Source organism: Chrysemys picta, chromosome 3 (genome assembly GCF_011386835.1).
Source record: "Chrysemys picta bellii isolate R12L10 chromosome 3, ASM1138683v2, whole genome shotgun sequence".
In the NCBI taxonomy this organism is placed as follows: domain Eukaryota; kingdom Metazoa; phylum Chordata; order Testudines; family Emydidae; genus Chrysemys; species Chrysemys picta.
This window is the reverse complement of record NC_088793.1, coordinates 99,306,496-99,842,121: the sequence shown is the minus strand read 5'-3', so window position 1 is coordinate 99,842,121 and position 535,626 is coordinate 99,306,496. Positions and strand designations below refer to the sequence as shown.

Here is a 535,626-nt window from a genome sequence, read left to right as displayed (position 1 = left end):
CTGACCAGTCTCTCCCCCCCCCACTAACCCTTCTGAACCCCAATGACCCCCCCCATGTGCCCCATGCCTTTAGTCTCCCCATATCCTGTGCCTCCTGACCTGGCCTCATGGGCAGGGCACTGTGAGAAATGCAGCCTTTTCTCTTCACTATCCACAGTTGGGGCTGCTCTCTGTTCTGGTGCCACAGCAGCCCTCTGGTGGGCGAAAGGCTTAACTGCAGCACCCCTCTAGCAGAATGTATTTTCTGCAGAGAAAAAATAATTCTGTGCGGGACATGAATTCTGTGCAATTTTTCAAACAGTGAACTGCAAGGAATACCTTCTGTCTAGCTTTTATACAGAGGTGGAGTGGACTCCATGCATCCTCTTCTCTGACACAGGGCCAGTGATTTTGTCATTAATTGTCATTTTAATATATGGGGGGAAAGGTTCTGTGTGAGCTGCAAGGAAATTTTAGTAAAAAAGAAGTGGAGATGCCCCTTCCAGTGAGAGACAGTTGGGAGGTCTGTCTTGCAAACAAAGAACATGTGATTTTGTTTCTTACATGTGTGTTTTGAGATTCTATCAATATTCTGGTAGTACATTCTTAGAGACAGAGAGCCTGATTCTTTTCTCACTTACATCAGCTTTACACTGATGTAAAGCCAGAATACATGAAAGAAGAATCAGGCCCAGAGGCTTTTCTTGTGGGATCAGGAGTTAGCAGCGAGAGCACTACAAATCATTGGAGTGTTAACCAATGTCAAGGCCAATATTCTTGTTTCTAAAGGTTAATATGGGTATTCCTGGTGTCTAATAATACAAATATTTTAATGTATTAATTATGAGGGTAATTGCTTCTTTGAATGTATCAAGGCTCAGTAATTAGCTTAATCACTGAGCTCTTGCATTTAAATGAAAGGAAGGAATGACTTCAATTGCAAGTAGAGGCATTAGGAATGTTATACTAATTTTTCTTCCAATTTCTATCATTCAACTCACTGCACTAGAAGCCATCTATTTGCTCTAATAAATAGGGCTGTGAGTGGAAAAACTGTAAGCTTACCTTTTATAAATTTTAAGCAATCAAAAACAAGATTGAGATATTTTGGTTTTCCCCTTTTGACAGGAACTGTTCCCTGGACTCAGATTTGTGCCCATGCTGGCTTTTGACTGGATTTGCCTATAGCTTTATAATACTCAGCTATCCCATTTTATTAAGAGAGCTACACTTATAGTATTTTGAGCCTAGCATTTCAGTTTCATAGAAAGTAAACATTGAGAGGATCCCAATTAGAGATGAAGCACTGTAGCCAAACTTGGGTCATAACATAACCATAACTTGGGGAAAAAACAAAGGCCAGTTAAAAAATAACTGTTTTTACTTTTGCTAGAGCTTTCCATGGGACTTACAGCCAGATACTTTTACATAACTGAGCATTCCACCTTAAAATACAATAGTATCAAGAATTATTTTACTTCTTTATATGACATAAGAATGCTGAAGTCCTCATTCATTCCTTACTAAGGCAAAATTCCCAAAAAACTTAGTGAAGTTCTCAGTAAGGAGTGAATAAGGACTTTAGGATTTGGCTCAGTGATAATAATTATAAAAGCACCTTAAATGTACACTCTACTGTACAGTATAGGGAGAGCTGTGACTAATAACTGGTTCACTGCCTCAAAAGTTTACAGTATAAGGCCCTGATTCAGCAAAGCACTTAACCATGTGCTTCTGTGATTTGTAAATTAGGGGCTTAGAGGAAGGTTTAAAGACAAATCACAAACCAGTCACTAATAATAAGTTATGAATTTGTAACCAAATTTCAGCTCTAAAAGAGGAATAAATATGTTCCAGCAGAAAATGGAATTAACAGCTTTAATATTTCTATTACAGAGTTTCAGTGCACAGAAAAAGAAGTCCAAAACCTTTCTGTTGTTCCTCAGAAATGGGACACCAACCGTTAAGTGTTGTAAAAACATTCAGATTAATTGAGATGTAAAGCAGCACAGAGCCAAGAGAATATTTTCAGAGCCATCTACTGGGGTTTGGTCATGTATTTCCTATTTATGTTAACAGGAATTGCACAGCTAGGTCTCAATGCATCATTTTGTATATCTGCAGCATTGTTGTTGCCATGTTGGTCCAGGAAATTAGAGAGTTAGGGTATGTCTACACTACGGGATTAATCCGAATTTATATCATTCGAATTTTGGAAACAGATTATATAAAGTCGAATGTATGCGGCCACACTAAGCACATTAATTCGGCAGTGTGCGTCCATGTACCAGGGCTAGCGTCGATTTCCAGAGCATTGCACTGTGGGTAGCTATGCCATAGCTATCCCATAGTTCCCACAGTCTCCCCCGCCCACTGGAATTCTGCGTTGAGATCCCAGTGCCTGATGGGGCAAAAAACGTTGTCACAGGTGGTTCTGGGTACAGCCTCACCCCTCCCTCCACGAAAGCAACGGCAGACAACCATTTTGCGCCTTTTTTCCTGGGTGAACACTGCAGACTCCATACCACGGCAAGCATGGAGCCTGCTCAGTTCAAGACAGCAGTCATGAACATTGTAAACACCTCGCGCATTCTCGTGCAGTTAATGCTGAGCCAGGACCAGAAAAATGAGGCGAGGAGGCGGCAGCGACGGCAGAGCAGCAATAAGCGTGATATGGACATGGACACAGAATTCTCTCAAACTGCGGGCCCCAGTGATTTGGAGATCATGTTGTTAATGGGGCAGGTTCTATCCATGGAACGCCGATTCTGGGCCCGGGAAACAAGCACAGACTGGTGGGACCGCATAGTGTTGCAGGTGTGGGACGATTCCCAGTGGCTGTGAAACTTTCGCATGCGTAAGGGCACTTTCATGGAACTTTGTAACTTGCTTTCCCCTGCCCTGAAACGCCAGAATACCAAGATGAGAGCAGCCCTCACAGTTGAGAAGCGAGTGGTGATAGCCCTGTGGAAGCTTACAACACCAGACAGCTACCGGTCAGTCGGGAATCAATTTGGAGTGGGCAAATCTACTGTGGGGGCTGCTGTGATGAAAGTAGCCAAAGCAATCACTGAGGTGCTGCTACGAAAGGTAGTGACTCTGGGAAATGTGCAGGTCATAGTGGATGACTTTGCTGCAATGGGATTCCCTAACTGTGGTGGGGCGATAGATGGAACCCATATCCCTATCTTGGCACCGGAGCACCAGGGTACCCAGTACATAAACCGCAAGGGGTACTTTTCAATGGTGCTGCAAGCACTTGTGGATCACAAGGGACGTTTCACCAACATCAACGTGGGCTGGCCGGGAAGGGTTCATGATGCTCGCATCTTCAGGAACACTACTCTGTTTAAACGGCTGCAGCAAGGGACTTACTTCCCGGACCAGAAAATAACCGTTGGGGATGTTGAAATGCCAATAGTTATTCTTGGGGACCCAGCCTACCCCTTAATGCCATGGCTCATGAAGCCATACACAGGCAGCCTGGACAGGAGTCAGGAGCTGTTCAACTACAGGCTGAGCAAGTGCAGAATGGTGGTAGAATGTGCATTTGGTCATTTAAAAGGTCGCTGGCGATCGTTACTGACTCGCTCAGACCTCAGCCAAACCAATATCCCCATTGTTGTTTCTGCTTGCTGTGTGCTCCACAATCTCTGTGAAAGTAAGGGGGAGACCTTTATGGTGGGGTGGGAGGCTGAGGCAAATCGCCTGGCTGCTGAGTACGCACAGCCAGACACCAGGGTGATTAGAAGAGCACACCAGGAAGCGCTGCGCATCAGAGAAGCTTTGAAAACCAGTTTCATGACTGGCCAGGCTACAGTGTGAAATTTCTGTTTGTTTCTCCTTCATGAAAACCCGCCCCCTTTATTGACTCATTCTCTGTAAGGAACCCACCCCTCCCCTTCCCCCAGCTTGCTTTCAAAGGAAATAAAGTCACTATCATTTAAAAATCATTTATTCTTTATTAATTGATTATAAAAAGAGGGCGAGAACCCGGGTGGGGTTTGGGAGGAGGATCGGCGGGAAGGAAAAGGCCACTAAAAAGAGGTTAAAAAAATGACAGCCTTTTGCTTGGGCTGTCCACTGGGGTGGAATGGGAGAGTGTACGGAGCCTCCCCCCCCCCCCCCCACGTTCTTACACATCTGGGTGAGGAGGCTATGGAACATGGTATGGGGGGTTATAGAGGGGCTGTAGCGGCACTCTGTTATCCTGCTGCCGTTCCTGAAGCTCCACCAGACGCCGGAGCATGTCTGTTTGCTCATGCAGCAGCCCCAGCGTTGCATTCTGCCTCCTCTGATCTTCCTGCCGCCACCTGTCATCTCGAGCATCTCTCCTCGCCTCACATTGGTCCCTCCTGTCCTCACTTTGGTCCCTCCTGTCCTCACATTCACTGGCTTCTTTCCTATACTTTGAAACCATGTCCTTCCACTCATTCAGATGAGCTCTTTCACTGCAGGTGGATTCCATGATTTCTGCGAACATCTCATCTCGCGTCTTCTTTTTCCGACGCCTTATCTGAGATAGCCTTCAGGATGGAGGAGGGAGGCTTGAAGAATTTGCAGCTGCTGGAGGGAGAGAAAAAAGGAGAGAATTTTTTAAAAAGATACATTTTGCAGAACAATGCTTATACTCTTTCATGGTGACCAACACTATTCACATTACATAGCACATGTGATTTCTGTGCAAGGTCACATTTTGCCTCTTAATATTGAGTGCCTGTGACTTTGCTGCTAGAGATCACAGATGCAAGTCCGGGTAACAGAATTCGGCTTGCATGCGGCCATGGTAAGCCATTGTCTTTCGGCTTCTGCACCCTCCTTTCCCACATACCAAGCAAAGCCCATTGAGTGCTGCGGTTTTCCTGTTAACCTTCAGCAGCAGAAAACAAACTAACCCCCCCCCATCCATTTCTCTGGATGATCGCTTTATCCCTCCCCCCACCGCGTGGCTGGTATCAGGGAAGATCCCTGCAGGAACCAAACTAACAGCCCCCACCCCACCATGAATTCTCTGGGATGATCGCTTTACCCCTCCCCCCACCGCATGGCTGGTATCAGGGAAGATCCCTGCTAGCCAAACGTGAAAAGCTCTGGGCCAATTCCCCCTCCCTCCCCCCCCTGTGCTTGGCTAACTGCAGGGAAGGATTTCTTTTCAGCCACAGGCAAACAGCCCAGTAGGAATGGCCACCTCTGTCCCCTTAATTAAATTCCCGTATTTCAACCAGGTTACCATGAGCGATATCACTCTCCTGAGGATTACACAGCAAGATAAAGAACGGATGTTGCTTGAATGCCAGCAAACACCGGGACCATACGCTGCCAGGCTTTGTCATGCAATGATACCAGATTACTTGCTGCAAGCATGGCGCGGTCAAGTGTCCTACCATGGAGGACGGAATAAGGCTGCACTGCCCAGAAACCTTGTGGCAAGGCTTTTGGAGTACCTCCAGGAGAGCTTCATGGAGATGTCCCTGGAGGATTTCCGCTCCGTCCCCAGACATGTTAACAGACTTTTCCAGTAGCTGTACTGGCCACAAATGCATCCCAAGTCCTCAGGGCAAAGTAATCATTAAAAAATGCTTGCTTTTAAAATAAGTTTTATATTTTAAAAGGTAAACTCACCTGAGGTCCCTTCCATGGGGTCGTGGTCTTGGATACTGGCTTGGGAGGATACTTCAGTCAGGCTGAGAAAAAGATCCTGGCTGTTGGGGAGAACAGAATGCTGTGTGCTCTCCGCAAGCTCGTCCTCCTCCTCCTCTTCCCCGTCCGCAGAATCCTCAGGTGTGGCTGATGAGATTACCCTCGCCTCGGAATCCACGGTCAGAGGTAGGGTAGTGGTGGCAACCCCCCCTAGAACTGCATGCAGCTTGGCGTAGAAGCGGCATGTCCGCGGCTCTGACCCGGAGTGACTGTTTGCCTCCTTTGTTTTTTGATAGGCTTGTCTGAGCTCCTTGACTTTCACGCGGCACTGATCTGCGTCCCTATTGTGGCCTCTCTCCATCATGCCCTTAGAGATTTTTTCAAAAGTTTTGGCATTTCGTCTTTTCGAACGAAGTTCTGCTAGCACTGAATCCTCTCCCCATATAGCGATCAGATCCAGTACCTCCCGTACGGTCCATGCTGGTGCTCTTTTTCGATTATCGGCCTGCATGGTTACCTGTGCTGATGAGCTATCTGTGGTCACCTGTGCTCTCCACGCTGGGCAAACAGGAAATAAAATTCAAATGTTCGCAGGGCTTTTCCTATCTACCTGGCCAGTGCATCTGAGTTCAGATTGCTGTCCAGAGCGGTCACAATGGTGCACTGTGGGATAGCTCCTGGAGGCCAATACCATCGATTTGCGGCCACAGTAACCCTAATTCAAAATGACAATATCGATTTTGCCGCTACTCCGCTCGTCGGGGTGGAGTACAGACATCGATTTTAAGAGCCCTTTATTTCGAAATAAATGGCTTCGCTGTGTGGACGGGCGCATGGTTAATTCGATTTAACGCTGCTGAATCCGAATTAAAGTCATAGTGTAGACCAGGCCTTCAGATGGGTGAGATAATATCTCTTATTGAACCAACTTCTGTTGGCAAGAGAGACAAGCTTTTGAGTTTACACAGAGCTCTTCTTCAGATCTGCAAAATGTACTCAGAGCGTCACAGTGAAATACACGGTGGAACACATTGTTTAGCATAAGGACCATTCAAGATGAAGTGGCCCATTAACACCACTTCAGTTACAGGGGAGAAAGGAAGGGAGGAGGGAAAAAAGCAGCTCGGCATGGTGGTGGTAGGGTTGTAAGTGGGTTATAGATTGTTGTAATAAACTATAAATCCAGTGTCTCTCTATTCAGTACACGATTTTTAGTGTCTAGCAAAGTTATGAATTTAAGCTCCCAGGCTCATCTTTTGAAGGTATTGTACACAATGACGATGGAGAGGTCAAATATAGAGTGATTATTTTGTGAAAAGCGTTCACTCACAGGTGATGGTGTTTTTTCTTTTATCATTTTCCTGTGTGAGTTCATTTGAGAGTGTAGTGCTTGTCTGGTTTCACCCACTTAGTTATTAGGACATTTAGTGTACTAGATGAGGAACACCACATGTTAAACAGTGTGTTGGGGTGTGGGGTGTTGATCATTGTAGCAGTAGAGATATGTCTACAGGTTTTGTATCTGTTGTTCTGGCCTGAAAGGGTGTGTTGTTGCTGGGAGTTGGTGTGTCCCGGTCTGTGGAGAACTTGCTTTTGGTGGTGGGCTTGGAGATTGTTTGAAGGCCAGGAGAGGGGGGGTTCAGAAAAGATTTATTTCAGGTTGTGGTCCCCATTTTGCCAGCTAAATAAGTTGTCACTCTACTATACATCCAGTAATTCATTTTTTGTCCATGATAATATTAATATGTGACAAGAGGTCCTCTTAATTGAATATAGACTGTTCTGAATCATCAGTTGGTAGTTTTTATGTATAGAAAACTAGATTTGATTCTCTTCAGAAGATTACACTTTTCATTAAAATAGAAGCTAAATTAATCTAACTTTTAAATCCTTTTGATATATAGTATTATTTATCATCAAACAAATAATTAAAAAAGAAACAGAAGATGCACACTTAATACAATAGCGTACATATGTCCTGAAATGATTCAAAAGTTTACACTATCTCTCAGATGGTTTTTCCACAGAAGTAGTGTAGTTTCACCCAACAATTTATTTTATGTAGTTGTTGGGGCAGAAGTGTTACATATTATGGCAACCTGACTATGTCTGGAAGGTAATGTTAATAATTAATGAAAAATCTTGCAAGTTGGATATAGTACAATTAAGTACACAAAGATGCCATAGATGGGGTAAAAAGAATCTACCCAATAAATTATAAATGTATAATACAAGAAAAGTTGTCTCCAAATAAGAATTAATTTGAAATCATGTTTTAATGTACCAGATGATTGACAAAAATGGTCTAATCCTGCAAAAGTCTACCTTCACTTCCCATGGACTATTTGCATAAGTATTAAAAAAGTATTTTGTTAATATCTTCTCGTTAGTCTTATCAGATAAAATCTTTTAAATTATGTTTTAGAAGTCTGAAAACATTTCAGTCATGTTTTTCAATTTTTGTGTTAAAAATAGGACTTGACATACTGCATAAACATCATTCTCATTTGTAGACCAGTTGGCTTTGACTGAATTATTCCTTCTTGTATTTGTTATGCACACATATTCTAAGGATTTTTTTTTTACATGGCAAAAAAGCTATTGTTAAATAGCTATTCCACACTAGCACTCTGTGGGGATATTTTTATAGTGCACTAAGAATGACTTCATGTGGTTTTATCTTAATCCACTTCCAAAGTGGATTAAGATAAAGTGCAAAAATACACTCCTAAAGCTTGTCTACACAGGGATTTTAAAGTGGGTCAAACTGAGTTAATCTGGTTTGAAAACAATTATGTACTCATGACACAATCCATTGCTATTTGCTGTTGTACCTTAGCGGGTTAAGGGGTGGGGTAGGGCTGGAATTATGCTCCTGATTTGGTTTTGCAGGTTTGTTTTTGCATTTGAGATGCTTCTGTTGTGTCAGAGTGGTTGAGGGAAGCGGGGGGGTGTTCTGTGGAGTGGCTACAGGGGTTGAGCCAGTTAGTAATCCTCTCTGAATCCCCTTTAGGCTGTCTTGACTCTCAGTGCCATTAACACTAACATTAACACTGCACACTAACTCCACATTTGCCACAAACTCTGGAGTCCTCTTGCCAAGTGGACTAGGTTTGCTGAGAATTGAATTAGCAAGGGCTAGTGTTCATGTGGAAACAGTGGCTGCTCTCCACTTTGTTCCATGTTTCCAACAGCTGTCCCACAGTGCTTTGCAAGGCAACTGTTGCTAACTTAGTTCACCTGTGTTACTTCCCCTGCTCTGCTAGTAAGTTCCCAGGATGTCCCCTCCACCACTTTAAAAACTGGCACAGGGCCAGAATTTGCCCATTTGCTCCTGAAGCTGTGTGTGTCAATATTCTTGCAATACAACTGCAATAGCGCACCAGAATTCCAAGCAGCTGTTGTGGGGCTTATGCTGAGACCCTGGATCTCAGAGCCATCTGGAAAGTGTCAATGCAGGAAGCATTGTATAAATGCTATAAATGAATAAAGCTCTTTTCGTGGACATTGCCAAGCAGATGTCAAGAGAGGCCAAAACCAGGATGCTGACCGGTGCCAGATAAAGAGCAAGTAGCTCAGGAGTATGTAAAATGAAACAAGGAACAAAAGGAGACAATCTGCCAGGGGACATGTGACTGGAGAGGAATGGATCCTACACAATTATGGAACAATCCATTCAAGATACCAGGTGAAGGCTGCTGCCCACACTCGCCCCCCCACTAAGGACAACTGGCAAGGCCCTCCAGACAGGGCCGGCTCTGGCTTTTTTGCCGCCCCAGGCAAAAAAGCTTCCGGCTGCCCCCCTCCCCCCCAGCGCGGCAGGGGAGGGCGGCCGGAGCCCCGGGGGGAGGGCAGCGAGCCCCGGCCGGGGCTCCGCTCTCCCCGGCGGCCAGAGCACCGGGGGGAGGGCGGCGAGCCCCGGCCGGGGCTCCGCTCTCCCCGGCGGCCAGTCCCGGTCGGGGCTCCGCTCTCCCCAGCTGCCAGAACGCCGGGGGGAGGGTGGCGAGTCCCAGTCGGGGCTCCTCTCTCCCCGGTGGCCAGAGCGCCGGGGGGAGGGCGGCGAGCCCGCCACAGCTCCGCTGTCCCCGGCGGCCAGAGCGCCGGGGGGAAGGCGGCTAGCCCGCCGCGGCTCCGCTGTCCCCGGTGGCAAGCCCCGGCCGGGGCTCCGCTCTCCCCGGCGGCCAGAGCACCGGGGGGAGGGCGGCAAGCCCGCTGCGGCTCCGCTGTCCCCGGCGGCCAGAGCGCCGGGGGGAGGGCGGCAAGCCCGCCGCGGCTCCGCTCTCCCCGGCGGCCAGAGAGCCAGGGGGAGGGCGGCGAGCCCCGGCTGTGGCCCCGCTCTCCCCGGCGGCCGGAGCACCGTGCCGCCCGCCTCCAGGTGCCACCCCAAGCACAAGTTTGGTGGGCTGGTGCCTGGAGCCGGCCCTGCCTCCGGAGGATGAGCAGAAGGATGTTGGAAAGGAACTGTCCCCTGAGAGCCAGGATCTTTTTCGGACTCAGGACCCTGATGCCGACCACTTGGAAAGCCAGCCAGTCATGCCCTTCTGCAATGTACACTGATTCTGCCCTACATCAGCCAAGCTCGAGTCCCAGCCAGAAACCAAGGCCAGAACCAAAGAGGCAGATCCCCTGGATGGAACTTTGGCATGTAAGTATCGATCCTTAAAATTAATTATTATTATTATTGTGCTATACTGCCTTTCTGACTTCTATTCTGAGTGCCCCTGGCTGCATCCATCTTAGACAGATGTGAGCTAGGAGTCCTTCTGAATATCTAGCCCCCTTATACATGTTGCCAAAATGGTGGGTGCTCCCCCCGGGTGCCCATCCTCTGTCTCATGCCAAAGTCATGACTATTGACAGTTTTCAGGACTGCAGCACAGAGACTCTTGCCCATCTGCCTATTTTCCTTTTCCCCATCCCTCATCTGGTGAAACCCCTGCCCACAATCCCATTTGCCAGCCTGAAATGGCAGCTAGCAGATTGGCACAGCCACAGTAGTCTCTACACACAGTGCTCTCCCCACCCCACCCAGAACATTCAAATAATGAAAAAAATAATTTGTGGAAAATGCAACAGTTTATTGAGACAGTGGTTACAGGAAAATAAGTTTGGTTAGTGTCCACAGTTTACATGACATAGGCATTTCATGCCTGGTAAAGGTACAAACAATACTGTTCCCTGCTGAGGTGTAAATGTCCTATAACAAGCATTCTAAACAGAAATCACTGCAGGACACTATCTTCTTCTCTCTGTACTTTCTCCATGTCTGCAGTGGAGACAAAGAAGAACTTAAGACCACGGAATTGCTTGATTTTGCATCACATATTATAGGGAATAGCCCATCCCCTGGCATAGCTCGCAAGCCCCTTCCACTCCTCTAGCACTTTTAGCAGGGACCATCCTGGTAAATAACTTTACAGCATATCTTGTAATCTGCCTTCTGCCTTTTTAAATAAGGCCATTCTCTGCCTCCTAGTCATTCACCTCAATGTAATGGCACTGGCAGTCAGGACAGCCTAACGGGGATTCAGAGGGGATTACTAACTGGCTCAACCCCTGAAGCCACTCCCCAGAACACTCCCCTCCCCCCCAACCACTCTGACACAACAGAAGCATCTCAAATGCAAAATCAAACCTGCAAAACCAAAACAGGAGCATAATTCCAGCCCCACCCCACCCCCTAGCCCATTAAGGTACAACAGCATACTCAGCAGACAGAAATTTCAATGCAGACCATTTACCATCTCTGAGGTAGAAATTTAGGGATGTACGGTCACATATGCATACTAAAAAAAAACTCTCTCACATGGGCTATCTGGAAGATGAACAATAAGCAACTAGGGTTTTTTTCCATACTCCCACAGTCACAGCACTTGCAACAGCCAGACTGTCCAGCACAAGGTCTTCATCTATTGCTGAGGCTGGCCAATCTGATGTGGTGAAAAAGGAAGACTCAGGATGAGATGTTTGGAGAGGCATGGCAGAGAACCAGAGGAAGACTACATTGGCTGATGGGTAGAAGCAGTACAAGATGATCCAGAGGTAGAAAAAAAATGCAGCTCTCCTGGGAGATCATGGCAGTGGCCAAGGACAGTGTGGCAATGGCCAAGGAAAGCATTGCCATGGCCAAGGAGAAAATGCAGAGGCAACTCTTGGACACTATCCTGAGCCAAAATGCTCTCCTACAAAACATTCTCCTGCTAGGCCAACAGGCCCTGCTGTCCCATAAGTTGGAACCCTGCCATGTCCTTCAGACCCTGGATAATACTGGCTGCTGGGACCAGCAGCAACTCCTCCGTGCCAGACCCACACAGCACTTGTCCCAGAGACCATTCTCCACTCAGGTCCATCATCTGCACACCAAGAACACTAGTTCCTGGAAGCCCAGCACTTGAGCCCGGCAACATACCTGAAAAAGTTGAGTTGTGGCACTCAACCCCAGAGCCCCCTCATACAAGGAAAGGCCTATATGCACCTATAACTTTAACCCCCACCCTTCAACCTTGTTATTTTTCTACTGTTTAGATTGTCTCATTTTCAGTTTGGGTTGCACCATCCTATTTAAAGGTTTGGGAGGGTTGTTAGTTAGTCAGTAGTTTGTTTTGGTAAATGTATTTTTAGATTAAAAAGTATCGTTATTTATCCACCAATGCAATTAAAACTTTAGTTTTACATTTGTTACTGTTGTTTCACAGTAAAAACGGTTTAAAACCCATTTTGGTCAATTTTGACTCATCACTACATGTAACACAAAATCCTTCAAATAAAGCTAAAACAATTTATACTATTTTACAAAAGTACATAGGCAACATCCCACTTCCACCACCATAAACCATACTACACTATTCACAGTCTATTCCCATCCCTCCCTTTACAGATTAGCAGTTGGCTGTACAGCTACATACAAGACTGAAAATATGAACAGTAGGCATCACTGACAAAATTCCCCTATTTATTAGTGTTCTTTGTGGGATGCCTTGCTGGCTGCTTGAACTGCCAAGAAAGTCTCTGCATCTTAGCCTCCCACCCATTGTTAAGGCTTTTTTCCTTGGTCCCACAAATAATTGTGCAGAACACAGCACACAACTATAATGGTGGGGACGTATTTTTCTGAAACTTCAAAACAATTCCATAAACAGCACCATCTGCTTTTCAGACAGCCAAATGCATGCTCAGCCACCATTCTGCACCTACTACAGCCTGGCCTACAATGGAAAAATTAGGTCAGCATAACTATGTCTCTCAGGGGTGTGAAAAATCCACACCCTTGAGTGATGTAGTTAAGCCAATCTAAGTCCCCCATGCAGACAGCACAAGATCGATGACAAATTCTTCAGTCAACCTACCTACCACTTCTTGGGAAGGTGGATTACCTACACCGATGGGAGACTCCCTCCTGTTGGCACAGGTAGTGGCTACACTGAAGCGCTCCAGTGCCACGGCTGCAGTAGCTCAGCTGTTCTGCTGTAGCATTGTGTGTGTAGACAAACACTTAGTCAACAGTTAAATTGTTCCTTCCTTTTGTCCAAATGGCCTGTGTATGACTTCATTAACCAGAGCATCAGCAGATAAGCTTCCACACCATTAATGTTCATAGTAGTCCCCAAGGGAAAACAATCCTTTCTCCATTAATTTAAATAGAACTGAGTTCCAAAAGAGCCTCACATCATGGTCTCTTCCACATCACCCAGTATTTATGTTTGTAAACCTGTCATGGTGGTCAATCAGCCTTTAGAAGACCATAGAGAAATACATCATTCTATTTATAAATTCTGTACCCTGGTGGGAGATGGGGGAGGGTGGCACAAATGATAAACACATGGGTTCCAATACAGTTTGGGAATCCCATGTGTGCAAAGCATTCAATAATCTCCTGAGCATGACCCAGCTTTATAACCTGGCTAGGCAGTATATATGCATGACAATGGCCCCAACAGTTAATCTCCCTGGGCTGACCTGGTTGGCTATAGACAAGTAACATTCTGGAGGAACCAGCTTACAGAAGGCAGTGGTGACCTGCTTCTCTAAAGGTATGGGGCACTGCATGTTGGTACACTGCTGCAGCTCCAGGGTCAGTTCTGCACACACTTCAAAAAAAGATAGCCCTCCCATCCTGAAATTCTATCTTCTCTGCTGGTCATCCCCTGGCCTGCAGAATGATCCTTTACCCCAATTTACTCTGGTTTACTGGGCCCAGAAACAGCGCTGCAGCAGCAGCGTACCAGACACATATCAAAAAGTTTTGTATTAAATCTCCTGTGTAGACATACCCTTAATGAAGGATAATAAGAAGAGTGTCTACACAGGAGTCTACTGTGAAATAGCTATTGGCCTTTAAATTTACACTCTACTTATTTTGCACTAACTTCCCTGTGAATTTCCTATGTAGACAAGTCCTACAACTTACTTAATATGGGACCCATTCTTACTATTAGGAGTGGGTCCATTGACATAAATGCTACTAATCATGGTAATATTCATTATGTCTGACAGTGTTTGCAGAGTTGAGTCCTTAGTGAATTTTTTCACTGACAGGAAAGTTTGCAGAAACAGTGAATTTTAAGTGAATATTGCAAAATATTAATGGAAAGTAATTCTGAAATCATAACAATAGTAACAATTCTGAAATCATAACAATAGTAATTGCACCATAAACCTCATTCTAAGCATTACACTCAACCTAGAAAACAGAAATATACCATGTGTCCTAAGTAGCCAAACTAGTGGGCTGAAATAGGTTTACATAAAACATATATGGAGTAATTTTTGAACAATGAACAAATTCATGGACCTCAAGATCTGTTCACAGACCATTCATGAACAGAAAAATTCAATGGTTAAATAAAATTAAATTGCAGGAAACAGCTTGCCCATCTTTACTGTCTTTAAGAGCATAAGAAGTCCTAATGAGATATTTCCTCTGAATAAAAAGTACCCTCTCTGTTTGGAGTGTCTCAGGAGGAAGAGGGATAATGGTAGCTAGTTTACCTTATTCCTTAATGTGGCTTTCACTCTTCATTTGCATAGGAGTCTTCTCAGTGTCTCTTTTAAAGTGCATAAGTATGTGCCTTTCAAATTTTAGATGTAGTCAATAGTGTCAGTGAAAGAGGAGATGGCACACGGAAATGCCATCCCTTCACCTTGTGTTTCCTGGAAGAAAAAACAAAACAAAACCATGTACTGTGTGATTTAACAACCTGGTCCCATAACAACAAGCTTCCCACGCATGTATGTTGTCATGAGCACTACCAATACTGTCTCTACAAAAGTTCATCAGGGACCTATAGATCAACCGATGAAAGGAGAATGAATGTGAAGCAGAATTCTCTCTGGAGAAAGGTACTGTTGCTATGCTAAGGGTGAAATTACCATTTTTTCTTTATGATTTTGAAATATGTCGTGGCAGTATTTCAGATGCAACAGACTGTAATTATCTACCATCATGTTAACTGTGACGATAATCAGATCAGATGTCATTCCGTTCCATGACATCTTAAATTCTGCACATTATTATTATTATTATGGAAAAACCATCTTCAAACATTAGAAAAAGCAAATTGATATTTGGTTTGAATAACTATGCCACTGTGGAGATGCACCATAATGGTAAACATGAATATTTTTTCATCCTTCTTCCCAGCCCCAGCTCCATAGAGAAAAGAACTTGGTCCTTGTAAAACATTAAGGTATCTTTTTTTTAAATGACCTAATTAAGTTACTCCAAGTGCAATCCATCAGCTTCCTGTCACCTGAATATTGCTGAATTGCCTAGAGAAAACAGAGAAATATCAACAATAATTCACTTGGTGAATTAAAAATCTCTCTATTTTATAGGCCTTCAGTAATACCTTAGTGCAGTGCCTCTCAACCTTTCCAGATAACTGTACCCCTTTTAGAAGTCTGATTTGTCTTGCATACCCCCCCCCCAAATTTCACCTCACTTAAAAACTACTTGCTTAAAAAATCAGACTTAATAATACAAAAGTGTCACAACACACTTTACAGTGTAACACATTACTGACAAATTGGTTACTTTCTCATTTTTACCATATAATTATAAAATAAATCAAGTGGAATATAAATATTGTACTTACGTTTCAGTGTATAGTATATAGAGCAGTATAAACAAGTCATTGTCTGTATGAAATTTTAGTTTGTACTGACTTTTCTAGTGCTCTTTAGGTAGCCTGTGGTAAAATTAGGCAAATATCTAGATGAGTTGATGTATCTCCTGGAACACATGTGCGTACCCCCAGGGTTACACGTACCCCTGGTTGAGAACCACTGCTCTAGTGGCAGGACAAGCTACACAAGTGTTGCCAAAATGTATCTAAAAAAAGTGACATCCTTCAAGGTACGTACAGTCTGCCCAAAATAGGGCTTTACAATGTGATTGGTGTTCTATCCCTGAGGACTATTTGCCATTACTGTCTATCCTTGATTCAAAGGCAGATTCTCAATTCCAGTGTTATAGGAGAAACGTTATATACTTATTGATGTTCCAGAAAATAAAAAAAATAAAAAAGCAGCAGCAGTTAAGACAGCTTTAGCTCAGAAAGCTGCCAAAATCGTCTTTATAGATACCCATTTTGTAGAAAGATTGTCAGGACAGTCTTTAATGATGCCAAATAATAGGTAGTGGAATGTACTTTAGAGCAAATAAAGGTATGCTTATAGTAGTTCATCCTCATTTTTCTAGGATCCCCCTGTGTAATGTCCTTATGCAAGTCCCCCAATTAAATGAATTCCACTGATAATAGCACAGACAAATATAGCTTATATGTGAATAGTTTGATAAAGTGAGTGAAATCCTAAACATTAGGTCCTCATGGAAATATATTGTGGAAATAGACTCAGCTTTATTAACAATGCAATACAATTTGTTATTCCATTACCTGCCTTTCAGAAACAGGCATGAAAATTAATGCATAATTTAGTAACAAAGCCTGCCAAATATGGCATTATAGCAGAATAATTGATTACATCAGGAAGTTAACATTTATAACAAGAATGATTAATTTATGTAATTTTAGTTATACCCAGACCCAATGTTATGACTCCCACCCAACACAAATCTGCAATTTATTTTGTCTGGTATTTCAGGGACTTAATCCTCTATAAAAATCCAGCCTCTCTAGATCTTTATCTCAGCAGTCTTCAGTCTGTCTGATGTACACAGCTGTTCTCGCCTTCTGTTTTTAATTCCAGTTAGGATTTTCAGAATGTACTGAAGGGTTAGTAACTTGATTTTTGTTGTGGATTTTTTTTACATTCAAGACGACCTTGGAAGCCAGAATGGGGGGTCAGATGGCAATGTTCTTACCTTGAGTAAGAACCAAAGCCCTCATTCTGTCTCTATTGAAATCAATGTCAATATTCTTTTTACATTCAAATTCTCTTTGTCTTACTCACATAGAACTTGTCTTTGCTAGCTGCTGAACACTCTCTATCCCAGTCCAGTAAAGCACATAAGCATTTGCTTAAATTTAAACATGTGAATTGTCCCATTGAAGTTAATAAAACTAATGTTCTCAACTTTACATAAACTCAGTTGCTTTGCTGGATTGCACTCAGATTCTCAGTACTTTGCTGGACTGAAGCCATGAAGACTAAACCCTGGTGTTGAGCACCTCCAACAAAGTATAGAGCACCCTCAACTATTTTGTAATGTCATGCGAGTTGAAGATCAGGGTCATTGGCTTCAAATCCTGATACAGTAGAACCTCAGAGTTACAAACACCTCAGGAATGAAACTCTGAAATGTTCCTAACTCTGAACAAAACGTTATGGTTGTTCTTTCAAACGTTTACAACTGAACATTGACTTAATACTGCTTTGAAACTTTACTATGGAGAAGAAAAATGCTGCTTTCCTCCCTCCACCCCTCCACCCCCCAGTAGTTTACATTTAACACAGTACTGTACTGTATTTGCCTTTTTTTCTTTCTTCTTTTGTGGAGGCGGGGTGGGTGTCTCTGCTGCTGCCTGATTGCATACTTCCGGTTCCAAATGAGGCATGTGGTTGACTGGTCACTTCCTAGTTAAGGTGTTTGTAACTCTGAGACCCTACTGTCGTTTTATGAATAGCTCCATCGGCTTCAAACCCTGTTCATCTTACAAGTAGTCTCATTAACTTTAAGAAGAATGTTCAAGTGAGTATGGTCTTTGCAGCAGGAATCTTATCTACATTCAGGATCATTAAGTTTTTAATATGCTGTTGATATTACATCAATAAAAGGATTTGGCTTTACAACAGCTATTGATCATGCCAAGCCTCAGCCTCCCTAGCAATAAGGGAGGCATTTCCCATAAAAGAAGAAAAATTAAAAGCTTACCAACAAAACAAAACAAACAAACAAAAAACCCCTCAACTCCATAACTCTTTGCGTAGTTCAGTTTTGTTGTACTACTTCTTAGACCATAAGCTCTTCAAGGCAAGGCCCATGTCTGCATCTGTATATGTGCAGTGCCTAGTACTGCGGGGTTGTCTTGATCTTTATTAGGGCCTCTCCAGCAGTAATAACATTAAATAAAAATAATAATTTTTAAACTAATTGTTCAGAATTCCTTTTAGCTAGTTTAACAGTGAAGCCTGTAGACATTCTGCTCTGTCCTCAGGTGTTCTGAGACAATGAAGCCATATTCTAAAGTCTAGAGACGGGAGGTTATCCCATGACTAACAGTAGTATACATCTTAAAAAGACAAAGTGACATCACACTGTCACCTGCACCTGGGTCTGAATAAAAGACCATTACAAATTTAATCACATAGATAAATGCAGGATAATTCATCCAATTATATTATCTATGGCAGGGGTAGGCAACCTATGGCACGTGTGCCAAAGGTGGCACGAGAAATTATTTTCAGTGGCACTCACACTGCCTGGGTCCTGGCCACTGGTCCGGGGGGCTCTGCATTTTAATTTAATTTTAAATGAAGCTTCTTAAACATTTTTAAAACCTTATTTACTTTACATACAACAACAGTTTAGTTATATATTATAGACTTATAGAAAGAGACCTTCTAAAAACGTTAAAGTGTATTACTGGCACGCGAAACCTTAAATTAGAGTGAATAAATGAAGACTCGGCACACACCACTTCTGAAAGGTTGCCGACCCCTGATCTATTGAGATACATTTTGTTGAGCTTATTGGCTATGTTGTTATTTTCTTTAGCATGGTATACAATATATCTGCAGGCAATAAGCATGTTAAAAAATGTATTTATCATTACTCTTTGACCATGTGATGGGGTGTCCACGCCCACAGTAGCCTGGAAAGGGTTAATGTGGCTCAGAAGGGGGTAAGTAACCTGATAGGCCGTACCTGAGGGAGAGTCAGCCTTGATAGGAAAGCTCTGATTGAAGATGGAGCCCAGCTAGGCAGTAGCAAGCAGAGCTGGTATAAGGCGAGCTGTGAGGGCAGAAGGAGACTGCAGTGTGAAATCCAGTAGTCACTTAGAATGGGCAAGGAGGAGACCCGGGGGAGAGTAGAAGCTCTGGATCCAGGACCTGAAGGAAGGGTTTACTCAGAAAGGTGGTGGAGAAGAAGCCCAGTAGAGGTGGAGTAGGCAAAGGTTCAGGGAGATGGCAGCAAGCTTTGGGATGGTGCAGACCTTGGCTGCTGATTTGAGGATCCCTGAGATGGAACCCAGAGTGGAGGATGGATGGGCCTGGCTTCTCCTACCAGCCCCTGGGGAAGTGGTATAGCTTTGAATTGGAGATTGCTGGGAACAATAGCCTGTCAACTAGTCCAGTGACTTTGATACCCTGTAAGGGGAAAACTATAGTGACCTGGCCAGAGGGCCAAGCCACCATGAGGAAGCACCTGAGTCACCAAGAGAGAGTAACAGGACTCCAGAGAGAGAGAGAGAAACCGACCATTGGGTGAGCAATTGAAAGAGGCAGCATCAGACTGGTCAAGAGCTAATCCCATGATGAGCCACAAGGATATGCCCTAGTGGTGAGTAGTGATACCCTGTTACAGACTATTTCATTTGCACTCTACCCACTAATCCATCTCCACTAGGAGAATTAGCATTCAAAAATCTCTAAGCAGGTCAGTCACCAATCTTTAAAATCTGTCAGAAAAATATTTCCTTCCTCCCCCCAGAACTTTCTCCTGTATATCAATGCCTCTTCTATCCTGATTTAAAAAAAAAGCATAGCTCTACCTCATGTCTCCCTGCAGTATCAAAGCACAATGAGTACTTACCAGAGCTCCTCTCTCCTGCATCAGGCATACCAGAGCCAGAGTGTTGGGACTGGCTAGACTCCTCCAGAGTTAAGAAGAGGTCCCAGCTCACAAATCCTTGTCACCTGCCCCCCATCCTCCTCCAACTCCACTTCCTCATCCACCATGGAAGCAAAATATTTCTGAACACCTACTCAATTTAATGAAGCTCTTCACTATCTGTCATTTTGTAACTTTCAATAAGAAGCCCTTAGAGATGATATTGATTTTTAGAATAAGACCTTGTTTACACTACAAAGTTTTGTCAACAAAACAGTGAATCCATACACACTGCAATGCAACTTTTGGCGGCACAAATGCCCTGTTTTGGCAACAAAATACAACCACCCTGACGAGAGACATAAGTCTTTTTCCTCTAAATTTTTGTCAACGAAGTGCCAGTGTATAGACTGTGCTTGATTTAATCGCTTTCATTGGCCTCAGGAGGTGTCCCATAATGACCGCTCGGGTCAGCAGTTTGAACTCCACTGCCCTGCAGCCAGGTAAACAACCATCTGTCCTTCCCCCTTAGAAGCCCCAGGAATTTTTGAAATTCAATTTCCTGTTGGCTCTGCATGGAGAGGTCTCATCGCATCTTCCCAGGTGACCATGGTGGCTTATCGCAGCAAATGCTCTCCTGCTTGGACCACTGCAGAGCTGCTGGAGCTGCTCAATATATGGGGAGAGGAGGCTGTGCAGTCCCAGCTGCGCTTGAGCTGTAGGAATTGGGACACCTACAGGGACGCTCATGTGCGGCGGGTATTGTAGGCACGGGTAAGATGGCCTCGCCCATGCTCCGCCCCCAGGCCAGTGGTTCCCAGCACTCTGCCTTGGTTGCCCCAGTCTGGCTGGTCTGCCTCCTGCAGGGAGTCCAGGAGGCTGGTGTTGGGGCTGCACTGCGCCGCCCGGAGCACTGGGGCCGGATGGGGGAGCACCCGGAGCACTGGGGAGCTGCCTGTGCTACCTGGAACACCAGGGCTGGTCATGCCGCTCAGAGCACCGGGGCCAGGAGCACTGCCACTGTGGTGCTCTGTGCTCCTGTGGGGGAGGGAGACAGAAGGGGAGGCAAATGGGGAGGGGCGGGGCCTTGGGCACAAGTGAGGGGCAGGAGTTAGCCTCCAATGGCCTGGTCACCAGCCACCCATGGGTATATTTCTCAAGGCTTGTGCGAAAAGGGGTGCAATCAGGACATGCTGCAGTGCAGAGCGAAGATAAAGGAGCTGAGGCAGGCATACCATAAAGCGAGGGAGGCAAACTGTCGCTTCGGTGCTGCACCTAAGATCTGCTGGTTCTACAAGGAGCTGGATGCTATCCTCGGTGGTGACCCCACATGCATCACCAAGAGCCCCATGGATACTTGGGCAGGCCTGGAGGTGGTGAAAAGAGGACCTTACCCAGAAGACGAAGTCATTGATGAAAAGATGGAGTTAGATGACAATGTGGAGCTCCCGATAGGGTCGCCTGGTGGGGCAAGCAGCCAGGAATTGTTCACTACTCCAGAGGTGTCTAGCCAGTCTCAGCAGTTGCTCTCTGGCTGTGTTTCTGTGAGCTGGAGATTTCCCTATGTAGCTAATCAGTACGGTGGAACAGGGTGTTGATGCATGCCGAGATCTCACAGGAATCCTCCAGAGAGATATCCAGGAAAGTTTCCTGGAGATATTTTGCAATCCTTTGCTGAAGGTTCCGTGGCAGAGTAGCTTTGTTCCTTCCCCCATTGTAGGACACTTTCCCATGCCATTCAGGAATCACTTGTGCAGGGACCAAAGTGGCAAACAGGTGAGCGAGGAGGATAGGAAGTAGGGCAGAAGCCACAAGCATGTAGTAGATGTACCCTCATTTCCTTGCTTACCCTTAGTAAGGAGATATCTGCTAGAATGACCCCTCACCTGTGGAAAAGTGTAGGACAATTTTAGAATTTTTTCCCTAGTCGGCCGCACCACAACCCTTGCAGAGGGAGTTCTTTTCCCCATGTTGAGGGGCACCCCCCCCCCGAACACTCACCATGCTTTGGGTGTTTGCAGAGATGTGTGCTTGCCAAGGGTCAGTGAGAAAGCAATTGTTACATTGCAAATGGTGTATTTTACTGAAATGTTTCAATGCTGTGCGTGAATTTAAGAATCATGCTTCTGTACATTTTTTCCTTGTGCTTCGGCAGATCTGGCCTTCAGGAACACCGTACACACACTGGCCAAGTGTCTCCGACAGATAAGAAAGTGCCCGAGATGGAGCAAAGAAGACATGTTCCGGGAAGTACTGCATTTCTCCAATGCAGAGAAAAGGGAACACAAGGAGTGGTGGAAAGCTAAAAGGCAGGACAGAAAAGAAAATCATGAGTTTGTTAAGGACGCTCCTGAGCGGATGATTAAAGTAACGGAGGAACAAATGCAGCTGCTGAAGTCCTTAATAATGCTTCATACTGAGCAGATGTGTGCCTGCCCTCCCCTGCAGCACATTCAGAACTTTTTTCCACGCCCTGACCCCCCTCCCCAAACTCCACCTGCACAATCCTTTCCGCTTTCTGGGAAGAAGTGGGCTGTAGTCCACGAAAGCTTATGCTCTAATAAATTTGTTAGTCTCTAAGGTGCCACAAGTACTCCTGTTCTTCTTTTTGGGACTTCTCAGTTTCCCCTTCACTTCACCCCCCCTCCACCCAACTTTCATAATGATAGCTGGACCTATGAACAGCTCTGAAAGTCTGCCCTTCCCTGGTACCTCCTTTCCCACTAAGCGTTTTTGTGTGGTTGTAGTTGTTGTTTCTTGTGCAATAAAATCAAAGTTTTTGAATGGTAACTCATCCTTATTTTTGTTTTCTACGAATTGAGATAGCAGGCACTACCAATACATACACAGGCCATTTATTCCTGTGCTTGCTGGAATGTAAGGCCCCAAATTTCACCATTCCTTCCTAGGAAAACTATGTGTAATGTAACATTGCAGCACGAGTCAGAGATATACAGTATTGGTTCTCATTTTCAAAGTGTTGCCTCAGAGCCTCCCTGGTTTGAATTTCCCCCTTCTGGGCTACTCTGATAGCCCTGGTATCTGGCTGCTCAAAATCAGTGCCAAGTGGCCTGCCTCAGCACTCCACTCCTGAGCAAACCTATCACCTTTAGCTTCACAAAGATTATGTAACGTACAACACACAGCTATAACCATGGGGATATTATCCTTATGGAGGTCTAACCTGCGATAAAGGCATTGCCAGAGCACCTTTAATCTGCCAAAGGCACGTTCAACTGTCATCTGGCACCTACTTAGCCTGTTGTTGAACTGCTCCTTACTGCTGTTCAGGTTACCCATGTAAGGTTTCATGAGCCACAGCTGTAAGAGATATGCCGGGTCCCCCAGGATCACTATGGGCATTTCAACATCCCCCACTGTAATCTGGTTTTGAAAGAAAGTCCCTGCTTGTAGCTTTCTATACAGGCCGGTGTTCCTGAAGATGTGTGCGTGATGCACCTTCCCAGACCACCCTGTGTTGATGTTAGTGAAACGCTCATGGTGATCCACAAGCGCTTGCAACACCACGGAGAAGTACCCCTTCCTATTGATGTACTCCATCGCAAGGTAGTCTAGTGCCAAAATTGGAATATATGTGCCATCTATCGCCCCTCCACAGTTAGGAAAATCCATTTCTGCAAACCGTCCACTATTTCACACATAATTCCCAGAGTCACGGTCCTTCATAGCAGGATGCGATTTATTGCCTGCACACTTGTATTAACGCAGCCCCAATGGTCGGCTTCCCAACTCCAAACTAATTTGCAGCCGACTGGTAGCAGTCAGAAGTCGCCAGCTTCCACAATGCGATTGCCACATGCTTCTCTACCAGTAGGGCAACTCTCATTCTGGTGTCCTTGCACCGCAGTGCTGGGGCGAGCTCTGCACACAGGGCTATCCTTACCCGTATGCAAAGTACGCAGCTGCGTAGGGCACCAGGAAATTTGGGGTGCCCTGCGCAGCTGGGTGCTGCTCCAGCCCCTGCTCTGCCTCTTCCCCATGGCCCCTGCTCTGCCCCAGCCCCACTCCCCTGACGACTGCAGCAGAGCTGGGCCCGTACTCACCGGTGACGGGAAGTGCAGCGGCCTGGCCCCAGCTATGCTGCTGGTGAGTGCTGGGGGGTGGTTCCCCCGTGTTCCCTAAGCCAGTTCCCCCCCCCCATGGAGGCCTGGACCCCTCTGTGGGGGGGCTGCGTAGGGCCCCAGAATAGCTAGGGACGGCCCTGTCCACACACAGTTCCAGGAAGGTGGTTTTCCGCATCCGAAAGTTCTGTTGCTACTGCTCATCAACCCACACCTGCATGATGATACAATACCACCATTCAGGGCTTGTTTCCCGAGCCCAAAAGCAACAGTCTACCATGCAGCTGTTCCGTGAATGCTAAAAGCAATCTAAAGTTGCTCCTATCTCACAGCATGTCAGGCAACTGGGAGTCTTCTTCAGTTAGGAACTTCATGATTAACTGCACGGCCATCCGCGATGTCTTCATGACAGTTAACAGAGCATACGAGAGCAGTGCGGGATCCATCCCTTCTCAGAAAGCTGCCGGGCTGCACAGCAAATAAGGGCTGTTGAAAAATGCTGTGAAAGAAAGCTGGAAGCCCATGGAGTGCTGGGACAGAAAGCAATGCCTCATGGGACATTGAGCCTGGTCCCAAGATGCTCCACGATCAGCTCCGCCTTCCCACAACACCTAGCGACAGAAGGTGTTGAGCTGGACCATGGGACAGGTACCAATTAATTGCTCACACTGTCGATGATAATGTCCCAACTATGGACGTGTTCTACCAACAGAGGGAGCGAGTGTAATAATGACATTATGATTTTTATTATGTCGATTTTTGAGTGTTAACATCACTTTTATCAACAAAGCTTGGTAGTGTAGACAAGGTCTAAGGAACCAAGAGCAGAGCAGCTGCTGAGCACAAGTTATACAAAGGAAATTACCCTAGAAGGAGCTGTGGATGCAGCTATCTTGTCTGAATCCACAAGACAAATGCTCTTCAGTTACAGAAAGCACCTCTGCAAACTTGCCATTTGAAGAGATTGTTTTAGATAATTGTGTTCAATTCATTTGTGAAGGATTTCAAATATTTGTCATGGAAAATTAAGTTAGGTACACTGGAGCTGATGTGTATCACCCAGTATCAAGTGGGCTAGTAAAATGTTTTATGTAGACACTTAAAAGTTGGAATCCTTCATCATTGTGTTTCAAATTTCTGTTATCACTTATTGCATAAGTCTACACTTGAAGCTACCACTCAGAATATTTGAGCAGAATACTTTCTCAAATGCCACTTATCAATTAGATATGATTTATTTAAATCAGATTTGGCAAAAGAAGTTTATGAACATGTAGCAGGGCAACAACTCACCCCTGCGGTGCCTCCTGCTGGTCATCCAGGGAATTAGCTCACCAGCCTCCAGAGGGCCCTCTGCAGGCCAGTGTCTTGCCTTGCTGCTGGCCCCAGTGTCCCTCCCGGACCCCGGTGCCCCTTCTCTTGGGGTTCTGCCCCCTGCAGTACCCTACAGTCTCACTGGGTCTCCCCTCCTGGGGGGAACCTTCAATCCCCTTATCACCATCTCGCCTCAGTCTTGGGCTACTGCCAGTCACCATCTATCCCCCGCTCACTGGGGCAGACTGCAGTATAATTGCCACTCATCGTTGGCAAGGAGGGTTTGGACCTGCTGCCTCTGCCTACCCTTAGGCTGCCCCTCTGCAACCCCAGTACCCTTCTTTGCCTTTAACAAGGCCTGCAGCCTGGGGGTTTTCCAGGCAGGAGCTCCCCAGCTCCTCTGGCCTTTCCCCAACCCTACTCCACTTTAGGTACGCTGCTCAGCTCCCAGCAGCCAGGCCCATCTCTCTCAACAGATGGAGAGAGACTCTTTTTTAGCCTCTGGCCCACAGCCCTAACTGAGCTGGCCACAGCTGTGGTCAGCTACTCACTCAGCTTCCCCAGCTGTTCTTAATCCCTTTTACCCAGCTGCAGCCCCCTCCAGGACTGCTTTTAATGCCTCCGAGCAGGAGCGGGGAGACTATCCCGCTACAGAACAACAGCCCAGAGTAAAGAATCCTACAGACTACTCCCTATCTCCCAAGATGTATATACACCAAAGATTCTTAGTATGTAATTACAGAGGAAGAAGTGGGGGAAATATTGCCACGAAGGCAATGCGGTACCAGTGCCATAACTCGTAAAAATTGAAAGGAATTATGAAGAAGCATAGTAACCTGCTGTTATCAGATAAAGGTTCAGAAAATACAATGACAATGGTGATCAAGAACTGATGTGACTTGCAGAAAGCTGGGCCTAAATTCTGTGACAAGACGTTCTAATTTCTGCAGCAGACTGAAAATACGGTGGCAACACCATTTAAATTTAAAAAGAACTTAACTGAATTAAGTATTAATTGATTAATACATTCAATGACATACCCCAGTGATATTTATTTTGATATTTAGTGTATTTTATGCCTTTTTTATATTCTCAGTTTTCTAGGTGCTGCAAATTTTATGTTGAAAACACATAAAAATCATCATAAAAGATTTCAGGGAAATTGAAGGTTTTAGCACCGAAAAGCAGTGGGAAATGATTGGGGGATAAGCACAATAGTTAAGGTTTTTCTGCTAAAATTAGCAGCAGTGAAATAGTTGACAATGTTGCCATCTTTGTTTGTTTATGTGTCAGAGTTAAATACCACACTGACATGAATGGGGGTAGCTCTCAGTTCTCAGAGCTATTGTTTCAGGTTTTCTGCAGTTTCAGAAAGAACACACTGCTTTTGTTTACATTCAACTAATGTTTTTAAGATTTTCTAAGCAACCATAAAGGCTAGAAACATACATGTTTTCTAAATTAAAGACTAGATTGTGGAACACAGTTTGGTCTCTCCACAGAATGAGTCTGACCCCCTGCCTTAGAATATTGTTAATTGCCACAACATGTTTGCCACTGAGCACATAGCGGACAGCCTGAAAGCTCCACTGTTGAATTTAGCCAGAATCCCAAGGCATTCCACAAATTGTCTCCATAACTAAAGTTTGACGAGCTGTGTTGGGATCTATTTATTTTAAATCTCTCTTCATACTGGAAAATGCCCTCATTAACAGGGTGGCCAAAACTCAGCATGATCGACTGGAGGAATTTGGAAGAATTCAATTTTTATCGGTAAATGTAGGCACGTGTCAATTTCACTGTAAACACAGACCGATGAAAAAATATTTCCATCAATAATAAAAATGCACAGCTAGGCAAAGTAAGGAAAATGTTGCTTGAGAAAGTCTTAGAGTTTGAGTTAAGAATATTTACTTTGTCAACCCATCACATGTCAAAATACAATCTGTTTTAACGATTATAAAGCTTTAACATTTTGAATCTGTCTGCTGTCATTAAATAATTATTGCCTAACCCCCGTCCACAATTTCTGGCAACTGTGAAAATTTATACTGATAAATAAAAAGTGGTTAAAAATAAAGAGACTATCCACTGAAATATTTAAAAAAAATAATCAAATTTTGTCAAACCTAATCAAGCTTACTTTGGATACAAGAATTGTTGCATTGTAGCTGTCTCATACATATACACATCAGCCAGTTGTGCCATCGGTCTGCACTCAAATTCCCATTGGCTTCAATGTGAATTCAGAATATGAAAGGATGGCAAAGCTATGCTCTGAATAGCATTTACTTACGTTAACTGTCAATGGAAAAGTTTTCCTGTAAATTGAAGGGATTACTGACATTCTCAGACACTTTTTCTGACTCTCAAGACTGGTGATGTTAACCTTGGTCTCCTAACTAAATTCCAGTGTGGGTAATTACATTCTCACTATCTAGATTTCCCCCTGCCGTTTCAATTTGTTACAGTATTCTTCTTCAGTTCCGGCCCCTTGCTTCTATATAGGGTAGCTAGGTGACTGCATTTCAGTTGTGGAGAAAGTTAAACCATCTGTATAATTTAGATTGGTAAGGCCCAGATGCTACTTTGGGATCTGCTAGCATGGATCCTACCACCCACGGAAAGTCCCATGGAGCTTTGCAGATCCCAGTATACCATTGGACCCTAAGGCTTTGTCTACACTAGAAAAAATGTTCCAGTTTAATTAAATAGATTTTAAATTTAACCTAAATCATTTTAACTTGCATTTAAAATTACCTTTCTAAGCTAAACTAATTTATCTTTTAAATTCTCCTTTGCCTGTGATGCCTGCAAAAAAATTAACAATAGTTGGGCTGCTGATGTGCTGAGATCACTGCCTATCATACTGATCAATATTATTATCTCATTGTACTCCTCTGTCTGTCTCCATCTGTTGTCTCTTGTCTTATACTTGCATTGCAGTGTCTTTAGGGCACAGATTGTCTTTTTTTATTTTGTTTGTACAGCACCTAACACAATGAGGTCCTGATACATGACTGGGGCACCTAGGTGATATGGTAATACTACTAAAAATAATACATGAGTGTTAAGATAATTTGTATGTGTCTGCCATAAAGATTTGAACTGATTTAACTAGATCAACCTCAAATTGAGTTTGTTAAACCAATACAATTTATCTAATATAGACAAGTTCTTAAGTCTACAAAGCACTTTGGGGTCATTTATTGTAAAAGGAACCATATAAATGTAAGATAATTGTCTTCTTTTCTTTGAGTCATTGACCTACCATAACATTCTCAGGGTATAACTAACTTAAGAAATACATAAGTCGACTTATCTTGCAGTTCAGAAGAGTGATTTCCCAGAATCCAGATTCTCCAGCAGTGTTTGTGTGGGGGTTTTTTTTGTTCATTTGGTTTGGGGTTTTTTGAGCCTGCATAACATCTCTATTGACCATGTGAGTCTGACTCTCCCCTGCCAAGCACCTTATGTAATCAGTTACACCTGAGCAACGGGGCTGTGAAGTGCTACTGTTCTGATTTGTGAGTGCTTTACACCTACTTCAGACCTAGCCATGATTTTGGAAAAAGTAAGAAAGAAGCTGCCCCTGCAAATCTTGTTTAGGTTTTACACTAAGCCCATTGCATACAGGGAGAGAATTTTAGGAGCATCGACAATACACACATAAATTTAGCCCCTGATATGAGGACTAGAATTGTATATTGACCATGTATATGAACTCTGCCAATCTGAAAATCTTTCATGCTGTGAGAGCCACCTGGCCCACACAGAAAGTTCTGAACTCGCTTAGGGCTTGTCTAGATGAACATTTAATTCACAGCAACCTGGGGTGTGAATCCTACCCCATACTAGCCAGCTGCATGCTGATGGGCACTAATAGTTTGTTAATGCATTTTGATCTACACCACTTTGAAAGAGACTAGATCAAAACACATTAATGAATTACAGTTAGTGTACAGTTAGCAAACTAGTGTGGGTAGAATATAGGAACATAAGAACGGCCCTACTGGGTCAGACCAAAGGTCCATCTAGGCCAATATCCTGTCTCCCGCGAAAGTGGCCAATGCCAGGTGCCCCAGAGGGAATGAACAGAACAGGTAATCATCAAGTGATCCACACCCCAGTTTGCCACATACTAAGCCAGGGGTCGGCAACCTTTCAGAAGTGGTGTGCCGAGTCTTAATTTATTCACTCTAATTTAAGGTTTCGCGTGCCAGTAATACATTTTAACGTTTTTAGAAGGTCTCTTTCTATAAGTCTATAATACATAACTAAACTATTGTTGTATGTAAAGTAAATAAGGTTTTTAAAATTTTTAAGAAGCTTCATTTAAAATTAAATTAAAATGCAGAGCCCCCCCAGACAGGCCAGGACCCAGGCAGTGTGAGTGCCACTGAAAATCAGCTGGTGTGCCACGTTTGGCACGGATGCCATAGGTCGCCTACCCCTGTACTAAGCATTCATGTAGATAAGCCTCTAAACAGCCTTGCTGATGCACAATGATTTGCATTGGTCCTGCTTTCTTCTGTTCAGGTTCTTATTCTGCATTCATCAACATAGTATCTGGTAACACTGCATATTACAATAGCATTAGTAATAATACAACTGCTATTCACCTATGACTTAATTGTACTGTAATTTCTATACAGCTCACAATTTCACAGTAACCTCATCATGAAAATTCTGTATTCCCCTAAATGCCTTTCAGATCTTTAATGTTAGAATGTTACGTTCAATCACATTGTGACAATATTGAAGTTAAGACTCAGTCATGCACCCTTTATTCATTTAAGTAGTGCCCTTGATTTCAGCAACACTGCTTGCATGGGTACGAGTTAGCACGATCATGACTCACTTGTGAAGTACACACAAAATATTAACATGCTTTTTAGTTACTTTTCATATTGTTGAATGTCTTATTGATTTCTTACTGCTCCCACTTTTTTCAAACCAACCTGAAATGCCTGCTAGTTTCTAGAGCTGAAGTTGGTTTCATTACATTTTGTCCTTAAAAAGGAGTCTTCATGTGGGACCTCTACAACATAGTTCTATCCAAATCAAAATCATATAATACTTTAACTAAGAGTGTATTTTACAAAAATCAAGCCACACTCCTAATATTTGAGTCCATTATTTTATTCTGCACTTGACTATGACTCATGGAAATAATTTAAACAATAGACTTGTCCTTGACCATCATTTGTGGGTTTGACTCTTCTCCACTGAAGACAAAACACTGGCTTGTACTTGATGGTAACATAGTCATTCCCAGGCCCTTGCCACCTATTATTAGGGTTGTTGTTGGTTTTTGTTTTTAAGTACAGTGATTTTATTTAAAGAGATCTTCAGGAAAGCATGCATTAAGATTTAGCTTCTACCTCAAGGAGAAAACAGAGGTTGGAATAATTGCTCATGCTATAATTTCTGGACATTCTACAATGGTAAATCAATAACACATGTTTTAGCTAATTAGAAGATAAAATGGCTGCCAAAAAAAAAAAAGGAACAAAGAAAGTACATAGCAGAAGAATCAATTTATCATTTCCAAACAGATACTTATTGAAAGAAGGAAACATTGTACTTATTTTAAAGAGTTGACATTTTCCAGTGCCACCGATTCCTAGCTTGAAAGCAGACATGAAGGTATTTAATCTTTCTTAATCAAAATTATTTACAGATCTTTAGCGTTAGAATGTGCCTTTTGGCACAATCCTCCTTAAGGCATGATGGCATGCATCTGGGCTGTCCTAAGAGCAACCCAGGGAAGGAATTGTGACTTATCTGTTATAGCCCCTTACCTGGTGCACATCACTCTCCCAACCCCATGCCAACTCAGTTCCACTGGCCATAGTGCTGGGGGATGGAGTCAAGGCTGTGTCAAGCCCCTCCCTACCCACTAGCACACAGGGATAGAGCAGTGCCACACAGTATGCTCTCCCCATCACAGTTGGGGAGGTGATCGGGGAGCCCTACTGGTGGAAGTAGGGGGTCTAGTAGTTGAGCATCCTCAGTAATGAAAGGAGAGTCGAAGAAGCAAGACATGATTAATTTCAATGAAGTTAATGGCAAAACTCCCATTGATTTCAGTGAGAACAGGATCAAAGTGTGTGATTTAAGGAATTGAGCCTGAATCCTTATAGACAATTTTTTCCTGAGTAAATACTGCAAGATTGGGCCCCATGTGTCTTAGCCATAGTGTTACTGTGTAACTATATTAGTTAAATGCATATCCTGCTATATCTCCTCCTCCAATCCCCAAACAGATTCTCTCAAGATTTAGGGTAGTGGTGAGTAGATTCAAATATGCATAATTTGGACTGGAGTTACCAGCCTCCTAGAGTTCCCCTGAATTTAAAGTTTCCTATTTTCCTTTTCCCCATGGAAGAAAAATAGATGGATCAATATACAAAATATATCCTATTTTATTATAAACAATAGCATTTACAACACATTATACATTGCTTCTGTGCCATAGATCTGCTGCCAAAAATGTAAAAGAATACATCATCCATGATTGAACAAGGTTGTAATTTAATCAGGGGATACTGCTGAAATCATAAACAGCAAGAGCACAGCTCAAGCTATTTGTGAATGGCAGCCAATCCCCCTGATTAAATACCAAGGCTGGAATTCAATTTGGGACTGCATTGATATATGTGACCTATAAAAATATGTTTCTTTCATAATGAAAGGAAAGTCAAAGCAGCAAGATAATGTCACTGGAAAACACCAAGGACTCAAATGTGCCTCAGTAAAGTTAATGGCAAAACTTCCATTGACTTTAATTGGAGGATTAGTCTCAAGGCTTGTAATTTAAAGGAACTGATCCCGCAGGCAAAATTCTACAGACAATGAAAACTTTGCCTGAGTAAATGCTGCAGGATTGGGTCCTAAATCACTTAGCAGCAATGTTACTGCAAACACACTTGCAAAGAGCTAAGAAGTACTGGCTGAGCATGATGCTGGAGATCATAGATCACTGGATAATTGTGTTTGAGTGTACCAGGAAATAGCTTGCTCACAGAACATTTTAATAAACCATAATTATCCCTTCAGAATCCACAACCATTGATCACAGGGTATGTATGGAGGAGTGGAGGCCAGGAGTTTAAGCAGACTGGATTATTTCAGTCCATTTATGTTTTAGTACCAAATTTTCCTGATTACTAGGGTTTAACCTAGGTTTTCACTGAAGAGAAGGAAGGCAACTTCCTAAAATAGGCATGTACAGTGCAAATATAAAATGTCAAGGGGGTCTTAGAACCTGCCACTCTGTTACTACCCCTTATTAGGTGCATAAGGACTAGTCTACCTTAGCTAGGAATTCATAGAGACTGATTTTCATTTAGGATATGTATACCTAGTGCATCATTTTAGACATATACTGTAGTCTGGGCTTTGCTAAAATAGTGTGGTTGATCTTAAGGTCCTAAAGTAGTTTTGTTTATGTTTAATGTTAATTTCCCAGGTGACCTGCTTGTCTGTTGCCTCTTTCTGACTCCTCATTCAAATTTCCTATCCAGTTTCTTTAAAGTATATGTCAAACATACATGGGATGTGAGGTGCATTTTTCAGTTGTGCTTAAAAGAAAGTCACTAACTATGCTGCCACCTAGCGAAGCTCAATGCATTATAGGACTTTTGTTTGAACAGAGTTTTAGCACCCTTTTCCCTTTGTAAGGACAGAGTTCCTTATTAGAACTATTTAACATTTGACTCTAATCAAATAACGGAGTCATCAAGATAGACGTTGAAACAAAAGAATTTGGTTTAAAGTAACTGCATAAAAATATCCTAGAATACTACTGCTTTGACCTCAAGCACTGCTATAAACTGTTCTTTTAGGGTGATCCTGCAGAGTACTGAAAATCCTAATGCCTAAGGTCATTGCATGTGTAAGTGGCTCATTTCCAGTGGTTCCATTCTTTCTAACTATTAAACGTTATGGCTGGATTACTTAGGACAGGTCTTTGCTAAAAAGTTAGGTTGACCCACATCACTCAGGGATATGAAAAATCCAACACCCCTGAGCAACTTGGTTAAGATGACCTACCCGTCCTGCCCAGTGTAGACAGTGCTAGGTGGATGGAAGACTTTTCAACCTAGGGTACGTCCAGACTACCCGCTGAATTGGCGGGTAGCGATCGATTTATCGGGGATCGATATATCGCATCTCGTTAAGACACAATATATCAATCCCCCAACGCACTCCCCGTCGACTCTGGAACTCCACCGGAGTGAGCAGCGGTAGTGGAGTTGACGGGGGAGCCGCGGCCGTTGATCCCGTGCCGTGAGGACAGGAGGTAAGTCGTAATAAGATATGTCGACTTCAGCTACGGTATTCCTGTAGCTGAAGATGCGTATCTTACATCGCTCCCCCCCAGTGTAGACCAGGCCCTAGATACCGCCTCTCAGGGGGTGGATTAGCTACAGTGATGGGAGAACCCCTCCCATCACACTAATGCATCGGGCTGCAATTGTTTATGTTGAACACTTGAAAAATCTGCCCCTGAATTCTTTGGAAAATAGCAAGCTGCTTTAGGCCTGGCCAGTTGATTGGGAGAACTGTAAGGAATTGGTGTTGATGATTCAGTAGGTTCAATTGCTGATTCACTCTTTTCTCTAAATCAGTATTGAATCAAATCCTGAGTATAGTTGGAAAGTGTCATCTCTGGATCAGTTGTAAAATGAAGGTCTTGACCAATTGTAGTCTTTAAAATACTTCATAGCACATTTTTGCAGGAGTAGAATTATTAACCCTGGTATTCTGGCATTCAGCCTACTTAAAAGTTCCCCCTAAAGTTTCAATTGAAAGTTAATTTTCACTTTCCGTCTATTAAAACATTTGTTGTATTTCTATTGAAAAAAGAATGCTGTGTTCCAAGCACGTTAGCTGAATGAGCAATTCCTATATAGATTGTAAAAATTCGTTGGGAACCTTCAGGATAAAGGAACTATGTAAATGTAGGTTGCTGAAGATATACCTACTTTCAATAGACAATTATCGGCTTTTATTTCTAGTAAGTCAGTAACACCATGTGATGTGTGCATCTCTTTGTGTTAGATTATATGTCACCCTGTGAGACAAAGAAATATTTTATAATAATCCCATACAGCATGACATTCATTTGCTATCAAGGCACAGAGCTTTCAAAAATACTTTTGTATTTCAAAACGGTATTAATTACCAGAGATAACAAAGCACAGTGCCTAAGCTATTCTACATTCACTGCTATCTCAATTGACTTTGGGTTACTTCAGAATGCCTGTAGAATAAAATGATATTTTTATTAATGTTACTGTCTTCAACCGATATTTTACTTCGGGTTCAATTCTACAAGATGCTGAATGTTGTAAACCCCCAACAATGTCGAGATATGCACACTCTTTCTCTGTCTTGAAATATCTTAACACCATAAAGAAATACTATCCATGATTCTGCCCTCACAATGGAATAAATGGAACCACACTGGAATAAAGCTGGTATCTCCTCACTATTGAGCCTCTAGAAAGTATTACCAAATTCCATGTTAAAAATAACAGTATTAAGTGTGACAGAGGGGGTCAAGGCATGGACCCTTGGGATCCAGGATAGGTAGCCAGAAGGATCAAAGGGGGCCCCACACTGCAGAAAGTCCATGTGTAAGCACACAACACACAGGTGGTTGTCGACTGCGATTCCCTGTTGCAGGTACAGGACCGATAGTATAGACTATGCATTGTCTGGATGGGAGGCCTGGAATGATGATGCTGAATCTTCTAGGGGGAGGGCCAACATTTTGGTGGCTTATAGTTCAGTATAGTCTTACACCAGCCATGCTGCAAGGGCACCATTCACTAGATCATCATAGAACAGATGGTGCTCTCATAGATCCACTTGTAGAGGGGCCTTCCATGAAGAAAGAGGTTACTGCCACCTCTGTGACACTGTTCTCCTCCTCAGCGAAATCTGGTAGAATCCTGATCTGTATTGAGGAGGGTCAGACACTAAGTAGGATTGGCAGGTGCACTGAGGACAGGGGCAGGGTATGCATATTATCCTCTCTACCTAAACCTGGGCTATATTACCTTTTTCAGGACCATCCTTAGGATTTATGAGGCCCTACCCAGTATTATTAAACGGGTGCCTATGGACCCCCAGGAGAAACCCCCCTTCCCCATTTCTGACACACATCAAGCTTTGTATGCAGCAGATGCTGCGACAGCCCAGGCTCGCAGCCCCTTGTGGGGAGGAACGAGGCAGCAAAGGATACTGAGCCACCCAGCCCGCCTCACAGCGGCAAAGAGTCACAGTTCCCCACTGTGACAGGGTCGGTAGCTCACCGCTGTGGCGCCTCCTCCTGGCCGCTTCGGGGAATTAGTTTTGCGCCAGTAGAGCGCCCTCTGTGGGCAGCGTTCCGCCTGTCGTCTCGCCTTTGTGGGGTGCACGGACTTGCGTTGCTCCCGACGTCGGCGTCCTCTTCCGGAGCACTGCCCTCCGACAGTGTCCCTTTGTCCAATCACACCCCCTTTCGGGGGGTGGTGGTTAAACAACAGCCCCACACCCTCGAGTCCGATCCTCACAGTCCAGGACCTGGTGTGGTGCTGACAGGCCGCTCCCTGCGACCCTGCGTGGGGCAGCACAGCACACAAAGGGGGAAAAAGGGGGGGACGGGACTCAGGCCCGCCCACTACTCTGAGTCCCGGTCCAGAGGCCCTCGGGTGACAGTCTCACTGTCCTTCTTCTCCTTCCTCCTCTGACTATCCCTCTGGACCACTTCCCCAACAGCCCTTCGCTACGCTAGGCCTCCTCCTCCCAGGCCTGCCGCCTAGCAGGCTATGGAGTAGGGCCTTCTCCCACTTTCTCAGGCTGGCCTGCACTGCGCTGTCCGTGGTGCTGGCCTCCCAGCTCTGGAGACAGACCTTCCCCTCTGAAGGCCTGGGACAGCCTCCCTGCTCCTGCTCTGGGCAGCCTTTTATATGGCTAAGCCAGGCCCTGATTGGCTGGCTCCAATCTGCCTTCTTATTGGCTCCCAGTAAGCCCTCTCCTGATTGGCCGCGCGTCTGCGCAGGCGCCTAGGCCTGCCGCAGCCCAGTCTCTCTAGGTGTGGGGTAATCGCCCCACCACACCCACAAAGAGCCCCATACCCTCTCCCTCATGCAGAATGCGCCGCACCAGTGCATTCGGCTCTATGAATATGGCCCCTGCCAAAGGAGACTGCAGTGTGCACTTGCGTGTGCAGGAGCAGACCCGCTCTTACGTGCTGTCCCGGTAGTGCTCCAAATTTTCGGGTGCCCTACGCAGCCACGTATGCCTAAGGACGACCCTTACCTTTTTCACATAGTCCTGCCAGAGTTCCCAGAAGAAGCCATAGCCAGAAGGATTACCCAGTAGTGTGGGTCCAATGAAACCATTCTAGTAGGGAGAAAAGAGGGAAGGATTCTGGGAGCCAAAGTCCATGCAGGGGCAGGGTAGTTGCATGCAGATAACCATAGCTTTCTGCAGATCCATCAGGTTTGGGCTCTGACCCCACACTTTCCCAGGGATAACATACTTTTCTAATCCTGGGGGAGGGGCTTCTCCTCAGATGTTTACCCTAAAAGTCCACCTGTGGGTTTTACTGTGGGATGGAACAATCTATATAATGTGTGGCTCCACTCCCTTTTCTAGGGCTGGATAAGGAACTGGCTTGCAGACCCACTTACTACATTGGAGACCACAACTGAGGCTGAAAAACAAATAATTAAATTTTCATAGATTAAGACCAAAAGAAACCATTAGGATCATTTGGTCTGACTTCCTGCCTAACATAGGCCATAGAATCTCACCCAGTAATCTCTGCATCCAGCCCAATAATTTGTGGTTGATCTTTTAAAAAGACATCCGTTCATGAGTCAAATACTCCAATCAATGGGGACTTTCCCACATGCCATGACAAATGCCAGGGAGTCAGGTGGGAGTCAGTTGAAGTGGAGGAAGGATCTTGTCAAACAAACCTATCACAAATTTTAAAGAGGTGTGGGACCCTTTCAAATATTTGTGTTTGAGAAAGGAAGTTGAGGGGCTTTTTTTTTTCTTCAGGGTATATTCTTTTGCACAGGTTCATTTCACACAGATTGCTTGTAGGCACTGACCTAATGAGGGCAAATTGAATTTAGGAATATTTGTATTACCTTTATTTTATATGAGCTATTCAAGTAAAAGATAGGGGGTAATTTAAAAATGTCACACTAATCTTAAGTACTGCTAGAGAAGCACAATAATATTGAAAATGTCAAAGGGAAAATAAACCACTGATAACCACCTAGTCTACAAGTGCTAAAAAGCAGGACTGTTCTTTACTGAAATGACCTTCCCTCCCCAAACTTTCACTGCTGCTTCTATCATTTCCAGTTGCAGAAGTGATTGTGCTCAGTCTCATTAAATGGAAACACCACTCTGCATGCTCAGCCCAGGAGAATAGAAATTCAGAGATTAAGGAGCACTTCTCACCATGAATGAACTGTGGAAGTGTATTTATAAAAAACAACAACTTTAATTTTAATGGGCTTTTCTCAACTATCGGGCTGAAAAGGGAGGTCATCGGTGACACATGAGAATGTGGTAGCATAGCTCTGTGTAAAAGAGTGGAAACCATTTTCCAAGCTGCATAAGTAGTGAGAGCTTCCAATGGCCAATATTTTACAATTGTTTTAGTGGCAGAGCTTTTTTGATTATTAAACCAGGCTGGAAACTGACCTCGCAAGGGTCTCATTCTGGAAGTATCAGAAATGATGTTGCTAAGCCCAGAGACAAACAGCATCAACTTCTGCTGAAAAACTGATTGCAATTCTACAATTAGCTATGCAATTTCTCCACAGACTTAGTTCTATATCTAGACATGGATCTCTGACTCCACACCTGCAGTTTCCACAGACTCCTGGGAAAGTCTGGGATAGAGCAGGAGGCAAAGTACTGTGCTCATGTGGTAGTGTTCTTAAGGCTTTTCCACTGCAATTGTGCCTTTTGTTCTGCTCCATGCCAGGTACTATAATGGGAGAGATAATAGGGCCCTAATTTATCCCAGGCCTAGGAGACCACTCCCACTGGACTTTTCTGCTTGTGCATTGGAGCTGTAGTTTTTAGTCAGTTTTGAAACACTGTCTATTACAGGAAGTTATCATTGAAGGCCTTAATCCTGGAAGGTGTTCACCCAGGCAGACTCCTTACATCCACATGGCATGTCAATGGGCATAAGGGGAGTGGTACTAATATGATATTTGATACAAGACCTCTTGTATCTCATGGGTTTCCCACCTATTGTAGATTAAAGAATCAAAGGAGTACCTCAAAGTTAACTTTAAAGTTTAAACACAGAGATTCCAGTAATTTTATACATCAAAATACTCTAATGATTTTAGAAAGATGCTATCATACTTCCCCAATGTTGCTCTTGTACAAACTGTCTCCAGCATAATTAAATGAAGGTGCTCAACACTTTAGTCCATAGGAAAAAAGCAATTATTTTAGGTATCAGTGCAGCCCAATAGTGTCAAATGTGAATAACTAAACTAACCCTTTATTGTACCAAGTCATAGCTAACATCTTTTTTGTTTTTTTGATAACAGGAACATCATGGGATGAAAAGGCTCAAGAGTCCATTGAATCTGACCAAAGGTAACCCATAGTATTTTCTGTCAAGGACAGGCTTGGAAGTAAAGGGGTATTATGAGACCTGGCTCATGGGCTTCATTGAAGGACTGGAACTTTCATAGATTTGGAAGTTTGGTAAAAATGTAGATCAGTGTCCAAACATTTTCTTCTGTTTGTGGGTGTTCAGCTCTTCTGAAAATCAGGCCACTTACTTAAATCCATATTTAGACACTGTAATGCCTGATTTTAAATTACCTACATTTTTAAAAAATAGCCTATGTTCTTAAGAATTTGAATAAACTACCTTAAATTAGACCATCTCAAATGATGGAACCAGCAAAACCTGGTATGACAGAAAGAATGAGAAATTTTCTGTAATATACCAAGTGCTGAAGTTAGAAACCTATCTGCTTTTAAAGTCTTTCAGAGATGGTTAAGCATGGTGATTAGATGTAAGGAAGTGTTCTGCAGACACTAGGAAAATAAGTCAGTTTATGCACCTAATTTTCCAGTATCATTATAGTGACTGGTTTTGATTAAACCATACAAGAAAATTCCTAGCAAGCAAGCTGAAACATTACTAAGAGGGTTTGAAACAACTTATCACTTGATAGTATTTTCTCTTAAAAGAAAGATATTTAGTGGATATTTAGTAGCCTATTTCCTCACATGCATATGTTTAAGGGAATAGCAGCAGCATTAACCAAACTACGGGTAGAAAAAGCATACTGCTTGTTATCTACACAGGACTAAATTTGAAAGTGAAAGTGGGATATTGCCCTGGCTATAATGGAGCTGTGACAATTTCCACCAGCTGAATATCAGCCCTGAATTGCTTAATATAGTCAGGTCAATATCCCTTAATATAGCTGGGATCAAAACAGAGCTCCCTCTCCCATGTACCCATTTGGAAATGGCAGTATGGTCATGACTGCCTGATATCTAATTGTCGGGGGTTGGACTAGATGACCTCCTGAGGTCCCTTCCAACCCTGATATTCTATGATTCTATGACTCCCACTGACAGATTGAGAACACATGTCGTATGCAATATTTCTTCTCTGTAAGAAAAGATTTTTGGGGTAAATCCTCAGCTGGTAGAAATTATAGTGCCATTAACTTCCATAAAGCTGAATTTAGCTTCACAATGCCCTGTGAGGTGAGGTCAGGTTTTTTAATTCCCCTTTTGCAGCTTTTGAGAAACTGAGGGACCAAGAGCTATAAGGCCGAAATTGCCTGGTCTTTGGGTGCCCAACTTGAGGCACCTAAGGCTATAGTCACAAGGAAAATGTAGGCACTTAACTGACACTTTTTAGGTGCCTAAGTCAAACATTTAGGCACCACTGATATTCGCAGAACCAGCATTCAGTTACCACCTAACCCTGTAGGTGCCTCAACTCTCTAGGCATCTAATTTTCCATTGTTAAAGTCCTCAAGGTGCTGACATTTTGGCGGCTGGACATTCACACAACTACTTAAATCCTGACACCATCTAGCAGCTCGGGCACTAAAACAGAGTGGAATTCCCAAATTAAGCATTGCCCTGCCTTTCTTGCCTTTGGGACCCAATCCAATAGATGTACTTTGAGCACACCTAAACCCACACTCTTTCTGAGCATTGCACTGCCCCTTTTGAATCTAGCCTCAGGTGCCTGATATTTTTCAGAGTACTTAGCATTTTTATAATACTTTATATGTTCAAAGCACAGCTCTCTGACTTCATTTGCAACTGTGAGTGCTCAACATTTCTGCAAAACTGGCCCAACTGTCTCATACTGGGCATCCAGAAGATGAGGAACACACAGTTAATGATTACCCATGGAAAAGTCTGGTTTAAGTGACTTGCCCAGCATCACAGAGCAAATTCTGTGGCAGAGGCAAGGATAGACTCCAATTCTCCAGGGCAGTGTTCAACTGTCTTAACCATGAGACCATCGTTTGTCTTCCTGCAAGCCATTCCTGTACACCTAAGATACTGTGGGTGGGGCTTGCCATTGCTACTGCTGCTGCTACTGAGTTACCACTGCTGTTGCTGCTGGGGGAGAAGAGGAAAGTGCCATGAAGCCCTCCCCCCATTCCATCCAATCACACACTACTCCTGCTGCTGGCCTGCCTACCTGCCTCCACTCACCCACTGTGGGATTGCTGCAGCAGAGACTCTTATTGCTAGGGTTGCTAAGTGTCCAATTTTCAGCCAGAAAGTCTGGTTGAAAAGGGGACCTCACCATGTCCAGTTAGGTCTACCACCCGGACACCAAAAGTCTGGTTACTGCAGGCGGGGCAGGCAGGGAGGCACCAGGTCATCACCCATGCTAGCCCCTACTCAGCTGGCCAGGGCCACCTCCTACCTGCATTGGGTGGCTGCAGCTCCCAGCCCCAGCTCTGAAGGCAAGTCCCTCCCAACCAGGCAGGTGGGAAGAGGGGAAAAGCAGTGAGCAATGGGGGGAGGGAGGAAGCCAAGCAAAAGGTGGTGGGGCCTTGGGGAAGAAGCAGGGCCTCGGGGGGCAGAGGAGGTTCCAGCACTCCTGCTGTAGTGTCAGGTTTTTAAATATTACAAAGTTGGCAACCCTACTTATCGCAAGCGCATGTGGATATATGTGCCCCCCTTGGACACCTCCCAACTCCTTCCTTCAGTCTGCATGGGGCTAGTGGGCCTCCCCTCCCTCTCAGCCTGCCTACCCACCAGCCCCCTGCTCCACCTGCAGTTTGCTGCCTCCGGTCTTGTGTGGTTCCCCTCCCCAGCTTGCTACTCACCCTGTCTTGCGCGCTCCTCCTTCCCTTCCAGTTTGCTGCCCCTGCACCATTTTGTGTAGTCTCCTCACATTCCCCTCTCCCTGTATTTTGCCATTATATCTCTATAGCCCCATCAGAGCTCAGTGGTTTGAGCATTGGCCTGCTAAACCCAGGGCTGTGAATTCAATCCTTGAGGGGGCCATTTAGGGATCTGGGGCAAAAATCTGTTTGGGGATTGGTCCTGCTTTGAGCAGGGGGTTGGACTAGATGACCTCCTGAGGTCCCTTCCAACCCTGATATTCTATGATCTGCATTTCTCCCCCATTATTTATTGTCTTCCTCCCCTGCCCTGCCCAGGGGTTCCTTTGCATTGTCTTCCCTGCCCAGCCCCTTCTCCTGACTTTGTTACCTCCTGGCTGCCCTGCCCTGCCCAGCACTGCTTGCCCCATGCACTTTTGCATTCCCTGTGCTTGTGATTCTCCTCCCTGCTACCCATCGCAAGCCGGAGGAAATGGTTCCCCCCAAACTACTGATTGTGACCCATCTTCCTTTATTTCACTAATCTCTCCAGTTTCTGCTTGTGCCCTCCTCCCCCACCCCCTCACACAACTCAGTGGTTAACATCTGTCCTCCCTCCTCCCCCTCCCCCCCGCCCCACAAACCTTTCAGTTTATCATTCCTATCCCCCCTGTGGTGGCTGTTCCCATCACTTGTCCTCCATGGTGGACCCTGACTCAGTCATGAGTGAGGTTTTTGCTCCAGTGGCCTCTGCCATTGGGGGGTTAGAGGGGAGAAGACTGAGGGGGATCCCCAGCCATTTTTGTTGCCCCACCTCAGCTCAGTATCAGGTTTACAATGGTGCCATGCCTGCACTCAGAGGGGGCCGCACTGGAAAATACAGTACAGGTGGTGCTGCATGGAGGGGCACACACTCCCCTGTCCAAAGGTCATGGGGCCGCTACCCAGCTGGAGAATGACCAGGAGTATGTGGGCTCAACCGAAGCTGTGGCGCACTCAGCCCCCACTGTGCCGTGGGATGAGCTGTGCCAGTTTTGGCAGACACACATGGCTCCGGGAAAAGTGCAGCTTGCTCTCCAGAGGTGGGGAGACTTCCATCTAGTCCTCCAGGCTGTGAGGGCCTTGATAGGGGAAGGCAAGGGGACCAGGAAACATGATGCCACAGCCTACCAGCGAGCCTGCAGCTTCCGCAATTCCCTGGTCGCCTTCAGGATCAATGACGGGTTGCTCCATGACATCATGGGGGCAGCCAGCATTCCTGGCCATGCTCCTCAAACCCCCCAATGCCACCCACTACCTTTGCATCGCTGAACATCAGGGGCTGTTGGATGCGTCTCTGCAGGTGCCAGGTACTCTCCTTCCTTCAGGCAGAGGGATAATCTCTCCAGTTTCTGCATTAGATTCACTCTGATCCAGCTGCCTAAGCCAGCCCGAGGAGGAATGCAGCGATAGAGCAGCTTGAGCAGGAGGTTTTTGAGCTGGAGAGATGCGTGGCTACTCACCCTTGGGATCCATCTGTCCACAGAGAGTGTCAAGAGAACAGGGATGAGCTCTGGGCCCTTGACGACCATTGAGCCAGGGCACCATCATTTGATCCCACATCCAGTTCTTTTGGGAGATGGATTGTGTCTCCCACTTCTCTACACTGGACAAAAAAAGGGGTCCAAAAAGCATATCACCTGCCTCCTGGCAGAGGATGGCACCCCTCGCTACACCAAGGGCACCAAAGACTGCTACTATGTTCTCTAATGGCACAAAAGGTGTTTTATGAAAAGCTGAGAATTTGGCTGCTTTATTTTGTCTCAAATTCTCCTTTCACTGCAGTTCACATCACGGTAAAAGTACTGATGGAGTGCTATATTAGCACTCTTCCCACTGCTAGCGCTAGAAGGGAACAACAGTGGATGATTTCCCTAAAATGCTTAATGTGGATAAGATCCTAGTTGCAATTTCATCAGATATGTATAATATTTTATTTAACAGCTACTCACACACAAAGCCAGTACAGAAACTTGTTCTCTAGGACTCTGTAGTCAGTCACGCAATCACTGCTTCACACACAACATGTGTTTTTATCTCTCTGCACATAAACCATTTTTTCCCCACACACATGGTACAGCCTGTATAGTACTGTCCACAAAATTTCATTCTCCCCCTGCATGGCAGATTCATTACAGAGCTTACAATCAAAACATGTTAATTCCTTGGAATGATCTGGTGTGAATTGCTTTGTGTCAGGAAATTCCAGGGGCTGGAATCTAGAATTTAACGAATAGTTTCATCTGAATAAAAATGACATTGCAAACTGCTTTGTAATATCTAACTTGTACTAGACTTCCTATTTTAACAAGTTTATAAATGTGTTAAAATCACCACTGTGTGGTTGTGTTTGAAACAGTTGTAAGCCATCACCCTGTGCTACCTCTTGATTGCCTTAATTTTACTTATTAATTGTGGTAAATAATAGCCAAAAGTGATGATTATTTTAAGCTGCTCAGGGCAGGGACTGATTTTAGGTGTTGAGTAGTGCTGAGTACATCCCTGGCATATGAGTAATAATAGTAATACAAGAATAGAGCAGCAATTCCCAATCTGTGGTGTGCAGACCACTGGTGGTCTGTCAAGAACCAAAAATTTCCTACTTCTTGTTTCCCACTGCTTCTAGCAGCACCCAGGTTCTTCATTGTCTAAAGAAACCTACCTGCTGATAGAACAGTTAGAAAAAGCAAGATAAGACAGCAAATCTGCTTGCATTTGTGGCCACTGATATGGAGAGGAGGACAAGAATCCAAAGCTCCCTTTAGGGACCAGAGACTGTTAAGTATGGGAGTATGGGCAATCTAGGAAACAAAAACCTATCTGAGCCCTACATATATTAGTCTTAGAGACATATTTAAAATTCATGTTTAAACATGATTTAAGCATGATTCCACTAACCTGGTAGATCACAGTTTGACTGGCGACTGTGGTTGAGGATACATCATTTAAAAGCCATTTTTCCAAACCTCCCCACCAGCCAGACAAATTAGTTTAAACAGGATCCATTTTTCAACCATATTTAAGCACAGCTGTGTGAGACTGTGTGGTGGGCAAAGCTCTGCAGTGTAGTCTCCATGATACAAAGTTTGTAAAGGACTATCTTCTGTCTATCTAATATCTATATATTTAACATACTCATCCCTGTAGTGTTTAGGTGTCCGTCCTTAGGGAGTACAAGCATCCTCTATGGCAGTTATGTGAGATCTTCTATCTATGCCAGTTGGAGTCAAGCCTGGTAAATATTCATTTGGGAAACCCAGATGCTGCAAGAAGTTATGCTAGTAGTTTGCTAAGGCCTTGTCCACACGACAGCTGCTTACTATGCCACTAACAGGTTGGTGGAGCAGATGGCTAAAATCTTATTCATGTCCACACAGCTAATAACAATTTAACTGTGTGCTGTCCCTGCTAGAGGCCTAGTCTGGGTTCTTATAAGTGGTTAAAGATACAGTTGTTTTGCTGTGTGGATGGGCATTCCTGACTGTTTCACTGTAACCAGTGAATCAAGCCCTCTCCACCATGTAACTCTTTGTGGGTGCATGTTCCACACTGCACTTTCCCATGTGTTGAGAATGCCACTCTGGGCCTGACCTCAGGGGACCCTATCCTTTGTGATTAAGCTATCTCAGAGCACACACACGGCTAATTCTCCCAGAAGCTGCTGGCAGATTTAAAATGCCTGTAACTTGTTTTGCTAGATGTAGCACTCTCACATCTGCCCCCATGATGTAAATGGCCATTATGACCTTTGAGGCTGTAGATTATGGGCTTTAGGTAAGAAATCTCATAGACCTAAGCAGAAGTGGGGACCGCTAAATTCCCATAATTGTTGGTGCTGTGAGCAACTCCTGGGACATTATGGCGTGAGCTTCTGGACTGTAGCTCAATGTACTCCTAAAAATATGGTTAGGCGGAATGCTGGGTACGGATGCAAAATCATGAAGACAGAGAAGCTGCTGTGAAGACACAGGTTTAACCACACAACTTGTAAGCAGTTCAGATGATCATGTCCCTGACCTTATCATGGATATAGTTATAATTAAAATCATGGAACTAGTTATAATTTGAATGGGACCTAAGGGCATTGTTTCTTTTGAAGTGAGCGCTGAACCAACCCACTCCCTGCCCCCATTATAGTGAGAAGATGCAGATTCTCAGATGATATTGGAAACTAAAGTTTTGGCTAATTGTGTGCATTACAGATAGGACAAAATATTTTGCTTCCCTAGCCAAAATCTAAATATTCTGTCTGCTTTAGTTTCACTTAGATCAGGTTTTCTTTACCTTTGGACCTCAACTCATGTACAGGAGTAGTATTGTGTGTGTGTACATGTTTCACTACGGAAGTGGCTGAGTTTAAGTGGAGGGAAGTGATTTCTGTATATAATCCAAATTCTTTGGATTATATCAGGTTTCACTCAGAGGCCAGCAGGCCTAGTGGGCAGGTCATGGCTCAACAGTCTTTCTACCCCAAAGTCCTGGGATGGGCTTGCCTGACAGTCAATGGGCCCACCAGTCAAATTTTGATTTATCATTACTCAGACAGACAAGTGGAAAGGTAGGGGCACCCAGACCCTCCCTCTCAACCCAGTCCCAGCCCAGGAAGGGAGTGTGGAGTGTCTCAGTTGCCTTTTTTGGTGCAGCTTTCCCTGAGCTGCTTCCTATCTCCCAGCTCTCTTTGGTTTGTGGTGTGGTCGCAGCCCCCAGCAGGGCATTCCCAATTAGTCTCAGGGTATGTCTACACAGCAACTAGACACCTGCGGCTGGCCCATGCTAGCCAACTTGGGATCGCGGGGCTACGGCTGCAGGGTTGTTTCATTGCTGTGTAGACTCCTGGGTTCATGCTGGAGACAAGGCTCTAGGATCCTGGGGGTGGGAGGGTTCCAGAGCTCAGGCTGCAGCCCAAGCCCAGAAGTCCACACAGCACCACATGACATTGTCATAAAAGGAGTTACTGTCCCCAGTGTTATTCTCTGGGACCCTGCGTACCCCTTTTGTTTTGGCTTATGAAACCATACCCTGGTCTCAGAGGCCCTGTGTGACATACCAGGGTACAGTCCAGACTAGTGTGGGGCTGTCACCCCTGCCCTACAACCTTTGGTGCCCTACAATGCCTTGCTGGAGTAGCTCCCACCTGGGCCACTCACAAACAACCTTCCAGCATGCAAGTCACACCCTGAGTGTCTGTGTGTAACTGCAGCCTGCCAGCCACACTTGGTTTACACTCTGGCTCTCACTAGCCTTGGTTATACCCCAGGGTGACCCCAACACACCACCAATCCCAGATCTTTCCCAGAAATGTATGTCCTGTGCTGCCCAGCCCTCTCCTGGACAGTACAAATATTTTGTCTTATTTCTTTAAGAGAATAATATGTCAGTGTATTATCTCAAATAGTTATTCAGACACTTCATTTTAAACACACTAGATTAGATAAAACAAGTTTTATTAACTACAAAGAGAAATTTTAAGAGTATAAGTAATGAGGTATAAAAGTCAGAAATGTTTACAAGAAAAATAAAGATAAGATGTTTACTAATGCCTAACTTAACAAACTATTTTAGATTAAAGCAATATTTCAGCCAGCAGTGTGGTGCAGCGGAAGCATGCTGGGCCCATAACCCAGAAGTTGATGGATCAAAAAAAACCATCCTCTGCTAGGTTTCTGAGGGCAGGGCTGTCCTTAGGAGAGTGTGGGGCCCGGGGGCAGAAGTGACATCACTTCCAGGACTGAGCGTGCCGGGGCAGATGGGGAGGCTGGGGGAGGCAGTTTCTCCCCAAACATCCAGGAGTGACCCTCCTCCCACATTCCACCCCCTCAGGGCCCCACTTCGGCAGCACTGCTGGGCTCCAGGGGGCTGGGGCCACGCCGCCAGCCTTCCCGGGGCTGGGGAGGCTGCAGCGGCACCGCGCACTCTCCCTCCCAGCGCTCCGGGACTGACCAAACTCTATCAGTCAGGACCCCTCCCCTAGATTCCCATGACCACTTCCTTTGTCTCTTCAGGTGCAGTGAATGCAATGGGCAGAGAGAGAAGGGGGGGGGCCTTGGTGTGTTTGTTCCTCCTTTTTATAGTTTCAGTCCCTCTCTTGAAAAACATTTCCAGCAGAGACCCAGGAGCCAAAGAGTCTATGTGGAAGGATCTTCCCTGCTGTTTTTTTCACTTGTTTGAACTTCCTTTGTCTTCCCTTCCTGCAAATTAAGCAGAGCACACATTCCTTTGTTTAGGCCAGACCTGTTTGCCAACTTCTGTTTGGGCAGGGCTGTGGGGTTTGGAACATGTGTTAAGAACACCATACAGGGGAATCTTATAACTTCACCTACAATGTTGCCACACATATTTTACCAGGACAATAATGAACAGCAAATGTGAGTTTTCAAATGAGAATTTACAAGGAATATTTTCTACAAAGATTATTACAATAGTGTATAGGGTGTGAATTCAGGGGTGTATTCTGTCACACCCTGGCAAAAGAACATTTACTTACACTCACAGCAGGCATAGGATGGTGGTCAAATGTGTGTTTGACCAATTGAAATCCCGCTGAGAATGTCTACAGACCCATTTAGATTCCAGTGTCATCAGTTCTGTCCGTGTCACTGTGGCTTGCTGTGCTCTTCAAAATCTTTGTGAGGCTAGCTGGAGCTGGATGCAACTGAAATTGGGGATGCGTTGTGCTCCCATATTATGGATTTGCATGGCTCAATGGAAGAGGGAGAATAGGACCTTTATGAATGTGCTGGGGGGGGGGGAGGAGCAGCATTGATTGCCGAGGTGGGGGAGTTGATTGCCATGCATTGTACTTTTGAATGACATGATTGCTTATAAATGGGTGGGGGAACAGTATTGATTGATGTATATAGTTGTATGGAGACATGGATTTTGCATAAATCTCCCCGTTGTCTCTGATCATGTGTTTACCTCTAATATCTGAAATACATGTAATATGACATATTGAGGTAATGGCAAAAAAAATTCTTTATAAAATAAAAACATTTAGTTTTACACATGTATTGGACAAGTACAATAAACAATTGCCTGGCAGGACAGCTGTCATAAACAAACCAAAATAACAGCAACACCAAAAGCTTTAAAAGTAGCCAAAATCAAAGTGCATAAACAAATGTGAACAGTTAAACTGTGCAGAGGACACCCTCACCCTAAAAAAAAAAAAATCTATTGTGTGTCCGTTGGTGTCCCCCCATTCTTCTTTCCCTTCCAACTCAGTGCAGGAGCATAGAAAAAAATCATTTTGGAATTTCCAGGGCAGAAACTTACTTTTTGAAACTGAGTTTCAATATATTGGTGGAAGACTGCTTCTGTCCTCAGAGCTCCGTGGACACAGTCAGATTACAGAAGCCACTGACAGAAGTGTTGAGAGAATGGTCAGTTAAAAATCACAACTTAAAAAAAATATATATTTTTTTAAATGGACGTTTGAGGGGAGGTCAGTAGTCGCATTGTGCTACATAGGTCTTCTCTATTATTTCAGGAATTGCTGAGCTTTTCTTTAGATTTTCTCTGTAAGCTGCAAAGCTTGTCTCTCCCACCAACAGAGGTGGTCCAGTAAAAGACATTAAAAGTAAAAAGCACCCACCTTGCCTCTCTAATATCCTGGCACCAACAAGGCTATACCATCACTGCATACACTCATTTCAAATTATTTATATTTAATTATTTGTGCTGTTCAAATACCAAAAAGTATCATTTGTTTTCTTTAAAATATAAAGTACAAAGTATTGGCACTTTTACTGGTGTATTGGCACATTAATATTTAGGGGGCTAAATTTTACATTTCCACAGTTCTCAAAAATGTCTTGTGTTCCTTCGTTTTCTTCACCTCTTCATGATTCATTACAACATGGATCCTTTTTAAAATCAGCATTAATGTAATTTCCCACAGCAACACCAAAAGGATAATACTTCACAGAAAAAGCCATTATATTTTGCCAAATTTGCCTGTATGTTTATTTTGACCTGTAAGCTGGCAGCGTTAACTCACTTGGTCCAACAGTCAAAGCCAGTGTATTCTACATAGATGTCTTTTTTTCAAAGCCTATTGTCTGGTTTGTAGCATTGGCTTTAGCAAAAGAAAGGATTTTAACAGACAAAAGGCACTATTTACCCAGTCACTTCTCTCTCCAGTGTAATTCTCAGCTTCCTCAGAAGCTGCTGCTATGACTTAGGGCTGGTGTACACAATCACTTTGAGCATCAATTTAACTGAACAATCTCAATTAGTTAAATCAGTGCAACTTCATGGTGGGGACACTTATTTTGGATTAAGAATGCCCTATTTTGATTTTGTTTAAATCCAGAATAAGGGTGCCCACACCATAGAAACCAATTTAGTTAAATGGCTGCTCATACTGTGTAAACATGGGTCATTGAAGGAACTGTTTTTAGTTTTACCATGTGAACTGATTGCAGGCTCTACCTTATCCTGCTGATTTAATATGCCATCAGAATTGATCATATGGTTCTTGACCTAAAAATCTGAGGTTGACTTGACCTAGTCTGTAATAGCAGATTGTGTGAACTATGTACAAAACTCTGTGTACAATGGCAGAACTACACTGAATTAGGTGGGAAGTATATGGCAATGTTAAGTAATTGCCAAATCATTCAGTAACCTTTAGTTATATTTAAATAATTATGCAAATGCACTACAAAATGATGCATATTGTTTACTTGAGTTATAGCAGTGGAATGCCACTCCTTCCATTGCTTATTGGAGCCTGATGCATTGGTGGTATAATGGTGAGCATAGCTGTCTTTCAAGCAATTGACCTGGGCTTGATTCCAGAACAATGGATCCATGATAGCTGTGTTAGTCTGTATCAGCAAAAACAACAAGGAGTCCTTGTGGCATCGTAGAGACTAACAAATTTATTTGAGCATAAGCTTTCATGGGCTAGAACCCACTTCACCAGATGCATGGAGTGGAAAATACAGGAGCAGGTATAAATACATGAAAAGATGTGATTTGCTTTACCAAGTGTGAGGTCAGTCTAATGAGACAATTCAATTGACACCAGGATACCGAGGGAGGAAAAATAACTTTTGAAATGGTAATGAGAGTGGCCCATTTCAGACAGTTGACAAGAAGGTGTAACAGTAGGGGGATATTAGTATTGGGTAAATTAGGTTTAGGTTTTGTAATGACCCAACCACTCCCAGGTTTTATTCAGGCCTATTCTGATGATGTCCAGTTTGCAAATTAATTCCAGTTCTGCAGTTTCACATTGGAGTCTGTTTTTGAAGTTTTTTTGTTGAAGAATTGCCACTTTCAGGTCTGTTATTGAGTGACCAGGGAGACTGAAGTGTTCTCCTACGGGTAAATGGACACAAATCTGACATCAGGAATCATAACATTCAAAAAACAGCAGGAGACCACTTGATGGGCAAAAAAGGTATCTTGATAGACAGAGCGAGACTGCAAGCTCCTTTGGGCAATGACCATGTCTTGCCCTGTATCTGTGCATAGCTCACTGAAGGCTGTACAGTGCCAGTGTTCCACACATTAATCATAATATGGGGCCAAAGAATTAAGTGAAGGCAAGGCAAACTATAGGACTCATGGTTGCTTATTTTAGCAGAAATTAGTTTGTGATAATGGCTCAAATAGTAATTGTGAAAAATGAAGACTTTTTGAGGCTGGAGCACAGAATCACCTGAAATTCAACCTACTCTCCCCCATAAATGCTGTAACTCAACTTTTGAAATGGACTTAAAACAGCAAAACCAATATGAAACATTTGTAAAAAAAAATTTCTTCTGAGATGTAACATTTTATGCTAAATCTGTTTGTGCTGAGTTTACATCTCAATTACAAACACCAGAAAATAGGAATTTAGTGAGACTGTCACTTGATGTACAGGGGTTGAACACAGTGATGTCAAGTGTCACTTAAAAATAATCATGTTCTTTCCTCAATCTAAATTCAAAACAGCTCCAAGAGTCCAAACTCAGAGTCAAGATTCATTTACATTCAAAAAATCCAGGATTAATTATCGAACGTCAGACCCACGAGATTATCTATTCGTTTGTGGTCTTTTAAGGCACAGCACACAGTTTGTCCCTTAAGCTGGAACCAGAAATGTTCCATCGGATTGTCTAGCTCAGAGGAGCAGCAGCAGAAAGCCACGGGCCACATCTTGCTGAGGGCTTGAGAGCCCCACTCAGATGTTGCCCCGGCCCAGAAATGCACCAGGGCGGAGCCAGCGGCAGCAGCCGGGGAGTGTGTGTTTGTGGCTTGTGGCCGCGGTTGTTTTCTCCTCCCTAAGAACGTGCTGCGGGTTGAACCCACAAACGAACCAGCTTTGCTTTGGAAAAAGCACCCTCGACATCTCCAAATGAGCCAGCGACCCACCCCCTTTCCCTGTCCCCTCCCACTCTCCCTAGCACCCGGGCGGGCGCTCCCGTCTCTCCCAGCTCCAAAGCCGGAGTCCTGCTTCCACCGCGGCTGAGAGCCAGCCCCCGCACCGGAAGGGGAAGCGCCGCCCTGGAGGAAAGGCAAAGGCAGCTTTGCATGAAGTTTGCTCGGGACAGAGTCTTCGGCTGAGCGGGACAGGTAATGGGGGGACGGTGCAAGTAGCGCCTGGGCAGAGCTGGCTGGTAGCAGGGCTGGCCCGCGGGCCGCAGCTCCCCTTGCACAGCCGTAGCTCCGGTCCCGCTGAGCCCAAAGGCAGGGCAGAGGGAGCGGGGAGAGGCGGTTGCGAACTGAAGCCTTCCCTGCCACCTTCTCCGGTGCGGTGCCCCGGGTTCACCTGCCCGTGGCTCTGCCTCTCTTCTGAGCTGTGCCGCGCCGGGAGCGGGAGCTGGGGCTGCCTGGCTGAACGTGGCCCGGGGGCACGGCGTGTGCGCGCTCTGTGTCCACACGTGTGGAGTGAGCCGCCCTGCCTTTACCCCCCACCTAAGCGGGTGTGCAGAATAGGGTGGCCAGCTGTCTTATGTAGGCCCTATTACTGCCCACTCCCTGTCTGCTCACCCTAGTTCGAAGATGACTCGAGGGGGCATTCTGCACTAGGGTGACCAGGTGGAACAGCCAGTCGAAAAGGGATCCTGAGGGCTCCAGTCAGCACTGCTGACCGGGCCGTTGACTATCCAGTTGGCAGCGCCACGCAGTGGGGCTGGCAGGCTCCCTGCTAGCCTCTGTGCTGCGCAGCTCCCAGGAAGCAGCCAGCATGTCCGCCCTCCGGCTTTTACACGTAGGGGCAGCCAGGGGGCTCTGCACGCTGCCCCTGCCCCAAGGGCCACCCCGCAGCTCTCATTGGCCGGGAACCGTGGCCAATGGGAGCTGTGGGGGTGGTGCCTGTGGATGGGGCAGAGCGCAGAGCTACTTGGCCGCACTTCTGTGTAGGAGCTGGAGGGGGGACATGCCCCTGTTCCTGGGAGCTGCTTGAGGTAAGTGCTACCCAGAGCCTGCACCCCTCATCCCCTCCTATGCCCCAACCCCAGCCCTGATCCCCTTCCCACCCCCTGAACCCCTCAATCCCAGCCCAGAGCACCTTCCTGCACCCCAAACCTCTCATCCCTGGCCCCACCCCCAGCTGAAGTCCTCACCCCCTCTTGCATCTCAACCCACTGCCTTAGCCTGGAGCCCCCTCCTGCACTTTGAACTCCTCATTTCTGACCCCACCCAGGAACCCACACCCCCAGCCAGAGCCCTCACCCCCTCTTGCACCCCAACCCCCTGAGCTAGCTCAGTGAAAATGAGCGAGTGAGTTAGGGTGGGGAGAGCGAGCAACAGAAGGAGTGGGGGGATAGAGGGAACGGGGTCTCAGAGAAGGGGCGGGGGATGGGCATGGCCTCGGAGGAGGAACAGGGCAGGGGGTGGTGCAAGGGTATTCGGTTATGAGCAGGTAGAAAGTTGGCAACCTTATAGTGCACCAAAAAAATAAAAATTCTGCACACAATATTTTAAAATTCTGCAATTTTAATTTGTCAAAATAACACTACATAATCACGCCAGTTTCAATTATTTTGGTAATTGATTTCAAAATACCTGTCAGCAAAAAGACACCCACAACTCATCCCCCCCCAGAGCCCACCTGCAGGCCACCTCCCCACTAATACATCCGAACACTCTTCTCCCCAGAGCCCAACCGTGGGCCCCCCAGCCCAGACACCTGTCCCCCATGAGTCCAGGGATCCAGAGGGAGAAGCAGCCTGATGCTGGGTCCCAGGCTTGCATGGACTTTCCTGCGCGCAGCCCTCTCCTTCCCTCAGGGCATGCTGGGATCTGCAGCTGCCAGGAACCCTCTAGCTTTCTCTCTCTCCAGAGCAGTGTCTTCTATTTGCAAGCTGGGCTCTACCAGGTCCAGTGGCGGCTAGCAGCACTGCAGCCCATTTCTGTGGGGGAAAGGAAATTCTGTGTGCACGTTAATTTCTGCAAAATTCTGCATTGCGCAGTGGTGCAGAATTCCCCCAGGAGTAGAAGATACATGCACTGTGTGGAAACTACTTTGAGAGCCTTGGCTGGTGGCGAAGTGCAAAGTGGCTGATGGCATGTTTTCCCACTGAATTGCTTTTAGGACTCATCTGGCGCATTTTGTGCATCTGGTTCTTTGGGAGAGACTTTTGCTTATCTCACCACCTAACCTTGACCACAAGTGTTGCTTCTGACCATACCTTCTCTTTGCAAAATGGTGTTATAGTTTAATATTTTTCTAAAAGCCTCCTTTTTTGCTTTGTGTAGACCAGTGGTCCCCAACGCAGTGCCCACGGGCGCCATTAGAGGATTGGGCCAAAAAAACCCTGATGAGGTTCAACAAGGACAAGTGCAGAGTCCTGCACTTAGGACGGAAGAATCCCATGCACTGCTACAGACTAGGGACTGAATGGCTAGGTAGCAGTTCTCCAGAAAAGGACCTAGGGGTCACAGTGGACAAGAAGCTGGATATGAGTCAACAGTGTGCTCTTGTTGCCAAGAAGGCTAACGGCATTTTGGGCTGTATAAGTAGGGGCATTGCCAGCAGATCGAGGAACGTGATCGTTCCCCTTTATTTGACATTGGTGAGGCCTCATCTGGAGTACTGTGTCCAGTTTTGGGCCCCACACTACAAGGAGGATGTGGAAAAATTGGAAAGAGTCCAGCGGAGGGCAACAAAAATGATTAGGGGTCTGGAGCACATGACTTATGAGGAGAGGCTGAGGGAACTGGGATTGTTTAGTCTCCAGAAGAGAAGAATGAGGGGGGATTTGATAGCAGCCTTCAACTACCTGAAGGAGGGTTCCAAAGAGGATGGAGCTCGGCTGTTCTTAGTGGTGGCAGATGACAGAACAAGGAGCAATGGTCTCAAGTTGCAGTGGGGGAGGGCTAGGTTGGATATTAGGAAACACTATTTCACTAGGAGGGTGGTGAAGCACTGGAATGCGTTACCTAGGGAGGTGGTGGAGTCTCCTTCCTTGGAGGTTTTTAAGGCCCGGCTTGACAAAGCCCTGGCTGGGATGATTTAGTTGGGAATTGGTCCTGCTTTGAGCAGAGGGTTGGACTAGATGACCTCCTGAGGTCCCTTCCAACCCTGATATTCTATGATTCTATGCAATTTATGTGCGCCCGCCTAGTGCCCAGCAGGGGAGAGAAGCCACGGCCCCGCGTCTGCTGGGGACAGAGAACTCTGGGGCTGCAGGCGCTGGTGTTCTCTGTCCCCGGCAGGCGCGGGGCCGCGGCTTCTCTCTGGCTTCTGAAGCCGGAGAGAAGCCACAGCCCCGTGCCTGCCAGGGACGGAGAACTCCAGGGTTGCAGAGAAGCCGTGGCCCCGTGCCTGTGGGGGACAGAGAACTCCGGGGCTGCAGGCTGTGGGCGCCGGTGTTCTCTGTCCCTGGCAGGCGTGGGGCCGGGGCTTCTCTCCGGCTTCTCCGGGGCTGCAGGCTCCGGGCGCCAGTGCTCTCTGTCCCCGGCAGGCGCAGGGCCGCGGCTTCTCTGAAGCCGGAGAGAAGCCACAGCCCCACGCCTGCCAGGGACAGAGAACTCCAGGGTTGCAGAGAAGCCGCGGTCCCGTGCCTGCTGGGCACAGAGAACTCCGGGGCTGCAGGCTCCGGTGTTCTCTGTCCTCGCGGTTTCTCTCTGCACTGCTCAGAACTGCTGCCAAAAAAAAAAAAAAAAAAAACCCTCCGCCTCTGCAGAATGGACCGAATGTTTGATACTTATTTTGTAAAAACTCCTTAATTTTTCTTATAGGTAGATAAAAAAGAGCAAATTCAAGTGGTAAGGTGAAAGAGTAATTGCCAAATAATTTAATTAATACCTTTTACATGTAAAATTACCTTTTTTATCTTATGGATTCATATATTATGTAATATTAAATATGATGATTTTTGTATTATTTAATGTACAAATACAAAATAAGCCTTGAAAAATTGTTGGCGCCCGCCACACTCTTCTGAAAACATGAATGTGCTACTGGCCACAAGAAGGTTGGGGACCACTGGTGTAGACCAACCCAAATAGAAGAAATAAAGTGCAACTGCTTTAAGAAAGGGAAAAGGATGTCTCTGGGGAACAGAAGTTAAAAAGGGGTAAATGGCCTTGCATAGATCTAAATGGTAGGCTGCTTGATTTGCTTTCTTTAAATGTCAAGAAATCTGGAACCCATATCTGATTCCTTAGTGTCTAGATTGCCACAGTGTAAATGAAAATTCTGGGCCAGGTACTGCCCTAGATTCAGCTACTCCCACTGACATAAATAAATAAAAGATCTGATTTTCCAGTTCTTTGCACCTGATAACGTCACTTACACCAATAAAAGTGAGTGCAAAAACACTACCAAATCAGAATGGTTACACATTACACCCACTTTGTAAATGATGACATAAGGTGCAAAGCAGAGAACCCAGGCCCAAGCTTTTGTGTAAAGTCAGTGACTAAGGGCTAGTCTACACTGGCAACGCTAAACGTGGCTTGTGTGATTGTGGCAGAGCGCTGGGAGAGAGCTCACAGAGCTCTAAAATAACCACCTCCACGAGGGGCGCAGCTACCAGTGCTGGTGCACTGTCTACACTGGTGCTTTACAGCGCTGAAACTTGCTGAGCTCAGGGTTGGTTTTTTTCACCCCTGAGCGAGAATGTTGCAGCACTGTAAATTGCCAGTGTAGACAGTCCCTAAGCTTATGTGTACACTTAAAACGCTAGAGCAGCGCAGCTGGACTGTTGTAGTTCACCACTGTAGTGCTTCAGTGTAGACACTCACTGTAGCCACAGGAGGAGTTCTCCCATTGGTGTAGTTAATTCATCTTGAGAGGCAGTAGCTAGGTCAACGGAAGAATTCTTCTGTCAACCTAGCAATATCTAGCCTGGGGGTTCGGTTGGCATAGTTACATCTTTCAGGGGTGTGTATTTTTCACACCTCTGAGAGACATAGCTATTCCGATGTATGTTTCAGTGTAGACCAGCCCTAAGTATAATGAGGTAGTTTTATTTAGAAATTCTTCAGAAAACAGACACATTGTAGTGCAGCTGAGAAAAGTAATTTATTTATTTTCAAATACATGACAATATACTCATTTGCAGAAAGAGATTTAGCCATGTTTATACACATTGCACTCTGTAGTGTAAAGCTTTGAAGGAAAGAATCAGGTTACAACATGGTCCAAATTATTTGTCATTGATTAAGTAAAAATGATGTACCAGGTTGACTATTATAGATTAACACATAATTAATGTCTACGTTTTCCCAAGTATGTAATAGTCAATTCTCGAACAGAATGCTTTAGAGATGCAAATAGAAGGTGATGGTGCTGACTGGTGAGATTGGTTGTGGTGCTATGATTGTTTTGTTTTATTGACAGGTTTCAGAGTAGCAGCCATGTTAGTCTGTATCCGCAAAAAGAAGAACAGGAGTACTTGTGGCACCTTAGAGACTAACAAAGAAGATCCGAAGAAGTGGGCTGTAGTCCACGAAAGCTTATGCTCTAATAAATTTGTTAGTCTCTAAGGTGCCACAAGTACTCCTGTTCTTCTTTTTGTTTTATTGGTGACTATAGTGGTTTCATTTCAGTTTCTCTTTGATTTCTTCCCTTTCACTCTTAACCCTTCTCTCTCCTACTCATTATATGGTTTCAAATGTTGGTGGAGATTCCAGAATTTTAGTAGGCTGGTCTTATTGCTTGGCACTCTCTGCACTGTCTGGACATCCTGGGTCCTATTGCACAAATGTTTGAATACTGTTGACTGTCTATTTCAAGGACACAGCCTTGGTTGATGGAGATCACGGTATACCCCATAAACACTGAGGAGAGCCTTTTTCAGTGACAGGCTCATGGCAGTGGAACTTGCTACCACCAGCTATCAGGTAGAGTCCAAATCCTGCTACCTTCTGGACATAGTGCAAGATTCATCACTTCATGCAAGTGCTTACTTAATTGATTGGTGGAATCCCACCATATAAGTAAGGGATCCTGAGGGAAGAGGAGAGCTATGTTCCTCCGGTAGTATAGACATCACAGTGCTGTTCGAGAACAGGGCCCCGGCCTTCCATGATGCCTGAGCTCGAATGGTAGAGAAATATGACCTACTGGCCAAAACCTTGAGAGCTAAGGGTTCCCAGACACACGCACTGATCGTCGGAGCCTTAGGTGCATGGGACCCCAGTAACGAGCGAGTGCTGAGAGAATGTGGAATTGGTCAATGCTACACTCGGCTGATGCGGCAACTCATGGTGTCAGATGCCATCAGGTGGTCGAGGGACATCTACATAGAACACATCACCGGACATCGGCAATACCAGGAAGGATGAGCTGGAGTGCCAATGAGAAGCGCAGTCAGGAAAGTAACAAATACTTTCCTTCTGGATTGCATTTTCTAAATGGACAACCAACCAAATTCTCAATTACTGAGGGACAATCTCCACTCATTGATATATTTTGCTTTCCACAACCAAATCTCCATACAACTTTTCATGAGTGATGTACCTGAGTATTCGGATTCTAATATCTAAACTGTATTGTTAATCTATTCATTTAAATTTGGGTTATTGCTGATTATGTACTCATGTATCATATGACTATTAAAAACTAACTTTGTATTTGTGGATAATCTAAGCACTATACCCAGATGTACAGACACTGTTTTCTCAACCTATGTATTATATAATTTTTTTAACATTAGCTTTAATCAAATTTTTAAATCTGTTTTTATCTCTCATAAAAATGCAAGCAAAGAGCACCTAGATATTATTGTTGATAGAAGTTTACTAGATAAAATGCATTTAGTAATATATTACTTTTCTTTGGGCTGTGGTAGAGAAACTTGCTATACTTAAGACTCTAAGAGTGATGCCATTGGGAGTCCTGTACTCCTGGCAGGGACACTCATGGCAGTAAGATCGAAGGTGAGGTACCAGACGAAGTGCAGCCCAACACACCCTAGTATAAGATCTCAGCGGCAGAACAGGTGGATGAAGCAGGATCACCTCTCAACAGCTGTGAAAGCAGACAAATGCTGCAATGAAGAAGAAACTCACGGTTGTCTTGGACCTCCTTGCCACCGGACACTGGTGCCTCTTCTGCCAAGATTTATGTGGCTGCTGGTGTGCAACAGGTCTTCCACATTAAACTAATCAAACACAGGCTTCTTTCAGAGGAAGAACTTTTTCCCCACCCCTACCCATAAGAGTCCTGTGGCGATGGGAGAGTGGTGATGGGGACAGGTGAAGTGATCACCAGGAGTCCCTAGTCAGACACACAAGCAAGCGATGACCGCAAGACGGTTGTCATGTGTCCCTGGACTGGGATGGGGGGGCATTTTTGGCAGCAGCGGGCATGACTGAGCAGGCCTTTTTAGGAACCCCTCTTCTCACCCCATATGGGGAAGGCACTAGAAAAGAAAAGGTGCCCCTACCTTATGGTAGGCTATCCCACCATACCTGACTGGATAACCGTGTCCAGAGGGCTCACTCACAATGTAGTTGGAAAAACAAAAATGTTTCTTGCAACTTGGAATGTCTGTACCCTACTAGATGAATCAAAAAGTGAAAGACCCAAACACAGAACAGCAATTGTTGCCCGAGATCTCTCGAGATATAATGTCGACATCGCTGCTCTCAGCAAAACAAGACGTGCGGATTAAGGCCACTTGAGGGAAGAGGGGGCGGTTACACTTTCTTCTGGAAAAAAAAAACAGAAAGCAACAGGCGAATACATGGTTTGGCTTTGCAGTCAAGAACCTTCTAGGCAACCACCTGACTGAGCTTCCCATTGGCATCAATGAATGCCTTATGACCCTGCGCATCCAATTGGTCAATAAGTCATTTGCCACTGTCATCAGTGCATATGCACGATCACTTGATGCTGAAGAACAGAAAGAATCCTTTTACACTGACCTTGATAAAATTTTGTCATCCATTCTAAAAACAGATCAGATAATCCTTTTAGGAGACTTTAACGCAAGAGTTGGCCGAGATTCTAATGTATGGAATAGCACCATTAGGAAGGAAGGAAGGAGTGGGCAAGACCAATTCCAATGGCATCCTTCTACTCAGCAAATGTGCAGAGCACTACCTTGTGATCACAAACACAATCTTCAGACAAAGCAACAAGTACAAACAACTTGGCAACACCCCCAATGAAAAAAGTGGCACCTCCTAGACTGTCATTGTAAGAACACAGGATCTAAGAGATGTTCAAATCACCCGTGTCATGAGAGGAGCCGATGATTGCTGGACTGACCACTGCCTGGTGAGGTCAGTCATGTCCATCAGGATTGCACCGAAACATAGAAAGCAATCCAAATCACACAGATGGCAATACAACATCCAAAGAGTTCAGTCCTGAGTGCACCAAGAGAACTTCCAAACACTCCTCAGTGAAATATTGACCAAATGCACACCTGGAAATGACAACCCAAGTGTCGAAGAAGACTGGGAAGCCCTAAAAGAGACCATCCATGAGGCTTGCAAGAAATTCATCGGCTTTGCTACCCGCTGCCATCAGGACTGGTTTGACAACAACAACATTGACATTACAGCCCTTTTGGACCAGAAGAGAAAATCTTTCTGCGAGTGGCAAAACCAACCACTATCCAGTCAGAAGCAGAACTCTTTCCATCAGCTCAAAGCTGAAGTTCAAAGGAGGATCCGAGAAATCAAAAACGAATGGTGGGAAGACAAAGCAAAAGAAATCCAAACATTTGCTGATAAACATGATCTGTGGAGCTTTTTTCGTGACACAAAGACCCTGTATGGACCAAAGACCCTGGCCTCACACCTCTGAGATCCGAAGATGGTAGTACTCTTCTTAAAGATAACGAATCCATCAAAGAGCGCTGGAAGGAACACTACCAAAAGCTTCTAAATTGAGAATCAACTGTGACTGACGACACCAGAGACTCCATCCCTCAGCACCCAATCTGGGAAACTCTTGTCAACCCGCCAACACCTGAGGAGGTCTACAAAGCAATTAAACAAATGAAGAACAATAAAGCACCAGGTCCTGATGGCATACCATCTGAAGTACTGAAAGTGGGGGGAGAAACACTGACTAACAAGCTTCACTTGCTGCTCCTCAAAATCTGGTACTCCGAAGAAATCTCTGCTGACTTACATAATGCTAACATCATCACCATTTTCAAAAAGGGAGACAGGGCCAACTGTGGCAACCATTGAGGCGTTGCCCTCTTCTCCATCGCTGGGAAGATTCGTGCTAGAAGCTTACTGAATCACCTGCTCCCTCTTGCAGAGGAAGTACTTCCAGAATCCCAGTTTGGCTTCAGACTATCACGAGGCACCACCAACATGATTATCGCAGCCAGGCAGATCCAGGAAAAATGTCAAAAACACCACCAGAAGCTGTATGTGGCCTTTATCGATCTGATCAAAGCCTTCGACTCTGTCAACTGTGAGGCTCTGTGGAAAATCATGTCAAAGTTTGGCTGCCCAAGCAAATTTATCACCATTGTAAGACTCCTCCATGACAGATGACTACCTCTATCCTGTGCAGTTGCTCTACCTCTGAGCCCTTTGTCATCCAAACTGGCGGAAAACAAGACTGTGTACTGGCACCCACCCTTTTCTCCATTTTCTTAGCAGCTATGAAAACACTAACCCAAAACAGGGCATTGGCATCCAATATCGGATTGACAGCAACCTCTTCAACCTTGCTTATCTCTATGCCAGAACTAAAGTAATATTGGCAACAATAACCGAACTCCAGTGCGCAGATGACTCTGCTGTAGTTACACACTCAAAGGAGGATCTACAAACAGCCCTTAATTGCTTCTCTGAAGTTTACAAAAGCTTAGTGCTAACTCTGAACATCAGCAAAACAAACGTTCTCCACCAGCCACTCTCCGGTCAATCATCAGACCCAGGAAGGAAGATCTACACTGACAAAGAAGAACTGGAAAATGTAGAATACTTTGCCTATTTTGGCAACCATCTTTCACAGAGAGCAGACATAGATGTCGAGATTCAGCACAGAATTTGCTGCACCAGCCTTGCTTTTGGCAAACTGTCTCGCCAGGTGTTCAACAATCACAACATCAGAACACATCTTAGACTTTTAGTTTATAAAGTGGTGGTAATGCCAACTCTCCTCTTTGGCTGGGGGAGTTGGGTGACCTATAGAAAACACCTGAAAAACCTGGAACGTCAGCACCAGCACTTTCTTTGGACGATCCTCAACATAAAGTGGGAGGATCATCACACTAATGTCAGTGTCCTCACAGAGGCCAACATCTTCAGTGTTGAGGCCCCGATTATCCAGCACCAGCTGAGTCGGAGCGGGCACTGTGTCCTCGTACCTGATATACGCTTACCAAAACAACTACTGTACACCCAACTCACCAAAGGAGAAAGGAAACAGGGAATCCAAAAGAAGCACTTTAAAGACACCCTCAAGGTAAACATCAAGAGATGTGGCATTGAAACCACACGCTGGGAGACAGCAGCTCAGGATAGGGATAACTGGCGAAGACTTGTCAGAGAGGAAACGTCCAGTTTTGAGGAAAATCGCCTTGTCCTGGTTGCAGAAAAATGCCAGAAAAGAAAGGAAAGATAACTGTTACACAGCAATTGTGGCCCAACCCTGTCTTCCAACACCACCTGCAATGTCTGCCAACAAGCCTGTGGCTCAGGGATCTGACTCCTCAGTCAGCAAAGGACCCATGAAAAATAAAACCTGTGAAAGAGATCATCCTCAACCTCGAGGGATTGCCGATGAAGACTGCCTCATGATGGGCATACTACGTCTATTTTAAACTATGCAATGATGCATGTGATATAAGAATCTATATAGAATAGAGTGGGAGTAAATTGAATCAGGTGGCTATACGCTCAGATGCTGCATTGTAGAACAGCTTTTTGTGCAGAGGGTCAATATGCTTGTTTTTACTGCAGTTTGAATACTAATTATTATATAATTTATATTGTATATTATGGTACCACCTGGAATCTCAAACTTAGGTCAGGTCTCCATTGTACAATGACATGGCACGAACACATAATAAGAAAAATAATCCCTGATCCTAAACATTTTAACATGCATGCTTAACTTTAGTAGCCTGAGATGACTATTCATGGTACTAAAGTTAAGCACATGTGTGTTTGCAGGATTGGGGCCTAAGTAGACAAGACAGATAGAGGGTGGGAGACCGTATTTATCCTGATTTCACAGATGAGGAAAACTGAAGCACAGAGAGGTTAACTGACTTGCCTCATGACTGGAATATTGGTATAGAAGGGTGTAGTTCATTCAGGAAGGACAGGCAGGGAAAAAAGGGAGGAGGTATTGCATTATACATCAAGAATGTATACACTTGTTCTGAGGTGCAGAAGGAAGTGAGGTGCAGACCAGTTGAAAGTCTCTGGATGATGATAAAAGGGAAAGAGGGGAAATGTCATGGTAGGGGTCTTCTATAGACCACCAAATCAGGACAAGGCAGTGGATGAGGCATTTCTAGAACAAATAACAGAAATATCCAAAACACAAGACTAGTGGTAATGGGAGACTTTAACTCCCCAGACAGCTGTTGGAGAAGTAATATGGCAAACCCAAAATGTCCAATAAGTTTTTGGAATGTAGTTGGGACAAAGTTTTGTTTCAGAAGGTGGAAAAAGTAGCCAGGGGAATGGCCATTTTAGACTTGCCTCTGACTAACAGGGCAATTTGAGTGAAGATTGGAAGCAATTTGGGTGAAAGTGATCATGAAATAATATATTCATGATTCTAAGAAAAGGAAGGAACGAGAGCAGGAGAATAAGGACGGTGGGCTTCAAAATTTTTTTTTTAACAAACTCAGAGAACTGGTAGATAAGGTCCAATGGGAAGAAAATCTAAGGGGAAAAGGAATTCAGGAAAGCTGTTAGTTTCTCAAAGAGACAATATTAAAGGCACAATAGCAAACAATCCTCACGTGAAGGAAAGATATGAAGAATAGTAAGAGACTAATATGGCTACATCAAGAGCTCTTTAATGACCTGAAAACCAAAAAGGAATCCTACAGAAAGTGGAAACATGGACAAATTGCTAAGGAGGAGTACAAAAGAATAGCAGAAGCATGTAGGAACAGAATCAGAAAGGCAAAGGCATAAAATGAGTTTTACCTAGAAAGGACCTACAAGGTAAAAAGAAGAAGTTATTTAATTGCATCAGGAGCAAGAGAAAGATGAAGGAAAATGTAGGGAAGGAGAGCTAATAGCAGATGATATCAAGAAGTCTGTTGTGGTTAATGCCTATTTTGTTTCAGTCTTCACTAAATAGGTTAATTGTGACCAGATAGTCAACACAGTTAATATTGGCAACAGGCAGGAAGAAACACATGCCAAAATAGGGAAAGAACAGGTTAAAGAATATTGAGATAAGTTAGATGTATTCAAGTAGGCAGATGAAATTCACACTAGGGTACTTAAGGAACTAGCTCAAGCAATCTCAGAACTGTTAGAGATAACCTTTTGAGAAGTCATGGAGGAAGGATGAGGTCCTAGCGGACTTGCAAAGGGCAAAAAAAGTCCCTGTCTTTAAAAAGGGAAACAAAGAGGACATAGAATTATAGACCAGTCAGCCTAACTTTGATTCCTGGGACAAATTATTGAAAATTCAGTTTGTAAACACCTAGAGGATAATAGGTTTAAAAGTAGTAATCAACATGGATTTGTCAAGAACAAATCAGGCCAAAACAATCTAACTTCCTTCTTTTACAATGTTACAGGCATAGTGGATTGGGGGTGAGGTGATGGGGAGGAGGAGTAGATATAACTTATCTTGATTTTAGTAAGGTTTTTTGACACAGTCCCACATGACATTCTCATAAGCAAACTAGGGAAATATGGTCTAGATGAAATTAGTATAAGGTGGGTGCAAAGCTGTTTGAAAGAATAGTTTTCAGTGGTTTGCTGTCAATTTGGGGGGACATATCTAGTTGGTCTTGGAGGGGTTAGTCCTGAATTTGGGACTATTTGATATTTTCATTGATGTCTTGGATAATGGAGTGGAGGGTATGCTTGTAAAGTTTGTGTATGACACCAGGCTAAGAGGGGGTTGCAAGCACTGTGGGGGACAGGATTAGAATTCAAAACAAGCTTGACAAATTGGAGAATTGGTCTGAAATCAACAAGATGAAATTCAGTAAAGACAAGTGCAAAGTACTACACCTAGGAAGGAAAAATCAAAGGCACAACTACAAAAGAGAGGCTATCTGGCTAGACCGTAGTACTGCTGAAAAGGATCTAGGGATTATTGTGAATCACAAATTGAATATGAGTAAAAAAGGCTAATATTCTGGGATGTATTAACAGGAGTGTTGTATGTTAGACATGGGAGATAATTGTCCCATTCTACTCAGCACTGGTAAAGCTGCAGCTGGAATTCTGTGTCCCGAAAGGATCGTGTGTTCAAGTTTTTCCTCTGCCCTTCAGAATCTTTTAAAGATAATGTAAGAGCAGCTATACACAGGCCAGCAGAAGGAGACCAAAACAGAAAGAGCTGTACAAGGAGAACAATACCAAGAGTATACAAAGCCAATAATATGAAGCAATTGTGAAAAAGGCTAATATTCTGGGGTATATTAATAGGAGTATACTATGTAAGACCCAGGAGGTAATTGTCCTGCTCTACTCAGCACTGGTGAGGCCTTTGGAATATTATGTCCAGTTTTGGGCACCACACTTTAAGAAATATGTGGTCAAATTGTTCCAGAGAGTCCAGAGGAGCACTACAAAAATGATAAAAGATTTAGAAAACCTGGCCTATGAGGAGAGGTTAAAAAAACGGGGTATGTTTAGTTTTGAGAAAAAGAAGACTGAGGGGGGGAATCTGATGAATCTTCAAATAAGTTAAGGGCCGTTATAAAGAGGACTGAGATCAACTGTTCATTGTGTCCACTGAAGGTAGGACAAGAAGAAATGCACTTAATCTGCAACAAGGGAGATTTAGGTTAGATATTAGGAAAAACTTTCCAACTATAAGGATACTTAAGGACTGGAATAATCTTCCAAGGGAGGTTGTGGAATTTTCATCACTGGAGGTTTTTGAGGACAGGTTGAACACCACCTATCAGGGATAGTATAGGTTTACTTGGTCCTGCCTCAGCACAGGGGGCTGGACTACATGACCTTCAGAGATCCCTTCCAGGCCTACATTTCTAAGGTTATATATGTCTTGTCTCTCTCACATGCTTTAGTCTCCCTTTTTCTCTATTTCTGATTCTATATATTTTGAGTTGTTTGGTTTGAGCAGTGCTTTGCTATGCATTATACAGTGTTTATGGTATACATAAGACACACTGAACTTTGTTTTTCCACTCCCTGGGGCAGTAAGGCCTGATCTACACTGCCACTTAAGTTGACGTAAGTTATGTCGACCTAACGCGGTGTCTCCACCGACGTAGCTTCTGCCTCTCCAGGAGGTGGAGTATTGAAGTTGACGGAAGAGCGCTCTGCCATCAACTTATTGCGTCTTCACCAGACCCACTAAATCAATGCCGCTGCCAATTTAGCATGCCAGTGTAGACAAGCCCTAAGAGACAGAACTGCAAAGAATAATCTAACGTTTTGATGTATGCCTGGTGCTCTCTGGTCACCAACTTGAAAAGCAGCTTTTAGGAATGGCCAAAAGCTGAAACACCACAGTACAATTACAATAGAGGTTCAAGTCCCTAAATAGCAGGGCACTCTTACTTTAAAGGTGGATGCAAGTGCCTCAGTTATTTTTAATCTTTTAGAGGTGGAAAAACCCCAGCCTTGGGCTGTAACTGCCCTGCTTTAAGCAATTTGTCCTGAATTGGCACTCTCAGTTGGGTCCCACCAGACCCAGCATCGTTACACTCTTATTCATTACCCATAGTGAATACACAACAAATGTATGTGAAACAGCCTAACGTGTTGTTGTTTGCCACAGTGCATAGATGGTGATGAGCACTTGGAATCTCCATCTAGGGCCTGGTTCAGCAAACCTTCACACATGTGACTTTGAAGTCAAAAGAGACTACTCTGAATGCACCTGTTAAGAAATAGGTGTGGTTCCCCACATCAAAGGCGACCAGAACATCTTTTTGTTAAGTGTTCATTAGATATCAGAGGTGCATGAGAACAAAGGCTTGTATTGTATGTATGTGCACAACTTTCTTGGTGTGTGAACAAACATTACAATAAGGAAGGCTTAGTTTTTTACAGAACCTATTCTGTAAGGGCTAGTCTACATATAATTTTTGTACTGATTTAACTTAATTGGTTTAGAAATTGCCATAGTTAAATCAGTGCACGAACATAGCTTTAGTAGTAAAAAAGGTGCTCATATTGATTTCAGGGCTTGAGTCGTGCCAGAACATTCTGGAGCACTGTTCCAGTACTTTTGATGCTATCACTTATGATAAGGTGGCTGGATGGTTTATACCCATCCCCCCGCTGCAGAGGGTCTGTGATACTGTCCTCACTGGCTCTGGGTAGAGCTGAGTTTAACAGTGTGTTGGAGGTACGTTCCTCTCACTCTCTCCGCCTTGGGATGGAGTGGAGGAAGACGGCGGATCTTCGGCCCGTTTCCGAGATGCACCAAAGAGTTGGCTGGAGACCAATGCTGCTGATGGATAGTAACATAGAATTTGGTGCCTTTGTGGGTAAGTATAACAAAGTAGATTGTGAATGTCCTGAAGTCATTAGTAGCTGCTCTTATCCTCTTGCTTCTGGCTCTGCTTGCCTGGCTTTCACCCAGCCTTGTGTTGAAAGTGGAGGATACGTTAATTGTGGTTTTATTCATGATGAAGATGACCCTAATGATTAAAACTGCAGCAGCAGAGTTGATACATATGATGAACAGTATCCAAAAGAAGATACCTCTGTCATCCAGCAACCAAGCATCAACAGTAAACTGTGAGCTAAGTGGTGGTTCACATGAAAAATTGAATGTTAAAGATGGGAGGAGCCTCTGAGGGTGTCGGAGTGCAGTGTAGCCCCTGACAGGTGGTGTCAAGGTGTACGGGGTAAGATGGGGGGCAGTGCAGAACCTGCTGCCATGGGGCTCCTGGGGCTCCCGAACCCAGAAAAAGCTGCCCTACTTTGCATTGCTATCACTTATGAGTGATAGTGTTGGACATGCGTTCCTGCACTACTTTTTTTAAGGACTCAAGCACTGGTCAATTTAGAAACACTGCTTAGCTATCTTAGTACAAAAACTGTGTAGGCAAGCCCTATATCATAAGCTTAACATTGCTTTTCTGGTTACTTGTTCAAAAATGTATGTGATGCAGAAGTACTGAAGATAGAAGACAGTGCAGTAAGCAGTTCTCTAGAATATTAGTTCCCAATTTTTTTGTCTTAGGCTATGTCTATACTAGCACCCCTGACCGACATAAGTTTCACTGACCGAAGCACTGGTGTGGACAGTGTTCTGTCAGCAGGAGATGCTCTCCCACTCATATAGCTACTGCAACTCGTGGGGGGTGGTTTAATTATGCCGATGGGAGAGCTCCCTCTTGTTGGCCTAGAGCGGCTACATGGGAGACCTTACAGCGGCACAGCTGCAGCAGTACAGCTGTGCCATTGTAAGGTCTATAGTGTAGACATAGCCTTACATACCCCTTTTTGTGCACATTTATTTTGGGTCTCAATAGCCTTAAGTTATTTTACTACAGAGTTGGAAATAATGTATTCATCCTTTTTAAACATCATGTTTTTAGACCATGAATCAAAAAGAGGCACAATGGAAGCAGCCATTATTGTTGTTTATGACTCTTGTGTTACTCAAATTATAAGCATTGAATGGCGTGATGTATTTTGGTAAGCCACTGAACTATGTCAATGGCTTGACTTTTTAACTTGTCTAATTTAAATTCAGAGTTCCTTCTAATCTTTATCTGGATTATTGGAGAACATTGTTAATGGGCAGTGAGAGGCTCTGGGTGTGTGTGTATGCATTAATTAAAGGGCAGCGGGAGGCTGTGGGCATGCATGTTTAGTACCAAACGTAACGTGAATTATGTGTGGCAATAGAATAAGTTATATGATGCTGTATGTCAAAATGTATAGAACATTCACTGTGGATAGACCACTTGATGCAGTTTTCTTTCCTAACCTGTACAATTCTTCTGTTCTGAATCAGTCACTCTTCATGAGATTATATTGTATTCGTATTATAAAGAGTGCTTCTGCTTGAAGCAGGGAATCAGAATTCCAATGATATTCTGCATTCACAAGTTTCTGTGAGCTTGTAATGGAATACTCTGTTAGCATGTGCCTGAAGAATGTCAGCAAGAAGTTGTTGTTGGGATTTTGTTTTTGTAGTGGTTACTCTTTGACCACAAAAGTTTCTGTCTATGCTTTTAAAAGGTTGGTGCACATAGTGAAGTGCTCCTCATAGTGTAAACATGCAACCATATTTAAGATGGCATTGTTTCTATCTGCCTTCCATCAGAAGGCCTTAGACTGGAACAAGGGAATATCCAGTTAAGGTATCCTTTTTTATCATGTTTTACCCTCACTCATCACATTTCCCACTTTCAGTGACAGATTCCACCTTTCTATAAATGTTCTGTATGCGTGTGTGTGCACGCGCGCACACACACACACACTTCTCACCATTGTATTATAATGCCATATCTTAACTCTGACCGCACTGACATCAACATACATTCCAGTTAGGCATCAATGTACCTGTAAACTGTATGATACTGTTTTCTTTTGTAAAATGGGGATAAATAACTTAGGGCTTGGCTACACTTGCGAGTTACAGGGCAATAAAAGAGCCCCGGGCGCACTAGCTCACTACCCGTCCACACTGGCAAGGCAAGTAGAGTGCTCTGACTCTGCGGCTACAGCGCTGAGAGGAATAACATTTGCTGCGCCTTGGCTACAACGCCCAGGCATCAGCGTGAACGAGGTGTTGCATTACTGCGCTCTGATTGGCCTCTAGAAACGTCCTGTAATCCCCTTAAGTTAAGTGGTTGCTCTTGTCATTGTTTTGAACTCCTGTAGGAATGCAGAAATGCTCTTTCAAAGTTCCGTTTCTGACAGCCGACATGCAAGCCGTTACTGTGGAATGCTGGATGTGTGTGTGTGTGAGAGAGAGAGAGAGAGAGGCGGGCAGGAGAGGGAGAGGTCTGCTGCTGTCTGAACTTACAAGACAGCATGCTGACATGCTCTCAGCCCCCCAAAAACCCACTCTCTCTCCCCCCACATATACACACCACACTCCTTGTCACACTCCACTCCACCCCACCCCTCCCATTTTAAAAGCATGTTGCAGTCACTTGCATGCTGGGATAGCTGCCCATAATGCACCACTCCCAATGCTGCTGCAAATGTGGCCACACCAGTGCGCTTGAAGCTGTCAGGGTGGACAGATTGCAGCGCTTTCCCTACTGCGCTCCATGAAGACTGGTTTAACTCAAAGTGCTCTACATCTGCAAGTGTAGCCATGCCCTTACTTTACTTTTGTAAACTGCTTTGAGATCAGTGGATAAAGTATGTAACAGCTGATTTTTATTATTGGATGAGTTGGAAGTGAGATATGAGATGCCAAAATATTATGTAGATTCTTTTTTAAAAAGGGATGCAGAAGCTGTGTGAATTTTTAACTTCTTAAAAATATTTACAATTTTTAGGGGAATGTTTCAAAGTCACCAACTTGTATTCAGACTGTGCTTTTGAAATTTGCTCTATGGCTGTCCCAAATAGAGCTATTATTAGTTTCATGAATCTGCCTTCTTTTCTTAAACCAAAATGATGCACCATCACTGAAAATCTTAAGTATTAGGTACATCTTAATATTAGGTATACCCTGCAGCCTAGGAGAGCAGAGAGCAGGATTACAGGGGACAATAAAGAACCTTCTCTATATCTTGGCTTGGAAGGATTTTTCTATCAGTAAATGTCTATTTCACCATACACACACAAACTGACGAAAAAATATTTCCATTGGTGACAGAAATTTACATATAGGCAAAGTAAGAAAAATGTTGCTTGAGAATCTGTTAGTCAAAATCTAGTGATTTAGACTTTTCAGTTAGGCTAAAAAGAGACTAGTGAATGAATAGTAAAAACAGATATGAAATGTTGATTTAAGGATATTTACTTTGTCTATTTTGACATATGTTGAGGAGCTGTGTTTTAATGATTTATAAAGGTTTAAAATTTTGAATCTCAATGTCTACCATCATTAAATAATTATCTGAACGACCCCATAATTTCATGGAACTATGAAAATTTAAAATATAAAAATTAAAAAAGTCTTAAAACCCATCAGTTTGTGGAACTGAAAATTTAAATAATAAAAACTGGAAAAAAATGCTTAATAAGGAACATCAATATTATCAGTCAAAATTGTGAAAAAGTAAAAATAGAATTCTGCCAAATATCTTAGGCTATGTCTACAATAGGAGTGCTTTTCTGCTATCACTAAATGCGTATACTATGCTGGCAAAGTGCTGTTAGTGTGGACACAGCTATACCAACAGAACTGCACTTTTGCTGGTATAACTTGTTCTAGCACAACTCCTCCCCCCCCCCCCCCCCCCGGAGCAAAATAAGCTATACTGGCAAAACTGCATTCTAAGGACTTTTGCCAGCACAGCTATGTTGAGTAACAAATCACAGCTCTTCACACCCCTGATATTCATAGGTATGCCAGCAAAAGTTTATAATGTAGACTTGGCCTTAGCTGTACCATTGTCTAGAATTTTCTTCAAACTCCTGGGAGTTGACACTCACAACGTACTTATTTTTTTCTATCCTGAACTCCCTTTTGTGACTGTGCTGCCTCCCCTGCCCCCCCCCCCCCCCCCCACCAACTGAGTCAAATTCTAGTCTTAGATTCGCACAACTTTTTAAACGTTTCATACTGGGGCACGCATTGTACCCATTTGGAAGTTTGTCTCTCCTCTTTTCAGAGGATTGTAAGCCATTGGGCCAGTCTAACCAAGAAATAACATTATCTGGCAAAATAGCTTCCTCAAAGTCCAGGTTGCAATAAAATATTCATTATATGTTCTGTGGTTTTTGTTTTTTTCCGCTCCACTTTCACAAATTTCCTCAAAACTAAATCAGCCTGAAATTTCACTGGTGTGTTCTTATGTCATAACAAGATGTATTCAGAAGAGTTGAATCATAAAAGGTGTTTTGGAGATAAAGTGCTCAAAAAATGAGGCTCTCACTTCTAGGGAAATTTTTTAAAATTTAACTTAGTTTACTTTGAGGAAATAAACTCCCGACCTTTTAATCTAAAGCAGGGATGGGGAACCTCCGGCCCGCAGGCCGGATCCTGCCTGCTGCTTCCCTTTGTCTGACCCGCGGCAGGTCTCCACACCGTGGGCTGAAAGCCCCAAGCCTTGGTGCCCCTCTGCCAGGCTGGAGCCGTGAACACCAGCTTGCTAGCATGTCTCTGCGGCCCCTATGTGGAGGGGTTGTCAGGGAAGCTCTGCGTGATGCCTCCGCCCTCTAGCGCTGCATCCGCAGCTCTCATTGGCCGGGAATCGTGGCCAATGGGAGCTGCGGGGGTAGCGCCCGTGGGGGCAGGCAGCGTGCACTGTGTAGAGCCACCTGGCCTCTCTGCCTAGGGGCCGGATGTGCCGGTTGCTTCTCGGAGCAGCGTGCAGCCAAGGCAGGCAGGGAGCCTGCCTTATCCTCGCTGCGCTGCCCACTGGGAGCTGCCTGAGGTAAGCGCCGCCCGGCTGGAGACAGCACCCCAAACCTTCTCCCGCACCCCAAGCTCCTGCCCCAGGTTGGAACCCCCTCCCACAGCCTAACTCCCTCCCCCCGCACCCTAACCCCCTGCCCCAGCCCAGAACCCCCTCTCGCACCCCGAAGCTCTAATTTCTGGCCCCACCACAGAGCCTAGGGGAAGCCCTGAGCCTTCGTACCCCCATCCCCACTGCGGGACTGTGTGTGGCCCCCGATTGATTTTTTTCTGTGGGTCAGTGTCCCCAATAGAAAAAAGGTTCCCTATCCATGCTCTAAACTGAGGACCGATTCTAAAAGCACTAACTATCATGAGTAGTCCTGAGGATGTCAGTGGGATTCTGCTGATGTCTACTTCGACTAATAGGTTCTCTCCCCAGTAGTAAATGTTTGAAGAACGGGTGCTAACGCTGTATTGCAGTAATCATAAACAGGCAGGAGCTCTTGAAAATTGAAGCTCTATGCTGAGTTCAATCTGTACTTTATGGTCTACATTGCTAAAAGTATTGCTTCTGCTGACTTTTTTTGTTCTGCTTCTGAAGCACTGATAGTATATAACTATATCTTCTACTACTGTTTGTACAGTAACTAGCGCAATAGGGCCCCATTCGTGGTTGGTCCTTATGCTCTACTGTAATAAACATGAGCAACAAAAATGATAAAATGTTTAGAAAACCTGACATATAAGGAAAGGTTAAAAAATGGGCATGTTTAGTCTTGAGAAAAAAGGATTGTGGGGGAGCCCGATAATAGTTTTCAAATATGCTGAGGACTGTGATCAGTTGTTCTCCATGGCCACTGTTGGTAGAACAAGAAGTAATGGGCTTAATCTGTAGCAAGGGAGATTTAGGTTAGATATTAGGAAAAAAATTCTTACTATAAGGGTAGTAACGCTCTGGAATTGGCTTCCAGTGGAGGTTGTGGAGTCCCCATCACTGGAGGTTTTTGAGAACAGGTTGGACAAAGAACTGTCAGGGATGGTCTAGGTTTACTTGGTCCTGCCTCAGCGCAGAGGGCTGGACTAGATGATCCCTTGAGGTCCCTTCCAGCCTACATTTCTACGGTGAATAATAATTATGCAGCAAAGAGCCTGAATATCAGTATCCATGTTCAATGTTTCTAGCTGGCTCCATAACTCTGCCAGAATAGTGGTGGGCTCTCTATTCTCCCCGCATTACCTTTACCGTATTAAAGCATCTGTAAACTAAGCTGTGGTTGTTAAATACTTTGAAGTGTATGTATGTAATGAACGTTTGTATAAGTCTAATTTTCAAACATGACTCCTGTAAACTGCTGTCATTTAAAATAATGTGCAGAACCTGCATTTCCATGCATAGACTGTCATTTGCATGCAAAATGGGTAACTACACATGCTACATGTTCAGGCCCTTTTTATAGCTGCAGTTAACTACAGTATTTGGCATTTTGGTATGACCTGATTAAAAATGCTCTTATAGTATGGGCCATTGGCAGTTTCCCATTTTTAAGTATTTTACTTTTTTATTATTGTTTGGCTCTTAAGGCAAGTATCTTCTGCATTCTGTTTTATCTTTCAAGTTTTTAGACGCTTTTTTTTCGTCCTACTCTTCACAAGGAAGCAAGAAGTGTGACAGGAAGGTGTGATTTTTAATTTACACCAGAGTTCTCAGCAAATAATGACTTTTCACACCCTGTTATTGCAGCTTAGCCTGGGGGAGGAGTTGTATGGCTACTGTTGTCATATCAAATTAAATCCACTCTTGTAATTCAGAAAGACATTCCTTTTTAATTTAACCCTTTTCAGTTTCTGAAGCATATTTATCTTAGATGGATGAACTTTAAATTATTCTAATTATTTAAAAACTAATGGGGTGTGTGGGGGAAAGAATTATTATTGAAGCATGTAACATGTAAATGCCTATTCTCAAGTTTGGTATGTTTTTTGCCCTCCTACAGTATGACAAATTGTGACTCTCATCCTGCAATGAACTTTACATGGGCAGACCCTGGTACCTGCATGGAGTTCATTGCAGAATCAGGGCCTTATGTATGTCTGCATTGTAAGAAAATGTTAGGTCTAGTATGTCTAATGTCACCTGGAAGGAAAATGATTAGCCCACCCAAAAAGTTCTCTTGAGTCAGCTAATGTTTTTGCCTCTCTGATTACTTAGAAACTAATTCTCTGCTCTTCAAAATTTGCCATGGCATTCAGCGAGTGCTTGACTTCCATGCAGCAGAGCCAAATTACATCAATTTAGTATTAAAAAAATTAAAAAAACACTCATGACAGTGGTGTCTCTCTAGAGTTTTAATTGTAAAAGAGTCATAAAGATGGGAAGGCAATTTCTCTGTATAAGCACATCATATCTTTCCAGTGCAGTTGTTCATTTTTTAAATTTAATTATTTATTTACTTACTTACTTAAAGTTACTGACCATCTTGGGCATTTTAAAACCAAATTAAAAGCAGATTAAATAAATCAATAAAAATAAAGTTAAGAATCTTATTTCAAGCTATTATGGAGGGAGGGATTGTAATGTTTAAGGCATTTCAGTTGATGGCCTTTAATCTGTATAGGCCTTTCTTTTAAAAATTAAAAAACAGTGCAAACTCCTAGTGATGTTTTGGGGTAAGAAGTGACTTACCATGGTTTGGTTTACCTTGGTTTCAAATAAGTAGATCAGAGCAGACATGCTCTTTAGAGAAGGACTATATGGCACATGGAATATAAAAATACTTGGGTACAGTAAGTAGGATGCCTAAGGACTCGATTCTGAATGGTGCTGAGTCCCCTCAGTCCCATCAAATAGGAGATGAAGGAACTGAGTCCCTCCTAGAATGGGCCCTTCTATTTGCTCTAATATCATTATGATCCATGTGACATGCATTTCGTACCAATAGTTTGAGCCTGAGACAGAATGTGTGAATGGTGAACAACAAAAGTAGTCTGCCCCTCCCCCGGATTTTCCAGAGGCTTTTATTGCCCCTAATTGTTTGTAATCAAGATTTAAGTGTTCACTTGACTAACTGCTTGGTAGTGGAGAGAGGGTTAATGTGCTCGATTTACTATAAACATATATGTGACAGACTCTTATCTGATGCGTTTTTTTTTTCTGTAAAATGTCAGCCATTTCCTGATGAGGGTGGTGGTGAATTTCACACCTTTCTCTTCTTTGTGTGGAAACCTGGGAGTTAATGGTACAGGATCAGGTAGCATTCTGTGTAATAAAGAATGAGGTTTTTTGTTAGAGGAACAGAGGGAAATCAGGGAGGAAAAGAAGGGGAGGGGAAGAAAGAAGGAATTGGAAAAATTGGCTGCTTGAAATAGATATTACTTTAGCAGGTAAATAGCAGCTTTATTTCTCAATACATGTTTTTACTCAGAGCATGTAACGCTGCCTCAGAAAGACTGAGCATTCTGTTGTCTTGGGAAGCTGACTCTGGAGTGGAGCATAAAAATAAAACATTACTTTATTTTCATTCCACAGTGGAATTTTACCATTGCAGCACCTGAAGATGGAAAGTTGGTCAGTTGATGAAGTCTGCAACTGGTTGGTGCAGAGAAATTTAGGAGAATTAGTTCCTAAGTTTCGTGGTAAGTCTTTTTTGTTAAATGTGTATTTCCTGTCTCTCTGCTTGAAAAAAAGTATAGTCTGTTTTTTAATTTCCACCGTCTAATTTCTTGTTTATGGATAGTATTCAATTTTGTTTGTTTGTATTTAATTGCCGTTGGGTAACTTCAGCTTTTAGCAGAATTTATTAGGGAGAGGACAGACCTGATAAATCAAAATGAGGTTGTAAATTTATTATGAATAGTCTGGAAGAACTGCTATGAGAGGGACTGAAAACCTATAAACATATACACCTTCTAGGAACAAAATTGGGTTTACTGGCATTTGTTTAGGGCCATTTTATATTTAATATCTGTGTTTATAGTGATGCAACTTTGATATGTAAAAGTTTGTTTTATGGTACTGTACAAAGGATTGAGAGAGATTGGCACTCAAACATGCTGTGCAATCTCTAAAATGTTTTCCCTCATTAACAAAATACCAGTATATTGTAAATAAGCGTGCCTTAACATATTAAAATATCCAGTTTGTCAATTGCTTTGTGTCTAAGGCACAGAATTTTGTTACTGGAAGACATCAAACCACTAATTTGTAAAATAAGTTAAAATTCTTGCCCAGCTTTTTGGAAGGGATAGTAGCGAAAACAAATGATCTTGTGTTACAGTTGCTGTTGAAGAACTAACCATGTTTGCCTTTGAGAACCACCTACCTTGTAACATCATGTTGTATTAGGTATTCAGAATCTTACTACACAGTAATACGTAAGGATATTTTTCTCTTCCATTTTCAGAGGAAGAAGTGAGCGGAGCAGCTCTTTTGGCTCTTAATGATCGGATGGTGCAGCAGCTGGTGAAGAAAATTGGGCACCAAGCAGTACTAATGGATCTGATTAATAAATACCAGCAACAGAATAATGGACTACAATCTTTTACTTACAGTTGTGAAATAACTCCTCCAAAGTCACCAGAAGCAAACAGTGGGTGAGTCTGTCTATGCGTGAAACAAAATATTATTCTGTTTAAGTATGGCTGTAATCTTCCCTCTGCGTTTTCATGCTGGCATTCATTAGCTCCATAGCTAATATGTTATATAGTTAAGTTATATAACTTCTGTACAATTTGAACCCCAGCTGAAATGTTTAATTTAATACTTTGTGGGTTTAGACATGATGTAAACATTGCTGCACAAGTTGTTATAGGTGGGGCTGATTGCCCTTACAATACTTTGTAATCAGTTGTTTATAACTTTGCCAGACTATAACCATTTTAGCTGAAACATTCCATGCTGGATGTCTGACTTAATTTCTAACCACCCTCCCCCCCCCGGCCCAGTCTTCCAAAACAATTCAGACGTTCCTGAGTATGAGGCTGTGGAGAAATGTTTTGCCACTTTAAAAAGTTCTGGGGACTTGTCCCTGTTAAAAATATTGTGGGACCTTTTCTTCTAAATGCTCTCGACTCATAGTTTGGAGAGGGGACTTGAAATTTGGCAGAGGGGCAGCCTTTGTGTCAGGGATGGGCCTTTTACCATTCTTGGAAAATCCACCCAAATTTGGCCAGGTTATAAGTCTTTGAAAAATCTCAGTTCACAAATGCTCAATAGAGACATTTTAGAAGATTGTGCCTGCTGAATTTCCCAAAGATTCTGACTGCACTGGGCATGTTCCAGTCCAGGGTTCAACTGGAATTTCCCTGCAATTGCAGCTCTGTGCTGCTGTGCACTGGGCCAGGTTCATCTGTGAGTACCTGAACAGAGAGCACAGTTGACAAGGCCTGTCTCTCCTGTGCTTTCAATGAGCCTTCTGCTGGGGAGCCTGGAGGAGGAAGCTGCCTAATTCGAATGCAGGGAGGACAAGAGCCAGATCTACGGAATGGGGTAGGGAAAATAGATTAGGACAAGGAGGTGCAGGAAGACTGGGACTTGGACCTGGGGGTGGCAGAGTCTTGGACTTGAGGCTGGTAGGGGGAGGAGAGGGAAAATGTGGTGGGGGCTCAGACTGGGAATTGGGGGGAGGGGACAGGGAGGTGCTAGGATTTCCTGGTTTTTAGAGATGGTTTAATTATGTTGGTGGGAGAACTTTCTCCCGATGGCACAGAGACCTTACAACAGTGGTACTGCTGTGCTGCTGTAAGGTCTCTAGTGTAGACAAAGCCTAAGTGAGGATGGGATTCAGTGGATGAGTCAGGGGTGGGGATGAGACAGGACCGGAACAGGGACAGGTTGGAGGAGATAGAGCAGAATAGGTCACTCTTTAGCATGCTTGGAAAAGTCTGTGCCCACTTGAGAACACTGCCCTCCAGAGCCTGGAATGGAACTCAAGAATTCCTGAGTGTCTCTGTTCCTCTGGTGTCAGCAAATATCTATGAACGCCCCCTTCCCCCGAGCATAGTGTCCAATCCCTGTCTATTGGTGGTCCAGATAGAGCATGGTACTTTTAATTTGGCCCCCTTGTGCGCATACATTATGATACTGTTTTTAATTGCATGATCACATTTATCCCCTTCGACCCCCACCCCACCTCATCCTTGCCTCATTCAGTGCACTGCATGGACCTGCTCTGAGGGTGATGCAGGGTTGTGTAGCGAAGGATGTTGTCTGTAGAACCCCTGCTTCGTTTGTTGCAGAAGTTGGAAGGTGTGTACTGAATGAGGCAGAGAAAGGATGGTCTTGTAGTTAAGGCAGTTGAATGCTGCCCTGGAAAATTCGATTCTATCCCTGCCTCTGCCTCAGAGCTCCAATGTGATATTAGTCAAGGATATTTAAACCAAACTTTTCACAGGTTGACCACCTAACTGTGTGTGCCTCATTTTCTGGGCATGTGACTTGAGCCCCTAGGGGTCTGATTTACAGAAGTGCTGAGCACTCAGACCTGCAACTGACATCAATGAGAGCTGTGCTTTGGATACATTACGTGCTACATAATACTAAGTATTCTGAAAATCAGGTCCTAGGCATCTCAGATTGGGCACCCAGAACTAGTGGATACTTTTGACTTAAAATTTTCTGTGCTTCAGGTCCCCAGAGGATAATAAAATGGGCATAATAATTCTCCCTCATTTCACAGATGTGTTTTGAAAATAAATTCATTAATGTTTGTGAAGCACTCATACTATAGTGATGAGCACCAAAGACTGTGAGAAAAAGAATACTGTCTTCATCGCAGGATATAAATAGTATTCATTAAATAAAGCCTGGAGCCGCACTTTGAGCAATGTGGGGAAAACAAAATATTGAATAGTTGTTCAATAAGTGACCACAATCCATTCTGTGCACTCAATGAAGCAGAATCCTGTGGAAAAAATAGTATGTGATGATATAATTAATGATTGTTTCATAAATGGATACATACAAGGTGGCTGAATAAAGGTTCCACAGGCAATCTTAGTTTTGGAATTTCCTACTTTATGAATGCTTGACTTTGCAACTTTAATAATGTTCTTTTAACATAGGTTTGTGTATGTGTAATAAATATGTATGCTGCACAAACTTTTTTCAGGAATTCTTTCTTTGACTTTGTTTCATTCTCTAGAAACCAGAATTTGTGCTATCTGTGATTTTGGAGCACTGTAATAATTTTTTTTTTACTTTTAACATTGTTAATGGTTTTCCTGCAAACCACCTTTTGACATAGAGAATCAGATTATTTGGGGGGGGAAACAGAAATGCACAGATCTAGTATATAATATATACACATGCACAAAACGGATTCATTTTTTTCACTGTTCGCTTGCTGACACTAGACCAGATTACAGAGCCCTTAATTGCATATTGGCTGCACAACCTGGCTTGCTTTTTGCAGCATCCTATGGCAAAGCATCTGTCACACTGTAAGCAATATGTCCTTCATCCTTTCTTCTGCCTCCATTCCTTCTTACATGAATGCCTTTCTTAATGTTCATGGGTGCTTTCTTGGCCTACCACTCTTTAAGTTCTCTTCCTTTCTGTTGTTTGCTGTCTTTTGGTTGTCAGGTGAGAGAGAATGATTTCTAAGAGCAGGCATTTTGTACAAAGTCAGCTTAGGTCCTGCTTATAAAATGAGAACTGCATTAGTTGGATAGAGTACTGTAGGCACCTAAATGAATAGTCACTATATAAAAATACTAAGGGTAGAGGTGATGAACTTGACCAGAAATACTGTATCTGAAACACGTCCTATGAAGTCTGGATCAGTATCTGGATCTGGGCTTAATGCCTTGGGCCTATCGCTAATTGTGAGGTCAGAGTGTACCTGCATGTGCACTAGCACCAGAGGAGCTGTTTGCATGGTGTCTTCATGGCCACATATGGAATTTCATACATCAGTTATCTGTAGACTAACTGCTCCCAAGTTCAGTTGGGAGCCTGAAGCCACATTAAGAAGATATCTGGTTGCTCTGACTTAAGTGAGTGGTTTGAAAAAATGACTAGGGAAAATGAAAAGGTCCACTGAAAAGGAAATCTGCACTCAAACATGCCTGTTCTTGAGGTCACTTGTCAGCAACAGGTCCCCATGCACCAGTTGTATTAGTTTGTCCACTACTGTAGATGGAACAGTGATTTTGCACACCACTGCAGACAGTGTTCTTCAGACTTAAAAGATGCTGCAGAGATGGTATGCAAAGAAGTCTTCAAGATCTATATTATAAATAGCTGGAACACTTCTATGTTGCAACTGGCGATGGGTCCAGACTTCCCTAATATTCAGGTTCAAGAAAATCACAAGAACATTTTCTCCAACAATGCTGGAAATGATATATTTACAAATGTTTCCGTTTCAGTGTCTCAGAGGTCTCAATGAGAGCTGCTTTTTTACTGTTCTTAGCAGAAGGTCCAGTCTGATGTAGGATAGAACAGAATCTGTTATTTTTTTGGCAGAGCGAAGCAAGGTGCTACCCACTCTCAACTTGATGTCATTTTTCTTTAGGTAATATGATAACTTTTAAACACTGCGTCTGATCAATTCCAAAATTATGGGGAATGTTCTAGGCTGCAATGGGGCAAACCCTACTGATTTCAATGAAAATTGACCTTTGGAAGCCCTTGTATCTGCTTACCAGAGCTATCTGCTTCAGTCAGGTCTGTAATTATCCAAAAATCAAAGAACTGGTTGATGGCAGCCATTAACACCTTCCCATGCTGAAGGACTTCTCCTCCCCAGGTAGAAAAAAAAAGAAATAATGTGGAGGGCACAGAGAGCACATGTCATGGGTGCAAAATGGGGGTAAGAGGAATGGGTGGAGAATGGGGGACACACGGAGTCCCTGGCACAGCAGGGAGGAGTTGCCGGGAGTCCCTGAAAATACAAGTAGTGCCTGATGTGTGCAATGAGCTCAGCCTACAGAAGCAGTGAAGAGGACAGCTCTCTAGGGCCTTGTCTACACTGCCACTTTACAGCACTGAAACTTTCTTGCTCAGAGGTGTGAAAAAACACACCCCTGAGTGATGCAAGTTTCAGTGCTATAAAGTGGCAGTATAGACCGTGCACCAGCGCTGGTAGCTACTCCCCTCGTGGGGGTGGTTTTTTTACAGTGCTGGGAGAGCTCTCTCCCAGCGTTGGTGCCGCGACTAGACATCCACCTTAAAGTACTGCCGTGGCAGTGCTTTAACGTTGGTAGTGAAGACATATCCCTAGTTTAATAGAGCCTGCCTTACAACACTCTGCAAGTCTCTTGTTTTATCATGTGTTGTAATGGTGAACTGTTTCCTGTAAGTTAGAAGACATCAGACACTAAATATAGCAGAAAAAATAATCAAGAAGCTGCTGTATCTATGAAACTTTAAAAATATTGTGATTTACTTCTCTGTAATTACATGTCTTGATTAGAACATCTCTTAGCAATATTTCTTTAGTTTCCCTTTTAAGTTGGCTGGATCTAATGATTAATTTAATTTAATTCATCAGCCACTTCAGACACATCAGCGTCACTTAAGGACTATTCAACATGTTAATGTTTTTCATTTGCTATTTTTGCAACAGGTATTTTGGAATCTTAGAGTATATCTCTTTGTACAAGCTTTGCAAAGTGTACAGCTCACCAATGAAATTCATTCTCTTCCAGCTCCATGGGCATCCAGGTGTTCAGTGCTTTTAGTCCTACGGAGCAGACAGGTTATATCTCTCCAACTGAAAAGTATGATGGTGGATTAATTGACCGAAGAGTGCTAAAGCAGAAGTGAGTTTATAGTGCATTTGCTAATTCTACTTATGTTCTGAAAACCGCATTACATTTCTGTTTTGCTGATGAGACTATGAAGTTATTCCACATTGCCAGGAAGTCCTATAGACTCCATCAGAAAAGTGAACTGGTCTGTCTCTAAATACTGAAGTACAAATTAGGGATGTAAATAGAATTTTAAAAAAGTAACCATTTAAATTATTAAAATGGTATCAGTTAAACATTTAACCATTAACAAATTCAAACATAGGCACGGGAACTAAGGGTGTGGAGGGTGCTACAGCACCCCCCCCCCCATTTTACACGGGTCTCAGCTGCTGGCCTTCCGCCCGCGGTCCCGGCTGTGGCTGCCAGCCCTCTGCCCAGGTTCCTGGCTGCTGGCCCCGCACCCAGACCTGGAGAGGGGTAAGGAGGCCGAGGCTGGGGCCACAGCTGGGGGCGGGCATGGGGATGGGAACGGAGCCCCAGGCACGGGGCCGGCAGCCAGGACCCCAGGTACAGAGTGACAGTGGAGCCCAGCGTAAAACGGGGGGTGCTGTAACACGCCCTGCTCTAGTTCCTACCCGATGACGTCAGTTCCATAGCAATGGTCTGGATTCTTAACAATGCAGAACCTAGTTCCACATGCATTATGAAATGGTATTGCTGCGACGTTTTTAATGTGCACGTTAGACATTTAACCATTAACTGAATACATTATCAGTAAGACTGATGCTTATCAATTACCCGGTTAACATTTTACATCCCTAGTACAAATCTATCTTCATATATATAGGTGTAATTGTCAGATAAACAAGCAGGAATTGGAACACACTTATCTAGGGGCAGACCTGAGTCCTGGTTCAAAAGTGAAGTGGTCTGGTTAGAATTTTTTTTTCTACGTTTCTCATTTGTCAGTCTCTTATGAAGAGCCAAAGGGAGGAGCTGATCGGCGGGGCCTGTTGGTGGACGGAAGGTGCTGTGGGGAGGGAGAGCAGCTGATCGGCGGGGCCCACTGATCGGTGCTGAGCATCCACTATTTTTTTTTCTGTGGGTGCTCTGGGGCTGGATGTCGGTTTTCAGTGTAGATCATCCCTGAGTGTGAACCTTGAGCCTTCAAGCAAAATACTCAACCCTTTTATCCACTTCAACCAGAGGAGCCATCCAGACTATCTAACCAGCTTTTCTAGTCCCTTAATGAAAATTCCTAGAACACAGGGTAAGTCTACACAACAAATGAAGGTGTGATTATAGTGTGGGTAGACATATCCATGCTAGCTTTAATCTAGCCGGCGCAGGTAACAATAGTAGTGCACACACAGCAATGCAGGCTTCAGCACAGGGTAGCAACTCAAGTATGTACTCAGAGTCCCGGATGGGTTTGTATTGGGGCAGCCAGCCTGTACTGAAGTCCATGCTGCCACATCACAACTTCTATAGTTACTTGCACTAGCCAAATTAAAGCTAGCATAGGTATGCCTACCCATGTTATAATCACACTTCCATTTGCTGTGTAGGTGTGCTCATACATCCTGTTCGACACCTTGGCAACTGGCATGCAGCCAGCATAACCTCCTCAGGCATATGTACATTAAACTTCACTTCTATTAACAAAAACCAACCAAACTACCTGGGAGGGAAGAGGCGGCATGAGAGCGGGGCCTCGAGGGGAAGGAGGAGTCAAGTACCCCTGGAAATCAGAAAGTTGGTGCCTCTGATTAGGGGTGTAAAAATCCACACCCCTGAGAGGCGTAGCTATACCAACCTAGCTCCAAGGGAGACAGCACTTGGTTGATGGAAGAATTCTTCTGCTGACCCAGTTATTGCCTCTCAGGGAGGTTGATTAATTACAGTAATGGGAGGACCTTTTCTGTACTGTACTGAGTGACTACACTGAAATGCTACAATGGCACTGCAGGTGTGTCACTTTAGTATTTTACATGTAGAAACAGCATTAGGGAGAGATTATAGCTGGTGTTGCTGTGGGTTTGACTGCTGAGGTGATGGTTATTTAATTCTTAAACATAGATTGGGGGTTTAAGAAAAACCTGTTTTGACTACTGATATTACAATTCAACATAATGTTAGTCTGATAGTTCTGCCAATGTTTATGGGGGCGGTTCTTAGTGGTTTTTCTTTTGCTCATCTTCTTCCAGGACTAGTTCATTTTTTCCTGGTTTTATCTATTTGGAGTGTTTAAATTCTGTACATCTTTCTCTTATATATGTTTTCCCCTTACTCATGGAAACGGCTTCATTTGAACTAGTGTAGTAGTAATATACTGAAAGAGAGAATAGAGTCTTTGGGGTTGCTACACAGGAATTTAGGCCAATATAGTTAAACTGCTATTGTTAAACTGGTCAAAATATAGCATTTTAAATTCACATTCTACCTTACCCTGATAAAACTTCTCTATATAGACAAGCCCTAACAACCACCTTCAAAATATGCTTCTCGATATCACAGAGAGATTGAGGGAGACTCTGTCTAGCTCTGATAGTTTAAACACAAAAATAACAGTTAACTTGGTGTAACAAAAACATAATTTATTTTACCCCTTCTCTTCCTCTATTGAAGAGTCATCAAACTGCATTATGCATCCAACTGATTAGCTCAGAGATCACTATGGTTAAATTATTGTTTAGAGATTGGGTAAGAGCAAAAAAGTGTGGAGTGTCCAGGGTCTTAAAGTTTTCTTGTGTAAAAATTTGTTAAAGCGGTAGCAATGCTGTTTTGTGAGAACACCCACTTAGGATACACAAAATGCTCCCATGAACACTTCTTTCATAACTGCTTTTCTGTCCGAGTACTAGCTCCTGCACAGCTCAAGGCAGTATGAGATGCTGTTGTTGCTGAGACAGCAGCTGTTATTGTTTCTTATAGTTACCTGAGACTGCTGTGCAAGAGCCCACATTTTTATTGGCCTATGTTCTACATGCAATTTCTGAAGGCATGCATGCCAAATGATATACAAATCGGATCCACTTCTCATGAAATTCCAACTGTTTTCCTTCAGGAATGGCATCCTGATAAAAGATTGATTCTCATATGAGAATAAATCTTTATATATAAATAGAAAGGTGTTCCATACTTTTTTGTGAGGGGTTGCATAATGGACTTCCTGTCCAAATGCCTTGGAGTGAAATATTCGGCGGTGGGACAGATTTGTGCTCGCTAACAGGATACCACATCACATTTCAAATCCTGCCTGACACACTAATTGAGTGGCTGTAAAAGTGTGAGGATTTTTTTAGATCAACAATTTTACCTCCTATGTGATACAGCTAATAGCTAGTCCTATTGAGGGTAGTTTTGAAGGTGTTTGTCTTCTACTGTCAAACATAGGTCTTGCTCTTTAATTCCCCATTATCTGTATGTAGATAGACTATCCTGAAAGAGACTAACGCTATCTGAAACTCATTTATATGCATGCTGGAAAAACAAGGGGAAAACTGTTAATCTGAAACATTGTTCCTGTAAATTTTCTGCTGGACTGTTTGTCAGATCTTTCTATGCATTAGGAGTTTATCTGAATAGACTTCGAATTCCTTACCATTGGTACCACTGGCCATCAGAACTATTTTCTAATACATGTGGTAATCTAATTATTTTTCCAATTAGGTAGATTTACAGCTTCACCTTTTGCATGAATGTTTACAGCATTTCCAACTCTTTTTTCCCTCTTAAAGCCTCAGCTCATTGGAGTCAGTGGTCTATATGAGAATTTCTACTGCTCCCCTCAACTCCCTCCTCACCCCCCACTTTATCTGAAAGCTTCTAGCTCTTGCAAATGTGACTTCTAGAGGGTCAAAAACTAGAAGACAAATACCATCCCACACCCAAGTTGTTGTCTTAAAAATCATGGGAATTTCAAACAAACAAACAGAAAAAATACCTCTATGATTTTTGGGGCGATTGACTCATGATTTTTGAATGCTTGATAACCAATCTGATGCTGTCAGCCTGGGGTTTCTTTATGTGGGCCCTTATTGTTCTAAGTCAGATAGCTTAAACCACCGAACTCCCTTTTTTCTAACAAAAATAAATTGAATCCTCCAAACAGCTTAGAGCAGTGGTCCCCAAACTTTTTACCTAGCGCCCCACACTTAACCCCTGTCTGCGCCTCTACCTCCCAGGGCCAGGAGCAGGGCAACGGCTCTGAGAGGAGGAACGCAGACAGGGTTAAGGAGGCCGAGGCTGGGGCCATAGCTGGGAGAGGGGGCGAGAGCAGAGCCGAGGGGCCAGGAGCGGAACTGGGTGGCACTCCCTCCCCACCCCTCATGGGGGCTGGCGCAGCTGCTTAGCAACGCCACCCCCAAACATTCCTCCGCGCCCCACACATTAAGTGTGTAATATGGTAATTCCACAAAGATTACTGTAAATAATGAGACTTACAGAAACCCAAAATATATTTGTAAAAGTACTTCTGTTCCAATACACTAGATTTCACTCTCTCTCATGGATGCACAGATATATGTGCTCTCTTTCTCTTCTATAAAATGGCCTGATTAGATGGCAATTCAGCCAGTCTTACTCATGAGGAAAAATTCTTCTCTCCCGAGCCTTCTGTTGCTGCTGCTGCACTCCAAGCACAGAAGGAGCATCTCCTGAGAATGTAAGAAACAAAATGCAATCCTGATTGCCTCCAAAGCGAAGTTGGCTGTGTCAAGGATCAGCCATGTTAGAAACTGGCTTTAAAGCATGGGCGTCATCTGATTAGTTTTACCTGTATTTTCACGGCCTGTTTTTTTTAGCTGGTGGTTGTAAAATGTGACTACAGTTCCACAAAACTTAACTGAAAGTTAATATTTGTATCTCTGCTATGGTTCCCTCTCCCAACTGTAAGTGAGAGGTTTTCTGAGGGCAGATCTACACTACAGCCTAAGTCGATATAACTTCCATCGCTCAAAGGTGTGAAACCTCCTCCCCAGTGATGCAAGTTTTGTGTTGTCCACACCAGTGCTATGTCAGTGGAAGATGCTCTCTCGCAAACATAGCTTCTGCTTCTTGCTGAGGTGGAGTAATTATGTCAACAGGAGAGTGCTCTCCTGTCAGCATAGCACGTCTTCACCAGGTGCGCTACAGCTGCCGACCGATGTAGTGCTCTAGCATAGACTTGCCCTGAGTCTCACACTGTGACTGACATCAGCTCTTCCTGTTTCTACATTCAAGAAGAGCTACAATGGGCCAGTGAAGTTAAGTAGCGAAAACATCAGGCAAAATATAGCAATAAATAAATAAGATGTAGATAAGGCTCATCCAACAGCAAGTGGGCCAGAATCTTTTTCTCCTACCCACCTGAAACACACACATGCCCCTCCCCCCCAACCATTACCACCAAGCTGGAGTCTCCATCCTAACCTTCCTGACTATTATTCCATCCTAATTAGTATTTTGAGAATGTGTTGAGTGCAGTGCTGAAGTTTTCTGATGTCCCACCCTTTGGGACAGGTGACTCATTTTAAAATAAATGTTACTAGAAATAATGTTGTTTGTATTGTGGCCATGCCCAGAGGGTCTATCACTATTGGGAAGGAGGAGAGGGGGCTTTGTTAGATGCTATACAAACATATAGACATGTCTTGCCCTGAGGAGTTTACAATCACTGTTCCTGCAATGAGCTCTGTCTGACCAAGCTCAACGAGCTCTAATTGGAGGCCCACAGTGGGGCTCTATGTAGCTTTCAGGGAGCTGTGTGTTTGGGGTTCATTCCCAAATCAGGGAAAATTGAGAAAAATTAAGAAATTTAAATTAAGAAAAGGGGTGTAACAAACCCATGGAGGGAATGAAGCAAGGAAGACCAGAAACAACATTGAGAGGAACCTGTGTTAATAGCCTAGTTATGTGCACAGCTAGTTGGCTTTCAGCCAGCAAAATCTTATTTAAATTATGTAAACAAACAAAATAGATATTGGAAACTGTTCTTCTTTACTCAGATGCCCAGAGGCTTTAAGGGTTATCATTACCAATGTGTATAATATTTTATCCTGTTTCTTGGCTTCTGCTGTACATTGCACAGATGTCTTGAGTGAACTGTCTGCATTGATGCCAAGGTTTTTTTTTAAATGATCAGTTTCAGCTAATTCAGGAACATGCCTTTGTGCGAAGTACACCATATATTTTGCTGTCGGAAGCTTTTTGGCTGTGTTAATTATGTGCTCAACCATACGATCCAGCCTAAAACCATCCTTGGATAACCAAGGTGACACCACAGGGGTGCAAACGCCATAGCTTTTCTTTCAGTGAGACAAAATGTTCCCCATGGCATTGGGACTATAATTCAAACACATACCTTTTTGTTCAGTTAGTGGAGACAGAACAGCTCGGTCCATAATGACCTTACTTTATGGTATTATGTTCCCAAGAGATGTACTGTGTGGGAACACCCTGAGAATACTATGAAGCCAAAGAGAATTACAGTTATAGCATTTGCTTCACATGACTTTCAAGCATAACAGAGAGAAGATGAAATAAAATGGGAATCTACAGAAACTGCATCATTACAAACTAGTTAATAGGGTTTATTATACCAATGGGATGCTTTCTTCTGAAGTAAGGTGAGACTTACAAATCCATTCTCAGATGTATTAACCTGGTCTGTGCCCCAAGATCTTGCAGATATGTGAGAGACTTTGGGGGGCACCATATTGCTCTTGGTGTTAAACTTCTATTTGTAATAGTCTTCTCCTTGTGTGAGGCCTGGACTAAACACACAAGTTGCACTGGTTTAACTAAAGTTTGATGTTACACGGCCCAGCTTTGGGCTGGTCTTCACTATGCGGAGATCAACGCTGCTGCAATCAATGCAGCAGGTGTCGATTCAGCGGGTCTAGTGGAGACCCGCTAAATCGACGGCAGAGCGCTCGCTCATCGACCCTGATAGTCCAGCTCCCCGAGAAGATTAAGGTAAGTCGATGGGAGAGCGTCTCTCATCAACGCAGTGCAGTGAAGACACTGGGGTAAGTCGACCTAAGTTATGTAGCTGGAGTAGCGTAACTTAAGTCTACTTACCCTGGCAGTGAAGACAAGCCCTTTGTGTGTGAACACTTCTGTAAGTAGATAAGCTGTTAGTTGCAGCTCTTTCCCAGCCAACTCTATTGTTTAATTTAGATCTACTTCACCTATTTAACATAATTGCCCAACTGTGAGTTTTTTGTGGTGACTTCATCTAAACATAATCAAGTACTTCTTCCTTATTGCTCCAGGAGCATGAGGATTTTTCAGAGACTGATGGGGCAAGGTATGCTTTTTTCACACCCCTTAGCGACATAGAATCATAGAATATCAGGGTTGGAAGGGACCTCAGGAGGTCATCTAATCCAACCCCCCTGCTCAAAGCAGGACCAGTCCCCAGACAGATTTTTACCCCAAATCCCTAAATGGCCCCTTCAAGGATTGAACTCACAACCCTGGGTTTAGCAGGCCAATGCTCAAACCACTGAGCTATCCCTAGCTGGGTTGACCATTTTAGGGTGAACCAGGCCTATGTTAGGGTCGGTCTACACTGAAAAGTTACATTGCCATACCCACGTCTCTCTCAGGGGTGTGAAAAGTTCACACCTCTGAGTGACGTAGCATTTTAAGTGTAGAGGTAGCCTTAGAAACTATTTTAGATGAAACTGTTTACACATGGCTTATAATTCCTGTTTACAGCCCAAGGTAGTGAAGGCCTTAAGCCTGGTATACACTACAAGGTAAGGTCAACATAAGCTGCCTTGCATTGACCTAGTAGTTCATGTGTCTATGCTTAAATTTGTCTGCCACCAGTGTAAATGCCCCATTACAGCAATGCAGTTACACCACCTCCCTGAGTGGTGTTGAGCCATGGTCAACATTCTGAGGTCAACACCGTGCAAGTGACACTGCGTTACCTATGTTAACCCTAACAGTCCTCCAGCAGCTGTTCCGCAATGCCCAACACTGTCTGCTTTGGTCACAATTGTGAACTGCATTGGCCAGGAGTCATTGAGACTGGAAGCCACCCAGCCTGCCTTCCCACCTACTCTAAAACCCTGCGATTTTTTGAAATGCCTTTTCCTGATTGTCCAGCTTGGCGAGCACACCTAGCAGCTCTCCCTTGTTGTGTGCAGCTTCCCAGCTGACCAGGAGGGTTCCACGCTCCATATGCCCCAGCCTGGAGCAGATAGGACGTACAGGATCTCCTGAGCCTGTGGGGAGAAGAGGTTGTACAGGCACAGTCACAGACCAGCTGTAGAAATGTGGACATCTATGAACAGATTTCATGGGGGATGCAGGAGAAGGGGTATGACAGGATCAGCAGCAGTGCCATATGAAAGTGAAGTAACTGCAGCAGACGTACCGCCCTGGAGGCCAACAGTCAGTCTGGTGCTGAGCCGCATGCCGCCGCTTTTATGGAGAGCTGCATGCCTTGACGGAGACTCCACCACTGCCCTGTATGCCACTGTGGATACCTCGGAGGAGCCTGAATCACAGACTCCTAGTGTGAACAGCGAAGAAGAGGAGGAGGATGGGGGACATGTAACTGGGGGTTCACAGTATGCCGCGAACCTGGACCTGTTGGAGGTTCCACTGCAGTTCAGTCAGTCTTGGTAGCCGAGCACACATGAGCCTGATGCAGGGGAAGGAATCTCAGGTAAGTGTATAAATGTATTACCCATTACAATAATGTACTGATATCACTCTTAACTTAGCAGGTCAACTTTGCATTAATTTACTCATACTAGAAGAGGCAGAGGTACAACAAAGAGAGGCAGAGCTGTTATCTGCTCTTCATTCCCCTGTAGAGTTAGGTGGGGTGGGAGATGGGGAGAGAGGGGCCCGGGACCATGTAGAACAGTTTGTTTATGTACCCAGGGATGTCCCTGGAATCCTTCTGAGAGATCTCGATGAATTTTTCATGGAGGTACTCTGGAATCCTCTCCTGAAGGTTTCTAGGGATGGCAGCCTTATTTCTTCCTCCATGGTAAGATGCTTTCTCATGCCCATCAGTGATAACATCAGCAGGCATCATGCAGTAAACATGATAGCAGCATACGGGCTGGGCAGATTCAGGATGCCAGCAGCATCTGTGCTCTCTGAGCCTTTGTTACCCTCAGGAATGAAATATCAGCTAAAATCATCACCACCATGTGTGGAAAATGGGGCCAGTATTCAGTGCCATTGCCCTGTAGTCATAGTTTCATGCTACCGAGCATTTCCCTCACCTCTGGTGGGCAATACTTACCATTGCGGGTGCTATGGGTGGGACCGTGCACAAGCACTCCAAGCAGAAGTGTCAATAAGCGTGTCTTGTTTAAAACTTTAGGTGAGCGAGGGAAGGGAGTTCTGAATCTTAGCTTTCGTTTTTCAATTCTCACTATATTGACAATGGTACCTCTGTGTTTTGTCTGTAGCTGCTGCCATTGTGGCCTTTGTTCCCCCACCACATCCCTGGAATGCCAGAGCCAGTTAAGGAGTAGAAAGAAGAGGACTTGGGATGACATCAATGAGATCTTGCAAGCCTGTGCTGCATCAGGCCATGGGCAGAGGGCGCGGAGAAGGAAAGAGCAAACAGGAGAAAGTTGCAGCAGGAAAAGGAGCAGGAGATGCACCAGGACATAATGGGGCTTCTCCAGCAGCAAACACAGATGCTGCAGATGCTTGTGGACCTACAGGTGCAGCAGTTGCAAGCTCGCCTTTGCAGTCCGCAGAGAACTTCATTTTAGCACCTTCCAACACACCCTTTACATTCCACGTGGCATCATCCCTACTCCTACCACTTCACACCGTGGGACGTTAAAGACAACCACAGCTTCACATACACTGACCTGTGAAAGCCACAGTTGCTGTATGTGTAGCCAAGATGGACATGAATGTTCTTTTTCATTAATTAAGTTTTTAATGTATTTGATTTTAAATTGCACAGATTATTTGTTTTTGCACTGGCTTTGTTACTCAATAAAATATTTTTTGGAAAATAATGTATCTATTAGTTCCCAGCATATACTGCAGAATGCCTAGTGGTAGTGAAAGAACCCGCTGCTTGTTATTGTACACTATGACATAATTCATAGGATCAGTGACAAAAACAGTAATAATTATAAATGTACAGCAAGCACCACAAAATTAATAGGTGCATTGACCGTGTTATATTCATAGATGTGCAACAATAAACAGACAGTTCCTAATGGTCCCCAAAACTGCAGGGCCGGATAAAGCATAGTACACCACCACACATTACTGTGGCTTGCTCTTAAAGTGCTCTTTCAAGGTCTCCCTGAGACATACAGCTCTTTATTGAGCTCTTCTAAAAACCCTTGTGTCTGGCAGTTCAAACTCAGCAGACAGCTGCTCCACCTCTGCCCTTCACCCCATCGGAAACTTCCCCCCTTTGCCTTCCAGTATTATGCATGACACAGCAGGCAGCTATAACCCTTGGGATGTTTGTCTCACAGAGATCCAGTCTTGTGAGTAAACAAACCAACATCCCTTCAATCTACCAAAAGCACATTCAACTGTCATTCTGCAACTGCTGAGCTGATGGGTGAATCTTCCCTTGGTGCTGTTGAGGTGGCCAGCTTCATGAGTCAGGGGAGCAAAGGATAGATTGGGTGCCCCAGCATCACCGTTGGCATTTCAACATCACCATTGGTAATCCGCCAGTTTGCAAAGAAAAGTGCCTGCTTTCAGCTTGCTGAACAGTCCTGTGTTCTTAGAGATGTGAGCATCATGCACTTCCCTGATCAACCAACACTTGCATAACCATAGAGAAGTATCCCTTTCTGTTGACGTACTCTGTGGCAACTATCCGCAACTGCTCTGTGAACTCCATCAACAGCCTTGAATTGGTTTTCTCTATGTTCCACAGCAATCTGCTCTCCATGAAATCATCATGTTCTCCACCGATGCGGTTCTTCTTGCAGCTCTGCAAATACAAGGGGATCATGCTTGCAACGTTCATGACAATAGTGCTGAGGCTTCATGCTTCTGTCCGTGATGCGGACAGTGAGGAAGGCCCTGTGGTTTCATGGGATTTTTGAAAAGGGTGCAAAAATTAGAAATGTAGATGACATTATGGGATGGAGAAAGTTGCATGCTGGGAAGAAGAACCCTTGCTCCTAGCCATCTCTGAACGACTTGTTTCTGCCTTACCACACATTGTCAAAACTTCCCAAAAGACAACGTGCTGGATGGTGGCAAGTTGAGACAAGCACTCCTGTTGAGTATGTGCAGTACCGGTGCAAGGAGCCAAATATGTATGTGCACAAACGAGATACTAATTGTGGTTTATGCTGACATAACTTGCAGCAGCCAAAGTTTGTAGACGTGGCCTTGGAAGTGAAAATTTCTGTATTATGTGCCAAACCTCAGTCTACTCTATTTCCCTCCCACCTTCCTTAACTGATTATAATCAACCAATTGCTAAATTTTTGTGAATTTAGCACAAAATGTCTTTGAATTAACCAAGGCAGTCTCCTTTTAAGTTACCTTCCATTATTCCTAATACTCCCTTTCCAGGTGGGGAAGAATTAACAGAGCTTTTGTAAAGGGAAATTATGCCTCACCAATCTATTAGAATTCTTTGGAGGGGATCAACAAACATGTGGACAAGGGTGATCCAATGGGTATAGTGTACTTGGACTCTCAGAAAGTCTTTGAGGTCCCTCACCAAACTCTTAAACAAAGTAAGTAGTCTTAGGATAAGAGGAAAGGTCCTCTTATGGATCAGTTACTGGTTAAAAGATAGGAAATAAAGGGTAGGAATAAATGGTCAGTTTTCAGAATGAAGAGCGGTAAATAGTGGTGTCCCACAGGGGTCTGTACAGGGTACCAGTACTGTTCAACATACTGTACTCCTAAATGATCTGGAAAAAAGGGCAGTCAGGTGGCAAAGTTTTTAGATGATACAAAATTATTCAAGATAGTTAAGTCCAAAGCAGATTGCGAAGAGTTACAAAGGGATCTCACAAAACTCAGTGACTTGGCAACAAAATGGCCGATGAAATTCAATGCTGATGAATGCAAAGTAATCCATATTGGAAAACATAATCCCAACTTCACATATAAAGTGATGGGTTGTAAATTAGCTGTTACCACTGGAGAAAGAGATCTATTGGAGTCATCGTGGATAGTTCTCTGAAAATATCTGCTCAGTGTGCAGCAGCAACCAAAAAAAACTAACAATGTTTGGAACCGTTAGGAAAAGGACAGATGATAAGACAGTAAATATATGTTTATTAATGCACTATATAAATGCATGGTACACCTACAGCTTGAATACTGTATACAGTTCTGGTTCTCCCATCTCAAAAAAAAAAAAGTTAGAATTGGAAAAGGTACAGAGAAGGGCAACAACAATGATTAGCGGGATGGAGCAGCTTCCATATGAGGAGAGATTAAAAAGATTGGGACTATTCAGCTTGGAAAAGAGATGACTAAGGGCATATGACAGAGGTCTATTAAATCATGAATGGTGTGGAGAAAGTGAATAGGGAAGTTTACATAAAACAAGAACCTAGGGGCCACCCAATGAAATAAATAGGCAGCAGATTTATAACAAACAAAAGGAAGTACTTCATACAGCCCACAATCAACCTATGGAACTCATTGCCAGAGGATGTTGTGAAGACCAAAATATAACTTGGATTAAAAAAGGAATTAGATACGTTCATGGAGGATAGGTCCATCAATGGCTATTAGCAAAGATGGTCAGGGGCACAATCATAAGGTCCAGGTGTCCCTGACCCTGAGCCCTTGATTGCCAGAAACTGGGACTGGATGATGGGATGGATCGCTTGATTGCCGTGGCAATTCAGTCCCTTTGAACATCTGTCATTGGCCACAGCCGAAGACAGGATCCTGGGCTAGATGGACCATTGGTCTGACCCAGTATGGCCGTTCTTATGTTTGTTTGGATTCTGAATCTGCAAAGACGTGCATATGAGGTGACCCACTGAACTCATGGAACTTCTGGCATATTTGAAATTAAACATGTGGAAGTCTTTTCAGGGTCTAGGCTCGTGTATCTTTACTGATTTTTTTTTTTTCTAAAACAGTGGCTTATTCACTCATTCTGATTGGAGCCAAATATTAATTGCTAAAATAACTAATATTATCATCCATATCTGTTGTTTTTTGCCAAAAGCTATTCTGTGCATGTTTAGTTGGTGAAAAGGTTTGGTTGCCTTCTCCTAGCTCCTGATCTAAGGCACTGTGTATAAAACATTTAACTATTTTAACATCTGAATTGGTTGATTTTATTACATGTTTTGCATGTAACTTTATTCTTAAGTAGAAACTAAGAGAAAACAAAAAATAATAGGCATCTCTGATCAAGCCTAAAACACTAGTGGTTTTTAATCAGTACGGCCATAACTTTCTTTCCTACAAAAACATTTGGCTTATTTTTTTTCCTTGTTTAGTTTCCCACAGGGATAAAAAGAACTATATGAGCATCTGATAAGCTTTGATATCTTTAACCCTTTCTTTTACAGAAAAAATATGAAACATGTTTTTGCACGATGTGAAACAGTACAGTGGACAAACTCATATGTTTTACCAGAGTTTCCTTATGATGTCCAGTGCATATTAGCAGAAAGGAAATGCCCTGACCACAGCATGAGAATAAGGATTATTGAATTTTTACAGGCAGACATGACAAAATACCTGGAAGGATCACTGTAAGTACAGTAGTTTTGGGATTCACTCTTTTTTGGGGGGTACAACTGATTGCACAATAAATTCCCAGATGATGATGAACCAGTCTCTGCAATCTGTAAACTTAAATGGTTAAAGTCATTGATTTAAAGCCCACTGAAGTCAGTGGAAAAAACACTCTTGGTTTTAATGATGGACTTTAGATCAAGCTCTAAAGGCTCTTCCCATGCATTACTTTTAGGATAATTTCTTCTTCCTTTAATATGTAATTCAATGTAAATATTTTGGAAACACTGTATCAATTTAACTTGATATCCTCTTAAAAAACCCCACCAGACTTCAAATTGACAAAAAGTGTCTAAAATGCCACCTATTACTATATTTTCTTTTTATCTTGTTTGAACAGGTACCCAAACAGTCAGCAGTATAATGTTGTCGTCAATGCATTGCTTCAGGCATATCCATTCCTTGATGAGGATGGAAATGGCTTTGTAAGTATCATAATTAGTGCAGTTCTCAGTTTATCTTAAATCTCTATCAAATGTGAAACTTTTTTAATCTAGTTGTTTAGAGGGAGACTAATTCAGAGAGAATTAATATCAGTTTGTTTGGTGTTTTTATTTTTCATAGTGCTGCAGCTTCTATTTTAAGTTATGTATCCCAAATAACATACTTAATTTTAAGCACCAGTAATTGCACAGGGTTAATTAAATTACATGCTGTTTATCAAAGCCGCTGTCAGATCATACATGCATAAGTACTAATGAAAAGTTACCTAGCTGTTGCTTGCATTGACTTTCTCTATAATATGCTTTTTTTTCTAAAAAAACAAACAAACTGTTAAACATGTGATTGTTTAAAAAATCATGGTGATGTTACAACTATGCCAGGCCAGTGGAAAATTGTATTTGTATGGGGGAGATATAAACATTACATTATGAATATTTTTGGTGTTTGCCTTATGCTACTGCAATACATTGTGATAATCATTAGTGAACTTGTTTACTATTACCTATATCAAGTAGTTATTATGTTCATGTATTTTTAAATATGGCAGGAGTAAGTACATTTGGATAAAATAGCTCAGTAGACCATCACTAGGGCTCTCATATGATTACAGCAGGAAGCTGAATGGAAAGAGGAGATGCTGTTAGGTTTGGATGTAATTTTTCATTTTCAGGGTCCAGAAAACAGATCTGCAATCTGCAAAGATAATGTTCAGGCCTGTTGACTTCACGTCATTGCTTTGCCATGTGATACAGCACCTGGTAAAAGACTGTGGGTGGTGGAGGGGGGTTTGCTCTGAGAGACACATACATGTCCTCCACAGAGTTATTGCAGAAAATGCAATCTAAGGAAAAACGTGATGAATATCCCAATTCTCCTTTCAGGCTGGGCATTGTGATAGGGAAGAACCACACTGAAGTAAGCAAACTCCCCATCCTGGGAAGGAAAGGCGAGATAGAGCATCAATGAGCTATATTCTACCCTTATTTTTGCTCAAAATTCCCATTGAGAACCCCCAATAGGAGTTCCATGTGTGGGTCATTGGTATAACATGACCCCATTTGTAAAGACTGACTAGAATCCATTTGTGAGTATTTCTAAGGTCCCATTTACAGAACTTCATTTTAGGGAAAATTTTAGGAAATATTGTGGAAAATTTTAGGAAAAATTGTATTTAAATGTGGCTCTGAAAGCAGCTTTCCCTAACAAATGTAGACCTGGCTAAACTGTGCTATAAATCATTTTATAAAACTGTTCTTTGTCAAATCGTTCATCCTTTTCTGCATTGGTTGGGGACATTGCATTAGCAGCCTGCTAGCAAAAACTGCAGACTGAGCAAGCAGCTGAGTGGGGCAGAGGCTTCTGTTTTGGTAATGTGTCTGTTTTATATATTTGACATTTCATTCAGTTACTGGGCAACATAGCTGGAAGAAACAACAAAAGCATGCAAGGAAAAGGTTAAACCTAAAGAGTCACAATCTTGCTAATCTCATATGTTAAAAGTTTGAGTGAGGTCTCTCCTCCCCCCCCCCCCCCCAATTGATATTTAAAAAGAAAAAAAAGGTTCTTTTTATTTGCCTTTTTTTTATGAGCCTATGGGTCACATTTTAATGCAACCATGAGGGCTAGAAGTTTACTATTCTTTAAATGAAAGCAGAGATTCTTAAGTATACCCATGACTCCGGCAGATGGGGCTTTAAAAAAACAAACCAGTTATTACGAGAATCATAATAATCATAAGTATTGACAACGCTGGATTCATAATACCTAAAAAGACGGTACCGTTGCCTGATTCCTTCTTGGTGGAATCGGGCTCAGAAGACTGGAAACATAATGCTTCTCATGTCACCTCTTCTAAAAATGTTTTGGACAAATGTAAGGAAATAAAGGAGTTGCTGGAATCACCAGTAGTGCTAACACTGATGATTCAAATATCTTATGAGACATCTGAAACAATCAGATAATTGGATTTTCAAATAAGTGAAACTTGTTTCTCCATCAGTTTTGAATATGGGGAATATACTCCTATTTGAGATCATCAGAAACTTGGTTAATTAGGGATTACCTACAATCTCTGAAAAGGTGTTGAAAGAGTCTGTGCTAAACATAACAAAGAAAACAGCCCGAAGGTGAAGTGGGAATTTCAGTAAATGTAACAATGTTTGTAAAATGATATGTCCTGGCTAAAAGACAGATTATGAAAATAAAGCTAAATATATCAACATTTGAAATTGGGGCTGCTAAAAGGCATACAAGTAGGGAGCTTGCAGCAAGTTTGTATTGACAGTTGGTCACGTTGTTACGGGGCTGGGTAAGGGAGGTGGATGGAAATGGTACACCAAACAGAACCTGAGCAGTAGACCTCAGGGAATAATAGCACAAGTGCTAAGGCTGACAGATAAAATGTTACCCAGAAGACTAAAAGCCATTGTAAACTAATCTGTCAAAGACTCTCTGACTTCATTTATCTAGATTTCTCAACTGAGTTACAGGAAAAAAGTCTATTCAGTCTTTACAGAAAACTGACTAAAAGTTACAGGAATTCGATTTTGTTCTCCTATAACCAGTGCTATGTGTATTTCCTGGCACAATGGACTCAGATTCTGTAGGAGGTATTTTTTTTCTGTTCTGCAAATGAAATGTCAAATTCCTCTGCAATGTTAATTAGGTTATATCCCCCCCGCCGCCCAATACATTGCTAGGTCGCAGCTATGGGCCCCAGCTCCTGGAGTCATGCAATTTATCAAATAATACATTTTCACTTAAAAAAAAATAAAATTCTACTCCACCTGGTTGTGGAGATAAATTTGAAAACATGACCCATATGTAATTGAAGCTTCAGATTCAGGCAGATGTTGCAATCGTTTTGAAAATAGTGAGCTGCCCCATTCATCTCAATGGGGTAACTCCAATACCTATTGCTCTGGGACCTCCCCACCAGTATCATCCTAGCGGAGAACTCTCTGTGTGGCAGTAAAAGGCCTGGCCTACCCATGCAGATGAAAACCCAGATGCTAGAGAAAATACTGTAGAGATCCCATGCCAGTCTCCCTGCTCTGGGAAGAGAAGGAGCTCCCTGTCCTCATTACTCCAAGTGTGTGTGGGGTGCTATTGCCCAGGGGTGATATCTTGAGAGTTTAGCCACAGGGAGGGTCCTCCGTAGTGGTCTGGAAATGGGATTTACATCTCATGGGTAATGTCAACATTTCAAAATTTGTTTCCATTCTGAATCGGAACAAGAAGTCAAAATATTGAAAATTCTCAAAAAATTCAGAAGAGTTTTGAATATGAAATGTTGGAACAAAAACTGTCAGTATTTTTGATGGAAATTACTTGACATTTCGGAAACGGAAAATTAAAAAAAACTTTGGGAAAAATCTTAAAATTTGAAGTAGATCGATTCCAGTGAAACAACATTTTCCCATCAGGAAAGTTTTCATGCAAAATTTTTTTTACCAGCTCTAGTTTTCAAATATTGATACTTGTTTCAGTGTAAAATATAAAAAAGTATAACTTAAATGCAATTAATATTTTCTTTTTTTATGGAGAAAAAGGTAATTTAGATGTTAGGAATCTCAAACGGACAGAGCAAGATCTTGTAAAGGTCAAGAGTGTCTCCAGTATTAGTAGAAGAAACATGAAAATAGAATCCTACACAAAAGCTTGCCATTTCTTTTTGTGGTAAAGAGGTAACCAGAAAGATGCCTGTCTACTACTGGTCATTTAAAAATTATTCATAATACCAGTCAACATTTGAGATATCTGTTTTAAACAAATAAGAAAATTGTCTTGCTCTCTATTTAGAGTGGGAGGTGGGTAAGAATTAAGATAAAAACCTCAATTTAAAGAAAAGAGTGGCTTAAAGCTACCAAATGCAAAGTTATATCCCTGTAATTCATTAGTGAAGAGCTTTGAGCTACTTTTGGAATGAAACAAAAGTTTTACCACATAGGACTGGCTTGGGGATGAGAGAGGAAATCAGTGCTTGAATCTTATTTAAGATCTCTGCTCCCTTCCTCCCTCCCCCACCCCCGCTCCCTCCAATAGTCCTCCCTCTTACTTGAAAGATATATGTGAAGTCACATGGAACACTTGGGAAAAAATCTAACTTTTTAGGCATGGGATATGATGGGAATTTCTGGTCTATAGTATAAACTGAATGGTATATAAAAAGTGTTGGAATAAACAGGATTTATATAAGAACAACAAATGTCTTTAAGGATATTGTATTTTAGGAAAAAACTAGTTCAGAATGCTTCAAACATATTAAAATTTTGAATACAAACATGATTAATTTGTGTGGATATGCCCTAATACTTTCTACTCTTTATTTAAAAAGAATCCTTAAAGTAACTTTGTATACAAGTTTTTATTCCTATCAAAGAAAAAAATACAAGTTAAGCACAGTGGAGAAGCAGCCAAAAACAAAACAAAAAATTGGTGATCTCTTACAGAAAAAGATTAATAGGAATTTAATTAAAGGCACTCTAGAGAGAGGCTGAGATCTGTCCCATTAAGAACTAACAACAAAAGATAAAATACTGAAAACACAAACATTAACATGGGCAAATTCTGGAGTTGTGATGCTAGTTTGTATTATTATTTAGAATAACTTTATTAAATTTTAAATATATACACACACAACTAAACTATTTATGTAAGTTAATATATTATGAGAAGCTATTTGCTACCAAACTTTAGCTATACTTGAAAATATAAATCAATTATTTGTATTACAAAATTTACAAAAAAAATTTGTTTATAAAATTCCAACTAATTAAATATAAAACCAACAAGATAAAAAATTCAAAGGAGGGAGATAGACAAGAAGGGAAGGAAGTGGGTAGAAAAGAGGAGGGCTGCATTTAATAGGATCATTCAGATACTTACAGGAAAGAATTTTTCTTGGGTATTTCTATTATATTCCATGATGGCCGAACTTACAATGTCTGTGTTCCAGTCTTCAGTTGTTGGTCATTTTTTGGATTTCCATTTTTCTAATACTAGTCTTTCAGCAGTAATTAGTGCTCCACTGAGCCAAATTTTTTCAGATTTATTCAGCTTCCAATTAACATTTAAAAATTACATGTTTCACTTGTAACACAGTTTTATTTGATAGGCAAAAATAAACTCTGCAATTAAGTTCTGCCCAAAACGTACAGGTATAGGAGCATTCCCAGAGCATATGGATTAAGTTAGCAGCTGCTGAATCATAGCACCAACATTTGTCTGACTTAACGGCACCCATTTTGAACAGTCGGAGAAGAGTCCAATGCAGCCTGCATACGATTTTCTGTGGGATTAATCTTTAAACGGGAGGTCCAAAGAACAGATTGGCAAACTGGCTAAAATTTGTTTCCATTGGTTAGCAGAGAATTTCTTCTTTAGGGAATCTATGTTTAATTCAGATTTGCTGGCCAAGTGTGCATATACTTGCATATACATAGGTTTTGGCAATCGATAATATTTGGGGAAATGAAAGCAGTTCCCCGGTGGATCGGGGTAGCATAGGCATCTGGGCCAAACAGATGGTAGATGGCATGTTTAAGGTGGACCTATGGCTGCTCCTTCTTAGTCTCTAGATTGAACCTTTCTTTTAATATTGTAAAAGGGAGGAAGGTATAATTTTCAATAAATTGACTGATGGTCAAAATCCCTTTCCTAATCGAATCTGTCCAAATGATGGGGTTGCCTGCTATACAGAGTTTTGAGTTACCCCAGATGGAGGCCTTGGTACGTAGAAAGGGGGTGTTTTTGACTGCCACCATGGTTGGTAGGTAGTGATCAGCATGCAGCACGTTGGAAATAGGTTAAAGGAGCCACCAATGCTGCTTCCAGCTGGATCCAATCCAGGGCTCTACAGCTCGCTGTCTTGCTTGGTTAATTATTGCCTGATGGTAAAGTTTGAAATTGGGAAATCTAAAACCTCTGTCTTGATAGGGAGCTGTAATCTTGTAAGGCGATTCTGGGTTTGTTACCAGCACTCCACAAGGAGGCTCTGAACATGTTGATTTTAGTAAAATTAAAAGGGAGGAATATGGCTAGGGAGGGAGGGAGTTCAATCAAAATGAATGCCCTTCCCAGGATCCTCTTTATTCTGTTTATTTTTCTCCAAATGGGGAAAGGCAGTGCCTGCCATCTGTTTAAATAGTGTGCTAACTGCATGATTAATGGGGGTAGGTTAACCGTGACTATGTTTTTAATTTCCTTAGAGAAGAGGATGCCAAGATATCTGAGGTTTGTCTGTTGCCATCTAAATGTCCCTGTAGGAGAGCCACTTCCAACTAAATCCAATAAGGTCTTCATTGCTTCTGACTTATCCCAACTTATCTTTGTAGCCGGAGAGTTTACCAAAGTTATCCATGGTTTGAAGGATATTGGGAATAGATTGATCTGGATTTTTAATAAAGAGGAGGAGGTCATCTGTATATGGAAAGATTTTTGATTCCCTGATTTGATCCCTTGAATACCTTGGTGTTCTGTGATTAGTACTGTAAGTGGTTCTAATACTAGACTAAACAGAGAGGGGGCGAGAGAGGGCATCTCTGTCTAGTTCCCCAAAACAGATTAAAGCAGGGGAAGGGGAATTGTCTGAGATATTGTGCTATTTGTCTTGCCCAGATTCATTTCCTCTGAATGCAACCGAGAGGTCAACCTGGCCTGCTGCTCTTTTGAGATTCGACGGATGTTAAGAGTTTTAACAAAATTATTCAGTTCTTCTCTTCTTCGAGGAATCATTATTGTAAAGAGCCTGGAAGAATTTCAAAAGTTGATCTCTTTTTGATTAGTAATAACCTGCCCTTGTTCTGATTTGAGTGATGCTACTCTGGATCTTTGACCTCTCATTTTTAAACCGTATGTGAGAATTTTCCTTGCTCTCTCCCTCTGACTTCCAGTGTGTTTGTTTGAGTCTAAAAAGAGAAAATTCGGCTTGTGCTGAAGTAAGTCTATTTACTTTCATACCAAACACCGATTAATTTTCTACGATTTTCTTGGGAGAGGGTAGCTTGCACGTTCTAAATCCATATCTTTAAGTTTAGTTAATTCCACAAGATTACTTTGGCTAACACTCTTCCTACTGCTGAGTAGGAAATGATCCTGCCCCTAATAAAAGCTTCTAGTGTATCCCATAGAGTGGATCAGGATATCTCTGGTGTGTCATTTTGTTTTGAGGAAAAAAACAATTTCTTCTGTGTGATAGCTCTGAAAATGTTTATAAAAAGAGAGGAGTGCAGTCTCCATTGTTTACAAGTCCGTTTGTCTCGGGAGGGAAAAATTGTAGTATCGCTGGTGCATGATCAGAGATCATGATAGTGCTTAATAATGAAATCAAGCCTGAGTCTACTAGAGTCTTAGAAATCAGGAAGAAATCTATTCATGACTATGTAGAATGTGGGGAGGAATAAATGTAAAATCCTTCATTGTAGGGTTGTTCAAGTGCCATTTAACTTTTAACTCCAGTTCTTCCATATAATCTTTTTAATGTTTCTAGTATGTGTTTGTGTATGCTGGGGACAGCCTGACTTGTCTAAGGCTGGGTCTACACTACCCGCCTGAATCGGCGGGTAGAAATCGACCTCTTGGGGATCGATTTATCGCGTCCCGTTGGGATGCGACAATCAATCCCCGAATCGACGCTCTTACTCCACCAGTGGAGGTGGGAGTAAGCGCCGTCGACGGGAAGCCGCAGAGGTCGATTTTGCCGCCGTCCTCACAGCGGGGTAAGTCGGCTGCGATACGTCGAATTCAGCTACGCTATTCACGAAGCTGAATTTGCGTATCTTAAATCGACTCCCCCCTGCAGTGTAGATGTAGCCTAAAAAAGGGTACAACACCACATTAAAATCTCCTGCTAGAGTGACTGATTCTAGTGGGATATTAATTTAGAAAAAACTTGGATTATCTTTATTGGCTCCATATACATTAATTAGAGTCAGAGATCTTAGCCTTCTCCAGCAAAAATCTACCTTCCTTATCTTTATTTACATCTAGAATTAGTAGGTTGAGTCTTTTGTGAAACAATATTGCTTTGCCTTTGGCTGTTAAACATCCCTTCCCCCATCTATACACTCCTAATTTTCTCTGCCTCCAAGTCACATCAGGCCGTCCCGTAGTCTGGTGTTCAGGGCACTCACTTTAGAGGTGACAGATCCTTATTCAAATTCTCTCTCCCCCTCAAATACAGGGGAGATTTGAGCTGGTGGTCATCCTAGGTGAGTGCCCTAACCACTGGGCTAGAAGTTCTGAGGAAAGCTCTCTCCTTCCTTGCTGGCTTCTTGCAAAAACATAAGCGTTGGACTCCAGGAGAGGGTTCCCAGCTGAGAATCCCAAGCAGAGAGAGGCATCTCCCTCCAGCCTGGATTTAGGCACTGAATTCCCTGAGCAGGGCTTAGGACACATTCCTCTCCTTGGCATCTCCCATTGGTTAGCTTAGGCGGCTCCCCACTCAGTGTGCTGGCTTTTGTGAATCTCGTTCTTAGGCGCCTGTCTCTCCCCCTTCATTGTATAGGAAGCGTGAGTGCCTAATTCAGGCTTTGTGAATCCCAGGGATGTTCTAGGCATCTAAAAGGCATGAAATGCTCAGTGTCACAATCATTAAGTCTCTTTGTAAATCTAGCCCATAGAATCTGTAAATATATATCCATTTAATATTTCCACAGGTTGTTAATGTTAACCTCTGCACCAAAATACTGTACATCTGATGTGGGGGTGGGAGGGCAGAATCAGAAAGCCAGTGATAATACTTTCCCTCATAGTAGGTGCAGCATTCAGAATATAATTAAAAATAATAATAATTCAGCACTTTTTGTACAGTACTGTTCTATCTGCGGTATCCTTTTAGAGGGCTTAAAGGCAGCCTTTTGAAAAGATCTGGATACGAGCAGTTAATGACCTCCATTTCAGTTTACTTTAGCCAGTTTCTACGAAACAACTTATACACTATATCAAACTTCAAAAAGCAAATAATTGTTTTATCAAATGTAATTTGGGGGTGGAGAGAAACTGAGAGTACGTGCAAATGCCTCCCTCAAAGTTCAGCATTACACAGCAGCACTAGCGCAGTGAAACCCTGAATCTCATTGTTGACATTTTTGATTATATAACTGTTGCATACAAAATTATTATTCTTTAGTAAATTGCTGCATTTAATCTGCCCATAATCCTCTCCCTTCTGTGTCAGATACACAGAGTAATCCTTGTTCTCTTCCGATGAACATGGCAAATCTTCTTGTTTTTGTGGTGTTAGTAATAATAAAGTGACCCAGTGGGCTACCGGTTAACTCCATGTAAGAATGGCAAGACAGATGCCTCCACTTGCCCTCCAGAACACATCTCACTGACTACCATCACTTGGGAAGCAGGATAAATATATGTAATGGCAATTTTTATCTCAACAGATGAAACAGTTTGTGTGAGCAGGGTTTTGCAGAAGCTTATGGGAATCCTATTACAGAAATAGATTTAGCTAAACTCTTAATGTATGTGAAGGGAGGAGGATGAAATATCTAAGTGTTTTGAACTTTGAACTTGAGAGATTTAAAGCTCTACATAGGTGGCTGCTGAAAAATCAGCTAAAAGATGTCTCCAAGACAAAGATGACATTAAAAGAAAAATCTGCAAAATAACCAATTAAAATGATATTTAAAACTGGCAGAGTAATATGTGTTAAATATATCATGTCCCAAAAATATTTATTTAACATCAGAGATTAAATATACTTTATAAGTACTAAATTAAGAATTATTTGGCTTTTTTTAAAAAGATGTTTTCACAACATTCTCTGGGCACATGAAAACAAGCAGGTTGACTATTTGCTAGTACTAAATATAAATACTTATGGCCAGGCTTCTAAGGATGCAGATAGAGGGTTTTTCAAAAGCATATAGGGGAGGGATAGCTCAGTGGTTTGAGCATTGGCCTCCTAAACCCAGGGTTGTGAGTTCAATCCTTGAGGGGGGCCACTTAGGTATCTGGGGCAAAAATCAGTACTTGGTCCTGCTAGTAAAGGCAGGGGGCTGGACTCGTCCCTTCCAGTTCTATGAGATAGGTATATCTCCATATTATAGATGTTGCAATTAATGAGAGTTAGGTGCCTGTGCAGTTTTGAAAATCCCACTAGATGCCTAAATACTTTTTTAAAAATTTGGCTCTTAACCCTCAAATTGAGCTGTTAGCATACGGGTGTAGAGCAAAAGCTCGAGTGAACAGAAGGACTATATTCTTAACCCTGAAGTTCAAGTCAGTCAATATCTCACCAATAGGGGAGATCAGTTCCAAAGTCAAAGGCCATTATATGTTGAAGTCTAGGTGAAGACTAAATGCCTGGTTGAATATCTTAAAGAAAAGGAAAGAATGCAACAACCCCCCGGCCCCTTTTTGACTAACAGAACCAAATGAATGTGATTATGTTAGCAAAAAACCCTGCTTCCTTTCATTTTGCTACTGTTCACGGGTCATTCTGTGGCAATTGCTCTATAGATAAAGTTGCAACTGAATTTCCATTATAAGCTGATTTTTGGCTCCCCCCCCCCTTTTCCTTCTGTCAAGCTGTCTGGAGTAGCTCATAACCAGGAGTGCCAATGTCATGGCAGACAGTTACAAACCAGGGCACAAACCCCAAACTGGTTGTGAGCTCTGTACTTAGATTTTACCAACCAGGTATCAAGTGTGAACTCCTCAGGCATTACAACAGCCTTAACATGGAGTCACAGACAGTCCCTTGGGTACTCTGGTCTATCTTGCCACCCAGGCAAGTCTGCCTTTGTGATAGATGGTCCCTTATATCACAAGTCACAACAATATCCAATGGTAACATACACAAGCCAGTAAGTGAACACTTCAATCTCCCTGGTCATTCTATTACAGATTTAAAAGTCACTATCATTGAACAAAAAAACTTCAGAAACAGACTTCAAAGAGAAACAGCAGAACTAAAATTCATTTGCAAATTCAACACCATTAATCTGGGCTTGAATAGGGACTGGGAGTGGCTGGCTCACTACAGAAGCAGCTTTTCCTCTCCTGGAATTGACACCTCCTCATCTATTACTGTGAGTGGACTACATCCACCCTGATTGAATTGGCACTGTCAACACTGGTTCTCCACTTGTGAAGTAACTCCCTGCTCTCCATGTGTCAGTATATAATGCCTGCATCTGTAACTTTCACTCTATGCATCCGAAGAAGTGAGGTTTTTACTCATGAAAGCTTATGCCCAAATAAATCTGTTAGTCTTTAAGGTGCCACCAGACTCCTTGTTGTTTTTGTAGATACAGACTAACACGGCTACCCCCTGATACTTGACAACAATATCCACATTACTTTCAGTTCCAAAGGACCTGTCACTCACCTCATCATTTGTACCTCAGATCTCACGCTGAAGACAACGCTTTTAGCCAATCCTATAATAAACTAACAAGATTTATTAACTAGGGACAAGAAATGAGTTATTTACAAGGTTAAAGCAGGTAAACATGCACATACAAATGAGTTAGTCTTAGGTTTCAAAAAGTAATAGAAGCTGCTGTATTGTGCAAGCTCTGTTTGCCCTTTAGGGTTAACTGAAGCTAAACATCTGGGGATCCCTTGCTTATGCTTAGAAATCTTGCCCTCTCCCTGAAGTCCAAGCAGCATAGGGGATAATCATTTCTTCTTGACAGGGATTTTTATTCCCTTCCCCCAGAGCTCAAGATGATGGGAGGAAGGTTTGTTCAGTCTTCTCTTCATGGGTGTGGGATGAACAATCAGCAAAGTCTTTCTTTTGTCCACTGTTGTTTCACAATGGCTGGTCTGATATCTATGGGCCTTCTTTCCTGGGGCAAAGATGTCCTCTCTTGTAAACTAGCATTTCACACTCAGTAATGCTTCTCTCCTGACGAGAGGGGAGGGGCTTACAGTTTTAGAGCAAACACGTAAATATTACCTTATAATGTGGGATACAGATATTACAAGTGAGATTAATGCATACAGCAACTCACAAACATTTCATAAAGTCCAAACACTAAACACATCTTTATAAATCTAATACCAATTTTACAAATTCCAACACTCATCTCTGTGTTAGTATTGTTAAAATAGATATTAGCAGAGATTGTTTAGTGAGCCAAACTGATCTCCAGCTATGCATTTGTCAGTGTTCAGTGACGCTTTGGGGCCTTGACATGAGCTGGCACCTGGTCTGCCAGTGTCACACATCTTCTCCCAAAATTAGCCAAAAAAGGTAATATTGGCCTGAAAATAGAAAAGTTAGGGTGAGGGACAAGGTAGATATTTTTCTACCAAATCTGAAGTGAATCAGACAAATGGTTCCTAAATTATAATCTAAAGATAAAGGTGTTCACCAGAGCTGGGAAAGTTCTTTAGTGGGTTTCTTGTTTGCCACTTTTCAGGTGAGAAATGAAACTTAGTTTACTGCATTCCCTTAGCTGAGATCCGATGCCCAGCCCCCAGTTGGTTACTTAGCCCTGGTCTACACTACAGAGTTAGGATGGAGGTAAGGCAGCTTACATTGACCTAACTCTGTAAGCATCTATGCTAAAATGTTGCTCCCGCCAACGTAACTCGCCTGCTATGCCAACTTATTAACTTCACCTCCATGAGAGGTGTAGCTCTTTGGTCGACGTAGTTAAGGTGATGCAGTGTCAATATAGACACTGTTGCTTACATTAACTGTTTCTGCCTTTCAGAAGCCATCCCATAATGCCACACACTGACTGTTAAATCAGTGCAAGCTCTCCTGGTGAGGACATGCACTGCCAACACAAGGAGCATAGTGTGGACATGTAAAAGTGATTTAATTATTGCAGAGGCTGTTTGTCGATGTAACTTAGGTTGACGTAGTTTTGTAGTGTAGACATACCCTTAAAGTCTACATTCACAAGCGACTATCTTTGTAAGCGTAAGCTTCATTGGTGGGATATTGTCAACTGGAAAAAAATAATTCTCCCATTGAAAAGCTCATGAAAGGTCCTGTGCACCTCCTAAAGCTCATGAAGTTCTCCGCTCCTGCAGCCCTGAGCACCTGAAAATTGTGAACAAGAGGATATGCGTGTATGTTTATGTGCCACTGTAGTTGCTACCACCACACCGGAGGTAGCCCATAGGAAAAGGGTGAATGAGCTCTGATTTCCTCTCCACCCCCCAACTTCAGCTCTCGTCTTAAAATCCTCCAGTGGTTCTCTGTGGATTATAGCAGTAGGACCACAGGAGGTTTGTTGGGTGGAAAAGGCAAGAAGTGCTAGTACTTGTCCGCTGACTTTTCTTGAGCACCCTTCTCCCTATCTGCACGTCTCTGTTCCTGGCAGCCCTTCCCTATTACCTGATCTCTGGTAGGGCATCATAGGGAAATGGGTCTCTGAAAGAGATGTTGTAATAATTGGGACCTATTCCAGTTGCGAGCTGACCTGTGGGAAAGGGGATAGAAATTGATAAAAATGGTTCTATTACCTGTAATAACAGAGGGCATGTGGAGGCAGAGGGCTATTGGGGAGAAATGGAGACATGGGGGAATGGACGCCTTGCTGAGGGGAAGAGAGAGGCTGCCAGCAGCTCAAGGTTGGGGAGGAGGGGGGGAGCATTTAGAAGCAGATCAGCATGCCTGAAGAAAGCAAGAAAGTATATAGTCTGTTAATGTTTAGGTACCAAATTACTTCGTTGGCTTTACACTGTGTGTGCCTGATGTGCTTGTGCGACCACACGGCTTTTCTCTGATGGGATCTACCATTAACGAAACACTTGTAAACTCATGTTACAGCAACCGTTTCTACCTCAACCTTACTTATGCTGTCTTAACCAGCTCGAGCATAATAAAGCAGCCCTCTGGAAGTTTGGCTATGAGAGTATTGTGCTGCATTGCCGAGAAAATTGGCTTACACTGGAAAATTTCCATGTAGCACAAGAACATTACGCAAAGTTCTCTTCTACAAGTATCAAGTACATCACTCCATTGAGGACCTAAAAATATTATTGATGACTCACTTCTCTGAGAAAACAGAACAATTTCCCACTGTAAACATGGGAGATGGAGAGAGAATATTCAGTCACTTCAGAAAACACGTTTCATCTGGTTGCCAGCAAAGACACATCTACTAAGGAAAATGTGAATCAGAATCTGATTCTCATTAAGTTGCATAAGGGTATGATATTCTACTGTTCAATTACAGTCCACTTCACTTAGATGCATTGTCCACTTATTCACAGAGACTGGGGCCAAGTGATTGCTCAGCGCATACCTGTTGTCTCATTAGGTTGCCCTAGTCTGTATACTGTCTCCAGACTAGATGCCTCCAGGAAAAGATGACTGTTATGAAAAAGATTACTGCACTGGCAAAAAAAACCTTCCAAATTCCTCAATTGGAGAAAGGCATGAGATAAAACATGGTACACAGAAACTCTTGTGATATTTGGAATAAATCAGGAAACTCTTGTGGTATTTGGTAAATGCCAGAAGTGAATGTAAAACTATCTTAGCTGAAATTAGCACTTAAGTTCATATGGTCATGATGGTCTTGGGACTAGACAGGTAGACAGAGGACATTATACACCTCTATCCCGATATAACGCGACCCGATATAACACGAATTCGGATATAACGCAGTAAAGCAGAGCTCCAGGGGGGCGGGGCTGCGCACTCCGGTGGATCAAAGCAAGTTCGATATAACGCAGTTTCACCTATAATGCGGTAAGATTTTTTGGCTCCCAAGGACAGAGTTATATCGGGATAGAGGTGTGTTTCAGAAATGTGATTTCATGTTTGGGCTTTATAGTTATGTTGTCGTTTAGAAACATGTTAAAGGGACAGCTTGGAGTGGAGGCCATTTAAAAAATGAAATAAAAGTAGATTCAACAAAAGTCCTGTCAAAACAGGCAGGTTTCCCTGTCTCCAATGGCTCTGGAAGATAGAGAAACATGCTGCATCTCGCTGCATCTACCTTCCCTTCTCTCTTTCTCTCTCTTTCCTGCCCCCCCCCCCCCCAACAGAGAAGCAGAAATCCAGGGCACTCTGCCTCCCCACTTCCTGGGAATGGGCAGCACCTCACTGGCTCCTAGATCGGGGTGGGGTGGGGGAGGGGAGTGTTTGGCAGAGCACCCAGGCTCTCTGCCTTTCTGGCTTCTGAAATGGACAGGGCCCTTCCCTGAGGGCAGCCAATAAAGCCAAAAGATTCCATCTCAGTTCTCCTGAAATGGAATTTTTCTTTATATCTGTTTCCATGAAAAATTTTGCATTTTTGCTATTTTGTTCCTCTTCAAGACTAAACTTTTTCTCAGAAACATGAACATTTTCATGGAAAAGGGGTCCCTTTTTTTCTGCCAGCTCTAGTGAACTGTACTATTGGGTACGATCTTGGCCCTCAAACGCCCTCTCCTGCCTATGGTTTAAAATTACTTTGGTATTTAAAAAAAAAGTCTTTCTCTCTCCTGTGCCTGTGTGAAAGACCCACAACCAGGAGAAAATGATTGATTATATTTGGGATGCTGTTAGGTGCTCAGAGGAAACAAACCAAAGAAAAAAAATTCTCCAGTCTTTCTGTGTTAGTAATCTTCGAGCAGGCATGCCGACAGCCATTCCGGGGGGCCAGAGCTGTCCCTTGGGAGTGGCAGGGCCTGGGGTGGAAGTGATGAATCTGGCAGTGGCTGGGGCCCCTGGGCCCTTTTAAATCACCTGGGCCCTGGCCAAATGCCCCCTTTGCCCCCTCGCCCCCCTTGGCAGGTCTGTTTTAGAGCTTGTCTATATGAACAGTTAGACCGCTGCAAGCTGGGGTGTGAATCTACTGCACTGTCCGTGTGCACCCTGCTGATGCACATTAACAGTTTGTTAGAGTACTTCAATCTAGTCCTCTTTGAAACAGGACTGGCTCAAAGTGCATTAATGCAATTTGCTGCAGTCTAGTTGTTCATGTAGACAAACACTGAGGTTTTCCTTGTAATTATAGTATGTGAGTTCAGATAGAAATGAGTGTTTCTGGTTGATGAAGTCTTGTTCAAGCACTTGCTTGATAACTGGTTTTGAACATGGTTGCAGTTAGCACCGTTGGGTACTCCACTGACGTACAGAGTTTGGAATTCCAGGATGTTTTGGAAATGCAGGCTTGGGAAACTCTAATCGGTTGGCAAGCAGTTTTTTAGGGCCTCATGTCTGGCTAGTGAAAAACTGATAATATTTTAAAGATCTTGGGCTAGGTTCACAAAAGGATGTAGGTGCCAGACTACCACTTTAGGTACCCAAGTTCTCTCTGTGCGCATGTGTAACCTACACGCCTTCTGGGTGTGGTGTTCTGTCCAGTCTAGTGGCACCGAGACCATTTAGAGATTCATGAGTCTGCTCTACAGCCTTAGCTAAAAGCCATGCACTAAGAGGCTCATGCACTAAGCTCTAGAGGTCCCAGGTTTGATCCCGCCTGCTGACAACAGAGGTCTGTCAGTGTTACACATGAGCACTGCTGTCTCACTCTAGGTGTGTAGATGCCTAAACCAGGGGAAGATAGGTATTCCTTTGCTTAGCTTGCCTGAAGGGCCCAATCTGGTACGTGTGCTCAGATGTTGCCTATGGGATCAGGTCACATATGTGAACCTGCAGAAAACAGCCAGGGGACACCTCACTCATAATTTATAGCCCAGTGGTTAGAGCACTCATTCATAATTTATAGCCCAGTGGTTAGAGCACCCAGTGGAAGATCCCCAGTCAAGTCCCCTCTGTGTCTGATGAGGAGAAAGGATTTGAATAGGTATCTCCTACCTGTCAGGGGAGTACCCTAATCACTGATCTATAGGATGTTTTGATGTGGAATCCCCTCAACTTCCTCCATTGAAGCTGTTCCACTGTGAATTAATAATGAAAGAGTCATTGGACAGAGAGAACGAGTGAGCATCAGAATTGACTCTGTAGCCTGGTGGTTAGAACACTCACCTGGGAGATGAGAGATACAGAATCCAGTCCCCTTGCTCCCATTAATTTTTTTAATTGTTTATGCAAGTGGATTAGCTTTAACAGGGGAGAGTGACCCACATCAGAATATCCCATAGCCCAGTGGCTAAGGCGCTCACCTGAGAAGTGACAGATCTGCCTAATGAGAAGGGAGTTGAACACAGAGGGGGGACATGAGCTGGGGAGTCTCCCACATCCCAGGTGAGTATCCTAGTCACTGAGCTAAAAGTTATGTGGAAGGTCTGCCCCTTCCCCTGGCTCCTTGTAAAAACAGCATTGGCAGCTAATGCCAAAAGACGGTTTGCAGCTGAGAATCCGAAGCAGAGGGAGGCATTGAACACCCTTAGAGGAGCAGGGCTTAGGACACATTCTTTGCTTCAGTATCTCCCATTGGATAGCCTAGACTGGGAGCCACCTACCATGCTGTTTTTGTGAATCCCATCCAGAGGCACCTATCTGTCTCTACTCATCATATAGGGATCTTAGTGCCAAACTCCGGCTTTGTGAATCCCGGTGATTTTGTAGGAACTGGGACACAGAGTGTTGCCACGCCAAAGTTTCTTTGTGAAACTGGCTCCTTGTGGCCTGGACTGGTTAATCATGGACCCATGTTAGCACAAAGGTTAAAAGTTCAGAAGCAAGTGCTGATCTGCGGGTTGTGTAGCTCTACATCATCATCTCCTCCTATTTCCAATGCCAAGTATAGGTAGGGCTTTGGTACCTAGACTGCCAACCAACTCAAGTCTAGGCCCATTTTATAGATGGGGAAATGAGGCATAGAGAGGCTAAATGACTTACCAAAGGTCACATAGAAAGTCTGAAGCAAAACAGGGACTTGAACCCAGGTCTCCCATGCTCTAAGTTAGTGACCTAACCACCAGGCAGTCCTTCTGTGTAATTCTACAGGCTTTATTTAGTTTGGTGTTGTTCCTACATCTCCAAAAATAAGAATAGTCTGATACTTTGTAACTGCGGGAAGCGGTGCTGGAAATAGGGGACTTATTTGTGTATCAGTTTTATACGTTTGAGTGACTCCTGGAGCATCTCTTCCTCTCAGCCAATTTAATATTTGCTCAATTTTGTAACCTTTTATTGCAGAAATGTGAATAATACGATAAACAGCAACTCTCACAGGAAGGATTTACAAACTGAGTCATTGATCCAGTTGTCAAAATTAGCATCATTGTCTTGGGTTTGCCACTTTTAAGGTGCTGCTCAGATAGCCCAGTATTGGGAGTGATATAAGAACTTATCTAGAATAGTTCTCTTTAAGAACAGCAAGTGGAAACAAAACTTCCATTGGGACTTCCAATGGCATTTCCTCCTTCCATGCTAAGTATTTGGGGTGATAGAGTGGGGAGTCTCATTGAGGCACAAACAACGCGTATAGTTAACTCATTAATTCTAAAGGACGTGCTTGTAAATTAAAAAAGAGCCTCAATAAGATATCACTGCTCCAAGCTATTATCATTATCAAATGAAAAATCAGGTGTTTTCTCCACATTTTGGTATGCTTCAAATATGAAGTTTTATGTTACCATCTCGTAGAAGCCAGTACACCACAGATATTTCCAGGGAAACTTGAGTTGGGGCAGTAAATTTGAGATTAAACACAAGTAAACAGCAAAGAGCTTCAATCAGTAACTTTCACCATCTTTTAACGTACAATCTATTTTTCTCTCTTATGCTGCTAGTTCAGATAAAGCTACAAAATACTAATTTGATGGACATTGGTGATATTAGGAGGCAGATATGACAGAGTGGCATTCAAACTGCAGCTTGTCTGTTTTCTGGCCCATACTGCAATTGCCTGCTTTTCTTTGGGACAGCCTCTGCGTATTGGGTTTAGGTACCTAAGTATATAAACTGTAGGTGCAGTTAAAGAAGCTTGCTAAAAATTTGTACCCGTCCTTGTCAGTTTTTCCTTTGTCTAGAAATAGTAGATAATGACCTGCTTTGAGAGAGTGGCGCAAACTCCTGATGGATTCTAATGATGGTGGGTTTTTGTATGCAGTTGCTATGGAAACGAGCCCTTAAAGATCGCTTCAAATATGTGCGGAGACCAATTGAAGATGATGAGCAGGTTATAAGGAACAAATGCAAGTTTGGTCACAGGCGAGGACAGACAAAGAAATCTTCTGCTGAAAACAGATGTGATGAAATCCAAATGGTGCAAATAAAAGTAAGCTTTCTGGTTCCTGTTAGAAGGGAAAGTTAGTCCATAAATAATGTGAATGGGAAATATTACCCTTCCTGCAAATGTCTTTGGGCTCCAAGGTGGCAGTAATACACTACATGCAGAAGTGGGATAGCATGGAGTAGCCCCACTCTACTTGGAGCTAGCCCAGCATGAGGGGCACTCTTTGGGCCAAGGGAGAAGCAGTTGGGGCTTCTGACCTGCAGCGGGGTGGTGGGGTTAGGGTCTTCTGCCAGAGACGACTGATGCCTGCTGAGAGTGGGGGGCACAATTTAAAGGTTCACCACTGCAACAGCATGAGGCACGCCTCCCCTTGCCCACAGTGGCCCCTCCCTGCAGCTCCCTGGTGTTAGCTCCACTTGGAGAGGCAGCAGCAAGCAGTTGGGAGCTGCAGGGAAGGGCCGCTCCTTTAGCTCCACGGGGAGAGATAGCAGCAAAGGCAACAGCTCTCCCTATAGCTCCCAGCTGTTTGCTGCTGCCTCTTCCCACAGCCACACCTTCCAGCTTGCCGGGTCCAGCAGCTGCCATGCAGGGAGGGAGCCTGAGGCACCATGTGACTGAATAGGGCCAGCAAACCCTGGAAAAAATAGGGGGGGGGGATGTGACTCCATGTGCCCACCCCACATGTTCCCTCCCCCAATGTGTCACCTCCAGCTTCTTCCCAGTGGGGAAAGGGGGGAGGGTGGGAAGAGTCTTGGGGCCTCAGCCCCGCAGGGCGTGCTGAAGCCCCAGCAGTTGCGTCCCACAAGGCTGAAGCCCCAAGACCCCCTTCCCCGCAGGGCTGAAGCCCTGAGCCCCAGCGGGCACGCCCTGGCTCTCAAACTTCTGAAGATTGTCATGTGCGGCTTGGACAGTCAGTAAGTTTGGCCACCCATGGTATATAAAAAAACTCCCACTCTGTTAGTGCATGTCACCCATTTTGCATGCATTTTGGACTGGATATAAGTGACTGCACAAAGTGTAGCACAACGGGGACTACAATTTTTCAGTCACCAGGTCCAGCCACAGTTGAGCCCTCTGTGTTAATAAGCGTACATGTACATTTGACAGATAATTGGTGCCCTTAGATCTTCACACGATAGTCCATCCATGGTATGTTATAAGTAGTCTGTGTACTAATACATAGGGTGCTTATGAATGTACATATGCAGGTGCTGCATCTTTCTGAACTGAATTCTCTATTTATAGATGAAGTCATTACTGTCAGGTAAGTGACATAAAGTGTGTTAATATTGATGTATCCACTGTCATTAATGCGTTAAGTGTTCTATTATGCTTTGCCAACTCTAATGCCACTTATATCAATGCTGCTATTGAAAAAAATACAGTTAAACTTTAAACCACCAAGTTATATCAGTGTTTTGAAAAAGACACACAATCAAATGTTTGGCCTCCAGCTTGATCTATATATTTCCCTCCTTGTATCTGTTTATGAAGTGTAGGTGTTTCATTGGAGGAGAAAGATGGGGATTTCTTTTAAACAACTTCTATGTAAATTGTAAACTGGGGTTTGTGGATTACTGAAATTTTTAATCCAAAAATACATCTTGGTTTTGGTATATCCTAAAATCTGTTCATTCCCTTTTTGGAGCTTTGCTTGCAGGTATAAACACATCCCTACTTCTGCATGTTCCAGTTGAAAGTTTTTGTACTTGCAAAAAACAAGAGGCTAATATAAAAAACTGTTGTTTTCTATGGTTAGTCTTGGGCACTATACCTAGCGGAGAAGGTGCAGGTTGCCCTTTCCCTGCGTTCATGCAAAAGGGAACCTTAATTTGTCTGCTTGTGCTTGGAAAGTGCAAATGTAGCTCTTCTAATAGTACTAGTGGGCCCAGAAGGGCTCTCTCTGGTTAGGGTCATAGCCTCAGACCTGCAATGCCAGCAGGGGAATATGGTGGAGTGCATACTACACCTTTCCTACAAGAGGAGAAAGAGCCACTGCTCCCTGTACTCCAATGGCTTTCACAGTCACACTGCTTTCTCCCTCTATTGCCCAAGTGCATGGTTGCTCGCTCTAACACAACGCTCAAAGCCATTATTTAGCCTCTGTTTTAGAGTTTATGAGGAAGGGAAAAGAACTCTAACATGAAGGAGAATTTGTTCAGTAGCCTTAATGTTATGAACGTTTGCTACTGGCAAATTTCTGCTGTTGTGTGATGCCCTCCTCCATTTGGAATGAGGGCAATCGGAGGTGTAGGTCTCCGTCAGGGCAGCCCTCATTTTAATTATCTCATTTCTTCTTTTTCTTACATGCCAGAGAAATTTTAAATGCAAAAACTAACATTAGTGCAGCCTTTAAGGTTGAGAAATCATGATAGCAAAATTAAGAAATCATAATTTATTTTAGCTTTTATTTGGTTTCTATATATTAATAAATGGATCTGGCTTAGCTCCCTGAGACTCTATGATTTAGACATTACAAATGCACACTTTAACAAGATGTTTATTAGCATCCTTTTTGGCAAGAGCTTTGTGTATATTTATTTATAAGAACACACAGAAAGGCACCCATCCAAGGCACTGGGCACCATGTCATAAATTAAAATAGCAGAATACACATCCTTGTCTCATGTCTTTACAGAAACTAATATTCTTCAAGTGCTTGCTCATGTCCATTCCATTCCTAGTGTGTACATGCCCACGTGCGCGGCCGTTGGAGATTTTTGCCTTAGTGGTATCTGTAGGGTTGGCTATGGTGCCCTCTTGAGTGCCGCACTCATGCACTTGTGTATTAGGCGCCGCTGGTCCTAGTCCCTCTCAGTTCCTTCTTACCGCCTGTGGTGGTTAGTCGAAGCATCTTTTCCTTGCCTAGCAAGGACTAGGTCTAGCCTTAGGGTTTTGTAAGTAGTTTGTTTATAGTAGTTAGTGTTAAGTAGTTGGTAAGTGTATTTAGAAGTTAGAGTCCCATTGGGGACTTTGCCCCATGCAAGGCATGCGCCTATCTCCGGGATTTAAGCCTTGCTCGGACTGCAACAGGCGTATGCCTGTAAGTGACCTCCACAGCAGCTGCCTGAAGTGCGTGGGGGAGTCACATGTAAAGGACAAGTGTTACATTTGCAATAATGTTCGACCCAGGACCCAGAAAGAGCATGGCAGCCGTCTGAGGGCCCTTGTCATGGAGGCTGCTCTCTGCCTGGCTTCCGAGCCTTCCCGGACGGACTCTACCCCTAGTACCTCAGCCTCGGTGCGTAGCACACCCCAGCACTGGGCTGTGCCCGGCACCGATCTCCATCGCCAGTGCCCAAAAAGAGTGCCAAGAAGCATGGCTCCCTGGCATCAGGCAAGAAAGGCCATGGGGTATTGTGCCTCCCCAATCGGCGCCTGTAGCCCCCCAAGGAATCCTCCACCGACTCCCGGGAGTGGTATGGGACCCAGACTTGTGGCAGGGCTGACGCCTTCCCAGGGTCTCCCAGCGCCTAGAAAGCAGAGGCCTCTACCAGTGCTGCTGGCACTGGGTGTGCCACAGGAAGGGGCAAAGGCTCCCTATGAGGGCAAGCCAGATATCAGGACCCCCCCAGAGGGCAGTTGAGCCCTGCTGATCCCCAGAGTCGAGGCAGCGCTCTCCAACTCCACACTGCAGATCTTCGGCTTTGCAGCCCAAGTCCTCTCTGGCTTGCCCAAAATTCCTGATGAGATGGTCTGTGAGATGATTCTGGACCCTGGGCAAGCGGTTGGCTGTCAGAGTGATACTCTCCTTGATGCAGAACTGCCACAACCAGATTGCCTCCTGGAGTGTGCTCCCCCTTGCCTGTTCATATACTACATTGTGGTGGTATTGTTGATAAGTATATGAACCACTGAAGGAAAGCACCATACACTGGAAGTGTCACTCCACTACAATGAACTGAAGGAATTTTCTGTGGCTTGGCAAAATCATCACATGAAAGCGTACTGCAGGTCCAGAGCAACAAAGCAGTCATTCTGAGACAACGCAGGGAGGATAGTTGATAGAGTGACCATTCAGCACCTCATGTATCTGATATATTTGTTGAAGCCATGAAGGTCGAGACTGGGTCTTGCCCCTCCCTTGGATTTTGGCACCAGAAAGTACTGGGAATAGAAGTTGTGACCCCCCCCCCCCCCGTGTTCTGGTGGAACCTCCTCCACTGCCCCCAAAGCCAGTAGAGAGTGAACCTGCTTGAAGAGCAATATCTCATGAGAGGGATCCTGGAGGGAGCGGGGAGATGGAGAGGAACTGGATGGCATAGCCCGATCTGATGGAGCTTAAGACCGAGCTTTCTGTGGTGATTGAGCCCCAAGCATTGTAAAAGCAGGCCAGCCTGTCCCCAAAGAGAGGGGATGGGGAGAAGGGAGCAATGACTGGAACACTGCTCTGGACCAAGGAGTCAAAATGGGTGCTTGGGGGGCACTGTGGGAAGGCATGTTAACTGGTCAAAACCTGGACCAGAATGTGTCCTCCTCTGGAACCTATGCTCCTTTCTTGGGTAGTTCTTCTGTCTTGTGGGAGGGAAAGTCTTCCCAAATGTGAGCTGCAGAGGCTGCTGCTGTTGACCACTCTAGGGTCACCTCTGCACTGCCAGCATATACACCCTCTAGGACCATAGGGTAGCTCTAGAGTCCTTGGAGGAGTGCAGAGTCTCGTCTGTCTTGTCTGACAAAAAGAATTCTGCCATCGAAGGGCAAATCCTCTATGGCCTGTTGTACATTGGGATCAATGCCTGAATTCTGCAGCCAGGATGCCCTTTTCATTGGTCCCCACCGAGGCCATCACTCTGGCCAAAGTATCCGCAACATCTAGTGCAGACTGCAAAGAAGTCTTACCCACCAAGCAGCCTTTGGTATTAAATGCCCCAAATGCCTCCCTTGAGGCTTCAGGCAGCTGGTCAGCAAACTTAGACATAGCTGTCCAGTTCACAAAATCATGCTTGGATAGGAAATGCCTGCTAGTTACCAGTGCGCATCTGCAAGGAAGAGGAGGTCAAAGCACTACATTTCCTTCCTTTTGTGGGTTTAAATCAAGAATGCTATTGAAATATAGGTTATTAGTCGATAATGAAGTGCTCTAACCTGCCATCACTGCATGCTTGTAATTCCAATTGTCATTTAATTGGGAGCAGCACATATGTCAACAGCAGAGCAGACCCTTGCGATTTCACTGCTATATTAGTTTTATGACAATGATCATTGTTAGCAGAGAATCATAGCAGGAATGCAATATGCTTGTGGATGAATAGTTACTTTCATAGCCAAGCTGGCTGAAAGTACAAAGGAAAAAAATAGCTGTCTGATTTATGCTTATTAGGTATTCATACACATCAAATGCATCCGTTTAGATCTGGGAGTGGACTTAAATCTGCCCTGCAGGGCTTTATCATTCCCCAGGGCTACGACCAGGCAGTTCAGGGTCAGATCTGAGTAAAAACCCTCAAATCCCTGCACTGGTACAAAGTAGCGTTTCTCCATGCACTTCGTGGTAGGCGGTACCGAAGCCGGCATGCTCCAAGGGGCTCAAGGAGCACATTGTTAATAGGGAGGGTGACTCTCCCAGGGACAGATGGCTGCAGGATATCCACAAACTTATGGGTATTCTCCTGCAGGAACTCTGCTTGAATACCCAGGGAAGCAGCCAGGCACTGCAAAAGGTCCTGGTATGCCTTGGAATCCTCTGGTAATGAAGAAGAGGAAGAGCCAGATACCACAGAATCATCTGGCGATGAAGACAAAGCAGTTAACTGTGCCTGGATTCTTCTCCACGTGGGTCAGGTGATGGACAACTGAAGGAGGAAGATCCCAATGTGGACACCAAGGAGTCCCGGGCTTCAGGGGACAAAGGTGGAACCAGTCCTGAAGGTGCAAGGAGCCAGTCTTACTCATCCATAGCTCAAAATGAAGAGAGAACAGGCGCTCACGGTGGAGATCGTACAGCTGGCACCAGGTATGCTTCTGTTGGTTCCAGTGCTGGAAGTGGTGTCAACCCTGAAGTCGGCAGCGGTACAGAGGTAACTTAACGGTGCCAAAGTGGAGGGTAGTGAGTGCCACCATGGTGACATTAGCGCCACAGACAGCAGGGGTGCCAAAGCTGTTCCTATTGATAAGGTGACTTGTGCTGAGCCCAGCCCCACCCCATTTCCACTGACTGTTGGTGCTGAAAGACTCACAAGTTCAGTGGCTCTACCAGCCAACGGGGCTATAAAGCCCTGGCAAAGTCTTGGACCCTGGGAGAGGTTGGGACAGAAAGGCAGAGGAGGTCTGTTCCTGCCTGATATGCCACCAGTGTGGAAACAGCGATTGCTGGCGTTTCCCTTGTCGGTACTAAACTCAATGGACAACCCTGGGCCAGAATCAGAGTCAATGGTATAGGGTCTCTGACCTCTCTGCGTGGTTCCGGGGAACGGTTGATGAGATCTGCTCCATCCCCTGGGTCAGCACTCACTCATGCTGATCTGCACTCCTTCTGGAGGAAGTAGTCAAGTCCCCACATGATCTGGAGCGGCTGTGATTAGTCTTATGTGACCCCTTCCTTGTCACACTCAATGGAGAGCGACTCCTCCATCTCTTCGGAGAGGCACCAACTCCAGGATGCAAAGCAGCAGCACTCTCAGAACTTGAGAGTGAACTCCGATCCATCATAGGTCTTGTGCTGAAAAAGGCCGCACAGCCTGTTCAAGCAGGTGCTGCTTTAGATGAAGATCCTGAGTCCATTTCATGAACTATTTGCAAATCTCTCCCGCACAGAACAGACAATATTTAAGCCCTGATGAGGGCATCAACAGGGAAATACTTAAACTAAAGCTAACAAACACTAAATGTAATTAACACTATACTAAGAGTACTAATTAGCTATAGACAACTAGAAAAGTCACTAAGAAATAGAGAGGTTGGGAGGTTAGAAATCTCACACAGCTCCAACTCCAGCCGCGAGTGGTAAGAAGGAACTGACAGGGAGTGGGCAGCACTGCCTAATATAGCCAGGGGTTGGGCTATGGCCACGAGGCATGAGTGCTGTCCCTTTACGGGTACTGGTAGGCAAAATTTGCCAGTGCGTGCACACAGTGGTTCCGATGTACCTACAACTAAGTGGAGTACATGGCTGCATCTACTTGAAGAAGAACTCAGTTTGTCCTTGTTCATGCTGGCCAGCCAAACCATGCTAAAGACTTGACTGCAGTAGACTATGTGTAAGCACCATTCTTCAAAAAAGTTTAAATGTCACTGCAGACAGGGACTGTAAACTGGTACAAGCAGATACATAGGGATCATTACTTCTCCCACTGAATGACATTCACCTCCGTGTTGAAATGGCTTTTCATTTATTGTAACAATTATCTTGTGACAAACGAAAAGGTAAAGGGAGAAAATGTCTAAGTGTAACTCTGGAAAAAAAAGAAGGGATCTTGAATAGTCAAGCATTTAGATGAGACTGAGTGGTGATTAATAGCTCGTAGACTGCTTTTCATTTGTAAGATTGTATTTCACAAATATATCTTTAAGAAAAAAAATGATCTGATGAAATATACAAGTTCTGTAATAAGGCAGTTATATATGGAACATTCTGTTACAAGCATGGAGTTAAACACCTTTTTTAATAAAAGCAAAAAAAGTTGACGTTAGATAATAAGCTCCTAATGGTAGAAATTATTCATATAGCCTTGAACCAATGCCAGGTTTTCCCATTCTATCAAAAATCTCAAATTTGGTATGAATAAAACTCTGCTTAAAAATACCTAATAAGCATAAATCAAACAGCCATTTTTTCCTTTGTACTTTCAGCCAGCTTGGCTATGAAAGTAACTATTCATCCACAAGCACATTGTAGTTAAATATACTGCACTCCTGCTATGATTCTCTGCTAACAACGATCATTTCATAAAACTAATATAGCAGTGAAATCGCAAGGATCTTCTCTGCTGTTGACATGTGTTGCTCCCAATTAAATAACAATTGGAATTACAAGCATGCAGTGATGGTAGGATAGATCACTTCATTATTGACTAATAATCTATATTTCAATAGCATTCTTGATTTAAACCCACAAAAGGAAGGAAATGTAGTGCTTTGACAAGTCAGTATTACTGGCAATGCATAGGGAGGAAGGATTCTCACAGCCCTGTCACAGTTAAGGGCCTGAATACCAGCCCAAAGCTTGTTATGAATTAGGTATTTTCTTGCTGTAGCATTTTCCACCCTCAAAGGGCTACAGATATTACCTAATAGTACCTCTCATCAAGATGCTCATACCTGAAAACATTTGCTAAAACTCCACAGCTATTAAGTGGGTAACAGGTAATATCTGGAGGCTGCCATTTTAATAATGCCAGCCAGAAATGCAGTTCCTTGTTGCCTATCAGGATAGGAAGACCAGGGATGCAGCCTGAGACATAGGGAAACAGGAGTGTTCTGCTTTTTCTAGGTAAGTTGAGGGCTTTGGGTTGGTGTGTGCAGCTATATAATACTTTTTGCCTAAGCTAGAGATAGAGTTTAAAATTCAGAATAGCCTAAAAAGAGCAACAGAACACTCCTGTGGCAATATCAGTCCGACACTGCAGCTGCTTCTTAATTATTTCACATTCCCATCTTTACGTAGACCATCTTTAAAGAAAAAATGCCGCAGGGCTGAGTCTTCCTTGCTTTACTCAGGTAAGCAATCTCACCAACTTCAGTGGGATGACTAGCATGAATAGAGTGAGCGTGATTTTGCCCTCTGTCACGTTTTCCAGTAGGTCAGGGGTTTCCGCAATTATTTTTGTGCCATTTCAGTGTTTCTGCTAATATGTGTTGTGCGAGTTTAGTTCAGCTAACAGAGTCAGTAACTAAAAAGACTCTCGTGAATGCATAGCCATCTGTGTAGCAGGATCCATGCAGTTAGGGGTTTGGCTGTGCTTGCTTTGATAGTTGTGAGTGAAGATTAAAATGGAGGGAAGATCACAACCTAGTCCTAGTACTTGTTTCCAAGCTTGTCTATGGCCACATCATGCCACACTGAGTCCATTCTGCGTCCTGTGGGATGGGATTGTTGGGAGTATTTGCCTCTCCAGGAATGAGCAATTGCAGCACAGTTCAGATGATTGAACAAACTCCTGAAATTTTGCAAACACACCCAAAAGACACATCAATGGCAACAGTGCCGTTTGGAGTTGAAGATGTTCATTCACATATCCTCACTTGTGTTGTTTTTTTTAACCACTGGCCTTTGTGCTGCAGCCATGCTGAAGAGTGAGGAGTGGGTTGAAAGTGCTTAACACACCCACATGTGTATATAATGGCTGACAAACGCCCCCTTCAGCTGGACTGCAATTTTGTGATTAGAAACAGATTACAGGGCAAAATGCTCCTAAGTATTTTAAATATGCATTACCATTCTGAACATGCTAAAATATAGTTCCAGCAGCAGTGTGCTTATTTGACACAACTGCAGATGTCGCTGTGCTTGCAAACTTCTGGTTACTGAGGATAACAAAGCTGGTTTTGTTGTCCACCTGCAGCAGCCAATTCAATAAACTGCAGCTGTATCACAAACTTTATTCAAGCTTTATTTTCAATTCCCTTACGCCTCCCTTCATTTCTCCTTCTCTGTTCATGTTCTTCCCCCTGTTTCCCAATGCCTACCCCTCTTGTGATGGGTAGATGGGCTTCAAAAGAGAACCTGCTGCCTTGGGCAGGAGCTGTTTGTTCTTTGCAACTACAGTGTTACAGAAAAGTTGAGCCCTTGGCAATTGCTATTGCATTCAGCCCTACTACCAGTTTGATGAGGAAGGTGGGATGGGACTGAAGAAAGGGGAAGGCGCGGCTTAAGGGAATTAAAACCCCACCATGTTGTATGTCAACATCTCAAAATTCAGTGAGCCACTAATAAAATAACATATGGTGTTTGAAACTCACATTACATCTCAGTTTCTATTGCCAAGCTGATGATGCAGAGTTTAAGGTTGTTTTAATGATAATTGTGCAGTTCTATACCTTTGGAGAGAGGTATTTATAAAGTGGAACTTGAGCTGTAAATTTCCAAGCTAATTATTTTTGTCTTGAGGGCTCCTTCCTTGAGTAAATTATAGATTCTTTCCACCTTAACATGATAGGTTTACAAAGATATTTTGCCTGGGATACAGAATATAACTCTCCATGTTGCACATACAGACAGATCTGTGAAGCACTCTGGTGTCTATTAGGATGACTAGTGCTATATGAATGAAAGTGATTGTTGGCAGATAATGCATATACACCTCTACCTCAATATAACGCTGTCCTCGGGAGCCAAAAAATCTTACCGCGTTATATCGAACTTGCTTTGATCCACCGGAGTGCGCACCCCCCGAGCACTGCTTTACCGCGTTATATCCGAATTCGTGTTATATCAGATCGCGTTATATATATATATATGGGTGTAAGCTTATATGAGTATTGGCCAGCTCCTAAAGCCTTGACTATACTAGTGTTTTGGGGGAAATTTTCCACCAGTGGGATTGATTGTATAGGCTGACCCGATTGTTTTCTCATTACATCATCTAGATGACATGGTGGTAGTGATGCCTGACCCCTTTCTAAACATCTTTTCATCACTGTGTTCCCATCATTAAGCTGCACCTGTGGGAGACCTACTGGAAAATACTAGTGTAAATGCAGTTTGAGTGGTAGTTTTGACCAATGGCTCTTTTATATTCATCCCAGGCTCATTTCAACAGACATTTCACTGGTTTCCTCCAGTGAAAGCTAAGTAGTTCCAGGCTGCTGCGTTTATTGCTTCTGATGGCAACTGCTCCTACTAATTATAGGTTTTATAACTCAGTAGGGATGGCCTGATAATTTTTAGGAAAACTGTTTATTCTGTAGTTGTAGACATAACTAACAACTTCTCCAGAACACCAACAAGTAAATTACTTAAATTGTGGTTGCCATCAGAATTGTGGCTCTCCTCTCATTTCTAGTTTAAAGTTATAAAGTAGATAAGGTGAGAAACCCATGAAAAACTTAAGTTTGGTGGTTCTTGAAAAATGTCTTTAGTAAAATGACACTACTTCATTCAACTAAAGAGCAGTTCTGCAAACATTTATTTGTGTGAGTAGTTCTACTGATATCAATGGGCCCTCTCAGGTGAATAAGAGTAATTGTTCTAAGAGTCTGAAGGATTCCCTCCCTCTCCCCACCATGTATATTCTTAGTTGTATCTACTTTTAATTACTAAGAGGCTGGGCCTGAGCAGTATTAGCTATGCACTACTAAGGGAGTGATCTAGCATCATCAGTCAAATTGTTTACTAATTTCCAATGAGCTACACACCCACTAAAAAGGCAGTGTGATTGTGGAAAGATCACTGGGGGAGTAATTTGAGCTCAAGAAACAAGAAGGAGAATCGAGTCTGATTTTCAGAATCCAGGTGGAGTTTGCAGGGGTAGGAGTTAGGAAGTGGTGAAGCACAAGAATGGGTTACCTAGGGAGGTGGTGGAATCTCCTTTCGAGGTTTTTAAGGTCAGGCTTGACAAAGCCCTGGCTGGGATGATTTAGTTGGGGATTGGTCCTGCTTTGAGCAGGGAGTTGGACTAGATGACCTCCTGAGGTCTCTTCCAACCCTGATATTCTATGATATGTCTCAATTTGTAAACTGAACACACTTAATCTGAAGATTGAAGCCCAATAAACCATGCCATTTTTACATGACAAATCATCTAGGTCCTCCAGCAGGCAAAAATACTTCTGGGCTGTGTAAATTCTATAGAGGACTCACCATCTGTCATTGTATTGCTGACAGGAAGAGATTGTTTATCTTGAAGGACATGACACTGAGATGGATGAACATATTATCTGGTTTAAGCAAGAATATATGAAAACAGAGAGGAACTGGGAAGAAGTTGATAAAAGGATGAACAAGACATTAGAAATGCGAAGAAAGATGATCTGTAACAGGGCACCTTTGAAAGAGATTCTCCGACTTTTTCCTTTCTTAAGATGTCCTTATGAGGTAATGCTATGAGTGTCTTCCAAAACAGTATTGCATGTTATGATCTAGATATGGGCAAGATGGCACCTGTGGAAGTGCTCTACTGCATGTTTTTAGTAAAGCATCCATTAATATTCAATTTCTCCAATAGCCCACTAGTAAATGTGTGTTCCTGCCCTGGCACTACTTCAAAATATTCTTAGTACTTTATGCATACCATACACTATAATATTGTGTGGCTATTTTATATACTTTTAACACAACATGAAATATTTCTCCTCCGGAAAAAAAATTGTAGGCTAGTCTATTAACTGTCTTCAATGTATGCACCCCAGAGTTAATTCATTTATTTTGAATACTGAAATAAAATTTTCCTCTTCCTTCAGCTTTTTAGGGAGTTCCAGCTCCTTACACACATGGATATTTATAAGAAAACAGTTGAGATTTTGGAGATTTATTCAGAAAACATATTGACTTTGTACTCGGTGAGAAATAATCCAATTAATGTGATGCTGCGAGAAAATCTGAAACAGCACACAGAGGAAGACATTCTGAAATGTCAGTATAAACTGTCTATGTATTAGTTGTCTGAGTTTTGTAGTACATAATTGTCCAGGCTACTGTTACTAGACTATCTTCTATTTATCTGTAGAAAAAAACCCATTTTAAAAATGTATCTGGGGCTGGTTGAAAATATATTGGGTATGGGGGAATTACCAAAGAGAATATAAATACATTAATGGGGAGGGGAATTAATTATTTAAATGAATGAGATTTTATTTCTGTGTCTAACAGGAAAAGAAAAATTTGAATAGGTAAAGAAAGAAATCCTATATAATAGCTACTGCTAACATGCAGGAAATGAAATATTTCACATATAGATATGTGCTGTTTATATCGTAGGGAACTGTCTAATAAACTTACTGTACCATTGGCAAACTCGTTTTGAAAAAAAAACATGGACAATTCTAGAGGCTCCCAATGGAGAAAACCACATGTGGAATACCTGTTGTCTAAAAAGGAAGGAAGTGATCTTTGAAATTACTGTTCTTAAGGTTAAAGTCTGTTCATAGTGAAATAATGGAAAGAAAAGTTACTTACTAATACCTAGTTCAGGTAGATTGCCTCTGCAGATCCACATGCTTGCACACATTAGTGAGGAGAGATTAATAATACTGGGACTTTTCAGCTTGGAAAAGAGATGGCTAAGAAGGGTTATGATAGAGATCTATACAATGACTGGTGTGGAGAAAGTAAATAAGGAAATGTTATTTACTCCTTCTCATAACAGAAGAACTAGGGGTCACCAAATGAAATTAATAGGCAGCAGGTTTAAAACAAACCAAAGGAAGTATTTCTTCAAACAACGTCAATTTGTGGAACAGTTTGCCAGAGGATGTTGTGAAGGGTTCAAAAAAAGAATTAGATAAATTCACGGAGGGTAGGTGCCTCAATAGCTATTAGCCAGGATGGGCAGGGATGGTGTCCCTAGCCTCTGTTTGCCAGAATCTGGAAATCGGCAACGGAAGATCGATCACTTGATGATTACTTGTTCTGTTCATTCCCTCTGGGGCACCTGGCATTGGCTATTGTCGGAAGACAGGATATTGGGCTAGATGAATCTTTGGTATGGCTGTTCGAAAAGCAGTAATCTTTGCAGCCATGTGAGAGCACTCTTGTACATCCACAACTGTTTGGATCTGTGGGTGCAAACAGGAACATGGACCTGATTGCACTTAGTTCCTTTCCACTTCTCCCAAAACCTCCATCTAGAAAACTAGAGTATGGGAAGGAGAATGGAAAGTGTGGATCTGCAGAGGCAAGCACTTCAACTAATTCCTGTAAGTACCCTTCATTTCTTCCAGAATTCCATCTGCAGCTCCCTTCTTAGAGATAAGACTCAAGTACTCCTCAAACTAGATTGCTCTCCTGAAGCAGGCACAAGCAAGGAGGGCAAATCCAGGGTAATGCTCTAGGATTGTGTAGTTTTCCTAAGTAGCAGCTTTGTAAATCTTGCTTTTCAAAACTAAGGAACCGTGCCAGTGAAGCTGGTTGTTTTTTGTTTTACCTACTACGATTAACACTCAGTCACCCTGCAACCCCATGTAGATGACGTGTTTGAAAGCACAGCTTAATTCATTAAAAAGAACCGGAGTACTTGTGGCACCTTAGAGACTAACAAATTTATTAGAGCATAAGCTTTCGTGGACTACAGCCCACTTCTTCGGATGCATAGAGAGTGGCATACATTAGAAAGCCTTTTGATGGAGCTATGCTCCTACATTAACCTTAAGGGAATACAAGGTGCATAGGATTTTCAAAAGGGATTCTCTTTAAAACAAAACAAAAAGAAAGTCAAAACTCTCATCATCATCTAAGTAAGTTGTGAGGCTCCTAGAAAACTGGGAGAGAAATCAAGTGATTTTTTTCCCCTGTGTAGACCAGACCTAACGCCCTAAAGGAGGAATTTTGGGTGGGGTGAAGAACCGCTTTCCCTTTTGTGCAAAAAATTGTAAATGGCGTATGCTAGTGCTAGGAATATGTCTGATGCCATACTTAAAAAAACCTAACTGTTTGTGATTTGAGAACAGAGAGGGAAAATGTTATTTACAATACTTAAAACAGGTGGTACAAAATATTTTTTTTTAATGCATTGTAAGGAGCACTCCTGACTTGGCAGTAAGATGGCCTAGATCATCTAAGAAGGCTCTTCCTTCATTGACTTCCAGGGGGAATTTGCACTTGTAATATTGTATAATCTTAATTTGATTAAAAAGTAGCAACCTGGAATTCTTACTAGAAGACATTTGAGATTTTTCCAAGTTCATGTGCTCTAGTGTAAATACTCTCTCTTTTTGAAAGTAATACTTTGCCTTTGTTAATGTGCGGCTCTAGTGTAAATACTCTCTCTTTTTGAAAGTAATACTTTGCCTTTGTTGGGGAATCTAGACCACAACAGAAGATGCAGTTTACTCTTTAAGGTGCTTTGGAATAGCAATCAAATAAGAAGGAAGCGACAAGTCATCAACTACCAATCTTATAATTCACTGTTAATACTTCATAAATCTCCATCTGTTCTTCAGGGATGCTAATAATCAAATATTTTCATTTTAATTTAGTAAAAAAATCTTTGCTTTTGACAGATATGAAAATGACTGCCACATGCTTACTTCTACCAGATGTCTTTGGAGATGATTCCAGTCTATTTGCTGCTGTGAATGAGGAGGTACATAGATGTGTCTGTAGAGGCTAGCTACACTTCCAAACAGACTAAAATCCTGCTCCATTTTCAGCCACATGTATTAAATGTATCGTCCTGGTTTTAGAAGTGCACGTGCCACACATTGTTTTTTCAAGCAGCTGTTGCTTAGATATTGCACATTATTAAAAAATAAATAAATAAACCCCCTAAGGAAATGTCACATCACATGGCAGCTAGGGGCTTTTAGAGGACTGTGATCTAGTAGTAAGAGTGGGGATAGACAGCAATCTTGGTCTCTCATCATGATTCTACCACTGACTCCTGATTGAAACAAGTCACTTAGGCCCAGATCCTTGAAGTGTTAGGAACCTAACTCCCATTGGTTTCAATGGAAGTTAGGTACCTAAAGTACCTTTTGTATCTGGCCCTTAGCCTCTGTGTCTGTTTCTTAATGGTGACATTAACCCATCTTTCAGCCAAAGGTCTCAAATAACCTGACTTATTAACCAAATTCACAGCATTATTTCCAAGCACATTTAATTCTCTTAACCTTTACTGCAGCTTTTACAGTTCAGCTCACCCAAGTGACATGAAACGATCATTTGCCTTAATTTTTTTTTTTCAGGTGAAGGTGTTGACACCAGTCTTGGAAGTAAAAAATCCCTTCAGTGTTAATACATGTGAATTTGCTTTGTATATAGAAAAAGAGAAACTGGCCCAGCTGGATGATTGTACTATGGCTCTAGCTGCTCTGTTGGCTGCATTTCATGTGTTCGGCATCCAGTGTCCAAAAAGGATCCACAACACATTTAACTTTCTAGAGTCACTGATTTTAGAGATGAAAAGTCCACAATCCCTCCCAAAGAAGATAAAGAGAAAACTGGAATTTGAATGTCTGAACATTTAATGATGTCCAAAACACTTGTCTCAGGGGAATGTCTTTTGGAGCAGTTGACTCTTTGTCTGAAGAAATCCTTTGTTGTAAAGATAAGTTAGTGTAATTCTTTCCAGTGGAATTGTATTCATATTTATAACTCAGCTATGTTTTTTTTATTGTACTGGCTGCTTTTTTAGTTTTGAAAACATGAGCATTTTCATTATTTTCAATGGAAATTCTAGAGCAACTTTAGCCTTATTGAAAAAATAAAATTTTATAAGTAGATGTACATGTGGGCAATTTATTTTTCTAAGCTTTTTATTGCTGTTGGAACAAGCTTTGACCAAGTCAAAGGTAAGAAGCATACTTTGATTTAATTCAGTAAACATTGTGTTGTCTGAGTTGTTATTTGAATTCATGTTTTGGTGGGAGTTACTCTACTACAGGGGGTGGCAACGTTCGGCACGCGGCTCGCCAGGGTAAACAGCCTGGCGGGCCGGGCCAGTTTTATTTACCTGCTGACGCGGCAGGTTCGGCCGATCGCGGCCCCCACTGGCCGCGGTTCTCCATCCCGGGCCAATGGGGGCGGTGGGAAGCCGCGGCCAGCACATTGCTCGCCCGCGCCGCTTCTCGCTGCCCCCATTGGCCCGGGACGGCGAACCGCGGCCAGTGGGGGCCGCAATCGGCCGAACCTGCCACGTCAGCAGGTAAATAAAACTGGCCCGGCCCGCCAGGGTGCTTACCCTGTGCTCTAATAGGAGTTAAATCTTTACCATTAAGATTTGATGGTAATTGAAAATGTGCTGTGATTAGCATTTTGCATCATAAAAATGATGTGTCCAATTTTTAATTTGCAAACACTAGAACTATGTACAACACAATTTGGTAAAGACTGAAGAAATTCACTCATTCATATCACATTGTTCACCTTTTTTACTAGTTACTTGAACTTACTAAATAAAAATCTGCCAGGATGAGATCTCAAGCCAGTGAGAACGAGTTATTTGTAGTTTTACAGGAATGTCCCATAGCGGTTGCAATCAGAGGAGAGACTATATTTGTTTTTCTTTCTCTCACCCCTGCAAATACTGCAGTGACTCATAGGGTGCCCATCTGCTGAGGCATTTACAAGTCGAGGCTGACGCTTCTCCTCCCCCTCCATAGCCCACTTACCTTCTAGAGCCCTTGCATCCCTGGGATTTCAGGGCCTCCAATCCCACAGACAGATGGAAATTGGCTACTCTTTGCAGAATTAAAAGGACTCTACCATATTAAAGCTATCATAGCCCTGAAAATGTCAGAAAGAAATTCTGAGTTTGTGGTCTTCATGATGCTAGCCTTCAACACCCATTTGTGCGGATTTAAAAATGTAACTTTTGTGCTTTCTCCCCTGCTGCCCCTCATGGTTGGCAGAAGCGCCCCCTAAAGACCTGCAAAATTATCTCCTCCTCCAAATCTCACCTTAAAACTATCCTGTGGCATGAAGCCTACAAACTATGACAACGGTGAGGCTTCTGGTGTGCTGAGAGCACTGTCTATCATGCCGACCAGTACTGTCCAGTGTTTCCTTGTACTCTCCATGTGTGTGTCTGTATCCAGTTACTGTCTCATCAGACTTAGTCCTTGCTCCCAAGAGTTTGCAATCTATCTTTTTGTTCTGTGTTTAGGGTCCTGGTCCATGACTTTGGTTCCTAGATGCTATGATAAGATCAATAAGGATGCTGGAAAAACAGATGACTCAGAAAAACCTTATTTTCGTTTAAGCATTTAGAAGAAAATGTACTTGGTTATAGGTTAAGATTTGCAAATTGCTTATCCCAGAATTGGGAATTACAGATCAAATATTGCAAAAATTACAATTAAACCATTCAGATGTTAACACAGTTTAAGAACTTACAACTCACTTCATTTGTTGCTAAAACAAAACAAACATCTTACAAACATATAACAGCAGTAGTTTTAAGAACAAACCAGACTCCTATCACTTCTTTGGCTGTACGTCTAGGATGGGTCAAGATAGAAAAAACTTCTCCCATCTTTTGCCGCTTACACAGTTAAAGCTGTAAATTTACACAAACCATGAAAATGTTATGCACTAGTGGTTAAACTTGCTCACTTGGAGAAAAACATTAGGCCTGATGGCATTCTTACCCAGGTATGTTGCCTCCTTTAAAAAGAAGCAACAAAATGATGTTCTTTTGGAACCACTTTTGCATTCATGAGCCATTTGCAACACCGAAAGGTGGTAAAAATCCACATGCATTTTAGTCGGACAGATCCTGTCCAATTCTTTTACCACCACCATTTGTGGGGACATCATGGCCATCTAACCTCCAAGAGTTGGACTGTGCCGTCTCACGTGCACAGAACAGCAATATTTTTTTATATTGACATCGAAATCCGGAAAAAAACACTGCAAAAGCAAGGGGAAAATTTTTCAAAAACAGAACAATTACAAAAAGTTTGGGTTCTGGTGCTTTGAGATTTAATTCACAGTTAATGCAGTAGCAGCCCTGAATCAAGCTGGCATTTTGTTAACAAGAAGGTTATCTAAGTTGTTAAGTAAAAGTTTGCTTTAGCAATTTAACCTTCAACACTTCATTTTACCACTTTTGCTTTTTTCTGAAACACCTTTTTATTGAACCTTTAAAATTACCCAACATCAAAATAAAAGATCCCTCCCACCCACCAAAAAAAGTTAAAAGATACAAAAATCTTTAAAAACAAGTACTTTTTTTTAAAAGCAAAAACATTAAAAGTTTAAGAGAAACATGCAAAGCCAACAAGCTCAAAACATTTAAGAATTTTAAAACAAACGTCTCCTATGCCAAGATGCCAGCTTCTGCATATTTATTAACTCTTTAGATCCTAATCACTGTCTAACATTAAACAGTGTTCAACAATATTGAGGGTTGGGTATACAGAGACCTCAGCCTGCTTAATATCATGGCACAAACACCATTAAAAATCCTTTTAACCTTTTATTAAAGATAAAGAAAACAGAGGAAAAAGCATTTGTAATGTATTGAATAAGGCTTTCATTTTAACAACATCCACACTGCCATACAGAGCAGTTCAGTTGTGAGTATTGAGAAGTACATGAGCATAAGCTTCTCCAATTCAAATTTTATTTTGTATTGTTGATACAATATGATTGCAGTTTAAGTGTACAAATTTTGAACAAAATGTAAAAGTATTATTTATGCAATGCCATGGAAGGAGATGTTTTACTTGGAATTATGGCAGGTACCAGTCACCTAACTGTTCTGCAAGTGGCACACGGAGCTCTTGAAAACCTTTAAGGAATTCCACCCCAAGAAAGAGAAATTAGGAAAAATGACAGGAAGATTTTCCCAGACTTGTGTGTGACAGAAATGTTCTTTTTGTTCTGCATTAAAAAGCTGAACATTCTCTCTCTTCCCCCTCCCCCCCACAAAAGACCAGGAATAAGAGATTGTACTGGGAAAACTTCTCCAACTAATCACCCTCTTCCTGTGAAGAGAATTCTAACCAGGAATGTTCCAGGTCAGCCCTCAGTTTTCAGGTAGGTAGGCCTTCTCTATCTTAAAGTGCATCTGTTCTATATTGTGATTTATATACTGAGTGCAACATCTTACCTACCAAATGCTTATAACAATCCTTCAAGAAGGGTCTCTTACCTAAATGCCTGCTGTAGGACACCTTAGTCCTGCTAACAAACTGGTGAAATCTGTGCCTTAACTAGTGAGTGCCACACTCCTTTTGAATATCCCTTTTCTTCCTCACTTTAATCACTCCTCTGCCTGCAAAGATTTTTCTTGAATCATGGTGACTTTCAAGGGGCTTACGAGTGTGAAACCTTTGGGGTCCCGTCTCAGCATTCCATTCTTTTCCATTATTGCAATAACTACTAGAGATTAGCATATAAAGATTTAGAAAATATTTCCCCTTTTTGTTTATATTCTTGCCTCTATATATATGTTCCTTCGTGTGCTGTATAACATAGTGGGCTCCCTTATGTAGCAAGACGGGAGCGCCATGGTGCAGCATGACCAAAGGTATTCTGTGGAAGTTAAGCTTTATTTTTCAGTTGCAGCCATCTCTTTATTGGTCTTTTGGTAAGTTACACTAAAGATGCTGGTGGAAAAAACTCAACATTTTTGTATCGTGCAAAAGTAAAAACATTCAGTTATAAAAAAAAGCTAATTTCAACCCCAAATGTTTTTTGTTACTAGCAAGTCGACAATTTTATAAACTGTAAAGTTATACACTGTAGCAAAGTGTTACTTATGTAGCATAAGCATTGCATTTTAAAACTATGGTACAAAATTAACATTAGCCATAACAGTCTCAACTGGCTACTTGTAGCCTAATTTTTGGCTAATCAGTTTTGTTTTGATAATAGGAAGTAAAGGCTACTGAAAAGGAAAATGGATATGTGAAATATACTTCAGGAATTCTTAGATCATATTAACATTTTCCTTATTTTAATATAGGATAAATAATTAGTGAAGGTTTTCTTGACGCCTGAATAAAATTAGAAATACTAACAGTTCATGAGAGAATTAGTGCCATAAGTATGGCAAATAAGACTAGCTGATGCAGTTTTTATACAGTACCTTGTTAAAAGCTCAAACATATTCCAGAAGAGTTCAGGTGTACTGGCTCTCAGAGTATAAATAGTCCACCAGTGCTGATTTATTTTTCTTCCTTTCTTAGAGTTCTTACTTGACAATTCTAGCAAGTCTTTGTGCTTTGAATAAAACATGAGTTCCAGTGGAGAAAACTGGCTTCTAAACAATTTCCATTCATCTCAAAGTTCATTGTGTGAGTTTTTCTCTGCGGCTTTGAACATCAGAATGGAATTGAAGATTTTTAGGGCCGGTCCCAGTTTAATGCTCATTATCTTGACTATGTCTGCTTGGGTCATTAGTAGAAATGCTTCTCCATCAATTTGCTTTAAAACAAAACGTGCGTGAAAAACAGAAAGACAGCTATTTAGTCTGAGGCTATGGTACTTTAAATATTTAAAGATAATTTAAACTGAAATCCCCAGTAAGCCAATTAAAATTTCAGACTGCCATAAGTGGAAGCTTGAATTCAAAATTCAGAGGATTTCTGGTTCAAAATCCCTATATGCAAATGTGTCATTGGTTTACATCCAAAGTTATAATGACCCTATTTCTTGTTTCTATTGGGAAAATATTGTGTCCTCTGAATCTGGATTTCAGCCTAGTCACATATCTGAATCCACCTTCCAACTATTCCTTGCCTCAAACCTCCACAGAAAGGTTCCCTGATTTAACTCCCACCCCAGACAAATAATCTAAGACCCCTTTCTGCAGCTGCTCTTTCCTTCCCCATAAAACAGACTGGTCTCTCAAGGTCGCTGCTCTGTGCAGTGCAGGGGCTGCCTGAGAGAGCCTGGCTGGGGCGTTTGGTGGCGGGCTACCCCCGGCCAGGATGCTGGGGATAGGGGCTGAGTTGACCAGAGTCCCCTCTTCCCCTACTCTGCCTCGGTACGTTTCCAGCTCACTCAGTCCATCCCCAGCAGCTGGGCCTGGGCATGGGGTGGCCTACCACCACTGCTGCCTCCCCAGCCAGGCTCTCTTAGGCAGCTGCTGCGCTGCACTGAGTCAGCAACCCAGAGCGGCCAGCTTCCGCCAAATGAGAAGCGACTCGGTCCTGCTCCTGGCCCGGGCCAGCTGCCAGGGAGAACAGCTGAATGTGCCTTGGGGTGTGTGTGCAGTGGGAGAAGGACAGACATACACACACTCCCCATAATGTGGGGTAGGGAGAACACAGCGTCCCTGGGCTGGGCACAGTGGGAGCTGGGCAGAGGACACACATGGGGCCATCACGTGTCCTCCCCTTTAGATTGTGCCCCCCAGTACGAGGAGGCACGTGTTGTCTACGTTTGTGGTGCAAACAATGGAGTGAATTTTAGGTCATGTAGCCATCAAGATACTGTGGCGCTATCTGACATACTTGTCATAGTTAGAGTGCCAGCTGCACCTCTGCAGGACTAGAGACCCTTTCTGGTCTCTCGGCAAGCACCCCCTAAGGTGTCAGAATTTCACAACTCTCACTTGTCTAGGCTGGGCATAAACTGTCTACTCAGCAGGTCCACCTGGGTTTGGCATCTGTGGTTCTTCCCGCCAGGAGTCTGTGACCAGTGGTGAATACAGTGAACAGTCAGATGACTTAAAGCATTTTTTAACAGTAGGAACAAAGGCCCAGATCTACAAAGGGACTCAGGCATTGTGATCCTCAGCGTTGCATGCCTAGAAGCCTGGAAAACTCAGAGGAACAACACTGAGATCCACAAAGCCTGAGTTAGGAGCCTTTGAATTCAATCCATAAAGCTAGCATGCTAGGCAAGGCAGCCAGTGAGAGATGCAGATACCAGGGGTGTGGCCTAAGCCCTTCCCCTCAGACAGACAGGTGCCTCCCTGCAGCCCAGACTTAGATGCCTATCTCCATGACCTGGGGGGAAGATAGGCAATCCTTTGTGTGTGGGGCCCAATGCAGTAGGTGTGTCCAGAGGCCTCCTAACTCCACACAAAACATCCTAGGGATTGGGGAGCTTAGGCAGGAGATAGCCTTGCCCTAGAGGGAAGCAGTAGTATGCATGCCCAGAGGCAGACACAATGGTGCCTAGGGAAATTTTACAGCAAAAACAGGTTCTGAGTGAGGTGCCTACAGGCTTCGGCAGCAGCTCAGCAGGAGTTTTGTGGATTGCAGTGGAACTTCAAAACGGGACTTAGTCATCTAAGTACTTTTGTAGATCCAGACCAAAGCATTTAGAGAAAAAGAATGTTGTTAAAACAACAAAGGGAACACAGGTGCCTAAGTCCAAATTTAGATCCTCAAAAACCCCTGCTCAGCTGCCATCTAATCCTTCAGGCGCCTAAACACCCTGGATGCCTAGGTTTCCACTGGTAAAGTCCCCAAGGTACCTAAACTTTTCGCCGTGGCCAGGCACACAACTGCCTCAGTCCTGGCACCATCGAGCAGCCTGAAATCATGTTTAAGCCCCAGTGGGATTCACAAAGTCGGCATTACCCCCCACCTCATCGGCAGGACCCGATTCAGTAAATGTGCCCACCTTAGAGCATATCTACCAGATCAGAACCTGCTCAAAGCACAGCCCATGTTGGTGCCCCCTCTTTTACCCAATGGACCAACCTCTCTCTCTCTTTCACATATCTCCTTGATGGTAGGCTAGCCAGGCCTAACTTCTTCAGACACCCCTAGTAGGTATGTCTGTTTCAGTCTGGTGTCCCTGAACAACTACCTACGCTTGAGAGTCCCTTTTAATCCAGCCAGAGCTCCTTTGTTCTTGCCAGTTCATAAGAGTTTGGTTCTGCTTTTCAAAATCAGTTTGCTAAGGAGGAGATGGTTGGAACCAAAAAGTACGATCTTATTAGTTTGGGCATTGCCTCTTAACAACCCTTAAATGTTTACCAAGAGGTGGCTTACCTTGAGCCATTGTTTTGTTTCCTGCTTCCTCCCCTGCCAATCAAACTAAACTAACTTTCATACAGTAAACATCCCAACAACCAGATCCCATATAATATACATGACTTATTACAGAGCTGTTCCATTTCTGTCACAACTCTGTCTAGGTGACTTAAATTGCAACCACAGTTATTTGCAGCCACAAAACTACAGGGATAAAAAGGCTGGTTAAGGCTTTGCTGAAAATCACGCTCCAAGTCTCATCTTTGATATATTTTACTGCCCATTCAATGACATGCAAAACCATGTAACCTTCCCAATATTTATTTCACACTGACCTCAAAGCTGTACTACTGTGCAGGTGAGCACACTTGGATACATTCATTTATATTTATTTTTTAAATTTGAAGTTAAATTTATTTTTCAACATAGTTTCTTGTTCTGTTTCTTAACAAAACTCTTATTGGAGACCACAGGCAATTTTTTCAAAATACGTAAGTCTCATTTCCATATGTCACGTAGGCACTTAAGTGACATTTGAAAATGGTTCTTAAGTACTTTTAAAAAGTTCACCTCCAAATCCTGAAGTCTGCACTCAGGCAAAATTCCCATGGACCACCATGGAAATCTGGCCTGAGGAAGGGTTGGAACAATCACCAAGAGTTGTGGTGGATTCTCTATCACTGGCAATTTTTAAATCAAGACTGGGTGTTTTTCTACTTTGGGGCAGTTCTGTGGCCTCTGCTATACAAGAGGTCAGACAAGATGATCACAATGGTCCTTTTTTGCCTGAGAATCTGTGACAGAACGTAGCAGAAGTTAAGTATATAAATACCCCGCAGGTAAAAGCTGTAACCTATCAATGCAGAATGCAAGCCCATTACAGATTGCAGGGAAATCCGGAAATGTAACACTTCAAACTTTTTATTTATCATGCTCACCTCGTCTTTGAACACCTTGCCATGTTCTTCACATCCTGGTAAACTCCGTATGAATTCAGAAACCTGCCACCAAATCATACCAACAAGTTTTTAAAAACCTTAGCTTTCTCCCAACACTCTTGCCCAAATGCAGATAAACAGCAAAGACAAACATTTTTCACCTGTCAGAGATAGATTTGTACATAAAGGAACTATCTTCAGTATTTCCTCTTTATTTACTTGTCATGAAGTGAAGTTAGGGCTCTGATAGCTCTACAGTGAGTAGATGCAATCAGTGGAAGCATCCCACTAATGTGCACTTTACACTGAAGGAGCTGGTACCAAGAGAAGCAGAATGCTGTGGCTGTGATACTGAATCCTCGAGGATTCCCTGAATCCCCTTCTAAAGTAAACCTACCTCATCTGTACTCCATTTGGAAACTTTACTGGCAGGGATTCCAGCCACACTTGGAAGGAGCTTGCTTTGCTGTTCCCAGCGCAAGGGTAGGCATGGGATTTGGAACTTGGAAGACAAGAAAACTGGCTGAGGAAGAGGCTTCTGGCTGCTGGGTTCTTCTATGTCTATAAAAGATACAAAGAAGCATTAAATCTCTCAATGAATAACAAGATCAGTCACGATAAAACATCCTCATCATTATTGACACATGTACTTCCACACAAAAAATGGTTCTGCTTTACCTGTACTGGTGTAAAGTACTGCAATTTCCCTAGGGTGGACACATTTATATAGCATAAAAATGCTCTGTACTGATATAACTACTCCTGTTCGGGAAGGGGGAACAAACCATACTGCTATACAACACCTTTATACCGATATAACTGCATCCACACTAGGGTTGCATCAGTATAACTATTTTGATTAAAAAAAAATCGTACCCCTAACCGAAATAATTATGCTGGTGCAAAATCTGCATGTATAGACCAGGCCTTAGTTACTCCAGTTTTATGGTGGTGTAATTTCGTTAAAATCAGATCTGCACTGGTAAATCAGGCCTATTATTTCCATGACACACCATATTTATGTCTAAGAAAATATTTTCAGCTATTCTCAGTGTTTTTCACAGAAAAATAAATATCTGCAATGGCCCTGCAGTTCTGCTTTTTAGTTATATACTTCATTTGGAAAATGTGTTTAATTCCTCCATTTGGAGGTTTGTTTTTCACGTCCATTTTCCTTTTTCCATTAAACATCCATAACTCAAACCAGGACAGTTCAGTACTTGGCTCCCTCAAAGGCAACCCAGCTTTGAGGCTAGCCAGTGCTGTGCAATCTGGAGAAGTATAGCGATTATTAATGTGTGTCTGAAGCGGGGGTGGGAGGAGAGAGTGGAGAGCAGGCCTCAAATGATGGTATTCTCAAACTGAACACAACACACAAGTGTTCATTTCAAGCAGGTCTGCATTCTACTTGGAAGCACAGAAGGAACAAACTTGTTAAAATCTCAGGCACCAAACACTTCCCAATTGCTGAGTGAAACTAATCTAGAATTATTTTTTGAATGAAGGTAGCACACAGTGAAATGTAGCTCCACCCCGCATCTCTAAACACTGTTTTGTAATCACTTGTGTCTCTACCACTCTGCATACTATTCCCCCTTACACTGTGCAATCTTTCATTGTCTCTCCAGCCTATTTTCACCTTTCCTGACTGATATTTCTATTATTCATTGTCTTTATACTATTCTCTATCAGCGCATGCTCCAAAACTAAGACTTGTTCCAAAATTCAAAAGCTGAGGTCCCAGTACCACCACCTGTTCTGAACCAGAGAGAGAGGGAGAGAGAGAGATCAACATTGATAGTTAAGGTTGCCTAAAACTTCCTATTAAAAGCCTGTTTTCAGTAGCTTATAACTGTCAAACTTTAACTGTTCCAGTTGAATTTTTTCCATGCTGAATGTCTGCAGTTTCAGAAAGTTTCAGCAAAAACAGTTCAGCTGTTTCTAAAACAGAGGATGGGGGGGGGGGGGGGGGGGGAGGTAGTTTTGCTAACGCTAATTCCCCCTCCCCCTGCAACTATTCTTCACAGCATTCTAGTGCCTCCACGCTTTGGAGCTGGAACCTGAGATTTGGTAGGGGGACAGTGCTAAAGTTAGGTGCCTTTTGCTGTCTCCATGAAAATACACCCCCATTTTACAGAGTTGTAAGACTCTGAAAATTGCCATTTGCCCAAGCTCAGTAAAGCCTGTAGATGCTTGCTGCCAAAATCTCCAAACATTTCCTCTATACTGAGCAGAAGAACTGACTAAAAATTTTCTATCAACTGTTCCTGACAGAAAATTGGGTTTTCAACACAATTAATTTTTTCGGGGGGAAATGCCTGTTTTCCATGCATTTTTTCTTTTGTGTGTTGAAAAAGTGAAAAGTGAAAACTAATTATTCATTTTAAAATGCTGACACTGTGCCTCATGAGAGCTGCAATTCAGGTGCTTCCTGTTCCTACTCTCTATGGGCTGGACTCCCCCGCTGGACTTCATTTCCCTGGATGTACTACAGCTATGTGACTACCACGATGCATTGTCTCTCCTAACCCAGAAGCTGGGATCTGCTTAATTCTGACACAGCCTAACATGTGAAAGGCTGACATTGCAACCTTAAGGTTTTTAATGTAGTTTTATGTGTTTGTATGTATGTGTGTACACATGTATTATAGCTCTTTACAAATCCTTAGAGAACTAGATCCTTTCCCTGCAAAGTTTATAGTTGAATACAGGCAGGGGAAAAATAATGCATGTAAAAAGTTCGTTTTGTTACAGGTTGAGTTTTACTGGGAGTGGCCAACAGGTTTGCTGCTGTTTTATTTCTCTTATATTCAAACTCTCTTATCGATGTTTGAATTTAAGCTGTACCTCACACACCACAGACACTGAAGATGGCCTGATTGCTAGAGCCTTTTTCTCCGAATCCCTTGGCATATAAACTAAACTAGCTTGGATTCCCCTTGCACTCAGACTCTGTGAGCCACACGTAGAGGTGACACTAAGTGTAAATTACATCCTAGTCAGTGTAAATCCAGGTAAGGTAGAATTTGTCTACGCAATGTTGGAACCAACCTAACTGAAGGTGTGAATTGCAACCAATGTAATTATTTTGGTTCCATTTACCATGAAGAGAAGCTCTAAAGCTAAGGGAGTCTAAAATGCTGTAACACGCACTTTGAGGGTGTAGACTCCAACATACATTCCCTCTCGTGTTCCTTAGGCAGACTCACCTCTGAATTATGCCCAGTGTCTCTAGCTGTCTGTAATCTAGTGGTCAATAAGACATCTATCTTGAGCCCTGTATCCACAGTATACACAGTCTTCTTTTATGCAGTATTTTTACTAGATTTTCATTTAAGTTGATAAGAAATATTATGACAAACTTGCCTTGTAAGAGAATTGTTCAAAGCTTACAAATTTGGGGAAAAGGAAGATTCAGTCACAAACTCTTGCCAGGTGATTTGGTAACCAGTCCCCCAACTGAGTGACTAAGAAGCATCAAAAGTAGGATGAGAGAGATGACAGCCTACACTTCTGTCCCCTCCATTCCCTGGATGCAAGCTGGATTCCAGTTCTTGTTTCTCAGCCCGCTGGTAGCTAGCTCCATGGAACAGTGCAGGGAGCATGTGCTGCAATCAAATTAACTGCCTCTAGTGGGGAAAGCTGGAGAAAAGAGGCTGCTATAGGCAGGTGTCATCATGGCAGAGTAGAGAAAGTAAACAACACACTGGGTGCCTGGCTGCAGCAAAATGGTGAATTCCACAGCAGCTTGGGAAAATGCCAAACGACACAGCCAGAGAATTGCAGAGTCCACTGGGCTCTGGTTGAGATGAATGGTGTAACACCTCTCAGAGCTATTGTTTCAGGATTTCTGCAGAAGCAGGCAGATGGCATTCGATCAGTTTACACTCTGGTTCTCTCTACAACCATGAGGGTTCGAAACATAATTTTTGTTAATAAAAAAAAAAATCAGATTCTGGAGCACAATTCCATGGGGCTCTAGTTTTGTTATTATAGGTTGAGATTTCAGCTTCTATGTCAGCACAAATTCAGATACCCCTGTTACTCCATCATGAAGTGTCGTTATAATACTCAGATACCTACTCCCTATCTGAGCATTTTTTTAGTAAATCATGCCACAACATTATACAAATAAAAGAAGAAGGTGAAGAAGAATAGATTAAGTAATTAAATATAGATGTTAAGTAATAGTGTCCTCACTTTACAAATCTAATTCTGCAGAATCCTCTATAGAAAATTCAGACCCTATCAAGCTCCTTTGGATCACTTTGTTGAAAATAACCAAGGACTCAGAAAAAGATCAGTACTATGGGTTCTGTCTTGTGCTCTGCCAATTAGTCTAGCAATAATTAATTACCAAACCACCTTTATATAAGATCTTGATTTGGGATTTAAGCATTAATTAGCTCAGTGCTGATAATGCAAATACATTATGCGCAAGATTCTCATTACTGCTCCAGCGCCTTCACACCACTCTAAAATCCCTAGCTCTGGCCGTGGGAGGATTCCTCCACACAGGCATTATGGCAGGACTCCAATTGCAAGCCCTGGGGCAGGAGGCATGCCACTGGATACAAAAGGGGCATGCATGTCAGAAGAAGGGTTTCAGCATCAGCACTGTAGAGATTCTGGGCAGTATTGCAGCCCAGAGGGGAACCCTGTGGGGCTGCTGTAATTTAGATACATCCATAGGGCTGTCTACATTAATGCATGGGCCCTGGACTAGTCCACAGTCAGTGGAGTGCAAAAGTGGCTTAATGCTAGGGTGACCAGATGTCCCGATTTTATAGGGACAGTCCCAATATTTGGAGCTTTTTCTTATATAGGCACCTATTACCCCCCACCCCCATCCTGATTTTTCACACTTGCTATCTGGTTATCCTACTTAATGCCAACTTGGCTCCTCCACCCCTAGGCTGCGAGTTCTTTACTGCTCCTTTAAGAGCGCAACACAGAATCTCACACTATGAAAATATTTCAGAAATCAATTTTTTTTTTTTAAAGAGTATCAGTTTTTTATGATGGAGCAGACATGGTCTTTATTTCTTTAAGCTGACTGAAAAGACACCCTTTCATTTTACAAGGCTGACCCTTGCTAATTCACACTAACTGCCTCTTTCCACATGATATTTGAGAGCGAGCAGTTTAGACAGCAAACAGTGACTAAAGTTGTGGTGCGGTGTGAAAGAGACTGTAGTTCTGCAGATGTGTGTCTTCCACAGGCACCAACTTTCCAAAGTGCCGGGGGGTGCTTGACTCCTGGCTCTGCCCAGGCCCCGCCCCCACTCCACCCCTTCCCCCAAAGCCCCACCTCTGTCCCGCCTCTTTCCGCCCCACCTCTTTCTGCTCAGTTCCGCCCCTTCCCCTGAGTGCGCGCTGCATCCTCGCTCTTCCCCACTCCGCATCAGAGCCTCCTGCCAGCCGTGAAACAGTTGATCCCGGTGGGCGGGAGGCACAAGGAGTGGGAGGCGCTGATCTGTGGAGCCCGCTGGCAGGCAGGAGGCGCTTGGGGGAACTGATATGGGGGCTGCCAGTGGGTACTTAGCACCAACCATTTTTTCCCCATGGGTGCTCCAGCCCCAAAGCTCCCACAGGGTTAGCACTTACCTTGTTTTGGCCTGTAATCTGTTTACAATTGCAACTGTGTAATCCAGAGTAAATCTATTGAAGTCAATGGCTTTACTCTATATTTATGTTAATTTAACATTTAGGCCCTCAACAGATAGGATGGGCCTGACTCTTCTCTGACTTCTACCAATGTAAATCAGCAGTAACTTTACTGAAGTAAATGGAATTGTACCAGTGTAAAGCTGGTGCAAGGTCAGACTTGATGGAAGGGATGTATAATAACTGAGGCGGTGTCCAAAGGAATATTGCCTTATTTCATGTACACTCTCTGAACAATGAGGACAGAAATAAAAAATGAACAGCTGCCTCATTCATGGTGCACTGTCCAACCTACCAATTGGATGAGGTATGAAATAATGTTAAGGAATCATGAAAGAAAGGACTATGACTGGAATTTTCAAAGGGGCATAACTGGATTTGGGGCCCAACTTCAATTGAAAGCAAATGGGAATTAGGTGCCCATTTCCTTTTCTTAGGTCCCTTTGCTGCTGTGTGGGCAACCTTAACTTTGGCAAACCCTGATTCTGAAGTGCTTCACTTTGCATCCTTAATATTCTTTCAGTATAGTTTTTTGGTGGAGTAGATATATTTTAAATTTATGCAACTCAGCATGGGCAATCAGCTATTTGCAAACTCAGCGGAAAAAAATAATCTTAAAATGAGACTTTGTATGCCAGTATTCAATTCAGAGCTCATTTTTACAGCTGTGATAAAGTGCTAGGCACAATCTTCTCTGACCACAAGATGACAAAAAACACAGGCGTCAAATATGCTGCTGGTATAAAAGGGCACAACTCACTTGAAGTCAATGGAATTGTGCCTCCTTATTTCAACAGTGAATTTGGCCTATAAACTGAATCACAAAGTAGTAGCACACTTTGGCTTTTATATTGCAGATCTTAGTGCCAGACATAAAACTACTGCTAAGTTACCTCTAGTTTCGTTTAAGGTTGACAGCTCATTTTCTGTCTCCTCTTCTTCACACTCTTCCTTCTTAGCAGAGTCCTTAGCTTGCTGCCCTCCTCTGAGGAAAACAAGGTGTTCAGTTTTTATTAACTTACATTAAACCTTTTAAATGTGACAAATGCCATTATTAACTTTATTACAGTCCATGTTACTTACACGAATAACACTATACTATAACCATAAAATGCACCAAAAGGTTTTAAAGAGTCTATACTCCCATTGATGCAGATGTGTAATAGTCCCTACTGGCCAAACTCTGAAATGGAGGCTCAAAAAGGATGTAAATAAAACTCTCATATGCAAGTTTGTTGTGTTCAAAGCTATAAATCTGATCTGAGATTCCACAATGCAAAACATTCAAATTAAGATAGGTACATAGGATTGGCAGGCAATTCAATTATTAAGTAGGTGTTGCATCACCTCGAACACAAAAGAAAGTTGCTCAATGACAAACAGATCCTTTGTCTTATCACAGGCCTTGTCTACATAATAAATGCTTTGGTGGTATACCTTCATTGGTTTAGCTATATTGGCAGAATCCCCTAGTGTAAATGCAGCTTATGCTAACAAAAGGAGTTTTTCTGTTGGCATAACAATTCAACCTCCTTGAATGGCGCTAAATATGCTGACAGAAGTACCCTTTTATTGGCATAGCTGTGTATAGATTGGGGGTTTTGCCAGCAGACCTATACTGCCTAGGGGGTGTGGTTTCCCCCTCTGCCCCCTGCCCCTGACTGACATAACTATGCTGACAAAACTTTGTAGTGTATACTTGGTCTCAGAAGCTATTTTTAAAATACATATAAATATTTTGGTCTTAAAGTAGACTTCAGGCAGATGGGCACAACTTCACTGACATCAGCAGTGTTGCACTTGATACACTGAAAAAAATGGTACAAGTGAACTTAGCAGACTAGAAAAATCTATGCCTTATGCTATATTAGAGTACAAAATAACTAGGGGCATTACAGCTAAGCGCAATGCAAATATGTACAGCAAGAATTCCATGCTTTGGCACAAATGTAAAGAGTTGCTGTAGATTTCAAGCTTTTATTTATGTATATAAAAATTAGGTTTCTAACTCTGTGTGCAGAGAATGCCTTATGAATATAAACTGCTGCAGTACACGGACTGTACACACAAAATGAAAGCTCTGAGAAACACATGACTTCCCCATTTATCTCAATGGTTGTTAACACTCGAACCTCATAGTGACAAAGTACATGCCGACTTTTAACTATTTATCAGAAAGCTATTCTAGTAGAAATATCCATATAGTGGGCTTTATCCAGTTAGGTTAAATGCATTACAATTAAAGAATCTCAGACTTATTTTGCAAACTGGCTCTATTTAATCCTCAAATTTGAGTGTTCATGTTTCTTAATTGTAAATATTTTCATAGCTGAGTACTTATTATGTTAGGTTTCCTTCGCAGCTGTGAAAGTGCTATAAATCTACCTTAAAATTATAATTGCCCAATTTCCTAAAATATGCTTTTGGGTCCAATCCTGCCAACACATTTATCTATCTTCAGTTTTAATCTCTTGATCATTCCATATGAACACTGCAGTTTTCCCACACATTAAAGTTCAGAAAATACTTTGTAAACCAAAATTTTCTAGTATAAGTAATTGTTTGTACACGGGATACCTAGGATCGTAACTGAAGGAAATGGAAGTCAGCTTTATGAGTACCAGTTGAAGATAGTATTGAGTCCGTATCTGAGGACTAAGTAAAGAACCCTTCTTATATAAATTTGTGGATAGAGTTCCTCAAAAAATACCTCAGTCAAGAAAAGGACTACCTGGAACATGAAGCCATGAAGAGATATAGAGAGAAAATTCTATACGGACAAGGATTGAGTCAAACATAATTAAATCCACAGGGGCTCAACTGCAAAATTGAACACATATCTGCATATGTACTTGAATGCACATTAACCAGAATTACTAGCTATTTGCAATTACTCGACACTTACAATTACTGGCCAGATGAATGCATAATACCACTTTGCATGCAAAAGTATTATTAAGTAAACGCACTGTTACAAGCATACACTTATGCAAACAATCATGTTTTAAAAACATTTTAAAAAATTGAGTGCTGAAACTAAAAATCCCACAGTTCTGATGCACATGGGCTATTCCCCTCCTGTCTGTAGTTTCCGGAGGTGGTTCAAAGCTGCAGCACAGCTTGTGCTAGCCATGCCCCACCCCATCCTGCCTGCCGCCAGACGATTCATTCCAAAGCTGTAAAACAAACTCTTACAAAATTATTAGTAACAATAACTTCAGTGCCAACTAACTATGAACAGTAGGCCACTGCCTATATGGTAACCATCCAAATAAAATGCTGACCCTTGGCTCTGAAGCCATCCAAGGTGGCTGGAATTGTGGGAGATGCTGCTAGCAGAAAGAATATTATAAATTTTCCATTTGGCAGCCTAGCATCTCCCACAATTCTGACATGTATGAGAAGTAGTGATCAATGAACAGGAGTAGGGAAGGATAGAAAAATGAACATAAGAAATAGGAAAGACCTACCCTTTTGTAATTGCTCATATGGCAAGACTATGTGTGGACCATCAACTGCAGTACCTTCCTGCTAAAGGAGACCTCTGCAGAGACAAAGTCCACTTCATAGTATCTGATAGAGGTGTTAATCGATGCCCACGTGGCTGCCCTGCAGACCTCTGTGGTGGAAGTGCATGCTTTTTCAGTCCATGAGGTTGCCATGGATCCTGGGCAGAATGAAGAAAGTCAGAGACTCAAAGGCTGGTTACAGGCTTTCAACACCAGTGGTAGGTCCCACTTCGGGAAGATCGGTCTGACTGCTGGTATGGCCAATCTGATTGCTTTGAGAAATCTGAGGGTTTCGCCAAGGAGCCTGAGGGTCCTGTGAGTAGTACACTACTTAGGGCTGATACCAGGTGTGCTATGGTGCGGTCGTGAAGGCCCTTATCCACACTTTCCTGAATTAAATCTGGAGTGGCTGGAATCTCATTGTCCCTTGGATATTCATTGCACTCTTGGCACCATGAACTGAGCTTGGTCCACACAGAGGAGTAGTTTTTAGTGTGGAAACTCTTGGGTAAGAGCAGAGTCTTGATCACTTTGGAAGACAGCTGCACTCAGCCTAATGCTTCCTTTTCAATAGCCAGGCTGTCAGCTGAAGATTATCTGGGGTCTGGATGGAGGAATGGGCTATGGAAAAAAAGATGTCAGGTCTCAATGGAAGATGAAACGGTGTTTCAGATTTCAATTCTATCAGATTGGAGAACCAGGATGCTCAGTATAGACTTAACACTATCACTCTTGCTGCTTCTCAATTTATCTTTTGGATCACCATTCCTAGGAGAGAGAAGGGCAAGAAATGTGTATAGTAGGTTTTGCTGCCATCTGTCAACACAGCATCTGACTCCATTGACTTGGGGTCTGCTTCTCAAGTGAAGAATTGTGGCTGTTATTCATTCTTGCATTTGGCAAACAGGCTGACTGAGGAGAGACCACATGTCTGCAAAATCAGAGTGAAGACTTCCTGGTTCACGTATCACTCTGAGTAGTTGACTTTGTACCTGCTTTTGGTTCTGCTCCCCTTTTACATGTATTGTCTTTAGTTAAGGGAGAGTCTTGTCTGCCCATTCCATGGTCTCCATCACTTCTTGTTCACCCTTGGTTGTGAACGACGGTCATGTTGTCTGGCTGACAAACCAAGACATGGTTGCCCTCTAGGTAACTCTAAAATCTCAACAGAGCTTGTTTGGCAACTGTGGTTCCTATCCACAGAGTTACAGATATCCTACATTGTTCTAGGTCCCAGAAGTGCCCCTCCTTCCCAAACTGGCATCTATTGAGAACCTGCAGGCCTCGAAGGCATATGGGAAGACCCTTCTGGATGGTCCCTGGGACTGTCCATCATCTTAGGTGATCCAGTCTCTAGATTTGCATGTATACAGAGGAATGGTCCCATACTCTCAGAAGAAAGGCCTGGAGACACTTGGCATGTGACTTCATCTATGGGGAGACCCATATGTGCGAGACCAGCAGATCCAGTGGCTAGAGACACTGAGCTATGAATGGCCTCATGCATTTGTCCAGCATGAATATCAGATCTTCTATAATCTGTCTACTGTCTTTCTCCGCTCCAACTCTGTTTATCGAGAGAACTAGGAAGCTTTTCCTGGTGTCATTGCCAAGCCATGTGCTTGGGGGGGCTATCCAGAGTCCTGTGAGCTCTGCTTTGCTGCACCTACTTAAGTCTCTGGGTGGGGAGGGTGGATCAAAAGGCAGAATCTTTGTCATGCTGAGATTTCCTTGGAAGCTTCTGCTCCAGATTCTCCCCACCCCGACAGGGTCACAGTCTCTTCTTGGATACTACTGGTGTTGGTAGCAACCAATGGATTGCTGTGCTGGCTTTGACCCCAAAGGTTGAGGCTTCTCTGCAGCATCAGCTACTAATTTCTCTACCATTTCCCTCAACAGTTCCTCGCCTGTAAGTCTGGAAGCACAAGATATCCATTAGGATGAGTGATTACTATTCATTGGCGTAACATATCATCCTTGTAGCCACCAAGTTAGAATCCATTGCTTATCACAAATCACATCAAGAGTTTGACCAAGATAGGACCAGAGATGTCTTACTTCAAGAAAGGATCATACTCCTAGAAGATGAGCCGCTTGTAGGCTTTCCTTACTAAATATTAAGAAAACCCTTTGGTCTGAACAGTTATAGCTGAGGCTGCAGAATGTGCCACTCTTGTGGTCTTTGGGATCTTTTGGAAGGAAGTCCCCTTCTGAAGCTGTGACTAGGTCTTTCACTGGTGCAGCTACTGCTCCTCCAACCGTAGGCTCCTCAATATTTTTTTTATTTACATATATAAACAAATATCTTAGTTTAACTTTTGGTTTAATCAGGTGTCCTCGTTGGATCTTATGATGCCCTCAAAGGAGGCAACAATGGGAAGACATATCATCATAATGCTTGACAAGAAAGATGCTTCACTAATATTTAATAAGTTCCTTGCATGCCAATGACTGACATCCTGTCTTAGAAAAGTTCGATAAGTTTTTTGCATGTGTGCTACTTCATCCCCTGGCTGTTTATGGGGGGGAGGCAGTACATTGTTGATTCTAGTCTGGGAACCACACCAGAGAAGAGAGTTACTGGAACACATCTCAGTTGTGAAAATAGATTGTCAGCTGTCCCTGGGAGCCTGAAAGGCTGCCTGCTTACTTCGCCAGGCTGGCTAGCACCCAAGTAAGTGCTGTAGGAGCAACCTAGTACCACCTGGAGCTTTACTCAAGAAATCAGGGTAATTCTGAACATGGGAAGGGAATTCTCACTTACCTCTCTGTAATCCCATGAAGGTGCAGCTTTGTGGGGAGTGGAATCCTCACGCGCCTCTGGTCTGCTGCAGGCTAGCTGAAGTGCTCCAGGCTCTAATATAGAGTCAGTCTGTGGAGCAGGGGAGGGGTAGACAGGGAGACCCTTTCCTGCCTTTCAGAGTCTGAGCTCCCTTCCCTGACAGAGCAAGGGTTTATGTCTCAGGATCAGAAGGCACAATTCCCACTCTGTTGCTGCCTCAAAGCTTAGTCCCTTTCCCTGGTGGAGTGAGGGTTCTTGGGCTGAAAGCCAGACAGGCACAATTTCTCTTAGTTTACAGCTTGAGGCAGGGTTGCACAGGAGTCTCTGCATGCCCAAACATACTGCAGAGTTGGGGGGCGAGAGAGGATAAGTGTGGTACAGAGCACTGTGAAAGAGACTCTGTGAAGGCGCTAAACCACAGCAATCAGTCCCTTGGGGGGGGGGGGGGGAGGCAAAGGAGAAGGGGGTTAACCCCTAATTTTCACCCCACTTGTTTATTAAGATTAATTTAACAACAGTACTCACTGCCTTGTGAAGGACACATTTGCTTTTGCCTTTTTGGGACCCAGAGTCTCCGGGTTTTGCAGGACTTACCTCAGAGTATCATGAAAACCCCCTGATTCATGGTGCAAAGAAGGGGAGCCATGTAGGAGCCCTGCTTCTCTCCCCAGGGATGCTAGGATCCACTTTAGGACTTGTGGGGGGACCCATAGCCCAGGAAGGGTCTTAGCTTTGCAATCTCTTGTTACCCCAGGACTTATCCCCTGGCTCTACTGGATAAAACCCTCCTACTTCTCAGAGCCTCTCCCTGTTCTGCTCTCTCTCTCCTGGTCAGGTTTTTCTGCAGTGGAGTTGTCATAGAAATTTCTGTCCGTTCCAGCTGAGGAATAAGGAGAGACGGACACAACTAGCCAAGCAAGGAGCCCCGGGAGGGGCGATCCATTTATTTCAATTGCAATTGGGTTCAAGCTCATAAGTCAGCAAGAACAAAGAAAACACTTACACCAAAGCATTATATGCAGTTGCTTATGATAATCTATCGCTCTATGATTGGCCAAAATTTGCCATCATTACCATACATAATTAGCAAGCTACATGCATCTGCCCCTCTTATGACCCCTTATTGTTCATCTATTTGCCCCCTCCTCCTTGCTTATTTTGCAAACTAAGTGGTTAGCTATCTACAGGACGCAGGCACAGAAAGGTCCATTGTCTCCAGGTTTGGAGTTTGGCTACATTTCCTCTTGAAGGAACTTCCTGACTACCTATAGCTGACTCTGCATTTTGTCCTTCTTCTTTCTCCCATGTGTACGTGACAAATTTGCCCCCTGGCAGTTAAGTAGAATAATTTTATATCAAAGTCGAGGCTACTTGGGGTGACAGCGGCCCCAACATGCCTGTCTGACTCAGAGCTGTATACCTTAGGATAGGCAGGATTGGCTAGCTGGGTACAGGCTGGGCATGTTTTACCTTCTGCCAGCCTTGAGAAAGCTGGCTCACATGCAGTGCACCCTTTTGGAGTTTGCCCAGTGCTTGTACAGCTGCTCTGCCATGCCTGAAAGGGGGGCAGAGGAGCTTGGTGGGGAAGCGTGGTGAGGACAGAAACTGCAACAGAGTCTCCAGGAGCTGTGACCATTGTGTGGCTCAGATCCTGGACCAGGAGGAGGAAAGGAGGCTTGAACATAAACACACTTTAACTGCCCCCAAAACACCTACAAATTACAAACAGAAAAAGACAGGAGCAGAGCAAACCACCACTTGACTACTGCCACCGAGGCAGAAGATTTGGTAGGAGGCAGGAAAGGGGAGCATGTCTACCACAGGCTATGTTGCAGCTTTGCACAGCCTCCAGAAACTGCAGACAGGAGGGAAATAAGTCCATTCCTATCAGAATCGTGGGAGATGCTGGGCTGCAGAATAGATCCTGCTCTGGATATGCTAGATTACAGAAAAGGTGTGGATAGATGGCCAAATGCAAATGATCATCAAAACTGTGATGAGCTGAATGGTTCACTCAGACACATGCTGTGGAATTGCCAGATAGTTCAAAGTGTCTGGCAACAGGTTATTACCCAGTTTAATTTGATTTCCTTGATACAATGAAGAGACAACGGATTTATCCAATGTAGTCACAACTTCATTAATTCACAAAAAATAACATCCTAGAAAAATGGAAGGCAAAAGAACAAGCCGAACTTGCTCTTCACTACAACAAGCCGACTGATCTATCTTGAGAGAGTCTCTGTGTAAAGTCACAGTTTTGTCCCTTTGAAGAAACATGGTCTGCTTTGCTAGAATTATATGATTAAAATCATGTCTGAGAACTATACCTACATATTAGCACAGGTCATTCAGGATTGAACATGGAGCTATTTTCTGTTCTGCCCCTCTTTTTTTTTTTGTCTTGTTCTTACTACTTAAATTCATTTGCTACGTAAATTCACTTGAGTCTGTTATTTATCTATAGCATGGGAATTATTTTCTCTAAAAACTGCATGATGCCAATAAAATATATATATTTCAATATCACCTTAATAAAAATGCACATGAAAAAAACAACTGATTGAAGGATGTTGGAGGAATGCATTATTGGAGGAATCTGAAAGGTTGTTCCAAGGGGAAAAAGTTGAAGATTTTAAAGGTGCAAATAACAATGTTCTAACGAACATTTAAAAAAAATATATGCATGTCTAGGAGGAAGGGAAAGAGAGAAAGTCTGAAAATTTCTAATGGAAACAGGCTGGAAAAATCTGAGCACTAGGTGATCTTAGGTGCAAGATCTGGAAAGAGGTTTGAAAAATCTTACGGGAAGAATTTTGGGAAAAAATAGACTGATCTATGTGAAATAACAGTCAATTTTATTTATTTAAAATAAATTAACTATAAAATAAACGTGTTAAACAATTTATTCATGTTTTAATAGGCTCTGACTGAATTTAATTCTACAAGCTCCAATTTTCTTTTTACCAAGATTCTCCTAAAATGTCCATAGAATCTGTGTGGAGAAGGACATTCTACAGACTTTTGGTTAATTTCTGACCACAGTTATATCAGGGGAGGAGAGGGATGTTTCAATTTTGCCTGAAGCATAAAGTTTAAACTACTATTGAAAGTGGAATATTGAATTAGATGGCCAAATTGGTCTGTTCAAGCATGGCAATTTTAATATCCCTATCTAGTCATTTAATAATATTGTGTAAATATTCTTTCTTCCTGTGAAAGAAAAATAGGGAGAGATTAAGGAATCCAACATAACATGGCATTCCTTCCTCCCCGTCCTATATTTTAAAAAAATATATGTAGGGCTGTCAAACAATTAAAAAATTAATAACAATCAAGAGATTAAAAAAAATCATGATTAATCAGCTTTAATCACATTGTTAAACAATAACAGAATACCATTTAAATATTTTTGGATATTTTCCACATTTTCAAATATATTGATTTCAATTACAACACAGAATACAAAGTGTACAGTGCTCACTTGATAGTATTTTTTATTACAAATATTTGCACTGTAAAAAAGATAAAAGAAATAGTATATTTCAATTCACCTCAGACAAGTACTGCAGTGCATCATCTCTTTATTGTGAAAGTGCAATTTATAAATGGAGATTTTTTTTGTTTTTGTTACATAAATGCATTAAAAAACAAAACAATGTAAAACTTCAGAGTCTACAAGTCCACTCAGTCCTACTTCTTGTTCAGCCAATCGCTAAGACAAACAAGTTTGTTTACATTTACGGGAGATAATTCTGCCCGCTTCTTATTTACAATGTCACTTGAAAGTGAGAATGGGCGTTCACATGGCACTATTGTAACTGGCGTTGCAAGGTATTTACATGCCAGATATGCTCAACATTTGTATGCTCTTTCATGCTTCAACCACCATTCCCGAGAACATGCTTCCATGCTGATGACTGACTCTGCTCGATAATGATCCAAAGCAGTGCAGACTGACGCATGTTCATTTTCATTATTTGAGTCAGATGCCATGATTTTCTTTTTTGGTGGTTCGGGTTCTGTAGTTTCTGAATCACAGTGCTGCTCTTTTAAGACTTCTGACAGCATGTTCCACACCTCATCCCTTTCAGATTTGGGAAGGCACTTCAGATTCTTGAACCTTGGGTTGAGTGCTGTAGTTATCTTTAGAAATATCATCTTGGTACCTTCTTTGCATTTTGTCAAAACTGCAATGAAAGTGTTCTTAAATTGAACATGTGCTGGGTCATCACCCGAGAGTGCCATAACATGAAATATATGGCAGAATGGGGTAAAACCACGAAGCAGGAGACATACAATTCTCCCCAAGGAGTTCAGTCACAAAAAAAAAAGTGTGTTAATGAAATTAACAAGCGTCATCAGCATGGAAGCATGTCCTCTAGAATGGTGGCTGAAACACGAAGGGACATACAAATGTTTAGCATGTCTGGCATGTTAATACCTTGCAACGCCGGCTACAAAAGTGCCATGCGAACACCCGTTCTCACTTTCAGGTGACATTGTAAATAAGAAGCTGGCAGAAGTATCTCCCGTAAATGTAAACAAACTTGTTTGTCTTAGCGATTGGCTGAACAAGAAGTAGGACTGTGTGGACTTATAGGCTCTAAAGTTTTACATTGTTTTGAGTGCAGTTACATAACAAAAACATCTCCATTTGTAAGTTGCACTTTCACGATAGAGATTGCACTACAGTACTTGTCTGAGGTGAACTGAAAAATACTGTTTCTTTTATCTTTTTTACAGTGCAAATATTTGTAATAAAAATAATACTATCAAGTGAGCACTGTACACTTTGTATTCTGTGTTGTAACTGAAATCAATATATTTACAAACATAGAAAAACATCCACAATATTTATAATAAATTTAAATTGGTATTCTATTATTGTTTAACAGTGTGATTAAAACTGCAATTAATCGTGATTAATTTTTTTAATCAAGTTAATTTTATTTGAGTTAATTGCTTGAGTTAACTGTGTTTGAGAGCCCTAATTATATGTTCCATGAACAGATTCTGTCCAATCAGCTGTAGCTAGATCGTAAACAGTGACTGTTAGTCATCCGACCAAACATGTAAAAGAGAGAATTAGGGTCTAGCATGCTAATTAATGCTTTAAATAAGTAGTTACTAGTGTAATTTTTATACCCTTATCTATTCCTACCAAGAGTTGTGATAACATTTAATAAATAATATAACAACAATAACAATATAATATAATATGTAACAGGATGCCAGAGAGCTTGGAAACCTCCTCAGCTTTGTGCTAAACTATTTTGAGCTTTACACATTCCTTTAACAGGTATCTTGATAAAAATCTATTGTATACTCAGAGTTAGGGCACAATGGCCCCCTTTTCTCTATTAAACTGAAAGATAATCCTGTGGCATTCAGTGGGGACTCAGCACATTTGAAAATCAGGCCACTAATTTAAGAACCTATGTATGAATTGAGAAGACTAAATCTAGACTCCTACTTCTGAAGATCTTGGCCTTGACTATTCTGTTTGAGGCAATTATCTTTTACCCCTGTACATGACTGTATCTTTCTAATAGGTTAAGAGTGAGCTTTTCTTTTTTTGCAATCGATTAGTGTTACTGTATCATGCTCATTAAGGGCTTGATCCAACTCCCACTGAACTCAAAGTCTCTCCATTGATTTCTATGAGACTTGCATCAGGCTATAATTGCTCATTATAAAATTAAAAAAACACCTTTATGTATTGTCAATATTGTAATTGCTGCCTACATTTTATAAGGAAAATCTTTAATGACCTGCAAGTATAACCAGATACTTAATTTATGTTTTATTATTCTACTAGCTAAAAATAGCTGGGATCAATTTTTTTCTTATCTCAATTTTTATACTCTGTATGTTTCAAGATGAATGAGTTATGATATACTTTTCCACTTATTAAAAAAGAGAATTTGAATGTGCTGTCCATACACACACACACACACACACACACATATATATTATATTCCATTTTCTGTTGGCATTTACTGTTGATCAAAACAAGAGGCCCTATGGTAATTTTTCTTTGCTTTGTCCTGTATTTCACCAACACAATTTCAGTTTAAACAGAAAGTGTTAAAGGTACTCTTTTAGGCAGCAGTGTTTATTGTGAAGAATCATATTTGGGATTATAAAAAAATCTTGACTATTGCTGATAAAAGCATTACTTCATTTTTTCTATTACTTTCTATGGAAAATCTACAGTATCTATTTTCAGGAAATGGATTAACTTTCTATTGACTCCAGTAATCTAAACTTTGCATGGAAGTTTAAAGATTAAATGCCTAGTGCCTGCAATAAAGTTGACTATTTCCATTACAAGTTCATTTCCTTTAAAAATATTCTCCCCATAAAGTAATTTTGTTTTCTGATTTCCCAGACTGGAAATGTGTCAGTTTCTTGAACCAATAGAGTTATCTGAGGTACCATAAATATGCAGTCTTGTAGCCATGTTGGTCCCAGGATATTAGCGAGACAAGGCGGGTGAGGTAATACTTTTATTAGACCAGCTTACACAGACCTTTTCTTCAGGTCTGGGAAACTAAGCCTTTGTCTACACTAGCCCTTTTGTCAGTAAAACTTTTGCCGTTCGGGTTATGAAAAAATACACCCCTGACCGACATAAGTTGCACCAACAAAAGTGCCAGTGTGGACAGCTATGTCCACAGACAGAAATGCTCTCCCACCAACATAGCTACCACTGCTTGTTTGGGGTGGTTTAATTATGCCGGCAGGAAAGTTCTCTCTCGCTGGCATAGAGCGGCTACAAGGGAGACCTTACAGCGGCGCAGCTGCAGCAGTACAGCTAACTCCGTGCCAGTCCAGTTTTCCTGGGGGAGGTGGAAGAGTCACCCCGAGACCTTGAGCGGTCTCGATTGGTCTTATACGATCTTTTCCTCGGCAGTTGACAGGGAACGGCTCCTCTGCTTCTTCAGAGAGGTGCCTGCTCTGGAATGTGAAGTGGATGCACACTTAGAACCCCATGATAGTCTCCAACCTAACGAGCGCCTCAGTACCGAAGCAGGGGACCACAGTTGAGAATTTCTCCACTACATGAAGAACAGTGTTTAAAACCCTATGAGGGCATCACCAAGAAAATCTAAATTATCATAACTAATGCTAATCTAACACTAAGGGTTCTACTAACTATTTACAACAAGAGAAAACTAAACTAGTTGAGAAGTTGTGAGGTTAAGACCACACAGAACTCTGATTCCAGCCATGGCTGATGCAAAGGAACTGAGGGAGGTTTGGGGCAGTGCCGCCTCTTATAGCCAGAGGAGAGGCTACAGCCACGTGGTGCTAGTGCTGCCCCTCTACAAGTACTGGTAGACAAATTTAAACTGGGTGCGCACACACCTAAGTGGAATGCATGGCTGTGTCTATTCGAAGTTTTCAATTACTGCTATGTTCTTTTTTTTATTTGTAAACATCTATATCAAAAAGTAGATTTGCAGATACTTTAATTAAGAAAGAAATCACTGAGTAGATCCAAGTTTCAGGGGATTGAATTGCTTCTTAATTAAGCAGTAAGCTTCAATAATCTAAACATTACTTTGAGATATCAACTCTATTTGATTAACATTCCTAGGCAGAGAACTGTATCTCAACTAATTTGCTATTATCACCACTTATAATGTGGGTGTTATGAATGTTTGAGATAACATGAAGATGCATAGAATTAAGCAAGGCTGTCTCATTCTAGTGTAGGATAATAGCCACCAAAATAAGGCTTCAAATTTGCAATGAGTTTAACGTGAGTAGATTGCTTTACTCACATGAAGCCCCACTGAAGTCACTGAAATATATACATTTTGATTTCACATATATTGACAATAACAACTTTTCTATAACACTAGTCAAAGTGGCTACTTTTAAAAACTAGCTTTAAATTTGTTTTAAAATTTAGATTGTTTTAAAAACTAGCTTAAATGCACCTTGCTCCTTTCAGCCCAAACAATTAATACAAAACCTCAGTTAGTTAAATAAGCACTTTTCATTCATGTGATTTATTTTTAAGGAGAACGCAAGGAAATTCCTTACCTCTAAAAAGTCAATAATTTCCCTGTTCAGGAATATATGTAGCCCCTCATTTTCCCTATGGTTTGCATTATTCACTGGCTGTATACATTATGACACACTATTATTCTAGTCTTTAATTTAGAGACAACTGCATGGCTTCCTCGTGCCTCCCCACGCCTTCCTGGGAATTTCACTAATAAATCATACTGTATTTATGTAACAAGCTGCATTTCACATGTAGTCTCCAAACAATCTGTATTTCAAAGATAGTTGAAAGACACATACCTAGAAGGTTTCTTGTCTTTGGCATCACATAATAGAAGCTCTTTGCAAGGAGATTTATTTTCTGTATCTTCCTGCTTTGTCGTCTCTGACACAGATTTCCCAGATGATCGATTATGAGCTGAAGATTTTGAGCCAGTGTGACCAGGGCTAGGACATTTTCTGTCACTATTAAAACAAATTGATAGTTTTGAAATCTGAGCTGTCAGTTTATTTTCTACGTGGTTGAAGATTCATTGCTGTAATTAAAGAAATACCGATACAGCAAGAAATCATATATTTAAAGAAAAATAAAATGTCCTTCCCTGCTACTAACAAAACTTTACAAACTGACAAAACTGGAGCTCCAGCTCCAGCTGCAACTTCAAAGCACTAGGTATACAGCTATTTTTAGAGCACTAGCACCAGCCCTCCTAGCTCAAGGCTGTCGACCTGGGCTTGGAGGCTCACTGCCACTTGCTCCAAAATGCGGTGTAAATTTATCCGTATTGTCACAGGTAAAACTCCAACTGACTTCAGTGGGAGTAGAGTTCGCCCAACACTGAGTGCTTTTGAAAAGCCTACCAGTATAATATGAATACAAAAGAATTTTAAAATTTCTTTTCACAGTTTTTGCTTTAAAAAAAAAAATGTATGCATTCTTGTGTCTTGGACAATCAAAATAGATTAGGACCTGATACTATTCCCATTGAAGTGAAGTTACGGTAGGCACCAATGGAACTAGTCAGTTTGTAGTCAATTTCACTTTCTAGTTCTAATACATTAGCACAATCCTACAATTTGGGGATAATTTAACCAGACAGTGAACTTTTAATAGTTGAACACCCTCTTTGTTTTTAACTTAAAGTGGGGCTTCTCCATGAAAACAGCATTTAAAATACTACATATTCAAAATTCAAAGGCATTATAAGTGAAAACGGAGTGAAATTCTGAAGTGCAAAAAGGTCACCATTAGCACATTTCACTCAAATATAGCCCTTAGAAATATTGCAAACCCCTCCCCACACCAGGTGTTTGCAATTGATTTTGGTGTAAAAGCCTGAAACTGTTGAAAATAAACATATAAGGAGCCCCTTGCCACCGCAACCATTTTCTCCCCAGTGCTTCTAATACAAAACAGTTACTAACCTGTCCAAAACTGTTGCTCTTTGAGAGGTCTTGCTCATGTCCATTCCACGTTAGGTGTGCGTGCGCAGTGTGCACCGGCGCCAGAGATTTCTGCCTCAGTGATATCAGTCAGACCAGCTCTAGCGACCTCTGGTGCCCCGCGCTCAAGCGCTGGTATAAGGAACCGGACGGCCCCACATCCTCTCAGTTCCTTTTTGGTAGCTAACTTTGACAAAGGGGCAGGAGGGTGGATCGTGGAATGGACATGAGCAACACATCTCGAAGAACAACAGTTATGGAAAGGTTAGTAACTCTCTTTTCTTCTTCGAGTGCTTCCTCATGTCCATTCCATGTTATGTGACTCCCCAGGGGTACCCGAGGAGGTGGGCTCAGAGTTCAGGACACTTGGGCTAGGGCTACACTACAGGAAAGGGGGAGGGCAGTTGACCTAAGATATGCAACTTCAGCTACGTGAATAGCGTAGCTGAAATGGCGTATTTTAGGTCGACTTACCTGGCTGTGAGGACGGCGGCGAGTCGACCGCTGCTGCGCCGCCGTCAACTCCACTTCCGCCTCTTGCCGCGGTGGATTTCCGGAGTCGACGAAAGAGCCATCGGGGATCGATTTTATCGCGTCTTCAATAGACGCGATAAGTTGATCCCCAATAGATCGATTGCTACCCGCCGATTCGGCGGGTAGTGAAGACGTGCCCTTGGATTGCAACACTACGCTCCCAAACTTGGCATTATCTCTTGCCTGCTGGGTGATAGTGTACTGGGAAGAGAAGGTATTTAACAATGACCAGGTCACTGCTCTGCAGATGTCTTGGACTGGGACCTTGGCCAGAAACGCCGCTAACGAAGCCTAAGCTCTTCTTGAATGAGCAGTCAAGATGGCAGGAGGTGGGACGCCTGCCTGCTCATAGCACATACAAATGCAGGAAGTGATCCAGGATGAAATTCTCTGAGCTAAAAGCAATAGGCCTTTCATCCTGTCTACTACTACCACAAAGAGGAGCATGGATTTATGGAATGGCTTGGTCCTCTCAATGTAGAAGGCCAGGGAGTGTCTAACATCCAGCGTGCCCGGAAAATATTCTGATTATTATGAAACTGCGAGACCATATTTGGGAGGAATGCTGGGTGGGGGTGCAGTTGAACCATGTCCTTATAGAACACTGTATATGCGGGTTCCAATGTAAGGGCCCTGATTTCTGAGACCCTCCTGGCCAATTGCTACCAGGAAGGCAACCTTCCAGGAGAGATACGACTGAGGGCACAACGCCAGCAGCTCAAAGGGAGGACCCGTGAGTCTTACCAGGACTAGGTTTAGGTGGGATAGGATTGCAAATTTGAGGGTAAAGTTGCTTAATTCTTTGAGGAAGCAGATGGACATTTTGTGTGAGAAGACAAACCTACCGTCCACTGGAGGGCGGAGATAGCCACCAGATGCACATTGAGAGATGAAAGAGCAAGGCCCTGTTGTTTCAGATGGAGCAAGTATTCCAGCACGAACTGGAAGGGTTACTGAATTGATGAGAATCCTCACTGGGAAGACCACACTGAGAAATGCTTCCACTTGGCTAGATAAGTCACTCTAGTAGACAGTTTCCTACTACCTAGCAAGACCTGACGGACTTGTTCTGAAGAGGCCTGCTCTGCCGGGATCGACTATGGAGCTTCAACGTGGTCAGGTAGAGGATCCTGAGGTTCAAATAGAATAAACGTGTGATCTTGCGAGATCAAGTCCAGGAGGGTTGGGAGAGGCAGCAGGGGTGCTACTGACAGATCCTGCAGCATGCCAAAGCAGTGTTGTCATGGCCATGCTGGGGCTATAAGGATGACCCTTGCTTTGTCTCGCTGACTTTCAGAAGGACCTTGTGCACCAGAAGAATGCGAGAAAACACACAGAACAGGAGTTCTGTCTGTGCAAGTAGGAAGGCATCCGAGAGAGCCAGGGCTGTGACTGTGCAGTGAGCAAAACTGATGGCATTTCCTGTTCTGTTTGGTTGCGAACAGGTCTACAGGGGAGATCCCCACCTCTGGAAGATGGATCCTGTCTCCTCTGAGTGAAGGGATTACTCATGGTGAGAAAAGAAAAAGACCTGCTGAGGTGATCTGCCAGAGCGTTCCAGGCTCCCAGAAGATGGGAAGCTTCGAGGTGGACGGAGTGTTTCATACAAAAGTCCCACAGGTGAATGGCCTCTTGATACAGGGTAGACGAACACACTCTTTCCTGTCTGTTGATGTAAAACATGGCTGCCATGTTGTCCGTAAGCACTCATACAATTTAGTCCGTAATCTGGGGTAGGAACACTTGGCAAATTAAGCAGACTGCTCTGAGCTCGCTGACGTTTAAGTGCAAGGAGAGCTCTTCCTGGGACCACAGGTCCTGAGGTGAGCCCCCCCAACCTAGTTTGGATGCATCTGAAATTAGGGATATGGAAGGTCGGGGGGTAACAAAGTTAACGCCTGCACATACTGAATGGGGATCTCTCCACCAGTCGAGAGAGATGAGGACAGGATGGGGACTGTAAGCACCTATTCCAGGTTTGGTGAGTACACATAAGCCAGCCAAACTTGAAGGGGTCTGAGGTGTAGTCTTGTGTGTTGTACCACGTAAATGCACACAGCCATGTGACCCAAAAGTTTGAGGCAAAAATGGACTGTCGTGACCAGGTTGGCCTTGGATATCAAAGCCGACATTGTTTGGAACCAAGACTCTGGGAGGAAGGCTCTGGGCCAGGTAGAATCGAGCACCATTCCAATAACCTCTATCCGCTGGAGGGAACGAGAGTCAACTTTTGCTCATTTATCAATAGGCCCAGGGCACGGAAGGTGGCTTGGACCAGGCTGATGCTGGCTTTCACCTGAGCCTCAGACCAGCCCTTGATCACCGCCAGTCATCAAGGTAATGATAGACTTGAATGGTGTGCCTTCTGAGGAAGACTGCCATCACCGGCATGTGTTTTTTGAAAACCCGAGGGGCTGCCGACAGGCCACAGGGCAAGATGGTGAACTGGCAATGAGTTGGTTTACAATAAATCTGAGGACTCTTCTGTGGCCCCGGAAGATGGGAGATATGGAAATAGGCATCTTTCGAGTCGAGGCATACCAGTCTCCTGGAACCAGGGAGGGAATAATGGAGACCAGGGAGACCATGTGGAATCTCAGTTTCCTGCGATAACTGTTGAGACAACGCATGTCTAGGATCGGTCGAAGCCTCCACCCCCCTTGGCTTTATAATAGCGAGTGTAAATCCCTTTCCCTCTCAAATTCTGAGGCAGGAATAGGACTAGAACCTCCTAGACTAGAAGTTGTTCATAAGAGGGATGGAAGGGAGGGGTGGAAGAAATCTGAAGGGTGTAACCTTCTTCCACCATACTCAATACTCAGTGGTCCGAGATGATGAGGGACCATGACAGGCTGAAGTGGGAGAGTTGATCTGAAAACAAAAAGGCGGCAAGATCCGGTAAGGGAACTGATGTAACACCCTCGGGTGCCCCTTCAAAAGTTGTTTGGGGCCTCCCAGGTATCTGTGAATCTGGTAGTGAGGATGAGGTGGAGGGGGGCAGCTGTCTGTGCTCGTAACCCCTGCTCCGTTTTGAAACGGGTCCTGGCGAGGCACCAGAGCCGAGAAGCGGGTTGGCTGTTGAGGTCTGAAATGATTCTTTGAAGGTGCTGGGGAGTAGAGGTCCAGGCAGCTGAGGATAGGCCTGGAATCTTTCCGACCGTGGAGTTTTGAGTCTGTCTGCTCAGAGAAGAGGGACGTTCCCTCGAAGCAGTGGTTCCCAAACTTTAACAACCAGTGAACCCCTTTCACTAAAATGTCAAGTCTCACGAACCCCCTCCTAAAAATGAATATTTCCAGGGATTTTCTACTTTACCTGAGTATAAATTATAAAAAGAAGTGATCTTGGAAATATAAAATGTGTTTTTATGACATGCTTATTACACACTATTATTATTTATTATTTATCATTACAGTATTTTTATTACATTATGAAAACAGCAACACTCTTCCAAGATCTCACTTTTGTAGCTTGTATCACTTTGAATAAGCCTGTTATAAGACAAGGCTCCTATGTTTCATCGAGGAATATCAGATGTGAAACAGCATAAAGTTATTTAAGAAGCCAACTCAAAGAGTTCCTCCTACACAAGCATTCAGGTCTTGAGCAGTCCAGGCAAACAACGCATGTTACAACAAAGCTCAAACTAGTTCTTCATAATAATTTTAAAAACAATACTAGCTGCTTATTTATTTTAAAAACAGCAAAAAATATCCACCTCCCTTTCCATTTCTTATAAGGAGTTTTGAAGTTTAAATCTCCTCAGTGTGATAGATATGCTTGCTTTGATCTGCTTAGTTCTTGGAAGTCCAGAGGCTCCGGGCTGCTTGCCCCGTGTTTCCCGGGGTCCCTATGGACAGCTCTGTCCGCCATTAGGGACTTTTTTCCCAAGAACCCCCTGTAACACTTCGTGAATCCCCAGGGATTCATGAATCCCAATTTGGGAACCACTGCCTCAAAGGAAAAATCTTGGATGGACTGCTCAAGTGGAAGCCCCAAGATTGGAGCCAGAGCACCTCCTCATGACCTCAGCCGAAGCCATTGTTCTGGCTGCCAGATCAGCAGGCCCTGGCTATGGTCTTCCATTCCTCCATCATAGCGGAGAACTTTTGCCTGAAGTCCTGTGGCAATGAGTCCTTAAACTTTGCCATCGAGTCCCAAATGTTATAATCATACTTCCCAAGCAAGCCCTGCTGGTTGGAGATGCAAACCTGTAATCCATGCATAGAATAAATCTTTCTACCGAACAGCTTTTTAAAGTCCTTTTGCTTGCGGGTCGTGCCTAGCTGCCCTTGTCTGGCTCTCTCATTGGCTACTGTGACCGCAAGGGACCCAGGAGGAGGGTGGGAATTCAGGTATTCATATCCCTTGGCAGGAATGTAGTACCTTTTCCCTGCTCTCTTTGAGGTGGGAGGCAGAGAGGATGGGGACTGCCATAGGGACCTGACTGGACCCATAACGATGTCATTGAGGGGTGGGACCACTTTTGATGGGGCCATGGCAGCCAAAATGTCAATGAGGCTATGTGAGAACTCGTTAAGAACCTCCACCTCTAGCCCCAGGTTAGAAGCCACAATGGGAGGAAGAGACCTCTACTGGTGGGGGGCCTTCCTCCTCCTCTTCTGCACTGATCACATATCACACAGGCCTAAATCCCAAGTGTCGGTACTGAGCTTGGTATCGGAGTCTGGGTGAGGTGCCAGATGGCGTGGGAGTCCTTCTCTTGGACACCACTGAGTATGAACAGCTGGAAGGGAGAAAACCCCACAGATTCCAAAATGGCCATTGGACCTGCCAGATGCTGCGGGCGGCACCCATGCTGAGATCCACTGGGATGTAAGCTAAGTACTAGTGACGGCCCCTTGGTTGTGTGCAGGACTCCACCTCCAAGTCAGAGGATGAGTCATCTTGAGGAGACCATGGGAAGGGGCAGTACCCCTTGCTTCTGCCAGCTGCTGCTGAGAAGCTAAGAAGTCTTTGCCAATGATGGTAGGGCCGGTTTCCCCCAGTCGGTACCAGAGGATCCAGTGCTCATTAGGAGCTCTGGGTAACCTGTTCCCTTCTGCTTGATGCTCTCGTCGGCACTGGTCAGCAGAACCTGGCGTGTCCTCAGTTCTTGGACACTGCAAAGGCCTCCGAGGTGGATGGCATCACAATCCCGCTGGCACCACAATATTCCCCCGCTGTCAGTGAACAGTCCTGCACCAGACTCAGTGGCACCTGTGAGCAGGGTTGAGTCGATGGTGCTGCTAGTGGAGCGGGAGTGGCCCATCAGGGGTCACACTCCACTGCACTCCCCTTGCTTGTCCTTTCTTGGTTCCAGGGAGCATCCCCTCTCAGACCATGTTTCTTGTGTTTCTTTTTCAGTATCAGAGCGGTTAAGCGGTGCCGAGAAGCGTGTTGCTAGAGGAGCACTTCACACCGAAACCGAGGTGCTCGTTGCCAAGTCCGACTAGCTTGGCTCCAACGCCAGCCTATCAGCTTTTATCAGGCTAGCCCTTAGTCTAGCCTTCCTGTCCTTTTTCGTACAAGGCTGAATTTTTAGCCGATTTGACAATGCTCTTGTACGTGAGCTTCCCTCAGACACTTCAGACAGCTGGAGTGTAGGTCGCTCACCAGCATGGGCTTGCTGCAGAAGGTGCAGGGTTTGAAGCCTGGAGACCGGGGCACGCCTGGCCCCAGGGGCACAGGATGCTCGTCTAAGCTACAAGAGGGGGGTCTAACTGTATTCACTAATACTATATAGACTACTACTAGAAATTAAAACTGAAGATAACGAAATCACTGACTGATTGTCTTGCCGAAGCAAGAGAAGTTGTTTCTGCGACTGTCGTGGGTAGTAAGAAGGAACTGAGAAGGTGCGGGGTTGGCCGGGTCCCTTATATTGGCGCATGAGCGCACAGCATCACAGGGCACTAGAGTGAGCATGACAGATACCACTGAGGGAAAAATCTCCAGCAACAGCGCATGCAGCGCGTGCACACCTAACATGGAATAGACATGAGCAAGCACTCGAAGAAGAATAAATCGCCCCAGGGCCATAACTCCATACTTGTTGCTGCTCTTGCAAAACTCACCCCCAATAATTTGATTCCCCACTTTCCTCCCCAATAAAACCAAATTTATTAGGGCTGACACAACGAGGAGTCTTGTGGCACCTTAAAGACTAGCAAATGTATTAGATCATAAGCTTTCGTGGGCTATGACCCACTTCATTCATCTGAAGAAGTGGGTCATAGCCCACGAAAGCTTATGCTGTAATACATTTGTTAGTCTTTAGGGTGCCACAAGACTCCTCGTTGTTTTTGCTGAAACAGACTAACAAGTCTACCCCTCTAAAATTTATTAGGGCTGTTTTTCAAGCATCAACACACACACCAGTGAAACTGCTCTAGCAAATGTAACAATAAAATGAATCATTTCCACAAGTGAAATAAATCATTAAACAATTGATTTTAAACAATAATTAACATCTTAATGGTCTGTACACTTAGCAGGAGTGAAAATGCACTCTTGCTAAATCATACATAATGAAATCAACATCAATTTTTGCCAGCTTAATCATCCGCAGGCTCAGCTCTGACAGGGCCATTTCTTCTCTGGAAATAGTAATGTAGAGAAAAGCACAGGCCTTTCGAGACAATACAGACTTCAAGTTCTGAAAATTATGTAATATAGCATTTAAATAAAATGATATTATTGTAAGTTGTTAATACTATTTAGATCTTAATTACTTGATTACAGGAGAGGCCGATCTTTCATTTACTTCTGTCTTTCTGTTCTTGGGTACAGATGGACTGGCTAGCGGCATCTCTCCACTTAAACGATCTGGTAAGATCTGTTCTTTGTTCAAGTTGACGTCAGAATACGGGCAGCTGGCACCACCAAAAATTGAAGAGGAGAGGAGAAATACTTCCATTAGCTCAGAAACTGAACAAACTTTCCTTAGTTTAAAGTGAACTGACTATAGATTCCAGCCTGAAAAAATGAACAACAAAGATGGAAAGAAATGCCTTGATGTATTCTCACTTTAAAATATTATCAAATACACTAGATTTTTGACATGCCAACCTGTTTGCATCTATCTTACTCTTTCTTTCTACAGCAATTTACTGCCACAGAACCAGTATTATGGCATAAATTCTAGAAACCAATAGAAAACCAAGCACTGATGGATGTTGGTTAAAACACCATATAAAAGTGAAAACCGGAACTGTGCTACTAACCAAACTCAAGTAGCAAATATTTCTTTTTACCTCACAAAGAAGCAAACCCGCTGTGTTGGAATCAACAGAATCATGCTACCATGGTTATTTGTCCTGCAATACACTTTACAGAAAGAGTTACCACTACACTATTCAACTGTGACTGGGAACAGTGATTGGCCCACATTCTAATTGGCTGTTAGCATTTTTAAAATTATGTTACATTAAAAATACGTTAAAAGAATGTTATTTATATTACAAAGCCAAGCACTTGAAAGTTAGGAAATGCCAGATTTACAGTTGTTCACAACTTGGCCCATCCTGTGCAGTGAATGAGGCAGGGGTCCTGTGGAAAAAGTAGTGTATGATCATGTAATTAAAGGCATTATCATAATACACACAAGGGGGATGAATTAAGATTGCCTGGGTAACCCTAAAACAGACATTTACTAACTTTAAAGTCCTTGACTTTGCAACCTAAATAGCATAGTTTTCATATTGGGAATTTCCTCGTTTATTTTTAAAATGAGCAATTGTAAAACTTTATTTCATTATGTGCAGCTATAACAATCTCCCCACCCTCTATCATCAGCAGAACCCTGAAACTTCAGCATCGCCCTACCTGGCAAACTACATTAGATGGCAGCAGGAGAAGGCTGTTATCTCACACAGGAAAATGGGCTGCTGATGCTATGTACCGGGTCCAGAGAATGGTCAAGGAGAGCCCAGTCAAGCTCTCTCTCTCTTTCCCACCCTGGGAGACAAAGGACTCCTGTTCCAAGAGGTGTCCCTAGATGTAAGGGAGCTGAGCCTTGTGTAAGATCTGGAGAACTTACAGAGCTCATCTCTCTCCCCTTCACGCTAGAAGTTAGAGCAGTTCGTGCCTATGTGCTGCCCCTGGGAATGGAGGGGATAGGAAACTGGAGCCATATTCTGTGTCTGAGGGGACTATGAGGGCAGCCCAATTTGGCTCTTTCTTGCCCACTGCCCGGGCTTAAGGAAGTTCCTCCTTGATCTGATGCCCTCAAGGAGGAGGCATGGGATGTGTGCCAGGTCCAAGGAGGAGGAGCTGCTGGGGGAAGCCCAGCTTTCTCTTCCACTCTCCTGCTATATCTGCTCTGGCAGCTCCCAGCTGTTCAGTGCAATGTCTGCTGCTACAGCTGCTTTGGCAGGAATGGGAGCTCAGCCTCAGGATGTTCACTGATTTTGGCAGGCTGCACCAATGTTTTCCCGAGGAATTCAAGTTAGAGAAGGAAATGGTAATTTTTAACCTTTTACAACATTATGTCCATAAGGCCATGTGACCCAAGAGCTGAAAGCAAGCACACCCTGTTGTCATTGGGTGGGACCTGAAGCTTTGGGAAAGGAAGACTATGGACTGACACCTTTCCATTGGGAGGTAAGATGTGGCAGTCCTGAAGTTGAGGACTGCTCCTATTAAGGTTATGTGCTATACTGATTGTAACTTAGATTTGTCCAAATTCAGTTTCAGGTCCAGACAGGAAATCAGCTTCCTGATGATTAAGATATTGTTTTGGATCTGGTTGCTTGATGCTCCATGAATTAGCTAATCATCAAGGTATGGAACTACTTGAACACCAGAACGATGGACATGGGTTGCTACTACTGCCTTGCACTTGGTGAAGACCCCTGGGGCAGATGTCAGTCTGAAGAAAGTATCGCCATGTGTAAGTATGATCTGCAGATCAAGGGCAGGGAAGGGATGAAAGAGGCAAGAATGATCATCCTGAACTTGATTTTTTTGATTAAATAATTTGCTTTCTTAAACCTAGAATGGGATGGAGCCTACCAGATTTCTTTGGGACCAGGAAGTACTGGGAATAGAAGCCTTTGCCTCTGTGTTGGTAAGAAACGTCTTCTGTTGCTCTCAGTTCTAGAAGAGACTATCGTTCTTGAAGTAACACAATCTCGGAGAAGGGTCCCTAAAAGGAAAGAGGAAGGTGGGTTGGGAAAGGAGAGGGAGGTAAACTAGCTAATGTATCCCTGACTCACTGTGCAGAATACCCATTTGCTTGACGTGATGCTTTCCCAAGCAAAGTGAAAAAGGGAGAGGCATGATCTGAAGAGAGAAGATATGTTGTCCTTGATTAAGAAGTCAAAATGATTGCTTGGATGCTACAGCTGTTGGGTGAGAAGGGCTTCCTGCCGATGAAGATGGTTGGTGATGTTGAGGAACCCTGGAGCTTCTTTTAGAGACATACTGTGACCACTGTTCAAAAGAGGGTCTGGAATAAGATGACAGTCTAAATCAGTGGTTTTCAAACATTTTTTCTGGGGACTGAGTTGAAGAAAACTGTTGATGCCCATGACCCAACAGAGCTGGGGATGAGAGGTTTGGGTTGTGGGCGAGGCTCAGGGCTGGGGCAAAGGGTTGGGGTGTGGGGGTGAGGGCTGGAGCCAGGAATGAGGGGTTCAGGATGTGGGAGGGGGGTCAGGGCTGGGGCAGGAGTTTGGGGTGCAGGAAGAGGGCTCAGGGCTGGGACAGGGGGTTGGGGCATGGGCTTACCGGTCAGCGGTGAGCCAGGATGCAGAGGCAGGTTTCCTGCCTGTCCTGGCCCCACGGACCCTGCTGCGCCCTGGAAGCAGCCAGCAGCAGGACCAGCTCCTAGGCGGAGATGCGCGCAAGCAGCTCCATGTGGCTCTCACCTGCAGGCAGTGGGCCTCCCCCCCCAGAGAGTACAGAACTAGTTCTCGGGGCGGGAGCAGCCCCGTGGACACCCTGCCCAGAAGCTGGACCTGCTGCTGGCCGCTTCCGGGGTGCAGCGCAGTGTTGAAACAGGGAGGCACTAGCCTGCCACAGTTGGGCAGCACCGCCGACAGGACTTTTAACGTCCCAGTCGGAGGCGATGACCAGCGCCGCTAGGGTCCCTGGGTGCTGAGCAAGGTGACCCAGTGCCTTACATGCCTTGACCCAGTACCGGGTAACGAACCGAACATTGAAAAACACTGGTCTAAATTGTTTCCTTTTTGTAACCCGAGTGTAAACTCTGAATGAATGATGCACTGCACAAGAGTCCTTTAGTGTATGCATAGTGTCATCTGTTTTGGCAGAAAACAGTTTAGACCCCTCCAAAGGTAAATCTTCTATTGTATTCTGCTGCTCCCTTGGAATGCCAGATGCCTGAAGTCAGGATGAATGCCGCATGGAGATTGCAGCAGCTACAAAACATGAGGCCATATCAGCAGCGTCTAATATGTTCCTTGGAAACCAAAGTGAAAAACTGTTCCCCGTATTCTTCTGGCAGCTTTGTCAGCAAAGTTAGAAATTGCACAAAAATTAATAAAATCATATTTTGACAAAAGATCCTGATAATTTGCAATGCTCATTTGAAGACTGGCGGCGGAATAAACATTTAATAAATTCTAGGACTGGAAGGGACCTCAAGAGGTCATCAAGTCCAGTCCCCTGCCCTCATGGCAGGACCAAATACTGTCTAGACTAGGGGTCAACAATGTTCGGCACGCGACTCGCCAGAGTAAGCACCCTAGCGGGCCGGGCCAGTTTATTTACCTGCTGACGCGGCAGGTTCGGCCGATCACGGCCCCCACTCGCCGTGGTTCGCCGTCCTGGGCAAATGGGGGCGGCGGGAAGCAGCGCGGGCCGAGGGATGTGCTGGCCATGGCTTCCCGCCGCCCCCATTGGCCCGCGACGGCGAACTGTGGCCAGTGGGGGCCACGATCGGCCGAACCTGCCATGTCAGCAGGTAAATAAAGTGGCCCGGCCCGCTAGGGTGCTTACCCTGGCGAGCCGCGTGCCGAATGTTGCTGACCCCAGGTCTAGACCACCCCTGATAGACATTTATCTAACCTACTCTTAAATATCTCCAGAGATGGAGATTCCACAACCTCCCTAGGCAATTTATTCCAGTGTTTAAACACCTTGACAGTTAGGAAATTTTTTCTAATGTCCAACCTAAACCTCCCTTGCTGCAATTTAAGCCCATTGCTTCTTGTTCTATCCTTAGAGGCTAAGGTGAACAAGTTTTCTCCCCCCTCTTTATGACACCCTTTTAGACACCTGAAAACTGCTATCATGTCCCCTCTCAGTCCTCTCTTTTCCAAACTAAACAAACCTAATTCTTTCAGCCTTCCTTCATAGGTCATGTTCTCAAAACCTTTAATCATTCTTGTTGCTCTTCTCTGGACCCTCTCCAATTTCTCCACATCTTTCTTGAAATGCAGTGCCCAGAACTGGACACAATACTCCAGTTGAGGCCTAACCAGAGCAGAGTAGAGCAGAAGAATGACTTCTCGTGTCTTGCTCACCACACACCTGTTAATACATCCCAGAATCATGTTTGCTATTTTTGCAACAGCATCACACTGTTGACTCATATTTAGCTTGTGGTCCACTATAACCCCTAGATCCCTTTCTGCCATACTCCTTCCTAGACAGTCTCTTCCCATTCTGTATGTGTGAAACTGATTTTTCCTTCCTAAGTGGAGCACTTTGCATTTGTCTTTGTTAAACTTCATCCTGTTTACCTCAGACCATTTCTCCAATTTGTCCAGATCATTTTGAATTATGACCCTGTCCTCCAAAACAGTTGCAATCCCTCCCAGTTTGGTATCATCTGCAAACTTAATAAGCGTACTTTCTATGCCAATATCTAAGTCGTTAATGAAGATATTGAACAGAGTCGGTCCCAAAACAGTCCCCTGCGGAACCCCACTGGTTATGCCTTTCCAGCAGGATTGAGAACCATTAATAACAACTCTCTGAGTATGGTTATCCAGCTAGTTATGCACCCACCTTATAGTAGCCCCATCTAAATTGTATTTGCCTAGTTTATCGATAAGAATATCATGCAAGACCGTATCAAATGCCTTACTAAAGTCTAGGTATACCACATCCACAGCTTCTCCCTTATCCACAAGACTCGTTATCCTATCAAAGAAAGCTATCAGATTGGCTTGACACGATTGTTCTTTACAAATCCATGCTGGCTGTTCCCTATCACCTTACCACCTTCCAGGTGTTTGCAGATGATTTCCTTAATTACTTGCTCCATTATCTTCCCTGGCACAGAAGTTAAACTAACTGGTCTGTAGTTTCCTGCCATTTTAAGCCAACCTCTTGAATTCCTTATACCTAGGAGAGACTTTTGAGTTGATTGATGGAGGAAAGCATATTTTAATTTGAATATTTTAATTCTGACTCCTTTACATTGTTGTGGCTTGGAGAACCTTGCCTTTGCCCCAACCGCTTTCCCAGCTTTAACTTAAATGTGTCTCTCCTGGTATTGCATTTGGGGGGGAGGGGGGGAGACAAAGGCACAGGCTCTGATTCAGCAAAATAATCATGTGTGTGCTTGATACCAAAGGGACTTAAGTACATGCTGAAATGCTTTGTTGAATCAGCATTATATAGTGATTAAGGCCAAAAGACTCTGAGTCAGGAGATGTAGGGTATACTCTCAGCTCAGCCACTGAGCTAGTGTGTGACCTTAGGCAAGTTGTTTAATCTTTCTGTGGCTTCCCATGCTCGCAATGGTCTTGTGTGGCTTGATTTATTAATGTACATGAAATGTTTTGAGGTCTTTGCTGGAAATTTCTATAAAAATATATTAAATATTATAGGTTGTGTATTATTAAAACAAACATTACAATGGAATCTGAAAACTGAAGGACACATTTAATTTGTACTTAGCTAAAATAATAACATATTCTACAAAGGTGTGTGGGGGGGGGGAGCAGGACAAAACATCAACATGTTACAAAACATCTTGCACAAAACTCCCACCAGAATCTTTAAACTGCACACTCAGACTTCTGTTTATCAACTGTGTTTACACTTTTACAATTCTTAAACCTGAATTTAAACAGCCTTAAACCTCATTCTTCTTGGAACTCGCTTATTTACACAGTAAGTCTGTGGTTTTTATTTTAATATTTTTTGGAAATTTAAAGATATAGTGTTAATCATCAACTGTTATAATATTAATGATGCTCTAAGGCACTTTGCTTTAGCATATTTTTTGGTGCAAGTCAGCTCCTAATTAAGGTACTATAGAAAGTTATAGGAACATTTCATAATGTAATCCTTGATATTTGGATTACTCAGAGGAATAAAAATAAAAAGAATTCCCAAGATTTTCATTTGTCAGTTTAATTTTAACAAAGCACAGCAAGCATGAACTTACCTATGAGATATGTAGGTTTAAATCAATCAGTGAATCCCTCCTGAGCCTCACTGCCTCCAGCTTTCCATTTAACAGGCCAGCTATGAAGCATTAATAATTAATCTTATTATACCTACATTAAATAAAATGTTTTCTTTATATGAGTCCCTATATGTCTTAAAGACAACCGAAATCATTGACTTGACAGGCCTGATAAGGTGGCTATTTGTAAATTAAGTTTGTTTTTCAGCATTTTCTCTTAAATGGGAACTCGGCAGCTCTAGGGATTTATAATGGCATTCTAAACCATTCAACTCTAGGTCACTGCTTTGAGTTCAATCCAGGTTAGTTAGAGACATTAAATTATCATCAGAGCTGGTTCAGTGAACGAACGTCCAATTTTATAAAAGCCCCCATCACAAATAGTACTAACTGACAAACTGAGCAGACAGCTAGAGGACTGAATTGGCATGGAGACTAAGCTATGCTAAGTGAGGGCTGTGCCACATTAAGATGGCAGTGTTAACATAAGAACATAAGAAAGGCCATATCGGGTCAGACCAAAGGTTCATCTAGCCCAGTATCCTGTCTACCGACAGTGGCCAATGCCAGGTGCCCCAGAGGGAGTGAACCTAACAGGCAATGATCAAGTGATCTCTCTCCTGCCATCCATCTCCATCCTCTGACAGACAGAGGCTAGGGACACCATTCCTTACCCGTCCTGGCTAATAGCCATTTTTGGACTTAACCACCATGAATTTATCTAGTTCTCTTTTAAACTCTGTTATAGTCCTAGCCTTCACAACCTTCTCAGGTAAGGAGTGCCACAAGTTGACTGTGCGCTGCGTGAAGAAGAACTTCCTTTTATTTGTTTTAAACCTGCTGCCTATTAATTTCATTTGATGACCCCTAGTTCTTGTATTATGGGAATAAGTAAATAACTTTCTTATCCACTTTCTCCACATTACTCATGATTTTATATACCTCTATCATATCCCCCCTTAGTCTCCTCTTTTTCAAGCTGAAGAGTCCTAGCCTCTTTAATCTCTCCTCATATGGGACCCGTTCCAAACCCTTAATCATTTTAGTTGCCCTTTTCTGAACCTTTTCTAGTGCCAGTATATCTTTTTTGAGATGAGGAGACCACATCTGTACGCAGTATTCGAGATGAGGGCGTACCATCGATTTATATAAGGGCAATAATATATTCTCAGTCTTATTCTCTATCCCCTTTTTAATGATTCCTAACATCCTGTTTGCTTTTTTGACGGCCTCTGCACACTGCGGGGACATTTTCAGAGAACTATCCACGATGACTCCAAGATCTTTTTCCTGAATTGTTGTAGCTAAATTAGCCCCCATCATATTGTATGTATAGTTGGGGTTATTTTTTCCAATGTGCATTACTTTACATTTATCCATATTAAATTTCATTTGCCGTTTTGTTGCCCAATCACTTAGTTTTGTGAGATCTTTTTGAAGTTCTTCACAGTCTGCTTTGGACTTAACTATCTTTAGCAGTTTAGTATCATCTGCAAACTTTGCCACCTCACTGTTTACCCCTTTCTCCAGATCATTTATGAATAAGTTGAATAGGATCGGTCCGAGGACTGACCCTTGGGGAACACCACTAGTTACCCCCTCCATTCTGAGAATTTACCATTTATTCCTACCCTTTGTTCCCTCTCTTTTAACCAGTTCTCAATCCATGAAAGGACCTTCCCTTTTATCCCATGGCAGCTTAATTTACATAAAAGCCTTTGGTGAGGGACCTTGTCAAAGGCTTTCTGGAAATCTAAGTACACTATGTCCACTGGATCCCCCTTGTCCACATGTTTGTTGACCTCTTCAAAGAATTCTAATAGATTAGTAAGACACGATTTCCCTTTACAGAAACCATGTTGACTATTGCTCAACAGTTTATGTTTTTCTATGTGTCGGACAATTTTATTCTTAACTATTGTTTCGACTAATTTGCCTGGTACAGACTTACCGGTCTGTAATTGCCGGGATCACCTCTAGAGCCCTTTTTAAATATTGGCGTTACATTAGCTAACTTCCAGTCATTGGGTACAGAAGCCGATTTAAAGGACAGGTTACAAACCTTAGTTAACAGTTCCAACAGTTGGAAGAAGCTTGCATTGCAGATGCCCATACTGCAACTGTTCTGGGGACACAGGACTACTGTTTCCAGAGCTGTCAATCCAGCACCTTTCACAGGCTAAGCACAAAATTTATTTTAAGAAAAAAAACTTTACTCTGGAAGACTCAAGAATAATTAAGAAAAAGTAAAAACATATACTGCTTATTATTTCTGTTTCTATGGCATTCGCGGTCTCTCCCGTTGATAGACACTATAATTCATGCAACTAAGTCACAGATTTGGAACGAATAATAAAATTGCATCCAGTTTTATTGCTTTGCTGCCTAGGTAGTTCAGCAAATATAATTGTGATCACTGTAATCACCCACTACTTGCCAAACATTAGGTCTTTACTAAGTACAAGGAACACAAGAGATAAGAACAGATACTACACTTGACCAGAGCTCGGAGAGGAAAGGAGGCCATTCCCAATATTATAATTGAAACTCTGGCTCAACATGAGCCAGTATTCTCTCTCAACATCCACATCTTGTTAAGGATTGCCTGAAACTATGATGAATGGAGAAATGTTCTTTTTCCACCCTGCTTAAGTGAAAAACTACGAATGTGCTATAACTGAGGACCTTTGGAGCAGACTAGCTTTAATGTTTATTCATCAAGAGTTGACCCAAGCCACTAGCAAACTACAAAATACAAATGATTGCTTTTCATGCCTGCCAGGATTTGAAGATTGTTGCTTGCTATAAGCACACATTTCACGATCATAAATATGCAGCTAATTTGCATAATGCTACCTATTTGCGTACTGGTCCCACAGCGTCTACCCTCATTTCAAAATCTTAGATTCACTACTGAGAACAAGTCCTTATTATCATTAACTTTTTCAAGAAGTGCACACTTTAACCCTGTCACAATTAATCACCCAATGCTTTTGTCTGGCTCCTAAGGAGCAAGCTATCAACATTATTTCAAAACTGCTTAGAATTGTAAATGATTCTTCTGCCTGCTTTCAGGCATTTACTCCGCACACATATTGCACCTTATCATGATAGATAAAGAAATACATACATAAATAAAAGCAGCATGGTTAAAATACAATTTGAGGTTGCTGAAATGAAAGACCCAAAGAACTGTACCTGGATGTGGATAATTTTACCATTTTTACAATACATTCGCTAATTCAGGAAAAAAGTAGTGATGCAATTTTAGAATCCTTAGGATGACCTGGATTCTCAAACCTGTAGGTTTCAGATAAACAAGAAATCTCATTTTTCCTCAGAGCTATTCAAACAGAAAATATATCCAGTTTGCAGGGCAAACCGATCAGTGAAATAATAATGTAATGTATTTGCTATGAAGAAGCAAATCTTTCAGTTTTATGATCAACAAAACCCCTTTAGTTAGTTTTCTTATCCCCGGAGCTATTGATCATTGTGCATACGATAGGATTTCTAAGACTACAGTAAAAATAAAATACAATAAATTGCAATGGACTTTCGTTCTCTCAATATTCAGAACGAATAATCAATCATTTTAAGTAGCACAGAAACTCTAGTTATAAAAGCAGAGCATGTATGTGCTAACTTTCATATACATCTCTTTCTCATTCTTACCCCTTGTAGGCAGGGTCTGATTGAGCTCTCCGCTGACATCTAGTGATGCCCTTGAGGGAAAAAACTTCAGGAGCAGACTGTGTTTGCACAAAAATGACTTCTCTGCCTAGGTGCGCAGCAAGATGGACCTGCTTTACCAAAATGATCAATTTTGGCTGGTTTGGGTTACAAATCACTCTAGTATTCGAATGCGGGAGTACTGAAATGTTGTTCTTCTTACTCTTTGAGTAAAGAGCAGCAGAACTGTGCTTAGCATGCACTGATTGAGGGGGTCATCCTAAAATGAACTTCACTTGCTAAGCAGGGGGTAGGGATGCCAAATGCCAGTGGAGATGAGAGTTGGTGGTGACAGGTGTTCCTACCTGGCAGTATGGACTCTGCAGAGAGAGTCCTAAACACCACTTGACCTGCTACCCTCCAGTGTTTAATGACAGAGCTGATAAGACTCAATTAAGAGTCTTTGCTTCTAGAGCTGTCCTGACTGCTGAGCAAGTCTAGGGGCTAAGCCTTAGACCCTGTTTGAGAACAATGAAAGCAACACAGAAGCTGCACTGACAGTAAGGTTCCCCACTACCTGCTGAAATCACTGAGAGCTGGGTTAAGTGGTGGAACCTCAGAATGTGACATTGCAGCAGCAGAGAGACAGCAGCAGCTGTGAGCCAGTTACAGAGGTGGTGGCAGTAAGGCATTGGTCAATGCCCACCCCCCCATTAACACACCGCTGAACTCTGGGTCTCTGCTAAAAAAGGACCACCAACTATGAGTGGGGTGCCACGGAGGGAAAGGGGAGTGGTGTGATAAGGGACATTCGTTTGTTGGACTTTCACACCGCAAGGTGAGCAATGGAGACAAAGGACACTGCCCAATGCACTATGGGGTGGATGTTTGCCTGCAGTCACATGCTTCTGAATTATGGTTGTGGTGTTTTCCCAAATTAATGCTGGGTCCCCTTTTCCCTTTGAATAAACGTTTTATTTTGTTGTACACAGACTCGATGCTTGTGAGAGGGGAAGTACTGCCTCTTAGAGGCACCCAGGGTGGTGTTTAGTTTTCACAGGTTACTGGGCGAGGGCTCAAGCCAGTTCTATTTTCTGTTGTTAAGAGAAACCCCTAGACATTGAACTGAAACCCCTAGACCTTGTTGCTGCCAACTCCACTTGCCAGAAGCGTTACGCCCTCCCAATATAAAAATGTTTAGTGCCAAATGTGTTTTAGAGGTGAGAAGATTAATGAATAGATACAATTTTTTCTAACAATTACTTACCCTCATTGTTCCTTCTAAAATTTCCACACTGGACAAGTTAAGGGCTTTATCTTGCTCTCACTGAAGTCAATGGCAAAACTCCCCTGAATTCAATGGTGCAGGATCAGGGTCTACAAGTTTCTGGGCTAATAAAAGTGGGTAGGGGCAGTGGCAAAGGAGACAAACAGGGGATGGCAAAGGCTGCTAGATCACAACTCTGACCAAAGTTGAAGCAAATGTGTTCCCATCAGAAGCAGGAGGCTCCTTGTGTATGCGTGAAGTCAGACTAAAATCAATAGTCCCTCTGGCTTTTTTTCCTCTGCTCTTCTATCACTGAGCTCAGTCACAAAAGCAAAGATAACCTGGACCCACAGACCCACTGTTGAATGTTCCTCCCCACACCATGGAAGTGGAAGCAGCTGCAAAGGGGGAAGAGCAAAAAACCATAAAAAACAGAACTCAAAAGCAAAGATGCACAGAAAAGAAAAAATAAAAAGCCAGCAGAATGACAGAAGAATAGGGACAGAAAAAGACAGAAGGGAAAGAAAAATGGAGAGAAGGTGGCAAATATGCCAGAACAGAGCAAAGAGGAGACAAAGGAGAACCCAACTGCCAATATATTGTAAGAAGGTGCCAAAATAAAAAGACCAACAAAAAAAAAAAGGCAAACTGATTCAAACAATTTACCAAACAGCACACCTTTAGCCGCATGCGAGTTGAAAACACACATTGGTACATTAGTGGTCCCACAGATTTTTTTTTTGACAAATACCAGGAAAAGCTACAGGTGGTTTGATTTACCTGAAGATTATAGGGATTTCCCTTGTGCCAACCCCTTTGGTTCTGCTTGATATTTATTTCTAAGTTTAACACTTCGCACTGATTTTATTTCACTTATTGGGGTCCTAAGGTCACCTTGTACTGTAACTGGATATATTTTAAAACAACAACAAAACTGGTGACTTCTGTGATATTTCTCCCTCTTTCCTTTCCATACCCCCAGAATCCTTCCCTCCATTTGCTGAGTCTTCTTCAGGAAGGCCCTGGAATCCATCATGTCTTGAATGTGCTTCAGAGAAGTACATTAAGCAGGCAGCTTTAGCAGCAGTCCCGTCAGTCAAAGGTGATGACAGAAATATGGATTAAGGATTTAAAAAGTGCTTTGACAAAAATTTTAAAAAACCCAAACAAAAGCTTTGATAAAACTACTGCCCTGTTCATTTCAACTGGCAGCTGCACAAAAGGGTTTTTTGCATCATTTTCTAATCCGAACAGCCACATGAGTAGCCCTTTTGGAACAAAAAGCAGAGCAGTCGCATCTCTCATTTGCAATGAAAAAAATGTTGGACATATTTTTCCTAGGCACACCTTGCTGCAATGAAATTACAGATTGTTAATGTTAATTTCTACATGCTCACCATAGCAACTAAAGTCAACGTGGATTTAATTTTTTTCCAGCTTGGCTCTGCTTTCTTGAGAACAGCAATTAAAAAAAAAGTATATGCAGCTCTCTTTCTAAATGATATAATCATACCAAGCAACAATTAAGCTACAACTTTTTATAGCACATACCTGTGATGGCCCATGTGTCTTGCTCGTTTTATGTGTCCAACTCCTTTGCAACCTGCAGTAGGGCATCCTCCATGTTCTAAAGCTTCCACTAATTCCAAGGGACCTATTTATCAGGACACACGAGAAATTAGAAAAGATGTAAATTTACACACAAGCAGGAAGTGGAGGATTACATTAACACATGGAGATGTAAACAGGTACACAGCAGACAACTTAAAGTACTTATTTAAATACATTTTGCAGAAGTATGATGGAGACTAATGCAATATGTTTTAAAGAGGAAATAAAAATGTCCTGTGTAAATGGATCTCTATAGAAAAGCTACATAATTAATAGTCCATAAAAAAGTACACACAATTTAGAGCATTTGTTTTAGTTGTAATATCTTTTAGATTAATCACATTGCAGCTGTAACAATGTTATTTAGAAAGAGCAGAGTCAAACTAAGACTTCCTGTTATGCTTAAAGACAGAGATCTGTTCATAATGGATACTGATCTTTGAGGTTCTTAGTTTGAATTTTCCAATAAATGAAGAGGTGGAAATCAAGGATGAAGATAACATCAGTAAGAGCAAGTCATAAATGCATTTTTGACAGGCTTACTCCTCTGAACTTTTGGCAATATCTGGTTTTCATCAATGGATAATACAGTGAGGATTGTGGAGGCTTTGAAGAATATGACTGTAGACATTAGGTTTGATACTCAATCAAACAGGCAGTACATTATCCATGATGTCAGCAAGTCAGACACTGAAATTCTCCAGTTTAGCAGATGGAGAAATCTCTTCTGAACATCTGCAAATATGAATTGTTTTTAGTATTTTTCTTTCTTGAAAACACACACACACACAGATATACACATGGAAGACAAGATTTACTTAAAGAAATCTTCCTAAATGACATACATATTTTCACTCACAGCAAAACAAGATTGTGTGAGAGATATATTTAATTTTCAGCCATATTCCAAAAAAAGTGTATTTTTTGAACTCATTTTCCTGTTACACCACTGTGACTCCACTGGAATCAGAGTAACACTGGCTTAAATGGTATAATGGAATGGAGAACTGAGATTCTTATCTTGTTTACATTAAAAAACAAAGTCCATAACCACAATGCAATATTTAAAAAAACAAAAACAAAAAATAAACAACAATGCAATCTGACAGACAGCATACACAGAGTTGGATTTTGTGAGTGAATTTGTGTAGCTGACTTTCTTTCACAACTACCTCAATTGTGCATGTGAATGGCTAACTAGATGAAAACCCTATCTTTCACACACAAATCAGATACAGACGCATTTTGATCATGCATTAGGCACCTGAACTTTGGAACAGCCAGGCCCAGAGTATCCATATGGCTTAACAGGTTAATATTGATCTCACCTCTGATTTAAATAACTTTCAAGGATGTTGTTAAGATCCACAGTGCAGCACATTATATAGCAGAAATACTGTTCCTATTATGGGTAAGAAGTTTAGTCAAAGTCTTCTGTTCTGCCCTGTCCCAGGTAACAGTCCAGGTGGGACCTGAGTGTTAACTCCAGTGCCAGGAGCAACAAAAAAAGTAAAATTGTTTCTTTGGGTGGAAGTTTGCTCCTGCTAACAAGTTCTTACGGAGGTCAGCTTAGCAGTCAGCATTAGAACAATGTTCATCCATGGACAGGATCCTAGATCAGTCTCTAGGAGCCGGAATTGCTGCAAAGTCAGTGCATTCTGTGTAATACCAGGGAAATTTCAGAAGACTGGAAGAGTGCTAATGTTGTGCCAATATTCAAAAAGGACAAGCTGGATAACCTGATTAACTATAATCCAGTTAGCCTGATAACAACCCCAGCCAAAACAACAACAGAAAGGTTGACGTGGGATTAAATTAATGAAGAATTAAAGGACAGGGATATAATTAATGCCCGACAACATGATTTCATGGAAAATAGGTCTTTATCAACCAAACTTGTAATCTCACCAAAAAATGCAATCAGTTTTGTCTGACAAAGGCAACTACGTGGATGTAATATGCTTAGATTTTTGTATGGCATCTGACTCGGTACTGAACAACATTCTCATTAAATATTAGCACCATACAACATCAATACTGCACATGGTAAATGGATTAAGAACTGGCTAACAGAGATCTGAGAAAGTAGTTGCAATGGGGATCATCGAATGTGGGTGTTTTTAGTAATGTTCCACAAGGATCAGTTCTAGGCCTGACGTTATTCAACATTACCGTCTGTAATTTGGAAGTAAATATAAAACCACTGCTGATCAAATTTGTAAAAGTCTTAAATGAATCAAACAATACCATAGAATCTCTATAGATAGAAATTCCATGCTTGAATAATAACAGCATAGCAGTAGGAATATACTACTGCTCACCTGACCCAAGACGGTGACTGGGAAATGCTCAGCATGATTAGAGAGGTTACAAAATACAGAAAACTCAATAATAATGAGGGATTTCAACTATTCACATATTGACTGAATGCATGTCACCTCAGAATAGGATGGAGAGATAAAATTTCTAGACACCATTAATGACTGCTTCTTGGAGCAGAAAGTCCTGGAACCCATGAGGGGAGAGGCAATTCTTGATTTAGTCCTAAGTGGCACACAGGACCTGGTTCAAGAGATGAATAGAGCTAAATTGTTTGATAATAGTAACTATAATGTAATTAACTTTAACATCTTTGTAGGGGGGGAAATACCACAGAAACACACCACAGTGGCATTTCACTTCAAAAGGGGGGGAACTACACAAAAATGAGGAGGCTAGTTAAACGGAAATTAAAAGGAACAGTCATGAGAGTGAAATGCCTACAAGCTGCATGGAAACCTTTTAAAATCACTGTAGTTGAGGTTCAAACTATATGTATACCCCCAAATTAAAAAAAAATACAGTAAGAGGACCAAAAAAAAAAAAAGCCACAATGGCTAAACAGAGTAAAAGAGGCAGACAGAGACAAAAAGACATCTTTTAAACACTGGCAGTCAAATCCTACTACGGAAAATAGAAAGAAACAAACTCTGGCAAGTCAGGTGTAAAAGTATAATTAGGCAGGCAAAAAAGAATCTGAAGAGCAACTAGGATAAGACACAAAAACTAACAGCAATTTTTTTTAAGTACATGTGAAAGTAGAATGAATTATATTGTAAAAATAGAATGGATTAAAGAAATGCTGTATGTACTTTTAAGCATAAATAAGGAATGTTGAAATACAGGTGTCAGGAAAAGAAACATTAAGACATAAATAATGAGTCCACTTAAGCTAATGGTGGAACATTAACCTGAGATCTGTAAAAGTTAATAAGGAAATGGAATATGTATGTCTAACCTCAGGTAAACTTGTCAGTTCTGCTTTCTTTGTCCTCTTGTTAAGTTCGCACCCTTTTTATCTGTATAAAATAAGGTAGTGTGGGTCTTGCATGGTGCTCACATTATCTGGGTGTATTAGCAGAGCGCTGTGCTAATAAACAGAGTGGTCTAACAAATTATGAGTCCTGAATCTAACTGACATACATCGGAAGCAGGAAGCCTGTTATACATTAGTGGGGCTATTGGATGATCCAGGTGCTTAAGGCGCACTGAAGGAAGACAAGGCCATCACGGAGAAACTAAATGAATTCTTTGCATTGGTCTTCACTGCAGAGGATGTGAAAGAGATTCCCACATCTGAGCCATATTTTTTTTTAGGCGACAATTCTGAGGAACTATCCCAGGTTGAGGTGTCAATAGAGGTGATTTTGGAAACAATGATAAATTAAACAGTAATAAGTCACCACCAGCAGATGGTATTCACCCAAGAATTCTGAAGGAACTCAAATATGAAATTGCTGAACCACTAACTGCAGTATGTAACCTAATGCTTAAATCATTCTCTGTACCACATGACTGGAGGATAGCTAATATAATGCAGATTTTAAAAAAGGCTCCAGAGGCAATCCTGGCAATTACAGGCCAATAAGTGTAACTTCAGTATCAGATAAATTAGTTGAAAATATAGTAACGAACAGAATTATTAGACACATAGATGAAAACAAAATGTTGGAGAAGAGTCAACATGGCTTTTGTAAAGGGAAATCATGTCTCACCATGCCTCTTTGAGGTGGGGGTCCACAAACGTGGACAAGGGTGATCCAGTGCATATAGCATATTGGACTTTCAGAAAGCCTTTGCCATGGTCCCTCACCAAAAGCTCTTAAGCAAAGAAAGCAGTCATGAGATAAGAGAGAAGATCCTCTCACAAATCAGTAACTGGTAAAAGATAGGAAAAACAATGGGCAAGAATAAATTATTAGTTTTTACAGTGGAGAGAGGTAAATGATGGGGTCCCCCAAGGATCTGTACTGGGACCAATGCCATTCAACATATTCATAAATGATCTGAAAAAGGGGTAAACAATGAGGTAGTGAAGTTTGCAGGCAATACTAAATTATCAAGATAGTTAAGTCCAAAGCAGACTGAGAAGAATTACAAAGGCATCTCTCACAAAACTGGGTGATTGGGCAAGAAAATGAAAGATGAAGTTCAGTGTTAATAAATGAAAAGTAATGAACGTTGGAAAACATAATCCCAACCATACACACACAACAATGGGGTCTAAATTAGCTGTTGCCACTTGGAGTCATCGTGGATAGTTCTCTGAAAACATCTGCTCAATGTGCAACGGGCAGTCAAAAAATCTAACAATGTTAGGAACCATTAAGAAATGGAGAGATAAGACGACAGAAAATATCATAATGCCACTACATAAATCCATGTTACGCCCAAACCTTGAATACTGTGTGCAGTTCTTGTCACCGCCGCTCAAAAAAAATATTAGAAATTGAAAAGGTACAGAGAAGGGCAACACAAATTATTAGGGATATGGAACAGCTTCAATATGAGGAGAGATTAATAAGATTGAGACTGTTCATTTTAGAAAACAGATGACTAAGAGGAAGATATGACAGAGGTCTATAAAATAATGAATGGTGTAGAGAAAATGAATTAGGAAGTGTTATTTACCCTTTCACATAATACCAGAATTAGGGGTCACCCAATGAAATTAATAGGCGGTAGGTTTAAAACAAACAAAGAAATACAACACACAATACACAGTCAACCTACAGAACTCACTACCAGGCGAAGTTGTGAAGGCCAAAAGTATCACTGGGTTCAAAAAAGAATTAGGTAAGTTCATGGAGGATAGGTCCACCACTGGCTATTAGCCAAGATGGTCAGGGTTACAACCCCCTGCTCTAGGTGTCCCTAAACCTGTGACTGCTAGAAGCTGGGACTGGACTAATTGATAAATTGCCATGTTCTGTTCAGTCCCTCTGAAGCATCTGGCACCAACCACTGTCCGAAGACAGGATACTGGGCTACATGGACCATTGGTCTGACTCAGGATGACCATTCTTATGTTCTTATGTAAGTAATTCAACATAAGCTCCCAGGGAGATACTATGTCAAGAAGAGCTCATGTGATCCTTGGATGTAGAAACAGGGGAGTAGTGATTAGGAGTAAGAAGGTGATTTTGGATCTGTATATGGCTTTGGTGAGACTGATACTGGAATACTGTGTACAGTTCTGATGCCCGCATTTTAAAAAGAATGTTGAAAAACTGGAGATCATGCAGAAAAGAGAGACAAAAATTATTCAAGGATTGCACAAAATGCCTTATTGTGAGAAATGTAAAGAGCTCAATCTGTTTTATTTATCAAAAAGAAGCCTGTAGAGTGGCTAAGTACCTTCACAGGGACAAAATCCCAGGAATAAAGGGCTCTTTAATTTAGCACAGAAAAACATATAAGAACCAATGGTTGGGAGCTGATGCCAGAGAAATTCAAAACTAGAAATTAGGCATTCATTTTCAACAGAGAGGGTGATTAATCACTGGAACAAACTACCAAGGAAAGTGGTATATTCTCCATCTTTTGGAGTACTCAAATCAAGATTAGATGCCTTTTCTGTAAGATATGCTTTAGTCAAACACAAATTACTCGTCTTAATAGGGGTAAATGGATGAGGTTTAATGTCCTACGAGATACAGTTCAGACTACATTATTTAAGAATCTCTTTGGGCCGCCACCTATTTATTCAGTTTAGTCATGAGCAATATTGATGAGTTCCAGATGGAGCCAAAACTAATCATGCAAATCTGGGGCAAGGACTGGGAGTAGAACAGGAAAATTGAAGGCCTGAGAAGATGCCTTGGGACAATAACAACAAGAAAAACAATATTTCTAATGCCCAAGGCCACACGTGAGTGGTTGATGAGTAGACAATGGCTGCTATATTTGCCTTTAAAGTCACTGCCTGCTGCCACTCTTTAGTTCATTATTTTGTAAAGCATGTTGAAATGCCCTGAGTATGAAAGGCAAATATAAAATCTAATTCTATTCTGTTCAATCCCAAATACTCATTAACATAATGAAGCAATCCAATAAAGAAAACAATAAGCCCAAAGACTGAAGAAAATAGCCCTTAAATTGTCACTTCAATTACTCTCACATCTTTCATTAAATAGATACTTGCAAGTCACTGCTCTAATAACCAAAGTGTTCATGCTCTACAATTGGCCATGGTGAGCTTGAAACTGGTGGTAAACTCAGTGTCAATAATTAGAGATTTAGCAATTTAAAAAAATAAAACAAAAACACCAAGTCTCTGATTTACTGCTGCAGTTGCACATATTTCAAATGACCAAATTGGCATTTCTTTATTTCTTGGGAAATGATTCTACTGCTAGCTAGAGCAGAGGTAAATTTCAGATAAATTTGGAACCAGATGAAATTTAGAAATTTGGGGTTTGGATATGAATTTATGATTTCAAAACAAACAAAAACCAATCATTGCTTGACTGTATACACTGTGGGACTAGCCACTATCAGAGATAGGGTACTATACCTGATGGACCATTCATGAACAGGAACCTATCCTTGCAACAAAGCCCGTTGCCAACTCTGTCCACATATCTATTCAGGGGACACCATCACAGGACCTAAGCACATCAGCCACACTATCAGAGGCTCGTTCACCTGCACATCTACCAATGTGATATATGCCATCATGTGTCAGCAATGCCCCTCTGCCATGTACATTGGCCAAACCGGACAGTCTCTATGCAAAAGAATAAACGGACACAAATTAGACATCAAGAATTATAACATTCAAAAACCAGTCGGAGAACACTTCAACCTCTCTGGTCACTCGCTTACAGACCTCAAAGTCGCAATACTCCAACAAAAATCTTCATAAACAGACTCCAACGAGAAACTGCAGAATTGGAATTAATTTGCAAACTTGACACCATTAAATTAGGCTTGAAGAAAGACTGGGAGTGGATGGGTCATTACACAAAGTAAAACCTATTTCCCCATGCTAATTTTCCCCCCTACTGTTACTCACACCTTCTTGTCAACTGTTGGAAATGGGCCATCCTGATTATTACTACAAAGGTTTTTTTTTCTCCTGCTGATAATAGCCCACCTTAACTGATTACCCTCGTTATAGTTAGTATGGCAACACCCATTTTTTCATGTCCTCTGTGTATATATATATATATATATATCTTCCTACTGTATTTTCCACTGCATGCATCTGATGAAGTGGGCTTTAGCCCATGAAATAAATTTGTTAGTCTCTAAGGTGCCACAAGTACTCCTGTTCTTTTTGCTGATACAGACTAACACGGCTACCCCTCTGAAACCTGTGCTGATCCAGTATGGCAATTCCTATACTCCATTATTTGTATGTCTATAAAAGAGAAAGGAATCCTGCACCTACACCGAGCCAGCTGAGGGTCAGAGCCAAAGGGCCAAATTCTCTGCAGGTGTAAATGGGCATGGTTCTATTCATTTCAATGGAATTTTGCCCATTTACACAAGCAAAGAGATTAGCCCACTTTGGCAATATCCAAAACTGGGGAAAGTTAAATGTAGATATGGGGGAAAAAGGTGAAAGGAAAAACGAAAATCAGTCCCTCAAATATCTTCTCTATTGATAAGACAAAAATGTATTTATACAGAAGAGGATGGAAAGGTCACCCTGTGCAGCAACCGTAGTTCTTGGAGATGTGTCCCTATGGGTGGCTCCACTTCAGGTGTGCATGAACCCCATGTGCTGACAGGAGACTTTCATTAGCAGCATCTGTTTGGCCTGGGCATGCACCCTACGCACCCTCGTGCCCTACACCAAGGCTACATAAGCTATAGGGCTGCATGAGTGAATCGCCCTCAGTTCCTTCTCTACCACATTGCTTCTACCAGCATCAGCACAGAAGTAAGGATGGCAATACTGCAACCCCCTTACAATAGCCTTGCAACCCTCCCCCATGATCCCCTTTTGGGTCAGGACCCCAATGGTTACATCACCGTGAAATTTAAGATTTTTTAAACCCTATAACCGTGAAATTTACCAAAATGGACCATGAATTTGGTAGGGCCTACCAATAACTTATTTTGCAATTCCTTGACCACCTTGAGTCCAACACACACTTGTTGAGGTCTTGGAGTTGCTTAAAGTCATCAGCCACAGATGATGGAGGGGGTATCACTGCTTCATCAGGCGATGATGAGAAGATAGTGGATTGAGGAGTAGCCTCCTCATCCTCCCTAGCCTCTTATTCCTCAAACAGGTCCTTCTGCTGGGGAATGGTCTGAGGTGACAGAAACTGAACTTCCCTCTCATCCCAGTGGGCTAGGCCCAGAGCCCTAGAAAACTGCTGACAGTAAGCAGCCCAGGGTCCCAGTATGATCATTGCGGGTGTTCAGACGGCAGAGGCAGTGGCATCCAGGGTTGATCCCACCACTTGTGATGACTTGCACTGCACCCTTCCCTGTGTCTATGACCCACGTAGAAAGGGTTTGTTTAAGGATGGGTGGGGGAACCCTGTGCAGAGACTGACGAGACTGAATGGACTGAGTGAAAGTCCCCTTTGTCATCCTCCTCAGAGCAGTGGAGGAGCCCCAACTGAAAATGGTGGTGAACTGGTTGGTGCCAATCATAAATGGGAGTCTGGGGACCAAACTAGTCTTGGTATGCGGGATCCTCGGTGCCCATGATCTGTGAGGACTGCAGTTCCTCTGCTAAAGCTAAGTCCTTCAAGAATCAAAATTCCTGAGGCACCGAATGGGGCACCAGTAACGACAGGATAGTCTCTCTGGAAGCCAACAGTACCAGTGGTTTAGAACCCTCCACTGGAGAGACTGGTGGAAGAGATGCATCTTATCTGGCAGAATGTTTCTCCTTGTCATCCCCAGTCAGTACTGAAGCTCGCTCAGAGCCATGTTTGCTCTTGCAGGAGCTTCTTGGTTTTCCAGCCCTAGCAGTACCAGAGGAACCTGCAGCTTCCATCGTACCAGGTCTAGAAGTTGACGATTCCATGACCGCTGACTTAGGAGACAGAGGTCTCTTGGAGCACACTCCTTATGGGGCGAGTCACAGCCCCTCCTCTTGGGGCCTCTGAAGGTCTCCGAGGCCTCTCCCTTCTTGGGGGAGTAATGAGCCACGGTCAAAAAGGATACTAGACCTTCCCAGAGACTGGTGTATGGGGGGGGGGGTCCCCCTGATCTGGTTCCAATGTGGGGTGAAGGGAGCGTTCCATCATCCGAAGCCTCAGTTTGATCTCCTGGTTCTTGCTGGCCTTAGATTTCTGGGATAAGCAGAAGTTACACTTCTGCAGAATGTGTGATTTTCCACAGCAGTGAATGCAGTTGGAGTGGTCATCAATCCAAGCCTCCCAGCAAGTGAGGCAATAGTTGAAGCCTGGGGAGCTGGACATACCCTCCTAAGGAGGCAAGTCTCCCTGATAGGAGAAGAAAGGAAAAGAGGCACTCCTCTCACTAAAACTAAAATCTAATTAACCAACAACTAAAAACTACTACTAAGATTAAAAAAGGATTGTAATGAGACGAGGCATGCTGGAAGCGAACAAGTATCTGAGAGCTTCATAAACATTAATGGATATATTTTCACAAAATCCCTGTAAAATGAGGGAATATTATCATTCCCACTTTACAGAGAGGGAGCTGAAGGGCAGAGAAATTAGATCAAACGTATCCACTAATTCTGGGTGCCCAATCTAAGACATCTAGGACCTGATTTTTCTGCTTACTTAGCATTCTATATTATTGATTTCAGTAGCAGCTGTGATTGCTCAGCACTTTTGCAAATCAGACCCCAGAGTCTCAAGTCAGTCATCCAGAAAATGAGGAACACACACATAAGAAGCTTGGATTAAGTGATTTGACTAGCATCACATAGAAACACTGTGGCAGAGACAGGGATAGAATCCAGTTCTCCAGGGCAGCATTGAACTGACTAAGCCATGAGACCGGCCTCTCTCTTCCTGGTAATCCTATGCCTCATTCATTAGACACCTTCCAACTTCCACAACAAGTGAAAAAAAGGTCCTATACAGCCTCCTTCACTACACAACCTTGATTCATCCTCAGAGCACATCCATTTTGTGCAGGAGCTCACAGACTATGTTTGCTCTATGTGCCTGGTGGAATCCCCTTCAAACTGGCAGCTTCAAGCCTCCTTTGCAGGCCTGGAGCACAACAGGGACTGAGCCTACTTTGAGCATCTGGCACCACATTTTAATCAAGTGCCTTTTCAAAAAGTCTGCACCGTGTTGGGCCTGGAAAACAAGTTAATATTCCAATATGTGGAAAGAGGACGCAGGGGTAAAATCCTGGCCCAACTAAAGTCAATGAGAGTTTTGCCACTGATTTCAGTAAGGTCAGGAATTCCCCACAGGTTGTTAGAATTCCTCTAGCATACGAGTGTAAGTCTTATGCATAATTGTTAAATTTCATTTACAAGATCAGTGAAGTCAAAAAACAATTAATTATGCCAAATCTCAAATTATGTGTTTTGTTATAAACGTCACATCTACTTATTTTATATTCTATATACAAACTGCTGCCTTCCTATGAACTGTGTCACAGAGGAAGCACTACACAAATTACACATGCCCCTTATCATAATTTTAAAATTATACCAGCTTATGATTTCTCTTACTAAGAGGAGGCTGAAGTGGGTGTCCAGTTTTTGCACACCAGCCTGCAGGATGGATATCAGGGCTATCCGCATCAGTCCAATAATCATAAATACTATCCCAGCCATCAAAGTGCACCTAAAAGGAAAACAAAAATCATCAGAAAAATTCTCTATAAAGTCATTTTACCTCAACAATCTTTCAAAATGTTAGGCTTTATAATGTCAGCTTTTTTTAGAGAAATAACATGAGAAAACTGTAGAAATTATACAGCAGTATAAACTAGGGCCTGGTCTACACTATGAGTTTTATTCAGATTTAGCAGCGTTAAATCGAATTAATCCTGCACCCATCCACACAACGAAGCCATTTATTTCGAAATAAAGGGCTCTTAAAATTGATTTCTGTACTCCACCCGGACGAGCGGAGTAGCGCCAAAATCGATATTGTCATTTCGAATTAGGGTTCGCGTGGCGGCAATTTGATGGTATTGGCCTCCGGGAGCTATCCCACAGTGCACCATTGTGACAGCTCTGGACAGCAATCTGAACTGGGATGCACTGGCCAGGTAGACAGGAAAAGCCCTGCGAACATTTGAATTTTATTTCCTGTTTGCCCAGCGTGGAAAGCACAGGTGATCACAGATAGCTCATCAGCACAGGTAACCATGCAGGCCAATAATCGAAAAAGAGCACCAGCATGGACCGTACGGGAGGTACTGGATCTGATCGCTATATGGGGAGAGGATTCAGTGCTAGCAGAACTTCGTTCGAAAAGACGAAATGCCAAAACTTTTGAAAAAATCTCCAAGGGCATGATGGAGAGAGGCCACAATAGGGACTCAGATCAGTGCCGCGTGAAAGTCAAGGAGCTCAGACAAGCCAATCAAAAAACAAAGGAGGCAAACGGTCGCTCCGGGTCAGAGCCGCGGACATGCCGCTTCTAAGCCGAGCTGCATGCAGTTCTAGGGGGGGTCGCCACCACTACCCCACCTCTGACCATGGATTCCGAGGCGAGGGTAATCTCATCAGCCACACCTGAGGATTCTGCGGACGGGGAAGAGGAGGAAGAGGAAGAGGACGAGCTTGCGGAGAGCACACAGCACTATGGTCTCCCCAACAACCAGGATCTTTTTCTCACCCTGACTGAAGTACCCTCCCAACCCAGTATCCAAGACCATGACCCCATGGAACGGACCTCAGGTGAGTTTACTTTTTAAAATATAAAAAACTTGTTTTAAAAGCAAACATTTTTTAATGATTACTTTGCCCTGAGGACTTGGGATGCATTCGCGGCCAGTACAGCTACTGGAAAAGTCTGTTAACGTGTCTGGGGATGGAGCAGAAATCCTCCAGGGACATCTCCATGAAGCTCTCCTGGAAGTACTCCAAAAGCCTTTCCACAAGGTTTCTGGGCAGTGCAGCCTTATTCCGTCCTCCATGGTAGGACACTTGACCACACCATGCTAGTAGCAAGTAATCTGGTATCATTGCATGACAAAGCCTGGCAGCGTATGGTCCTGGTGTTTGCTGGCATTCAAGCAACATCCGTTCTGTATCTCGCTGTGTAATCCTCAGGAGAGTGATATCGCTCATGGTAACCTGGTTGAAATACGGGAATTTAATTAAGGGAACAGAGGTGTCCGTTCCTACTGGGCTGTTTGCCTGTGGCTGAAAAGAAATCCTTCCCTGCAGTTAGCCAAGCGCGGGGGGGGGGGGGGGGCGGGAATTGGCCCAGAGCTTTTCGCGTTTGGCTAGCAGGGATCTTCCCTGATACCAGCCACGCGGTGAGGGGAGGGATAAAGCGATCATCCAGAGAATTGGATGGGGGGGGGGGTTAGTTTGTTTTCTGCTGCTGAAGGTTAACAGGAAAACCGCAGCACTCAACAGGCTTTGCTTGGTATGTGGGAAAGGAGGGTGCAGAAGCCGAAAGACAATGGCTTACCATGGCAGCATGCAAGCCGAATTCTGTTGCCCGGACCTGCGTCTGTGATCTCTAGCAGCAAAGCCACAGGCACTCAATATTAAGAGGCAAAATGCGACCTTGCACAGAAATCACATGTGCTATGTAATGTGAATAGTGTTGGTCACCGTGAAAGAGTATAAGCATTGTTCTGTAAAATGTATCTTTTTAAAAAATTCTCTCCTTTTTTCCCTCCCTCCAGCAGCTACAAATTTTTCAAGCCTCCCTCCTCCGTCCTGAAGGCTATCTCAGATAAGGTGTCGGAAAAAGAAGACGCGAGACGAGATGTTTGCGAAAATCATGGAATCCACCCGCAGTGAAAGAGCTCAACTGAATGAGTGGAAGGACACGGTTTCAAAGTATAGGAAAGATGCCAGTGAACGTGAGGACAGGAGGGACCAACGTGAGGACATAAGGGACCAACGTGAGGAGAGGAGAGACGCTCAAGATGAGAGGTGGTGGCAGGAAGATCAGAGGAGGCAGGATGCAATGCTGGGGCTGCTGCGTGCGCAAACAGATGTTCTCCGGCGTCTGGTGGAGCTTCAGGAACGGCAGCAGGATAACAGAGTGCCGCTACAGCCCCTGTATAACCTCCCCCTCACCATGTTCCATAGTCTCCTCACCCAGACGTGTAAGAACGCGGGGGGGTGGGGGGGGAGGGAGGCTCCGTAAACCCTCCCATTCCATCCCAGTGGACAGCCCAAGCAAAAGGCTGTCATTTTTTTAAACCCTTTTTTAGTGGCCTTTTCCTTCTCGCCGATCCTCCTCCCAAACCCCACCCGGGTTCTCGCCCTCTTTTTATAATCAATTAATAAATTATTTTTAAACGATAGTGACCTTATTTCCTTTGAAAGCAAGCTCTGATCGAAGGGGGAGGGTGGGTTCCTTACAGAGAATGAGTCAATAAAGGGGGCGGGTTTTCATGAAGGAGAAACAAACAGAAATTTCACACTGTAGCCTGGCCAGTCATGAAACTGGTTTTCAAAGCTTCTCTGATGCACAGCGCTTCCTGGTGTGCTCTTCTAATCGCCCTGGTGTCTGGATGCGCGTAATCAGCAGCCAGGCGATTTGCCTCAGCCTCCCACCCCGCCATACAGGTCTTCCCCTTACTTTGACAGAGACTGTGGAGCACACAGCAAGCAGCAATAACAATGGGGATATTGGTTTGGCTGAGGTCTGACGAGTCAGTAACGATCGCCAGCGACATTTTAAACGGCCAAATGCACATTGCTCAGCCTGTAGTTGAACAGCTCCTGACTCCTGTCCAGGCTGCCTATGTATGGCTTCATGAGCCCTGGCATCAAGGGGTAGGCTGGGTCCCCAATAATAACTATTGGCATTTCAACATCCCCAACGGTTATTTTCTGGTCCGGGAAGTAAGTCCCTTGCTGCAGCCGTTTAAACAGATTAGTGTTCCTGAAGACGCGAGCGTCATGAACCCTTCCCGGCCAGCCCAGGTTGATGTTGGTGAAACGTCCCTTGTGATCCACAAGTGCTTACAACACCACTGAAAAGTACCCCTTGCGGTTTATGTACTGGGTACCCTGGTGCTCCGGTGCCAAGATAGGGATATGGGTTCCATCTATCGCCCCGCCACAGTTATGGAATCCCATTGCAGCAAAGCCATCCACTATGACCTGCATATTTCCCAGAGTCACTACCTTTCGTAGCAGCAGCTCAGTAATTGCTTTGGCTACTTGCATCACAGCAGCCCCCACAGTAGATTTGCCCACTCCAAATTGATTCCCGACTGACTGGTAAGCTGTGTGGCGTTGCAAGCTTACACAGGGCTATCGCCACTCACTTCTCAACTGTGAGGGCTGCTCTCATCTTGGTATTCTGGCGCTTCAGGGCAGGGGAAAGCAAGTCACAAAGTTCCATGAAAGTGCCCTTACGCATGCGAAAGTTTCACAGCCACTGGGAATCGTCCTACACCTGCAACACTATGCGGTCCCACCAGTCTGTGCTTGTTTCCCGGGCCCAGAATCGGCATTCCACGGATAGAACCTGCCCCATTAACAACATGATTTCCAAAGCACCAGGGCCCGCGGTTTGAGAGAATTCTGTGTCCATGCCCATATCACTCTTGTCGCTGCGCTGCCGTCGCTGCCTCCTCCTCGCCTCGTTTTTCTGGTCCTGGTTCAGCATAAACTGCATGAGAATGCGCAAGGTGTTTACAATGTTCATGACTGCTGTCTTGAGCTGAGCGGGCTCCATGCTTGCTGTGGTATGGAGTCTGCAGTGTTCACCCAGGAAAAAAGGCGCAAAATCGTTGTCTGCCGTTGCTTTCATGGAGGGAGGGGTGAGGCTGTACCCAGAACCACCTGCGACAATGTTTTTTGCCCCATCAGGCACTGGGATCTCAACCCAGAATTCCAATGGGCGGGGGAGACTGCAGAAACTATGGGATATCTATGGGATAACTACCCACAGTGCAACGCTCCGGAAATCAACTCTAGCCCCGGTTTATAGACGCACACCGCCGAATTAATGTGCTTAGTGTGGCCGCATACATTCGACTTTATACAATCTGTTTCCAAAATTCGAATTCTATACATTCGGATTAATCCCGTAGCGTAGACATACCCTAGATTTTGGGCATTAGTCTGTTTCCACTGAAGGGAAAGGAAGTTTGTTGTCTACTTCAGTGGGAGTAGAATGGGTCTGTGTGTGTGTGTGTGTTACATTGTCAGGCTCAAAACATACGAGTACATTTAGATAGTTATAATGTTTATATATATACACTAACACTTTAAATTAAGGGCCAAATTCTGTCCTCTCTCTCAAAAAGGGCTCTAAACATTTAGAACAATCAAATTCCTATTTTAACCAGGAGTTAAAACAATACATAGACTTTGTAAAGGGCCTCTGCAGAAGGATGAATTTCACCACCCCCCAAAACAAAGGGATCTACAGCTCTTGTAAAATTTGACTATTCAGGGTAAGGAATTAAATCAGATGAGAGACCGAACTGTATGATTCTGTAGAAGACAATCACTGATTTTCTTCAGGTTGGGACCAAAGATCTGCAACCCTAACTAACTTACTTAAATTAGTGTACTAATGAAGACCTCGGATCTTTATTTCTTATGATCTTATTTATAAAATGTACACACAAGACTATTTCAATATACAATATAAAGTTAATTAAACTGCAAGGATCACAAATATTGACATTTTAATATATTAGACTGGAGAATTTTTTTGACAGGACCAAACGAATGTGTAGTTTATGCAGAAAATGTGTAGGTGTGCAGATATTACTTTTGATGACTTCACACCCTTTGTTAATTTGGATTCAAAATGAAATGTCAATTGCATTTGCTGCTTGAAATACCATGTATGCATAATACCTCTCTGCACACTGCAGAAAGAAATAGCCTTCATATTCATTTAGCTAGCATTCCAGAAAATGCTAGTTAATGGTTAAAAGACTCAATAAGTAAAATGATTTATAAATCAAAGCAAAAAATAACCCAGACATGCAAGTCTTCTGAAAAAACAGCAAATCCTTTAGCAAACGTCATTTGAAATTAATCCAAACAAAAGTCCAGAATTAATATAAGTTTCTACACCGCAGAAGCTCCTGACAGTGAGAAGGAAATCTTTATTTATGTATTCATTCATTCTTTTTAGATTTGCCCTGTCTCACTTTGGCTTTTGCATGGTGGAAATTATAGAGAAAGATTTTATTAATCTATCCCAAATATTTTATGAGCCCTAATACAAAAATCACAGCAATCTTTTGATATTGGGTATTATTAAGTCATCAATATTCTTTTATAAAACAACTTTTATCTCAACTATTCCCAATGCAATTTCCCAACACACTCATCCTTTATTCCTTAGCTTCTATTTCAGCACATCACTGACTACAAAAATAATAGAGATACCCCTTCCAAAGAAATTACTTGTGTATTAATCAGTGAGGAGGATGAGAGTCAGTTTAGCAGTGCATCGATGTGATTCATATCTTCCTGTGCAAACTAGCAAGGTCCTTAATATTGGAACTGCAGTATTTATTTTACAAAACAACAGTCAACATGCTCTAAGCAGGACCTCCAATTTAGAGAAAGAAAGAGAGAGACTGACTTACTTTTATCCTGTGGTCATCAATATCTACAACAGTTGCTACTCTGATAAGTACTGGATTCCTCTTGTCAACTACCTCAAGTTTCATATTTTTCTGAAATCCATGAGATGGTTTCTACAATGAGAGATGATGGGTATTTCAATGAAATGTAAAAAAACTGTTATAAAATATAAGGGCAATCATTCCCCTCCAAAATAAACCAAACCAAAACATAAAAACTGTTGTATTAAAATAACAGACTAGAAAAATAATTTACCTCTCTAGGATTTTAGTCTCATCACTTCAGCCTCCTATGTAAATAAAATCATCACTAATGCTGTAAGTTTCCCCTAAGCACTCTACAAATGTTTTAAGAGCCTTTCCACCTCTATGCAACAGCATATTGCACAATAATTCTACATATTGCATCTCCTTACACTCATACACTTTCATCCTAGATCAAATGGCACTTTAAATTATGATTACATTTACAAGTTTGCCACAGAGGTCACAGTGTGACCCAAGGGCCCCTGGGGGCCAACTAACGGATAGCACAGGGATGCATAAGAGTTACAGGAATCCCCTGGGTCTGGTATTTATATAATAGTTCATCAAAGAGTGTCACAAAGTCTCTACTGAAAGCCTGTGTCACAATGGTCAACATCATCTTTGAAAAATGGATGTGCAGGTAGCATGTAAGGAGACACGTTTATATATTAGAAATTATGTTCTTAAGGTCTTGAAGTTAAAGGCAGGTTCCATCAGACAGGTGGTGGGAGACATGTATCTCCCTGCGATTGCATAACTTACAATGCAAGTCTATCTGCATACGGAGTCAAATGCTAACAAAAGTATTTGTGGGGACAAGTTGATGCATACTATATCGTTGGGACTAGCACATCTGTGAATTCTGAGTGTGTCCAGTGGAACAGGGGCTGGACTGCAGGACTCTCCATGGCAGGCCTGCTGACAGCAGTTCTGAGCCCCAGGGTGGAACAGTCAGTGGGCACTCTTCAGGCACGACCAGTGCTTCTACATACTGCCTACATGCGCTTCTACATGCTGCCTTCACTGCCGCCGGTACCACCCTGCACATGCCTAGGAGCCCTACAGCCCGCCCGGGCAATTTAAAAGGGCCTGGGGGCCCCAAACTGCCTTTACGGTTGCGGCGGCAGCAGCTGGGGGGCCCCGGGCCCTTTTAAATCGCCCAGACCCCTGGGCAATTGCCCCTTTTGCCCCCCTGGTCAGCATGCATGCTCCTGGGGCATGCTTGGAGAATATTGATCACTAAACTGAAAACTGATGGCAGTGCCTGCATGGACTGAGAAGGGAGTACTTGTGTTGCCTGTGGCAAGGGGAGTTGGGGAGCTGACCCCTGGCAGGCACAGACAGGGCTTCTTCATGCAGGTAACAGCAAGGTGCCTCACAACCCTGGGTATCCCAAAGCATCATCACACATGGTAATTGTGAATCTGAATAGTCAGTGCTGAACCCACCTTGAAGTGGTACCTCGTGTCCCCTGGGGCTTGCCCTGGCTCCATAGGTGCTAGAGACAGTGGAGGCCAGAAGGCCATAGCCCTCCCCACTTTTTAAACAGGGAATTCAGGGCACCCTACTTTTTAAAACCTGGCTGGAGGGAGCATGCTATGGCCCAGGCCAGCTGGCCAGCATCTGGGTCCTGCTCTGCATTATGCCAGGTGCTGGCTGTGACCCATTGTGCCATAGTAAATGCCAGCAGCCAGGCCCTCACCTACCAGCTGCCAAAACCCCAGTGGTAGTCCCTCTCTGTAGCGGGGATCAACTGGGTCTGGGAAGCAGAAAGGACCCATTACCTGAAGGCCTTGGGCTTGCCAGCAGGAGAGTAAGGTAAGGAGGGGGGGGGAGGCAGAGTGTTAGACTGTTGGGGGTAGGTGAAAAGGCAGGGGCTCCAGGAGGGTCGGATTGCTGTGAGGGGGTTCTCTCGAGGGCTCTGGGGGGAGGGCCTTGGCTCCCCACTTTTGCAGTCCTTTTGGCACCCATGCCTGGGTCCACTCTGGGCATTGTAAGGTGGTGCATGTGGTCACAGTGCCACACAGGTTTGGCACATCCGCCCCTCTATAGATGGAAATGGAAAGGTGGATGCGTCGAATGTGAGTGGTGCTGTAACCATGAACATTAGGTCATAGCACCCAAACTGGAGAGCCAGGCCAGCCCCATGAGACAGGAGCCACTGCTGCAGGGTGAGTGCAGGATATACTCACTAACCAAACCTCTCCCCTGCTCCATGCTGGGCCTCATCTTTCCACAACCGCACTACAGAATCCACTCTTATTCTGCCCCCCCTCCAAAAAAGAAGGTGGCAGGGCAGGGATGGATGAGGAGGGGGGAGGTTAAAAGATGTGTTACTACCTGGAACTTCTCATGGTCACCAGCCCCACGGCCATGAGTTAGGACTCCCCTCCACACAACAAACGCATGCACCATATCACTTGGCTTGGCTATTCTGGATGAAAACTCAGGATTTGGCCATGCTTGATAAAGTTTTGTAGTGAAAAGTGTTGTAAGCCAGTAACCAAACCTCAGTGAATTACAGCAGATGGCTGGAATTCTGGACTAGCACCATATTTCTGCTTTAGTTGAATGAATTTCTTAGCAACGTGATAATATTAAAAAATGTTGGACTTGAACCTCAGAAGCTCACAAAAACAGACAGAAGGTCAGCCTAGGGAGCCAAGAATTTGATCTCTAATGTTGGCTCCAATAATGATGCCTTCTGCTTTCTTGAATAAGCCACTTTCCTTTTTGTGCCTGTAAAGTGGGGACAATAATACTCACTCACCTCTCTCTGAGGTGTGCTGGGAGCAGGGCTTTGGAGCGGAGCTCAAGCGCAGAGCAGCTCCGGAGCAGTGGAGCTGCAGGTTTTTGCCTGGAGCTGGAGCGGAGCAGGAGCACAGCTCCAAAGCCCTGGCTGGGAGGACTCATTAGCTAGCTAAGTATTATTAGTATAAATTAGTCAAAAGTCTCAGGATTTATAGTGATAAATTTTTTCTGATTTCTCACAGTAATTTCAAAACTCACATAAAAAAATAAAATATCTACGGTACATTAGCTAATTAATTAAACAAAAAAAATGGAAGCATGAAGACTATGTAAACATTCTCTCACCACTTTAAAAGCCCTTGCAGGTGCAGGTAAAGAACTGGTTTCTTCCAAATATTTTTCCCAAGAAAAATGTTTGGCATGTGGATAATCTAGTAGAAAAAATATAAAAGCAAGGTTTAATGATGTCATAAGTATTATGATGTAACATACATTATAGCACATTAATCTAGAGAATTCATAATAAGGCAAGTAAATATTTGTTATAATACTGTATTTATTCTTTAAATATATAACATAACTACAACAAGAAGCACTTATCTGAACATTCTAGATGTCTATGACATATACTCCCTATTAATCAAAGAAAGAAATAGAAACCCCACAACACACAATACTGAGTAACCAGCAGCACAAAAATAAACTACAACTGCTCTGGATTTGAGAAGATAAGTAACAAAAATTGGAAGTCTATCCACTTCTATGCATTCAAGACAGTGATTCACCCTTAATCCGGTATTTTACAGGTTTAAGGTTACTGTGCCAATACACCTCTACCGCAATATAATGCTGTACTCGGGAGTGAAAAAAATCTTACCGCGTTATAGGTGAAACCGCGTTATATCGAACTTGCTTTGATCTGCTGGAGTGCGCAGCCCCACCCCCCCAGAGCACTGCTTTACCGCGTTATATCCGAATTCGTGTTATATCGGGTTGCATTATATTGGGGTAGAGGTGTACTAATCAGAACCTGATAGTCATGTATCAGTTTAAAATACATGTGACCATCTACCAACTTGCATTTTTAAGTGAAGTTGTTTTAACCAAAACTATTATAATATTTTCTAAATTGAGGATATATCTGATACAGACATCATGGGGGGGAGGGGAGGAGGACTGTCATTCTAAGAAAATGGACTTGAGATTGTCCTGTTTAATATGCCCTATACCAAAAAAGTGTTTTCTTTTAAAGAACAAGGAGTGCTTGCCCCGACGTTGTATAAGCACTAAATATTTAAGTGTTGACTCATGATATGGAAGTGAATTTACACCAGTATCTTGTGTTTTATGAAGGCTGCTAAATAATAGGTTGTAATTAACTTATTGACAGATTAGACTTTTACAGTACACGTTGAGGTTGTTCTGTAAGTAGCTTTGTGCTCTAGAATTTGATGCCTCAAAATGTTTCATGACTTCCCCAGGCTGCTGAGCAGTAGGATATTTCTGAGCTTGGTAAGTAGGTCTAGCTGGCTAATTACAGTTTTCCATGTTGTCAGGTCACAGATGCCTATGATCTGTGCTTTCATTATCCTGCATGGCAGCAAAGCTTATTCCCTTAACTTCAAATCCTCTATCTTCAACACCAAATGAATGCAGAATTGGCCAATATACCTTTTATTTTACTATTCTCAGTCATACACAAATTTTTTGTTTTTAAACAAGTTACATAAAAGCTTTTGCAATGGTACCATATTAGTGACATTCGAAAAGGGTTTCTAAACAAGGAATTTCTATTTTCTCACTACAAATGTATGAAATAACAGTGCACGGGGGTGGGAGAATTGGGGAGCAAAAACTTGACTTTTCTGAGTAAAGATATGTAAGTCACAAACCATCTTCACAGGGAATAGCATGGTATTTGTAATGAGGTCCTACAGTGTCACATAGTTGGTGCAGCAGTTCATGTTCTGCAAAAATGACTTCCTTTCACTGAAACTCTCCTACAGGATGCATGAAAAACACGCTGGATACCTCTCACCACAGTTCCCTGATTTCATTTTATTTAAAGAAACACTGCTCTGATTCCTGCAACATTCCCACACATCGAAAATATAGACCTCCTCCAACTTGCTGATGGCCTCCTAAGTGTGGGCTGAACTTTCCTTCCTGTATATCACATGAAAGTAAATGTACTCTCCGAAATTGCCACACATGTCTCTCGGTGCACTTAAACACTAATGTTATATCTGTGGCTCCTTCCAGGTTGAGTTCTATTTTTATGAACAATATTCAGCAGGCTCCCTCAACTCTGGATTTCTGTTTCTGAACACACAATGATCCCCGAGTGCCTCTCCTAGATGCCAACCAAAATGACAGCTGTCTAAGATAAGCCACGAAATCAAATAGGCTTTCCTATTTTCTTTTTATTTTGGTTTCTTAAGTGAATCTCAGACCTTTTAGCTAGGAATTTAGTTTGGGGAACATATTGCTTTTTAAATAATTCAGCCAAGTCCTCATAGTTCATACCTCTCCGCTCCTAAAAGGAACAAGTTTTTGAAGTCTCTCTTTCCAAACAGAGATGAAGAATGGAAATTTTTATTGAGATTCTTCAACGGCATCAGCATAGAAATACTGCTGAGACCTTTGTACATAAAATTCGTACATAGCATTAAATCCTACATATTTTTCATCAGAGTGGATTCGTCAATTTTCCCACAAATTATCATTTTCCTCTTTTCTTCTCAGACAGACCTCTTGCCTCACTCCTGACATGGCAATCACCTTGTTGTTTCCCCAAATCCAATAAGTCTTTCATTAGATCAGACTTTAATTGGATCAGAATAAGAGCAAACAAACAACAAAAAATGAACCGAGCTAGCACTCAGAGGTTTCCTTGGTTACAAGCTACATTCAGCTAACTTCATTCTTGGGTTCTATATCCAAACAAGCTCTAACCAGTGGCAATTATTGCTAGAAGACAAGATTTGTTTTTAAACTCTGGCACACAGACTGTTCCAGACCTTAAAGGGGCAGTAACCACACACAGTCACCATAGTTGTCTAAGTTTTACTTTAACAGACAGAATAACTGACTCTAAATGGCATACGTTCTACAGGAAAGAAATCTCCAAGTTTTTTCCATTGATTCTCTCATGGTTATTTTTATACTGAGTATTCTACAATTACCTACATAAATTGGAAGACCAACAGGCACTAGAGACCTGTCTTAAAGGAATTTATTAACTTTGCTAAACAGCACTTCTTTTTACAAGATATAGCTCAAGCTACTTTCTACAGAATAGTCTTCATGATCTCCAGCATGGAGGGGAATCCAGTTAATCCAACACATAATATCCCAAACTAAATGCTTGCTCATTCTCACCTTGGTTTCCTCCCTTTCTGAGAGTCCTTACCACTTTTGTTCCCTTGATTACACAGCGCTATCCACCCATTTATCCACTAGGGCCTTGGCTACACTCAGGACTTCCAAGCGCTGCCGCGGCAGCACTGTGAAGCGCGAGTGTAGTCACGCCGCCAGCACTGCGAGAGCTCTCGCAGCACTATAAGTACTCCACCTCTCCGAGGGGAATAGCTTGCAGCGCTGTGAGCGAGCGTGCAGCGCTGCAGGCTCTGATTACACTGGCGCTTTACAGCGCTGTACTCGCTGCGCTCAGGGAGGGGCATTTTTACACCCCTGAGCGCAGCAAGTTGCAGCGCTGTACAGCGCCAGTGTAGCCAAGGCATAAGACCCAGATTTTTAAAGGTATTTTGGCATAGCTGTACTCATCTCAGTTGATATAAAAGAGCCTGAAATCTCATTTTCCAAAGGGATTTAGGTACTTGATATATTAATGTTAATGATGCATGCACAAATTTAGTATCTTTATGTTCTGTATTAATGAGACAGTTATCCATCAAGATATTTGGAGATGGTTGAAAAGGAAAACACAATAAAACAGATCACTTGGTTCCTTCTCTATTTCTTTTCTCTATGGAGTTCTCTTTTGCTTTGCTTTTATCTACATTTTTTCCCTTCTTATTTCTTTTTGTGTGATAAACTGAATTTACTTACAGGTTCTGGAGTCTTGGTGCTGAAAATTGTGAGAGACATTGCAATGACATGCAATATCTTTGGGAACTATATTGTATTAAATGTATACAATCCTTTATGTAGGATTATATTCTACTCCAAAGGGAAGGATTACCACAGCTCCTAAAGGAACTAAAAACAATGACAAGTGATTAAGGTTAATCACGGAGACTAAACTATTTAAAGAGTTACCTCCCCCTGGAGTAGTTTGCATACTGGTTCAAGCTGGATTTTCCAGAGACTAGTAGACAAAGAAAGGACTTTTGGTATAAAAGGATGACCCTGAATTTACACAAGGTCTTTCTGCTGATCCAGCAAACAGACAGACTTTCTGTGCAGGGGGCATGTGGAAGGGTTGGAAGGATTTTGACCTACTAGAGCCCCATACGACTGATGGGTGACCTATGGTAAACTTTTAGCATGCATATAGGAACTTCTATTGTTTTTATGTTTTCCTTGTATGCTTTTACCTTAAGAATAAATGTGCTTGCTTAGAAAGAACAGTGGTAATGTCACCAAGTCCTCGGTGGGGTTAGGCGGCCCAGTGGTTAGCACATATAGTGCTACCTCCCTGAGGGCAGATCTTGCAGTCAAGACCCTCTTTTAATCAGAGGTATGGTGAGGTGGGCAGTGAGGGGAGCCGAGGTCCATCCACTCCACCAGGCTTCGACCCAGGACCCTAGGAGGGTCAACAGTGTTTGGTCCTCAAAGGTGCCCTCTGAGTTATGTCCCCGGATCACTTCCTATTGTCTGCTGTTCTCTCTTTCCCCCCCTGCTACCCTCCAGCTTCCAGTTGAAATATAAGGTGACAAGCAAAAGAAAAGGCAATCAAACCTTAAAACCAACTGGGCTCAGCATACAGTCTTAGTCCCTTGTGGAGACTTCTCTGGCACCCTTGTCAGGAGCCTTTCGGGTAGCCTCTCTGTCCTCCTTCCCAGCCTCCCTCTTTCTGAGCTGGATTGCTCCCCTTTCCACCCTTCCTCCAGCTGGAGCGTGCTCTACAGGGCTGGTGCTATCTGGGCCCAGTACTGCCCTTTAACCCCTTCCAACCAAGTGTAGGATTTGTATACTCCATTACCAGTAACTTGTAACTTCTTGCAATACACTGTTTATAGCCCGTGGAGAGAAAGCAAAGCAGGTGCTGGCCTCTAGGCAGTGTAAGGTGGGGAGCTATACAGCCCTAAAAACTCCTGGTTGAAGGGAGTGGGACAAGGGTCTCTATTCAGTGACAGGCAATGGCTGCAAACTTGAGATCTGACTGGGAACTCCAGGAGTGGACCACAAAAGGGGTAGGAGGGAGATATGGGTGCAGTTACCTGAAACGGTGACAAAAATGGCAACAGCATATATGCCAGGTGTACAGAGTTGTTGCATTAGACAAATATCTGCATGTGAACCAAATGTGGATGTTAGATCCTTCCACATGGGTTGCCCTCCACTGGACAGTCAGTCTGTCTGTTTGCTGGATCAGAAGGAAGACCTTGTGTAAATTCAAGCTCATTCTTTTATACCGAAAGTCCTTTCTTTGTCTCGTAGTCTCTGGAAAACCCAGCTTGAAGCAGTATGCAAAGTGCTAGCGGGGCAGGGGTGGGGGTGGGGAAGGAGGTGTAACTCTCTAGATAGTTAAGTCTCAGGTGATCCACCTTAATCACTTGTCATTGTTTTTAGTTACTGTAGGAGCTGTGGTAATCCTTCCCCTTGGAGTAGAATACAATCATACATAAACCATTTTATACATTGAATACAATATAGTCCCCAAAGATATTACATGTCATTGCAATATCTCTCACAATTTTCAGCACCAAGACTTTGGAACCTGTGAATAAATTCAACCTATCACACAAAGAAACAAGGAGAAAAAAATCTAGAGAAAAAGCAAAGCAAAAGAGAACACCAGAGAGAAAAAGTAGTAAAGAAGTAGCCAGGCTATTTGTCTCATTCTATTTCACTTTTCAACCATCTCTAGGCTTTTTCCTGAGTATATCTTGTATGGATAACTGTCTCATTAATACAGCACAGAAAGATATCAAAGTTGTGCATGCATCATTAAATTTAATATATCGAGTGCCTGTAAAAAGACCACTTCAGCCCCCTCCAAATACCAATTCTTAATTATAAGTAGAGTCTTTCAATGGAGTTGTTATAATGTGTGTTATGAGCCTTGGCCAATGCTGCTGCTAGCTACATTTTCCTTAATTCTTTCAATTGTGTAGTGTTGAAGTGTAGTACAAACCTGGAGGGGTGATGAGAGTTCTTCTATGTTCTTTACACCATCCAATGGGATGAATGTGTGGGCTAGCTGCCTCACACCTGGAGGGGAAAAAATGATTGAAAAATGCATTCATCATTGTTGTCTGGGCATGCACACACATTTTTCCCCCTCTAAAAATGCAGAATTATTTAACAAATCCAAAATAAATTATGATGGATTCAACTCAAAATATACATTTTAACCGTAACAAAAACATACCAATATACTTCATTCAATCTTACCCCATATGAGTGAGTATAAGATCTTTGCAACACTTCTGAAAGGTCAATAACCCAATTATACTGGACCAATAAGGACAGCAAATTCCAAGGAAAACTCCTCCACTGAGGAGCTCCCCGCAACCAGTTCCCACACATTCAAATCTTGAGATTCTTAGCACAAACATGTCAGCTGATCTTAAGCATCCCAGTAATGCATTCAGAAAGAATAGGGGTCTTGTGAGGTCACTCTGAGGGGTTCAGAGTGTGGGAGAGGGTACGGGCTGTGGGTGTGGGCTCCGGGCTGGGGCCAGAAATAACAGGTTTGGGGTGCGGGAGGGGGCTCTGGGCTGGGGCAGGGAGTTGACGTGCAGGGAGAAAGTGAGTGCTCCAGCTGGGGCTGAGGGGCTTGGAGTGCATGAGGGGGATCGGGGCTGGGGTCGAAGGGTTTGGAGTGTGGGAGGGGGCTCAGGGCTGGGGGTTTGCAGGCTCTGGGAGGGAGTTTGGGTGCGGAATGGGGTTCCGACCTGGGGCACAGGAGGGGGCTTGGGGTGCCCGCTCCGGGCAGTGCTGACCTCAGGTGGCTCCCAGGAAGCAGTCGGCATGTCGCGCTGCTCCTAGGCAGAGGGGTGGCCAGGGGCTCTATATGCTGCTCCCACCCGCTGGAGCCACCCCCACAGCTCCCATTGGCCATGGTTCCTGACCAATGGGAGCTGCGGAGTCGGTGCTGGGGGTGGCGCGCGGAGTTCTCTAGGAGCTGGAGGGACAAGCCGACCGCTTCCTGGGAGCTGCGCGGAGCCAGGCACAGAGCCTGCCTACCCCACTGGCACTGCAGCCAACCAGACTTAGTGGCCTGGTCAGCTGTGCTGACCGGAGCCGTCGTGGTCCCTTTTCAACAGGGCATTCCGGTTGAAAACCAGATGCTTGGCAACCCTAGTCTGCCCATGTGGATCATATTGTAAGGTTGAGGTCTATATGATAATATCTATTTTCCTTCACTTGGTTAGGAAGTCTGGAAAGTGCCAGCATCCTACAGGTTAATCTCTCTCTCTCTCTCTCTCTCTCTCTCTCTCCATATATATATATATATGAATAGCAAGGCAAGTAAAAAAAAAATCAGTTTGTTATTCTAGAATATCCAACATTCTTATCTCCTATGGAACACAGAGGAGTTTCGCTGTTATTATCATAGGGAGGAGGATTTCTGCATGAGTTGAAGGTATATCAGATTACCAAACCCTGATGTCTAAACATGTCAGATCTCTTACCATATTGCCTAATTCCTCATTTCCTCCACACAGAAACCACTTATTGATTTCAATGGGGAATTGAGCACACAAAAGAACACAGGACTGAACCACTGACTATATTATGATAACGACATTGACTTTGAGCTTGTGCTACATAAATCAAAAGTAAAGAAATATTTTCATATTCAGAATTTAAAGAAAAGACCTTAAAGTACACTGATGTTTTAAAAATGATTTTACATGACAAATAGATGAAGTCCAGTGTAGGTGTATTTAATTGTGTGCGTTAAATAATAGAAATGCAAGCAGGGTGTCTCATTACTGTCATCACACAGCAAGTACTGTTCCAGACTTCTACTTATAGATTTCAGACCTAATGCTGAAATACCTCTCTAGGGTAATTATTTTTTGATCAATTTTTTTTTACAAAACAAAAATGAACAGCTGCACCAGTATTTCTCTATGCCAAGTTCAACTATATCAAGCCTTAGAGGAAAAAATACTCTCTAGAAACAAAGGCTTTATGACAACAGCAAAGGATGCAATCGATATCAAGTGTACCAACATTTTGTCCTTTACAAAAAAATGTACAAATATGCTTTATATATTTAAGTTTATTATTTATACAGCACTTTATTCCACTTCAAAACTGCCCTGGTTTTTGATTTTGAAAATATGGTACTTTTGTGTCAACACTTTTTAGGGTTGTTAAGTTCCCAAAGGTTCATATTCTATCTCCGTTAGTTGGTCTTTTACACCTGAGTCAGAAAAGCTCCTGGAGCAGATCAAAGAAAGGCAGAGATATGCCTCTTTCAAATGCATCTCTCTCTCTCTCTCACACACACACACACACACTCACACAGAAACCCCTTCTCTCTACAGAGACTTCAGAGAGGAGAGCAGTAAAGAACAGAAGGACTAACAGGTATTCTCTCTCCCAAATCCATCAAGGGGCTCGGGGGGAGGAGGGGAGTTGCACAGACTGAGCCATTACCTCATTGGACTCATTGCATTGATGCTGCCTGAAGAGCTTTGGAGTAAAATATTCAAAAGCACATAAGCTACTTAAGAGCTTTCACTTTCCACTTTCAAAAGACTCCTAAGCATCTAAGTCACTTCTGATACGGAGACATAGTCACTTTATTACTGTCAGCTGAGAGTAAAACAAGTGTGAGAAAAATGGTCAGTTTTTTAAAGTACCCTATTACCATTGCCTCTGAGCACCTTACTGTCATTTTAAAAAATGAGAAATAGAGACTAATAAAATGGCCAACTTTTATCTGAAGTAGGACATACAGCATTCTTTCATAAATAATCATCTCTCTTCTAGACAGACAGCTGTCGTCTAGTAGACTAAGCACATAACTTGAAGTCAAGAATGCTAGATTCTATTCTAAATTTTGTCACTCAGGCCAGTCATTTAGAGTTTAAGGCCAAAAGAAACCACCAGATTATCTACTCTGACCTCCTGTAAATCAAAGGCCAACCAATACCACCCAACACATTAAACTCTCCACCCAAAATACAGCCCACAAGAGAGTAGACTATTGAGTGCCACAGGCACAGAACAGGAGGGACCAAGGTACACCAGTGCCTCAGGCCCTCGCAGTGGCTAAAGAACGGTTACTTACCTTCTGTAACTGTTGCTCTTCGAGATGTGTTGTTCACGTCCATTACACATTAGGTGTGCGCGCGCTGCATGCACGGACATCGGAAACTTTTTCCCTTAGCGGCTCCCGTCGGGTCGGCAGGGCCCCCCCCTCCCGCCAGAGCGGCGCCCCGCTCTAGGGTATATATATCCCTGCCGACCTGACCCCTTCGGTTCCTTCTTGCCGGAGACTCCGACAGAGGGAAAGGAGGGTGGGAAGTGTAATGGACGTGAACAACACATCTCGAAGAACAACAGTTACAGAAGGTAAGTAACCGTTCTTTCCTCTTCGAGTGATTGTTCACGTCCATTACACATTAGGTGACTCCCAAGCTTACCATTGGAGGTGGGTAGGAGTCAAGGTACAACTGACTGTAGCACAGCCCGTCCAACCACTGCGTCCTCTCTGGTCTGATGGTGGATCGCGTAGTGGGCTGTGAACGTATGCACGGACGACCAGGTGGCCGCTTTACAGATTTCCTGGATAGGAACCTGTGCCAAGAAGGCCGTCGAGGATGCTTGGGCCCTAGTCGAGTGAGCCCGGATCTCTGGGGCCGGAACGTTGGCGAGCTCATAACACGTGCGTATACAATGCACAATCCATGCTGATAAGCGCTGTGTCGAGATAGACAGGCCTCTCATACGTTCCGCAACGGCAATAAACAGCTGAGGTGTTCTGCGGAATGACCTGGTCCTCTCCAGATAGAACGCCAATGCTCTCCGAACATCGAGGGTATGGAGGCTGCGGTGGCAAGGGTCCGTATGGGGTTTAGGGAAGAACACCGGTAGACAAATGTCCTGCCCTATGTGAAACTGCGAGACCACTTTTGGGAGGAATTTGGGGTGCGGTCTCAGTTGCACCTTATCCTTATGGAAAACTGTTTAAGGGGGTTCTGAAGTGAGGGCCCTCAATTCCGATACCCTCCTGGCCGATGTGATGGCCACGAGAAACGCCACCTTCCACGAGAGGTGCATGAGGGAGCAAGTGGCTAGGGGTTCAAAGGGAGGTCCCATGAGCTTAGTTAGGACTAGGTTCAGACTCCACGCAGGGACCGGTGGGCGCGAGTAGGGAAACACCCTCTCCAGCCCCTTGAGGAATCGGGCTACTGTGGGGTTGGAGAACACTGACACTCCCAACTCCCCCGGGTGGAACGCCGATATGGCAGCCAAATGCACTTTAATCGAGGCGGGGGCGAGCCCCTGATGCTTGAGGTGCAGTAAGTAGTCCAGGATCAATGGAACTGAGGCCTGCAGAGGCTGTATGTGCTGAAGCTCGCACCAGTGGGAGAACCTTTTCCCTTTGGCCAGGTAGGTCGCTCTTGTGGAGGGCTTCCTACTACCAAGGAGAATTTGCTGAACCTGGTGAGAGCACCTGTGTTCCGCATCGTTCAGCCAGAGAGATACCACGCCGTGAGATGTAGCGACGATAGGTTCGGGTGGAGTAGGTGACCCCTGTCCTGTGTGACTAGGTCGCGATGGAGCGGGAGGGTAATCGGGTCGGCTATGGACAATTCCAGCAGGGTCGTGAACCAATGCTGTCGTGGCCACGCCGGGGCGATGAGGATAATTGTCGCCTTGTCCCTGCGGGTCTTGAGGAGGACCTTGTGGATGAGCGGGAATGGAGGGAAGGCATACCTCAGGCTCCCTCCCCACGGAATCGTGAAGGCAACTGCCAACGATCCCGGCCTGAGGTTCTGAAATGAGCAAAACTGAGGGCATTGTCTGTTGTCCTTGGTGGCGAAAAGATCCACCCGGGGAAAGCCCCACCTCCGGAAGATTGAATGCAGGACGTCCTGCCTAAAAGTCCATTCGTGCATGTGGTAGGATCGGCTGAGGCGGTCTGCTAACCTGTTTTGGATCCCTGGGAGATACGTTGCAATAAGATGAACCGCATGGGCTATACAGAAGTCCCATAATTGGAGTGCCTCGCGACAGAGGGGAGGGGACCGGGACCCGCCCTGCTTGTTTATATAGAACATGGCGGTAGTGTTGTCCGTCAGAACTGCCACGCTGTGACCTTCTACGGTGGCGTGGAAAGTCTGACAGGCGAGGCGAACCGCCCTCAGCTCCTTCAGATTAATGTGAAGCAACCTGTCTTCCCTGGACCACAATCCTTGGGTCCACAGTTCCCCCAGGTGCGCCCCCCAACCCAGGTCCGATGCATCTGTTACTAACGTCAGAGTGGGTTGTGGGGCAGCGAAGGGGATCCCCTCGCAGACCTGCTGTTGATCGAGCCACCAGCGGAGCGAGCTCAACACCCGAGCCGGAATTGTCACCACCAGATCCAAGGGGTCTCTGTTGGGGCGGTACGTTTGGGTAAACCACAACTGCAAGGGTCTGAGCCTTAGGCGGGCATGTCTGACTACGTGTGTGCAGGCTGCCATGTGTCCCAGGAGCTGCATGCAGCACCTTGCCGTTGTCGTGGGAAATTTCTGGACGGAGCTTACGGCCCCTTGAATTGCCAAGAACCGCGACTCTGGGAGACTTGCCCACGCGGTCGCCGAGTCCAGGACTGCACCTATGAAGTCCAGTCTCTGTGTGGGAGTTAATGTGGATTTGGGCACGTTGACCAGTAGGCCGAGCCTGCCGAACATCTGTAAGGCCAGCGTCACGTGAGAGCGGACCTCAGCCTCCGACCTGCCCGCGAGGAGCTAGTCCTCTAAGTACGGGAACACGCGCATCCTTCTTTTCCGAAGGAAGGCTGCTACCATGGACATGCATTTCGTGAACACTCGCGGTGCCGATGCTAGGCCAAAGGGCAGGACCGTAAATTGAAAATGGCGCTGGTTGACGGTGAAGCGCAGGAACCGCCGGTGGGCCGGATTGATGGCGATGTGAAAATACGCATCTTTCATATCGAGGGCAGCGTATCCAGGGATGGGATAATAGTTCCAAGGGAGACCATACGGAAACGCGTTCTGACCAGAAACTTGTTTAGTCCGCGCAGGTCCAAAATGGGACGGAGGCCTCCTTTTGCCTTGGGAATCAGGAAGTACCTGGAGTAGAATCCTTTTCCCCTTAGGTCTGGTGGGACCTCTTCCACTGCTCCCACTGTGAGGAGGGTCTGCACCTGCTGCATGAGAAGTTGCTTGTGAGAGGGGTCCCTGAAGAGGGACGGGGAAGGGGGATGGAAGGGAGGGAGCGAGGAAAACTGTAGGGTATAGCCCTCCTTCACTGTGCGCAGGACCCAGCGGTCCGATGTTATGCGCGACCATGCCCGGTAGAAATGGGACAGGCGGTCCTTGAAACTTAGAGGTGGATCCGGCATGGGATGTGGTACGCTGTCCTCGAGCATAACTTCAAAAGCCTGGTTTATTCCCTGGCTGCGGCTTGCCCTGGCCGTGGCCTTAGCCTTGGTTAGGCGTATTGTTAAGTCTTCGCCTGTTATCCCTGCCACGACGGCGGTACGGTTCGTGCCGAGGGCGAGGGTGGTACTGCCTCTGTGGTGGTTGAGGCTTAAAGGGCTTGCGATGTGTCACCGGGGTAGGCATTCCTAACGACTTTAGGGTCGCTTGCGAGTCCTTGAGGCTATGTAGCCTGGCGTCCGTTTGGTCTGAGAACAAGCCTGACCCTTCAAACGGGAGGTCCTGCACGGTGGTCTGCACCTCTGGTGGAAGGCCTGAAGCCTGTAACCATGCCGAACGCCTCATCACTACCCCGACGCGATTGTCCTAGCCGCTGCATCAGCTGAGTCGAGGGAGGCCTGCAATGAAGTTTTGGCCACCGCCATCCCCTCGTCCACCAGGGCCGTGAACTCTGGATGTGCGTCCGGAGGTAGGGATTCTTTGAACTTGGAGACTGATGCCCAAGAATTAAAATTGTGCCTATTTAGAATCGCCTGCTGATTAGCGATCCTCAGTTGGAGGCCCCCAGACGAATAGACTTTCCTCCCGAATAAGTCCAAGCGTTTCGCCTCCTTGCCCTTGGGCGCAGGGGCTTGCTGGCCATGATGCTCTCGTTCGTTGACCGCAGAGACAACCAGCGAACAAGGAGACGGGTGCAAAAAGAGGAAGTCAAACCCTCTAGATGGGGCGAAGTATTTTCTCTCCACGCCTCTTGCAGTTGGTGCACTGGAGGCAGGCGTTTGCCATACCGTCTTATAGTTAGACTGGACTGTCCGTATAATCGGGAGAGCGACTCTGGAGGGGCCCTCCGGGCTCAGGATGTCGACCATGGGGTCCTCCTACTCTACAGTCTCCTCTGCTTGCAAGCCCAGATTGAGGGCTACCCGGCGAAGCAGGTCCTGGTGCGCCCGATGATCAATCGGGGGAGGGCCACACACTGTCGTGCCCGCCACTGCCTCTTCTGGTGAGGAGGAAGAGGTCGGGGCCTTTTGCCCATCCTCACCTTCCTGCAACCCGTCATCGACTGGTTGTTCCTCTGGGGCCTGTCCCATGGCGTGGGACTGGGACAGTACCGTGCTCGGTGCCGAGTCCACTCCCTCCTGCTCCTGCGGTCTAGGGATCGTTGCCTCCTTGAGAGAGGGCGGACGGTACCGCGGAGAGCGGGATCGGTACCCTGAAGGCCCAGATCTCGAGGCCCTAGATGGGGGCCCTTGCTGGTGGTAGGCCCAGGGTGTCCAGAATGGCCATTGGCTTAGTTGGCCCCATTGGGGATGACCAGAGGCTTCGTAGTCTCTACTAGCCTGTGCCCTATGGGCATACCCGCCGTACCGGCCCGAGTCAGTCTCCGACACCACGGACGGTGATCTGGAAGGCCGCGGCGGAGCCGTGGAATGGTGCCGGTCCAGGTTTGGGGAGTAGTGTCTCCGCGACCAGGACCTGGAGCAGTGTCTCGCCGACCTGGACCTGGATCGGTACCGGTGACCACGGGACCGGGAACGACTACGGGTGGTCCGTCTCGGGGAACGTGTAGCCGACGCCCCCCGGTGCCGACTCGCGTATGGCTGCTGAGTCGGTGCCGACCGCTTACTGGGGCCCGACGGCTGTGGCGCTTTCTGCGCAGAGGGCAACCGAGAGTCCACCGAGGCGGAACTTGACCGGGACCGGTGCCTCGAACTGTGCCGAGATGGCGACCGTGATGGGCGCACCATCGCCGGCTTGCCTCTGGGTGGCAGTCTCGGCGGAGCGTCCTTGGTTTGCGGAGGGCCCTCAACGGAAAATGCAATGAGGTCTTTTGCTGCCTCAAATGTGTCCGGAGTGGAGGGCTGTTCCAAGAGCTCCTCCAGCCCTTCTTCCTCACTCGACACGCCTATCCCGGGGCTCGACGGGCCTTTCAGCGCCGGAGCCGCTACCGGGGCCTGTGCCGGGGCCGTGCCGGCCTTAGGCGCACTCAAGGTCTTCGCTGGCGCTGCCCTCTTATGTGGGGAGCGTCCTCGGGCCTTGGGTTGGCCCTTCAATTTTGTCGGCAAAGACGACCGGTGCCGTAAATGCCCCCGTTGGGTCGGTGCCGTGGGCTTCGGGTGACCCGCAGGCGCCGGTTCCTGAACCGATGCCGGGGCACTCCGCACTGAGGCAGACGGTGCTGTCGAAGTGGAGGGCTGCAACGCCGTCTCCATGAGCAGCTGCTTGAGGCGAAAGTCTATTTCTTTCTTAGTTCTGGGCTTAAAGGCCTTACAGATCTTGCAGCGCTCTTTCTGGTGAGTTTCCCCCAGGCAGCGGAGACACGAGTCGTGGGGGTCGCTCAATGGCATAGGTTTACGGCACGTGACACAGGCCTTGAAGCCTTGGGCGTGCGGCATGCCCCGCCGCCCAGGGCCGGTGCCGGGGTTGATCAAACAACCACAGCAAGAACTTCAAGTACCTAATGAACTATTAACTACTAAGCTTAACACTAACAACTAAAGAACTGATAACTGTTGCAGATAACACTAATGACTATGCTAAGGGACACTCTCAGATGAGAGACAGAGTTGTTCCAACGCCGCCACGGACGGTAAGAAGGAACTGAAGGGGTCGGGTCTGCAGGGATATATATACCCTAGAGTGGGGCGCCGCTCTGGCGGGGCGGGGGGGGGGGGGAGCCTGCTGACCCGACGGGAGCCTCTAAGGGAAAAAGTTTCCGACGTCCGTGCACGCGGCGCGCGCACACCTAATGTGTAATGGACGTGAACAATCACTCGAAGAAGAAGCAAGATATACAGAGATTATCCTGGTAAGTGACCCGCAACCACAACTGCAGACGAAGGCAAAAAAAAAAAACCAAGTCGCAGCCAATCTGACCCGGGAAAAATTTTTTTCCCAACCCCTCAGCTTTGTAAAAGACTTAATCCAGAAGCACTATACAAAAGCAATGGGAAGGTTAGTAACTAGTAATATGAGCTTGAGTACATTGCCTCTGCAAATCCACTGTCTTGAACCGTAGTGTGGCAAGCATGGGATCTTTCATAAAGCAGTGCAGTTGTGGCACGTACACGCCCAAATAACAGATCCTAAAGTTCAGAACAAGATTATAAAGGTCATACAAATCATATCATGTAAAACCTGTCTCTGCTAGTGCCAGTCCCAGTGTTCATAACCACAAAGGCACCTGGATACCCCCCCTCACAGTAAATAATGTTGAGCCAAGAAGCCACTAACAAGAGCCAAAACCATCACTGAAAGCCAGTTGGATCTATAATAGAACAAGAAGAACAGAAAACAAACCACAATGTTGTTTCTTATTTTTATAAAATCTAACAATTTTAAAATGTGGCTAAACAGAACAAAAATGCAAAAAGTAAATAAATGGAGAGGTGGCTTCATTGCCAGCAGTTTATCATGCTAAAGAAAGAGCTGAAGGTGGTTGGGACTCTGAATCCCTTTATAGACTATTTTCAAACGTCTGGATCCATAAGGGAACATGCAGATATCCAAACTTTCCATATGGGGGCAAGCGAAGATATGCTCATGACAACAGGTCATGCACATTCTCAAGAACAGGGCACTACAGGCACAACTCTGGAGGAAGAAATATTATTTCTTCTATCATTCATATTAATTTTCCCTTTGATTTTTGTCCTGCATTTCACTATTGCATATCCACAGCTCAATAATTAAATTCAGATTGTAAGAGGCAGAAACTAAATCATTGTTAATTCTTTCCAGAAAAAAATATTAAATAAAAATGTGTCTTCATATGAGGTATGGATAGCACTGTTTTATTTTATAACTGACCCATTTTTTAAAAAAAATATGCTAAATGTGTTACATTATTTTTGCTGTTCTGAATTAACTGCCGATTTCCCCACTGAATAAAATTTTATTTTGATATTTAGGATTTGCGCCAGAAATAGTAGTATTAAATGTAGATACTATTGTATCTAGAGCAGATATTATTTTGCTAAACATTGGAATTTCTATAAACACCCATAACAGTGCATTATAATTAGCAAATAGAACTACACTGTAAGAATGGCTATCTGTACAACTTTTCTGACACTATCATACTGATATACAGTAGTCAAGTCAGCCACACACAAAAAAGAATCCATCTTATAGCCCCATCTAGTGCTTCAGTGCAAGCATTTCACCATAAATATTATATTAATACCAAACATGTTCAAAACTGGTAATGCTCCAGGTAATTAAAATAATTTACTGTACCTACATTATCCTTTGGTCTTTTTAATCCAATGTGCTCCCCTCAAAAAAAGGGACTCCTTTTCGAGCAATGATGGAGCAGACTTGATCATGTCAGAAGAGCTCAGAAGTAGATCATAAGTCAGGCAGAGCCATTTTTAAAGGGGTATGTCCCATTGGTTACCAAACAAAATAGTAACTGGTGGTGTAGACTGCGTGGATGTGAGCCTTTTGCGTAGGGCCATTCCAAGTGTTCATTCTGCTCCCAATAGCTCATTCAGGATAGGACACAGGAATTAGACAAACAATCTACATCTACATTCTGGCTTTCTTTGTTGCTAGAGATGCAATGAGGGGGCAGAGGAGGAGGGAGCAGAGTTGTAGTGACTGTGCAGACGTTCCATGAGTCAATTGGTCTGCACAAGGCAGACAAACAAAATGGCTCAGTGGGGCCTCGAGCCACACACTGGGCAATGACTGCTCTTTGTGGATAGTCTAAAAAGCTGTAACGTTATCTATCTCCAGTGCCTGTCTCCAGGTTCCAGCAGGAACTCTCAGCCATTTTTATTAGTCTTTATATAACAAATATATAACAATATATAACAAATCCTAACACTAAGACTGTTCAACCAGGAAACATCCTCAAGTTTTAGATTACACATTCAGTTTCACCATTGACTTCAATGAGAGCAGTTAGGCCAACATAACATTTGAAAATTCCATCCACAGGAAAGGAGATGATTAGTTAAGGATTACAGCCTTAAATCACACCTGTTTTCTAACTTTTTCCTTCTACTGACTACTCTGTAAGAGAACAAAACTCTCATGGATCACATCCCCTCCCAGCCTTTCATTGCTGTTCACCAGGAGCACACAGTAGATTAGGAACACCACTATTAAGCCATTCAGGATATTCAAAACTTTTCCCTTTTCCTCTTACCACCACCACCACCACCTCGATGAGTCACAGCAACTACACATCTACGCTGTCTGCCTTGCAGGCCCAAAGCCTGGTTAAAAAAAAACAAAAAACAAAACAAAACAAAAAAACAAAAAATGACCAGATACCATTACAATGTGGCTTTCATCTCCAAACTGAATGTTAGAAACAGACCCCAAAAAATGTCAGGAATATGCATTGATTGGTTGCCCTAAAGATAACATATGGACATCTTTCAGTGTTAATGCACTTGGTAGAACACTCTTACATCACATTTATGACTTTGGTTTCGTGTCACACCCAAGAGATGTTCCATGTCAGGGCTGAGGCACTGACTCAGTACGGATTCAAAAGGAGTACTGGATCACCAACACCTGTTGCTTGAGCAATGAGCCCTGGTTGCACCTTGGGAAACTGTTATTTAAATATCTGATTCATTAAAATACTCACTATCCTTGGATCGTTGTTACTCTCATATAAACTGTTAAAAATATTTAACCCTAATCATTATTGGGCTGCATTAGTTGTGAATATTGCATGCATTAATCAGAATTATGTTTCAAATACAGAAAAGCTATTTTGTTACTTCTTAAAATATGAAGAATACATCTGCAGAAGTAAAAATTACAGGTGCTTTATCCTGACATGATAAAGTTTACCCCTGGCACCTATTGTTCTCATAGAAATACCAAATGTTCTGTCATTTCTAGATAAGAAGGGGGAAAATGGATAGGTTTCCAGAATGCAGAGCAAATTTTACTTTCCTGAATATAAATATTACTCTGGCTATTTTGTTCACTTTTCTTCCTCCTAAAAGCTAATGCCAATGAATTATTTAATGGGATTTATAGGCCACTGAAAGTATTATCATAATGTGTTATAGTGCTGTTGTAGTGACACTAATTCTAGCTAAAACACTTTCATTTTAAGCTATTAATGTATGTTCAGAAAATATTCAGAAAAAAATACATATGGGCTGAAAGTTAAGCTTATAAAATACAATTTTAGAGCTGATATTTTTTCTTCTGCTGTTGAGTTTGGTAAAATTACATTCAGCTGTTTTTCATTTATCCAAGAGAGGAAAGAAATTTTTTAGACTTTACAAAAATAAATCTTATTTTCACTTGGATAACGTACAAAATGGCTGTATTTTTAAAGTTTGAAAAGACCTCATGAGGAATAATGAGAACTGTTTGGCAATAATCTACTGACATGTACTTAGGGTGGTGGGTACGTGGAAAGCCCATCACTTTGCAAAAGCCCTATAGTACTCTTCTCTTGTACATAAGAAGAGGGGCACATCTCTCCAGTGCACATTAAAGATGTGGAGCCAGGTACTTGAGATATTTCTAAGGCACCTACAATCCTGGTATCTAAAACTCCAGACAAAGAACAGTGAGTACACCCAACTTCCTTTTCTGGCAGTATGTGTCTTTTGCTGGTTTTTTTTGTTTTGTTTTAATCATTCATTTATGTGCTTTCCTTCCTTCTCCCCCAGTTCCATGCCAATTCTGAACACGCTAGTAAAAAAAAAAAAAGAGGGGTGGAAGGGGGGTGGGGGGGGCGCATGAGGGCTAGTTGGTCAAGGATTTTTTTTTCCCCCCGGTGGATTTTCCTGTGTATGTCTCCGTGAGACATTTACACACTTTACAAAAATTCAGTCTTACATAGCCTCCTTCACATACATTTTTTTAGCTGCATCCCCAGGACCTTTCCAGCCAGACAGGAAAACTGCATAATGATGTCACTAATGGGACAACGTTCCAAATAGGCTCTGGTAAAATCTTACATGCCCAATGAGCATGCTCAAAAGTGATTTCTTCAATCCTTTCTATATTTTTTATTTTAATTTTTCTCACTCTGTCCTATAAAAAGGTACTATAGCTCAATTATAACTATTTGAATGTGAAATCTGGAGATTTTTATTCCCTGTGTTTTACAGTAATTTGAGAGCACAACAAAAAAGAGTTAAAATTCTGAAAAACTTTGTTTTCGCTATTCAGTTGCTCAAAAGACTGGTAAGCTGTTTAACTGATGATTTTAATGCTGCTAAGATTTAATAGTATGTTGTTATTTAAATCTAAATAAATAAATGGCTTTCCCCCTCAAACTTTCAACTTTCTCCAGTCACCTTCTACTTCTCCAGTATCAAAAGACTTCCTAAAAATAATCACTAACCCTTCTATTATTTGAACCCTAATTCCATATGTCATATCACCTGTGGAAGTAACCCATGACTACTTAGTGCTTTGCCTACCTCTGTCTGGTTCAAATACACCTCTACCTCGATATAACGCTGTCCTCGGGAGCTAAAAAATCTTACCGCGTTATAAGTGAAACCGCATTATATCGAACTTGCTTTGATCCACCGGAGTGCTCAGCCCCGCTCCCCCCGGAGCACTGCTTTACCGCCTTATATCCGAATTCGTGTTATATCGGGTCACGTTATATCGAGATAGAGGTGTACTTGCTTGCCACTGTTTCAGTAAGTTAATTCTTCTCCAGTTCATTTTTGGCATCAGCAGCTACAATCACAATCTCCATGGGTACAAAGTAAGTATTTTAATCTATTCTCTATTCTTTTCTATATGGGTTCTGCACCCACCACCATCGTATCCTAATGCCTCAAACACAATCTTTTTTGCCATTTATTTGTAAGTAACCAACAATTCCTTATTTTTACTTCTTATTATTATATATTACTAATCAGTCCTTAACCACAACATTGCCAGTTTCTCAATGTAAAATGTTAACACAAAGTTGAGGACCGGAGCTACCGCTAGCAATATTAAAACACAGAATATTTCTGTAGGTTTCAGATAATTTTCAAACTTTTGGAAGTTTGTCTGGAAAAAACACTCATCACTCATATTTTACTTTACTTTGGCTTCAAATAAAAAGCAGTTATATATGTTTCATTAGCATCCTACTTCTTTATACAGCTTGCTGATCAAGATGTAGATATAGGAAAAGCAAATACGAATGTTGTAAACTAAAATGAACTGCATAACAACATTGCATGTCACACTGGTAATAAAATTACAGTTGGTACATCCAATGAATAATGCAGAATTTTCACACATGCTCATACTCCAGACCCCCAATATACCTCCGCACATTAAAGTTCTGCCCAGCAAAAATTTAACAAATCAGGGAAACAAGTTACTAGCTGCAGTTTGCAAGGTATGCAGGGCCTTAACCCCGTTTTGTTACTCTGCCAAAACCTTAGGGAAAAAACTGTTACTCACCCTTTTTGTAACTGTTGCTCTTCAAGATGTGTTGCTCATATCTATTCCAGTTAGGTATGTGCGCGCGCCGCGTGCACGGCTGTTGGAAACTTTCCCCTAGCAGCTAGCCGTTGGGCCGGCTGTGGAGCCCCCTGGAGTGGTGCTGTATATACGACCCTGCTGGCCCGACATCTTCAGTTCCTTCTTGCCGGCTACTCCAACAGAGGGGAAAATGGGGGTAATGGAATAGATATGAGCAACACATCTCAAAGAACAACAGTTACAAAAAGGGTGAGTAACTGTTTTTTCTTCTTCGAGTGCTTGCTCATATCAATTCCAGGTAGGTGACTTTCAAGCCTTACCTCAGAGGCGGGGTCGGAGTCAAGGTATTGCAGATCGAAGAACCACTCTGCCAAAGGCCACATTGTCCTGAGACGATGGCATAGTGCAATGTAAAGGAAGACTGAAGACCATGTCGCAGCCTTGCAGATCTCCTGAAAAGGTACATGGGCCAGGAAGGCTGTCGAGGCTTGTGCCCTTGTGGAGTGAGCCGTAATGGCAGGCGGATGAACCTTCGCCAAGTCATGATAAGCGCGAATACACACCGTAATCCAGGATGAGATCCGCTGGGAAGATACCGGCAAACCTTTCATCTGCTCTGCTAAAGTGACGAACAACTGGGTTGTTTTGTGGAACGGCTTTGTTTGGTCTATACAGAAGGCGAGTGCCCTTCTAACATCCAGTGAATGCAGCTGCTGTTCACGAGGGCTGGCGTGCGGTTTTGGGTACAAAACTGGCAGAAAGATGGCCTGGCTAACGCGAAAGCGGGACACGACCTTGGGAAGAAAGGCCAGGTGAAGTCTAAGCTGCACCTTGCCCTTATGAAAAATCGTGTATGGAGGCTGAGACATGAGGGCCCGCAGCTCAGACACAAGTCGTTCCGAGGTGATGGCCACCAAAAAAGCAACCTTCCAAGAAAGGTAAAGGAGCTAACAGGAAGCTAACGGTTCAAAGGGAGGACCCATGAGGCAAGAAAGGACAAAATTAAGGTCCTAGGCCGGAACAGGGGGCTTCATTGGGGGATGAATCTTTTCCAAACCTTTCAGAAAACGTCCTACAATGGGGTGCACCCGAAAATACCGGGATGAAAAGCCGATATAGCTGCGAGATGGACCTTGAAAGAAACAAATGCCAGGTGCTGGTCTTTCAAGTGCAGGACATAATCCAGAATACATGGGATTGAAGCCTGGAGTGGAAGCACTGCCTTTGGGCACACCAGAGAGAAAACCTCTTCTATTTCGCTTTGTAAGTGGCCCTGGTACACAGCTTGTGGCTCTCCAGAAGCACCTGCCTCACTGGGTCCGAACAGGCAAGTTCTGCCTGGCTCAACCACGGATCTTCCAGGCCATGAGGTGAAGCAACTGAAGGTCCAGGTGAAGGAGGCGGCCGTGATTCTGTGAGATGAGGTCAGGAACGAGAGGTAGATGTACCAGGGACTGGACCGACAGGTCCATGAGGGTGGGGTACCAGCACTGGCGAGGCCAAGCTGGAGCCACCAGTATGACGTCTGCCCTGTCCCTGCGGACCTTGAGAAGTACCTTGTGTATGAGTGGAAATGGTGGGAAGGCGTACAGTAGTTGACTGGACCATGGAATCAGAAATCAATCTGCGATCGAGCCCAGGCTGTGGCCCCGGAAGGAGCAGAAGGTTGGATACTTCCTGTTGGCCGGCATGGCGAACAGGTCAATTTGGGGAAATCCCCAACAGCGGAAGATTGAATGAATGATGTTCGGACGAATCGACCCATCGTGCGTAAGGAACCGTCAGCTCAGGCTGTCCACCAGCACGTTCTGAATGCCCGGTAGGTATGAAGCTTGGAGAAGGATGGAGTGGGCTAGACAAAATTCCCACAGTAGAAGGGCTTCCTGACAGAGAGGAGATGATCGGGCTCCGCCTTGCCTGTTTATATCAAACATGGCTGTGGTATTGTCCATGAGCATGGCGACACAGTGACCTTGCAAGCAAGGCAGAAACACTTGGCACACAAGATGGACCGCCCTGAGTTGTCAGGCTTCTTTGATGTTGATATGCAGAGCCAGCTCCTCTACTTGCCATAAGCCCTGAGTTGTCATGCTTCGAAGATGCGCTCCCCAACCCAGCGCAGATGCATTACCAGAGTCGAGGTGGGTTGGGGAGGGTGGAAAGGGACCCTGGCGCTCACCATGCAGGGGTCAAGTTACCATCGTAGGGAATCGAGGGTATGCCTTGGAACGGTCAGCACCATGTCCAGATTGTCGCGGCCCGGGCGATACATGGACACGAGCCACGCTTGCCGAGGCCTCAGTCGCAATCTGGCATGATGCACCACACTGGTGCAGGACGCCATGTGGCCCAGCAGCCTGAGGCACTGCCTCGCCATACTGGAGGGAAAACTGTAAAGGCTGCTGATTATCTGCAAGAGGGCCAGATGCCACGCCTCTGGGAGGAACACTCTCGCTTGATTGGCATTAAGGACTGCCCCGATTAACTCTATTCTCTGAGTTGGGGTGAGAACAGATTTGCGGATGCTGAGAATGAAGCCTAGGCGTTCGAATGTGTCTGACCATTTGCACCTGCGATTCTACCTTCTGACCAGAGCAGCCGCGGAGGAGCCAGTCATCCAGGTAAGGGTAGACATGCACATGATGGTGGCGAAGGAAGCTTCACATTTGGTGAAGACACGGGGAGCTGTGCATAGGCCGAATGGGAGAGCTGTGAATTGATAATGTACTTTGTTTACCACGAAGTGGAGAAACTGTCTATGAGACGGGGTGATAGATATGTGAAAATAGGCGTCCTTCATATCGAGGGCGGCGTACCAGTCTCCTGGATCCAGAGAGGGAATGATTGTGCTCAAGGAGACCATGTGGAACTTCAGGCTGACGATGAACTTGCTGAGTTCCCTTAGGTCCAGAATTGGCCTCCCTTTGCTTTGGGAACGAGGAAGTAACGGGAGTAGAAACCCTTGCCTCTGAACTCCTGAGGCACCTCCTCCACTGCTCTTAAAGCGAGGAGGGTTTGAACCTCCTGGATGAGAAGTTGCTCATGAGAGGGGTTCCTGAAGAGGGATGGGAAAGAGGGATGGGAGGGTGGGAAGGAGCAGAAGTGGATAGAATATCCCGCCTCTACTGTGCAGAGCACCCATCGGTCCGATGTAATAAGGGACCGTGCACGGTAGAAGCGGTATTCGTATCCTTTAGCAGGGACAAATTACTTCCGTTCGGCCCCTTTGGCCATAGGGGGAATGGAGGCAGGCATTTGCCAAATGGTTTTGGCGTTAGCCTGGATAGTCTTTAGCATGGGTAAGACCACCCTAGAGGAACCCTCTGGTGCCAGAATGTCCAACACAGGGTCCTCGTCCTCTACCACCTCCTCCACCTGGAGGTCCATATTTAGAGCCACCCGTTCATAGACTCATAGACTTTAAGGTCAGAAGGGACCATTATGATCATCTGGTCTGACCCCCTGCATGCTGCAGGCCATAAAACCGTCCCTACCCCTTCCCTGGACTCTGCTGTTGAAGTCCCCAATCCTGTTTTTAGTGACTTCAATCGGCAGAGACCCTCCTGCTAGAGATCCCTGCCCCATGCTGCGGAGGAAGGCGAAAAACCTCCAGAGGCTCAGCCAATCTGCCCTGGAGGAAAATTCCTTCCCGACCCCAAATGTGGCGATCAGTAAGACCCCGAGCATATAGGCAAGAGTCTCCAGCCCGACCCCGTTAGCCATTATACTATTTACCCACCATTGCTTGGCTTTCCTTGACTACTATGTTTTACCATTAAACCATTCCCTCCATAAACTTATCTAACTTTATCTTAAAACCAGACAGGTCCGTCGCCCCCACCGTTTCCCTCGGTAGGCCGTTCCAATATTTCACCCCTCTGACGGTCAGAAACCTTCGTCTAATTTCAAGTCTGAACTTCCCCACGGCCAGTTTGTATCCATTCGTTCTGGTATCCACGTTAGTACTAAGCTGGAATAACTCTTCTCCCTCCCTTGTATTAATCCCTCTAATATATTTAAAGATAGCAATCATATCCCCTCTCAGCCTTCGCTTTGTCAGACTAAACAACCCAAGCTCCTCTAGTCTCCTTTCGTACGACAGCTTTTCCATTCCTCTGATCATCCTAGTGGCCCTTCTCTGCACCCGTTCCAGTTTGAGTTCATCTTTTTTAAACATGGGAGACCAGAACTGCACACAGTACTCCAAATGAGGTCTCACCAGCGCCTTGTACAACGGAAGCAGGACCTCCTTATCCCTACTAGATATACCTCGCCTAATGCACCCCAAGACAGCATTGGCTTTTTTCACCGCCACGTCACATTGTCGACTCATAGTCATCCTGCGGTCTACAAGAACCCCTAGGTCCTTCTCCTCTTCCGTTACTTCTAACCAATGCGTCCCCATCTTGTAACTAAAATTGTTATTAGTCATCCCCAAATGCATCACCTTACACTTTTCACTATTAAATTTCATCTTATTTCTGATACTCCAATTCACAAGCTCATTCAAGTCTCCCTGCAGGATATCCCTGTCCTCCTCCGAATTTACAACGCCTCCCACCTTCGTATCATCCGCAAATTTTATCAGCCCACTCCTGCAATCGGTTCCGAGGTCAGTTATAAATAGATTAAATAAAATGGGTCCCAAAACCGAACCTTGAGGCACTCCACTAGTAACCTCCCTCCAACCTGACAGTTCACCCTTTAATACAACCCGCTGCATTCTCCCCAATAACCAATTCCTTATCCACTTCTGGATTTTCATATCGATCCCCATGTTTTTCAGTTTAACCAATAATTCCTCATGGGGTACAGTATCAAATGCTTTACTGAAATCCAGGTATATTAGGTCCACCGCATTTCCCTTATCTAATAAATCCGTTACTTTCTCAAAGAAGGAGATCAGATTCGTTTGGCACGATCTGCCCTTCGTAAAACCATGTTGTAATTTATCGCAATTGCCACTACCCTCCAGGTCCTCAACTAGTTTCTCTTTCAGAATTTTCTCTAACACCTTGCACACTACAGATGTTAGACTAACAGGCCTGTAGTTACCCGGATCACTTTTTTTCCCTTTCTTGAAAATAGGAACCACATTAGCTATTCTCCAGTCTAACGGGACCACCCCCGAGTTTACAGATTCATTAAATATTATCGCTAACGGGCCTGCTATTTCCCGCGCCAATTCCTTCAATATTCTCGGATGTAGATCGTCCGGTCCTCCCGACTTAGCCCCATTAAGGCGTTCAAGTTTTGTTTCTACCTCGGATACGGTAATCCCCCATCCCGAATGCCCCTCTATAGTGGTGCTAGTATCCCTAATACCTTCATTGGCCTCATTAAACACTGATGCAAAATATTCATTAAGATATTGCGCCATGCCTAGATTTTCTTTAATCTCCTTTCCGGCAATAGACTTCAGCGGTCCCACTTCTTCTTTCTTTGCTTTCTTCCTATTTACGTGGCTGTAAAACCTCTTACTATTGCTTTTAATTCCCCTCGCTAGGTCCAACTCTACACGGCCTTTGGCCTTTCTCACTCTATCTCTACATTCCCTGACTTCACTTAGGTACATTTCCTTACTGATCCCTCCCCTCTTCCACTCTTTATACGCTTTCTGTTTTTTCCTAATCGCCCCTTTGAGTCGGTCGCTCATCCAGCTCGGTCTAAATCTCTTGCTTAGTAATCTTTTTCCCTTTTTTGGAATACAGGCCTCTGACAGCTCATGCATCTTTAACTTAAAGTAATCCCAGGCTTCTTCTGCTTTTAAATCCATTAATACGTTTGCCCAATCCACTTCCCTTACCAGTCCCCTTAGTTTGTTAAAATTGGCCTTTTTAAAATTATAAACCCTAGTCTTTGATTTAATTCTGTTACTCCTTCCATGTATTTTAAACCGAATTAGCTCATGATCACTGGAGCCCAAATTGTCCCCTACTACCACTTCCTCAACAAGGTCCTCACTACTTGCCAGAATCAAATCTAAAATGGCCTCCCCCCTCGTTGGTTCAGTTACCACTTGATGGAGGAATTGATCAGCAAGCACTTCTAGGAACATCTGAGCCCTGTTATTGCTACTAGCGTTTGTTCCCCAATCTATATCCGGGAAGTTAAAGTCCCCCATAATTACACAGTTTCTGTTAGTAATTACTTCTCTAAACACATTAAATAGTTCCTTATCCATATCCTGGGTCGATCCCGGCGGTCTATAGCACACTCCAAGCACTATCCCCGGAGAGGCTCTAGTAGTCCTATTACCCAGTGTGAGTATTGCCCAGACAGACTCTGTGTTATCTAATCCATCCACTATTATTTCTTTACAGTTTATTTCACTATTGACATACAAGGCCACCCCCCCACCTTTACCTTTGTTCCGGTCTTTCCTAAACAGCGCATACCCCTCCATACCTGTGTTCCAGTCGTGACTGCCATTCCACCACGTTTCCGTTATTCCTACGATATCCGGTTTCAGTTCCTGGACCAAGAGCTCCAATTCCTCCATTTTATTACCTAGGCTTCTGGCATTGGTGTATAAACACCCTAATGTATGTCGTTTAGCCCGTCTCCCATTAGCAGCACTATATGTTGCGGGCCTCCTTGTGTCCGTCCCCCCTGTCCTTCCTATGTCCAATCTCATCTCCCCGGCTATGTCTCCTCTCGTTGGAGGAGTTCCTGCAGGGCCCTGTAGTCCATGGGTGGTGGACCAGATGTGGAGGTACCCACCTCGTCAGGCAAAGATGAGGAAGACACCACTGGCAGTACTGGTTCCATGGCGGCCTCTGGATCCTCCGGGACTGGCACCTCCCAAGCCCCGAGTGCAGCCTCCACCAGGGGTGGGGTTGGATCCGGGTTTTGCAAGGGATCCTGAGGCAGGCGGCTGATGGTTGCCTCAGGGAGGTGAGACCCCAAACGGGATGGTGGGGGAGCACCGGTGTCGCGAATGGGACAGGTGCCGCGCTAGGGAGCGGTGCCAAGATGGGGTGCCGTGCCGTGATGTAGACCGGTACTGCTGCATAGAGCAGTGCTGGTCCGTCGAGCGATGACTGGGGAGTGCAGTCCGTGGTCAATGCAAGCAGTGCTGCGAGGTCACAGATTGGGATCTGGACCTTAAGTGCGACCACGACTTATCAGTCGACGACCACCTCGAGCGAGAACAGCTCCGAGGGTGGGGACTGTGAGACTGGTGCCATGTATACGTATGGTGCCAGGACTCAGAGCGGCACTGGGACTCAGAGTGGCATCAAGACTCCGAGCGACACAGAGATCCTGGTCGAGGGACAGACGACATGAACATGGCCAGTTTGCCTCTTGAAGGTACTGGGCCTCGGGGTAGTGGAGGCCTCGAGGCTGGAGACTTGGGCGCCATCATTTTGATAAGCCCCCTAGCGGCCTCAAAAGTGTCCGGTGTGAAGGGTAGTGTGACCTCCTCCACCTGCAGCCGCGGGGAGTCCAGGAGAACGGGGCTTCCTGGGGAGACAGGGGCCCGTGGAGGTTGAGCCCGACTGTAGGGTCTGTCAGCCGTAGGCCCATGTTCCGCAGCATGCCCTGCCGAGGTTGCGGTTTCTGAACCAGGACATTGTGGAGGCTTGTCCTTGACCTGCTTCTTCCGGGCAGCTGGCAAGTGGGACTGGTGCCGAGGGGAATGCTTCTGGGCCCCAGGAGACCACCGACCCCTGGGAGGGCATGCCGAGTCCTTTTCCAGTGCCACGGATAGCACCGCTGGAGGAGTGCTCTGCGCCGAGGCACTTGGGGCCGGGTCCTGTTGTGGACGGAGGGCAGACTCCATGAGGAGTTGTTTTAAATCAATGTCTCTCTCTTTTCTGGCACGAGGCTTGAAGGCCTTGCAGATCTTGCATTCATCTGCCTGACGGGCTTCTCCCAGACACCGGAGAAAGGAGTCGTGTGGGTTGCCCGTGGGCATAGGCTTGGTGCAGGAGCTACAGGGTTTGAAACCCTGGTACGGCATGCCCCAGAGCCCCACGAAGCACTCGTTAAAGGGAAAACCCCCAACCACTAAGACTACAATTAACAACTAGTAGAGAACAATTAACTAACAATGAGTAACTATATACAAAGATAAGCAGAAGACCTAGGGATTAGTGGAGCACTTGCAAGCAAGAGACCACTGTTCCAATAACCGTCACTGGCGGTATGAAGGAACTGGAGGGGGGTTGAGCCAGCAGGGTTGTATATAGAGCGCCATACCTGCGCCACTCCACGGGGCTCCACAGCCGGACAGATGGGTAGCTGCTAGGGAAAAGTTTCCGACAGCCGTGCACGCGGTGCACACACACACACACCTAACGGGAATTGATATGAGCAAGCACTCAAAGAAGAACAAGCCTGAAGTTCTGACTACACAACAGAACTGTGATGCAGTAGGATCAAGAGACAATCATGCCCTTCAACAGATTTTATTAGTAGGGCATATGGGCCAGACCTAGAAACACCCTGATGAAATGTAGCTGCTGTTTCAGTCATGGCTACCAGGGTGCCTAATACTGATGGTATTGGTATGTCCACATGCGTATTTCCCAATAAAAAATCCAACATGAAGATGCATTGCAAAATTAAAAGAGAAATTACTTATACCAGATTTACTCTCACATGCAACTACAATACCCATTTCCCACAATCTTATGAAAGTTGTGTATGTGCAACCTGAACATCTACATTTGATAACCTGGCCCCTAACATCTACTACAAATGTTTAATGGTCTGGAAGACATATTTATAAAAATCTGCTAAAAGCTGATGTGCTGACTACATGCAGAGTACAAAAAGTATCAGGGAAAGATACCATCTTAACAAATTTCTGATATGACTTATTAAAATATAACAAATACAAAGATCATACCAATAGTCATAGCTCTCATCCCAGTTATCAAAATGAACCAGGAAACGATTGTCCACCATGTCTGTTACCGTAGCAACACAGATGAATGTCGGATTTTTTTTGTCTACAGCTTCAAGTTTCATTCCCACTCGAAATCCCGATGGAATAACCGTCTACTCAAACAGAAAGTTTAAATTAAAGGTAAATAACACACACTACATCCCAAAACCTCCCCAGAGTCCACAATCAATACATACATTGTCATTTAAAAATTTACCATCATTTAAAAATTTACCAATTAGCTAGCCAACAATGCAGCAACAGCCGAATTAGCTTACATGAAAGATGCTCAAACATAGATACAGACTCTGAGATCATGGTTTATGAACCAAAAATTTCTGAGCATGTTGCAAAATTTGTAGACTTTGGTTTAGACAGACACTACCTCTGACAGCTTTCTCCTAGTCCCATAAAATGATAAAAATAGTACGATGCCAGTTCATGGCAGGCAGGCAGGATAGACAAACAGGCAGGATAGACAAACGGGGTAAAATGTTGGATAAAAGGAAGATTAAAAACCAGCCAAGAGAAACTGTTGCTTATGCCTAATAACAATTAAAAGTTATTCCATGTTTTGGTCAATAGTCTTAGTCTGAGAAGGAGAGAAGCAGGTTTAAATCCAGTGGTGCCACAAAAGTATAAACAATCTTATAAAATTTAGGGAGGATTCATGGGAAAATATGCAAAGAACTAAGGCCAGGAGCAGAGAAGCCAGGCTGGATAGCAGTGGGGGACGGACAGGAGCTGAGGTGGGGTAGGAGCAGAAAGGGACAGGGAGAGACTGGAAGGGGACAAGGAGCAGAGAAAAGGGAACGGGGATGTAGTGGAAGGGCCTGGGGGAGGAAGGTTTGGAGGGGAACAGGAGTCAGTCAGTGATGGGAGGGGACAGGCAGGATCTGGGGGATAGCAGCAGCTTGTGGGATGGGTTAGGAGCAGATGGGGACAGAGAGAGGCTGGGGTGACAGGGACAGAAGGGTCTATAGCTACTAGACACACTCCCCTACAGAACCTAGAATTTAACCAATTATTCCTGAGTCTCAAAACTCCTTTTTTGTGTGTATCTTATCTCCCTCTAGTGGCAGATCCACACAGATGCTAACAGCCTTCCACTGCTACCAGCTACTCTGTTAGCTTAAGTGGAAAGGAAGGCTATTCCAGTGGTTAGAGGACTGGCTTAGGATGTGAAGACCCAGGTTCAATTACCTCCTCCACCACAGCCTTCTTGTGAGACCTTGGGCAGGTCACTTAACCACTCTGTGGCTCAGCTCCCCATCTGTGGATAATAATGCTTTCCCTACCTCACAGGGATGTTGTAAGGATTAATACATTGAGAGATTATAAAACAGTTTGAGGGCTACTGATAAAAAAGCGTTATATAAGAAATTATTATTTCACATGATGAAACTTTGGGGTTTTTTCCGTTTAAAAAATGTAGGAAATACATTTAAAAATGTAAAAAGAATGTGAATAAGGCAAAGTCAAATACTCAAAAGTTAGGAAATACCCAGATTTAAGGTGGACCGTTCATTCTGTGCACAGAATGAGGCACAGGACCTGTGGAAAAAAAAGTGTTTATTCATATAATTAAGGACTGTAGCATAATGCAGATGCAGATGGGGGCTTAATTAAGGTTAAACAGATAATCTTACTTCTAGTATTTCCTAACTTGAGTGCTTGACCTTGCAACCTTAAAGTTCTTTTAACACAATTTATAGATATATAAAATTCATGTGGATTTCAGAGGTGAATTTTAATACAGATTAATCATTTATCAAACCTTAAGGAAAAAAATATTTACAGGATTTCCAAAATCTCCTGTCACTGAAATGATACAAATGAACCGGCTAGCAGCTTTCTGCAGCAATGAAGAAGCGGCAAATGAAGAATACTTACCGTGATCTGGTTTTCAAACAAAGATTTAGGAGCAGCTTGAGCCTTACATGTTTTAAGATATGAGGGCCAGTTAAATTCCTCTTCTTCATATCCTAAAAGGTTTCCACAAAAAAGTGAAACAAGAAAATATGCATGAGACACAGGTTGATTATGGCAATCATAATCTTCTATAAAATTATTTTTTCAGCAATTCATTTTTCACCTAGTCCCAAATCATTCAATTCCAGAATTTCACAAATGGAAAAAATAAATTAAATGGTTTTAAATTCTTTAAACATTAAATAATAATATTATAAGTATCTTCTATAGTAAAACTATTAATATTTAGTGCCTGTTTCTCTGCTACATTACTCCAGTTTTATCCCAATGATTTCAATGATTTCTATTTTTATTTGGCACCTGGTAATTCAGAGAGGAATCGGTAATCCTTCCCTGCTACCAGTTAGCTAAGCTTATTTATCACAAAGACCAGCTTTCGTTTTAGTATCTGAACAAAATTTTATGATGACCTGAGTGTCTATTTTTCCTCCTGATCTGAAATTGATCAGCTTCTCATCTTTTTCCAGGACTGAAGTTTTGACTGTTCCCAATCTTCATACAGAAGGAAATTGGTCTTGTGGCTCAGGCTCTGGATTGGGACTCAGGAGATTTGGGTTCAATTCCTAGTTCTCCCACAGGTGATCTGAGGCAAACTTTCTCTGTGCCTCTATTCCCTATATGCAGAATAGGGATAATACTACCTCCTTTCTTCCACACTTTGTCTGTAGTGTTTATTTGTATTGTAAGCTCTTTAGGACTGGGACTGTCCCTTACTATGTGTATATAAAAAAAACCCACTTTGGTACAATGAGGCCTGAGTTTTGGTTGAGGCCAATAGCTATTACTGTAATACAAATAAATAACAATACTAAGAAAAATGTTTTAAGGAAACAAGCAATTATCAGAACATGAACATTCAACATTGTTTATCAGTAGGGACAACCACCATTTTTTTCAAGAATGCAGCTATTTTGTTTTGCTTCTGAGTTTCCACAAACATTTCTTAGTATAATTTCCCCTTTTTCACTCAGTTTCTTTTAGAAGAAAATTTAACAGAAAATAATGTAACTCATGGGAAAAGTCTAACTATTTATATTCCCGGTCACTAAAAAAAAAGGCAACAAAGATTACTAGTATGCATAGTTACATATATTCCTTTGTTTCCCTGTTGTATAGTCGTATAAAGCCATTTCAAGATACTGCATAAAAGTCAGGAGTAGTTAATTATTTTCTGTTAAGGTCCACATTTCTTGGTCAAAGTATAGTCAAGGTCCAGACTTCAAAGACAATAATTTAAAAAATAACAATGATGATAAGCAAATAAAAAGATTTTGGGGTCTGTTCAAAAGCATCTGGCGGTCCGGATTTGGCCCACGGTCCTCATATTGACGACCCCCGGCATAGATGTTACAGATATATAAATCAAGCTTAACCATACTGTCAATCATTTACCACACAATATATTCCCCTTCTGAGTGCTATTTAAAACATACCAGGAGAAAATAATTGTGTTTAACCTTTTGGGACCCTCTTATTTTGTGAAGCACTGTAAGAAAATTATTGAGCAGCCCCTTCTTCCTTTTAGACCTCCCCTCCCCTCACAGTTTGAATTGTAAATATTAGCTAAAATTAAATTAACTGCAAAAAACAAATATAACTTCTCTGGGTCCATGGGGGCCTCTTGTATTAAGCAGAGGAGATGTAGGTGCACTCCTATATGCAAACCAGCTGACCAAATTACCCCTCAGAGGGGCCACAAAAACACAAGACTTTATTTTTCCCACAGTGGGTACTCCATAGTGCTTAATAAATAATGCCACTGGCTTAATTACTTTCCAGACAACATACACACACAACTGACATCAGTACTCCAGAAAGTGCGCAACTCATTAACTAAAAACTAGACTCCAATATCTTATTATAATACTTGTAATAATCTAAAATGTTTCTTCTTTCTACAGGTTTGTTTTCAGCCCTCAGTGATTATTTGAACATTTTTGTTATGTGAATTTTCTTATTTTTAATCATCTCTTGCTGAAATTTCATTACCAAGTTTGTTTGAAATTACATCATTATTAGAGTTAATATTTACTAAATGTATTTTAAATCTGCAAATATATCACACACATTATTAGAGCTATTTACTAAATGTATTTTAAATCTGCAAATATATCACATACATTGTTTTAATATAGTCTTTAAAAAGGCATATATGAGACAATTTTAAAACACTGTTACCTTAGGTGCTTTCATTTAGGTTGGCTTAGTAACACTGGTTTATTTTGTTTTATAACACAAATATTACACCTTTGCATAATTTAATTTTCACAATAAAGTATCAGAACGGGGAAATTCTGTCTTCGCTGTGAATTTTCATGTTGGGCCCCTCCATGCCTGACCGTTTTCAAAATGGGTGTTTCCTGTTTCATTTGCAAAGTGATACCAGACACCTCTGTGTTCCTGGGGAACCAGGGTGCAGTATCCAGCCAGACTCATGAAAGACCCCCCCCCCCCAGCCTCTGCTTAAACCAAAACCCATCAGAAAAAGAAAACTTGCAGAGAGCAATGAAGGGCGTTGGGAGACACCTAGACCCCTCCTGACAAGGGTGACAAGATTAAGACATCTCCATTAGCATACAGAATGGAGAGCAAAGACAACTCCCCTAGCCTCATCTGCATGAAAGATGGGACAGGAAGACATCTCAATTTACATACAGAATGGAGAACAGAGAACCACACTGAATTCTGGGACCAGAAAAAGCAGGGAAGCACTGCATTCCGGGAATCTCTGCTCCAGATGCTAATGAACCTACGCCTGCACACACACCCAGCTTAGCAGTTATCAGACCAATTCTAGTAATGAATCCTTAATTGATATCCAAATACTGAAGCAGCCTAGTTGCCTTGTGAGCTCCCTGGAAGAAAACACTACCCATAGCCAAGAGTGATCAGCTCCTATTGTCTAGTCTAAAGAAAACCCGTGAGTCATCAGTTTACCTATAAACAAATCTAGTGTTCTCCCTTGAACCACTGTAATTTCTCTACAAAAATCCCTACTCACCTCTAGTCAGGGTTCTGATGCTTAGATCCACACTATGCATCAGTTCCACTGGAACTCCATCTCTTGACTGATCTTGCTGGGGGCTCTGCCTGTCTCCAGCATTCAGAACCCTCAGCTACCACCATCATCTGGGAACCCTGACCAGTTCAAGCCTCATGGAGTGGGTGAGGACCCCCCCCCTCCTTCTCTCTCCCTCTGTTTTCCTTTCTACCTGGAAATCCTGGACGCCCCATCATCTAAGGCATTGGCACCCTAACATCAGGCTTGTCTGGTTATGTGGACTCTCTCCTCAGACCCTACGCTACCAGCACTCTCAGCTATCTTCGAGACACCACTGACTTCCTGAGGAAACTACAATCCATCGGTGATCTTCCAGAAAACACCATCCTGCCCACTATGGACGTAGAAGCCCTCTACACCAATATTCCACACAAAGATGGACTACAAGCTATCAGGAACAGTATCCCCGATAATGTCACAGCTAACCTGGTGGCTGAACTTTGTGACTTTGTCCTCACCCACAACTATTTCACATTTGGGGACAATTTATACCTTCAAGTCAGCGGCACTGCTATGGGTACCCGCATGGCCCCACAGTATGCCAACATTTTTATGGCTGACTTAGAACAACGCTTCCTTAGCTCTCGTCCCCTAATGCCCCTACTCTACTTGCGCTACATTGAAGACATCATCATCATCTGGACCCATGGAAAAGAAGCCCTTGAGGAATTTCACCATGATTTCAATAATTTCCATCCCACCATCAACCTCAGCCTAGATCAATCCACACAAGCGGTCCATTTCCTGGACACTACTGTGCTAATAAGCGATGGTCACATAAATACCACCCTATACCGGAAACCTACTGACCACTACACTTACCTACATGCCTCCAGCTTCCATCTAGGACACACCACACGATCCATTGTCTACAGCCAAGCTCTAAGATATAACCGCATTTGCTCCAATCCCTCAGATAGAGACAAGCACCTACAAGATCTCTATCAAGCATTCTTAAAACTACAATACCCACCTGCTGAAGTGAAAAAACAGAATGACAGAGCCAGACGAGTACCCAGAAGTCACTTCCTACAAGACAGGCCCAACAAAGAAAATAACAGAACACCACTAGCTGTCACCTTCAGCCCCCAACTAAAACCTCTCCAGCGCATCATCAGAGATCTACAACCTATCCTGAAAGATGATCCTTTACTCTCACAGATCTTGGGAGACAGACCTGTCCTCGCTTACAGACAACCCCCCAACCTAAAGCAAATACTCACCAGCAACCACACATCACTTAACAAAACCACTGACCCAGGAACCTATCCTTGTAACAAAGCCCGATGCCAACTCTGTCCACATATCTATTCAAGTGACATCATCATAGGACCTAATCACATCAGCCATACCATCAGGGGCTCGTTCACCTGCACATCTACCAATGTGATATATGCCATCATGTGCCAGCAATGCCCCTCTGCCATGTACATTGGCCAAACCGGACAGTCCTACGCAAAAGAATTAATGGACACAAATCTGACATCAGGAATCATAATACTCAAAACCCAGTGGGAGAACACTTTAACCTGTCTGGTCATTCAATGTCAGACCTGCGGGTGGCTATCTTACAACAGAAAAACTTCAAAAACAGACTCCAACGAGAGACTGCTGAGCTGGAATTGATATGCAAACTAGACACAATCAACTCAGGATTGAATAAGGACTGGGAATGGCTGAGCCATTACAAACATTGAGTCTATCTCCCCTTGTAAGTATTCTCACACTTCTTTTCAAACTCTCTGTACTGGGCTATCTTGATTATCACTTGAAAAGTTTTTTTTCTCTTACTTAATTGGCCTCTCAGAGTTGGTAAGACAACTCGTGTGTGTGTGTGTGTGTGTGTGTGTGTGTGTTCAATATTTATTCCACTCTATATGCATCCAAAGAAGTGGGCTGTAGTCCACGAAAGCTTATGCTCTAATAAATTTGTTCGTCTCTAAGGTGCCACAAGTACTCCTGTTCTTTTTGCGGAGACTAACACAGCTGCTCCTCTGAAACCTTTCTACCTGAGGTATTAACCTTTAATCACGTATGTTATGTTGGTTTAGTCCTCCTTGTGTAGTAATTACTATTATTCAATAAATAACTTCTATGGTTAAGTTGGTTGCTTCTCTCTCTCTTGCTGAACTTTACTCGTTTGTGCTTTTAGCTTCCTCCATTCACTCTACAGCAACACTTCTTTTACCTAAGCTAAAGATCCCTGCAGCGCCCCAAATACTGCGGGGTTTGCTCATCGAGTAGGTTACTGCCAGTACAATTGTGTTGGGGGAGTGGGGATAGGGATGTGCTGAATTTGGGACGCATAAGGGTAACAGCTTGAAAGTGCTGCTTGACCCAGTCCATGGAGCCCAGGGGCATATAAGGAGAGACAGCTTGAAAGTGCTGCTTCCTCCAGCCCAGTGAGTCCAGAGACATATAAGGGGTCAGCTTGACAGTGCTGATTGACCCGGTCCGCTCAGACTTGCTCTGTTAATGTACGTGTGGGTGTGTGGGTGTTCATCCGGTTCCGGGGTGGGAGTAACCCAGCCCTAGGGACCCTAGGTCCTGCAAGATAGCTCCATTGAGAGGGGACTTGCAGAAGGGAGAAGTAGAGCTCCATATGTAAACACAATTGACACAAGTAGTACATTGACAGGATTACAGAACCCCCTTCCCCAGAGGAGTAACCCGAATAAATGAGCATACCCCAAAGTAATGGACAAATCTGGTAACAAAGGAGTGACGATGAATGCAGGTTAAGCTGAACAATTGGAACTCTGTTAAACCCTAGGCACTGCTCTGTCCATGTTCTAAGTTACTTCCAACTTAACTTCATGCATTCCCTATTTCCTTGGTGTCCCATCAATAACAATCCCTCCAAGGAACATGGGCCCCCTGACTCCAGTTCCACTGATCATGATGCATCTTCCCTATTTTACAAACATTTTAATATAAACACTGAAAACAAACAGATGCCCAGACCCCTCACCGCACATTCCTTTAGCCAAAGGTGTTGGCATAAGTGACTGGCTGCTCCTGCAAAAAAGCTACACCCAATCCCTGTTTCAATGCATCACACTGGAGTGTCAGTGGCTCTCCTGGCTGATAGTACTTAAGGACAGGGGCATATCATAGGAAGAATCTCTATGATAGTTCCTGCATGTATTAAAAAGAAGTGTTTTTTTTTAAATGATTTTTCCATGTTTGCCATCTGACGGGGAATAGCTATATTGCCAGGATGATCTGTGTCTCTCTCATCTAATAATTTCCAGACCATTGCAGAGGCTGGAACACTTTGGTCTAATTTCAGTTGTTGGGTTTAGTATACGGGTGCTGGCTGGTGTTGGTGGCCTGGGATACAGAGGAGGGCCGAGTAGAGTGCGTTTTGGGGTGGGGGGGTACGCTATTATTTATGTCTGCTGATGCATATTTGTACCTTTAATAAAGTAGAATGAACAGTTTATTCTCAGTCTATGGCAGTCTTTGCAGTGTGCCTTCCATCTCCATGGCAACAAAGACAGTACGCCACAGGAACCCAGCTCCCAGTCTTAAACTCTATGACTATGATCACCTGAGTCCCAGGAAGTCCAGGTGCAGCCAAGGTCTGCAAGGTTAGATGCTTTCATTAAGGTAGGTTTTCTAAAATTTGGATGGAATCCTACATGGAAGGGTTATAAGTGGCTGCAGGAGCTGAAGTCCAGCTGAAAGGCATAAAAAGCAAACAAAGAAAGGCTGGGCTAAGGTAAGTGTGGTGGGGCGTCTGCCCAACCCCCACGCTAGAGGAGGCTGCAGCAGGCCAGTGCGCCTGCGCAGACCAGCAGCCAATAAGAAAAGGTTTACTAGGGGCCAATCAGAGCCAAATTGGAGACAGCCAATCAGGGCTCAGCTTGGCCCTATATAAAGGCTGCCCAGGCAGGGAGCAGGCAGTCTGTCCCAGACCTTTGACAGGGGAAGGTCTGTCTCCAGAGCGGGGAGACTAGCACCGCAGACAGCGCAGTGCTGGCCAGGCTCGGGGGAGCAGAAGGGAGCTCTAGCCCGTAGCCTGCCAGGCTGCAAGCCCTGAAGGGAAGGGCCTACCGGGTGCAAGGGGCCGTAGGGGAAGCAGCCCAGGGAAGTGGACAGATGGGGGAGAGGAGGACAGCGAGGCTGCCGCCAGAGGGTCCCTGGGCTGGGACCCAGAGTAGAGGACGGGCCTGGGTCCCCCCTTGTGCCCATGCAGTACACCCGGCCATTGGCCGTGGGGAGCGGCCATCACAGACTATGCCAGATCCCTGACAGGAGGTATTAGACTTTGGGGGTGTGGTTGGACACGGTGGCTGGGGCGTAGAAAGACTGCTGATCACACACACACACACACACCAGAAGGGGGTGTGGAGGGACTAAGGGGGCACTGCTGGAGGGCAGTGATCCTGAAGAGGACGCCACGAGCTGGAGAGCAACCAAGGGCGAGACAACGGGTGGGACACCACCAGGAGAGGGCGCTCCACTGGACTGAGCTAATTCCCGGAGATAACCAGCAGGAGGCGCTGCGGTGGTGAGTCCCAACCCTGTCAGAGTAAGCAAAAGCATTGACTCAAACTGTGACAAGGCTGTGGACTTAACTGATCTCACACCAGTATAAATCAGAAGTACCTCCACTGAAGTCAACAGAATTATGCAGCAATAAAACTAGTGTAAATCAAGCCTCATGAGGATCTCTTTCACCTCAGGAAAAAAAAAAGGGAGCCCTTTTATCTGGGTCTATTCATATTCCAGAAAGGGGTTATTGTACTTTTTTTGTATTATGGGAGCTACTGTCACTGACACAGAGAGACCCTACAAGGCGACTGCAGTAACAACCTTCTCAACTCCTTTAGAAACATGCATTAGATCTACACCATCATATGAAATGGTGCAGGTTCAATTTCATGTCATGTTCCTTTTCTACCAGGGCCAGCAGAGGCCATCAGTGCTACTGAAGCAGCACACTCAGCTCCCTTGTGAATGGGGAATAATTACTCCCTCCACAGCTGCACTGGAAGCTAAGCTCAGCCTAGCAACTGCTGTGAAGTAGGGCAAACTTTTACAGGGAAGTAAGAGCATATCAGAATTAAGGATAAGATAGGGAATAAGTTAAGTCTTATTCAGGAGAAGATTTGGAAAGGAGTGAACTCATCTGGCCAGGAACAGAAGAGATCCAATGGACCATATGACAAGGAAGAGAAGCAATCCTAGGATAGAATGAAGCAAGCCAGCCCAAGGGAAGAGCCCAGAATGTATTTGCTAGCCCTGAAGAGAAGTGCAGTAGCACAATCCCTGTTATCCCAAACCTGGGATGTCTTGGGGACAGTAGAACCACACTGCACTGTATATTGATGAACCCCTTCTAATAGATGTAGTTATACAGAGGGGTGTTAATGATAGGATGCAGTTTTCCCCAGTTAAAAGCCACCACGAGGCCTTAAGAGCAGTGCAAAAATAATTAAAAAAATACAATAAAAACCATTTCATGGTACACCAATATAAAAACCGACAAAAAAAATACCTGAACAAATTTTCCCCACAAATGACTTTTATGACTTTTCAGGAAAAAAATGACTCAGATGATGAGATCTTGTATAGCAGCTCTCCTCCAGCAGCAGTATTTTATGACTAAGAAATGAATAAGCCTCCAAAACCAGGGATTTATAAGGGACAAGCTGACAAAACCTCACCACTGAGTACAAAACCTAGTGAATACTGCCAGAACAACAACAACAACAGTATTTGAACAACTGGATATGTAACTACCTATTCATTCAGCACATGAAATCCATGACTCCAAGAGGATAGGGGCAGGGAGGAATGGCTTTTGGGAAATATTATAAATAGATTGTGTAAAATTGGTCATTTATTGAAACTAACTGTTCAGGGCTACATTACAACCAAAGAGCATAGAAGTTGCATTGTTGGAAGGCAGTGTGGAGTGCAGCTGCACCAGGGAAGTGACTGAAGGCATTCTGCCTCGTGAGGATACATGACTAGCCTCCACCTCCCATTTTAAAATAATTATAGTTAAAATCAAAATAAATAAGCAAATGAATAAGGCACATTTTCAACCAGTACACATCACAGATAAAATACTGCATGTTGTTATTTTGCAGGGGATACCCTTATACTTTATTTCCCCACCAAGATCTGTCACCTCTCATAGTCTTTGTCTCAGACGCTCTCCTCGGGGCAGGGACACTATCTTTATTTAACTGTACAGCTCCATGTACACTGATGGTGATTTATAAATAACAAAATAATAATGGCTAGCCATGGGGCATATTTAAAAGACACATAGTTGGCCTTCAGCCCTCATTTTGGGCAACCCATTGTAAGTTATTAAAGGGCTTACAAGTTCAAGGCCTTTAAAGTGTACAAGGCAATAAAGATGCTAGTATTCCATTGTAGCCTGTGTGTTTTGCTTTTATTTTACGGCTAGTTTGGTCTCTTCGTCCTCCCATCATGTTCTCTTGACGGTACCCTTTGAATAACTATTCTGATCATTTTGCTTTTTAGTGTCTCTCATAGTTTTACACAAAAGCAGAGTCTTTCCTTCCCTTTGTCTCTTTGTTCTTTCATCTGGCTCCACGGGATCCATTAATGCTTTGCATTTACCTTTCTTCCACCTTTTCACAATGACAGCTATCAGCTCACAAAGCTAATTATCTACAGTCGTAAGATGGAAGCAAAAGAGAAATGAACAGGTAGACTGCCCTTATTGTATTGTGATTTGGAATACAAACCAGGTCATTTCAACAAAAAAGCAGGAGCAACTGTGTGAAAGATAAACAAATCTTTAAATTGAAAGTTAGACAATACCTTTTGGGGGGTGAAGTTTGTGACCTGTTTTCTCACACCATCCAGCTGGATGAATGTCTGAAGAATCAGCATTCACCCAGAAGTCGTAACAATCCAAGTATTCATCAAAATGGAGGCGTATCCTGTAGCCTAAAACCTAAAAACAACAGTTTGCAAAGTGTACAACTTAGTAAAAGTACACTTGAGCATAATAGTCTCTATACCTAAATATATTCAATGTGCATTCAACCAACTTTTTATTTTTGTTCATGCCAATAATATAAAAATACTGTAATGCAGTTTAATAAAGGGAAGAACAAAAAGCAAGACTGCAACAGATCTGAGCACCTCTCTGATGAAAACCCCTGTAGAAGTGCTAATAATAATAGTATTATTCATTCAGAGTATGAGTGACACTTAACATAGTACTAAAAGAAAATAGAAACCTGAGAGATATGTCTAGACAACCTCTTTTGAAGGACAGGTCATTATAACAAGGAGATAATGAGGGTCATTATGTAAGAAGAAGTGTAAATGTGAAAGGGGAGATCCCAAAGGACCCTATTCCGCAATAAAAAAAAGTCACCTTAGTGCCTAAGAGGGAAAGAGGAGATGCAGCTCCTCTTCACTGCTGAAGTCTCCTATGTGCTAAATGTCCATACCATCTCCCACACTTTTCTGGGTGCCAAATGCCACTACTATCCTATAACCAGCTGTCAAAGCATCCCGCTTCCCCAGGATATCATCTACAAGGCAGTCAATTTGTCAAAAGTCAAACCAAGCATATTGAGAATTTAGGGGTGGCTTAAAATAAATCAAATTTAGTATCAAAATAAGCAACAAAAAGGAATTAATGTACTCATTGCACTATTCTTTTTCATATTTAATTTACTCAAACTTGCCATAACTTAAATGTAACTCAAACTGAAAGAATTTTCAGTTTGCCACATTAGAATTTCACAGTACTCAGGGCACTTTGCCACAGAATTTAGGTCCAGCTTACTACAGAGGACTTAAGGCCTTGGTTATACTGATCTTTGACATCAGCACGTACAGCAGAAGACAAGTCAGAAATAGATATTTTCAGAAGGAGGATGTGATTAGCTGTGGAGGGGTTCAGAAATGGGGAAAATAAAAAAATAAAAAAAGAACTAAACTAAACTAGGACTACGGACATATAATCATAGTGGTACAAAATAATGACAGTACACGACAATGAATATCAGGCGTTCCTGTTTCCCCATTCCCCAACTTAAGGAATTAAAAAAAAGAGAGAGAGAGAATTCTGTCTCTCTTAAATCACACAATTAATATCCATAGAAGTATTCACAGTTAGATACTACCCAATGTAAGTAAAGGTGGCAGAATTAAACCTGTAGTGTAATATTAGTCTGTGGAACTTGAAGCTACGGTTCAATAAAATAGAAAAATGATGAGATAATGTTATGAATAAGCATAACATCTGTAGTTGGAATAAAAATTCAAGGGCTATCAATTTTCATGCATCTTTATGTTCTTTATATTTTCCCTTTTAAATATAGATTTCTCCAAAATTACAGAATTATACAGATACTTATGTATCACCATAACACTAAAATATTATGTATTCATATCCATGAACATGTGTAATTGTTCCTTGATATTTGGATATTGTTTTTAATATGATTTCTGGTACAATTTAATAAAATTTTATGCATTAGGAAAAAATATTCCACATGGTATAGCATTAGGCAATTAAATGCCTAACAATAGTTTACATCTTCCTCTGAAGAATCTGTCAGAGGAAGATGTAATTTTAGTGCTAAATGCAGCACTAAACAGAGCACAGTTCCAGTATAGTATTTACTGTATTCTTAATACACGTCTATTCTCAGCCTCACACTTCATTCAGGTACAGTCCTGGTGCTTACCTCAGCCACAGTGAGAATGCAGTACATTGACTGGTGTTCAGGATCCACTCCTTCCAGTTTCATTCCTACTTTGAATCCATTTTTGCCATATGGGAAGGACTGATACTGGAATGAACAAAAACAGTTTCAATATTTCAAAAGAAATACTTCAAAAGAAAGTTAAAACACTTGTGTAGTGCAAAACACTATTGTTATTACTTATCCTTATGCAGGCATCTGCTTAAAATGAAGTCTCAAGTATATTTGGTTAAATTTCAAGCTTTTAAAATCATATAATGGAAAACAGAACTTAGCAAGCCATGGAAAAAACTGTCTGATAGTGCCATCATTAAAGACTTTAAAATGCAGAAAAAATCTGTTAGGAGGAGCAACTGGGAAAGCACCTCAGAACTGTAGAAAACGCTGTATTTCATCAACTTTTTAAATAACTTTCTAACTAAAAATACAGTACTGTAAGGTTAATTACTTATTTTGTACAGTGACACCTTCTTGGCAACCACCATTCATGGGATGATCAGATAAAATATTCTGAAATGCCTTTTAGTTTCTACATCTCAGGCCACAAAGATGAGCCACAAAGCAAATACAGAACAGCCTTCATATATAAAGATGGCCTCTCACATGGTAATACTCCCTTTGCTGTGTACAGTAGAGAGAAAATATTGGGCTCTGACTAGCCTCTTTTTCCAAGAGGATTCTGGCAATCAATAGAGGACTGAGAACATGAGATAACATGAGGATGAAGCCTATGCTGCAGCCTTCAATAAAGGGAAGAGGGCAGAAAGGGCGTCTTAGGGAGTCAGGTACCGGCTGCCTATTATATCATGTTCTCTGTGCTCCAGACAAAGTTAGAAGTCAAAGTCATCAGTCCTTAATACTTTAAATTAAAGAAAAAAAGCAGAAAAATATTAATAAAATAAGGCAAGAGAGTGAAACTCTAACACCATCTTTTGTAAACTATTAAGATTTTAAGCTACTCAGGTAAGTAAAGTACTTCTTTTGCATTCAGTGCTGTATGACACACAGTCAGTGGTCAACAAAAAATTAAAAAAGTGGGGAAGGGTTTTAACATTTTTAAAATTAGGGTCATGCCCCGACAATATTCCTTCCTACAATGGGTTAGGACATAGGTATTTCTACTCGAGTTGGGATTTACACCTTGCAGCTCCAGTATAGCTCTGATCAAGCAAGTGTGCTACAAACAGAAGAGCAGCCGCCACGGCATGATGAGCTAGCTGCCCAAGTACATAGGTAGGATCATACTTGGGGCATCCAGCCCACCCCGCTACTCGCACATCCATAGCTCCACTTCTACCTTTAATGCGCTAGCTCTATCTAGTGTGGGTACATCTCCTTGAGTTGGAAAGGATATTTTATGTGCCAGCGTAGACATACACCATGATTGTAATTAATCACAAAGCAGTAAAGTGTACAATCAAAAACATTTTATTATTGCTTGATAGCTCATCTTTAACCACATTCTGTTTTTTATCTCAAGATGTACCATTAAAGCTTCATCAAAAATTGTCATAGAAACTAATAATCAATGCCCAAATCATTCCTCTAGTAAACACAGGCTTTTTCCATTAAAAGATATAACTTATGATCAGATCATACACTTTTCTTTTTAATTCTTCTTTCTGAATCTTAAGAAAATATTACATGCTGTATGTACTGACAAATAAAAGCTATGCTTTAATGACAGCGTTACAGCACGATACACCCATGTGCCCAAAATCTTAAAAGTGGGGAAATAAGAAGAGGAAATATTAGTGAATTCCTTTCCACCTTCATACTGCCTACAACACAGTATTCAATAACACTCTTCAGTGCTCCATAAGGATCTCCCTTCCATCTCTAACAGACACCCAAAAGCAATACATACAACATAAGTTTGATGAAGCTGGGGAAACACTAAACCTCACACGCTTTTATATTAGTTATATTAACATAACAGTACATCTGACTGTCATACATTTGGGAAGTTACTTTGCCTTAAATCACCAATGAGGTCACTGTTTAGGTTTTGTGTTAAAGTGCAAATTTCATGTAGATGGGGTACTTACTTCCAAGAGGTACCAAAAAGCAGTATAAGAGGCATGTTTTTTATTCATCAGATTTAAATTTGATATGTTTATCTTAGCGCACATATTTAGTCACTATGACTAAAGAATTACAAAATACTCAATAAGCAAACAATCCTGATGTATAACTGATATTCTAGGAATCAGCATATAAGGGGTAACAACATGCTCAAAGGACAGGCCCCAAAGTGTAAGTCCACACTGGAGCTGGGAGCCTCCCAGCCTGAGTAGACAGATACACACAAGCAGGGCTCGAGCTAGTTCACTAAAAATATCAATGAGGACGTTCCAGCTCAGGCAGAAATTAAGGCTCTGAAGCCCACCTGTCCCACCAGGCTTCAGAGTCCAACATCCAGCCCAATACCCCTACTAGTGTGAGTCTGTCTACCCAGGCTGGGAGGATTGCTCCTAGCTGCAGTGTAGACATACCCAGAATGGCTTAGATTTCTTGTAAAGGGGGAAGAAAGGTGAGAAACACCCTTCCCCAAATAATTCACCAAACACCAATTTTTCCATAGTTGTTATAAACTTTCCAAAATTTCAAATTGTATAGCCAATACTTCAAAAATTCTGGAGTTAGCCAAGAATTATAATCCATTTTTTGTGTTACTAAAACCCCAAGTCACAAGATATTCATCATTCTTTCCACTATCAAATTGAAACTCTAACAACTTGAACTACGGGTCAGCTCCTGTTGCACCACAGTAACAGCTAAAGTTTAAAATGTTGTGCATGATTGTAATTATATCATAGATCACCTAAGATACAATTGCATTGGGCTTACTATATTTACATTACCTTTGTCACAAACATTTAAAGATTTTTTTGGGCACAAGGACGCCAGCATAGAGAGTGAAAACAATATAGAGGTTCATGCAGTAGAGACACAGTTTTGACAATCCCGTGCGATGTGAGAAGGAATAAAAAAAGAGAAAAAAACTGAAGTGGGGTCATAATACAGGACAGTTAGAAGTATAAAATAAGAGAGTCAGTTATTTCATTTTACCAGAGCAACCGCTACTTGTTGAAGTTAGAGCTTAGAAAAAGTATCTACAGAAAAGTTGATTAAAGTACTGAACAGTAGGATATTCTGCCTTTCCCTAATCAAATACAAGGAAAAAGGAAAAAAAATATTGCAGGGATACAACTCTTTTCTCTCTCATAGACACACACTTTTCCTATCCCAAACAGCTTACAGTTTAAGTTTAGAAAAAATGCCAAAAGGTGGATGCAAAAAACAGATAGGGTAGTACAAGGTAACAGTCAGACAATTATGATTAGAATAAGCAGCAGCCGCAATCACAGTTTACCAGCTGCCTAGACATTGTCAAGTGTTTTGCAAGCACCACGACTAGAGGTGAGTTTTAAAGAGGGATCTGAAGGAGGACAATGTACTGGCTTTGTGGATTTTTATTGGGAACTTCCTTCCATGCAAAAATGGATGCCATGGGAGAAAGCAGTAAGTTGTTTGATGGAAAACTGGACAGATGGGTGACAAAGGTCAGCATAGTTGGCAAAGGAGAAGCAGAAGTTGATATTTCGGCACCCAGCAAGATGAAGCCATGTTGTGTTTGATGCAGTGAAAAAGGGGGAGCCACTGGGGGGTTGCAAAGTCAGAGCAACAAGCCAGGAAGATGATCTTTGTAACAGACTTGTGAATGGATGTAAGGAGAACAAGGCAGCATCTGGAAAGCCCAAAATGAAGAGACTGCAGAAGTCAAGACATGAGAAAAGGAGGGTCTGGATCAGAGCTTTAGCTCTGTCAGATTTGTGAGTTATTAATTCACTGAGAAAAGCTGGGCAAAAGGTGACCTATCATCCACACACTCTTCATGATTATTTATGGAAATCTGTTACTTTAATCATTGACAGACTTCCTTTAGAGCAAACCAAGAACTTACAAAAGTCTTTTTCTAGTCTGGTTATTCTACCTTACAAATGTCATGCTAATGGATGATTAACTTGGGTTTCAGAAGAAAACATACCTCTTTAAAAAGCTTAATAGGTGCTGCTATAGCCTTTTCTTCCTCCAAATATGAAGCCCAGCACCATGGTTTCTTTCCTTTAGAATATAAAGCTGTGAAGAAACATACAGTGTTAAAATAAATATTTTGGCAAAATGACTGAATTGCTGACTTCTCAAAAAAAGCAAAATCAAAAGAAAAAAATGCTGTGTGTTTCAAATTTCTATTTTGTAATATACATGTATTTAATTTCTCAGAACTTACTACAGAAAATCTATTCAAAAACTACTACTCTACTAACGGCCTTATTAATTACTAAGTACTATTTACAGACAAGACTAACTACTATTTACCGTGACAAGAATACAACAGTGAAGCAACACAGCAGTCGTTGCAAGCTCTGACTCACAGCCATGTGTGGTTAAGAAGGAACTGGGGAGCGGGCTGGAATGGGCCTGCCCTTTATATCCTCAGTTGGAGGCATGAGGATGCTCAGGGTGCAAGTGCTGCCGAGTAGGTACCAATGACCAAAAGTCTCTGGCTTGAGGGCACTGGGAGCTTGTGCACCAACAGTGGACAAGATATATGTGGGCAATCACTCGAAGGGGAAGCAAGAAATTAACAGCATAGCAAAACCCAGGAACTTTGAAGACAGATGCCTCACAAGCTTTGTCATATAATTGGCACCTCACTTCTGACCTTTGCCTTCTTCATCCCTGCAGCATATACAGCTTGTCATTTTAGATTGTAAGCTCACTGGGGCAGGGACAGTTTGCACAGTGCATAGCACAATGCTGCCCTAATCCTGACTGGGCACTACCACAACAGAAATAACTAGTATCATCAATTATCGTCTAATTATTTTAACATTTATATAATTTAGATCTGCATCGTCTACATCTGTTCTGGGCTCCTCCTGAAGAAAACAAGTAATACCCCCAATTATGTATAAGTGTTGGGAGTACAGAAACTATTTGGGACTAATATAAACTCGATTTTGTTCGTTTGCTCATTTCATGATTTAAGCCATATTTGAACTTAGATCTCTAGATGTGTTATCTAACAATAACATAGATTAAAATTCTTGCTTCTGAATCTAAAAATCAGAACCTTTATTCAAAATCCTTTTGCTGAAACCACACTTCCATTAAATAAACTATAGAAATGTGCACAGATCATTCTGCCAGTGAACAGTAGCATTTCCATCAGCAAACCAGAGTTCCTTTATCATACCAATCACACAGTCTCAGCTTTGGAACAAAATGTCTGCATAAACAACACTTAAACTTCATCAGTAAATTACAGTTGTGTCAACGATGGCTCTTCTGCACTCCAGGTGCTTTAGTTCGTTTGCATGGCTCAGCTCCCTGATGTGTAGCTGAGCTACTTTAGGCTCTCTCTTTGTTAGTGGCCAGGCAGCTGCTGCTAATGGAGGCTCATTCAGTATGAGCTCACAGTCTATCACAAGAACTACCTTGAAAGGCCTTTTGCAGGTTTCTGGTGGTGCATCACTGATATACAATAACTGCTGATTCTGCTGATTTTCCTACAAATATCTACCATATTAATGGACTGAAATGACTGCACTCATTTAAAAATATTTTATTGTGCTGCTTTGAGTGGAATACGACCCTTTGGACTGATTGTAGCAATTATTCCTAAACATTTCCATAAATGCATCTAAATTCGTGCACATACTTAGACTTGGAAGGATTAGATTTTTATCAGTAAATGTCAGTAGACATCAATTTATCTGTATATCTACACAACAAAAAAAGATATTTCAACTGAAAATCGAAATTTGTAGATAGGCAAAATAAGAAAAATGCTAACTGAGAACTTCTTAGTTTGATTTAAGGATATTTACTTTGCATATTTTGACATATGATGTTGACAATTTGTGTTTTGTAGCCCACGAAAGCTTATGCTCAAATAAATTTGTTAGTCTCTAAGGTGCCATAAGGACTCCTGTTCTTTTTGTGGATACAGACTAACAGGGCTGCTACTCTGAAACCTGTGTTTTAATGGTTATACGTTTATAACTTTTTAAATCTCACTGTCTACTGTCATTAAATAATTGTCCGACTGCATTGTTATCTGATCCCCCCCATAAATTTTCACAATTGTGAAAAATTAACTAAATAAAAATGAAAAAAAATGCTTAAAAATAATTATCCATCAAAATTATAAAAAATAAAAATCAAATTCTGCCAAGCCTACACATATTGTAGTTATGAAATTACTCCCAGAAGACGCAAAAGTAAACGGTTACTTCTGCTAAATGCACATCCTTGAATGGCTGTAAAAGTGAAAGGAGCAATCCTATTTATCCAGCAAATCAACAGGTCTGCTTCTCATTTACACTAAGGCCCCTTTACACCACTTAGGCGGCACGAAGGAGCCTTAAAATGCATTACATTGATGCCTATTACAAGCACCTTCACATTGCCAAAGTCATGTAAAGAGCTCTTAGGTTATGTCTACATGGCAACGTAAGCCCGCGCCTGAGCTCAGGCTCAAGCCTAGCTTCCCTTGCAGCTATGCTGCAATTGCACTAGCCAAGGGTTTGGACCCAGGGTCCCAGGACCCTGCAGGGTTGGAGGGTCTGAGCTCGAGTTAAGCCGAGACCCTATTGCTTTGCAGCGTAGACACAGCTCTGCTTGACTCGAGTCCCGGGAGTCAAACAGAAGTATCTCACAATTCCATGGGACAAGTTCCTTAATCCTCTCTATCCCACCAATCTGCAATCTACCCAGCTCAGGTCAGCGTTAACCCATTCTCTTCTGATCACTGATTTCCAAGGACACTATCAGAAAGGTCCCTGGGTTTGCAATGGAGAGCAAACTGATCAAGAATTTTTCAAAGCAAGCTGCTTCCTAATAATGTCCAGGGCAGGCAGTGAAGTTTTCCCCACAGTGCACCACAGTCCTAGGACTAGAGCGGCCTCTCTCACAGGGGAGGGGATGCTAGGAACTCTGTGACATGGTTACTTTGAATCGAGTCTGTGCACTGCAGTGTGGATGTCAGAGCCCTAGGTTTGAGCACAGGTTAGAAACATAGGGTTAAAATACAACACAGACGTTCAAGCCCAGGGTGCCCTAACATGGGTCAGCTGACTCAAGTCCCACTAAGCCTGGGCTTACATTGCAGTGTAGACATTACCTTAGTGTAGAAGAGAATCAGGCTCCAAGTGTTGGCTACTTTCCTCAAGATTACCTTTAATCCACTAAAAAATATCATAATTGTTATAAAGAATTTAAATGGTAGAATTAGAGACTATAAATCCAGTGCTATAAAAATCGTAGTTCTCCATAGACAGTACATGATCTCCCCTTGCTGCATACATAAACAAATGACGCTTCTGAACCTTCGCCCGCCCCCCCCCGCATATTTCAACTTACGTTGCTTTAAAATGGCCATATCACCTTTTCTTTTTCTTCTGGCTCTCTGAGAGACTCTCAGTATCCTCCCTTCATGCTTCTCCTCCTAGATTACAAAATTTAGGAATTTAATAATTTTATTAGTTTTGAAGCCAATTCAAGCTAAAAGAACATATCCATGGTTCTTACGTTTTTTAAAACTGTTATTGTTGTTGCTTTATAATATCAAACTTCAAGCTGTACATTTCTAATGATAAATAAAAAAATAAAATAAAGGAATAGTCCCAGCAAACACTAAGAGCTATGGACAATTCAAAGGACCTTCACACTCTGGAACTCAAACTCTCTAAAATCAGTTATCATTGTCTGAGCTGTGGAGATTCCAGATCACAGACTCTTCAGAGGCTGATTGAGCTGGAGCCAGCTGACATTCTCCACTGTTCTCACCTCTTCAAAAATAAATAAATAAATAGTTTTTCCTCTAACAATTTTAGCCTTGTCCATATGTCAAACTACTTCCCCCCCGCCCCAAAGTTCCTTATGAAATGTAAACTGACACAGCTCCTTTTTACTTATTATTTGTGCATCAATAGTTTTGCTAATGCCCCACGCAGTTCATGGATTCATTTGAGAGAATGCTGCAGTAGGAAGGCAATGAAGCCGCCTCCTAAGTTTTTCCCATAAGAATGTCATATGGACAATTGCATATTTCCCTCCCATAATCCAAGCAGTTTCTGCCTTTGACTATTCCATAACTCCAAGTCTCTCCCTCTGCTATTGCAAGGTATAAAGATTTTCTTGATAGTCGTTAGCAGAATGGTTGTAAGTAAGAAGAACTTTAACTCTAAAAGGGAAACAAAAATTTATCTCCAAATCATAACATATATTAACATAAATAAAACAGCATCAAATAGTAGGCCATATGACATACTATGCTTATGACGGCTGTTCTACTACTTTATATTACATTTTATATAATTTTCATTTTTACTACGACAATAAATGCTCCAAACGACGTTTCATAATACATAAGGTTAGACCAGTGACAGTTTCTGGCATGTACATCCAACGGAATTCAGAAAATACATGTAAAGAGGCAGCTAGCTGGAGGTTTATAATCAGCTACAGCACATGTGGCACCCTGGGCAAAGGCAAAAATCAACCCCCTCTCCCCTCCCACACACACACACACACCTTTTACATTCTGCTTCTTCTGTATCAAAAATAAATAATTGTGCTGGTATCAAGAAAAGATATACCACGCATAAAAGAAATGTTTCTCCTAAATGTCAGCAAATAATTATAAGTAACAACTGTCACTATAAACCAGAGCCGGATAAATTTCTATTACAGAGCAAGCAGGCCTAACCCTAGTAGAGACCCATGTGCTCTCCTGAAGGCCAGAAAGCTGTGGGAGTTATTTTACTCATGCCTGGAAACAACAGCGACAGAGCATAGTAAGAACTGCACCACAACAATGCAGCTCGAGTATCTAGAAACCAAAGGCAGTATTAAAGCATAGCTAAAATAGGTCAAAGACAATGAGACTACCAAGAAGATAGTGACATGATGCGAATTAAAAAAGTGACAAGGCAATCAAAGAGATGTGAAAAACTGCTATGGCTTTAAGCAAAAATACGTTCATTTTGAAGAGATCAAAATAGAGAGACTAGGTCAGGGAACTCTGTAAATTAACATACTGGTTATTTCTTTATCTACACTAAATACAATTTCGCAAACTGGCTTTCTGCAGAATTTTTTTTTTTTTTTTAATTATCTGGATCATTTCCTGAACACAATGAGCCAAATTCATTCCTGATACATTACACCATGGATGATTTTGGCCAAATTTCTAATCTTTTTCACCCAGGAGTTGCTACTAGACTTTAATATCTGCATAATTTTCTATGGAGGTGCAAGCTCATTGCTAGCCATAAGCCAGTACTCAAAGAAAGAACCAAAAGTGTTTGAGATTCACCTTCCCCTACTCATATAATGATGAAAATAAAAACTAGCCACAATTGGATCAAAGAAAATCCTGTTAAATGAAAAGACAGACATCAGAGAAATACTCTTCCATAGTTTTTGCATTTAATAAAAATCAAGAAAATCAAAGTTTCCCATAACTGTAATATGATTCTCTTGCAAACAAGCTATTAATTTCCATGCATCAGTTTATGTGCAATGCAAGTAATGATTGTTTTAGAAACTGTATATTCTAATTTCTTTATTTTTCTGTGCTTAATGTTCCAACAACACTGTCTTAAGCACCTTCCATTCATTTAATTTCCTTGTTTTGTTTCTTTCTAAAAAAAGGGGGAAAGAGGGACAACAGAAAAGTGATAGCTCAATTGCTAATTATGCATAGTTAAATATATAACGGAGGAATCTATTATTCAACTGAAATTTTGGCTATGTTGGAGCTATTCACCCCAGAGTGCACTGCACTCTAGAAAGAATATAAAAATTGAAACATCAGAAACAGGTGCGCAGCTGAGATGTTGCAAGATCCACTATGATGCTATAAAAGTGCACACTGGTTAACCAAATTAGGTTAAATGCTCCCCTATGTAAGGCAAAACTCCTGCTGAAGCTAACTGCGGGATTGGGTTTATGAAGCATACTAACAGTTTCATCCTTCTCTTTTTTGTCTTCTCCATCTTCTTTGCACTCTTCTTTCAGAGGTAATTTTGTTTTTCTTTTCCTAGTCCCTTTAGAATCATCTTCCTCACTGCATTCCACACCATCTTTATCCTCCTTTGGTTCTCTGTCATGAGAAAAAACATGGTGACATAAGAACCTACAACAATTCAACTCTTGCTTCCATGAACTTAAGTGGAAGAATTAGGAAAAAGGCAACTACCCTGAATGATAGGGAATGATAAGAAAAGCCAAATGTTTGTAGGTCCCTGGGTATCATTCAAAAGATATTCTTAGAGCTACTACTGAAAATGACAGCTGTCAAAAAAGTTAACACAGAAGACATACAACAGTAATTGCAAAAGAAAAGTTGTCAGCCTATACTGAACAGATTCTGCATGTTTAAAACAATTTGTCTTTCCCGCCTGGCATCAAAACTCATAAAGAAGCAATTCTTTTGAAATACTTAAGACTGCAGGGCAGTTTAAAGAAAAGAAAGAACTAGTAATTATTATGACTGACAAATCCAATTGGAATAAGCTGATATGTAACGGCATAAATTGTCAGTCAAGCAACCAAAAACAGACAGCTTTGAAGCAATTACTTAAAAATGAGGAAAAATGCTTTAGAACAAAGATGTCAAATTGCCCTAGTGAAATGTACAATTCACAATGAGCATGTAATCAGAAATCTTCTTTTGTGATGTGATGAGCTGCATTAGTGCACCGCTGAAATGGAAAGAACTGAAGAACTGTCACAGGTTGGAGTTTGTCATATGTAATGTAGCTTTTGCACTTAAATATAATTAACTAACCACACCAACCACCTAATCGCTGAGCATCCTAATTCAAGTGATTATGAAACATTCTGCGAGTCTGACACTGATACTCTAGTCATGCAGACTAGAGAGGAGTTCTTCACTGTTTGTGTTCAACAGTAAAAGACAATATTTTCTGTGCAACTAACGAAGTCTTCAACGCTTGCATTACACAAAATTCGAGCTCTCATATTCTATAGATATTTGGGACAAAAATATAAGTAGATATGAATAACTGAGAATTAAAGTCAGAAAATTCAGAGATTAGGTTGCCTCATTCTCACCCCACCTGACCCCACTACTGTTTTATCCCAATACTCTCTCTCTCTCGTTATGCTGCGTTTATGTCATATTCCTGGAGTGTATGCTTTATAATAGCACCTACTTGTTTTTGATGTGATGTGCACATTTCTGGCTGCAAAATTTCCCTTCAGGAACAAACTGTTCTGTGGTACCATCGTGATAACAGTTTTCACAGAAAATAAGCCCATCCACTTTTGTAGCTTCCTTCAACTTCAGGGGAATCCCAGTCTTTTCTGAAAAGGCTGCACAGTGAAAGGAAAAGAGTAATTTCTCCAAGCGACAGTACAAAAAGTAAGAAATTTCAAACCATACAACAGACCTTGTCAAGCAAAGGGAAGATTCTACTTATGTCACTATCATTAGCTGTAGAACCAATGGCTACCATTCATGATGGGTTACTGTTCCTCACTCCAAAGGGCTGGCTTTCAAAAGTAACACAGGATTTAGCATTCAACAAAAGATAAGTGCCCACTAACCTTATACTTCTGTTATCAATGGAATAGAGAGGTGTGGCAAAGCTGCCGCCCCAGCACATCCACTCCTCGCTGGCTGCAGCAACTTATGCCTCAGTTCCACCCCACTCGCCCCCCTTCTTTTGGCCTACTCTGGCCATAGGGGTGTCCCGGCCTTCCAGCCAGACCCAGTCCCTTTTGGGGCCACAGACACCTTTATCAAAGTCCAATAAAAATGTATACAAACCAAACCTTCATCCTGCTGGGCTCTGCAGGCAGTCACCTCAGCACAATAGTACCTCTGTTTTTGCTCCCTAGTTCGATCTATACCCCAATCCAGGGGCTGGGCACACTCCTCCCCTACTCAGGATAAAGCTTGTTAGGGCTCTGAGTCAGGCTTCCAGCTCATCTTTGGAGAAACCTATCTGGTCTTTTTCCCTTTCTCCCTCTCAGGCACTTCCCACCTCCTTTCCTCCATGTCTTCTCTCCGCAAATGGGCTCCCCCAGCAATCCCCCAGCTGCGCTTTATTTCTAATTAGGCCTGGCCCACCCACCAAGTGCACCCAGGCTAGATAATTGGCCTTTCACAATCTGGGTAGGGCAACCCCCCCTCACAAGAGACCATTAACATAACGACACATGCCAACATTTAGTCTATCTTTTTTAGTGTGAATTTAGTGCTGCTGAAAGATGTTGCATTAGCTGCACTGAAGACTAAGGTCCTTTATCCACGTATCAGGTACAGCCTAGGCAGCAGCTGTGCAGACTTTCCCATGCCGCCCTGCCAGCCTCATTCCTGACCTAGTGGGACTATTGCCAACTGTGAAACGAGAATTTGGTGAAGTTTTCTTTTAACAAATACACACTTATTTCTGTAACTAAAATCCTAGGCTATGAGGTATTCTTCTATTACAGCTTTTTTCTCCAAAAGATTGTACATAACTACTCCTGTAGTCTACGAGAGAAAAAAAATACCCATATTTTCCCTCTTATCACTCTGGATTAGGACAACTACATTTTCCAACATTAGATTCAGGTATTCAGCTGTCTATAAGCCTAGGCACCAAATGTCTAGGCTCGGAGTGGACATGGCAGCCTACACTTATGGGTAAGATGAAGCTTCAAAAAGAACTGAGGGGATCTTCTTAATAATATTGACGAGAGCATTGGAGACGGGAGATATTGCGAAGACCAAATTGTGAATCTTTTCCATTTGGCTAGATAGGTAGCCCTAGTGGACAGTTTCCTACTGCCAAGGAGGACTTCTCTGACTGGACCCGAACAAGCCAGCTCCATTGGGTTTAGCCATCGAGCTTTCATGTTGTGAGGTGAAGAGATTAGACGTTTGGGTGCTGGAGGTGGCTGTGATCCTGAGTAATCAAGTCTGGGAGCAGCGGTAAGGTGATCGGGTTTTCCACGGACATTTCCAGGAGAGACATGTACCAGTGCTGATGGGACCAGGCTGGAGCTATCAATATTACCGAGGCTTTGTCCCTTCGAACCTTGAGCAGTACCTTGTGAACGAGAGTACAGGAGGTGTTCCCTCCAGGAAAGGAGGAACATGTCCATGATGGAGCCCAGCCTGTGATTCAGGAAGGAGCAGAACTGTTGTGTCGCATGGCGAACAAGTCTATCTGGGGAAATCCCCACCGTTGGAAGATGGTATTCGCGACATACGGGTGGATGGACCATTTGTGGCTGTGAAAAGACCTGCTGAGGTAGTCTGCCAACTCTTTCTGAACTCTGGGGAGATAAGACGCCTCCAGGTGTATTGAGTGAGCTATGCTAAAGTTCCACAGTTTGAGGGCTTGCTGGCACAGGGGAGAGGAGCGTGCTCCCCCCTTCTGTTTATATAAAACATCGCTGTTGTATGGTCTGCATGACAGATACACATCTCCCCTCCAAGTGAACTTGGAATGTCTGGCATGCCAAACGGACTGCCTTCAGCTCTCTGACACTGATGGGTAGCCATGTTAGTCTGGATCTGTAAAAAGCAACAAAGAGTCCTGTGGAACCTTAAAGACTAACAGATGTATTGGAGCATACGCTTTCATGGGTGAATGCCCACTTCGTCAGACGCATGATATGAAGTAAGAGATCCAACTGGGACTAGAGGCCCTGAGGTCTCTCAGGTGCTCCCCAACCCCTCTCTGACACGTCCGTCACCAGCAAAAAGGATGGCTGGGGCCTGGAAAAGAGAACACCAACACACATCACTTGTGGATCGAGCCACCATAGGAGAGACTCGAGAACCAGCCAGGGGAGAGTGACAATCTTGTCTAGACAGTCCCGAATTGGTTGGTACACCGAGGCTAGCCACACCTGAAGAGGCCGAAGTCTCAGTCTGGCGTGTTGTACTACAAAGGTACAAGTGGCCATGTGGCCAAATTGCTTTAGGCAATTCCTTGCTGTGGTGGTAGGGAACTGCCCGAGACTCATAGACTCATAGACTTTAAGGTCAGAAGGGACCAGTATGATCATCTAGTCTGACCTCCCGCATGATGCAGGCCACAATAGCTGACCCACCCCCTTCCCTTGACTCAGCTGTTGAAGTCCCCAAATCCTGTGATTTAAGGACTTCAAGTCGCAGAGAATCCTCCAGCTAGCGACCCCCGCCCCATGCTGCGGAGGAAGGCGAAAAACCTCCAGGGCCTCTGCCAATCTACCCTGGAGGAAAATTTCTTCCCGACCCCAAATATGGCGATCAGTAGAACCCCTAGTATGTCATCGCACAGGGTCTGGAAACATGACTCTGGGAGGCACACCCTTCCCTATGTTGAGTCCAACACTGCCCCTATGAACTCTATCTGCTGAACGGGGATAGGGTTGACTTCTGTACATTCAATAAAAGGCCCAGGTCTTCTAAAGTTGCTCTTATGAGGCTCACATGCGCCTCCACTTGTGCTTTGGAGCGACCTTTGATCAGCCAGTCGTCGAGGTATGGGAACACCTGCACCTGGCACTTGCATAAGAACGCAGCTACGACTGTGATGCGCTTGGTAAACACTCAAGGTGCCACTGACAGGCCAAAAGGAAGGACTGTGAACTGATCGTGACTGTGATTCACCATGCACCTGAGGTACCTTCTATGGGACGGTGTTACTGAAATATGAAAATAAACGTCTTTCAAGTCGAGGGCAGCATACCAGTCCCCCGGATCCCAGGAAGGGATAATGGAGGCCAGAGAGACCATACGGAACTTCAACTTCTTTATGAACTTCTTGAGGTATAGCAGGTCCAGGATGGGCCTAAAGCCATCTTTGGCTTTCAGTATTAGGAAATACTGGGGGAAACAAAAAGAAAAAGAAAAAATCCCTGCCCTTCAGCTCCTGAGGTACCTCTTCCACCACCCCCACAGTTAGGAGCATGTGCATTTCCTGCATGAGAAGTCTTTTGTGAGAGGGGTCCCTGAAGAGGGACGGAGAAGGGGGGTTGCAGGGAGGGAGGATCCCCTTTCTACCATGCAGAGCACCCAGCGATCTGATGTAATTCGGGCCCATGCAGGGTAGAAATGGGATAGGATGGATGAATCCAGAGTTTGGACTGGTATGTTGCCCCTGGGCACACCTTCAAAAGTTCTGCTTTTTGCCTGAGGACTGTTTCACCTGCCCAGAGCCAACGAAGGGGGAGGCCTCCATCTATTATTTCTGCTATGCCTCCTAGAAAAGTCCTGCCTATTCTGCGGGTGATAGAATCGAGACAGGGATTGTGGCTTTAAGTGCCTCTGCGATGTAGCCGAAGTGTGCAGGCCAAGGGACTTGAGGGTGGCTCTTGAGTCCTTGAGACTATGAAGCCTCAAGTCTGTCTTCTCCGAGAAGAGGGTCGAGCCCTCAAATGGGAGGTCCTGGATGGTGTGTTGGACTTCATATGGGAGCCCTGAAGCCTGCAACCAGGAGTCCCTCCTCATGGCCATCCCCAATCAGCCACATTCAGGAGCAATGCCCTGGCCACCAGCTTGCCCTCCTCTACCAATGAGAAGAACTCTCCCCTAGAGTCTTCTGGCAGCAGCTCTATAAATTTTGCCATAGCCCTGCAGGAGTTAAAATTATATCTGCTTAGGACCACCTGGTGATTTGAGATTCGGAGCTGGAGACCCCCGGTGGAGTAAATTTTCCTCTCAAAGAGGTCCAGCTTCTTTGCCTCCCGTTTTTTTGGGGATGGCCCTGATGTGGCGGCAAATAAGCGGGAGCGCCAGGAACTACAGCTAGGGAGTCCAGCAGGGGGTGGGTGTAAAAATGTTCAAACCCCTTAAAGGGAATGAAACACTTCCGTTTGGTCTTCTTCACCGTCAGTGGTAAGTAGGCGGGGTCTTAGTGGTCTCTTGAATTGTCTTTATGAGTGGCAGGGCAATCCGAGAGGGACCAGAGGGGGCTAAGATATCCACCATAGGATCCGATGTCTTGGCGACCTCCTCAACCTGGATCCCCAGGTTCTGGGCCACTCTGCTCAGTAGCTGCTGGAGTACCCTATTATCATAGAAGTTCCCGCCACCGCCTCTTCTGGTGAGAACGAGGATGAGGCCCTAGCTAGGACTGGGTCTTGCTCTCCGCCCTCAGCACCGAGGGGGTCACATGGTACCGGGTCTTCCAGCACTATGACTGATGCAGCGTGGGGCGGCTGGTCCTGCACCGAGGGAGGTGTGGGAGACACGTGAGATACCGAGGCCACCAACGCAGACCTCCTGGAATAGGACCCTGGCTTTGGTGGAATACACAGGGGGTCCAGAAAGGTGACTGGGTCAGAGCCTGCCTTTGCCCAGGCCACAGTGCTTGGTGGAATTGCTGCATTTCCTTGTCTGACGACAAGTGTCTACACGATCCGGGTTGGCTTCGCTTAGATCTGCAGGACTCCACCTCTGACTCAGAGGACTCACTGAAGGAGGACCACGGGAGAGCAGTGCCCACTGGTGCTGGGGAGCAGTGCCAGGAACTTGAGGACCAATGCAGCTCCTCTACCTGTCCACTAGCAGAAAGAACCGGTGCTGAGGGAATGGCGATCGGCACGGTACCATGGCTGGCTTGCCCCGGGATGGCACCAAAGGTCTCACGGGTGCCGCTGCAGCGAAGCTCGGTGCCCCGTCTCATCTAGGTGAAGATGGTAGTGATGTGAAGGCAATGAGCTCTCTGGCCACCTCAAAAGTGTCTGGCATGGATGATAACTCCAGCGCTTGCTCACGACCTTCCCGGAGAGGGGAGTCTCGGGGGCCCGGATTCGACTGGTCCCTTTGTGAAACAGGAGTCAACGGAGCCTGACTAGGTGGTGCCGTGCTTACGTGACCCAACGCGGGTCTCACTGCGCCAGCTTCCTTCCGTGCCGGTCTGGGCGTGGACGAATGCCCTCTGTCAGGTCTCTTCTTTTTGTGGGGTACCGGAGACTGGGAACGGTGCTGCCCACTACCCTGCACGGAGAACTCTGTCGGTGCCAAGGGTCTCCGAGTCCTTCCTCAGTGTCGAAACCTTTTGCAATGAATGGGCACTACGCACCGATGCCAAGGTGCTCGGCGGCGTCTTGGCTGACCTTGGGTCCAAGTGGGAATGGCAGCCTCCATAAGGAGAATCTTCAGTCACTGATCCCTCCCCTTTTGGGTTCTGGGGCAAAATCCCCTGCAGATTTTGCAACATTCCTTTTGGGACTTTATCCCCCAGGCACTTTAGGCAAGAAGTCTGGGGGTCACTCCTGGCCATAGGTTTGCCACACGCTGCGCAGGGTTTAAACCCCGGGGACTAAGGCATGCCCCAGTACAGGGGGAGGGGGAGAGAAGAAGCGGGGGGGTACCCCCAAACAATATCTTATAGAAAACTATACACTAACTACTAACTATTATCTAACTATTTACAGGAAAAGTCTGAAGACTGGAAAGAAAGAGACGCTTGCCAAAGCAAGAGAGAACGAGCGTTCCAGCTAACCATCACACACGGTAAGAAGAAACTGAGGTGGCAGCAGATCAGCAGGGCCCTATATTTGGCACCATGGAGGCACGACTCCAGGGGGCTCCTGAACTGACCCGATGGGTACTGTTAGGGGAAAAACCTTCTGGTTGCCGTGCATGCACCACGCGCACACTTAATTGGAATTGACATACGCAATCACTTGAAAAAGAACTACCTTTTCACCCCCAGAAAGGGTCTCTCCAGGTCAAGGGGAAGACATATTAGTGGGGCAGCGTGGCGAAGTTTTCGGCACTATTGCTTGTGCTGTTTGGTGGATAGCTACTGACAGTTACATTCTGTTAATCTGGCATTTTCCACAAATGCTAAAAATAATTATGTATTTAATTAAAAAGGAAAAAGAATCCTGGTAAAATGTACCATCTGCAAAGGCAAAAAAATGATGGGTGCAAGAAACCATGGAAGTAGCTGTGATATTCTTTTCAGTGCTACCCTATTGATCCCATGTTCAATGTGTACAAAAATTATACTGAGCATCTGTGACTATGTGGTACATTTTTCTATGGATGAAAATGTATATTTTCCTTTTGCCAATATTTTAATTTCCACAGAAAATTCTGTCTAAACCCTTTGCCCATGCAGTTAAATGCCCATGTAAACCCCTGAAAGTTATTACTCTGAAAATTTTTCCAAGCAGTCACAATAGTTCACTGTGGTATAGCTAGCAGTAACAAAGATATTGCAGATATAACCTTCCATCGGTTAAGTTGTTTGAGCAACTAATAAACAATATCCTGTAACAACTGTTTTGCAATTTACACTATTTTGAGCTGAAGTTAACTATAGACAATAGGTAAAATCCTTCTTTTCTTTTTGAGAACTAGCCTCAGCAAGAACAACAAAGTGAAAAATGTTGATGAATTCAAATAGATTAAGCAATTAGGGCATCTTTTAGTTAAAAAATAACAGGATAGATCACATTAAAAAAAAAGTTAGGTCTAAACTTAGATAAAAGTGTCTATTATGAAGGATACAGCTGCAGTTCTCTAAAATTATTGCTTCCAGATGTTTAATAATAGAAGTGTGAAATTTTGTGCTTCTTTCTAATTTAAAAGACATTTTGACACCCATTCACACTCAAGTAATTAATAACACCCCCCTAAGTTTTTTCATGAGGTGTGTACAGAAGTTGTTAAGAGCAAAAGCAACTAAGCCATCTTAAAGTATTTGGCAACTTTTTATGGAACACTGTTACATTAAAAAACAACAACTATAACATACAAAAATTAAATAGCTTCTTTCTGACCTTCTTGAGCAGTTGGCACCATCCAGGTTGTGGTAGCAGTGGCCTTTTTAACACTTTCCATCTCTGTTTCATCTGTGATGACTTCCAGGGCACCAAACTCATTCACTCTGAACTGATAAAACAAAACAAAAAAATGGGCTGAAATTCTGAAAAAAATTGACTGACGCTCGCTTAAGGATTGCTCTTCTATCCTTTTAGTTTCTTATAATGGTGCCCTTCATTGTATTATCTGAGTGTTCAGTGATACTGCTAATCCCCTAGCAACAGGGTAAGTGTATTTATTTCTCTAAAACACAATGCACATGGTGTTATAGAAAAATGTTTAAATTAACTTTTATATATTTATATACTCTCACACACCATTTACAAATACATACAGAATGGTATGTATCCTAAACTAAACAAAAAAAATCAATAGCAAAAATCTCAAGGATAATTAACTTATTCTGCTTTTTTGGATCTCCCTTCACTGGCAGTAAACCAATGCTCTACCACCAAGCATTTTTGTCAAAGGTCTGAAAGTGATCAAGAAAATACAAGTATTTCACAGAATATTGTAATTTCAGCACCAACCAAAAGCTGAGTGTTTCTCCAATGCAAATTGCATGTAAGCAAACACCCCAGAGCAGTTTATGAACTGTCTAATTACCTACTAAATATAATATAACCATCAGCCAGGAACAAGGCTTAGCAATATCCCACATACTGTGCTTATACTAGATCACTGTGATTTATGTCCATCCTGCCTCCAGTAACAAAGCATCCTCCAAATGCCGTAACAACTGCAGTGCTAGCGGATAAGACTAATGTTCCGCTTTCCAGTTAATAAATAAGTCAGTAGGTCCAATGGGTTGCACAGGTGTAACTAAGAGTAGAATGATCTTCTATTTTAGCTGAAAGGATGCAAGTCACCTAGAGTTCAATCACACCTTATAGGTGCTGGTACTGAGGTTCCCCGGAGGGATCTCCAGGACGAACTATGCCTCAGAATCCCCTCACAAAGCATACTTCCACCTACCCACCCGTCCATCTTTGCCAACCTGGCCTGATCTACGCCTCACATTCTTTAGGGTATTTTTGTGCCTCAGGAGACTCCAGAACAGAGTATTCAGCTCCTTGTACTGAGGCACTGCGCAGAAGTACAAGTAGTAAGCTCCTAGTGCCCTGTCCTCCCTTGTGCACTTCTAGAGCAGCGAGCCACAAACATGATTGTTTACTTGGTATTAACATCACTAGGTTTCATCAACGCAGTCCTGCTAACCCCAAACACTCAAAAATCATGAGTCAAGTCCCAAAAAAATCATGAGATTTTAAGAAATAATAAATGCTGGGTTCTTTTTATTTGCCTTCTGATTTTTGAGCCTTTAGGGTTTGTGCTTTCAAGCTTTCCTCTGCAACCATGAGGGCTATAAACTAATTTTTTTTAAGATGACAAGAGATTCTCACATATTCACATGACTCCACAAGCTCAGACTTTAAGAAAAATATCATGCATCTCACAATAGAATTGTGAGAGCGATAGAATTGCGAGAGCGGGCAACGTTGCCAATGTTTATATTCAGACATGAAAAAAACAAAGATTAGTAGATCTGTCTTACCATTCACATACTAGCCTTTCTTCCCCAGAGAGGCAACAAATGCTGAAAGGCGATGAGCACAGCTAATAAAGTTATCTGAATACAACATCAAAGTATGTGTGACGAACTGGGACTGTTATTAATGTGGTCTCTGAATGCTGAGTGGGGAGTGTTGGCCTGGGAAGGCAGGGGAGTGTGACTAGGATGGTCTGCATTGGGGGATGGGAGACTGGCCGTGAGGGAGAATACCTGAGCATGTAACATGAGAACCCAGGAAGGGGTTAGAGGCCAGGTGACACCTTTGCCCGGGAAACTAAACAAAGGCTGTGGGAGGGAACGCGAGAGAAGGAGTTGCAGGAGCTGGCTGGGAGGCAGACGGGGCTCTGACCTCCCAAGGGGGCTGTGGTGCCCTGGGACCCCAAGATGCACCTAATTGGGGGGGTCCTGTTGCCTGTGCCTGCAAGACCTGTCTTGGACTGTATACCTGTCGTCTAAATAAACCTTCTGCTTTACTGGCTGGCTGAGAGTCATGGTGAATTGCAGGAAGCCAGGGGTGCAGGGCCTTGTGTCCCCCCACACTCCGTGACAGTATGATCAGACTGTTTTTTTCTGGACAGATATGATTCATCCAACTCTCTTCATTGTAAACATGACAGAGTGGGAATGCTGAAGATAATGATGACTATGAGTCTCTGAAGTTCTGAATGCTCTCAACTCCCACTCAACACTTCGCAGTATCACCCCACTAATTTTGCCTTAATAATAAAAGGCTGAGGGCTGAAGCCTGAGAGGTGCTTTCTTCCCCTGAAGTTCTAGCTTCTAGCCTTCCCATTCTGGTATATAAACAAATTCATTATTATATTATTGCTCTTGTGCCAAAGCCTTCAACAGGCTCCACATGAGAAACTCCATTGGGAAAGATTTTCAAAGGTGCAAATGACAACACTTAGACACTTAACTGGGCCTTTGAACATCTACCTTGCTGGCTTCAACAGGAGTTGGGGATTCACAGTACCATACAGATTTCGCCCAAATCATAAAAATACTTTGCTCTTGTTTATCGAACATCTTTCCTCATAAAGTTGCTAATAAACCTGAGGTGAAATCCTGGCTCCACTGAAGTCAATGGCTAAATGCCTATTGACTTCCGTGGAGCCAGGATGTCACTCAAACTGGTATTACGTACTTTACACACGTCTCTATGCCGCAATGACTTCATTTTTTCCTAAGACTCTGTGAAAACAATTTCTGAGTAGAATTCACAAGATGTACAATTACTTGGTGGTGGTATTAGCATATTCCTTGCTGGATAGAGCTGATTCTTTAAGTGGGGATGCAGCAAGTCAGCAAACATCGAGTTTCATACATCGTAAGGGTGGAAGGTCCACTGTAATCATCTAATCCAACCTCCTGTATAACACAGGCCATCGGACTTCCCTAAAGGAATTCCTGTTTAAACTAGAGCATGCCTTTGAAAAAAATATCCCACCTTGATTTTTTAAATGCCAGTGATGGAGAACCCACCGTAAACCTTGGTAAATTGTTCCAATAGTTAATAACCCTCACTGTTAAAAACGTATGCCTTATTTCCAGTTTGAATGTGTCTTGCTTCATCTTCCAGACCTTGGATCATGTTATTCCTGTCTGCTAGACTGAAAAGCCCATTATCTAAGTTTTGTTCCCTATGTAGGTACTTATAGATGATGATCAGGTCACCCCCAATCTTCCCTTGTTTAAGCTAAACAGATTGAGCTTGTGGTGTCTGTTGTCATGCCTCTTGTCCTTTAACGCATCCACTTGTAGCCATGCATTTGAAAATGGCTGCATTTCCTCAATTCCCCTTTTCTTATCAGTTCTGAAATGTGTCCTATAATACTTGGCTTCTCTTTACAGCTCCAGCCGGGTCATTTGAGTCTCTCCCCTTACAGAGTAGCAGAGGGCCTCATCTCCAAGGTCCTAAGTGCCCTGTGATGGGCTTCCAACTGCTGGACCTGGGCCTGACAGCCTTCTCTGCCTACTCCACCAGGGAAGAATAAAGGAAGTCAACGCAGAAACAGAAATAAAGTCCACTAATCATATGTTAGGGCAGCCAGCCTGACTTGAGAGCTTTGGCAGTCCCTGCCCTCTTCCCTGCAGGGGGTGACAGAAGGACTCAGGCTTGCCCTCTCCTCTGGGTCCCCACAGAGTAAGAGTTGCCAGTAGGAGGTCCAAGCTAATATCTACCATGGAAAGGATGACAAAAAGGAATTTGAGTGATGGGTGAAATCTGAACGCTTCTGTTATACATGTAAAATGCTAAAACAAACCTCCTTGAACTAGAAAGCATGCAGCAAAGCTTACAAGAAAAGGGTTTGAAATGTAACAATAAAGAACAGTCCCTATTGTGACCTTTTTGTATTTCAACTAATGGTTCAGATAAAACAAGGAAGCACAAGACTGTGCAAAAATCTGGGGGAAGCGCAAGGTAAGGAGAAAAGAAAAATTAACCAAACTTTTTAGACTTACATGTGTCCTGAGCAGCACATTTTTGAAGTTATGAGAATATCTTAATTAAAATGGAAGTTCGATACAAGTGGGCGTTCCTAAGCATGCACACAGACTGTACTAGCCCAAGAGTAGAATTCTCCAAAGCACTCAACATTGGTTTAACTCTTCTCCCACTGGAGCCAATGGTAAAACTCCCATTGGCTTCTCTAGGAGCACAGATAGGCCAATGCTGAGTGCTTTTGAAAAGCCAATCCAGGAAGCCTAAATGGGGTTTTTCATATTTAAAAGGAGACACCATCAAGGTTGTAGGCCTAAATTTAAACTTACTTTGTTTTACTCACATCTGTTTGCAAAGTCCAAGTAATTCTGTATACAGATTTTTCCCCTAGCCCCCATCACAAAAAGAGAGATTCAGTGCTCTTGAGAGAGAGAGAAATGTTCAGTCCAACAATTATGAGCATGCCTTCAATAACACATGCAGTGCAAAAATTAAGGTTTTGATTTAAAAAAAAAAATCACTTTCAAAGTTTCCATAGGGTTAAACAACCATGAACAAAATATGTCAGGTCACTAATTAGAAGCAAGCCAAAGCAGCAGCATCCAAAAGTTGCTAACATTTAAGAGCTTGTTAGTGACCTACATGAACCAAGCTGGCAGTATCAGACCAATGGACAGGTGCACGACATAAATAACACCACAGTTAACACTATTTGGCAGTTTCAACAAAAGAGAGCAGGACTAAATGGGGATGGAACCTGAATTACTGTCTCACCCCTAAAGGAGGTTTCTTCAGGTAAAGTGAAAGGGCTGCATAAGAAAGTTTTCAACATCACTGCACATACTATCCCTTTTCTGCAGATAAATCAGGACTTTGGCTTGCATGGCTGTCGAATCAAAAACTTTTAAGAACACTTTAATGCCCCAGCTCAGCAAAAGACTTAAGAACACATTTAAGTACTTTGCTAAATGAGGGTCTGTAGCACAGCACCGGACTCACCCCTGCGGCGCCTCCTGCTGGTCGTCCTCGGGAATTAGCTCTTACCCAAGAGCACCCTCTGCAGGCCAGTGATCCGCTTGCCGTTGGCCCCCCGTGTCCCTCCCAGGACCCCGGTGCCCTTATCTCAGGGTTCTGCCTCCTGCAGTACCCCACAGTCTTACTGGGTTGTCCCCCCCCCCCCAGGGAAACCCCCACCCCCTATCTCCACGTCGCCTCAGTCGTGGCTACTGCCAGTCTCAGTTTAGCCCCCGCACCCAGGGGCAGGGCCGGCTCCAGGCACCAGCTGACCAAGCACGTGCTTGGGGTGGCACCTTGGAAGGGGCAGCCAATCTTGGGGTGGCGGGGGGCGCTCGGGGTTTTTTGTTTGTTTGTTTTTGTTTCAGTGGCGCAGCACTGGGGAGACAGGGGCTGGCACAGTGCTCAGGGGGAGGGGGCTTCAGCGGCGCGGCGTGGGGGGGGTGGAGGTTGGCGCGGCGCTCGGGGTTGGGTGGCACGGCGCTCGGCGGGGGGGTTGAGGACAGCACGGCGCTCAGAGGGGGGGCAGGGGTTTGGACGGCGCAGCCTGGCCCGGCGCTCGGGGGGGGGGGGGGGGGGTTGGGCGGCCCGGCCTGGCCCGGCGCTTGGCGGGGGCGAGGGTTTGGGCGGCCCGGCGCCACGCTGGGGGCGGGGGTTGCGGTGGCGTGGTGCTGGGGGGGGGGGGGTGTTAGGGCAGGGTGGAGCTCTTTTTTTTTGCCTGGGGTGGCAAAAAAGTTAGAGCCAGCCCTGCCCAGGGGCAGACTGCAGTCTATCAGCCGCTCATCACAGGCAAGAAGGGGTTTGGATTGGCTGCCTTTACCCACCCTCCGGCTGCCCCTCTGCAAGCCCCATACCTAGGAGGCCTAGAACTAGGCCCTGCAGCCTGGGGAGTTGCTGGCCAAGGGCTTCCCAGCTCCTAAGGCCCTTCCCCAGCCCTGTCTCACTCTAGGTCCCCTGGGCGAGTTCCCCAGCAGCCAGGCCCCCCCTGGCTTCCCTGGCCTTCTTATAAGGCCCAATTGTTTAGTTTGGGGCGTGGCCCCAGCTGCAGCCATTTCCCCCAATCAGCTGGGGCTTTGCTCCCTTCCCCAGCCCTCTGCAGGGCTTTTCCAACCCCTTCCGGTCTGGAGCAGATGTTCACCCCACTACAGGGTCTAAATAAAGACTGTTGAAACACTAAAAGCTTTTGAGCTGTTTCTCTGTCTGACTGACAGGTCCTTCTACAGTCCACATAACTGTAGTATATGAGCATATTTATTTTTTCCAGAAAAGGTATGTAATCAAAAAATTCCATTTGGAGGAATTCCAAACTCACATTTGCAGGAATTACAGTAAAAGTGGCTACCACTTAACATGATCAATACATCATAAAATGGTGTAATCTATTAATGAACCAGTGTTAAATATGAAAACACTATTATCAAAGCCCACCAAATGGCAAGAAAATTAATTTTAAAAGGTATCTATTAAAAAAAATTCAGGTGAACCTATCTTGGATTGAGACCCTGATGTAAAACATGAATCAGAGGAAATCTACACTTCTAAGGACAGTCACCATTAACCCACTGACTAGTCTGCCTGAAGACTGTTAGATCTAGTACCAGTGAAGATCAAATCAGTAAAGGGGTTACTATTGTTCTCCACTGGCTGCAGAAGTTACTTAAGAGCAGATAGAGAAAAAGGGGGAAACCTATAGTTAAAATACATTAAATAGAAAAAATAAAAAGGTACAAATCAAGAAACAAATGTTCAACTTCAAAACGAAATCATAAAATAGAGCCAACAGTACCATCTACTGGGCAAGGTTAGGATAATAAGGTTACAATAATATATATAATTGGTACAATATCACTGAAAATACTATTGGGAGTAATGGACCAAATATCCTGGCCTTACATCAATGTAATCAAGGACTAATTGAACTGATGACAATGGAATGAAACTAGTCTAACACTGATCTTAGTGAGATCAGAATCCAAAGTATATATTGCTCCTCCTATACAAGAGATAACTAAATTTAAAGTAAATGAGAGCTGTGCTGGCAACATGTCAGAAGAGACCACACCTAGAATGCAAAGGACACAGTCCAAAGAACTTCTGGCCTGAGAGCACTAGGGCTCATGCTTAATTTGAATGAATGGGACTACTCAAGTGCTCAGGTTAAGCATAAGTTTAAGTGTTTATAGGAGCGGTGCCCCAATTTGAAGTATATTCCAGCAACTCTCCTCTTTTGTACGACAGGGCAACCCACAGACACCTTAGGTCCCACTATATTATAGAAACATGTTACACCCAAAATTATTTGAAAGAATGTTATTTAAGATGTAAAAGTTAGGAAATGCAAGAATTTGTCCATACATCCTTAATTCTGCCTGTCTGTATGGATGCATTATGAATAAGGCTGCGTGTCTGTGACTGACTTTCTGTGACCTCCGTGACTTCTGCTGTGGCAGGTGCTGCCCCCAAAGCTTCCATTAGCTACTGTTCCCAGCCAATGGGAGCTGTGGAGCCCAAGGAGCTGCAGGGACACGCCTGTCAGAGCCGGGTAAGGAGCCTGCCAGCCCCACCAACCCTCCCCCATGTTAGGATATAGATATTCAGGCCTGTCTGTAAAGGCCTATACTTTAAGAAGGTAGGTGTATTCTTATCACTTGGCTAGTTATAGAGGTATAAAAGAAAATCAAAATCACTGTCTGTCTATGTAAGGGCCTTCTCTTACTGTGACAGTCTGAGGCCTGGTTCTTAGGCTAAGGCCTTTGGCTAAGCAGCAGAGGCCAGCCATAAACTGGGAATTGTATGGTCACATCCTCACATTCCAAACTAGTCACATTGAAATAAGGTGCTATTGGGCTGTTAGAAATACAATCCTGTCCTGATATTCCTATCACCTCCAGAGAAAGGGAAGAGCCTAGAAGATATAAAAGGAAACTTAGTTTGATAGCATCTTGTCTGGCAAGAACTCACTTATCAATAGCTGGGATGTGAAATCCTCATTTCTGTATTGTTCTATCACTGTAGTCTCCACTTCCCTATTGTTTGTCTGTATAATCTGTCTGGTTCTGTGATTGTTTCTGTCTGCTGTATAATTAATTTTGTTGGGTGTAGACCAATTAAAGTAGTGGGATATAATTGGATAAATAACCATGTTACAGTATGTTAGGATTGGTTAGTTAAATTTCAGTAAAATGATTGGTAAAGGTATAGCTAAGCAGAACTCAAGTTTTACTATATAGTCTGCAGTCAGTCAGGAAGTAAGGGGGAAATGGGAACAGGGAATGGGGGTGGGGGAATTGGAATCATGTTTCGCTAAGGGGGGAATGGGAACAGGGACACAGGCAAGACTCTGGTGTCAGAGCTGAGAAGGGGGACACTGAGGAAAGAAACTGGAATCATGCTTGCTGGAAGTTCACCCCAATAAACATTGAATTGTTTGCACCTTTGGACTTCGGGTATTGTTGCTCTCTGTTCATGCAAGAAGGACCAGGGAAGTGAAAGGGTGAAGGAATAAGCCCCTTAACACCCCATTCCAGCACCAGCAGGGGTCCCAGGCCGCATGCTGCTGGCCTACCCACCCTAACCCCAGCACTGGTCCCGGGGGTCCTGGCTGTGCGACACTGCCCGTCTCCTCCCCAGCACCAGTGGCACCGAGGTCCAAGTTTTAGTTAGGGGTATATAGTAAAAGTCATGGATAGGTCACAGGCCGTGAATTTTTGTTTACTGTCCATGACTTTTACTAAAAAACCTGTGACTAAAACATAGCCTTAATTACTATACAGTCTTTAATTACAAAATCACATACTACTTTTGCCACAGGACCCCTCCCTCATTCAGTGCACAGGACTGACAGTGCTCAGGAAATGAGGCAGCAATTTGATATTTTTATACTCATCCTCCAGTTAGTGGTCCCTGCCTTATTTACTGCATACTATCCAAAGCCCGCAATGAAAATGTATTCTTTATTTAAATAATAAAAAAAGATGCCTATACAAAGGCTTCAGGTGCTCTAACAATTAGTATTACAACATAATCCCAGTAGAATTAAAATAATCCTTTGGGCAGGAACTCAACCATCCAGACACCTACAAAAAATATTTATTTCCACCCCTTCATTGTTTTGGGAAGCATATCATCATCCATCTCCAAAACTCCTACCAAACAGGTGTCTTTTCCGGTGTGCCCAGAAGATTGCCAAATCTGAGTTATTTTGGACAACTGGGCAGAAGGGGGGTAAATTCCAGAATCCCAGAGCCCTCACAGAGAGCTCTCTGCCAGTTGCCCTCTCTTTTTTTAAGAGGGGGATCCAATTCAAGTGCCCCTGCTGACATCCCAGAAACCAATAAGCAACCAGTGGCACAATCCAGAGCATATTGGATATGTAGTCCCAGTGAGATGCCCTCTCAATAAGCAAGCTGCAGCTTCATTCTCCAGATGCCTGTAAGGTGTGGCCCCATGTGCAGTAATCTAATCTTGAGGTAATGAAGACATGGATAACAGTGACAAGATCCACATCCTAAAGGAAAGGTTGCACCTGCCTAAACCGACAACAGCAGATATGGGTCTAGAATCATCCCTAAATTGCAAGCCCTGCTCACCAATTGCAGATGTACTCCTTCAATCAAAGGGACTGATACTATCTCCTCCATCTCAGTCCCCCAGCCCCGCATCATCATGCCTGAGTTGACCCTCAGCCAACTCACTCCCATCCATGCCTTCTCTCAACTACTCACATTTCTTCAGTCTTTTCAATCTTCTCCTTGGTATTTGAGGGGTCCACACACATTAATGAATTTATCTCCACTGTGAAATCAGACACCATTATTATACTCATTTTACAGATGGGGAAACTTGGGACAAAGATTTGCTTGAGGCCACACACTGAGCCAGTGGCACAGCCAGGACTAGAACTTCAGGCCTCCGGACTCTCAACCCCATGCTCTTTCTTCCAGAGCACAATACCACCTGCCAGAGGTGTTTTGCAGCCAGAACTCCCACTGACTTCAGTTACAATTGTCAGAGCTCAAGATTTTTGCCGACCAGGTCCTATATGTCTAATGTTCAGAACCCCAAAAATGAAGAACACATCAGTGGCAATCTGCCAAAGCTTTGGCTTAAGTGACTCACTCAGCATCACGTAGGAAGGCTGTGGTAGGGGCAGGGGTAGGACTATACTTTCCTGTGTGGCATTCATCTGCCTTAGCCACAAGACCATTCTTTTTCTTCCTGCAGTCTCCTGCCTTGTTCCTTACAAACCTTCCACCATCTAAAGCAAATGAGGCAGGGAAATAGCTCCACTCAGTAAACAACCCTGATTTATTCATTCGGTGCACTGAATGAGACTAAGGTCCCATGGAAAAACTACTATGTGATCATGTAATTAAAGACTGTACCATAATGAATATACATAAATGGGCTGAATTAAGATTTCACAGGCAATCAAAATTCTGGCATTTCCTAACTTCTGAGTGCTTGCTTTGCTACAAAATACAATTCTTTTAATGTAGGGGGGTTTATTTATACATACTTCCTATCTTTAAAGGAAAATTGTAAAAACAAATTCTATTATGTTCAGGTTTAAATCCTAAACCTCTGGCAATGGAGCACAGCTTGAGCTATAGGACTAACTACATTTGCTGGCAGGAGAAGATTGTTATCCTGGGTGGGAAGAGAATGGGCCACATGCTGGGGCTGAAGGATGGCTGAGGGGAGACCAGTCTGGCTTTCTCTCTCTCCCCACCCCCCGAGGAAGTACAGGAAGCTCCTTTTCCATGTACAGCCTGCATATTGTGGGGATGGACCATCAGGGCCTTATGCAAGGTCATGGGGTGGAGGTTTTCAGCTGGGAAGGAGCCTGTCCCAGCTCGCTCTTTCCCCCATTCCAAAGAGGCTATCTGCTGCCAAAATTCCAAGTGCAGTGTGTGCTGCTCCTGCAGTAGCGGCTGCATGAGCCCTGCCTTAGATTAGAACCTGTGTGTTCAGTTACTGTCAGGCATTCCCTTAACATTTTGCAGACAATGCATGGGACAAAAGAGAAATTGTGATTTTCTAAATTTTATATCTCTGCAAAACTTGTGTCCAACTTCATGGGACCAAAAAAAAAAAAGGGGGGGGGGGGGAAGGCACTTCTCGGCTTCTGTGGCCTGTAAGCCTATCTTCAATACCTGGCAAATTGGTTGAAAGTATAGTAAATAACAGAATTATCAGACACGTAGATACACAATATGTTAGGGAAGAGTGAACATGGCTTCTGGAAAGAGAAGTCATGCCTCCCAACCTATAAGAATTCTTGGAGGGTGTCAACAAGAATGTGGACAAGGTTGATCCAGTCAATATTGTGTACTTGGACTGTCCAAAAAACCTTTGACGATGTCCCTCACCAAAAGCTTGTAAGAAAACTAAGCAGTCATGGGACAAGAAGGAAGATCCTCTCATGGATCAGTAACTGGTTAAAAGACCGGAAACAAAGAATAGAAATAAATGGTTACTTTTCACAACAGAGAAAGGTAAATAGCAGGGTCCCCCAAGGATCTACGGTGGGATCTGTGCTATTCAACATATTCATAAATGATCTGAAAAAGGGGGTGAACAATGAGGTGGCAGAATTGGAAAAGGTAAAAAAAAAAGAGGCAACAAAAATTATATGGGGTACAGCTCAGTTTACGTATGAGGAGAGATTTAAAAATGGGGGTCACATGGTACCCAAAAGGAAAATAACTGCTAAGTCCTGAATCTCCTCATTCCCACCATATCAAATTCACCTCTAATAAAACTTTCCTAGCAAATTGGCAATAAGGTTCTGTCATAGAAATTTAAATTAACCCCCTGGATAAACTTTAAACTGTTGAATATAGATTCCAATGAAAAAATGAGAGGCAACAAAAGCCTGAATCACTTAAGCAGATGAAAGGGGAGACCCCCAAGGCCACAGCAGAACCTAGCCCAGGATACTGCAGCACTGGAAGAAATATTCACAAACCAACTGGACTCAATCTCAAACGATATTTGGGACCTCTCTATATGATGTGAAATCCCAAATGGCTTGCTTAGAAAATGAGCTACAAAAGACTGCCATTTAAGCTAATGAGATTAAAGAAGAAACTGTCTCTTCAAAATTAAGACCAAACTCAAAGAAAAACAGGATGACTAGAAATAAAAGACCTTGAAGAAACCTTCATCTGTTGGCATTGCTGAAGGTCTAAAAGAGAAGGATATTATCAGTTTTCTTCAGAACCTGCTCCCTGACATATTTAAACTGCCCCCATTAGATACTGAAAGGGCCTATTGAATGCCTGGTACTAAAAGGCAGGAGTCTGTTTCAATAAAAAACCTTTGAAAGAATAGTAGATAGCTGATTACAAAACATTTTGTAAAAATCTGCTGGAAAGCCATCCATCCAAGGGGCATTGCTGGAATTCATATTTTTAATAGCCTGTTCGATCTCATGCATTGAGAAAGTTTTGTCCATAAATAACACTTGTTCAGAAGATAGGGTACTAAATTTATTAGTCAGATTGGACATCTGATTTATAAAAGCTTGATAGAATTGCCTAAACTGTTTATATCTATTAGTTCAAGGATGGGACTCCCATCTTCTTGTAATGAGGAAGATATATTATTGTTGGCTAGTTCCATTTTAAGTCTTCTGGCAAGTAGTTTACCTGCTTTATCTTTGTTTAACCCTACTGGGTATTAATTCGACTTGGCCGAGTAAGCATTCATTATATTTATATTTGGTGTTGATTAGATTTGACCTACAAGGTTTTTGTTATTTGGATCAGTCTTGTGCACTCTCTCCAACTCATCTATTTTCTTGGCCAGAGAGTCTTGTAACTTGAGTCTCTCTCTCCCCTTTTGGAAGGCATACTTTATGGATTGATCCGTTATAGTAGCTTTCAGAACATCCCAAAAGATGGCATCTGAGGTATGGGAGTGATCATTTTCTTGTATGAAATTAGAAATGACTGAATCAACTGTGCAATGAAATTTTGCATTGTTTAGTAGCTTCACCTAGAACAGGGGTTCTCAACCTTTTTCTTTCTGACACCCCCCCCCCCACACACACACACAACATGCTATAAAAACTCCACAGTCTACCTGTGCCACAACAATTGGTTTTCTGCATATAAAAGCTAGGGCCAGCGTTATGGGGTAGCAAGCAGGGCATCAATGGGGTTCCATGCCAAAGGGCCTCCCGCGAAGCTACATTGCTCAGGCTTCAGCTTCAGCGCCAGGTGGTGGGGTTCAGGGCCCTGGGATTCAGACCCATGTGTGGGGGGGCGGGTTTCTGCCCTGGACCCTGCGAGTCTAATGCTGACCCTGCTTGGTAGAGTCCCTGAAACCTGCTCTCTGCCTCCCAGGGCCCCTCTTGAGACCCACTGACCTAGAAGACATTAATAAGGTGTAATCAGTGTCTATAGAAAGTAGAGTTGGAGCATGATCTGAAATTAATATAGTATCAATAGTTGCTTCTAGGCATGCTGGAATCAGTTCTAAAGACACAAGAAAAATTCTGGAGAAAGATGAATGTACTGTAGAGAAGTATTTATAGTCATTCTCCTTGCGGTGTCTCAGTCTCCATATATCTTTTAAAACGATTCATTCATTAATAATGAGGGTTGGCCTATTGTGCTTTGAGAGCTGAGTCTCATGTAATTGGATTTGTACAGATGTCTATCTAATGTAGCATTGCAGTCGTTTCCCTGTTTGTGTAGGTACGCAGCCACTACCCATGAGGACTTTGGAGAATACTCGGAGGGGCTGTAGAAAGTCCAAAGGGTAGTACTCTGTACTGGCAATGATCATTCCCCATGATGAATCTGAGGAACTGTCTGTGAGCCGGGTGTATGAAGTGAAAATATGCATCTTGGAGGTCAAGGGCTGAGAACCAGTCCCTCTGTTCCAGTGCTGGGATAATGGTTGATAGTGTAACCATCTTGTAGTGTTGTAGTTTGATTAACTTGTTGAAGTTTTATAGGTCTAGGATCGATCTCCACCTGCCAGATTTCTTTTGGGTCAGAAAATAATGGGAATAAAAACCCTTCCTTTGGTGTTGGGATGGGACTGATTCTCTGGCTCCCAGCTGCAGAAGGTGATTTATTTATTCTCGTAGAAGGTTTTCATGTGAACGGTCCCTGAAGAGGGACAGGGAGGAGGTTGGGCGGATGGGATTGATAGGAATGGGATGAAACATCTTTTGTTCATGATTTCTAGGACCCACTTGTCGAAGTGATAAGATACCAGGATGGACAGAAAGGGGCTGAGCAGTCATCAAACTGGGGGGTTGTTGAAGATGGTTGCAGTGACTGGAAGTGCAGTGACTGGAAGCGGGGGAGGCTTCTCAAGGCCCTGAACAAACCTTCAGAATTGTTGTTTGGATGTGGCGGTGTGAGAGGTGGCTACAATTGCTTTGAGGCTTCAATTGTCTGAGCTTCGTATGGAGCCTGTGTTGGCTTCATTGTGTGTCATATTGTCAATGAGAAGTTAAAGGTGGAGGTAGGGACCTTGTGACAGGTTGGTATTTCCACAGACATCTCTTTGGTGCTGGCATATATATACTGAGAGCAGAGAGTTGCTCGAGAGTCCTTTAGGGAATGTAGGGACTCATCCATGCATTTGGCAAATAGCTTGGAACCTCCAAAGGATAGGTCCTCAACTGTGGTTTGCACTTACTTATGGAAACCGGAGAAGTGCAGCCATCATGCTCGTCTCATCATTACAGCTGTCGCGATGGAATGGGCAGCAGTATCAGCAGAGTCCAAAGAGGCTTGTACAGCCGTATGGGCCAACAAGTGTCCTTCAGACATGCGTGCCCGGAGTTGCTACTTCTTATCGTGGGAGATGCTGACAGAACTCCTGTATCTTAGAATAGTTCATGTGATTGTATTTGGCCTTATTCGCCTCATAATTGGAGATACCAAACTGCAGCATGGCAGAGGAATAAGCCTTGTGACCAAAAAGGTCTAATCGCTTCCAGTCCCTGTCATAGGGAGTTGACCTTGGGTAGTATTGGTGCCCCTTCTCATGTGCTGCATTGATGACCAGGGCGTTTGCAGTGGGGTGGGGAAAAAATTCCATGTTCTTAGTGGGAACATAATATTTTTTGTCCGCCCACTTGCAGGTTGGTGGGATGGATGCTGGGATCTGCCAGAGCATCTGACCAGGTGCAAGAGGGTCTCATTGATAGGGAGGGCTGTCTTCACCGATGTAGAGGCATGCAGCTTGTGCTGTTGCTCTTTCACTTCCTCCAGAGGGATCTGGAGGGAGTCTATGATCCTGCGGAACAGCTCTTGGAAATGTCTGAAATCATCTGCTGACGTAAGGTGTGAAGGCATGATAGCCTCATCGGGGGAAGAGGACGAAAAGAGGAGTGTTGGTTTAATCTCCTCCAGTTCTTATTCCTGTTCCTCTACTGGTAGTGGATCAGCCTCTGGTGGTCAAGAGATGGATGAGGATGGTGAATGCAGGTGTATCCAGCTCTGTTCTATGGGAGGCTTTAGAAAATGTGCTCTGCACATAGCCCAGTATGGCCCGATGAGGGGATTGGATCCATGGGAATCCATACCAGGGCCCTGATTCGGTCCCAGTTTCCAAGCTGTGAGGACATGCAGAGGATGCTTTTCGAGTATGTCCCAAATATAAAGATGGGACGAAGTATTCCTCCTCTTCCTTACAGGGGAAGGATGGTGCAGTCTTCAGAGGGGAAAAGGTATTAGTGCTGTGACACCGGAGAAGAGATGTGAGGTGGAGAGCTTGTGTCTGAGTAGCGGCAACTCAAGCATGTCAGATACCATCAGATGTTTTGGGTAACTGAACTCCTGTGGAGGAGGGAGGAGCATCATCGCCTGGTGGTGTCGGAGGAGCGGGGGAGGGAATGCATTCTCTGGAACAGCCAGCAGATAGAACAGATTTACTTGGAGCCAAAGGCTAATCCAGTCCTGAGGGTCTCATCAGTGCCAGTGTTCACATCAGTGCCGAGGGCTTGCTTAGTGCCACGAATTTGCTCAGCGCTGCTACAGATGTCGTGCCAATAGAGATGTCAGCGCTGAAGCGCCTAAACTTGATTTGGTTGGGGCGGTCGGTACCATTTTTGAATGTCCCACACTGTGCTCCTCTGTGTCAAGAGTCAGTGCAGTTGCCTTTGGGAATACCCATTTAGGGTCCTTAGACCTCTCCTTAGCTCCGGTACCGGAGGTGCTCAGACAGTCACAGGAGCTATGTCTCACCCCTGAAGAAGTTGAGGGTATTGAATTCACAGTGTTCTGCCAGACTGTTCCTTTGAGGGCAAGGTGGTGGCCCGTTTCTTCCCAGCTGCATGGGAAACAGAGGATTTTCTCTTGGAAGGATGCAGCGAGTGAGGGTCAGTTGACGATCTAGCTGAGCATGAGTGCCCCATGGGCAAGGTATCTGGACCAGGGTCCCAGCTGGCCGCAGGGACCTCTCCTTAAAAGGGCTTTCAGGTTTGAAAGGGCAGGAAGCAGGAAAAAACGTATTCTAAGCTAAGAACTAACAGAGAGGGAAGTACGAGGAAAATTTTATTTTATTTTATTTTATTTTTAGGAGAAGAGGACATTTAAAGGAAAGGAGTAACTATTCAGGTAAACAGGTAAGGGTACTATCTTCGGGCTCAGAGGATAGAAGGGCTCTGCTCAGGATTCTGTCCCAGACCAAAGATGGTTATGAAGGAACCAAGGGCAGTTGGACTGCTCAGCCTATAGATGCCACTCATGGCACAAGATGGGGACGAGCAAATGTGCAGTCCAATGAGCACTGCTACCAAAGATCCCCGATCCTAGTCGCAGGGGGTGCTGCCGCACCTATAGTGGAGCACCTGTAGGGACGCTACACAAAGAAGAACTTATAGGTGACTTAATGCTTAGCAATACCCTCTCAATCTCGGTCAAAGAAAAATGGGAAAAAGAACTTAAGCTTAGTATCTCAATAGAAACCTGGGAGGATATCTGGCATACTGTGAAAGATACTTCAAGTTCTTCATCCTTGCAATTCTTCCAGGACAAAATATTTAACAGGTACTGCTGGACTTTAGAACATTTGCTTAAGGCTAGATTGGCAACACATAGCAAATGCTAGAGATGCAAATACCCACATATCAACGTTTTGCACATCCTCTATACCTATCAAAAATGCACGTGTTCTGGAACACCTTATTCTGTGCTCTCTCAAAAACTTAAATGTCACTATCTTTCCTTCTCCAAACTTGTGTGTTTTATGGGTGCCAGACAAACTGGTATTATCAGTTAACATTAAGAAATAGATTGCAGTACTATTCTAGCAGCCAAAAGAATTATTTTGAGAAAATAGAAATCTGCAATTCCTCCCTCATATACAGACTGGCTTAGTGAGCTCTTTGCTACTGCATTAATGGAAAAAATGACCACTTGGAAAAAATATGAGTAGGGCCCTACCGAATTCATGGTCCATTTTGGGCAATTTCACAGTCATAGGATTTTTAAAAATCGTAAATTTAATGACTTCTGAAATCTCACAGTGTTGTAATTGTAGGCATCCTGACCCAAAAAGGAGTTGTGGGGGGTCGCAAGGTTATCGTAGGGGGGTTTGTGGTACTGCTACCCTTACTTCTGCCGCTGGATGTGGTGCTGCTTTCAGAGTTGGGGAGCTGGAGAGGGACAGCTGCTGGCCAGAAGCCTAGTTTTGAAGGCAGAGCCACCACCAGCGCAGAAGTAAGGATGGCATGGTAAGGTATTGCAACCCATACTTCTGTGCTGCTGCCTGCAGAGCTGGGCCCTCAGACAGCAGCCACCACTCTCTGGCCGCCCAGCTCTGAAAGCAGCAACACAGAAGTAAGAGTGGGATGGGATGGTATTGCCATCCTTACTTCTGCTCTGCTGCTGGCGGGCGCTGCCTTCAGAGCTAGGTGCCAGGCCAACAGCCACCACTCTCCGGCCACCCAGCTCTGAAGGCAGCGCAGAAGTGAAGGTGGCAATATCGTACCCCCCGCAACTCCCTTTTGGGTCAGGACCCCCAATTTGAGAAACACTTGTCCGCCCCATGTAATCTGTATAGTAGAGGGTAAAAGCACACAAAAAAGACTAGATTTCATGGGGGAAAACCAGATTTCACGGGTTGACAGTGCATTGCGTGAAAAAATACTTTCTTGTGTGTGTTTTAAACGTGCTACCTAAGAGGGCATATGACAAAGATCTATAAAATCATGAATAGTATAGAGAAAGTGAATAGAAACACTTGCCCTGTTCTGTTAATTCCATCTGACATAGGCCACTGGATACCGGCTAGATGGACCATTGGTCTGACCCAGTATGTTCTTCTTGAATACTGAGGTACATGAGAAGAGTTTTAATGGACATAAGCCACACTTTGGCTGCCTACACCCTACACTCAGTTACCTCTTTTAAGACTTAGCTGGGAGTATCCCACATCACTCTAATTAACTGACCACACTCTAGTGTTTATGTCCTGTATAATTTTTGTTTGTTTTACTGGACTAACCCTTGTATATTTTCAGGATGATTTTTTTTGTTGTAAACACCACATTCATTTGTTCCTTTTTGTTCAGTTTAATTGCCATTTGTTAGCTAGTTACCTCAAGTAGTATCCCTGCAGTGTATCACAGTTCACTTTGGAAACACAATAGTTAAATAAAGAAACTTAAAGCACTCCATAAACCTTCAGTCACTCCAGCAGGAAGCAATTTTAAATTATTACAGCTTTTTCAATTGATGAAAGCACTTAAATCTTGAAGTGATGGTGTTTCTGTGTGCGTTTAGCAAACAGTGATTTTTTTTAAAAAAAAGGCATTTATACATGCTCTTCACTTCAGAAGTTATCAGCTCTTCAACCCTGCCTAGCGCAGAGCAATTGGAAAGCATTGAAGCGTTTCAGATCTGCACATGCTACTTAGTCTACTGAAGAGAAGAGTTATAAACTTCAGTGTTACACACTGTGTGTCTAAAATACCAGAGTTCTAATGCGTTTACTTCATTAAAACTATCCGTACTAAAATACAGTAGAAGGATCCTTGCTATACTACTCAAATCTTCCTTTTCAAATGTCAAACTACTTAACTACAATTTATAGTTTTCCCTCTTCTCTGAATAATACTAATTATCTACATTTCTTACATTTATACCTTTCATAATAATTTTTTTTGGGCATTCATTAGCACTTTGCATGTTCAAAGCATTGTATAGATTTTAACTAATGTTATATTTTGTGAGCTATATGTATGAAAATATATTTCTATAGTATGTTCTGGCCAAAGATCTCAAAGCATTTGACTAACAATAATTCAGCTTCATAACATCTCTATGATGTTATATTCTCACCATTTCATAAATGTAGAAAGTGAGGCATGGATAAAAAGTCTGCAGCAGAGCTGGGAATAAAAGCCATAGTACCCAACTCCCATCCCTATATTTGAGTCAGAAGACCATGCTTTAGTTACATCAGGACAAAATGGTATCGCTTTCTGTGTTTTCAAAAATCTCTATTTCACAGTGAACAACAAGAGAATGTCTGTAATGAGTGGTGGACAAATACTGAGAAGTTATTTACAAACATTTCAGGAATTCTAAATCACATTTCAATTTGACTACACTCAAGACTTTTTGATCATTTACATAAGCAATTTTCGTTCACTTGTATTCATGTAAATGCAACTGTTTGTGTAAAAATATGCTTGCTCCTGCAAGAACACATATTTGTGCTAGAAGTGCGCGCCTTAACATCTTGTAGTGGTGGGATTGGGTATGCATATAGTAGAGAAAGAGCAAGGACAGAAAGTGATTTATTTTAAAAACAGAAAAATGCATCATCTGATCAGAGAACTCAAATACCATATGACCTAGGTGACCAAAAACAAAGCTCAAAGAGATACTGAATATTCAAAACAATACTCACAGTTTGAGAGCATTACACAAAAAATATTTGAACAATTTTGAATAACCAACAAATCTGAAGGAGGCATGATATGCTCACAATTTCCAAACAGATAAAGGGGTTAATTCAAACAACAAATTGTTTGCTGAGAATAGTTCTACAGTTATTTATTACTATTTTTTGTGGTAACACCTAGCAGCCTTAATCTATGACTAATCTGTAAGGAATATGAGCTAGTTTTGTGTGTGTTTTTCAACAAGAAATTTTCACAGGATTTTGCCATTATATTGCAATGTAAATATCGAATATTTTATATGTTGTAGAATTAATCTGTTTTTCATTTATGAAGAATCATTTTTCTGGCTTATCACTTTGACCACTTAACCCCCTTCTCTGAATCCCTCCACTGGCTCCCTCTTTCCCACTGTACAAGCCCAGACTATTTGTCTCCACTTTTAAGGTTGTTCACTGACTATCCCCACTCTAGGAACCCTTATGTTCTAGTCAGCTGGTGATCCCTGCTTTTGCTCTGCCAACATTATCAGTTCATCTGTCAGCTTTTCCAATGTGTATTTTTATGCTTTCTGCCATGCAACCTATTATGCATGGGAGGAGCTCCCTCTTAAAAAACAAACACCGAGTCCCTACAATACCTTCTTCTCTTAAAAACCACCTATACTGTGATTCCTTTAAAACACATAAGAACAGTTACAACAAGGAGTCTGGTGGCACCTTAAAGACTAACAGATTTATTTGGGCATAAGCTTTCGTGAGTAAAAACCTCACTTCTTCGGATGCATAGAGTGAAAGTTACAGATGCAGGCATTATATACTGACACATGGAGAGCAGGGAGTTACTTCACAAGTGGAGAACCAGTGTTGACAGGGCCAATTCAATCAGGGTGGATGTAGTCCACTCCCAATAATAGATGAGGAGGTGTCAATTCCAGGAGAGGAAAAGCTGCTTCTGTAGTGAGCCAGCCACTCCCAGTCCCTATTCAAGCCCAGATTAATGCTGTTGAATTTGCAACTAAAATTCATTTGCAAATGAATATAATGCCTGCATCTGTAACTTTCACTCTATGCATCCGAAGAAGTGAGGTTTTTACTCACGAAAGCTTATGCCCAAATAAATCTGTTAGTCTTTAAGGTGCCACCAGACTCCTTGTTGTTTTTGTAGATACAGACTAACACGGCTACCCCCGATACATAAGAACAGTTAGGCAGTTGGTAGGCTATGATCACTCCTAAGTATAGTAAACATAACTGGCTTATTATTGTTAACTTGTGCTTCCCTGCCCGTTTGCCGTATCTACCTGTTGCCTTTCATCTTATAGTTAGATTGCAAGTTCTTTAGGGCAGGCACCATCTATTTATTGTATTCATAGACTCCAAGGTCAGAAAGGACCATTGTGATCATCTAGTTTGACTTCTTGTATGACACAGGCCATAGAACTTCCCAAAAATAATTACTGTTTGAAGAAGAGAAGGTTTTTGTTAAAAAACCCAATCTTGATTTTAAATTCAGAAAATGCAGAAATTAATTCATCCAAGATGAACAACACAGGATCAAGGAAATAATACATTTCAGAAGGTGAATAGCTTTTATTTTTTTCCTTTTACATTTTTTCCCCATAGGAAGTGCAACAGTGGATAAGTCCAATGGCCCGGGAGTAAGCTGGCTAGCAAAAGAGGCTTCAGTATAAGGAACAAGACTTTGCAACAAGCTGCTATGGAACACCTTATTTACCCGGAAAGTTTCTTCCTAACCAACACTACTTAGAGGCTAACTTATAAATGTTTATATTCCTTCCAAAACTTGTTTTTAAATCCTTACTCTAATTCTAGATATGCTTGTTATCCACATAAACATCCAATCTGTTTGTGAAGTCTTCTAAGCTCTTGACCTCCATGAGATCATGACAATGCATTCCTCCAAGCTAATTGTGCATTCTGTGAAAATGTATTTTCTTTCATCAGTTTTTACATTTTCTGCCTTTCATTTCAGTTTCATTTAACATTCCTTTGTTCTTATATTATGAGAACGGATTAATAGATTTGCCTAATCTACCTTCTCTACACCATTCAGTATTTTGTATACCTTTATTGTATTCCCTCTTACTTGTGTCTTCTCTAAAGCCCAGATTCAGGAAAGCATCCCTATCCACCAAGCATATAAGCACATGCTTAAATCCAATTAAAGTCTAGGGAATTTAAGCATATGTTTAAATTTAAGTTCATGCTTTCTTGAAGAGGGATATACTTAACCATATACTTAGTGCATACCTGACTTGGGGCCTCTGGTGCCAGACCCAATCTTTTCAATCACTCTTCACATGGAAGTTTTTCCATGCCTCTAATAATGTTGTTGCCCATCTTTGAGCCACCTCTGTTTCTGCCACAGTGGATAAAAATCAATGATTTATTTAAAAAAAAATTAAAGCAGATTCTTTTATTGAAATAAGATTTTTTAATTTAAATTCAATTAACCAATTAAATAACCTTATTTAAAATTAAATCAGAAATTGACAACCTATGTTAAGCCCTATACTTACTAACACTTATTTAAATAATCTAAATTAAATACAAAAATAATATTAAGCAGTACATATTGGTTGTCAAGTTTTAAAGAAAATCAAACTCCCAACCACATGGAAATCACTGGCTAAGCACCTGGAACTTGAATTTGTTGAAGTGCTGAACCAGTTTTTGACAGCAAGACCCTTCTCTGCTGGTGCAGAGAGAATATTTTCTTTATTTCAGTTAATTCAACTAGTTCAGTTCAATGACTAGTTCATTCAAACTTAATAAACTAGTTGGAAGATAAAAAAAAAAAAAAAAAACACAGGAAGGCTTGTTTTCCTCTTCCAATCTATGAATAAAAACTAGGTGAAATAGGGTAAATTCTACTAGTTCTAAAAACTTGAAGGACATGATAATCAGAAACGATCAGTTCAATTTACTAACTACAGGCAATACCGTCTTCGTTTAATAAATTAGTTATAAATGCAAAACATGTTTTGATAAACTTTTTGATAAAAAAAATTTCTTAGGTATCTAGCATATTTAAGGTAGTTCTACTTAATTTTTAAAAGCTGTTTTTTGTGCACTATTAAATTTGAATTTCCAATAAAAAATAAATTAAATAATCTATTAAACAGGAAATGTATCATTCACCATTTTCTAACATAAACATGTAAAAAATTAAGAATCTGAATAAATCTAAGGTAAGCTATATAACTGCTTAAAAACATGTATAGATGTAGTGCACCCTCCTAGTTAGCAGAAAGAAGCACCAAATTTAGTGTAAAGGCTATATTTAGTTGCCAATCAACATACTTTAATAGTTACCAACCAATGAAATCAACCTCTCGCTAGGAAAATAACTAAAAAGTACAAATGCAAGACTCAATCATAATCTATTATTTAAATCCAGGCTTCCTGCTTGCTGATTTAAATCATTATTAAGATTGGTGACCTAACTCACTGTCAAAACAATCCACCCTGGTTTCTGCTCTCTCTTGTCTTAAATAAGGTGACTAGAACTAATCACATTACTCCAGCTAAGGGTATACCACTGATTTATACAATGGCATTGCAATATGCTCTGTCCATCCTATTCCCTAAGCATTCCAAAATATTATTTTTAATGTAATGTAGTCAAAAATACATTTATAATATATTTATCCTATATTTGAAACCCATTTCCCACTTTCTAGGGCACTTCATTCCAACAACACAATCTTAAAACACCAGTGGACATACAGTTCTTTAACCCAGAGCAGCCGTGTTAGTCTGTATCCGCAAAAAGAACAGGAGTACTTGTGGCACCTTAGAGACTAACAAATTTATTTGAGCATAAGCTTTCGTGGGCTACAGCCCACTTCATCAGATGCATAGAATGGAACATATAGTAAGAAGCTATAAATACATACAGAGAACATGAAAAGGTGGAGCCGGAGGGAAAAAAAATTTTGTAGTGATCATCAAGTTATTGAATCTATTTTCCCATGTTAAGTATCCTCACACCTTCTTGTCAACTGTCTAAAATGGGCCATCTTGATTATCACTACAAAAGTTTTTTTTTCCTTCTCCTGCCGATAATAGCACAACTTAATTAATTAGCCTCTTACAGTTGGTATGGCTACTTCCACCTTTTCCATGTTCTCTGTATGTATATATATCTTCTTACTATATGTTCCATTCTATGCATCTGATGAAGTAGGCTGTAGCCCACGAAAGCTTAAGCTCAAATAAATTTGTTAGTCTCTAAGGTGACACAAGTATTCCTGTTCTTTTTATAAATGAATATCTGAGACCCTGTTTAAAAAATATACTATAAAAACACCTCACCAATGTCATTCTGAGTGGAATTACATAAAAATTCTATTTTCATTAATAACAACTTTGTGAGAAAGGGTCTCTGATATACTAGCCATATCTTTTGTTAAGCAGCTGAAGGCCTTCTGCAAGCAGGCTTGAAAGCCTAAAGAGAAAAACCGGAACTACTAGATATAAATGTATATTTTATTTTTTTAACTTTAGTATTTCCTAATATTTAAAATGTTACTTATCATTACACCCTAGTAAACATGCAGTCATGATCTATACTTTGGAAAAGATAAAACAAAAGTATTATTCAAATTTCTAAAATGTCCTAACAATCAGATGTATTCATTTGATACCCCTACTGGGGTGAATTTCCCCATTTATGTGCATCATTTTTAAAATTGACTAGATTTGAAGTTAGAGAGACAAGGTGGATGAGGTAATCTCTGAGCGTGAAAGAGACAATCTTTCGAGCTACGGAGAGCTTTTCTTCAGGTCTGTTAGTCCAACAAAAAACATTACCTCACCAACATCCTAGGACCAACACAGCTACAACAACACTGCAAACAACAACAGATTTAAAATCGACAGTATCATTTTAAAGTTGATTGTTCAGCCTCAGCTTTTGAGACTTACTGGCTTTTGGGTACTCAAACTCTGGTTTAAGAGTTGTACTCATGCTTATCCTGTGTATTTGTGTGTCTATGTGACAGCTGCCATTTTAACAGACACCAGGGATTAAACCAGGGATCTCTAGAGCTAAAAGCATGAGTTTCTACAGCTTCAGCTTAAATAACCTTTAGCTGAGGGTTGTAAACAGACTCATATCCTCTGTGGATCAGGTACAGAGAGGAATACAACACCCACTGACCAGTGAATGATACATACTCCCCCCTCTTCCCTATGCATTTATACAGTTTTTATTACAGTCTTTTAAAAACACATTATATTATCTTACCTTCAGGTCACTTCCTGGCAGTGTACCTATGCCATCCTTCCAGTCCATAACACTAAATACATCAAACTCTTGGCCACTTGCACTCGAGGCAGATTCATTCATGATGCATGCACTGGAAAAAATAAAAGAGAAAACATTTTCAGATAAAACCTAACTCCGAGTTGATGTTTCATTCATGGACATTTCTTCAAGCACACTTTACACAATGAATATCAAATTGTCCTTCCACTCACATCCAGAACACACATAACTTGCTTTATCAAGGTGCAGAAAATATGAGCTAATGCCACAAAAGTAAGGCGCCTATCTTTGGTAATCCTTAAAAAAAAAAAAAAAACCACCAGCAGTCCATCCACCATTCATTAATGGGGATAGGCTGGATAGGAGGGAAATCAGAAAATTCAAATTGCACACAGGCTTACATGAGAAAATTGCATTTTTTATACACGGAGGAAGCAAGAAACAAATACAAGCATATATGTCAAGTACTGATTAAGAAAGCTAGCTTTTCTTTATATCTGGTAATATGCTTAGGTGAGTTTCTTACCCAAGTTCAAATTAAACCTCACTTCTAGAGTTCACAATAGAGTTTGCTGGTTGACTCAGAATAAACAAAATCCTCCAACTAGTCTTTACCCAGGCATGAAGTTGAACATAATGTATACAATACTTTATGCAAACATCTTCTTAAATATATATTTATACACACGCGCACACACACACTTGGAGCATTGTTGTTTTATTAGATCTCCTTTTGCTTCACTGTAGCGAACCCAGAAGAAAAAGGATTTGTTTACCCTTATAAATGATGGATTTCAATGCCCTTTGCTGCTGTAGGAGTCTCTCTCAAATCAGTTACACAAGAAATAATAGTTATACAGCACTTGTCACTTTCCCCGGTTGTGATCCAATCCCCCTGGCAATCATGAAAGGGTCATCAGTTACATTGAATTGCAAAATCTCTAGCAGCCATTTGTCAAGCAAGGATATTAACTCTTCACCTTCCTCACATTCTTGTAAACCCAAGAATCTTCAAATTATGGAACTGCACTTGATTTTCTGTTTGTTCAAAGTGAAACCAAAGTGAAACCAGAGTCTTTTTTTAAAGACTACTATACTACTATAATCTGTACAAGTGAATTATTTGTAGCCAATAGTTTAGTTTCTCTTTTGGTTCATGAACTGTCCATTAGCAGCTTACAGTTTTTTCAACTTTAGTTGCTATTCATATTTATTTACAAAATACTTTCTGAGACTAAAACTTAGCTTGCAGATCGTTTGCAAGCAGTTTGTTCCAAGTATTCAATATTTGAAATTCAAAATGTTGGTTGGTTTCAATTGGACATGTAAGTCACACAGTATTGTCTCTGTTCCAGAAGTGTTTGATAATTACTCTTAGAATCAGGTTTCTGGTGGGAATGTTCCTGTTTAAAAGTTCAAAATCAATTTCTTACAAATATTCTCCAATCTTTTCTTAAAATATGCTGTTTACAGAAACACTGCTCTAAGTGAATTTACTCACTTGTTCAGTCACAGAAAGCAGAGTTTAAGAAAGGGGTGTAAACACAGCAGAAGGGAATTTAGGATTTTTGAAAGTTTATGAAAAAAAATTGAGAATACAAATGTTTTGAGTTATTCAAACAGCTCTAACTCAAGGAACAGTATGCAATTAGATTAGGTTACGCTGTCCAGCTTTCCCTTAGAAGTGGTCATTTCAATATTTAGTCTCTATTTTTGGGTCCACAATTGTGATAGCCTTTACATTTCGGTAGGTTTTCCTCCCATTTTTAGCAGTAGTTCTCCCAGGGCCTGATTCTGCCACCTTTACCCACTGTGAGTAATGCCTTATTTCATTAATAGTCCCACTAAAGAGGTACTACTCAACATGAGTAAGAGTGTAGGACCTCAATGAGGAACCACTGTTGTGCATGTGATAGCTGGGGTTCAGAGACTTGAGAGGCAGGCATCTGGGCCTAAAGAGAGTATTGTGACAAAACTTTACAATCTTGAATTGGCAGGAAGATGAACTGGATGGTTTTTATCTCTAATGTCTATGATTAAATATAATGAGATTATAAAATGTGTTCTAGGTGCACGTAATATTCTTTTTTCATAAAAAAGTATAAATAAATCTACACCAGCCCAGTGTAAAACTAAACAAATCCTAGACCTGCAAAAAAACAACAACTATATTCTAACATTTATAGTGAGAGGGATGTATCACCAAAGTTCAACAGATACGAACTCCATCTGACCAAGGAAGGAAGTGAATTCCAAAACTAAGACCCACCAAGAATCCCCTCTCCAACTTACAGACATATAACTCTGGGCATGCTGCAGCTGATCTAAAATACAATAGTAGGACCTAAAGATAGAGGCAGTCCTCTCACGGAAACACATGATCCAAACCATAAACCATAAAGAGCTAACAACTTGGATTGTATCTGGAAACAAACTGGAAGCCAATGCAGTTTTAAGATGACTGGTGTAATGTGCTCTGAGTAGCTTGGCTAAGCAAATGGGCAGCTGCATTCTGTATTAGCTGAAGTTTCCAAGTAATCTTAAAATATCCCCCCGTTTACAGCACACTGCAGTAATCCAATCTGTAGGTTTATTTGTTATAGTGTAAGTGTTCTAATGGCTTAAGGCTGCTGAGGCATGCTTCTCCCAGTTGCCCAATACCTTGCCAGAGAAGGTCCTGCCTCTTACTGGGGAGGGGCAGACAGAAATTACAGCTGTCTCCCCAGTCTCTGCTGGTGCTCCTCTCAGCACGGAGAATGCTCTGTAGCACTGTCATTTGAGAAGAATTAATTAGGAAGGAAAAATAACCCTTACAACCTAATCTTCCTAAACAAGATATATATTTTTAAGAGACAGAAGAAAAGGGAATATTGACCACAAAGGGGTATATGTATGTGTTTCTCAAGCAGGCCATATACATATTAATTTGATTGTAGCTAACCATCTCTCCACTGAAGGCCTCAAGAAGTGATTAACATGTTTTCTAGACTCTACTGTTCGGCAAGCATAAAAAACAGAGCAAAAAAAATAGGGTTCAGGATGCAAACAACACTCATTCGTGTTTTTCCTTTTTTAAAAAAATTAAACCAACATTACAGGCACAATTTTTATTTTCAATCACTGGCACTCTCTTCCAGACTTCAGGACAGTCCTCTCTCCATGGGCTGATAATACCATGGGACTGTTATATTGTGCTGACCAATAACAAGTTTAGTTGCTAGAGGCACCTGTATTCGACAAAATCTCTGCTTCCTGGGGTCTTGAATATAAAAATGAAGAAAAATCTGAGACTGCTAGCTCTAAACGACTTCCTCTACTGTAGGTGGTAAGGAGAAAGAAACAGGCCAATGAAAGAAATTAGAACAGCAGTGAAGAAATTAAAGGAAAGGATAAAAATCATATGCTGTATCTACATCTATATAACACAGAATAATGAAGACTACTGTGTATCTATCAACTCCTTATTTTCTTTTTATCCTTTAAAGCTTTGATTTGATGGTTCTTTGAATTGATAATACCCCATTTTGCAAATCATATATGGTGCTTTATGAAAATAGTAGTCATATAGAGAGATAAGTTGTGGCCAAATAATGGAAGTATTGTGCCAAACCTTAACAGCAAGAGACGGTTCTATGTCCTAATCGTTAGATTACACTAAGAGCTTAGAACATCTGAGTTCTAAAAGCCTGATATAAAGCCCATTGAAATCAATAGGAACCTTTCCATTGACTTCAATGGGCTTTAGATTAGGACCTATGGCAGCATCTGCCATATGCCTTGAAGAAATCACTTCTCTCCTTAATTTTCTCATCTGTAAAACAGTATTTTCAGATGTGTTGTGAGGATTAATTAATGTTTCTGCGGTTTGAAGAGGCAAAGCACAGCTTAAATATTTGAATATGAGCTTTCTGCTTTATACATATTTAACATTTTTATTAAAACAAACAAGTATCTGAAATAAGATTGCACACCTTCTTTAGAAAAGCATTTATCTTTACCAACTGGAATCAATAAGGAATGCATGCATCACAGAACAGACACAAAGAATAATAGAGTTAAAAAAATTAAGATAGTCTCATCTGTTGCAAGTTTCTCTACTTAAAGATTTCAAGCAAAGATATGGGAGGGATATGTCAATTAAATGTGCAAGCATTTAAAAAAAAAGTAATTGTAAGGTTAGGTACTGAATGCGTCAAAAATCAATGCTAATAGAAGCATTCATTATTTAAGTCAATGCTTGAAAAATTTACCTGTCACCTACCCAAGTTCTGATAATCTAAGGTCTTATCTGTAAATTTGAAGAGAACTTGTATGTATAATTTTTAGCAAGAGAGTGGGCCCAATTCATTACAGAAATGCTCAGCAATGAAGACAGTGGATCTCAAAACTAGAGATATTACTATCAACAGAACCTGCTTGTGTATCACTCTTTTCAGACACTTAGGTACCACTACGATGGGTTTAGTATACAGGACCTAGGTAAGTAGATTAGACAGACAGACATGCATATGTCTTTGCTGTAATGCATAAGAGTGAAAGTGTGTGGGTCAGATGGCGATACAATGCATTAGGGCTCCCAACCTATTAATCTATAACCTCTATCCAATGGGAGCTGAAAGGCTATCCATTTTCTCTTATGGTACCAGTGATGGACTCGTAAGTAGCAGCGGCTCAGCCCTTGAACTAAGTGAAAATTGTCAAGGGCTGCTGTTACTGCAGAGAGCAAAAGGAGGCAACCTAGTATCACAGGTAGGCTGAAAAATACCAGCACCACCATGCCCCACAAAGCCACATGCTGGGAAAGTTAGACATTGCCACCTGCAAAAAGCCTCTCCTCAGACAACCCAGGCTCCTCCTTTTCTAGTCACAGGTCTGTGTAAATTATCGTCCCATTGACAACAAATGCAGTGGGACTGCACTTGTTGGAGTACTAGGCAGTAGAATTACCCCTTCCTCACTGTAAAATTACTAGATTGGGCCCACCATCCCTTTAAGTGATCATTTAATTATCCTCTGTGGGAAGCAGGTTGGGTATATTTCACACTCTTACTCCCCCTACACACTAACGGTTTTCTTTCTTTCTTAATTTTTTCCCCTCACTACTTACAGGGGTGCCATGAACTAGAAAAAAAAGTCACACTCCTGAGTCTCTTTAAAGTACTGTCACAAACACCAAATACAACTAAAGAAAAGATATTAGAGAAAAATCTCTCTCTTTTTACAGTTTGTTTACTTTGTGCATTTGACAGCACTTTGTGTACAGTAAGTTTCACTTTTTTTCCATATCTAATCAGTCAGGTTCCTATAACTGTTCATGGAGGTCTTTAATTTAGCCACTGGGAGATAAGCTACTTTAAAAAAAAAAAAAGAATTTGTGACCCTAAAACCATCAACACTGGCAGAGGGACCCAAGCACAGGTAATAATTTGTAATAATTTGTAACTTACTCTTTTTTAAAACTGAGTAGCTTTTAGGGTATATCCCTTTAATATTATTTCTATCTCCTTTCTATCCACTTTCTTATTTTAGTTGTTGCATCTTTCCTCTTCACTGGATTCTCCAGCAACACTTCCATATGGTTGTACCTCCCTACCAGTATGATAGTTTAAAGTCTTTCTCCATAGATGTTCTCCAGCTGCATCTATACTAGAAAATCTGGCACCCATTTTTCAGCAACAATGCATCTGCACCCCATCTCTGCTAGTAAAGGTATAAGATGTTTGCATCTGAGCCCCATCTCTGCTTGTGTGTTTACACCATTGCTAACACTAAAATTGCTGCACCACTGCTAGAAAATGGGTAATATTTTCTAACAGAAACAGCCCTTGTTTAATGTCTTTTTAACTATCTATAGTTTAGAGCACCATAATAATACTTACTCAGTAAACAGTTATGCCACCAATCTAAAAAAGTCTATCACTGATATCTCCAATGTTGTTTAGAGACGACACAAAGGCAAAATTTTTCAAGTGAACCACTTGATCGGTTGTGTAATCTGTTATGGTGTATGCAGTCCTGAGTGGAGGTTTGATCTAATGGACAGTATTTCTAAGCAAAAGAACTCTGATGCCCCGTCCCTTAGTTTCTCTTAATGATTTGAGCCAGATGGCCAAGATTTACAATAAACTTCAGCCTACTTTTATTTGTTCCTTGGACTAAAAAGTACTGGTTCTTCACAACTCCTGATTGGATGTCTTGCTGGACAGGACTGTACTTCATAGAATCTTTCTGCTGTACTTCATCTCACTTACTTTGAAATATTCATTTTTAGGAGAAATAAGATCCCCCTAGTTAATTTCACTGCATAGTTGGCCATTCTTTTCTGCTTAGTGACCAGCTCCCATCTGCCACTTTGTCTTTAACACAGAATTCAAGTCTCTCCAGCTCTTAATATAGCCACTGCATTATTGCATTTACAGACTTTTCTTTCTCTCAGACTTCGTGTAGTTCACAGCACATTTGCTCTTATGATCAGCAGATCTGCTCTTGAAGTACTCAACAAGCTACTACTACATATGCACAATCACTCTCTGTCTTTTGTAATCACCATGTTGTGCAGCCATTGATTCCTCAGTCTCCGCCTCCACAACATACACACTCCTCCATCCTAATTATAAGCAGCATAAAAAAAGATGAAGGGTAAATAAAGTAACACAAAAAATAAAGTCACCCATTCAATCAGCAATCCCTCTGCTCTCTCCACACACAACAGGTGAAGCCCAATTAAACTCAACAAGTGTTTGGTCATTAAGAGGAAAACAAACATTCACAATGTAGTCAAACAATTCCTTTTTTTCTTACAAGCTCTTGGGACTTTTAAAAGCACCCTTCTAGATAAAGTGATTAAATGAAGCTGACTTAAAATGAAAGATATAACATTAACAGCAAATTAAATGTAAATGAACATTTCATAACAAATATGTTTATTACACTATGGAATAGTCTCCCAAAGAGAAGACAGATCTATAGCACTTCATTTGCTTGATTCATTTAAAAAAATTAGACTGTACATAGCAGTTGAACACATACTACAGAGAATGCCAATTAAACCACACTTCTCAGAATTTAAACAAAATGACCCAGCATCTTCAATCTCTAGTTTTTCTCCCATAGATGTTAATATTAAAGTCAGTTACCCAAGCTATTGGGAATCATATACTTTTCCTTTGTAAGGAATCACTCTCCTAAAGTGCACATTATGTTTAAAGTTGCTTAGAAATATTTTATTATATTAGAACATAGGTTTGTTGGGGGGGGGGGTTTGGGGTGGTGGTAAAATCAGCTTTTTTAAAACAATGTGAATAGAAAACTTGGTGTTTCGGTTTTTATTTCAACACTCACTGTTCTATTGCTAGCCCTAAAAATATGGTGCCAATTCATGAGTAAAAACAAAAGTGAAAATGACCAGCTGTGGTCAATCTGAGTAAAATTGCAAAATTAAACTGCCTAAAAGTTAACAACTAGTTTTAAAACTTTCAAATTTATTACACATGGTGTTATTAGTAATAAAGATAATTCAAGAAAACAACCGTGACCTACAATATCAAAAGCTAGGCATTTTTCTGTGCCTAGCCTGTGAATGATACCTTAAGGGGCCTAATTTTCAGGAACTGCTGAGAACCCAACCTCTGAAAACCAGACCCCTTTATGGTGATAAGTGGGGAAGGGGAGGATGGGGACCAAAAAACCCACTAGTCACTTTTCAAAATGTACATCTAGAGTTGTACAGGAACAGCAGAAGAAACATGCTCTTAATCAGATATTTTTGCCTGAGCATTCCTTTGAGATTAATCTTGACATCTAAAAGGAAATCAGAGGTAACTACAAACTGCAGGCCGACTTTGCATTTTCCTCCCTAGGGTGGATATCTCAGTTCCACCAGTAGAGGTCCCTCCTTGGCCACTTTTGCTGCATTCTTTTGCTGCACTTGAAACTTTCAAGTACTGAACTCAGATCCATATCTTCCCGAAAACTAGGGCAGAAATCAAAACGCCGAAAGTATTTGCATGCACCTTCCTGGCGTCCCCACGATTAACAATCCCACCAGAGCACAGGCTGCTGGAGGGTTTGCGCAACAACAGAGCGACGCGATCCTTAGTAGATAAACACGGGCAAAGCCTACCCCGCGCAATTAAAGCGCCAGGGAATCAGCACGGGGCGGGGGCAGGCAGAAGGGAGCGCTCCTCGCTCAGCTGTCTGCCCGGCAGCAATGCCCACACCGAGGGTGAGCGCAGGAGCAAGCGCGCAGTTGTGCGGGTAGGAACTGGGCGCAAAGCGCTCCTGAGGAAGTTGCATAACGAGAGAGGGACTCTGCTTGTGCACCGGGCCCCTGTGATTCCCCACCCCCACCCCCTTGCTGCAGACGGGGCCGGGATCCGGGAAGGGGAGGTTGACTTCCCTCACTCAACCCAAGTCAGAGGGAAACTTACCTTCTCCTCCCCCATCCCCACCCCCGGGGAGGAGGGCGAGTGCTCTCCGGCGGACTCGGGAGATTTGCTAGTGGACCCTCCTCGCTCGTGCTCAGCCAATCTCCAGAGTCCCCTGGAAGAGAAATTACCCTCCTTCCTAAAGGGAAGGTAAAGGCAGAGCTGCGGGAGGACTCTCCCTCCCCCAGGAGCCAGCTACTCTCCGCATCCCCAGCCTCCCGCCTTGGGGAGGCGCAGCCAGCCCCTCGCGAAAACTTTTCTCTCACGCTCTCGGGCGCGTCCGCTCCCACGATGGGGGGGGGAGAGAAACGGGGGGGGAGAGGAACTTGAGTCCGCCCCCTGCACGTCTGCTCCCCCACGGCCGCTTAGCAAAGCTTGTGTTCCCCGGCCCGCTCTGTGTCCCACGTTCATTCCCGTCGCTGGGGAGGGGGCGGCCGGGCGCTTTGTGCGAGCGCCTTCCACCCCCACCCCAACTTGCTGCCTCATCACCCATTAGAGCAAGTGGCTGGTAGATATCCTGTTATTGTGCACACAGGCTGCAGGAAGCGGGGGGGGGAGAGAATACTCCCCCCCCCCAAATCTATAGGGTAAGCAACAATCCACAACTTGTGGAACTGCTGCCCCCCCCCACTAGGCACACATTTCTACACGTGTGTCAGCACGCGCGCGCACACACAAGCCGTCCTCCAGAAGCCCCCCCAGCATAACTCTACAGTCCCTAGAGTGACAGGAGCCAAGCCCCCCATGAATCGCATACAGCCCCCTCGGAGAGCCAGGAGCCACCCCACTCCCCACGTTTACAGCAGAGAGAGAAGCTCCGCACACGCCACCGACAGGAACCAAACACGCTCCAGCCAGACTGCCCCCCGCCCCCACCCCTTTCTTAAAAAATTGCCAGGAGCTTTTTTTTTTTCTTTTTTTTTTGTACGTGTGTGTGTGTGCAAACTTTCCCCAAAATGGCGGAAATTGGGAGATGATATTTTAAATATCCCTCATACACACTCACACAAAGTGTAGAAGCAGAAGAAAATGCAAACTCTCTCTGCCGTGCGCTGAACAGGCCTTTGCACAAGGGACACGCTGCACGTTCAACCGGTATATCCCGGCAGCCGCCACCGCTCGCCGCTTCAAGACGCGAAAATCGGGGTGTGAAAAAGCCCCTGTCTTCTGCCCATTGCCCCCTGAAGCCCTTACGCCTCTCTTCCCTTTGGGGTGTCGGGAACCTGCCAATATGAACCTCGCACGCACACACTCATGCACTCCCCCCCCCCTCCAAATTCTAGCCGCTGCACCCACGTTACATTGTTCCTAGCGACACAACAGTGCCCCATAAGTGTCATTAAATGGAGCCAACTGACAAGCTCATTGGTGGGGCAGGTCTGCAAAATGTTTCTCTCCTTCCTCCTCCCTCCAACCCCCGCTCCCCCCCGTCCACATTTCCCAGCAGCTCCCTCCTCTCTCTAGTCCACCCTTCGTGTGTTTGGGAAGAAAAATAAATAAATACAAGGCACCTCTCTCGCTCTCTCTTTTGTTCCTCTTTCACACTCACACACTTATTATTTAGGGAGATACCCAGTGACCCACCCGCTCTCCAGCCACTTGAGAGTCACTTGCCCACTTTCCCCTGCATTAAGTTCCATCCTTGCTGCAGAGGTGGGGGTGGAGAAGCCCCCTACCCCCCATACACACACCCTTCTCCGCTTCCCCAGATATGTTTCGTAAGGAAGGGAGAGGAGGTGCGTCTCCCTTTATCTCTCGCGCGCTCTCTAACTTTCATCTTCACCTAAGGGGGGGAATTAAAAACCATCACCAGCCGTTTGCATTGCACCGCCCTAACGGGGTCACAGATTAGATCAGAACCAGCCGCTTCTTACCCCCCCAATCTCTCTTTCTCCGTCTCTCGAGTAGTCCTGACAAATATGGTCCAGGGCTGCGGGCACAAGTGAGCATGCGCCCGTGGAGTCAGGGCTGGGGAAAGGGGAAACTGCTGCTGCCGCTGCCGCCGGGGTGTCTCATTCTTCCTCCCCTCGCTCTAGCTGCCGCTGCGCCTGAGCCTCCGGGAAGCAGCAGCAGCAGCAGCAATAATCAGTGTTACCAAAAATACAGCCACAAACAACAGCTACAGCTTAGGTGCATCATCTCCACTGATTTAATGCCGACGTTGAAGGAATAATAAGGAGAAAAATGCAGCAGTCGTTTACTATTTTTAGGTTTGGGGTTCCTTTAAATATTACTTTTCTTTATAGGGGGAGGATCTAATAGTAATAAGTCCCATCAGGTACTGTTAAATCTGTGCAGTCAGTACCAGGAGTCTGGAAAAGGTTTTATATATAGGAATATGCCCCCATATGGGGGGGGGACACAAAAACAACTATAGAACTAGGTGAAACATATGATGAGTACATGACAATAATTAGGATCCTGATCTTGCAAGCTGCTCTACACAAGCAGACCTTTGCACTGGATAGTGAAGCTCCATATAGGTGTTGGGGGGTCTTCCCTTATCTAGCTCAGCGCAGTATCAACCTAATTTTGTGTTACACAAAAATATTGTTTGTGCAATGCTAAAATCTTCAATAATAAAGGGACACAGTTAGCTTGAAATCTAATTAGTTTATAAGTTTAAAAAGTAATTTCAGGTATCACAGTTCACTATCACAATATCCTATTTTTACCAATAACTCTCCCTTACTGCAGTACAAAAAGTCCAAAGAAAGCTGACAATTGAAGGCCCCTAATCTGCTAGTGCAGACCCCTGCACCCAAATGGAGTCCCAGTGTGGAAAAACCCACTGAATTCAATGCAGCAGCACATGGGCACAAGGCCTAATTAACTACACAGGGAAAATGAAATTGACTGTACACAGAGTGCTCTCAAATGTACAAAGTAAACAAACTGAAAAAAGAACAATAATTGTAGTTATAGTATCATAAGGGGTCTAACAATAAGTAGAATTTTTTCAGACAGAAGAATTACTTTTCCTTTTAAGTTTGAAAAATAAGTAATCAAAACTGAATTTTCAGCTTTCAATATTTTGTTATCTGTTATTCTTGTATATATAACATATATAACTTCAGACTTAGCATCTTGTGTTTCCTTTTGCTCATCCTGCCAATGATCCACACTCAAAATTTCCATTGTTCTGTATTTGGAAATGTAAATAAAGTCAATGGCAGCATCAGGCCCAGGTGATCACAACTCATAATGAACAGGAATAAATATTTCAAGTGGATGACAAATATCAGCACTAAATATTAATAACAACAAATTAACACATGACAACAAATGCTCATCCATGAAGGTCAAGGATAACTAGCTAAAAGGCCTACATAAAAAACAAAAAATAATAAATGGCCACCTTTATTATAAATAGTGTTTGTTATGTATGTATTGCAGTAGACACCTGGAGGCCCAATCAAGATTGACTCCATTGTGTTTGGCACTATACATTCATAACATTACACAGTCCCTGCCAGGAGAAGATCTTTCAATCTTGGGCCCCCATTCAGCAAGATATTTATTTAAGAATATATGTAACTTGGGGCTACTCAAGTGCTTTAAATTATGCACATGCTTAAGTACCTTGCTGAATAAGGGCCTTACTAAGGCTCCATACTGCAATGACTTATACATTTGTTTAACTCTACTAGCATGGGTGGATCCATTGATGGTAGTAAAGTCAAGCCCAGACACATTTGCAGAATTGGGGCCTTAGTGTTACACATCACAACTGTGTCATGGTTGACATTTCTTATAGCTGTTTAGGTCAGATACTCTGCATAGGCATCAATTCCATTCATTAAACATGTAATAAGAAACTAATTACAGAAAATGTATTAGCTTAATTAGATAATCGACATACTTTAAAACCATAGATTTAAACTATTACAGAGCAATGATCCAAAAGATACTAAAGAAAGAGAATATTTTTTACTTTAACACAGTGAAGAATGAAGAGATGAAATTTATTCAGAAAATGATTTTCACAAATACTGAGTACCAATAAACTAAGGCTAAGATTTTGTCATGGTAATTTTTAGTAAATGTCATGGACCTGTCATGATGTTTACTAAAAGCAACCCTGACAAAATGGGAAGTGGGCGGGTCCAGCACCCACCTGCTGCTGCTCACAGCAGATGGGAGCTGTGGGCCCCTCGCTGCCCGTGGAGGCTTGGAGTTCCAGGACTGGCAACTGGGAGTTGCCAGGCCCCCGCCCCAGCTTGGAACTCTGGGGGACCCCCCCCCCCACCATTACCCGGCGCTCCGGGGGCCACCTGTCACTGCACGGCTGGGAGCTCCGGAGGCCCCCACCGCCTGTGGTGGCTCAGAATTCCAGGGGCCGCCTGTGGTAGCTCAGACCTGTGGGGGGCCATGATGTGGCTCAGAGCTCCAGTGTCTTGGCGCTCCAGGCAGGTGCCTGGGAGCTGCAGGGCCCCCCACTGCCTGCGGGGACTGAGAGCTGGGGGGGGGCCACAGCTGAGAGCTCCAGAGCTGGCAACTTAGAGCTGTGGGGCCCCCGCAGCTGAGAGCTCTGGCATCCCTGCTGGCTGACAGCTCCAACCCTGCAACCCCAGGGCTGAAGCAGAAAATGTCACAGAGGTTTCTGGAAGTCACGGATTCCATGACCTCTATAACATAATCATAGCCTTATCCGTAACTCCAGCTGAAGTCATTGTGCCCAGTGTTACTAAGATGTATGTAGGCAAATAGGTACCAAATAATGACATTTTTTCTTTAATAGTATTAAATTAACTGGGTCCTACAGAAAATATCACATTTTAAAAGTGATAGAATTCTATACTATTTAAATCAGTGTGTAGGTCATTCCACCTGAACTGATAATTTCTGTCTATCACTTTGGTTTTCCCTTGTACGTCATATCACAGTGGTGCATTTCTTACTAAGTTGTGTAAGGAATATGCCCGATAAGGTACTCAACACATTTTATTTATATTTGAAATATTTTTTCTCTTTTTGCTTTGAAGATTGCAAACAGAAAACTTCAGTAACGTTTCTAAGACTTTCTGTTTTATTTTAATCTAACTCACTAGCATAAAATATAGATTTCCCTAGTTTTAAAAAGTATGGTGATTCATGCTTAAACATTTCTCAAAATATTAATATTGGTAAGTTTGAAAGCTATGCATATGATTATTTTTGAATATAATGAAACAAACAACTACACTCAGGTCCAAATTCTGCTTTCATATACATGTCTAGCTCCTATTTAATTCAATGGAAGCCAGGAGAGTGCACCCACAGACAGAATTTGGTCATAAAGGTCAAACAAGCCCAAAAAGGATGCAAATTTGAAGTTAGAACTGAAACCAAGTATTTAAACTTGGGCCTGAATGTTGCATCACAGAAAATACCTTGCCTCAGCAGTTTTTAGTAGATGGCTGTTTGATCAGAGAAAAAGAATCTGAGATTAACAAAGTTTTTTTCTTTCTTCTCTTTTTTTTTTTATCTTTTCTTCCATCTTTCCCCCATTCCTATTCTGGCAATCCAACAAATTTACGGTAACAAAATAATGGGTTAGTTATATACAGTGAGTAAAAATATATTAATTATTTAAATGTGTTCTTTTAATATTACCATTTAATATAACACAAGTACTCCACTTGTACTCAGAATAAGAGAATGCTGAACACTTATTTCCTGAATACCTGCATGGTGGTTAGAGTGATTTTTGGGAGTATTGTTACTGACAGTGTTTGGAATAGCTAAATTTGGATTCCCTGCAAATATTTTTGATTCTAGTTGAATAGGTGTTTGTGTTGATGCTGTTGCCAAATACTGATCATTTTTCTAAAGAGTACGTGCATGAACTCACAAAGCTTACAAATCCCAAAGCTTAGTTTAAATACCAAGATGATAAAAGAAGTCTGTATTACCGATTCAGGCTAGATACTAGAATTATGTCATTATATAATGAGATGGGAGCTGTGCAAATATCTAAAGATAAATTGAAGAAAAAAAAATATGACCTAAATTTTCAAAAATGACTTAAGGATTTTGGATGCCTCCATTTTTAGGCACCCAACTTGAAATGTGTTAAAGAGGACCTGATTTTCAGAAAGTGCTGAGCACCAGCTCTCTGAATATCAGGCCCCTTTATGGTCACTCAGGTATAGCTGCCAAGTTCTGTGCAGTTCCATATGTGATTTTCTCAGCAGTGATTGTAGCTGATCTCCCCATATGGTACCCTCCCCCCACTCTCACTAGCTCAGGGGAAAAGGAACCTAGTAGGAAGGATTATGGACTCTCACTGGCAAAAACTGTCATACATAGAGATGCACAGAACTCCCAGTACACCTAAGGGATCTGTCCTTCACTCCACCAAGGCAGGCCTGTAGCCAGACAAAGAAAAGTGGGGAGGGTTTGGGAAGGCAACAAATTATGCCTGGTGGGGTATGGAGAATTCCAGAATACCCCTTCACCTTCAAGAAGTTATTGCCTCTGCCCTGCTTCACAAAAATTCAAATTCTGCCCTCTTCCTCAAAAAAAGCAATTAATGTTCCCACTAGGGTGACCAGATGTCCCGATTTTATAGGGACAGTTCAGATTTTTGGGTCTTTTTCTTATTTAGGCTCCTATTACCCCCCCCCCCCCATCCTGATTTTTCACTTTTGCTGTCTGGTCACCCTAGTTCCCTCTAGCTTTCTGTGGAACCCTGCTGCTGCTATGTTTGTTTCTACTAGGCACTAGGGGCCCCTTGACCTGGGGCAGATGAGGACCATAGGCTCATACTCAGTGCAGATAGAGGGGGAAGGATATCTCAGTGGTTTGAGCAGTGGCCTGCTAAACCCAGGATTGTGAGCCCAATCTGGGGCAAAAATCAGTACTTAGTCCTGCCTAGTGAAGGCAGGTGGCTAGACTCCATGACCTTTTGGGGTCCCTTCCAGTTCTATGAGATAGGTATATCTCCATATATTATTATTTATTATAACTCCCCACCCTCATCCCCATTTTTCACACTTACTATCTGGTCATCCTACATATGAGACATCTGTTATGCAGCAGAGCATGACATTGACAGATTTGCTCAAACTTTGCGCTCAAAACTGAGTCACCTGAAAATCACTAGTCACTTTTGAAAATTTAGGACTGTATTTTTAAATACATGAAAGGAAAGGCATTTTGATGAGGCAGCACAGGGACAAACAACATTCTCAAGGGCACAGCTGCATTAATAAGGGTTCTGTCCTGCAGTCCTTGTTCAGCAAAAATTCTCATTGACATTTGTGACAAATGTGGGGGTGCTCTTTAATAATTAATAATAGTGAATCTGGACCATATACGGCAATGGATATTTTACCTTAGGGGTCTGACAGAATAGCAGAGCCTATCTACTGAGGGAAAGAGGGAGAAGGCCCTCCATAATAGTCATCTAACCCCTTAAACTTAAAGGTCATTAAGAAATAACAGCGCAGGTAACCTTAATCATAGAATCATAGAATATCAGAGTTGGAAGGGACCTCAAGAGGTCATCTAGTCCAACCCCCTGCTCAAAGCAGGACCAATTCCCAGCTAAATCATCCCAGCCAGGGCTTTGTCAAGCCGGGCCTTAAAAACCTCCAAGGAAGGAGACTCCATCACCTCCCTAGGTAACGCATTCCAGTGTTTCACCACCCTCCTAGTGAAATAGTTTTTCCTGATATCCAACCTGGACCTCCCCCACTGCAACTTGAGACCATTGCTCCTTGTTCTGTCGTCTGCCACCACTGAGAACAGCCGAGCTCCATCCTCTTTGGAACCCCCCTTCAGGTAGTTGAAGGCTGCTATCAAATCCCCCCTCATTCTTCTCTTCTGGAGACTAAACAATCCCAGTTCCCTCAGCCTCTCCTCATAAGTCATGTGCTCCAGACCCCTAATCATTTTTGTTGCCCTCCGCTGGACTCTTTCCAATTTTTCCACATCCTTCTTGTAGTGTGGGGCCCAAAACTGGACACAGTATTCCAGATGAGGCCTCACCAATGTCGAATAAAGGGGAACGATCACGTCCCTCGATCTGCTGGCAATGCCCCTACTTATACAGCCCAAAATGCCGTTAGCCTTCTTGGCAACAAGAGCACAGAAACCAACTTGAACAGGGGGTTAGATGGAGAGAACCAGTTTGAGAAACCCACAGACAAAGGAAGATCTGGGCCTGCTAGGAGAATGTGAATTGGTTCTGCTCCTATATTTTAAGAGGAAAACTATCTAACTTAGCTTGTAGCGAAGTGTAAGATTAGATGACACTAAGTATGCACAGAGGCTGTTTGTTATTTTTATATCCTTTTTTCCCTTGAATGCTTTGTTCCAATCATTAAATAAAAATATTTTGTTTTAAGAAGGCTGTTGGTAATTATATCACAGGTCACAAGTTTCCAAAGGGAGGAAATGCAAGTGCCCGAAACACAGTTGGCCTATAGAGTGATAAGTGGCTGGTATACATGAGGTAGTGTCCCCAGATCCCAGACTAAGAGTGGAAGAATCATGAGATCCCACCACAAGATGAGTAAGGGCAAGAGGCTGAATACCTGAGGAAGTACCAAAAGAGACCAACAAAATAAAGATTTGCTTGACATTAAAAGGACTTTTGCCTCCATAAGGACTGCAGAATTGGAATCATGACAAAAAAGGTATCCACTGGGACTATGAAATGTGTTTTTAATGAAAAATAAAGACAAAATATCCTCTGCTAGTTATTAAACCCAACACCCAATATAGAACAACAGGAAGCACTTCCCCTTCTTGTTAACATTCTTCCAATGATGTCATGTCACATGCATACACAGAAATAACATTCCATTAGCTTCTGACAGGCAGTAAACAAAGAACCCTAGTGGGATATTCTTCCTCTGCCTCCTATATACTGGCTATTCAGAATGGGTGAAAATTACATACAATTGTCACCAAGTCTGAGTCATCAGGTTGTGTGCAGGAAACTCTAAGAATTCTTTGGGCCAGAATAGTGACTGCTCCTCTGTATTTCCTGCAGTGGAATGGAGTAGACACACCAGGGATGAAATACTGGCTCTACTGAAGTCAATGAGAGTTTTGTTATTGACTTCAGTGGGGCCAGGATTTTTTCACAGTCTTTGTTTAATCCTGATCTGATGGTGTCAAATTTGCAAATGAACTGGAGCTCAGCAGTTTCTGCTATGTACATTGGCCAAACTGGACAGTCACTACGCAAGAGGATAAATGGACACAAGTCAGATATCAGGAATGGCAATATACAAAAACCTGTAGGAGAACACTTCAACCTCCCTGGCCACACTATAGCAGATGTAAAGGTAGCCATCTTACAGCAAAAAAAACTTCAGGACCAGACTCCAAAGAGAAACTGCTGAGCTCCAGTTCATTTGCAAATTTGACACCATCAGATCAGGATTAAACAAAGTCTGTGAATGGCTATCCAACTACAGAAGTAGTTTCTCCTCCCTTGGTGTTCACACCTCAACTGCTAGCAGAGCACCTCACCCTCCCTGATTGAACTAACCTCGTTATCTCCATACTGATTTATACCTACCTCTGGAAATTTCCATTACTTGCATCTGATGAAGTGGGCATTCACCCACGAAAGCTTATGCTCCAATACTTCTGTTAGTCTTAAAGGTGCCACAGGACCCTCTGTTGCTTGCAACCATTATGGTACTGCACCATTCAGCTGGATATATCTAACCTATTTTACCTGGTCTCCACATTTTTTATATTCAATAGGTATTTGTACTGACAATGCATACATTTATTGTAGCTGGAGGTTTTGGCAAATGGTCAGGGAACAATTAGGATTCTAAGCACCCAGGAAGGTATGAAAGAGGGTTTAGATCTTTGGCATCCAAGAAGCTGTTAAGGCGTTTGGCACCAAGCATGGGATACATCTCTCCTTTCTTTTCCCTTATGGGCAGAAGTGGAAGTGACTTGTAGTTTTGGTGAGAACTTGAATATACTGGGAACATTGTGCACATGTTGCTTAATGTTACGCACATGAGCACTCTCATTAAGTCAATATGACCACTCGTGAGTAAAGTTAAGCACAAGCACGTGCTTGTGGGATTGGGGACTTAAGTTTCCAACCTAGCAATCTTCACCACAAACCAGACTCCATAACAATGATGTTCTCTACCCCCCACAAGATTTCTGCCTTGACTGGCATAAGAATGAGGAAGCTCCAAGCATCCATTCAGGGAATAAGGGATATGAGCCAAATGTGTCTGAATGAGGAAGAAAAATTTAACATTATAGTGGGTTTAAATATATAAAAATGCTGGAATATTTTTTTCCAAGTCACAGGAAAAGGTTTGTTCCCCTCTACAGACTATAAGTCAAGTTTCAGCTCAGAATAGATGATATTTTAGCTGAGCTATATAAGCTCCCATAAAAAGAGGCCAGCCCACATCTATAGTGCCAGGATCACACTATAATAAAATGGCATTTCCCTAAATCAGAAGGTATCTATATAACTGTTTTTCTATTTTAAAAAACCCATATAATATGAAATCTATAATGTGGATCTTTGAAATTTGGCAGTTTACTTGTGTAAATGCCAGTAAACGGCCTTCACATCAACTTTTTGCTCTTCTGGTACAATGCCACACTACAAAACAGACTGATCTCCAAGTTTGAATATCATTACCTGCATTTGCATTGGAAGAGCCCATGAAAGGGAATGTGGTTTGACCAAAAGTGGAAACCTAAAATAACAAAAGTACAATCTGAGTTAGGTCTGATCACAAGCTATTTCTCAAATCAGATCGAATATTGCACAGTTTTATGTACATTATTATACATCAGGGCATATCTCTAGAAGACACTTTTCTGCACATACCAGGAAATCTGCAGCTGGGGAAGTTACACCTAGGCAGACTGGCTGAGAATAAATGCAGCCATGTTACATGCTCAGTTAAAATTTAAACCAGAGCTAGTAGGTGCACTTCTTGCTTTCTCCAGAGGAACTCTTGCATCTACCCCTGTGCACTTTTCAAAGTCTGCAGGTGTCCTAGCTAAGTCCCAGTTGCCATTGTACATTACAACCAATTAAAGTTCCAGTTCACTGAAAAGCTGAAGGCTAGATACTGCAAAGTGGCAAAGTGGGAGTTGAGGGCATCCTGTGCTTCTTGGTAGTCAGCAACAATTGTACCATGCAGGATCAGCCCCCAAATTAGCTTCACACACATATGCAATCTGTAGAAATTTAAATATTATTACATATGCTCAGAAGCCAACTTACAAGTGCTCATAACTCAGTCAAATCAGAACTAATTTCTCCCAGACTATTTCCATGCCAATTTCTGCTTTTAAAACCTCAGCCATATTGGCTGTAGTGGTGTGGGTTAAAAAAAATGGCAAGAATTATTTTTTAATGGAAAAAAAGTATTTTTCTGCTCATTCTCGCCAAAGATAAATAGGTAAATTCTGAGTGACTGAAAAATATGGTATTAGAATGGAAGTTGTTACATAACCTTAACTATTGCACATGCTGCCTTGTTTCCTCTCCTGCTATAATAGTTTATAATATAGCAGCACATGCTTATTGAAACAGACACATATGCTCAGATCTTGGTTGACTAAAGAATCGATTGTAGATCTAACAGAACAAGTACTGCATATTAAGGGCAGTGCAAATTTCCCATACACTGTCCAAACAATGTTCCTTAATTGTGAGTGAGAAGGATCACCCCAGAGGGGTAAGAGAGTAGCTGCATTTCAATGTCCATTCAATCCTTGGCATCTCAGCTGAACATCTGCCAACAAGAGTGCCAACTGGGGTAGTGATGTTTTCTGTAGTATGGATACCTGTTCTACCAAAGAACTTGGAGTTGGGTGAGTGTCTAAATTAAAACAGACAGGACTTCAGCTTTATAATGTATGTGTGTGAATATAACACATAATAGAGTCATAGAGTCATAGACTTTAAGGTCAGAAGGGACCATTATGATCGTCTAGTCTGACCTCCTGCACAACGCAGACCACAGAATCTCACCCACCCACTCCCGCAACAAACCCCTAACGTATGTCTGAGCCATTGAAGTCCTCAAATCATTGTTTAAAGACTTCAAGGTACAGAGAATCCTCCAGCAAGTGACCCGTGCCCCACGCTGCAGAGGAAGGCAAAAAAACCCCAGGGCCACTGCCAATCTGCCCTGGAGGAAAATTCCTTCCCGACCCTAAATATGGTGATCAGCTAAACCCTGAGCATGTGGACAAGACTCACCAGCCAGACACCCAGGAAAGAATTCTCTGTAGTAACTCAGATCCCACCCCATCTAACATCCCATCATAGGCTATTGGGCATATTTACCGCTAATAGTCAAGGATCAATTAATTGCCAAAATTAGGCTATCCCATCTTACCATCCCCTCCATAAACTTATCAAGCTTAGTCTTGAAGCCAGGTATGTCTTTTCCCCCCACTGCTTCCCTTGGAAGGCTGTTCCAGAACTTTACTCCTCTGATGGTTAGAAACCTTCATCTAATTTCAAATCTAAACTTCCTGATGGTCAGTTTATATCCATTTGTTCTTGTGTCCACATTAGTACTGAGCTTAAATAATTCCTCTCCCTCCCTGGTAATTCTCCCTCTGATATATTTATAGAGAGCAATCATATCTCCCCTCAGCCTTCTTTTGGTTAGGCTAAACAAGCCAAGCTCTTTTTTCCTTTCTTAGGCCTTGGCTACACTTACCAGCTAGTTCGACGGCTGGAAATCGAAGTTCTGGGTTCGACTTATCGCGTCTAGTCTGGACGCGATAAGTCGAACCCGGAAGTGCTTGCCGTCGACTGCGGTACTCCAGCTCGGCGAGAGGAGTACCGCGGAGTCGACGGGGGAGCCTGCCTGCCGAGTGTGGACCAAGGTAAGTTCGAACTAAGGTACTTCGACTTCAGCTACGTTATTCACGTAGCTGAAGTTGCGTACCTTAGTTCGAATTAGGGGGGTAGTGTAGACCAAGCCTTAAAAATAGGAACTATGTTAGCAATTCTCCAGCCATATGGTACAACCCCTAAGTTTAGCGATTCATTAATGGGCTTGTAATTTCATGTGCCAGTTCCTTTAATATTCTTGGATGAAGATTATCTGGGCCCCTCGATTTAGTCCCATTAAGCTGTTCAAGATTGGCTTCTACCTCGGATGTGATAATATCTACCTCCATATCCTCATTCCCATTTGTCATCCTGCCATTATCTCTAAACTCCTCATTAGCCTCATTAAAGACTGAGGCAAAGTATTTGATTAGATATTGGGCCATGCCTAGATTATCCTTAACCTCCACTCCATCCTCAGTGTTTAGTGGTCCCACTTCTTCTTTTTTTTGTTTTCTTCTTATGTATATGGCTATAGAACCTTTTACTATTGGTTTTAATTCCCTTTGCAAGGTCCAACTCTACATGGCTTTTGGCTTTTTTCACTTTATCCCTACATGTTCTAACCTCAGTAAGGTAGCTTTCCTTGCTGATCCCTCCCATCTTCCACTCCTTGTAGGATTTCTGCTTTTTTTTAATCACCTCTCTGAGATGCTTCCTCATCCAGGTTGGTCTACAACTCCTGCCTATGAATATTTTCCCCTTTCTTGGGATGCAGGCTTCTGATAGTTTCTGCAATTTTGACTTGAAGTAATTCCAGGCCTCCTCTGTCTTTAGATCCACAAGTTCTTCAGTCCAATCCACTTCCCTAACTAATTTCCTTAATTTTTTAAAGTTATCCCTTTTGAAATCAAAAACCCTAGTCACAGATCTATTTTTGTTTATCCTTCCATTTAGTTTAAACTGAATTAGCTCATGATTGCTCAAACTATTTCTTCTATGAGGTCTTTACTACTCACCAAAACCAAATCTAAAATGGCATCCCCTCTTGTTGGTTCAGCAACTACTTGGTGAAAGAATCCATCAGCTATCGCATCCAGGAAAATCTGAGCCCTATTTTTATTACTAGCACTTGTCGTCCAGTCTATATCTGGGAAGTTAAAGTCTCCCATGATCACGCAATTCCCATTAGTATTTACTTCATTAAAAATATTAAAGAGGTCTCTATCCATATCCAAATCAGATCCCGGTGGTCTATAGAACACCCCAAGTACTATCCCAGGGAAGGCTCTAGTAGCTTTCTTCCCCAATGTGATTTTTGCCCCGACTGTAGCCCATAGGATTATTTTGCTAGCTATTATATCCTATTAATCCAGCCAGGAGTATCAATTAATATGTTTCTTTTTCTCAAATTAATCCATTTTATTCTTATATTTTATCAGTATTAATTCCTTGGAATTTAGGATGTGTTGAGGCATGTGTTTCCTAATAATACATTTTGCTCAAATGCTGAAATGCAAGAAGCCTACCGGCCTGTAAGATCCGGTAAGATCTGCTATATAGCAAAAAGTAGAATTAGTTATAAATATGTCAGCATAAAAGCTGGCAACCTTTGGCACAGATAAGAATGGTCCCTGAACTTTGGGGAACAAAGGGAGGAACTATTCACATCACATCACAGGTTTATCCGGCTTCTACAACCGGTTGGTAACTGCAGGGTACACCACAACTCGAGGTCATCAAGAGAGCCTAGGTTGGCAGTTTTGGAGTCAGATAATCCTTATTAATATATTTAGAAAGTAAGTGTCATAATCCACTAACCTATAGGAGAAGGGTACCTATACATTTCTTAGGGTAGGGAAACAAGATTTGGGTATAGTAGGTTGGGCCTGAATTACATAGGTCAGGATCTTATAAAATACCTTGTAAGAGAGTTAAGTTAGTGAGTTCTTTTCTTAAACCTTCTTGTAGCTGCTTTGAAGTTCTTTTCTTAAACCTTCTTCTTGTAGTTGCTTTGGAGTTAGTTCTTTTCTTCTTCTATCTATCCATTGTATTTCCTATCACGCTATCAGCTCAGCTTGTGCAGTATAGTATAACTACTCAACATTCCTAACCATTGGGAAAGCCAGCACCATCATGTAATCGGGCATGCCAGGAGTGAGGCTGGTTCTTCACTTCCTATTACCGGGCTCTCAAGGAAGGGTGTGAGTATGTTAGGTTAAGGTACTTATAATGGAAATGTTACCATCAGGAGTTTTGGAATTCTTTTACTGTTTTGCAGTTATAAGTTTCATTGCATTTCTAATTTTTATGTTAATTTCAATAAAGATTTTATCAATTTGTCCTCAGTGTATGTGTTCTTGCCAAGCACCCCAAGAATCCTCTCCCGATATAGAACTCTCTGAGTTCTTGAACTCTGTAGTCTGAATTGGATAGGAACCTATAAATCTTTTGGTCGGATGCGATGAGTGGCGAGTCATAAAAACTAACCCATCAAATTCAGATCAACAAGACAGACTCTTTCTTATCCATTCCATCACTTCTTATTTCTTTACAGTCTACCTCCTCATTGATATACAATGCTACTACACCACCTTTGTCTTTATTTCTGTCTTTCCTAAACAGCACATACCCTTCAATACCTGTACTCCAGTCATGACTACTATTCCACCATGTTTCTGTTATCCCTATAATATCTGGTTTCACTTCCTGCACCAGTAACTCTAGTTCCTCCATTTTGTTACCTAGGCTCCTCGCATTGGTGTACAAACATCTTAATTTTTACCCGATTAGGCACAGACATTCTACCGCCAGTATCACCTATTAGACTGGTATCTACACTACCCTTCCTCCTTATGTCCATTCTCCTACCCACAGCTGTATGCTTTCTTACTTTGTTTTCTTCCCTCTCAATGTTAAAATCCGGCATGGAGATTACCTGGACATCTCCCAACCATCTTCTCCAAATTCCTAGTTTAAAGCTCTCTTAATCAGTTGTGCCAGCCTCCATCCTAGAAGTCTATTTCCCTTCCTACTCAGGTGAAGTCCATCCCGAGAGAACAGTCCTCTGTCCATGAATGCCTCCCAGTGGCCATACATCCCAAAGTCCTCCTTATAGCACCACTGTCTGAACTATCTGTTGATCATCATAATCTTGTCACACCTTTGTTGCCCTTCTCTAGGAACAGGCAGAATCCCACTGAAGATCACCTGAGCCTCGATTTCCTTGAGCGTCTTCCCCAGCCTGGCATAGTCTCCCTTGATACATTCCAGCGAGAATCTAGCCGTATCATTTGTTCCCACATGAAGGACAATCAGTGGATTCTTTCCCGCTCCCGTTAGAATCCTCTTCAGCGTCAGGTCCACATCCTGTATCTTAGCACCCAGCAGACAGCACACCCTTCTGTTCTCTGGATCAGCTCTGGTTACAGGCCTGTCTATTCTTCTCAGTAAGGAGTCCCCAGTCACATAGACCTGCCTTTTCCTAGTGATGGTGCGATTCTCCAGTCTATCCCCTGTTCCCTCTGGCTGCAAGTCTTCTCGATTCCTATTCTCCCTTGCAATCCTCTGCAACCCATTCTGTATCCTCCTGTGGCTCATATTTGGTGTTGTTATCTCCAATGACTCTTCCCCTCTTCCTATAGAACTAGCTGCTCTTCTCTTCTTCCTTGCCCTCCCACCTTGAGTGATCACCTGCTGTGCCCCTTCTTCATTTTCCAACTCCGCAAACCTGTTCCTGAGCTCGATTTCTCCTTCACTAGCCCGTCTTTTCCTCTACCTAGTTCTCTTAGTCACATGCTTCCACTGTCCACTTTTCTCACCCAGAGTTCTTTGGTCCTGCTTCCATCTGCAAGTCTGAGCTTTTCCCTTCAGCCTCCTCATGTCTTTGCTCCATCATCTGCTCGAACCCCCTTCTAAACTCAACCAGAGTTTCCACCTGCATCTCCAATCCTCTGATCTTTTCTTCCATCAGCTCTATCGGGAGACACTTCCTGCAGACAAAACTCTTTTCAGGTACCCCTTCAAGGATCATGTACATACCGCAGCTTCCACATCCAATCATCTTCATTGTGTCTTCCACTGCTTGGGTCACTACCACTGCTGCCTCTGTATCTGTCATAGCCTTCCCACCTAAGGCCTGTTAGTCTTGGAAACCAAACCAAACCAAACCAAATCAGCCACCACCCACAGCAAAACAAACCCCCAATGAGCACCACAACACTGCCAGAACACCACACATTCCCTTCACTAGCCTGTTTGTTCCTCTGCCTGGTTCTCCTAGTCTTCCCCCAAAACTCCCCTTGCAAACTCCCACTCAAACTCCCCTGTTTACAGCTCTGTTTGCTGGCTCCTGTGCCGCTGCAGCTGTCTGTGACAATCACATATATCTATCTCATAATGCTGCAGGTTGGTACAAGGGTGGTCACCAGGCCTCAGTAATTCTGGGGAGTGGAAATAACATTTGAAGGAGGATTTGTGTGTGCATGTGTGTGGGTTACAGTCTTTTTATAAGTAACAATCTTGAAGCTGCTCAAAGATTTGGAATCTTAGAAGTAGTTCAATTGGAGACAATAGTGCGACTGGAAGCCTGGGAGTGGGGATAAGAGAGAGAGATCAGATACGGAACCAGGATATGGGGAACTGGGACTGGCTGGGCACAGAGATTGAGGAGATACAGCTGGGGGGAAACTAGGAATGGCTCAACAAGGAGACTGAGACTGAGTGGGGGGAAAAGACTGGGAGTGGATGGGGAGGTTGGAAAGGATGGGGCAAAGGGGGTCAAGCTTGGCGATAACAGACAGAAGAGTCTGTGCCCACTGGAAAACACTCTCCTGCAAAGTCTGGAAGAGATCCCATAATTTTTGAGTCTCACATTCATCCCTCTGCCATAAATAGGGCTGGCCAGAAAACAAGAATTCTGGTTTGCGAAAAATTGAGGTTTCAGAATTTGTTTTTGTTCATCAAAAAACCCAGAGAGACACTTTCCCCCCATTCCAAGTGATTGAGAGCAGGGACTTGAATCTGGATCTCACACACCCAAGGTGAGTGCCCTGACCACTGAGCTATTGGCTATTCCTGTGTGTCTATCTCAAAAACAAAACAAAAATGAAAAAACCCAGCTCTAGCTGTTAGTGAAAATCCATAAAGCACACTCATAATGTAGCATCCCCATTCCCTCATCCCACTCTAGTGCTGGTCCACTAGAGGACAGCAACCTACTATTGCTAACAGCTATATGCTTAGCGGAAGTGTCAGAAGGCTATGCAGTGGATCTAAAGGTTCCAAAGCTGCTGATGACCCACTAGAATGTCAATATGATGGAATTTCTGTTTTTTCAGTGCTTTTTTAAACATAGAAATACTACATTAAGGCCTTGTCTACACTGCAGAGTTTTGTCAGCAAAAGTTTAGTCGACAATCAAAAAGCAGTAAAAAAAAATTGATATTGCATGTTCACACTGCGCTCCCTCTGTTGTCAGAGCGCACCCGCACTTGGGAAACTAGCATTGACAGTGAGAGCAGTGCACTGTGGGTAGCTATCTTACAGTTCAGTTCACCACCTTCTGCTGCTAGGTCTTGTAGGAAGGCAGAGTGGAATGAAGTGCATCATGGATCTGGGCTCAACATCCCATGATGCATTGCTTTATGTCCCAGCATTCCAGGTGCCTCAGTCTTCGGTTCACAGCATTTTTCAAGGGCCATCATTTGCTGTTCGCCCAGCCATCTTTGTGTGAAAGGATGGATCCCACACTGCTCTCCAATGCTCTGCTAGTTGTCAGTAACACATCGTAAATGGCAATGCAGTAAATCATGAAGTTCCTAACTCAACAGGATTCACAGCTGCCTGAAGTGCTGTTTGACATGGATAGAAGCAACACTAGATTACTTTTGGCATTCACAGAACAGCTGCACACAGTGGACCATTGCTTTTGGGCTTGGGAAACTAGCACTGAGTGGTGGGATCGCCTCATCATGCAGGTCTGGGATGACTAGCAGTGGCTACAGAATTTTCGGATGAGGAAAGCCACCTTCCTGGAACTGTGTGCAGAGCTCATCCCAGCACTGCGGCACAAGGACACACAAATGAGAGCTGCCCTCTCGGTGGAGAAGCACATGGTGATTGCAGTGTGGAAGCTGGCCACTCCAGACTGCTACCAGTCAGTCATGAATCAGTTTGGAATCGGGAAGTCAACCACTGGGGCTGTGTTAATGCAAGTGTGCAGGGCCATTAATTGCACCCTGCTACAAAGGACCGGGATTCTTGGCAATGTGTGCGAAATAGAGAGTGACTTTGCAGAAATAGGTTTCCCTAACTGCGGAGGGGCGATAGATGGCATGTATATTCCAGTTTTGGCACCGGACCACCTTGGAACAGAGTACATCTGTGATGTTGCAGGCGCTCGTGGTTCAATGTGGGCATTTCACTGACATCAACGTAGGGTGGTCCAGAAAGATGCATGATGCATGCATCTTCAGGAATACTGGCCTGTACAGAAAGTTGCAAGTGAGGACTTTCTATTCAGACCAAAACATTACAGTGGGGGATGTTGAAATGCCCATAGTGATCCTGGGAGATCCAGAATACCCCTTAATGCCATGGCTCATAAAGCCTTACACAGGAAACCTGGATAGCAGTAAGGAGTGGTTCAACAATAGGCTGAGTAGGTGCAGGATTACTATGGAATGTGCATTTGGCAGATTAAGGGTGCGCGGGTGATGCCTTTATTGCAGGTGAGACCCCAGTGAGGATAATTTTCCCATGGGCATAGCCACGTGTTGTACGTTACACAATATTTGCGAAGGTGAGGGTGAAAAGTTTGCTATGGGATGGGCTGCTATGGCAGACCGCCTGGCCTGATTTTGAGCAGCCAGATACCAGGTACAACAGAGGGGAACAACAGAGGGGAAATTTGAATCAGGGAGGCTTTGAGGCAATGCTTTGAAAATGAGAAGCACTAATGTATATTACTATGCTCGGGACTGCAATGCTTAATGAAATCAAGTTTTGCTAGAAAGCACTTCTGATTTTTGTGGCCTAGGATTCCATGTATGCAATTAAACTGCTTGTGTATGTGTTACTGGCACCTGCTATCACAATTTGCAAGAAACAAATAAAGATTACTTATCATTCAAAAACTTTGCTTTTATTGCACAGAAAACACCACACACACACACACACACACACACACACACACACACACACACACACACACACATGGTGGTGAGAGAGGAGGCACCAGGGGAGGGCTGACTTTCAGAGCTGTGTGTAAGTCCAGCTATCATTTGAAAAGGTGTCCATAGGGGTGGAGTGAACGGGAAAGTGAGAAGTCCCAGAAAGTGGAAAGGAATGCACAGGTGGATTTTAAGGAGGGCATGGGAAAGAGTTCTGAATGTGCTGAAGAAGAAGGCGGGAATGCATCTGCTCAGTCTGGAGCATTATGAGGGACTTCAGCATCTCAGTTTGCTCCTCTATAACTTTAATCATCCTCTCAGTAGCATCCTTAACGAAGGCCTCATTTTCTTTTCTGTCCTGCCTTTGGTTTTCCCTCCACTCCATGCGTTCCCTCTTTTCTGCAGCTGAGTATTGCAGCAGCTCCCAGAACATGTCCTCCTTACTCCGTCTTGGGCGCTTTCTTATCTGGCGGAGGCATTCTGCCACTGCCAGTGTGTATGGGGTGCCTCTGAAGGCCACATCTGCAGAAGCACAAGGAGCAATACACAGAAGCATGATTGTTAAGTACATGCACAACATTGAACAAGTATAGTAAAATACACCTCTAGTAGCATACCAATCACTTGACAAGCACACATGTTGGCAAACACCCCAAGCATGGTGAGTTTACCCCGGGGTGGGGGACATTGTGAAGGAGTCACAGATCCGATGCTCTGGAACTGCTCGGTATGAAGCCAGCCAGCACTCTGGATAGCATGGCTCCCCTCAGGTAACTCTGTCCAGGGCAAAAAGCCTCCTCAGCTACGACCTTCCCGGTCTGACCTCAGAGCATTCAGCACCCCTGTTCACACCGCACACTTCCCCTTGGTGGGAGAAGCAAGAGGGCCCTGCACTCCAACTCCTCAGTGCCTCGCAGCCAGTATTGTAAAGCAGAAGGGTTTATTGCTTAAAAGGAACACAGCATAGCACAAAGCTTGGTAGCTAAGAAGTCAGTGACTTTCAACAAAATCCATCTTGGGGGAACCCCGGGCCAGACAGCTTGGACTCCCCCATCTTCCAGTCCCTCACAGCAGATTGACCTGGATCCCCAGGCCTGGCCTCCGACATGCCCATTGCTTCTCCAGTCTTTTTCCCTGCTTCCTGGGCAAAAGTTGTCACCTGGTCGCATCCCCCTCCTGGGTCTCACGTTACAAAGGGCATCGGCCATCACCTATGTGCAGATCTCTGAACAGCCTCACTTGTCCTCAGGGCCTCAGCAAAAGTCTCACACCCAATTCCCACTGCCTAGGCATGGGTGCAATACAAAGGGAAATTGAGGTACACGCTGTATTAGTGTAGGACAGTAAGACTCACATGCCACATAACAAGGTGAATAAAACCCCACTTTGTCACAACTATACAGGGAGAGAAAAGCAATATGAAAGGTTCGCAGTGCAGTCAACTAGGCACAATATTCTAAATTTTCACACCCTTTTCCACAGGCCCGGGTCATTGTAGCAGATATCCTGAGAGTAAGCAAGGAAGCAAAGGTGCATCTACTGCATGCTTGCAGCTTCTGACCTCGTCCCTATGCCGGTTGCCTGTGTACTGCTTTGATCCCTGCACAAGTGATTTCAGAATGGCGTGGGAAAGTTTCCTTCAATAGGAGAAGGAACAAAGCAGCTCTGCCAAGGAACCTTCGGCAGAGGATTGCCAAGTACCTCCAGGAAAGTTTCCTAGAGATCTCTCTGGAGGATTCCCGTGAAATTTTGGTGTACATCAACACCCTGTTCCAACGTACTGCTTAGCTGCACAGGACAATGTCCAGCACACAGAAACACAGCCAACCTTCTACGTTTCTATGCCCTCAACCCCCTCCACACTTCACAAAGCAAAACCACTTACTAAGGGGTCTCCTCTCTTGCTTCTTGCTTGCTGGAGTGCAACTGCCGAGACTGTCTAGACACCTCCGGAGTGGAGAACAACTCCTGACTGGACGCACCACCAGGTGACCCCGCTGTGGATTCCACATAGTCCACTAATGCCACCTCTTCATCAATGACTTCGTCCTCTGGGTTAGGACTACTTCCACCAGCTCCAGCCCTGATGAAGTATCCACGGGGCTCTTGGCGGTGTAAGTGGGGTTGCTACTGAGGATAGCCTCCAACTCTTTATAGAAATGGCAGGTCTTCGGCATAGCATCAGAGCGAAAGTTTGCCTCCCTTGCCTTCTGGTATGCCTGCCTCAGCTCCTTGATCTTTTCTGTGCACTGTGTGTCTGGATCATAGCTCTTTTCACACAAGCCTTGAGAAATCTGCCTGTAGGTATTGATATTACTATGGCTCAAGCGCAGCTGGGTCTGCGCAGCCTCATCTTCCCAAATACTGAGCAGATCCAGCTCTGCAGTGGTCCAAGGGGGAGAGCATCTGCTGTGTGGAGCTGCCATTGTCAGCTGGGAACATGCGATGTGAGCTCTCTGAGTAAACTGAGTAAACAGGAAATGGAATTTCAAAAATTCCCAGGGCTTTAAATGGGAGGGGTGGATAGTCGTTTACTTGGCTGCAGGGCAGTGGAGTTGGAACTGTTGACCAAACCGGTCAGGATGGGCATTGTGGGCCACCTTCCAGAGGCCAATTAAAGAAATAAAATCAAGCACAGGTCTACACTGGCACTTTGTCAACAAAACTTTTGCTCAAAAAGCCCTATGTGTCTTGTCGAGGTGGTTTTATTTTGTTGCCAAAACTGAAGAGTTTTGTCGCCAAAAGTGGCATTGCAGTGTGTACATCTCCACTGTTTTGCTGCCAACAGCTGCCATTTGCTGACAAAACTCTGCAGTGTAGACAAGGCCTAAAAGAACAATGTTAAGCTTGCAAAGTCAAGAATTTAAAAGTTAAGAAATGTCAGAATTAAGGTGCTTGTATGCATTAGCATACAGTCTTTAATTACATGATTATATACTTTTTCCCCTTGTGGCAAATTGCCGGCACTACTATTATGGGTCTCGTGCTTTCTCTTCTGGCGGGGGGGGGGGGGGGGGGGGGGGTTCAGGGCACCATTTCTTGCCCCTGAACTGGGATATTAACTGCCCCACTAGTGTCCTAGAGGTGGAGAGGGAGGGACCCGGGCCCACCCTCTACTCCGGGTCCCAGCCCAGAGGCCCTAGGGATAGCGGTAAACCACTTGAACTAGCGGTTCCTTCCCCTGGGCTACTTCCCTCTCCTGCCCTTCAGCTTGTGGGAGCTTCCTGCCCTCCCTCTGCACAAGCCAGATGTCCCTTTACCTAGGGTTTTGGTCTTCTTAGCCCACCGCAGCACTTCTCCAAACTTTCCTCTCCTTCCCTCCAAACTGCTCTCTGCTCCAACACCAATCCACTCTGTTTCTACTCCTTCAAACTGTTCTCTGCTCCAACACCAATCCTCTCTGCTCCAACTCCTTCCCCTGTCTGACTGAAGCAGGGTTTTTTTTTTATCAGGTGACTGACTTCAGGTGCTCTAATTGGCTTCAGGTGCTTTAATTAATCTATAGCAAACTTTCTTCCCTCTACAGGGAATAAGGCTCCCTTCTAACCCTCTCCTGCTGCCCTCTGGCCATGCTGTATCACACCCCCCCATAGGGCCCCTATTCCATTCAGTATGCAACACTGACCAGCTCTAAGGATGAACCAAGGTTGTATAGTGAAGGAGACTGTTGTCTATCAGAACACGGCTTCATTTTTTTATAGAAGTTGGAAGGGTTGTAGGGAATGAGGCAGTAAATTACAGGAAAAGAAAGATGGTGTCATGGTTACATCAGTAGAATTGTATTGCATTCCTGACTTTGCCACAGAGTTCCTCTGTGATGCTGGCCAAGTCACTTACACTGAATTTTTCGCAGATGGTCTCTAATGGTCTTCTTCATCTTCTGGGTGCCTGGGTCTGATGTGAAAAAGTGTTGAGCACTTACAGCTGCAACTAAAGTTAATGAACACTGTGCTTTGAACTAGGGCGGTCAAGCAATTAAAAAATTAATTGTGATTAATCGCACTGTTAATAATAGAATACCATTTATTTAAATATTTTTGGATGTTTTCTACATTTTCAAATATACTGATTTCAATTACAGTACAGAATACAAAGTGTACAGTGCTCACTTTATAATTATTTTTAATCCAAGTATTTGCACTGTAAAAAAACAAAAGAAATAGTATTTTTTAATTTATCTAATACAAGTACTGTAGTGAAATCTCTTTATCGTGAAAGTTTAACTTACAAATGTAGAAATATATACAAAAAAACTGCATTCAAAATAAAACAATGTACAATTTTAGAGCCTGCAAGTCCACTCAGTCCTACTTCTTGTTCAGCTAGTCGCTAAGACAAACAAGTTTCTTTACATTTGCAGAAGATAATGCTGCCTGCTTCTTGTTTACAATGTCACCTGAAAATGAGAACAGGCGTTCTCATGGCACTGTTGTACCTGGCATCCCAAAATATGTATGTGCCAGATGTGCTAAAGATTCATATGTCCCTTCATGCTTCAACCACCATTCCAGGGGACATGCGTCCATGCTGATGACGGGTTCGGCTCGATAGCAATCCAAAGTAGTGAGGACTGACGCACGTTCATTTTCATTATCTGAGTCAAATGTCACCAGCAGAAGGTTGATTTTCATTTTTCATGGTTCGGGTTCTATAGTTTCCGCATTGGACTGTTGCTCTTTTAAGACTTCTGAAAGCGTGCGCCATACCTCGTCTCTCTCAGATTTTGGAATGCACTTCAGATTCTTCAACTCTGTGTCAAGTGCTGTAGCTGTCTTTAGAAATCTCACATTGATACTGTGACACAGTATGGAATCTGGGGGACAATTTAGGATACTATGAATACCAATATTGTAAAATTGCAATGAGTTGTGCCAGATATGCCATGTAAGATATCTGCAAAAATGTTATGATTTGCCAAATATGATAATCTCATTTATATATTTGTATCACTTTTGTGTTATGAGTTATAGATATGTATGTATGTCTGTATTTCAAAACTTGGGCTACGCTTCTGGCTGTCACCCCCAGACAGTTTGGGCATCAGTTCTGCCTAACTGCTTGATGGCCCATTAAGGACCATCAGCTATACAATTGACTCATTGAGAGAAAGCAGAGAATACACCTTATGACTCAGCAAGGCATGCATGGGCATGCCTATGGACAGAAAAGGCTTCCAAACCATGTATGGGCAGTGTGTTGGAAACAAAGGAAGCACAGGCCATATGGCAAAAGACTATAAAAGGCAGTTGCATCTTCTCCATTTTGTCTTCAATCCTGCTTCTTACCTCTGGAGGAACTTTGCTACAAACTGAAGCTCTGAACAAAGGACTGAATGACCCGTCCAAGCTGTGGATGTGTTCCAGAAGGACTTTCAAGCAAGCAAACTCACCAATACTGCTAGGAACCTGATATATGGACTTTGGAGTCTTTGTATGTATGTGACTGTTTTAACCATTTAACATCTCTCTTCTTGTTCTTTGTTTTTAATTTATAATAAACCTTTAGTTTTAGATACTAAAGGATTGGCTGGCAGTTTGGTATTTTGGGTAAGATCCAAACCTATACTGACCTAATAATGTGGCTGACCCTTTGGGGTCAGAAGAACATTTTGTATATGTGAGCAGAGTTTTTCAAATAATTTCTCACTGTACTGGATCTATGTGCTGACTGGGAGCCAGAGAACTGGAATGCAATAAAGGGGGCTGTGTGATTTCTTTTTTGCTTCTTGATAACCAGTGTGGGGAATCAGAACCACTGGTTGGGGAGTTTAACTTCAGTATTACCCACCAGTCTTGGGAGTATCTGCTCTCCCTTTTGCAGCCAGCTACAAAAGTGTCACACAAATGCCTATTCTCACTTCCTGGTGACATTGTAAATAGGAAGACGGCAGCATTATCTCCTGTAAATGTAAACAAATTTGTTTGTCTTAGTGATTGGCTGAACAAGAAGTAGGACTGAGTAGACTTGTAGGTGCTGAAGTTTTGCATTTTTTGTTTTTGAGTGCAGTTATGTAACAAATAAAAATCTACATTTGTAAGTTGCACTTTCACAACAAATATTGCACTACAGTACTTGTATGAGGTGAAATGAAAAATATTTTCTTTTATCATTTTTACAGTGCAAATATTTATAATAAAAAATATACATTTTGATTTCAATTACAATACAGAATACAATATATATGAAAATGTAGAAAAACATCCAAAATATTTAATAAATTTCAATTGGTATTCTATTGTTTAACACTGCAATTAAAATTGTGAATAATCGCAATTAATTTTTTAAATCAAAATTAATTTTTTTGAGTTGATCACAAGAGCTAACTGTGATTAATTGCCAGCCCTACTTTGAACACAAAGTTCTATATCATGCTAAGTGCTCTGGGTCCTATGTGTCTCATACTGGGCACCAGATTTAGTGAATACTTTTGAGCTTAATCTCTCTTACCTCAATTCTCCACCTATAAAATGAGGATAATTCCACCCATCTCACAGAAATGTTGTGAAAAATAGGTAATGTGTGGGAACCACTCAGATACTATAGTGATGAGTGCTATAGGAAAGCCCATTAATAATTCTGTCTTCAGATCAGGGCTTGAATAGTAAATAAGGCATGAGCCATATATTGAGCAGCCAGGAGAAAACAAAATACTGAATAGCTGCTCAGTAAGTGAGCACCATCCACTCTGTGCATTGAGTGAGGTAGGAGTCCTGTGGAAAACATAGTATGTGATCATGTAATTAAAGACTATATCATAATGCATATGCACAAAGGGGCCAAACTGAGGTTGCATGGGCAATCTTAATTCTATCATTTGCTAAATTTGATTGCTAGTCTTCACAATTTTGAAAATGTTATTTTAACATGTTTTTGTGAGTTTAATATACATATACACATTATATACAATTTAATTCAAACATCCAACTTGTAATCAGTTAAATATGTAAATCCACTAAAGAATAAATCCATAGCATGCCTAGTTTTCATTTCCTCAGGTGGAAAATGGTGTCCCTCACTGACTTCAAGACAGATGAAACTGATAGAAGCTTGTCTTATGTATAAGTCTTATTCTTCCAGTAACTACAAACCTAAAAATACAGTGCAATGTCAGATCTCTTTCAAAAGAGACAAAATTTAAATTTTATTATTTCACAGTAAATTTCATGTTGAATAACTCAAACAATTCTTTTATGGATGGACGACTACAGTGATTTGTTTATTCTAGCTTGAACAGTTAGCTAAATCCTAGAGGGCTTCTTGCAACTTTTTGGTTATCTGGCCATTCATTTCACACGGGGGATCAACTAGGTTCTTGGATTAAATGCAGAAGGAGAGAACAATGGTTCTGGAATGAGAAAACCATTATAGTTAGCTTTTAGTGAATAACCTGTGTAATTAGTTTTGTAACTAAAATAGAACTCTCCACTTTTGGACAGAAACCAAAGAATGATTTGGAGTTACAGTAAAATGACTTGTAGACAATCATTTTGGTGGAACAATGGTTTAAGTACTGCACATTCATTTCATTTTCAAGTTCAGGAAGACTAGACTTGAGTTCTTAGTTATACAATGGAGGTTTGCAAAGTAATAGCAAACAGCAATGTTTTCAGTCCAAAAGTGTGGGGGGAGGGGAGGGAGAAGGGAATTTCTTGTAATACTGTGTAAAGACAAGGTTCCAAACAGTCTCTTCTATCTATTTAGTTGTCTAGGTTCGTATTACCACACTCATCTAAGCTCCTAACTGCATAACTCATGCTGTTTCCACTTTCATGCTGAAAAACTGGCTTACCTGGAGAAACATGAACATGGCTGATTCTAAACTGCTAAAACTGCAGACATGTAGGGCATATTAATGTTGGTGTGATATTTACGGGTCATGCTCTAACAACCCAAACATTTAAAGAAAATGGTCAAATTCACTGACAAGGGGATTGGAGGTAACAAAGCAATATTTGGCTGTTTAGTGTAGATTTGTACTAAGGCAGTAGCAACAGTGCTAAGAACCCAAACTAGCAGCTGTTCTGTCCCTTCATTTTAAAGTGTACCCAGTCTAACACACTTACATATCATGGCACCTTCCATCAGAGGATTTCAAATAATTTCTCACACATTAATGAACTAAGCCAGTCAACCCACCTATGAAAGAGGAAGTATCATCCTCACTTTATTGATGATTAAACTGAGGCAGGGAGGGTTTGAAACCTGCTCAATTTCACAAAGAGTCTGTGGCAGAACCAGAGGTAAAAAGCTCAACTCATGACTCCCTGTTCTGTGCTTTAAACACAAGGCCACTCCCTCCCCTTCTAGGATGGTTGTCTAATAAGAAGAAGACCAGGAGTACTTGTGACACCTTAGAGGCTAACAAATTTATTTGAGCATAAGCTTTCATGGCTTATGAATAAATTTGTTAGTCTCTAAGGTGCCACAAGTACTCCTGTTCTTTTTGCGGATACAGACTAACACAGCAGCTACTCTGAAACCTAATAATAAGAAGTATATGGTGCTATACCAAACAAGCATGTGAGTGTTAAATTAAATGTGCACATACAGTTCTGTGATCATATCAAAATAAAGGCTATCAATCTCTCATTTAAAAAGTGACTACAGTCTGCTCCAAATACCAACACAAAACACTGTAAAAACACTATTGCAGACGGTAGTGTTTTGGACTACTGCTCTAGAAAAACTTGACAATGGTTTGGCTGCTGGTGTGCCGAGACCCCTGCCTATCCCATTGAGCAATATTGCTTCATTGTTGTTCTCCTTCGTGTCTGTCTGTATCCACTGTTGTCCTTTGTCTTATACTTAGATTGTAATCTCTTTGGGGCAGGGATTGCTTTTTTGTTCTGTGTCTGTGCAGCATATAGTGCAATGGGGCCTGATCCAGTACTAGGGGTCACAGGCACAACAGTACAGAAATGAATAGAATAGTGTAGTATTTTTCTATAGGCGATTTTCTCTTTGACTAGGACAGCTCCTTGGACTGAAAACAACATCCTGAGAAATAATTTACTCTTGGACTCCATATACCTTCTGTTGCTTTTAAAAACATTTTATTTTAAAAGAGCTTCCTGAAACTGAAAGAGAGAACTGGATGGGGACACGTGGTATCCTTTCCACAGAAAAAGAGAGTTTATCAAGAGGGGAGACTTCTCCCAGAACTGACATGGGGATATTTAAGGGAAGAGAGCCACAACTATGACATAGCTTTATGTTCCAGATTTTTGACCAGAAAATCTGGATACTTCAGCTTCAACATTATGATAAACCCACCAGAAAACGTGCTAGTTTCAGCTTCTGTGTTCCTTTATAACTAGTTGTGGAGAAGGCTTGGAAAAACTGACTTGTGCTTGAGAGAAAAAAATATCCACGTAGCTTTCTTTCTTCTCAAACAAGCAGTTTTAATCTGTGCAGCAGGAAATCGGAGTTTGTTTTTCTCCTTTGAGGCAATTATTTCTAATTTTGTAAAATAATCTATGTAATTCCCTGGTGCAAAATACCTTGTAGCAGATCAGCTATTTCTGGTTGCAAATATACAGGATCTTGTGTGGTAATGCTTGGCCAGTTGAACACAGAGCTGTATTTAGTATATGCTCTAGCAGGTTTATTTGCCCAAATATATCTTAGATCTGTACCAGGATGCCTTACTATTGCTCCCAAGACAAGCCCTCTGGACTGAGCTGTTGGCCCCATATTCTGGTCAATTATTAACTTTGTCAAGTTGCATCCCCAGGAGAAATTTTACCAGCACCAGGATCCCAATCTGCCCTCTGGTGAGGCAGCATTGTGGCACAAAGCCCATCAAGCCAAGGTGATGTTCAGAAATCTATCCAAGGACAGAATGATTTGACTTTGTTTCCACAACAAAAACTATGAAGCAGCTGTTGATCCTTTACCTTCAGGAACTATTTAGTTCACCTCAGCATGTGTAGGGACTGTCCACTGATGCCCTGGATGCTCCATATACAACTCTTAAGTGAGAATCTGGCTGTCAAACCGAAGCCAATCAAAGATATTTCTGTCCGTATATCCACAAGATAATGGCAGCTCTTCCATTAATGTCAGTGAACACAAACATGGTAAGCAAGATGCTAATTTTACAGAAAGAAATCCCTGGTCAATTCCTGCCTTTCAGAGGTGGCCTCCGCTTGTTTCCTGCTGTTGTTGTACAATTGCATACCTGGAGGCATAAAATAATACAGCTGATGCATACTCTCAATGTTTTTAAAATATGAGTGAACCAGGTGTATAAACTGCAAAATATGGAGTTGTACACATGTAACAATGATGTTAACAAGATCAGGATTAGGCTGATGCTTTTTTCACATGAGAATATGCACAAACATGTATGCATGAAAATGTTGTTATCTGTAGGATCTTGTAATCACAAGATCTTTTAATAATAGAACATCTCTCCTAAGCAACAGAGTCAGAGGAAAGGAAGGGACAACATAGTAAAGTCTTGTCCCCGGTAGATACTCTGTGTGGCTAGATCCCTCTGCCCAGGCAGAGACCCCCTGAAAACAGTGGAGGCACAGGAGTCCATCTACATGGAGCAGCTTGAAGGATTGGGCCCTACCTGTATGTTAAATATGATAGTAGAACTATTAAGAATCTTTAAGCTTCTTTTCTCTAAGTCAATAGGAGTTGTGGCTACTCAGCACCTGTGAAGAATGAGGCCAGTTACGTAGGTGCCAAAAAATGGATTTAGACGCCAAACTCTTGCATTTTACTAAATCTTTTGAATTTAAAACAATTCAGTATAACAGACTTGACTTAAACAAGCAAACAGCAGCCGGTATGGTCTTTTGCCACATTATCGGACAGTGGATGATCTTACATAGGTGCTGCAGTACCAAAGCTCAATAGGCCCTATTTTCCCTAGTGCAATTCCACCGAACTGAGTGGAATTACACAAGGGATGAATTTGATGCAGTATGTATACTTGGCAGCATAGCATATTCATAGAGAAATTCCTTTGTTATAGCCCACTATATATAATCAGCTTGCCATCTAGTGGCAGCTATTTTGAACACAAATCACAACTTGACACTATTAGCAGAAGCTGTTATTTTATATGACAACATGCATTTGAAAACATCTGAAGTTTGCAAAGACTTTAGCAAAGCCATTTTATAGCCTTCCAGAGCTTTTCATAATATATCATAATGAAGGAAAAGATCAACTTGTGTTTATTTACGCCGCATCCTCATGCCAGCTTTTTGATTTCATATGGGGGAGTTTTTCCTTGACTCAGGCTATTTGCTGTTAAAACATTTCAAACAGTTGCAGTATTACTACTTGTACATAATGCTGCGCCATGCTTTCGATACAGTGTCTTTCATGAATGGAGATGTGCCAAAATATCCACACTGAATCCACAAGAATCCATTCCTGCCCTCCTAACTGAGAGCCACAAAAAGTGATTCTGATCATTAGAGCTGATCATACTGTCTGATACTGGGCAAAATCATGTTCCGTTTACTCACATGGGTAGTACCATTGACTGCAATAGCGACAGTTCACATGGTTACAGGGAGTATTTTCTCCCATCTGATGGTTTGTATTAGATAGAGGCCATTAAAGGATTTGACACAATGGAATTCTGCTCACAGCACATTCACAGCTGGATTTTAGAGGGAAACAGATTCTCCACCCTCCCAGCTCCTTTTAAGCTGCTCAGAAAATGAAAAGGAGCCAGAATCTGGTGGTGGCTGGCCAGCTAAGGACTCCTCTGGCAGAACCCAGAACATAAGTATAGTTGGGTAAAGCATAGTACCTGCAGTTCTTCTCTATACCTTTAATTCTAGACTTAATTAAACCAATTTTGGCCATTCTTTATGTAATTTGAGGAATTTATATTTATAGTACTTCTATAGTACTACTACTTATGATGGTCACATAAACACCACCCTATACCGGAAACCTACTGACTGCTATACGTAGCTACATGCCTCCAGCTTCCATCCAAGACACATCACACGATCCATTGTCTACAGCCAAGCCCTAAGATACAACCGAATTTGCTCCAACCCCTCAGAGAGAGACAAACACCTACAAGATCTTTATCAAGCATTCGTAAAACTACAATACCCACCTGGGGAAGTGAGGAAACAGATTGATAGAGCAAGACGGGTACCCAGAAATCACCTACTACAGGACAGGCCCAACAAGGACAATAACAGAACACCACTGGCCATCACATACAGCCCCCAGCTAAAACTTCTCCAGCACATTATCCACGATCTACAACCTATCCTGGAAAATGATCCCTCACTCTCACAGACCTTGGGAGGCAGGCCAATCCTCACTTACAGACAACCCCCCAACCTGAAGCAAATACTCACCAGCAACTACACACCACACCACAGAAACACCAACCCAGGAACCAATCCCTGTAGCAAACCTCGTTGCCTACTCTGTCCCCATATCTACTCTGTCGACACCATCAGAGGATCCAACCACATCAGCCACACCATCAAGGGCTCATTCACCTGCACATTCACTAATGTTATATATGCCATCATGTGCCAGCAATGCCCCTCTGCCATGTACATTGGCCAAACCGGATAATCCCTCCGCAAAAGAATAAATGGACACAAATCGGACATCAGGAATGGTAACATACATAAGCCAGTAAGTGAACACTTCAATTTCCCTGGTCATTCTATTACAGATTTAAAAGTCACTATCATTGAACAAAAAAAACTTCAGAAACAGACTTCAAAGAGAAACAGCAGAACTAAAATTAATTTGCAAATTTAACACCATTAATCTGGGCTTGAATAGGGGTTTGAGTGGCTGGCTCATTACAGAAGCAGCTTTTCCTCTTCTGGAATTGACACCTCCTCATCTATTATTGGGAGTGGACTACATCCACCCTGATTGAATTGGCCGTGTCAACACTGGTTCTCCACTTGCGAAGTAACTTCCTGCTCTCCATGTGTCAGTATATAATGCCTGCATCTGTAACTTTCACTCTATGCATCTGAAGAAGTGAGGTTTTTACCCACGAAAGCTTATGCCCAAATACATCTGTTAGTCTTTAAGGTGCCACCAGACTCCTTGTTGTTTTTCTATGACCTCCATTACTGTAGTATTTGAGAGCCTCTCACTTTTTAAATGTATTTATCCTCGGAATACCCCAGTGGAGATTGGGAATAAATAGCACTTACCCTTTTTACAGATGGGGAACTGTGTCACTGACCAACCAAGTGCCAATGTTGCACAGGTCTCCTGAGTCCCAGCTAGCATTAAAACCACTGAATCATCCTTCCTCAAGATACATCAAGTGCAGAGCACGTTTTTATACACCAGTGTTCACAAATAGTCCCAATGTCCTTCACAACAAGTTAAAGCTATTAAAAGTAAAATCAAGCTTCAGTTTCTTTCATTTTAATTTTAAAAGAGTAAAAGGTATTTATTCTGCATGTTTTAACTCTACTGGAAGCCGATTCCATAATCATGGAGACTAAAGACTTGAAAGCCAATTGACGTCAATCAATACGGAAGACAAGCCAAATAACTGGCTGCAGCTAAACTAAGCAAATAGCTGAGAACAAAGCGTGACAAAAGGTCAGAGAGAAACACCAGTCCTCCAATATTAGAAGTTTCCTAAGTAGGCAGGGGAATCCTAAAATCGCTTTGGACTCAAGCAGTATCATGGTTAAAAGGGTGGATTTAAGGAGGATTCAGGGTGGTGAGATATGTATTAGAGGATGTCATTGAATATCACACTTTGGAAAGCCAGGTAACAATAATTCTGTCAAATAAGAAATGTACACAAGCATTTACAAAACTAATTTCTCTAAAATGAATTCCTTATTTTACAGATGAACATCAAAGGGTGGATCTGATGTCAGAGTAACAACAAGACATTGAATAAAAGGTTACTCAGATGAGAGAATTCATCAAGTGTATGGGCTCATTAATACATCTCTTTTCAATGCAGTTATGGTCAGAAGTGATTATGTAGCAAGTGCCATGGTCTTACTGAACTGCTCCCTTTTTGTGTTCAGTGACTTATGTCTACTTTAGTAAAAAAACAAACAAACTTATTTTGTCATTACTTTCTGTACCTGTTAGTCCTGCAGAGCCAACCCAGCTTTGAGAAAATGACTTCAATTCTTTTCTGGCCCATGCACCATCATTCGAATTGTTAACTAAAGTTCCAAGTGAAGGGCCAGATGGGTCAAGTCAGTGGGTTTGCATATATATATACACACACACACACACACACACACACACACACCTTTGTTTTCAGTTTTAAACTATTCTTACCAAAAAAATCCCAGGTTTTACAAAAAGTATTATTCGTTTTTCCCCCCAATTTTCTCCCTATTTTGGTATCATTCAAATTTATATAAATTTGAATGATACCAAAGTAGGGAGAAAATTGGGGGGGGGAGGGAAACGAATAATACTTATACACACACACACTATATATATAAAAAACGTGTTTTATTAGGAAAATACAATACATTGCATGAGATATATGTATTATGATAATACGTTAGTTTGTGTGTATATGCAAAGCTGCCTGTTGAAGTAAGGCTATGTATTAGTCTAGAAGATACACACAATAAACAAACAGGCATGCACACAAGCTCTGAAGTGCATGCACATTTGAACGTACTGTTGAATCTCACATCCACCATATACACATTTCAAGCTGTTAGAAGATAATGGTTTAAAGATCTGACACACTAAAATGGAAAGAAAATGAAAATCTGAATCAGAATCCATTTCAGAACACAAAAAATATTTGAAAGTTTAAAAAAAAACAAAAACGGGAGAAAAGGATGAAGTTGAGTATATGCGCTGCAAATGGTGTGGCATCAAAGTTGACACTCGGGCTGACCGGATTAGAGAACATTTGGAGAGCAAACGACCCTTCAGACTAAAACAAGGCTGTGAAAATAGAAACAAGCAAACATTGGAATCAGCATTTGTTCAGGCACAGCAGAAAGAGCGAGATCAACACGATGTAATAAGTGAATTTGTACATACCCTCTGCCTTTCAGGGCAGCTGCTAGTCCTTGCTGATGGTCCTTTGGGGACTTTGTATGAAATTTCTATCCAGCTGCAAAATCCTTGCCAAATTCAATCAATCTGACCAAGAAATATTTGGAGGAGAATGATGTTGCTCTGACCAACAAAATTAAAGAGAGGTTGGCTGGAAATATAGTTAGTTGTTTGATTTTTTATGATTCGTCAGATGTTCTTGACTGCCCCATCCTGGTGATTTTGTTTTCATTTTTTTGATTTTGTTGTGGAGAAGCCTGAACTTATTTTGGCAGATTTGGAGTTTGTAAAGTCAGCAAACAGTCAAACAGTTGCAGCTTGTGTCTCTAACACTTTAAATGAATATGCAGTTACCTGGAAGTACGTTGCAACAGTGAATTCCAACTCAGCTTCTTACTGCACAAAGTCCACACAAGATGTAAAGCTGAAAGAAAAACCTGAATTGCTTTGTTTGTCTTGCCCAGCTCACCCTCTGCACGTTGCTGTCTCTCATGCACTAGGTATTCCCAAAATGGCTGATTTTAAAACATTCGTAATAGATGCTGGTGCAGTTTTCAAGCATTCAAGTAAAACAAAAAACCTCTTCTATGATGTTTGCAAATAGATGATTTAGTCTGTATTTGGCTGCACAGATTGTTCAGAAGGCATGGGGTGTCTTAGTGCAACTTTTAGATCACAAAAAGTTCAATAGTGGAAAAGCCAAAAAGCTGAAATCTCAAGCAACTATGCAAGAAATTAAGTAAAACCTTTGAACAAAACTCAAATTCCTGAGTGAAACACTTCAACCACTACATGAAGCACAGAAGAAACTGGAATCCAATTTTTTAACAGATGGCACATTTTCTAATACAGAGGTGTATGGCATTCTGGCTAACAATATCTCTTCAAAACTTTCTCGCAAAAGCACATCTGGGGAGATTCCAGAAAAAAAAAAAAACAGATCTTTTCTCTGTGTTGCCAGTCACTGAGCAGGACAACTTCGCAAAAGCTTTCCAAAGTTTTTACGAAGAGCTATCAAAGAAGTGGGAAGCTACTGTCACTTGCAATATGTCCCCTGAAGCTTTTCACAGTGAATCATCATTCTGGAAAATCATGGTACTATTTGACCCTCATTGTAAAAGTGTGGCCTCAGCTGATAAATTTAAAGAGAATGCTCCCCCTTTGTGGCTTCTAAATGAAGAAAGTACAAAACTGAAAAGTGAATTCCATGCCTACATGGCAGTGCCTTCCCCGGACAGCCGCTCCATCACTGCTCTTGAATAGTGGAAAATCCACCGCACCGACTTTCCAACTATGACACATGCTGCCTCTTGCACCCTCAGTGCCCCACCTGGCTCACCTGATGTGGTGAGAGTATTTTTGAAATTTGGCTACATCCAAGACTGTAGGAGAATGGGCCTTGAAAAAGACTCCTTAAAAAGATTGCTGTGAGCCTATGCTACGCAGAACTTTTGGAAATTACACTGAAGGATTTCCCATAAGACAGTGAATGTTTATAAATTTTAAAATATTGGGCCCAATTATTAAATGTAAATGTTTATAGGCTAATAGTTCTAAGTCTACAACAGTGAACTGTTTATTCAAACGAAAAGTTTTATTTGGAGATTGTTTTCTTAAACTCAGAGGTGGCATTGTGTTTTGAATTCTGTTTTAGTTCTGCAGCAAACCACATTGAATTCCGTTCATCAAAGCATTAATCTACTGAATACTTTTTCCCCTTGTCCTTACATCAACCCTGATATTACCCATACAATTATTAATAGTTTTTTTGCACCTATTTTCAGTTGTTTTTGTTGTTGTAGTAATAAAAATGGATATATTCCTGGGAAAAAATAAATAAAATAAAAACCAAAAATGAAGGGTCCTATCTGTCTATCTATACACACACACACACACACACACACACACACACACACACACACACTCACACTCAGCTGAAGGCAAAGTTGAAGAAACTGAAGTTCAACAGGTGAAACTGAGGGCAGAATTGGTCTGTATTCTGTTGATGGGCACAGAGAACACTGTTTGACTTTCAGATTCCAGCTGAGTTTGGAGGTCTGAAAGTTAAGTAAAAAGAGTTTCTTTCTGTCAACCACAGAAATTTGATCTATAAGCCATAGAAACAATAATGGACAACTATCCAATGCCATTTTTACAGTCACGTTTCAGACCTGTTGAGTATGAGACAAGAGTGAGTAAGTGTGCATGAGTGCACACCCTGCCAAGTTAAGGCGCCATATACATTTTCATTCTCAATCTAAGAGCAGTATAGCTATGTATCGAGGCAATTAAAGATAAGAGAATTTTTTCAGTTCAATTTCTGACATGGCTTATGCTGCAGCCTAAGCCAAGTTGATAGTTTCTTTATCACCTTAAATTAAACTGCTGAGCTCAAGGCAAGAATCATAATATAATAATCATAAATATGCATGCTTGTCTCCTTCAGAGCCTTTCCACTTTATAAGAACTTACAGTCCTGGTCACTGCTGGGTATATGCAGCCTCTTTTTGCTCCCTGACCTGCTATTCTGGAACAATCACCCAGCTCAGATGCCAATCAACAATGAACAACAAAAGGAAGATAACATGAAAGGGGCAAATTATGTACCATGCAATTTATTATGTATCCTAAAAGCACAGAGTAAAAAGTCTCAAGTAAGTTTACTTAAATTCCTGCTTATGAGAACAAAAGCAAAAACATTAATGGGGAAAATAAAGGATAATCTACTTATTAACAAGTACACCATGGGTATTGACAGTGCAAGCTTCCCAATATTGTCCTACCAATGTGCCTCAGAGCTTGAGTTGGTGGGACCACCTTGAAGAATAAAAAAAGGAATTCATGCCTGATCAACCTTGACTTCTAGTTTTAGAGTGCCAAAAAGGGCGGTGCTTATAGCAGTGTATTTTTGTGCCAGGGCACCTGTGTAATATAAACTAGACGGAGTGCCCCAGGCCTTTTCACATAGTCTCTACAGCTATCCTATGGTAGTAAATTCCACTCACTACCAACCTAGGATGGATTTGAACTGGCTATCTACAGGTTCAAGGCTCTATATTTTATTCGTTTACTTTAAAACTGTGCCCACCACAGTTGTTTCTGGGCGCATGCACAAATATTAAAAACAATACCAGTATTAACTATCAAACATTAACAGAAAATAGAACTCCCTTAAGGTATTCAGCATAACAAATATATCCCATTCTCACTCCCACCATGTCCTTACAGCCAGATTCTGGCTCTGCCAAACCAAGGAGAGAAGCAAACTTTGTCAGAGGAATGGAGCAGGTAGCAACAGTTTTGCTACCCACATCTCTTCTCTTTTGTGAGCCAAATCTTGAAGCCCTTTCCTTAATTTTTTCCTTAGTCCTTCCTCATAAAAACTCCCCCTGACACCCATGGGAGTTCTGTCAGAATAAAATAAGGACTTCAGAATTTGGGCCTATGATAATTAGTATATTGGTTGGAATCTCAGCAGAAATGCCAAATATTGAATTTTCTGACATGGATAATTAACTTGGGTTTAGGCACACAGGAGGGAGCCAGTGTAGATAGTTTTCACTACGGCAACAGTACTATATCCTCTCTCTGGATAAACGGAAGACTTCATTTTCAGTGCTGTTAATAGTGCACCTTTCACAAACGACAAAATTTACTTCTACATTTGAACAAATAACTCCTACGAAATTAGTTCTTCAACCAACACTTTCAAAGCCTTCATTTAAATTGTTCAGAGAAAGTGTAATTCCAGCAATGTCAGTAACCAACCAAACAAAAGATGCTGTTTTCTATTTTTCCTATTAAGCCAACTCCTTAGGGACAGATAACCCACTGGGGTTATTCTTCACTAAAAAAAAAAAAAATCCTATTTGTTTGCAAGTTGTAAATGAAAAATGTATGCTGACATTTATGAGTTAAGTTTGATTCTTTTAACTTCTTGGGTGCAGTAGAGATCATGAGGTGTCCTCAGTAGAGGCCAAATTGAACACTTTTTTTGAGCCTGATAGCCACATCTTATTAACATAATTCAGAGTATATTGAAGCCTCCTTCATACTGTAACATCAAAGGCATCTGAAGGACTGAGGCAAGACCACATTGCCTAAAACAGTCCAACAAAATTTTAATGCAGCCAGAGCCCTCACCCAACAGTGCCAGTCTCCCTTAGAGCTGGCCTCAGGCAGACCCACTCACCAAAAGAACACTTTGTTTCAGTTCTCATTCTCCTAGCCTTTTTCAAACTACACTCACCAGCAACCTGGGGGAAGAATATATTAAAATATGTTATATGAAGGTACAACCTGCCAACACTACAAAAAAAAAAAAAAAAACAACCCAATTGTCCATCCTGATCTGGGTGGCCTGGGCACATGCCAACCTTCATCGGCAATAGGTTACAACCAAGAAGTCTGTGGTTTTATAAACTAAACTAATCCCGGATAGTGATTCAACATACAGATTAAATAAAATTTGACTATTATTCTTAAAACATGCATTTTCACCATGTTCCCTCAGTTGTGCTGCCGGAATCTGCCAGTCACTAGAACAAAAACAGAAAATTAGCAGGTACTAAAATTTCCTTTTCAAGTTATATTCTGCTACTCTAGATGTGTAGGTGTAGAGCCTCCCTATCCGCAGATGGAGACAGCTGTACATGTGTTCTGATGTTGCCATCCTTTAGTAACATTAGCAAGTTTCCATCACAGAATCTGGATAATCTCCACATGGTTGACCCTTGTTCTTTTTTAGTGCCTCCATGTTATTGAATTTCTATATTTACAGATCTGTCCATTAATTTAGGTATATTTAGTTTATTGACATTACCAAACAAGTGCTCTTCTGGTCTTAACTCTGTATCTTAGGCCATATCTTGCTAGCTGCATAGCACAAAACATACATTAACTTCAGTGAGATATATATGTAGTATGACTATAGGAATGGTTCCTTTAGTTATTGACTAGTTTTGTGACCAAACTATGAACAATTGTGGGCTTATATGAAATACTCATAAAATGTATAAACAATACGTCTGGACAGCAAGTTAGGAAGGTGTCAGGAATGAAGGCCTGCAGCTAAGCATGGGACTAGCTAGCTCACTCTCCAGGCAGACTAATGAACACAGGTGAGCTATATCCGAACTGCCTGATTGGCTGCGAGGAACCAGCAGCTCAGGCTTTCGATCTCAGGGTTCGAGTGTGGGGCTGGAGGTAGGGAGACCCAGGCCCACCCTGCTTCACTGGGTCCCAGCCCAGAGACCTAGAAGTGACAGGTGAACCCATCGCAGGGATGATGGGAAAATATGGGGTCGCTGCCTCACCTCTCGGCACCACAACAGGACCCAGTGTCTCATTCTCCTGGGCTACCTCCTATCAGCATTTGGTGGGGCCTAGGGTGACCAGATGTCCCGATTTTATAGGGACAGTCCTGATTTTTGGGTCTTTTTCTTATATAGGCTCCAATTACCCCCCACCCCATGTCCCGATTTTTCACATTTGCTATCTGGTCACCCTAGTGGGGCCGCTTCATGGGTGCTGGGACTTGGTTCCCAGTCTCCTTACTGGGGAGCCTGCTTTCCACTCCCTCTTCGGGATTTTCCATCTCCTGGGGCAGCTGTTTGTCTACTCTCCAGGTTGGCTCAGGGCATTCATCATCTGCCACAGCCGGTCATGGGCTCTGCTGGCAGTTCTGCTCCCTGGGAGGGATGGCTGGCTCCAACTGAGCTGCAGGGCCCTGTTCTTATACTTACTGCCCCGCCCCCACACTTCCTGTGAGGGGGGTGGCACAGAATTTGCTGAGCCCAACAGGGTGATTTAATCCCCCCTCTGTACTGGAATGAGGCCACTCTGCCTCATTATGGCAGAAAAATCTGAAAAATCTGAAGAAAAAAAAATGGTTCGGTTTGAATCTAAACTGATTTTCCCCCACTTATTCTTGCTGAAACAAAAAAATGTTTAGTTTGATCTGAAATAATATTTTTTTCAGTTTTTTTTTCTTGTTGTTTTAGGTCTTTTTTTTTTAACCTTCAAATTTGTTTGTTTAAAAAAGCCCAATTTCTAAACAAAAGGCTGTTCCGAAATGAAAATTCAATGTTTCATTCTGAAACAGATGAAATGACTCATTTCAACTTTAAAAAAAAAATCCAATATTTTTCAGCTGAAATTATTCACAAATTCAACTCAAATTTATGAATAGATTTGGTGATCCAAAATGTGCATTACTATTCATCAAAAAAAAAAAATTGCCCATCTGTACTTTTTTCACTGTGAATAAACAAACATATTTAAGACACCTCAAGGCAGACAAGATCTGGATTCTATGTGGACATATATGAAAATGCCATGGGATCGTCATAAGAGTCTTCGGAAAAATTTCCCTGTGGTGCAGCATTTTTCGTGTCACCTGACTACAATCATATCAGTGGCAGTGTCTGTATATAGCTTATTAAGTGTTTTAGGCTTGTTTAGGATCAAAGGCATTCTATGAATATTTGGCTTTTCTGAGTCTACCTCAGGCTGCCACCTTACTAAAAATGTTAACATTTATGACACTGTGTAAAGTAAATTGAACCTAGGATTTTCAAAGAAGCCTAAGGAACTAGACACCCAACTTCCATTACATTTCAATGAGAGTTGGGCACCTAGTTCTCAGTTTATAATTTGGGGCTGGTTGAATTCGTTCCTTGTGAAAAAAAACTAGTTTTGTTCTGTTTGCAAACAGTCAGATTATTACAAACTAATTCATTATGATTTTTACTAATTAATTTGCTATTTAATCCTACAGTTTATGTGAATTAATTCCAGGTTATGCTTGTTTACAACCTATTCCTGTAGGTCCAGAACAAGTTCTGGGCACTGTTTATATCCTCAAATTAGGCCTTAAGAGATGCATAGGCATTGTGTTGGCCTTTGGCATTGGGGGGAATTTCCCACAAAAATGTAACTATTTCCCTACAGTATTTACAATGTGAGATTACACATACCATGAGAGGTGTAATACACATGCAGGAACTCTTGTTTGTAGAGCATAGATTATGTTTTAAAATAAATCATTTTAATTTTGTCTCATAAAAATCCAAAAATTTTAATGATAATTTCTCAGATTTTAATGACGGTAAAGAAATTCAATTAATAATCCATTCATTTTCAGCTTCTGGAACCATTGCATTGTATGGTCTCATCCCTAAAAATAGATATAGCTATGTTATAGCAAGCTGTCACCTGTCAAAGTTGAAATCCAAATCCATTAAAGAACTGCTCAGTAATGGATGGATCTGCTACAAAACCTGCTAAATTCCATGTCACCCAAGAACAAAATAAGATTCAGGAAAAAGAGAAAGACAATATCACAAGACTAGCATTTCTTCACAGAACAGAACAGAACCATACCTGATTAAATGTGAATTCTAGCTGATGTAATACAGTGTAGCTTTCAGAAAAGTGCTAACAAAGAACAAAAAGAATGTACCCTTCCAGATTTAAAATAAATAGGAGTATAAAATTAATTTTAAGGACTGTAAAACTAATTGGAGGTGGGAGACTTTAAAACTGCTATTAACTGTAATCAAAGAACATTGCATAGAAAATAGAAATTATCATTTGCTGCTTTCTATTTGCAGACTTGATTGAGACATACATGTTTTGGTTGACCATCTCTACAAACAGTATGAGTATTTAATGAGCTAGGAAGGATTTTCTGTTTGGGCCACAGCAGCTTATAGTTAGCTCACAGATGGCTTGTGTCTTGGTCCAGTTTAATCCAATAACATTGCTTTACTCAGTCTTATACTGCACCTACAGGAGCACTTTTTGAGTGAAAAATAGCTTCTTTTTCCAGCTGACATTGACATAAGGAACGTAACTGCATCACTTCCTTTTACTTATGATGCGTACATGGCTCTTAAGATCAATCTTCCTGAGACCAAGGTAAAAAGAACTGAGTTTGTATTACATTTTAGGTCATGTTATAGTACTTATGACATTACGCAGTTACAGTAGGCATTTAAAACAAAAACAGTTGCCTTTATTGTGACAGCATACTTTCCAGTTTTCAGTTTCTGAAAAAGCAAGTGAAAAGTGCACTACCTCCTTTATAGTGCTGATAGTGAATACTACAACATGCATCTGATACAGATGTAAAGAGGGTGCAGTTTGCTGATATAATTCTTATAAATGCCTAATAAAACCCTAACCTTGAGCTCTCCAAGATATCACCTCAGGTTCTTCCATTCTTTCCTTAAATTGCATAAACATTTAAATAAATAACTCTATGACCCTCACAATTTATTTGTGGGTTTTACTTTTAAAGAAAATGCATTTTTAATGGATATTTTAAAAAGGGGGGAAATATGTGGAACTTTAAATGTTGGATTTTTGAGACTTTTTAACAATTACATTTAAATTTCAATGGCAAAATACTTCTTTAAAAACTGAAGCAGAATTTAATACTTCTGGACAGAGCTTTAATTGTTGATGTCATTCTTTTAGTGGTAAATTCCTGGCATCTAAGTAAATGCATTTCCCTAGCCTACTTGAGCATAATCAAGGCAAAATAACAGACTACTCCATTCCTGAAGTAGTGGCTAAGGATATGCTGGGGACAAAGGGTGAAATCCTGGCCCCACTGAAGTCAATGAGAGTTTTGTCATGAAGTTCAATAGGGTCAGAATTTAACTGAGGATATGTAAGGGTCAACAAGACATCAGCTCACACCTTTCCTCCGGAGCTGATATTTTCACTTAAGTCCATGGCTTCTCCCCCTGCATCACAGCTTTCATTACAGTACAATCTTGCATCGCAGCTGATAAGATGTAATGCCATCCTAATTCAGCTGCTAATATAAAGTTAAGACCTCCATGAAATGCATATCTAATTAGTTAAGTGCAATGTAAACTACATCTACAAAATTGTCCTAAAGATTGTACTTTTGTTTTTTGGGGTTTTTTTTTTTTTTGTAGCATGGTGGATAGACTGCCAGGGGACGCAGTGAAGTCTCATAATATTACATTTAAGCAAAAGTTGGAGGATTATATGGAATTGACCAGATCATAAGAGATATTTAGCCAACTTTAATTTGGAGAAGTGCCACAGGGTAGAAGTGGGAAGTTATGGTTTCAGTCTGTACAAGACAAAGGAATTTTACTTGCTTGTTTCATTGACTGGTTGGGAGGGGATGAGATTATTTTTGACTTTATCTGGTGCACAAAATTATAAAAGATTGACAAAAAAATTCAACCTGCTTCAGACATGATGGGCATGCTTTTTGTTGTACTGCGCTAGGACAAAAGTTTTTGGATTGAAAGCCATGCACCAGAATACATGATTTATTTTGCTTTCCTTCTGAAAAAATGTTAGGTTCATGTTGCCTATGATTCTGCCAATGCAGGATTGTTCTCTTTATATTCTCTAGCGCTTTGTAACTCAAACATTAAAAGATTTTAAGGCCAAAAGAGATCATTAGATAATCTAATCTGACCTTCTGTATATCACGGGCCATAGCATTCCATCCACCTGTAGTGAGCCTAATAAATTGTGTTTGACTAAGAGCATAACATGTTTAGCTAAAGCATATCTTCCAGAAATGCATCCAGTCTTGGTGTGAAGACATCAAGAGATGGAGAATCCACCACTTCCCTTGGTAGTTTTTTCCAATGGTTATCATCCTCATTGTTAAAAATGTGCGCCTTATTTCTAATTTGAATTTGGCTTCAGTTCCCCGACATTGGCTCTTGTTATGCCTTTCTCCACTAAGTTAAAGAGCCCTTTAGTACGTGCTGTTTTCTCCCCATGCAAAATCAAGTCACCTCTCTATCTTTCTTTTGGAAAACTGAACAGATTAAGCTCCTTAAATTTTCACTGAAAGGCATTTTTTTCCAGACCTTGGATCATTTCTGTGGTTCTGCTCTGTACCTTTTCTAACAGCCTTTTAAAATTGTGGACACCAGAATGGATGCAGTATTCCAGTATCGGTCTCACCTATGCCATATACAAAGGTAAAAATCACCTCCCCTCTCCTACTCACTGCTCCTGCTTATACATCCAAATATCTCATTAGCCCTTTTTGCCACAGCATCATGCTGGGAGCTCATCTTCAGTTGTCTGTCCAGTACTACCCCTACATTCTATTCAGAGTGACTACTTCCTGGATACCGTCCCCCCATTCTGTAGGCATGATTTCCACTATGTAGAAGATCATTCAAAAAGATCTAGCAATAATTACCAAAATAAATTAAGTTTTGGAAGTGACTGAATTTTATTGGAAAATAGCCTTTTTTCAAAACTAAGAAATTATGTTACAAACTTGACTTTTTTCCTTTTTTTGGTTTTGGGTAAATGTGTTAGCAACATTTGAAAACATATTTAAAGTTTTTTTTTTAAGAACAATCCAATGTTCTGCTTGCCAAAAATCCTATTTAGGGGAAATGAAAATATTCAGTAACTGATTTTGATCAAATTCTTTCTGAACAATTTGATCAAAATAAAATGAGTCCCCTTTAATCTCCACAAAATGGAAACAACTTGACATTTCAAAATGTCTCATGAATTTTTATTTTTGACCAGCTCTGTTTCCTCCCATGACACTTAATTGTACTCCAAAAAATTCCTGTCCCTCTTCAAATATTAAGTATACTATTATCATTTCCCGATTATACACATTTAATTTTTACTCTTTCTTCAGAAGTCAATTCCAGCCCTTAATTAATTTTTAGTGCTGTTCTCTAAATTCCCTCCAGTTTGTTAATGTCTTTCTGGTGTTGCCTAAAATTATTTACATTGTTCTACGTGTGGTGTCATCAATGTCACACAGAAAGGGACTCATCTCTCTGGTCTCTGCTGCAACATGTCATCATACTGTCACCTATTTTTGCCATCCTGTTGCAGTGCAAGTTCATAGCCAGTTCCTGAATACTATCACTTCTTGGTCTTTTTTTTTTTTTTTTGCATAGCTCCTTTTCCTGGAATTCCCACCCACTGATTATCTCTGGTTGGAATTTTTCTCTATATCAATTTGCATCTTTCCAGTTTGAAACTCAGTTTATTTTCCTGCCCATGGACATGATCCAGAAAGGTACAGAGGCTTCCTGACTTCCACTGATATCAATTCAGTTCAGCTGATATTAGGAATTGAGCATGTCTTGCATTTTACAGAATTGCTCAGCAACTTGCAGGATTAGGCCCCATACCAGTAACCTCTCTAGATGCCTTTGTATTGTTCTTGTTCTCACTTAGGGTCATATACAAATATAATTAGTTAATGTGCTTTTCCCCCCACTCTGATCAGAAAGGATGTTAAAAAAGACTAACACTCATCTTAGAAATTCAATGGCCCCAGAGACTTATAATATGGCCCCAGATTACTTATAACAACATAAGATGTCTTGATAGGTTATCAACTACCATTTAGATTGGCTGATCAGTTTTCTAGTATGTATTCTAGTATGTATTAAGATGTACTCTTAAGGAACAAACTTCTACAACTTTCCGTGAGTCAGATCATGAGGGTGCTGAAACCAAACAAACACTATGATTCATCTAAAGGTAGTAGAAAAGATGTAACAGAAGAGTACTCTTAATAAAATAAAGGGAGAAAATATCATTTTTTTTGCAAGAGAAGGGGTATTTTCATTGAAGTGAAGGTACAGAGCAGAATGTTGGATGTTACATGCCCAGGATTTATTAACAAAGGAAAGGATTTGTGTCTGTCTCATACATCTCTTTGAAAACGTACTCCTAAATCTTCCTTAGTCTAACTCATCCCATACCTGTAAATAACCACATTAAATTAAATGAATCTACATAAACTACTATCAGAAGTGACATTGTGACCTATTTACCTCTGCAAAAGATATATGGAGAGAGAGATCTATCTATCTATCTATCTATACACACACACACACACAATCTCATCCAGCATATGGAAAACAAAAGCACTATATGAAATGAATACATATATTTATTATATAGTGCTCTTGTTCTCCATATGCTGGATGAGATATGTTCTTTACCTAGAAGTTAAGAGCAAACATTTATATCAAGTAATTTTTAAGAAAGAAAATTCTCTAAGCCTCTTTAATTACGGTGTTATGAAAGGAAAAATCTCCTGTTTATCGGTTATTGTTATGAATGTGTGGGAATCTAGCAGGAGTTCAAAAGTTCCAGCAAGACTTAAATGAAAGGAACTTGTATTCCCTTTCATCTCCTCACATATAGTAAATAAAAAAAGGAAACTATTTCCCCCTGCAGTCGTTCATTTCAAACCCTGTACAGCATACCATTAGTTTTTAAGCACTGGAACTGTACCAGACACAGATGAAGACATGGTTAGCTTCTGTGCCAGGGACTATCTAAAAGACAGGAATAGATGAGACTAAAACTCACCAGCAGACCTAGATGATGGAAATAACTTACACCAGTGTGGTAGTGTTTTAAATTGGGATCCTGAATGTGCAACGTTCATGGCATAATGCCAATAAGGCTTAACATTTGTGGGCCTCATAGAAATGAGTTTTCAGAAACTGAACAACTCAGCTCAGAACACATTAGCCAACTGTTACCAAATATTTAATTCAGAGTTAAAAGTTAAATTTAAAAGAAATTCAAACATTAAGTTACTGAAATGTACTTCTAAAGCACCCAAACAACCCTAATTCTTCCCTCTAGAGATACCATGCAATAACCATGAAATTAGAAGTAGTATATAGTTGTGTTTGCAGTTGCAGATTAGATGAAACTGAATTTTAAAGACAGACTTTTGTTCAGGTTTTTCATTGTGTTGTCATTACAAGACAGAGTTAAGGTTGTGTGTGTGTTTTTAACCGTGCATACAGTGTCAAGCAAGGCTGGTCAAAAATTTCCCTCAAAACCTGCAAACCATACAAATGTCAGTTTTTGACAAAACATTGACATTTTCTGTGGGGAAAAAACATTTCTGACCAGCTCAAGTACCAAACTTGTGATTGTGGGTTTAGAAAAACAAACAAACAAACAACAAAACATTTAGTGCCAGATTTACGAGACTACTCTGGCTGCTTTACGACACTTTGGATCAGAACAAAGCAACCAAAGCAAGTGGCTAGTTTTCCCCATTTCATGACCTCCACAGTTTTCTGTGCATATGCCAACCCCTACCTTCACTCTCGCTCCTGTCTGCAAATTGCCCTTCACCCTACCCCCAAGTTTGATTTGCCTATCCTCTCTGTTGAATATATGTAGTTCTTGCTGAAGAAGAATGTTCTTCTACAAAGAATTCCACAAAGTACTGCCCTCTTTCAAACTTGCTGCCATCTCTATTGCTTTCAATAAGAGTTACGCTAAAGGTTAACAAGCAAAACTGGGCATCATCTCCTATTGTTCCCAGTAGGATTGAACTCAATCTCCCCTCAGGATAGATGACAGCTCCTGGTAACAAAGATTAACATGATTATGTTGAGGTCCTGATTTTCCATCACCTGGCACCTTGTGCAGTCATTTACCCCTATTCAAAGTGGGTGTAAAATGCTACCAGAATATTAGCAGTTTACAGTCACTTTGCACAGGTGTAAATGGTTACCAAGGTGAAAAGCAGTGAAGAATTAGGCCCAGAGCATGAACCCTGTTTCTTGCCTACTAATATAAAAATAATTACTGGAATTTACCAAGCTGCAAATGCCTTCAGCTCTGTACAAAGTTGATACTAATAGCAAATACCTAAAAACACTCAAATCTAATCTCCCTTTGGTTTTTGTATGGGTCTTTGAGTGCAATGGAAGAAAAACTAGGTTCAGTAAACAAACAAATGTTCATCCACCATTCCAACTACAAGGCAGGTAGGTGAGTGTCAGTCGCCTTCTCCGGTTGGGCTCATTGTCTGCTGCTCCCACTGTGCATGTATCTGTCTCAGTCATTGCACAATGCAGGAGCTGTCAAAGCAAGAGCTAGAGAGAGGCAGACACCTGACCATGTGGCAGAATTAAACATGCACACCTATATTTATTCTCAGAGATAGGGTGGGAGACGAAGAACATGAGGAAAAGAGAAGGGTTAGACTCTGTAGGAAGGAAAAGGTGCCCCTGTGTGAAGAAAGAAAGAGACAGGGAACTGCAGAGAGTGCAGAGGCCAAGAGAGAAAGTGCTGGGAAGGAGTGGAGGAGAGGCAATAGGACACAGGAGATGAAAATGGAGGAATTAGGGGAAGAAAAAAAGTAAAATGGGAGGGAACATGGGGATAAATCTGAAATGGGTAACAGTGAGAGGAAAGAAGAAGCTGTTTTTTAAAGAAAAGGAAAGGGAGGGAGATAAACACTGACCAGCATAAGAAAACATTAGACAATATGGAAGTTGAGGGAGGGAACATATATTTCCTGACTCTATTGCTCCAGGATGATCCCGCCCACCACACTGTGCTGTAAACATCTGGTGCTACTTTTTTGCTTGCTGGTTTTAAGTGTGCATTTGAAACTAATGCACACACCAGCTTTTTATGCATGCAAATCCCTGACTTCAAGGTGTGTTTTTTTTAAATATAGGGGTGAATGGATACCTCAGAGCACATCATACATAATAGTGAGAATAACAGAAACCAAAGTGGACTCCAGTGGCCAGCATCTGTTATTACTATCAAAATATATTAGCCTATAAAATACAATATACCTGCAGCAATTAATTCAGGGAAGTCTGATGACCTGTGTTATGCAGGAGGTCAGACTAAATGATCGCAATGGTCCCTTCTGGCCTTCTAATCTGTGAACTATTATACCTTACATGTCTCTAGCAGCTTTCACCAGAGGATCTTAAGATACTTTAAACACGTTAACAAATTAAGCCCCAGAACTCCGCTGTGATGTAGTGTTACCTCAATTTTACATATGAGGATAGCGAGGAACACGGGCATTAGATGATGTACCCAAGGTGTCTCTGGAAGTCTGTAGCAAAGCATGGAATGGAATCCAGCCTTCTTTTTTTTCCCCAGACCTTTGCTTTGATCATTAGATAATGGTTGCTTTCAAAAACTTGGTTTTTTTTTAAAAAATAGCCTCAATAAAGTTTTAAATTGTTTTATGTTTTAAGAGAGATGTCCTTTAAGAGTCTATGTCCTTGTCAATGAAACTATATAGTAGCATCACATGGATCTCTGGACACAGACAGGATAAAAGCATCACTACTGTATGGTTTTCTATATGTATATATAGATACACCTCATGATGGCAATTATAGGGAGGGCATTTCCTGGCGGTTAATAACTAGGCTTGATTAAACCTCTGGATCTTCTTCTTAGGCTCTCAACTCCTCCTGCTGATCATTAACTGCCAGGAAATGTGTTTTCCACTGGCCATTTTGATTACATAGGCCTCTAGCAGTTAATCTCTGGATACATAATAAGAAAGGAATGTTCATTACACTGTATATTTCTTTTCAAAAATATGAAAAAAATTGATAAATTTTAGGGGTTGGGTTATTTGAAAACACATTATAACAACATTGTGTCATTTACTTCAGGACTTTATATAAGATGAGGTAAAAAAATCATACCCAAATACTTCTTTCCCCTTAAACATTCAAAAAAATATTTCCTAAATAGAAATCTAGCATCGCTTGCCTGGCACCCCACCTAACAAATGCAGATAAGGAAGTAGGTTTAATTTCATTTTTTCTTTACAGATTGTGCTGCTGAACCTGTTGATATGTGTAGTAGTTTTCTACACTGTGTACTATGTGGTCCTAAGCATTTGTTTCACAGCATTTAGGTAAGAATTTCTAGCATTCATAATTAATGTGATTGAACATAAATGGGGCATTTATGATTTACAACCTGGTGGAGCAAAGGAGGGGGAGAAGTCTAGAATATGGCCTCAGTTATATTGTAGGCACAGTTTTCAGCATCAGACACGCTAGAGTGCCTGAACTACCATTTAGATGAACAAATTAGCACTTGGATAGATAAAAATATTTTTAGTTGCCAGTTTGGCTCACACTTTATTTTTGATCAAACCAGTTGACATACATATACTAACCGAAAACCTGAACACCAGGGAAAGATAACATTTTTTTCAAAAAAGATTTTTGTGGCTGACAGAAAGACTAGCTGTATTGCTTTAGGAAGTCATTAAGAGCACTTTTGATGTCAAATTGATATTAAATAAGAGTATAGACACAGTGTGTGAAGGCAAGCCCACGTCACACACTGGCAGCAAACCACAGACGCTTGTGAACTCCTCTATTCCAGATTACTCGATTTGTAATCTTGTTTAAAAGAGCTCATAGAGTAAACTACATTATATAATGTAACTAACACATTAATTGTGATAGCATATGCAAATGATTAACTTTTTTTTTTTTAAATCTCCACAGGTTGGAAATGTTGGACGGTTTGGCACCTTTTGATTTTAAGATAAATCCCTCATGGATTAACCCAAATTACATAGGTATCTTGATTTTGTTTCTTAGTTTTTGCAGAACTAAGAAAATAGACACTTTGTAGACATAAACCCAAATTCTCCCCCACCCCCATGCATATGTACAAAGTATTTTTAAAACATTCTAATAATGCCTCTCCACTTAGCTTCAATATTTTTAATGATGTTTTAATTGTATTGAATTTTAAGTGTTTGCTCATTTTCCCCATAACTCTTCCACTGGGTCACTTTATAAATTAACATATTTCTTGTCCTCTCAGTAACCCATAGCCTTTCCCATGCTCTCTCTTCCAAATTTGCATCTCTCAATTGAAACCAATTGTTCTACCATGAAGAAGACATTTCATTTTCATTATAAAACTATTAATTATTCTGTGTAAGGTTACTGAATCTAATCTCTACTATAGTAAAGCTTCCTATTATCCATATTCGAACCAGCTTCCAATAGGGCCTCATAAATAATAAGCCAAATTCTTAAGTCACATAAACCTCTTATTGACATCAATGGCAATTTTGCCAGTGCAAAGAGTCAATACAAAGTAAGATAAGACTTCAGGATTTGGCCCAATGGCAGTTCAGTGTACTAATGGAGAATAAAGTATAGTTTGAGTGAATACAAATCACTATACATATTTGTCCAAGATCTTAAAAAATGTGACCCTTTCCAAAGCTATTACTGTTTCTCTGTAGGGGAAAAAAGAAGCATTTACATAAATTAAGCTTCATCAGGTTTGGAATTTGTTGCAAAGAAAAACCATGTCAGCTGGAATTAGAGCTGTTCAAATGTAAATTGTTTAGATAGTAATCTTAAACACTTACAGGAATAGAAAGTGCAGGGATGCTTGTTCAGTGCCATTATTGATTTGATTTTAGATGTAAAAAAAAGAACATTTCAATTAGATTAGCAGAAAAATGGGTTACTAGAAAAAATATGGATCCTACACAGTGTGAACTAGTGTACATTTGCACAATGCCAATGTAAATACTGAATCTCAACATGATTGATAGGATTTGTATTTAAATTATAACATTATAGTTTGTTACATGTCTTCACATGCAGGGTGTTAAACAAGATATATTGAAAACATATTAACCATTTGTGCAATATAGTCTACCAGCCTGGACCCATTTTGGGTACACTGGGGTAAACCAGGAGCTAGAAAAATTTCATTGCTACCATGGTAGGCACATATGTGGTGGTCATCACAAGAGTGGATGTAGATGCCAGAAGTAGTGCGTTTTTTCTATATCACATAACGTCTAAAGTAAATGTTATCAGCCATCCAATCTGAAAGAAATCAATATAATCACAAAAGGGGCCATAACTCAAATAAGCTGTTTAATTTTGACCAAAATTAGCAGTAGGCTTCTAAATACAATTGATAATGTAATGATGTACTCAAAATAGTACTATTTTGGAAAGCTTGGGAAATATTAAACCCCAGGCAATATATTTTATGCATTTTCCCATACTTTTTGTCTTCGGTTAAAGCAAAAGTCTGCAGTCACGACAGTATGGGCTTACTTATACCATGCACTACATCAAAATATTTGTCATTATTTGTAGAATGGAATGATTTGAGAAAAGTTTTTCTATCTGCTATTTTTATGAAGTTATGCAAATAATAATACCCTTACCCCAATTATAAAAACCTATTTTTGATATCTGCTCAGCCGGAGACATAAGCAGAAAGCACACCTGGTATAATTGCAATGATCACTGAATACAATGGCAATTCACGTAAGGGTGTAGAATGTCTTGTGTGAATATCGTGTGAATAACAAAAGTATAACCAGGTACTCTTATGTAACCCCTATGTGTAACTATGAGCTGCTGAATGTGTAATGCAACACTGCTTCAAGCTATATTTACCCACAGAATAGTCACAGTACTTTGCAGATTGTTGAAACATTTCTACTCCCCCTCAGACTCTGCATCTGATGTATACAGTACTCTGTTGCCACACTTGTCACTTTCAGAGTTGCATATATTGGACCACACCAAACCCTCCTTGTGGCATTTGCATCTCCCTGTTGCACAGGTACTCTCACAGCTGTGCTGCACAAAGGTGAGGATGGCTTCTAAAGTAGGTGGCAGTACCATTATTTTAGGAACAAGATGCCCAATGCTATCTATCATTTATCTGTTGCTGACAGGGGACACTTGAAGATATGAACTGTTTGCATGACTACATATATGACTGATAATTTGCACATTTCAGGTGGTGCCTGAAGGAGTCCATTGCTGATAGTAGTTTCTCACTTGTTTTGTTCTTCTTAGCAAACAATTTATAGCACACGTTATCTGAAGATGCTTGCTTCTTACCACAGTACAATCAAGATACCAGTGAGACATAGGCTGCGTCTGTCTCTTCCTCTAACTGAGATGCACTGCTCCCAAGATGTTTCAGACCCTCCTTTAGCTCTATACTCAGCTGCTGTCTTCAGACATCTCTCTTCCCCCCCTGACACTGAAAACTGAAGTAGAGTCACATTCACTGAAAGCATGAATATTTGGCAGAATAAGACTGCCAAAGTCTCTTCCCAGCTCCATAGTCATTCTATGCATGAAAATGAATCTCTTCTTTTGGCCAACACCAGTTTTGAAATAGAATTAATCTATCCCAAGAATAGATGGGCATGTAAGATGCAACATCAGTGTCCAAGCTCCGCATTAGCACCCTGTTTAATCCAAGTATTTGCTTTGCATGAGCAACATACAAAAATAGCATGAATATGCTTCCTTGTCTTCTGCCTCGAATTTTGGTATTGCAGAGTGGGTGCCAGGTGCTACTTTCACTGCTTATGCAATGATGTGAAACCCACCAGCAAAATACACTTCATGACCAGGTGGAAATCTCTGGTCACGCTTCACAATCCAATTCCCTGGAGGAGAAAGTTTGCAATGTTTGATTTGTTCTGTGGATTTGATATCATCTTCAAGTTTTGCTTTGGTAGTGGTGTTAACACAGTGGGGTTCCGAACTTCTTGCATTTGGACATTCCCTCTGCAGGTTCTCACCAGATTTGATTGATTCTTCATTTGCATAAAATTGTCACCAACAACAGCAATGTATTGACATTTTAGTCCAAGGATAATATTTAACACCTGATCAGACAGCTCCCCAAAAGTTTTTCACTTGGCAGTATCAGTGCACACCATCTGCAGCAGCATCATACCATGTATAATAGCTAATGTTGGCTCATCAGATGCGGATAGCTCAAACATTGATTGATTTTTCTCCAGCCAAGCCAGCGTGTTGCTCTTTTGGGTCTTTCATAGCGATCTGTTCAAGCTAAAGATGGAAATGGGACAGGTGCCAGCTCATACTTCATCAAACCCTGGATATCAGCATCTCTGGACTGGGCAATAACTGTCAGCTTGCTCAATATCTGACAACCAATTGCTTGTGCTTCTTTTGTTCAATTGTTTTGTTGAGATTACCAAATGATTTGAGATGATGCCTTTTTATGGGATCAAAGAGATCTATCTCATCCCTTTGCAGCCTACTGGTTACAAACTGCTTCACTTCTTGTGTGCCAGTCTCTCTTATCATGCACAAACTTTCTGCGATTTCAGGTGGGGTACACAGCAGACATAGCCACTTGTGAGTATTGCAAGTACAATCTGTTGTCTGGCCTTGTTTCAGGTTCAGTGCTAAAAGAATTTGTCATTCTTTCAGTCACAGTTTTTATATCTCGGACAGCAGAGTCATCTGTAGTCAAGCACTTTGTGGTAGCTTCTTTGTGGAGATCTGTTGCTGAAGGCTGCATTCCACGCATCTGTTGTTTCATAGCTGTTATAGCTGCCGTAAAATGCACAGTCAGGTAATACTTGGTCAGAGCCTTCTCCTTTGTGCAAAGATGCTGATGCTTCCCACAGTCCTTGTTGAGACCTTGCTTGATAGCCATGTTGTGCCGTACACCACTGAAAGGTCTGGCAGTCCAGTATACTGCTCCCTGTCTATCAAGTAGGGCATGAGATATATCTGGCTTCTCCTCCTCCAGGAGTCTGACTCTACTACATTTACACCACCTCATCTATCATAAACCACATGACCACACTGGAACATGGTACAAACAAGCTCATACTGTCATGAGACTACAGACAAAAAGGCAAAAAAGTATGGGAAAATACATACAAGATATAATCTGCGGTGAAATATTTCCCCAAATTTCCAAAACTGTACTGTTTTGAGGACATGGTTGCATTATCAATTGTATTTAAAAGCTTTCTGCCAATTTGGGTAAAAAAAATAGACTATTTTAACTCTGAGCTATTTTTTCAGATTCCGATAATGTTTAAATTTACGTGATATAGAAAAACTACACCATTGACCACTATATATGTGCCTAACGTGGTAGCAATGCAATTTGTCTAGCTGGTGGGTACCTTAACTCACTAATAAGATCCCTTTTTAAATCTGACTGGGAGATTAATGGTTTAGTTCACTAGTCTCTTTTCTGTTTGGAATAGGATGACCAGACAGCAAGCGTGAAAAATCGGGACGGGAGGTGGGGGGATAATAGGACCCTATATAAGACAAAGCCCCAAATATCGGGACTGTCCATATAAAATTGGGACATCTGGTCACCCTAGTTTGGAAAGCATTTATCTGTTAGCAGAACAGTGTGAAACAAAAACTATAACAATAGCTGCTGAAGGTCTGTTGACACAGAGATAGAGAAGATTCAAGTGTAGGACTGAGGTCACAAATGAATGCGATCTTGCTCATCTTATAGCGGGCCTCACTTGTGCACATTACAAAACCGAGTTGTGACTGAAGAAAAGAGAAGCCTGAAGCTGAAAATGGAGATTAGACGTCAAGATTGAGGTGTTGGGAAGCTTATACAGCACCTCCCTGCACTACACCTGGCTCAAATTAGTTACCCATTTTCATGAGCACTAAAATGACTAGTAAAATTTAAAGGGACACAATCAACTTGAAGTCTAGTCAATTAAAGAAAAAAGAGCTAAAAAGAGCTTCGGGTACTCCATTCACACAAGTGTTTCTGTCATTTTTTGGGTATGTGGTTTTACAATCACCTTTTCCTGATTTTTAATTTTTTTCTCTCGCCCACATTGCTGTGTGTGAAAGATCTGCAAAAACAACAGTGGAAATTAAAAAAATTATTATATAAGGGAAAGAATGAAACTGACAATATACAAATGCACAAATTAAACTGAAGAAACAAAAATATTTTTCTCTACTCTCTTTTTGTCATAGTAACCTTAACTGTTACTTGCAGTAACGGTAGGATAAACATTTGAAGTATGATTTTTTTAAGTTGACCATGTCCCTTTAAAAAGAAAAAGAATGTATTATATTTTGAAAGAACCCTACCATCTACAAAGTAGCTGTTATGGCCCATTCTGTGGGGCCCTGTCTTGCAAACATTTATGCATATGAGTAGTCCCATTGACTTCAGTGGCACTAGTCACATACTTAATATTAAGTACATACATAAGGATATGCAGGATCAGGGCCTTAAATTACTTTCAGATTAAATACTGGCTCTTTAAAAACATGTTTCATTTTCCTAACTGGTTTTGCTGTAGAACCGTTACATTTATAAAATCCATAATAGTGACTTCTTAAAAGACAGCTTTATTTTTATTTTATGGACAGTTAGGATACTAAGGAATATGTCTGTCCATTCAGATCCTACTTAGTGATGTCTTCCTGTCGATCTAGCACATAACTGTGCTCATCTGCAGCAGACACTATCATATACAAAATTATGGTTTAAAAAACAAACAAACCCAACGTTACCAGTTTTCAATATAGACAATAGTTCTGTGCCATTTTAGCATAAAAACAAAGGCACATTCAAGTTATAAAACCAAATTATAAATTAAAACCAGTGGACTGTACTTCATTTTTTGTTGTTGGGTAACTGAGAAATAGCCAGAATGTTTTCTGCCTGCCCCCGCTTGCCGCCTCCCCCCAAAAGAAACTTTGTAACAGAGATTTTTGATTAGTAATGAAATATAGAGCCATTCCCTTCTAGGTCACTGCTTCATATTTAGACTGGGAACCTATGGTCCTGTAGCGAAGCAACGACTCACCGGCGCAGCGCCTCCTGCTGGTTATCTGGGAATTAGCTCTTTCCAGCCTCAGAGCACCCTCTGCTGGCCAGGTGTCTCGCGTGCCGCTGGCAGGACCCCGGTGCCCTTTACCTTGGGGTTCTGCCCCAGCAGTATCCCCACTCTCTGGGTCTCCCCTCCCTGGGGAACCCCCAACCCTCTAAACCCACCTTGCCTCAGTGGCTACTGCCAGTCATCATCTAGGCCTTGCTCACTGGGGCAGACTGCAGTTTGTAATGGCCACTCATCATTGGCCAGGAGGTTGGACTAGCTGCCTCCGCCTAATCCCAGGCTACATCCCTGCAGGCTCCAGTACCTGTTTAGGCCTTGACTAAGGCCACAGCCTGGGGAGTTGCCAGGCTGGAGCTTCCAAGCTCCTCTTGCCCTTTTCCAGCACTGTCCAGTACCCTGCCCCCAGGCAGCTAGGCCCATCTCCCTCCAAGGCCAGAGTGAGACTCCCTTGCCTTCTGGCCCTGCAGCTCTTTTATAGGGCCCAGTCTGGCCCTGATTGGCTGCCTCCCAGCCTTTTCCTAGCTACAGCCCTCTCCAGGGCTGCTTTTAATCCCTGTTCTGCGGGAGTGGGGCAGTTGCCCCACTACAGTCCCCTCCACTGCACTGCACGGGGAGGAAAGTAAAAATCTAACATATAGGATAACCTGACACTATTCCTGTCCCTCCTCATTATAGCGGCTATTGTTTCCACTAAGGAGCCACTGGGTGATTGTACCATTGGTTTTTAAGAACTACCATTGGCTTCAGTGGGGATCTCGCATTACAAACTGATGGCACAATATGGCCCATGTTGTTCCACACAGGGGAGTGGGGATATAGCTTAGCCATTAAGGGGAAGAACTTGTTGATCAGCTGCATATTTTTCACACCCCTGACTGAGGTAGTTAAACTGACCTAATTTTTTAGTGTAGACCAGGCCACAGGTTAACTTCAGAAATCAGAACTTCCAATTGCCATTAGTTACAGGGATGGGAACCACCCTTCCAAAACTCTGCTTGGAGTAAATTCCCTGTTTTCCTTTATAGTTCTCCTGGTTTCACTGGAGATAACCTACTTTATTTGTGGACTGCTGTTTGTCCTGATTGTGGAAGAATGGGTATGGGATTATGCTATAACAGTTACTGCTATTCATATTATCATAACTGCAGCTGGTAAGTGAGCATGTTATTAAATATATGTGCAGTACAGTAAATTGAATAGAGCTAGTCAAATACTATCGATCTAATTTTTTTATTGGACTAATTTTGCCTTTTTTCTTCGAGTTTCTCCCTCAAATTTTCATCTTTCTTGCATTCAAGCGTCACATGTAGATGAGTTACTGCCATTTAAAAATCTTATTACATTTTTGTTGCAACAACTTCCAAATGTTAAATTATCTTGCAGTGTATTTAGAGGTTGTATTGGCAACAGGGCAGCCTGTCTGCAGTTTCAGCTTGGAGGGTGTGCACTGCTATAAAACCAAAGAAGTAATATTGCCCTCAATGCCCTGTCCCTTTAAGGCTCAAACATAAATACCCCTGCCATAGTTCAATGTAATACTGAAGCTTGCCTCAGCCAAGTCCAACACAAAAGTTCTAAGTTGGGGCTCATTTCAGCTAAGTCCCAACAACGAAAACAGAGTCTACGATCTGCTCCAGCATCCTCACTTGTCACTTTCTCTCTTTCCTCTGAGGAAAGAGCTGCATGCTGCAAATGAGATTCATCAGCAGTTATTGCTGGGAACACCTGCTGATCTACCCATGCTGGTTAGCAGGGATGGGTGATTGGGAGAGATGTTTAACCCCATCCTTGCCAGAGCCAACATGGGGTCTCTTGATCCCATCACAATGCTTTTTTAGGGGATTCGCCTATCCATCCTATTATATTTATCCTAGAAATTAGAAATAGGAAAGAAGTATTAGATCACCTATCCCTCCCAATGCACAATGGTTCCGGTTATTATTTGTGTGCTTTGTCCAGTTTGGTTTTAAATATCCCAGGAGATGGGACTTCACCATTTCCCATGAGAAATTGTTCTAGAGATCAATAGACTTCACTATTAGGATCAATTTCCTGATACAGACTAAAAACCTTGATCCTGCAATGAGTTCCACTTGGAATACCTCCTTGCAGGATCAGGGTATAATATTTCCTTTACTGGATTTCATCCCATCACTGCAGTTTATATCCCTGTTAATCCTGCTAAATAATTTTCTCCTTCCTTAGAAACAATCATTTTAAAGGAAAATTACAATAACTCTGTACCATATCGGAGTTACCAAGGAGGATGGTTTCCATGGTTATCTTATGTATCTTATTCAGATCTTCTTTAAGAAAATAAAACAAAATAATTAGATTATTATTATTTATTTGTGCTGCAGAAACATAGGTGCTAAAGGAACTGTTACTGCAAAAACTGTTACTGCTGAGTGATTTTAGATGCCTACAGAGTTTTGAGGCTGCTGAGTGGGGATTTTGTGAATCCTGATGGGGCCGGATTCTGGGATTTAAGCACCTAAAGTGGCAGTTAGGCACCTAAATCCTTTTGTGAATTGAGCTGTAGGTGTTGCAACATTTACATCTCATTTGTGAATCTAGCTGATGTTGCTTTGGGGCTCTGTGAGATCAGCATCCACCGATGTGCTAGGTACTGTACAAACATATAACGAAAGAGAGACAGTCTCTGCCTCAGAGTTTACATTTTAAGCCCTCAATCCTGCAAATAATTACACCTGTATTTAACTTTCAATGGGACAGCTCACAGTAGTAAAGTTAGTCAAGTGGGCAGGTGTTTGCAGGATCTGAGCTTACATTTCATTAGACTTTACAATGTTAGTAACTGTATCTACATTTATATTTTTATTTTAGAAGACTCAGCTTTTCTTCATGTGAGAAACAACCCTAAAATAATTTATGATGTAATGTTTTTCATTTTACAGTTATGTCTGAATTCCCTCTGATGTTGCACTGGTGGATGGCTTTAGGTACAGGTCAATTATTTAACTTTGAAATAATCACAAACTGTGTAGATTCATAGTATTTGTAGTTATGAATGGAGTTGGGTGAAATTTTTTGATCAAACCTGTAGATTCAATGTAGATTCAATGACACAGAAACATTTAGTCAAAAAAACAAAAAACAAAAAAAAACCCCTCCTGTCAAAATTAAACATTTTAATTTTTTCTAATGACTTTCCATTTGGAAAGTTCCTTTAGATTTTTTAAAATGAAAAATGTTTAAAAACACTCAATCTAAATTAAACTTTTTTTTACTTTTTGATTCACTGAAAATGTTGAAACATCCATTATTCATCCAGTTCCAGTTATGAGATTTCCCTCTCTATCAAATGTATGGTATGGTATGTGATGGTGGACACCCCCATCCCAATCAGAAGAAGGCTAATGAAATCCTCTGGGCTCAACCACTACCAAATAGGCCCTTCTGCAGGGCCTGCTCCAGCTAGAGGAAGCAAGCTTAAGAAGCAGCTTGTCACAGGAGGGTATGGTAAGTGGTAACTAGGAAGAAAAAGCTGCCGTGCTTCTGAAATAGCTGACTCTTGCTATAGCTCATAGCAGAGAGGGAAAGAGCTGACAAACCTCCCCCCCTTACAAAGACTTACCAGACCAGGACAAGCTGATGACTGTGGGGCAGGGGTTGAAGATAAAACCTGACTCGGAGTCCAGCTGTGCCAGGCTGCCATATATAAATAAACCAGAGCTTTTTTAGGAAACTCAGAGACTGAATGTACCCTTATGTGGGAGACCCCCACAGTGGAGAACTCAGAAAGGCTGGAGTAAATTTCTCAAGTAGCAAAAGGACTTTGGAAGGGAGAAGAGACCCTGAACCTGTCTGTGTGTGACCTCATGCACAGCGTAACAGGTTTAAACAAACAAGAAAGATGGTAACATGTGCTCCAAATAGTTGATACTATTTTTAAAAAGGACTCAGTCAAATAGTTCTGACCTAACATTTGTCAAGCCTTAAAATTTATATTCTAGGGCCAAATCCTGCTCACCTTATGTACATCAATAAGTCACATTTACAGATCTATTGGACTGTACCGAACAGTATGAAGTCAACAGGACTGCAACTGTAAGGTGAGCCTGATTCGGGTCCTGATTTATCCTGTTTCCATTGAAGTGAAAGGCAAAACTCCCACTGATTTCAGTGTAAGATTAGGGATCCCTGCCCTCTACATGGGAATCCATTACTTTGAGATTTAGAAAAATTGTGGAAGCCAGTTCTTCAGGAGCAGTTAAGAATGCCAAGCTGTGCTGAAACCCTCGGTGACAGCAGTGCACAGACAAAATCCTGCAACTTGTTCTGCATAGACACCAGTGACCATACAGAGCCAGTTGAGGGATCAGGCCAAAAAGATAAGAATAAAAGGTCTCATTATTAGAAATGAAAGAGAAAAATCAATGTTGTTTTCAAAATGAAAAAACAAAGTCATTGGCATGAGGAGTTTCACTTTCTTCTTTGTAATACCAGAGAAGTGTGTGAGTAACAAAAACTACTCTCTTTAAATACGGTTGCTTATAAAAATAGGATCAGTTTAATTATTCTTGTAAATATTATATGCCAATATTAATACAGAATATTCTTACATTTCCTTTCAGGATCTGGCTTAATTTTGATGATTTGTGGAGGACAGGTTTTAGCATACTGCTTGTTCAAGGACAACTTCATTTACCCAGTCCTGGATGATTTTTGAAAAGCAAAAAATAGGCATTTGTATCTGAGTCTATATTATTTCTATTATCTAATTTACATTACTAACAAAGACTATTAGTCCAATATTTAGCCTACTGTACCATTTATTTCTTACATCTGTTTACAAACTCCATGCAATTACTTTTAGCTGTTTGTGAGGCATTTTCCCCTAAGCAAACATTTAAATATGCTCCCATTTTCCTAAAAACAAACCAACCAAAAAGTGAGAAAGAGATCAATGCCGGCAGCACAGTACTTGTGTACAACCCTACAGCAAAGCAGTGTGCATGCAAGGAAGAGAGGAAAAAAACTGGTAAGCAAAGAGACATCAGTTTCAAGCTTCCAGGGTTTTTTTGTAAATTGTGAAATAAAATTTCTTTTATGAAGTGTCAGTATATCTTGGGCAGGAGTCTGCCTCTCAATTAAGGCTTCTTTGTGCCATTTCAGTGGTACAAAGAAATTTCAAAACCATCTTCACTGGCTTTGTGGGTCTCCTTCACACAGAGGAATCCCTGAATAGCATAGGGCTAGTTTAGCCAGCTCTATACCACCACATCTTGCAGTCCTCTTGCAGGAGGTATATAAGACTAAAAGGGACATAACCAGTGAGCAACAACCTCCAGCTGATCCCTGGCTTCCAGAGCAATGCATGGAGAAGGGAGGCATAGAGAGTGGAATGTATGATAGAGCAGCCCTAAGGGTGCTCTAACTTGCACTGCTGATCCACTAAATGTTTGGTGGTGCTAGAATGGGGAAAGGCAAGGGTAGCTTACAGCCACTTTTGCACCCATCCCTTTCTCACTCCCTGAGTTGTGCCAGGTGCATGACCAATCCCTATGATCTAGCCTGTAGATTGTAATTATTTTAAAAACCACAATAATGCCTTGACATGAATCTTCATCTATTTACATATAATAGGCTTGATCCTGCAGTTCATGCTAAGCACGACTCCCAGTGAGCCAAATTCATCTTACATGCAACTCCAGTGACTTGAGTAGAGATACAGCAGGAGTGAATTTGGCCTGAGTTTTGCCTAAGTAAGGGTAGCAAGACTAGACCATTGTAAATGCTCACATTTGCTTTAAGCAGAAGTTCTCAAACTGGGGGAGGCTCCCTTGGGGGGCATGGAATGTATTCTGGGGGGGCATGAGATGCTTAAGGGGGAAAAAATGTACTGCACACATTTTACCTACAGCACTGAATGACTATCATAGCTGATTCCTCCAGACATATCAGGTTCTCAGATGGCGCTGTGCATTTTCACAGATTTTGGTTAGGCTTGCATAGCATTATACAAAGTCATTGCCATCTGTACACTAATCCGTTTGCTGTGACATGGTGTGAACATTTAATTGTAAGGATTGACCACAATCACAGTTTTGCTTTTGCTCTTATTACAATGGATCATTGGCTCTGTTTGAATCAATGCCTTGCTGTTTTTAATATTTAGGGAGAGTTGCATTTTGATTTTTTTTATTGTATATGTACTTGTATGGTGGGGGCGGGGTGTAAACTACAGACACAAAGAAGGGGGGCGTGATCAAATAAGTTTGCGAACCACGGCTTTAGAGTACTAAACCTTGTATTGTTGTACGAGTGTGCACATGGTAAAGGGGAAATTCTGGAGGACTCCCCAAACAAGGTGTATTTAGCTTTTATGAATGACACACAAGTATATTTAGAGGCAAATCGTATCTCAAAGTTCATACCATTATATGCTATAACAAACAAAACAAATATAGGATGACAGCAAACGAATGCCTATTAGGGGCCTGATCCAGTCTGAATGGGGGTCTTTCTATAGACTTCAGTGAGATTTGGATTGAACCCCAGAACATTTTTAGAATGCCACATCTATATAAATATTAGGGTCCAAGTAACTACGACCGATGTTGTATTTATGGAAGGTTTTTGCATTATTTGTTCCAGTTTAAAGCTGTATTAATACTTAGACAGGGAAGAAATACAATTTAATATAAAATAATATATCTGCCCTGGCTTTACCCTTGTCTGTACACAGTCTGTGTGTGGGCAGTGGAGCTATGTGGCACAGTGTATTAGTGGATTAGGATACAAATTAATCCATGAGTGGAACAAGTTTCTATTTTTAAACTGGCAGGCTTTTATTGTAAGAGTGCAACCCAGCTGCAGCTTTCAATAGGTTGTGCAAATTTTGTTTTCTATTTAAAACATCAAATCAAATCAGCAGCAAGAAACATTGCTGGTTTAAAGTGAAAAGTGGCCCAGCCACAAGATTTCCCTAATGTGCGTACAACCAGGCCAGTGCTAATGAAAGGATCAGATCAGAAGATCCATAAAGGATTAAAAACTGTAGCTCTACTATTGAAAACCATTACAGTCTGCAGTATTTCAAAAAGAGTGAGCAGTATGAAAAGCCATCATTATTTCTGCTATTTCATCTTGCTGCTCACGTATACATTATTTTTCATCACCAAAAATTATTAAACCGGTTAAAGCATATGGGTATGCATTACTTAGTAATAATGCTTAAGCTGCAGTATTTAATAGATTGCAATTCAGATAAAATGCTAATAATTTATGAGTGTGAGGTGGCAATGTTAAATGATGACATTCTGCCAATCTTTGCTACTTCTGTTCCCACTTCCACAGTCACTAACAGCAGAGCTACTAGAACAATAGAGAAAACTGTTCTAAGAGTATCGCCAAGGGCACAATTTGGCTGGAAGAACTTTCATTACGGGTGGTGAATAAGAGTGAGCCCATCTCCATTCTGAGATCCCAAATTGAGTTTGCAGGAAAGGAAGTTCGAAGTTGTAAACTGAGCACATTTGGCATGGAAATCAATGAGATTAAACACGGAGCCTCACAATGCCAGGCTAACAGAATCACTTTTAAGAGTAGAACTGACCTTAAAGATTTCTAAGGGAATTCCATCACCTTCCACACAGTCCAGCTACCCACTGAGTGGGATCACACCTTTCCCCAATTCAGGGACCCACCCTTCCAATGGCTGTGTTCACTTTCTCTTCATGTGCTATAGTGGCCTATCTATGAAGAAGAAAGTAAAGAAAACGTTATATTTGGACAGTTATTTTACTGTCTTTGGATGGAGATTGTTTATAACTCTGAAATGTTCAAAACTCTGAACAAAATATTATGGTTATTCTTTCAAAAGTTTACAACTGAACAGTGACTTAATATAGCTTTGAAATTTTACTATGCAGAAGAAAAATGCTGATTTTAACCATTTTTATTTGAATGAAAAGCACAGAAAGTTTCCATACCTTGTCAAATATATTTTTAAAAAGATTCCCTTTACTTTTTTTAATAGTTTACATTTGACACAGTACTGTACTGTATTTACTTTTTAATTTTTTTTTCTCTGCTGGTGCCTGATTGTATACTTCCAGTTCCAAAGGAGATGTGTGGTTGACAGGTCAGTTTGTAACTCAGGTGTTAGTAACTCTGAGGTTCTACTGTAACTCTAAACTATATTACACTTCAAAAAGTAAAAGCAAGCAGTTAATTCTGGTCTTGGTTCTAACCAACCAATCAGTAAAATAACACGCCACAGAATATAAACAATGAGATAAAGTATTTGATTTGGAATGTACTTGAGAAAATATCTAGACAATGTTTAAACTCATAGCTGTAAAGAACTAGTTATTCAATAGTCAACCTGCATATCTCTGTCATATGCTAGATCATCAAATATCACTGTAGCTCTATATTTTGGACTGCAGCAATGAGTCCAAATTTAAAAAAGCTAATCAGTGCCAATTTATCTGCAGTAACATCAATCTGTCTTCATAATGCATGCATGAAACAATGAATCAAATACTGTATCAGAGTATCTGTAAAACAGTATGAATTGTACCAGATAATCAGCAATTAGTGGATAAGGCACTTCATGGAGTTTGCAGTCTCCTAAGCAGGCAATTCTTACAGAAGACCATATGGCCCACAGAATCTGATCTAGAAATAACAATGTTGACCAAGCAAAGTTTATAAATGGAGAAAAGATGGTGATACATTATGCATATTATATACCTTAATCCAATGTGCATATAGTTACACCATAACATTAGATCCTTATTAATCTTTATAGATACTTAGGACTTTATCCTGATACTTTATACCTTCCAAAATGTGACTTAATTGATATGTTTATTTCTTGGCTTAAGGCCCTATGCAATGACCCATCTGCTCAGGTAATGACTAATGCTTTAATCTCTCCATTTTGTCAGGTAATCACCGCCCCAGACAGTGTGCACTCTCTCATTAGGTGTTATAGAGGATAAGAGTCTTAGCAATGACAGTAAAATTTGATGATGCAATTAATATATTGGTTACTGGCTTTAAACCTTTCAGTGCTAGATTGTGCCTTTAAAGGCATAGCCCTGAGTGGTGCAGAGTCACACTGTCCCAGGGGGACCAAGGGAGGGATTGGACTTTTTGAGGAGCATGCAAGAGGAGGAGTGTCCCTCACTGCCACGCACCTACCCAAAGGCTAGTCACAACAATCTAACCCTAGTTTTCCATATGGATCAGGGAAATATATCCTTAAATTAACTAATTTGCCATCCTCTTTCAAAAAGTCTTGGAGACAAAAGGTCTGGTTCTGCTCCCATTGGCTATGTCTGTGCTGCAGCTGGGAGGTGTGATTCCCAGCGTGGGGAGACATACTTGGGCTAACTCAGCTTGAGGTAGTTCACTAAAAATAGCAGTGTAGACAGTATGGCACTGGCAGGGCAAGCCACGTGAATTTGGACCCTGGAAGTCAGGCCGGCTTGGACTCAGGTGGTTAGCCTGAGCCACCACCAGTGCCACAACATCCACAATGCTATTTTTAGCATGCTAGCTGGAGCAAATCTGTCTATCCGCACTGGGAATCACACCTCCCCGCTGCTATGTACTCATAAGCATTGAGGCCAATGGCAAAGCTCCCATTAACTCCAACAGGAGGACAATACACAAGGTTAGTTTATATCTCTTTTCTTCTGTTAGTTATTCCATGGTCAGTCTTTTAGAAGCAATTATATGTCATTTAAATAAAACATGTATGTGAGGAAAAAGACAAAGTAACATCTTCCCCATTTCATATCAAGGTCTATAGTTATCCCTGAATCAAAATTACATCTAAATTGGAAGATCTATATCAAATCTCTCTGTATATAGATTTTAATATATATAGAATATTCGATTTGATCCACTTTCAAGATCCCTAAGAAATGTGGGCTCTGACACAGAAATACTTTTAAACAGGGGCTAAAATAATAAATATGAAACAAATTTGCTTGGTAGATCATATGGCAGTAAATGAACATAAGAACAGCCATACTGGGTCAGCCCAAAGGTCCACATAGCCTAGTAGCCTGTCTTCCAACAGTGGCCAATGCCGGGTGCCCCAGAGGGAATGAACAGAACAGGTAATCATCAAGTGATCCATCCCGTCGCCCATTCCCAGCTTCATGGACCTATCCTCCATGAACTTATCAACTTCTTTTTTGAACCCTGTTATAGTCTTGGCCTTCACAACATCCTCTAGCAAGGAGTTCCACAGGTTGACTGTGCAAAAATTGTAGACGCCTCCTATTGAAGGTAAAGGGAGAACTTAGTCCAGGGGTCAGCAACCTTTGGCACATGGCCCACTAGGGTAATCCGCTGGTGGGCTACGAGACATTTTGTTTATGTTGACAGTCCGCAAGCATGGCTCCCCGCAGCACCCAGTGGCCACGGTTCGCCATTCCTGGCCAATGGGAGCTGCGGGAAGCAGCACAGGCACGTGCTGGTTACTATTTTCCACAGCTCCCATTGGCTGGGAACGGCAAACCGCAGCCACCGGGAGCTGCAGGGGGCTGTGCCTGCAGACAGTCAACATAAACAAAATGTCTCGCGACCTGTCAGCAGATTACCCGGATGGGCCGCATGCCAAAGTTTGCCGACCCCTGACTTAGTCAGTGGTCAAATTTTTTACATATGTGATTTCAAAAAAAAAAATCAGGTATGAGCTGGCTTATTATTTATGACTATTTAAAATTAAGCCGTCTTCTAAACAGTTAACATAACACTATCTCAAAAGTGTATATTTCTGTGGGATTTGGTTTTTTTTAAAATATAGCAGTAATGGTGAGAGAAGGAAAGGTGGCATCTGACAGCAAGTGATACATCTGTTTGGAAAGGGCAGATGAAGAAGGTGTTTTAGCTCTTTGAGTGCCCAGGAATGAGAAGTTCAGAAGAAATCCTAGGCTATGAACCAACTTGACTATCTGAGGGCAGTTTCCCTCAGTCATGGAAGATGCTATAGTGGTGACTAGATCTTCAAACCGTCTTACCTTTCCCACCAACATTATGGCCTGGTCTACACTATGAGTTTAATTCGAATTTAGCAGTGTTAAATCAAATTAACCTTGCACCTGTCCACACAACGAAGCCATTTCTTTCGAAATAAAGGACTCTTAAAATCAATTTCTGTACTCCACCCCGACGAGCGGAATAGCGCCGAAATTGATATTGCCATTTCGAATTAGGGTTAGTGTGGCCGCAATTCGATGGTATTGACCTCCGGGAGCTATCCCACAGTGCACCATTGTGACCGCTCTGGACAGCAATCTGAACTCGGACACACTGGCCAGGTAGACAGGAAAAGCCCTGCGAACATTTGAATTTTATTTCCTGTTTGCCCAGCACAGGACAGCACAGGTGGCCACAGAGAGCTCATCAGGACAGGTAACCATGCAGGCCGATAATCGAAAAAGAGCACCAGCATGGACCATACGGGAGGTACTGGGTCTGATTGCTATATGGGGAGAGGATTCAGTGCTAGCAGAACTTCGTTTGAAAAGACGAAATGCCAAAACTTTTGAAAAAATCTCCAAGGGCATGATGGAGAGAGGCCACAATAGGGACTCAGATCAGTGCCGTGTGAAAGTCAAGGAGCTCAGACAAGCCTATCAAAAAACAAAGGAGGCAAACGGTCGCTCCGGGGCAGAGCCGTGGACATGCCGCTTCTATGCCAAGCTGCATGCAATTCTAGGGGTGGCCGCCACCACTACCCCACCTCTGACCGTGGATTCCGAGGCGAGGGTAATCTCATCAGCCACACCTGAGGATTCTGTGGACGGGGAAGAGGAGGAGGAGGAGGACGAGCTTGCGGAGAGCACACAGCACTCCGTTCTCCCCAACAACCAGGATCTTTTTCTCAGCCTGACTGAAGTACCCTCCCAACCCAGTATCCAAGACCATGACCCCATGGAAGGGACCTCAGGTGAGTTTACTTTTTAAAATATAAAACTTGTTTTAAAAGCAAGCGTTTTTTAATGATTACTTTGCCCTGAGGACTTGGGATGCATTCGCGGCCAGTACAGCTACTGGAAAAGTCTGTTAACGTGTCTGGGGATGGAGCGGAAATCCTCCAGGGACATCTCCATGAAGCTCTCCTGGAGGTACTCCAAAAGCCTTTGCAAAAGGTTTCTGGGCAGTGCAGCCTTATTCCGTCCTCCATGGTAGGACACTTGACCACACCATGCTAGTAGCAAGTAATCTGGTATCATTGCATGACAAAGCCTGGCAGCGTATGGTCCCGGTGTTTGCTGGCATTCAAGCAACATCCATTCTTTATCTCGCTATGTAATCCTCAGGAAAGTGATATTGCTCATGGTAACCTGGCTGAAATACAGGAATTTAATTAAGGGGACAGAGGTGTCCGTTCCTACTGGGCTGTTTGCCTGTGGCTGAAAAGAAATCCTTCCCTGCAGTAAGCCAAGCGCGGGGGGTGGCGGGGGGAGGAATTGGCCCTGAGCTTTTCGCATTTGGCTAGCAGGGATCTTCACTGATACCAGCCACGTGGTGGGGGGAGGGGTAAAGCGATCATCCCAGAGAATTCATGGCGGGGGTGGGGGTGTTAGTTTGGTTCCTGCAGGGATCTTCCCTGATACCAGCCACGCAGTGGGGGGAGGGATAAAGCGATCATCCAGAGAATTGGATGGGGGGGAGGTAGTTTGTTTTCTGCTGCTGAAGGTTAACAGGAAAACCGCAGCACTCAACGGGCTTTGCTTGGTATGTGGGAAAGGAGGGTGCAGAAGCCGAAAGACAATGGCTTACCATGACTGCATGCAAGCCGAATTCTGTTGCCCGGACCTGCATCTGTGATCTCTACCAGCAAAGCCACAGGCACTCAATATTAAGAGGCAAAATGCGACCTTGCACAGAAATCACATGTGCTATGTAATGTGAATAGTGTTGTACACCATGAAAGAGTATAAGCATTGTTCTGTAAAATGTATCTTTTTAAAAAATTCTCTCCTTTTTCCCCTCCCTCCAGCAGCTGCAAATTTTTCAAGCCTCCCTCCTCTGTCCCGAAGGCTATCTCAGATAAGGCGTTGGAAAAAGAGGACATGAGACGAGATGTTCGCAGAAATCATGGAATCCACCCACAGTGAAAGAGCTCATCTGAATGAGTGGAAGGACACGGTTTCAAAGTATAGGAAAGATGCCAGTGAACATGAGGACAGGAGGGACCAACGTGAGGACAGAAGGGACCAACGTGAGGAGAGGAGAGATGCTCGAGATGAGAGGTGGCGGCAGGAGGATCAGAGGAGGCAGGATGCAACGCTGGGTCTGCTGCGTGAGCAAACAGACATGCTCCGGCGTCTGGTGGAGCTTCAGGAATGGCAGCAGGATCACAGACTGCCGCTGCAGCCCCTGTATAACCACCCTCCCCCCTCACCATGTTCCATATCCTCCTCACTCAGATGTGTAAGAACGCGGGGGGGGGGAGGCTCCGTGTACCCTCCCATTCCACCCCAGTGGATAGCCCAAGCAAAGGGCTGTCATTATTTTAACCTTTTTTTAGTGGCTTTTTCCTTCCCTCCGCTCCTCCTCCCAAACCCCACCCAGGCTACCTTCACAGTTCTCTCCCTCTTTTTATAATCAATTAATAAGGAATACATGATTTTTAAATGATAGTGACTTTATTTCCTTTGAAAGCAAGCTCTGATCGAAGGGGGAGGGTGGGTTCCTTACAGAGAATGAGTCAATAAAGGGGGCGGGTTTTCATCAAGGAGAAACAAACTGAACGTTCACACGGTAGCCTGGCCAGTCATGAAACTAGTTTTCAAAGCTTCTCTGATGCGCAGCGCTTTCTGGTGTGCTCTTCTAATCGCCCTGGTGTCTGGATGCGCGTAATCAGCAGCCAGGCGATTTGCCTCAGCCTCCCACCCCGCCATAAAGGTCTCTCCCTTACTTTCACAGAGATTGTGGAGCACACAGCAAGCAGCAATAACAATGGGGATATTGGTTTGGCTGAGGTCTGACCGAGTCAATAACGATCGCCAGTGACCTTTTAAACGTCCAAATGCACATTCTACCACCATTCTGCACTTGCTCAGCCTGTAGTAGAACAGCTCCTGACTCCTGTCCAGGCTGCCTATGTATGGCTTCATGAGCCATGGCATTAAGGTGTAGGCTGGGTCCCCAAGGAAAACTATTGGCATTTCAACATCCCCAATGGTTATTTTCTGGTCCGAGAAGTAAGTCCCTTGCTGCAGCCGTTTAAACAGAGTAGTGTTCCTGAAGACGTGAGCATCATGAACCCTTCCCGGCCAGCCCACGTTGATGTTGGTGAAACGTCCCTTGTGATCCACCAGTGCTTGCAGCACCACTGAAAAGTACCCCTTGCGGTTTATGTACTGGGTACCCTGGTGCTCCGGTGCCAAGATAGGGATGTGGGTTCCATCTATCGCCCCACCACAGTTAGGGAATCCCATTGCAGCAAAGCCATCCACTATGGCCTGCACATTTCCCAGAGTCACTACCTTTCGTAGCAGCAGCTCAGTGATTGCTTTGGCTACTTGCATCACAGCAGCCCCCACAGTAGATTTGCCCACTCCAAATTGATTCCCGACTGACTGGTAGCTGTGTGGCGTTGCAAGCTTCACAGGGCTATCGCCACTCACTTCTCAACTGTGAGTGCTGCTCTCATCTTGGTATTCTGGCGCTTCAGGGCAGGGGAAAGCAAGTCACAAAGTTCCATGAAAGTGCCCTTACGCATGCAAAAGTTTCGCAGCCACTGGGAATCGTCCCACACCTGCAACACTATGCGGTCCCACCAGTCTGTGCTTGTTTCCCGGGCCCAGAATCAGCATTCCACGGATAGAACCTGCCCCATTAACAACATGATCTCCAAAGCACCGGGGCCCGCGGTTTGAGAGAATTCTGTGTCCATGTCATGTCCATGTCCTCATCACTCTTGTCACTGCGCTGCCATCGCCGCCTCCTTCTCTCCTCGTTTTTCTGGTCCTGGTTCAGCATAAACTGCACGAGAACGCGCGAGGTGTTTACAATGTTCATGACTGCTGTCTTGAGCTGAGCGGGCTCCATGCTTGCCGTGGTATGGAGTCTGCAGTGTTCACCCAGGAAAAAAGGCGTGAAACGGTTGTCTGCCGTTGCTTTCATGGAGGGAAGGGTGAGGCTGTACCCAGAACCACCTGCGACAATGTTTTTTGCGCCATCAGGCACTGGGATCTCAACCCAGAATTCCAATGGGCGGGGGAGACTGCGGGTACTATGGGATAGCTATGGGATAACTACCCACAGTGCAACGCTCCGGAAATCGATGCTAGCCCCGGTACATGGATGCACACCGCCGAATTAATGTGCTTAGTGTGGCCGCATTCATTCGACTTTATACAATCTGTTTCCAAAATTCAAATTCTGTAAATTTGGATTAATCCCGTAGTGTAGACATACCCTATATCACTTGTGTTTTACTTCGGCTTACCTTCAGCCATTTGCCTTTCGTCCATTTGCCAATCTTTGCCAGGAACTGAAATGTTGGGCAATAGTACTATTATTGTCAGAAAGAGTGAAAGATAGAGCCCAGTAACATTAGAAGCCAGAATACCTTAGTGGCTTCATGTAGATATTTAAGAGGATGTCTTCAGGAACTCTACAGATGAGCAAGCCAGTAGCAGAGAAATTTCCCATCATCACTCTTTCCCAGGAAGGTTGAAGTCTGAAAGCAAGGATCTCAGCTAGCTCAGTTCTTTCTCAGTAAGCTACATCTTGGGGATCGAATGCCACAAAACAATTTAATAATGAGAACTGACCGTATCCCCATCTATGGGCAAGAAATAATCTAATCAGCAAGCCATTTCCATTCCATGTGCTGAGCAGAAACCTGTCTGGGGAGGGAGGCCAGGCTCTTTGTGATAGATAGATGTAGCTGGAGATGACTTTTTACTAGATTTTCAGTTAGCTCTCTGCCTCAAAGTGAAAATGAAAGACTAGAATGCATTGACCCACCCAATCAAGAAACCTTGCCTCTTGTAAAATATTTCTTCGCTTATCTCATATTTTCTATGGATTTTCCCATTACATATAAACAGAAGTAAAAAGAGGAAAATACTAAATTGATCCTATATCCCATGCACAACCAAAATTTAAAGTGAAGTTAATGAGAGGTTTTGAGTATACAAGGATTGAGCCCTGTAATGTTGTGTTAAGATATTGACATACACAGCCTCTCACAGTCACAGGATGAGCTATGCTTTACACTCCTTTTAGTGCACTCTTCAGGTGACAGGCTTGGATGGAACCCCATGGTATTACCACTCTTGGACTGGATCTCTGGGTTGCAGCTCGCAGATGAACTGAGGTGCATCTGAACCTACTGAAAAATAAAGATAATTTTCCTAATTCTCTACACATTCCAAGCTGTAGTAATACATTTCCTACCTCAAATGTCCTGTCTTTCAATTCATAGATATATGCATACTAAAATATGCTATTGCCTATAAAATACTTGTTAGTATTGTTTTTCTACTTATTCAAACTTAACTTGTCCCTTAGCAGACCAGAGTTCTATCCCTAGATGTCCCAGACTTCCTTTGCAACATCGGACAAGGCACTAAAACTCTCTTGGCTTCAGTTTCTCCATTTGTAAAATGGGAATAGTAATACTACTTTCCTACTTCATTGGGTTGTGGCAAGGTTTAATTCATCAGTGTCCGTGAGATGTTCAGATCCTCAAGTGATGAACACTAGAAATGGCTATAAATCCAATTAATTAGTTAAATATTTTGGTAGGCTGTGTTGCCCAGGAGCTTTTAAGCATATCAATATTTAACTTGATCAGGAAGTGTATTTTATTACCTGTGAAAATTTTTGACATTTTCATTTTCTTTGAAGTTTTTCAAGTTAACAATTTCTCAGTTTTAGTTGTCAAGAAGTGAAAAATTCTTGTTTTTTTTTTTAATGGGAACTCTAAAGACTGATGAAAATTGAATTTTTCCACAAAAATTTCTGCTTAGTCAAAAAGGCATTTTTCATTGAAAAATCTCTGCCCTATAAAGGCGGGGTTGGGGGGAACACCTCATATTGTTGTATATATATTTTTAGAATTATATATCCCTCGTTAACATTAGCAGAATGTTCCAGTTGCCCAGGTAACTATGTTATTTTAATGATCAGTAAAGTGTATCATTATGTAAAACATTATATTCATTTCCAGCACTGAGAACTGATGTCTTGCTCTTACCGTGAGACTGCATCTTTTTCTTTGCAAAATGCCTTTTTTTCCCCCTGAAGATTAATTTTACATGTAAGTGTTAGATTGCTCTTTTCATATGGATTCTACTTGCATCTTGTGAATTTAGTGAATGTAAGTGACAACTGACTACCAATAAAGAAACAGATTGACAAATGTGAAACAAGAATCATTTATTCAGAAATAGTTTAGAAAATACTGTGGTCCACATGCTTTTCATGGAATTAAATCCATAAATATGCTATGTGAGATTCTTAGAAAGCCAGATTTTTTAAAAAACACAATTGCCTTTTCAAAACAGTAATTCCATTTTAACATTTGAAATACGTCCTTTAGATTACTGAGGAAAGCTAATTATGAAGTATTGTGTTATTTACAAGGCCAATTTGCAAATACACACTACAAATTGCCATTTAACAGCTGTCTACTTTTACTAAGAGATAACCTATTTACCTATATCCTGTTATCCATAAAAATGTCATGATACAAACTGCATTAAAAATGGCCACTTTTTGAAGCTGCAGTAAAAACAGAACATTGTGTACACTTATTAGTTTCTGGTTTGCTTCTATTTTGAAGCTTGTTATCCCTATTAAAAACTCTTCAGAATGCAAAAAGTACCAAGACTAAATCCCACATAAACCGTACAAGCTCATAATGACAACAACTGTTGCTATAGAACATAAGCCTCTTACAAATAATGCAAATTGCTTCAAGTTACAAAAAGCAACTCAGTTTTGCTATTGGAATCTGCTTCTATCTATTCTTTAGTGCTATGTTCATAGATTGTATTAAATAATGGATGTCAATTTCCTAGAGAAACTGGATTTTTTATGTGAGAGCACGTGATATGTTCAATACTTGTGATATCCCACATACTCCCCTAGATTTTGAAAAGTTTTAACCACATGATCTCTTTTAAAATCAGTAATGATATTATGAACCTGTTGTTCAATGGATCAATACCTTTGAAGCTCTATTCTCCTGTGGATGGACCTCTTCAGAATCCCTTTCTGAGCATGCAGCCACAGCTCTGACTGAGAAAGTCTTACTGGGTTGTAATTGAGGGTGCTTCTCCTGGTTCGCCTTTAGAACTTTTTCTGAATGTTTATATTTATATTACCCACAATTGTTTATATTAACCTCCAAATTAGCTGTCTGTTATATTGAACTTCCTCTTCAACAACTACATCATCTGTCTCTTCTGTTATGCTCATTCATGGACCACACAATGAGAATCATAAGCAACACTCCAAAAATGTAGAAATAACAAAAACGTCCACAGTTACATTAGATAAGTAAGTCAAAAGCTTCTTTTTTAAAGGATGTAAATTCATGGTTTTAGGGAATAAACTACTAAATAACAGGATTACAAACAAATCTCCCTTGTGGGCACATTATGCCATAATTATCCACTATGGGCTTCCATGTACCTTCTTCAGAAGCATTTGGTACTTGCCATTGACATAGTGAAGATACTGGGATAAATGGACCAGTTGTAAGAGCTGGTTGAAAATTTTCCCAACATAAAAGTTTTCCACCAGAAAATGCAAATTCAATTACATCAAATGTTTAGCGGGAATGGATCAATTTTGTCAAAATCTGATGAAGAATTATAGAAGTGCTTAGTTTTTATAAGGTCAACATGTTTAATTTTGACTATTACATTATAATATAAAATGCTTTTACCTTTCCAAAATGAAACATTTCAATAAGGTTGCTTAGATATTTTTTTGGGGGGGGATTTTGTTTCACAGGAAATTTTGAAATTTCAACTTTTTGTTCCAATTCTAGTTAGAAAGGACAGTTAAATGCCAGAATTTCCTGGGGAATGGAAATTCCAAGTTTCAACCAGCTGTACCTGTTGTCTAATCCAACATGGCCATTCCTATATACCCCTGTATTTTGTGCAGAGCAACTTTCGGTTATGATCATGTGATTTGTTAGGTTATGGATAATTCTTGTTCTTTTTTAAAAATATTAATGTTTTTGTGTTATAATTTTATTATGAGCAGAAGTAGCTACAGATAGTGACCCCAGGGAGATTAGTTGTTGGATTCTAGCAAAAATAGTGAGTTTTGAGGGAGAATTTGAAGGAGCAGAGTGAGCTCATTAAGCACAAGAAAAAAAGCAGGCTGTGCTAGTCTAAAGAGGGAGAAGAAAAGCAGAACAAGAAATGTAAGTGGATTAAGACCGCAAAGAACATCAATATGAGCAGAGTAGGCAGAATGAGGGGCACATAGGTGGGACCAGTTGGAGACAAGAGCTGAGAAGTACAGGAGGTATGAGCAGAGTTAGAAAGACCTTATCAGTGAAAACAAGAAGGTGGACTGTCAGAGATACGAGGACCATAACCTAGAAACAACATTACAAACCATTGCAAATAAATTATAATAAAAAGCTATAATTTACTTATATGTAATATTAATCTACTGATCCAGAAACAAAGCCCAATTCTGATGTTTTTTATACAAGTATTTTAGTATTGCCAAAGATATGTGGGCAGCAAGAGATGGTTATTGCTTCATACAACAGACCACAAACTAGACGCTGAAATTCCAGCGGTTTATTGGGTATTTCCAATGGGCTATCCCAGCCAAACTACAATGCAGTGTACAGAATCTAAACCACTTCTAAAAAAGAAATGACAACTGTGCCACAGTCTGAGTCCTGCTTTTAGCTGTACTGTTCCAAATAATGTTAAAAGTTTACCTGCATGAGATTATACATTTAAGTGTTTTCAAATAATGGTTCATGGACTACTTGCTGATAAAGACCTGGATGATGATATGGTTCTGGCTCTTAGTTTCTAGAAACTGAATTTCATTACAAGAATAAAAAAACCCACATACAATTCTTCCCTAATATTACTTGTGTATATTAGCAATTATTGTAGTTCACACAGAGATAATAAGCTATTATGGTTGGGAGAAGAGGTGGTTCATGTGGTATGGAAGGATGTAGGGTATGGGATCATGAATCAGAAGAGTGATCCACACTAGAAAATGTTTGTGAACATATGCTACATATCTATATCTGTATGTTCTAATTATCAGATGAGTTGGAAGGGACCCCTTTACTTGGGTGGTTGTTATAGTTACACATAATATATAAGGTTTCAGAGTAGCAGCCGTGTTAGTCTGTATCCGCAAAAAGAAGAACAGGAGTACTTGTGGCACCTTAGAGACTAACAAATTTATTAGAGCATAAGCTTTCGTGGACTACAGCCCACTTCTTTGGATGCATATCTTCTTCATATGCATAATATATAAGGTTGTCAATTAATTGCAGTTAACTCATGATTAACTAAAAAAAAATTAATCACGATTAATCGCAGTTTTAATCGCACTGCTAAACAATAGAATACCAATTGAAATGTATTATATATTTTAGATGTTTTTCTACATTTTCAAATATATTGATTTTAATTACAACTCAGAATACAAAGTGTTCAGTGCTCACTTTATATTATTTGTTATTAAAAATATTTGCACAGTAAAAATGATAAACAAAATAGTATTTTTCAGTTCACCTCATACAAATACTCTAGTGCAATCTCTACCATGCAATTGTAGATTTTTTTGTTACATAACTGCACTCAAAAACAAAACAATGTAAAACATTAGAGCCTACAAGTCAACTCAGTCTTACTTCTTGTTCAGCCAACCGCTAAGACAAACAAGTTTGTTTACATTTACAGGAGATAATGCTGCTGACTTCTTATTTACAATGTAATCTGAAAGTGAGAACAGGCATTCACAGGTCACTTTTTTAGCAGGCATTGCAAGATGTTTACGTGCCAGTTATGCTAACATTCGTATGCCCCTTTGTGCTTTGTCCACCATTCCAGAGGACATGCTTCCATGCTGATGATGCTCCTTAAAAAAAAACATGTTAATTAAATTTGTGACTGTACTCCTTGAGGGAGAATTGTATGTCTCCTGTTCTGTGTTTTACCCTCATTCTGTCATTTATTTCATGTTATAGCAATCTTATATGATGACCCAGCACATGTTGTTCAATTTAAGAACACCTTTCACTGCAGATTTGACAGAACTCAAAGAAGGTATCAATGTAAGATTTCTAAAGACGGATCAAGTGCTGTAGCTAAGGTTTAAGAATCTGAAGTGCCTTCCAACATCTGAGAAGAACAAGGTATGGAACATGCTTTCAGAAGTCTTAAAAGAGCAACACTCTGATGTGGAAACTACAGAACCCAAACCACCAAAAAAGAAAATCAACCTTCTGCTGGTGACATCTGACTTAGATGATGAAAATGAACATGCGTCGGGCTGCACTGCTTTGGATCATTATCAAGCAGAACCTGTCATCAGCATGGACACATGTCCCTGGAATGGTGGTTGAAATGTGAAGGGACATGTGAATCTTTAGTAAATATCTTGCAAAACCGGCTACAACAGTGCCATGAAAACGCCTGTTCTCACTTTCAGGTGACATTGTAAACAAGAAGGGGGTAACATTATCTCCTGCAAATGTAAACAAACTTGTTTGTCTGAGTGGACAACTAGTAGGACTGAGTGGACTTGTAGGCTCTAAAGTTTTACATTTCAAAAATAAAACATGCTGTTATTTTTTGGTATATAATTCTACATTTGTAAGTTCAGCTTTCATGATAAAGAGACTGCGCTACCATACTTATATTAGGTGAACTGAAAAATACTATTTCTTTTGTTTTTTACAGTGGAAATAATTGTAATAAAAATATATAGTAAGCATTGTACACTTTGTATTCTGTGTTTTAATTTAAATCAATATATTTGAAAATGTAGAAAACATCCAAAAATGTTTAAATAAATGGCATTCTATTATTAACAGGGCAATTAATCACAATTAATTTTTTGTAATTGCTTGACAGCACTAATAATATAATTTGCTTTTACCGCTAAACAACCCCATCCACATTAAAACAACACAGTTTAGGTTGTAAAGTCAAGTAATCTAAAGTTAGAAAATGCCAGATGGATGTCCATGCAATTCTTCTTCTTTGTGTGTACACATTATGATGCACTCTTTAATTGCATTACATATTATTTTTTCTATTTTTCCTGCCACATTCAGCACACAGGATGCATAAGGACTCAGAATTAAGATCCATGAACTACTATAAATCTGACATTTCCTAACTTTTGAGTGCTTTAAATAGATGGTCATAGATTTTATGGCCAGAAGCAACCATTACAATCATTTAGGGCATAGAAATGTGCCATGTAATTCTTGCATCAAGCTCATGATGTCTGATTTAGCTAGCGTATATCTTTTATAAAGATGCCCAAATCTTGATTGAAAGACTAAGTGATAGAGAATCCACCACATATTTACGTAAATTATTCCAATGGTTAAATAGCCTCATTGTAAAAAGCAAACAAACAAACAAACAAAAAAACCACTTTATTTCTAATTGAGTTTGTCCAGCTTCTGCTGCCTTTGGTTCTTGTTATGCCTTTATTTGCTAAATTAAAGAGATCGCTGCTATCACAAATCTCCTTCTGTAGGTACTTACAGGTCATGATCAAGTCACCTTTTAAACCTTCTCTTTGTTGAACTGAATAGATTGAACTTCTTTCATCTCTCACTGTAGGCTAGGTTTTCCAGAACTTGAATCATTCTTGTAGCTCTTTGTGGAACCCTTTCCAGTTTTTCCAAATCCTTTTAAAAGTGTGGGCACTGGAACTGGACACAGTATTCCATATACAGTAGTAACAATACCTTCCTACTTCTACTTGATATCCCCCTGTTTATATATCCTTTCATATATTTTAACCTAATTTTTATGTCTGTAATATATATCTATATCTATAGAGAGAGGGGAGGGACAGGGTAGGTGAAATAATATCTTTTATTGGACCAACTTCTGTTAGCGAGAGAGAGAGAAGCTTTGGCGCTTACACAGAGCTCTTCTTCAGGCCTGGGAAAGATACCTTACACTTCTACTGCAAGTTGTGAGCATGCCCGAACAAATGGAGAATGAAAATCTTGACCTAATCTATAGTTTTAGCTACTGCAAAAGCTGTTATAGATACACACCTATCCATGAGGCACCCTATGGTGCACAATATAAAGTGAAGTAGGCAACAAGTACACCCAGCTTTCAGGTGCTCAAGCGGGGAGGTTTGGTTAGAAGTCACTCCTAGGCTTATTGCCTGACTCCGCAAATCTTACAATCTTCCCCTTTTTCCTGGTACAGGTGCCTGGCTTTTAGTTTGAGGCATGAAAATAGAAAGACACCGAGAGGAGGGGAGGGAAGGGATGGAGGGTGTTTCCCATAACAATACAAAGTGGCAACAGAGGGTCCCGTGGCACCTTTGAGACTAACAGAAGTACTGGGAGCATAAGCTTTCGTGGGTCAGAACCTCACTTCTTCAGATGCAAGAGGATCCAAATACAAAGTGGATTTGTGAAGATTTCAGTCATGCCAGCTTAAGCGTGTAAGGTGCACTGCATTAATATTGTGTTAGACACATTTAGACACATTTTCAATGAATGCTGAATCAAAGCGTTTGGATCAATAACTGGATCAGATCTGACTGGTTCAGCCAAAGCCCAGCGCCACAGGGTGTCTGCAGAGGAAATGGGGCGGGGGTCTTGGGTGCTAATTGGGGTCCAAAGGGCTGCCCCCGAGGGGGAGAGGCGGTGCTGTAGGGTCGAGGCGCAGCTCTGCCTGGGAGGGGGGCTCGCTGCAGCTCCTGCCACACGCCCGCAGCTGTGCCAGCCCCGCTCCTCCCTCTGCCCTCCGGGTCCTGTCCGCGCGGCAGGGATGAGCAGCAGGCACGGGCTCAGCGGCGCTAATCAAGCAGGGCAGGTGAAAGCGTCAGAGGCAAAGCCGCCGCCGCTGTCCCCGTAGTGCCTGGTCCTGAGAGAGACAAAGGAGGAAGGCAGCAGCCAGGAGCGAGCCGCCTGGGGAGGAGGAGTCCACTGGCAGCTTTGACCTTCTCTTGGTTCTGGGATTCCCGTGCCACAGGCTGAGAAATTGGACTCCAGCAAGATGGTTACTGTGGTAACCAAGCTGGTGCACTACTTGCATCTAAGGTAAGAGGACACATTTGTCTCTGAGACACACACCTTTAACACACACACACACACACACACACACACACACCCCAACACTCAGACACTTGCTCCCACCACCAAACATCCCTTGCCACCCACCCACACCTCCACTCTGCCTAGACGCACACCCCTCCTACAAAATGCACCGCGCCCAGTTGCCACCACACAGCCACCCACTCTCTCCTCGGATGATTGTTGAATGCAACCTGGGATAGATCCCCCTATGCGGTACTAGCTTTGCAAGTACAATTGTAACTGGTAGGTTATTTTCCGCATGCTCCTTGTTCCTAAATAGAAAACTGGAGAGCAACTTTTGCAGCTGTCATCTCACTTGCTTCTATTTTAGTGAAATACAGGTGAAAAATCACGCCTGTTTTCCATGTCATATCCTGTAGTTGTGAAGGGCATTAATTTATAAGGAGAAAAAAATGAAAATGATTGACTTAATTGCTTTAATATATTATTATATGATACTATATGATTAGCTTATTGAAAACTCATTACAATAAATAGTTCTTTTTAAGGATTTTTTAAAAAATGTGATAGCTATTGTTTTATGTCACAGAGGTCTGTAATCAGCATAATCATGTAATTGGCTTATAACAAAATGATTAAATAAGCATGCTTCAGTTTTTTTCTTTTAAATATAGCCATGGAGAGACAACATTGCTGAGCCAATTTTTCTTAAAACTACTCCCTTTAGAATCTGAAATATGAACATAAATATTGTTGATGCCCATGGACAGAAAGTAAGGGTACAAATATACAAGCATGTATTGTGTGATCAGGTAAACGATCATATATTGCAATAGTCATAGATCAAAGGAATTTAACAGAGCATATTCCTGATAAGAAATCCAGTTTCTAAAAGCAGTGACATTTGTGGTGAAACATTTTCAAAACAGAAAATATGCATTAAAATGTTGGATTTAACTTAAAAATATTTACTTATAAAAATCAGTTATCTTTAGAAGGAATAAATGAAAAAACACCACCGAACAAACAATTGAATGGTCAATTTGAGTTATTTTTGTTGGTTATTTTTAAGCTAGATTCCTGGAATGTTGATATATAGATGTCTTAAAATAAATTTTAAATATTAATAGTGATTTTATATAGATTGTAAAGGCATGTCATTCCACCAGAGACTTAACTTCATTTTCTTGGGCGGTGAAGTGATTAGAATATGCACTTTGGATAACTTTATAAAACTGATCCTGCAAAGTTTCCTGTAAGGTGCTGGGCTTCTTCTGAGATGCTGAGAGTCCTCAACTCCCATTGAAGTCAGTGGCCCTAAATAACTACAATGGGCACTGTTCTCAAAAGAGAATTAATTGTCCATAATATGAGTTGCTTCTAGTTTGACCCATTTTGATGCCACAAGAACTGTCTACTTACAGAAGTTTAAAGGTGCTGAATAATTGCTGAAGCAATCGGATGTCACAAGAAAACATTAAGAGTACAACAAATTAATCCTCACAACACTCCTTTGAAATTGGTATTATCCATATTTAACTGGAGCATATCAATACTTACAAAATCATGGACCCAAATATTTTCTAAGAATAGAATTGGAATGTGGGGAGCACAATATTATATGTAAAGAGAAATTAGGGCACACATTTTCAAAGTTAGAAACACACAATGTGTGCACACTTTTGCATGCACACACTTTATCTTGACAAATCAGGTAAGCAAACGGCTGGTCTTGCACATGAACACTCACATGTCCAGTTAGGCATTTAACTGGGAACGTGTATGCACAAATACGTGATCCAAAAGTGCACTTTGCCTATTTGCCCAAATAATTAAGAGCACGCAAATGCATCTGTGCAGTTGCACAGGTCTAACTGAAAATCTGGCTCTGTTTTTGTCAAATCAGTAAATAATGCAGGTACTGGGCAAGAATTGCAGCTGTATGCTCCCGCTCCTTCACTGTGTGTATTTGTGGGTCAGTAAAATTGTGAAATGTGCAGATCCATTCATTGTGCTCCAACCTCCACTATCAAGCCTCACTCCTCCACACTCCAGTGGAATGGGACACTGTGGAGACCTGCTATATGGCTTCACAATTAACCCATGTGGTCCTTCTGATCTCAGCTCCCTTGCAATGTGGGCCTTCTGTAGCTTCTGGATTTATTATTAATTATTATTATTATTAATTATTTGTATTACCGTAGTCCCTAGGAGCCCTAGCGATGGACCAGGAGCTGTACAAACACAGAACAAAAAGATGGTCCCTTCCCTAATGAGCTTACAATCTAAGTATAAAACAAGAGACAACAAATGGATACAGACAGACGGATGGGAGAGTACAAGGAAACAGGCAATGCTGGTCAGCATGATAGGCAGTGGTCTGAGCACACTGGCAGCCTAACTATTGTCTAGTTTTTTGTAGTCTTTAATGAAAAGGAGAGGGTTTTTTTAGAAGAGATTTAAAGGCACATAATGAGTTAGTTTTGTTAAGGTTTATGGGGAGCTTCTCCCAAGCATGAGGGGCAGCATGACAGAAAGCAGGGCCGGCTCCAGCGTTTTTGCCGCCCCAAGTGGCGGAAAAAAAAAAAAGCCACAATCAGCACTTCTACTGCTGCTTCAGTCCGAGAGGGACTGAGGGAACCGCCGCTGAATTGCCGCCGAAGAGCCGGACGTGCCGCCCCTTTCCGTTGGCCGCCCCAAGCACCTGCTTGCTGCACTGGTGCCTGGAGCTGGCCCTGACAGAAAGCACAAGGGGGCACTGGAGGCCAGCATTGTGGACTGATTGGAGGTGGGAGCAAACATTTCCGTAGTGAATGAGAGATGGCAGGTAGGTAGGGAATGGGCCACAAAGGGCCTTGCAAATGAAGACAAGTAGCTTATTTTTGATCTGATTGAGAAAAGGGAGCCAGTAGAGGGATGCAAAGAGAGGGGAGACACGGTCAAAGCTACTGGTTAGGAAAATGATCTTTGCAGCAGCATTCTAAATGGGCATGAGTGGAGCAAAACTGCAGCCAGAGAAAACAATGTTGCACTCTTGGAGCAGTGGAGGGTGGCAATATCTGAAGGCAGGTAGACAAGTAAAGGTGTAATTTGAGTCAATATACAGCAGAAGGTACAGCTCATACTTTGATTTATAACAGGATAAGGAAGGCTACTCAAGCATCCCCAAGGAGCCTGCATGGATTACAGTCTAGACCTGGCCTGTAATCTGATTCTTTAACATAGTTATGTAATCTTGTTGTTCCATCCACATAACAAAAGTGATAGGGACATCCATGTCCTAACCATGCCAGACAGTCACGAGCTGGCATGATTAAGCATTATAAATAAGGCCCTACCAAATTCATGGTCCATTTTAGTTAATTTCACAATCATAGGATTTTAAAAATCTTAAATTTTATGATTTCAGCTATTTAAATCTGAAATTTCATAGTGTGGTAAGTGTAGGGGTCCTGACCCAACCAGGATATGTGTGTGTGTGTGTGTGGGGGGGGGGGGTTGCAAAGTTATTGTAGGGGGTGTTATGATACTGCTACCCTTACTTCTGCGCTGCTGCTCGTGGCGGCGCTGCCTTCAGAGCTGGGCAGCCAGAATGTGGCAGCTGCTGGCTGGGCGCCCAGCTCTGAAGGCAGAGCTGCTGCCAGCAGCAGCGCAGAAGTAAGTATGGCATGGTATAGTATTGCCACCCTTACTTTTGCACAGCTGCCTTCAGAGCGGGGCACCCAGCCACCAGTCGCTGCTCACCAGCCACCCAGCTCTGAAGTCAGCACAGAAGTAAGGATGGCAATACCATGATCCCCTAGAATAACCTTGTGACCCCCCTCCAGCAACTCTCTTTTGGGTCAGGACCCCCAATTTGAGAAATGCTGGTCCCCAGTGAAATCTGTATAGTATAGGACAAAAGCACTATTTCATGGGGGGATACCAGATTTCACAGCCTGCAATGTGTTTTTTATGACTGTGAATTTGGTAGGGCCCTAATTATAAGGTAGGTAGAGTCACAGCAGCAGTGACCCGCCATGCACCCACATTCAATCAATAAATTGCTTTGGATGTGTCCCCTTCATCTCCCAGTAAAGATTAGAGAAGAAACTTGCAACCCTAAAAGACACTAATTGTAAAACAGACAAGAGTAAAAATAAACATTGATATTTTATTATCTAAACTTAGTTGAACAGTACTACTCAGTTTCAATAGTTTAGGCTCCCTGTAAAATTGTGCTTATACTTGCTGCAACTATCTAGTGACTTGTAATGTAATAAGAATAAACCCAGAATACAATAAAGCAAAGAGGAGACATGTACTAATAAAGTATCATTTGGAAGTTAAGAGAAAAAAGTCATTTATGAGCCATGATTTAAAAAACAAAAAAAACAAAAAAAAACCCTTGAATAGGTTTCTGCTTACCCAAAATTTGAGCAATATAATGTCTGTTTATATAAACCAGAATGTGGGTTGTTGGAAGTGGATAGGCAGGGAATCAATAGAACAGGAAGCTATGTTGGTGACTTGAGAATGGCTGGGCAATTGGTGTGCTGAGACCAATGCCTTGTGCTGATCAGCATTGTCTCATTTTTAACTTCTGCTCCCAGCTGGTGTGTGTTGTCCTATACTTAGATTGTAAAAGCACATAACAAAAAGATGATCCCTTCCCCAAAGAGCTTATATTGTCTAGTGCAGTGGGGTCTATGACTGGGACTTGTAGGTGCTACTACAATGCAAGTAAACAACAAACATTACACTGGCATTTCAATAGAAAGAGATGTTTAGATAGTGAGGACTTGGATGACATGGATTCTATCCTATAAGATTTTAACTACATAATTTGTGACAAGATAAGCCTATGCTACGGAAATAGCACAGATGTCACAGATGATTGTCATATAGAGATCATATTCAGTAATTACTGAAAAATAGAATGAGGTTACCACCACATAGGAATAACTACTGATGAGAGCTATGAGCACCTTCTAATGTAAGGATGTTTGGATTTTTGCCTACCTGATTCACCTTTGAACTTTGCTGTAGTTAATATACCCAGAAATAGGGTCCCAAAGGTGGTAGTTGCAAGAACAACAGGATATGGCCTGATGCAGTGACATTCTCAAAAATATCCTTCCTGAAACAAACAAAAACAAAAAAACAAAAATAAACATACCTCTTTAACAGATATAAGCAGGTCAGGTATGAATATCTGGTAGATACCTGACACAAACACCTACTTGGACTGATGATGTTATAGGCTCAAGTTCAATAAGAGGTGAACGGTAAAGTGCCTATTGAAATCAATGGTAAAATTAACATTGACTTCAGTGGGACATGACCAGACACTTGGGTCCTGATCCTCAAAAGGTATTTAGGCACTTAACACCTATTGATTTAGATGCCTAAACACATAATGTCTATTTTTAATTCATGGTTAATCAGATTATTAATTATTATTATTAGGAAAAGATTTTTTTCTAACGTCTTGTTACACCATGTTCTATAAAAGGAAATATTTAGGTTCTGTGCCAATGATGTGATTTTTATGAACCTTTATTACTGTCTTGCTATCTGTTTAAACAAATAGATGACAAAACAACTTTATATTTTAATTCTTCAATAAAAATATAAATCCTTCTCAACTCTAAATAAGGCTCCCATAGCTGACTGTGCTGTGAAAATTGGCTGTCTGGAAAAAAATAAAACTCAGCACAAGTCAGATGGTTTCATGTATTTTCTTTTTTGTAATAATTATTTACTGAGAGAATAAATATTTTGCACCATATGAAAATATAACATATAATTAAATAAATCAAAACAGATGCCCATCAATACTTGAGAACAACAGACAAAGGAGACAGAAGCAGATAGAACAGCCCCAAATCACAACGCCAAGAAACACTAAACAAACAGAAGACTACAAAGACATAATAAACCCATAAAGACAAGACAGCATTCATGGAGAGAATGGCCACTGGATGCTACCAAAGATATACCTCCAGTATATCATATAAAGGAGACTGTAAATTCATGAGCGCATGGTTGTGTGGGGTCCTATTTCTTTTTATTTTAGGAGGTTTTTAAAACTCATTAAGCTAAAGAAATAGGAAAACAACAGGATACATTTTATTTTGTAAAAAATGTAATGTTAGTATTGATTTTGCATTAATTGTATGTTTTGTTATAAAGTGGCTTAGAATTTTTAGAACGTGAATTTAGGAAATGCTGCAAGATTATATATTGAAATAGCCAGTACTAAGGCCAGGTCTTTTGTTGTGGAGTGGTCACAAGAGTGCCAGATTTTGTAGTTTCCCTTTTTTATTTATATTTTTAGAAAAACGAGTCAGAGAATAAAATGTACTTTTCTCTTTGTGCCATTAGTCAGGTCTTCCTTCATCCCTCAACCTCTGGCTCCAGTACTGAATTCTTACATTCTCACAAAATTCCACTTAAATTAGACAGGAGTTTTGCTTGAGTAAGGACTGTAGGATGTGCCGCTTAGGGTAGATCATGATGTTATGAGCTAGCTCAGCATTGTGGTGCTTCCCTTCCAGAAATAACCCTCCCAATCTCCCTGCTGCTCTTGCTAGGGAGTACATGGCAAGAGATCTATACTTGGCAAAGTGTATGTTCCCCAACTGGCCTGCATAACTATGCCATTGGCCATATTGTGGGGGTGGAGCCAAGGTTTCACCCACTTCCAGCCATTCCCTCCCATTCTGGCCCAACTGCACAAGTGGGGCATGTAGTGGCTCTGCAGAGTCTGCTACCGCTGCACCCTGGAAGACCCAGTACAGCACACTGGTGTGAGGGAGTAAGGGGAGCCTTAAGCCGCCTTACTGCCTTGCACTGGCATGCAGGACGGGCCACATTCTGGCCCTTACTATATAGAAAAAACAGAATTGTGTTAGCCTGATCCTGCAAACTTGAGTCACATTACGAGTCCTTTCTTGCTAGTATTACGGTTTAAAGGCCCTTAATTGCATTGTTTGAGAAACTGTATGTGACCACAATTAAAATACTGAATTATAATGCCCGTGCACAAGTATAGTTAAGACATAGTTATGGCTACCTGTTATTTCAGAAGTTTTTACTCTTGTCCATTTAATTTTACAACCTTAGTGTTCTTTAAACAGGTTTTTTGCTTTTATTATAATTCTGTATTCTTCCCTGTGCCGCTATGAATCTGCCCAGCCATCTATTTGCTTTTCCAACTGAAGTTGCTGCACAGTGGTCAGTCATCTTTATTGAGGTACTCACAACAACTCCCATGTCTTTTTCCTCAGAGGTTCTTGAGCACAGGAAGAAGCCCTTGACGAGCCCATAAGAGCTGAGGGATTAGGTCTTGTCTACACACAAACTTGCACCCTTAGTTCAGTTTAAGTTTGACTTACTTTGGTTTAGCTTAAAACTGTTCCTTATCAACTTAAGCAAAATAATAATAATAAAAAAAGCCTCTCAAACCAAAATAAGCGTTTTCACCCAGAAGGGTGCACTTATTTAAATCCATACCTTTAACCTGGTTGAACTCTCCATGTAGACAAAGCCCTAGTCAGTTTTTGCTAGTGTGCAGTACCTTGAGTGCTGCTTTGGCTGCATGGTCACAATTCTACTGAAATTTGACCCAGGTACCCCTCTGTGCAGACAAAGGGGCAGCCAGGGCAATTTTCAGTGAATGGCATTGGGACCTGGTGCACGGGGTTGCAACACCACTCAAATTTGCCTGGTCGCCCCGCCATTCAGACAGAGGGGAGACCAGGCCAAATGGTATCATGACCTGGTGCATGAGGAATCTGTACCTGTACAGCACAGCCACCAAGAAGGGAGACTCCCAGGCAAAGGGAGATCCAGGGTCCCTTAGGAGGAGGTGGGGGATGAGCAGGAATTAGAACAGGACACCCCCCCCCCCCCCCCGCGGGAAGGGTGGGGACTGGAATTTACCCTTCACTCCTCCAAAAATATCTGAATTTGCACCACTGACATGAAGAGGTCCAGCACTAGGGGAGCGGTGCCAGCCATGCAGTAAAAGCGATTGTTTCTAGAAAAGAGGAAAAGAAACCCCACAAACTGATTTTTAAAAAAAATCACTTATGAAGACTACTGTGGGGTTAAGAATTCATTAAACATCTGCCTTGTGGTCAGCCTTCACAGGATAGGACAGGACGCAGCTCACTGCTCTTCCTCTATTTGATTCTGTTTTATTCAGTGTCGCTTCCACAGTTGCAATGCTTGTAGGCATTGTACCAGTGGCATCCCATGGCAGTGATGCTATGGTCAACATTGAGATTTCTGAGGCAGTCCTAAAGAGCTAAGAAATCCTCCAAAAGTGTGAATGCCAAACCAATGACCTGCCCCTCCAACGCCCTCTACACACACCTGTCCCCTCAAGCTCACTCACCCCCATGCTATGCAGGTTCTTCTTGTAAGAGCTAGGGCATCTTCTCTCCCTTTTCTCATGGGCTAAAGAAAGGGAAACAGCAATATCTATTCCCATGATCCTTTCCTTTTTCTTCCAAAAGCAGCCTATTTGAGACTTGGTGCTGCTTTATACTCATGACTAGGGCTAAGTTTCACAATCTGGGTCTTAGGGCAGGGCCACAACACTGGGGTAATTTTCACACTAAGGCTATGTCTACACTACTGTGGTAAGTCAACCTTAGTTACGCTACTCCAACTACGTGAACAACATAGCTGGATTTGATGCAGTGTAGGTTGTTTTACTGCAGGGTCTACACCGTGCTGGGTCACCGGGAGAGCGTCTCCTTACCTTATTCCAGAGTCGACCGGAGAACACTCTACCATCGATTTAGTGGTTCTTCACTGGACCCACTAAATCAACCGCTGGTGCATAGATTGCAGCAGTATCGATCCCATGGTAGTGTAGACATAGCCTAAATAAAACAATCTCACTGTATCTCTTTGGAGTTGTAATAATGCTGGCTTGATTGATGACACTGCCATAAGTACTTTTGACTTAAGAGGTGGCTGTGGTCTCAAACTCAGCAAGTTCAGGCTCATTATCACAAGGCATAAGCTGTCCATAATAACTCCATTTTATCATCCATTCTAGTGGGTATGAACAATGAAAATCATCTTGTCCTTTTGGCTATATTGAGAGGAGCACTGAATGAGATTTATTTTGATGCTTGATATGGCAATGACGTTTAGAAAATTATTCATTGCCAAAAGAGCAGCATCTCTGAAATGAATGAACATGGCAAAAAACAAAGTATTTCTGGAAAAGCTTCAACTCGAGTGAATGTACTTGAATGTCTGGAACAATATTTTTTGGCACAGAAATCACTGATGCTGCAAATAAACATTTAACTCTTGACTGTGGGAGTCAAAGAGACATTCTGCTGCAGTCACTATTAAATCAAGCATAAAAATCATTTCATTAAGTGGTACAGTTGGCACAGGAATAGTAGAATCAGAACCCTCTTTGCTCTTGCAAAATATTTCACCAATGAAAACTTAGACGGGGGTGGCTATTAGACTCTTGACTATTAGAAAAGCACGAAATTCGGTGTTCTTTTGGAGGAGTTCTTGAGAACAGTCATGACATCATCACCGTTGGAAAGTAATTCCCAGGACATTTACAAATAAAAAAGCCATACATACCTTTATTATATTGGACCTAAAATTTAAAAAGTATTTAGTAATGCTTCAGATATGGAATGGAACTTGTGACTAATAGAAGAATCAGTTCCAACTACAATCTGCACTGCAGGATAGATCAGGAGAGCAAGAAAGAGAACTGATAAGTCAATATTTCCACCAGCTAGGAAGGGAGTATGCTTTGGGGCAAGTCCTACCCTTTCACTCCATGAACAGCCCTTCCTCTGCACACGTCCCTCAAAGTTACTTGTGAAAGACTAATCTGGGCTGCCAAAAGTGGACTAGGGAAATTGCAGATAGGTTTTGAATACCACCTCTACTCCAATGGAAATTTTTCTGTTCCATTTAAGTCATCTTTGTTCCCCTCTGCTCCCCACTTTCTTAGCAGAGTGTTATGTACAAACCTCTGTTTGGTAGCTACCTTTGGCTGCAGATCAACACAGCCACTAACTGCTGCTTTGTGCCTTCATGCCATTAAGTGCAATTAGAACTAGCCTTAGGAACATACAAGCACACCAGGGTCACAGAGAAAAGAACATGTTATCTGGGAATTAGAGACCCAGTATTGATTTGTAATTATGTAAGGGTATGTCTACACTACGAGAGTAGTTCGATTTTACTTAAATCGAATTTTTGGAATCGATATTGCAAATTCGAACGTGTGTGTCCACACTAAGGACAGTAATTCGACTTTGTGAGTCCACACTAATGGGGAAAGCGTCGACATTGGAAGCGGTGCACTGTGGGCAGCTATCCCACAGTTCCCGCAGTCCCCGCTGCCCATTGGAATTCTGGGTTGAGCCGCCAATGCTTCTGGGTAAAAAAATGTGTCGAGGGTGCTTTTGGGTAACTGTCGTCATCCGTCCATCACTCCCGCCCTCCCTCCCTGAAAGCGCCGGCGGGAAATCAGTTCACGCACTTTTCTAGACAGTGACAGCTCGGACGCCACAGCACTGCGAGCATGGAGCCCGCTGCGACCATCGCTGCAGTTGTGGCCGTTCTCAACGCCTCGCAGCTTATCATCCACCTTTCCCAGAGGCAGATGCAGATAAGTCAGGCGAGGAGGCTACGGCACCGCAGTGAGGGCCTGAAGTCTGAGAGTAGCACAGACCTCTCAGAAAGCACGGGACCCAGCGCCGAGGACATCACGGTGGCAATGGGTCATGTTGATGCCGTGGAACGGCGATTCTGGGCCCGGGAAACAAGCACTGACTGGTGGGACCGCATAGTGCTGCAGGTCTGGGATGAATCCCAGTGGCTGCGAAACTTTCGCATGCGGAAGGGAACTTTCCTTGAACTTTGTGAGTTGCTGTCCCCTGCCCTGAAGCGCAATGATACCCGGATGCGAGCAGCCCTGACTGTCCAGAAGCGAGTGGCCATAGCCCTCTGGAAGCTTGCAACGCCAGACAGCTACCGGTCAGTCGCGAACCAGTTTGGGGTGGGCAAATCTACCGTGGGGGTTGTTGTGATGCAAGTAGCCAAGGCAATTGTTGATGTACTGCTGTCAAAGGTAGTGACCCTGGGAAACGTGGAGGTGATCATAGATGGCTTCGCAGCGATGGGATTCCCAAACTGCGGTGGGGCCATAGATGGAACTCACATCCCTATCCTGGCACCGGACCACCAGGCCAGCCAGTACATTAACAGAAAGGGCTACTTTTCCATGGTGCTGCAAGCACTGGTGGACCACAGGGGACGTTTTACGAACATCTACGTCGGATGGCCGGGCAAGGTTCATGACGCTCGTGTTTTCAGGAACTCTGGTCTGTTTAGACGGCTGCAGGAAGGTACTTACTTCCCGGACCACAAAATAACTCTTGGGGATGTGGAGATGCCTATAGTCATCCTCGGGGACCCAGCCTACCCGCTAATGCCCTGGCTCATGAAGCCCTATACTGGCGCCCTGGACAGTGAAAAAGAACTCTTCAACTACCGTCTGAGCAAGTGCAGAATGGTGGTGGAGTGTGCTTTTGGCCGTCTCAAGGGGAGATGGAGAAGCTTACTGACTCGCTGTGATCTCAGCGAAACCAATATCCCCATTGTTATAGCAGCTTGCTGTGTGCTCCACAATCTCTGTGAGAGCAAGGGGGAGACCTTTATGGCTGGTTGGGAGGTTGAGGCAAATAGCCTGGCTTCTGATTACGCCCAGCCAGACAGCCGGGTGATTAGAAGAGCCCAGCGGGACGCGCTGTGCATCCGGGAGGCTTTGAAAGCTAGGTTCCTGAGTGAGCAGGGTAACCTGTGACTTTTAAGTTTGTGTACAGAGAAGCTGAACCTGCCCCCGTTTCTTTACCCAGTTAATGTTGACAATCCTCTCCAGTTACATACCCCCTTCACCCCCTTCCAACACACGTTTAGAAATAAAATCACTTCTACTTTGTTAATGAACACCGTTTTCTTTATTACTGTTTTCGCGGGAATGTTTTAAACCTGGGACGCAGACTGTGGTGGGGAGCGGGTGTAGTGTAGTGACGCAAATGACGCTTCTAAACTCCAGGATTGACAGGCTCCGCTGTGGTGGACTGGTTGTTTCAACGGAGCCTGTCACCCCTCCTGATCGGGACTGTGTGTATGGGGGGGGGGGCTATGTGACTTTGTGGCAGGGGGAGGACGGTTACAGATCCCCTGCTGCGTGGCTCTGTGATCCAGGATAAGGACCGCCGCATAAGATCTGTAACTGCCCTCCCCCACCACAAAGTCACAGAGCAACCCACCCCCCACCACAGAACATGAAAACCACCTCCCAGACTGACCAGGGTAACTAGTGACTGCACTGTGTATGTGCCCTGCTGCTGGACCTGCCCCCGCCTATGTACCCTGCTAAAGGTGACTGTCCTGTCCAATTACCAACCCCCTTCGCCCCCCTTTCCCCCCTCCTCCAAAAGAACATGATGGAAACAGTAATTAACAGAAACGTATTTTTTATTAGCAACTACACATGAAACTGGGAGGTGAAACTTGGACGGGGGCTTGTGTGAGGCGGGAAGGAAAGAACTTGTCAAATTTTGGGGAATGAGAGCCTTCTACTACTAGAGCTGTCTGCAGGGGTGGAGTGAGAGTTTGCACGGACTCTGCCGCCCCTCCTTCTTTGCACTTTGGGTGAGGGGGATATGGGACTTGGTGGCGGGGGAGGGCGGTTACAGATAGACTGCAGCGGGGCTCTGTCCTCCTGCCTCCGTTCCTGCAGAACATCCACAAGGCGCCGGAGCATGTCCGTTTGCTCCCTCATTAGTCCAAGCAGCGTTTGAGTCGCCTGCTGGTCTTCCTGCCGCCACCTCTCCTCCCGTTCCATGTGTGCTTGGTGCATTTGGGACAAGTTCTCCCGCCACTGGGTCTGCTGTGCTGCCTGGGCTCGGGAGCAGCCCATAAGTTCCGAGAACATGTCCTCCCGTGTCCTCTTCTTCCTGCGCCTAATCTGCGCTAGCCTCTGGGAGTGTGATGCCAGGCTAGGTTGTGAGACAGTCGCAGATGTGGCTGTGGGAATGGGAAAAAGGGAGTGAATTCCTCAGAAAGATAAATGTAGTTGTGAACAAAGAACATAGTCTTTCTCTGTGAACAAGACCATGCACAGCACCTATCACATGCGCACTCAGGACAAGGTCGAATTCTCGGCCTTCGCATTCAGTGCCTGGGGTCTTGCACTGCAGATCTGAGAAGCGGGGCAGCACACCGGAATTTGTGTAGCAGGCAGACATGGTAAGCCATAGACTTGTGGCAGCTTAAAACTTTAATAGTAGCACTGGCCTCCTTTCACATTGAAAGCAATGCCAGTCCCTGCTGCCAGCAATCCGGCAAGCAGGAACTCTGCCCCTGTCCCACCCCCTCGCGGCTGTCCCCGGGAAAGATCCCTGTATGCTGCCCCTCTCCCGCCTCCACCGCGTGGCTGCAAACCAGCGGTTACAGTTCTGTAAAGGAACGGGCAAGCAGTCCCAACACTAACATTCCCCTACCTAATTCAAAGCAGGTCACCATGAGCGACATCACCCTGATGAGGATCTCAGACAGTGAGAAAGAAAGAATGCTTTGAGAAAGCCTCCAAAGACCAGAGCCGTATGCCGCCCTGCTCTGCAGGGCAATGATCCCTGAGTACTTGATTGTCTCGTGGCGCGGAAACGTTTCATACTACGGAGGACCCAATAAGGCCGCTCTCCCCAGGAACCTGATGCAACGGCTTTCAAATTACCTCCAGGAGAGCTTCCTCGAGATGTCCCAGGAGGATTTCTGCTCTATCCCCGGACATATAGACCGCATTTTACTGTAGCTGCACTGGCAGGGACTAAACAGTAGAGCGGCTTGGGCAGAACAATCATGCTAAACCGGACATTGTTTGATTTTTTTTCAAGAGTTGCACTGCCCAGGACTGAAACGTTAAGCGCTTAGGGCAAACTAATCATGAGAAACCCATTGTTGTTATTCTTAATATTCCTGTTCTGTTAAAAATAAATGTTTAGATGTTTAAAACACTTACTGGCTGATCCTTCCCCAGATTCTGTGTCCGGGTGAACGGCTGGGGACGGTTGGTAGGGGATCTCTGTAAGGGTGATGAAGAGATCCTGGCTGTCGGGGAAATCAGCGTTGTAAGCGCTGTCGACTGCCTCGTCCTCCTCATCTCCTTCCTCATCTTCCCTGTCCGCTAACATGTCCGAGGAACCGGCCGTGGACAATATCCCATCCTCAGAGTCCACGGTCAGTGGTGGGGTAGTGGTGGCGGCCGCACCTAGGATGGAATGCAGTGCCTCGTAGAAACGGGATGTCTGGGGATGGGATCCGAAGCGTCCGTTTGCCTCTTTGGTCTTCTGGTAGCCTTGTCTCAGCTCCTTGATTTTCACGCGGCACTGCGTTGCATCCCGGCTGTATCCTCTCTCTGACATGTCTTTAGAGATCTTCTCGTAAATCTTTGCATTCCGTCTTTTGGATCGCATCTCAGAAAGCACGGACTCATCGCCCCACACAGCGATCAGATCCAAGACTTCCCGATCAGTCCATGCTGGGGCCCTCTTTCTATTCTGAGATTGCACGGCCATCACTGCTGGAGAGCTCTGCATCGTTGCCAGTGCTGCTGAGCTCGCCACGATGTCCAGACAGGAAATGAGATTCAAACTGCCCAGACAGGAAAAGGAATTCAAATTTTCCCGGGGCTTTTCCTGTGTGGCTGGTCAGAGCATCCGAGCTCGGACTGCTGTCCAGAGCGTCAACAGAGTGGTGCACTCTGGGATAGCTCCCGGAGCTATTAGCGTCGATTTCCATCCACACCTAGCCTAATTCGCCATGGCCATGTAGAAATTAGCGCTACTCCCCTCGTCGGGGAGGAGTACAGAAGTCGAATTTAAGAGACCTCTATGTCGAACTAAATAGCTTCGCGGTGTGGACGGGTGCAGGGTTAATTCGATGTAACGGCGCTAACTTCGACATAAACGCCTAGTGTAGACCAGGCCTAAGATAGAATGCTTTATACCTTCAATAACCTTTAAAGACTGCCATCTGTTACCATCCAAACTTAAGAAGTAAACTTGATTTGGAAAAAGCCTGCAGTGGACAGTTAAGTCAGTTAAGGGATCAATTTCTAATAAAACTTAAGGACTAGACTATGTGATAATCCTTTGATCTACCTACACTATCAAGTTGGTCCTTGGCTTTCCTCTCCCCTCCCCCACCAATGGCATAGCAATACTCTTCTTTCTGTTAAATGATACACGTAATATTGCTATCAGTGAAACAAAATTAGTGAACCATGCTGTTAGCTGGGGAAAATTATAAAGATCAGTTGCTGAAAGGATCTAAATGATTATTTTAAAAAGAAGTGAAGTTTAGGAGTATCTGTTCATATTAGTAAAGACCTTTTAAACCAAAAACTACCTTTGTCAGATACAATGGTGATACGAGCTAATTTAGTATATGTCTTAAGGTTAGTTATTTAAAGAAATACATGATCAATTTCTCTGAGATATTTAACACACACAGTACATAAGAGGATCCACAAAGACCCACTCCCTTACCTTCTAGAATGCAGGGTAAAAATGGCATGAGATCTGGTTGGAGAACAGGCAGGTCTGGAGAAAAATTGGTTTACGGCGCTGGGGTATTCACTCCCCTCTTGAACCACTTAACTTCACTCTCACGAATGCCAGTTCTCAGCAGTTTACCTTGCATTTGTTCACTCAACAAGCAGAACATACACTGTACAAGGTCAGCCCCAAAGTCAGTTAATTTGCTTACGAGGAAATAATGTTGAACTATATATAATGGATTTAAGTGTAATACTTTTCCACTAAGGAGTGTTATGTTCTCTTTCAAAATGTGTCTTTAAACCCAGTATGCAGATACTGTTTAGAGATGTTTTAGCTTAAATGTTATCATCCATCTGAAAGGCTTTTGAAAACAAAAAAATGGCTGTTCTATAAGCCATGCATGACATATTTACTAAATGAAACATTACTTTATCTATAACACAGCTAACAGAATCTTAGTTAAGATTTCAGAAGCTCAGGCGAATGTCAGTTTTCTCCACATTAGTCATTTGCAATGCAAGGAAAGTCTCCATTAATGCTTATGCACTAGGATTAAGATGACTAGAATTCTGTAATCCCTCCTTCCCAACAATATTCACATTACCACTAGACAACTATCAACTGTTTCCTATTTAAATAAATGGGAAAACTGCAGGCAAATTGCTGCCTGCACCATGAGCTTAGTGGCTGCTGCTGTATTTGATATTTAATAAATTTGGGTTCCTTATTACAGTAGAAATCAGTTAAATGCATAGCCTTATTGCACACGATACATTCTTATTTCTTTTTGGCATCCACTTTAGTATGCGCCCCCAGAACAGGATGTGGTTCTACACCAAAGCTTTCTTCAAGTTATATGAATTAAGAATAAGGCTGTCTGGCACAACAGAATCCAAAACGAGTCACAGGAGAGCCATGGACTATTAGTTCACGTGGAAGATACAAAATAAGTACTTCAGAAGAGGAAATGCATATCCTATTGCTTAGTCATTTGCAGGTTTGACAGAGGTAGATGATCATAGAGCCTCTGCAAGCCACAAAAGATGTTACATCCTGAATTGGAGCTGGAGAAGGAGATGACACCTCTTTTTATCTGTCTCTTCTGTGTTCATCATCCCTGCAGGATGTTTTCATGACACGTATTGATTATATTTGGTATTCAGTGTTGACTAGAGACCATCTGTTCTTAAATAGAAAAAAACATTCTCCTGTAGAATAGTGCAGGAGATACAATTCTTGATTTTGGAGGGGTTAGTGATGCCCTTTAATGCTGAATTGGGGATTGGTCCTGCTTTGAGCAGGGGGTTGGACTAGATGACCTCCTGAGGTCCCTTCCAACCCTGATATTCTATGAATATAATTAAAAATTACCTCCATTATCTTCAGTTCATGGTTCTCAGACAAGTGGCCACATATACATGGATTGGCGGAAGTTATCCTTAACACAGAAAGGAGCTGTTTTGTACATTTGATCTGGGGTCACAGTGAGAAAGGCAGAGTGAATACACAGGAGAGAGAACAAAGGTGGCAAATTTCAGGCTCATGCAAAAAAATAAAAAAAATATTCTAGAACCTGCAAGGGCAGAACCGGGGATTTAAAGGAGGAGCCGTGGCACTTCTTATGATAAAAGATTAGACTCCATGAAGGTGAGCCTCCATAAATGTAGGCAGCTTAATTCCAACTGAGATCCTTTGATCTCAAAATATAGACATACAGCATACTCCCCATTATCCAATTGGCATGGGGGAGATGGCTTTTATTTGGAAAAAATCAAGAGAACGAGAGTCATTCAGCAGCAGGATGGCCTCCCTGCAGCTGGGCGCTCATCTTCCTCCTCCTCACAGTCCTGGCCGGGGCTCTCTGCTCTGCCCCACTCACCGACTCCCATGATAGTGGTGCTGCAGAGGGCTCCCCATGCTGCCGAAGGGTTGGTGACACCCAACCCCTGCAAGACCCAGGGCTGAGCAGGGACTCCCGGACAGGACTCTGATTCCCTGCCAGGACTACAGCCTTCCATGCACCTTGCACCCGCAGGGATTGGTGTCATCACCCTAAGGCGGCGCAGGGAGCCCTCTGCAGTCCTGCTGTCACAGCCCCACTCACTTACTCCCATGGCAGCGAGCTGCAGAGGGCTCCCTGCGCTGCCGCAGGAGTCATTCAGCAGCAGGATAGCCTCTCCCGTGGCCAAAGGCTCATCATCTTCCTCCTCCTTGCAGCCCTGGCTGGGTGTCTCTGATCTAATACCCAAACCTCCATGTTACAGCAATCCCTTCCTTATCCCCCAGCATAAGATACTTGGAGGACAAGGAAGGGATTGGGACAAAGTGGAGGTTTGTGGAATACGTACAGTATACTCCTGTTTAGCCAAAACCCTATTTTTGGAGACCAATAAAGCCTAGAAATAGTCCCAACTTGAATCCAGGTGGTAGCCTTCTACCCTTGGCAATACCAGACTTGTGCAAGAGTAAGGCTAGGAACATAGTCTCGGACCAAACTAAGGATTCCAGAGCTTCAGACACAGAGGAGGAGGAAATTAATTGTGTGAGCAGCAATGACTGTAGGCATTATGCCCACAATGGTCAGAAGCAAGCCCAATGACTTGGGGAAGGCTGCTCAGTGGTGGCTCTTAGACTCCCTCCCACTGAGGTGCTCCCAACAGTTGCTGGCGGACAACTGGACTATAGCCATACCCTGCCAAGACATGCCCCCCTTTTGGTCACTGTGCACTGCCAGAAATGCAATCAATACCCTCTCTGCAATCACGGAGTTCAGACAGGCAGATCATGGCTGTCTCCTAAGTGGAAGCGTAAGGGGAGAAGGGGCTCCTTCTGCCCTCCTCTCCTTCCTATTGCACCTGCCAGAATTTTGTCCTTTGTTTTTGAAAGGAATGCTCTGAGCAGCTGAATGAGCTAGTTGTTGCCACTTTCAGCAGAGAGGCCACGGATTGAATGGGCATGTAGATTGAACTTTCCACCCACTTGTAGATAGAAAATAGTTGCATTTTAGCAAGACTTTGGATGCACAGTGGTGACATTCATGCGAAAAATGTTTGCATAGCAAACCATTTGATACTGCAGTACTGTTTCAATATAAATTAATAGCTTGCTCCCAACAATGACTCTTAGCATAGATGCATGAACAGTTGGGGCAATATGAAAAGGAACACAGAGCATAGCAGATAATAATAGGGTCAGTCACGGATTCTATGATATTGTAGAATGTAGAAATTGTTCTAATAGTCAAGCCACCACGTCTGAAATATGGTATACTCTGTTATACTAAAAACCCGTTAAATAAAACCACAGCCAATGTGTTTTTAAACAGGTGCTGTTTTTGTAAGTATTCCTAAGAGGGCTTTTTTGATTTGTGACATTTACCTTGGTTTGGCATATAGAAAATATAATTTTATTTAACATATATCCCAGGGCTCCAATCCTAGTGACAAAAAAAGGAAAGAAAAATCAACGGGAACAGGATTAGGCTTCACTCAGTGTGTATGTGTAATTTTTCAGAATACAGAAACTGACCATCTATATGGGTATTTTATAGTTAATCGTTTTGTCCCTTTTTAAGGTGCTCAATGGAATGGTCTTCAAGGCATTTATATTTTACTTGAGTAAAATGTATTTAATCAGTCGTATTCCTTTAACAAGTGTTCTATTAAGTGGACCCAACTGACCCAAACAGTCAAAAATTAATAGGGCATTGTATCTTTAGATGTCTGTTTGCCCATTAACAACTCTGACATTTACCTTTACAAACTGAGCATAAAATATTGCAGTATTGCCTCACTGAAATGTGTTCAAATTTAAAAGCATATTTACTGTGCTAATACATAATTCACTGAAATTAAGATAACATTGAAAATTCACTATGAGCTTAAATTTTTGGCTTGCAGTTTAGAGAAAAGCCTGTGGGCTGGAGATAAGTATGCCAACAATGTTAATTCTGTATTTAAAAAGTTGCAGCTACAGGGGATGCAGCTGTCGAATTGCTTTTATTCCTGCAAGGAAGGTCAAACTGAACATCACTTGAGGGAGAATCCAGGTTTGGGAGTCACTTTTAGGATCTTGCTCTTGGGGACAGTAGATTAAATGTGCTCAGACTTAGGCTCCTTGCATGGGTGATGCACTTCTGTATAATAAGAAAATTTATGGTCAAAACATTTAAAAGGGTTACCCCCATCAAGTTCATTTGACTTGATTATATTTCTCAAATACAAATATAATATGCAGTTTTTACTACAGGCTTAGATACTTGTAATTTCTTTATTCTTGTACACTTACTAGATCCTGATGACAGTGAAAATAGTGTATGTCCTTGTTGACTTAGACTATTGATACAATTAGTTCTATTTCCTCTAAGCTATGTTGTGTTTTATTAATTTAGGGACCAATTCTGCAACTCGATTACTACTTACTCTCTGCTATTCAGGTCAGTGTACTGCTCCTGCCACTTTGGTATCTGGCATTGGCATCACTGGCATAAGCAAGGGTTGCCAAATTAGGCCCTAAGTCAGCAATCATGACTGATATATTTTCTTTTCAATAATCAGCCCAACCTCTATTAGCTGGAATTGGGGGATAGGAAAATTCACTAGAAAAATCACCTGGCTGTGAAATCAGGTAGCCAATATATGCCAACAGTTTTTCACTATTACTCTGTGGTGTTGTCCTTAATTTGGAGTATGTTGTGTAAGAACAGTTCACTGTGCACTTTGTAATGTAAGTGACTTTAAAAGAATCTGGCATATACAAAGTAAAGCACAGACAATGGTACTCCTGAGTTTCTAAAGTTGTAGAATATATTCACAGGTGAAAGTGGGCCGGTACGGCATACCGGTAAGAAGTGGCCACTCGTACGGGTCCGTGTATAGCTGACATTAAAGTGCTGCTGTGGCAGCGTTTTAAAGAACCTCCTTAAAGTGCTGCTGTGGCAGAGCTTTAATGTCATTGCCCTTTTGGTCCCCCCGAGGGCCGCTGAGGGTGGGGGGGAAAAAGGGCAGCTGCCCCGGGGCCCAGTGATTTAAAAGGGCCCGGGGCTCCCAGACACCGCCGCCACTACCGTGGCAGTGACCAGAGCCTTCGGCCCTTTAAATCGCTGCCGGAGCCCCGGACGGCGCAGGCCAGGCAGCAAGGAAGGGCTGGCTGGGGAGGCTGACCCCTCCTAGCCCCACCCCTTCTGTCCAGAGCCACACCTCTTCCACCCAAGGCCACACCCCTTCCGGGGGCCCAGAGTCAGGGGCCCAGAGTCGGAGCCCTGTACTGGTAAGACATTTATGTTACGTTCACCCCTGAATACATTATATTGTAAATATTTGAGAACTATAAAGACTATAGTAATGCACACACAAGGGGGAGAGTTGAGTCTGAGCATGCAAACTACATTTAATTATTTATTGACTATTGAGTGCTTAACTGTACAAACTTTATATTCTCATAACAGTTTTTTGTTTGGCATACTTCTTAAATAGTTAATTGAGTGGTGGAATATCCAAGGACAATGGCTTGTTTGCAGGTATACAAAGTAATTTTAAAGACTCTTGTTGGATACTAATTTTCATACAGTGCCATAAGTGAGTGTGGCACTTCAGAGATAAATAAAAAAGACAATGGCTCACATTCTGTGGTTCTTAACAAAACAAACTCCAGTGAAACAAACTGCAGTGATACCAGTTAAAATAAAAGCTAAATGGTCTGAGGGTCAGCCTTCAGCTCCCATTAAAGGTAAAAGTAAGACTCCTATTTACTTCCAATGGAGATTTCAGCCCACATCTGACCACAATTAAACCTCTGCACCACATTGTCCGCAGTGGCCCAAATCGGAAAAACATTGAACACAAGATGTGCACAAAAATTTAGACTGGGATTTTCAAAAAGGGCCTAACTACCTTAAGGCCCCTTTAGGAAGTGCCAGCCTTAGCCTTCTAGAAGAATTTCAGTTGTAGTCAGAAGAATCAGGTTTATTGAACTAGATTACATGTTATAAAAGTGAGTTAAGGGTGGGGAATGTAAAGTATTTCCACGAGCAGAACATTTAACCCCTTGGAGGCAGGCATTCTCGGAGGCAGAATGTGACAGCGTTCTAAGGTGTCAGAATTCCACTTGCATGTCAGGAATGATGTACCTGCTGCATGGGGCAACAACAGAGGTGTCCTTTTGCCTATGTAACAAGTACGTTAGACAGCATTCAAGAAATGAAATAACTATTTTGCTTACATACTAAATATACACTTCTGCATAATGTTATATTATACATTATGCACAGTGCTGATTTCTTATGAAAATATCGTCCTATGATTATTCTAATGAAGTTCACTTTGCATAGATTAAGGTGTAGAACCCGAGGCTTCCACAAATAGCTAATACTCAAGCTAGGGCTCTAAAAAGGAAGGGCTCTTCAGTGTCAAATCTGTTGTAATCATTTTTGACAACAACTTTTAATTAAATTTGTAGTGAGTCCTAAAGCAACTGAAAGGAAAAAGGCAGTAGGGATGGGGGGTGGGGGGATGAATGGTTTTAGAAGGCAAGCTTCTCATTTCTCTCTCAACTATCTACAGATCTACACTAGCAGGGAGATGAAGATAGTCCCAGAGGCAGCACATAGGCACGTGGACTCTGAGCTGGTGGCCCTCTGCCTCTGCCAGATCCCTAAGAGTCACAGGCTTTGATGCTGAAAGGTGAGAGTTTCCAAAACACCTTGCGTGACTCATGGCTGGTCTCCCTTTCAAGATTTACCAGCATAACTATATCAGTTGGGTGTGGGGGGGGGGGGTGTGATTTTTTTTTTTGCTGATATAGTTATGCCAGTTAAACCCCTAGTATAGATGCAATTTTATAGGTATAAGAGTGTCTTATGCTGGTATAGTTTATTTTGGTTCCTGCATTGGAATAAGCTATACCAGTATAAACACCGTTATAATGGTATAACTGCATCTACACTGGGGTTGTTTTCTGATTTAACTACATTGGCATAGTTATGGGGGCAAAACTTTGAAGTGTAGACTAGTCCTTAGGAGCACAAAGCCCACTGATTTTCAACAGAAGTTGTGCACCTAAGCAGGGATGCTGGAACAATTTGTATAGTGCGGGTGCTGAGAGCCGTTGAACCAAACTGTAAACCCTGTATATGATGGAAACCACTTCAAATCAGGGTGTGCTGCCGCACCCCCAGTACCCCTAGTTCCAGCATCTATGCCCCTAAGTCATTTGTGTGCTTTAGAAAATCACAACCTGAACTTTTAGTTTTTCCTCCAGGAGAGAAGATAGTAGAGGGAACAAACCCTGATTCTCCCTCCCTTCAGTGGAAGAATTGGGGGAAAATTCAATGAGTGAAACCTTGCAGCGTTTCATGCCCCTGCTCCTCCCCCACATGTGCTGCCTCTGGGACTATCTTCATCTCCCTGGCAGTGTGAATCTGTGGATAGTTGAGAGAAAAGGTGGTGGGGGGGGAAGAGAAGCTTGCCTTTTAAAAACATTCATATTCACTCCTGCCCCAATTCCTACTGCTTTTTCCTTTCAGTTGCTTTAGGGCAGGGGTTCTCAAACTGGGGGTCAGGACCCCTCAGGGGGTCATGAGGTTATTACATGGGGGGTCGCGAGCTGTCAGCCTCCTTCCCAAACCCCGCTTTGCCGCCAGCGTTTATAATGGTGTTAAATATATTAAAAAGTGGTTTTGATGGGGGAGAGGGTGAAATTGCACTCAGAGGCTTGCTATGTGAAAGAGGTCACCAGTACAAAAGTTTGAGAACCACTGCTTTAGGGACTCACAGGGTTGACCTGAGCTATTTGCAGGATTGGTGTCATTTCCAAGAAATAGTTAAAAACACTGACATATCCAGTAAAAAATGCCACAAAGGTTTTATGAGGCGAAACCCAGGAATATACTATGTGATTCATCTCACAAGCACACTTATGCCTCAAAAATAAATAAACAAACAAAGAAAACCAAACAAATATTGTCCCAAAGGAAATGCTAGAAAGACAAGAACATAACTGAGTGCACCGTTTACTAACTACTTATGCCTACAACTCTCTTGTACCTGCTCTTAGACATTAATTCACTTTCATCAACTGCTTTGCTTTTTCAGCACTTAGCCCATCAAGCAAGCATATTTTTGGCATGTTCTGGAACCAGTCAGATGTGGACCAGAACATGCTAAAAACGTGATTGATTGGTGTTGAGCTGGCCTGAAAGGAAATCCTGGCAGCACTGAAGTCAATGGGTGTTTTACCCAGTGACTTTAATGGGGCCAGGATTTCTCTGAGGTCTTTCAACAATTGACGAGATTCTAAAACAAGACAGTTGAATTAGGCTGTTTCATTTCCACAACTTCCTATTTTGATGCAATGAACAGTAACAATCTTCCTTGCAAATATAGATTTTCACAATCAGCAAAAATACAGCAACTAATCTTTCAACAACCAGCTCTTGGAAAATGTAGCAATGAACTCATTGTACTCTAATAGCTATCTGCATGCATGATAGACTGCTTGTTTTTAAAATCTTTACAAATGGCATTTGCAAAAAGTTAAAATATTTCCTCTACTTAGTAGAGGAAATATCACAAATATTACGGTAGCATTAATTAAGCAAAAGGTAGAATGTAAAAAAAATATTGTAAACTACAGCTGATAGGTAGGCTGTGTCGACAGACACTGCATGAGTGAGCAAGAGACATGTCACCATCTCTCTTGGACTTTAACCTTTAACTCAGGATACTGTAGTTTGCCCTCTTAAATCCAGATAATACGGTATTACCATATTGGGGCGGTGTAGTGGGGCGGCTGCCCCACTCCCTGAATTTGGGGCTGCAGCAGGCCAGTGGGCCTGCACAGACAGGGAGCCAATCAGGGCCCAGATTGGAGGGAGCCAATCCGGGCCAGGCTCAGCCCTATAAGAAGGCTGCTCAGGACAGGAGCAGGCAAGCTGTCCCAGGCCTTTGACAGGGGAAGGTTGATCTCCAGGCTGGGAGACTAGCACCCGGGACAGTGCAGTGCAGTGCAGTGCAGTGCTGGGCAGGCCCGGGAGAGCAGAAAGGAACTCCAGCCCGGTGTCTGCCAGGCTGCAGGCCCTGAGGGGAAGGGCCTAGCCGGTGTGAGGGGCCGAAGGGGAAGCGGCCCAGGGACATGGACAGACGGAGGGAGAGAAGGAGGGCAGGACGGCTGCCACTAGAGGGTCTGGTTGGGACCCAGAGTAGTGGGCAGGCCTGGGTCCCCCCGCTTTCCCCCTTGCCTTGCACCCAGCCGACGGAGCAGCCATCTAGAGCTGTACTAACCCCCTGCTAAGAGGGGAGTGACTTTGAGGGTGCATCTGGCCACATCTGCCAGGATGCAGAGAGGCAGCTGATTGATTTCCCCCCCCTGCCCCCAGAAGGGGGCGAGGATGGACTAAGGAGGGCAGTGGCTCGAAGAGGACGCTGCGAGCTTGGGAGCAAAGCGGGTCTGGACACGCCAACTGAGGGCGAGATGAGGAGCGGGACACCACCAGAAGGGGGTGCGCCACTGTTCAGAGCTAATTCCCGAGACAACCAGTAGGAGGCATCAGGTGGTGAGTCCCAACCCCGTCACAGGTGGCCAAAACAAAGCAATATCATTTTCATGTGAATATGACTGCATTACCCCATGAAACGCTTTGCTAACGTAATACAACATGATATTCATTAATGGCATTGTTATAAATTGAGAAAGTTATAGACTCTTGTAAAGCAAGGGTACTTCAGTTTGGTTGGAGCTTTGATATTTCAGCCAGCACATGGCAACCAAATTAAAGCTACAGTAAATTATTGCCTCCATATGTGTACTTTTGCAAAATGTTCCAAATCAAAGCAAAATGAATAACTGCTAGATTCTCTCAGGGTAGTTGAGTTGATGGTTAAAGAGGCTGCAAGCAGGCTTAACGTCTACTTTCTAAATACTACATCCTACAAAAATCATTCTTACTTTGAATCTTGCTCCAAGAAAATTTGAGCAATAGCATCTTTAAATCAACAAGACTAAAACTGTGCAGATGGGAAGTAAGCAAAGACAGTCAACAGAAACAGCAAAAGTAAAAATAAAGGAGTTTTGAAGCCCAGTCAAAATATAGACAGTCAGAATTATTGCTGAACAGATGACATTCACTAGTTGGAAAGGAGGCACTCCTTTCACAAACTTTAACTTCCAGTTAATAGAAAACTCATTGTTCCATTTCGCTTTCCCTTAGTAAGGTCTCACAGCCCACACCTCCAGCACACACAAGCAAACAAACACACTATGAACTAATTGATCTATTACTCCTACGGGCTGGGAAGGAAGAAGCAGATTGTCATTTATATTTCTAAATATTTGGCAGTGCAAGGGTCTGGGTAAATACTGAGTTGGAGAAGAGTCTTAGTAGCCAGATTTTAGGGTCCTCTTCCAATTTGTTTTACAGGGCTTTACATTTAAATTCACTCAGATACATATATAAAGAGAGATCATCTGCTGCATAGGAATGGTCTTCTCTCCCCAGGTGAAATCCTGGCTCTGTTGTGGTTGAAATCCAAGGCAAAATTCCCATTGACTTAAATGGGGCCATGATTCAACTTCCCTTCCCTACACCTGCCAAAGCAACAGTGTAGGTCCTCTGTACAGGTGGGGGAGCGAGGGAGAGGTTTTGTTTGTGCTCTTTGTGTCGTTCCCTCTCTGGACGGAGAGAGAGACCAGGCAGGAAAAACATCTCCTGAAAACATACCTGAAATGAGCATCTAAGATTACAAAAATTGTAAGTTCGGGCAAGGAAATGCGTTAGATTATCTTTAGTTTTAGCTTGTGAATTTTCTCTGTGCTAAGAGGGAGTTTTATTCCTGTTTTTTGTAACTTTGAAACTGAGCCTAAAGGAGAATGCTCTGTTTTAAACCTTTTTATTCCCTTTAAAGTTACCTTCCATCCTGATTTTTGCAGGTGTGATTCTTTTACTTTTTCTTTAAATAAAATTATTCTTTTAAGAACCTGATTGATTTTTAGTGTCCTAAAAACCAAGGGGTTTGGTCTGTGCTCACACTGTAACCAATTGGTTGGTATATTATTTTCAAGCCTCCCCAGGAAAGGGGGTGAAGGGGTTTGGGGAATATTTTGGGGAACAAGGGACTCCAAGTGACCCTTTTCCTGAATTTTTGTCTAAATCACTTGGTGGTGGCAGCAATACCATCCAAGGACAAGGAAAGGATTTGTGCCTTGGAAGTTTTTAACCTAAGCTGGTAAAAATAAGCTTAAGGGGTCTTTCATGCGGGTCCCCACATCTGTACCCCAGAGTTCAGTGGGGAGGAAACCCTGACAACAGCACTGAAGAGACTTGTAGGAGGGGGTGCTAACTACAGTTCCAGTCACTGCACCTGTCACAGAAAGATCTAATCCACTGGTTAGGGAGGATGTGTATTATCCTCCCAATTTGCTATTACCTGTGATGGAATCAGCAGCACGTACTGGTCAGGGGGGTGCATGTGGTTCCTCCTCCAAAGTGAGGCAAAGAAGTGCATTCATTAGCATGTTGTAGTTGCTCACTGAGTCTTGCTTGCCAGTGCGCGCAGTAGTCTCTTATACTAAACACTCAGCAGCAGTCCATGCCCTCTGCTTAGCTCCCTCCTGGAAGGGTGGGTTTGCTCTTATATTGTGTGTGCATATATATATTGCAATATATGCGCATGCAGATTAGTAAAATTTGTAACAAGTGTTTCATCTTTTCTGCTGTCTGTTTGCTGTACTCAGGGTTAGCAATATGTTCTCATGTGAATATATGATAGTGTGAGAGCCAGGAAATATTAAGCTACTACATTGACAGTCAAAATAAGTCTGACTAATGTCACAGAAACCTTTTTTTGTGAAAATCTTAAGTAAACCCTATAAATAGTTGTCTCTGCAGAAACCACACAGTTTGCATCTGATCTAGGTAAACTCTTTAAGTTAGCCTTTTGTAACTCAATTTACTACATCCAGAATACCTGACATTAATAATATGTTCTTGTGCCCTATATTTTTCTGTTCCTTCCTATACTATTATCACATTGCTTTCCTATCCTATCACAATAGGGTGGGTATTGTTGTAAGCAGAGCTGGGCAAGCTAGCCACAAACAAAAATTTAATCTTTGACTGTTAACAGGATTAACTTTTACAAATCTGCTACTTATTTAAAATTATTTGTGAATAATTTACATGGTTGTGTTAGCCTACACACAATTCACCATAGCTGTCACTTTGAGGATTCACAATTCATGCTGTATGAGTGGTATTTTTTCAGCTGATTGGCTGATTCCCAAACCCACAAAGAGCCATCTGCATATGCCCATCATGATTTCTAGTGCAAACAGTTGCACAATTCTTCACAGTGATTTTCCTTCCTATGAATATTCATGTGAAATAAATTTCACTTAGATGAATGCTTGTGAAAAGCAAATAAAAGGGGACAAATAGTATCAAAGGAAAGTCCCAGTTTTTATTCTGATGAATGTATGCAAATATTTTTGTTCAATATTTGACCAGTTCTAGCTACAAGAATCTGTACTAAGAATTCAACTCCAGAATCAAAAAACTGAAGTGACATAAAGTTAGATACTTATAATCAAACTTAACTGTAAAATTTGAGTGCTCAGCTGTGCTGTCAGAACCAATTTACGCCCAAGGCATGGTAATATTGTATACATTACTTGGATTTCTTCATTTGATCATTTCTACAATCTGCAAGTGTAGCAAGAATGAGTCTGGCAACTTGTCAGGAAACCCAAGACTGGCAGCGATTTGGGGACTTCAATTCTCTAGGACACTAAGACCAGTAGTAGATCAGAGGAATACTTCTGAGGAATAGATATTATCCCATTAGGGCAATGTATCAGAGGGTAGCCATGTTAATCTGTATCCACAAAAACAACAAAGACTACCCACGAAAGCTTATGCCTGAATAAATCCGTCAGTTTTTAAGGTGCCACTGGACTCCTCATTAGGGCAATGATTTTCAAACTGTGGTCAGTGGACCAATGGTGGTCCATGCAATTGCGCTTCTTGCAGTTTGAAGCATCTATTATCTTCATGCAGTGACATTTCCAGATAGCTGTGTCCCAATCCAGAACTCACTATTTTCATAGGCTTTTTTGACTGACTAAGCTAAAAAAAAAAGCACCTTTCTATCTTGCCTGGCTGCTTCATGTTTTACTTTAACAGGTGTTTCTCTGGTGTACATTCAGCTGTGATCAAATATACAGGCAATAGCAAAATTGGAGGGGTAACAAAGAAAAGAGGACAGAGCCAAACTGCAAAGTGACTTGGAGAGCATCTGAAATAATTGGTTGCTAACTCCTAGCCAGATGTAAATTGACAAAAGCCATCCTGGCCCCCTCAGACCTGATCATCCAAGACTGGCCTGAGAACTAGTTGTATCCACAGGTTTCCTGTGAACCGAATATTAACAAGTGGCAGACACACATCTTTAATCAAAGCAGCAGATATCATCTGGATTTTTTCAGATAGCTTCTCCCTATCTACCAGCATCATTTCCATCTCACTTGGTTAAAGCTTGAGCCAACTAACTCTCATCCAACTCCCAGTGTATCCACCAGACACTGGATACAGCATTCAGTTCACTGGCTGGATTGGATGAAACACAGACTTGAGTTATCAGCATACTGAATACATCACAGCTTCTGCCTCACACTGATCCTAACAATGGTCCCATACACCCATTGTACAAGAAGGGAGATAAAATAGAAGCTTCTGAAACCCCATGTGAGAGCATCCTCAGTGCAAGAAAGGAACTGCACAAAAGCCTTCCTCTGGGAACATGCAGCAAGAAAGTATCTGAGCAGTCTCCCCCATACCTGCTACAGTCTGCAGGCAAATCAACAACTCCTCATGGAGAACAGTATTCGAATGGACACCTGATCTGCATCCATCATTGGCCACTAATGCAACCAGTGCACTCTCCATGCCATACCCAGGTTAAAACCCAGACTTGACTGGGTTAAGGAGATTTAAGGCGGTTGGATATTGAAAAGACAAGATGACAAGAATTGTGTTAACAAAAATTGGAAGATTTAGTTTAGCCTTATAATTGGCCACATTAGTCAGGGCCACGTGGTAGTTTCTTGAACTAAAACTGTTCTCAGAGCTTCCTTAAGAGAAGGCAGCAATCTGCCCACTGTAATGGAGGTATTGACAGTCAGCACTGAAAATGGGCCTAGCTCCTCAACACTGATTTTCACTAGCCAGAGGTGACCTGGGTCCAAAGCATAGGTTTTGTCATATAGTTCTCCCCAAACTTCCTGTATCTCAGGTTGAGTCACTAACCAGAACTCAAGCACAAGAGATTTAGCATTTGATCCTGAAGACATTACCCTGCCCTCATTAATACATACTGTTCAGTCCAAATTGGCATAATTTTATCCTCAATGTAACATGCATGAAAAGACTAACAAATAACAATACTTTGCACAGCGGGAGTGACTTTTAAAACAATTTAACAAGGATTAAATAGGCCTCAAACAGCTCTGTAATATGCATATTATTAATCTTATTGTATAGATGGGTAAACGGAGGCAGGGAGCGGTTAGGTGGCTTGTACAAGGTCACAAAAAGTAAATGACTGGTCTAGGAATGAAGCCAAGGACTATTGACTTCCAAGTCTCATGCTTCGCCACTAGGCTATCCACTTTTCCCAGACATCTGTTGTAAAAAGCAGATAAATGAGTGCACTTTATCCACCACTGAAACGCGGCCACCTCTATGTTAAACACAGCAGCTACATATCAGCCAAAAGCAACAAATCAAACAAGAACCTCATCCAATCAAAACTATACGGAGATTTGTTTTAGATTAATTCATATGTGTATTAGTCTTTATAAGGATAATCTCAAAAAATGCACCAATAATTCATCATGAACTAATTGAAAAATAATGATTACCAAAGCAGCCAGCAGAGTGCACCACATGCATTTTAGAACAGTTTCCAGGAGGAAGGGGAACAGTGAAAAGTGTTGCTGGTTTATTTTTTCTTAATTAATCTGTATAATTAAATCAATTAATTATCTGTATAAAAAGATTACAAATGGAGGGGAGGCTGGTGGGACTGTCGGAGAACAGAAAGTGTGTTTGTTCTCTTGCACCATTTCACTGCTGTCTTACTGCTCATGAAAAATTCCTGGTGTATGGCGCTATCCTGGAGTACTGCTGAGCAACCCCAACACATCAATATAATGGAAGTTTAGGGTGTTCAGCACCTCTCAGGATCAGACCCTAAGAATGCACATAACATGCCAGCTACTGAACACGTGATCAGCTTCTCTGTGGACAAAGACTGTGGTTTCATGCCCAGATTTAATTTCTTTGCATAACTATGCTGATCTAAATCACTTCCTATACACCAGTACAGTATATCAGTAAAGTCTTTATTATTCTGATTTTTATGTACCACATGCTGCACATTCAGCTAAATTAAACTGTTGAATCTGCTTTGCTATTTGCCGGCGCAACAGAACCATACTAGCATTCTGTACAAGACCTCATCTAAATTATTTTTATTATTCATCTGTGGCTATAGAATAGTATTAACATATGTGGATCTTTACATAATAGAGTGGAATACCATATCAAGTGGTCAATTTAATATAGGTTTGCATTCAGCATACTATATGAGCAGCTTTTCATTTCACGCCTTCATCTGTTATTTGGAACTCACAAACACAAATTGGAAAAAGGAAAGGCTGCCACAGTATTATATGAATGTGGATCAGAATGCAGGGGTGATGGGAAGATTTCAGCTCAGTTTAAAATTTGTCTACACTAATTTAGGCAAACACACACTGTCCAGGAGAAGAAAGTATTGGTAGGATCATAGAAACATAGGCCTGGAAGCAGAGGTGGATTAAGCTTTTGTGGGACCCTGGGCCAAAGCTAGTGGGGACCCCTCCCCACCCCTTCTGCTTGCAGTCCCCACATGCCCTGCGCTCTTGCTGGGGAAATGGGATCAGAGTGCCGGGGCTTGCCCTGCTCTGCCCCCCTCCCCATCCAGCACTCCTGCCAGGGAGCTGGCTCTGGGTTTAGGGAGCTTGCCCACTCTCTGGCAGGAGTGCCGGGTGGGCGGAGCAGAGCAAGCCCCCATGCCTCAACCCCACTCCCCGACAGATGTGCCAGGTGGGTGGGTCAGGGTGCAGGGGTGCCCATTTTTCTGGGGCCCCCCAATTGGCCAGAGTCCCTGGGCATGGCCCCCATTGGTTTACTGGCTAATCCGTCACTGCCTGGAAGGGACCTCAAGAGGTCATCTAGAGCATTCCCTCATGCTGAGGCAGGACTAAGTATACATAGACCATCCCTGACATGCGTTTGTAAAACCTGTTCTTAAAAATCTTCAGTGATGGGATTCCTAAGTACCAGATCATTAGAAATATACCTAGTGAGTCACTGAACAAACTTGTGATCTCATTATAGTGTTGTTTGTGGTCCTGGGACATCTATATGTATAATCAGAGTGTCAACTGGAATAAATTGGTGTAGTGCCATAGAACTCAATTTGGAACCTGTTCATGTTGACATCACACCACAAGATAGGGTTGTTTAGTGGTCAGCTCTTTAAACTGGTGATGTTGTCATATCTGGAGAAGACATAGAATCTGAAAATCATCCATAACATCAATGTGGAAAAATCTGTACAATGAGAGTATTTTGGGGGGGAAAAGGAAGGAAAATGAAAGTATAAAATTCAATTACAAGTGAACTGCTAATAATATATAGTTCAAACTAATTTATACATATGCTCTGTAAAGATAGTAGTAAAGAATATTACTGTAGATACAATTTCTCTGTAAAGATCTCACACCAAACACTTTATAATTGGTGTTCAGAACCTGAGTGATCTGATTGGGTAATGTAACTGTGTACAAATCATGCTTTACCATTGCACATCAAAAGAGGTAATGTAATATTTTAAAGTCTTGGGCTCTATAGCAAAAGAGATTGATACAAGACAGCAAATTAGTCATATTCCTCAAGTGGCTGAAGGCCATATGTTTCAATCTTGCCCTCAAGTATACTTGATTGATAATACTGAATTGTGTGCCTTCCTTCAAATACATATTTCCATTCTTTGGTAAGAACAGAAATATTTATTGCAAACTGAGCACAATATTTCTACTGGGAGAAAATACATTACTTACATTAATGGAGGAAAATGGTGGCATTCACATCAATGTGCAACATAACTTGTACATATTTAGGGCCAGATTCTGTTCTTGGTTACATCGATATAAATCTGTTCTTGGTTACTTCGATATAAAGGAAGTGGAGTTACTCTGGATTTACACTGATGTAAAAGAATGGAATTTGGTTCCAGCCGACTGCCAAACGCAGTGACCAAGGTTTTTTTTTTAAAAATGCATCCCTAGAATTAAGCTCTTAAGACCACGAGAACTGCTGTGTGCTCAGCACATTTGAAAAAAATCAAATCATTTATTGGGCCAAACTTCTTTGTCTTGTTAAAGAGATTTAAGAGGAGATTTCAGTATCTCTGCTAATTCTGAGTCATCATTAATTCAACCGCTGTCATTTATTAATGGAACTACTCTCTTTCTAACTTTCCCCCTTCCAATATATTTAATAAAGTTCTTCTTATTCTCTATTTGGCTAGTATTAACTCATTCTATGTATTTTGCCACCCCAATCTTTTGCCTGCATTCCTTAAACAGAGTGTGAATATTCTTCTTTGTCTGCCTTCTTCCTTTTCCATTTGCAGTACAATTTTCTTTGAGCAGTCCCTAGTGTCACCTCATTGGTTGCCTCTTGTTCCTGTATTCTTCCTTTACAGAAAAAGCACAGTGCATTATGCCTTAATTATGGCATCTTTTAGGATGCTTATCAAAGAAAAGGCATCTTACATTTTTATTGTTATAGCACCTAATCTGTATTCTGTTCAGGCAAATTGCTTTGAAATGCATGAAGTAAACATACAGTACTTTAAATATTTTTATTTAGTCTTTATAGGATGTTTTGTAACTGAGTAAAATGTTTGGCATATACTCAATATCCTGAAATTTTAAAAATTCACAAAGTCCTGAACATCTTAATATTTATATATGTTTTCAATATTAAAAAGAAAAATAATGCAAAAGAACTTTCACTACTTAAAAAACAGACTATTTAACAATTAATTATTTCATGTGTGTTAAAACAAAAAAAGCAGTAGGTAAAAGTCAGATATGGTAGGTGCAGTGACATACATTAACAGGGCTATAGTTTCTGGTTTTACACTGGTGTAAAATGTGAGTAACTCCAATTGTCAGCTAAGTGTGACCAGAATCAGGCCCCAATTTGTGCCATTAAGACAGAGCCCATAAGATATGCTGTGAAGCTGCATCAGGTCAAGGAGAGCACTAAGGAGGCATTTTTCACAGCTCCAAGATATGCTCTGGCAGTACCCCTGCTACTATATTCCTCTAGGGCTTGGAGGCGTGAAGTTACACTCCCACCAGCAGGGGCAAGTTGTAAGGTGGAGCAGTGGTCCTGCTTCCTTCCCTCCCCATCTCCTTTGGGGTGCTGGGCATTCCTAGGGGAATAAGGAGATAGCAGCCTCTGCTCTGCTCTGCTCTGCTCCCCTGTGGGTATGGGGTGCAGTTCTGCACGATACACCTGGCTTAAGAATGAAAACAAACTTTCAAAGGGGTCAGAATGCACCGGTTTTATCCCCCCCCCCCTTCTACTTTTTCTCAGAAATATTTTTTGAAATTAATTAACAAAATCCCACTATTAGGGAAAAGATTAAGAATATTTATTAAAATGTTCATAATTTCAATTGTAAAAGTCAAAGAATGAAAAGTTTCATGCAAAAATTCATTTACAAATGGCCATTTTTACACAAAAAGTTCAGTTGAAAACATTTCAACCAGCTTGCTAGCCCTACACAGGCAGCATACGAGCATAGTGGTAGAAAGCACCTCACAGAGCCAACATTAGGGTCAGGCAGAATTGCAATTCCTCCCCCTCACTTCTACTCCTCCCCCGCCCCCCCCCAAAGACTCTGCATAAATATCTACGGACCAGGCAGAAGATGGCCCTCAAAGGTTGCATAGCGGAAAGGAACCTCTACAACTGCTGGCCCACAGACGCTCGACTGAATTTCCTTAGGCAGCTTCTCTCAATTCTACAGGGATATTACCCCTTCCCCAGCAGCGAAAGAACATGCAGTCAAATATTCTGTAGCCACCCCGCCAAGGGAGAAACGGTTGAATGAAGTCCTGGGTCCCCTTGGCAAAAACTCTCATTGGCTTTAACAGGGTCAGGATTTCACTCATTAACTCTGCCAGATCAATGGTTATAAGTAGTAACTGTGCTCAAGACTGACTCTGAAGGAAACATTCTATGCAGTGCTGTTGTTGCTGCCATGTTGGACCCAAGATATTACAGAGAGATGGGTGAGGTAATATTTTATTGGACCGTCTGTTGGTGAGAGAGAGATAAGCTTTTGAACTTACACAGAGCTCTTCTGTTTCTGAAGGACATGTTGATCTTGCTTAGTGACTCTCCCAGTGTTCAAACATGAGGGCACATTCTTCCCTAGCTGATTCTCAACTAGGGAAGGCCTTCAGAGTGGCCATAGGTCAAAATTATTGGATCTCCATTTTGGAGATCAGCCAGGCAGAAAAATAAAAGGGACTAACCATTGCCATATATGTTTATTTCAATGTGTGATCATTTAAATAAATATAGGTACAGAACTCCAGGTATTTGCATACTAGCAAACATCTTGCTTTGTGCACTGAAGTCATTAGATATTAAACCACACGCATGTACATAGGAGCTTTTATTTCTATGTGTAATTTTTTTTTTAAAAAGCCCAAGGAAATTCAGTCAAAAATTACAATGTGCAGAAATCAAGGAATTCATTTATGGTACACAGAACCATAATTTAGATACTGAGGTTTATGGTGTAAGTACTTATATACACGTACAGAAAGGGACTCATTAGAATTGTGAAAATCATAGCTTTGAACGCACTGGGACAGAACCTTTGCTTTGACTCTGATTTTCTGATATGCCAACACAAAGCAACTGGAAAGCCCATAAATCTGGACTCTTGAGAATTCATGGATGGTATGGGGCCATAGCACCTCCCCACCCAACCCTCCATGCAGGTGGTATGTCTAGGAGAAAGAGGCCTGACCAGGGACCTCCTGCACTCTGGCTATCCCAATTAGTCCCTGATTGTCAAAATGTTGTCTTGGAGCTATTGGCAGCTGGGTGCAAGTTGGAGCAGCCCTGAGGCTTCTCAGTCACGCTGAGGACAAAGCACCCGCCCTTACTTCCCACTGCCAGTTATTGTAGTTTTACAATTAACTATTTTTTCTAATTAAAAAAAAAAAAAAAAACTCATGTGAAAAATGCCAACAAGGGAAATTGTCTATAGTGATTCAGTGACAGACTGTGCACAAAGTGCTGTCGGATGCATAAAGTAAACAATGGAAGAAAGAGAAAAATACGTTTTTCTTATCTTCTAGTTATAGCACTCTTAGGGTATCACTTGTAACAGGTAAAAATTTGCAGAGTGAAGTCTGATTTTTCAGTTGACTGTATCTTTTTAATTCTAAACTAATAATATTGTATTAAGACTTTTTAAAGCTGTCTTACATTGAAGGCTAGTGGAGATTGCTGTTATATACTCATTTATGTATTTTATGGAAATGAATGGATTCAGAATCTTTGATTTACAAATATTGCTATCCTATCGAAACAACTATTATTGTTACTCTCTTCCTCCCTCTCTCCCTTTTCCTACTCTTTGTTTGTCACAATAATTAGTTGTATCCAGTTATAAATTAACCCTGATCCCACTAATATTTATATGTGTACATAAATCTGATTACTTGTGTGAGTAAAGTTAAGTCAGTGGGACTCGTCACATGAGTAAAAAGAAAAATAATGTGTAGGATCTGGGCCTGAGACTGTAGAGTAGGAACGTTGTCAATTTCGGAGTTTCCACAGCACCTACCATAATGGGACCCAGATCGTGACTGACTACCATCATATAAAATAATACATTCTATTTTTGGTATTGTATACACCCAGTGCTTATTTGGGGCTGAGGGTTGGAGGGGGGGGGGGGGGGAGACTGGCTTGATAGGCAGCCTATAAGTTTCTTAACGCTTCAAACTGACAAAAATAGAATCTGCTGTATTTTGGAAAGCTAAGCTGGGTAATCGTAATGAGTGAAGTCTGAGCTGGGAGAGCTACATGAATCTGGTTATATCAGCTCTTCTATGCTGTACTCACATTTGCCTTAGCTGTGTGTATTCAGGAAGTCCTGAATCCTGTCAGCAAGGGGTTAAGGAAAGTGGCAACTCAGTGACCAGAAAAAAAAAAAGCATCATCTGGAAACAGGAATTGGAAAACAAAACTATCTTTTCCTGGGACCGCATATTGTCTAGTGAATAAGTTTCTTTCTACCCTTGTATTGACTAGTTGAATGTACCCTATTTAGATGTTTAAGTAATTAAATAAGATAATAGTAAAACACTGCAAAGGAGCAAGAAATTTCCTCGTTTAACAATACTCATGAATCATAGAGTCTAATTGGAGAGACAGGAAGCATTTCACATAAATAACTCCTCCCCTCCTTCCTCCTCTGTTTTGCAAATGCTGATCTTCAGAGGAGGAGCCGGGGGATGCTAATGAGCTGAGTTACCAAGTGAGGCGCTGGCAGGAACTTCATTACCCTTCTTTGCCTTAGTGTCTTGGCAAATTATGCTGCTACTCGCACCATGAACTGGCTGTCTGCTTCCCCGGGAGTCGTTTTAACAGCATACCATCCCAGCGGCAACAATGCCGTGGCCGGGAGTAATGCGAAAGAGAGCGAAGAAACGGTCCCCTCAAGGTAAGGTAGAGTGCTCGGGAAACTTCACCTGCTCAGGGAGAACAGCCAGGCAGAGGCAGTCTGAGCTGAGAGAAACGTCGCTGGTGCTACCATGCAACCTGTTGACGCAGGAATGCTGTCCCAGGGTTCAGTACAAAGGCTCGGGGGTGCAGTCTGCAGACTACAGATCAGAGGAGCAAAGTTTGGAAAACGTCAGAAGTTGCTCTCTGCAATGAGGTGCAGGGTATGGGCTGGAGAATTAACAATGGAACAGGTGCATTTGCAGAGACAGCACATGAGCTCCCACAGGTTGGGAGTCTTTAATGCCTTTCGTGTACCGCAGGTAGAAACACTTTCTGCCAGCAAAATTACTATTCTTAACTGGTAAACACTATCTGTGAAGAGTCAAGCAGCAAAAAACTCCCCCCACCCCCACCATCATTGGGCTTACCTGATCTTTGCTTTTGGAGGGGGGTGGGGGAGTGCTGCCCTTTCACTTGGGGTGGGGGTGGAAGAGAGACAGTTGTGCACAATCTATGCTTGTGTGTGTGTGTGTGTGTATATATATATGTATATATATATATATGTATATATATATATGTGTGTATATATATGTGTGTATATATATAATTTTATAAAAATAAAATTACCGTTCAGAACAAGTTTTTGACTCAAACAAAACATTTCCTCACTGGCACAAGGTGATTGGTTACATAGAGGGAGAGAAAGGAACATGTATTCCATAGATTACTGAGGTGCAAATAGGCTCTGTGTACTTTGTTCTTTTTTCCCCTCCTACTGATTTTTTTTTTTTTTTAAGATTACCTCTATACTTGGTGAATTGTTTCCTGCTTCAGTGTATGTGCTGGAAATAGTAAATATTCACAGCAGCGCAAGGCATAGAGTGGAAAACTTGCTTGTAAAATGAATGCAGTTATCACTCAGTTAGTACCTGCATGTGTATTACTTAAAAACACAGCAGCTGCAGTTTTTTGTGCACCTTTATCTAGGCCTGTAGTCTGATGTGCACTTTGCATGTCCAATTTCCATGGATGTTAGTGGGAGTTGTAGCACAACACATCTCATGATCAGGCCCTTCAAGTTAAGCATTGTACAACTCTTCATGGGGCCTTTATGTATTGTACTGCTCTGTTCTTTGTATGTGGTAAGTTAAAGGATGGTGCTGGTAAAGAGAAAAAAAAATCTTTCAATTTAGTATTTCCCTCTGCCATAAAAAAAAAAAGTAAAATAGGTGCATGGGAAAGGTGTCAGATTGACATGCAGACTGAAGATCTCAGATTATTCCATAGAACAGGTTTAGCACAGGTAGCAGCATTGCAGACTTCTCCGCATCGACCCCCATAAAGATCATCTGTAGAGAAGTCACTAGTGGGAGTGAGGAGTACCGTTCTCATGGCTCATTCCGATCATTTACCATTTCTCTGCTGAGAGAGTCAACAAGAGTGCCAGCAGCAGTGGTGAGATTTATAATACATAGACTATTGAGGGCCCCATTGAACTTGTACTTACACATGCACATGTAAGACAGTTCCATGTGTTTGCTTCAAAGAGATTCCAGTCTAAATAGACAAGGCAAATAAAGGGTGGGAGGAAGGAAGTACTAGGATCCTGATTTTTATAGATAACTGAGGAGAGGTGAAGTGACTTGCCCAGGGTCACACAGGGAGGCTGTGGCAGAGCCAGGACTTGACCTCAGAAATCTCAACTCCTTGTTGAGTGCTTTAACCACAAGACCATCCCTCTTTTCATTGTAGCATTGCTAATTTCCCTATTAGGAGTTAGACTATCTGCACATTTTGTTTAGATCACCAGAACTGTTTAAGTTTGATGTTGTTTGGGTTATTGAAAACCAACTGGTTTTATATAGACTAATGACTCCCACCACCCCTCTCCCCATATTAACTAACATCTGCTCCTCTGCTTTCATTCCATCGATATTCATGAGTATAAACATAGGACACTGCAAGGCTGGTGCACTCCTATAAACATGGAGCTCCATGGACACAGTAATGCAATCCTAGTCTTAATTCTGAATGTGTCTAAAGGTGCTAGAACTAGGGAAAGCAGAGACAAGGGTACTGAAAGCACCACACTAGAGAGCTGGGACTCAAAGAGAGGAAGTTGTGAAACCCCACTGCCATGTTGGGAAGGATCCTGATTTCTTATGTATTTGTAATGACATTTTTTCTAAGTTTGGCCCACTCTCTCATGTCATCGGAAGGACAGGATGAAAAACGTTATCCCACTCCCTAGAGAGAACTTTTGAAGGGGGAATGTTCTGCTAGAAGCTCTGAAACGGTGGGCTGGAAGTTTGGTGCTTTACACCTGCAGTTGTTTCAAATGCACAAAGGCCCAGGGCCTTTGCTCTGTTGCTTGGGAACCTCTTCCCCATGGCAACACAGCTAATTCAGGAGGAGCATTCCCACGTGGTCCCCACTAATTTGCAGCTGCCCCTGAATGCTCCCTTGAGTGGGAGGGTTCGTTGTACAGAAGGAGTTACCACATAAGATTCTGATGGCATCAGCATTATTATTTTACATGGAGAAGCCACATGGGATTGAAGTGAAAAGGGGTGCATCTAATGTGATGAGCAGTCATTCCCTAGCGTTTTTACTTCTCTGCCCCCGGCGCCTGACTCCCAACCAGGCTTCTGTGGGATGTTGGAAATAAGGGGAACATGCTCTGGAGTTCTTGATCCCTCTTTCTAGTTTGCCCCCAGTCTGACTGTACTTTATCTGGCTTTCCTCCAAGTGGATAGTCCAATCCTTAGTTTTGCAGCACTGTTTGCATGAGCTTAAGTGACATTAAGACATAGCAGTAGTACATTTCTTTGTTCACGCATAAGAAATCTTTACAGTACAGTTTAGGCATCTATCACTTTTTCAAAATATATATTGTGGATGTGTTTGGAGTTTAGGGTTACCTACCATGCAAACTATTTAATCTAAGTGAGCAGACAGCTCAGACCAATACCAAAACAAACTGTTTACCCAGGCTGCTAATAACTTCAGTTTTAGGAATTTGTTACTAAATCTAGGGGAATGTGGAATGAAAAATGTGTCCACCTCCTGCCTTTGAAAAATCCTGGTACAAGAGCTGCTCAGCAAATCAGTGCACGTAGGAATAATGGTAGTTTGCCCTACCATAACACTTTTCTCCTGAGGATCTCAAAGTGCATTACAAACATTAGATACTAGTCATATTGATACCAAAAGAATCATACTGTATTCTCTTATCAGTGGTTGGTTATGCTGTCTGTTGCTCATTGTGGACTTTGGGTGAAATGCCCGCTTATGCAAAATGCCAGCTACAAAGTATGTGTACCACTTTCTATCCCCCTTACACCCTCTTTTGTGGGCTTCATGCGATGTGTTGGCCTTCTGCACAGGGGTGACTCACCTTTTAGGACACCACATTACATACACATGCTGGGAGTCACTTATACATGTTAAAATCATATAGCACAAGCTGTGTAGGGTTTACATGTGGATAATTATAAAGTTATACTTACGCAACTAATTACATACCCTAACTTCTACATCATACAGGCAGAGACTGGTGGCTATTTCATTAAACTATCTGGGCACAATTTGGTTTTTCTTTTGAAAGAGTTATGGGTCTCTCCTACTCACTGGTCATTTGATCCAGATTTTCACACCCTTGGCATATTGAATACTGCCTTGCTATGGAAGTATCCCCACTGGCATCAGTGTTGTGTATTAAGGTACTATTCAGCGTGAGTGAGGCTTTCAGATAATGTGTCCAGATATGGATTTATGAGGTATGTGCTAAATGGCCAGACAAAAAAACTCTTTGCAAGTCATACCTTTGCTTGCTGAAAAGCTGTGTGACAGCTTTGTCCTCAATGCTGCTTCTAATTAGAGCTGGTTGGGAAAGTTGCCAACAGAAAATGACCTTTTCACAAAATTTAAAATTTTCCAAGGAAAAATTTCAATTTTGGGAGGAAAAACTGATTTTCCATCAGGAAAATATAAAAAGGGGTTCTGACTGCCTGAAAGGCTTTTTCAATTTCACTTTCTGCCTGCAGGGAATTGGCAAGAGCCTTCCAGGAGGACCACCAGCAGCCAAAAAAAATTTCTGCTCTTGTTCTTTCAAATGGAATTTTTCTGAAAATCCTTTCCTATGGAAAAAATCCACATATTTCCCCCCCTTCAAAAAGGAAAAAAAAATTTGAGAGAGGCATTTCCATTTTCTGGCCAGCTCCACTCAGCATTGCCAGGTTGTGTAGCAATGTGCCACAGTTATGCAGGAAACATCCAAATAAATGAAACTGAGATCTTCTGTAGAATTTGAAGCCCTATCTACAGCTTCTGCTTTGTTCTGCAATATGCGTGTACCAGCTCAGTGCTCCAGATAGTGTAACTTTAGTCCCAGTTTGAAAGTCACTTATTTGGCTTTACTTTGAGTCCAAAAAACTTTCAGTCTTTAACTTAGCAGCCACCTATCATAAATATTCCTCTTACTTACTAATATTTTGATCACTATTAAATTAACAGTATGACTCAGCAAGTGGCTAAATGATTTGGTCCATTCTCCACTGGGACACTGCTTATACAGTCACAATCTCAAGTGATGACTATCCTATCCAAAGCATTCTTTTGTTATAGTACAGTATAATCCTCAACTATGTGGAATCATTCTCCTGGAGCATTTAAATTTAATTAGTTTGTGTTCTGACACATCCTCCCTGCTAGTATTTCAAATAGTCAGCCCTTGGAAACCTACTTGCAAAAGTGTAACCTTAAGGTTTCTGCTCATCTAAGGAATCCTCCTTTCAAAATGGGTAATACTGAAGCAGTACGCTACTGTGCTCCAGAAATCATACCCATGCAAAAATAGCCAAGCCAGTTCACTCTGTGTTCTGCAGACATATCAGAATCTTCCTTTACAAAACTTAGATCAAAGCCATGCTGATGGATGAAAGATGTAAACCTGTTCTAAGCTGGTCCTTGAAAAAAAAATCATGCTATGTCTTTCACATATCTCCTCTAGCACAGGCTTACAGGATTATGGTTTTAGGAGGCAATAATGTAGAATAGGCTTCTGTGTGGTGGCTTTAACATTTTTGCCAATCCAGCAGTATTTCCTGCAGCCAGGATCTTACAAATGCTGCTGATATTTTACCACACAGAAATCTAGTATGTAGACCATCACAGGAATAAACATTTGTGTAACCATAACAACTGGTAGAGTCTCTTCTCCTTTATATATTTTAAGTAACAGCTGTGGGTGGTTTCTAACCCTGGTTCAATTTTGTCTCAAACCCTTTGCGAGAAATAACAGATGGCCGACCCAGTGTCAAATTCCATTTTAACAACTATCCTCTGTCCACACTGCTTCATTTCCCCCCCACTGCCACATTATGGATCCACTATCATTGGATTCATCCTCCATTGCTTGTATGTGATTTAGTGTATCCCTGCTGCGTTTTCACCCTGGTAAAATAAGTCAAGTGTGTCGCTTATGGTTCATATTGGATAAAGGGTACATGAGGTGCTTTGTAGCAGGTAAAAAGAAAGAGGTCCCTGCTCTGAGTAATTTACAATTAAAGACCCTAATCTGGCAGATGATTATGCACATGTAACTTCATGCACATGAAAAGTCTGAGTTCTATGGCACTACTCCTTTATGTAAATATTACACACAGGTAATGGTTTGCAGGATTAAGGTCTAAATGGAGCATGTATAAAGGACAGGGAACGGGATAGAGCAAAAAGTCAAGTGACTGCATGCAGCAGCACTAGTTGTGCACTCACTGGTGCCATAAGAAAACAAAAAATTAAGGTATTTAAACAACATTTATATATTGCATCTTCGAGAGCCAAGCCTAAAACACAGGTTAGCTGATAGGAATATGATGAAATTGTGGCTTTTCCTCCTTTCCCTTTTCATTTTTAACTATTTCCCCCTCTCCTCCTCCGTGTCTTTTTTTCTCCAACTCTCTTTTCTCAGAGCTAGGCTGCCATCCTTTGTTTCTCTCTACTCCTGTCCCCTCCCTCCCTCTGCAGTGACTCACTCAGCCAGCTTACTGACTGTCACTCAGCCTTCATGTGCACCTGTAACATTGACAGACCCCAGTTGTTGGCAGGTGGGATAGAACCTGGGATCTCTGGAGCTTAGTGCATGAGCGTCTACTGCATGAGCTAAAAGCCATGTGGCTGTTCGCTAAGGTTGTAGAGCAGACTCTAACCTCTAGGTGGTCTCAGTGCCACTAGATGGGAGAGAGCACCACACCCAGGAGGTGTGGGGGTTACACACCCACCTAGCTTCCACTCCAGCTTCCACTGCCCTCCTAAACTCCCAGTGGAGAAGGAAAGAGCAAGTTGAATTTTAACTTTCAAGGTCAGACCTCACTCTTCCCCCTATCCCCATCAGCTCCTAAACCTCCAGTGCTCCCTCAGAGCAAGGGAATCTTCATGGATGAGTCCCTCTCCTGATCCTCCTGCCACTGCTGCCTTCTATGTTCTCTTGCAGGAAGGAGGATCTTTGGATTGACAGCCCACTCCTTACTCCTTTATCTTTGTCCTTTCCATTCAATATGGTGCTTCCCTTTGACCATCCAAAGTCTGGCATATAGGCTTTGAAATGGAGCTCCACCACAGATCTCAGTCAGCACTGATAGAACCTGAGACTGAGCAACAAAAATACACTCTTTCACCACTTGAGCAAAAGGAGTTACTGTATTAGCTGATAGCAGTAGTAAGCTCTTATCCACTCTGAATCATCACTAAAGGGGAACACCATACCACTTTGTCAACATGTTATACAAACACTGCCACATAAAGACTCATTTGCTACTTGGTCTCCCTTAGAAACAAGTCAGAAGTTAGGAACATCTTAAGTTTGGAAGGTTAAAGACAGACTTGCATTATGTATCATCCCACCAGAAATGGGAGTTTTAATATTGACCATGACAGATAGATCAGACAGAACAGCAGTCACATACACCAAGAACAGATTGAAACCTATTCTGCTGATGAGTAAGACAATGTGTCCCAATATTTACTCACTTTAATCTGAATATTGAATCACTTGCATCCCAAACCAAAACATTTCAAAAAGATGCGGTTGTCAGTATGAATCCAGGCCTTCCCTCTGTCTATTTCCATCCCTGCAAGGAGAGGCGACGCAGCCACAGCAGTACCACTGATTTGCTCAACCTCCAAACACCGTAAAATGCTGCATGAGACATTGAAGCACCGTCACGGATTTATACAATTGGTGTAAATTATATTGATGGAGCCTTTCCACCCACATTAGGTTCTTTCATAATCTGTTATTCTGCCAGATGCCTGAGGCGGAGGTCTCCCTACATTCACCATACAGGTTATTCTTAAGTCTTGTAACCTCTTTCATTATGCCTCTATAGGGAGTTCTGTAGTATTTTATACATGCCATTTCACCTGTGCTGCCTTGCATTACCTTTTCCCCATAGCAAAGCAAAAGATGTATCACATCAAGACTGATTGCACTTAACCATTGCAGTCTTGCATGTGGTGTCAGCAGAGCTGTACATGTAGTTGTTTTTACTGCAGATAGGTAAATGTCATCTTTTATTTGGATCTTCCTGCTCATTTAAACCACACCCAATTTGATGCTCATCTTACAAATTCATCTTGAACTGATTGACATGAGTGCTTTTTAAACTGCACAACTTAAGATAGTTTTCACTTCTTTTTCCTCCTACCCATAGGACCTCACCTCACTCAATGCTTGAACCAAAGTGCATTGAAGTCAAGGGAGCAACTTCCATTCACTTCAGTGGACTTTAGTAAATGAGGAGTAACAGTTGTAGTCAGTGGAGTTACATCAATGTCAAACTGGTGGGAGAGAATCAGGACTCCATGTATCAGAGTGGTAGCCATGTTAGTCTGTATCAGCAAAAACAACAAGGAGTACTTGTGGCACCTTAGAGACTAACTTATTTGGGCATAAGCTTTCGTGGGCTAAAACCCACTTCATCGGATGCATGCAGTGGAAAATAGCCCATGAAAGATTATGCCCAAATAAATTTGTTAGTCTCTAACGTGCCACAAGTACTCCATGTATGTTATTTTATGACATACAAAAAATAAGATGTTATGCCCTTTTCTGTTTATATGTGGAATATAGGGTCTAACAGACCTTTTAATTAAGAGGTCTGTATTTTTACTTATTAGTAAATGTAGAATGATTAGATAGATATGAAGTATAATATGACATGCTGTTGAAAAAGTTAGATTTTATTCAACAGCAGAGTGTAAGTAACAAATTTAAAAGAGGAAAGATACGGAGGCCTGCTTTATATCTTAGAGCGAATATTGAAGTTCAAAAAGTTATGTATGGTGCATTAAATTTTTATGTAATTATTTGAAATTAATATTACCTATAAATCTTTTTGAAGAGCAGAATAGTTAAACTTGCAGTCCCAGTTTTAGAATGAGTCCTAATGCCAGTCTGCTGGCATTGCACTCAATAAGAATTTGCAAAACTGTTAAACTATTGTCACTGCCAATATTCTTCTCTTTGTATCATTGTTTAACAAAATGAGCTGTGACTAGACAAGTTGGAGCTGAAAGCTGTAAGGCTTTCACAAAAGCTATTTATAGGTGCCCCAGAAACATTTGTAACTTGAACTTGAACACCCTTCTCTATAATTAATGTTTGCACTAGAGTTAATATGTACCTTCACATTTTTCTATGAATCAGAATACTACACGCTGAGCCCTTAATTACAGTAGCTCTGCTACAGAGAAGTTCTTGCCATGAACAGTTCTGTAGATTCCTGTTAATGAACTTGATTGAGGAAAGAGTGATTCCACTATAGTACGATTTTGAACAAGATGACAGACTACATGATGAGTACTGCTTTTAAATGAACCCATCTCTGCCCAGGAATCTTGACCTCAGAATTATTAGTGAGCGTTTAAAAATCAGACCAAACTGAAAGTAGAAATAAATATTTAAGAATCTAGTTGTAAAAAACCCCATCAAAACCCAGTTTATTCTATAAAACACATTTAAACCATGTATATATTTGGCAGAGCAAGATTAATGTAGGTGTGGCTATCCTGTTCAATATCCATTCCCAATGAAGGGGGAAGGTTGTGCACTGGAATTCTTCTGTCTCTCTTGTCCTGTCCCCAACACACAACCCATGGAGTTCCAACCCTGTGAAGCTTCAAAAGATGGGATTCCTTGGAATACCAGGGAGGAAAACAATGTTACCAAGCTAGTCACCTTCTACCACAACTTTCCACAGCCCATAGATCTGCCTGACCAGGAGCTTGGCCTCTCTAGTCACAGGGGAAGAAAGGTAAGTAACTCCAGCATTGTGTTCACAGCATACAGGCAGAAGTTAGATGAAAATATCAAATATTCTCGCAGCAAGGTTGCAATGTAATGTTACTTCTAGTCTTAGAATCCAGAACAGCACACAGCAACCAAGAGAGAGAGAGCGAGAGAGCAGGCTGCTCCCTAAGGCAGAGAGGTACAACTCGTCCCACCTTGTTCTACACTGGTTCTTCAGACTGACTGCTGCTAGTCTTGCTAGATTGCACATTTTACTATAGAGCCCCCTTGCCTACAAGCAGGGCTAGGAAAATCCTCCCCCTCCCAAACACTCTTAAAGTGATAACTTGCAATTCCAAAACAGTCCTTAATACACCACAGGAAAGGACCTTTCCTTTGAGGGAGGTGGAATGCAAGGAAGGAAGGATAGTCTGGCCTGTGACTCAGAAGAGCTGCATTCAGTTACAAGCTCTTGAGTCTTTAAAATATTTAATCTTTGTCTTTTAGTTCCCCATCTGTAAAATAGGAATACTACTTTTAGTCACCTTTTATCTATTAAGCTCTTCGGCGAGGACTGGCTCTTTGGATAGGTCTATACCTAGAACGATGGTGCCCTGATCTTGGCTTGTAAGCTCTACTATTTACAATTTGTACTACAGTAATGTTACACATGGTCAACTGTGTACCATATTCAACTTTGCTCTTCTACAATCATTGAGATTGTTTGTTGATTTGCACATGTATCATTTTTCTTCTGAGTCTTACGTGTAGACTTTTCATTCCGCTGAACAAACGTTCAAATAGACAAGCAAACTCTGATCTCTGGGGTGCAGTTTGTCCAGTGATTTATAGAAATGTGGATTTCATGGGAAATGAAAATGTCAAGATTTTTTATGGAGAGAGATCATCTGAGGATTTTTCCATGACAGGGCATTGCTACCCATGCTAACTTGGGATCAATGTCAGTTGTTCTCCAGCATTGCATTTTCCAAATGGATGCAAGATTTTTTTACTCTCACAATGGTGAGTTGCTGTAAGAAAAGTAAATAAAAATACTAATTACAGAATAAAATTTTCATCCTGCAGTACCCACAATAAATATTTTGGAAGGCAAAAATGTTTGGAAGAAAGGCAGCAATTATACCTCATGTTTAGGGGAAGTTGATTTGGGCTGTTTCTAATATGTTCATGAAGTTTGTTCAAAGCAGTTTGTACATGAGAAGGTATTACTTTTATATCGCTGCCTCCTTTAAAACAAAAAAATCACATTTACTATCCTGCCACCTGTTCCTGGCTCCAAGTTATGGGAGAGGAGATGCTATTTTTTGTTTTATTTGAATGTCAGTACAAAATTTCTCTGGCCTACCAGCTTTCAGAACTCCTGTTCCTTGCTCCTGAGTCTTAACACACTGACATGGCCTTTACTCTCTGCCCTGGGCAAGTCAGTCTTCTAGTTCAGCTTCCCATTTAAAAATCAGAATCATATGTAAATACTTCACAGGGATGTTGAGAGAATTATTTGACCTTTATATATCACTTAGGATTAGCTGAGAACCATTTCCGTGTAATAGTCAGGACATTGTGGCAGTTTGTTTTGTTTGGAGACAAGGTAATTGTTGTAATGTTCAATTTATTAAGTGTCCTGTTCACAAAATGTTATTAGAAAGACTGGCTTCAAAGTGCTTGGTTGTAGGCCTACTCCAAAGGCATGGCATACTTGGGAAACATTTCCTCATTCCCTTGAAGATGGATATTGGAAGGGAGATAATACTGGATTATTTCCCTGAATATTTGTGTATTATAAACATAATATAGCATTGCAGAGTGCTTTTTAGACCTTGGCAACACTAGAAAGTAGTACGAGCAAAAGTCCTATTAGCATAGTGTCACTGACAAAGCTATTTCAGTAGAGTGGATTCACATTGTGTGCCAGCACAGGTGGCCACTCTTAGGGAGCTGTGGGAATTTGGGATCAAAGTCCCACAACTCCCTCTGTTCCATCCCATAATCTACTGCTCTAGTGATATGTTTTTGAACTCTGCCGCAAACATGGATGCAATACATCACTTTTCTCCATATTTAAATACAGGGCATACAGTTCTGTTGTATTTGCAAAGCTGCAATGCTCAGTCATCTGAGGATGAGTGGACATTGAATGCATCAGACTCACTGGTACAGAACAACTGCACCTGGTGGAGCAGTTTGTTTCAGCTATGAGCACCAAGTAGTGGAATCCGACTGTGATGCAAGCGTAGGACGACCAGCAGTGGACCCAGAATTCCAGATGTGGAAGGCCACTTTCCTCAAGTTGTGTGCCAAACTCAACCCAGCACTGCATAGGGTGACCAGACAGCAAGTGTGAAAAATTAGGACAGGGGGTGTGGGTAATAGGAGCCTATATAAGAAAAAGACCCAAAAATCGGGACATCTGGTCACCCTAGCCCTGCAGGACAGCTGTCTTAGCGTACCTGTCCTGACAGTGGAGAAAGGGTGGCAATAGCCATATGAAAGCATACAAACCCAGATTGTTATCTGTCAGTGGTAGTCAATTTGGCACTGGAAAAAAAAAAGGGGAAAAAACCCCAAAAACAGTGTGGATAGTCATTATCGAGGCACGTAAGGCCATGTCACGGGGGGTCCACTCACCACTAGGCTACTCTGGAGATTAGCTCTTTCCAGGTGCTGTACCCGCCTCTGGCGGTCTCTCCACCTGTCTTCTCTCATGCTGCGGCCCCTCTCACTCCAGGAGCTGTGGCTTCCTGTTTGCAAATTGGCCCTCCAACGAGGTCACTATGGTTCTCCCCTTCTGGGATATCAGTCTTTTCAAGGCAAATTGTCTCAGGCAGTCCACTTTCTGGTCCATGTCACTTCCCCAGTGGCTGATAGAGGAATCTGGGTCCACTTTCTACTCCAGGTTCCAGGGGCCCTCTTGTCAGAAGCCAAGGTCTGCCCTATCCCATACCTTGCTGTTTTGCCCCTGAGCTTTCCTACCTATCTGGGTCTCCCCTCTTCCAGGGTTTGCCAGCCCAAACTCCCTCCTCCTAGGGAGTAACTGTAGGCTACCTAGCTCTGTAACCCCCAAACACACCTCCCTTCTAAGGAATGACTGCAGACTACCTCCCTGCAGTCCCTCTGTGTTCTCAGCTCCTGAGCTTTATGGATTCACAGTGTGCCAGCACAGGTGGCCACTCCACTGCGCCCTGGCTACTCCTCCAAGTGCAACCTGGAGAGTTAATTGGCCCAGCTAGCCACCTTAACCCCTTCAGGCCTTGTGTGGGTGGATATCCCATCTCAGGCCATAAAGCGTATCCTACTTTACAGAGCAATATGGCTGGTCAGGGTGCAGGAAATAGATGGGTTCAAAGGCATGGGCTTCCCACATGGTGCTTGAGCTTAGGTGGGACACATCTCTATACTACACACCCCTGCATAGCTTGAGTGCATAATCAAAAGGGGTGCTTTTCTATGATTATGCAGGCTGTGGTAGACTGCTGTGGGCAATGTACGGACAGCATTGTTGGGTGGTCAGAAGTCCATGACACTTGGATTTTTAGAAATAGAGGACTTTTGACAAGACGAAAGCTGGGACCTTCTCCCAGACCAACCAATTGATATTAATGGAGTTTCTATGCCATTTGTTATTCTTGGTGACCCTGCCAACCCTTTACTTCCCTGGCTTATGAAGCCCTATACCCGGCATCTGGACATAAGCGAGGGAAGGTTAACTATTGCCAAAGCAGAATGACTGTGGAGTGTGCATCTGGGGGATTGAAGGACAGCTGGAGATGCCTCCTGGCATGGCTTGATCTCAAAGAAAAAATATCCCAATAGCTATTGCTGGATACTGTGCATTATGTAATGTGTGCAATTCTACTGACAAGGTGGAGGAATGAAGAGTTCAGCAGGCAGACTGTCCACAAGCAGCCTGGAAGTAGGTTGGTTACTAGTACCACTGCAAGCACTGTGCAGGTGATGGGAAGCTCTCAAAGCTTCCCTCGACAGTGGGAAAAAGCCAGTGTCCCGTTGACTTGGTACTCTGGTGGAGCCTGTCTTTAGGCAATATGCATGATTTATTTTAATGGAAATTTTAGGAAGCAATCCTTGGTAATATCCATAAATTACTAGCTTTAATATGCTTAATTATTGTAAACTGTGGAATGGAAGGCATGCAAGCTAGATGAATTATTTTCTAACAGTAGAGGCAGCACTGTAATGACAAAACACGATATTCAGCACTTTCAGAACTGCTGAACATTGCTTGTTGCGCTTTAAACAATGTCTCACCAAAAGAATCAAACCACCAACATCAGAACTATGTACAATGAAATGCAACATGCAGCAGTACCCAGTCTGTATCACAGGATTAGCTGATAGTGTGATCAATGAGTTTTTTCAATGGTAGGTTAATATATAGAGATTTTTTACACACCTTAGTTGGTTTTGAACTTTACACCAGAGAGATTAGTTTTATGACATACATCAAAGCACATCATAAATGTGAAGTGTAATCAGCTGTTTGTGATTGTAGTATAAGAAATACTTGAGTAAGTTCCCATTATCTTCACCCCAGCGACATCCTAACTATGGAAATTAAAGGGAAAGACTGAACGTGGTTAGCTTTTCTTAAAAAATGTTTAAGAATTTAAGACTGAATTCATTCCTTCTTCCCCCTTCAGAGAAGGAGAATAATACTTGTATTAAAAGTTCAGCATTTACTGCTCATTGAGGGGAAAAAATGAATATATATTTGAATTTCTGTGAATGTTAATCACATACAAGATCCAAAAATCATGATTCTGCTCACACCGGGGTAAAGCAGGAGTTGCACATTCATGAAACTCCATTAACTTTAATGGGAGTTCAGTTCTCTAGAATCTTCACATGAGCACTTTATATCTCTGATCTGAAAAACACTGTTTATGACACTGTAGGCTGTTAATCTGTTGGATGGTGCTGCTTCAGGACTTTTCTCTAACATTTAGTAAGATTGTCAGAGAGGAGTGGATAGTCCTCCTCTATTATGAGATGGAAAAGGTACACTGGGATATTTGCATTATCTATTTTCACCCAGTGCAGGAAAACATTTGAGGATTAGGGATGCTTTCTTGAATCTTTGTGTTTAAAGAAGTGAGGGACTTAGTAGTCATCAGGTTGACAGAATTCCATGTATTTAAGACACTAGTCTACACTGACTGCAAAATCTCACCAAATTGCTGATAATCTTCAAAACAATATTTTTATTTATTTTAGTCTCTAAATTGCACCACCAGAAGCAGAAAATTTCAGAATTATAGTGAATGCCTCCTGGTTTAATTATAGTTCAGGAACTAAAATTTCAGCATTGTTTCTTACTGTGGTGCATGTGTGAAAAGAATAAGCAAGAACAGAATGTGCTGATTAAGATGAATTTTCTAGGTACATATACTTAAAAGAATTAGTTAAGTGGCTGTATAATTAACCAATCTGAAAAAAATCAGGTAGAGCACCGATTCTGCAATCAGAGCCATGGTGGAGCCTATACTGAGCCAATTTCAAGACTGGGCCCTAAAATGTGATTTAGAGCAAGCATGAAACTCCTCTTTATACCAGAGCCTTTCAATCATGCAAACTCAGTATGTATTGATTTATAGTTCTACAGGAACCTAATGCCACTTTGAGAAGCTAAAGGTTTTTAATATTCTGAATAATTTTAAACTACTAATTGTATTTGTGGCTTAATTGTTTTGTCTTTTTTTTTTAAATAAAAGGAGAGCTTTCAAAGCTGAATGAAAAGTTTGATTAGGTGGAGCCTTACTGGAGGCTCTATGGCACTGTTCGCAACCTCCTCCCCCTACAGAAGCCATGTGTGTGGTTTCAGGTTCCTTAGGCTTTCAGGAAAATGGTTTGTAGGAGGAGGAGCTGATTTCTGTGGACATCCCCTCTAAAGGTGTAGATAACTCATCAGATATGTTTACATTATTAACACTTGACATAATATTTACTTAGTAATATTTGTACCGTGGTGTTTAGACAGGCACCAGGTGCAAGGTCAGTGGCATAACTCCTACAGGGAAGCAGAACAGTGCAGAGGGAACAACCCTCTCTGGGACTGGGAGTTCCCTTTTGTGTGGACTCCAGGATCCTTTATAGACTTCCAAGCCCTTCTTAGTGGAAGTTTTTGGGAAAATTCCAACAAGGTTAGTTCATGGAGTTTCCTCACGTATCTTCCTCTCCCTTTGCCCCCAACTCTTCTTCCATGGCTATTCCCATAGGAGAATACAGTTTGGCTATAAGTCCTTAAAGGATTTCAAATAATGCTAGAATGTTTGACCAAGTAGATTATTTTGCTGAGTAACTAAAGTAAAGCCTGGCTATATAATAAAATAACATGCGTTTGCTTTATTTGTAAAATTTTTTACATATAGGGATACAGATCATCTCAGTGTGTGTAATACATTAGTCGTGTAAATTCATACATATCTTAATCCTCCTCCACAAAAGGAATTGACCTGCCTTAAAATAATTTTGTAATTGAATATGGTCAAAGTGCAATTTGGTGTGTTGGGGACATAGTCAACACTTAGCTGCTGGCATAGGCCAGTATTGACGGTAGGTAGCAATTATGATTTTTTTTTCCCATAGCCCTTTGACCTATTACATTTTGGCAATAAGGGGTTTTTTGTTTTGTTTTTTTGTTTAAAGGAGGTTCTTTAGTTCCATTCTTTCAAAAAGCAAAAAAAAACAAAATCTATGGATGAAGTCCTGGACTCACTGAAATCAATGGGAATTTGATTACTATCTTCAGTGGGGCCAGGATACCACATGATTATGATTAATTTAGTTCTGCATTAGCAAATGTCTGTTTTTCTCAGAATGAGAGATTATACTTTTGGGGTTGGTTGAGCCTCTCTCTATATGTTTATGCATGTAGATCTCTGGTTTTTCCTTATTCTTTGTTTCCTGTGCATTTTGTTCTGATTTAAAGTTCCAAAGTGAGGATCAGGAAGAAAGGTCACTTTGTTAAACGGTGCAAGAACCACAGAAAATAAAATCAGTTCTTTACAGTAAAGCTTTCTATATTTAGATCAACTTTTTAAACAATTTTTGAAGTTGCAAATGTTTTTTCAGTGGAGTCTAGCCAGGACTCCAAAGTATTACACATTCTTTGCAAAAATTCTACATCTTAAGAAATCCAAATATTTGAATGTTAGAAATTGAACAGTTAATGGAGGCAGCCAGTTCTTAAGTTTATCATTCACTATCCTCCCACTTTGTTTATAGTACCCAATAAAACATTGCCAGGTGAAATTTGCAAATATATGCAAACATCAAAACAAATTAGGAGATTAAAATCCAGTTTCCTATTAAAAAGAAAAAACGAGGAGTCCTTGTGGCACCTTAGAGACTAACAAATTTATTTGGGCATAAGCTTTTGTTGGCTAAAACCCACTTCATCAAATGCATGGAGTGGAAAATACAGTAGGCAGGTATAAATATACAGCACATGAAAAGATGGGAGTTGCCTTACCAAGTGGGGGGCCAGTGCTAATGAGCCAATTCAATTAAGATGGAAGTGGCCTATTCTCAATAGTTGACAAGAAGGGCTGAATACGAAGGGAGGGGAAAAGTCACTTTTGTAGTGCTAATGAGGCCAATGCAATCAAGGTGGCCCATTTCAAATAGTTGACAAGAAGGTGTCCTATTCAAGTAATTCATTTCCAATATACTTTAACACTAACATGTACTATGGCATTACTTCCTACAAAAATAACTAGAAATTCAGGGGCCAACTATTTTATGTTTAAGTAAAAATTAGTTAGAAGTTTTTTAAAAAAATAGATATCCGGTAAGTTTTCAAAGCACCATTACTTTCAAGTCTCTTATTAGAGGGGTAGCAGTGTTAGTCTGGATCTGTAAAAAGCAACAGAGTCCTGTGGCACCTTTAAGACTAACAGATGTATTGGAGCATAAGCTTCGTCAGACGCATGTAATGGAAGTTTCCAGAGGCAAAAAAACCAAACTTCTCGGAAACAAAAATTACCCTGGGGTGAGACTTAGCCAGGAAAACGTCATTAAGAGCAGGTTCTTCTGGAAGGTGTTAATGTGGGGCTTGAACCTTAACTATAGAGAGACTCTTACCCTTCATAATGCTGTGGAATTATTTTGCACACGCTGTGTTACATAATGAGGTATCCTTGCTTTTTTGTTTTTGCTAGAAATACATGCCCCTTATTTTGAATGAAAAACATTTTTACAGTTGTGTTGCTGTATTGGTTATGAATATGAAATTTTGCATAGCTTTTAGACTCTGGTTTTGCTTTGCACCTCTGTAGTTTTAAAATACACCTAGATTCTCCACTGAGCAAAGGAAATTAATCTTATGCTAATATTTTCTTGCAGTTTAAATATCTTAATATACAATAGGATTTAAATTTAACTTGTCCCAGTCATAAAAATTTAAGATGACTTAACGCATAATGTACGCCACAACAACTGGTAGCTGAATGACAGTTTTCAGATCTTAACTTTTAACTACACCTCTACCCCGATATAATGCTGTTCTCGGGAACCAAAAAAATCTTACCACGTTATAGGTGAAACTGCATTATATCGAACTTGCTTTGATCCGCCGGAATGCTCAGCCCCGCCCCACCCCCCTGGAGCACTGCTTTACCGCGTTATATCCGAATTCATGTTATATCGGGTCGTGTTATATCGGGGTAGAGGCATATCTTATTTTGAGCCAGCATAACAGAGCCTGACAGGATACTTCATCACCATCCCAAGCTGCTTCACCCATAGCCATTGTTGTTACTTTTATCAGGCAATGACTTGCAATAATGCATCTAATGCATAAGGTAGTTTTTCTCCATATACAGTAATATTTGTATGTGTTATAGTGATTACATGCTCTGTTCAAATTGAAGCTGATCATTTGCAAACTTCCCATTCAGTACACAGCTTAACTGCACTCTTGCTTTAGCCAACACCTTTAAAATAATTAAGAATGCAGGCAAACATTTTTTCCTTTACCACCCTCCATAAAATGACTTCCTTAACTCTGGGATATGCAAATTTTGTTATAAACATTTGTGCTAAAGATTTTCACACAGCTCCCACTAAATTCCATGGGAGGTCATGTGCTGGGAACAATGCCAGTGTAAGACTTTAAAGAAGTGGGCTCCAAAAACATGAACAAATAGGAAAGAAATACTAGTGATTGAGAGGGTCCATTTCAGTAAGGGTTAGCAGGGCAAATGACAAAAAAAAACTACGTTAACAGAGTTGAAATTGCCTGGTGGTATATCGTCCCCTTGCATAAGAATGTGTTAAACAAAATTCAACCTTCTGAAAACCAGGATATGCACAGGTAAGGTTGCCCATACAACCTTAAATGTGCACTCTTCCAGCAATGCCCCAATATGCCCATTAACCCAAGCTAAGATGAGGTGGTTGAGTGGTTAAGGTGATAGACTGCTAATCCATTGTGCTCTGTGTGCATGGGTTTGAATCCCATCCTCATCCCCCTTTTAGTACAATGACAGACCAAACCATATTGCTTCCTGGGGGGGAGGGATAGCTCAGTGGTTTGAGCATTGGCCTGCTAAACCCAGGATTGTGAGCTCAATCCTTGAGGGGTCCATTTGGGGACTGGTCCTGCTTTGAGCAGGGGGTTGGACTAGATGACCTCCTGAGGTCCCTTCCAACCCTGATATTCTATACCTTTACCATTCCAGCCCCACAGCTGCTGAAACATACAAGCTCCTCACCTCTTTTTACCATCCATTCACTCATGCACAGCATTCCATCTAACACTATTAAAAGACCCAAGCAAGTTTCAAGAAAGTGTGTTAGCATGCCATTTTAGAGCCCTTGAAAGCATGGTCCTTTAAACAGGAAGTATAGAATGACCGTGGAGGGAAAGGGCTTCTCTACACATCCATCTGTGGCACAGGAGTTCGGAAAGGTGCGAAGTGGCCCATTTATCTCAGTGTGATGTTCAGCTGAAGGAGAATTCCCCATGGAGATGAATACAGCCTGAAACAATAGCTCTGAGCTGTGTCTCTTTATCTAAGCGGGTGTACCCCCCTCCCCCAGTGCTTTACAGCCTGGGATATACATGAAGTACACCAGTTCTCAGCTCTCCACCCAAAATGGCTGGACTTCATCAGTTTGTCCAGGTTCCATATTTTGATGCCAAACCAACTTAATTTCCTTCTTTGATGAGGTTGATCTACTGGATTGAGGGAAAGCAGTAGACATGATATACAGTATCTTGACTTTAGTAAGGCTTTTGACACAATTCCAAATGATGTTCTCATAAGCTAACTAGGAAAATGCAGTCTAGATAAAATTACTATAAGGTGGGTGCATTACAGGTTGGGAGACTGTACTTAGAGTAGGTATCAATGGTTTGCTGTCACACTGGGAGGGCACATCTAGTGGCTTCCCACAGGGCTCAGTCCTGGATCTAATACTATTCAATATTTTCATTAGTGTCTTGGATAATGGAGTAGAGAGTATGCTTATAAAATTTGCAGATGACACCAAACGGAGGGGTTGCAAGAAGTTTGGAGGATGGGTTTAAAACTCAAAATGACTTTGGAGAATTGGTCTGAATTCAACAAGATGAAATTCAACAACAACAAGTGCAAAGTACTTCACTCAGGAAGGAAAAAAAATCAAATGCACAACTACAAAATGGGGGAATAACTGTCTAACTGCTGAAAAGGATCTGGAGGTTATGATGGACCACAAACTGAACAGAGTTGTCAATGTGATGCAGCTGCAAAAAAGGCCAGTGTGATTCTGGGGTTAACAGGACTGTTGTATGTTAGACACCGGAGGTAACTGTCCTGCTCTACTCTGCACTGGTGAGACCCTACTGGAGTAGGGAGTCCAATTCTGGGCACCACAATTTAGGAGGGATGTGGACAAATGGGGAAGACTCCAGAGGGGAGCAACACAAATGAGAAAAGGTTTAGAAAAACCTAACTTATGAGTAAAGGTTAAAAAAACTGGGCATGTTTAGTCTTGAGAAAAGAGGTCTGCATTGCAACCTGATAAGTCTTCCAATATGTTAAGGGCCGTTATAAAGAGGACAGCGATCAATTGTTCTCCATGTCCACTGAAGGTAGGGCAAATAATAATGGCCTTAATCTGCAGCAAAGGAGATGTAGGCTAGATATTCGGAAAAACTTTCTAACTATAAGCGTAGTTAAGCTCTGGAATATGTTTTCAAAGAAAGGTGTGGAGTCACTGTCATTGGGAGGCTTAAAAAAATAAGTTGGACAAATAACTGTTAAGACTGAGTAAACCTAGACCATCCTTACCACAGTGCAGGGGACTGGACTTGATGACTTCAAGATCCCTCCCAGCCCTACGTTTCTGTGATACTGTGAGGGATGAACTGAGAATGGAGTGTATCTTCAAATACATACAGAAAGGGCTAAATTGTGCTAGGTAGGTTCTGAATACAGGCAATGCAGTGCCATCTTGCCCCAGACTGGGTGGAGGGGGAGACTGTCCCTTCCTCACCTACCCTGAATTGTGTGCATGTCCTCCATCCTGTAGGTGCCACCTCTTTACCCCCCCAATTCCCTTCTTCCTTTGGAATACTCTCCTTGTAGAATCCTCACCCACCCTTCACACCCAAACAGGGGCCAGTCAGAATCCATCCCCTTACACCAATCTACAGGTTCCATTTACAACCTTAATTATGACCTTTTCCCAGATTACCTTACAACAAAACCTTCATATGAACTATAAGATTGTAGACTGCTCAATGGCAGTCTTTGGCAGTTCACTCATTCACTGACCCAGGTACCACTCCCTCAGGGGCTGGCAGGGGAACTCAGGCCCACCCCTTATTCTGGGTTCCAGCTCAGAAACACTCTAAACAGCAGCTGAGGTGTGGTTCCCTCCTTCACCTTGCTGCCTTTCCCTGAGCTTCTTCCTTACCTCCTGGGCCTTCCCACGCCTCTGGGTTTGCTAGCCTCTCAGCACCCTCCTCACAGGGAGTAATATAGGCTACTTATCTGTCTCTATAGCCCCCAAACACAACTCCATCCTCCCAGGGAGTGACTGCAGCCTGCCTCCCTGCAGCACTCTCTGGTTCCAATTTCCTGTCCTTATATAAGCCCTGGCCTGTTTCCTCTCAGGTGGGCCAATTAACTTTTTCCCTAAATCTCCCCCTTTTGCAGTTTAATGGGCTGATTACATCCATTAGCCTAACTCAGCACTTGCAGGGCCAGTGTGGGGAGTACACCCCATCGCAATGGGGCTCCCATTGGGTTGGCTTACAAAGCTTAATTTACATGCCAACTGAGAGATGGGTGCATAATCTTTTGTCTGGCAGAAAACCTGTTTGTCAGCTCTGCATTGACACAGACTTCAGGAACATATTGCCAGTAGACATACATACTTATGTAATATCTGTACATACATTTCACCACAATATTAATGACCAGTGTGACCCTGGCTTTCATTTAAGACCTCATACAACATTCTTTGGCGAACTAGTGTGTACACACCAGAGTCAAGATATTCTTGTAACCCAGTTGGCATTGAGGGGTTCATGGGTCACAACAATGGCTTAAGACACTTCAAAATGAAACCTAGCTATTCCTAGCTTGGTCCTTGGGGGCGGAGGGCCTTTTCCAATCCACTCCTGTGTTAGAAGTAATTAAGCAACCCAGAGGTTTTCCTAAGCTGGATCACTCCGTGGTGTCTCTTTGGGGGCTCTGCATTGTCATTCTGCTATTGCTGAAGTGCTTCCTGCTCATGCTGCTAGCAAACTGTGGGCAGCAATTGGACTACAAGGCCTGCAGTCCCTGGCTGTATGTAGTTGCCTGTTACAGCAGCATTTTCTCTTTGGGCCAAACATGTAGTCAGAGCATAGTGATCTTTGGCACTTTGGAAAAAAAAAAAAAAAACTTCAAGTTGCTGCCCCTTTAATAGCCTGGGTTGGCTTCTAGCTTTGAGTTGCTGACAGGCTCAGTCAGTTCCTCTTTACTAGACCCCTGTCTCGGCTGCTCCCTACAAATTCTGCACAGATCTGTCTTTCCCTGCAGCATTGGGCAGTCACAGCCTGCTCTGCATGGGGCTCTCTATCCAGCTGCAGCCTGCACAGCTTCCTGCTCTGCAGGCATCTTTCCAGCTTCTGTGACAGCATGTTTGTCCTTGTGGCTCTCCTTTGGACAATAAAAACACCTTCCGGAGCTGGGTTGCCCTGAACACTGTTTGGGAAGGCTCACAAAAGTTCATTTACAACTTAATCTGACTATTGTAATTATACTGTAATAAACTGGCTGCGTATGTGCACACTAACCTTCAGACGGAGTTGGAGGTTGTAACCTGTGCTGCAAGTCCTACACTTAGAACAGCTAATTTAGAGTCTCCTTTAACTAATGCAGTAGGGCCGGAGCTGCTAGTGCACCAATTTTATACCACTATGCTCTGAAGTTATGAGGGACCCTAGTGTACCTTCATGGATGTTACCATGCTTGGCTAGATGGCCAGGGACTTTTAAAAGATACCTCAAATTAACTGACAAGTTTCAGAGTAACAGCCGTGTTAGTCTGTATCCGCAAAAAGAAGAACAGGAGTACTTGTGGCACCTTAGAGACTAACAAATTTATTAGAGCATAAGCTTTCGTGGACTACAGCCCACTTCTTCGGATGCATCCGAAGAAGTGGGCTGTAGTCCACGAAAGCTTATGCTCTAATAAATTTGTTAGTCTCTAAGGTGCCACAAGTACTCCTGTTCAAATTAACTGAACATTATTCACATGACTCTTTTTTGACTGTGAGTAGAAGACTAATATTTTGAGGTGCTCTTAGGCTCTTTGACTGCTCAAATGGAGTTAGGGACTTAACCTCCATTAAAATCAATGCAGGTTAGGAGCCTACTTAGAAGTTAGGAATCTTACTCCAGTTGGTCCAACAAAAGATATTACCTCACCTACCGTGTCTTTCTAATATCCTGGGACCAACACAGGTACAACAACACTGCACTCTTTTGAGCATTCAGCCGTTTCTCAAAAAAAAGGGACAGTATTTGTAATTCCAATATCCCCTCCAAACTTATTCTTTTATATTTGCAGAGCCAAGCTGCACAATGTGTGCAGAGTTTGCACAGTACAGTGGTCACCCTTAGGTTTCATTCTATTCGTAGACATATTATCAGATCATGGGGTTAGATCTCAGAAGATGGCAGAATTTTTCAAAACCAAAAATAACACATAACGTGTGCGCACTACATGCTAATTTTCTCAATAAGTGGAATAAAAGTTATGAATATTAAAGATTAACAGTTTCTTAGAAGGACTTTAATGGAAGAGAGAAACATAGTAATATTGAATAGGCTTGTAGTTGTATCCGTATTAGGACAAAGGATTAGAGAAAGAGTTAAGAGGAGTGAGAGATGCTGTGGAGTGTGCAATCAAAGGATGAGGTTAATAGATACCATAGCTGGCAATTTGGTAAATGGATGCCAAAATAAGGGCAAAAGGTTGAAAGAAGGATAGCAGAATAGGATCAGTTGGTTACATTATTTTTCTTGTTTTCCTAGTTAGGAGTCTAAGTCCCATTTTCTTTCAGTGAGACTTAGGCTCTTAAGTGACTTGGGCACTTTTGAAAATGTTTACCAATTACATTACCTACACTTCACAAAGGTCATCTATTAGGGTCAGCGATGGTTTCCATCTATCTCCTTGTTTTCCTGGCAGGTTGCTGAAATGTTCTCAGGCATATCTAGAGAAGTCTGACTCTACATGAGTTCACATTTTAAGAACAGAAAGCCTTTGTGAGCAGGGAGTTTCTATACATTTGCATCCAATAGGAAAATATTTCCAAAGCCCAAGAATTTCTCTGTTCAAATATTTCAAGAATGAAGGGAGATTAGAATGACATCTAGCATGAAAGCCTGGTCATTGTTATCAAATTGAAGGTAAAAAGAGAATTGATTTTTAAAAACAATTCTCAGTGTTGCCAACTGTCATAATTTTACTGTGAGTCTTGTGATATTTGGTGTGTTACTTCAAGGCCCAGCTCCTGAAGTCCTGAGAATTTCATCTTGCATTTGAAAAAAGAAATAGTTTCTAGCCCTCCTGGTTGCAGAATTAAACTTAAAAACATGAACCAAGATCACTCTAAAGCCTCAGGAACCAGAAGGCAAATAATATATATCTATATATTTTTAAACCTCATAGCGTAATCCAATCTCAGGATTTTTTTGGGGAGGAGGCTGGTTTATGGTTCTTGAATGCTTGGGACTGGCAACACTGAAAGCTCTCTGGGTTAGATTCACCCTGTACATGCTTAGGGCTCCACACAAGGCTTATGGTCCACTTATGTGCTACTAACATATTTTGGATACTGTGTTTTGTATCGGCCAGCTCACTGAGTAGAACTCCCTCTGCCTCTCCAAATGTGCAGTTATTCAGTAGACAACATTAGGCATGTCTATGTGAACATTCACTGTGCTGCAAGCTGGAGTGTAAGTCCTCAGTGCCACAGACAGTGCATGGCATGCTGGAGCATTGTAGATTTACACCACAGTCTGCTGCGCAATATGCTTTCATGTAGACTTGCCTCTAGTTTCTGGAGACTGGAAAAAGTGTCACCCTGGGAGACTAGCAACTTATTGTAGTGATGGCTGACACCTATTTTCCATTTTGTGATAAGATTAGTTTAGATGGTGGTGCATGAATGGCAGGTCCTTGATAGCTTAAGGTTAAACCGTTTCACAACAGTTATGCCCTTGGTAATGTTGTACTATACATACAATCTGGGCCTCTTGGTTATGGCTTCATATCTGGAAACTGCCTTTCTAGCACTATCCATTAGAGAATTAGCTAAATATCTTCTCCTGTATCATTGCCACAAATGCTCTGTAGATTCCCAGGAAAATGGAGGGGGCGAGAAGCAGCATTCAAGTCTTGCGGAACACTAATGAGGCATCTACAGGCAGCAGTGTAGTTATACTAACAGACACACTAACTCTAAGCTTCTAAAACCCCCGAGATCTCAGTTTGGCACATTTCTATTTAGTGTTTGAATATTGTAAACGAATAATAAGAATTTATATTGTTCTTTTAATCTCCAAAGCATTTTTGAACCAGCATTGACAGCTGCTGATGGCATTTAGAAAACCCAAGGGCCTGGTCCTCCATTGCCTTGCACCTTGTGTAGTCATTTACAAAGCAAGTGCAAAGTGAATGTAAAACTACTACTGTTTCCAAAGATTTGAGAAGTGAACATTACTCTGCTTCTGATCTACCATCCCCCCCCCCCCTCCCAGCCTTGTTACTTTTAAGCTGAAGGTGGACTTGGGCAAGCCTGAACTTGCAAGTGACGTTCACAATGTCAACTCCCAAAAGGTCACAAAATAGCTTCACAACAGCTCTAAAGTCGTGGGAGAAAGAGCCTAGGAGTAAGTTAACCAGAAATCTCTGACAGATATTGCAACCGCATGCAGTATCTTTGGGGCAACTCACTGCATGAAGTTTATGTATCATGGTGGGCCAGTGATTATATGAAATGATTGTTTTCTATTCCATAGGCAATAATTACCACAGCTCCATCAGGAACTAAAATAGTGGGAAGTGATTACATTGAATCACATTATAAATACCTCCAGAGAAGGACCACCCCTGGAAAAGTTCTCATATTCTGGTTCAAAGTCTGTTTCCAGAGACTAGGAAGACAAAGGGCTTTTGGCATAAAAAGGCTACATTTAAACTGACTCAGGGCCTTCTTTCTGATCCATCAAATGGACAGGACCTTCTGTGCAAGGGTCCCAACCCTGGCGGAAGGGTTGGAAAAAACTGTGACCTACCAGACTGATGAATGATCTCTGGTAAGCTTTTAGCATGAATATAGGAACTTCTGTTTTTATATGTTGTTTCTGTAAAGCTTTTTGCTGTAAGAATAAAGGTGCTTGCTTAGAAAGAGCTGTGTGGTAACTTGTAACTAGGGTGGCCACTGATACATCCTCAGAACACCAGAGATCCAGATACTTCCAGCATGGCATGGGCTGCTGCTGCCAGCGGGGGCAGGGTGGCGCTTTCTGCATAATGACATCCTCCATGTGGCGTGAGCTAGCATGCATGGTGCGTGCAACTTCATGCCAGCTAGGGAGGAGCAGCATGCTCTGATACCAGACAAAACTGCATCCAGTACCGGATAGGGACAAAGGTTACCAAAACAGGACTGTCTGGTTAAGAACCAGGTGAATGGCCTGCCTGCTTGTAACTGCTGGCAATACACTGTTCATAGCCCTTGGAGAAAGAAAGCAGAGCAGAGGTGCTGGCCTCTAGGTAGACTAGTTTGCTGGGATATCACAGTGGATGACAGGTTGCTGTGCAGCCTTAATACCTCCCAGGTCAGAAGGGAGTGGGATAAGGGGCCCTACCCAGAGACACAGATGCTGGCTGGAGATCTGGGAGCTCCTGGAGTGGACCACAGAGAGGGGGATATAGTGCAGTTATCCTGAAACTGATCATTTTTTTTTCTTGGCTTTGATCAACTAATTGTTACCTGGTATGTTCAAGTATGTCTGTTAGAAAGGACTGGGAAGAAGAACAGGGAAGTTGCAGTCAGTAATGGAAAGAATAAGGTAAGTAATGGAAAGGAATGCAAGGAAAGGTTACAATCACTGTAATGGATGACTAGGGCTAACAAAAAAAATGTTTACACAGTCTTGGTATAAGATCTCTCTAATGCTTTCCAAAGGTCATAAAGCATTTTAAAGGGGGGCAAGAAATAGCCTAGCATTGTGCTGGATCCCAAATGCGCACAACCTGATTCTAAACTAGCAATTACCCAGGGCATGCCTGCTGCTCGCAAACACTGATGATATCCGCTTTCGTTTGCCAGGAGATTGAGATTCCAAATACCATACCAGAATCTTTAATATGTTGAGCCATTAATATAAAAAAAAAAAAGACATTCGACAACTTCTTCATAAACTTCAATGTGGAAGTGTTACTGCTCCATTGCCTTATGTACAATAGCATCAGAACAGCCAGCTCTGACAGCTGCATGCTTGATAACTTTAATAAGAGACTTGAAAAGACACTTAAAGCGATGACTGCATAATCTTCAACACTGTGTATAAGTACCAGAAAAAGATTACTTAATTTCTAAACTTCACCCAGTTAGAAAAAGTGGTTTAGTGTATGAATCTTCTCCCTTCCACAGCAGTGTCTCTTCTACTTCCTTTTTTTGAGCACTGAGGATTTCTTCAGTCAACTCTTCCTCATGCTCAAGGTCATGTTATCTTTATTACTGATAGTCTGGATTAGAGTGGCATCTAGATGTCGCAGCTGAGATCAGGGCACCATTGTGGTAGCCACAGTGCAAACACACAAGAAGAATCTTTGTGTGTTTGTACAGCACCTAGCACAGATTTCCTGGTTTCAGCTGGGCCTTCTAGATGATACTCCCTAAACCGCTTACGGTCTAAATAGACAAGGCAAAGTGGGGAAGGCACAAAGCAAAATGACCTGCGCAAGGGCACAAACCAGATCAGCGGCTAGCATGGAATAGAACCCACATTTTCTGACTCCCTGTCCAGTATGCTATCCACTAGACCACACTGCCTCCCTCCCCAAATCTTCATCATTCCTGGTTTTATTTAGAGTGGAAAGTACTAGTTTGTTGTTATATATAGACAATACCTCATCCTGACTCTGATTTGATTGCACAGTAAATAGAATAACTTCAGAATGGAACAATGGATCTCCAAACATTTTTATGTTTATATAAATCTAGTTAAGGCAATTACAACTTGGCCTGTAGGTAAATTTAAATCACTTCCGTGAATCACTGCTTTGTCATAATTTCTATATCAACAGAATAGCACTCTTCAAAGAGTGCTACTCAGTCTATTTATAAACCCAGACCTGAAACCTGTCATAAACATGCTACAGTGCTTACTCTCAGTTTACTATAGGTCAAAGCCTGATCCCCTAGAGCAGCATGGTCCAGTGGATTGGGACTGCAGAGACCTGGGATGTATGCCTGGCTCTGCCACTCTACTGGTATGTGAACTTTGGCAAAACACTTCATGTCTCTGTTTCCACTCCCACTCTCCCTCCCCCCCCCCCCCCCATCTGTCTATATAAAGAGATGCCAGGATTGTCATCCTGTGTCAGTCTGAAGCCTAGAATGTCTGTAGACTCAGTGTGAAGTGATGGAAGCAGCTGCAAGCATAGCTGAGAGCTCTCTTTGTTCAGAATATCACCAGGTTGAATCGTCACTGGGTTTCACAGCCTGTTACCATCCAATTTTTTAAGTTCTCAGCCATTTTAACATTACAGATTACATTTGTGTGGTGTATAGCTACAGTAAGCCTGTATCTATTGTGACAAAGTTCCTCCTCTATCTTGGTGGGTCCTGCACTTATTGGCAGAGTTTCTTGCCTCAAAGCTTCACCATGTGGGTTAGGGAACAGCCAGAGGGGAAGGTCTCTGGGAAGAACCCACAGTCCAGGTCAATTGGGAGGAACCCAGGCCCGCCCTCTACTCTAGGTTCCAGCCCAGGGCCCTGTGGACTGCAGCTGTCTATAGTGCCTCCTGTAACAGCTGCATGACAGCTACAACTCCCCGGGCTACTTCCCCATGGCCCCCTCCAAACACCTTCCTTATTCTCACCACAGGACCTTCTTCCTGGTGTCTGATAATGCTTGTGCTCCTCAGTCCTCCAGCAGCACACCCTCTCACTCTCAGCTTCTTGTTCCCAGCTCCTCATACTCACACTCACACCACAAACTGAAGTGAGCTCCTTTTAAAACCCAGGTGCCCTGATTAGCCGGCCTTAATTGATTCTAGCAGCTTCTTAATTGGCTCCAGGTGTCCTAATTAGCCTGCCTGCCTTAACTGGTTCTAGCAGGTTCCTGATTACTCTAGTGCAGCCCCTGTTCTAGTCACTCAGGGAACAGAAAACTACTCATCCAGTGACCAGTATATTTGCCCTCTACCAGACTCCTGTACCCCACTGGTTTGGGTCTGTCACACTATGTCATGCCAAGAGTCCTAGACTTGTGATATCAGAACTAACTCAGCCAATCATGCCATTACTCTACTCTATAGCTAATTTGCATGCAATTTCATTGGCTGTTTGAGGGAGACAGCACAGATCATAGATTACTTGTCCTAATTGTCACACCTGTGTGCCCATACAACTCTCAAACACAACTCAGCCAGCACACATCCTCCCCCCACAAAAATCAACATATCTACGCAAAATAACACAACCAGCACACACACTAACCCCAAACTTTCCTCTGAAGCCTAGAATGTCTCTGGGTGAAGTGATGGAAACAGCTACAAGCATGGGGAGGGCTCTTTTTGTTCATAATATCACCAGATTCAGTCTTCCCCAGGATTTGCAGTCTGTTATTGTCCAATTTTTAATCTCTCAGACATTTTTGGCTTTTTTACATACATAACTTTATGAATTACACACATACAACAGCACAGGCTTTCAGCTACTAGTAATGAAATCTTTGGGCCAGTGATTCTCTCTCTCCATGTGTGTGCAGTGCCTAATGCAGTGGGACCCCGGTTTTGAGGGGGCACCTTTAGCTGCTCCCATAATATAAACAAAAACAGCATTGAAGTCAGTTGCAAAACTCCTATTGATTTCAAGGGGGCCAGAATTTAGCCATTCAGTACAGGCATTTTGAAACTTACATGCTGTAGATGGATTTAGTAACATTTAATTTTTCTGTCGTGTTGTACAAGTTAGCAGACTGGTGGATAGAAGGATGGCCAGTGGTTCGGGCACTAATTTAGGACTTGAGTAGACCTGAGTTCAGTAACCTGCTCTTGCGGAGATATTTTTGGGTGACATTGGGCAAATCACAAGGCCTTCTCTGTGCCTCAGTTCCCCACATGTAAAATGGGGATAATTGCACAGCCCTACCTCGCAGGGATGTTGAAAGGATAATTACATTAAAGACTGTGAGGTGTTCAGTTACTACGGTAATAAGGGTCTTGTGAGACTCCTAGACAGATACTGATGTGCTGCTGAGTTTATCTGAAAGGCTAGCACTGCCCAAGAGGATGGGAAGATGATGCACGTACACAAATCTCAAAATCATTTTATTTTCTACATCTATGTCAATACCACTCAGGCACCATTTTGTAAAGGCCGGGATTATATCCAGACACTTTGTATCATGTCAGTTATGGTTCTGTGAAATTCTTGCATCAGGAAAGTTGCTAATTATTACAATCAAAATCATAGTTAATCATATTTGACAGTTATCCTGTTTATTTACATAGAATTCACCTAGTTTAATAGATTGCCTTATTGATATATATTTTTTAACACTACAAATTGTGTTTAAATGCTGATTGCTCATACTTGCTGGTTACAAAGATTCAGTGGAATTTAAAGGGCCTGATACAGGATTGTAAAACTGATTAAATGCTGGCCTGGAAAACAAATTTGATTGGTGAATTTTTGTTTCTTCTTTAGCTCACTGTTAAACGATTACTAAAGTGAATAAATCTTTCATCAAACATTCAGTCTGGTAGGAGCAATAATTAGAGCCTGATCCAAAGCCCAGTGGAAGTCAGTGGAAGAGTCATTGACGTCAATGGGCTATGGTTCCAGCCCTACTGAGCCAGACTAACAGGTTTAAACCCATTTGTCCACTGAACTCAGATCAAAATCAGAAATTAATTAGATAGCCTCCATTTCTGTACATCACAAAACCATCACATCATTTAATTCTCTGTTCAAGAGAGGTCCAGGACTGGAATAACAGATGTTTTAAGCCAGATTGTAGAGCAGGGGTCGGCAACCTTTCAAAAGTGGTATGCCGAGTCTTCATTTAATCACTCTAATGTAAGGTTTCGCGTGCCAGTAATACATTTTAACGTTTTTAGAAGGTCTCTTTCTATAAGTCTATAATATATAACTAAACTATTGTTGTATGTAAATTAAATAAGGTTTTTAAAATTAAATCAAAATGCAGAGCCCCCCGGACCGGTGGCCAGGATCTGGGCAGTGTGAGTGCCACTGAAAATCAGCTTGCATGCTGCCTTCGGCATGCGTGCCATAGGTTGCCTACCCTTGTTGTAGAGCATTGATAGATTCCCTGTGTAGTAAAAACTTGAAGAGACTACTGATTATTATGCAAAACATGCCTGTGCTACTGTTACCTCATCCTCCCACCTTCTCTGACCCCATTTGTGTTTCATTCATCGGTTGTATTTTGTCATAATTAGGGTGTGCAGACGTCCTGTTTTTAAAGGAACTCCTGCAGGTGTCCTGACTTTTTCTTAAAAAAAATTGTCCCATATTTTCTGTCTCTCCCTCATCAGTACTGGCGGGTTCTCCTAAGAGATGAGCTCTGCAAAGACACAGGCCAGGTCATCCCTTACTCCACTCCTCCTGTCCTACAGCTGGAAGCAGCTCCCGTCCCTTCCCTCCTGCACAGTGCCGAAAGGCTGCCGCTGATCATATTCTGGTGTAAGCCCTGGCTGAAATCTGGAGAGGGAGATACGTGACCCTGCATGCCCCCCCTTGTGTTGCCTCAGGAAGACGTGGTGCCAGGTACCAGCAGAGGCGAGTCCATCCCAGGGGCCCAGCCAGGCATGGAGGCCAGAGAGCGCCAGGCAGGGAGGGTCGGATTGGTCGGTCACTTCCCCCCCCCCCCCCCGCCCCCATGTGAGAGAGGTGTACGGGAATATGTATGTGTGAGACATCTCCCTGTGTGAACCCTAAAGCCTTAAAGATAAGAAGGTAAATAAAAAGAATCCAACTCCGCAGTATTTCTTTTTAACAGGGGTTCTGTCAACTTGATGTTAATTTGAACACTTTTACTGCATAATTCTTTGATTGATTGCCGTTGAACTTGCTTGAATACGAGTAATTTTACCAGGTGTCCCGTATTCAGCATAGGGAAATATGGTCACCCTAGTAATAAACCCTGATTACAGGCTCAAATATTGTCGTCTTTTTGCTACTTCTAGCAATCTTCTGTTTACTACAGCATCCTTGCTTGGAGTCCCTAGGCTTAACTGCAGTATTACCAATAATATACTATACTACTACAGCGACAGTCTACATTTCCTGGTTCAGCCACATGCTATTAGTCTGTTGCTTTCCTGACCATTAAAGGTGCTGAGAGAAATGAGGTAGGTGAGGTAATATCTTTTATTCACCCAATTCTTCAAACATTAAAAGTGCTTGCCATTAAAAACCATCCCCAAAATCCTCATTTGGTAGCCAGTACTATGAAACTATTTCCTCCAACAACTTTATCCTAAAAAACCCACAATGCCCAGTTTTATAAAAGGGGAAAAAATAAAACCCAAGGCAGAGTTATCCTTCAGTGAGCTGAATGAAACATAGAAATCCAGTAATATGGCACCTTTTTATTAATTGGTAATTCTCAAGCAGTCACTAACACTGAGAAGCTACCTAGCTAACACTCAGTGTGCTTTGAATTCTGTGGATGCTAGATATGAACCACTGAGAAGGAGATGATCAAGAAACACTCAGGAAGAGTTTGATTTCAGAGCAGTGTAATTTAGGAGTAATTTCACTGAAATCAATAGAGCTCAACCAGTTTAGAACAGCTGTGAGATCAAAATAAAGGCCTCAAGAATTTGAAGGGAAAAAAACTGCTGTTATGAGTGTATAAGACACCAACTAATGTTAACGGTCATATTTATCTTACAGGCTGAGAAAGGCAAGCAGCCAAATGCCAAAGGAAAAGCCTGAGATAATATTTACACTCATTTCTTCTCACTTTAGTTCTTAGCATAACTAATGTTTAACAATGCCAGTCTGAATCATCTGAATCAGTTTTCTTTTTGTGTAAATTGTGGCCGCATAATTGTACAAAGGGCACAGTGAATATTATTCATTACAAGAAGTGATTTTTTTCCCCCGGGTTCCCCCAAAGAGCATGGCAGTGCTTGTCCACATGTCCTTGATAGTTCAAACAAATGAATACTTCTCCAGTTAGTGGGGAAAGAAGATAAGCACACTTGCGTTGCAATCTATTAACAGAGCTAAAGCATATAGAACAATTATTTTATAGCTGAGGTCAAATTTTGTCCTCAGATAAGCGGGCGAAAGTCTCACTGACTATAATGGGCATTGTGCCCATTTATCAGAGGGCAGAACTGAGCCTACAGATGGTATAATTTTAGATATGATTATCACACTGTTTCCCAATCAAGTTCTTTAAAGAGCAAAATATTTATTTTGACTGAAAGTAGATGTTGCTAGGGTTTGAATGGAGATGACGGTTAAAACTGTCTATATTCTTTCCTCTAAGTGAAAATAGATCCCTTCTTTTAAGATTACTTGGAAGTGATTGTATTTTCTAGGACTGACTGAATTTTTTTCTGATGGAAAGTTTTCATGAAAAGTGGCTGCTTCCCTCAAATTTCTTTTGGTGGAAAACTGAACACCCGGATATTTTTGATGTTTTGGTAAATTTTTAGGCATTTTCTGGGTTTTATTTTATATTTACTTACTTACAAACAGAATTATTTTTGTTTTCATGGAGGTTTTTTTATTAGAAAATTTCTATTTTCCAACCAACTCTACTATTCTCATAGTTATGGCCCTACCAAATTCATGGTCCATTTTGGTCAATTTCACAGTCATAGGAGTTTTAAAATAATAAATTTCATTATTTCAGCTATTTAAATCTGAAATTTCAGGGTGTTGTAATTGCAGGGAACCTGACTCAAGAAGGAGTTGTGAGGGGGGTCGCAAGGTTATTGTAGGGGGGATTGTGGGACTGCTACCCTTACTTCTGTGCTGCTGCTGGTCGTGCTGCTGCCTTCAGAGCTGGGCAGCTGGGGAAATAAGGATGGTATGGTATGGTATTGCCACCCTTACTCCTGTGCTGCTGCTGGCAGGGCGCTGCCTTCAGAGCTGGGCATCTGGCCAACAGCTGCTGCTCTCTGGGCACCCAGTTCTAAAGGCAGTGCAGAAGTAAGGGTGGCAATACCGCAACCCCCTAAAATAACCTTGTGACTACCCCCCGCCCCCCCAACTCCCTTTTGGGTCAGGACCCCCAATTTGAGAAATGCTGGTCTTCCCCATGAGATCTGCATAGTAGAGGGTAAAAGCACACACAAGACCAGATTTCACAGTCTGTGACATGTTTTTCATGGCTGTGAATTTGGTAGGGCCCTACTCATAGTGGAGTGAGCTTAGTGCTTATCCAGATGTGTTGTGGTCGGATTGCTTTTAAGAAAGCAGTCCTCCAGAATGCTTTGGGCAGCTTCCCGACCTGGGGCATATGCTACATTTTGACAATTTTTTTCCATCATAATTTTTTGCCAGAAAAAAGCTTTGCTGTGAGTATAGAATGAAATATTCTAAACACATCTGACTCCACTCCTGTATACTTGCAGATGAGATTGGATTTCTGCCACTAATTGTTTTCTTTTACATTAAAAATACTTTTCTTACTTATGCCTCTGCACACTGGACATGCAGAGACCAGGATGTCTGGAACTGGTGCAGAAATGTGTACCCCATGCACAAAAGAACCCAGCTCCAAAGGGGATTCTTCTGAGGCGGTGGAGGGGAATTTTGGAGGTAGGATGAGGGAGATGGCAGGACAAGACCAGATGATCTATGTCTAGGCAGCTCTATCAGCCGTCCTTCTTTGGAGCCTGCAGCATAGCTTGTTTTCCATAGTTCTGTCTCATTGTTTCTGGCACAGTTTGACTGATGTTTCTGCCTATTGCTCGTGTGATGTATGTAACTGACCCCAAGAATTACAGGGTGTTGACTATATTTTTAATACATGGCAAAAGTTCCTGGAGCCTTGGACAGAGAGGCTTTAGCATTTTGTATAAATCTCAGATGCAGGATTGTCATTGGCAGTGTGAAGCTCCTATATAGGGGGACTGTATTTGTTTTACCAATACGGTGAACACTTGAAAATGTAGCAGAGGATTGCCGACTTCTACAAAATGTTCAGTAGGGCCAGAGTCACCTTAGACCCACAATAAGCTTCGAGGTCTGATTCCTTTTATCTATTTTTTCTGCTCACACTTCCTCCTGCAGGTTAACTGTGCTCTGTTGGCCCAGTAGGAGGAGTGAGTTTCGGAAGGGAAGGACTGCCACTGAATGCCTAGTTAGCTAACTAAGGGACTCCTAGCTCAAATGTTACCCTCACCTGCTGCTGCAGTTTGAGGACAGAAACTGTGTTTAAGATGGATTCAAACCACTAAGGGCTTTAGAGATCAAAGCTAGCACCTTGAGCTATACCAGGAAGGAAACAGGAAGCTAGTGCAGTTGCTTAGGAGTCCAGTATCTTTCTGATGCTAAACCTGCTAGGCAGGTGCACAGCCGCATCCTGCATCAGCTTTAGCTTGAGTGCTTTTCAAGTGTAACCCCATGAACATCTCATTATAGCAAGAAGTCACAAGAGGATGGATCACAATGGCAAGTTCCAGACCCATGACAAAGGTCACAGATGTCTAGCCAGACATATGAAAGGGGCATTTATTGGGATAGCCTTTTCCCAAAATCCTCCAGCTACCTGCTACTGGATCTACTCATTATAGTTATCAGTCATCTGTGATCCTGGAGGTACATGTAACTGATCATAAACTAACAATGCATTGTAACAGCCTCAAGTTTAATACCTCTCTTTTTTTTTTTTTTGCCTTGCAAAAGCCAACCTTGGGACATTAGCCTAGTGTTTATAAGTGTTTGGAATGTCCTGTACCTTGTGTGGATAGGTAGCAACCTGCAAACACTTACACACCCCGCCATGCAATTTAAGCGAAAAGTATTCATCTTTGCAGGAGGAAGGCCAATCAAATTTGCAAAGGCACATATGGTATAAAAGAAATCATGAATTGGACACACATACATGTAGGACTTCTAAAGTTGTTCCGAAACCCTTGTATAACCCATTTCATCTGTATTTCCTTCCTGGAATTGTGTATCAGTTTGTTGGCTGATTAGTGTATTCAACTGACAGGAAGGATTACCTGTAACTTGAATGACATAGTAGTGAACTTTGCACCCGTAGGATGAAATCTTTGCTGAAGTCAATAGGAGTTTTGCCATTGGCTTTATGGGGCCAGGATTTAACTCTTACTATTTAAGCAAATCTGGAGGTAGCAGCTCACTCAATGTAACATTTTAATCAGCTGTTTTCCCTTTCTCCTTTTCTACCACTTAAAATATAGAAGATTTCTTCACTTTCCAAAAATTGTTAATTCTAGTTCTGAACAATTGTTTACTGGACTGTACCAAAATCTAGGACTGTACTATCAAACTATATTGGAAGGGTGAGTTTAAAAGTAGTGAAGAAGCAAGCTAGAAAGAGACAAGAAACAAAAGCTAAATACATTTCTTAGACTCATCATGAGGGCTACTTTAGCAAACCGTAACAACCTTAACTATAGTGGTGGTAACTCCCCCTGTCCCCACAAAAACCACACACACTATCATTAAGGTCATAAAAATTGTGCATAGCTTTAAACAATAAAGGAAGCAGGAAGACAAAGGAAAACCATGTGGATGAATGGCAAGACAAAAAAGTTTATTCAAGCAAAAAATGCACCCTTAAAAAAATCTTTACCACAGATAGTAATACTAAGGAAGATCGCTATCCCAAAGCTTGTTGTTGAAGGTAATAAAGAAGAGGCACTGTCAGGGATTGAGGAGTTAAAGGGGACATACTATCCTAGAACAAACTGATGATTCAGTGGGAGCAAGATCAAACCCTTAAAATCCAATATCAAGTGGTATCAATCCAGGAGTACTGAAAGAATTAAAGAGAGTGGTTGAGCTCTTAAAAAAACCTATTAAGAAAGCAGTCATCCAGTGAGAGGCAAACTTTTGTCTTGACTAGAAATTTGTGAATAGATGGAAAACAGGGTAGGAATATATTGTCAGTTTTCAACATGGAAGGAAGTTAATGGTAGGGTATTCCAAGGAATCGTACTAAGACTGTATTATTTAACATGTATTACTTATCTGGAAAATGAGGACAAGTGGACAACAGCAGTGGTAAAATTTGCAGATGAAATTATTATTCTCTATTCACCCATAGAGAAGCCTGCAAGGAAGTTAAGAGGGACCTAACAAAGCTAGCTGAGTGAACATTGTGATGGCATATGAAATTCAATATAGACATTTGGAGGGAGGGATAGCTCAGTGGTTTGAGCATCGGCCTGCTAAACCCAGTGTTGTGAGTTCAATCCTTGAGGGGGCCATTTAGGGATCTGGGGCAAAATCAGTACTTGGTCCTGCTAGTGAAAGCAGGGGGCTGGACTCAATGACCTTTCAAGGTCCCTTCCAGTTCTAGGAGATGGGATATCTCCATTATTATTATTATTATATAAAAATATCATTCTGTATAATAATAATAATTATAATAACAGAATCAGGGGGAAATTTCTATCTACTGTATCTAGTCCTCAACTTTCCACAAACCCTTGGAGATACCCCATTCAAGAACTGACCCAGCATGTTCCTATTTTAACTTTGAAGATCTGGCTTCATTACAGCATAAAGTGATTTGGCTGTTACATTCATTCTGAATGTCTTAGTTGGAAATATCTGGCTATTTCTCCCATTAAGGCAATGAAAAAAAATAGTAGTGATGCTTTTGATTTTTTTTTAATTTAAATTTACATATGGGAGATAAAGTTCATACTCATCTCTTAATGCAATCAGAAAGCAGAGATTTACATATCCAGATGCTATCTAGCTGGCTCATTAGAGGCAAACAATACTTCCCACTGAACTCAGCTGCAGCCAGTCAGAATGAATACATTACTCATATAATTCACTAAGCAAACTTCATGTTTTGAGGAGATAAACAACAGAAATTTAGTGATTTGTAGCAGTTATTTTCAGCCAGTCCTTAAGCCAAAAATTTAGTTTTATATAATAGCAGAAATTTTACTACTCGAACGTTTTTATGGAGAAACAGATGTTGCTTTGTGACAGAGAAACCCAGTCTTCAAAATGAGTAGCATGTCTTGTATAATCTCTCCCCCCACGATACACTGAAACTTTGTCAGAATGGGATATATTTATAAAATAACTTGATTCTGTCCATTTAGGGCTTGTCAACACTGCAGGTTTCTGTGCAGCAAGCCAGGGTGTGAATCTGCAGCACACCAGGTTGCTGTGCAGCAAAGGCCATGTGGACGCTGTTATCGCTCATAGGAAGTCCCAGAGTGTGGCTTGGCACTATTTGAAAATGTCCACATAGGAGGTTACTCTGTGGCAAGCTGGTGTTTGGCAAGCCCATAGTTTCTAAGCACCTCACAATCTTTAATGTGTTTATCCTCCATACTGAGGTAGGAAAGTACTGTTATCCCCATTTTACAGGCAGATAACTGGGGCACAGAGAGACAGTGGACTCATCCTCACTGCAGTGTTAGCTCAAATTATCTACACTGGTTAACTCCTCTTGAGTCAGGCTAGTTTGAGTGTGAGTAACCACACTGCAAAATGCCACTCGGGCTGCCCGCAGTGATTGGAATAGTGGCATAGTGTAGCGAAGTCCCCACTTCATTGGTAGCTCCAGCATCAACAGCACTCGCAGTTTAACCCACATCCACTGATGGGGCAGCTCGCTCACAGTTTAAAAAGCCATTTAACTTGAGCTAGTGATTTGTGTGTGCAGAGGAGAGTCCGGTTAGAGGCAACGTTCAAGTTATGCCACAAGCTAACACTGCAAGGTCACACTAAGTCCGTGGCAGAGCAGAGGCTTGAGCCCAGATCTCCAAAGTCCTAGACTAGCGCACTAATTACCAGTCCATCTTTCCTCTGTGATTGGTCGCTCAGGGTCCAGTTCAAAGGAAGCACTCTGTTTATGGAAATAACTGTTCAGTATGGCAGACAACTAACTGAAGTTTCCAGATCACAGGCCCTGGTTCTAATGGGGTATTTCAATCACCCTGTCATCTGCTGGGAGAGCAATACAGCAATGCACAGACAACCCAGGAAGTTTTTGGAGAGTGTTGGGGACAACTTCCTGATACAAGTGCTGGAGGAACCAACTAGGAGCCGTGCTCCTCTTGTCCTGCTGCTCACAAACAGGGAATAATTGGTAGGGGAAGTAGAAGTGGGTGGCAATCTAGGCAGCAGTGACCATGAGATGGTTGAGTTCAGGATCCTCACAAAAGGAAGAAAGGAGAGTAGCAAAATGCAGACCCTGGACTTCAGAAAAGCAGACTTAGACTCCCTTAGGGAACTGATGGGCAGGATCCCCTGGGAGATTAATATGAGGGGGAAAGGAGTCCAGGAGAGCTGGCAGTATTTTAAAGAAGCCTTATTGAGGGCGCAGGAACAAGCCATCCCAATGTGCAGAAAGAATAGCAAATATGGCAGGCGACCAGCTTGGCTTAACAGTGAAATCTTCGGTGAGCTTAAACTCAAAAAGGAAGCTTAAAAGAAGTGGAAATTTGGACAGATGACAAGGGAGGAGTATAAAAATGTTGCTAGTGCATGCAGGGGTGTAATCAGGAAGGCCAAGGCACAATTGGAATTGCAGCTAGCGAGGGATGTGAAGGGTAACAAGAAGGATTTCTACAGGTATGTTAGCAACAAGAAGATGGTCAGGGAAAGTGTGGGACCCTTACTGAATGGGAGAGGCAATCTAGTGACAGGTGATGTGAAAAAAGCTGAAGTACTCAATGCTTTTTTTGCCTCTGTCTTCACAGACAAGGTCAGTTCCGAGACTGCTGCACTGGACAACACAGTATGGGGAGGTGGTGAGCAGCCGTTAGTGGTGAAAGAACAGGTTAAGGACTATTTAGAAAAGCTGGACGTGCACAAGTCTATGGGTCCAGATCTAATGCATCCAAGGGTGCTGAGGGAGTTGGCAGATGTGATTGCAGAGCCATTGGCCATTATCTTTGAAAATTCATGGCAGTCGGGGGAGGACCCGGATGATTGGAAAAAGACTACTATAGTGTCCGTCTTTAAAAAAGGGAAGAAAGAGAACCCAGGGAACTACAGACTGGTCAGCCTCACTTCAGTCCCCGGCAAAGTCATGGAGCAGGTCCTCAAGGAACCCATTTTGAAGCACTTGGAGGAGAGAAAGGTGATCGGGAATAGTCAACATGGATTCACCAAGGGCAAGTCATGGTGACCAACTTGATTGCCTTCTATGATGAGATAACTGGCTCTGTAGATATGGGGAAAGTGGTGGATGTGATGTATCTTGACTTTAGCAAAGCTTTTGATGCGGTCTCCCACAGTATTCTTGCCAGCATGTTAAAGAAGTATGGATTGGATGAATGGACTATAAGGTGGCTAGAAAGCTGGCTAGATCATCAGGCTCAATGGGTAGTGATCAACGGCTCAATGTCTAGTTGGCAGCCGGTATCAAGCAGTATCATGGGGCTGGTTTTGTTCAACATCTTTATTAATGATCTGGATGATAGAATGGATTGCACCCTCAGCAAATTCGCAGATGACACTAAACTGGGGGGAGAGGTAGATATGCTGGAGGATAGGGATAAGGTCCAGAGTGACCTAGACGAATTGGAGGATTGGGCCAAAAGAAATCTGATGCGGTTCAACAACAAGTGCAGAGTCCTGCACTTAGGAAGTAAGAATCCCATGCACTGCTACAGGCTGGGGACCAACTGGCTAAGCAGCAGTTCTGCAGAAAAGGACCTGGGAATTACAGTGGATGAGAAGCTGGATATGAGTCAGCAGTGTGCCCTTGTTGCCAAGAAGGCCAATGGCATATTGGGCTGTATTAGTAAGAGCATTGCCAGCAGATCGAGGGAAGTGATTATTCCCCTCTATTTGGCACTGGTGAGGCCACACCTGGAGTATTGTGTCCAGTTTTGGTCCCCCCACTACAAGAAGGATGTGGACAAATTGGAGAGAGTCCAGCGGAGGGCAACGGAAATGATTAGGGGGCAGGGGCACATGACTTATGAGGAGAGGCTGAGGGAACTATGGTTATTTAGTCTGCAGAAGAGAAGAGTGAGGGGGGATTTGATAGCAGACTTCAACTACCTGAAGTGGGGTTCCAGAGAGTATGGATCTCGGCTGTTCTCAGTAGTGGCAGATGACCGAACAAGAAGCACTGGTCTGAAGTTGCAGTGGGGGAGGTCTAGGTTGGATATTAGGAAACACTATTTCACTATATGCATCCGAAGAAGTGGGCTGTAGTCCACGAAAGCTTATGCTCTAATAAATTTGTTAGTCTCTAAGGTGCCACAAGTACTCCTGTTCTACTATTTCACTAGTATCAGGGGGTAGCCGTGTTAGTCTGTATCTACAAAAACAACAAGGAGTCTGGTGGCACCTTAAAGACTAACAGATTTATTTGGGCATAAGCTTTCGTGGGTAAAAACCTCACTTCTTCGGATGCATATTTCACTAGGAGGGTGGTGAAGCACTGGAATGGGTTGCCTAGGGAGGTGGTGGAATCTCCATCCTTAGAGGTGTTTAAGGTCTGGCTTGACAGGGGGCTCACTGGGATGATTTAGTTGGGGTTGGTCCTGCTTTGAGCAGGGGATTGGACTAGATGACCTCCTGAGGTCTTTTCCAACCCTAATATTCTATGATTAGCATGTTTTTTGGATGGGAAAACCTGGCTTAGTATACATTGTCAGTAGCAAAATTGATGTTTTAGATTATTCATAAATTTCAACATGTATTAATGTAAAAACTCCCCTCCCTCTCAGCCAGAACAGTTGTATTAGGCCATGAACCTTGCCTCTTCTGAATGTTATTGAGGACAAGTAGTCAATATCTTCATCAGTAGGAGCTGCATGGGTAATGCCTTATCCACAATTTGAATACCAAGCACTTCCTAATTTAATTATCAAGTAGCTTGGGAATTTGCTCATATTTTAGAAGTTTATCTTTATATGCAGACACTCATGGACAGAGATGTAATTCATAGCAGAGCTGGAGAAGAAATGATTGCTAGTTACTGGGAAAACATCTCCTGTTATTGAACATCAGTGGAGCTAAATTTGGGATATTGTTAAAACTAGTGAAACTTTTAATAAAACTCAGATTAATTTCAGAGAACTTGGAATCCATTCTGTCCTCCCTTCCCCCCATACTTGGCCTCCATGAAAATGCTCTAGTGGGCTTCTAGATTTAGAAGATGTGCATAGTGGAGATGTTAATTTAAAACATACCAGACAAAGTGTAATTAGTGTCTTGTTCATTTCAGTGTTAAGTTTGCTTTTCTATCTTTGTCAGTTAATACTATCTGTATTGATATCACTATATCTTGCACTCTGAATTATTTACTGAAGATTAATTTGTTTGTGTATTCTTATAGCCGCAGATCTGGCCAGTATACAATGAACCATGACAACTCTAAGAAGTCCACAGAGAGGCCACAAATGGACCGCTCAAGTTCCCAGGATTCCTTGGATGAGTTGTCTATGGATGACTATTGGAAAGAACTTGAAAACATCCATGAAACCAGCAAAAATAATCATAGAGACCAAGAAGTGGTTGTGGTGAAAGAGCCTGATGGTAACATTTTGGTGAACGATTATTTTAGTGGCCCCTGATTTTGAGACACCTTAGGATTTATTTTCAGAGGTGCTGAGGACCCAACAACTCCAAATGAGTCAATAGGAGCTACCCAGCACTTCTACAAACCAGGCCTTGGGTGCCTTAAATTGGACACCCAAAAAATGAGGTACCCAAAATTAGTGGCTGCTTTAAAAAACAAAAACAAACAAACAAAAAACACAAAAAACTGTCCTTAGAGAGTTATGCCAGAGGAGATAAAATACCAGTTTTATTTTCCTTAAAAGGTATTTCCAGATGTTCTTTATTTTCAAATTATACTAGTTTAAGCTTTATAGACAGATTTATATTCTTGTATTTAAGAAGAAAAGGATTTGTTAATACAATTAGTAATTACAATAGGTCAGATAAAATTGCATAATGGGCATATAATCTCATGCTTCAGAACAGAAGCCAACCACTGACTGCCTGGGTTTAAGACGCAACAACTCCTACAGTTGTGACATGGTATAATCTATGATGGGGGTTTTAGACCTTCCTGTGAAAAATCAGGTGTCAGTTCCTGTCGGAGACAGGATTATAGACGAGGTGGACTGATCCAATATGGCAACCGCCGACTTTTCCGATAAAGATCCCAAGCCCTGAATACCAGAATGTAAAAGTAATGTAAATGTAAAGTAAGGATTTATTTTCAACAGTATGGTGTGTGCTTCCCCTGAAGATACAAAATTGTTAGGAAAACACCCCCCCCCCAATTCTGAAAATGGTAAATTAAAGTTTTGGGGTGGGATTTTCAAAGATGATCAATGAGTTAAGAGTACGAGTCTCATAGACTTTCAGGGGGCCACGTGCTCATGCTGTCTCCCTTAGGCACTTCTACCTGAGGGTGGGATTTCAGAAGAAGGTAACAAACTACGCTACAGATACCTTGTTTCTAGTCCTTACTCCAAATTCTGAACTTCCTGCTTGGGGAAAACTCCAAGTCAATGGGGAGTTTTGGCAGAGTAAGAAGTTCAGGCTATGGCCCCAATGCAGTAACAAATTCGTAATACAGACTCTACCGCTGTTCAGTGAGAGGTCTACTCTTTCACTTTTCCATGAATACAAAGATGCTCACCAGGATTTAAGAGAAACTAGGCTACAATGAATAACAATATTGAAGAGTATGTGCCAGATTCATATCTCAGATAAACTGATGTCAATCCAGGGCTACTCCATTGACTTAACTGAGATGAGAATCCAGCTCTGTATACTTAATGACCATTAAAAACTTGAGGGTACCATCAAAAGTCAGTACAATCCACTCCACATCAGTACAGGGTTTGGTAGCAATTTTTAAACAAGCACCATTATGTAAAAATTTTGTTTGAAGAGTACAGGTTATATTACACTCTTGGTCAATTGCAATAATTAACATATGCCTTCTGCCTTTCTGCAATGAACAGTCAATAAAAGACACATTATCAACTAGAAACAACAAAGCAGTGATCATCTTGCTGGATATCAGTATAGATTAGAGACGGCATCAGTAGAGATAATTAATTAAAAATTGCATTAAAATCGCCTATTAGATTGAATCACCCCTGATCAAATTGAACTAGATCACACTAGTGAAAAACTATAGGAATTAATGTACTAAAAAAACAACAAGGCAAACAAATTTAAGTTAATGGTATAAAAAGATTGAGCACTGAACTATAAATAAAGTGGTGCTGATTAAAGGCTTTCAAGCTTCCTCTCACCCACCCCTTCCACTGGAATAGGGACAGTTGTCAAAGAAACAGATCTTTACTGCTTAGTTAGAAGTTGAAACAGTGAAGAGCTGTAAGGGTCATGTTTGTAAATGGCTTATGAAGGATTAATTCATAAAATTAATAAGCTTGTTACGAGATAGATGGTTATAAGCACCTCCGCAGAAGGTACTATAGACTGTTATAAACCACCTGTTGACTTGTCAGACTCTATCATAATCTACAGTAAAATATATATATATATATATATATTTTAAAAAGGTTAATCACCTATTAACTGGTTTCAGAGTAGCAGCCGTGTTAGTCTGTATCCGCAAAAAGAACAGGAGTACTTGTGGCACCTTAGAGACTAACAAATTTATTAGAGCATAAGCTTTCGTGGACTACAGCCCATTTCTTTGGATGCATACAGAGTGGAATCACTCTGTACTGAACTCAGTGGAATCACTCTGTATGCATCCGAAGAAGCGGGCTGTAGTCCACGAAAGCTTATGCTCTAATAAATTTGTTAGTCTCTAAGGTGCCACAAGTACTCCTGTTCTTTTCACCTATTAACTGTTTAGACACCATAAGCGTCCCCTTAATATAATGTGTGACCATGCTAAGAATTGCTCTCCCCTTGCAGATCCTCCTGGACCTTTTCCTATAGGTTCACACAGACTACACTGTGTGACTTTAACTCACTGTGCTCAGCTACAGAGCTCAGACCCAAAATCTAGCATTCATGTCCTTTGATTTTGCTCTTCTCTCCTGGCACAGAGGGAGAATTGGAAGAAGAGTGGTTAAAGGAAGCTGGGCTGTCAAATCTTTTTGGTGAGAGCACAGGAGATTCCCTAGACAGCATGGTATTTCTGTCCACATTGACGCGAACTCAAACGGCAGCAGTACAAAAGCGAGTGGAGACTGTCTCACAAACCCTGAGGAAAAAAAACAAGCCGTACCAGGTTCCTGACGTCAGAGATATCTTCAGGCAACAAAGTGATTCAAAGGAAAAAGTAAGCTCCTTAGTGTGGTTTGGCTTTGTTCTGCTCTGCTAAAACACTGGCTGGCCTTTTCAGAAGGGTTCAGTACTGGCCTAACTCTGCTCCCTAAAGTCAATAGCAAAACTCCCATTGACTTCAGTGGCAGCAAAGTTAGGTCAATGCTGAATACTTTTAGCACACAGAGTGGAGTTTTCAAAAGCAAATATTAAACATAAAAAGGAAGAGCTATTCTTCCCTACACAGGAGTAAGCCACACATGGGAAAAGAAACTTGGATTCAGTTTAGGGAGTTGCCTGGTAATTTTTCTGTTGAGAGGGTTGGGGTTTGATCTCTTCTCCCCTCCAGCCTGCCAAAGCTGGGAGAAGACACTGATCTGATGGTGGCGCAGGGCCATCCGCATGGAGGCCTTGTTCCTTGACATTTGCTTTGTAGCCACTTGTCCTCATTTTTGTTCCTGAGCATTGTACTTCAAGTGGTGGCAGCGAGGTGGAGAAACTGAGACCGGTTGATTTCCCCCCCACCACTTGACTCATCCCTTCTAACACCCTGGAACTAAAATTCTCCAGAGGAAGTTTGTAAGAAACATGCTGCAGAGACAGAACTTCCCCTTCACCAAGATCAAGCTCCCCTCTGCATATGGATGGAGAGGGGAATATGGGACTTGGGACACTTAATTCTGCAAAACATTCTGGGGCCCATTTTGTATGAAACAGGTTATACCAAAAAGTGAAGTTGTGTTCTTCTGTTATACACTGTGACACTGTTACTTCGCAGAGGTGGGATAAAACGCAGTTTAGAGCAGTGTCATTTCACTCTTAACTGTGTTAATTCAGCATGAAAAAGGACATTCAAGTTCTTGTATTCAAGCCATAAATTATGCAGCACAAACAAGTACCTGTAATCCTGCAGCATGTACCAAAGAGAAGGGTCTAAATAGAAAAGAAAAAAAATCTTCCTACTACTGTCCCTTCCATGCCACAAAACAGGAGTGAAGCCACTCTGCTGCTGATACTCCAACCTAATACAGCTTCTGCCTATCTTCTATATCCCTCCTCTACCAACGGTAAAGAGGTAGGGCAGGAAAAAAGCTATAGAGTCATGGATCCTTCCATGACATCCTTCCCTGCCATGTCCTCAAAGAGCAGCTGTGTGACTTCACTGAGAGTCCTCTGGAGCTATGCTCTTCATGCACTGGGATTGCATATACCCTTCAAAAGCCCCCCGCCTCCTGCTCCGCCCCACCCCAGGGCCGTGGAACAGCAGTAGTTCTGGCGCTTTCTGCACCCACAGAGGTGGGACTAGGATTTGCCTTTCAGGACCTGGGATTTTAAAACAAAATGAGCCCGACTTGCTTTTTCATCAAAGTTTTGCAGTTCACTTTTATTCTCCCCAACTCTTGGGCTGTACAGCACTTATCTAAAATGCCAGGCAAGAGCCACTCAGCATCTAGTTAACATTCTGGGCTGTGCAGGGAGTTAATGAAATTTTAATATGGAAATAAGAAACCGTATGGACCATGAGTATAAAGATTTCCTGGCAAATTCTGAATACTGTATCCATAATAATCTTGGACATAAGCAAGCAATGGAACTTCAGAAGTCTTGTTTGTTTACAAACTCAGGGCTGGATTGTAGTTGGCCCTGCAAGGCTTCACTATGGGAGCAAAAACGGCCTTTGTCCTCCCTCCCTCTTGTTCCTTTGTGGAATGGACCAGCCATACTGTTGCTGGGAATGCAAACAGTATGCACAGCTAACATTGCTAGCCTCCCCCCACAAGGACTGGTATGACAGCAGGGCCAGAGCTGTCTTGGACCCATCAAATCACAGGAGGGAGTGCATGCTACATTCTGCACCAGGGTGACAGTGCTTCTGCTGCAGCTTGCACTTTGGGGATGAGTCAATCAGAATTCCTCCTGGGAGCTCCCACTGAAATAATATAATAATACCTAATTTCTATACAGTGCTTTTCACCCGTACATCTCAAAGCACTTTACAAAGGAGGTCAGCGTCATATGCCTCTTTTACAGATAAAGAAACTGAGCCACCGTGAGGTTAAAGTGACTTGCTGAAGGTCACACAGCAGGCCAGTGACAGAGCCAGGAATTGAACTCAGGTCTCCTGAGTCCCAGTTCTGTGCCTATATTATATATATAATCTCCCCTCTACATCCCTGCGACTGCAGACTGTGGCTTTAATTCAAATTCTAGCTTTTCCCATTCATTTTGCATATTATGGTGGAGCAGTAGTGACATCAGAACTAAATTTGTGTCTAATTGTGTTTTTGGTTGAGGGACTTAATTTCTTGTGTCCCATGTCTGTGATTAAGAGCTCCTATCAAACACCCCAGTCCCATAACTGACAGTCCATGGGTGGACTGCTGCACCGCAATGGAGTCCCATTGACTTCAGAGGAGCTCTCCTGGGTTGCAAGTCTATCCACACACAAGATCAGGGCCAAAGGAGTTACTTACATTCTGTCATTTGCTGTAATAAGCTATTGGTATTTGAGCTTAGAGATGGCTTGGTTTCTTTTTGCTTTTTTAGGTCTCTGGTGAGAGTGAGCCCTCATCTGTGACAGCAAGAGAGAATAAAAATGAAGCTCAAGATGAAGTGAAAGATGGTAATGCTGAGCAGCTTCTCTGCTCTTTTTTTCTGTTCTGTAGTGTCTTAGCTTCACGGCATACTGAAGAACAGGTCCACGTTTTTGGTAACATTTCAGAGAAAAAAAGCCACCGGATAAACTCTGTGAATGTAGCTGTGGCCCACATCTTTCCAAGTTTGTAACATTTTAAAATGTATTTATGGATGGTGTCCTTTGAAAAGTCTGGTAAATCTTGTGATGATTTTACAGCAGAACAATTTGATAAAGGTCCACTCTAATGGCTCATTCTTAGCTCTTCATTTTTATCCCTTTGGTTGTCTCTTTTTTTGCACTTTCAACACAAGAAACAAGAGCTGTGGATAAGCTCATCAGTAAAGAGGAGAGAGCAAAAGTAAAAGAACTAAGAAAAATGTAAGGATTTGCTATATATTTAGGGCTGAAAGTGAGAGAAAATATCAGTGTTTAATTAGTTGACTATATTCATGGAGAGAACAGAAAGTAGGGGGAGTTCTCTGCCTTTAGGGGTAGGTTCTGCCCTGCCCTGTCCAGTTGAACAACAGGGTGAGGTACAGAGAGAGGGCATAAAGACCAGCCCACACAGGGACAGGGCCTAATTGCAGCCCTTTGATGAAATCTTGGCCTCCCAAAAATCAATGGCAAAACTCCCACTGATTTCAGTGAATCCAGATTTCACCCCTTGTGCTTGACAGTAGCTCTCCAGCCCCCTGTAGTAAGGGGTTGTGGCTGGATTGCATCAACTATGTCTCCTGGAGCTCTTGTTGCTATGCAGCTGCTCACCACTTGCAGCAGTATCCTGGACCATAAAGGTACAATCAAGTCATAGTTTCAGCCACTGAAGTCTTGAATTTGGCCTAAATACTTCTATTATTTTTCTAGAGACTTACTCTTTCCTTTAAAAAAAAAACACAAGTGATTGGAGAGCATCTAGATCAGGGGTGGGGAAACTTTTTGGCCCAAGGGCCACATCTGGGTGGGGAAATTGCATGCATGGCCAGGACAGGGTGTTGGGGTGCAGGAGGGAGTGTGGGGCATGGGAGGGGGTATGGTGTGCAGGAAGGGGCCCAGGGCAAAGGGTTGGGGCAGAGGAGGGTTGCAGTGTTTATGAGGAGGCTCAGAGAAGGGGGTTGGGATGGAGGAGGGGTGCGGAGTGCAGGAGCAGGCTCAGGGCAGGGGTGCAGAATGCAGGAGGGGGCTCAGGGCAGGGAGTTGGGGTGCAGGAGGGGTGCGTGGTGCAGCAGCGGGTGCAGGGCAGGGAGTTGGGGTGCAGGAGGGGTTTGAGCTCCGGCCTGGTGCTGCTTACCTGGAGCTCCCTGCCTGCCTGCCCTGACTTCACGCTGCTCCCGGAAGCGGCTGGCACCACGTCCCTGTGGCCCCTGGGGGAAGGGAGGCAGAGGGCTCCTTGTGCTGCACTTGCCTGTGGGTACCTCTCCCAAAGCTCCCATTAGCTGCGGTTTCCTGTTCCTGGCCAATGGGAGCTGCGGGGGGCGGTGCCTGGAGGCGAGGGCAGCGCATGGAGCCCTCTGCCCCCCTCCCCCCCCACACACACACCAGGGGCCACAGGGATGTGGTGCCGGCCACTTCTGGGAGCAGCGCAGCGCCCATGGCGCCACTGGGGTGGCAATCCTGCAAGCCGGATCCAAAGCCCTGTTGGGCCGGATGCGGCCTGTGGGCTGTACTTTGCCCACCCCGATCTAGATATTATGCTGGACACTTTGTAGATACATAGACAGGAAGACTGATTAACCACCTCCAAATTTTAGAATGTGTATCCAAAGTGTTCTGGAGAAATAGCTAACAGAGGGATAAATACAGGAAAGATGAATAACAAAACATAAACAATGTAGAGAGAGAGGTAGAATTGAGCCCCCCCCCACAATTCTTGTGTTTCCAGAAGCATGATTAATCTTACCCTCTCCTGCTCTCAGCAAACCTTTCGCTGGTAAGAACTGTGAACAACTGGGAGAGCTGCCAAAATGCTGGGTCAGCACAAGGGAAGGAAGAGAAGCCTGGTGCTTGTGTCAATAAATACACTAAAATTTGGGGCTGGAAAATTACCAAGCAATTATTGCAGTGTTTTATCACATCTGGTGCTTTTTTCCAGTGGCCCCGATGAACCCTTTAGAAATGGGAAGTTCTGAAAGGCAAATTCCATATGTTAGCTCTCCCCAGCACAGATTGCGATGGGCCAGGCAAATGCAGCCTACTTACATCCTAATACACTTCTGCTTTTGCCAACATGCCAAAGTGAGCTCCATTCGTGAGATTAGAACAAGAAGAAAATCAGTTCATTTTTGCAGGAAAGCCATCCAACTTGAGCTGCATTAAAAACTGCTGCACCTGTTTCAGGGCTGTGCCATGATCCCTTTCTTCAAGAATAATGAGCTAATTGGTGTTATGTAAACAGTGATTGGCTTTAAAGGCAATAAATAAACATTGTCTGGGGTTTCAAAGACACCAAATACCTATGAAATCTAAGTCCAGAGGCATTATTGTAAAGTTAAAATGCTTTTACCAATTTTACCTGAAAAATGCACTAGTATCATTTGCTATAATAGATTTTTACTTTTTTTAGAAATTTAAATCATAGTGATGCCTCTGTTTTCTACGTTTCACATTTTTAAATTTGTTAATGGATGTGAATGGTTTGTCATATTCTGAAAGCCATGATTGCTCCTAGTTAGGTATCTGAAGTGTCCATTTCTCAAGAGCGTTTGACTGGAGTGCTAAATTGAGGATGGTGATAATATATAATACCTTGCTCTTTTTATCAGCAGATCTCAAAGTGTTTTACAGAGGTGTTCATAGGATCTCTAGCCCCATTTTATAGAAGGGAAAATGAGACACGATCACAAGCAGGCCAGTAGCAGATCTGGGACTAGAACTGAGGTCTCTTGAGTCCAATGCTCTGTCCACTAGGCCACACTGCCTACTACTGCTATTGATAATTGTACTGAAAATTCCGTGGAGCATGTGAACTCAGATTCCTTGAGCCTGTTCCCACTCCCTTTTTTCCTCTACCCTAACCTAAACTCTTCCTTGGTTGAACAGATGTCAGGAAATAACGTGAAAGGGTCCCCATTGTTCACATTTTTTGTTCTTTCCTGACTGGCCCAATCCAGGAGGGACAGTTCAATCTAGTCAATTAGTCCTAGTATGTTTAGTATCCATGGGGAGGTTCATTTATTTGGATTTCTTGAAACCTCTATCTCCATGGCTTTTGTGTGTATATCTACAAAACAAACAAAAATAAAATCCGAAGGACACTCATTGAGCTGCCAAATATCATTTACCAGGCTACTTGCTTTATGCCTAACAGAAATTACAATAATCTCACATATTTAACCATCCCCAACCCTCACTCCTTTATCAAAACCCTAACAAAAAAATCACAGCATGCCCTGAAGGTAAATAGATGCAGTGCTCTTTAGATGATCATGTAAAGGAGGTCAGTTAAGAGTTAAGGATAGTGAGACATGTGCTACTTCCTCAGGAAAAGATATGCTAAGAAAAAAAACACACACAAAAACTGAGAACTCACCACTCAGAGTAGCAACAGCCAGAGACAAAATGACTAATGTGGGGCTGCAGCTGGTTGTCTCTTCCAGATTTAAAGGGCCAGTTTCCGGGGTAAGCATGCTGAGTAAGATGTTTTTAGAAGGGTAAACCCAAAGCATAATGATCAGGCAGTTAGAAAACAGATGTTGCTAAGGGACTTTCATCTAAGACCTGGAGGGACAAGGGCTTAGTTGAAAGACACTCTGAAATTTCCAGAATTGGGGCCAGATCCTCAGCTGGTGTAAATTGGCATAAACAGCCTCTGGGAATATGGCCTTGGAGTGTCTTGTGCCTGATCCAACACTCACTGACAGATGTCCATTGGCTTTAAAGGGAGTTAGACTGGGTCCTATGCAAGCTGGCCATGTCTTTTTCTTGTTTTCTGATTACGCAAATTCCCACATCCCTTGTGTACATCAGTTGACTCCTTAGCTTGACGTTTACCATCACTTAACCAAAAGAAACCTACAAGCGCTTTTCCCGCCACTGTCCCATCACCAGCTTCTGCTCTTCTTTATGGATGAATGTTAGGCTGAGAACCTCCTCTGAGTATGATTGCAGCGCTAGCACATAGGGATAGATATGATACATGGATGTAACCTATATAGGTCAAAACCAACTCCAGTTGGAAACTAATATGCAGACAGCACAGACTGTGGACCAGTGGCATAGTGTGCTCCCTCTGGGTCCATTCATGGTCGCCCTGCAAGCCCACTGTGTTGGCTGTGTTGACACAAAGGGGCTACAAAGCAGCCCCCCCCAGGGTATATTCCCAGGTGAAGAATACCCCACCCCCACTCCACAGGTGCCCCTGGGGCAGGAGGTGTTTCAGGGCAGGCAAGAGGTGGAGCATGGATTGGGGTGGGAGGGGCATGCTCCTGTGTCACTCCTATTTCCTGGCTTCTTTAAAGCTCACAGAGACCATTAAAACTGGGGGGAAATTCATGGCAGGTTTGAGGGTGATATTGGCTTTGAGGACACCAAAATCAGGGCGATACAAGGCACCTCCCTCAGGCTCTGCACCAGCCCTAGCCTCAGGGTAAGGGGGGATTCAGCCCTCTGTGACACATGTCCACTGTGAGACACTTAAGGCCAGCAGCATTTAGAAACTCTTCCTGGCTGGCCCCAGGAATGTGGATGTCAGCCAGGAAAGAATGAGGCATGGTTGGGAGTGGGAGAGAATGGTTCTCCTTAAATGGAGAATGCCCCATGCATCTGTCCAGGAAGGAGCAAGGAGGCCCACAAAATGCCCTAGTGATTCCTAAAAGTCCCTAATCCCCCTTTCAGCACTGAGGTGGAAGAGGGGGAATGATGGAAATGTGAGAGATGTTTGTTTGCTAGTTTCAGCTTAATGCACACATTAGTACAACATTTGTTTCCCAAACTTTTCATAAATATAATCTACTGTATTGGAGCCTGTTCTGCTCCCATAGGAGACTGTGGCCAAACTCCCATTGTCTTCAATGGAAGCAGGATCAGGCTCCAAACATTCTGTGTAGTAGTTTTCCTATTCCAAATTGAGAGAAAAATCACCCAAAACAAGGTCTGTTTCTGCCTCAGTTACATAAGTCATTGAAGTCAGTGGCAGTAGTACCCTTGTAACTGAAGGAAGAATTGAATCTCCTTAAAGGTAACTTAAAGGACAAAATGGAGCTGTGCCCTTATTTGCTTCTTTATAATGTATAAATAAGGCCTGAAACATGTTTTTCAAAAGTTTTTCTTCCTGCCTTTTTTTAAATGTTAGAAATAAATGACTGTGCTGCCCGAAAGACTCTCTAGTGGGGGAGCTAGTGAAACACTGACAGTCTAAAACTGTCTGTTAGTTTGTGTGTATAAATTCAATGACCAATTAGCATTTTTGAGGAAGAACATGTTAATTAAAGATTAAACCACTCCACCCCTCCAATAAAAATGTGAGACCTAACAGTTACATAAGTCAAAGTATACAGTATACATCCTCTGGGACATCCATTATGTTCTCCAGGAAAGACCAGACTTAACCTTTCTGATGTTCCCATGATTTTTTTTTAAACACAAGCCTTCTTTATACATCACAGGAAAGCAAAATGACGATGCAGGCCCAGTTTTAAAAACACACCTTTTGCACGTCCCCTTTAATATCCAGTATTGACTTTTTTTTTGTATCACACTCACTTTTCTGTCATACGAAACTTTGACCACAACTGGCAAATTGACAGCACAACAAATCTACTTCCTCTTACAGCTGTTTCCTAGTTAATAAACACAAAGCAGTAGGATCAGGACTGCACAGACATCAAACCCCCAAATAAGAACAGCAGCATTTCCACAGGTCTTTGAAGCTTGTTTATTATTACAAAGCCATCAGTACCCAAAAAACAAAACAAAAAACAAATCCAAAACTTCCATCTGAACAGAGGGCTGAAACAGGAACTACTGCATTACTTTTTGTTAGCAACAGTTCTGTTCCAAGCTAATATAGGGCAAAAGATGCATGGATTAGACAAGACACAATAACCACAACATCCTGATAAAAATAATAATAGAGGAATAAGAATCCTATTTCCCCTTTTACCATTTAAAAAATCAGTTTAAATGCATTAAACACTGGGACCGAATATATCTGTGGTGTAATCCAACTGAAGTCAGTAGACTTGATGCAGGGCTGAATTTGGCCCTAAAAGTGTTGCGATTCTAAGACATTTTATATCGCTTTTCTGAAATCAGCAGCTCCAATTTCAGCTTCAGTTTGAGCCTTCACATCTGCTCAGTGAAGCCTTTGAGGTTCTAACACAGTTCAGGCTGAAGCTACTCTGAAGAGACAAACTGGTCGTATAAGTATATTTTACAATTCTTTTATTCTACTTCTCGTAGCTTTACACTCAGTTGTGAGTAGAATAAAAGCATACTGCCCCCAATCAAAACCGTTCCTCTCTTTGGAGCTGCTTCAGTCTCTGCTGAATGGACCTTAAAGTCCTAACTGAGTACTAGACACTATGGCTTACTCTGAAACTGATGCTGCTGGTTTCACAACTTGAAGATCTTAAGGCCAGCCCTTCCGTGTGAAGAACTCCAAGGGTATGGCCCTGGCTGGGGCAGTTTGCATGGGATGGTCTCAACTCCAAGCACTCCACAAATAGTTTTACTTTAAATATAGACGTTTCAAACCAGTATGGGCCAATTTTTTTTAATAAAACAAAACGTTTTATTTTGTGACTTATTCTTTCCCACACCGTTTGGGTTTGCAGTGTTGGGAGACAGCAGCACTGCTTAAACCCTTCAGTGGGCCAGGGAGAGCAGAGAACAGCTGGAGTGCAGCAGCATTTCAGTTGCACTTTCTCCCTTACCCAGCCTATCCCCACCATAGCCCTTACACACATAGCCCTTAGGGTCAGTGAGAGTGAAGTAGTATAGGGAAGTTGCTCAGGATGAGGCTATTTCCTAGGGGCCATGGCTTGCCCCTTTTGGGGTAAGAAATTCAGAGACATCTGAGAATTGGTACCCCTAAGTTTCCCACAGTGGTGAAAACAAAGCATCTGTTGAGTGTTTCATTATACAACAGCTAGTCTGTACAAACACATGCTCTTATTATGGTTTCCCTCATCCTTCCGTCCCACTTCCCATTCCATTGTTTTTCACACTCACTTGCAGCATCTTGTCTTTAAGCAGATTGTGAGCTTTTGGGGGCAGGGACCAGAAGGTGACATCCTGGCCCCATTGAAGTCACTGAGAATTTTGCCTTTGATGTCAGTGGAGCCAGGGTGTCTTCCAGTGTGCTTGTACAGAACCTCACACAATGGGACCAAAATCCTTTTGGAGAGCTTTGCAGGGATACCAGGTTACAAATAACAACGATGGTGGTGGTGGTGAAGATGTCAGAATGTTCACCCAGTCAGAGCCCTGGACTGATTGGGTTCTCTTTGATACTTTGTGATAAGATAAAATTGTTTTGTGTGTTGACTGGAATTTTTCTTTTACAGAATAGAATATTTAAAATTATTTTTTCCCCCTGAAAACACTTTGTACCCTTCTCTTGTCTCCTGATACTAATGACACATTGGTAATGAAAAACACCTGGTAATTACCTATAAAAGCAGGATGTTTCTAGGTTAAATGGTAAAAGAACTGCCTCTATTTAAAAAACAATACAAAAAAATTATTATTCTAAATCATTTGTTCAGTGCCCAGTTCCTTCTTGAGGGCAACAAGAAAAGAGAAGTGGTGCCACCATTACGTGCTCCCACTCTTCTCTGCTCACCTCGTCCTTACAGAAGCGTCTCTGTAGCGGCTTTGAGAGATTCAGGCTCTACACAATGGGAAGGGGATAAGAATGTTAGGACTCAGTCATGCTTTATTGGATTCCCACACCGACACCTGCACTCCCATCCCACACACCAGTTTCAGACCTGCAGGACAAAGAACTGGTGTTCAGGGTTGCCCCGCGAAGCTTGGCTGCTGAAGGACTTGTGCAGTTAATGGTCACAGGGCACCAGAGGAAGAGAGGAGAATGGGAAGCAGATCTGAGACAAGGAACTTCTGAGCAGAAGCTGCTTGGTTCTGGCAGATCCCAGGAATCTCTGGTTTATTTGGGATAGAATGCTTTGTCTTTTCCATGAGGGATAAGGAGTGGGTAAACTCTGCCCCTTGGCAGAATTATTCCATGGCAACTCCATGAGATGAAAATTCTCAGCTGACATAACTCCAGTCATTGGAGTTACACTAGCAGAGATTTTGCCCCAAGATTTCCACCTCCTGCACAGAATTAACCTGTCTGGAGTCCTAAATATTTACTTTCATGCAAACCAGAGGAGGAGAGAGGCAATATTTGAAAGTGCTGATGACTTTTTTTCCCCCCCTCTGTTTTCAGATCCGGAGTTCAACCTTGGTATCAGTGAAAAGACCACCCTGCCTGAGGATGTGCCAGTTTCTGAAACTGATATCAATTTAGAGATTTCATTTGCAGAGCAGGCAGCCAATCTCAAAGACAGCTCAATAGGCAAAATGTGCAAAGGCAAAGAGGACGATACGCTACTTCCTGTAGGTATTTCTCATTCATTGCTGTTGTCATTTCATAAACTTTATTTTAGCCTTTTTGACATTGTTTCTGTGATATTGGTTGGAACAGGAAGATTCAGAATGCTATAGCTTTATTTCTTTCGGGCCCCTAAAGGTCCTGCTCTCATTGGATTGGGTCCCTTCAGTGTGTGTTTTAGGAGAGTAGTAAATATGGAAATCTTATTCTTATGCCTACTATATGCCAGTACCTTTTCAACACTGTACCTTACTTAAAGAAATTGAGGACTAGTAATGCTTAAAAATTAGGACTTTAGCCTGACATGGTCTGCTCAGTAATAGTTATTTTCATTGCAGTTCAGAAAACTCAAGTTATATTTATTGGGGCAGACCCTCAGCTAGACATTAATGGAACTCTGACAATGTCCACCAGCTGAGGGTCTTCCCCATTTAGTGTTGGCCCTAGTTCCTTGCTCACTACACTGATAGGGGTGAGGTGCCTTGCATCACTTAATACAGACCTCTTTTGTTGGTTAAAGAGCATTAATGGATTCCAGCAGAAATCTCATGTGGCCACTGAGGCAAAAGGATGAGAATGAAGAATGGGTTGATCTTTACACTTGCAATACAGGTTGGGGGTGGGTCCCTTTTCAACAGATACATTGATCATTTCTGGATTTCACATTTTCTATGCATAAGCATGCTGCTTATGGCATCTGCTAAGGTGCCCAGCGCATAACACATGAGCATGTATAGGAATGAGGCATTTTAACCCTTCAGAAAAGATTTAATTTTTGTTATAACAAAGAGTCAAGGAATCTTTCCAAAATGTGAGGATTTGTTTCTCCCTGGTTTCACATTTCCATCTCTCAACAGATGTGTCTTATTCTTAATAAGGCTAAATCAATACTAACAGCCTTAGAATTTCACAAACATTAGAAACATGCACTCACACACAAACTACAAATTAATAACCAGTGTGAAAAAAATAGCAATTTCTTTTGTCAAACACTGTGTGCAAACATGTCTGAGTAAACTCAATGTTTGGAATAATAATGTTTCAATTTTCTTCAAACACTCAATTTAGATAAGCACACAAACATTTCTGCCAGTAATAATTACTGAACGTTCCCTTAGTTTTAATACAATAAACCCGACACTAATGAAACACTGAGAAATGGTTTTGAAAAATGTTTGACTCACACTTCAGTAATGCAGAAAAAAATAGGAATGGAAACTCTGGCCTGGCTTATGAGAAGTCTTTGACTCGATTGTAGAAGAGTCACACATTATTTACACATTCAAAGAACAGTTTACTGTAGTTTTACTTATTGACTGTTTACACACTGAAGTGGCTATGGCCTTTTCCATAACCTTAGGGATGAACAATCCTAAGGCAGCGAAACATTTCAGAAAAGGAGTGATCTGACAATTGATACGTGTGATCTGTACCGACCTTCCCTCCCTCACCCACACATATTCACATGGTCTTATATATTGATTTGAAACAAGAAGCGTATAAAATGTGTTAATTAAACCCCAAGCAGGAAGCTGGTTACATCCACCAATCATAAATAAGGGCTGGCTCAGCAGCCACACAGAATTTTCAACCCCAAATTCAGCTATACCTCAGAGCCAACAGAGGCTAGAGGACCATGAAGGTATCCAGGGTCCTTTCCAGCAGAAAGAATGACATGTCTGGCTTTTGAGTAATCCTCCTGCCGGGTTCTTGTGTTATACTTTAAAAGAGATGCATCCAGCCCTTATCTGCTAGAGTTAGACTTCCTGTATCACAGGAAGCAGAAGTAAAGTCAAATAAGCTCTTATGGGCAGGGCTTATCTTTTTGTTTTGTGTTTGTATCATGCCTAGCTCAATGGGCCCTGCTCCATGACTGGGGTCCAAGGTAGTATGGTAATACAAATAGGAAATAAAGAGGGAGGGAACAACAGTGAGCCTCCTATTACTAATTTTTTATGTGGCACCCAAGAATGAGTGAGGTGTAAACACACACATAAGAGGACAGGTTCCTGCCCCCGAAGAGTTTATCATCTGTGACCCTGATCCTACAGTCAACTGCATCCAGGCAGACTTCTGCATCTACTCAAAGCCCCAGTGAAGTTGGAACCTAAATAGACAACAGAAAAAAGAGAGAAAGGAAAGAGATACCACCCAGAAGTGCATACTAATCAAATTATCTGCGCTAGACCGTGTTCTATCCATCACAGATTTGCTTTTTGCAATCAGATATGGTCATTGCAGTGTATAGGTTTTGCCAGGCAAGTTTGATTGTGCAACAAGCATGGGGAATTTACATGCTGCAGACAGCCTGCTTTTTAAACTATGTCACTCTCCTGTGGCACCCAACGTGTTTCATTAGAAAAGTGGTGCCACAGCAGCAGAATGGCCTTTATACTTGTCACTTTTCTTTGTCCTTCAATGTGTTGAGATTGTTTATTTGCCATGATGGAAATCCTATGTTCTAGAATTTCAGATTGCCAAAGGACAAAACCGGTACCACAAAGATTGGTGATCTGGCCCCTCAGGACATGAAGAAAGTCTATTCCTTAGCACTGATTGAGCTAACCGCACTGTATGACTTACTCGGGACAGAATTCAAGCAACAAAAAGCCATAAAAATCAAAATGAAAGGTGAGTAGTACAGTTATAAATTCTTTAGAAACAAATGGGTCTCTGTGGGGTTGTTTTTAAATGATTCCAAAAGAAGAGATGTACATTGGCAATATAGGCCCTGATTCAGCATGTAGCCAGAGAGCTCCAGACTCTATATTTAAACAGCCTCATGCACATAAACTGTTCCAGCTAAGGAGGATTTTAGGGCTAACTTTAGGACGAGGCCAGGCATTCTAGGCCAGGCACTGGGCAGATGTCTTAGGGAGCAAGGGAAAGGAATCCTCTGGATAATACTACAGTATGATGGAAGCGTTGCTTCAGAGCCTTTCAGAGATTCATAGTTTCAGAGCTTCCAAGGTGAGAAGGGACCATTAGATCACATAGACTGACTTCCTGTATCACACAGGCCATAGAATATCATTGTAATTCCTCCTGTTGTGAGCCCAATAACTTGTGTTTGGCTTAACGAAAGCACTTCTCCAGCCCTATAGCGAGAATCTGCTCCATAGTACCTAAAGCAGCCCCTTTTCATGAAGATGGGAGGATTTGCTTAGGAGTAGATATCTCCTCATCACCTTTATCCTGTTCTATTGCATTGTGCCGAGCTCTGTATAAGGCACAAAATGTGCCACCCTATATGGTCCCTCCACATTCAGCCTGCACCTCTTGCCCAGTGCAATAATTTATCATCTTTCTCCTGTAGTAACTTATGTTGATGTGTCCTAACACATCCTGCATTTCTCAGATCGCAACCTTTTTTTGGCATTTGCAGATTTCCTGTGCATTTCTGTGTTGTGTGTTGGCATGGCATCATACACACTAAAGGGCAGGGGAGGGGGTCTGTTGAGGCAGTTTTTGTAGCAAGTCACTGTGGCATCAAGCCACTGGAGCCTATGTATGATCCTGACTCCTTTTCAAAAACTAGAAATATGTGGAAACCTATTTCAAGCTGCAAGAGGTTTTCTGTGTTTTGGTAGTTGTCTGCTTTTCTGACCTTCTGTTAACTGTTTTACAAGAGCTCGAAATGTACTACCAGTTAATCACAAACCCACTTTGGCCAAAACCCTGTTGTCAAGGTTCAGTGGATGTGACAGTGAAATAGCTCCCTTTAAATAATTGAAAGCAACAGAGAGTGTTGAGAGACATACAGCAGGATACAATTGATTCCTCTGAATACACTCTTCACTTTACAGTAGCAGAAAATAACTTTTTAAATGCAAAAGCGTACACACAACCATCTTTGTGACCTTGATTCCTAAATGAATTTCCACCCTGCAGAAGTTCCTGTGCTACAACCATTAGAAAATGGTGTGCAAGCAAAATAGTTTTTTCTCTTGATTTTTTTTTATTGTGTATTTGAATAGGCCTTCTTACCAAACCTATGTAGTTTTAATGTAACATTATCTCTGTCATGTTTTTTAAATGACTGCCAGCGGGGAAAACAAGTAAATAGTCTAAAATTGTTTGTCCTGCACCCAACCCAAAAAGATGAACTTGATTTAAGGGCCCTACAACAGTGTGGGAAAGAGGCAGCAGAGTGTCATCCTGCCTCTCAAGAAATGGAGTGGCTTGACAGCTGCTATTCCCACCTCAAGGGTGCAGGACCCTCTGTGGGGATGTCTATACTACATGTGGGAGCAAGCCCCCAGCCAGACCCACAGACTCATGCTAAGGGGGCTTGCACCAATTTCCAAAAAATAGCTGTGTAGATGTTGCTTTGATGTTGTGACTCAAAGCCTGAGCCCGAGCTCCAGCCCCAGCCTGAGTTGCAATATGAAAGCAAAGTCTACATAGCTATTTTTAGCATGCTAGCACAAGGACCTAGGCTGGGAGGATTGCTCCCAGATTCAGTGTAGACATACCCTGTAGCGTCTCTCTCCCCTCTCACCTGCAATGTAATTTGGTCAGAGCATCCATGCGATAGTGGGAGGATGCAGGAAGTCCATGCAGATTTTTCACACCTCTGTTTGCAGCAGACCTGTGGTCTGCAGCATCTCCATTTCCCCACCTCATGCAGCATGGTTTGGCCATTGGATTCATGCGGTAGTGGGTCCACTAGCCATTTCCCTTTGTGTTTGGGTGGCTGGAGATGCTGGAGAGTACACCGCTCTGTTGCAAAAAGGGGGGTGTGAAACCTTTGCACGGGCTTCCTGTAGCCTGCACCTCCTCCCTCACCACAGCAGACCCACATGGGTTCTGCTATCTAGTAGCTCAGTGAGCATGCACAGGAAGGATTTTGTGTGTGTGTGTGTGTGTGTGTGTGTGTGTGTAGGTAGGTAGTTGTGAGTGCACATATTTTACAGATAATGGCCCGTTTTCAATATACTTGTTAAATAAGGCACATTCTAAAGAAACTCCTTATGGTGACTCATTTGACACTTACGTTGATATAAGAGATGATATCATGGTTCTATATTCACACCTAAACCCACTTAAGACCACCTTCACTAAACAAGGATACTGCACCAGAGAAGTAGATCACATCATAGAATGGGCCACCCAAGTGACTGGGAGAACCTGCTTCAATACAGAAAAAAACCTCACTGATCGCACACCGCTGGATGTCACCTATCATCCCAGATGAGAACCCATATGGGGTGTCATCAAACAGTTACAACCCATATTTGATGGGGACCACATCCTGAAAGAAATTTTTCTGAACCCCCTCTTCTTGCCTTCAAACAACCCCCGAGCCTTGCCCAGCTCATTATCAGAAGCAAGCTCCCCACAGACCAGGCCACACCACCTCAAAGTGACACCAGAGACTGTCAGAACAACAGATACAAAACCTGCAGACATATCTCCACTGCTATGATGATCAATACCCCCCACAACACACTTTTCAAGATCTATGTGATTATAGTGCATCTCAAAAAACGCATGTTTTTATATGAAGATTAAAGCCAAGTCTTGTTCCATACTTTTTGTAAGCCCTGGTTAAAAATGGCCATTATCTCATCACATCTAATTTTACATTGCTATATGGGCCTATATGTTTACGGTAGGACTGCTCTGCCTTAGATAAATACTAATCAGAAGTGAATGGTTTCTGAGAGAGGTACACTGGAAAAATATTGAATCTTAAAGATTTGTGTGTTGGAACTACTACACATAAGAATGGTCTTACTGGGTCAGACCAAAGTATCCTAGCCCAGTATCCTGTCTTCCGACAGTGGCCAATGCCAGGTGCTTCAGAGGGAATGAACAGAACAGGTAATCATCAAGTGATCCATCCCCTGTTGTCCACTCCCAGCTTCTGGCAAACAGAGCCTATCACAACCCATGGTGTACCTCATCCAGGGTATCAAATGCCCCAACAACAACTATGAGGGTAAAACCAGATAATCACTACCCTCTTGAATGAACTTACACAGAAAAATGATTAAAAAAAAAAAAGACACCCTATCACCCGTGGGCGAACACTGTTCCCCAAACAGTCACTCCATAACTGACTTATTAGTCCTGGTTCTCAAAGTAAACCTGCACAACACCTTCAAAAAGATGTGCCTGGAAACTTAAATTCATAACTTTGCAAGACACTTAAAAACCACGGACTTAACAGAGACACTGGTTTTATGGCTTATTACAACAATTTGTAACACACCCTACTATTTTCTAGCTCTTAAGTGCCTGCTTCATTTTAAGTGGTCTTCTACCGCATGTGTGAATCCTTTATGCTTAACCATCTTTCTCACCTTGTATTTAGGCTGGGAAATGTTGATTACCTTCTTCCAACCTGAGGAAGACCTCTACAAAGCTTAAATGCTTGTTCCTTCCACCAACAGAAGTTGGTCCAATAAAAGATATTACTTCACTTACCTTGTATCACTGTTCTATACACAGTTCCAGAAAAATGACCTTTGTAGGCATTAACCTTATCCCAGCAGAGTAGTTTCAAGACACAAGTCTTTAAGGTTCAATAATGTGTACCTCTCTCTCAGAAACCATTCACTTCTGATTAGTATTTATCTAAGGCAGAACACTCTTACCATAAACATATAGGAGCATAAAGTAAAGTTAGATAAGATGAGATAATGGCCATTTTTTAACCAGGGCTTACAATGAGCATGGAACAAGACTTGGCTTTAATTTTCATATTAAAATATTCCTTTTTTGAGATGCACTATCAACCTATTTACACTAGAGGATGCAAAAAAGCACAATGAATGCTGACTAGCTCTTCTTTCAAAACACAGAGGGAGAGGACTGTTTAGAGTAAAAGTGGATTACAGTATAATTACATCTATTTCATTTTAACAGCCACATTCTTGGGAAGCTTACTAAAGCCATTTGCATCTAAACTTGTATTGAGTAATAAAGATCTGCATTTCTCGGTCATCAACACAACAGTTTTCCACAAATCAGAATCATGCAGATGGTTCATTTATGCATTTTCCTTCACTGTACTGCAGAGTGTGTGGATGGCAATTTGAAGGTAAAACAGAGGACTCCTCATTTATGGGTGAAAGAGGAGATGAACAAGTGCTTTGCTTTTAGCCAAGTGCTTTGTTTAATCATGCTCTGAATGACTTGATTGATGAAGACATTCAGATATGCTGAAGAGAAGATCAATGGCTCTGAATGTATTGAATGGGCTTATCTCTTTGAAAATGTGTTTTGTGCCACTTATCTCATGTATTGGAGCAGATGTGGATAGTGTCTCTATTTTCTTTTCTTTGTGTAGACTCTGGTCTTTTTGGTGTCCCACTGTCAGTTTTGCTGGAACAGGATCAGAAGAAAGTACCAGGCACCAGGATACCACTGATCTTTCACAAAGTGAGTAGGCATGAACAAGTCAGTTTGTTACAAACCTTCTGGATTCTAGAGGTGATAGCATTTGTCCTGGATTCATATGCTCACTATAATCAAGTTTTCATAGTGATATACCATCTCTGTACTGTGAACCTCAAATGTAGCATTAATCTCCATTAGAAGAGACTGTAGCTTTTATTAAGGGCTGTGCTTTGTACTATTAATGCACTAAGTTGGATACATGGCCTTTGTACAGTTCTCTACTCCACTAACTTACTTTAGTTGAGTTAGCGGAGTAGAGAATACAGCTCAGCAAGTAATTGTAAGTTGTTTACATTAGAAGTATTGTGAATTGCCATTGGCATGCTCCAATGCTAGAGTACAGTAATTAATTAGGACATCTAGTGAATTATTATTAGAAAAATACATTACTAAGGTGTATTAAGTCAGCCATGATTTGGTCAGGGTTTATTAGTAAGCCCAGGAAACCAGATGTCCAACATCTAACACCATTCCAGGCCAAATTCTGTTTAGCAGGAGTTGTAGAAATGTATTCCTAGGAGAATAGGCCATTATTTTTCAAGACAAATAATTGAAGTTCTGGAGAGGCCTTTTAGAGGTTTTTGAGAGCTTTTTTGTTATTGTTTTCCACCAAATCAAAAGGAGACTTATAGTAATTTCCTATCCCTCTCTAGGTACTACTGCTATATCATTCGTGCCAGAAATTACATCTTAGGGACTATAAAAAAAAAAGCAAAAACAAAACAAAACACACTTCTGAAGAACAATTTTTTTACCTTTTCTGTGGACAAGATTGTACTAAATGGACAGTAATAAAAAAAGGGAAAAAAAAGTCCCCACATCCTCCAAATAGGTCTTCACCCTACTCCACTGCAAAGGATATATGCTGGTCACTGCGCTATACCATCAATTTATTCAGTATAGTTTTCCAGGAAGAAAGTTTTACATAAATGTTTCTAGCAAATGCACTTAATTTATTTGCTGTGTGATCTCATCTTGATGGTAATCCTTTTTCGTTTAAATGAGGAAATATGTGAATGGATTTCCCATCTCTCCCTTCTCATTTCTGCAGCACATCCACTACTGGACTTGGGGGTTCATAACAAATTAAGAGAGAATATTTTCAGGAATTTTAAAATATTGGCTGCACATCACTGAAACAAACCAATTCAACAGGAAGATTTTTTTAAAATAAGCATCAATTTTGGAAAAAAACCCAACCTCCACCCCCCTAAAAAACAAAACACCAACTCTATCATTTTTACTTCCAGTTTTGTGAATTTTATAAATATTGGATGATATCATAACATTATTTTTTATGCAGAACGTCCTATAGATTTGATTTCAGTAGGGAGTCCTAATTAAAAGCTAATGGCATGATATGGCCTGCTGGGTTCCAGACTTTGAAAAGCTAATTCCTATATTGGAACTTTCAAACTAGTTAAAATTTTTAAGAAGCATGGAGCCTGACTCACCTAGATCTCCCTACGGATGTGGTGGATTCTCCCTCACTTGCAGTCATTAAGTCAAGACTGGACGTCTTTCTAAAAGATCTGCTGTAGCTCAACCAGAAGTTATAGACTTAATTAGAAATTACTGGGCAAGGTTCTATGGCCTGTGTTCAGCAGGGAGTCATACCAGCTGAACATAACAGTCCCTTCTGACCTTCAAAACTAAGAATCTGTATATGGAATTCCCTATTTATACCAATGGGAAGACCTGCAGAAAGACTATGGTACTGATTATCTGGTCTGCTAAGGCCACCTTGCACCACTGAGCAGTGCAAAGCACCCTTAAAACAGCTGGACATAGACAGTTAGAATTCCTCCCATTCAGGGAAACTCAGTTGGGGGACAGCTGGTGGTGTGCCAGCTGCTACCTCTCACCTCTGGTGTAGAGGTGTTCAAGAATGGGTGTAGGTGGGAGGGACCATGGAGAGCAGAGTTCCACTAAAATTTGATCCATCACTGACATAAGGCCCAGTGGCAGAAGTTAGAATAGTCCTGCTGCTAGTCTAACTTCTGCCAGGATCAGGAGGCCAAGGATTAAGCTGTTCCCCACAGCCATTGTCCACTATGTTCAAGCTCAATTTGGATGTGGGAATCAGGATCTATGAGTATTAATAAGTGAAGTCTTTAACCAGGAAAATATATTCTGAACAAATCCACTTTTATGATGTATTCCAACTTTGGTGACTTTTTTTACATTCTCATGATCTGTATCAATCACATAAATTCATTGAATAGTAAATCATCCCCTTTTATTTGTGCAATTAAAAATGCTGCTGTACAGCATAGTTTATAGTTCAAACCTTAGTTGACACAGAAACATGTATATTACAAGTGTTGCCCAAGATAAACACTGCATCAAGTGTTAATCTAGGACAGTGTTTCCCAAACTTGGGACGCCGCTTGTGTAGGAAAAGCCCCTGGCAGGTCGGGCCAGTTTGTTTACCTGCCGCTTCTGCAGGTCCGGCTGATCGCGGCGCCAACTGGCTGCAGTTCGCTGTTCCAGGCCAATGGTAGCGATCGGCCGGACCTGCGGACGCCGTACATAAACAAACCGGCCCGGCCCGCCAGGGGCTTTTCCTACACAAGCGGCGTCCCAAGTTTGGGAAACACTGATCTAGGAAATAATAGGTGGTGTAACCATTTGATATTTACAGACTTCTTTGGGTGATAATTAGATTTATCCCTTCGTGAGCACAATCATCTATATCCTTTATCCAACCCAATACATTGTCACAATTTCAGGGTCACTGTTCCTGTAGCTCCCGCTCTACCGTCTCTGGGGGGCGCCCACTTAAAGACTTCTGACTCCTACCGGTCACCTCCCCTGAATGGAATCCTGCATTAATCCCCTCTGACTTCAGATATAAGGCTGCACAGCTCCCTGACCTATATTGTGATACCCCAGCAAGCCAGACTGCCTAACAGGCCAGCACTTCCACTTTGTTTTCTCTCCAAAAGCTATGCCCAGTGTATTGCCCATAGTTACAAGTTATTGCACAGCTCCTTCTAAGCAACCACATTTATTCTTATAGTAAAAGTGTTACAGAGAAAACATTAAAACAATAAAAAGAACCTACACACATGCTGGAAAGCTTAACAGAGGTCACCCCAACTCCAACCTTCAACACCCACAACTAGGTTTTCTCCATGGTTACAAGTTCATCCATCTTACATCCAGAACCAGAACAGAGGCTGGGCAGATGAACCATTTCTTTATACAGCTCAGGCCTTTGGTCTTCTCCTTCAGAAGAATCGGCAGACAGTGACCCTCTTCTCAGGCATAGCTTCAACAGGCTGGGTTTTTGCATAATAGAGTTGGGGAATTTGCATTAACCTCTCCTTATGGAAATCCACTTCACATTTATTGTCCAAAAAGTCCATACTTGTCTGACACATTTTCAGTATAGTCTTCTGAACTCTCAGGTCTCACATCTAGCACATCTCCCCCCAGAGAGGTTACATATAATCCCAGCCCACAATAATACATAAACTTAATACAACAAGGTCTTCCAAGAATCTTGCAGGAAATTGCCATATCAGTCACATACATGTAATATAGTATAAATCTTTTACAGTGATTGTTCTAATTTATCTCAGACATGCATAGGATTAGCAATTCATTTGAGTCTTTTATGAGACCATCAGTATTAGCAAACCTGAAGCCTTTTCAGTGATTGTAAGCTCTTAGATCTTCCTTGGTAAAGTGGTAAATGACAGTGTATCTGAAAGTTAATATAGTGTCTTTTGTACTACAGTAAATCGTTTTTATTAGTGCAGATTTTTAGTGTGATAAGCAATTGGTGGTTTATTTTTGAACTCTGAATAATATCCTATCTCTGTAGAAAGTATTGACTTTACATTTTCCTTTAAAAAAAAAAAACTCTTAATAGTGTACATGAAAAATAAAGGAACAGTATCAGGTGTTCCTTGTAGGACACATATAATTGTATCAATGATAATCCACTTTGCAATCATTTGTATTCAAAAACAGATTTCACTGTTCCATATTTATCTCCCAGTAGCATTTTAATTAGCACCTTGGCTTCATGCAGCTTGGTTCTGTTTATTGACAGCTGATTTCTCAGATAGAAGAGGCAAGATTGGATACAGAAGGACTTCTTCGAATTCCAGGAGTAGCAGCAAGAGTAAAGGTAAAATATTGCATGGACTCTCAAAACTCTGAAAGCCTATACTCATTTGCTGTTTTTACTTTTGTCTTAACAGTCTTTTGTAATGGCAAGATTGGCAATGAAATCTTAATAAAACTACATAAAACAGATTTGATTTAGACTAGCCAAGGAGATGGTGTTTTGATCCAGATTACGTTTGGGGAAGAGATCAGGAGGTCAGGTTTGAGGCTGAATCAAGGCTAAGATTCAGATTCTGCTGTGCCAAAATCTCATGAGTTGTTCTCACAAGATTTCCAAGCTCTTTGTCTGCACCTGAACCAGGTGAGCCCCCTGAGCCAGATGACTAGTGGGCTGCTATGTAGGCTGTATGCCACTGGAGGATAATATTCCCTGGCTTAATTAGGTCATTTTAAGGGCCAGATTCAACTTGTAGAATAGCACTGAGCAGCCAAATTGCATAGAGAATCTCTTCCATTATCTCTACAAACAGCATTATACACTGCTCAGGTCACTATTCACAGTCTCTTCACTTTACAGAGTGACTGCCAACTACACACAAACCATAACTCAGTATTTGCTTTAATGCAGAAAACAAAATACATGGTGTGATTTACATCAAGATACGGCCTGTTATAAGAATGGTCTAAAGAGACCTTAAATTCTAAACAGAAAGAATATTTAAATGGATTCAGCTGCCTCAAGATATCTGCCAACCTCTGTCATGTAGAACTTTGTCCAACAGCTGCTTCATTAGAAACAACTGAAGGAAAAGAATATTATGGAAACTGGTTTTGTTGATTTACCAGTAACTAAAATGCTTCATGACTTTGCTTAGTGCTTCATTTCCACTTTCCAACAGTTTCACATTTTTGGGGTGATTTTGTTTGTTTTTTGTTTTGTTTAATGGGGGGAGTGTTTCCAGATAAGAGATCATTCACTAAATAACTGCAAAAATAATGAGGATCAAACATTTGGAAGAATTTCTCCTTTGAATGAACCTATTTCTTTTGTAAAACATTGAGCATTATCCATGTTTTACACAAACAGTAGAGAATTTAACAGAAAATAATACTCTTTGTGGTTTCTTTGAAATTTTATTGTCCTCTAGAAATCAATAGAGAATTATAGAATAGTTTTAGAATTCTATAGGCTGGTACAGAAAATCTCCAGTAAGGAAATAAGGGTATAGGTTGGTGCTTCTTTTTAAATTCTGTCGCAATTTTCCTTTAGGGTGGACAGCTTAAATTTCATCTGTTATGTAGCACACTTGCCCGTCAGCTAAAACACAATCTTTTTATATACAGGGATAGCCCTTCCCCCAGGGTGTGGCTGAAGTGCTTCCCTTTTCCTGGTGCTTGTTATCACCCACATTTGGAGTGGCTTCTCCCCTCTCCTGGCATGAGTCGGGTCCTGGATTCTTTTTCTTGGTGCCTAGGTGCCTCCAGGTCTCTTGAGCCATCCAGTAGTGCAAGAATTAATGGAGTGAAATCTGAAGTGGAAGGCACAAATCAGGAACAGCAGCTCTGTGACATGCTTCCACTCCTTCTGAACCCCCCTGAAGACTCTCCAGTATGGTTGTCAAAGGGTGGTGATGGCTAAAGCAGCCTTCCCCCTCAGAACCACACAGTTATATCTGCAAAAGACAATGCTGAAGCAGTCAGTGTTATTTGATGCTGCTTACCCTCCATGCTGTAGAACCCAATCCCCACCTCAAAACAAGGGCAGGTTTAAGATCCAACACAAGTGAAGACTCCCATGGGAGCCATTCAGTAGGGACTTGAACATCTGTGCACATGCCTCATGGTTGGTTTGAGATTCTCCACAGATGTCAGGCCATCCACAAGTTTGGATATTTCCCTGTGCTGCAAGAGAAAGAGGGGGCCAACTTTGCCTCAGCGGAAGGTATCAGTAGGAGATTCTTTGAGTCTCAACTTGCATAATTATCTGGCTCTTTATCAGGCTCTTTCCTGCACAAAGTATCATATGACCCCGAGGAAGGACTGCAGGATTTGGCCCTATGGGTATGCCAGTGTCCTGGGAACAGCTATGCTGTCTTGTGTCTATTAGCATTTGGTTTTAACTGCACACTTCTAATACTTCTGGTCTAGAGTTTATCTTTTTGTAGCAAAGTAGCAATAGCAGGTGGTGCTTGAATGATAATTTCAGATGTGTTTTTTTCAAAGGGTGGAAGGTATTGCTATATGGGAAATGCACAAATCTTCCACCAGTGTGAATAAAACTCCACACTGGTGGTACTTTCTGTTCTGCTATCTTTCAGAGTCTTTGCCAAGAACTGGAAGCAAAGTTTTATGAAGGGACTTTCAACTGGGAAAGTGTAAAGCAACATGATGCAGCAAGTCTTTTAAAACTCTTCATCCGAGAACTGCCTCAGCCACTACTCACTGTGGAATATCTCAAAGCTTTCCAGGATGTGCAGAGTAAGCAGCGTCCCTTCTGGGTCTCAGATTTACAGAGGCGACACCACAAACAGCAGCGTATTAAACACAGAGAAGGGAGTTATCTCAACAAATAAACCTTGGCTGTGAAACCATTTTCACTAACAATACGTGAGCCTGAACAATACATTAAATAGCAACAGGATTAATTCTGTCCAGAAAATATTGGCTGTTGCTTTGCTGATGTTCAAATGAGACATTTTTCACAGAACATTCATTTATTAGGACACGTGGGAAAGAAAACACGCAGATTTATATAATAGTATTTGGGAAACACTAGGTGAATTATAAGGCAAACATGATTTCTGAGTTGCCTTCACTCACTGCTAGCTTGAGCTAGAACTCGAGTTTTGCCCCAAAACTGACTCCTGTCCACACACACAATTCTCTAGCTTGAGTTAAGTGGTGCTTTATGCTAGAGCAAGCTGGCTTGTCAAGGAGATGTGGGTTGATACTTAAGTACTGCTGATACCTGAACTAGGAATGCAATGGGGATGTAGTAGCTCGAATAACAACTTGCCATCTGCTGAGCCAATAACTCGGTGTAGCACAAGTGTTGTTTTTCAGTGTGGTTGCTCATCACTGGAGCTAGGCTAGCTTTATTGGGGTAACTCAAGCTCTCTGTTTCAGTGAACCAAGCCCTAAAAAACTACAGTTAAGATAGTAGCAGTTTATAAATGATCATTCTCTTTAAATAAGCAACAGTGAGGAAGTTACAGTTCAGCAGGAAATCAACCAGAAGATAAAATATGCTGCTTCTGCTAATATTTGGAGGATATTTGGTATCTGTTTGCCAGAAAAAAAAATCAGAGCTGTTGATTACCATCAGTTCCTCAATAATCAGCCAGTTACTGTGAGAATCTACTCTAACGTAGCCTATTGGCTAATAAAGCACCATTCTGGGCAAGAACACACACCAGTTGCTTTAAAAAGAGAGTGTGTGGAATACTTATTTTGCAATTCCTTAGAAGTCCAGCAGGTGTAGGGAGCCCTCTTTTATTAACTCCTCCAGCCAACGCAGGAGGGTTCTGACAGGTTTCAAAGAAATCCATTTCCTGTTGTCCATGACTAGAAGAACTGGTCACTTTTGGAGGAAGGCATTAAGAGGATCCCAAAGGAGACAGACAGACAGACAGACACACACACACACACACACACACACACAATCTCTTCACATGTCACAGGAAAGTGGCCAGGATTCTAGAGTACATGACACAAGTCATGAGGGGGTTGGGATAAAGGTTTAAGCCACCTTTGTGCACCCCTTATTTTGCAGCCAGTGAGCTATAGCTCAGTTCCTAGTTGCAACTTAGAGTTGCCCCAGGGATGCTTTAAGTTGTGTGGGCTGCCAGTAGCCCTTTGGGGGCTGTTCCAATAACCAGGGATTGCTGGGAACTAAGAAGGCACTGTCCATGTCCTCATTCCATTAGCCATATTGGCAGCCAGGAGAGGGTCATATAGGAACTCCTTTGGTGGCTCTACCACATCCAAGGAATCCTCGCATGATTAGATTAGATCCACAACATTTAAGTCTGTTTTGTGCCAAGGATGATAGTGCAAAATAGACCAGAGGATCATTTGTTTGCGTAACTATTTATTTTAAATGAGCCTGTCTGTTCTGCAGGTTCATGTGCAATAAAATAAGTACAATTGTTAGAGAATATGAACATCATCATGAAAGTTATCAACAACATCCTCGATACTGCTATTATCACTACTGTTATCACTGCTGGGTCACTGCTGCAACTGCTGTTGCTCATTAACATTACGTAGAAAATCTATGAACAGGAGAAACTTGACATTTTACAAAAATATTTAACTTAAAATCATGCCTTTTCTGGAGGAAAAAATATAAAACTTTTAAATAAATGAGACTTATATGCTTCCTTGGCAGATCTTCCAACTAAGAAGCATCAACTGCAAGCATTGAATCTTTTGGTACTACTCCTACCTGAAGCAAACAGAGACACTTTGAAGGTTAGATTGGCTATTCACTTTTTTAAAACAAAGTATGCATTAGAAAAGTGAGCTTATTTTTAATGTATCTATTATGAAAAGTTCAAGTACCTTTTAACATTTTAACTAGCTGGTTGTTACTTTTTTCATATTTGAGGTAACTTAAGACAGAGTAACATTTTCAAAAGTGTGTAAGTGACTCAGAAATGTAAGTCTCATTTTCACAAGTGACTTGAGCACTTAGGTCTAAGTTTATGTCTCCACTGCAGTCCCAGACGTGATTGCAGCTTGGGTAAACATACCTGCGCTAGCTTTACTCAAGCTAGCAGGGCTAAGAATAGTAGATGCTGTGGAGCAGGCTTCAGCAATGCAAATAGGTATCGAGGGCCCTTGGTTGGCTTGTAGACTTCAAACTGAAGTTCATACTGCTGCATCTACACAACTATTTTTCTTCACGCTAACATAGGTATGTCTATCTGAGCTGTAATCACACCTCAGATTGCAGTGTAGACATACCTTCCGTCTCACTGAAATTCTGTGGGACTTAGACTCCTAAAGTGCCCAAGTCACTTTTGAAAATGAGTCTCGGGCTCCTAAATCAATTAGAAGAACAGGAGTACTTGTGGCACCTTAGAGACTAACAAATTTATTAGAGCATAAGCTTTCGTGGACTACAGCCCACTTCTTCGGATGCATATAGAATGGAACATATATTGAGGAGATATATATACACACATACAGAGAGCATAAACAGGTGGGAGTTGTCTTACCAACTCTGAGAGGCCAATTAATTAAGAGAAAAAAAACTTTTGAAGTGATAATCAAGATAGCCCAATACAGACAGTTTGATAAGAAGTGTGAGCATACTTACAAGGGGAGATAGAATCAATGTTTGTAATGGCTCAGCCATTCCCAGTCCTTATTCAAACCGGAGTTGATTGTGTCTAGTTTGCATATCAATTCTAGCTCAGCAGTCTCTCCTTGGAGTCTGTTTTTGAAGTTTTTCTGTTGTAATATAGCCACCTGCAGGTCTGTCACTGAATGACCAGACAGGTTAAAGTGTTCTCCCACTGGTTTTTGAGTATTTTGATTCCTGATGTCAGATTTGTGTCTATTAATTCTTTTGCGTAGAGACTGTCCGGTTTGGCCAATGTACATGGCAGAGGGGCATTGCTGGCACATGATGGCATATATCACATTGGTAGATGTGCAGGTGAACGAGCCCCTGATGGTATGGCTGATGTGATCACATCTACCAATGTGATATATGCCATCATGTGCCAGCAATGCCCCTCTGCCATGTACATTGGCCAAACCGGACAGTCTCTACGCAAAAGAATTAATAGACACAAATCTGACATCAGGAATCAAAATACTCAAAAACCAGTGGGAGAACACTTTAACCTGTCTGGTCATTCAGTGACAGACCTGCAGGTGGCTATATTACAACAGAAAAACTTCAAAAACAGACTCCAAGGAGAGACTGCTGAGCTAGAATTGATATGCAAACTAGACACAATCAACTCCGGTTTGAATAAGGACTGGGAATGGCTGAGCCATTACAAACATTGATTCTATCTCCCCTTGTAAGTATGCTCACACTTCTTATCAAACTGTCTGTATTGGGCTATCTTGATTATCACTTCAAAAGTTTTTTTTCTCTTAATTAATTGGCCTCTCAGAGTTGGTAAGACAACTCCCACCTGTTTATGCTCTCTGTATGTGTGTATATATATCTCCTCAATATATGTTCCATTCTATATGCATCCGAAGAAGTGGGCTGTAGTCCACGAAAGCTTATGCTCTAATAAATTTGTTAGTCTCTAAGGTGCCACAAGTACTCCTGTTCTTCTTTTTGCGGATACAGACTAACACGGCTGCTACTCTGAAATAAATCAATTAGGTGTTACAATCTAAATACCTTTAAAAATCTGGGCCTTAAGCACTTCTGAAAATTTTACAAGAGATTCTAATAATAACGATCTTGTAATGAACCACCTCTCCTTCAAACCTTCTAATCCTAGTCCCAGTTCAGTACCTTTTCTGCAGCAGCTATTGCTGGTTTACATGGAAAAACAATTTTAGAATCGCACAGAGATAAAAAGAAATAAACTCACTTGAATGTGATGGGTGCGGTTGTTTGACTATATCCCAATTTTTTATCTGTACTGTTTATGTTCCCTCTTTGTGAGTTAGGATTTCCCCTTGATATCGACTGCCCCCATTGTTCTAAACCTTCCAGATCACTTTGCTGTTTGGTTCTGTTCTCCTCTGCTAAGCTTTGGTTTTGGTCACTGTTGAAATTGCACCAAAGAAAAATTTTAGAAGAGCTGTATATGGTGCAGAGTTGCTTGGATAGGTGCTTTTTTTTTAGTCTAGTCTGACAAAACCACCACTGGAAATGCACAGAGGCTGGACTAGAGATAGCTGAAAGTGTCATTGCTTAGAGACTGACAGGTGCTTTGTCACTGTGACAGAAGCAGTTCCACTGACTACCTGTGGCTCACAAAGCACTGCTCTACTCATGTGTAGTCTGCATGACTGGAGTAAATAAAGAAGGGTTCAGCGCAGCTTAGGGTCCCAGAGCCCGAGCGCCAGCCTGAGCCCAAATGTCTACACTGCAGTTAAACAGCCCCTTAGCCCAAGCCCCATGAGCCTGAGTTAGCTGGCACGGGCCAGCGTCCAGTGTCTAATTGCAGTGTAGACATACCCTTAGATGCCTTAGAAAATTTTACCCCAAAGCTAATGAAGAATGAATTACTTCTTCACACTCTCAGCTCTAAGTCAGGGATTCACCTCATCAGTAAAGCGGTGTAAGGAAATTGAGATTGCAGCCTTGTGTATAAACCCATCTGCACTTCCCATCATTGTTTGCTTTTTTATATAACCCTATTTTTTAACAAGGACATAAAAAGCCTTTTCAAAGAATACATAACATGATGCTTCACTCTATATGATTTTTTTCATGTGCAGAACTTGCCTTCAAGTGCTACTTTCATTTCAGATACTGCTTGAATTCCTCCAAAGGGTAATTGATCATCGAGATAAAAATAAAATGACATTAAATAATGTTGCAATGGTGATGGCCCCAAACCTCTTCACGTTTCATGGGTTAGGCTCAAAGACTATTGAACAAAGCGAGTTTGTTATGGCTGCTGGAACAGCAAACGTCATGCGCTTTATGATTAAATACCAAAAACTTCTTTGGACAGTAAGTTTGTTCTTTAAAAAAATATGCATTTTCCCTAAGTCTTACAAAATCACAATCAAACCATCATTGCTTTCAAAGAGCAAGGAGGCATCTGAACCCCTACCAGTGATGTAGAGGTGAGATTGACACACTGGAGGGGGGAGGAGGGAAGGGAGGGAGAGGCAGCAAAGGGCACAGCTGGGCCCTAACTGATGGGTAATTTTCAGTGAAGTTACACCAATGGCAAAATCATTATAGATGAGAGCAAAATTAGACTTTCAGTCTGACTATTAATGTGATATATAGACTATATATCTATGTAGAATACCTGACCTCAGAGATAAGTCATCTGGGATACCTATGTATAGTCTATAACAATGACCCATCTAATGTTGTGTAATTTGTTTCTTTCAACCTCAAGATCTTTGTCTCCTGTTTTGAAATGTATTTCAGTATAGGGCTAGTCATTGTCCTTTGAGAAAATTAGTTGTGTCATGACAGTCCCTATGAAAGACCTACAAGCAAGATATAGGTCAGCCCTGTGAAATTTGGGGCATTGTTTTCCACTAGCTACCTTAAACAGTCTCCAATCTCCTCCAACAGTCTCACACTTACAGAATTATTATGGGGCAAACTCTGTAATACAGATTCCTTATTTAATATTTTTTGATTCAGGGAAGTAGAGACACTATGTGAGGGCCCATTCTGCCACTCATACTCATGTTGAGACCTTACTCCTTAAATAGCTCCATTAATTGCAACACCAGCAGATCCCAAATGTGAGGTCAAGGCTTAGATTGTTTCTGAGTGTTTGTTACTGGAAATAAATATTAGCTTTTGCAAGGCCCATCTGACAGCCTGTCACTTAGAAAGTTTTGGTAGGTGTTTAGTATTTCAAGGAAGTTATATGTGTGTTAATAATTAAGATGTATATTCTTTCAGATTCCTAAATTTATTGTCAACCAAGTGAGAAAGCAAAACACTGCAAGTCAGAAGAAGGAGAAAAAGGACAAAGCTATGAAGAAACTGCTGAAAAAGATGGCTTATGACAAGGAAAAACATGAAAAGCAAGACAAGAGCCCCAATGATGTAAGAAAATAGGCTCTTGTCAAATCATAGTTATTGGGCCAAATTCTCCTTTTACTTATAGTGAAGTGAATTGATTTACCTCGATGTAGCTGAGAGGTGACTTTCAATTCTTGGGTGTCCAACTAGACACACCTTAAAGGGACCTGATTTTCAGAAAGTGCTGGGCACCCATCCTGTGAAAATCAGGTGCCTTTAGGGCTTTTTCAGTTTGGATACTCAAAAAAACAAGAACACAAAATCACTGTATACTTCTGAAAATCTCGTCCTGAAGTATTGTCTTCTTTTATTGTGTTTATATATCCTAATAACATTTAAAATATGTTCATAAATTATCTTTTAGCAAATAGTACAAAGGCTTAATTGGAGACGGTTAAACTTCCCAAAGCATATATTATGATTGTTGCTGAATATACAAAGAATTGATTGCGTTTCCAGGTAGAACATACCTTTTCTGCTGCTCTTTGAATTTTCTGGGTACATTGTCATGATTCCAGCACAATGTTAATTGATGGTGAACCATAGAAGAGAGCAGTGGAAGGCCACCACAAAAGCATAAAGGTCTATGCACCACATTCTTCTTTATAATAATTCCATATATAAAGCTACACTCAGCAACTATATGTAGTGCATATTATTCAGTTCTGGACACTAACAGGTCAGATGGTAGCCATGTTGGAATGTGATCACAACTGACTTACAGCCAATAACAAGGGCAGTGAAAAACCTGTCAGGCACTGTAATACAATATCTGGGTGGGGAAAGGAAAGGGATTTTTAAAATCTAGTAGACTGAGAGGATTATTGTTTTTTTTAAAAACAGGGATGAGGACAGATTGTCAAGTTGTTAAGTAACGGAATATACAGTAGAACCTGTACAAGACACAACCCTTATAAAACCACTGTCATAGAATCATAGAAGATTAGGGTTGGAAGAGACCTCAGGAGGTCAGCTAGTCCAAACCCCTGCTCAAAGCAGGACCAACACCAACTAATCATCCCAGCCAAGGCTTTGTCAAGCCGGGCCTTAAAAACCTCTAAGGATGGAGATTCTACCACCTCCCTAGATAACCCATTCCAGTGCTTCACCACCCTCCTAGTGAAATAGTGTTTCCTAATGTCCAACCTAGACCTCCCCCACTGCAACTTGAGACCATTGCTCCTTGTTCTGTCATCTGCCATCTCTGAGAACAGCCAAGCTCCATCCTCTTCGTAACCCCTCTTCAGGTAGTTGAAGGCTGCTATCAAATCCCTCCTCGCTCTTCTGCAGACTAAACAATCCCAGTTCTCTCAGCCTCTCCTCGTAAGTCTTGTGCCCCAGCTCCCTGATCATTTTCATTGCCCTCCGCTGGACTCTCTCCAATTTGTCCACATCCCTTCTGTAGTAGGGGCCCCAAAACTGGACACAATACTCCATATGTGGCCTCACCAGTGCCGAATAGAGGGGAATAATCACTTTCCTCGATCTGCTGGCAATGCTCCTACTAATGCAGCGCAATATGCCGTTAGCTTTCTTGGCAACAAGGGCACACTGCTGACTCATATCCAGCTTCTCATCCACTGTAATCCCCAGGTCCTTTTCTGCAGAACTGCTGCTTAGCTAGTCGATCCCCAGCCTGGTGCATGGGATTCTTTCGTCTTAAGTGCAGGACTCATCAGATTTCTTTTAACCCAATCCTCCAATTTGTCTAGGTCACTCTGGAGCCTATCCCTACCCTCCAGTGTATCTATCTCTCCGCCCAAGCTTACTGTCATCTGCAAACTTGCTGAGGGTGCAATCCATCCCATCATCCTGATCATTAATGAAGATGTTGAACAAAACCGGCCCCAGAACTGACCCCTGGGGTATGCTGCTTGATACCGGCTGCCAACTAGACATCGAGCTGTTGATGACTACCCATTGAGCACGACAATCTAGCCAGCTTTCTATCCATCTTATAGTCCATTCATCCAATCCATACTTTTTTAACTTGCTGGCAAGAGTACTGTGGGAGACAGTATCAAAAGCTTTGCTAAAGTCAAGATATATCACGTCCACTGCTTTCCCCATATCCACAGAGCCAGTTATCTCATCATAGAAGGCAATCAGGTTGGTCAGGCATGACTTGCTCTTGGTGAATCCATGTTGACTGTTCCTGATCAGCTTCCTTTCCTCCAAGTGCTTCAAAATGGATTCCTTGAGGACCTGCTTCATGATTTTTCCAGGGACTGAGGTGAGGCTGACTAGTCTGTAGTTCCCCAGGTTCTTCTTCTTCCCTTTTTTAAAGATGGACACTATATTTGCCTTTTTCCAATTGTCCAGGACCACTCCGATCGCCATGAATTTTCAAAGATAATGGCCAATGGCTCTGCAATCACATCAGCCAATTCCCTCAGCACTCTCGGATGCATTAGATCTGGACCCATGGACTTGTGCATGTCCAGCTTTTCTAAATAGTCCTTAACCTGTTCTTTCACCACTGAGGGCTGCTCACCTCCTCCCCATCCTGTGTTGCCAAGGACAGCAGTGTGGGAGCTGACCTTGTCTGTGAAGACAGAGGCAAAAAAAGCATTACGGGACCCACACTTTCCCTGACCTTTTTCTTATTGCTAACATACCTGTAGAAACCCTTTTTGTTACCCTTCACATCCCTTGCTAGCTGCAACTCCAGTTGTGTTTTGGCCTTCCTGATTACACCCCTCCGTGCTTGAGCAATATTTTTATACTCCTCCCTAGTCATCTGTCCAAGTTTCCATTGTCTTAAGATTCCGTCCTATTGTATTCCCAGATACAGAGTACAATTTGGCTTCATATTCATTACAGCACCATCTTCATTAAGCAACCAATTTTTGTCAGTCCCAGAAGTGATTGCTAAGGATAGATTTCAATGTAACAGCCACTCGGCATAAACACATTCTGATTTTAAATTGCATGTGGTTTTTGGAGAATGTGTTTCCTGTTGGTTTGAAACATTGGATCTGCTAATTGGATTGTCACTCTTAATGTGGGGTGTTTACCCCAAACACACAGGTTGCATCATTATTTCCAATTAGTTAAATATAACTTACTTTTAGTTTATTTATCAGTAAAATCTACTTTATCAAATTTAATGCATCTGAAAGAGACCCTGTGAAGGTAATAGATATTTTAAACACACAACCAAGTAACACCAAATATGTGTTTCCCTTGTATCATAATGAATAAAAATTGGGCTTGGATGACTATAACAGATCTTCTTTAGCAGAGGTCATATTCCAGATTTCAGTGAGCTAGAGACATCTTGTGGAAGGCTGTAAAACTGCACTGGCCTGAATTGTCTGATTTCTTATTTCATTTTTGGCTGTGGGCAAGCTTTGATACATAAGGACTACAGTTTTCTAATGTAAGCAAGTTTATCAAGGCCATTAGGCCAAAAATTAGACCTGTTAGCGGTTTGATTTATGCCACATGTGTATGTTGCAACATCCCTCTGATCTTCCTGTCTGTTTTGTTCTTTTGTCCTGGGTAACAGGATTTCTGAAATGTATTAGTTTTTTCGCAGCACACTGCAGCATAGGATTCATGTTTATATCAGTTCCCTATTTTCTCACAGAAATAGAACTGGAGAGAGGCTGAAAAGAATGTACACATAAAAATCCATGTACTTGTACAAAAACACAACCCTGGGGTTTGTTGCAAGGTGATGTAACAGAGAAGTATATACTTTTACAAGAAAACAACCCCTAATTTGTATAATTTAGAGACTTTTTTAGGAAAAGTTGAAGTATGCATGTGACATTTAAAGGTAGGTTAAATAACTTGCCAGTTAAACTTAGATGTCCACTTCTTCACAGAATTAAAAAACTGATGGTGTATTTGCAAGGCAGCCATAATTTAGGAAGTAGAAATATATCAGTAACTAGTTATATTGGGATATTAAAGTCCTCTCCACACAGTCACCCCAAGAATACCTATCTGAAGAATCAGAGTGGTAGCCGTGTTAGTCTGGATCTGTAAAAAGCAACAGAGAGTCCTGTGGCACCTTGAAGACTAACAGATGTATTGGAGCATAAGCTTTCGTGGGTGAATACCCACTTCATCAGACACATGTGTTAGTCTTCAAGGTGCCACAGGACTCTCTGTTGTTTTTTATCTGAAGAATGGTCATTGTGCAACATTCTTTGCAAAAGTGCTACCTCTAGAGATGGTTGCTCTGGTATCAGTGTTGTACCACTAACAATTCAGCATTTCAAAGTCCTGTATAGAGTGGCTCAGAAGTGGCATTTGGGGGCATGGTATTTGACTGCATTTCTGCCATTAGGCAAAAGCTTAGTCCTTAATCCTGCAAACAAATGGATCAGTGCAGACCCTTGCATACAATGAACTCCATTCAGGTAAAAGAATCTGCAACATTGCATCTGTACTGCAAGATGGGGGCTAGAGTTTTCAACATTTCTTACCTAAATTCAGAGGGCTGATGCAGGATTTGAAACATCTCTGACCAGGACACAATTTCAAAACCAACTGATTCCCCAGACAGTACTCAACTTTCCTTCCAAATACACATGCAGATAGTGAGTTTTCCATCTATCTTTTAAAACGGAGATAGCCAAACATTAACATGTAATTCCTTTACACTTATCATTTAAAATGGGAATAGCATATAGATTCTTTGAAAACAGTTCAGTGCAATTAGGATGTTGGCACCTAAAAGAATGCTGCCATCATCTGCTGCAATACAGAAACTGCAGCAGAATATAGTGAAGTAGTTCAATCAATCAGTATTTTTAGATCTTTTTTTATTTTTAACTGATGGTGGTGGTGCTGAGCATTTACAGTCAAAAACATCTGTCTCTCTCCCCCAGCCCTCCACAAGCCATTTAAGAATTAGGACTGAGGTTTCATGTAACGGATCATAACCCAGCTGTAAATATGCCTGTATTATTTCAAGTACCGGCTTTAAGTCTGAAAAGGCTCTATAGGGTTACTGAAAAATCTAATTTCAGTTTATTTCATAAATCCTTGTTACCTGTACAAGGTATTCCATAATATTTGATGCAGGGAAGCACAGTATTCATATTTGGATATCTTGTATTATTCAGACTTGTGATTGTAATGTATAGTTCCTGATTACACGAAATGCCTTCTTACAGTGATGAGACAGTAATTGATACGTCTGGACTTGTTCTTTAGAATACTGAAATAAGTGAGATAACTGTAGAATACTGAGATTTCAGGATTCTCAGGAGCACATCTTTAATTGTCCATCTGTTTCCTTGTTTGCAGCATTAGACTTCTAAATAAATGGGGCTAATGTCTACACAATTTACATACCATGCAGTCCCACAGAAGTCAGTGTGTGGGTTATAAGTTAACGCCAGAATTTTAAAATTACCTTAATATGTGCAGGATAGTTTCTAAATGGCACTAGGGTTTCTTTTTCACCCTATAGCCTGTGTGTGGTCCATTATCTTCACCTTTCTGCAGAGCACATTCCCTATCCACCATTTAAGTTCCACTCTCAGAGTAGGGGCTAAGTAGGACTTAAGTGTTAGACAGGCTTTGCTTTAATGACTACTTCTTAGAAGCTCCTGAGGGTTATTTGCTTTCCAAAACATCCATATTTACGGCTGTGTGGGCCAGATCCATGGCTCTGGTTAAGTCTCCTTACTGTTACGGTGCAAGGACCAAGCTGGACTTGAAATCAGCTTTAGTCAGGCAACTGGGGGTTTCCTCAAGGTAGGAAAATCCTTGGATGGCACAGCCAGTTATATGTCACCCACTATCCCATCTCTCTTGGCATAGGGGACATTACAGGGCAGAGGGGGGTCATGTCACAGGCAGGACAGAGCAGTCCTTGGCTGCATAATGGTCCAAGGTAACTTAGCTGTATGCAGTGTTGTTGTAGCTATGTCAGCCCTAGGATATTAGAGACAAGGTGAGTGAGGTAATATCTTTTATTGTACCAACTTCTGTCTCTCTCACCAACAGAAGTTGGTCCAATAAAAGATATTGCATCTCCCACCTTGTCACTCAAGGTAACTTGTAGTAGCCAGTTTATCCCATGATGAGCCTCAGAGATGGAAAAAGCAGAAAGATACCTTAAAGCCACTTTTGCCTCCCCTCTTCTCTATTAGCTGCATTGAACATAGGCTAGATGCAGCTGAGGATCGCTCTCTCTACAGGTAGGGTATCCTCAGTGTAGGTGTGGTTGAACATGAACTCCCCCAAGAAATGTAGGAGTTGAAGATGACGAGAGGTTCATTTTTCTTAGCTATGAAACAAGTTTTCCATTTGACCTATGACCTTGATGTCACAATATTGTGGAAATTCTTAACACACTTGTTCCCACTCACACAATGAAGCCAAGCAGTTTTCACACACATCCATCATGTGCCCGATGAGCAAAAAAATTAATCACTATAATCCAACTGAATACTAAAATGAAGGCTGATTTAAATTTACTGTGCAAAACACAATGAAAGGCTATTCAGGATAATAGCCTTTCCACCCTCAGAAGATTGCTCCCTTGTTGACAGTGAATATGTTTATAACAGTTTTGAAGACAGGCAAGAGCTATTTAAGCACGAGCTAGTTAACTTTGTGTATACAGTTTGACAGATGCTTATGGTCATGATCACTATCACTGCTAGTAGTCTCTTGCAAACTCTTGATCCACCAGTTGTAAATTCTTTAGACATGACTAGGTGTTAAATTGAGCAGTTCAATTCTGAGAGTTGTAAAATACATGGAAAGACCGTGAAAGTAACGGGTACAGCCTAAGCTGTGATTGTTCTTAGTCCACTGGTTTAAGATCAGACTTATTTTATCACTGCAGAGCTCAGCAACATGGTGCAATTAACAGTCTGATGACATTTGTACTCAGTAACTTATGAGTCTGATTCTGATCTTATTTATACTGGTTCTACACCACTCTAACTCTACTGATTTCAATGGAGTTGCTCCAGGTTCACGTCGGTGTACGTGAATTTTTCAAGGCTTAATTCTATAACCTCTGTACCTCTGATATTATTCACTGATAATGAAATAACAAACATTCAGCTTTACAATCACAGTGTTTAGAGAAAAAAAAAAAGAGAATTACCTCTCAGAACTCCTCATACTTCTTTGCAGTAACCCTGACTCATACTTCTTTTCATATCAAAACAAGGACATTTGGAGCCAGGCAAATGGTAGTTAATGTGTACAGAAAAATTATCTAAGTTTTCTAAGAATAGAAATTAGGACTGACTATATAAATAAATTATGCCTTCTTGTAATGCCAAATGTCAGTATTGTATATTGAATAGAAAAAACAGTCATTTCTCTGCACTGATATAAGTTTGATATTCATCACCACGGGATTTATAGATTGAAATAAAATATATCCATTATGTAGTCAAAAGTGCATGCTGACTAGCTGAACAAAGTCTTGAGAACAAGAAAAGGAGGATAAAAGCTACACAAATGATTTGTGAGTGTCTATATATGAAAGGGAAAAGATTTTGTTAAAAAATCAATTGAACAAATTAGACCGATCTGTGAATACATTTGTAAGATCTTTTGTGAAATTCAGGTTAAAGGAAACTGGAAATTTTTGCCTGGCGCTAGCGCATACAACATCTCCTTTTTGAATCTGGTTCATGTATTACTATATCAAACACACAAACTTCATAACATGCTGAAATTGTCTCTTAATATAGCAATAATCGTTACTGTTATCATTCATAACATCTATGGAAAATAATTAAACATTACTGTTCTTTTGTTATAAAGTTCTCTATTGCCATTAAAAAGAAATTTGAGGGTCTGATGTAATTTAGTAAATTACAATGTAGTTAACATTTTTCTGCAATGATGTAGACAGTAGTTAAGCATACTTACAGAGCATTGTACTAAATTACTTATTCCATGCAGTATTTGGAGAAACTCATCAAAGCCAGCTGCTAGCAGCTTTGTTCCAATTTCATTATTGCTTTGCAGGCTGATGTTCCTCAGGGAGTGATACGGGTGCAAGCGCCTCATCTTTCGAAAGTTTCCATGGCAATACAGCTGACGGAAGAACTAAAAGCCAGTGATATAGTAGCCAGGTTTCTCAGCCAGAAGAGGTACAAATCCCTTTTTGTTTTACTAAGCTTCCAGAATAAGTGGCTTTTAGTATTTCATATCACGAAAAAAGTTTTAAAATAGTTTGACAAAAGAGCAGATATGGTTAACAATTAAAGTAAGTTCAGTGACCACTTGAGCTGAATTTAGCCTGTTCAAATAAACGTTTGATGAACTAATGATTTGGATTGTTCCAAGAAGCACTTCTAACGCTCCTTGCAGCCTAAATCCTTACATATTGAGGCCTTCAGGAATATGCCAAAGTGCAGTATGTTGGTAGAGAATTAATTGCTGTTTTGTCAGCTGGGTTAGGAATGGCATCCATGGAACACAGTAAGTTTTTATATCTTCCTGTGGAGAATATAGCAGGGAACTCTAAGAGAAGAAGTCTAAGAGAAAAAGAAATGGGGAAAAGAGAAGATAAACCTTTCAGGAAAAAAACATTAATTCATATCTAAATATATGTACATCTATGAGAGAGAGATACACACACGTAAATCAGTCTCTATATTTGGGCCTAATCCAAATTCCACTGACGTCATTGGAAACATAGGTGGACTTTAACATCATTAACTTAGGTGGACTTTGGATCCTACTGTGTGTGTGTGAGTGTGAGGGAGGTCATGCAAAATAACTTTTCAGTTTCTACATCATTTATATAGTTATTAATGGTGATGTAGTAGCATTCCATTCTTCTCAAGATTAAGAATTTATTCTTATCCAAATTATTTTTTTTAAAGGGGCTTATGATTTTGGCAAAAAATTCCTTTCAGCTGCAAGTTGGCACATCTCATCGCAATCAGATGAGGATTTTATTGGTTTCACCACCAGTTTTGGAAAGAATTATGGTTTGCCCCCCTTTTAGTTACAGAAAAATAAAAAGGAAAATAAGAGCATGATTACGACTTCCCCTACACATTTGTGCTGCTATATCAGAGATATGAAATGTATGATGGGAGAACTCATTTTTGCAGCAACAGTAAAAAAAAATAAAAAATTTCGAGCAGAGCCAAAGATCACAAAGTCAGGCTGCCACCAACTATCAATAAAAAGATTAATCTTTTCTAAAAGTCTCAATTCCTTCAAGTCTGATTTCTTTTTCTTCTTTATAATTTACTATGCAGGATTACTCTTGTTTGCATTATCATACTGGTGTGATAGTCTTTTTCCTTTTTGTATGTGCAGAGATGGGTAAAATAGAAATGGGGAGATAATTTCGATGCATTGTCAGTTTCCTTAACTACCATCGCATTTCCCAGGCACATTTAAGTGGTTTGATTGCAAGCTATTTGGTGGGATAGCTAATCATTTTGTTTTGTTCCTAACAGTGGAGTTGTCCAAGCTCTCAAGAAAGAAGAGGTATTTTTATATGAAATTGGAGGAAATATTGGTAAGGATGATTTCTCAACAGATTCCCTTGCTGAAATGAGATTGCTTGGGCCTAACTTTGCCCTCAGTTACATCCACATGACCCCTATTGACTTCGCTGTGGGTGCATGTAGGTGTGAATGAGGCAAAAGTTTGGCTCATAAAGTTTAGAATTAATTATGGGCTTGATTCATTCATTCCATGGGTTCACCAGTAGCTCCCCGGACCCCAGTAAGCTGCATGTTCATGCAGAGCCACCTGGCACAGCTTAAAAGATGGGCAGTGCTGGAAGGAAAGGGAGTAGGGGCCAGAATATTCACATCCAGAGGGTTCGCTGATTCAACACTGGCACCCTCTGCTGGCTTTGGTTCTATGGAACCCTGTCTAGGCTCCCACATGCAAAAATGTCTGGGGAAAGATCTTTTGTGCCTCAAGGTTGCATGGGCAAGGGTGCACATCGTATCACAGTCCTCCTTCACAGATGAATCAAGCCCAAAGTGGATCGTAAGAGGTAGGTCAAAGGCATGTAATAATCTATATCATGGATATCTGCTAAGTCGGCATTCCTATTAGTATTTATTTGTGATTATTTGCATTTCTAAAGTGTCCATCATTCATTATATGAATGTTTTTACCCACAAGTTTATATACAAGGCATGCTCCAACCAGAAACTCTCTGTCCGTTCTTCCTTTTTCATAACTTCCTACTTGAAGGGCCCGACTCTCAGTTCCCCCCCCCCACATGCCACATATACACCTCTACCCCAGTATAACGCGACCCGATATAACACGAATTCGGATATAACGTGGTAATAGGGTGACCAGACAGCAAATGTGAAAAATCTGGACGGGGGTGCGGGGTAATAGGAGCCTATATAAAAAAAAAGACCCAAAAATTGGGACTGTCCCTATAAAATCGGGACATCTGGTCACCCTACGTGGTAAAGCAGTGCTCCGGGGGGACGGGGCTGCGCACTCCGGTGGATCAAAGCAAGTTTGATATAACGCGGTTTCACCTATAACACGGTAAGATTTTTTGGCTCCCAAGGACAGCGTTATATTGGGGTAGAGGTGTATTAGCATTACAGACACGAAGAAGTGAAGTCTGTAACTCACCCTAACGATGACCTCTGTCCGAGCCACAGCAGGAGCAGATTCTATCATTTTATGCCATCTAAAAAGAACATTCTGTACCAGCCCCTACAAGTTTTACCCTGGGCAGAAGAGTCCCTACTGATGGCAACTTCCATGCCAGTGTGAGGTGAGAGTGGTGGTCACTGAAGTAATGTGCTCACATCATTCAGGGCTTTGTAGATGAGGGCCAGAACCTGGAATTGGACCCAGAGCAGCACAGGCAACCAGGGCAAAGTTGGTCTGTCTTGTTCAGCAGTTAGGCTGCTAAATACCATACAAACTGTAATAACTGGACAGCCTTCCTGGTATTTACCAGGTTTACCTTATAAGGGTAGTCCAGTCTGAAGGTGATGAAAGCATGGTTCTCTTCTGGCAGGACAGCTTACTACCAATTCCTGCCAGTCATAGAGAAGAAAAGGTGGTCCAAAAGCTTTGAGAAGAGTCCAAAAGCTTTGAGTGTGGAGAAGAGATGAGATCATGGTCACAGGCTTTCGCATTTCTCTGAAGTGCTCTCTCCTGCCAACTGGCATCACTTCTGTTTTGCCTGGGATGAGCCTGAACCAGCTGCTTTTTAATCCATGGCCCTAGTTTATTCCGATAAGGCATCAGGGAGACCTTAGTGAGAAGGAAGCACAGAGCTGGTGTCATCAGCATGTAGGTGGCACCATAGCCCATAGCATCTTATAATCTCCCCATAAGGAGAGAGACGTTGTCATAGCTTCTCCTGATGAGTTATTTTTAAAAAGGAGAAATATTTAAGCGCACTGAACAATAAAACTGTCTTTATCTTCATGCTTACTGTTTGAGCTTCCCTTACAACCTCCACTCCTGTGTTCCACATCAAACACAGGGGAAGTCACGGTCAATGGGAAAGATTCCCTGGCCTTCCTGTGATGCAAGTTTCCTAGCTCTGAATAACAGGCTATTATAACAAGAGAGTGGCTTAGTATAATTAATGCCAGAACACCATTTTGAATGCAGTGCTAGAATTTTTCTTTAATGAATGAAAAAGTGTGTCTTTCTAAAGTCTACACTGAGAATCACTCCCTAACCACAAATTTTTAACAGGCTGAGCAAATTAAAAAATCATTCATAAACTAGACAACATGAATTAGATTTACTTTGTTTTTTCTAACAACTGTGGCCTGTTAAGTTTACCAAAATGTATATCTTTAAGCAAAAACGTAATACTTTTGTACTCGCTGCAGATGCTAATCTATTTTTTCTCTTCCGTGTCACTGCTTTAAAAATAGTTTAAACATTTATATCAAAACCAAAAATCATTACAATATCAGCTTTTATTATAGGCACATATTACAATATGTTATAGAGATGCTTCAGTTTTTCTAATACAGCATTTTAAGGGCAACTAGTCACAAAGGTTTTTATTCTGTGCCTAATGCCTGATTAAAAAAAATAGTATTCATTTATATCAAATGACTGCACAGGTTCTCCATGTCTGTCTGCACAGATTCTCTGTATCTGTCAAGTAAGACTGTCTTCTCAGTTCCTTAAGGCTGTTTTTAGGAGAGGAGCATTTGTTTACTTTACAGCAATATTAATATTATAGAAAAAGAGCTTGTAATTGACTTCAGTGGAAATGAGACCTATATGGAACTACATGTCAGGTATAATGTGATAGTATATAATATATGTATATAAATAACACTGGGTTGCTTTGCATGTATGTGTGTAATGATAGTATATAATCTGAGTACACATATTTTGTAATACTGGGAAGAGCTGTGGGAGTAGGGCTGTGTGTGTATGAGAGAGAAATTTTTACTGCTAATTTCTATCTGGTTGCTTATTTTGTAATGAAGAAACCGGTTTATTGAGTAGTCTCTCTACTTGAAATGTAGTTACTCTATGTGCCTGTTAAAGTGAAGATGTGGCAAGCTGGAGATTTTCTGCAAGCTTGTTATGGCATATAGTGGAATGCTGGAAGCCTCCTGAGTAATCCTCCCCTTTGCTAATAAACCTTTGTGATAATTGCATTTTATCACTCCCTATGTTTTCTACTTCTAATTACTGTAGCAGTTACTAGGGGGTTGGTGAAGAGAAGCTTCCTGACTAAGCTATTGGGCAGGCAGACAGGCTGACTCTCTTTTCATTTATTGTGTCCTGGCTCTTCTTCTCTTGGCTGTCATTTTCTTCATGACATAGCAAACTCATGCAGAGATTGCACAAAAGAGGAAAGAACCAACAGCTCACTATAAAATGCAGCAACATGACCAATATATTTAATTATTGATTGTTGCTGCTGAGTCTTTCCTCCTTCATGTATATTCTATGCAGGGCTGGTAGCATCAGCAGGTTGCCTGACACTACCCATTAGAAGACCCTGTTTTCAGTTGCTTATAACTTTGCAAAAATTTAAAAGTTCGGGCTGAAATGTTCCATGCTGTGTGTCTGCCTCAGGCTGATTTTTTGGGGGTGGGGGTGGGGGGGGAGGAGGCAGAGAGAGGGAGGAGAAATTTCATCCTAAATGGATAGGCTATTTCTGATAACAAGGTTAGAGAAAACTGCCCACGTTAACCTTTTCTGTGAGAAGCTCTTGTGCCTTCATGTTTGAAGCGGGGATTTGAAGTTTGGCAAGAGGGCAGCCTTTGTGTTAGGTACGCAGTCATGAAATTAACGACTGTATCTAATGCGTGTGCACAGGGGGGCTGAATTAAAGTTGCTCATGCAACCTTAATTCTGGCATTTCCTAACTTTTGAATGCTTGACTTTGCAACCTTAATAATAATATTTCAGCATAGTTTGCGTATGTAATACGTGTATATATATCAGATAATTCCTTGAAGAACTTGGGAACATAGAAGACTACAACCCAAACAAAGCGATATATTCATGGTTCTACCTTTACTAATATTGACTTGCTGCCTTTCTAATCATTGCAATACTCTTAGTTCATTTATGCTTAAATTATTATTTTGGTAACAGCTACTAGACACTAGACTAGGATAAAATATCAGCAGAAGTTAAACTGCTTTTCTTTCCATGATTTGACCTATCACAACACAGCTGTGCACATTGGATACAAAGGAACTGTTAACAACAAGATCAAGTAAGAGCTGGGAGTGGTAAGGTGCACAGCTTTCTTGGTCAGAGGCCCCACCTCTTGAACTCCCCTCCAAAGGAATTGAAAATGACCATAAATATAACAACCTTCAGATATAACAACCTTCAAACCTTTACATCCTCAGCTAGTGTAAATCAGCGTAGATCCACTTAAGTCAATGGAATACCTCAGTTTACATTATCTGAAGGAACTAACCTAATTATGGACAAGATAATTAAAGAATCCCACTAAGTACAGCCCCCTCGAGTCAGGAGAGAAAAATAAGAGAGTAATTCTTGATATCACTTTTCGTCCGCTTTGTTAGATATCATGGTGATGGGCTCAGTATAAAAACCTAAATAGATTGGAATAGTTCTATGAATGTTGAAAGTAAATTCCCTTTTTTAGGTGTACTAAATCTAATCACACATCTTTTTTTATCAGGAGAACGCTGCCTTGATGATGATACCTACATGAAGGACCTGTACCAACTCAACCCAAATGCTGAGTGGGTTATAAAGTGCAAGCATAGTTAAACTCATAACAAATTACAAAAGAAAATTTGTGGACTGGACTTCGTAATACTGTGTATTCTAAAAGGACAGGATGTTGTTTTATCATTCAAATGCATTGTACTATTAAAGGAATATTGTCAAGCTTATTAAAACACTTACAAGTGGTTTCCACTAACTTGGCAACATTTACCACAGTCACCATGCAGCAATATCTGAGATTCTAGCTTTCCCCGCCACACATATTTAGACTCAGGAGTGATTTCATGGTATCTGAAGTTAAATGTTGACTTTTCAGTGACAACCATCGTACCTTGATAATGGTCCCATCTGGCAGGTCTTATGTTCATATCTATAATCTTTTTGCACTAGAGAGAGCTGTATTGTCTTTCTTTATATGTGTATTTTTATAGCGCCTAGCACGGTGGGGAACCCAATCCTGACTGGGGCTTCTGAGTGCTACAGTAATGTAAATATTAAATAAAAAGTATGATTCCAGAGACATAAAGTTTCCTGTCACTGTGAGATTCAAAGGAGACAAACTGTAATGTAATATATCCTGTCTCTGTCTTAATAAGTGTGCCCCAATTTTTTTCTCCTGGGGTACATTTTGATGAAAATTGGCTGATAGCAACTTTTTTTTGTGAAAACTTCTATTTCTATTTCTGCCCAGCATTCCTGCTAGACAAACTAAGTTGCACACCCTTTTATATTATGGGTCTGGTGATTTGATTGTATTCTTGATGGTAAAGAATTTTTAAATGGGATCACATGTCAAGGTCCATTTGAAAGCCTACAACCCTTAGTAGTGTTCTTTCTAATATTGGAATGTTCGTATACAATGTAGAGGCACTGAGTTGTTTTATGGTGCCATACAGGGACATTGTGAACCCTACTTTGGATTTTCTTAGACCATCTGACAGATTTCAAAACATTTTGTGAACTGCCAAAAACTGCCAATTACTTATGAATTGCAGAACACAAACATTCAGGATAAATAAAACAACTGTGGTGAGTAACTGTGGTCTGAAATTCACATTTAGCAAACTATCAAAACCCCCACACAGCATGACTTCATTGCAGAGTTAACCGAGGCTCTTACTTGGTGTTGCCGCTAAACTGGCTCCTGACCACACACAAAAACCTCTTACCTAACTATAGTGGTGCTTTATACCTGGGCTAGCTGGCCCATCCTGGGGTATAGGCTAAAGCCCAAGTTCTGCTTTCACTTGGGTTGGTAACCTGCCCACTTTGCAATGAGGATGAAGGCTAAACCACTAGAGAGCTGATAGTCTATCAGTGCTTTCCCACAATTCCCCCCATGTCCCCAGAAGGACAAACTAGTCCCAAAAGTCACTGGGTGAAGAAACATGGGATATGCCCTTAGCGCCACACACACACATGAGTGCAGCACCAATGGAGTCCCAGTAACTCGAGCGTGGCTACTCTCCTGAGCTAGATCAATGCCGGTGCCACTTGGTTGATCTAACTCTGCAGCAAAAACATACCCTTTGAACCAATTTTCCCCTTGGACATACTTACATTGATCTCATTGAATCAAAGGGAGTCTTGCATACATGTCCAAGGGAAGAATCAGGCCTTTTGGACCTGATTCAAACCAATGACATCAAAGGGAATCTTTCAACGAGCTTTGGATCAGGCTCTCACACTGTATTATTCACAAGTGAACTTAAAATTACACTGTTAGAACTGTCTGTCGCATCAGCAACATAGATCTGCAATAGAATATAACTGTAAAGGTTATAGAATGTGTTCTTTATAGAAAGAGTTTTGTGCACATCTGCTTGTTAGTTATTCCATTTAGGTAAGACACACAACAAATCAACAATTTGTGTTTTTGGTATTTTTCTGTTTTTGTTTTTAATCAAAACAGCAGAGAATATTGCAATGAGGCAGGAAGAATTGTTCCCAGGGATTCTATAACACAAGTAGTCTTGTGGATAGAACAAAGACTATACTGTAAATACAAGGAAGGAAGGAAGGAAGAAACAAAAAAAATGCTTGAGCAAATATTTATGAGTCTAGAATGTAATGAATCTAAGGCAATTTAGATGTGTAATACAACAAACTGTGTGTGTTCATAATACTTTATCTGTAGTTCTTTAAAAAACAGATTACATGTTACTGGAACTCTAGATGTTATTTTAATCAGGAACAAAGTGCTGATGAGAAGAACAGCTGTAAAATTTCACCCTGGTGGCTAGATAATTTAAATAACTTTGTTGCTGGTTTAGTGCCATTACCTTTTTTTTTTATTTAAAAAGAATTTTTATAATTCAATGTTTTTTTCTTAATTCTCTTATTTTAATTATTATGCCTATGAAATGTACACAAAAGCAATGCTGACTAGTTGTTGAACGAACTTTTTGTTTTGACTGCCTCACTTCATAATCCGTACGGGTAGTCTATAGCTTTATATATAAAAGAGATGTTTCAGCTGAAGACTGGTTTACTTGGTATTTTTTTCTTCTTATGAACACACTTAATGTTTTACTATATTCCGTATTTCCTTATGTGTTACTTTTATGTGCCCTGTAATAGTCCACACAGCCTTGGAGGTTTGAATGCCCAATTGGACAACAGCCAGGGACCTCATTTTAAACAGAAGATTATTTATTTATCAGGGTGCTCCATCTTAGTACTACATTGCAGTCTCAGTGTGGGTTTTGACCCACCAAACTACAATATATACTTACAGTGTATATATATAATGAAGCAGGCACCTTCAGCATTTCCTCTAAATACTATTCAAAACTTAACGGTAAAATACAGCCAGTGCATAAGTGAAGACCAAAGAGCATGGGAGTGCGCTCATAAAATCCCTTTGTAATGAAAAGACAGTATCGGCGAGATTGGTCAGCCTAAGTAATTTGGCAGTTGCCCTTCACTTGTCTGAATCTGGCGATGTACTGCAGTGCATCATCCAGATGCTAGGTTACTTCATCTAACCCTGGCATAAAATAGGTGATATGAATGAGACTGAAAATCATGCAACCATCTTCCAGAAAGCACCACAGTGGGGGAGCGAGAGAACTGACCTACTTTTAGAAGATTTACCACACCAGAAGATATGAAGTTCATACTTGGCAATTGTAGCACTTATTTGCTGTAAACTCAACGGGTTGGAAAGAGGGAGAGGATGTTTGTTTTATGTTAGAGAGGGGTCCAAACTGAAACTCCAAATCCAAACAGCTCCACATTGTGTGGAGTTTTGAAATATGGTTCTGAATTTTGCAGGTTAAGCTCTTTTCTGCTTTAAATCCATTGACGATGGAGAAATCTCATTTAGCCTCTTCAACCAAAGGTCATTCTGATGCTTCCTAATCTAACCACACTCCAACGGTTTTTGAACCACGGTAAGAGATCTGGATATACTTTCCTTAACATTCACACCATTAGTGCAGAGCTAGTTGAATTGGTGTCAGGAGTAGGTTATAGACTAAAGCCTGGTGGAATTCATCAGGGCCTCATACTTCAAGGGTCCTCTTTGTATTCCAGCAGCCTGTTGTTCAAACGCTTCTGAATTGTTTTATCGAGCTACTTACCCCCTTCCCACAGATACACCACAACCTTTATGTTAAAAGTGTGTCTCAAAGAATGAGATATCTCTTTAAAACTCTCCAGAAACCTCAGGCCAGCTCAGCATATTAAAATTGCAGGTTTCAGCAGGAGAAAGGCTGGGGTCAGCTGCTGCTGAGAGAGAAGAGAAGTAGCCTGAGGGTGGGAGGGAGCTGTTGCTCTGCTGTGCGGGGGTGGGGGGGGGGCAGCTTCTTGCTGCCAAGCAGACCTCAGACATTAGCTACAACACCAGTTAGCCAGGATGAGTTTTAAAAACCCGTGTGTGTCCCAGCTAAACCAGGACTGCTAGCCCCTGTGGCTGTAGCCATCTCGCTATGGATCAATGTTTGCCTACCCAGCCAAATGACTAAATAACCACAAACAGGAGAAAGCCAGGGGCCACATTTCTCCAACCTCCTTCATACCCCCCTACCCCCAGCCCACCTCAAACATCAGCCAGGACAGTCCAACTCTCCTGCCCCATCCTCTAAACACACATATGCACACACCAGCAAGGGGAGACCTCTGCCAGGCAGGGGAGAGCCACCACCTCAAAACTCCATGTCCCACTGATCTGCACCCCAGGGACAGAGGCTTCAGGATGACCCACCTACCACAACGATAGCTGATGTGCGGAACAGATGGCAGGTAGGGCAACCATGTAGATAAGTTTCCATTAAGATGCTGAGAAACGTGGGTGGTGGGAGGGTGTGTGTGCAGGTGGAAGGGTAAATGACATAGCATGTGTGGAAAGCATGATATATTTTGGGAAGTTGGGAGAGGAGTGATAGAAACACCATGCAACTGATATAAGTATTTTATCCAGTGAATATCAAGTGTATTGGCTTCTGAGCTGGAAAATTTTAGTAAATATTTATACAGCATTGTACTTAAATGACGCAAAGCACTGGGCAAACTTGTAATCATAAAACCCCTCTAAAATTGGTATCATTCCCATTTTACAGCTGGGAAACTGTGTTTCAGTGACTTGCCCTAAGGCCAAAAGGGGAATTGCCATAGAAAGCAATTCAATAGGGCTCTCCAGCAATTGCTGTAAAAAAATCCAGAAGAATTTAATACGCTACTGCCAACCCCAAAAGTTCAAAACTCATGAGTCAGACACCCTCCTCCCCGCAAAATAATGAGATTTTGTTAAAGACTGTAGTGTGATTTTTGTGTGTGCCCTGTCTTCATTTTTGAACTCCTGTCCATCTGGCTGTGTGTGAGAGAGAGACAATTAGTGTTGCCAGCTCTCCCAAATTTATTGATTAAGGGGATTCCAGCCCGCACTGCAGGAGTTCTTGCTGGCTACTTGATCATGTGGAGCTTCCAGCTGCTCACCAAACCCCAGAATTCTCATTAATTCTGTGTCCTTCCAACCCCATATCTGCCTGTTCCCCATCCCAGCTTTTAATTATGAACCTCACAGCCCCTCTCCCAACTCAGTTCTGTCCTTCCTAGCCCCACCTCTGCTACCTGTGCAGCTCCTGAGGTCTTTTCATTGCCAGCATCTGAGGCTAGGGGGGATGGGCAGCTGCTGAAGCAGTCACTTCTCCCCCTTCCCAGGCTTGGGGCAGGCTGCAGCTCCAAATACTCTTCACACACCCTCCTGCTTCCCAGATCTGGTTGTGGGGATGGGGAGAGATGCTAACCCTTTGTTAACATGAGAGCTGCCCTGAACTCTTTCTTCTCCCTCCTGTGAGGGTGGTGGCGGCTTCTCTCTCTGCCTCCTCTACCCCAAAAATCTTCTCAGCTCCTGGAGGGGAAGGGGGGGGGAGAGGTGAGGAGAGCTGTACCTGCCTCCAGCTACAGCCCTGATTAGGGAAGGAAGCCAATCAGAGGGAATTTTCCCCCAGTCCAGAAAGAAATTTAGAAAAGATGCATAGATTCCAGGGGCATTGGGGTTATCTAGGGTGAGCTCTTGTACCACACAGGCCAGAGAACTTCCCCAGAATAATTACTACAACGTATCTCTTAGAAAAACATTCACTCTTGTTTGAAAATGGTCAGTGATGGAGAATCTACCAAGACCCTTGGTAAATTGTGCCACTGGTTAATTATTCTCGCTGTCAAAAATATACGCCTTATTTCCAATCTGAAGTTGTCTAGCTTCAACTTCCAGCCCTTGTATCAAGTTATACCTTTCTCTGCTAGATTGAAGAGCTCATTATTAAATATTTTTTAACCATTTACGTATTTACAGACTGTAATTGTTGCCCCTTAATCTTCTCTTTGTTAAGCTAAATAGATTGAGCTCCTTGAGACTATGTCTATAAGGCTTTAATTCAGGATTGGGCAAACTTTTTGGCCCGAGGGCCACCTCTCGGTATGGAAATTGTATGGTAGGCCATGAATGCTCACAAAATTGGAGCGTGGAGGGCAGGAGAGCTCCAGCTGGGGGTGCGGGCTCTGGAGTGGGGCTGGGGATGAGGGGTTGGAGCTGCCGGAGGATGCTGGGTCCGAGGGGTTCAGAGGGTGGGAGGGGGAATCAGAATGGGGCAGAGGGTTGGGACACAGGAGAGGCTTGGGGGGCAGGCTCCAGGCGGTGGTTACCTCAAGCGGCTCCCAGAAACAACAACATGTCCCCACTCCGACTCCTATACGGAGCTGTGGCCAGGCAGCTCTGCGCACTGCCCTGTCCACATGTGCCACCCCTGCAGCTCCCATTGGCTGTGGTTCCTGGCCAATGGGAGCTGCGGGGGACAGGCAGCGCTTGGGGCAGGGGCAGCATGCGGAGCCCTCTGGCTGCCCCTACGCATATGAGCCAGAGAGGGGACATACACCTGCTTCCGGGAGCTGTGTGGAGTGGGACAAGACCCCAGCTGGAGCGCCAAAGCGGGGCAAGCCCTGGACCCCACTGCTTGGTGGGAGCTCAAGGGCCGGATTAAAATGTCTGGAGGGCCGGTTGTGGCCACTGGGCCGTAGTTTGCCCACCACCACTTTAATCACTTTTGTGGCTCTTCTCTGAATCCTCTTAATTTATCAACATCCTTCTTGAATTGTGGGTGCCAGCAGCTGTTGCACAAGTGCCAAATAGAGAGGTAAAATAACTTCTCTACTCCTGCTTGAGATTCCCCTGTCTATGCATCCAAGGATCACATTAGCCCTTTTGACCCCAACATCACACTGGGAGCTCATGTTCTGCTGATTATCTACCACAACCCCCATAAGCTTTTGCAGAGTCACTGCTTTCCAGTGATAGTGTCCCCCATCCTCTAAGTATGGTCAAAATTCTTTGTTTCTAGCTGTATAGATTTACATTTAGCTATATTGAAACATATATTGTTTGCTTGAGCCCAATTTACCAAGTGATCCAGATCTGTCTGAATCAGTGACCTGTCCTCTTCATTTTTTACCACTTCCACAATTTTTGTGTCATCTGCAAACTTCATTAGTGATGATTTTTTTATTTTCTTCCAGGTCATTAATAAAATATTAAATGGCCTCAGGCCAAGAACCGAGGCGGACTCCACTAGAAACGCATCTGTTCGATGATGATTCGCTGTATACAGTTACATTGTGAGACATAGCCGTTAGTCAATTTTAAAATCTATTTAATGTGTGCCTTGTTAATTTTATACAATTCTAGTTTTTAATGAAAATGTCATGTGGTACCAAATCAAATGCTCCACAGATGTCTACACATATTATATCAACACTGTTACCTTTATCAACCAAACTTGTTATTCATCAAAAAAAGGTACCACGTTAGTTTGACAGGATCTATTTTCCACAAAATCATGTTGATTGGCATTCATTATATTACTGTCATTTAATTCTTTATTAAGCAAGTTGTGTATCAACTCAATTATCTTGCCCAGGTTCAAGGTCAGACTGAGAGACCTATAATTACTTGGGTCATCCCATTTCCCCTTTTTGAATATTGGCAAAACACTAGCCTTCTTCCAATCTTCCCTGGCGTTCCAAGACTTACTGGAAAAAAAGCAACATTAACAGTTCAGCAAGCACCTTAGCCAACTCTTTTAAAACTATTGGCTGCAAGTTATAACTTTAGTAGCAGCTAGCAACAGCGAGTCCTGTGGCACCTTTAAGGCTAACCTATGTATTGGAGCATAAGCTTTCGTGGGTGAATGCCCACCTCATCGGATGCATGTAATGGAAATTCCCAGGGGCAGGTATAAATATGCTGGCAAGAATCAGTCTGGATTCTTTAGTAGCAGCTGTTTATCATCCTCCTAATATAGTAGTAGAATGGAAAGCGTGCTATCCTAAGATATGACTACATGATCTGTTTTTTCCTCCAAATACATCATAGAAATATTTATTGAACACGTCTGCCTATTCTGCATTATTATTGATAATTCTACCATTTCCAGTTAGTAATGGACCACTATGACCAATATGATTGGAGGGTATGGAATTTCTCCGGTAGGGAGAGCCTGACTCCAGCCCTGGCCAAAATCACATCACTGGCATAACTGGGAGAGTTGGCAACACTGTGAAAAGCATCATGACAACCCTTCTATAGAGTTTTTAACTTATTCTGTAGAAAGCTATTGCAGGAATATAATTTTCTACTCCAATTTGCTGACCCAAAAAAGCCATAGAAAGATTGCGATTACTTTCCATAATAGTGGTAAAGCACAGTGAGACACTGATCTTCTGGGTATTACTGTAGTACAAATAAATAGTAGTACTACTACTGAGAAGACCCCAGTTCAAGTCCTATATTCAGTCTACTAGATAAAAAACTACCTCTCTGCCAGACCAAGCTAGGTCTACAAGGCCCCAATCCTGTACAGGACTGTTGACTTCAACACAGCTCAGTGTAGGCACAACAGTCTGCTCACGTTGTAAATTTCAGGATCGGGGCCTTAGTTATTAAGTTAATTCTGTGTTTTTATCTCAGGGGTTTCTTGTGTCTAAAGAACAGTGAAACTACTATTGGGTTCTTACATCAGGATATGTTTGCTGTCTATTATAATTTATTGCCTCATTTGGGGAGATGGCATAGCAGATTAGTGTTATAATACACACATCTTTATTTCCCTGTCTGAATGATGTCGTGTTTCTATAAAATCCCTGTAAAACTACCCTAGGCAATAAAACGTTGTGTTTTTTTTGTTTTGTTTTACTTGAGTGTGACTTTCCATAAATGCACTCTCTGATTTCTTCTTTTCTATATGCTTGCAGTTTCCCTTCTTTTTATGTAAGGTCTCTCCCTATCAACCCAATAGGTGGCAGTATTGCTCAGGTATTTTCTTCTTCAGTGTCTCAGTACATCATCAGTGGACTGAAATGGGAGAAGTTTGACATTCTTTTATTCATGGTATAAAATCTTGGCACATATGGCTAAAGTGGTCATAGATATTGGTTACATGCCAGAGAACACTTAGTGAACACAAAGAGCATGAAACAGGCCAGCTGGCTGGGGAACCTTTGTCATCCTCAACACATAGATCAGGGAGAGTTGCAACTGAATTTTTGGAGAGGGTTGGAATTTACAGTGTTACTCATTGCTGTAACTACATACTGGGTCTGTGCTAGTAAGAGCGCCCACCCTTCCAATCTTAATCTCTTCCATGTCCTCAATCCTTTCATTCACAGTTCTTAAAAACGCTTCAAGTTCTAGGTCAACTTGTACTATTATATTGGACAACGTGGTATTGTCCTGTCATTTATTCCCATAAATTGGTGGCATTGAAAAGGGTAAAACTGAAACTTTCTTTGGGTATAAATCTTTGTGTAGCAGAATCTCTCAAGTTCACACTGGGACACTCATTGCTGATTACCAGCTACTGCTAATGAATTGCCTGATCCAATGTGGCCCAGAGCAGGCATCACAAGCAGTGGAGGGCACATGCAGAACCTCTCAGGAGACTTTCTGCACCTCACACAATTTGTGTTTTATATTTGCTAAAGCTTTATAGTAAAGTACATTAGTAAATGTAGGCAGTATATTAATAATACAAGACATCACTGCCAGGGCCGGCTCTGGCTTTTTGGCTGCCCCAAGCAAAAAAAACAAAAAATAAAAAACGGGGCAGCCAGAAAGGCAAAACAAAAAAAACAAAAAAAAACCCTGCGGCGTGGGTACAGGGGGACCGGCTGGGGCGGGGAGGGGGAGGGAGCGGGTGGGAGAGAGAGAGAGGGGGGTAGCCAGGCTGCCACGCGCTGCACCGCCTCCTGCCGCGAGGGCTCCGCTCCGGTCGGCGGGAGGGAAGAAAGAGGACTGCCCTGCAGGGCGTTCTGGTTCTCCGTGCCGCCGCCCCCTATAGGGCGGCCGGAGCAGAACAAGAACAACAACAACAACAACAACAAAGCGGCCGTGCCGCCCTAGGATTGGGCAGAATGCTGCCTCCAACAATCTGTCGCCCCAAGCACCAGCTTGCTCAGCTGGTGCCTGGAGCCGGCCCTGATCATTGCCTCTGTCTGATTGATCTTTGTTGGTAAATGGTGAAATCACAGAGTTGATGACAGTTTAGTTGAAGGGGAGTGGGGGTGGCTGTTAATTTGAAATTATTGAGTTTGTAAACAAGCAGATGGGAAGCAAGTGGAGTTCTACTCTACTTATTACGGGGTAGAGCAGTGTTTCCCAAACTTGGGATGCCGCTTGTGTAGGGAAAGCCCCTGGTTTGTTTACCTGCCACGCCACAGGTCCGGCTGATCACGGCTCCCACTGGCCGCGGTTCGCTGCTCCAGGCCAAAGGGAGCTGCTGGAAGCAGCGCGGGCTGAGGGACATACTGGCCGCCGCTTCCAGCAGCTCCCATTGACCTGGAGCAGCGAACCACGCCACTGGGAGCCACGATGGGCCGAACCTGCGGACGCGGCAGGTAAACAAAGCGGCCCAGCCCGCCAGGGGCTTTCCCTACACAAACAGCATCCCAAGTTTGGGAAACACTGGGGTAGAGAGTTCTTTTAGACTGCCTACGAGCACAGAGGCTACATGTCTACTGCTACCATCATTTGTGGGACCCATTCCCAGTTCTGGTGAGTGGTGGATAGCGTATGCAGGATGTAGCAATGGATCTGCCTGCCTCCTCCTTGCCACTTGTAGGCACTGTGCCATCCCTGAGGGATAGGGAAGGAGCAGCCCTTGCACTCCCCAGAACATAGAGACTGCAATACTACCTGCCCATTGCAAGAGTGGGGGGGGGGGGGCATGGATCACGTTGCACTCCCCGTCAGTACCCAGCCCAAGCCGGGGAAGCTAGTGATCTAACCAGAGCTCCACATTTGGTGATGAATCCTGGTCGCGTGCCACCTTAGGTGCCTTGCGCATGCGCTAAGAAGAATTGCAAGAGCTGCGCAATGGTGGCCCTTTAACGAGAATCTGTTGTTGTGCTTTACTGAGGAATATTATTTTAGGTGAGGGCTCAGTTCAGTCTACCTAAGCTTTTATAAAGTTACATAAGCATCTGTCTGTGGCAAACCAGAGCATTTCGTTCAGTTCCAATAAACAAAGCCCAGCAAAATAAGGCAACTCGTTAAAAAAAAAGCAGATACTTCCATAAAATTAATATTGCCGGGTGCTTGTCTCAATAAGAACAAAAATAAAATAATTCTGTTAACTTGGGCCGAGATCATCTCCTTTGCTTCTCTATCTACTGACCAGAAACTCACTCCCTGGTTCAGCTGCTGTGTACTGCTGAGGCAGAACAAAGTAGCTGGAAAGCTGTCAAAGGTCCTAATTCTTCTTCAGCATGTGCCCAATTTAAAGCACACGAGTAGTCTAATTTAAGTCTAGTGGCACTACGTGTGTTTAAAGTTATGACAGTACTTAAGTACCTGGCTAAATTAAGGCCCTAAATGGGCAGCTGAACATTCCTCTTGCATAGGAGAAATCCTCAAACTGACAACAAAGTAAGAAAAAGCACAAGCTGAGCACTTCTAAGGGTGCAGCACTCAACTCACAGCCCAAGGGGAAGAGTGTGCTAAAGCAGCTTTAAGCCACCTCTGTGATCTCCTGATCCTGGACTGCTCGGAAGCTTAGAGAGGCCTCCCTGCATCATGTAGACAACCCTGGGGGCTTGGCTATGTTCCAGCAGCCTGCCCCGGGGATGCCTACAGTCTCTTATGGCCCTGTCCCAACACAAACCCTATGCCAGGGCCTTTGAGGGGGATTCTCAGAGCCTGCACTGGGTAATTCCTCCTTCACCCAGAACTGGGGCTTCTAGGGCCCTTTACACCACCCCAGCCCTTTTACAAGTAGCGCTGGAGCAAGTGTTACTCAACAAAATATTCCCAATCTGGCCCCATTTCCTATCCTAGATACCCTCCCAGCACAGCAGGCCCCTTCTCTAGCTCTGTCAAACCTTTGGCCTTAGCCAGGTGACATCCATGTGGGATTTAGCTGGTATCCAAAAGTTAAAGAATTAATATTGGAAAGTGAAAGTTTGTTTAAAATGCCATGACCTTGAAAAAGCAGCAGCTAGTTGGGCTCAATAAGGATGATGATGTCTTTCTCAAGCTGTAGTCCTGACAAAAATCTGTGCAGGTGTAATCCTCGCTCCTCCCACCTCCCTCCTGTCCGCAGCAATCAGCTGGTTTGCAGCGTTCAAGGGGCAGGAGGGAGGTGGGAGGAGCGAGGACTCGGCCCGCAGGCTCCCCCCCTCCCTCTCCTGCCTCCTGCCCCCGGCAGTCAGCTGGTTTGCGGCGTTCGGGCGGCAGGGGAGGGAGGGGGAGCCTGAGTGTCGAGTCCTCGCTCCTCCCCCCTCCCCCCCTGAACACCGCAGGCCAGCTGATTGCCACGGGCAGGAGGCGGGGGGAAGAGGGGGAAGGCGCTGATCCATGGGGTCTGCCGGTGGGCGGGAGGCGCTGTGTGTGGGGGTGTAGGGGAGCTGAAAGGGGAGCTGCCAGCTGTGGAGAAAGCAGGCAGCCAAACGACGTTATAGCGAAGCATTGCACAACTTTAAATGGAGCATGTTCTGTAATTGAGCAGGGTCGTAAGCGAGAGGACGTTAAGAGGGGAGTTACTGTACATAAAAACCACTGATTCATTTTCATAGCCCTTTCTTGTTGCAGGGGGCTTACATTTCGAGCATTGATTTGGCTGAAGCTTTTCCTGTCAGCTTAAGAAATACTGCTTTCAAGAGACGCCTGGTGGGCTCAGGACCATGCCATCAGACAAGCAATTGAGGCATGGAATCCACCCCTGCCTGCTTCACCCAAGTGAAGTGACCCCATGGCATAATGTCTTACTCCAACATTGACTTTCTGCATTATCATGTTTTACAAGTAACATAAGGTACATTACTTTGTCCATAATACATGGATTACAATGCATTTAACACCCTGCAAGCCGTGTTTTAGAGTGCTGTACATTATGTTAATTGTAAAACACAACAATGCATAAAATTCTGCAGTAACATTGTCGGTGCAGCTTTCCATAAAACACATGCTGTTGAGATTTTCTATTCGCACATAACATTCTCTCTCTGGTAAGTGTGATGTCCCCAAACACACAGTCACAGCTCCCTGTCAGCTGTGTCTGTGAGGCTGAAAGATAACAGAAAACCATCTCCATTAGCCAGGCTCCTTGTTCAGTTAGACTCCAGTCCACCAAAGCCCTTAAGCACATGCATAACTTTAAGTACCCGAGTAGTCCCACTGACATCAGTTAACAAGGGGTCCTTAGTCTTGGCAGGTTAGTGCCACTGATGTTCCTGTATCAGATTACATTACGGTATATTTGGGTGAACCAGGGCAGTGGGTATGGCATTTTCTGTCCCTGCATGACAGAGCTACAAACCAGCTTTTTCAAATTTATGTGCTTAATTTTAGGCACCTAACTAAGGGTATGTCTACAGTGCAGCTGAGAGGTGTGATTCCCAGCCGGGATAGAGAGACTTGCGGATAGAGAAACTTGCACTTGCTATGCTGGAGCAAGCACACTAAACATAGTAGTGTGGCTGCAGAGGTGGTGTCTTGGGCTTGCCGCCGGGACTCAGACCCAGGGGTTTGGGCAGGTTTGGATTTGCGCAGTTAGTCCAAGATGCTGCCCATGCCACAATGTCCACACTGCAGTGCAGACATACCCTCAGTGAGCTGATTTTCTGTGGTGCCAAACACCTGCAGCTTCCACTGAAGTACTCAGCCTGTTGCAGGACTGAGCTAAAAGGTCCCAGCGACAGCTTTGAAGCAAGGGCTACTCTTGTTTTGCTTCCACTGCCCATTTTGTAGTTTAACAATAACCCCGCTTTAGGGTTTTATTCACAGCTGAAGCCTCCTTAAATGCTACCCCATATCTCAAATCACATACACTCAACTCAGTACAGAATCAAAAAGCAAACGAACTAACCATCACCACCTCAAAAAACAAAAACAAAACAAACATCCCCACCCAAACCGCTAATGTTTTTTATTTAATATGGTCTAACTGCATGTTTGGCCATTTGTTTTTAAGACAGAATGTCTGCAGCAGAACGGCAGCACCAACATTTCTGCTGAGCTCTTTTCTTCCAGTGGTTCTTTCACTGAGTACTTCAGGCTTTGGCACTCTCAGGACCAAGGCAGTTGCTTTGCTGTCTCCTCAAGACCTGTATCTCATGCATTTGCTCATCCCTCTGTCCAATGTCAATTTGATCATCATTTATAGGATTACCACCAAAAAAATTCTTGAGCTGCTGGAATGCATTTTTTCCTTCCTAATTGGATTATTATTATGTTGGTTATTTTGTTTTTTTTCCTTGTCTGGCTTTCCTCATGCTCCCTCTTCATGTCTTCCCTCCTGCAGATCCCTTTCCTTTCCCCCTTTGGTTTCCTCTCAGTAAGTCAGTCTGACTTCAGTGCCTCAGTAATGTGAAAGGCACTTATTTGATACTAAAGTACAGAGAGAGACACTAGAGCTGATGAGAAGCTGACGTCTGTAGTTTTTTTTGTAACTCAGGATTCTGAAGACACTGAACATATTAGCCTTCCACAATCTGCAGCCCTTTGGCAGCTCCATGCCTTTATACTTAGTCTTTTCTTTCTCTTAAATAGTAATCCAAGGACCTGCACAGAAAGTGTTGAGCAACAGCTATAATTATCCAGTCTTCCATGAGTCCTTTCTTGGTCCATGTGTTCACTTTGCTTTGCACAAACATTCTTCTTATGCCACTCAATGTTTCAAATGAAAAAAAAACCCGGGCACAAATGATCTTTTCTTAGGCTGCTAATTTATTTCTCCTCCAACCGTCTATGGCACTTCTAAGTATTTACTCAGTGTCGAGAACATTTCATTGTAGCTTTTGCCTATTTTTGGATTCATCGCATTTAATTGGTCCCTGCCAGTGCACCTGCTGTCTACACTAAGGTGGAGAGAAAAAGAATATATCAGAGGCAATAGCAACCTATAGAATCATGCACAGATATTAGTTTCACCATAGTTAAGGTGGCAGCCAGAGCGTTATAATAAGCCCTATTTTTAGCCACTGAGACATGTAGGCTTAGAAAAATTGGGTTAGCCAGAATAAATGTAGCATTTTTCAGAAGACTACGGAGGTCAGAGAAAATTGGTTAAACAGTTTTTGAGTTACAGGTGATTGCAAATTTACCCTGATTTGAAATTTTAATACGTATCTCATGTTTGTATCCTTCCAACTCAGAAATGCCGTGTTAGTATTCCCCTTCAGACTATCCACATCACGTAGCTAAATCTCCTTGAAAACCTATGTGCAGGTAAAGGAGAATATTCCAGTCCTGAAAGGACAATGTAAATTAAGCAAAATTATTAAACTTAATTGTAATGTGGAGCAGTTGGCACTCTGATGGCTGGTTGAACCTTAAAGAGAACATTATGGGCCAGATTTTCAAAATAACTAGGCATGTTGTATGCTGTGTTCCTTTGACCTCAGGCCATAATTGTCACTCTGGGAACTGATGGGCACTGAGGTCTTTTGAAATTCTGATCCTGAGACTGTAAGAGAAGGTTTGTTTGGGTTTTTTTTTTGCTCAAGTAGGAGAGGTCTATAATTTTGGAGCTTAAGGAACAGGGCTTGAATCCTTTCATTGGAAGTTTGAATGGTTTAGCTAACAACTGTTTGTGTTTGTATAAATAGATTTGTTCCCAAATGTGGGACCCAAATGTTTTTTTTCCCTGCAGAGTTTGAAGAAAATTCCAACTATGTTTGAATGACTGGTAATTAAAAAATTAGTCTGAATATGGAGCCACTCGGTAGCAACTCCATAAGCAAGGGTTTCTATTTCTATGATAAGCTTTATATTCTCTCCCCATATAACTTGAAAAAAGTGTTTTCCTAATTAATTTCATAGTACACTGGAGGGGTTTTTGGGTGGGGATGGGGTGGGGGAAGTCTGAAGGCAACAGGTCAAACCATTTATAAAGATGTTTGCTTAAAAATTACCCATTAAAAGTTTTTTACTCTAAGTGCCTAACTGTTTTGGGTACTTGTGTCTAAAAACACAGCTGCATCTTCTAAATGAATTTTTATATTTTTATTTATTTTTGTAAAAATATGTACACAAATTGTTTTTATCATTTGGTATAAAAATATGCACTTTATAAACTCTGTATGGCCCAATGTGTGGTGTATATACAGATCAATGAGAAGCAGATGAACAATGGGATTGCGCCTAAACTCCATAGGGCAGCGTAGGACCTGGGGACCCAAGGAACCCACATTGTAAAATGTAATCCTGATGATTTAGACAAGGGAGATCAATGAGCTTCTGTTTCCCTTGTCTCACAAGAACAAGGGAAGACTCAATGAAATTGAAAGGTGTCAGATTTAAAACCGATAAAAGGAAACACTTTTTCACTCAATATGTAATTAGATTGTGGAACGCCTTGCCACAGGATGTCATTGAGACCAAGAATTTAGCAAGATTATATATGGATAACAAGAATGTCCACAGTTATACCGGTTAATGCTGTCACAGGATGAAATGGCCCTTTAAGGGGCTTGGGGCTAAGCCTCACCTATGCCAGGTTTAGCCCATCTCACCAGCTGGAGATGATGAGTATAAGGGTCATGTGACATAGAACCAGGACCTGCACTGTGAGACAATTAGGAAGGCTGTTTTAAGGACAAGTATTGCTTTGAACTTTATGTTTATAAATCATACTCCCAAAAGGGTGGATTACAGTGTAAAGTTTGATTAAATGAAGGAAACAGCAGTGGTAAGGCCCCACTATACTATCAAAGAGTTTTAAAAGAGATTTAGAAGGGATGTAATCATGGAAAGGGAACTCTGATGCAGTTTGCAGACCTTGGAACTGTCAGCTTTCCTCTCCAAAGCAGCCCACGCACCATAATCAGCTGACTCAACTATGCACTCAAAAGGGACAAGGAGCTACTACGATGTAATACAGAGCTTAGAATTTCCCTCACAAATATTGTGTTTGCTCAGTGACGTGTTAAGCATGGCTATCATGTTTGCTGATGTCTGCCAATTTTGAACCTTTATAGTAATTTCAACTGCTTGGCCGAAAAAGCAAATTTTATTCAAAAACATTTGCAATTCATTCACAAAGGGATTTGCCATTTCTTTGAAGAGATAAAAGCAGCCTTAGCCTTTGATTCTGCCTCTCAGATGCACCAAGCTGCAGTAGGGAACACAACAGATGTGCAGTTCTGCTCTGTGTTAATATGGAACTTCACATCTGATTCCTCCGTGCACCCGACTGAAAACTTACCATGAAAGGCCTCGTGGAAAGAGTGCTAGTAGGGCATTCTTGGGGTGACATTGAGCTAAATTCTTTAGGTTCAAAAATAAATTCCAAGCCAAAGCTGTTGAGAAGGTTACACAGTGCTTAAAGTGAGAACAATGTGCACGAAACTTAGGCAATGCTTTACTGCAGGTCTGCATGGGAGATTGGCACCCAGAGAATAGAGGAGACAGCTTATAATATTAATACAGGTTTCAGAGTAGCAGCCGTGTTAGTCTGTATCCACAAAAAGAAGAACAGGAGTACTTGTGGCACCTTAGAGACTAACAAATTTATTAGAGCATAAGCTTTCGTGGACTACAGCCGAAGAAGTGGGCTGTAGTCCACGAAAGCTAATGCTCTAATAAATTTGTTAGTCTCTAAGGTGCCACAAGTACTCCTGTTCTTCTTTTTGCTAATATTAATACAGCAATAGTATTTTATCCAAGGTACTACTATGGCCCCCACTTCTGCAGCATCTGATCAAATCACAATTTTTAATATATATTATGCTCACAAAACCCCTGTAAGGTAAGGAAGTGCTATTACCCCCATTTTACTGTTGGGAAACTGATGCACAGAAAGGCTAAGGCCCTGATCCACAAAGCTATTTAGGCACCCAAACCCCAGATGTAGGCACCAAAGTGTCTGGCTTAGGTGCCTAATTTATACTTTGAAGACTCTGCTGTGATTTACAAAACTGCTGCCGAATGCTACAGGCACCTAAACTCACTCAATGCTTACGTCTTCAGGGTAAAAGTTCCCTGGGCAGCTAATTTTTGCCTCTGGGCACGAGCACTGCTGCCTCCCTCTAGAAGTCTGGATGCCTAAGATCCAGAGTGATTCAAGAATTGGGGGGAAATAGGCAGATGAATGCCTAACTCCTGTGCAGAGTCCCATCCCGCAGGTGTGCTCAGAGGTCACTACTGGATTGGGTCCCATTCAGACCCTTGCTTCAGCAGGAGGAGAAGGAGGAGCCCATCTTATAACTTGTAGCCCAGTAGTTAGAGCATTCACTCAGGATGTAGGAGATCCAGGTTCAAATCCTCCCCCTGCCAGAGGGCAAGAAAGGATTTGAACAGGCATCTCTCACCGCTCAGGAGAGTGCTCTAACCACTGAGCTCTGGATATTCTGATACTCTGGATATTCCCTCAATCTCTCCTGTTGAAGCTGTTCCATTGTGGATAAATAATGAAAGCACGACTGGAGAAGGGAAACAGGACCCAGGGTCTTCCAGCTCCCAGGTGAGTGTACTCACCACTGGACTACACAGTCATTCTCACTCTCTGGCTGGCCCAGTGACTGTTCTGCTGTGGATAAATACTTACATAATCATTGGGCCAGAGAAAGAGAGTGAGTGGATAGGTGGGAGAATGGGTATGACTCTGCAGCTTGGTGATTAGGGCACTCACCTGGGAGGTGAGAGACCTTTGGTCCAGGCTCCCTTCTCCACAGTGGAGCAGTGTCAAAAGGAGAGACTGAGGGAGCCCCATATCAGTATATCCCATATCCCAGTGGTTAGAGCACTCTCCTGAGAGATATGGGAGACTGCAGTTCAGATCCTTTCTCCCCTCAGGTAGAGGGTGAATTGAACCTGGGTGTCCATCCCAGATGACTGGTCTAACCACTGGGCTGCTGGCCATTTTGTGAGAAGTGAGTCGAGGATATAACTCATTGCCACAAAAAACTGCTTAGGTGCCTAGGCTGCTTGAGTCCAGGAGATGGGTTCCTGTTTGTGGATTACAAAGCAGAGATATGCACCTCCCAATAGTCTGGACTTAAGCACCTATCCCTGTGAGAGGGGCAGGGCTTAGCACACACCCAGGGCTTGTCTATACTTACCGCGCTGGTTCGGCGGCAGGCAATCGAACTTCTGGGTTCGATTTATCGCGTCTAGTCTGGACGGATAAATCGAACTCAGAAGTGCTCCCCGTCGACTCCGGTAATCCTGCTCGCCGCGAGGAGTACGCGGAGTCGACGGGGGAGCCTGCCTGCTGGGTCTGGACGGCGGTAAGTTCGAACTAAGGTACGTCGACTTCAGCTACGTTATTCACGTAGCTGAAGTTGCGTACCTTAGTTCGATTTGGGGGTTTAGTGTAGACCAAGCCCCAGTCATCAACATCTGCCATCGGCTAGCTTAGGCAGCTCCCCACCTAGTGTGCTGGCTTTTGTGAAGCACATTCTAGGTACCTATCTCTCCCTATTCATTGTATAAGAAGCCAAGATGCTGTGGTAATAATTGAGCCTACAGCTTTACCCTAAGTTCAACTGTGAAAAGTGAGCGAAAGTTTATAAAGTGTCACAATAACCCATAACAACAAAAGTTGATGGGACAAGGCGTTAAAGGGAGATAGAGACTGAATTAATTCAAACAAAAAAGCCTACTGATATAACTCAAGAAGTATGTTAAAATCATTCTTGGTAAACAAAAATGGTGGGGGACCAAAATAACCAAATGGGTGTGTCAAAAACTAGGCCTATCTGATGAATGAAATAATGAAGGGATGGGCTATTCCACCCATCACTCCCTTTGGAGTCCTTAAAAGAATAGACTGTGGAGAAAAAAAAAAAATCAAGAAGCAACAGTTGCCTGCCAGCAACCACTGTGGTGATCTTTACCGTCATGGCTGCCACCCCCACTGTCTCCTGGGATCTATCAGAACACCATTGGGCCTTTGTTGTCCTCATTCTGATAGATGTCCTAACCTCCTAACCAGACTGGGCCAGAGAGAGGAGCCCAGGTAGCATTGCTATCTCCAGCTGCTTGGCTAAATCCCACGCACCACCTGGGATGTGAAACTTTGTCACACACCCCCAACCCCCCTGTGTGTCCTTTTCATTCCCCACCTTATTTCTTCATTTTCCTATTTCTCTCCTTTTTTCCTTCTCTCTAATAAGAGTCTGGCTTGGCCACCCAAGATTGCATATTTTACAACATTGCCATAAAACTGTAACTAGAAAGGCAATTTAGGCTATGCCTACATTTAAGGCCATGTAAAGCAGTGGCTCTCAACCTTTCCAGACTACCTTTCAGGTGTCTCATTCGTCTTGTGTACCCCCCGGTTTCACCTTACTTAAAAACTACTTGTTTACAAAATCAGACATAAAACCACAAAAGTATCACAGCATACCATTATTGAAAAATTGTTTACTTTCTCATTTTACCATATAATTATAAAATAAATCAATTGGAATATAAATATTGTATTTGCATTTTAGTGTTTAGTATATAGAGCAGTATAAACAAGTCATTGTCTGTTTACAGTGACTTTGCTAGTGTTTTTTTTTTGTAGCTTGTTGTAAAACTAGGCAACTATCTAGATGAGTTGACATGACTACTGGAAGACCTCCGTGTACCCCCCAGGAGTATGCATACCCCTGGCTGAGAACCACTGATGTAGAGTACAGGCATGACGTATAGCTAAATGCTGCAGTGCAAGGTTTCAGTAGTGGGGAAAGGCTGTGGCAGGATACAAACAACGGGGAATGGTTCCAGCAGCACGGAACCTGATCCTTTCCCGGCTGCCTCCCCTATCAGAACCTTTCTTTGCAGCAAGGAAAGGCTGTGGCAGCGCAGAGGCAGTGGGACACTACTCTGGTAAAAATAGCAGTGTAGACTGGGGAAGCACAGCTTGGGAAAGTAGACAGCTGTATAGGTTAAGGTGTGCCCTATGCCACTCTACTCTATTCGCCTAAACCATGCCTGACTATCTACACTGCTAGTTATACCCATGCTAGGGGGACCGTGCAGTGTATGTACTCTACAAGCTACCATAAGTATAGATGTAGTTTAAAAACAATGTACTAAACAACCTGATGCTGGTACAAGTTTGCCAGCTCTCAGAGTGGCTGATAAGACCATATGCTATGGCTGTGTTTTTCCAGCAGTAAGGTTGCATGTGAAAAACAACAATTATTACCATCTTTAATGCCATCTAAAAGACTGTCAAATAGCAGGGTGGATTCCTTCTAAAAATTCTTTCCAGCTAAAGGGAAAAGGAACAAGGGATGTTGTTAAAATGAAAGCCTTACTTAATACTTGGCATTTCAAATGCTTTAACTGTGTTTCTTTCTGTTATATAAGTTTAATAAAAGGTTTAAAAAGGATGTTGAATGGTGTGTTTGGTACTAAGCAGGCAGAGGTCTCGGTATGTCAACACCTGACCCTTGTTTAATGTTGGACTATGAGAGGGTCACATTAACACCTTTGACTCTGTGGGGCCATTTATTCCACCAGAATGAATACAACAGCACCTAACTCAGGCTTTCTGGATCACTGAGTTCTTTCTGTGATTTTCTAGGTGTAACAACATGAGCGTTGCAACACCCAAGTCCCTTTTGGGAGCCAGGCCTAAGTGACTTGCCCAAGGTCACACAGGAAGTCTGTGGTGGAGCAGGGACTGACACCCAGGTCTCTCAAGTCCTAGGCTAGTGTCCTAACCACTGGATAATCCTCCTATTAATTCAGCAGTGATGAACATTAATCCAGGCAAGACCTTGAATTAATTGTTCTCTTTCATTCCCTTCATCAATTTTTCTTTAACTTTTCATTTTTGGGGGAGTATCATCATTTGTGTTCAAATTAAACAATAAGAAATGTTAAGTTTTAAAAAAAAAATTCAAGAGACGTATCAGAGAGCTCAGCTAACAGCTCTTTCTCGTTTACACTAGTTTTCACCAATGCTCATTCAAGTGGCTTAATTCAAAGGCAACTCCAGAATCACCAGCACATCTTCTGATGGGACTTGGACATACCTCCATTGTCTAATGCTTGCATTCTGACTATAACTAATACTGAAAAGGAAAACAGAACAGAGACCAAGTGTGCAGAGAGGTCCTGATGCAAAGTCCTCCGAAGTCAATGGGAGCTTTTCCTTTGATATCAGTGAATGTTGGATCAGGCCCCTAAAGCACAGTATGCTGTGGAAGAGCATACAATTTGGAAAGTACATCTGCTTGAGAAAGAAACTGATGCAAAGGTACAACATACAAGCAGAAGATCAGACAATTTTTAAGTGAAATGAATATAGGAAACTAGTTAATTTGAGTGTGTTATTACAGCTGATCTGTCATTATCTACTCCTGGGGGAATTCTGTGCCACTGCGCATGCGCAGAATTTATGTCCCCTGCAGATGTATTTGCTTTAAGCAGGAAAATGACTTTTTGATGGGGAAGCAAAGGAAAGCCACAAGAGCAGTCATGTGACCCTCCCCAGCAGTATGTTTTGGGTGGCCAGAGCAGCTAGCAGAGAGGTAAATCAATGTGGGGCAGTGGGTGGGACTGGGCAAGACCCAGCTGGTGACTCCTACCCTGTGCCGGGCTCAGCTGCCAGTCCCGGCTAGGCTGGGGAGGATGGGACTTCCTCTTCCCCTGCACAGCATCCAGGGCCAGGTCAGAGCCACCCCCAGATTTCTCCCCCAGCTGCAGAAAGCTCTGCAAACTCTTCCCCTACCCCGCTGCTTCCTGCACCCATTGCTCCTCAGCTGCAGGGGGAGGCATCCCTGTACAAGAAGCTGCTCCCCCATCCACCCAAACCCTGTGCATCCAGACTCCCTTATACCCAGACCTTCCCTCCTCCCGCCCCCCCATGAACCCCACTCCTCCTGCACTTGGACCAATCCGACAAACCATCTACACTCGGATCCCCACCGAGCCCCAACCAACTATCCCTGGATCTCCACCCCACTGAGCCCCACTCCCCCAGCATCTGGACCCCCCACTGAGTGCCCCATACCCAGACCCCCCACTGATCTGTATCCCCCACCCCCAGACTCCCTCTGCTGAGCCCCAGCCACCTTCACCTGGACTCCCCTGCAGAGTCCCATTACCATTGCACCCAGAACCCCCCCAACAAGCCCCTATGTATCCAGATCTCCCCTTCACCCGGATCCTCCACTGAGCTGCCCGCACTCAGATTGCGCACACTCAGAACCCTCTCAACCCACACCTGGATCCCCCCACACTAAGCCCCTCCATATTTTGATCCCGCCTTGCTGAGCCTGTTGCCCACACCTGATGCACCTGGCACAGAGGGGAAGGGCCTAGGGTGTTTCTGGGGCAGGCCCAGCCCTTGCAGTGTGTCAGGGTTGGGTGCAGTCTCACCGCTGAGTCTGTGTCCCAAGGGGGAGCTGCCCAGCGATCTCACATATCTGTGCAGCCAGTGGCCTTTGTTCCCCAATGCCAGGCTGGAGCCTCCACATTTATTTGACAAATAAAATTTGCAAAATTTTAAAATATACTGTGCAGAATTTTTAATTTTTAGTGCAGAATTTTTAATATTTTGGTGCAGAATGCCCTCAGGAGTAATTATCACGCCTGCTGAACCATGGCCTCTCTGTGCTATATCAGTTTCTTTGTACTCACTTTGAACACTGTGTCAGTTTAAGGTATAGCACTGTCATCCATTAGTCTTGCTGAAGCTGTAGGGCCCAATCCTGTCAGTGCAGTGCCCACAAAACTCCCATTGACATCAATGGGAGTTGTACCCTAGAGTGTTTGTATGATAAGGTCCATAAGGCAAAGAAGGAATAAAAGAGAATGGGGTAAGACAGGGCCACTCAGAGAGCCTGTGAAAGGCCTGAAGAATCTCTCTTTGGTTGCTATTTTTTGCTTATTTATGCTGCAGGCCTTCCACATATTAAATTATTAACATGATGAAAAAATTCTAACAGCTCCCCAAAATCATGTTAATAGAACCAGAGAGATTAAAAAAAAAGTCATCTAGTCCTTCCTATCACCATAGGCTTATTTTCAAATGTTTTGTCTAGTCCACTGATAGAATAACAAATACGAAGAAGTAAGTCTGATCTTGTAGGGATCTGGGTTCGATTCCCTAATCCTGTGTAACCTAGGGCAAACCAGTCTTCTTCTCCCTCAATTTACCATCTATAAAATGAGGACAATACTAAGTTTCTCAGTGCTTTGTATGTCTTGTCTATTTCAGCTGTAAGCTCGTTTAAGCCAGGGCTGTCTCTTACCATGTCTATACAATGCCTAGAACAATGAGCTCCTGACCTTGACCGGAGCCTCCGAGGCCTACTTTATTAGTAATAAATTGTATTGTATATTAGCAATTATTATCTTTATATCTTCCATTTTTAAATGTATCTGTTTGCTACACAAAAGTGTTGTTAGAAACCTATTGGGATGACTGAGAAACTTGCTGTCAGCTAAACGTTACCATTTATTCAAGCTTTTCCTTCCCTAGCTTGTTCTACTTTTCATTTTGTACCCATGAGACACACTGGTATGGGATGGAATCGAACATGTGAGAACTCTAGAATATTTGCCTCCTCATATTATTATACACATTATAAGAGGCATTTACCATGCAACTGTTTTTTGACTAGGGCCCACACGTCCAAAGCGAGAAGGAAACAGAGCTGTAATTTGCATAACTTTGGGTTCCATTCAAACTAGGTTTTCAATACATTGGAAAGGTAGAATAATTTACTTAGTAAATTCATTTGTGGAACATAAAAATGCTAAAGAAAAAATATACTAGAAACATGGATGTAATGATAGAGCAAATATTGCAGGGTGCGTCATAGTTTTAATTTGCTTGTTATTTTTCTTCCATTAAATCATCCACACATCACAAATGCATCCTGTAGCAATAAAAAGCTATATTATCTACTATGGAAGAAGCACTATTTTTCTTTTAGAAAATAATTAATTTTATTCTTTTTAAACTAAAGAAGCAGCAGATGGTTCACCCTGAGCTGCTCCAAGTTCTTCCTTTTGCAAATCACTGAGCACATATAGTTTTCCAGAAGATGACATGACATATCAGCCAATTGTCATTTATGTATATTCCACTAGAACCTACAGTCTGAGGCTCCCTAGGTGCAACACAGACATATAACAAAAAGACCGTCTGTAAACCCATTTGAATTAATAGTCATGAGAGCTAGGAGTACGTCACATGCTAGAAATCACCTAGTCTCACCACCACAGGAGCCAAATGCAGGGCAATACACAATACAGGACTCATCTTATACATTAAGGCAGAACTTTGCAAAAGTGGCTGGCGATTTTGGCTGGCTAACTTTGGGTTTGCAACTTGGAACGCCTGAAAGGGGGTTGATTTTCTGAAACTAGGTGATCAACAATTTCTTAAAATCCACCCCAATTCACGTGGCTCAAGCTGAGGAGTCTCAAAAAAGGCAACCAAAATCTGCACTCATTTTTTAAAATCTCAGCCTAATCATACACGCGTCAATGAAACTGACATAAAAAGGTATGTTTAAGCTAATTCAGTGGCAGAGCAGAATAAAAGTACAGTCACAATCAACAAGGTTTTCTCCTGAAAGGTTAGTGTTGTCCATATAACAACAAAGTAAAGTAAGGTAACATAACCAGAAAGTAAGCAGAAAAACTCTCCCATCTTGTGGTAGAGCCCACTCCTATATGCCACGGGTACAGAACCCTACCTTACCGACCAAGCACTCTTATAACCCAGCCCTGAGCATCTGTGTAAGCGAAGGGAGGAAGCTGAGGTGGACTTAACCCTTTGTTCACTAGGGCCTCTGCACACTGTCACAGCATCATATCAGGCAGGTGTTATACTGTAGCAGTGCCAATATTCCCATCTCCCACTTGCCAGCTTCCAAGGTTTAAAAAGTTTGGAGAGTCCACATATCAGAGGCAAGATAACCTTCCCCCTCCAAAAGGGCTGTAGAGAGTTTGACTATGAAACAGAGAACGTTCTAGCAATAGCTGGGAGCTAGAGAAAGAAAATAGTCCACTTACTGTAGGTGAGCCAGAAGGTTGCCAGAATTGTGCCCTCCTACACACATCAGTGCTAACCTGGGTTCCTAATAAAGAAAGAGGCATTGTGACAAGAATAACATGTACCACAGATAAAATAATTACTTCTCACTGTCAGCCTGCATTACTTTGGACAAATCCTTAAAACAATACAGTGAGATTGAGTAGAGTGCCTGATCGGGAACTGCGAGAAAGCAATTTAGAAATGCAATCATAAAATGGATGGTAGCAGCTGAAGTCTATTCACAGTGAATTACCTTAAATATATTTGCCATTTCTGATTTCTTTCTTCTAATTACATACTTGCCTCAAAGGGATAGTTGTTCCTCTATCAGCTCATTCAAATTAGGTTGGCGGACAACAGGCCAAATTGTTATTTAGGTGAGTAAAGACTCCAGGTGCAATAAAATAAAACAAAAAAGGGAAGAAAGAAATAAGACGGCCTAAGCAGCAAAATGAAAAGAAGCACATCAGCACTGTAAGGCTGCCACCTCCCCTTATAACCGCTGGTGCCTTAGACAGATTCCTCAAGCAGTTGCTCACTAACGCATGAAGAGAGTAATCGCTGTTGCCAACTTGCTATTATAACATATGAAAAGATACTGGAGCCTTGTAAGTAGCAGTAAACACTTTACTGAGCTTGTTGCTGAGAATTGTACAGATCAGCATTGCTAGCTTGCCTGCCTGGCTCCAAGTGTAAGCAATCTGTTTCTGCTGATAAAGCTCACTAGATAATTAGTCCCTCCTCCCCCATACACCATCATAGGTAACTTTGGGCCCTACTCCAAAGTTCCTACTATCAGTATATCTCCCTCTTTTTTTTAAAAAAAACCTAGATACATACAATTTAATTAAATTTCAATTTTTTTACTTAATTGTATGAACTTAATGTAGCATTCATAATTCTAATCTGAATCCTTAAAGAATCTTAAACAATTAGTTTCTGTATCAAGCAAGGTGTTGGGGTTTTTTAAACCAGTCTACCTTTAGCAATAGTAACAGGAGTATCAGTGTCCTATTGTTTTTTTCTTTTCAGTATTCAATCTGATTACTTGAGACTCAATAGACTCAGTAGACTGGGATGGTTTTGCTTATATTTCTGAGTTGGATCTTGAAACAGTTTGTGTTTTTTCCATATTTTCATTCTCCTCCCACACAATTCCTTTAGTGCTCATCAAATCCTTTCTGTTTCTGCTACAGACATCTCCTTCTTCTGTCTCAAGATAAGATCTTGGAGCAGTGTGGTGGTCAAACACCCTTGCAGTTTTCCATGCTCCTTTTTGCCAAATACAAACAGTCTTTCCACTGTCCAGTGATAAAAGCTTTGCACTTTTGTCTGAGAAATATTTCTGTGTTGCTTGTCTTGATTTTAGGCTAAGTTGCA

At 42.4% G+C, this 535,626-nt stretch overlaps 4 protein-coding genes and 1 long non-coding RNA gene across 27 annotated transcripts; 3 read left to right on the top strand and 2 right to left on the bottom strand.

Moving 5' to 3' along the window:
• Positions 1 to 51,764: 51,764 nt before the first annotated feature.
• On the top strand, positions 51,765 to 131,936 carry SAMD3 (sterile alpha motif domain containing 3). 2 transcript variants are annotated; one of them, XM_005280247.4, is made up of 11 exons: positions 51,765 to 52,223; positions 76,217 to 76,323; positions 77,091 to 77,280; positions 82,339 to 82,452; positions 95,889 to 96,074; positions 96,458 to 96,542; positions 115,497 to 115,664; positions 127,384 to 127,593; positions 127,959 to 128,130; positions 130,716 to 130,798; positions 131,400 to 131,936. In XM_005280247.4, exons 2-11 carry the CDS (start codon positions 76,245 to 76,247, stop codon positions 131,679 to 131,681), a joined length of 1,569 nt encoding a protein of 522 aa, XP_005280304.2. In that variant the 5' UTR covers positions 51,765 to 52,223; positions 76,217 to 76,244; the 3' UTR covers positions 131,682 to 131,936. The 2 variants fall into 2 exon arrangements, with proteins under 2 accessions (XP_005280304.2, XP_023969382.2); XM_024113614.3 differs by lacking the exon at positions 115,497 to 115,664 and having other exon boundaries at positions 52,082 to 52,223.
• A 1,467-nt stretch (positions 131,937 to 133,403) lies between these two features.
• On the bottom strand, positions 133,404 to 300,086 carry L3MBTL3 (L3MBTL histone methyl-lysine binding protein 3). 17 transcript variants are annotated; one of them, XR_010599637.1, is made up of 24 exons: positions 299,911 to 300,086; positions 289,590 to 289,701; positions 264,359 to 264,470; positions 256,795 to 256,954; positions 255,581 to 255,719; positions 252,974 to 253,058; positions 249,594 to 249,685; positions 245,525 to 245,629; positions 243,636 to 243,771; positions 233,666 to 233,757; positions 231,734 to 231,885; positions 208,014 to 208,090; positions 202,037 to 202,122; positions 198,917 to 199,027; positions 192,882 to 192,996; positions 181,868 to 181,970; positions 168,722 to 168,862; positions 160,313 to 160,477; positions 146,593 to 146,684; positions 140,430 to 140,593; positions 140,033 to 140,095; positions 136,250 to 136,587; positions 133,803 to 134,064; positions 133,404 to 133,711 (listed from the first exon to the last, which is right to left on the bottom strand). XR_010599637.1 is itself a non-coding variant. In XM_065588578.1 (23 exons), exons 4-23 carry the CDS (start codon positions 264,417 to 264,419, stop codon positions 136,444 to 136,446), a joined length of 2,259 nt encoding a protein of 752 aa, XP_065444650.1. In that variant the 5' UTR covers positions 264,420 to 264,470; positions 286,589 to 286,697; positions 289,590 to 289,701; positions 299,911 to 299,964; the 3' UTR covers positions 134,623 to 136,443. The 17 variants fall into 17 exon arrangements, 14 of the variants coding, with proteins under 14 accessions (XP_065444650.1, XP_005280297.2, XP_065444645.1 ...); XR_010599638.1 differs by lacking the exon at positions 299,911 to 300,086 and adding an exon at positions 298,040 to 298,269; XR_010599636.1 differs by having other exon boundaries at positions 133,404 to 134,064.
• A 40,820-nt stretch (positions 300,087 to 340,906) lies between these two features.
• TMEM244 (transmembrane protein 244) lies at positions 340,907 to 360,195 on the top strand. Its single transcript, XM_024110176.1, has 6 exons — positions 340,907 to 340,939; positions 348,649 to 348,734; positions 349,339 to 349,412; positions 356,528 to 356,653; positions 358,421 to 358,465; positions 360,101 to 360,195. Exons 1-6 carry the CDS (start codon positions 340,907 to 340,909, stop codon positions 360,193 to 360,195), a joined length of 459 nt encoding a protein of 152 aa, XP_023965944.1.
• Positions 360,196 to 379,415: 19,220 nt separating this feature from the next.
• Positions 379,416 to 510,742, top strand: ARHGAP18 (Rho GTPase activating protein 18). Of its 3 annotated transcripts, XM_005280238.5 has the most exons (16): positions 416,995 to 417,241; positions 443,076 to 443,372; positions 459,801 to 460,000; positions 462,511 to 462,746; positions 465,278 to 465,353; positions 473,758 to 473,927; positions 476,388 to 476,553; positions 481,220 to 481,311; positions 485,393 to 485,470; positions 487,728 to 487,887; positions 489,800 to 489,882; positions 492,866 to 493,072; positions 493,994 to 494,140; positions 502,079 to 502,203; positions 503,530 to 503,591; positions 508,212 to 510,742. In XM_005280238.5, exons 2-16 carry the CDS (start codon positions 443,359 to 443,361, stop codon positions 508,301 to 508,303), a joined length of 1,908 nt encoding a protein of 635 aa, XP_005280295.1. In that variant the 5' UTR covers positions 416,995 to 417,241; positions 443,076 to 443,358; the 3' UTR covers positions 508,304 to 510,742. The 3 variants fall into 3 exon arrangements, with proteins under 3 accessions (XP_005280294.1, XP_005280296.1, XP_005280295.1); XM_005280237.5 differs by lacking the exons at positions 416,995 to 417,241; positions 443,076 to 443,372 and adding an exon at positions 379,416 to 379,770; XM_005280239.4 differs by lacking the exon at positions 443,076 to 443,372 and having other exon boundaries at positions 416,992 to 417,241.
• On the bottom strand, positions 483,818 to 534,931 carry LOC135982345 (uncharacterized). Of its 4 annotated transcripts, none has more exons than XR_010599634.1 (5): positions 534,500 to 534,931; positions 534,225 to 534,289; positions 505,026 to 505,318; positions 501,980 to 502,590; positions 483,818 to 487,082 (listed from the first exon to the last, which is right to left on the bottom strand). It is a non-coding gene; the product is annotated as an uncharacterized LOC135982345 (long non-coding RNA). The 4 variants fall into 4 exon arrangements; XR_010599632.1 differs by having other exon boundaries at positions 483,819 to 487,082; positions 534,550 to 534,931; XR_010599635.1 differs by lacking the exon at positions 505,026 to 505,318 and having other exon boundaries at positions 483,819 to 487,082.
• Positions 534,932 to 535,626: the final 695 nt, after the last annotated feature.

Excerpts from the sequence above, each read along its gene's own strand:
- SAMD3 (XM_005280247.4), top strand. The coding sequence starts at position 76,245 with ATGGAAAGTTGGTCAGTTGATGAAGTCTGCAACTGGTTGGTGCAGAGA. Across the intron at positions 115,665-127,383 it reads TCCAAATGGTGCAAATAAAA|GAAGAGATTGTTTATCTTGA; the intron begins GTAAGCTTTCTG and ends TATTGCTGACAG. Across the intron at positions 130,799-131,399 it reads TTGCTGCTGTGAATGAGGAG|GTGAAGGTGTTGACACCAGT; the intron begins GTACATAGATGT and ends TTTTTTTTTCAG.
- L3MBTL3 (XM_005280241.3), bottom strand. The coding sequence starts at position 289,691 with ATGAATGAATCTGCCTCGAGTGCAAGTGGCCAAGAGTTTGATGTATTT. Across the intron at positions 253,059-255,580 it reads AAAAAGAGAAGGATGAAACT|GAGGAGAAGCATGAAGGGAG; the intron begins GTTAGTATGCTT and ends TTTGTAATCTAG. Across the intron at positions 140,594-146,592 it reads AACCTTAAACGAAACTAGAG|ACATAGAAGAACCCAGCAGC; the intron begins GTAACTTAGCAG and ends TATCTTTTATAG.
- TMEM244 (XM_024110176.1), top strand. The coding sequence starts at position 340,907 with ATGGCTCTTAAGATCAATCTTCCTGAGACCAAG. Across the intron at positions 340,940-348,648 it reads TCAATCTTCCTGAGACCAAG|ATTGTGCTGCTGAACCTGTT; the intron begins GTAAAAAGAACT and ends TTTTCTTTACAG. Across the intron at positions 358,466-360,100 it reads GCACTGGTGGATGGCTTTAG|GATCTGGCTTAATTTTGATG; the intron begins GTACAGGTCAAT and ends ATTTCCTTTCAG.
- ARHGAP18 (XM_005280239.4), top strand. The coding sequence starts at position 417,129 with ATGAACTGGCTGTCTGCTTCCCCGGGAGTCGTTTTAACAGCATACCAT. Across the intron at positions 476,554-481,219 it reads CATAAAAATCAAAATGAAAG|ACTCTGGTCTTTTTGGTGTC; the intron begins GTGAGTAGTACA and ends TTCTTTGTGTAG. Across the intron at positions 489,883-492,865 it reads CAAACAGAGACACTTTGAAG|ATACTGCTTGAATTCCTCCA; the intron begins GTTAGATTGGCT and ends CTTTCATTTCAG.